Source organism: Nicotiana tomentosiformis, chromosome 1 (assembly GCF_000390325.3).
Source record: "Nicotiana tomentosiformis chromosome 1, ASM39032v3, whole genome shotgun sequence".
Lineage (NCBI taxonomy): Eukaryota > Viridiplantae > Streptophyta > Magnoliopsida > Solanales > Solanaceae > Nicotiana > Nicotiana tomentosiformis.
In genome coordinates, this window is record NC_090812.1 from 156237805 (window position 1) to 156761699 (window position 523895).

Sequence of the window (523895 nt, forward strand, 5' to 3'; positions counted from 1 at the left end):
AGATAATAAATACACAATCATAAACAAGTAATAAATCAAACACCCATTAAGTTTACACACTATGGTTGGGTCACATCCCTAGTGAAATCTAGCTACTCATGCTTAAATTGGAAGAAAGAGGAGAAGAAATGATAATTAAACCCATTGATAATTAAAATGATGAAATCAATATTCAAAAAGCTCAAAATAGCAAAAACTACTAAAAAGAGTAAAAGAAACCGTCTACTGTAGTAGCTGATATCAAAAGTTAACCTAAAAAAGGAAAACTCTTTTATTTATACAGGGATGGAAATTTCGGACAAAAATACCCTTTCGGGGGTTCTGCGGCCGTACAATTCCATGTGCGGCTAACATATTTCTTCAACTTTACAGAATTGGAAATCTGCGGCCCTATAATTCTAAACTGCGGCCGCACTGCACTCTTTCTACGATCCGCACAATTGTAAGTGCGGTTGCACCTTGCTTTTCTGCGGTCTGCATAATTGTAACTGCGACCGCATTGCTCTTCTTATGGGGCCGTACAATAATTGTGCGGTCCACACTTTTGGTAGACTTGAAATGTAGGTTCTCTGAACTTTTTCTCTGACCCAGCCTCTGCGGCTGCACATTTCATGTGCGGACCGCACTTTGCACCAATCTCTGATGGATTATTCTTCACAACCAGCGGCCGCATATGATACCCCACTTAAGAATTTTAGCAATCAATCCAAATATTTTTGAAAGGTTCGCTCATCTCTATCTAGAACACCCCGGAAAATGTCTAAGTATTTTAAGACCATTAAGACGATTGGCGGGTGCTAATTATATCAGTTCGGGTATGAACAAGACAGGCAATTTGAATGATATCAATTGACCATGATAATATATGTATTAGGTGCATTAAGAATGGTTTATGGTCTAAAAAGAGTCCTAAGGCTAAGTCAAGTTGAAAATTATATGATGGACAAAGTTTCAAGTGAGTTCGCACAATACCTAACTTCAAATGAGCATAACTCTCACGATATGAAGATTTATATAGTGTATCAAACCGATCGTCATTTGTATAAGTATAGAGAAAGTTATGGCCATTTTACTGGACCTGTGTCATATGCGCGCCCAGATGCGCGGCCGTGCATATTTGAGACTTTCTGCCTCAGGTGTGCAGCCGGATGCACCGTCACTTGCGCAGGTGCGCGACCGCGCTGATAGGTAAGTCATAGTGAGAGGTAAGTCATTTCTTTGAGCTAGAGCTTGCATATCAAGGAGAATCCGTCCAACACCTCCCTCCCATGATCCATGGTAATGTTTTTGGAGTAATTTTGAGTTGATTACTACTCCTAAACACTTGTACTAACACTAATTAATCTTGAAGATCCATATATTTCCATTTAAATCCCCAACTTGGTCAAGAACACTACAAGTTGGGATTCTCAAGAGTTTCACTATAAGAGGTATGTCTACCATCTCTAACTAATCTATGGTGATTATTTATGTACGAAATATGTGTTAGGACTTATGGGATGGTGATTGGAAGAAATAAGTGCCCAACCTAGGTGTGTTGGTATTGTAGAGATTGTAAAATGAATTAATTGATAAGATTTGTGAGTTGGGAGTGAATTGTTGGGCATGTATGTGCTAAGGGAAGTTGTGGATAGATGATTGTGAGATCAATCATTTGTGTGGAAGGTGATTGTTAGGTGAAGAAATTCCATTGAAGGAGGTTGTAAGGAAATATGCACATTAGGTGTTTGATAAAATGTCTAAATGACTTCAAGTATAGAAATCTTGCTAATATTGGCGCGATTGTGTTGCATTGTTGTAGATTGAAATTTGTTTAGTGTGGTGGACCATCGTAGTATTATGAATGGGCGAATTTCAGATTTGAGCAGCTCAGAGGTGGCTTCACTCGCGAAGATCATTTAAAGTATTGGTTTAGTTTCGTCGAGGTAAGTATCTTGCCTAACCTTGAGTGAAAAAATTATCCCTTAGGGATTGAGTTTTATGTGGAAATTACATAATTGAAAACCATGTACGCGAGGTGACGGGTACGTACTTGGTTTATATGTGCAAATTATATCAGTTGAAATTCGTAGAACCCCTTATGTATTAATTGGATAATTGTTGGAACTTAGTAAATCCTTGATTTGTCACGCCTTATTCTTGTTTATTGAATTTATTTTTATATGATAATTTGGTGTGATTGCCACCTCGATCTTTATGTGAATCTCGTGTTTTTTTTTTCTGTTGAGTTGATATTTTTCGTAGATAATTTCATTATGGATTATTCATTTCAAATAATTTATTAAAACTTTTTAACATGAGGCATTAAACTATTTGCCAAAATTTTGGATTAAAGAAGGTGTTGTTCTTTGATGAATTACTTTTCAGTTCATGTTGTTGAAATTGGTATTGAGTTATAAAGGCCGTAAATCATACTGAGACAAAGTGTTCAATTGTGAAATATTATTTAGTTGAGTTGTTCACTCCCGAATATTTTGTTAAGATTTTGTGTTCACATTATGGTCGAGTCACGGGCTCCTTATTGTGGAATATTATGTAGTGTTGATTTCTATGACAAGTTATAATATTTGAACACTTGATATGAAAATTTTGATATGTTGTAATATTTGAGCACTTGATGTGAAATTTATAATATGATGTGATATTTGAGAACTTGAGGTACAAGTTGTGTTATGTTATGATAATCGGGTACTTGAGGTGCGAATTATAATATATTGTGATATTGATACGCATGAGGTGGTATAAGATCTGGGTGTTGAAATGCATGCAGTGAGATAAGGGGGCTTGATACGTATGGCTAGTAGGGGGAACTATTAGAAGCCATACAGTATGACAAGGGTTGCTAAAACGCGGGATGCTATTTTGGGAAAAATAATTTTTAAAGAATAATATGTGAAGGCTCCTGCAGTGATATAAGGAATGATTGTTAATTTATTTATGATTTGGGACTACGAGGCGGTACCTCGGGAGTGCCCTTTTGTTGATATTTCTCTATGGCTGCACTTGCCTTTGGTTATTTTATTTTTTTCGTAATTTGTAAATTCTTTTGTTTTCCGTGATGTATTATTTGACTTTATATTAAGTGTTTTGTATTTCTTGATGTATTGTGTTGACCTTGACCTTTTCGTACGAGACTTTGAGGATTTGTATTTTTGGGTTGTACTTGTTTTTGATGATTGAGTTATTTTAAATAAAAGAAAATTTCTAGTATTTTTTAATTTAATAAATTTTGTATCCAAATTAGTATCTTATCCTATGCTTTATTTTAATGGAAATGTCATTTTTCTTCACTCAAACGATTTCTAAAATAAACTTATCTTTTTGTTGATTTCTTACTTGATTTAAAGATTTTAACCTTACTTTATTGAAAATAAATTGATCCTCCGGATCTTATATATATTGATATTTTGGTACGTGAGTTGTCCGTGCAGTTATAAAAATAATATGGGCATGAGGTGCCGGGAAAAATATGATGATTTTATTATTGACACGTGAGTTGTCCGTGTGATTGTGATAGAAATATGGGCACGAAGTGCCGTGGAAAATATGAAAGTGGGCTAAGACCCGTAATTTTTATGATTGGGAAATGAGGTGTCACATGGTGACTTTTACTTGAAAATATATTTATTTGAAAGAAGTATATTCGAAAGATATTTATTCAAAAGAAGTATATTCAAATGATATTTATCTTAACAAATAATATGTGAAAGATTTATATTTGAAGGACTTGATTAATTGATTGTACTTGTGTTCCTTATTCGTCTGAGCAATAATTATGATGTTCTTGTTGCCTTGTTGTTATATCACTAGTTGAGTTTGTTGTTATCATTGCTAGTTATTTTCCAGTACTATTGTATACTACTATATTGCACAGGTTATTTGACTAGTGAGTGTCTTAATTGTACCTCGTTACTACTCCACCGAGGTTAGTCTTGATACTTACTCGGTACCGACTGTGGTGTACTCATCGTACACATCGGCACATTTTTGTGCCGAGCCAGGTATTGGAGATATCAGACTCGGGCAGAGTTAGTGTGTTGATCGCAAGGATTCAAGGTAGAGTTGCTTGGTTATCGCAGTCCCTTGGAGTCCTTCCATTTTATTGTACTGTCAACTCTTATTCGAACAGTATTGTATATTTTATCTGTGAGATCATTGCATGTATTCAGCTAGAGTTCGTGACTCAGTATTTCCAGTCTTGGGAAGGTGTTATAATTATTTCCACTGTTGGTTTTGACACCTGTATTGAATTAAAAAAAATTGGCTTGAATTGTTATTATAATCGGCTTACTTAGTCTTATAGACTAAGTGCCATCACGACGCCTGTGGTGGGATTTTGGGTCGTGACACTATCAAAAGAATGTCGCAAGTATGACTTTAAGTACCATAGGATTGCCCCTCATGTAAATCACCACTAATGTAAGCTCACTCGGGTTTAAATCACGTAGGATTTTTTCTGAATGTAATGAAGGATTTTGGACTAAGGTTGGATATGTTGTGATGGAACAGGTTCATCTTTCCTTAAGCACTCCATTTTCTGTTCTCGGCTCATGCTTTGCCAATTCTTTGAGGCATTGCCTTTTTCTTAGGGGAACTAGAGAGACTTTAACATCACTCTTTCTTGGTTATGATATTCATTATCTCCTCCTTTGATTTCTCCATGCTTTGCATCATTACCTTTCTTTGAATCCCTTTCAAGTCTTCAACTTATTCACTTTCCTTTTGCATTTTTCTTTTTGTTCTTTCTTTTCTTGTCTTTCCTTCTCTTCATTTCTTTTCTCTTTTGTGCCTTGATACCTTATTTCAAACTCTTCTCTCTCCCCCAAACTTATGTTTTTAGCCAATTATTTTACAAGAGTATTAAGGAAAGCTTGGGTGCCAAGAAAGGGTCACGACACAACAGGTAAAGGCTTGTGACATGGTTATCAAATGAGAAAAGTTTTAGGCTCGAATGTGTTTACTAGGGATAACAACATTGGTGGGCAATGAAAAATTTCAAGCGGGTCAAGGTGAGCCTACAATCACTTCTCAAGCCAAGCAAAACTTAAAATTTTTCCTAAAAACACATTCGGGGCAAGTTCTAGAACATTATCACGAGTACATGGACTTGTAACAACAACATCTCACCTCTCACGCAGCTGGATTGTTAAAAAGGATAGAGTCGAGGACCTACATCGACCATATTTAAGATTAAAAATCACTATGGTTCGATTAAATCACTCGATGATAGCCTAAGTCAACACAAGAGTCACAAGGTCACGTACTAGAGCTATTTCTTTCCAAAAACCTTATTTTTAACCATAGGTATGCAGTTAAGTGTGTTGGTGCCAAGTGAAGCATATTTGACTCTTCGAGTATGACTCAATTAGGCCTTTTTATTCATTACTACTACTATTATCGTCTAAACAATAAAAACAGACTCAATCATTTAAGAAGGTTGTCACGACATCCATCATTGGGAAGAGCCACCCGGTTCACACAGAAACCACCTTTGGAAAGAACCGTGGCCTTAAGAAAACCAAAGGCTTATTATCCACTAAGACATAAAAAGAAGCTATTAAATCACAAAGAAGTTAAACATAAAGATGAAGAAGCTTTAAAACAAAATAACTATTGAAAGCTAAATGAATATACATAGTGAGAGATAAGAGGGAATATATACATAATGAGAAGGAGGAAGAAAATAGTAATAAGTTAATTACAGACCAAATGTCTCATAGTTATCAAAATACATAATTATCAAGATGTGTCAAAGAAACCCCCCCCTCCCCCCGAATAAAAATAAGCATTGTCCTCAATGCTTAACAACATAAGAGTAAGAGAAGGATGAGAGTGAAGAAAACACCATGTGGCTATGAGGCCATCTCTGTGTCCCCAGCAGTGGCACCAACCGCAGTCTCATCCAATTGGATCCCATCATCCTCAAGTACGGGAGTGGCTAGGTTGGTGAACATCTGACGTACTGCCTCGGCATTATCATCAGTAGTGTCTGGCTCCTCAGACTGGCCACCTAGTACTGTATGTGCTGCTAATTGACGCTACACACTGCTCAACAAGATATAACGAATAAAAGGAATTAACACGCAAGCAAAGGTAAGTAGTAAAAACTTGAAAAACGACTACTGATGGAGAGAACAACTTACATTTATCAAAGCACCATTTGATTTAATTGTTACATGCATTCCTCATCAATTCCTATGGTGGAAATTTGAGCAATTTCTAACCAATATCCCCCCTTTTCGACTTCTAGAGGTGATGTGAGAAGTGGACCGGAAGGGCTTGGATACTTGGAGAATTGTCGACAACATCTCATTAAAAGAGGAAAGTAATAGACTAAAAGAACCTTCCATGGTGAAATGACATTATATCTTTGCCAAATCATTCTCAAAATAGAGCAAAGTGACTGATCATACGCAGAGGCGGATCTAGGATTTTGGCAGGATGGGTGCACTATTAAGAAAAGGTGGATCCAGGCTATAAATTTTACGAGTTCAACCTTTAATTCTTACTATTGCGCACCTATTACACTTTTGGAATTATAAGTTCAAAAATAATTTTATTTTTTAAAATAGTAATTTTACATCTATATCTATTTTCAATGTTGAAAATATTAGGATCAGTTGAATCCATTGACTATATGCTACATCATACACTGCTACTAGTTATAATATACACATTTTGTTTAATCATATAAGATTTTATAGTGACAAAAGAAGAATAGAAAACTCAATATTTTAGAATTTTGAAAGAATAAAAAAAACAAAAAAAGATATAAAAAGAAAAGTACTTAATTAATATGCAAAAAATGACACTAGACACACTCATCTCATGTGGGCGTCTAGTTCTAGAAAAAGAGAGAAAAAAACAATAATATTGACATAAGATTTGAACTCACAACCTCACTTAGAGAGATACACTCAATAATCATCACATTATATAATACTTTGATCACGGGAGCGCACACATATATTTAAATATTTTTGAAAAAATATAACATTACCATACATGATTTAGGGAGGGGAGCATAGGTTCACGTACCCCAATTTTCATATTGTGTATCCAAAGTAGTCGAATAGAGCAAGGCAACTCCCAATTTTCACCAGCAGGAATCTCTTCGTCACTACCATCATGGATGATGGTTAACTCTGTGAGTCTCTGTAAACCCCACTCTTTTCGCCCATTCACCAGTTTCTTGCAATGTTGGATCTTAAGGACTTCTAAATTGAAGGGCAATCCTCCTTCAGGAAAGGACTCTATTTTTGGACAATTATTCAAAAATAGTTCCTTAAGAGATGGAAGAAGTTCCTGCATATGTTCTGGTAGCGACTTCAGCTTCTTGCAATCGCTAATCTGCAAAGCACACAACGACGTCATTTGAGCCACCGAAAGTATATCAAGATTCTCACTTTTACTATCACTATTATTAAAGAAGTCATCATTTATTTTGAGTTCTTCAGTCCCCTTGGGAATCAAAAGCCTGGTAAGGATGTTGAAACTTTTTACTGTCAAATAGCGTGCTTGTGGGACCAACTCAGGTGTTATCTCATTTATAGAATCACATTCTTCGAGTTGCAATTTCTCCACAATCATATCACCAACGGATGCCTCCAATTTCAATTTCCCACAATGCTTTATCTTTATTTCCTTCAAGGTATTTGGCATACTACTAAAAGGCAAGGAGGTTGAAAGTACCGAAGGGGTGAATTGTAGCTAATTTAAAATTTTAGTCGACTTAGAAGAGACTTAGTCGACTTTGCTTTATTAGCAGGTTTGATTGACGATAAAAAGTAAATTGCAAGGAATTTAAAGACTGAGAACATAGGAGTTTTATACTGGTTCAGTACCGGTGTGATACCTACATCCAGTTCCCTTGGGTCACAAAGCAGGTTTGATTGACGATAAAAAGTAAATTGCAAGGAATTTAAAGAATGAGAACACAAGAGTTTTATATTGGTTCAGTACTGGTATGGTACCTATATCCAGTTCCCTTAGGTCAGAAGGGTTCTCTTAGATCTTCAATAGTTGGCTACAGTAGCAGTGGTTTTATGGATCGTTCACCACCACTTATTTTCAGCGACGATGTTTTATAAGCTTGACACAACTCTTGTATTGATTCCTAACACTTCCTATCTTTTGAGACACTAGGAAGCATAGCAATACAGTTTTTTTACTAAGAACTAGGAAGGCATAGAAAACAGTGGTAAGTTGCATAATTGAATTCTTGAGTCTGCCAATCTTTTTATAGGAGAGTTTTGAGTAGCCGTTGTAGATTGATCCTTGATTGAGGCACAAATTGTTCTACGAGATTTGACCCAAGGGGTGCCTCCGAATCCTGCACAAGAGATGCGTTGGATTCATTTACGTCCTTCCTTTTCATATCCATAATCAAGGGAGTGATTTGTGGCTTGATTTGGTTGATCAATCTTCAATATCTCCAATTCCAAATCAATCCTTGAAGTAGGGCCTGACTTCCTTTAGCGGCTGCACTTGATTTGTTTCCTTTTTGATGGACTTGACGTCCTTTGATTTAGCATTGTTCTAACTTTCTTTAGCGACTGCACTTGATTTTGTTTCCTTTTTATGACCTTGACGTCCTTTGATTTAGCATTGTTCTTGATACATTTGATATTGTTTCCTTTGTGATGTCTTTAACAAAAGGACTTCCTTTGAAGTAGTACGGCCCTCCTAATTTCCTGTAATTGAATGGATTAAATTGATACAGTTAGATTTGCACTATTGTCATCATTGATACTTAGGTGTAACAATCTCCCATTTTTGATGATGACAATCAAAAAGAGTAAATGGAGTATACTTCATTTCATAACTTAAGATGCTTGCTCCCCCTGAGTGTTTTCTCTGGTTTACTCACTTAAGATGCCTTCTGCCCATGAGTTGTTGCTTTGGTTTACTCATCACGTTTCTCCCCCTTTGACATCAATCAAAAAGAAAGAAGCATGTGCAGATAGAACATACATAATAAAGTAGATAATAAACAAAGTAGTTAGGGCAGCAGAGGTTATGCCTTCAGTATAGGCACATGGTGATGGTTCTTACAGACCAAATCAAAAGTAGTTCACAAAATAAAAACAAGCAAAGAGAAAAAAAAGATTATTTTAAACACACACAGAACTGCCTTAGTTCGTCCCTAGAAAGTACTTTAGGGTATTGATTACTTTGGTGCAGAAGGAGTCATAGGGGGTTTCAACTTCTATGGTGATTTTGTCCATCTTTTCAGTCATGGAGTTGAATGCCTTGATTCCTTGCCTCCTTGTGGCTCCCATGTCCATCTTGAGCTTAGCCACATCTGTGCCTGTTTATTTTGTGACTTCCCTAATCTTGTCCACCTGTTCTTTCATTGCAATGAATATGATTTTTACCCCATCTAGACTTTGCTGAATCTGATGTAGGTTGTTGGTGGCAGTCGACTGAGGTTCTGTTGGTTCAGTGGGTGCTTCAACCTGTATTGGAGCACTTTCAACCTTGGCATGTCTGACCAATCCATCATCACTTAAGGTGTAACCCATCATAGCAAAGGTTGCCTTATCATAGGTGCTTGTAATGTGCTTAGGCGAGAAAAGTGCCAAATCAACCTTCATAACCTCGAGAATATGTGATATGAGCAAACCATAGGGTAAACAAGCAGCATAAGAAGATATATCCCTGATACTTTAAGCATATACTGACGAATCCACAGAAACTAGTCAAGCCTTTTATTGTTCACAAGACAGTAAAGAACAGAGATATCTCTAGTAGTCAAAGTGTTGAGAGACCCAGTCCTAGGAAGTAGGGTAGTAGCTATCATGTGGGCTAAAACGTGGTGGTCAAACTTGCGAGTTTTAGAACCATTGTCAGGATGTTTTTCAGACAGAAAAGCTTTTGCCTCTTCTAAAGAAATTTCAAAGTCTTTAGGCCAGGAATTTTGCACAAACATATCATAACCATGGAACTTATCAGAAAATATCTTTTCAAATTGATAGGAATCAAGAACAATCTGAGTGCCTAACACCATTGACTCCAAGTCATCTTTGTCATTAACAAACAGATTTGTATAAAACATCCTCACAGGCTCTTCATACACAGAATTTCCAATAGTATAAACAGAGGAGAAAGATGTTGAAAGTCAAAGATAATAATCACATCACAATGCAATTTTTTCATAAGAGAGAGACTTATGGAGTGTCCATAAGCCATAGACTTATACTTATAAGACTCAAACCTTGATTTCTCAGTTGGTCCATAGAAGTTCAGTTTATCCTATGGCCCAAAATATGTTCTTTTCACTTTCTCTTTCTTGCATGCAGGCCTTTTAGGGGTTTGCTCCATAGGTCTTTTTCCTGCCTTTTTCTGATTAATAGGAAGATCCTCCAATGAGTTACTGCTTTCATTATCAGTTTTGAGGAAGTCTGAATCAATGGTTGATTCAAGGTCGATGGTTTCTTCAGGATTTTCGGTTTCATGAAATCGCTTACTTCGTATTGTGGCAGTGGAAGATGAGAGGTTTCATTTCGCCATGGTAGAGGAATTTGGTGAGAAGTGATGGAGAATGAGAGAGGAAATGGGTACTTATCTAGGCTTTTGGAAGGTTGACGAGTTGCATCGGTTAGAGGAAAGGGCAGATTCAGATAGAAGTGACACTTCTGAGGAGTTGCTTCGGCAGCACCAATGAAAGTGTAATAATAGCACTCACATCAAATTAATACACTCATCAATTAAGCAAACTAAAAATATAAGTAAAATATTTTACACAAATACGGAAGAGTTTTTTTACATAATAGACATAATACCAATCTTTTTACGCAGTAGACAAAATATTTCTTCCAAAAAAGGTTTTGTAAAAATATCAGCAAGTTCAAGCTCATTATTAATGAACTCTAACAAGATATCACCTTTTGCAACATGATCACGAATAAAATGATGCTTATTTCTATATGCTTTGCCCTAGAATGATGCACAGAATTTTTTGACAGACATATAGCACTTGTATTATCACAACATATAGGAGTAGAGGTAAGAGATAAATCATAAACGAGAAGTCGATGGATGATCCGAAGAACTTGTGTACAGCAACTTCCAACAACTAAATATTTTGCTTCAGTAGTTGACAAGGCAACATAATTTCGTTTCTTGCTATGCTAGTGTCACGACCCAAAAACTTAATCTATCGTGATGGCGCATATCGTGGAACTAGGCAAGCCGACCCATTTCCAAACAAACCAATATTTTCATTTAAAGAGTTCAAATCAAAGAAACCAGAAGTGCAGAAAAGAAAAACCCGACATCAGGGTGTCACTAGTCATGAGCATCTACTACAATCTGTCTAACAATATCAAGGCTAACTCAGCTTGGAAAATAGCTAAACACTACTAGAGGAAGATAAGAGGGAGAAGAGCAGGGGCTGCGATAGCCAAACAGCTACATTGCTATCTCCAAGAAAATCTGCAACCAGAACACTCAATAACTGCTACTGTGTCCAGCTACACCTGAATCTGCACACAAGGTGCAGGGAGTAACGTGAGTACGCCAACTCAGTAAGTAACAACAATAAATAAAGACTGAGCAGGAGTGACGAGCAATAAAGCATATAACGTTCATATCATGAAATCTCAGTAAAGTACAACATGCTTTAAAAATCAATGTTTGAATCAAATCATCTCGTTTAAACCCGGTTCCAGTAAAAATCATTTAAAGATATTTTTTCAACAGTTTTTAAAACAAAGGCTCAATGCAAAGGTGAGAAAAAATGATGAAATCATAAACAACACCTCATGTAAAACATCACTCATATAAATCCCCTCGGGCATACCTCACAGTCACTCTTGCCACTCGGGCATACCTCACAATCACTCTTGCCACTCGGGCATACCTCACGATCACTCTTGCCACTCGGGCATACCTCACAATCACTCATGCCTCCCATTCACTCAGCACTCAGTACTCGGCACTCGCACTCAGTAGGTACCTGTGCTCATTGGGGGTGTGTACAGACTCCGGAGGGGCTCCTTCTACCCAAGCGCTATAATCTGCACGGACAACTCACGTTCTATAATAATAAAGTATGCTGCAGGAGGGCAGCCCCAATCCACACTCATCCTCACAAATCAGGTCCTCGGCCTCACTCAGTCATAAACCTCTCAAGTCACTCGGGTATTTCAGTAAAATAGGGCATTCGGCCCAAAACATTTATATGCATCAAATAGAGTCATAAAACTTAGTTATGCGGTAAACAAGTATAAACATGACTGAGTATAGATTTTGAATCAAAAACAATGAGAGGATGGTAAGAAAAAGCCCCTAAGGGTCCAAACAACATTGGCGCAAGGCCCAAACATGGCATTCAGCCCAATTTACAGAAATCCTTTCTAAAACATATAAGTATCATATGGTTTCAACAAAGTATGCAACTTTACAGTTGCTACGGGACGGACCAAGTCTCAAATCCCCAATAGTGCACGCTCACACACCCGTCACCTAGCATGTGCGTCACTAAAAATAGTAGAATGATATAAAATTCAGGGGTTCATACCCTCAAGACTAGATTTACAATCGTTACTTACCTCAAACCGGTCAAATCTCTACCCCACAATGCTCTTGCCTCTGGACTCAGCCTCCAAATGCTCCAAATCTATTTATAATCAGTACAATACCATCAATATACGCTAATGGAATGAATTCCTCAAGAAAAACTATCAAATTAGACCAAAACCTGAAATTGGCTCAAACCCGGCCCCCGGGACCACGTCTCAAAATCCAATAAAATTTACAAAACTAGAAAGCTCATTTACTCACGAATCTAACCATACCAAATTCATCAAAATCTGACATTGTTTGGTCCCTCAAATCCTTAAATTACTTTCCAAATACTCCAAGCCCTAACCCCTCATTTTCACTAATTACCATGATTAAACAACGAAAAATCACCATATATACAAGTATTAGGTTCAAATAATGTACCTCAATGAAAACCCCTTGATTCCCTCTTCAAATATCTCCCAAAAGATCCAAAAAAATGAATAGAAATGGTGAAGAATGCACCAAAATCGCGAAGGGTTCTATTTATTGTTTCTGCCCAGGTTTTCGCACCTGCGGCCATTGTCTCACACACGCGCGACCGCACATGCGGTCCAAGGATCCATACCTGTGCAACTCAATTACGTGCCCATGCTCCGAATCTGCGGCACCATCATCGCACCTGCAAAGGCGCATTTGCGCATTTTCCTTCGCTTCTGCAAAGCTTAACCAGCATTGCCCTTTCCGCATCTGCGCCCTAGATTTCGCACCTGCGGGCTCGCAGATGCAACCTCTATCTCGCACCTGCGCAACCTGCATAGCCCCGCATTGCCCGCGCCTGCGCACTCCCCACGTGCACCAGCAGCATCACACATGCGACCCTTTCTTCCGCAGGTGCGGAAATAGCAGAAGTAGCAGCTCCAGTTGCAAATTCCAACTTCAACAAATTCGTTAACCACCCGGAATCACCGCGAGGACCTCGGGACCTCAACCAAAAATTCCAACAAGTCATATATCAACATACAACTTAGTCGAACCTTCGAATCACTCAAAACAACATCCAAACACCAAATTACCCTCGGATTCAAGCCTAAGAACTTCTAAATTTTCCAAATTCGGTAACCGATGCCGAAACCAACCAAACCACATCCGAATGACCTTAAATTTTGCACACACGTCACAAATGACACTACGAACCTACTTCAACTTCCAGAATTCCATTCCGACCCTGATATCAAATTGTTCACTGCCGACCGAAATCGCCAAATTTCCAATTTCGCCAATTCAAGCCTAATTCTACCACAGACCTCCAAATTACATTCAGGTAGCACTCCTAAGTCCAAAATCACCTAACGAAGCTAATGGAAACCATCCGAATTCCAATCCAAGGTAAAATGCTAAAAAGTCAAATTTTGGTCAACTCTCCCAATGTAAAGCTTCAATAATAAAGCTTCAATAACCTCATATCAGACAAAACCTCGTTTCAAAAACCTAATCTGTAGTGATGGTGCCTATCGTGGAACTAGGCAAGCCGACCCATTTCCAAACAAACCGATATTTTCATTTAAAGAGTTCAAATCAAAGAAAACAGAAGTGCGGAAAAGAAAAGCCTGACATCAGGGTGTCACTAGTCATGAGCATCTACTACAATCTGTCTAACAATATCAAGGCTAACTCAGCTTGAAAAATAGATAAACACTACTACAGGAAGATAAGAGGGAAAAAAACAGGGGCTGCGATCGCCAAACAACTACCTTGCTATATCCAAGAAAATCTGCAACCAGAACACTCAATAACCGCTACCGTGTCCAGCTACACCTGAATCTGCACACAAGGTGCATGGAGAAACATGAGTATGCCAACTGAGTAAGTAACAACAATAAATAATCAGTACAATACCATCAATATACACTAATGGAATGAATTCCACAAGAAAAACTATCAAATTAGACCAAAACCCGAAATTGGCTCAAACCTGACCCCCGAGCCCACGTCTCAAAATCCAACAAAATTTATATAACTAGAAAGCTCATTCACTCAGGAGTCTAACCATACCAAATTCATCAAAATCCGACATCGTTTGGTCCCTCAAATCCTTAAATTACTTTCCAACAATTCCAAGCCCTAACCCCTCATTTTCACTAATTACCATGTTTAAACAACGGAAAATCATCATATATACAAGTATTAGGGCTCAAGTAACTTACCTCAACAAAACCCCCTAGATTCCCTCTTCCTCCCCCAAAAGATCCAAAAACCGAATAGAAATGGTGAAGAATGCACCAAAATCACGAAGGGTTCTATTTATGGTTTATGCCCAGGTTTTCGCACCTGCGGCCATTTTCTCGCACCCGTGCGACCGCACTTGTGGTCCAAGGAGCCACACCTGCACAAATCACTTACTTGCCCATGCTCCGCATCTGCGGCAACATCGTCGCACCTGCGAAGGCGCATCTGCACGTTTTCCTCCGCTTCTGCGAAGCCTGACCAACATTGCCCTTTCCGCATCTGCGCCCCAGGTTTTGCATCTGCGGGCTCGCAGATGCGACCTCCATCTCGCACCTGCACAACCTACCTAGTCCCGCGTTGCCCGTGCCTACGCATGCCCCACGCGCACCTGCTTCCTCGCACCTGCAACCCTTTCTTCCGCAGGTGCGAAAATAGCAGAAGCAGCAACTCCAGCTGCAAATTCCAACTTCGACAAATCCGCTAACCACCCGGAATCACCCCGAGGCCCTCGAGGCCTCAACCAAAAATACCAACAAGTAATATATCAATATACAACTTAGTCAAACCTTCGAATCACTCAAAACAACATCTAAACACAAAATTACCCTCGGATTCTAGCCTAAGAGCTTAATTTTTCAAATTCGGCAACCGATGCCGAAACCAGCCAAACCACGTCCGAATGACCTCAAATTTTTTACACACGTCAAAAATGACACTACAAACCTACTGCAACTTCCGAAATTCCATTCCGACCCTGATATCAAATTTTTCACTGCCGACCGAAATCGCCAAATTTCTAATTTCACAAATTCAATCCTAATTCTACCACGGACCTCCAAATTACATTTCAGTTGCGCTCCTATGTCCAAAATCACCTAACGAAGCTAATGGAAGCCATCAGAATTCCAATCAGAGGCCAAATGCTAAAGAGTCAAAATTTGGTCAACTCTCCCAATAAGCTTCAATAATGAAATTCTTTCTTCCAATTCGATTCTGAAATACCTGCAACCCAAAACCAAAGATTCACACAAGTCAAAGTACATCATTTGGAGCTACGTATGCCCTCAAACAACCGAGAAAAGTGCAAATATTCAAAATGACCGGTCGGGTCGTTACAGCCAGAGAATTAGAGCATTACCCAACAATTGGCATGTGCCACTAGTACTTTTCCTGTCAATCCTATCACCTACAAAATCTGGATCTGAAAAACCTTTTAAATCAAAATTGTTAGAATGAACATACCATAATCCTACTTCAGTGGTCTCAATGAGATATCTAATAATGCATTTAACTGCAGTTAGATGGGATTCCTTTGGAGTAGACTAAAATATTGCACACTTACATACACTAAACATTATATATGGTCGACTAGCAGTGAGATATAATAAAGATACAATCATTCCTCTATACATTGCTTCATCCATACTTTTTCCATTATTGTCTTCTTCAACCGTAGTTGTTGGACTCATTGGAGTTCCAATAGGCTTTGCATTCTCCATACCAAACTTCTTTATGAGTTCCTTGGTGTACTTGGTTTGGCTAATAAAAATTCCTTTATTGTTTGATTTACAGTCCAAGAAAGAAAGTTAGTTCTTCCATCATGATCATTTCAAATTCTCCTTTCATAATATGAACGATTTTTTCACAAAATACAGAGTTAGGACGTCCAAAAATAATACCGTCTACATAAAGTTAATTAATAAGACTACCTTAGTTTGAGCTCTTGATAAATAAGGTTGTGTCGATATTACCTCGTTTGAAGCCTTGATTTAGGAGAAAAGAGCTTAGTCTTTCATACCAGGCTCGAGGGGCTTGCTTGAGTCCGTATAGAGCTTAAGACAGCTTGAATACATGGTTTGGGAAGCTGTTACTTACAAATCCAGGAGGTTGTTTCATGTATACTTCTTCAGAGATATATTCATTTAGGAAGGCGCTTTTAACATCCATTTAGCTTGAATCTTTTATGAGAGCAAAATCAAGTAGTATTCCAATGGATTCTAATCTTTCTACTTGTGCAAATGTTTAATCATAGCCGATTCCCTCTTGCTGAGAATAACCTTGAGCAACTAGCCTTGCTTTGTTACGAACTACTTGACCAGATTCATTCAACTTATTTTTGAAACCCCATTTAGTTCCTACAATGGAAGCATTTGATGGTTTTGGAACCAAATACCACACTTTATTTCTATCAAATTAATCAAGTTCATCTTTCACAACTTTGACCCATAAGTCATCTTTAAGGGTTCATCAACCTTTTTTGGCTCAAGTTGTGATATTAAGGCCATGTGAGAGTTGAGCTATTGAGATCTTATAGTAGTGATACATTCTTGTGGATTTCCAATGATTAACTTGTGGGGATATCCAATTTTACTTTTCCATTCATTTTGAACACCCGTGACTGTCTCCTTTTCCACAGTGGTTGACTGTTCAGTAGAAGATGGTTCCTGGATTTCAATGTGCTCCTCAGTTGACTGATTTTGCTGATTGGTCGACTGATTGTGGCTGTCTTTTTCTGTAACAACATACTTTGAGACAATAGAGATGTCCTCATCTTCAGGAAGTTTTTCATTCCTTAAGTGAGGGTTAGTATCCACAAAAATAACATGAATGGTACCTACATCCAGTTCCTTTGGGTCAATAGTAAGCAAGTTTGATTGACGATAAAAAGTAAGTTTCAAGGAATTTAAAGACTGAGAACAAATGAGTTTTATACTGGTTCAGTACCGGTGTGGTACCTACATCAAGTTCCCTTGGGTCACAAGGGTTCTCTTAGATCTTCAATAGTTGGATATAGTAGCAGTGGTTTTATAGATTGTTCACCACCAACGATTTTCAGTGACAATGCTTTATAAGCTTGGCACAACTCTTGTTTTTCTTCCTAACACTTCATATCTTTTGAGACACTAGTAAACTTAGGAATACAATGTTTGTACTAAGAATTAGGAAGTCATAGAAAATAATGGTAAGTTGCATAATTGAATTCTTGAGTCTGCCAAACTTCTTATAGGAGAGTTTTGAGTAGCCGTTTCAGATTGACCCTTGATTGAGGCACAAAATATTCTAAGAGATTTGACCCAAGGGGTGCCTCCGAATCCTGCACAAAAGATGGACTGGATTCATTCACGTCCTTACTTTTCATATCCATAATCAAGGAAGTGATTTGTGGCTTGACTTGGTCGATCAATCTTCACTATCTCCAGATTGCAAATCAATCCTTGAAGAAGGGCCTGACTTCCTTTAGCGGCTGCACTTGATTTGTTTCCTTTTTGACGGCCTTGATGGCCTTTGATTTAGCATTGTTCTGACTTCCTTTAGTGGTTGCACTTGATTTTGTTTCCTTTTTGATGGCCTTGACATCCTTTGATTTAGCATTTTTCTTGGTGCATGTGATCTTGTTTCCTTTTTGGTGTCTTTAACAGAAGGACTTCCTTTGATGTAGTATTGCCCTCCTAATTTTCTGCAATTCAATGGATTAAATGGTTATAGTTAGATTTGCACTATTGTCATCATTGAAACTTAGGTGTAACAGAGGTAAGAGACTGACAATTGTAAATATCTAATTCAACTATCTGTTTCATTCCTTAAAGTTGAGACAAAAACAGTTCAGCGTGATAAAAAAGAACTCCAACCTTACGAGAGCCTTCAATTTTACACTCTTTTAGACTTGAAAGTTGGATAGGTGTCACCAAATTGAGTTTCGGACAATTTGAAATTGTCAAACTTGTCAGAGAACAAATATTTTTGGGCAACTTTCCAATCAACTTGGGGCAAGTATTTAAAGTATCTACTTTTGTATTTAAAGTATATATCGTTGACAAGTGAGGCTTGCTCAGTTGGTAAAAGCACCTCCACCCACGACCGTTAGATCCTGAGTTTGAGTCACGTTGAAGGAGAAATGTGGAAACACTATAGATCCTCCTAATTTGGGAGGGGTTTAAAAAAAACTATATATTGTTGTAATTTTAATACGACTGTATTTTTGTTTCTCCTCATATTGTGAATGTTGTTAATGTGGAATTAGTAATATGAAAGGTTTTGGAGCATGAGGGAAAATATTTAAGTTTGTGATTAATCTACTGTTGCAATTAATTGCTTTATGTATATATACGCATGAAAGTTTTATTCTACTATCTCAAATATAATTATTAAGAAGATTAAGCATTTCATAACTTTATTTATTTGACCGCGCAAAGCGCGAAATGCGAATACTTGACTAGTTTAAAATATATTTTGTTATTAAGATAGAGTACTATCTTACAAGATAATAATCTTAATCCCAAAAGATAGAGCGTCTATAACTGCAATCGCATAGAAGCGAGAGTGTAACGACCCGACTTGTATTTTTGAGAATTAGCGTCCCATTCAGCGGATTAAGATCTCGAGCAATCTCGTAATACGTATTATGACTTGCTTGTGTGGTTGAGTTTGGTTTTCGGATGATTCGGGATCAAATTGGGAGAACAATTCTTATTTAAGAAGTTTAAAAGAAAAGAGTTGACCAGAGAGTTAACTTTTGAGCAAACGACTCCAAAATAGAATTTATATGATTCCAATAGCCCCATATGGTAATTTCGTACTTAGGCGTGTGTCCGAATATTTATTTGGAAGTCCGTAGTTGATTTTGACTTGAAATGGCAAAAGTTGAAAATGGAAGGTTTGGAAGTTTGACCGGGAATCGACTTTATTGATATTGTGGTCAGAATCGAGTTATGAAAATTTTGATAGGTCTGTTATGTCATTTATGACTTGTGGGCAAAATTTAAGGTCAATCGGACTTGATTTGATAGGTCTCGGCATTCAATGTAGAATTTGGAAAATTCTAAAATGTTTCGACGTCATTTCTTCAAGAATAAGTGGTATTACATTAATAAAATAAGATCCAAATTCAGTTACGATTGAATCATTATTTCCATATTAAAATTTCGGAGCCATAGCAAAAAGAATCGTCGAATTCGGACATCGTATGCGAGAATTATTCCCATTTATGTGTCGGGAAATATTTTCCGTCGTCGTCAGCGTCCAAGGTAACATGGGACGCTATCCCTGGCATTGGAACTTCTGAAGTTCTGAAAACGGCGCCACAGGCAGCGCCCCACGCCACATGTGGCGCCACAGACATAAAACCCCCATAAAACGGGGAGTTTTGCCTTTTTTGTTATAACAAAAAGTAGAATTGGGGAGCTCGGTTTGAGTGATATTCAGAGGAAAATTTCACCACAAAACTTGGGGTAAGTGTTCTTGACTCCCTTGTGATTATATTTCATGAATCCATGGTTATATTCATCGTGTAATTCGAGTTTTGATGGAATGAATTGAGATTTTTGCAAAATCTTTCAAAAACGAAAATTTTAGATTTGGAGGTCGAGTCGTTATCGGAATTTGATAAAATTGGTATGGTTGAACTCGTATCGGAATGGGTGTTCAGATTTTGTAAACATTCTATCGGGTTCCAATAGGTGGGCTCCACGTTGACTTTGGTTGACTTTTTATGTTAAATTTTAAGTTGATATTTTATTATCCTGAATTGCTTCCGATAAATTTTAATGAAATTATACAATTAATTTGGATAGATTTGAGCTATCCGGAGATCAATTCAAGTTAGAAGGTTATTTTGGAATATCGGCCTAACTTCGTTAAGGTAAGTTTCTTGTCCAACTTTGTTTGGAGGAAACCACCCCTTAGGAATTGGGATAATAGTATTTTCGTGTTATGTGAAGGTCGTGTATGCGAGGTGATGTGTGGGTACCCAACCTACATGTGGTATTTGACCGGTTTGGACTGTTAGGCTCCCTTCATGTAACTAATTGTAACTATTGTTTCATGACTACATCTTTTGTGTTATAGTTTTTTGTACTTGCTTTACTTGAAATTGTTACCACATGTTCCATCTTTGTTGTCGATATCACCTTATATGCCAATTGTTTATTGTAACTACTCGTTGAATTCATGCTTTACCTGATACATGCCTTAATTGTCAGTTGATGCTCATAAATTGTGACTTGGCTGTTTTTTGTCACTTCCTTGCTATTAGATTTCGCGAACTATCGTGTAGCCTTTTTCATTGGTTGTGACCTCTTTATGTAGCCTTGTTATTCTTTTTTACTTTGTGGTATATCGTAGTTGGTTGTAAACGAAATTTATTTGAAAGATTATATTATTGGATTGGGTTGCACGCCACAACGAAATTTATTTGCAAGATTATATTGTTGGATCGGGTTACATGCCACAACGAATGAACAAATATGAAACTATTGTGGTATTAAGGTTAATTCGATTGTGATTCTCATGATGCATTTCATGTTAGGACGGTTATTGTGGTTTCTTAAATCACCTCATTGTATTTGATTATAATTAATTAGTCAATATATTAAAAATGGAATAAAATGGACTTCTTGTGTGAGTCATGCATTTTATGTGATACGTTAAGTTGCTGAAACATTTAGTAGATATAAATGAAAGAGTTTTCAAGTTGTTCTACTTGTGTGTCTTTCAAAAATAAAACTCATACCTCATTCGAAGGTCTACTAATTTAATGGTGATTATATTTTTACTCTAATTGATGTCTCAACCCTCTCATTATCTTATTGTCATGTAAATTGCGTGAAAATTATAATTTTCTTTTACTTTAATAAATAACATATTGATTTCGTTAAAACTTGATTGAATATCTTAATTTGTATAAAAATAATATTTTATCGTATCTCATATACTCTTAAACTAAACTCAATTGATATTCTATTTGTAAAACATCTCCACTATTTTACCTTATTTAAATCCTAAATTGGTTTAATGACTCATTGGATGTTTCACTGCATTTAATTTGGAAATTGTATTTAATTGTGTTTAAATTATTCATTGGTAATCTTGGTTGATATTGATACGTAAATTATACACATGGTAACACGAGGATTTTGTCGTGCAAAAAAGTGATTTGGAAGATGTGGGCACAAGATGCCACCTGTGTAAGAATTTGAAAGTTGTGAATCATGAATTGAGATTTCGAGGAGTGATACCTCGGGTAATTTATGTTGAATTACATGAATCATAAATAATTTAATTGATTGATTTGTTATAAGATTGATTTGTCATAAGATTCCTTACTTGAACCTACTCATATGTCATTTGTACTCTGACTATATTGTTGCGTAGTTACTTGATTGTTTTCTCGTTGTTTTTCTGTGTTCTCATCGTTGATTTGAATTGGAAATTCTTCGGCTAATGGACTTACATTGATATTCCTTCCTTGTTGTCTTTATGTAGTATTTTATACAGGTTTATATGTCCACTAGGTGTCTTGACCTGACTTTGTCACTACTCTACCGAGGTTTGGCTTGATACTTACTAGGTACCGATGTGGTGTACCCGTACTACTCTTCTGCACATTTTTGTGCAAACCCAAGTACCTTAGTGTTGTTGATAATCTGGCTAATTGATTGGACATTGTTGTGGAGACTTAAGGTATACCTGCTTTCGCGTTCGTAGTCCCAGAGTTACCTTTTGATATTTTTCTTGCACTGTTGATTCTATTCTGGAACAGTTGTATTTAGAGATTTTTCTAGTAAACTCTGTAGGGCTTGTGATTTGTACTACCAGTTTTGGGATCGTAGAAAATTTCTATTTCATATTTATTTCAGATATTTGGTTCATTTATTATCATTTCGTCTGAACGATTAAAAATGGCTAAAATTTATTCTAATGTTGGCTTGTCTAGCAAATGAAATGTTAGGCACCATCACGATCCCGAAGCTGGGAATTTCGGATCATGACAGAGAGTATGGATCTTCAGAAAGAAAGAAACTAAAAGAAAGTAGACTTAATAGTTATATTTTGAGCAAAGCGAAATATTCTGTAAATTTCTATTATTTTTGGTAACTAACATATTTCTATTAATCACCAAGCAAAAAGAATTACATAACCGCAGTCAACATTGACACAACTTGCTTTTTAAAGGAGAAAAGCATACATACTATGGACTAACACAACACATCAGGGTGTGCATCAAAGTCCCAACTCCTGGGGGTGCTCGTGCATTAACAAGATATACATGAAGTCTAGCAGCATTCATGTATACTAAAAACTTCCAAGTAGGAGTGACAAACGAGCGGGCCGGATTGAATACGAGCGGGTCAAAATGGGTAATAGAAACATAGATAAATTATCCGACCCGTCCCATATTTAATACGGATCAAAGGGGTTAACCGGCAAATAATATGGATTTCCATATTATCCATGGCTTCTTGAATATGATCATCTTTGGAAAAATTCCTGGTCTCTCAAATTTGAAGAACCCCTAATTTGAGTCTTTGCAAATATAAAAGTTAAACTCATTGGTTATCTATTTTTAAATGGATAATATGAATCTTATCTATATTTAACCAATTTTTAAAACGTTCATTATCCAATCATTATTTGTAGTGGATAATATGGATGGATAAATATTTTTTAAAATTCATTTTACCACCATTACTTCCAAAATACCAATGCTTTCCTTGTAATTGTACTGGTCCCTTACCATATAAAGCTCCTGCAAAATGAACCTATAACTTTTAGGTCCTTGGCAGGTATTAAGAACAATTTTACCTTGTATTTTTGCTCTTGACATGTATTTCGGGCAAAAAAGACTCTACTTGTTTTTCTTTTCTTTCTTTTTATTCTTTATCTCGTTGTTATAGAAATAGAAGTTAAATAAAATTTCTGATCATAAACTAAAAGGGTTGATCAAAATATATAAATTCTGTTAGTTTTTAGGGACAATAAGTTATAAGGGTAATGTGCCCTTATCATTGGTGGACTAGCTCATACTTGCTCATCAAAGTACCAAACTAATGAATCCTTTATTCCCGATAAACCCTTTTATTTTCGGGTAAAAAATTTGAATTATATTTCTAAAACAACGGGAGGAAGAACAAAAAGAAGAAAAGAAAGAAAGAAAAAAAAGAGCATGTTGAATTTTTTCTTCAGAAATGGACATCAAAAGCATAGATTCACAAAAATTTGTTTTGCTGAAAGGATAACTGTCACATTCCCAAATTCCTTCCATATGATGCCGTGATGGAACCTAGTTTTTAAGACTAGGTAAGCATAATAATTTGCGGAATCAGTAAATATAAATCTGAAATTTAATCCTTAACAGTTGAATAAATAAGAACTAAAAATTAAACAAATATTACTCCCAAACCCCGGTAGAAATAAGTCACAAGCTTCTAAGAGAAATACTAAGTGTCTTGATACATGAGAGTCTAAAGAGAATAAGATGACAATATAATAAGGATAGAAGGGGACTCCGAGATCTGCGGACGCTGACAGATATACCTTAAAGTCTCCGCGTACGGACTAGCTCACTAATACCTGGTCTGGTAGGAAGTACCTGGATCTGCACAAAATAATATGCAGAAGTGTAGTATGAGTACACCACAACGGTACCCAATAAGTGACAAGCCTAACCTCGGTAGAGTAGTGACGAGGTCAGGTCAGGCCCTACTGGAATAATAAGAGACATGGAGAAAGGTTTAACAATATAATAACAATAATGACAATGGGGATTAATCAAGTAAGTAGTATGTCACAATTTAACCACACAAAATAAGGGCAATTAACACCTCGCGGAAGGGAAACATAAATTTACAACTTTAAGGAAAGTACCAAAAATAACCAAAGGCAATTACAGCCATAAAGAAATATCAACAAGGGCACTCCCGAGTTACCGTCTCGTAGTCCCAAATCATAAATAAATTCACAATATCTCATTTTCTTATATCACCTCGGGAGCCTTCATATTTAATTTTAAAGAAAATATTTTTTTCCGAGATATTATCCCGCGTTTTAGCCACCCTTATCACACCGAAGGACTTGTAGTAGTTCCCCTACTATCCACGCATATCAAACCACCCTTATCTCACCGCATGCGTTTCAACTCTCAGACCTTATACCACGCATGCGTATCAATATCATAATATATCACAATTTGCACCTCAAGTGCCCAAATATTTCAATTTGCCAAAATAAATCAACAACATTATTTCCATAATAAGGAGCTCACGGCTCAATCACAATGAGTATGAAAATTTCACAAAATATTCGGGAATGATTAACTCAGTAAATATAATATTTCACAATTTTTAGCACGTTGCCTCAATACCAAATTTAAAAATATCAAATACTTTATTTTAATAATAAATCAATTAAAAAATTCAACTTTCAAATATTGAGCACAGAATAAACGAAACAAAGTTTTAACTAAACAAATAAAACAATTAACAGGAAAAATGTCAGGAAAATTTATTAATGATGACGAATATAACAGAATAAAATAATTTAATTAATATGCAACAGTGATCCACACAATTTGAAGATAAAATCTTCCACATTTAGCCCATGTACACACTCGTCACCTCGTGTATACGACTTTCAACACATTAAAATTATCATATCAATACAAATCCTAAGGAGAATGTTCCCATACAAGGTTAGACAAGTAACTTATCTCGAACCGGGTAATTCTTTACTCTGCTATGCCTTTGCCTCGCGAATTAGCCTCCGAAAGCCTCTCATCAGATAAGCAGAATACTTTGACGATGAAGATAATAAGGTGAATGAGAAGAATGATGTCAGTAACAATCTCGAAACCTTTAGCAAAGAAATCTTTGTTGAATAATAAGAATATGGGGCAGGAAAATTGACAAATTCAGATCTGAAAATCCAACTTCAATATACAAGTCTGACTTCATTTCTTTTGAAAACCAACGATGAACAAAAAAATTGTGGACCGTGAGCCTCTCCAACGACAGCGTTTTGGGTCGATTTGGAGCTAAATTTTGGGGCGTTTTTGGTGGTGTTTTGGATTGTATTAGAGCTGGATTGGGGGGGGGGGGATTGTTTGCTGCGTTTTAGGAGGCTGTTCGGGGCTGTTTCAGAGTCGTTTTTGGAGTGAGAAGAGGGCTTATTTGGGGGTGAATTTCCATCTCGTTTTTGGGGCTTTTGTTTCAAGGTGTTTTCAGGTGGATTATGGGACTGATTTTGCTAGGTTTGGAGTGTTATTTTGCTGGTGTTTGGTGTTAGTTTCAGCTGGGTTTCATTGTAATTTATGGAGGAGGAAAGGGGGCTGTTTTTGAGGTTGGTTTTAGTGACGAAAATGGTGTTTTCAGCTTATTTCCATGTTGGATATTGAATTTTTGGAGTAATTTTGGGCTGGAGTTTTTGGTTGGTTTTTATGGAATTTCTTTTGTGGAGCACAATGCTGGAAAATGGAGTTGATTTGCTGATTTTGGTGTAAAGAAAAGGGGAGGAAACAGAGGAGTATTAGCCAAGAAGAAAACAATGCAAGATTTTCCTTTGTGTGCTCCCCACGCCTGTTCTCTCTCTTTTTCATGTGTTATCTCTATCTATCTCCCCGACAAGTCATATCATTATAATTAAACACAGGATAAGCAATAAATGAGGAAACGAGGTTGTAATACTCAAAACGATCGGTCGTATCGTTATATTCTCCCATGTTAAACAAACATTCATCCTCGAACGGGTTTAGAATTATACCTGGAGTCTCAAATAGGTGTAGATATTTGCTCCGCATCTCCCGTTCAGTCTCCTAGGTAGCTTCTCCGACTGGCTGGCCTCTCCATTGCATTTCACTGAAGTTATGTTCTTTGATCTCAACTTTTGAACCTACATGTCCAAAATAGCTATCGGCTCCACGTCATAAGTCAAATATCCATCCAATTGCACTGTACTGAAATCCAAAACATGAGACAGATCTCCGACATACTTCCGGAGCATGGATATATGAAACACTAGATGAACACCCATTAGACTAGGCGGTAATGCAAGTTCATATGCCACCTCTCCAATCTTCTTAAGTATTTCAAAAGGCCCAATATACCTAGGACTTAACTTGCCCTTCTTCCCAAACCTCATAATATATTTTATAGGCGAAACTCGGAGCAAGACCCACTCACCAACCATGAATGCAACATCACGAACCTTCCAATACGCGTAACTCTTCTTTCTAGATTGGGTTGTACAAAGTCGATCCTGAATCAATTTAACTTTTTCAAAAGCATCCTGTACCAAGTATGTACCCAATAGCCTAGCCTATCCCGGCTCAAACCAACCCACCGGAGACCGGCACCCGCCTACCATATAAGGCCTTATACAGCGCCATCTAAATGCTCGACAGATAACTATTGTTGTAAGCAAACTCCGCAAGTGGCAAGAACTGATCCTAAGAACGCCCAAAATCTATAACACAAGCACGAAGCATATCCTCTAGTATCTGAATAGTGCACTCGGACTGTCCGTCCATCTGAGGGTGAAATGTTGTACTCAACTCCACACGAGTACCCAACTCTCGTTGTACGACTCTCCAGAACCATGATGTAAACTGTGTACCCCGATCAGAGATGATAGATACCGGTACGCCATGAAACCTGACAATCTTACGGATGTAAACTTGAGCCAACTGCTCTGAAGAGTAAGCAGTAACCACAAGAACGAAATGGACTGACTTGGTCAATCTATCCACAAAGCGCATCGAACCTCCTATGTGTCCGTGGGATCCCAACAACTCCATAGTGATCCGCTCCCATTTCCATTTTGGAATCTCTAACTTCTGAAGCAATCCACCCGGTCGTTGATGCTCATACTTCACCTGCTGACAATTTAGGCACCAAGCTACATACTCCACTTTGTCTTTCTTCATCTATCTCCACCAATAGTGTTGTATCAAGTCTTGATACATCTTTGCAGCACCCGGATGAATGGAGTACCGCAAACTGTGAGCCTCCTGGAGAATCAACTTACGCAAACCATCTACATGGGTACACATAGCCAGCCCTGCATCTGTAATACACTGTCATCTCCAATAGTGACTTCATTAGAATCACCGTGCTGAACTCTATCCTTAAGGACAAGAAGATGGGGGTCATCATACTGACGCTCTCTGATACGATCATAAAGAGAAGACTGAAAAACCACACAAGCCAAAACTCGGCTCGGCTCAAAAATCTGCAATCTAACAAACTGGTTGGCCAAGGCCTGAACATCAATTGTTAAAGTCCTCTCTGCTACTGGTAGATATGCTAAGTTTCCCAAGCTCTCCGCCTTACGACTCAAGGCATCGGCCACTACATTGGCCTTCCCGGGATGATAGAGAATGGTGATATCATAATCCTTAAGAAACTCCAACCACCTCTGTTGCCGCAAGTTAAGATTCTTCTGCCAAACAGATGTTTTAGACTCTGGTGACCGGTGTAGACATCGCAATGGACACCGTACAAATAATGCCGCCAAATATTCAAGGCATGAACAATAGTTACTAACTCAAAGTCGTGGACCGGATAATTATTATCATGTACTTTAACTGTATGGAGACATAGGCAATCGCCCTACCGTCATCAACACTGCACCGAGACCAATACGTGACGCATCACAATACACAGTATAAGACCTTGAACCTATAGGTAATACCATTACTAGGGCTGTAGTCAAAGTTGTCTTGAGCTTTTGAAAGTTCTCCTCACATTCCTTGGTCCACCGGAATGGAGCACCCTTCTGGATCAATTTGGCCATAGGTGCGGCAATAGAAGAGAAACCCTCTACAAATCGGCGATAATACCCCGCCAAGCCAAGAAAACTCTAGATCTCAGTAGCTGATGACGATCTGGACCAACTCTGCACTGTCTCAATCTTCTTCGGATCTACCTTGATCCTCGCGCACGAAACTATATAACTCAAAAATCCCACCGAATCAAGCTAGAATTCACAATTTGAAAATTTTGCATATAACTTCTTTTCTCTCAAAGTCTGAAGCACAGTCCTTAGGTGCTGCTCATGATCCTCCCCACTCTGGGAATACACCAGAATGTCATCAATAAATACGATGATGAAGGAGTCAAGATAGGGCTGAAATACACTGTTCATCAAATGCATAAAGGAAGCTGGGGCAGTGGTCAGCCCAAATGACATTACAAGGAACTCATAATGGCCATACCGAGTCCTAAAAGCAGTCTTCGGGATATCTGGCTTCCGAATCTTCAACTAGTGATAGCCTGAATGCAAGTCAATATTACAGAACACCCTGGAACCCTAAAGCTGATCAAATAGGTCATCAATACGAGGCAATGGATACCTATTCTTCACTGTAACCTTGTTCAACTGGCGGTAATCAAACACATCCGCATAAAACCATCCTTCTTTTTCATAAATAAGACAGGAGCACCCAAGGTGATATAATGGGCCGAATGAACCCTTTAGCAAGCAGTTCCTGTAACTGCTCTTTTAATTCTTTCAACTCTACTGGGGTCATACGATATGGTGGAATAGAAATGGGCTGAGTGCCCGATAACAAATCAATGCCAAAGTCAATATCTCTGTCGGGTGGCATACCCGTAAGATCCGCTGGAAATACATCAGGAAAATCGCCTACTATAGGAACGCACTCCACGGTAGGAGTATCAACACTAACATCTCTCACATAGGCCATAGACGCATCACAGCCCTTCTCTCAACCATTTGTTGAGCCTTAAGAAATGAAATAACCTTCCTGGGAACATAATCTAAGGTACCTCTCCACTCTAATTGCGGTAGACCTGGCATAACCAACGTCATCGTCTTGGCGTAACAATCAAGGGTAGCGTGATAGGGCGACAACCAGTCCATGACTAAAATAATATCGAAATCCACCATACTAAGAAATAATAAATCAGCTGTGGTCTCAAAACCACTTATAACAATTAAACACGACCGATACACGTGGTCAACAATAATAGAATCACTCACGGGTGTAGATACATATATAGAAGAACTTAAAGAGTCAGGTGGTACGCCCAAATACGGGGCAAAATAAAATGACACATAAGAATAAGTAGAGCCTTGATCAAATAAGACTGATGCATCTATATGTCAGACCGTAATAATACACGTGATAGCAGAATTAGATGCAACTGCCTCCGTCCTAGCAGGAAGGGCATAATATATGGCCTGGCCTCCCCTTCTAAGGCGACCTTTACTTGTCCGACCCCCACATCTAGCTGGCTGTGCAGGTGGAGTAGTAACTGGTGCAGTAATCATGGCCTAAGAAGCCTGAGGGCCCTGTGGAATGGGTGTGGCATGAGAAATTTGTGGACGTGCACCCCTTCTAAATCTAGGGCAATCCCTTATTATATGACGAGAGTCACCACACTCAAAACAAGCCCTCGGAGGACGTGGCTGCTGGGACTGGCTTGGGCCTGATCGAGTGGACTGCCCACTGAAAGCACCCCGTACATTAGGTACAGTAGACACTGGTGGTGTATAATATGGAACCTGGGGTCTGGGAGTAGCTGGAATACCGCTGGAAGCTGGAAGTGTTGAATGAATAGCATGGCTCACAGAGCCTCTACCATGACGGACTGCAGCTAGGGAACGAGAATTGTTATATATGCCAGAATCTCGGGGTCTCTTAGTTTCCCTCTCTACTCTCTCTCGGATCCGCATACCCTCCAATCTCCTAGCAATTGACACCACATGTTGGTATACAATGTCTATCTCCAGATCTCGGGCCATACTGAATCTGATACTAGGGTGGAGCCCCTCAATAAATCGGCGAACCTGCTTTCGAATAATAGCACTAAGGCCGGTGCATGCCTATCCAAATCATTGAATCGGACCGCATACTCTGACATGGTCATAGAACGCTGGCGCAACTGCTCGAAATCTACGCTCTATGCGTCTCTAAGACTCTGAGGAACATACTCCCTCAAGAACATATCTAAATATTAAGTCCAAGTGAGTGAAGCTGACTCAGCTGGACTATCCAACTCATATGCTTGCCACCACTGGTAGGCCGCTCCTCTAAGCTGGAATGCCATGACAGAAACCCGGCTGGAATCCACAATACCCATAGTGTGTAGGATACGGTGACATTCATCAAGAAATCCCTGAGCATCCTCTGAAGCCAAATCGCTGAAAGTTGGAGGGTTATACTTTTTGTAACTTTCGAGCCTGAGTTAATTCCCCTACGAAACTACTTCCCTAACCTCGGGCCGAACTGGGACAATTGTTACACTGGTATAACATCTAGGGCATGGTCAACCTGGGCCCATGGCTCTAGGGTGCGGGCGGTGGGAGTTTGTGCTCCTCCCCGACCTGATATGTGGCAGGAGCAAGTAGAATCAACCCTATCTGAGCTAGAGTGCCAAACATGCTCAAACACTTGGCAAGAGTCTCCTGAAGTGTAGGGGTAGTAACAGGCGTCTCAGATGCCTGCTCGCCAACTGGAGCTATTGGTGGCTCTGCTACAACAGCTCGTGCAAGTACTCTGGCTGCACTGCGTTGTCTTCCTCGGCCTCTGGCTTGGCCTCTACCTCAGCCCCGGCCTCTTGCGGCTCCAACAGGGGGCATGGGTGTCTAATCATCGAATCCAGTTATGCGTGTCCTCACCATCTGTGAGAGAATAGAAAGACAAGAGTTTAGAATTTTGAAGTTAACAACTGTGCACGATAAGGAATCAAAGAAGTGAATATTTTCCTAACAGTTCAATAGCCTCTCAAAGATAAGTACAGACATCTCTGTACCGATCCACGAGACTCTACTAAACCTGCTTGTGACTGATAACACCTATGAACCTAGAGCTCTGATACCAACTTGTCACGACCCCAAATTCCCTCTATAGGATGTCGTGATGGCACCTAGTCTTTAAGATTAGTAAGCCTAATAATTTATGGAATTACTAAATATACTAAAATTTAATCCTTAACAGTTGAATAAATAAGAATTAAAAATTAAACAAATACAACTCTCAAAACCCGGTAGAAATAAGTCACAAGTTTCTAAGTGAAATACTAAGTGTCTCGATACATGAGAGTCTAAAGAGAATAAGGAAGATAACATAATAAGGATAGAAGGGGACTCCGAGAGATGCGGACGTTGGCAGATATACAATGAAGTCTCTGCGTATGGACTAGCTCACTAACACCTGGTTTGGTGGGAAGTGCCTGATATGAATAAAAAATGTGCAAAAGCGTAATATGAGCACACCACAACGGTACTCAGTAAGTGTGAAGCCTAATCTCGGTAGAGTAGTGACAAGGTCAGGTCAGGCTCTACTGGAATAATAAAATACAAGGAGAAAAGTTTAACAATATAATAACAATAATGACAATGGAGATAAATCAAGTAAGTAGTATGTCACAATTTAATCACACAAAATAAGGGCAATTAACACCTCGCGGAAGGGAAACAAAAATTTACAACTTGAAGGAAAAGACAAAAAATAACCAAAGGCAATTGCAGCCATAAAGAAATATCAACAAGGGCACTCCCGAGCGACCGCCTCATAGTACCAAATCATAAATAAATTCACAATATCTCATTTTCTTATATCACCGCCGGAGCCTTCACATTTAATTTTAAAGAAAATATTTTTCCCGATATAGCATTTCGTGTTTTATTCACCTTTATCACACCGCATGACTTCTAGTAATTCTCCTACTAGTCATGCGTATCAATATCACAATTTGCATCTCAAGTGTCCAAATATTTCAACTTGCCAAAATAAATCAACAACAACATTATTTTCACAATAAGTAGCTCACGGCTCAATCACAATGAGTGTAAAAATCTTACAAAATATTCGGGAATGAATTACTCAGCAAAAATAATATTTCACATTTTTTAGCACGTTGCCTCAATACCAAATTTAAAAATGTCAAATACTTTATTTTAATAATAAATCAATTAAGAAATTAAACTTTCAAATATTGAGCACAGAATAAACGAAACAAAGTTTCAACTAAACAGATAAAGCAATTAACAGGAAAAATGTAAGGCAAAGTTAAAATACGAAAATATATTAATGATGATGAATATAACAGAATAAAATAATTTAATTAATATGCAATAGTGATCCACACAATTTAAAGACAAAATCTTCCACATTTAGCCCGTGTACATACTCGTCACCTCGTGTACAAGACTTTCAACACATCAAAATTACCATATCAATACAAATCCTAAGGAAACTTTCCCCCACACAAATTTAGACAAGTCACTTACCTCAAACCAGATAATTCTTTACTCCGCTATATCTTTGCCTCGCGAATTGGCCTTCGAAAGCCTCGTATGTGATAAGCAGAATACATTGACGATCAAGATTATTAGGTGAAGGAGAAGAACTACGTCAGTAACAATCTCGAAACATTTAGCAAATAAATCTTTCTTGAATAATAAAAATATGGTGCCAGCAAATTGACAAATTCAGATCTGAAAATCCAACTTCAATATACAAGTCTGACTTCATTTCTTTTGAAAAGAAACGATGAACAAAACAATCGTGGACCGTGAGCCTCTCCAACGACAACGTTTTGGATCGATTTGGAGCTAAATTTTGGGGCCTTTTTGGGTGGTGTTTTGGATTATATTAGAGCTGGAATTGGGGGGTTGTTTTTCTGTGTCTTAGGAGGCTATTCGGGGGCTGTTTCGGAGTTGTTTTTGGACTGAGAAGAGGGCTTATTTGGGGGTGAATTTCCAGCTCGTTTTTGGGGCTTTTATTTCAAGGTGTTTTCAGTTGGATTATGGGACTGATTTTGCTGGGTTTGGAGTGTTATTTTGCTGGTGTTTTGGGTGTTAGTTTCAACTGGGTTTTATTGTAATTTATGGAGGAGGAAAGGGGGCTGTTTTTGAGGTTGGTTTTAGTGACGAAAATGGTGTTTTCAGCTTATTTCCATGTTGGATATGGAATTTTTGGAGTAATTTTGGGTGGAGTATTTGGTTGGTTTTTATGGAATTTCTTTTGTGGAGCTTGGTGGTGTCATAACAATGGTGGAAAATGGAGTTGATTTGCTGATTTTGGTGTAAAGAAAAGGGGAGGAAACAGAGGAGTATTAGCCAAGAAGAAAACAATGCCAGATTTTCCTTTGTGTGCTCCCCACGCCCGTACTCTCTCTTTTTCATGTGTTATCTCTATCTATTTCCCCGAAAAGTCACATCATATAATTGAACACGGGATAAGCAATAAATGGGTAAATGAGGCTATAATATTCAAAACGGCTGATCGGATCGTTACAATAACTAATAAGACTTCTCTCTTTCAGTTTCTGTCTTTATGGAGATCAATACTCTCTTGTCTATGCAATGCAATTATAAAGATATATTTAGTTTTAAAAAATGAAATTAATATCTTATGAATTTTATTTTTTCTAGCATCGCGGCAATCACAATTTTTTCAGCAAGGCCACAACTATTGTTAAGTATACATAAGAACTCCCTGTAATTTTTTCATTTACTTTTAATTATCTTTTATTGATTTAAGAATTTCAATTTGTATTTGTGTTCTTGAAGATTATTTATTTTCCCGTGAAAAATTACTAATTTTCTAGAATTGGTATTCTGTTTAATAGTAGTTAAGTTCATGATGGTGAGCAATTATATATTTTTGGCTCTTTTAACCACTTTGGATCTATGTTCTACTTAAAATGTATTACAATAAATTTTTGAGTTAAGATTATTGTCTTGCTGTCACGATCCAAAATCCCACCACAGGCGTCATGATGGCACTTAGTCTCTAAGACTAAGTACTTCGATCATAACAACGATTCAAGCCATTTTTAACATACACAATCGAAATCAAGTGTCGAAACCAACAACGACAATATTCAAACAAACTCCCAAGACTGGTAATAGTGAGTCACAAACTCTAACTGAATACATAAAATGATCTCAAGGAAATCGAATATACAATACTGTTCGAATAATAATTAACAGCATGATAAAATGGAAAGACTCCAAGGGACTGCGACGACCAAACAACTCTACCTTGAATCCTTCCGATCAACACACTAACTTTGTTCGAGTCCAATATCTCCAGTACCTGGCTCTGCACAAAAATATGTAGAAGTGTAGTATGAGTACACCACATGTAATGACCCAACCAGTTATTTTGACTTTTAGAACCCCTTTTCCCTAAATAAAATATCCCGAATGTGCTTTTAATAATTTATGACTTGCGGGTATGGCTGGTTCGAAATTTGGAAGTGTTCGGGTTGAAATCGGAACACTTAGTTCTTTGATCTAGCTTTAAAAGGCCAAGTTTGACTTCGGTCAACATTTTGAGAAAACAAACCCAAAATCGGGATTTGACGGTTCCAATAGGTGTGTATGATGATTTTGGACTTGGGCGTATGTTCGAATCGGGTTTTGGACAACCCGGGAGCATTTCAGCGCTTAATAGTGAAAAATCAACTATTTAAAGGTTTAAGGTTCTTTAAATTTTATTTGGAGTAGGTTTTGGAGTAATTGAAGTTCGTTTGGAATTCCGAGCCTGGGAATAGTCCCGTATGGTGATTTATGACTTGTACGCAAAATTTGGTGTCATTCCGGGTAGTATAAGTATGATTCGGCGCGTTCGGAGAAATTTAGAAACTTGAAGTTCATATTTTGATCCAATTCAGTTTTGGGTTTCAATTCTTAGTTTCATTGTTGATTTACGTGTTTTGAGAGTTCGAGCAAGTCCGTGTTATGTTTAAAGACTTGTTGGCACATTTGGACGGGGTCCTGGGGGGCTCGGGTGAGGTTTAAACCACCCGAAGCTAAGTTGGAAAACACAGAATTTTCAGTTCTGGTTTCCTTCTTCGCAAATGCAATATCCCTTCGCGTTCGCGTGGAGAGTGATGCGTTCGCGAAGCCTGAGATTTTTGTCCTATGCGTTCGCGAATGAGGACTGTGTGAAATCACCCTATGCATTCGCGAGGGAGCTCACGCGTTCGCGAAGGGCAGACCAGTAAGCCTTCGCGTTCGCGAGATCCCTGTCGCGTTTGCAAAGGGAAACTTTTAAGGCAGTGAATTTTGCCTTCGTGAACGCAAGGCACTGACCGGGTTTGCGAAGAAGGGGTCAACAATGCTGGGCAGAATGTATTAAAAACGGAATTTCACCATTTTTAACCATGTTTCTTCCATTCTTGGGAAAGTTTAGAGCTTTTTGAGAGGGGATTTTAACTAGCAACTTGAAGGTAAGTTAATTCTACATACTTTAAGTTAAATATATAGATTATTAGTAGATTATAACCTATAAATTATGGAAATCAAGGGTTAGAGGAAAAACCTAGATTTTTATAAAAATGAGATTTTAACCACGAAAAAGGTTATGGAATTGGATGAAAATTGTATATTTGAGTGCATTTTGTGAATTTTACCATTTTGGGTTGGGTAATTAATTTAATAGTCTAATTTCGAATTATTGAGCATGTATTAATTATTTTAAATAACTTTTGGATAGTTTCGGATTTTTCGACACTAAATTGAGATTTTACGCGACATTGTGATTGGGAAGTGGGCTTTGAGACAAGGTAAGTCTCTTTCCTAACCTTGTTAGGGGGAATTTACCCAATAGGTGATTAAATTAATAATTGTTGCTAACTGTGGGGGCTACGTACGCACGAGATGACGAGAGTCCGTATGTAGCTAGTATTTATGCTAAAGTTCGGTAGTTTAGGACTCTAACCATGAATTACGTGTGTAAATTATAATCTTTATTTAATTAAAATTATTTGAAATATATTATGAATTGTTAGGGAAAGATAGTAAAATATGGAAATCTCATATACTTAATTTTCTGCTTAAATTAATTAATTATTAAAAGAAATTGTTCATCCTCTCGAATTAATCTTATAATAAATACACCCTCATTTCGGAGGTACATAAAAAAATGTCCTCCTTTCGTGTGGAGCGGGCCGAATGCCTCGGCAGCATAGATGCATCTATGGATCACGCCGCACATCCCTTGGCAGTGTACACGACACTCTAGATCGGACCGTACGACCTCGGCAGAAATAGTGCCTAATAATAATAATAATTACGCAATACTTTGATATTTTAATTGCAGCTTGTGAATTTAATTAATAAATTGAGAATTGTTGCATTTGAATGAATTTAATTATCTTTGTTAGTTAAATAAAATTATTGTTAACTCTGTGAATCATGTTGATTTAAATATTTATATTTTTATTTTTAGTTATTATTATTGACCCTTAGTGAGTGTCAAAGTCGACCTCTCTCTCTACTTCTTCGAGATTAGGCTTGATATTTACTGGGTACACGTTGTTTACGTACTCATGCTACACTTGCTGTACTTTTTGTGTAGGACCCGAGACAGACGCTATAGTTAGACCTATCGGCGCACACCCACGATATCCAGAGGCTTAGTGATGAGCTGCCCCTTTGAGCCATTCTGCAGCAACCAGTGTCTCTTCCTGAAATTTTCATTCTGTCTATTTTATTTCAGACAATATTTGGAATATTTGTTTAATCTACTAGATGCTCATACACTTGTGACACCAGGTCTTGGCACACACACTAGTAGAATATTTGGATTTAATTATGTCCTTGATTATTTTAATTACTCGGTTAATATTAAAAGAATTGAATATGTGTTTAAATTACTAGTTGGCTTGCCTAGCTATAGTGTTGGGGGCCTTAACGACCTATAAGTGAAATTGCATCATGACACTTTATTAATTCTATTCTTGATTATTTTAATTACTTGGTTAATATTAAAATAATTAAATATGTGTTTAAATTACTAGTTGGCGTGCCTACCTGTAGTGTTGGGCGCCTTCATGACCTATAGGTGAAATTGGGTCGTGACAACATGGTATCAGAGCACTAGGTTCATGTAGGTATCATAAGTTATGAGCAGACCTAATAGAGTCTTGCGAATCGGTACGGAGACGTTTGTACTTATCTTCGAGAGGCTATAGGATGTTAGGAAACAACCTTACTTTATATTCCATCGTGCAATTGATGTAGTACTAAATATCTTTCTCTTATTCTCTCACATATGGTGAGAACGCACTCTAATAAGGTTCCAGACCAGGGAATAGCTACTCCCCCAGTTGTTAGAGGTCGAGGCAGAGGCCGAGGGAGGGCTACAACCCGTGGTAGGGGACAAGGATGTCCTAGGACTGTTCCAATTATGCCGCCAGTGGGTCCAACAGAGGATCCCATCATTGAGGAACAGGGCGAGGTGCCTGTGGCAGAGCCAGCACCAGTGGATTTCACATATGCAACGGGATTCAAGGATGTCATGGGTCGTATGCTGTGGTTCATGGACACTATGACTTAGGCCGATTTATTTCTAGCAGCCCCTGCCACATCTCAGGCAGGCGGGGGAGCATAGACTTCGACCGCACAGGCTCATGGGCAGGCAACTGCTGTATATCAGACCCAGGGTGCACTACCTATGGGTGGAGCCCAGCCAGTGATAGCATTTACACCTAAGCCCAGGCCAGCCGCAGCCGCCGATCCGCAGAAACTATTGGACAGATGGACTACACTACTTCCTCCTGTCTTTGGGGGTGAGCAACATGAGGATCCCCAGGATTTTATTGATCGGTGCAGGGATAGACGGTACAACATGAGGATATTTGAGTCTCATGGGGTAGACTTTGCTACTTTTCAGCTAGAGGGCAGAGCCCGTAGATGGTGGAAGTCTTATCTTCTTGGCAGACCAGCAGATTCACCTCCCATGACTTGGGACAGATTCACCTGTATTTTCCTGGACAGGTATATTCCACCCTCCTAGAGGGAAGAGTTGCGGTTTCAGTTTGAGCAGCTCCAACAGGGTCAGATGTTAGTGACCGATTATGAGGCGAGGTTCTCTAAGTTATCTCGCCATGCACTTATGATACTCCCTTCTGAGGCGGAGAGAGTGCGGAGATTTATTGAGGGTTTACATACTGGCATTCAGGCCACTAGGGCCCGAGAGGTTGAGATGAGTACTTCTTATAAGCTAGTCGTGGAGATAGCCCGGAGGATTGAGGGTGTGCGTCAGCGGAGCCGAGAGCAGGTTATGAGAGATAAGCGGTTTAGATATTCTGGAGAGTTCAGAGGTGCTCCGTCTGGGGGTAGAGGTCAGTTCGTGAGAAGGCAGTCCTGCAGGCCCTAATATCCAGTACCACCACCTCCTCGGGGTGCTCCAGTGCGACCTTATTTCAGTGCCATACTAGAGAGTTCTTATCGCCCACCATCTATTCAGGGTTCTTCCAGTGGGTATTTAGGTCACCAGGGACAGATTCTTAGTCAGCAACCCATTGTATCGAAGAGTTGTTATGAGTGCGGGGATCTTAGTCACATGCGGAGATTTTGTCCCAGGCTTCAGGGTAGACCAGTGCAACAAGGTCAGTAGCCTATGATTACCACACCAGTTGCTCCACTAGTCATCTTACCACCAAGAGGTGGAGGACAGGTGGGTAGGGGACGTCCTAGAGGTGGAGGTCAGCAAGGCAGAGGCCAGCCAGTTAGCGCTCCAGCTCGGTTCTATATTTTTCCAGCCAGATCAAATGCAGAGGCCTCAGATGCCGTGATTATAGGTATTATTTTTGTTTGCGGCAAAGATGCCTCCGTATTATTTGATCTACGGTCTACATATTCCTACGTGTCATCTCTATTTGCTCATTTCCTGGGTGTTTCCCGTGAGTCCTTGAGTACTTCCGTTTATGTGTGCACTCCAGTGGGCGATTCTGTTATTGTGAATCGGATCTACCAGTCCTGTATTATTACATTCTGTGGTTATGAAACTAGAACAGATCTCTTATTGCTTGGGATGACCGATTTTGAAATTATCCTGTGCATGGAGTGATTATCTTCATATCATGCCATCCTAGATTGCTATGCCAAGACTGTTACCTTGGCTATTACAGAATTTCCTAGGTTGGAGTGGAAGGGTTCATCTGTTAGTGCATCTAATCGCGTTATTCCTTTTATGAAGGCTCAACACATGGCTGAGAAGGGTTGTTTAGCTTATCTAGCCTATGTTCGGGATACTACTGCAGAGACTCCGACTATTTATTCAGTGCCTGTAGTTCAGGAGTTCTCCGATGTATTTCCTTCAGATCTTCCAGGCATGCCACTTGATCGTGATATTGATTTCTGTGTTGAGTTGGCTCCAGATACCCAGCCTAGATCTATCCCACTGTATCGCATTGTTCCGAAAGAAATGAAAGAACAACTTGAGGAGTTACTATCCAAAGGGTTCGTCAGACTGAGTGTATCGCCTTGGGGTGCACCAGTATTATTTGTGAAGAAGAATAATGGAACGATGCGAATAGGTATTGATTATTGACAATTAAACAAAGTCACTATTAAGAACAAGTACCCATTGCCATGTATTGATGATATATTTGACATGTTGCAGGGTGTTAGGGTGTTCTCTAAGATCGACTTAAGGTTGGGGTACCATCAGTTGAAGATTCGGGATTCAGATGTTCCGAAAACTACTTTCAAGACTAGATATGGTCATTATGAGTTTCTGGTGATGTCCTTCGATTTTACAAATGCCCCGACAGCGTTTATGGATTTGATGAACAAGTTATTCAAACCAAATATTGATTCGTTTGTCATTGTCTTCATTGATGATATTTTGATTTACTCGTGCAACAAGGAAGAGCACGAGCAGCATATGAGAGTGGTGCTTCAGACGTTGTGTGAACAAAAGCTATATGCTAAGTCCTCCAAATGTGAATTGTGGCTAGAGTGTGTAGCATTTTTGGGGCATATTGTATCGGGCGAGGTCATTAAAGTTGATCCCAAAAAGATTGAGGCAGTTCAGAATTGGAATAGTCCCACTTCGGCAACTGAGATCAGGCATTTTCTAGGTTTAGCAGGTTATTATCGTCGGTTCGTGGAAGGTTTTTCATCTATTGCAGCACCTTTGACCAAATTAACCCATAAGGGTGCTCCGTTCCAATGGTACGATGATTGTGAGGTGAGCTTTCAGAAGCTGAAGACAGCATTGACTACAACACCAATGTTAGTATTGCCTTCCGGTTCGGGGATGTATACAGTGTATTGTGACGCTTCATGCATTGGCTTGGGTTATGTATTGATGCAGGAAGGGAGAGTTATTGTATATTCTTCACGTCAGTTGAATCCCCACTAGAAGAATTATCCAGTACATGATTTGGAGTTAGCTGCGATTGTTCATGCTCTTACGATTTGGAGGCATTATCCTTATGGGATGTCTTGTGAAGTTTACACTGATCATCGCAGTTTGCAGTATTTGTTCAAGTAGAGGGACCTTAATTTGAGACAGCGCAGATGTCTTGAGTTACTAAAATATTATGATACTACTATCATGTATCATCCGGGCAAAGCAAATGTGGTTGCAGACGCCTTGAATATAAAGGCGGAGAGTATGGGTAGTTTGGCTTTCATTGCAGCAGAGGAGAGGACATTAGCTTTGGATATTTAATCCTTGGCTAACCCACTTGTGAGATTGGATATTTCAGAGCCCAGTCGAGTTCTTGCATGTGTTATAGCTCAGTATTCAATATTTGAGCAGATCAAGGCTCGCCAGTATGATGATCCACACTTAATGGTTTTTCGAGAAACGGTACTACGGTGTGGTGCCAAGGAAGTTACTATTGGCGGGGATGGTGTTCTGTGACTTCAGTATCGTCTATGTATTCCTAATGTGGATGGACTGAGGATAAATATCCTAGAGGAGGCACACAGTTCTCGGTATTCTATTCATCCAGAAGCTACGAATATGTATCGTGACCCGAGGTAGCATTATTGGTGGCGACGAATGAAAAAGGACATAGTTGAGTATGTAGCTAGGTGTCTAAATTTTTATGTAGCTAGGTGTCTAAATTTTCAGCAAGTTAAATATGAGCACCAGAGGCCAGGTGGCCTACTTCAGCAGATGACTATACCAGAGTGGAAATGGGAACGCATCACTATGGACTTTGTAGTTGGGGTACCGCGGACCTTGCGGAAGTTTGATGCAGTTTGGGTCATTGTCGAAAGGTAGACCAAGTTGGCACACTTTATTCCTATTGTCACTACGTATACTTCAGAGAGGTTGGCCTAGATATATATTCAGGTGATAGTTCGGTGGCACGGTGTGCCAATTTCTATCATATCAGATAGAGGCCCTCAGTTTACTTCACATTTCTGGAGAGCAGGACAGAGTGAATTGGGGACCCGTGTAGAGCTCAGCAAAGCCTTTCATATGCAGACCGGCGGGCAGTCATAGCGGACAATTCAGATTTTGGAGGATATGCTCAGGGCATGTGTGATTGACATTGGAGGTCAGTGGGACCGTTTCTTGCCCTTGGTCGAGTTTGCTTATAATAACAGTTACCAATCTAGAATCGAGATGGCTCTATTTGAGGCTTTATATGGTCGGTGATATCATTCTCCCATCGGATGGTTTGAGCCTGGTGAGTCTAAGTTATATGGTACTGATTTGGTGAAAGATGTCTTAAAAAAGCTAAAGTTAATTCAGGAGCGACTTCGTACAACATACTCTAGACAGAAGAGTTATACGGATCAGAAAGAGAGTGATTTATCATTTATGGTGGGTGAGAAAGTTCTCTTGAAGGTTTCGCCGATGAAGGGAATCATGAGATTCGGGAAGTACAAGTTGAGCCCAAGGTATATAGGCCCATTTGAGGTGTTGATGCGAGTTGAGGAGGTTGCTTTGCCTCCCAGTCTATCAGGAGTTCATCCAGTTTTCCATGTATCTATAATCTGGAAGTATCACGCTGACCCATCACATGTGTTAGACTTCAGCACAGTTCATCTAGATAATAGTTTGGGTTACGAAGAAGAACCCATTGCCATTGTTGATAAACAGGTTTTCCAGTTGAGGTCGAAGAAGATTTTTACAGTAAGAGTCCAGTAAATGGGCCAACCAGTCGAGGAAGCGACTTGGGAGGTCGAGGAAGACATGCAGAGCAAATATCCACACTTATTCAACACTTCAGGTACAATTCTAAACCCGTTTGAGGACGAACATTTTTTTAAGAGGTGGAGAATGTAATGACCCAACCGGTTATTATAACTTTTAGAATCTCGTTCCCCTAAATAAATCTTCCTGAATGTGATTTTAATAATTTATGACTTGCGGTTATGGTTGGTTCGAAATTTGGAAGTGTTCCGGTTGAAATCAGAACACTTAGTTCTTTGATCTGACTTTAAAAGGCCAAGTTTGACTTTGGTCAACGTTTTGAGAAAATGACCCCGGAATCGGGATTTGACGGTTCCAATAGGTTCGTATGATGATTTTGGTCTTGGGCGTATGTTCGAATCGGGTTTTGGATAACCCGGGAGCGTTTCAGTGCTTAATAGTAAAAAAACAACTACTTAAAGGTTTAAGGCTCTTTAAATTTGGTTTGGAGTAGGTTTTGGAGTAGTTGAAATCCATTTGGAATTCCGAACCTGGGAATAATCTTGTATGGTGATTTAAGACTTGCACGTAAAATTTGGTGTCATTCCGGGTAGTATAAGTATAATTCGGCGCGTTGAGAGGAATTTAGAAACTTGAAGTTCATATTTTGATCCAATTCAGTTTTGCAGTGCGATTCTTAGTTTTGTTGTTGATTTACGTATTTTGAGAGTTTGAGCAAGTCCGTGTTATGTTTTTAGACTTGTTGGCGCATTTGGACAGGGTCCCGGGGGGCTTGGGTGAGGTTTGAACCACCCGGAGCTAAATTGGAAAACCAGATTTTCTAGTTCTACTTTCCTTCTTCGCGAACGCGGAAGGACCCTCGCGTTCGCAAAGAAGGAAAAGTGGGAACTAGGCGATTTCCTTTTGTGTTCGCATGGATAGTGACGCGTTCGCGAAGCCCAGTAGTTTTGGCCTACGCGTTCGCGAAGATCTACTCGCGTTCGCGAAGAGGACTGAGGCCGGGGTGAAAATTACCCTACGTGTTCGCGAGGGAGCTCACGCGTTCGTGAAGGGCAGGCCAGTAAGCCTTCGCGTTCGCGAGATCCCTGTCGCGTTTGCAAAGGGTAAATTTTAAGGCAGTGACTTTTTGGGGGGCTACGTACGCACGAGGTGATGAGAGTCTATACGTAGCTACTATTTATGCTAAAGTCCAGGTAGTTTAGGACTCAAACCATGAATTACATGTGTAAATTGTATTTTTTATATTGTGAATTGTTAGGGAAAGATAGTAAAATATGAAAATATCATATACTTAATTTTCTTCTTAAATTAATTAATTGTTAAAAGAAATTGTTCATCCTCTCGAATTGATCTTATAATAAATACACCCTCATTTCAGAGGTACATAAGAATATGTCCTCCTTTCTTGTGGAGCGGGCTGAAAGCCTTGGCAGTATAGATGCATCTATGGATCGCGCCGCACGTCCCTCAGCAGTGTACTCGACACTATGGATCGGGTCGTACGACATCATCAGAAATCGTTCCTAATAATAATAATAATTACACAATACCTTGATTTTTGAATTGCAGCTTATTGAATTTAATTAATAGATTGGGAATTGTTGCATTTGAAGAATTTAATTATTTCTGTTGGTTAAATAAAATTATTGTTAACTCAGTGAATCTTTCACCTATAAGTTTTTCAAATAAATTTTTTTAGAATATAATCATTTCCAATAAATATATTTCAAATATACTTCTTTCAAATAAAAATATTTCCAATATAATTCTTTCGAATAAATATCTTTTGAATATAATTCTTTCAAATAAATATCTTTCGAATATAATTCTATCAAATAAAAGTCATCATGTGACACCTCATTTCATAATCATAAAATACAGATCTCAACCCACTTTCATATTTCCAAGGCACCTCGTGCCAATATCTTCATCACAACCGCATGGACAACTCACGTGCCAATATCATCATCATTTGCTCACGGCACCTCGTGCCCACATTTCATATCACAACTACACAGACATTTCACGTGCCAATATCATTTTTATTATATAACCACGGCAGCTTGTGCCCAAATTTCATATAATAACTGCATGGACAATTCACGTGCCAATAATAAATTTATCATATTTTCCATGCACCTCATGCCCATATCATAATTCGCCCGGCAATATCCACAGGCTCATAATTTCAACATATATCTGACTATTATCAAATTTACTGAATTTATAAAATAAATTGCACAATATATAAAAGAAGTCACAAGGAAATCACAAGATCACATAAAACTCACTAACACAATATCCCCACATCATCACATATCATCCCTGACAATAGCCACCCTTATCTCTCTTATAGCCACCCTTATCACTCCTATAATAGCCATCCTTATCGCTCCTATATTAGCCTCCCTTATCGCTCCGTTTAATGGCCACGCTTATCGCTCTACCCAGACAATATCCCAACACACATAACCATAGTGAAATGCCACCCTTATACCCATATAATATCAACAGTGGAATGCCACCCTTATCCGCCGCATAACAGTAACCTAAATCACACAACAATTTACACGGATATTACCACTATAACACAAAACAACAATTCATATTATAAATATTCCAAAGGCCATAACCAATTACAAAGATGCAACAAAATCAATTAATTTCATAGCAAATAGCCTAAGGCTCCACACAACGTATATAAACCTCGAAAATAACAACAAGGATGGAAAATTAACTCAACATGATACAACGCCTTCTTTAGTCCAAATATTTTAAAAATATATTAGTGCCTCAATTTAAACTTATTTAATAGATTATTTGCATACGAAAAAATCCATAATATAATTATTTCCAGGAAATATCAAATCAACAAACACACGAAATTCTCATTAAATTCCAAGTTGCAATCCCACCAAAGTACCATATAAATACAAACTCAACAGACAAAGAATGAGGCCTGACAAATCAAGGATTTACTAAATTTCCACAATTTTCCAATTTAATAAATAAGGGTGTCTACAAATCTTTAACCGATATAGTTTGTACATATAAACCAAGTACGTACTCGTCACCTCGCGTATATGGTTTTCCAATCACACAATTTCCACATAAGACTCAATGCCTAGGGGAAATTCTCCCACATAAGGTTAGGCAAGATACTTACCCTTTTGAAGTTAGGCCTATATTCCAAAATCGCCTTCTTACTTGAATTGACCTTCGGACATCTCAAATCTATTCAAATTAATTCAATTCGGTCAATACTAATTATAGGAATTAATTCTATATGAAAATACTAATTTCCAACAAAATCCGAAATTTAACTCAAAATTTGCCTGTGGGGCCCACGTCTCGAAATCCGATGAAACTCACAAAATACAACAACCCATTCAATTACGAGTCCACCCATACCAATTTTGTCAAATTCCAATAAAAACTTGACCTCTAAATCTAAAATTTTCGTTCTTGAAAAGTTTTGCAAAAAACTTGATTTCTTCTATTTAAACCCGAAATAAATGATGAATATAACCATGGATTTATGAAATATAATCACTTTTGGATATAGGACACTTACCCAAGTCGAAGTCGTGAAGAAATCCTCAAAATCGCCCAAGAACCGTGCTCCAAAAATCCAAAACGAAATGAAGGATATGACCATTTTTGGTCCTTAAGTTTCATCCCACCCGTCACTAAAAGTCCATTTTCCGTCACTAAAAGTCAATTTTTCGCCACTAAAAGTCCACACCAGAAATTGCTTGCAGCACCAGTAGTTATATTTTTCACTAAAAAGGCTCTAACTCCATCATACGAACTCGGAATTCGACGATTCTTGTTCCTATGAGTAAAAAATAATAATACGAACATAGTCGTTCAATCGAAACTCAATTCAGAGCTCATTTGCTCAATGCGATACCAATTTCGCTCGTTAAACAATTAACTCATGTTTCGCGCTAAACACTCAATCGCGACTTGTGCATACTAGATACAAATGGTACAACTTTCATGTTTTGCTCATCGATCAACTCCTTATAGATTACGATATATAAGCTCCCAAAGTCAGCCTTGTGCAACAGAAATTTCTGGCGATGCACAATGCTATAGCCAAAATCTGCAATACCAGCTTCAGTCAATCGACCTTAACTTTTTATACAAATGCCCTAATGATGAATGGTTTATTATTTTGGAAACTAGAATAAAAGGGCTACAACTTTTATGTTTTGATAATTTCTAGATTCCTTATAGAGTTCGAGATATAAGCTTCCAAAATCAGCTTTGCACATCAGAAATTTCGCTCATTACTATAAAAAACAGCAGCAGTTAATAATGATCCGAAACCACTCCGAAACTCATCTGAGGCCCTCAGGACCTCAACCCAATACATCAACAAGTCCTAAAATATCATACGAATTTAGTTGAAACCTCAAATAACATAAAACAATGCTAAAACAACGAATCATACCCCAATTAAAGTTTAAGGAACTTAAGAATTTTCAACTTCTACATTCGATACCGAAACCTATCAAATCAATTTCCGATTGACCTCAAATTTTTCACACAAGTCATAAATGACATAACAGATCTATGAAAATTTTTAGAACTGGATTCTGACTCTGATATCAAAAAGTCAACTCCCCGGTTAAACTTTCCAAAAATTTAACTTTCGCCATTTCGAGCAAACGTTCACTAGGGGCTTCCAAATAATTTTCTGGACACGATCCTAAGTCCAAAATCACCATACGGAGCTATTGAAATCATCAAAACTCTTTTTCGGGGTCGTTTACACATAATTCACCATCCGGTCAAATATTTCAACTTAAGCTTCCAAAACAAGAATTGTTCTTTTAATTAAATCCTAAATCATCCGAAAACCAAACTTCCCCACTCTCGCAAGTCATAATACACATTTCAAAGCTGCTTGAGACCTTAAGTCATCAAATGGAACGTATATTATTAAAACGACAAGTCGGGTCGTTACATCCTCCCCCTCTTAAAACATACGTTCGTCCTCAAACATGCCAAAAATTATTCTGAGGACATTAAATTTCTGCGTGTATTATTACACACATACTCGCGGGTGATTCTACGTCACCACAATTTATCATGGGTCCGACAACTCCATCTCAGTTGAGATTATTTCTTTTATCCTCGTTTATAAACTTTAAAGCCAACTTCTTACACTCTAATTAATTTCAAAAGGCCTTATTATCACATCAACACACGACATTAGTTTCAACCAGCTATAGCAACTCGTGCTTATGCACACATCAACGTATGCCCACATCCACATCTCTGGTCATAATAGTTGTTTATAAGTAATTCCAGCATCCTCAATTAATCTCATATTAACTAAAATCTCATTTCAAATTTTAGCAATACTGATAGCAACACGCGAGGCTTGAAGACCTCATAATTATTTATCCGAATCAACGAGTCACATTTAACAACACCTGGGCACTCACCTTATAGGCTAAAACGCAATGTTTATAGCACGAATATGGCTAAATATGCATAGAAACATATAAAAGAATTATCAAATAATCCTAATACGCATGACTCCCCATTAATACTATAGTTCAAATTTAATTTCATAAATGGAGAATTTATAACTTCCATCGCGTCTTGTAGCCCAGTTTAAATATTTCACATCATATAAAAATGTGAGGATCTCGTCCTCAACTCTGAATCACAAGTATTTTGCACATTGTGCTAACTGAAATTTTTGCATTTCCTTTGTTTCTTCTTTTCAATTAATTTCGTAAACAATTTTCACAACAAATAATGAACCCCCATACTAATAGGGCATGTAATTCATAAAATTGAACTCAATTATTCCGAAATCACATCAAAACCCACTGTAAAGAGTAATAGAAAGTCATTTTTGGACTTATAGTCCTCAATAGTGTACAAAATAAAAATGATAGACACGGGCTAACATCATCGAATCTACCAACATGGATAAACATATAAGTGAGTCACAAAATTACGAAGCTCACCCATAAGATAAGCATAATAGGAGGACTCGCCTCAATATTCGGAATCGAATCAAATTAAGGAAAAATATCCTTTTATAACAAATCGGAATTGTACCTGTAACGACACTATATGGTGTAGTGGCCTCAGCCACACCATAGAAAATATATCAACAGGTGGGCGTCCCCTAACTGGTTGTGCACGTGGGGTAGTAATTGCATTGGGGCTCATAGCGTGAGTGTTGTGATGAAATCCACCTCTCCCAAGTCTGGGACAATCTCTCATGATGTGCCTAGTATCACTACACTCATAACAACCCCTCTGAAGTCGTGGTTGCTCGTACTGAATCTGTGCCGGATAACTGGAATAACCACGGTAAGAATCTCGTGTCGGTGGTGCACTATAAGAACTTGCGGGGGCACCCCGAGTAATCTGATGTGCGGACTGAGCTGACCGACTGATCGAGCCTCCGCCATAATGGGTCATAGCTGAAGAGTAAAATCCACTAAACCCTCCAGAGCTTCGAGACCTTTTGGCCTCCTTAAACTCCCTTTCTTCACCTAGAACACCCTCAATCCCTCTCGCAATCTCCACTACTTGCTGAAATGGAGTATCAGTTTGCAACTCTCGAGCCATGCATATTTTAAGATCATAATTGATCCCCTTAATGAATCTGCGGACCCGCTCTCTGACTGTAGGTACCAAGATAGGTGCTTGTCAGACTAACTCACTAAACTTGATAGCATATTCTGACACCGCCATGGTGCCCTGATGCAACTGTTCGCGGAGAGTTTGGGGAACAAACTCTTTCAAAAATATTTACGAAAATTGAGCCCAAGTTGGTGGTGTTGCATCAGCTGGTCTACCTTCTTCATAGATTTGCCACTACTGATACGCTATGCGTGACAGCTGAAATGTAGTAAAGGCAACTCCGTTCACTTCCACAATACCCATGGTGCATAGAATACGGTGACACTTTTCTAGAAATCCATGGGCATCCTCTATAGTCGTGCCACTGAAATTAGGTGGACTATACCTCTTAAGCCTCTCAAGTCTCTTTTGTTCTTGTTCTTATGCCTTTGGCCTGACCTCGAGCTGAACCGAAATAAAAGGTCGTACCGGTACTACACCCGGAATCTGACCAATGTGAACCTGTTGCCCGAGAGTCGTGGTAGGAGCCTGAGCTACTCCCCAATCTGTGAGATATTTGGTGCAACGGAGATCAATCCCGACTGAGTTAATGTACCAAACATACTCAGGAACAGTGCTAAAGTCTCCTGCAGTCCGGGGGTAACAACATGTGCTTCTGGCACCTGTCCTTTAACTAGAGCTATTGGCGGCTCCTCAACTATTGCTCTGACATGTGCTCTAGTTGCGGCACGTGCCATTTCGCGGCCTCTACCTCGGCCCTGGCCTCTCGCGGCCTTAGTAGCATGTGTGGGTGTCTGCTTAACTGATCTGGTAGAATGTGTCCTCGCCATCTATGAGAGAATAGAGATACAAAAGCTGAAATCCCAAAATCAACAAATTCCGCATGACAGGAATGAAAGAAGTGGAAATTTCCTAATAGTTTTGTAGCCTCTCGAAGATAAGTACAGACGTCTCCGTACTGATCCGCAAGACTCTACTATACTAGTTCATGACTCGTAGAACCTATTAACCTAGAGCTCTGATACAAACTTTTCACGGCCAAAAATCCCACCACAGGCGTCGTGATGGCACTTAGTCTGTAAGATTAAGTAAGCCGATCATAACAACGATTCAAGCCATTTTTATTTAACATAGATAATCGAAACCAAGTGTCGAAACCAACAACGAACATATTCAAACAAACTCGCAAGAGTGGTAATAGTGAGTCACGAAATCTAACTAAATACATAAAATGACCTCAAGAAAATTGATTATACTATACTGTTCGAATAATAATTGATAGTACAATGAAATGGAAAGACTCCAAGGGACTGCGACGACCAAGCAACTCTACCTTGAATCCTTGCGATCAACACCCTAACTTTGTTTGAGTCCAATATCTCTAGTACCTGGCTCTATACAAAAATGTGCAGAAGTGTAGTATGAGTACACCACAGTCGGTACCCAGTCAGTATCAAGACTAACCTCGGTGGAGTACTGACGAGGTACAGTCAAGACACTCACTAGTCTAATAACCTGTGCAGTATAGCATATAAAAATAATAGGAAGCTAATAGATATGATAACAACAATAATCAACCGGTGATATAAACAGCAGGGCAACAAGAACAACATAAATATTGCTCAAGAAATAAATCAAGTCCTTCAAATATAAATCTTTCACCTATAAGTTTTTCAAATAAAAATCTTTAGAATATAATCCTTTCCAATAAATATATTTGGAATATAATTCCTTCAAATAAATATCTTTCCAATATAATTCTTTCGAATAAATATCTTTCAAATATAATTCTTCCAAATAAATATCTTTCGAATATAATTCTTTCAAATAAATATCTTTCGAATATAATTATTTCAAATAAATATCTTTCGAATATAATTCTATCAAATAAAAGTCACCATGTGACACCTCATTTCATAATCATAAAATACGAGTCTCAACCCACTATCATATTTCCAAGGCACCTCGTACCAATATCTTTATCACAACCGCATGGACAACTCACGTGCCAATATCATCATCATTTACTCATGGCACCTCGTGCCCACATTTCATGTCATAACTACACAGACATTTCGCATGCCAATATCATTATCATTATATAACCACGGCACCTTGTGCCCAAATTTCATATCATAACTGCACGGACAATTCACGTGCCAATAAAAAATTCATCATATTTCTTCGGCACCTCGTGACCATATCATAATCTGCCCGGCAATATCCACAGCCTAATAATTTCAACATATATTTGACTATTATCAAATTTACTGAATTTATAAAATAAATTGCACAATATATAAAAGAAGTCATAAGGAAATCACAACATCACATAAAACCCACCAACACAATATCTCCACATCATCACATATCATCCCTGACAATAGTCACCCTTATCTCTCCTATAGCCACCCTTATCACTCCTATAATAGCCACCCTTATCGCTCATATATTAGCCTCCCTTATCGCTCTGTTTAATAGCCACCCTTATCGCTCCACCCAGAAAATATCCCAACACACATAACCAAGTGAAATGCCACCCTTATACCCACATAATATCAACAGTGGAATGTCACCCTTAGCCGCCGCATAACAGTAACCTAAATCACACAAATATTTACATGGATATTACCACGATAACACAAAACAACAATTCATATTATAAATTTCCCGTAGGCCACAACCAATTTCAAAGATGCAACAAAATTAATTAATTTCACCGCAAATAGCCCAAGGCTCCACATAACGTATATAAACCTCGAAAACAACAAGGAAAGAAAATTAACTCACCATGACACAACACCTTCTTTAGTCCAATTTTTTGAAAAATATATTAGTACCTCAATTTAAACTTATTTAATAAATTATTTGCATACGGAAATCCATAATATAATTATTTTCAGGAAATATCAAATCAACAAACACACGAAATACTCATACAATTCCAAGTCACAATCACAACAAGCTATCATATAAATACAAACCTGGCAAACAAAGAATGAGGCATGACAAATCAAGGATTTACTAGATTTCCGCAATTTTCTAATTTAATACATAAGGGTGTCTACAAATTTTTAACCGATATAGTTTGCACATATAAACCAAGTACGTACTCGTCACCTCGCGTACATAGTTTTTGAATCACACAATTTCCACATAAGACTCAATGCCTAGGGAAAATTCCCCCACACAAGGTTAGGCAAGATACTTACTTTTTTGAAGTTAGGCCGATATTCCAAAATTGCCTTCTTGCTTGAATTGACCTTCAGACATCTCAAATATATCCAAATTAATTCAATTCAGTCAATACTAATTATAAGAATTAATTCCATATCAAAATACTAATTTTCCAATAAAATCCGAAATTTAACTCAAAATTCGTTTGTGGGGCCCACGTCATGCAATCCTACAAAACGCACAAAATTCGACAACCCATTCAATTACGATTCCACCCATACTAATTTTATCAAATTCCTATAACAACTCGACCTCCAAATCTAAAATTTTGGTTCTTGAAATATTTTGCAAAAATCTTGATTTCTTCCATTTAAATCTGAAATAAATGATGAATATAACCGTGGATTCATAAAATATAATTACTTTTGGATATAGGACACTTACCCAAGTCGAAGTCGTGAAGAAATCCTCAAAATCGCCCAAGAATCGTGCGCTACAAATCCAAAATGAAGTGAAGGAAATGACCATTTTTGGTCCTTAAGTTTCTGCCCATCCGTCCATTTTCCGTCACTAAAAGTGTCACGACCCAAATCGATGGGCCGCGACGGGTACCCGGTCCCTTACTCAACTAAGTACCAACGTAACGTATCTTTTCGTATCATACTATCATAGATAACTGAGCCGGAGAGGCTGCCATGAGATAAGTAGAATACAACATGAAATACCAACTTATACATAAGACATACGGGCCTATAAGACCAATATGATCCATTATATATTTAAAACGTAGGCCGATAAGGCCGTACAATCTTTCACGTACACGACATATGTCTACGGACCTCTAAGGATACATAAATGTCATAAAGGTTGAGACAGAGCCCCGCCATACCAATCAACACATGTCCTAATCCTACTGACCAATAGCAACTCTAGAGCAAATGGAGAGCACCAACATTTTTCGCTGAGCTGATAGCCTACTTGGAGGACTCTCGACCTGTCTATCGGGATTTGCAGACATGAAACACAGCGTCCCCAGGCAGAAGGGACATCAATACAAATAATGTACCGAGTATGTAAGGAATAAAAATCAGTAAACAACAGACATGAGAAAAACATAGAGTAAAAAACTCGACATGTATGTCTGAACAACTCTGTTAATCAATAATACTTATAATGTCATGCATATGCGTATAAATGTCATACCATGCATGGGTATATGCGCTCATAACATCATCAAGCCTTTGAGGGCATCCCATCATATCATCTCGGCCACTGTGGACAAATCATCAACGTATACCAGTTGATCAGGTGGTGGTGCGTATATAATATACATATATACACGTATATAATGCCATCTGGTCATGGGTCATTGTACATGAATGCAATGCATGAGATGTACCTCAATATTAATGTACCTCATAAGACCATTATACATCTGATTAATATAATGAAACAAACTTTATCAACTTACGTATTTTCTGAGACCCATGAACAGATGATAGAATAATATGACACATGGGGAATCAAGAACATAAGCATCTCTAGTATTTCTATGAATAGAGTCATTTATGAAAATTGTGCATTTGCTCGTTTTGTTTGTGTCGTATAGATCATGCCAAAAGAAAGAAGGGATAGCCTTAATATATCTGAGCCGATTCTCTTGACAATCCTTCCAACACACGTTAATTGCGGCATGTAACGGTGGATCGAAGTATGCGAAAATTCGTATGATATTCTTGATAAAGATTGCACCGTGCTCCCTTAGAATTTGTAATTCACATATCAATATCATTGTAAAGGTTCACATGAATTCTTTTTGGAGAATTCCATACGAATCTCTAGCAAGCATTTCCATTCCCTTTAATGATGTATGGAGGTTATTTTGTTTAATTCTCATTCACTTTTCTTTGTGAATTAGAAAAGTCTTATACCTTAGTGGGTGTGGGCCCCACTAAAGTGATGACTTATCTTACAAATAAGAAACCTTATCAAATGAATTAAGAGTCATTCATTTGAGAAAGGTTTGCTGCCACGTAAATAGTTATAAGGCTTATCCAAAAATTATCCATTTAATTCCTTAATCAACTCATTAATCCCTCACTAATCCTATAATTAACCAATTATCCACATAATTAAGAATTATCTCAAATTACTTATAATACTACTCACTTTTAATACACTTTATACATCTTGATCATGTGGTACCTTGTATGACACTAGTCCATAAATACGGGGTATTGTAGCTTGGACCGTATTTTATCCCAAAATATCAAACTTTGACGAAATTCATTTTCTTCGAATTGCTTTCCCTCTCACCTTCACGAATTTACTCATCACTTGTTTGAAATAGCATAATGCTTATAATCTCAAAATAATCTCATTTCCGAACTTACGTCGATTAACTTACGACGAAACTTTAACGTACGATAATGTGGGATGCAACATCTCATTTCCAAGATTTCATCAATTTACTTATCGCGTACTTTTACGTACAAAAATATGGGGTATAACATCATTCCCCCCTTTGGAACATTCATCCTCGAATGTTGACTGATGCACTTATCATTTTCATAACTTATGTCTTCTGAATACTTTAGTACTCTCCTTGCCATCTAGGCAACTGTTCTGTGAATAATTTCAAAGGCTAGGGCATTCCCCCCTTTAGGCCTCTTTCTCACACCACGACTCATAGTCGGAATCCTTCCGATCTCGTAACTGTTGCTACCTTCTATCATGCAGCCTGTACGACCTTTTTCTTGTATGTGTGCCTATGCGACTCTTCCCTTCAACTTTTAGCCAATCTCTAGGCCTCACTTTGGGAATATATACAGAACTTAACAAGATATCCCTCTGAGCATCTATGGGTATACTGAAGTTCTTCACTCGGTACTTTGTTGAACTTACGAATATTGTTATACCTTATTTGATAGATCCGTTTATCCATCCGTATGACTTTACTTCCATAACCCTTGCTTTGATTTATTGTTGCTTAGGTCTGCTACCAAACTCCAGGTTACTCTTGTTGCCTATCTTATATTCTTCCCTGTTACTGTTCATCTTGGGAATGACATCCTTATCTCCTCTCATACGTTGGAACCTTATTTATCTATCGTTGATTCACCTTAATTTTGGTCCATATTTTACCACTGATAACTTGACCTTTTATGTAACACTGCCGCTAGGGCTCACGTCTCATCGGGGACATCTGGAGTAATTAGACTGATCCACCTAAGGGCGATACTACATATTCATAACCATATTTCATAGCATCTCAATATTATTTTCTTCACGTGGGTATTTTAATCCCGTACAATTTATGAAATCATTACTCAATCGAAAGCCCAAACGTCATCCTTTATCTATCACAATTACACCTTCATTCTACTACTAGGGAAGCATTCCATCTCTTCTAAATGCTACTAGTCTTAGACTCCTTTGAGTTCATTCAGGCTATATTGAGCTTTCTATAAACTTTGAGAAACCATCAACTCTCTCATTTTCGTGGGCTTAATCCCAAGGACTTATCTATTCTCGTCACCTTCTCACTCTCCCTTTCTTATCCTTACTCCTGTCTTCCTAAAACCTTGTCGCTTACGGTACTTTAGTTTGCGACCAACACATATCTATTTATACTACTCGCAACTTTCCTTCAACTTGCTTGCACCATAGATTTCCTTGTGTTATTCTGAAACATCAATCGAGACATCACATCGTCTCTAACTATTCTCTACTCTCTTATCTAGACTTCTCAGTACTTAGAAACCATAGTTTGGAAGGTATGCCACTGAGGACGCCGCAATTATTCCTGGATACTGAATCCCTGCGCTTCTAGACTTTTATCCGAAGTATGGACTATTCACGATCTTCTGCACTTGGGTATCTCGTGCGTTATTTACCTTTACCTTACTTGCCTTAAAATATCGCATCACATCTTTTATTTCTTTCATAACCTCCCTTCCACATAGGTATAATTTACATCCACAACTTGAAGCTCTATTATAATACTTGCACTTCTGGTGCATACACAATCCGGTGGGAGCTTCATACTGACTTTTTATGAGGCTGGTACTCTTCTAACAAGCTTTATCGTAGAGCCATAATAAAATATGATTGTTGTACTATCTCTCTTGTACCTCAGATATTAAGAGTAATTCTGCAATGTTCTCAATCATGAAGTCTATAATTTTTTGAGTCCAATAATCAAACTCCTGATTTACTTGGTTGATGTAACTTTTTAGTTTCCTATTTCTTCTGATCAGCCTTTATATAAGCTTAAGCTATCTTCTGATCTACGGCTCATGGTATTAGTTATTACTCTATCCCTTCACGGGCACTATGGAATATCCATGATACAATCTTCTAACAATTCAATCCTTTGTTTATGCCCTGGGCTCAATTCCTTCTTTTAACTTATACCTTAGTCTTCTACGGGTGTATGAATGTCAATATACATGCTACATGGATAATACTCCGAAATCTTGAGTGCGTTCATAATGTAACTAACTCTGGATCATTGATCGAATATTTTTTTTCGTTCCATCTCTGGTTTCTTTAAACGTAAGCAATTACTTTTCCTGGTCTTTTTGCCCCTTTGTTGAGTGCATACTTAGCTTATCTTAGTTCCCACGCATGCCGGAATTTTCATGCAACTCATATGATCGCGAATATTACTTTCGATTTTACTCCCCATTCATAAGCCACGGTAGGTGCCACTATCTTTTGGAGTGCATACAATGTTGTTGTGAGACTGTTGTTACAAGGCCATTTCCTCTTTTGGTAATTGTGCTTAGGTTGAAGCCTTCTTCCTTATTTCCTCAGCTAGTCTCTCGTTGTAGTATTTAGGGAGACCTTCTGGCTTTTGTAAAGTTACCAGCTTATCACATCGTAAACATAACGGAATTTTTGATGTTCTTCCCCGCCTATAATTATCCGTAGTTACTTATTGCCATGCCCTTGTACTTGTAGGGTTGCTTCTAAACTAATATTTTGACCGTCTTCCCAATGGCATTCTCTTTTATTTGCCTTTAACTACCCCAACTCCTATCTGAATATATCTCAAGGATCACGATGTCATATCTGCGAGACTGAATTCCCCATGTTGGGGTTCACTATGTTCGTCTTGCACAATCTATTGATTTGTCTGTCTCCTCTTGTTTAACCATAACTAGGATCTTTCTGAATTAACTACTTACTACTCGTTGGCCCATTCTCATATCAATATTCCGCGTAAGCTTTCTTGGGTTATTTCCTTTGTCTTAACTTACGTCTCACACTGGTTCCTTATTTATCAATAACATCTCGAGTAGGAATCCTTACTTCCTCTCCTTGACATCGTTCTTGCATAATGTTCTGGAATCATAGCATATCTATAGGATTGAATGAGTGCAATCTCACCCCTTTCTCATTTTTATCGCATTCTTCCTTTACCATTCCATAGTTACTAGAACAACTTAATTCTGGCTTAATGCCACATCACACCATATTCCCCCTTTAGGGGAGTACTAACATTTAGTGCTATGATGATCTACGTATAAATAATTTACCTCTTCATCTTTGGCGCCTTTTCACATCATCGATGACCCTTACTCTCTTTGTGGCAATCCTTTTGTACCACGGATAACAAAATTCCTTACTCGCAAGGGTGACACTTAGTAAAGCTGGCACATATAGTCCCTTAATCTTTACTTTGCTCACATTGCTTGCTTTAGTGAAGCGTCTTCCTGAATGACCATTCTCTGAATTTCTCATGAATCTTCTTCTGTTGTCCACTTTATTATTGCCGTAACAAAATCTGAAATTCTCGTGATGCCGACTATTATCCAATCACTCAGTTCCTAATTCATGTTTAGTTTATCTTGTTCACCAGCCCATACTGATTTCAATTGTTTTGGGGTCTAACTTTTCCTTCCAGTAGTCGTGTTGGAGTCACGAAGTTATTTCTCGAAATGAGGATATGACTTTATGGCCTATACTCTTTTGTTGTCTCAAGGCCTGTCACCTCTAATATTTTCCTTCATTTGACTATAGACTCTATAATACTGTCATCTTTTTTATCTACCGTTGTCATCCATGTAACACATCTCACTCATAATGCTTCATTAACTCTCTTCTTATTTTCCGCTAACATTTACGTCTATCACTTTATTCTGAAAACTTGAACAAGACATTCTTTTGCTTTTATCTCCCCTTGCTCTATCTACTGGCTCTTCGGGTTTCCTAAAATTCTTTCTTCACCAGGGACATGAGCTATACTAAGGTAATATCTATCCCTTCAAGGCTTCCAGTGCCTATCTTTGTAGTATTCATATCTAGCTGTACTATTTTAGAGTGCACCCTCTAGGTGTCTCACAAGGAAATCTATTAGCACATTTGCAATATCCTTCTGAAATGTCATCTAACGCTAACAATCCATCCACCATTTTGGGTTACCCTAACCCCAGCTAGATCCTGATATCATGCGTTCTCTTATACTACTTATGTTAGCCCCCATAGGGCATAAATGAGATGGGTGTGGCCAATTATACATACCTCTGTTATTGTTGAAGGTAACTCAAAAGGCTTATATTCCTCTGCGATAATCTTCATTAGCTAGGTAGCTTGTACCCTTTTTCATCTTGCTTTTTTGACTTGCTGAAACGTGTGTCTACCTTCCAATTGTCTTATTCCTTTTTACCGTAAGAGTGGATAGACATTCTTGCCTTAGGTATACCAAGAATTTTACACATCTTAGTACACACACGATCAACTGAATACCTCATATTTATCCATCATAAGCATGATGCAAAAATCGAGTTCCTCTGACTCAACTCTTCCACAGCTATATCTCTCACCAACAGTCTTTCTAGATGTATGCATCATCGTATTATGAATAAGATAGAGTTGAAATTGAGTTCTTACAACTGAGCTCTACCACATGATCTAGAGTGAGAAGAAAGAGTGACAGTCCTAAATGCCCTGTAGCCTCCTGCTTATAAGTGTGGTGAACAACACACCCATAAACAAGACTCTACTAGACACGGCTTGTAGACTCCCTAGGACAGAACTGCTCTGATACCACTTTTGTCACGACCCAAACCGATGGGCTGCGATGGGTACCCGATACCATACTTAACTGAGTACCAATGTAACGTATCTTTTCGTATCAAACTATCGTAGATAACTAAGATGGAGAGGATGTTGTGAGATAAGTAGAATACAATATGAAATACCAACTTATACATAAGACATACGGGTCTATAAGACCAATGTTATCCATTATATACTTAAAACATAAGCCGACAAGGCCGTACAATCTTTCACGTACACAACATATGTCTACAAGACTCTAAGGATATATAAATGTCATAAAGGTCGGGACAGAGCCACGCCATACCAATCAACACATGTCCTAATCATACTGACCAATAGCAACTTCGGAGCAAATGGAGCGCACCAACATCTTCCGCTGAACTGATAGCCTACTTGGAGGACTCTCGACCTGTCTATCGGGACCTACGGACATGCAACGCAGCGTCCCCAGGCAAAAGGGACGTCAGTATAAATAATGTACCGAGTATGTAAGGAATGAAAGTTAGTAAACAACACACATGAGAAATACATAGAGTAAAAGATTCAACCTGTATGTCTGAACAACTCTGTGAATCAATAATACTTAAAATGTTATGCATATGCATATAAATGTCATACCATGCATGGGTATATTCGGTCATAAAATCATCAAGCCTCTGAGGACATCCCATCATATCATCTCGGCCACTGTGGGCAAATCATCAATGTATACCAGCTGATCAGGTGGTGGTGCGTATATAAAGACGTAACCTTTATCCATATCCCATATCACATATATATATATATATATATATATATATATATATATATATAATATACATATATACGTGTATATAATGCCATCTGATCATGGGTCATTGTACATGAATGCAATGCATGAGAAGTACGCCAATAAAATCTCTTGGAAAGTCATAAGACCATTATACCTCTGATTAATATCATGAAATAAACTTTATCAACTTACGTATTTTCTGAGACCCATGAACAAATGATAGAATAATATGATACATAGGGAATCAAGAACATAAGCAACTCTAGTATTTATATGAATAGAGTCATTTATGGAAATTGTGTATTTGCTCGTTTCGTTTGTGCCGTATAGATCATGCCAAAATAAAGAAGGGATAGCCTTAACTTACATGAGCCGATTCTCTAGACACTCTTTCCAACACACGTTAATTGCGGCAAAACATGTAACAGCGAATCGAAGTAGGACAAAATTCGTATGATAATCTTGAGAAATATTGCACCGTGCTCCCATAGAATTTGTAATTCACGTATCAATAGCATTGTAAAGGTTCACATGAATTCCTTTTGGAGAATTCCATCCGAATCTCTAGCAAGCATTTCCATTCCTTTTAATGATGTAAGGAGGTTATTTTATTTAATTCTCATTCACTTCCATGTGAATTAGAAAAGTCATATACCTTAGTTGGTATAGGCCCCACTAAGGTGATGACTTAGCCTCCAAATAAGACACCTTATCAAATGAATTAAGAGTCATTCATTTGAGAAAGGTTTTCTGCCACGTAAATGGTTATAAGGTGTCACGACCCAAAATCTCACCTGTCGTGATGACACCTATCTCAATATTAGGAAAGCCGACAACCTCAGTAAACCACATCTCTTTTAAAATTGAAAACATAATGATTCTATTTAGCGGAAGAAATGTCACAAGTACAATTATAAATACTCCCAAAACCTGGTGTCACTGATTACATAACCATCTAATATGAATACAAGTTTGGAAAATATGGTCAATAACAGTCTGAGACAAATACAGTAACTAAGGAGATTGGGAAGGAGAGGCAAGGTCTGCAAAACACGACAACTACCTCAGAATCTCCGGAAAATCAACTGTGCGAAAGAATCTACACCCTTTATATCCGGGAACACCTGGATCTGCACATGAAGAGCATGGTACAGTATGAGTACAATCAACTCATCAAGCAACAATAATAAATATAGAACTAAAGATAGTGACAAGCTACACAGTTATAGTTCATTTTCAGTAATTCCAGCAAAGAATAGACATTCTTTCAACTCCGGCAGTTTAAGTCAAATCAATTTTATACAGTTCAAGTTCATGTAATCGAGATATAAAATCTTTCAGGAATTTCACCACAATAATACATAGCAACTAAGTGCATCAACCAATGAAAAACAAGTACAGCCTCTGAGGACAACAATCACTCATTGGGCTCCGAGCCCTTAGCACTCACACTCAATGGGTACCCGCGCTCACTGGGGGTGTACAAACTTCGGAGGAGCTCCCATAGCCCAAGCGCTATAATCTGCATGGACAACTCATGTGTTGCACAGGCAATTCACGTGCCATAATATAAATATCTGGATTCGCACGGACAACTCATGTGTTGCACGGACAATTCACGTGCCATAATATAAATATCTGGATTCAAATGGACAACTCACATGCTATAGTATAATATAAGGATCCGCACGGACAACTCACGTGTTGTACAGACAACTTACGTGCTATAGTATAATATAAGGATTCGCACGGACAACTCACGTCCTATAGTATAATATCTCACAATCAGGCCCTCGACCTCGCTCAGTCATAAATCTCTACAGTCTCTCTGGCTCCCAATAATCATGAAATCAGCACAAACAACAATGATATAGTGTTTCAATAATAATAACAGAGACTGGGATAGAATAAACAAGTAAACAGTGATTGAGTACAAAGCAACAATTAAGCACATAGTTCAACATGTACACGACCTTTGTGGGTCCCAACAATACCAACATATAGTCTACACAAGATTTGTAACAAGATTTACAATCAAATCTCTACAACACATAGAGAACATATAGCTAACAACATGTTATTCAACTTTACATTCTTTTTTCGACGGGACGGACAAAGTCACAATCCCCTCAGTGCACGCCCACACGCCCGTCACCTAGCATGTGCGTCACCTCCAAAATAATCGCATAACATAAAATTCGAGGTTTCAGACCCTCAGTACTAGATTTAAAACTGTTACTTACATCAAACCGCAAAATTCTTATTTCGCTAAGCCTTTGCCTCGTGAATTGGCCTCCAAATGCCTCGAATCTAGCCACAAATAGTTCAATTCAGTCAACAAAATTTATTGGAATTAATTCCATAAGAAAAATGCAAATTTTCCATAAGAATACGAAATTTAACTCAAAAATAACCGTGGGGCGCACGTCCCATAACCCAAAAAAAATCCGACAACCCATTTAATTACGAGTTCAACCTTACTAATTTCACTCAAATCCGATTCTAAATCGGTGTTCAAATCTCAAGAAATCATTTTATGAAATTTCTACAATTTTTCCCAAATTTCCATCTCAAAATACTGATTACATGATGAAAACAACGATATATTCATGTATGTTAACCAAATCTGAGTTAGAATCACTTACCTCGATGAATTTCTTGAAAAACCCACAAAATATCGTCTCAAACCGAGCTCCCAAGGTCCAAAAATAAAATAATAACTTAAGCCTCGATTCTATAGTACATTCTCTGAACTCACCATGTGTGATCCGTAGAATTCCAAGTGCGGTCGCACATCCCAGCTCCTACGGTCGCACAAAAATGGTGTGGCCGCGCCTTTTGGTGACTGCAATTCCATGACTTAGTATTTTTTCCATATATTTCTCTACATATGTCCAAATGATGGCTTCTATACCATTCTAGAATCTAGACACGAAGGGCTACAACTTTCCCTTTTCAATCAGCTCCAAATTCTGTATAAATCAAAACATATGAGCTTCCGAAGTTGGACCGGCGAATCTGCAGAACTCCATGGAGTGCGGCCGCAAACAGAATTGTGCGGTCCGCACTCCTCCTCTGAGGTCCGCACTTTTCTGCTGCGGTCTGCACTCGTATGTGCGGCCCGCACCCCCAAAAGTGCGAGAACAATATCAGAGTGCCAAAAAGTCCGTACTCGCTCAAAATGCACCCTGAAACTTACCTGAGCCACTCGGGATCCCGTTCAAATATACCAACAAGTTCCATAACATAACACGGACCTACTCGAGGCCTCAAATCACATCAACCAACATCAACACATCAAATTGCACCGTAAATCAAAATCTATGAACTTTGAACTTTCAATTTCTATATCTTGTGCTGAAACACATCAAATCAAGTCCGATTGACTTCAAATTTTGCACACAAGTCATAAATGGCATAACTGAGGTATTCAAATTTTGATAACTGGATTCTGACTTCGATATCAAAAAGTCAACTCTCTGGTCAAACTTTCAAACTTAAATTCCTATTTTAGCCATTTCAAGTCTAATTTAGCTACGGGCTTCCAACTAATTTTCCGTACACGCTCCTAAGTCCAAACTCACCATACGGAGCTGTTGGAACTATCAAAACTCCATTCCGGAGTCGTTTGCATAAAAAGTCAAATCTGTCCACTCTTTTTATTTAAGCTTCTAAACAAGGATTGTTCTTTCAATTAAATTATGAACCATCCGAAAACCAAAGCCGACAATTCACACAAGTCATAGTACACATTACGAGGCTGCTCAAGACTTCAAATTTTCGAAAGGAGTGTACATGTTCAAAACGACAAGTCGGGTCATTACATTCTCCCCCACTTCAACATATGTTCATCCTCGAACGTGCCAAAAGTTATTCCTAAATATTCCACCTTACTACGCACATACCCGGGGGTGATCCCACGTCACCCTATACCATATAGGCCCGATAATACCACATAACCGAAAATTACTAATTTAGCCTTAGCCCATTAACCTTGGAGTCCAATTTCCAACATCCAAAAATTTCTTTTCAAGGCCCGAATCTCACATCTACACAATGTTTGAGTCTTAATAAGTTGTATTAGGCCTTATCCATAAGCCTATATATAATCACTTAACATACTACACAACTCCCATGCTCGCAACACCATTTCCGATCACATTAACTACTCCAAACTAACCCGGTAATAGTATTAAACCCCATTTTAAACAAAACCTCATTCAAGAACCTTCGTACAATGATGATAATGAAAGAAACACGCGGAAAACTCAGGACCCCTTATCATATCAACAAGTCATGGAGCTCTCTCGCCCCAACTATAACCATAATAACTTTCTAATGATAGTACCCATTTTAGGTCCAATGACCTTATATTATTAAACACAACTATCCCACTGACACGCCACATCAATATAACTCAAGCCACAACTGCGCAATCCGTGTACCCAAATATGGGAGATGTCTCAAGGATGAGAACTATATTGCAAGTTCAACAAGCACCACCACAACCACAATGTTACAACCAACTCCTCAAATTTCGTGAAGAGGATAACCATAGGCGCATGTGCACAATTGTAGAGGAAGGAAATTAATGAATCAAATAAATTATCATAGAAATAAAATTCCCACACACATCATGGACAACTCACGTGCCAATATTATGAATCGCCCGACATGGTCACAGGCCTCCAGTACCAATATATCATACAGGAGCAATTAAACAAGTACACTTGTATATGATAATGAAATAAGATTCGTATGCTCCTGGACTGGTATAAATAACATTCCATAGTGTAAGCCTATGCAAAGTTTGCTATTACACTTCAAATCGGCAATTTTTTTAACACAGAATTAGTAACTACCCCGTTTGTTTTTGGGAATCATCTTCTTTGTAACCTCAAGTATAGCCCAGATAGTTCTCGACAAAGGTACAAATACAGGAAACATTATAACTTTATGCTTAACAGTCATCTCTAGGCATATTATAGACTAAGCATTCTTCTGAGTATGAATACTTGCCCCGATGCCCGCACATTGGATCAAACCTCACATATATGCACACTTATAGCGCGTAGCTATCACAAATAATTAACGCAACTAGTGCCTCCACTGAGTTAAAATAAAATACTCATCTCAAACAGGCCACAACCCGAAATAATATACTTTTGAGAACTCCAAGTCTCCAAATTAATCAAACACATTAATCACCGTAATTGATCCCAACTCCAACACTAGAATCTTCCCATAAGGAATACTTTCTTAATTCTTCCGTGCCACATAACAATAATTTAAATATCGACAGTCTATCAACCAGGTGAGTACTGTAATACCAATGAACATCCGTAATTCAAAACACAATGCGCCTTTTGAAATACGCACCCTTCTCAGGGATTACCGAGCAATTATAACATTCATCTAATTATCTAAAATTGACCATTCTGTCCAAAATTCGTGATCTTCCTTTCAAGAATGAACTGCCATCTTGTACATGTAAATCTTAATCCCGCGTCACATACCACATATATCATGCCATCATGTAAAAAACACGAGAATCGCATTATCAACTTTGGGTAACCACCAAATTACATACCCGATCATTCACTAACATTCGTCTTGCTTGCTTCTAGGAGGCATTCATAATACACAACACGTTCCCTACACCGGTAGGATATATCCAGTTCAACCCATGGTAGAAACCATTAAGAACACTTTGAAATCCATTTGCACATAACCAAGCTATCAAAACTTAATCCCTCTAACTCGACCACGCCACGCAGGTCAAAAAACCCAAGACTATTGCCACCAAAATTTCTGTAAAGTCTCACCGCATCATAATTACCCCTATAAATACCACAACCGAAACACCCACTTTGAAAATACCTTATAGTCAAAGGCCGTTTCATTCACCTTCCTGATACCGAAATATAAAATCCATAATGCTATATAAAAATGCCAATAGTCTTGACACCATCCAACTTAAATCTAAAATTTTAGCCATAAACAAATCCGCCAAAAAATCTAAATTGCTATATATAATTTTCAAATCCATTAGAATTTTCTCTGGAGTCACCCACTTTACTCAAATCTAAATTGCACCACCCAAACAGGCCGAAAGGCACAAGCCCCATTAGCACAACAACCCACAAAGAAGTAACCATGCCTTAACACCATCAATCAAATTCATACTTAGTGCGCACTACGTTTTTCAAAATAACAATTTAATCATTCCATGATTTTTGTATTTCAATAAAGTGCCATATAACCCGTATTCAGGAATTTTCTTACTCGAATCATCCTCGATCTCCATCTCTGCAAGTCATAACTGATCCACAAGTATGTCTCCGACCAAAACTAAAATTTAACACATAACCATGAAATCAAATTGCCAATAGCAGGCTCCCCCACTTAGACTTAAGGTGCAATTATATAAAATTAGAACCTGCAAGGATTTATCCTTCTCATTTACCAAGATCTCGCATCGTTAACTCGCCAGACTTCTCGAATTATTTTGTTAAGTTTTTCATGAACATTCTGATTCGCCAGCCATAGTCACACACTCGACCTCTTACCAGGTAGCAAGTAATATTCCTCGCAGAAGCTTCATCAATATCAGGACACCGCTAACTGCTCACAAGAGATAACCCACATGTGGAATTCCTTACTGACATCTTCCAACGATGTTGCACTGGGTGTAACGACCACGTAATTAATAAATTCTCCTGAGATCATGCTCGCCCACCATTTGTATAAGTTTGCACTTTCTCTATTGATATCAACTGAAAGTTCAACAATACCTTTCGAACTCAAGTCACATTGCACCTGAAACGATGATCAGATCTTCATATCCCTCTTCATTTAAAAAAAAACTCCTTTCTTCTATATTTAATCTTTCTTCGTATAGTAACCATCACTCCAAATAAAGTATGTAGGCCAAATCACATTCTTTCACGATTCCAAACCGTTCTACACTTTATCAAGGCGCACGACTACCCTACCACAGAATCCATATGCTAATCTGTCATTGTTACTTTGGTTAAACCATCTCCTTTAAGCAACTTCTCAACCTCTACTTCTCCTACTTGACCTGCTAGTACTTCAACCACTCGAAACACTTTCCGTCATGTCATCCCTCGTAATATTCTACCTAACTGTTGCATCAAATCAAAATGTATCTCTGTAGCACCTGAACCAATAAATTGTTAACGACTCTAAGCCTCTTCGAAGATCATATTTCTCGAGCCATCAATATTAGAAATACCCATTCAATTCTGAACCGTTGCATACAGCAATCTCTGGCAACCGCCCCTTATGTACCATTTCATAATACCCTACCCCGAAGGCAAAATCCAAGAAGTCTGTAACACCGTTGGACCATAATACATTCATCAATTTATTATGGCGTACTTTTATATACGAAAACATGCGGTGTAACAAAAAGTCCATTTTTTGTCACTAAAAGTCCACACCAGAAATTGCTTGCACCAACAGTTATATTTTTGACTAAAAAGGCTCTAACTCCATCATACGAACTCGAAATTCGATGATTCTTGTTCCTATGAGTGACAAATAATAATTAAAAAATAATAATAATAATACGAACCTAGTCATTCAATCGCCATGCAATTCGGAGCTCATTTGCTCATTGGGATACCAATTGCGCTCGTTAAACAATTAACTTATATTTCGCGCTAAAAACCCAATCGCGACTTGATGAAATTAGACCAAACTTTCTAGATCACTCCTATAATTCATTATCAAAATCCTGAAAGTCTCGAAATTGAATTTCGATCTCTAGAACTAAAAATAGACCTTTGGATCATTGCATGTTTATGCTGAAAACATCAAACTCTTCCAAAACTCTTCCCCGATAGCTTGTAGTGTATCAACCATAACTTCTTGTACTAAACTCCAACTTCCAAACGGTTTAAATTTCTACATACTACATATAAAGAGCTACAACTTTCATGTTTTTCTCATCGTCCAACTTCTTATAGATTTCGAGATATAAGCTCTCAAAGTCAGCCCTGTGCAGCAGAAATTTCTAACGATGCACACTGCTATAGCCAAAATCTGCAGTACCAGCTTTAGTCAATTGATCATAACTTTTTGTACAAATATCCTAATGATGATTAGTTTATCATTCTGGAAACTAGAATCAAATAGATACAACTTTAATGTTTTGATAATTTCTAGATTCCTTATAGATTTCGAGATATAAGCTTCTAAAGTCAGCTCTGCGCATCAGAAATTTTGCACAATGTTGTCAAACAAACTAGCAGTTAAAAATGATCTGAAACCACTCCGAAACTCACCCGAGGTCCTCGGGACCTCAATCAAATACACCAACAAGTCCTGAAACATCATACGAACTTTGTTGAAACCTCAAATCACTTAAAATAATGCTAAAACCATGAATCATACCCCAATTCAAGCTTAAGGAACTTAAGAATTTCCAACTTCTACATTCGATGCCGAAACCTATCAAATCAATTCCGATTGACCACAAATTTTGCATACAATTTATAAATGAAATAACGAATCTATAAAATTTTTCAGAACTGGATTCCAACTCTGATATCAAAAGTCAACTCCCTGGTCAAACATCCCAAAAATTCAACTTTCGCCATTTCAAGCAAAATTTCATTACGGACTTTCAAAGAATTTTTCGGACACGCTCTTAAGTCCAAAATCACCATACGAGGCTACTGGAATCATCAAAACTCTATTTCGAGGTCGTTTATATATAATTCACCATCCGATCAATTATTTTAACTTAAACTTCCAAAACAAGAATTGTTCTTTTAATTAAATCATGAATCATCCGAAAACCAAAATGGACCACCCTTGCAAGCCATTATAAACCAAAGTGGACCAGTCGGGTCGTTACACTTGCATGGTGGCGCTCGATATTAATAATAAAATATATTTTAAATACTTAAAAATAAGAAGTTTGAAGTCTATTAGTTTTAAGGGGACAAATATGAGCTAGTCTATTCATAATAACACCATATTTAGAACCAAATTCAAATAGAGGATAAATTTATTCTATTTTTCATAGTTGAGGGCCAAATATGAACCAATCCACTAGTGGTAAGGGAATGTTCGGGACCAAATCTAAAATGAGGGTAATTTTGCTCTATTTTTCATAGTTGAGGGACATATTTTGCCCTTTTTTCTTTCTCTTCTTTAGATGCAATGGATATTTGCAATTGTATATTTTTTCTTTTCGGGTTAAATCTATAAAAAAAAAATCTTTTTATTTTGTGCATATATATTATATGTTGAATCCCCTTATATTTTTCATATTTAATCTTTTATATTTTAAAACCTCTTAGTGAAAATCCTAACTTTGCTACTATATTAATAGATGCTCTGCAACGGCTAAAACTAATGCATCATAGCTTGAATATGAGTTGATTACAGTACTATCGACATTGAAATCAATATATCGACCACTACTATTCCATCGACCATTGAGTAGAATCATGATTGTCATTGTTGCCATGGAAGTAGAAAAACCAAAGCTATTTCATTGTGCGATAGCAATTGATTTTCGATCTATATCAGAATCCGTGTGAATTGAAGCTAACTAATTGTAAATTCTCATTCAGAATACAATTTGTGTTGTAGTCTAAGAAATTGTGGAGAAATTGTGAATTTTGAATGCTAAACTAAGTACGTCTATGGCAACACTAGAAATAGGGGATATTTTGGGTGAAGATTTCGTCAAAATTTATATGTGGATTGTGTCATATTGTTTTGAAGCGGAAGATATTAATTGTAACGATCCGACCGACCGTTTTGAGCATTTACGCTCCTTTTAACTATTTAAAGTCTTGAATAACATCCTACAAGGTATTATGACTTGTGTGAATTGTCGGTTTTGGTTTTAAGGTATTTCAAAGTTTAACTTGGAAGAATGAATTTTCATATTGGAAGCTTAAGTTGAAATAGTTGACCAAATATTGACTTATGAGTAAATGACCTCGGAATTTAATTTTGATAATTCCAATAGCTCCGTATGGTGATTTTGAACTTAGGAGCGTGTCCGGAAAATTATTTGGAGGTCCGTAGTGGAATTAGGCTTGAAATTCCGAAAGTTGAATTTTGGAAAGTTTGACCGGGGATTGACTTTTTGATATTGAGGTCGAAATCCGATTCCAAAAATTGGAATAGTTTCGTTATGTCATTTATGACTTCTGTGAAAAATTTGAGGTCAATCGGGCATGATTTGATAGGTTCCGCAGTCGTTTGTGGAATTTGAAAATTTCAAAGTTCATTAGACTTGAATCCAATGCTTTTGATGTTGTTTGAGGTGATTTGAGAATTCGACTAAGTTCATATGATGTTTTTGAACTTATTGGTTTATTTGGTTGAGGTCCCGTGGGTCTCGGGTGAGTTTAGGATGGTTAACAGATAATTTTTGGCCTTTGGAAGATGGCTGATAGCTGCAGGTATTTTTCTTCTAGTTTCCTTATACGCGATCGCATAGGACCATCCGCGATCGCGTAAGCTTATTTGGGGCAAGGATATTTTTGTTCTATGCGGTCGCAGAGGAAGGAACATGATCACGTAAGTGTATTAAACTGTGCTTCTCGAACGCGTGGATGAGGTCGCGTTCGCGTAGAAGGATTTGAGCAGTAGATGAGGGGGAGGCAATTGCTCAACGCGATCATGTGGGGCTGGACGCGTTCACGTAGGTTTGAGAGGCAGTGTTCCGTGTTCGTTTGGAGCCAACCACGTTCGCAAAGGGCCAAATTTGGGGGCAACCTCTTTTGTGCTCCGCGATCGCATAGGGTCAATTTTTGGCAGTGGAAATGTGTGCTTCTCGATCGCGTTATGTGATCCGCGATCGCATAGAAGAGAGGTCTGGACAGAAAGTTTAAGTTCAGAAAATGGGACTTCATCCCATTTTCTATTTTTAACGATTTGGAGCTCGGATTGAGGCGATGTTTGGGAGATCTTCAGAGGAAACAACGGAATAAGTGTTCTTAACTCAATATTGGTTAAATTACCCGAATCTATGGTTTTTTTATCATTTAATTGGTGAATTAAGTTGGAAAAGTTTGAAAACCCTCTTGGATAAATTTGAGGATTTGAGGGTCGAATTATCATCGGAATTTGGTAAAATTGGTATGGGTAGACTCATGGTTGAATGGGCATTCGAATTTTGTAACTTTTGTCGGGTTCCGAGACGTGGGCCCCACGGGCGATGTTTGAGCTAAATTTCGGATTTTTATGAAAAAATTATCATTGTCTTATGGAATTAATTCCAATAAATTTTATTGACTGAATCGAATTATTTGTGGCTAGATTCGAGGCATTTGGAGGCCAATTCACGAGGAAAAGACATTGCAAAGTAAAGCATTTCACAGTTTGAGGTAAGTAACAGTTTTAAATCTGGTCCTGAGAGTATAAAACCCCGAATTTTGTGTCATGTGATTATTTGGAGGTGACGCACAGGCTAGGTGACATGCGTGTGGGCGTGCACCGAGGAGATTGTGACTTGGTCCGTCCCGCAAAAACTGCAAAGTTGATTAACTTGTTGTTAGCTATGTGCTCTCTATGTGTTGTTGAAATTTGATTGTAAGTCATGATAGAAACCATGTTTAGGCTATATGTTGGTACTGTTGGGCGCCACAGAAGTTGTGTACATGTTGAACTATCAACTTAACTAATGTTTTGTGCTCAGTCACAGTTTACTTACTTATTTTGTCTCAGTCTCTATTGTTCATTATTGATGTATCATATCATTGTTGTTTGGGCTAATTTCATGATTTTTGAGAGCCCGAGAGACTGGAGAGATTTATGACTGAGTGAGGCCGAGGGCCTGATTGTGAGATATTATATTATAGCACGTCAGTTGTCCGCGCAACACGACAGTTGTCCATGTAGATCCTTATATTATATTATAGCACGTGAGTTGTTTGTGCAGATTATAGCGCTTGGGCTGTAGGAGCCCCTCCGAAGTTTGTACACCCCCAATGAGCGCGGGTACCCATTGAGTTTGAGTGTTGAGGACTGGGAGCCTAGTGAGTGATTGTTGCCCTGAGAAGTTGTACTTGTTTTTCAGTGTTGTTGTACTCAGTTGCTATCTGTCATGGTTGTGTAATATTTTGAAAGATTTTATATCCGGAATACATGAACTTGAACTGTATAGAATTGATTTAACTTAAACTGCTGGATTTGAAAGCATGTATATTCTTTGCTGAAACTGAACTATAACTATGTAGCTCGTCATTATCTTCAGTTCCTTAGTTATTATTGTTACTTGCTGAGTTGGTTGTACTCATACTACACCCGCACTTCGTGTGCAGATCCAGGTATTTACGGACATAGCGGGTGCTAATTCTCTAGCACAATTGATTTTTCGGAGATTCATAGGTAGCTGCCGTGTTTAGAAGATCTTGTCTCTCCTTCCCTATCTCCTTGTTTACTGTATTTGACATTAGATTATTATAGACCGTATTTTTAAGACTTGTTTACATATTAGATGCTCATGTACTTAGTGACACCGGGTTTTGGGAGTGTTTATATATGTATTTATGAGTTTTTCTTCCGCTAAATTTAGATATTATGTTTTCAAACTTAAAGGAAATTGTGGTTTATTGAGATTATTCGCTTTTCTTGTATCGAGATAGGCGCCATCACGACAGGTCAGATTTCGGGTCGTGACAAGTTGGTATTAGAGCACTATGTAACATAGGTCTCACGAGTCATGAGAAGGTTTAGTAGAGTCTTGCGGATCGGTACAGAGACGTCTGTACTTATCTTCGAGAGGTTGTCAAACCTTTAGGAAAATTTCACTTTATTGTATTCTATCATGCATAATTGATTTAGATTGAAACATAACTTTTTGAATTCCTTCCATGCATTCGCATGCGCACATGAGCGCTCGGTATCAGCTGTGCATTATCGGCTTGTGATTTTATGAATGAGGTTCGAGTCTCTATTTTGTTGATGGGCTAGTCTTGACCACTTGAGGCTGGGGTTATACCGCAGCTTAGGATTGGTAGTTTCGGTTATAAGAACTTGTACATATGGACCCCTATATCCGGTAATATCCCCACGAGTAGGATTTGTGGCTTGATGAGCGATTGAATGGCTATATGGTAAGTATGATGTGACTGCGGGATGTGTTGAGGTGGGTTGAATGTGACGAATAAAGTTTGCTTATGACTCAAGAGTTTGCTATTGGGTACTTGATTTCTGTCTTGATTTGACATATAGTCTCGAGTTGTGAGTGTATTGAATGATCTTTTATTCCAGTTCATTATCTGAATGTTTTTTATGATTTTGAGACTGTGCACGGGTTTCTAAGATGGCTATGCATTGTTATCGCACAATATTAGTGTAATGGTGAGGTGCTCATTATATGTTGAGACGATGAATGGCTCGAAGAGAGAATTTCTCAGTGCATGATTACGGGTTTCAGCAATTAATTCCACCAGAGGAACAATCGGACTATAGATATCCAAGTTTGGTTGTTAAAGTAACAAGACTTGGTATTTGCGAGCATGGTTGAATTTTCATTGTGATGTTGTGTCGCCATCCTTGTTTGAACGCATTATGGTCTGCCGGTATTACGGTCTTCATGGATTTCACCTTCGGGGCAAGGTGTTATGAAATGGTGCATGAGGGGCGGTTGCCAGAGATAGTTGTATGTAGTGGTTCAGAATCGAATAGGTATTTCTAATGTTGATGGCTTGAGAAAGATGATCTTTGAAGAGGCATAAAGTCTGTAACAATTTATTGGTTCAGGTGCTACAGAGATGTATTTTGATTTGATGCAATAGCTGGACAACAAATTATGAGGGAAGACATGACGGGAAGTGTTTCGCGATTTTGAAGTACTAGCAGGTCAAGTAGGAGAAGTAGAGGTTAAGAAGTTACTTAAAGGAGATGGTTTAACCAAAGTAACAGTGGCAGATTAGCATATGAATTCTGTGGTAGGGTAGTCGCACGCCTTGAGAAAGTGTAGAACGATTTGGAATCGTGACAGAATGTGACTTGTCCTACGGACTTTATTCGGAGAAATGGTTATTGTACGAAGAAAGTTTGAAATGAAGAGGGATGTGAAGATCTGATCATCGTTTCAGGCGCAATATGACTTGAGTTTGGAAGGTATTGTTGAACTTTCAGTAATGTCAATAGGGAAAGTGCAAACTTATACAAATGGTGGGTGAGCATGAGCTCAGGAGAATTTACTGATTACGTGGTCATTGCACCCAGTGCAGCGTCTTTGGAATATGCCGGTAAGGAATTCCACATGTGGGTTATCTCCCGTGAGAAGTTAGCGGTGGTGTGATGTTGATGAAGCTTCTGTGAGGAATATTACTTGATACCAGGTAAGAGATCGAGTGTGTGACTGTGGCTGGTGATTCAGAATGTTCATGAAAAGCTTAACAAAAAACTTCGAGAAGTCTGGCGGGTTAACGATGCGAGATCATGGTAATTGAGAAGGATAAATCCTTGCGGGCTCTAAATTTATATAATTGCAGCTTAAAGCTAAGTAGGGGAGCCGGCTATTGACAATTTGATTTCAGGGTTATGTGTTAAATTTTAGTTTTGGTCGGAGACATACTTGTAGATCAGTTATGACTTGCAGAGATAGAAATCGAGGATGACTCGAGTAAGGAAATTTCTGAATACGGGTAATATGGCACTTTATAGAAATACGGAAATCATGGAATGATTAAATTGTTATTTTGAAGAATGTAGTGCGCACGAAGTATGACTTTGATTGGTGGTGTTAAGGCAGGGTTACTTTTTTGAGTGTTGATTGTGCTAAATGAGCACATGTCTTTCGGCTTGTTTGGGGTGGAGTAAAGTAGATTTGAGTAGAGTGGATGACTCTCGAGAGGGTTCTAATGGAATCAAAATGTATATGTGAAAATTGAAATTTTTTCGAATTTGTATATCAGTAGAATCACTTACTTACATTGGATGGTATCGGTACGTGAGGTAATTCTGTTTGACTATGGATTCTTCATTTCAGTATAAGAAAGGAAAGATGAACAATTTTAAATTCGTATAAGGTATTTTCAGTGTGAGTGTTACGGTTGGGGTATTTATGAAGGTGCTTAAGAAGAATAAAGTGGCTTATGGGCCTTAGGGTGATGTGGTTTTATGTTAGGATGTCTTGTAGTGAGCTTTGGATAAGGATAGTAATATTTTGACAAGGAGAAATGCCAACTTGAGGGTGATTCAGAAGAAACTCGGAGAAAATTGGACAAATAGGTAACATGCTGGATCAGTATGGAAATGGTATGCTCGATTCTTTTGGTTCTTATGATGATGTGGGGCTTTACGGGTGTTTTGTGGTAATACTCTCGGATTTCGCAACTTGTATGGCTTGGTGGAGTTACAGGAATTCAGTTCTGATAGCTTGGTTATATGCAAATAGATTTAAAGTGTTCATGATGGTTTCTACCATGGTTTGAACCGAATATTTTCTACTAGTATGGGAAACGTGTTGTGTATTATGATTCCCCCCTGGAAGGAAGCAAGAGAAAGGTGTCTAACTAACCGGGTTTGTAATTTGCTGGTGACTGAGAGCTGATAATGGGATTCTTGTGCTTGTCACTTGATGGCATAATAGATATGGTGTGTTGTGGGGGATTAGGATTTACATTTACAAGGTGACAGTTTAGTCTCGAAGAGAACGTAACGAATGTTGGAAAGCATGGTCAGTTTCAGATATTTTGATAAATGTTATAACTGCTCGGTAATTCCTAAGAAGGGTGCGCATTTCAGAAGGCGCATTGTGTTTTGACTTACGGATGTTCATCGGTATTGCTGATATTCAAATTATTGCTATGTGGCACGGAAGAATTTGGAGTAGTGATTCGTGTGCTCGATGAATTAGAGACTGGAAGTTCTCAGAAGTATATTGTTTCAAGGTTGCAACCTATTTGAGGTGACTATTTTATTTAAAACTCGGTGGAGGCACTAGTTACGTTAATTATTTGTGATAGCTATGCGCTATGAGTGCGTATATATGTGAGGTTTGAGCCCATGTGCGGGCATTAGAGCAAGTATTCATACTCATAGGAATGCTTAGGCTACGATATTCCTAGAGTTGACTGTTAAGTGTAAATTTATAACGTTTCCCGTATTCGTACCTTTGTTGAGAACTATCTGGGATATACTTGAGGTTACAAAGAATATGATTCCCTAATTAAACGGGGTAGTTACTAATTGTGCGTTAAAAATTGCCGATTTGAAGTGTGATAGCAGACTTTGCACATGCTTACACTATGGCGTGCTATTTATTCTAGTCCAGGAGCATGAGAATCTTATTTCATTATCATATACAAGTGTACTTGTTTAATTGCTCATGTATGATATGCTGGGACTGGAGGCCTGTGACCATGTCGGGCGATCCATATTATTGGCACGTGAGTTGTCCATGCCGCGTGTGGGAATTCTATTTCTATAATAATTTATTTGATCTATTAATTTCCTTCCTCTACAATTATGCACATGCACCTACGGTTATCCTCTTCACAAAATTTGAGGAGTTGGTACTGTTGGGCCCCACAGAAGTCGTGTACATGTTGAACTATCTGCTTAACTGTTGTTTTGTGCTCAGTCATAGTTTACTTGATTATTTTATCTCAGTCTCTATTGTTCATTATTGATGCATCATATCATTGTTGTTTGGGTTGATTTCTTGATTTCTGAGAGCCTGATAGACTGGAGAGATTTGTGACTGAGTGAGACCGAGGGCCTGATTGTGAGATATTATATTATAGCACGTGAGTTGTCCGTGCAATATGTGAGTTGTCCTTGCAGATCCTTATATTATATTATAGCACGTGAGTTGTCCGTGCAGCATGTGATTTGTCCGTACAGATCCAGATATTTATTCTATGACACGTGAGTTGTCCGTGCATCACGTGAGTTGTTCGTGCAGATTATAGCTATTGGGATATAGGAGCCCCTCCGTAGTCTGTACATCCCCAATGAGCGCGGGTACCCATTGAGTGTGAGTGTTGAGGGCTGGGAGCCCAGTGAGTGATTGTTGTCGTGAGAGGTTGTACTTGATTTCATTGTTGTTGCACTTAGTTGCTATTTTTCATTGTTGTGAAATTTTCTGAAAGATTTTACATCCGGAATATATGAACTTGAACTGTATAGAATTGATTTGACTTAAACTGCTGGATTTGAAAACATGTCTATTCTTTGCTGGAATTACTGAAAGTCAACTATAATTGTGTAGCTCGTCATTATCTTCAGTTCCATAGTTACTATTGTTACTTGCTGAAGAACCGTATTTTTCAGACTTGTATTCATATTAGATGCTCGTCATTATCTAAATTTAGCGGAAGAATAGTTACTATTGTTCCATAGATATTATGTTTTCAAACTTAAAGAATAGTTACTATATATATATATATATATATATATATATATATATATATATATATAGATAATCTCGTCCTAAGTTAGGTTTTGTGTCGAAACATACAAATCGACCCAGAATGACCTCAAATTTGCACACAAGTCGTAAATGACATTACGAAGCTATTCAAATTTCTGAAATCAAAGTCTAATCCTGATACAACAAGGTCAATTCCCGGTCAACACTTTTCTTTTAAGCTTCTTAAATAAGGATTGTTCTTCCAATTCAATGTCGAACCTTCCAAAACCAAACATGTAATAATACATATTACGAAGATGCTCGGGACCTTAAGTCGTTGAACGGAACATTTATTCTCAAAACGACAAGTCGGGTCGCTGCAGAAGCGTTGTTGCATGGTGTCACGATCCAAAATTCCACCTTCAAAACCGTGATGGTGCCTAACATTCCACTTGCTAGGAAAGCCAATGTTAGAAAAATCTTAATCATTTTTAAACAAATAAATTTAAGCGAAAGTCAATTACTGAAATAATGTGGTGAAGACAACACCAACCGAATCATCAAAATACATCCCCGAATATGGTGTCACAAGTGCACGAGCTACTAGGATAATACAAATAATGGTCTTAATAAAATTTAAGTTGTTTAAAAGATAATACACAGCTAAGATAAGATAGAAGGGTACTTCAGAACTACGGACGCTGAGCAATTATACCTCAAGTATCCTTTAGGTAGCTGAATCTGAGCACGTCTATGGTACGCCGTTGGGACCAACTCCAAAATCTGCACAAAAAGTGCAGAGTGAAGTATGAGTACAACCGACCCCATGTACTCCGTAAGTGTCGAGCCTAACCTCGAAGAAGTAGTGACGAGGCTATGACATGACACATACATAAACAACCTGTACAAGTATATACATATACAAAGCAACAATAATACAATAAATAACACTTTATAAATTTGGGAGGGAACATGCGAAGGGGGATTGATATAATAATTTAAGCAGGAGAATTATTACTTAGCAGCTAATTAATTCCTCAACGATAAAATAAGCAACTGATAATATGAAAATGGCACGGCACCACCCTTCGTGTTTTTACTCTCATTCCTCCCATAAATTGATAAATAAATAATAATAATTGGCATGGCATCACCCTTCATGATTTAACTCTCTTTTGGCACGGCATCACCCTTCATGCTTTTACACTCTCTAAAAATGACACGGCATCACCCTTCATGCTTTTACACTCAAAAATGGCACGGCAATACCCTTCGTGCTTTTACACTCTTTCTCACCATGACAATAATAGTATAAATAATAAAAATGGCATGACATCATCATTCGTGCTTTTACACTCTTCCTTACCTTTAATTGCTGCATTTATTATTCCGTAACAATAGTATAAGGAACACATAGAAGAATCTATGCATGCGAAAAATTGGACACCACACAAATCATCCCCCTCCCCCCTTGTGTGGTATTGAAGTTAAAACATCAATTGGTATTAGAGCGGGTTATCCTTGAAGAGGCTAACACCTTAGGAGAAGATCAATATGAGTGCACAACTGAAAACTGGGAAAGGCAATCCACTGCTAGGCCACTACTCTTCAACGGCCAGTATTACTCTTGGTGAAAAAACAGGATGAAAGATCACATCATAGGAGAAGACTATGAGCTATGGGACATTGTCACATATGGTCCACTGGCAAATGGAAGAGTCACCCTGTGACACATCATTTCAAAATCATAAAATATGGGTCTCAATCCACTTTCATATTTTCACCGTATCTCGTGTCAATTTCTCTATCACAACCGCAAGGATTACTCACGTGCTAAATATCATCATCATTTAACCACGGCACCTCGTGCCCACATTTCATATCCAACTGCATGGACAATTCACATGCCAATATTATTATTATTTACTCATAACATCTAGTGCCCACGTTTTATTTCATAATTCACCTGGCAATAACCTCAGGCTCCCAATTTCAACATAGATCAGACTATTATCAAGTTTACCGAAACAACAAGACAAGTTGCACAAGTTATAAAAATAAACACAAGGAGAATCACAACATCACATAAAAATTTCCAACGCAACAACTCCACATCATCACATATCATCCCTGACAATAGCCGCCCTTATCTCTCCTATAACCACCCTTATCACTCCTATTATAGCCTCCCTTATCCCTCCGCCCTGACAATATCAATAGCCACCCTTATCGCTCCTATAGCCACCCTTATCGCTCTGCCCAGACAATATCCCAACACACATACCAACAGTGAAATGTCTCCCTTATGCCCACATAATTTCAACAGTGAAATGCCACCCTTATATCCTAAAAATAATAATTCAATTAATAAAATAATTTACACGGAAATATTATTACGGTAACATAACAAAAATTAATTCAAATCACAATTTTTCCAATGGCCACCACCAAATTCCAAGGATATAACAAAATCAATTAATTTCACAACAAATAGCACAAGGCTCCACATAATGTATATAAAACGTCAAAAACAATCAACACAGATAGAAAATAATCAGCATAGGGCAACTCCATCATTAATCCAAAATTAGATAATTATATTAACACTTCTTCTTAAACTTGCTTAATTAATTATTTGCATAGGGAAAATTCATAATGATTTTTGGCTCAAAATATTCCAAAATGAAATGGCAAAGTGACTGATTTTTGGTCCTTATGTTTCTGACCAGTTTCGCTTCTGCGAGGACTATTCACGCTTCTGTGGATATTGTTCACGCTTCAAGTCCAAAATGCTCCGTTAACCTTCCGAAATACACCCGAGTCCCTCGAAACCTCAACCAAATATACTAACACGTAACAAAAAATAATACAAACTTAGTCGAGGCTTCAAACCATGTCAAGCAATGCCGAAATTACGAATCGCGCATCGAATCGAATTATGAGTTTTCAAATCTTCCAACTTCTATATTTTGCGCCGAAACGTATCAAATCAATTTGGAATGACTTCAAATTTTTCAGATAAGTCATAAATGATGAAATGGAGCTATTCAAATTTTCGGAATCGAAATCCGACCTCGTTAACAAAAATTCAACTTTCGGTCAGACTTTCCAAAAATCTTCCATTTTTCAACTTTCGCCAAAATGCGTCGAATTTTTCTACAGACTTCCAAATCCAAATCCGAACATATGCCTAAGTCCGAAATCACCATACGAAGCTATTGACATCATAAAAATTCTATTCCGGGCCGTTTGCTCAAAAGTCAACTCTCCGGTCAACTCTTTCCATTTAAGCTTCTAAATAGGAATTGTTCTTTTAATTTAATTCTAAATCTTCCAAAAATTAAACTCGGCAATACTCGCGGGTCATAATACATATTACGAAGCTGCTCGAGACCTTAAGTCACTAAACGGGGCGTTAATTATTAAAACGACAAGTCGGGTCGTTACATTCTCCACCTCTTACTCAAAGTATAGAGCTTGTTACTACTATCTAACAATCCAACTTCTAGACTGCCCTGCACTACTAATAATAGCTCGGATGCACGAGGGTGAGTGTGGGCGGGTTGACACCCACGCCAGGGAATTGAAGGACAGCAAGTGAAGTACTCTGGCCATCCGAAGCTGGAAATTCCGCCTTGCTAGCTTTTGTCGCCTTAAAGCTTGTAATAACACTGCCAAAAATTCTGTCCATGCTTGTGAAGGTGAAGAAATTCCCATCTAATGTGTCTTCACTCCGATTTCCAGGAACAATGAGGTCGGTCAAGATATCTGGATCGCCTGCAATACTTCACTAACTTGCAATCTACTTGCAATACTTCACTAACTTGTAACTATCTCAACGTATTTCAGAAGACAGACAGAAAAATCAAACATTAAAAGCACTTTGGAGTTTTCAATTGCCATTGTTGTTGATTTCTTGCTATATCCCTATAAATCTTAATCTTCTTACATGATTAAACACCTCAAACACATGTACTACCATATCATTGCGAAATTTCATTGGAGGACACCTTTCATTGACTCTACACTTGATTTTCAGTATTTTAATAGAGGTGTCTATTGATACAGTGGTGGAGCCATGTTAAACGAAGTGGTGTCAACTTGTTGATTTAATTTGCTTTATATTTTGATATCCCTTAGTGAAAAATATTGGCTTCGTTACTGTATTGATAAATGATCATCAATGGCTAAAACTAATGCATTGTAGCTTGAATAGAAGTTGATTATAATACCGTTGACATTGAAATCAACATATCGATTGCTACTATCCCGTCGACCATTGAGTTGAAGCACGATTGTCAGTATGCCATAGAAGTACAAAAAAACAAAGCTATTTCACAATGAGATTGCAATTGGTTTTCGAATTTGTATCAGAATCAATTTGATTTAAAGCTAACTAATTGTGAATTCTCATTTGGAATACAGTTTGTATTGTAGTCTATCAAATTGTGGAGAAATTGTGATTTTTGAATGCTAACAGGGTACGCAAATCTGTATGTCAGTTGTTTCATACTTTTTGTAGCGGAAGATATTAATGATTCGCACTAATTACATATTTAAATATGGTAACAGTTAGCCATAGGATCTATCTTCGTGCAATTGTGTATATAATTTCTATAGATGACCCGATAGGTCATCTTTAAATTTAACATTCAATTATGTGCTCCGCGACCTCGAATAGCACCATTCAGCATTCCTCGACTTGCGTGCACAATCCATATATTTTTTCGGAAAACTTTTATGTGAAAATTGATAAAAATATGAAATAGTATTTCAAAACCCATTTGAGTTGACTTCGGTCAACATTTTGAGCAAACCCGACTCAGCATTCTGAAGGTCTCAGTGGGTCCGTATCATGATTTGGGACTTGGGTGCATACCCATAAATTAATTCTGAAGTCCCGAGCTCGAATTATCGCCATTTGACGGAAACTAGAAATTTAAAGGTTTAAATAATTCTTAAAATTGGCCATAATTGGATTTTTGTTGATATCGGGTCCCGGTTTGGATTCCTAGAGTTAGATCAGCTTCGTAACGATATTTATGACTTGTATACAAAATTTGAAGTTATTCTGAGGTGCGTAGCCACATTTTCCGTTAGTTTTTGAAAAAAATAAAATGCTTGATTTTATAAATCTTTAATTTCTAAAGTTTGACCGGAGATTTGACTTTCATGTAAACAACTTCGGAATGGTGTTTTGAGAATTCCAATAGTTTCGTATGGTTATTTCGGACATAGGCGTATGTCCGGATTTGGATTTGGAAGTTCGTAGGAGCGAAAAATTGGAAAGTTGATGTTTTGAAATATTTATAAGTTTGACGAGAGTTGACTTTGATGATATCGGGTTCGGATTGTGGTTCCGAAATTTTTAGTAGCTTATTATGCCATTTGTGACTTGTACGCGAAATTTGAGTTCATTCCGAATTGATTTGACATCTTCCGGCGCGAGTTATAGAATTGAAATTTTCATAAACTCATAAGTCTGAATCGACGCGCGTTTTGTAGTTTCGCCATTGTTATGTGTGATTTGAGACCTCGAGTAGGTCCGTAATATATTTTGAGACTTGTTGGTATGTTCAGACGGGGTGCCGAGAGGCTCGAGTGAGTTTCAGACCATTTCTAGGCATTTTTATTTGCTGGTTTTTAGCTACAGCAGTGTGCATCGCGAGAAATTTCTGCTGCACAGGGCTAATTTTGAAATCATATATCTCGCAATGTGTAAAGAATTTGGAGATTATCTAAGACATAAAGTCGTAGCCATTTGTGTCTAGTTTCCATATAGGTAAACCATTTATCATTTGGACATTTGTACAGAAAATTATGATCGATTTACTGAATACTGGTACTGCAGTTATTTTCCCGGCAATGTGCATCACGAGAAATTTCTGTTGCACAGGGCTGACTTTGGAAACTTCTATCTCGCAATATATAAGGAATTTGGAGATGATCAAAACATAAAAGTTGTAGCCCTTTATGTCTAGTTACCATAAAGGTAAAATTTATCATTTGGACCTTTGTACAGAAAGTTATGATCGATTTACTGAGAGCTGGTACTGCAGTATTTTGCAGACAAGTCGCATTTCACACATGCGACTTGGCTTGACATAATGTATAAGTCTGGAGTCCGACATTTTTGTTCATTTTTAGAGTTTTAGACCTCGGTTTTGGGTGATTTCAGAGGAATCTTTCACAAGTTTGAGTTGGGTTTGATTGGGTTGGAGACTAATTCGAAAGGAAAAGTTGTGGTCGATTGGTCACATGAATTGTAAAACAAGGTAAGTATCGTGATTAACCTTGACTTGAGGAGAATTGAACCCTTGAACTATGTGTTATGTGAATTTCATATGTAACGACATATAGGCAAGGTGACGAGTGTCTATACATCGTCAAATTGCTTGTTTCCTTGTTTATCCGTATTTCATAAATTATTTTATTTCATGAATTAATTGTTATATCAATTGTTTCTCTTATCTTCATTGATTAATATTATGTCTTGAATTCATGCTTTAATTGCTAAATGTTTATTTGACTTATGTGTCACAATTATTATTTGACATTTAGCATTATATATATATATATATATATATATATTCTCCCTAATTCCACATTTATTTGCTACTTGTCCCTACTTGTTGTTAAGTAAATCATAATTATTGTATGTTTTGTTGCCTTATAATTTCGTATTAATTGTTGCATTGATTGAAGTAATTTCATCCATAAGTATTGATAATTGATCTTGTTTGGGTGACGAGTTACATGCCGCAAAAAAATGAAAATAATTATATTGTGCGATCGCGTTGCACGCCGCAACAGAATTGATTGAAAAGATATATTGGGAATATGGTTGCACGCCGCAACAAAATTGAATGAAAGATTATATTGTGGGAAAGGGTTGCAAGCCGCAATAGAATTATAAAAGTAGTAATTGATTATGACTGCCGAGTCGGCTTCGATTGTTGATATGCGCTACCTGCTTCTTATTCTATTCATGTCTTCTTATTATTGCTATTATTATTACTATTGTGTACAGGTTAATGTCATGTCACGATCCAAAAATCCCACCACAGGCATTGTGATGGAACTTAGTTTCTAAGACTAGGTAAGCCGATTACAATTAGATTTCAAGCAATTTTCTTTTAAAATAGAAACTAATAGCGGAAATAGTTACAACAACCTCCCAAGACTGGTAATACTGAGTCATGAACTCTAACTGAATACATAAAATGATCTCAAGGATCGAATACTCAATACTGTTTGAATAATAATTAACAGTACAATAAAATAGAAAGACGCCAAGGAACTGCGACGACCAATCAGCTCTACCTTGAATCCTTGCAATCACACTCTAACTCTGTCCGAGTCTGATATCTCCAATACCTGGCTCTGCACAAAAATATGCAAAAGTGTAGTATGAGTACTCTACGGTCGGTACCCAGTAAGTACCAAGACTAACCTCAATGGAGTAGAGACGAGGGACAGTCAAGACACTCACTAGTCTAATAATATGTGAAATATAATATACAAAATAATAGGAAACAAATAATAGTAAAGGAAACACAAATCATCCATTAGTATTGCTCAACAATTGATAAATACTATTACACCCAATAAAAACATGTTCTTCAAATGAATATATTTCACATAATTTTTCTTCCAAATAAATGCCTTACAAATATAATTCCCTCAAATAGATATCTTTCAAATATAATTCTTTCAATAAATCTCTTTCAAATATAATTTCTTCAAATAAATTTCTTTCAAATAACATTCTTTCAAATACATCTATTTTGAATAAAAGTCACCCTGTGACACATCATTTCAAAATCATAAAATATGGGTCTTAGCCCACTTTCATATTTCCACGGCACCTCGTGCCAATTTCTCTATCACAACCGCACGGACAACTCACGTGTTAAATATCATCATCATTTAACCACGACACCTCGTGCCCACATTTCACATCACACTGCACGGACAATTCACGTGCTAATATCATCATTATTTACTCACGGCATCTTGTGCTCACATTTCATTTCATAATCCGCCTGGAAATAACCTCAGGCTTCCAATTTCAACATAGATCAGACTATTATCAAGTTTACCGAAACAACAGGACAAGTTGCATAAGATATAAAAATAAACACAAGGAGAATCATAACATCACATAAAAATTTCCAACGCAACAACTCTACATCATCACATATTATCCATGACAATAGCCGCCCTTATCTCTCCTATAACCACCCTTATCACTCCTATTATAGCCTTTCTTATCCCTCCACTCTGACAACATCAATAGCCACCCTTATCGCTCCTATAGCCAGCCTTATCGCTCCGTCCAGACAATATCCCAACACACATAACAAAAGTGAAATGACACCCTTATATCCTCAAAATAATAGTTCAATTAACAAAATAATTTACACGGAAATATTATCACGGCAACATAACAAAAATCAATTCATATCACAGTTTTCCCAATGGCCACAACCAAATTTGAAGGATATAACAAAATTAATTAATTTCACAACAAATAGCCCAAGGCTCCACACAATATATATAAAACCTCAAAAACAATCAACAGAGATAGAAAATAATTAGTATAGGGCATGAAATAATCAACAGAGATAGAAAATCCGAATTAAACGATGAATATAACCATGGATTCATGAAATATAATCACTTTAGGATATAGAACACTTACTTGAGTTGAAATCGTGAAGAAATACTCAAAATCGCCCAAGAACCAAGCTCCAAAAATTCCAAAACGAAATGGCAAAGTGACTGATTTTTGGTCCTTATGTTTCTGCCTAGTTCCACTTCTGCGAGCAGTGTTCAAGCTTCGGCGGATATTGTTCGCACTTCTGCGGGCACTGTTCACGCTTCTGCGATCACTGTTCATGCTGCTGCCCAGAAATTCCAGCAGCTTTTCTTCAAGTCCAAATTGCTCCGTTAACCTTCTGAAATCCACCCTCGGCCCTCGGAACCTCAACCAAATATACCAATACGTCCCAAAATACAATACAAACTTAGTAGAGGCTTCAAACCATGTCAAACAACGCCGAAATTACGAATCACGCATCAAATCGAATTATGAGTTTTCAATCTTCCAACTTCTATATTTTGCGCCAAAACGTATCAAATCAATCCGAAATGACTTATAATTTTTCACATAAGTCATAAATGATGAAATGGAGCTATTCAAATTTTCGGAATTGAAATCTGACCTCGTTATCAAAAAATCAACCTTCGGTCGGACTTTCCAAAAAAAATTCATTTTCCAACTTTTGCCAAAATGCGTCGAATTGTGCTACTGACTTCCAAACCCAAATCCGAACATATGCCTAAGTCCGAAATAATCATACAAAGCTATTGACATCATAAAAATTCTATTCCAGGGTCGTTTGCTCAAAAGTCAACTCTCTGGTCAACTCTTTCCTTTTAAGCTTCTAAATAGGAATTGTTCTTTCAATTTAATTCTAAATCTTCCAAACATCAAACTCGACCATACTCGCGGGTCATAATACATATTACGAAACTGCTCGAGAGCTTAAGTCACTGAACGGGGCATTAATTCTTAAAATGACAAGTCGGGTCGTTACTTTCTCCACCTTTAAAACAAACGTTCGTCCTCGAACGTGCTAAGAATTATTCTGAGGTTACCAAATTGATGGTTTTACTTTTACACATGTACTCATGGTTGATCCCATGTTACCGCGTTTGAGATAAACCCGACAACACCATCTCAATTGAGATTTTTTTTATCAATATTTGTAAACTTTAAGAACAAATTCTTACACTCCAAACATTTTCAAAAAGTCCGATTTTCATATTAACGAATAGTATTAGTCTCAACTGGCTACAGCAACTCGTTCCTACGCACACATTAACTTATCAAAAATTTCGGCAGAGTCTTCCCTGTAATTGGGCCCATACACCTGCCAGAGAAACACCAAAACAACTCTTAACAACACTTCCTCAACCCCACAAAGCACCACAATGTATATCAGGACATGAAGCACATCATATGTATGCCCATCACCACATCTCTGGTCTTAATAGTTGTTCATAATCGATTACAACATTGCCAACTAACCTCATATTAACCAAAATCCCGTTTCGAATTTTTACAACACTGACAGCAAAATGTGAGGTATGAAGACCTCATAACCATTTACCCGACTCAACGAGTCACATTTAACGCCACCTGGACACCCATCTTATAAACTAAAATTCAATGTTTACAGCACAATTATGGCTAAATATGCACAGAACAATATACAAGAATTATCAAATAAGCCTAACAAGCATGACTCTCTATTTATACTATAATACAAATTTAATTTCACAAAAGGAGAATTTTAAACTCATAAAAATTTTCACCACAAGGACCTCGTCCTTATATAACTTCCACTGCGGCTTGTATCCTGGTTTAAATATTTCACGTCATATATAAAAATGCGAGGATCTCGTCTTCAACTTCGAATCACAAGTATTTTGCACATTGTGCCAACTACTTTTCAATAAATGTGGTAAACAATTTTCTCAACACATAATGAACCATCATCCCGGTAGGGCATAAAATTCATAAAATTTGAAATCAATTATTCCGAAATCACATCAAAACCCATTGTAGTGAGAAATAAAAATCACTTTTGGACTTATAACCCTCAATGGTGTACAAAAATAAAAATGATAGACACGGGCTAACATCATCGAACCTCCCACCAAGGATAAATATGTAAGTGGGTCACAAAATTACGAAGCTTATCCATAAGTGGGGTATAATAGGAGAAATCTCCTCAATATTCAGAACCGAATCAAATTAAGGGAAAATATCCTTTTATAACAAATCAGGATCATATTTGTAACGACACCATCTGGTGTAGTAGACCCCGCCACACCATAACAAATATATCAACGGGCTGGGCCTCCCTCTCTAGGGAGCCTTCTACCCGCATGTCCTCCACCCCTAACTAGTTGTGCACGTTGGGTTGTAATTGCATTGGGGCCCATAGCCTGGGTGTTTTGATGAAATCCACCTCTCCCAAGTCTGGGACAATCTCTCATAATTTGCCTAGTATCACCACACTCATAACAACCCTTCTATGGTTGCAGCTGCTCGTACTGAGTCTGTGCCGGATAACTAGAATAACCACTGTAAGAATCTTTTATCGATGGTGCACTATAAGAACTTACTAGAGCACCCTGAGTAATCTGATGTGCGGAATGAGCTGGTCGACTGCTCGAGCCTCCTCCATAATGGGTCATAGCCGAAGAGTAAAATCCACTGAACCCTATAGAGCTTCGAGACCTTTTGGCCTCCTTATACTCCTTTTCCTCACCTAGAACACCCTAAATCCTCCTCGCAATCTCCACTACTTGCTGAAATGGAGTATCAGTTTGCAACTCTTGAGGCATGCATATTTTAAGATCATAATCGAGCCCCTCAATGAATCTGCGAACTCGTTCTCTGACTGTAGGTACCAAGATAGGTTCATGACGAGCTAACTCACTGAACCTGATAGCATATTCTGACACTATCATAGTGCCCTGACACAACCGTTCAAACTTTGTGCGCCATGCATCTCAGAGAGTCTGCGGAACAAACTCTTTCAAAAACATTTCCAAAAATTTAGCCCAAGTTGGTGGTATTGCATCGACTGGTCTACCTTCTTCATAGATTTTCCACCATTGATATGCTGTGCCCGATAGTTGAAATGTAGTAAAGACAACTCCGCTCACTTCCACAATACCCATGGTGCGGAGAATACGGTGACAACTTTATTGAAATCCTTAGGCATCCTCTATAGCTGTGCCACTGAAAGTAGGTGGACTATACCTCTTAAAACTTTCAAGTCTCTTTTGTTCTTCTTCTGATGCCTCTGACCTGACCTCAGGCCGAACCGGAATAACAGGTTGTACCGGTATTACTACCGGAACCTGACCAACGTGAACCTACTGCTCAAGAGTTATGGCTACTCCCCCAATCTGCAAAATATTTGGTGCAACAGAGATCAATCTCGCCTGAGTTATTGTACCAAACATACTTCGGAACTGTGCTAAAGTCTCCTGAAGTCCGGGAATAACAACAGGTGCTTCTGGTACTTGTTCCCCAACTGGAGCTACTGGCGACTCCTCAACTGTTGCTCTGACAGCGCTCCAGTCGCGGCACATGCCCTTCCTCGACCTCTAACTCAGCCCCGGTCTCTTGTAGCCCTAGCAGTATATGCAGATGCCTGCTCAGCTAACCCGGTAGCACGTGTCCTCACCATATGTGAGAGAATAGAGATACAAAGGATCAAATTCCACAATCAACAAATCCGCATGACAGGAATGAAAGAAGTGGAAATTTCCTAACAGTTTTGTAGCCTCTCGAAGATAAGTACAGACGTCTCCATACTGATCCGCAAGACTCTAGTAGACTCATTCGTGACACGTAGAACCTATGAACCTAGAGCTCTGATACCAACTTGTCACGACCCAAAAATTCTACCACAGGCGTCGTGATGACACTTAGTCTCTAAGACTAGGTAAGTCGACTATAATTACATTTCAAGCCATTTATTTTAAAATAGAAACAACCTCCCAAGACTGGTAATACTGAGTCACGAACTCTAACTTAATACATGAAATGATCTCAAGGATCGAATACTCAATATTGCTTGAATAATAATTAATAGTACGATAAAATAGAAAGACACCAAGGAACTGCGACGACCAAGCAACTCTACCTTGAATCCTTGCGATCACACTCTAACTTTGTCGGAGTCCGATATCTCCAATACCTGGCTCTGCACAAAAATGTGCAGAAGTGTAGTATGAGTACACCACGGTCGGTACCCAGTAAGTATCAAGACTAACCTCAATGGAGTAGAGACGAGGTACAGTCAAGACACTTACTAGTCTAATAACCTATGCAATATAGTATACAAAATAATAGGAAACAAATAACAGTAAAGGCAACACAAATCAACCATTAGTATTGCTCAACAATTGATAAATACAAGTACACCCAATAAAATCAAGTTCTTCAAATGAATATCTTTCACATAATTTGTTTTCCAAATAAATGCCTTTCAAATATAATTCCCTCAAATAGATATCTCTCAAATATAGTTCTTTCAATAAATCTCTTTCAAATATAATTCTCTCAATAAATCTCTTTCAAATATAATTTCTTCAAATAATATTCTTTCAAATACATCTCTTTTGAATAAAAGTCACCTTGTGATACATCATTTCAAAATCATAAAATAAGGGTCTCAGACCACTTTCATATTTTCACGGCACCTCGTGCCAATTTCTCTATCACGACCACACGGACAATCACGTGCTAAATATCATCATCATTTAACCACGACACCTCGTGCCCACATTTTATATCACAACTGCACGGACAATTCACGTACCAATATCATCATTATTTACTCACGGCATCTCGTGCCCACATTTTATTTCATAATGCGCCTAACAATAACCTTAGGCTCCCAATTTCAACATAGATCAAACTATTATCAAGTTTACCGAAACAGCAAGACAAGTTGCACAAGATATAAAAATAAACATAAGGAGAATCACAACATCACATAAACATTTCCAACGCAACAACTCCACATCATCACTGACAATAGCCGCCCTTATCTCTCCTATAGCCACCCTTATCACTCCTATTATAGCATCCCTTATCCCTCCGCTCTGACAATATCAATAGCCACCCTTATCACTCCTATAACCACCCTTATCTCTCCTATAGCCACCCTTATCGCTTCGCCCAGACAATATCCCAACACACATAACAACAATGAAATGCCTCCCTTATGCCCACATAATTTCAACAGTGAAATGCCAACCTTATATCCTCAAAATAATAATTCAATTAACAAAACAATTTACACAGAAATATTATCACGACAACATAATAAAAATCAATTCATATCACAATTTGCCCAATGGCCACAACCAAATTTTAAGGATATAACAAAATCAATTAATTTCACAACAAATAACCCAAGACTCCACCCAATGTATATAAAACCTCAAAAACAATCAACAGAGATAGAAAATAATCAGCACAGGGCAATTCTAACATTAATCCAAATTTAGATAATTATATTAACACTTCTTCTTAAACTTGCTTAATTAATTATTTGAACATAGAAAATTCTTAATGAAATTAATTCCAAGAATTAGCAAACCGTCAAACTCATGGAATTCACAAAAATATATACAAGTAATAATTACATCAAATTGTCATATAAAAACAAATTCAATAAATGTGATTTGAGGCATGGCAAATAGATTATTAAATAAATGACAACAATTATCTAATTTACTACACAATATGCCTAAGACTTTAACCCAATAAATTTTGCACATATAAGCCCGAGTACGTACTCGTCACCTCGCATACATGGCTTTTCACATTTCACAAATGGCACATAAGACTCGATGCCTAAGTGGTAATTCCCCCACTCGAGGATAGGCAAGACACTTACCTTTTGAAATTATGCCGATATTCCAAAATCGCCTTCTTACTTGAATTGACCTCCGGACCACTCAAATCTATCCAAATTAATTGTATAACTTCATTAAAATTCATCGGAAACAATTCCGGATAATAAAACGTCAACTTGAAAATTTATTCTTAAATGTCAACAAAAGTCAACACGGGGCCCGCCCCTCGGAACCAGACATAATTTTCATGAATTCCAAAAACTCATTCCAATACGAGTTCAACCATACCAATTTTATCAAATTCCGATAACAACTCCACCTCCAAATCTTAAACTTTCATTTTTGGAAGATTTTGGAAAATCTTTATTTTCTCCATTTAAATATGAATTAAACGATGAATATAACCATGAATTCATGAAATATAATCAATTTAGGCAATAGAACACATACTTTAGTTGAAATAATAAAGAAATACTCAAAATCGCCCAAGAACTGAGCTCCAAATATTCCAAAACAAAATGGCAAAGTGACTGATTTTTGGTCCTTATGTTTCTGCCCGATTCCGCTTCTGCGAGCACTCTTCACGCTTCTGCAGATACTGTTCACGCTTTTGCGCTGCCTCCGCTTCTGTAGGCACTCTTCACGCTTCTGCGGGCACTGTTCATCCAAATTGCTCTGTTAACCTTCCGAAGTCCACCCGAGGTCCTCAGAACCTCAACCAAGAATACCAACACGTCCCAAAATACATTACGAACTTATTCGAGGATTCAAACAATGTTAAACAACGTCGAAATTACGAATCGCACATCGAATCGAATTATGAGTTTTCAAATCTTCCAACTTCTATATTTTGCGCCGAAACGTATCAAATCAATCCGGAATGACTTCAAAATTTGCACACAAGTCATAAATGATGAAATGGAGCTATTCAAATTTCTGGAATCGAAATCCGACCTCGTTATCAAAAATTCAACCTTCGGTCGGACTTTTTAAAAATCTTCCATTTTCCAACTTTCGCCAAAATGCGTCAAATTATTCTACGGACTTCCAAATCCAAATCAGAACATATGCCTATTTCCGAAATCCCCATACAAAGCTATTGACATCATAAAAATTCTATTCCGGGGTTGTTTGCTCAAAAGTCAACTCTCCGGTCAACTCTTTCCATTTAAGCTTCTAAATAGGAATTGTTCTTTCAATTTAATTCTAAATCTTCCAAACATTGATCGGGGCATTAATTCTTAAAATGACAAGTCGGGTCGTTACATGTCACGACCCAAAATCCATTAAAGTCGTGATTGCGCCGGACACCACTGTCACGCAAGCCAACAGTAAATACTAAATTTGGTTGTCATTTTTAATTTTTTTGAAATCATATTTCCTTCCATTTAATAGTAAAAGATGGAATTTACAAAATAAACTATAATATTTTAACAATTTCAATACAGGACAACCCAAAATCATCCCAAAACCCGGTGTCACAAGTGCATGAGCATTACTAGGAAGGTGAAATAAAATACAACACCTGTCTAGAGTACAAATTAGACAGGAAAATACATAAGTAACTCTGAAGGAGATTCTGCTCGCTGCGGATCGTAGATGGAAATGCAGCTCACCTTAGTCCCCACAATTAGCCCCGCCTCTACGCCCTCGAGGCCACTAGGCATATATGTACCTACACCAAATGTGCAGCAAGTGTAGTATGAGTACGTAAATCAATATGTACCCAGTAAGTATTCAGTCTAACCTCGAAGAAGTAGTGACGGGGGGTCGACTCCGACACTTACTAGGGCTAATAACATGATAATATGAAATTTTAATTAAGCATGATAAACGACAATAAGACTCAGAACAAGAAATAGCAGAACAAGTCTTCACCATATTTAAGAGCTTAAATCACTTCCTTTCTTTAAAACATATGATCACACATACAATAAATTTATGCCAATAAAAGGAACTTCCAGTTCTATTGTCACACACGAATACCACCGAGGACGTTCGGCCACATCCAACATAAATGTAAACTGTGCACTGCCGAGGATCGAACAACGCGAACTATAGATACATCTATTACCTCGCTCGCGAATCATACTTGCGACGCGATCAATTATAATTTATCAATAAATCAAAGACCTTTCTTAATTACCCCACTCGCGGATCATACATGCGACGCGGTCAAATATTAATTTATCAATAATACATAACTCTTTCTAAATTATTTTCAAAATAAATACAATTTGACTTGAAGCTTTTAAATCCTTAAAAATTCTCAACGCACTTCCATTTGATACAATTAACAAATACAATCAAATAACGGTGTCCACAAGCATGGTGTAAGCCTAAAACTACCTGGACATAAACAGGAATAGTAACTACGTACGGACTGTCATCACTTCGTGCGTACGTTGCCCCCACAAATAACACCACATATTAATTTAGTTCACATATGAGGTTAATTCCCTCTTACAAGGTTAGAAAAGAGACTTACCTCGCTCCGAAGTTCCTTAGCCGGCTCCCAAGCCTTTCAAACAGCTCAAATCGATGCCCAACGCTCCAAAACTAGTCAATAAATCTGTAAATCCATAAATATATACACTAATACTCGTTATAATCCAATTTACCACAATTTCCAACTCCTATCGAAAATCAGTAAAATCACCCTCGGGTCCACGTGCCGGATTCCGAAAATATTCTAAGATAAACCTTACTCATAAACCCACAAACTCAAATATATAATTTATTTCCAATTCCATGCACAAATTCGTGGTCAAAATCCAAAAATACCATTCTAAGTTTTTCTTCAAAATCCCAATTTCTACAAATTTCCATGTCTAAATCTATATATAAACATTTTATTTAACTCACAACTAATAGAAATCACTTATCTCTTGATGATGATGGAAACGCCTCTCAAAATGCTCTCAAGGATCGCCTAAGTCCAAGTGGGAAATGAGCTAAGTTTCAGAATAAAAAGCCCTTGGCTCCAATCGCAGATGTCGCATTTGCGACAGGGGGTTCGCAAATGCGACCCCTGACAGACCTGGCCTTCATCGCAATTGCGATCCTTTCCCTCAGCTGCCCAAGTTCATAAATGCGAACACGACCTCGCAAATGCGATTGTCGCATTTGCGACCAATACATTGCAAATGTGATCACACAAGAATCAGCAATCCAACTTCTTAACAAAACACTCCGAAGCTACTTCGTTACTCACCCGAGCCCCTGGGGCACCAAACCAAACACCCAAACAAGTTTAAAAACATAACACGATCATGCTCGAGGCCTCAAATCACGTCAAACAATGTCAAATTCATGAATCGCACCCTATTACAAGCTTAATAAATTTTAGAACTTCAAACATCTACATTCGATGTTGAAACCTATCAAATCACGTCTGATTGACCTAAAATTTTGACCACAAGTCACATTTGACATTACAAACCTACTCCAACTGACCCCGATATCAAAACGTCCATTTTCGATCATACTTCTCAAAAACCTTCAAATTTCTAACTTTTGCCTAAATGACCCGAAACCTCCAAATTTACTTCTAGTCATGCTCCCATTAACAGAATCACTATACGGAGCTATTCACAAGCACGAAATCCCAAACGGACATTGACAACATTGAAATGCACTTCAACTCAAATTTATTAAATCCTTCCAAAATTCCAACTTCCATAATAGGCGTCGAAACACTCATGGGTCACCCAAAACCCGATCCGGACGTACGCTTAAGTCCAAAATCATCATACGAACCTATTGGAACCTTCAAATCCCGATTCCGAGGTCGTTTACTCAAAAGTCAAAGTCTGGTCAACTCTTCCAACTTAAAGCTTTCAAAATTTAAAATTATCTTTCCAAATCAACTCTAAACTTCCCAAAATTTAATTCTGACCACACATACAAGTCATAACACCAGAAGTGAAGCCACTCAAGTCCTCGAACCACCGAATGATGAGCCAGGGCTCAAAATAACCAGCCGGGTCGTTACATTCTCTCCCACTTAAACATGCGTTCATCCTTGAACGTGGTAAGAACTGCTCTGGAGTTGTCGGAAAATCATTGTTTAACACCTCGTGTACCTACCCGTGGTACCACAACCCGGCTTAGCACATTAGCTCAAGCGATTATGAAGATCCTCCCCTTTATTTAGGGAAATAAGCCTTAGATCCAAATTCCAACATCCGAATTTCTCTACTATGCCTGTTCCAACATACGAACACCGTTTCAATAACTACACGATGCACCGATACATGATTGCATACCTTTAATGAATCCATACCATGCACCGTGTTACTCGCATGACCATAATAACATCCTCTGACAATGATAGTCGAAATCCCACGAATCTGATGCCCACAACGCACCTCACGACCAATTTAGCCTTGCTTTAACTCTCGCACTACTTCCACGACAGAGAAGAACCATTACCTCATTCTGGACAGAATAACAATATTTACCCTTTAATATGCTTCATATAAATCTTATTGCACTGATCCCAGGTCCAATAATCTAGTCTCACCCGGTACAAGTTGCTCAGGCAATAAGCCACCTCATACACTGCCAAAAGTCTCATATGATGCCACAATGTGCCAACAAGCTACAAACATGAATGTGATACATACGGAAACAAACCCTGGAAAGAATTAGTCAAACCACGTAACTATTCAAACAACAGAAAGGATGTTATGAGTCTTCTCTGAAAATGAGAAGCAAAGCACACGATAATAGATATAGGAAACTGTACTAAACATCACACTTTTGCGGCATGCAACCCGATCCACACATAATACCATTGCGGCGTGCAACCCGATCCAACCATGATACCAGTGGCGGCGTGCCATCCGATACAAACAACCTATCTGTGGCGGCGTGCTACCCGATCCACACATAAAAATCTAAAGAAAACACACATTGATCAGTAACGCTTATACTTACGAAATGCCCGATTATCAACCATAAGCACGCCAAGTGCATAATACAAATCCTGGGGAGACAAATAGCGCCATACGCTGCGAAACTCAAGCACAACTAAGGTGCAATAAATGACCTATATCTTGAGAGCCTTCCTGCTCTCGCAACACACAATTTACATGGGATCTCAATACGAGTGCAAATAATCAAACCACCTCATAACTCACATGGCATAATAGAGACTACATAGAAAGGTCGACAACAGAAATATCATCTTAGGCCTGAACACCCCTCTGAAAACAATGCTATACTGAAATGAACAAATAAAACTCGATCTAGAGCCCACTTTCACATTTAGATCCATCCACGGACCTCAAGCTGATTCTGATCATACCGCACTAGGCTAATAAACCTTCAAGGAACCACAATGACCTATTCACGACACATAAGAACAAACGTCTAATCCGAAACAAACTTCCATAATTAGCAACCCAATGAACCGAGCGCCCTTCAGGCATGAATTCCCACATTAGCAATAGTACCACAATCTCCATACTTGGTTATAAATCTTTAATCAATCCAGTGACTACATGTCACACTTATAAAATCTTCAAGTGGGATACGCCCCCATGACCTTTCGCACCAGGTAACAAGTCTGCACATCCATACCACCGGTCATACTAAGGCTGTAAAGCAAATAGAAAATCCGCAAATCATAACATAGAGCCCCTTACATAGGACACCGATCTCAGGTGACGCTAAAGGGAATACCATTTCACTCTAAACATCTAAATTCCTTTTCTGCTCATCCGAGCTTGTGACATTCTTGTTAATCACCGAACCACAACCTCGATCCTCAACTCCCAATTGCCATGCTACTCACTACACTTAACATGCCAATACGCGACAATACAAGAATTTCATCATAACTCATGAACCACTATTAGATTAAACACTTCATCATATAGGAACCCCTATCACTTAACTCATTCCAGTTGAACCATTGCAACACGTGACTGGATTCCCATAATCACGGAAAATACAGACCTCGAGTAGTGGTCTAAACAACCATAAATTTTTTCGGGATCCATCTACACATAACATGCCATAATACTCGAATGCCCCCAAATAAAATCAATTACGGCGGCCGTCAAGCCTCACACGTACCGCCACGACCACCTGCATAACTTAACACGCTGAAGGAACTGATCATCGCCACCATCATGCCAATTCAATCATTACTAACTGATCCGACATCTTCTAATTTACATCTAGGTTTCCCTTAGACATAACATTAGCTCCATATTAATTATATCGAACTCAATCCACACTCATCCCGAGTGACCCCATTCCACGAGCCCGCATTGTCTCAAAACCCATGAACCATCTCATACCCTCCTTGTGCACACATTTACATCTTCAAATGGTATACCAATTGTGATAATTCCTCTATGAATCTAAAGTCATTTGCTTCCATTCCTTCAATGCTACACCGCAGACCGAAGATAACGTAGAGCACTTTGAGACCCTTTTATAATTCGTTGCACGAACTCGATACTTAACCATACTACAAACTCGAAATACTTAGGCACCGCGCTTAAATTTTTGAATCCACTACGACCGTTATTAGGAGTCACTAACTCTGAGTTGTTCCCAAACAAGATCAACTCCAGGGCCCTGCCTTGTTCAATATAGGACTGTAATGACCTGACTTTTTCCCAAACATGACTCCTCTCAAAATCGGTAAAATCACCCTCGGGCCCACGTGCCCGGATTCCGAAAATATTCAAAGATAAACCTTACTCATAACCCCACAAACTCAAATATATAATTTATTTCCAATTCCATGCACAATTTCGTGGGAAATGAGTAATAAACCTTTTCTACAAATGAGTATTTCCAATTTCTAAGTTTTTCTTCAAAATCCCAATTTCTACAAATTTTCATGTCTAAATCTATATATAAACCTTTTATTTAACTCACAACTAATAGAAATCACTTACCTATTGATGATGATGGAAACTCCTCTCAAAATGCTCTCAAAGATCGCCTAAGTCCAAGTGGGAAACGAGCTAAGTTTCAGAATAAAAAGCCCTTGGCTCCAGTCGCAGATGTCGCATTTGCGACAGGGGGTTTGCAAATGCGAAGAAAGCATCACAAATGCGACTCCTGATAGACCTGGCCTTCATCGCAATTGCGATCCTTTCCCTCAGCCGCCCAAGTTCGTAAATGCGAACACGACCTCGCAAATACGATGGTCGCATTTGCGACCAATACATTGCAAATGTGATCACACCAGAATCAGCAATCCAACTTCTTAACAAAACACTCTGAAGCTACTTCGATACTCACCTGAGCCCCCGGGGCACCAAACCAAACACCCAAACAAGTTTAAAAACATAACATGAACTTTCTCGAGGCCTCAAATCGCATCAGACAATGTCGAATTCATGAATCACACCCTATTCCAAGCTTAATAAACTTTAGAACTTCAAACATCTACATTCGATGTTGAAACCTATCAAATCACGTCCGATTGACCTCAACATTTGACAAGTCACATTTGACATTACAAACCTACTCCAACTGACCCCGATATCAAAAAGTCCATTTCCGATCATACTTCTCAAAAACCTTCAAATTTCTAACTTTTGCCAAATGATCCCAAAATGACCCACAGACCTCCAAATTTACTTCTAGTCGCAGTCCCATTAACAGAATCATCATACAGAGCTATTCCCATGCTCGAAATCCCAAACGGACAATGATAGCATTGAAATGAACTTCAATTCAAATTTATGAAATCCTTCCAAAATGCCAACTTCCATAATAGGCGCCGAAACACTCATGGGCCATCCAAAACCTGACCCGGACATATGCTCAAGTCCAAAATCATCATACGAACCTGTTGGAACCTTCAAATCCCGATTCCGAGGACGTTTACTCAAAAGTCAAAGTCTGGTCAACTCTTCCAACTTAAAGCTTTCAAAATTTAAATTAATCTTTCCAAACCAACTCTGAACTTCCCAAAATTTAATTCCAACCACAGATACAAGTCATAACACCTGAAGTGAAGCTACTCAAGTCCTCGAACCACCAAATGACGAGCCAAGGCTTAAAATGACCAGTCGGGTCATTACATTCTCTCCCACTTAAATATGCGTTCGTCCTTGAACGTGCTAAGAACTGCTCTGGAGTTGTCTGAAAATCATTGTTTAACACCTCGTGCACCTACCCGTGGTACCACAACCCAACTTAGCACATTAGCTCAAGAAATTATGAAGATCCTCCCCTTTATTTAGGGAAATAAGCCTTACATCCAAATTCCAACATCCGAATTTCTCTAATAGGCCTGCTTCCAACATACGAACACTGTTTCAATCACTACACGATGCACCGATACATGATAGCATACCATGCATCGTGTAACTCATATGACCATAATAACATCCTCTGGCAACGATAGTCGAAATCCCATGAATCTGATGCCCACAACGCACCTCACGACCAAGTTAGCCTTGCTTTAACTCTCGCAATACTGCCACGACAGAGAAGATGTGTAGAACTCATAACCACCTACCGAATCACAATTTATGGAGTCTCTCCTCCCGACAAAAACCATTACTTCATTCTGGACTGAATAACAATATTTACCCTTTAATATGCTTCATATAAATCTTATTGCACTGATCCCAGGTCCAATAATCTAGTCTCACCCGGTACAAGTTGCTCAGGCAATAAGCCACCTCATACACTAAAGTCTCATATGATGCCACAATGTGCCAACAAGCTACAAACGTGAATGTGATACATAAGGAAATGAAACCTGGAAAGAATTAGTCAACCCACGTAACTAATTCAAACAATAGAAAGGATGTTATGAGTCTTCTCTGAAAATGAGAAGCAAAGCACACGATAATAGATATGGGAAACTGTACTAAACATCACACTGTTGCGGCATGCAACCCGATCCACATATAATACCATTGCGGCGTGCAACCCGATCCAACCATGATACCCATGGCGGCATGCCATTCGATACAAACAACCTATCCGTGGCGGCGTGCTACCCTATCCACACATAAAAATCTAAATAAAACACACATTGATCTGTAACGCTTATACTTACGAAATGCCCGAGTATCAACCATAAGCACGCCAAATGCATAATACAAATCCTGGGGAGATGAATAGCGACATACGCTACGAAACCCAAGCACAACTAAGGTGCAATAAATGACCTGTATCTTGAGAGCCTTCCTTCTCTCGCCACACACAATCTAAGGCCTGAAGACCCGTCTGAAAACAATGCTATACTGAAATGAACACATACAACCCGATAAAGAGCCCACTTTCACATTTAGATCCATCCACGGACCTCAAGCTGATTCTGATCGTACCGCACTAAGCTAATAACCCTTTAAGGAACCACGATGACCTATTTACGACACATAAGAACAACCGTCAAATCCAACTTAGCCTTGCCCACACCTGCGGGTTCGCACATGCGATAGCTTTTTCTCACCTGCGCTTCCATCCCACCTTAGCCTTGCCCACACCTGCGACTTCTCCAAGCGCTTCTGCGCCCTCGCACCTGCGGCTCCCCCTCCGCAGGAGCGTAAATACCAGTAACAGCAGCTTCAGCTGCATTTTTCCAACTTCAAACAATCCGTTAACCACCCGCAATCACCCCAAGCCCCTCGGGACCTCAATCAACCATACCAACAAGTCATATATCAACATACAAACTTAGTCAAGCCTAAGAATCACTCAAAACACCATCAAAACACCAAATTACCCAGATTATAGCCTAAGAACTTCTAAACTTCCGAATTCCACAAACGATGCCGAAACCTACCAAACCACGTCCGAATGACCTCAAATTTTACACACACGTCAAAAATGACACCAAAAACCTACTCAAATTTTCGGAAATCCATTCCGACCCCGATATCAAAATTTCCACTGTCGACCGAAATTGCCAAATTTCCAACTTTCGCCAATTCAAGTCTAATTCCACTACGGACCTCCAAATCATATTCTAGATGCGCTCCTAAGTCCAAAATCACCTAACGAAGCTAATGGAACCATCAGAATTAAATTTCGAGATCGTTTACACATAAGTTAACATCCAATTGACATTTCTAACCAAAGCTTCTAAATAAGAGACAATGTATCTCAATCCACTCTTAAACCACTTCGGACCCAAACCAACTAACCCGGTATACCATAACATAGCTGAAAAGCATAAAAGGAAGTAGAAATGGGGAAAATGGGGCTATAACCCTCGAAACGACTGACCGGGTCGTTACATCCTCACCCTATTAAACAGACGTTCGTCCCCGAACGGGTCTAGAAACATACCCGGAGTCTCGAATAGGTGTGGATATCTGCTCTACATCTCCCGCTCGGTCTCCCAGGTGGCCTCTTCCACAGGCTCACCTCTCCACTGCACCTTCACCGAAGTTATGTCCTTTGACCTCAACTTCCACTCCTGCCGATCCAAAATGGTCACCGGCTCCACATCATAAGTCATATTGCTCTCCAACTGAATCGTGTTGAAGTCTAAAACATGGGACGGATCGCCAATATACTTCCGGATCATGGAAACATGAAATACTGGATGCACACTCGGCAAGCTGGGTGGCAACACAAGTTTATAAGGCATCTCCCCTATCCTCTGAAGCACCTCAAAAGGCCCAATAAATCGGGTGCTCAACTTGCCCCTCTTCCCAAACTTCATAACACCCTTAATGGGTGATACCTTCAGCAAAACCTTCTCCCCAAGCATAAAGGACACATCACGGACCTTCCTGTCCGCGTAGCTCTTCTGCCTATACTGCACTGTGCGAAGCCGCTCCTGAATCAATTTTGCATTATCTAATGCATCCTGGACCAAGTTTGTACCCCAAAACCTAGCCTTACCCAGATCAAATTATCCTACCGGAGATCTACACCTCCTCCCATATAAAGCCTTGTACGGAGCCATTTGAATACTCGACTGGTAACTGTTGTTATATGCAAACTCCGTGAGCGGCAAGAACTGGTCCCATAAACCCCCAAAGTCAATCACACAAGAGCATAACATGTCCTCCAATATATTGATAGTGCGCTCGGGCTGCTTGTTTGTCTGAGGGTGAAAATCTTTGTTCAAATCAACATGACTACCCAACTCTCGTTGCACGACCCTCCAAAAATGCGATGTAAACAGAGTGCCCCTATCTGAAATGATGGAAACTGGGACACCATGCAGGCGAACATTCTCTAGGATATAAATATCAGCCAACTGCTCTGAAGAGTAAGCAGTGCCAACTAGAATGAAGTGCGCGGACTTGGTCAGCCGATCCACAATAACCCAAATAGCATTGAACTTCCTCGAAGTCCGTGGGAGCCCAACTACGAAGTCCATGGTGATTTGCTCCCACTTCCACTCTGGGATCTCTAACCTCGAAAGCAAGCCACTCGGTCTCTGTTGTTCATATTTAACCTGCTGACAGTTGAGACACCGAGCTACAAACCCAACTATATCCTTCTTCATCCGCCTCCACCAATAGTGTTTTCTCAAATACTAGTCTATCGTGAATGTAGGCCAGCCTCAACTCAACAACTCAACACCTACAACAATAAGTTTGAAAACGTTAACGAAAGCATTTAACATTAAAGAAAAACTGTTTAAAACATATAAAAATCTCAAAGTGATACAATCCAGCCCAAAACTAGGGTGTCACTGAGAACATGAGTGTCTAGATCAAAAATACAGTCTACTACAGTATCTAGAGATATAAACTGAAAGTACACCAAAGATAAAGAAGGAGAGTCAAGTCCCGCGAACGCAGTGCAACTACCTTGATAGCCTCCAAAAATCTAGGATCCTCAATCAGCAACCGCCGCTATGACCGGTATCGCCTGGATCTGCACACGCGGTGTAGAGAGAAACGTGAGTACACCAACTGAGTAAGTAACAAGTCCAAACTTTAGACTGAAAGGTAGTGTCGAACTCAACCTCAACAGGTATAATAGAAATAAATATGTAGAAACGTAGGCATGCTTTTAAGTCAAATATACAGCTCAACAGTAAAGGAAATACATATCTGAACAGTGTAGGGTATACAACTTAACTATTTGTACATGCCGATGCACAGACTGTATGAAATGCACCATGTGCTCCACTCTCAAGTATCCAACCACTCGGTACTGCATATGGCCATCCGACCTAGGGAAATCCACTTCGGAACATTTGCAACACTGACTATAATTCACAAGTACTGAGAAAAAAGGGAAATCGAACCCTGTAGAGAAATCCATCTCCAGATATCAAGTACTTCGGACAAATCCATATCCAGGGAAATCCATCCCTCAATAATATCATCTGTGCTCAATGAGGGTGGGTTACAGACTCCGGAGGGGCTCCTACAGCCCAAGCGCTATCATAATCATCAATATAACCGTTATGGCATGCAATCCGATCCCATAAATGTCACGCATAACCAGGCACTCGGCCTCACTCAGTCATCAACCTCTCCAGTCTCACCAGGGGCTCACAATGTCATGAAAATAACCCGGAACAATGATATGATGAATCAATAAATAACTGAGACCGAGGTATGATATAAAAATGCATGATCATGACTGATTATGAAATAGTAAATGGAAACTAGTGAGATGACAGCAAGAAACAACCGCTAGGGGTCCAAACAATACCGGCACAAAGCCTAAACATGATATCTAGCATGATTTACAATTCAACTACTTTATCACATGATGAAAACATGGATATCAACAGGATAGAGTCACTAAACGGTGCCATAGAATCACCCAGGTCCCAATTCTCACGGTGCACGCCCGCACGCCCATCACTTGACATGTGCGTCACCTTAACACCAATCACATAACACATAATTTGAAAGCTCAGAACCAAGTTTGAAAGCGTTACTTACCTCCAACCAAGCAAAATCCTACTCCGCAACGTTTTTGCCTCTCAATCTAGCCACAAGCAATACGGGTAAGCAATAAGGGTAAATTAATACGGTCCTGAATCTAGAAACAAGCAATATAATACGATTAATTTAGGCTAAACAGGTCAATTCCACAAGTAAACTATCAAATAAAAGTCAAAATCCGAAATCGACTCAAACCGGCCCCCCGGGCCCACGTCTCGAAATCCGTCAAAAGTCACAAAATCCAAAATTCCATTCACTCACGAGTCTAACCATTTAAAATTCATCAAAATCCGACATCATTTGGTCCTTCAAATCCTCAAATTACACTCTTCAAAATCTCAAGCCCTAACCCATTATTTCACTTCAAAAATCCTACTATTTAAATGATAAACAAACCATAGATTCACGAAATTTATACCATTATAGGTTAGAATCACTTACCCCAACGTTGCTCCTTGAAAACCTTCGAAAACTCGCCTCTCTCCCGAGTTTCTCAAGTCCAAAATTGAAAAATGAAAGACAAAACCTCGAGCTGGAGCTTTTCTGCCCAGCAATATCGCACATACGGCCCCTTTTTTTGCTTCTGCGACGCCGCACCTGCGGAATTTCCATTGCAGGTATGGAACTCACTCAAGATCCCAGGTTCCGCATATGCAGCCAACCTTTTGTACCTACGCATAATTCTCCGCATCTGCGAAGCCAGTCATTTTCCTCCCATCCGCATCTACGCCCCAGGTCTCGCGCATGCGGGCTCGCAGATGAGATAGCTTTCTCGCACCTGCGCTTCAAGCCCACCTTAGCCTTGCTCGCACTTGCGACTTCTTTAAGCGCTTCTACGCTCTCGCACCTACGACTCCCCCTCCGTAGGTGCGGAAATACCAGTAGCAGCAACTTCAGTAGAATGTTTCCAACTTCAAACAATCCGTTAACAACCCGGAATCACCTCGAGCCCCTCGGGACCTCAACCAACCATACCAACAAGTCATATATCAACATACAAACTTAGTAGAGTATTCGAATTACTCAAAACAACATCAAAATACCAAATTACCCCCGGATTCAAGCCTAAGAACTTCTAAACTTTCGAATTCCACAAATGATGCCGAAACCTACTAAAACACCCCCCGAATGATCTCAAATTTTACACACACGTCACAAATGACACCACGAACCTACTTCAATTTCCGGATATCCATTCCGACCCTGATTTCAAATTTTCCACTGCCGACTGAAATTTCCAAATTTTGAACTTTCGCCAATTCAAGCCTAATTCCACTACGGACCTCCAAATCACATTGTGGATGCGCTCCTAAGTCCAAAATCACCTAACGAAGCTAATGGAACCATCAGAATTAAATTTCGAGATCGTTTACACATATGTCAATATCCTGTTGACTTTTCTAACTTAAGCTTCTAAATAAGAGACTAAGTGTCTCAATCCACTCTGAAACCACTTCGGACCCAAACCAACTAATCCGGTATATCATAACGTAGCTGAAAAGCACAAAAGGAAGCAGAAATGGGAAAAACGGGGCTATAACTCTCGAAACGACCGTCCGGGTCGTTATAGGAAGTTCGTTTCATATTTGGTATAAATTCATTATTTGTGTGATCATATGTTTTAAAAGGAATGAAGTGATTTAAGCTCTTAAATATGGTGAAGACTTGTTCAATTATTTCTTGTTGTGAGTCTTATTGTTGTATATTATGCTTAATTAAAATTTCATATTATCATGTTATTGGTTCTAGTAAGTGTCGGAGTCGACCCCTCATCACTACTTCTTCGAGGTTAGACTAGATATTTACTTGATAAATATTATTTATGAACTCACGCTACACTTGTGTACTTAATTGTATAGTATCTGAGGCAGGTGCATTTGGTTACCAGTCTAGTGCGCAGATTTGATCCCCATCTCGAGACTTCACGGTGAGCTGCCTTCCGAGCCGTTATGCAGCAGTTGGAGTCTCTCTTATGATTTATTTCCTTTTCTGTCTATTTTCTTTCAGACAATAGGCTAGTACTCTTTTGTATATTCTACTAGATTGCCCACATACTTGTGATATCAGGTCTTGGCACACACACTAATAGACTTATAATTTTGGTATTATTTACACGATTACGGTTTGTACTCGTTGCTTCCGTTTAATTTGTCACATTGGTAAATTTTTAAATATTTTTAACAAATGTTGAATTATTATCCACTTCGCAATTTACCCAGACAGGAGATCACTAGTTTGATCAGTGTTGGCTTGCCTAATGATGGTGTTTGGCGCCATCACAGCCTATAATAGAAATCGGGTCGTGACAAAAAAAATTACGTTTGGGCAAACAAATAGTATATATTTCAGATTTTGATAGAGAAAATCAATTACTCTTATGAGCATGATCTTCAAAAATTGTACTAGAAAATACCAGATAGCAAATTTTGACATTCTCATTACATCTTTACAACTACTATTTTTGGTTGATTGACATGTTTGCAAATTATTAAGAAAAAGAATAAAAATGAATAAATCATTCGAAAACAAAGACCTTTTTCTTCTTTTTGTCCTACCTACTGAAACTTTTTAGAATTATTGACTTGCAAGGTCTATGGAGTATGGACCAACCAGTACTCTTATCCTAAATCAAACTGAAGTTATTTGAAAATGTATTAAGTAAAAGACCTGGGGGGTCGTTTAATGGGATGTATTAGGGAAAATAATATATATATTAGCTTTGGTATTATTAATCCCTTATTTGGTATTATTTTTCAAACTATGTTGTATTTGTTATACACCATATTCAGTACTATTTTTATACATATCAAACGGATGATATTAGCAATACCATGACTTTTTATACATGGATAAGCATATATAAATACAAAATTGCACTTTCAAAACTTTTGTTACATCAAACCAAACAGTCAATAAAAAATAATCCCAACATAACTAATCTATACATTACGAATTCTAACATTACTAATACATCCTATTCAACATCGTTCTTTTAGTAATTCTTATATGCTTGCTACCATCCGCAGTTGACACAGGAAAAAAGAAGCAAAACTGTCCATGTCTCTTTTTTCAATTAAAAGTAGGACATTTTACCCAACAAAAAGACAAAGACTTCGTAATGGAGTCTTGGTTCTTGACTATTACTCTAGGCTGAATAATTGAGGAAAGAGAGAAAAGCTACTTGAGAGTGTAGAAAGGGACTGAAAAATGAAAGAGCTTAAAATGATAAATTTTTGTAGGATATGTGTAAGGCGTGCCTTTTGTTTCATTTACTTTTCCACTAACTCATTGTAGTGATTTTTTTGTTTTCCATCTGGTATTCGGTATCCGTATTGGAGCCCGGCTATATCTGAATTAGCGCCGTATAGGTCTTCATTCGGGGGAAGCACTCCCTACCATAGATTTTTCTATACCTAGGGCTCGAACACGAGACCTTTAGTTAAGGGAAGAACAGTCACATCTACTACACAACATCCTTTGGTGGTTCATTGAAGTGATAAATATCATGAAAATGTTTTAAAAATTGTGGAAATTTGAATGAACCGAGTATATATACACTGCTATATAAAGACTACTACATGTTCTTCTTAGAAGACCTTATATCTCCCTTTCTTTCTTTCTTTTAAAAAAGTAAGACTTTTTAATCAACAAAAAGCCAAAGACTTCATAATGGAATTAACTATTCATTGAATAATTGAAGCAACTAAAAAGGGATGGGGTGGGGGGATTGAAAAATAAAAGATCCTAAAATGATCAATTTCTGTAGGGTATGTGTTAGGTTTGAGTCTTGGAATGAAGTCTTCTTTTCTAAGTAGAGCAAAAACATTAATATGACACTTTTGATAGCGTGAATCCAAATTAGTCGAGCATGTAAATTTTGAACATGGCATAAATCCGGATTAGTCATGCTCGTTCAATTTCGAATCTATAACTTTCGATGCGAAGTAAATATTTATGTGTAAAAATTCATCAAAATTGCAAAAATAATAAATATGAACTCATAACTTAAAAAATATAATGGGTTCAATATGAATTTTTTTTAAAGTGGAACTCGTAAAATTAAATTCTGGATTCACCTCTGCTTGCAACAATTCATTAACTTGTAACTATATCAACGCATTTCAGAAGACGTATAGAAAAATCAAACAACAAAGGTACTTTAGAGTTTTCAATTGCCATTTTGTTGTTGATTTCTTGCTATATCCCTATAAATCTTAGTCTTCTTAAATGATTAAACACCTCCAACACTCAGTACTCCCATATCACTGCGAATATCCATTGGAGGACACCTTTCATGGACTCTATACTTGATTTTCAGTATCTAAACGGAGGTGTCTATTGATACGGTGGCGGAGCCACATTTAATGAAAGGGTGTTAACTGACACCTTTTTGTCGGAAATTACATTGTATTGTTAGGTAAAAATTTTATTTTATGCTTATATATTATATGTTGAATCCCCTTGTTTTTTGGTATTTAATTTTTTATATTTTTCTAGTGTATTAATAGATGCTATGAGTTGATTACAGTACCATCGACATTGAAATCAATATCGACCGCTACTACTCCATCGATCATTGAGTAGAAGCATGATTGCCATATATTATCGTCATGGAAGTACAAAAAACAAAGCTATTTCATTGTGCGATGGCAATTGATTTTCGATTTGTATCAGAATCCGTGAGATTTAAAGCTAACTAATTGTGAATTCTCATTTGAAATACAATTTGTGTTGTAGTCTAACAAATTGTGGAGAAATTTTAAATTTTGAATGCTACATTAAGTAGGTCTATGGCAGCACTAGAAACAGGGTATATTTTGGGTGATGATTTCGTCCAAATCTGTGTGTGAATTGTGTCATATTCTTTTGAAGCGAAAGATAGTAATGATTCTCTAATGACCCGGCCGGTCGTTTCGAGAGTTATAGCCCTGTTTTCTCCGTTTTTACTTCCTTTAATGATTTTTAGCTATGTTATGATATATCAGGTTAGTTGGTTCGGGTCCGGAGTGGTTTCGGAGTGGATTGAGACACTTAGTCTCTTATTTAGAAGCTTAAGTTAGAAAATTCAACTGGATGTTGACTTATGTGTAAACGATCTCGGAATTTAATTCTGATTATTCCATAAGCTTCGTTAGGTGATTTTGGACTTATGAGCGCGTCTGGAATGTGATTTGGAGGTCCATAGTGGAATTAGACTTGAATTGGCGAAAGTTGGAAATTTGGCGATTTTCGATCGGCAGTGAAAAATTTGATATCGGGGTCGGAATGGATTTACGGAAATTGGAGTAGATTTGTGGTGTCATTTTTGATGTGTGTGTAACTTTTGAGGTCATTTGGACGTGGTTTGGTAGGTTTCGGCGTCGTTTGTGGAATTCGGAAGTTTAGAAGTTCTTAGGCTTGAAACCGAGGGTAATTTGGTGTTTTGATGTTGTTTTGAGTGATTCGAAGGCTCGACTAAGTTTGCATGTTGTTATATGACTTGTTGGTATTGTTGGTTGAGGTCCCGAGGGGCTCGGGATGATTCCGGGTGGTTAAAGGATTGTTTGAAGTTGGAAAAATACAGCTGAAGCTGCTGCTTATTTCCGCACCTGCGGAGGGAGAGTTGCAGGCGCGAGGTCGCTGGTGCGCTTGGTAAGCTGTAGATGCGGACATGGAGGACTTGGTCTGGAACTGCAGGTGCGTAGAAGGTTGTCGCATCTGCAAGCCCGCAGGTGCGAGACTTGGGACGCAGATGCGGAAAGGAGGATTTTGGCGGGCGTCGCAGAAACGGAGGGTGATGCGCAGGTGTACTTCCGCAGGCCCGAGATTTGGCCGCAGATGCGGAATCTGGGATCCTAAGTGTGTTCCGCACCTGCAATAGAAATTCTGCAGGTGCGGCATCGCAAAAGCGGAAAAAGAGACCGCATGTGCGGTTTTGCTGGGCAGAAAGTATAAAATAGGGACATCAAGATTTTTCCTCATTTTCACCATTTGGAACACGGACGTTGGAGCTTTTGGAGTAAGTTTTGGAAGGAAATTCGAGGGTTATCATTGAGGTAAGTTCCTTGAGCCTAATTATGCTTAGCTATGGTATTTCTCTGTTGATTTCTCACCTAATTAGCGGGGTTTTGAAGTGAAAATTTGGGGTTAGGGCTTGGGATTTTGGAGAGAGTAATTTGGGGATTTGAGGGACCAAATGAGGTCGGATTTTGATGAATTTAGTATGGCTAGACTTGAGAGTGAATGGGCTTCCAGGTTTTGTGATATTTGTCGTATTTTGAGACATGAGCCCGAGGGCCGGGTTTGAGTGAATTTCAGGATTTGGCCCATAATTTGGTATTTTCCTTGTGGGATTCATTCTTTAGCTCATATTGATCATATTTTATTTCTTGTGGCTAGATTCGAGTCATTTGGAGGCTGGTTTGAGAGGAAAGGGCATTTCGGAGTAGGAGTTCTACATATTTGAGGTAAGTAAAAGTTTTAAATCTGGTCTTGAGGGTATGAAACCCGGAGTTTGATATAATGTGACTGTTTAGAGGTGGCACCTATGCTAGGTGACGGGCGTATGGGTGTACGTCGTGAAGGATTAAGACTTGGTCCGTCACGGGAGACTGTGAAGTCTAATAGACTTTATTTGTATTTATATACATTCCTGTCTACTAGAACTTGACTGCCTTTCATGTTAGAATTCATGCTTAGGGTATATTCCTGCTCATGGTAGTTATATTCAGTCATAGTGATTCTTGTATATGTTTACCTCAGTCTCTGTTATTTTTCCATATGATATGCTGTAACACTTTGATTTGGGTTGTTTTCCCTTCCTTTATTGAGAGCTATGAGACTAGAGAGGTTCATGACTGAGTAAGGCCGAGGGCCTGTTTGTGAGATATTATACTATAGCACGTGAGTTGTCCGTGCGGATCCTTATATTATACTATAGCACGTGAGTTGTCCGTGCAGCACGTGAGTTTTCTGTGCGGATCCAGATATTTATACTATGGCACGTGAGTTGTCCGCGCACCATATCAGTTGTCCGCGCAAATTATAGCGCTTGGACTGTAGGACCCTCTCATGAGGGTTGAGAGCCGAGAGTGTGAGCTGTTAAGATGGATTGAGTGACTGCTGCCTTGAGATGTTGTACTTGATTTTATTTATTGTTGTACTTAGTTGTTATCGGTTGTTGTTGTGAAATTTTTGGAAGATTCATATTTGTTTTACATGAGCGCGAACTGATTTGACTTATACTACAAGGTTTGAAAGCATGTTCACTCTTTACTGAAAACTTTTGAAATGAACTGTACTGTATAGCTCGTTACTGCTTCTCAGTTCCTTATTTATTTATGTTACTTGCTGAGTTAGTTGTACTCATGCTACATCCTGCACTTCATGTGCAAATCCAGGTGTCTTTGATCACGGAGGTCGTTGAGTTTGGGCGTTATCGAGTACCAGAGACTACGAGGTAGTTGCCGGCGTCCGCATGACCTTGTCTCTCCTTCTATATTTCTTTCTGTCTTGTATTGATACTTAGACATTGGTTGTATTAGTTTGGTTCTCTAAATTCTCATGACTTAGTGACACCCCGGTGTCGGACTATTTTTTCGCACTTATGTTTTATTTGGGTTTTACCCCGTATTTATGAGAAACTCCGGTTATTTTAAATGTCTTAATTCACTTTTGTTAAGTTTTGAAAGTGTTTTGGAAAGGTCGGCTTGCCTAGTACCACGATAGGGGTCATCACGACGGGTTAGGTTTTGGATCGTGATAGATTCACACTAATTACATATTTAAATAAGTTAATAGCTAACCGATAGGTTCTATCTTCGCGCAATTGTATATAATTTGTATACTTTAATTGCTTAACTAGGTAATATATTTACTATTATAGTATCTATAGGAAAAGATCTCTTTGGGTAAATCTTGGCCCATCAATCCCTCTGATAAATTTCATTAAGAGTCTCACCGTCATCCTCCAATTCAATTTGATAAAAAAACTCGGGTGTCGTTTTCTTCACGTATCAATGACTCTTTTTTTATTCGCATAATTATAGGGCGGATGTAATTTTTTTATACCAAGTTCATGTGAATCTAGTAATTTCGATGCGTAGTATAAAATTTGTGTGAATTCACTATACTTGCAATAAATAGTAGATACATATGAATTCATACCTTTAAAAATACAATGAGTTTAATTATAAGAACCTTAAAAGTTAAACTCATAGAACTTAAAATTTGGATTCACCTCTACACTTACACTACTAAACACAAGGCCTAAACCGAGGGAAAAACTTTACAACAGTGGTATCAGGGTCAACTTATACACCTCGACTAATTCTACGGGATACTTGTTACGTCTTATTAGCGCAGATACCGAATAACTTTGTCCATCAAGAGTTGAACAAAATAACCAAATTACCTAGTGTGTTTCCCTATAGATTTTAGACTTACTTGGTCTCCTCTTCTACTTTTTGCTTAATTTTTAAGTGAATAATACCATCTAATTAAATAATAAAATGGTATCACCAAAATCTAAAAGGTATAAAGTTTGTTTTCACTTCATCAAGTGGAGAGTTGTTACATAGTCCCAAACAGGAATCTTGATATTCTCAAAGTAGCATACCAATGAATAGTACAAGGTGCAGTTTACCCTCTCATAACTTCATCTAGAGTGCCATCACAGTCATCCTTCATTTTCATCAAAGAAAATTGGACTTTCTCTCTTGTCGAAATATTTGTTGATCTGATAGCTTAGAAAATTAAACATGTGGTCAACTTTTCTTACTTATGTAAATGCCAGGAATGTCATGATCCAATTTCACCTAAAGGTCATGATGGCGCCCAACGTTACGGCTAGGCCAGTCAAACTAGTAAATTAAACATACATCAATAATTTTTAATAATTTTCTAAGTAATTTTATTCTTTTTACTAGCAATAATAAAGAAAAATATAAAAGATACTGATTAATTTAAATCCAAGAAAATAATCCAATCCCAATTCTACCAATGTGTGTCAAGACCTGGTGTCACGAGTGTATGAGCATCTAGTAGATTATACAAAACTCCAAATATTATCTGAAAGAAAATTGACAGAATGCAAATACAAGAAGAGGCACTAGTAGCTACAGAATGGCTCGGAAAGACAGCTCACCACTAAGCCTCTGGATAACGTGGATGCGCGACGATAGGTCCTGCAATAGTGCTTGTCTCAGATCCTGCACAAAAAGTGCAGCAAGGGTAGCATGAGTACGTAAACAACGTGTACCTAGTAAGTATCAAATCTAATCTCGAATTAGTAGTGACGAGAGATTGATTTTGACACTCACTATGGGTCAATAATATTACAGTAAAAATATTTAATTAAGCATGATTTTTAGAATAACAACAATAATTTTATTTATCAAGCAGAAATAATAAATTCCTTAAATCACAATAAATTTCCAATTTATAATTTAGCTTTACAAGATGCAACTAAAATATTAAGTATCGTGTAATTAATATTATTAGACACGATTTTTGTCGAGGTCGTACGGCCCGATCCAGAGTGTCGTGTACACTGCCGAGGGATGTGCGACGCAATCCATAGATATTTCTATACTGTCGAGGCGTTCGGACTGCTCCACAAGAAAGGAGGATATTTTCTTATGTACCTCCGGAGTGAGAATATATTTATATTTATTAAGATTTACACACCAGGATATACAGTTTATAGCAATAGTTAAATAATTTGAGAAACAATTCAAGTATGTGAAATTTCAGTCTCTTATTATTTCCTCTAACAATTTACAACAAAAATTCCAATATTTCAATTAACTGAAAAATACAATTATCACAAATACTTCATGATTTGAGTCCTAAACTACTCGGACTTAGCAATATTAGTAGCTGTGCACGGACTCTCGTCACCTCGTGTGTACGTAGCCCCCACAATTAGTAACAATTATTAATTTAAATCACATATGGGGTATATTCCTTCGTACAAAGTTAGACAAGAGATTTACCTTGTCTCAAAGTCCAATTTTTGATCAAAATGTTGCGTAAAACATCAATTCGATGCTGAAAAATAGGAAACTATCCAAAAATTATTTAAAATAATTAATACATGTTCGATAATTCAAAATTCATCTATTAAATAAATTACCCTATCCAAAATGGTAAAATTCCTAAAATTCACCCCCAGCCCACGTGCCCGGATTTCGGAAATATTTGGAGGAAAATATTACCCATAATCTCAAGGACTCAAATATACAATTTTCATCCAATTCCATAACCATTTTCGTGGTTAAAATCTCATTTTTATAAGAATATAGGTTTTTCATCTAAACCCTTGATTTCTAAGATTTATCGGTCATAATCTACCCATAATCTATGTATTTAACTCAAAGCGTGTAGAATTAACTTACCTTCAAGTTGCTAATTGAAATCTCCTCTCAAAAAGCTCTGAAATCGCCTAAACATGGAAGAAAAATGTAATGACCCAACCGTTCATTTTGACTTTTAAAACCCTATTCCCTAAAATAAAACACCCCAAATGTGCTTTTACTAATTTATAACTTGCAAGGATGGTTGGTTCGGGATTTGGAAGTGTTCAAGTTTGACTTCGGTCAATATTTCTTTAAAACGACCCCGAGATCGGGATTTGACGGTTCCTATAGGTTCGTATGATAATTTTGGACTTGGGCGTATGTTCGGATCGGGTTTTGGACAAACCGGGAGCGTTTCGGCGCTTAATAGTAAAAATTAACTATTTGAAGGTTTAATGATCTTTACATTTGATTTTGAGTAGGTTTTGGAGTAATTGAGGTCCGCTGGGAATTCCGAGCCTGGGAATAGATCCGTATAGTGATTTAAGACTTACACGCAAAATTTGGTGCCATTCCGAGTAGTATAAGTAGGATTCGGCACGTTTGGAGGAAATTTGAAACTTGAAGTTCATATTTTGATCCAATTTGGTTTTGGGGTGTGATTCTTGATTTTGTTATTGTTTTACGCGTTTCGAGAGTTCAAACAAGTCCGTATTATGTTTATAGACTTGGTGAATTTAGACGGGGTCCTAGGGGGCTCGGGTGAGTTTTGAACCATCCGGAGCTAAGTCGGAAAATTCAGAAACTCCAGTTCTGGTTTCCTTCTTCGCGAACGCGTGAGTTCCCTCGCATTCGCGATGAAGGAAAATGGGATTGGGCAATTGCCCTTCGCATTCGCGTGAAAGGCGATGCGGTCACGAAGCCTTGGGATTTTACCCTTCGCGTTTGCGTGAAAGGCGACGCGTTCGCGAAAGAGGACTGGGACCGGGTGAAGTTCCCTTATGCGTTGGCGAAGGACCTCACGCGTTCTCGAAAGGGCAAGCTAGAAGCCTTCGCGTTCACGAGGCCCCTTACGCATTCGCGAAGGGTATATTTGAGGCTAAGGAAATTTTCTTTCACGAATGCGAAGCCCTGACCGCGTTCGCGAAGAAGGAGCCTACTTTTCCGGACATAATATCTTTAAAACGGGATTCCATCATTTTTAACGTCATTTCTTCCATCCTTGGGTGATTCTGGAGCTTTTTGAGAGGGGATTTCAACTAGAAACTTGAAGGTAATTTATTCTACAAACTTTGAGTTAAATACATAGATTATGGGTAGATTATAACTTGTAAATCTTGGAAATCAAGGGTTAGAGGAAAAATCTTGATTTTTATAAAAATGAGATTTTAACCACGAAAATGGTTATGGAGTTGGATGGAAATTGTATATTTGAGTTCTTGAGATTATGGGTAACGATTTCCTCAGACAATTTCCGAAATCCGGGTATGTGGGCCTGTGGTGAATTTTAGGATTTTTACCATTTTGGGTTGGGTAATTAATTTAATAGCTTAATTTCAAATTATTGAACATGCATTAATTATTTTGTATAACATTTGGATAGTTTCGGATTTTTCAGCATCGAATTGAAAATTTAATGCGACGTGGTGATCGGAAAGCAGACTTTGAGACAAGTTAAGTATCTTGTCTAACCTTGTAAGAGGGAATTTTAATAGCAGCTTGTAAAGCTAACTTAAAAATTGGAAATTTATTGTGATTTAAAAAAAAATATTTCTGCTTGATAAATAAAATTATTGTTGTTATTCTAAAAATCATGTTTAATTAAATATTTCTATTCTAATATTATTGACCCATAGTGAGGGTCAAAGTCGACCTCTCGTCACTACTTCTTCGAGATTAGACTTGATACTTACTGGGTACACGTTGTTTGCGTACTCATGCTACACTCGTTGCACTTTTTGTGCAGGATGTGAGACAGACACTATTGGAAGACCTATTGTTGCGCACCCGCGTTATCCGGAGGCTTAGTGGTGAGCTGTCTTTCTGAGCCGTTCTGCAGCTACCAGTGCCTCATCTTGTATTTGCATTCTGTCTATTTAATTTCAGACAGTGATTTGGAGTTTTGTGTAATCAACTAGATTCTCATACACTTGTGACACCTGGTCTTGGCACACACAATGGTAGAATTTGGATTTGTACTATTTTCTTGGATTTAAATTTATCAGTATCTTTTCTACTTTATTTATTATTGTTAGGGAAAAAGTATAAAATTACTTAGAAAAGTTTTAAAGAATGATTTATGTATGTTTAATTCACTAGTTTGGCTGGCCTAGCTGTAACGTTGGGCGCCATCACGACCGTTAAGTGAAATTAGGTTGTGAAAACATGGTATCAGAGCTCTAGATTCACATAGGTCTTACAAGTTATTAGCAGGCCTAATAGAGTCTTGCGGATCGGTACAGAGACGTCTGTACTTATCTTCGAGAGGCTATAGGTTGTTAGGTAACTACCATTTTCATCTTCCTTCGTGCAATTGATATAGTACTAAATATCTTTCTGTTAGTCTCTCACAGATGGTGAGAACGCACTCTAATGAGGTTCCAGACCAGGGAAGAGCTACTCCCCCTGTTGTTAGAGGCTGAGGCAAAGGTCGAGGGAGGGATCCAGCCCGTGGTAAGGCACAAGGACGTCCCAGGATTGTTCTGGTTATGCCACTAGTGGGTCCAGCAGAGAATCTCATTATTGAAAAACATGGGGAGGTGCCCGTGGCAGAGCTAGCTCCAGTGGATTTCACATCTGCACCGGGATTCCAGGAGGTCATGGGCTGTATGTTGCGGTTCATGGACACTATGACTCAGGCCGGTGTATTTCTGGTAGACCCAGCCACATCTCAGGCGGAAGGGGGAGCACAGACACCTACCATGCAGGCTCATGGGCAGGCAGCTGCCGTATATCAGACCTAGGGTGTACTACCCATGGGCGAAGCCCAGCCAGTGGCAGCAACTACACCTGAGACCAGACCAGCTGCTGCCACCGAGCCGCAAAAGTTATTGGACAAATAGACTAGGCTACATCCTCCAGTCTTTGGGGGTGAGCGACATGAGGATCCCCAGTATTTCATTAATCAGTGCAGGGAAAGACTGCATAACATGAGTATATTGGAGTCTCATGGGGTAGACTTTGCTACTTTTCAGCTGGAGGGCAGAGCCCGTAGGTGGTGAAGTCTTACCTTCTTGGCAGACCAGCAGGTTCTCCTCCCATGACTTGGGACAGGTTCACGCGTATTTTCCCGGACAGGTATATTCCATCCTCTCAGAGGGAAGAGTTACGGTTTCAGTTTGAGCAGCTCCAACAGAGTCAGATGTCAGTGACCGATTATGAGGCGAGGTTCTCTGAGTTTTCTCGCCATGTACTTATGATACTCTCTACCGAGGCGGAAAGAGTGCAGAGGTTTGTTGCGGGTCTACATACTGGCATTCAGGATACTATGGCCCGAGAGGTTAAGATGGGGACTTTTTATGAGCTGGTTGTGGAGATAGCCCGAATGATTGAGGGTGTGCGTCAGCGTAGCCGAGAGCAAGTTATGAGGGATAAATGGTATAGATATTCTGGAGAGTTCAGAGATGCTCCGTCTGGGGGAAAAGGTCAGTTCATGAGGGGGCAGTCCAGCAGGCCCCCATATCCAGCACCACCGCCTCCTCGGGGTGCCCTAGAGAGACCTTATTCCAGTGCTAAGCCACAGAGTTCTTATCGCGCACCAACTATTCAGGGTTCTTCTACTAGGTATTCAGGCCACCAAGGCTAGACTTCTAGTCAGCAGCTTATCGCACCGAAAAGTTGTTACGAGTGCGGGGATCCTAGTCATATATGGAGATTCTACCCCAAGCTGTGGGGTAGACCAGGGCAGTAGGTTCAACAGCCTATGATTACTGTACCAGTTGTTCCACCAGTCGTCCGACCACCAAGAGGTGGAGGACATGTGGGTAGGGGTCATCCTAGAGGTGGAGGTCAGCCAGGTGGAGGCCAACAAATTGGCGCTCCAGCTTGGTTCTATGCTTTTCCTGCCAGACCAGATACATGGGCCTCTGATGTTGTGATTACATGTATTATTTCTATTTGCGGCAAATATTCCTCCGTATTATTTGATCCAGGATCTACGTATTCATATGTGTCCTCTCTATTTTCTCATTTCCTGGGTGTTTCTCGTGAGTCCTTGAGTACTCCTATTTATGTATCCACTCATGTGGGCGATTCAGTTGTTGTGGATCAGATCTATCGGTCTTGTGTTGTTACATTCTGTGGTTATGAAACTAGAGCAGATCTTTTGTTGCTTGATATGACCGATTTCGAGATTCTTTTGGGCATGGATTGGCTATCCCTATATCATGTCGTCCTTAATTGTCATGCTAAGACTGTTACTTTGGCAATACCAGAATTACCTAGGTTGGAGTGGAAGGGCTCGTCTGTCAGTTCATCTAATCGGGTTATTTCTTTCCCAAAAGCTAGACACATGGTCGAGAAGGGTTGTCTGTCTTATCTAGCCTATGTTCGGGATACTACTGCAAGGACTCCGGCGATTGATTCAGTGCCTGTAGTCCGAGAATTCTCTGATGTATTTCCTTCAAATCTTCCGAGAACGCCACCAGATCGTGATATTGATTTTTGTATTGACTTGGCTCCATATACCCAACCTATATCTATCCTAGCATATCGCATGGCTCCGAAAGAATTGAACAAGTTGAAAGAACAGCTTGAAGAGTTACTAGCCAAAGGATTTGTCAGACCGAGTGTATCGCCTTGGGGTGCACCGGTATTATTCGTGAAGAAGAAGGATGGAACTATGCGAATGTGTATTGATTATCGCTAATTGAACAAAGTTACAATTAAGAACAAGTACCCATTGCCGCGTATTGATGATTTATTTAACCAGTTGCAGCGTGCTAAGGTGTTCTCTAAGATCGACTTGACGTCGGGGTACCATTAGTTAAGGATTCAGGATTCGGATATTCCGAAGACTACTTTCTATACTAGATATGGTCATTATGAGTTTCTGGTGATGTCTTTCGGTTGACTAACGCTTCGGCATCGTTTATGGATTTGATGAACAGGGTATTCAGGACGTATATTGAATTGTTTGTCATTTTCTTTATTGATGACATCTTGATTTACTCACGTAGTATGGAGGATCACGAACATCATTTGAGAGTGGTGCTTCAGACCTTGCGGGAACAAAAGTTATATGCTATGTTCTCTAAATGTGAGTTTTGGCTAAGTTATGTAGCATTTTTGGGTCATATTTTATCGAGTGAGGGTATTAAAGTTGATCCCAAAAAGATCGAGGCAGTTCAGAATTGGCATCGTCCTATTTCGGTGACTGAGAGTAAGAGTTTCCTAGGGTTGGAAAGTTATTATCATCGATTTGTAGATGGCTTTTCTTCTATTGCAATACCTTTGACCAAACTAACCTAGAAGGGTGCTCCGTTCCGATGATCCGATGATTGTGAGGTGAGCTTTCAGAAGCTCAAGACAACATTGACTACAACACCAGTGTTAGTGTTGTCTTCCGGTTTGGGGATATATACAGTGTATTATGTCGCTTCACGCATTGGCTTGTGTTGTGTATTGATGTAGGAAGGGAGAGTTATTTCTTATGCATTACGTCAGCTGAATCCCCACGAGAAGAATTATCCGGGGCATGATTTGGAGTTAGCTGCAATTGTTTACGCTCTTAAGATTTTGAGGTATTATCTTTATGGGGTGTCTTGAAAGGTTTACACTGATTATCGCAGTTTGCAACATTTGTTCAAGCAAAGGGATCTAAATTTGAGACAACGCAGATGGCGCTAATCAATACACATTCGCATTTGTGAAGAAGAATGATGGAACTATGCGAATGTGTATTGATGGAACTATGCGAATGTGTATTGATGGAACATTCGCATAGTTCCATCCTTCTTCTACACGAATAATACCGGTGCACCCCAAGGCGATACACTCGGTCTGACAAATTCTTTGGCTAGTAACTCTTCAAGCTGTTCTTTCAACTCGTTCAATTCTTTCGGAGCCATGCGATACGCTGGGATAGATATAGGTTGGGTATCTGGAGCCAAGTCAATACAAAAATCAATATCACGATTTGGTGGCGTTCCTGGAAGATCTGAAGGAAATACATCAGAGAATTCTCAGACTACAGGCACTGAATCAATCGCCGGAGTCCTTGCAGTAGTATCCCGAACATAGGCTAGATAAGACAGACAACCCTTCTCGACCATGTGTCTAGCTTTTGGGAAAGAAATAACCCGATTAGATGCACTGACAGACGAGCCCTTCCACTCCAACCTAAGTAATTCTGGTATTGCCAAAGTAACAGTCTTAGCATGACAATTAAGGACGACATGATATAGGGATAGCCAATCCATGCCCAAAAGAATCTTGAAATCGGTCATATCAAGTAACAAAAGATCTGCTCTAGTTTCATAACCACAGAATGTAACAACACAAGACCGATAGATCTGATCCACAACAATAGAATCACCCACAGGAGTGGACTCATAAACAGGAGTACTTAAGGACTCACGAGAAACACCCAGGAAATGTGCAAATAGATAGGACAAAGATGAATACGTAGATCCTGGATCAAATAATACGGAGGCATCTTTGCCGCAAACAGAAATAATATTTTTAATCACAACATCTGAGGCCTCTGCATCTGGTCTGGCCAGAACAGCAGACCTTCACCTCTAGGACGACCCCTGCACACCTATCCTCCACCTCTGGGTAGACGGATGGCTGGTGGATCAACTAGTGCAGTAATCATAGGCTGCTGACCTTTCCGCATTGGTCTACCCCAAATCCTAGGGCAGAATCTCTGCATGTGACTTGTATTCCCGCACTCGTAACAACTTCTCGGTGTGATAGGATGCTGACTAGAAGTGTGTCCCTGTTGACCTGAATACTCACTGGAAGAACCCTGAATAGCTGGTGGGCAATAAGCACTCTCTGGCATAGCACTGAAATAAGGTCCACTAGGGCACCCCGAGGAGGCGGTGGTGTTGGATATGGGGGCCAGCTGGACTGCCTTCTCATGAGCTGACCTCTACTCCCAGACGGAGAACCTATGAACTCTCCAGAATATCTAAACTTCGTATCCCTCATAACCTGCTCTCGGTTACGCTGACGCACACCCTCAATCCTTCAGGCTATCTCCACAACCAGCTCATAAGAAGTCCCCATCTCAACCTCTTGGGCCATAGTAGCCAGAATGCCAGTATGTAGACCCTCAACAAACCTCTGCACTCTCTCCGCCTCAGTAGGGAGTATCATAAGTGCATGGCGAGATAACTCAGAGAACCTCGCCTGATAATCGGTCACTAACATCTGCCCCTGCTAGAGCTGCTCAAACTAAAACCGTAACTCTTCCCTCTAGGAGGGTGGAATATACTTGTCGAGGAAAATATGTGTTAACCTATCCCAAGTCATGGGAGGAGAATCTGCTGGTCTGCAAAGAAGATAAGACTTCCACCACCTACGGGCTCTGCCGTCCAGCTAAAAGTAGCAAAGCTTCACCGATCAATGAAATCCTGGGGATCCTCATGTCGCTCATCCCCAAAATACTGGAGCATGTAGCCTAGTCCATCTGTCTAATAACTTATGTGGCTCGGCGGTTGCAGCTGGTCTGGGATCCGTTGTAGCTGCTGCCATTGGTTGGGCTCCGCCCACGGGTAGTGCACCCTCGGTTTGACATATAGCAGTTGCCTGCCCATGAGCCTGTGCGGTAGGAATCTGTGCTACTCCTCCCGCCTGAGATGTGGCTGGGTCTTCCGGAAATAAACCGGCCTGAGTCATAGTGTCCATGAACCGCAGCATACGACTCATGACCTCCTACAATCCCGGTGCAGACGTGAAATCCACCGGAGCTGGCTCTGCCACGGGCACCTCCCTCTGTTCCTCAATAGTGGGATCCTCTGATAGACCCACTGATGGTATAACTGGTATAAATCTGGGACGTCTTCGCCCCTACCACGGCCTGGATCCCTCCCTCGGCCTCTAAAAACAGGGAAAGTAGCTCTTCCCTGATCTGGAACCTCAATAGAGCACGTTCTCACCATCTGTGAGAGAATAAGAAAAAGATATTTAGTACTACATCAATTGCACGATGGAAGATAAAGAAAGGTAATTTTCTAACACCCTATATCCTCTTGAAGATATGTACAGATGTCTCTATACCGATCCAAAAGACTCTATTAGGCCTGCTCATAACTTGTGAGACCTACATGAATCTAGTGCTCTAATACCGTGTTGTCACGACCCAGTTTCACCTAAAGGTCGTGATGGCGCCCAACGTCACGACTAGGCTAGCCAAACTAGTAAATTAAACTTACATCAATCATTTTTAATAATTTTCTAAGTAATTTTATTCTTTTTACTAGCAATAATAAAGAAAATAGAAAAGATACTGATTAATTCAAATCCAAGAAAATAATCCAAATCCCAATTCTACCAATGTGTGTGCCAAGACCTAGTGTCACAAGTGTATGAATATCTAGTAGATTAAACAAAAAGGCAGCTCACCACTAAACCTCTGGATAACGTGGGTGCGCGATGATAGGTCCTCCAATAGTTCCTGTCTCATATCCTGCACAAAAAGTGCAGCAAGTGTAGCATGAGTACGTAAACAACGTGTACCCGGTAAGTATCAAGTAATCTCGAAAAAGTAGTGACGAGAGGTCGACTTTGACAATCACTATGGGTCAATAATATTGCAGTAGAAATATTTAATTAAGCATGATTTTTAGGTTAACAATAATTTTATTTATAAAGCAAAAATAATAAATTCGTTAAATCACAATAAATTTTCAATTTATAATTTAGCTTTACAAGGTGCAACTAAAATATTAAGTATCGTGTAATTAATAATATTAGGCACAATTTCTGCTGAGGTCATACGACCCAATCCAGAGTGTCGTTTACACTGCCGAGGGACGTCTGGCGTGATTCATAAATGCATCTATACTGCCGAGGCGTTCGGCACGCTCCACAAAAAAGGAGGACATTTTCTTATGTACCTCCGGAATGAGAATATATTTATATTCATTAAGATTTATACACAGGATGTACAGGTTATAGCAACAGTTAAATAATTTGAGCAAAAATTCAAGTATGTGAAATTTCACTCTCTTACAAAAATTCCAAAATTTCAATTAACTGAAAGATGCAATTATCATAAGTAATTCATGATTTGAATCCTAAACTACCCGGATTTAGCAATATTAGTAGCTACGCACGGACTCTCGTCACCTCGTGCATACGTAGCCCCCACAATTAGCAAAAATTATTAATTTAAATCACCTATGGGGTAAATTCCCTCTTAGAAGGTTAGACAAGAGACTTATCTTATCTCAAAGTCCGCTCTCCAATTAAAATATCACGTAAAACATCAATTTGATGCCGAAAACTCCAAAACTATCCAAAAGTTATATAAAATAATTAATACATGCTCAATAATTTGAAATTCATCTATTAAATAAATTACCCTATCCAAAATGGTAAAATTCCTAAAATTCACCCCGGGCCCACGTGCTCGGATTCCAGAAATTATTGGAGGAAAACATTACCCATAATCTCAAGGACTCAAATATACAATTTCCATCCAATTCCATAACCATTTTCGTGGTTAAAATCTCATTTTTATAAAAATCTGGGTTTTTCATCTAAACCCTTGATTTCTAAGATTTACTGATTATAATCTACCCATAATCTATTTATTTAACTCAAAGTGTGTATAATTAACTTACCTTCAAGTTGCTAGTTGAAATCCCCTCTCAAAAATCTCTGAAATCGCCCAAACATGGAAGAAAAATAGACTAAAATGAACTGAGCCTCATCCATTTTTAAGGTTCTGCCCAAACAGTTTTTTCGCACCTGCGAAGGAGTGACCACACCTGCGGCTTCGCACCTACGGAAATTCCTTGCAGGTGCATGTTTCACTCGCCTGGACCAACTTCGCATATGTGCACCCTACCTCGCACCTGCGCGTTCATAGGTGCGCCAAAATTCTGCATCTGCGGTCGATGGCCTCCCCTTCCCTTTTTGCTTCTGCGAACAAAACTCGCATCTGCTAGGGTCGCACCTACCACTGTCGAAGTGCAGGTGTGATCGTACCAGAAGCAAATAGCTTCAGTTCTCCCTCCAAATTCCAAAATTAGTCAGAGCCTCGTCCAGTTAACACTCGGGGCCCCCGGGGCCCCGCCCGAACATACCAACAAATTTGAAATCATAAAACGGACTCGCTCAAACTCTCGGATCGTGTAAAACAACATCAGAACTAAGAATCATACCCCAAACCAAATTGATTCAACTTAAAATTTTCAAATTATTTAAACTTACTCTGAACGCGCCGAAATATACTTATACTTCTCAGAATGATATACAATTTTGCGTGCAAGTCTTAAATCACCATAAGGAACTATTTCCAAATTCAGAATTTCAAACGGACCTCGATTACTCCAAAATCTACTCCAAACTAAATTTAAAGAACATTAAACCTTCAAATAGTTAATTTTCACTATTAAACACCGAAACGCTCCCGGGTTATCAAAAACCCGATTCGAACATACACCCAAGTCCAAAATCATCATACAAACCTATTGGAACCGTCAAATCCCGATTCCAGGGTCGTTTTCTCAAAATGTTGACCGAAATCAAACTCTGGCCAAACTAATGAACCAATTATTCTGATTTCAACTCGAACACTTCTAAATCTCGAACCAACCATCCCCGCAAGTCATAAATTAATAAAAGCACATACGAGGAGTTTTATTTTCGGGAATGGGGTTCTAAAAGTCAAAATGATCGGTTGGGTCATTACAAGGAAACTGAGAAGTGGGTCCTAACATTTTGAAATGTATCTTTAATTACTGATTATTTGCAATATATAAATGCTTCTCATTAATGGTAGAGTTTTAAGTTTAAGTTTAAAAAAAATTCAAACTTAGAAAGGGATCATTCTTTTTGAAACAAACTAAAAAAAAACAAAGGGAGTAATATTTTTCAAAGTCAAGAAGAATCCAGCAAATCGTATCCACAACTTTATCTTGGTCCTTTTTGGGTCTACATGTATACCTCCCCTATAGATGAAATGAAATCCACCCGGCTAGATCCACAAGAGCGTGTTTGGTACGACTGCAGTTATTACTTAAAAAAATATTTTCAATGAGAAAAATATTTTGCAGGGAAATATTTTCATCAAGTGAGGGGTAATGACTTCCCTAGCTTATGGACAAAAGTTATTTTCCTTACAACTCTTTTATATTCACCAACCAATTTTCAATCAAAAATTTCTTTCATCAAATCAAACACAAGCTTTCAAACGAAGAAAAGAAAAGAGATAAAACAGAGCATCATTAACTTCATAAAAACATTGAAGGACTTATTAGTGGAACAGAAAGCTAAGCAAACTAAGGTTTAGCGCATCAAAAGCGTGAAACAATGAAGGAAAGTTCGTTTTCCCCAAAGTAGGGGTTTGAGCAAATAGAAATGTCACGACCAAATTCCCCTCCGTTTGGGTGTCGTGATGGCACCTAGTCTTAGGGACTAGATAAGCCTAACAATAATTGAAACAACAACATTATTTAAATAAAATTTCTTACAATTCCCAAAACCGGTAGTACAAGTCATAAGCCCTAAAAAGTTTGATACAAATTTCTAAATACAACTGTTTGGAAGTAGGTAAAACAGTGTAAATACAAAATAGGAAGGTGACTCCGAAGCGTGCGAACGCAGCAGCAGGTTTACCTTGAGTCTCCACAACCACAGTCCACACAGCTAGCTAGCGAACAAATACCTGGATCTGCACAAAACAAATGTGCAGAAGAGTAGCATGAGCACACCACAGCGGTGCCCAGTAAGTATCAAGACTAACCTCGGTGGAGTAGTGACGAGGAACAATCAAGACACCCACTGGTCTAATAAACTAAACAGGTACGGTATATGAACAACGGTAGTATGATGTCTACATAAGGACTATGCAATATGGCTCACGGTACAGTAATGGCAATAAGGAAGGAAACAACAAGTATCAGCGGAATATCCTAAAAATGACACAGAAAGGTGAATGGAACACAACCTAAATCCGGAATCACAAATACAGCAAGGACAAGTAATAACTCAGCAACTACAACCCCTTTTACATCAGGTTTTAGCCAACAATTCCACGAGGTACCGAACCTAGGACAAATTCACAACTCACGGGTCTCAATACCTGAACCCTAACACTTGGCATCCTGTGCCCTCATAACACCTTATAACCGCACTGACGACTCACGTGCCAATAGAGCCATTCTCACATAGAAGGCAAGTAAACAAGGGTGAGCATCTATGCTCAACAATATCAAGAACACCTCTTATCCGATAAGAGTGCTTAACTATGTGTATGCTTGTGCAAGTGTCCTAACATAGTCCATACTAGCAAATAAGCATAAGGAAGAAGAAGAACGGACAACACGTAGAATTTTTTCTCACAGCTTTCACAAGATAAAGTTCACACAGGTACGTATACCACTACATAAATATCAACAACAAGAATGACATCAGGCCATAAATCATCACAAATCAATCCCTAACATAGCGCACCTTGTCTCGCCACGTGTGCAATAGTAACATAATTGCCTGTCGTGTCTCGCCACACGTGCATAATAATGTTCCCACCTAGTCTCGCCACATGCGCAACCCACATATATATATATATACATATCTCGCCTTGTCACGCCGCATGTACAAATATCAATGGTAACAATAGCATGGCAGAAACCTCGTGCAACCCCATAATAACAACCGCACGGCAAAAACCTCGTGCATCACAATAATAACAACCGCACGACAGAAACCTCGTGCATCACCACAACAAGTACCACAGCAACAATGACAATAATACAAGGTACGACAAGTAAATCAACTCAAGAACTTTAATTCACAAAGAAACGGTAGAACCAATTCACAAGGAATAACCACAGTAAAGAATGTTAGGCGTAAAGAGAATAGCTCAACAAAGGGAAAACTAATGTGTAGCAACGATCCCACAATATACATTTCATCAACAGGGAAACTAATATGAGTTAAATAGTTCCAAATAAAACAAGTCGACTAAGATATAGGATATCTAAAACTTCTTTTAAGATTGAGGAAATTACTAAGGATATTCAACAATTTAATTAAGGATAAGCAGCGGAAAGATAATCATAACTTCAATTAAGACTGAACAAATTACAAGATGAGATAATAATAATTTCAAATAAAGATAAGCAGTTATAAAAAGATAGCATGACAATAGGGGAGGTAAAATCTTCAGTTAAGTCAAATTAAGAGTCAAATAGGCAACAAGAGTGAATCTTGAAAGCAATTAATTCTAATTAAAGCATGTAGAGGTGAAACTAGTAAATAGGAACTTAATCATATCAACAACAACTTCATACTCAGTGAATATAAGGACCCAAGAATCCTAAAAGGCCAACGTTTCACAAATAAGTCTAAGCACGCACTTGTCACCTCGCGTGCATGGACTACAGTCAATATAGAAGACTCAAATACTAAGGGAAAAATTTCGCACACAAAGTTAGGCAAGATACTTACCTCGAACCAAGCTCAAACAGCCCGTAAGAATGCCCTTTTCTCAATTATTCGACTCTGAATGGTCCAAATCTAACCAAACACAATTGCATATAATGAATACAACGATAATAGACTCATCAAATTAATGAAATTAATCTTTTAACAAAAAATCCGAAACTTGCCCTAAAAAGTCAACCCGGACCCGCGTCTCGGAATCGGGTAAAAATCACAAAATATGAACACCCATTCACTCACGAGTCCAACCATATAAGAATTACTCAAATCCAACCACAAATCCCCTTTCAAAACTCGAAATCTTTATTGAAGAAGTTCTTCCAATTTTTTCCCAATTTCAACCCCAAATATCTGAAACTAAATAGAGAAAACAACTATAGATTAATGGAATACAACCAAAAACGAGTTAGGAATCATTACCCCAAAGTTTACTCTGAAAATCCATCGAACAATCGTCAAATTCCGAGCTCTCAAGTCCAAAAACGAAGAATGACATAAAACCCTCGAATTTCTCTTTTCTGCCCAGGCGTGACCGCACCTGCGACATAATTAGCCGCATCTGCGCGACTGCAGGTGCGCACGTCCAAACCAACCTGAGCTTCCTCTCGCTTCTGCACGCCACAATCCGCTTCTGTGGAGTCGCTGATGCGCACGAATTCTCCGCATCTGCGGAGGCTGCCAAGTCCAGCTCTTCTCGCACCTGCGCCTCCCTCTTCGCATTTGCGAGCATCGCAGATGCGGAATTTACCTCGCATCTGCGACCCCTAGCACTCCTCCATTTTTTCGCTTTTGCGCTTGCCTCTCCGCACGTGCGATCCTGCACCTGCGGTCTCTTCACCGCAGGTGCAAAAATACCAGATCCCTGGCGACTTCAGTAGCAACACAAATCCAACCTTTAGTCTGTTAAGCACCCGAAACTCACCCGAGGCCCCAAGACCTCATCCAAACATATCAACCAATCCTAAAACACCATACGAACTTAGTTGAGCCCTTAAATCACATCAAATGATATTGAAACTACGAATCGCACCAAGAATCGAACTTATAAATTTTCAAATCTTTCAACTTCTAAAAACCCGTGTCGAAACCTATCAAATCAACCAGAATGACGTCACATTTTGCAGGCAAGTCCCAAATAACATAACAGAGTTGTTCCAACTCTCGAAATCGCATTCCGACCCCTATATCCAAAAGTCTACTTCCGGTCCAAATCTCCAAAAATTCGACTTTCGCCATTTCAAGCCTAAATCAGCTATAAACCTCAAATTCATAGTACAGACATGCTCCTAAGCCAAAAATTACTCAACGGAGCTAACGAAACCGACGGAACTCTATTCCGGGGCCTTCTTCACACAGTTTTGACTACGGTCAAAAATCCTAAGACTTAAGCTTCCATTTTAGAGACTAAGTGCCCCAAATCACACTGGATCATCCGGTAACTGAATTCAACCACGTACGCAAGTCAATACACATAATATGAAGTTGTTCAGGGGCTTATGCCACCGAACGAGACTTAAATTCTTAAAACGACCGGCCGGGTCGTTACATCCTTCCCCTCTTAAACAAATGTTCGTCCTCGAACGTGCTAAGCATCGCCTCGAAGTCTTGAAATCACTTAAAGTACATACCCAACACACACCCGTGGGTGACTCCATGTCCCCCCAATCCACATAAGCCTGACGACACCATCTCAACTGTAATTTATCCTTTCTGCCAACACCGATGAGCTTTAGAGTCAAAAATTCTCACCTTCTATTTATCTTCAAAAGACCCGATTCTAAATCCATTACCGATATCAGTCTCAACCAACGGTAACAACTCATGCCTACACCCACAAGGCATGACCACACAACAAGACACATCATATATAGGCCCATAATAACATTTCTGATCACAATAGTTGTCTGAAGTCAAAACCAGCACCGGCAATTAGACCCATATCCGTTAGCAACCCGTTTCAAACCTCTAAAATGCTTACAATGATGCAAGAAACATGAAGACCTCATAACTATACTCCCGAATCAACAAGTCACAACTAATACCATCGGGCACACACCCCGGAAGCTAAAACTCGAGAAGCACATAATGAAAATGACGAAATATGTAAAGAGAAACACATAGGGGAAATATCAAACAAGCCCGACAGGCTCAACTCTCTAACAGTATCATATTACGAATCAATTCAAAAGGAAAAATCAAAGTACTTGAACAAATCATAAGGATCTCATTCTGGTATCACCCTAAACCGCGGCACGCGGCCCGGCTCAAACATATCAAATCACATGGAGTCGCGAGGGTCTCGCCCTCAACTCTGAATCACAAGTCGAATACACATCATACCAATGGAAATCCTCCACTAACTCAATTCCGCCAATAAAATCTCAAATTACGCTTCCTCCACTTACAAGATAAGATAATAATAATTTCAATAAAGATAAGCAGTTATGAAAAGATAGCATGACAATAAAGGAGGTAAAATCTTCAGTTAAGTCAAATTAAGAGTCAAATAGGCAATAAGAGTGAATCCTGAAAACAATTAATTCTAATTAAAGCATGTAGAGGTGAAACTAGTAAATAGGAACTTAATCATATCAAGAACAGCTTCACACTCAGTGAATATAAGGACCCAAGAATCCTAAAATGCCAACGTTTCACAAATAAGTCTGAGCACGCACTCGTCACCTCGCGTGCATGGACTACAGTCAACATAGAAGACTCAAATCCTAAGGGAAAAATCTCCCACACAAGGTTAGGCAAGATACTTACCTCGAACCAAGCTCAAACAATCCGTAAGAATGCCCTTTCCTCAAATGGAATACACCCAAAAACGAGTTAGGAATCATTACCCCAAAGTTTCCTCTAAAACTCCCTTAAAAAGTCGCCAAAATTTGAGCTCTCAAGTCCAAAAACGAAGAATGACATCAAACCCTCGAATTTCTCTTTTTTGCTCAGGCGTGACCGCACCTGCGACATAATTAGCCGCATCTGCGCGACCGCAGGTGCGCACGTCCAAACTGCACCTGCACTTCCTCTCGCTTTTGCGTGCCACAATCCGCTTCTGCGGAGCCGATGATGTGCACAAATTCTCTGCATCTGCGGAGGCTGCCAAGTCCAGCTCTTCTCGCACCTGCGCCTCCATATTCGCATCAGCGAGCATCGCAGATGCGGAATTTACCTCGCACCTGTGACCCCTAGCACTCCTCCACTTTTCCACTTCTGCGCTTGCCTCTCCGTATGTACGATCCCGCACGTGCGGTTTCTTCACCGCAGGTGCGAAAATACGAGATGCCTGAAGACTTCAGCAGCAACACAAATCCAACTTTTAGTCCGTTAAGCACCCGAAACTCACCCGAGGCCCCCGGGACCTCAACCAAACATACCAACAAATCCCAAAACACCATACGAATTTAGTCGATCCCTCAAATCACATCAAACGACATCAAAACTATGAATCGCAACAAGAATCGAACTTATAAATTTTGAAATCTTTCAACTTCTAAAAACCCGTGCCGAAACCTATCAAATCAACCCGGAATGATGTCAGATTTTGCAGGGAAGTCCCAAATAACAAAACAGAGTTGTTCCAACTCTCGGAATCATATTTCGACCCCGATATCAAAAAGTCCACTTCCGGTCCAAATCTTCAAAAATTCGACTTTCGCCATTTCAAGTCTAAATCATCTATAGACCTCAGATTCACAGTCCGGACATGCTCCTAAATCCAAAATTACTCAACAGAGCTAACAGAACCGACGAAACTCCATTCTGGAGTCGTCTTCACACAGTTCCGACTACGGTCAAACATTCTAAGACTTAAACTTCCGTTTGAGGGACTAAGTGTCCCAAATCATTCTGGATCATCCGGTATTTGAATTCAACCACGTACGCAAGTCAATACATATAATATGAAGTTGTTCAGGGCCTTATGCCGCCGAACGAGACTTAAATTCTCAAAACGACCGGTCGGGTCGTTATAAGAAACAAGTCAGCGGTACATGAAGAAAATAGCGCTATAGTTCTTTGATTAAACAACAAAGAAGACTTCCAAGAAAAACTTCATAATGTCCTGTCAATTATTAAGAAAAAAAAAACATAGAGAAAGACTTCATAGAAGAGTGTGTGTGGGTTCATGTACACCTCCCCAACTGATGAAATGACAACTATCTACTAAATTCACCAATTATTTTCTTTTCATAACAAAGAAAACAAAAGAGATAAAAATCAAATGGATAATAAATTGATAAATATATTTATCTTTAACTCCATATAAAATTGATGTTAGAAGACCTTTTCTCCATGTTGAATCTACTGGCCAAATAGAAAGGGGAAATATTCACAAAAAGGAATACTTTCATGCTGCTATTTAAATATTATTTACATTTTATATATTTGTACGTAACTGATCATGTTAAGTTTAATAACATCTAATTAAACAATACAATGGTAGGACCAGACTCTAAACAAGTGGAGCGTTATTACATGACCCCAAATAGAGACCTTAATATTGAGTTATGAAGAAGACTTGTTGTTGTTGGAATCCTCTCGACTTAGCAAGAAGTTAAATTAAGTTCCACCAATTATAATCTTTTGTATATTAAAAGGAAAAATATATTTTCATTTAACTTTCTCTGATAAATTCTTAGACATTATTATTAATATTTAATATGCAAAACAATTATTAAGACACTTTTCAATATGCTAATATTATTACTAACGTTTAAAATATATTTTTTTATGAAAAATATGGTTTCCTCAATAACCAAATTTCAATCGAAAATGACTTTTGTCGCAAACACTTACTGTAACGACTCGACTGGTCATTTTGAGCAATTATGTCTGGTTCGACAGTTTGAGGTTACGAGTAGATTCACACAGTATATTATGACTTGCATGCATCATTGGTTCGGATTTTTTAGGAGTTCGGAAAGGAGTTTTAGGAGTGACTCTCATTGAGAAGCTCGAAGTTGAAAGAATTAACCAAGGTTTAACTTTTGAGTATATGACCTCGGATCGGAGTTTCGATGATTCCGGTAGATCCGGATGGTGATTTTCGACTTGGGTGTATGCCGAGAATTTCATTTGAATGTTTCAAAAAGGTTTCGACATCATTTGGCGAAAGTTGGCAATTTAAAGGTTTAGAATTTTTCTAAGTTTGACTATGGTTACATTAAGGCTCTCAGGTTCGAATTTTGGTTTCGGAACTTGGAATATGTCCATTTTGTCTCATGGAACTTGCGTGAAAACTTTGGTGTCATTTGGAGTTTATTTGATATGGTTCGGACGCTTGGTTGCGATTCTAGAAGTTCTTGAAGTTCATTGTGATTTTCATGTGTTTTGGCATCCGATTCGTGATTCTAAAGGTTATTCCAGTGTTTTGATCACGTGAGTGAGTTCGTGTTATTTTATTAGACTTCTGTGGGTATTTGGTTTGGTGCCTTGGGGGCTCGGGTGAGTTTCAAATTGGTTTCGGGTTGATTTTGTTAAATTCTTGAGTGTTGGTTCTGTTTTCATCGCAATTGTGATGTTATGGTCGCAGATGCGACTACCGCATTTGCGAAGCAGCCTCGCATTTACGAGCCTAGGCTGCTGGAGAAGAGTTTGCTTTTACGAAGAACTCCCTCGCAATTGTGAAGTGTCTCTGTTCACTTTTGCAAAGGTTGTTGGCGCTTTTGCGAGGGCAGTTGTCTTCGCATTTGCGAAGAAATTGATCGCGACTTTAACAGAAAATCTCATGTTTCGCTTTTGCGATAAAGTGCTCGCATTTTCAGGTTCGCAAAATGCGACATCTGCGGCTTGCAAATAGTTGGGCATTCCGAGATTTAGCTTCGTTTTTTAATATTTTGAACCCTAGCCTCGATGGGGGGCCATTTTGTGCAAGGATTTTCATACCAAATCATTGGGTAAGTACCTCTAATTAATTTTTAATTATATTTTATGATTATACATTAGATTTAACATCCAATTCATGAGAATCTAAGGAAAAATTTGGGGAAAATTGTAAAATCTTTCAAAATGTAAAACAATGATTTGAAGGACAAATTGATGTCGGTAATTGATAATTTTGGTATGGTTGAACTCGTAGTGGGTGTTTGGGTTTTGTAAATTTTATCGGGTTCCAAGGTGCGGGCCCGAGGGGGTTGACTTTTGTTGACATTTTACAAATTGTATAAGGATCATAACGTTGCTAATTGAAATTGTTTTCTCTTGTTTTGTTTGATGTATTTAAGTCATCTTTGTCTAGATTGAGCCGAGCGGTGGTGAATTGGTTAAGGAAAAGCTAAATTGAGAATTGAGTTGGCCGAATTGAGGTAAGTGTCTTGTCTAAATATTTTGGGGGGGGGGGGGAATTACCCCTTAGAAATTGAGTTAATAGTGTTATCTTGTTATGTGAAAGTCGTGTACACAAGGTGACGAGTGGGTACACGGTCTATATGTGGTATTGACCGGTTCATATTGTCTAGTCTCTTCCCATGCCTTTGATTAAATTGTCATAACATGTGGTATCTCATTGTTAGGCTACTCTAACATTCTCTATTTGACGTTGTTAGCATTTATTGTACCTCTTACTCGTTATTTGGCCCTTATATGCCTTAGTTGAAGTTATTGCCTTCCTTAATGTCTTGTTACCTCTTAATTGGTGAGTTCTTCTATGACTTTGTGCATATCTGCTACATGTCCAAATTGTTGTGATTGCATGCTCATTTATCATGGGCCTTACATGTCTTGTCATTTTTGTAAAAGTTGTTGTATTCTTTTGATTTTTACGTGGTTCCTTCGTTATCGTGTACTCATACCCTTGATTTTAGAAATTCTTGTAAATTGAGTTATTGAATTATTGTTGTTGATTTAAATTATTGTACGGGGGATCGGGTTGCACACCGCAACATGTGGAATAAGGGAGGTGGTGAAATAAGGGAGGATATTTATATTGTTGTTTACCCTAAAATTTGAGTAACAATTAAACTTATATTGTGGTTTTAAGGATATGTGATTTAGTAATATACCAATTGATAAACAACGAATTAAATAGATAAATTGGACAATAAAATGAATCAAACCGGTCTGCAAGCAATACCTTGACCTCGATAGTAGATCGTCTCGAGGTTGGTTAATAAGAACAATAGAAGATGAACAAACAATGATGAACAATAAATAAAGAGAACAACGTATGTATGTATTCTTATCGGTCAATAATATGTGCCTACAAATGAATGGGATCCCTATTTATATAACAGAGGAATCCTAAAACAGGTAACAATTCTAATTGCAGAAGTAAATCCCACGATTGGCATCAATAACCACTTTGATTTGATTTGTCTCAGGATTTCCACCGTGATCTTCGACCGGTTACTGATATCTCGTCATTCCGTTATTACGCATTACTCGAAGTCAGTCATGTTTGGTCTCGATTACTGTTGGCCTCGATATCAACGGACACTCCGATCTCTAGGCTCGATGTCCTATCTTCGAGCTCGAGTCCGACCCATTATGGAGCTACCCTCGAGGAAACTCCCCTGTCAATGAAACCGAGTATGCCCGATTTTGACCGTATACAAATAGTCCCCTCATTTTTTGGAGTGTAACAAGAAGAAACGAACTGGAGATTACGATTCAATACCTCGATCAATTATGACGTTAAACTTATGACGTTTGCGGCAGAAGTGATTGAAGCATTGCGTCTGTACAATTCCCAAGGTCATTAATTAATGCTAGCTGATGGTCGGCCACCAATGCTTTCAAATCGTCAAAGTGGCTATTATAAATAGAACATCTCCATAAACTTCTCAAACTTTACTTTCAATCTTCTTCTAATCTTCAGAAGCTCTTCTATTCCCTTAAACTTCATCAACTTTGCCAGTTTCCATTTGCCAATCTCTTATTAAAACACAAAGTCCGCCTTCTTCTTTCTTAAACCTCATATAGCAATGGAAAAAATATCAAAGACCGTTCCTAAAAAAGAAAATGCCTCCTCATCGCTGCCGGTCGGTGATAAAACACCATATCGAAGAGTGCATCCCTGGGCCATGTGAACTTACTTCCTACTTTAAAGTCGAAAAACCCTGTTCGGTTCCTGGCCAATGTGAGCCCATGTATAGATTTGAGATGGTTATCCAATCATACCATACTTGATGCTGATATTTACCTTCTGTAGGGAACTGTCAAATTTACACAAAATTGCTTTAGTTATATCTTTGAGTCTAATCAACACTGAAATTTGATATGAGAAATCTTTAATCATAGAAGCGTCAAACAAAATGTTATTCCATGTAAGATCTTCCGTGTGATATTTACTGATCTCCAACAATAAGTGTCAAATTATATATCTAGATTTTCTTTGCAAATCTCTTTTTAATCAAGAGAAATGAAGTATAAGAAGTATAGGAGATGCTAGTTGAGATGAAACTTCAGGCAGGCGTATTCGCAGAGGTAATTCTATTGAGTCTAGCTGTAGACTTTTTCAAGTAAGCTACACTCATATTTCAAAAGACTATACACATCCGTGTGACATATCTATGAATGCTTATGGTAAAAAGGTTTCTAGTTTGTCGAAACTACATTTTGCTATGAACTTCCTAGATAAAATTATTAATTTCAGCCTATACTATGTCTTTTCTTTTCTTACAATGAATAAACATTTCTGTAGATTTTTTTGTCATCTTTCAACCTGATATGAAGATGCTTCCTCGGCTTCATAGTGGCAATAGACGCTACACACTGCTCAATAATATTTCACGAAGGGAAAGAATCAACAACAATGGAAAGATAAAAACAGAATTAACTTAGATCAGTTAGAGCACCTTTGTTTTATTAATCATTACAGGTATTTCCCATCGACTCTAATGATGGAAATATGAGCAACTTTTGGCCAGTAATTCCCCTAGTCAAATACTAGACGTGGTTTGATCTGAAACTTCAGGCATCACATAATTCTAAACAACCTCCTTCTGCAAAAGAAAAGAAGTTCGCTTCAAGGAATCAAATATCAGCATTTTGTACCAGCATGGAGATTTGCAATAACTGGACCATACACTGCTTGAATGATTGTACACAAAAGCTGTAATATGGCCAAATTTTCATGACATTTGCCATGACATAATATCCATTATAACAAATTTTTGGTTCATGACATTTGCCATGACATAATATCCATTATAACAAATTTGTGGATCATGACATTTGCCATGACATAATATCCATTATTAGGCCAAGGATTTCTTGCTATAAATAGAGTAGTTTCTCCTCATTTGAAAACACACCAATTCAAGTGCTTTTCACTCTTGTCTTTCTTTCTCCTCCTTTATTTCATTATAGAGTATTTTGTAAGAGAGTGAGTGTTGGGAAACACTTGTGTGAACCCTTTCTTTTGAGTGATCTTGTGAGGTTATTTTCTTGGGGTATTTGGTAATTAGAGTATTTATTCTAATTTTGTACTCTTGTTGGTATAGTGAAATTGCTTCTCTCCGCTTGTGGACGTAGGTCACCTTGAATGAACCACATTAAATTTGTGTCTTCTTTATCTTCTTTAATTGCCGTTATTATCAATTTGCATTGTCTTTGTTATTATCATTATAACGTTATTTGGCTAAATTCCGCACACCCGGTTTTCCGATCCTAACAAATTGGTATCAGAGCCACATCTAACCAAGTTAGTTTAAAAAGTCAAAACGACTCTAACAAAGTCTTATGTTGAGAAATTTGACTGAAGTACAAACTTCGGAATGTGGCAATTAAAGATGGAAGTTATCCTAATTCATGATGGCTTAGATTTGGCACTGCAAGGAAAGGAGAATATGCCGGATAAAATGACGGACGGGGAGTTTGTCGTCATAGACAAAAAGGAAAAAATAGATATTATTTTAAATCTTTCAAATGGGGTTTTGCGTGAAGTTGCAGCAGAAAGCTCAGCCAAAGGCATATGGGAAAAGCTTAAAACCCTATATATGAAAAGAACAGTAGAAACCAGGCTTTACCTAAAGCAAAAACTCTACACTTTTCGTATGGCTGAAGGTACCTCTATACTTACACATCTTGATACTTTTGATTCTCTTCTTATGGATTTAAGTAACACAGATGGTGAAATCAAAGATGAGGATCAATCTGTGTTATTGCTTGTTTCCTTACCCCAGACGTTTAAACATATAAGAGATACTATGCTTTAAGGAAAGGATAATATCTCTTATAAAGATATCAAATCTATTTTGAAATCAAAAGAACAAATAGATAGAGATATTACTGGGGAAACTAGTGGGAACCAAAGGGAAGGCTTATTCATAAGAGGTAGATCCAATAAGAAAGATTCAAGTAGTGAGAAACCTAAATCAAGGTCAAAATCCAGATACAGAAATGTCATGTGCAAATATTGTCATAAGAAAGGTCACATTATTTCTGAATGCTTTAAATTGAAAAATAAAGAAAAGCATACAAAAAACAAAAATGAGCACAAAAATACTAACACTGCCGAAACAAGTGTAGCTGCTGATGAGACTGAGGGAACTATTTTTTTAGCAACTAATAATAGTTTCAAATCTAACAATGAGTGAATTTTAGATTCGGGTTGTTCTTATCATATGTGTCCCAGACATGATTTATTTAACACATATGAATCTATTGGAGGTGGAGTTGTCTTGATGGGCAACAATGTTGCCTGCAAAGTTATTGGAAAAGGTACAGTCCGAATCAAAATGCACGATGGTGTGGTGAGAACTCTCACCGATGTTAGACATGTTCCTGACTTAAAGAAAAATCTCATCTCTTTGGGCACTCTAGAATCTTTTGGGTGTAAGTACATAGGTGAAGGTGGAGTTCTGAAAATTTCTCATGGTGCTCTTGTGATCATGAAAGCACGCAGATCTGGTACGTTGTATACTCTTTTGGGATCTACTGTTACAGGTGTTGCTGCAATTTCAATATCAGATAAATCAGATTCTGACATCACCAAATTGTGGCATATGCGATTGGGGCATATGAGTGAAAAAAGTCTTTCCATCCCGAGTAAAAGAGGTCTCTTATGTGGCCAAAGTACCGGAAATATGGAGTTCTGTGAACATTGTGTGTTAGGGAAGCAGAAAAGAGTCAGCTTCAAATCTCCAGCGATTCATAGAACAAAAGGTACTTTGGATTACATTCATTCAAATCTTTGGGGTCCTTCACGTACCCCATTAAAAGGTGGTGCAAGGTATATGTTAACTTTAATTGATGTTTGCTTCAAGGAAAGTTTGGGTTTATTTCCTAAAAAATAAAAGTGATGTTTTCTTAAATTTCAAACAATGGAGAGTTTTGATTGAGAAGCAAATAGGAAAACAGGTTAAGCGGGTTAGAACAGATAATGGCTTGGAATTTTGTAATGATGAATTCAACGAATTTTGCAAGAATGAAGGAATTGCTCGACATCGTACTGTGAGAATGACACCTCGGCAAAATGGTATGGCAGAAAGGATGAATAGAATTCTTTTGGAAAGGGCTCGTTGCATGATTTCAAATGCTGGGTTGACAAACGCCTTTTGGGTAGAAGCTATCTCTACAGCTTGTTATATTGTCAACTGAGCTCCTTCTGCACTTTTGAACTGTAAGACTCTAGAGAAAATGTGGTCAGGTACTCCTGCTAATTATTTCGATTTAAAGATATTTGGTTTCCCTGTATACATGCATGTAAATGATTAAAAATTAGAGCCAAGGGCTAAAAAGTGCATTTTCCTTGGGTATGCATCTGGGGTGAAAGGATACCGACTATGGTATCCTGATCCCACGACACCAAAATTTATAATTAGCAGAGATGTAACCTTTAATGAATTCTCTATGTTACATTCTAGAAAAGAGTCTTCTAGTTTTTGTAATACAGATAAAGGAAAGAGTATACAGAACCAGGAGGAGATTGAGATTGGTATTCCTTCTGAGTCAAGCTCATCAACTTTGGAGCAAAATACAATTAAAACTCCTGAAGTTGAGACAGAAGCTGAAATTCCTGAAGTTGAGACTCCTGAAGTTGAACCAGAAGAAGAGGAGTATTCTATAGCCAAACATAGACCAAGAAGAGAAGGTAAACAAAAGGTTTGGAGATTATGTTGCATTTGTTTTTTCAGTTGTACAGGAAACTGAAGAAATTGGAGAACCATCAAAATATTTAGAAGCAGTTTCTGGTGCTGACTCAGCCAAGTGGCTGATTTCAATGAATGAAGAAATTGAGTCTCTTCACAGGAATGGTACTTGGTCTCTTGTGAAGCCGCCGTCAGGAAAAAGAATTGTTGGTTGCAAATGGGTCTTCAAGAAAAAGGATGGCATTCTAGGGGTTGAAGATGCGAGGTATAAGGCACGATTAGATGCAAAGGGTTATAGTCAAGTACAAGGAGTTGATTTTAATGATATTTTCTCGCATGTTGTGTAGCTCTATTCGTGTCTTGCTTGCCTTCGTTACCATGTATGATTTGGAATTAGAACAACTTGATGTTAAGACAACTTTATTACATGGCGAACTTGAGGAACAAATATACATGCATCAACTCGAAGGATTTGAAATTGAAGGAAAAAAATATCATGTTTGCTTGTTGAAGAAATCCTTGTACGGATTAAAGCAGTCTCCAAGACAATGGTATAAAAGGTTTGATTCCTTTATGTTGGGTCATGGTTATTCGAGGAGCATGTATGATAGTTGTGTTTACTTCCGGAAGCTAAATGATGGTTCATTTGTGTACCTATTATTATATGTTTATGACATGCTCATTGTTGCTAAGTATTTAACATGAATTCACAACTTGAAAAGTCAGTTGAAAAGTGAATTTGAGATGAAAGATTTGGGAGCAGCTAAGAAAATCCTTGGCATGGAGATCAAAAGAGATCGAAAAACCAACATGCTGTTTCTGACCCAGAAGAAGTACTTGGAGAAAGTCTTGGAGAGGTTTGGCATGAAAGATGCTAAACCAGTTAGTACCCCTCTTGCTGCTCATTTTAAGTTATCAGCTACTCATTTTAAGTTATCAGCAGCTCAGTCCCCACTGTCAGAGGAAGAAGAGAGGTGCATGGCACAGGTTCCTGATTCTAGTGCAGTCGGCAGTATTATGTATGCAATGGTTTGTACACGTCCAGACATTTCACAAGCAGTGAGCGTGGTAGCCGGTATATGGCTTGCCTTGGTAAAGCACATTGGCATAATGTGAAATGGATTCTAAGATACTTGCGAGGTATTTCAAACACATGTTTGGAGTTTGGGAGAAATACTAACACTTTGGTTGGTTTTGTAGACTCAGATTATGCAGGTGATCTTGACAAAAGAAGATCACTGACAGGCTATGTATTTTGCATCGGTGGTTGCGCTAGTAGTTGGAAAGCTACATTACAACATGTAGTAGCTTTATCTACTACCGAAGCAGAATATATGAAAGTGACCGACGCGATCAAAAAATCTTTATAGTTGAAGGGTCTATTTGCGAAACTCAGTTTACACCAAAGTGGTATTACCTTTTTGTGTGATAGTCAAAGTGCCATTCACTTGACTAAAGATCAAATGTATCATGAGAGGACGAAGCACATTGATATAAAGTATCATTTCATCCGAGAAACCATTGCTGAAAGAAAAGTCTCTGTTCAGAAGATCAACACTAGAGACAATCCTGCTGACATGTTCACAAAACCTCTTCTAGTGTCCAAGTTCAAGCTTTGCCTGAACTTGATTGGCATTTATGAAGAATGATTTTGCCCATTGGGGTTTTTGCGGAGAAGGTGGAGAAAATTTACTATATATAAGCCGAAATTAGGCCAAGGTGGAGATTTATAATATGGCCAAATTTTCATGACATTTGCCATGACATAATATCCATTACAACAAATTTGTGGATCATGACATTTGCCATGACATAATATCCATTATTAGGCCAAGGATTTCTTGCTATAAATAGAGGAGTTTCTCCTCATTTGAAAACACACCAAATCAAGAGTTTTTCACTCTTGTCTTTCTTTCTCCTCTTTATTTCATTATAGAGTATTTTGTAAGAGAGTGAGTGTTGGGAAACACTTGTGTGAACCCTTTCTTTTGAGTGATCTTGTGAGGTTATTCTCTTAGAGTATTTGGTAGGAATTTGATAATTAGAGTATTTACTCTAATTTTGTACTATCTTTTGTACTCTTGTTGGTATAGTGAAATTATTTCTCTCCGCTTGTAGACGTAGGTCATCTTGACCGAACCACGTTAAATTTGTGTCTTCTTTATCTTCTTTAATTGTCGTTATTATCAATTTGCATTGTCTTTGTTATTATCATTATAACGTTGTTTGGCTAAATTCCGCACTACCCGATTTTCCGATCCTAACAAAAGCATATAATGAGAATTGTAAGCCTTATATCGTTTCAATTTTTTCACCGATCAAAGGGCTGATAAATCGTGTGTTACTGTTGCATGTCAAAACAACCATTCATGTTACACAGGAAGTGACGGGAGACTATAAATAGGGGAATGAAGGGACTAATAATTTCTGCAACAGAAATAAATGATGCATAGCAGTCTAGAATATTAGAAAAGACAAGCAATTAATAAACAAGCCAAGAGAAGCTTTGAAAATTAATAGGCACCATTTTTTGGAGAATCACTTATTTATCTTGCTCGCTATATGAGTTCATGATCAACCGAGTGGGGGAATTGAGCAATCACTGGCCACTCCTCCATTTACTCAATTTCAAGACGCAGTTTGAGCAGCATATGACAATCAATTGTAAACTTCAGCTAAAAACTGAAAGAGCCTTCCAAGAGAAAATAACATTGTATCGTTGCCAAATCATTCTCAAAACGAGAAAATAGCATTGTATCGTTGCCAAATCATTCTCAAAATAGAGCAAAGTGACTGATCATACTGTTGTCAAAATCCTGATAAAATAGAAGAAAAAAGAAAAGTTGTTCTTAATTTGCCATTAAACCATTCTACAGATGATTTTTTCTCAACATACATACAAAACTGAAAAAACTGGTAGTTAAGAGCACTAGGTGATATAATTGATACTAGCAAATGACTAGTCATTTTAATTGTTGTTCAAACATTGCATAGTATTTGCTTCTCAGACTGATGAAGAGCAGTATTACTGTCAAATTCCAAACAAAAGAGAAGTAACATTGCATAGTATTTTTCTCATCTAACGCGACCTGAAGATGATTCCTCGGCTTCATAGTGGCAATATAAGCTCCACACTGCTCCACAAGATTTAACAAAGAAAAAGAATTAACAAAACAAGCGTAGAGAAGTAACAAAAAATAAGAGCTACTGAAAAAGAAAAGAATAACTTACACTGTCGGATACACACCATGTGTCCATGAAATTGAGAGGGACATTTCACATAAGAATGATCCTTCACAACTCTCTGCCCAGCTTTCCCTTCCAATACATAGCAACAAGATCTGCTCTAAAAAAACTTGGCACGATTGAAAATCAGCAGAGAATAAATACTAAAAGAGGACATTGTCTTTTCCCATCATTTAGGCAAAACTATAAATGCTCAACATAAGAATTAATACTTACACAGCTTTTTTCCTTTCTCAAACTGAGAAACGGGCCTTTAATGTGAAACTTCAACTGCAGTCTGAAATCGATAATGGAATCAATAGCAGGAGGCTATTTCTGGACATCGAAGCGAAGTAACCTAAGATCTACTGTTGGTAGCCGATGGAGCTCATCATGGTAAATATAACCTTAGCTCAGAAAGAGACGAGGGAAGCCCTTCTTCCAGCAGTGATAAAACTTCATTCTCTGAAACTGGGACATAAACAGTTGTCAAAAAGAACTCCAAGCTTAGGAGAACCAACTTCCATTCTCTATTTTTAATAGATAGGAGACAAACTTTGTGTCGCATATACCTTTGAATTCTATTAGAGCTTCGCATTCAATAGTGGACTTGTGCATTACTCTAAACCACCTTCTCCTTGCTCAACTCACTGAAAAAGGGAAAGAAAAAGAATATATGAATTGCTATAGAGATGAAAGTTCAAGCAATACATGAACTAAAAACTATCAAGTAAGATGAAGAGCAAGATATATGACAAAGAATACATCAATTGCAATTGAGATGAATTTCCAAAGACAATAAACATATGGTTGACATATATGTGCAGGGTAAAAGATGACTAGTTTATCAATATTACATTTTGCTAACTACTTTCTAGAGCAAATTATTAAATCCTATTATACACACACACACATTGAAATATAATTTCTATATGGAGCTTTAGCATAGAACTTTGTGTTTAATGAAGAGCAAAACATAATTCATGTCCCAGGAAGCAAATTGAACATCTATAATAGCGGAGAGCTACATCATTCTGACATACCATCAAATTTCTTTCTTTCTAGTTTCTACTGGAAATGAAACTTCACACAGTAGGATGAATCATTCTTCTTAATCAAGACAAGAAGATCACGTTTTTCATGGTCGGGTTTAACTGGAAAAGAATACAAATATTTATTGATTCATTAGAGAGACTCTTAGCAAAATGGTTTTCATTTGTCAAACATTGCATTTGTGATCTGTTATGATATGTTGGAAAGTAAACCTGGAAGTGGTGCAATCAAGTGAAAATCTTTAAGCAGAAGATTTTGTTAGAACAAATAAATCTTAATCGAGTGAAGCCTTAAAACTACTTCTATCAAATCTATGCAGACTAATCCACAGTAGAGAAAGAATTACTCGGGGCAAATCAAGTTTCATAAAATGTGTAATACGTATAACTTAGTGTCAATCTGAGCTATACACAAAACGATGACCTAGTTTAAGAGAAATGACTAGCCCTTTTCACTGACTGATTAAAGAGAACAAATGCTGGCAAATTACATGCAAAGAAGTATGTTACTTGACTTACATTCTGATGACAGATCACAGTTGAGGTCATTGCCTATTCAATAGAGAATGTCAGCACAACTTTCCTTTCACCAACTGAGTAAGGAGTTGTAATAGCTTACAAGAAGTTACCAAAATCCTGACAAAGAAAAACAAATTGCTAATTTGAGATCAGATGATCATACATAATAAACTTAATATGGTCTTTTGTCTTTTATAGAGAGGAAACAAATATTGTCTCCTGTACTTTGAGTAGGAAAAAAATGCATTTTACACGTCCAGTAGACAGATCAAAGCTCAAGAGTGAAAATGTGCATTACTATAAACAACAAGATTACATGAATTTTTATTTAGTTGAAACATCAAGAAATACATGAACTAAAATTTTCAAGAAAAAAAAAATGAATCATTTTTGTAGCTGCAACATAGTTGCAATAGACTCTTCACACTACTCAAAAAGACTTTTAACAAAGGAAAATAATTAATTAACAAACAAGCCAATAGAAGTAACCAAAAAAATAAAAAGCTGCTGAGATAAAAAAGAGAAAAAATAACTTACATTGATCAGAGCACCACTCGTTATAATCATTACAGATATTCCCCGTCGATCACTATGGAGGGAATATGAGCAATATTTGGCCAGTATTCCCCCTTCTCAAATTCTAGGAGTGGTTTGAGCAATGGGCAGCTAGATATATATAGTTCAGAGATGGAAGAGGGCATCCTTTTAACGGTAAGGGATTGGAGATTAGGGCAATTCCAGATACTCAGGTTAGAGAGGGCAGCGCTGATTCTGCAAGTGATCGGAGATTAGGGCAATCAAGGATATGCAGCTTAGAGAGGGAGGAAGGCAGCCCTGATTCTGGAAGAGATTGGAGTTGATCGCAGCCAAAGATATGCAGCGAAGTGAGGCACCAAAAACCTTCAGTCGGTAGTGAATGGAGCTCATCATAGCAACATAATGTTAGTAAAGAAAGGGACAAGGGAAGCCCTTCTTCCAGCAGTGACTGAATTTGAGGTGAAATACAAATAGATAGATATTGGAGAAAGGTGAGGCTTTTGAGAACTTGGCTGCTTAATGTTTTCAAATTTTGTGTGCTAAGACGTCGAATAGAGAAAGGCAGCTCCCAATTTTCACCAGCAGGAATTTCTTCGTCAGTACCATCATGGGAGATGGTTAATTCTCTGAGACAAGGGAGTCTCTGTAAACCCCACTCCTTTTGGCCATTCACCAGTTAAGGACTTCTAAATTGAAGGGCAATCCTCCTTCAGGAAACTCGATTTCAGGACAATTTTCCAGTACCTGCATTCCTTCTAGTTTCTTAAGAGATGGAAGATCTACACATAGTCTTAGTTTCTAGTTTCCATCAGACGAAGTTTCCATCTTGCACAATGTTTAAAATTTGAAGATCTACATATATATTTTTCAAAGTTCTTCCATCAATCTTGAAAGAATTTAATTTTCTAATAGCTTTAAAGTGTGTGCCTTATAGTTATAAATCTTTGTAAATTACGAATTTATTAATAATGCATTAGCTTTCTTTAATATTTAATTAGTAAATTCGCATATCTTTTTAAGATTTTTAATTTGAATAATTTTTGTATCTTTTTTATATGTAATATTAAAAAGGAAAACAAAATTCAGATAATTTTTGTTTATAATAGCCAAAAACTATTAAAAGGTCAAATGTTGTTATAGGTTTATAACAACCATTCACTATAAAAGCCAAAAATTATCAGAACAAATGATGTTATTATAGAGAGAGTTGATTGTAACTTACAAACAAACCCTTATTGTCCTTATGGCACACATGTGCTTACCATTTTAGAATACTGGAGCTTAATTTGATGCATTATTGCTCAGCCAATCTAAGGAGGGTAGCTGATGAAAGAAACTTACAAAGAAGTATTGCTTCCATCTATTTTGTATTAATACTAATTTTGGATTATTGCTCAACTGAACTTACAAGGACTAAGAAACACCATATAAGCAACATGCTATAATCTCTAACACCATATTCAGCTATCAAAGTTAAGCGGCAAAGATATGTAATTTGAGCCAAAAACAATAAATTTAGTTGAACCCACCCTAAATCTGGAGCTGAATTGACAAGCAGATAAATAAAGAATGCCTGTACAGCTTTCACTAGCTAACTTGAGGAAAGAAAATAAGAGACCATTGGAACTTCACTTTCTCTTTTCACTGATATTTAACGTTCTCTCCTCAGAATCTCCCCCTTTCTTGTACATTTTACAGTGCATTTAGTTTGCTCTAACCATTCACATTCAGAAGTTCAGATTACTCAATACAGAAAGTCCAATAATAATGTCGTCTTTTGCTTTCCGTTGGCCATACGTAACCAGAGCAGACAGGCCTAATAGAAAGTTCCTTCTCAGAGTAACTCAAATATCTCAACCGCTTTCCCTTCTCAACAACTCAGAAAAACCAAGCTTAAAACAAAAGAAAATGATATGTTAGAACTCTTAGCCAATCATTGTGCTACTATTTCAGCAGCCCACATTTGTATAGCTATACATAAATGATTCCGCTAGACAAGTAATCAACAATCATGGTTTTATCCTAAACTTACTGCCAACTGAAGTAGTTTTAATATGTCATAGCTCACAGTCAATTTTTTACGAAGAAGAAACCAGAAGAACAAAGCAACATCAAGGGAACCAAGCTGCCATTTCAAAAACTGAAGGCTTCTCAATTAAAAAATAAGTGCAACAATGACAATGTATCAACGGCCAAATCGAGCAAATAGAAAAGCAAAGGAGAAATCCTCAAAACAAACTGCCAAGTTATCTAGACAGGAATGTGCAATAAACGCATTAGGACTGCAGCATATTTCGAACAGATAATATGTACTTCTGTTTCAAATTAGATAAGGTACTTTACTTTTTAGTCTGTTCTAAAATAAATGACACATTTCTAAATTTGAAAATAATTCAACTTTAAACTCTTCATTTTACCCATTTTACCAAGCTTTTATAACCACACAATTGTTATGGTCCCACAAAGTTTTTACCCCTTAAGCTTTTAATACCACAAGTTTCAAAAGTCTTATTCTTTTTCTTAAACTCCGTGCCGAGTCAAACTACCTCATTTAAATTAAAGCGTAAGGAGTATCAACTAAAACAAAAGAACTAATAAGAGATGGCTCTTTCTAGGCATGAATAAGAGATCTCTATTTTTCATGTCCAAGTCTAAACGGAGGAAAAATTGAAGATAGAAAAGGAAACACAAAAAAGAAAAAAAAATGCAAAATTAGCAGAGAATAAATGCTCAAAGAGGACATAGTCTTTTCCGTCATTTAGGCAAAACTGTCAACGCTCAACTGCAGGCAGAAACTTTTCCTTGTATCTGAGATGGTTGTCCAATTGATAATGGAATCGATAACAATTAACACTTACACAGCCTTTGATGCGAAACTTCAACTGCAGGCAGAAACTTTTCCTTATATCTGAGATGGTTGTCCAATTGATAATGGAATCGATAACAATTAACACTTACACAGCCTTTGATGTGAAACTTCAACTGCAGGCAGAAACTTTTCCTTATATCTGAGATGGTTGTCCAATTGATAATGGAATCGATAACACAATTAATACTTACACAGCCTTTGATGTGAAACTTCGATGGCTATTTCTAGACATCGAATAGAAGTGAGGCACCTAAGACCGACAGTTGGTAGTCGATGGAGCTCATCATGGTAATATGATCTTAGCTCAGAAGGAGACGACACTATCCCTTCTTCCAGCAGTGAGAAAACTGCTAATAGGTAAGGAGGTAAAGGAATGACGATCATCAATCTCTAATTTAACTGTCTGCTTCATTCCCTGAAATTGGGACATAAATAGTTATCAAAAAGAACTCCAAGCTTAGGAAAACCAACAACTTTCAAGTTGGATAGGTGCTCCAAATTGAGTTCAGGAATCAGGACATTTTGAAATTTTCAGGTAACACTTGGGGCAACATTCAATTGAAAGAGAAAAACAAAACTTGTCACGATCCGCGAGGCTCTACTAAACTTGCTTGTGACTCACGACACCTATGAACCTAGAGCTCTGATACCAACTTGTCATGACCCAATTCTCCTTCCGTAAGACGTCTTGACGACACCTAGTCTCTACAACTAGGTAAGTCTAACACAATGCGAAAATAAAAAAAAATGGAAGTAAAACCTAACAACTAACTGCAACAGATAACTAAATAATTGGTAACAATGTCGCTCGACATGTACAAATATCCAACACTCTAGTAATACACAGTATTCCCAAAATCCGGAACCAGGAACATCATAAGTCACAAGCTACAGAAGGAAACTAGAATCTCTATACACCAAAGTCTAATAAAAGAAATACGGAAGGTAAATGACATAGGAGGGAATAGAGGGGGACTTTGAGGTCTGCGGATGTGGCAGATGTACCTTGAAGTCTCCGTACAGCAGCAAGCACTCTCAGCTAGTAGCGGGGCTGATAAGAAGTACCTAGGTCTGCACACAAAACATGTGCAGAAGAGTAGCATGAGTACACCACAACGGTACCCAATAAGTGTCAAGCCTAACCTCGGTAGAGTAGTGACGAGGTCAGGTCCGGGCCCTACTGGGATATAATAATAAGAGTATAAGACAGATGATATAATAAAATGAAGTAAAACTGAAAAAATAACAAAAAGTATTCACAAAGCAATAACAACACCGCACAATGATATATCAACAGGGGCGCTCCCGAGATACTGTCTCGTAGTCCCAAAAGTAAATACCTAACGGGGGATCTCCCGAAATACCGTCTCGTAGTCCCAAAAGTAAATATGCGAGAAGATTTCCCGAGGTACCGCCTCGTAGTATCAAAAGTAAATGTGCACGGAGAACTCCCGAGGTACCGCCTCGTAGTCTCAAAAGTACATATGCAGGGAGAACTCCCAAGGTACCGCCTCGTAGTATCAAAAGTAAACGCACAGCTCAAACCGATAAATACAACAGTTAACAGCAAGAATTCTACAGTTACGACTGATAAAGATCAAGGAAAAGCAGGAAATCAATTAGGCATGTTGCACAGAGTTCAAATAAGCAGTTAAAGTACGTAAATATGGGGATATTATACTAAACAGGATAACTACACATGCTGGTATAACTCAATTAAAATGAAAACAGATCACTACTCAGTGAAAATCAGGTTTTACAACAAATAAACCATGTACATACTCGTCACCTCACGTACACGGCGCTCACATATCACAACAGTACCAGATCCTAAGAGGGTTTACCCTACACAAGGTTAGGCAAGACACTTACCTAAAACCAAGCTCAGTCAATCAGTAAGAATGTCCTTTCCTCGATTATCTGACTCCGAATAACCCAAATATAGCCAAAAACAATTATATATCATAAATACAACTATAATAGACTAATCTAATTAATGAAATCAGGATTTTAACAAAAATTCCGAAATTCGTTCTAAAAGGTCGACGTTGGCCAACATCTCAAAATCGGGTAAAAGTCACAAAAATATGAACGTCCATTCGTTCACGAGTCTAATCATATTAAATTTACTAAAATGCGACACCAAATGCCCCTTCAAATCCCTGAAATTTACTCTCAAAATCCCTAGCCTCAAACCCCCAAATTTCACTTAATAATCACACCAACTAGGTGAAAAATCAGTGGAGAAACATCATTATTGAAGAAAACTGAATACAAGAAGCTTACCTCATTAATATCTTCGAAAACCCTCTCAAAAACCTACAAAGTCCGAGCTCAAAATGATGAAAATGGCCAAAAATCTCGTAGTCTCGCTTAAGTAGGTTCTGCCCAGGAATTTCCGCACCTGCGCGTCCGCTTGTGCGGCGAAAAGAGAGCTTCTGCGCAAGCCACTTACTCCCTTCTGCCTTCGCACCTGCAATGAAGGGGGAGCACCTGCGAGTGTGCACCTGCAATGAAGGGGGCGCACCTGCGAGTGTGCACCTGCGGAATCGTGTCCGCTTCTGCGGTCTCACTTCGCACATGCGGTCAGCCTTGCGAATCTGCGGGCATCGCAGATACAGCCTTTTTGCCACGCACTTGCGATCCCTGACGAATCCACCCAAATCCGCTTATGCGCCGTATTGCTCGCACCTGTGGGCAACCTTGCACATGTGCGATTACACTAGAATTAGCCCAGCACCAAAAAAGCTTCCAAGTCCAAAAATGATCTGATAACCATCTGAAACTCACTCGAGGCCCCCGGGACCTCAACCAAACATACAAACAAGTCCTAAAAGACCATACTAACTTAGTCAAGCCTTTAAATCATATCAAACAACACTAAAAATACGAATTACACATTGATTCAAGCCTAATGAACTTCAAAGTTTCAAACTTCTACAACTGATACCGAAACCTATCAAACCACGTCCGATTGACCTCAAATTTTGCACACAAGTCATATTCGGCATTTCAGACCTACTCCAACTTCCTGAATCGGAATCCTACCCCAATATCAAAAAGTTCACTACTGGTCAAATTTCCCAAAAAATCGACTTTCACCTTTTCAAGCCTAAATCAGCTACAGAACTCCAATTCACATTCCGGACACGCTCCTAAGTCTAAAATCACTCAACGGAGCTAACGGAACAGACGAAACTCTATTCCGGAGTCATATTCATATAGTTCCAACTACTGTCAAAATCATATAACTTAAGCTTCCGTTTTAGGGACTAAGTGTCCCAAAACACTCCGAAAACACAAACAAAACCTCTCAAAAAGTCATAAAAATAGAAAAAGATATGGGGAAAACAGTAAATATGGGATCGGGGCTGTAACACCCCGGAAAAAGTCTAAGTTTTTTAAGACCATTAAGAAGATTGACGGGTGCTAATTATATCAATTCAGGTATGAACAAGACTAATAATTTGAATGATATGAGTTGATCATGATAAAATATATATGAGGTGTATTAATAATGGTTTATGGTCTAAGTAGAGCCCTAAGACTAAGTCAAGTTGAAAATTTTATGATGGAATAAAGTTTCAAGTGAGTTAGCACAAGATCTAACTTCCAACGAGTATAACTCTCAAGATATAAAATTTTATATGGTGTATAACCTATTAAATTAAATCTCTTTAAGTCTATTTTCCAACGCATCAATCCGTTCATCATTTGGATAAGTATACAAAAAGTTATGGCTATTTCACTAGACTTGTATCATATGCACGCCCAGATGCGCGACCGTGCATATTTGAGACTTACTGCCTCAGGTGCGCAGCGACTTTCCCAGGTGCGTGGCCGCGCATGTAAGAGCCCATTAAACAACCCCAAGGATGGGTAGAGAGAGGGGCTAAGACATTTCTTCAATACTAGGGCTTTCTCTCCATCACTCATCCGGCCAAGGCTTCCAATATGCACCTAAGGTGAGTTTTTAAGTGTGTTTTTATGATGATTTCACTTCTCAATCACTAGTTACAACAAGGTTTTGGTTGTATTCCATAGGATTTCTTCAAAATCTCAAGAACACCCCAAAAGTTGTCTTTCAAGATTTGGTCTACAATAGGTATGACTACTACCTCTAACTAATTCATGGTGATTATTTATGAAATATGTGTTAGCACTTATGGGATGGTGATTGGAAGAAATAAGTGCCCAACCTAGGTGTGTTGGTATTTTAGAGATTGTAAAATGAATTAGTTGATAAGATTTGTGGTTGGGAGTGAATTGTTGGACATGCATGTGCTAAGGGAAGTTGTGGATGACCTAGAGACGATTGTGAGATCAATCATTTGTGTAGAAGGTTATTGTTAGGTGAAGAAATTCCATTGAAGGAGGTTGTAGAAAATTATGCACATTAGATGTTTGCTAAAATGTCTAAATAACTTCAAGTATAGAAATCTTGCTAATATTGGCGCAATTGTGCTGCATTGTTGTAGACTGAAACTTGTTTAGTGTGGTGGACAATCGTAGTATTATGAAGAGGCAAACTTTAGATTTGAGCCATCCGGAGGTGGCTTCACTCGCGAAGATCATTTAAAGTATCGGTTTAGTTTCATCGAGGTAAGTATGTTACCTAACCTTGAGTGGAGGAATTACCCCTTAAGCATTGAGTTGTATGTGCCATTTGTGTAATGTGAAAGCCGTGTACGTGAGGTGACGAGTACGTACATGGTTTATATGTGCAATTATTATTGGTTGAAATTTGTAGACGCCCTTATGTATTAAATTGGAAAAATTATTGGAACTTAGTAAATCCTTGAATTGTCATGCCCCATTCCTTGTTTGTCAAATTTGTATTATATATGATAATTTGGTGTTTTTGTCACTTGCATTTTTATGTGAATTTCGTGTGTGGTTGATTTGATAATTTTCTTGGAATTAAATTCATTATGGAATTCTTATCCGCAAATAATTATTAAATAATCTTAAAAAGAGGCGTTAATATATTTATCAAAATTTTGGATTAAAGAAGGCGTCGTCCTATGTTGAGTTACTTTTCCATATCTGTTGTTGTTTTGAGGTTTTATATACGTTATGCGCATCCTTGGGCTATTTGTTGAGAAATATATTGATTTTGCTATATCTTTGGAATTGGTTGTGGTCATTGGGCAAATTGTGATATGAATTATTGTATTACGTTGTCGCTTAAACACTCTCCTTGATATTATTTATGCTTCCTACCTTGCTTGCTAATGATATACATGTGCTTGGTAAGGAAGAGTGTAAATCACGAAGGTGATGCCGTGCCATTTGATTTATAATATTATGTGACGGAGAGTGTAAAGCACGAAGGGTGATGCCGTGCCATTGAGAGTGTAAAAGTATGAAGGGTGATGCCGTGCCATTTGATTTATATTATCATGTGAGGGAGAGTGTAAAGCACGAAGGGTGATGTCGTGCCATTGAGAGTGTAAAGAACTAAGGGTGATGGCGTGCCATTGAGAGTGTAAAGCACGAAGGGTGATGCCATGCTATTGAGAGTGTAAAAGCACGAAGGGTGATGTCGTGCCATTTCATTTATATTATCAGGTGAGAATGAGAGTAAAAGCATGAAGAGTGATGTCGTGCCATCATTTTTATGTTATTATATGTTCATGGCACGAAGAGTGTTCCTGTGCAGGCGAGGATAAGAGACATACATTATATTGTGATATCTTTTCGTTGTGTATTTATTCAGGCCTTTATCTTGAGATGTTATTGTGCACCTAGGTTTTCTATGTGAGTTGTAGTCGTTGTTGCTTACAGTGTGCCTCCCACTTTATTTTTTTTTTATTGTTATTGACTTTTCTCCCACCTAGTTGGTATTGTTATATGTATGCATGGTGAGAAAGAGATAAATGCACGAAGGATGTTGCCGTGCCAATTGATTTGATCTACATATATACATTGGGTGAGAATGAGACAAGTGCACGAAGGTATTACCATGCCATTTGATGTGATATATTGAATATATTTCTCACACAATGAAGGTTAAATGAGGTGTCACATGGTGATATTTATTTGAAAGAATTATATTTGAAAGAGATTTATTTGAAAGAATTATATTTGAAAGATATTTATTGGAAAGTACTATATCTTGAAGATTATTATTTGAAAAGCATATATGGGAAATATTTATATTTGAAGGACTTGATTAATTGGTTGTACTTGTATTCGTTATTTGTTGAGCAATATTAATGGTGTTCTTGTTGCCCTGCTGTATATATCACTGGTTGATTAGTGTTGTCATCATTGTTATTTGTTTCCTATTATTTTTGTATACTATATTGCATAGGTTATTAGACTAGTGAGTGTCTTGATTGTACCTCGTCACTACTCCACTGAGGTTAGTCTTGATACTTACTAGGTACTGATTGTGGTATACTCATACTACACTTCTGCACATTTTTGTGCAGAGCCAGTTATTGGAGATATCCGACTCAGGCAAAGTTAGAGTGTGATCGCAAGGATTCAAGGTAGAGATGCTTGGTCGTCACAGTCCCTTGGAGTCTTTTTATTTTTTGGTACTATTAATTATTAATCAAACAGTATTGAGTATTCGATCCTTGAGATCATTCATGTATTCAGTTAGAGTTCGTGACTCAGTATTACCAGTCTTGGGAGGTCATTTGTGAATATTTTCATTGTTTGTTTTGACACTTATATTGAATTAAATTTTTTTTAGCTTGAATTGTAATTATAATCGACTTACATAGTCTTAGAGACTGTCATCACGACGCCTTTGGTGGGATTTTGGGTCGTGATAAGTTGGTATCAGAGCTCTAGGTTCATAGGTTCTACGAGTTACGAACGAGTTTAGTAGAGTCTTGCGAATTGGTACGGAGACGTATGTACTTATCTTCGAGAGGCTACAGAACTGTTAGGAAATTTTCACTTCTTTCATTCCCGTCGTGCGAAATTTGTTGATTTTTGAATTTGAGCCCTTGTATCTCTATTCTCTCACAAATGGTGATGGCACGTGCTACCGGGTTAGCTGAACAAACACCTGCGCATACTTCTAGAGCCGCAAGAGGCTGGGGTCTAGGTAGAAGTCGAGGAAGGGCACGTGTCGCAGCTAGAGCACCTGTTAGAGTAATAATTGAGGAGCCGCCAGTAGCTCCAGTTGGGAGACAGGTATCGGAAGCACCTATTGTTACCCCCAAACTTCAGGAGACTTTATCACAGTTCCTGAACATGTTTTGTACATTAACTCAGGCAGGATTGATCTCCGTTGCACAAAATATTTCACAGATTAAAGGAGGAACTCATACTCCTACCGCTCGTACTCTAGAGCAGCATGTCTACATTGGTCAGGTTCTGGGTGGTGTCGGTACAACCTGTTATTCCGGTTCAGCCTGAGTTCAAGCCAGGGACATCAAAAGAGACTACAAAGATTTAAGAGGTATAGTCCACCCACTTTTAGTGGCACATCTACTGAGGATGCTCAAGGATTTCTAGAAAAGTGTCATCACATTCTCCGCACCATGGGTATTGTGGAAGTGAGCGGAGTTGCCTATTACTCCATTTCAGTTGAAAGGAGCAGCATATTGATGGTGGCAGACTTATGAAGAGGGCAGACCAGCCGATGCAATACCACCAACTTGAGCTCAATTTTCGAAGATGTTTTTGAAAGAGTTTATTCCCCAGACTCTCCGGGATTCCTGGCGCACAGAGTTTGAACGGTTGAGCCAGGGCACTATGACGGCATCAGAATATGCTATCAGGTTCAGTGAGTTAGCCCACCATGTACCTATCTTGGATCCTATGGTTAGAGAGCGAGTACGCGGATTCATTGAAGGGATCGATTATGATTTAAAAATATGTATGGATCGAGAGTTGCAGACTGACATTCCATTTCAGCAAGTAGTAGAGATTGCCAAGATGTTAGAACGTGTTTGAAGTGAGGAGAAAGAGTTTAAGGAGGCCAAAAGTTCTCGGAATTCTGAAGGATTTAGTGGATTCTACTCTGCAGTTATGACTCATCATGGCGGAGGCTCGGGCAGTCGATCAGCCCAGTCCGCAATTCAGAATACCCGTAGTGCTTCAGTTAATACTTTTAGTGCACCACATGCACGGGGTTCTTACAGTGGTTATTCCAGTTATCCGACAGAGACTCAGTATGAGCATCTGCGCCTGCAGAGGGGTTGTTATGAGTGTGGTGATACTAGACACATCAAGAGAAATTGTCCCAAACTTGGGAGGGGTGGATTTCATCAGAACACTCAGGCTACAAGCTTTATTCCAGTTAATACTCCAGGTGCATAGCCAGTTAGGGGTGGAGGACATGCGGGTAGATGGTGCCTAAGAGGTGGAGGCCCGACCCGTTGATATAATTACTATGATTTGGTTGAGGCTGATACACCAGATGGTGTAGTTACAGGTATGATTTAATTTACAATAAAAAGAGCATCATTATTATTTTGATTCGATTTCGATTATCGAGGTGAGAACTCCTTCCATGATCCTTATATGGTGGATTAGTGATGTACTCCACTCCCGTGTTTATCCCTGTTGAGAGATTTTATGGTGTTAGCCTGTGTGTATCATTTTTTGTTTTATATATTATTGTGGACTATGAGTCTAAAGGTGACTTTCTATTACTCTCTACAGTGGGTTTCGATGTGATTTCGGAATAATTGAATTAAATTTTATGAATTATATTCCCCATTTGTATGGGGGTTCATTTTGTGTCGTGAAAATTGTATACGAAATTTATTAGAAAGAAGAAAGAAAGGGAATGGAAAATCTCAGTTGGCACAATGTGCAAAATACTTGTGATTCGGAGTTGAGGATGAGATTCTTGCATTTTTGTATGATGTGAAATATTTAAACTGGGTTACAAGTCGCGGTGGAAGTTATATAAGGATGAGGTCCTTGTGGTGAAAAACATTATGAGTTTAAATTCCCTTTGTGAAATTAAATTTGTACTATAGTATTAATAGGGAGTCATGCCGGTTAGGCTTATTTGATAATTTTGTATGTATTCTCTGTGCATATTTAGCCATATTCGTGCTGTAAATATTGAGTTTTAGCCTATGAGATGAGTGCCAAGGTGGCGTTAAATGTGACTCGTTAATTCGGGTAAATAATTATGAGGTATTCATGCCTCACGTGTTGCTGTCAGTGTTGTGAAAAATTTGAAATGAGATTTTGGTTAATATAAGATTAATTGAGGATGCTGGAATTAATTATGAACAGTTATTATGACCAGAGATGTGATTATGGGCATACGTATAATGTGTGTGTAGACACGAAATTGCTATCGCTGGTTGAGACTAACACAATGTGTTAATATGGGAAATTAGGCCTTCTGAAATCTGAAGGAAATGGGCCAAACTATGAGCATGATGTTTCCCCCATCATGGTCCTCCATGTACCCGGTGTTTCGTGTATCTATGTCAAATAAGGTGGTTGGAAAATCCTTTGTCTATCGTTCCGGTGAAAGCTAGTGAAGGTGAATTTATTGGATAATTGGCCTATGAGAGGTACTTAATTTTCATCCTTGTTAGATAAGTTCGGAAGTTGAGATTGCCTCATCATGTGTTATGGTAAAGTCTGTGAGTTGTGGATAAGTGTCGTGCCATTGAGAGTGTAAAGCACGAAGGGTGATGTCGTGCCATTGAGAGTGTAAAAGCACGAAGGGTGATGCCGTGTCATTTCATTTATATTATCAGGTGAGAATGAGAGTAAAAGCACGAAGGGTGATGTCGTGTCATTATTTTAATATTATTATATGTTCATGGCACGAAGGGTGTTCCTGTGAAGGCGAGGATAAGAGACATACATTATATTGTGATATCTTTTCGTTCTGTATATATTCAGGCCTTTATCTTGAGATTTTATTGTGCACCTAGGTTTTCTATGTGAGTTGTAGTCGTTGTTGCTTACTGTGTGCCTCCCACTTTATTTCTTTTATTGTTATTGACTTTTCTCCCACCTAATTGGTATTGTTATATGTATGCATGGTGAGAAAGAGATAAATGCACGAAGGATGTTGTCGTGCCAATTGATTTGATCTACATATATACATTGGGTGAGAATGAAACAAGTGCACGAAGGTATTACCGTGCCATTTGATGTGATATATTGAATATATTTCTCACACAATGAAGGTTAAATGAGGTGTCACATGGTGCTATTTATTTGAAAGACATTAGTGGGGGTAAGGTCTGCGTACACACTACTCTCATTTAACCTTCATTGTGTTGTTGTTGTGGGATTTTAGACATTAGTGGGATTTTACTGGGTTGTTGTTGTTGTTATTGTATATTTGAAAGACATTTATTTGAAAGAACTATATTTGAAAGAGATTTATTTGAAAGAATTATATTAGAAAGAGATTTATTTGAAAGAATTATATTTGAAAGAGATTTATTTGAAAGAATTATATTTTGAAAGATATTTATTCGAAAGTATTATATCTTGAAGATTATTATTTGAAAAGCATATATGGGAAAGATTTTTATTTGAAGGAGTTGATTAATTTGTTGTACTTGTATTAGTTGTTTGTTGAGTAATATTAATGGTGTTCTTGTTGCCCTGTTGTGTATATCACTGGTTGATTAGTGTTTCCATCATTGTTATTTGTTTCCTATTATTTTTGTATACTATATTGCACAGGCTATTAGACTAGTGAGTGTCTTGAATGTACCTCGTCACTACTCCACTGAGGTTAGTCTTGATACTTACTGGGTACCGACTATGGTGTACTCATACTACACTTCTTCATATTTTTGTGCAGAGCCAGATATTGGAGATATCGGACTCAGGCAAAATTAGAGTGTGATCGCAAGGATTAAAGGTAGAGTTGCTTGTTCGTCGCAGTCCCTTGGAGTCTTTTCATGTTATGGTACTGTTAATTATTAATCAAACAGTATTGAGTATTCGATCCTTGAGATCATTTCATTTATTTAGTTAGAGTTCGTGACTCAGTATTTCCAGTCTTGGGAGGTCGTTTGTGAATATTTTCGTTGTTGGTTTTGACACTTGTATTGAATTACAAAAATTGGCTTGAATTGTAATTATAACCGACTTACTTAGTCTTAGAGACTAAGTGCCATCACGATGCCTGTGGTAGGATTTTGGGTCGTGACAGGGGCTATTACTCTCAAAACGACCGGGCGGGTCGTTACATATTCGCACTAGTTACGTATTTAAATAAGTTAACAGTTAGTTGATAAATTGTATATAATTTGTATACTTTTACGATGAACCGATGGGTTATCTTTAAATTTAACATTCAATTATGTGCTTCGAGGTCTTGAATAACACCATTCAACATTCCTCGACTTGCGTGCAAAAAATAATAAAAATGTGAAATAGTACTTCAAAACTCATTTGAGTTGACTTCGATCAACATTTTGAGCAAACAGACTCGGATCAGTATTCTAACGGTCTCGATGCGTCCGCATCATGATTTGGGACTTGGGCATATGCCCAGAATCTAATTCGAAAGTCCCTAGCTCGAATTATCACCATTTGACGAAAACTAGAAATCTAAAGGTTTAAAGAATTCCTAAATTTGGCCTTAATTAGATTTTTGTTGATACCGAGTCCCGATTTGGATTCCTAGAGATCGATCAGCTTCGTAACAATATTTATGACTTGTGTACAAAATTTGAAGTTATTCCAAGGTGCGTAGGCAAATTTTCTGTTAGTTTTTGGAAACAATTAAAGGTTTGGTATTTTAAGAATTTCAATCATTTCATATGGGGATTTCAGACTTATGCGTATGTCCAGATTTGGATTTGGAGGTCTGTAGGATAATACGTCACATTTTGGCAAAAAATTAGAAAGTTGAAGTTTTGAAATATTTATAAGTTTGACTGAGAGTTGACTTGATAATATCGGATTTGGATTGTGGTTTCGAAAATTTCAGTCACTTCTTTATGTCATTTGAGACTTGTACGCAAAATTCGAGTTCGTTTCGTATTGATTTGACATGTTTCAGCACGAGTTATAGAATTAAAAATTTCATAAACTCATATGCCTGAATCGACACGCGATTTGTAGTTTCACCATTGTTATGTGTAATTTGAGACCTCGAGTAGGTCCGTAATATATTTTGAGACTTGTTGGTATGTTCGGATGGGATCCCGAGGGGATCGAGAGAGTTTCAAACCATTTCTAGGCCATTTTTAATTGCTGATATTTTGCTACAGCAGCGTGCATCGCGAGAAATTTCTGCTGCACAGGGCTGACTTTGGAACCTTATATCTCACAATATGTAAGGAACTTGGAGATGATCTAATAATAACAGTTGTAGATTTTTGAGTTTAATTTTCAGAAAGATAAACCATTCATCATTTGGACATTTGTACAGAAAGTTATGATCGATTTACTAAAGACAGGTACTGTAGTTATTTTTGCCTAGCAGTGTGCATCACGAGAAATTGCTGTTGCACAAGGTTGATTTTGGAGGCTTATATCTCGCAATATATAAGTAATTTGGATATTATCAAAACATGAAAGTTGTAGCCTTTTGTGTCTAGTTTCCTGAAACGTAAACCATTTATCATTTGGACATTTGTACAGAAAGTTACGATCGATTTACTAAAGGCTGGTTCTACAGTTCTTTGCAGACAAGTCGCATTTCACACATGCGACTTACCTAGACAGAATGTATAAGTCCGGAGTCCGATATTTTTGTTCATTTTTAGTGTTTTAGACCTCAGTTTTGGGCGATTTCAGAGAGAATTTTCACGAGTTTGAGTTGAGTTTGATTGGATTGGAGACTAATTCGAAAGGAAAGGTTGTGGTCGAGTGATCACTTGAATTATGAAGCAAGGTAAGTATTGTGGTTAACCTTGACTAGAGGGAATAGAACCCTTGAACTATGTGATATGTGAATTTCATGTGTAATGATGTATAGGCGAGGTAACACGTATCTATACGTTATCAAATTGCTTGTTTCCTTGTTTATCCGTATTTCATAAATTCCTTTTTTCATGACTTAATTGTTATATTAATTGTTTCTCTTATCTTCATTGCTTAATATATGCCTTGATTTCATGCTTTAATTGTTACATTGTTACATGCTTATTTGACTTATGTGTCATAATTGTTATTTGAAATTTAGCATTATATATATATATATATATATATATATATATATATATATATATATATATATACATACATACATAAATGCATATTTCCTCCCTGATTCCACATTTATTTTCTACTTGTTGCTACTTGTTCCTAAATAAATCATAATTATTGTGTAACGACCCGGCCGGTCGTTTCGAGAGTTATAACCCTGTTTTCCCCATTCCTACTTCTTTTTGTGTTATTCAGCTATATTATGTTATATCGGGTTAGTTGGTTCGAGCCCGGAAGGAACTCGGAGTGAAATGAGACACTTAGTGTCATAATTGAAAATTTTAAATTAGAAAAGTGGACCGGATATGAACTTATGTGTAAACGATCTCGGATTTGAATTTTGATGATTTCAATAGCTCTGTATGGTGATTTTGGACTTAGGAGCGTGTCCGAAATATTATTTGGAAGTCCGTAGAGGAATTAGGCTTATCATGCCGAAAGTTGTATTTTTGAGAAGTTTGACGGGGGGGGGGGTTGACTTTTTGATATCGGGGTCGGAATCCGATTCTGAAAATTGGAATACTTCTGTTATGTCATTTAGGACTTGTTTGCAAAATTTGAGGTCAATTGGACGTGATTTGATAAGTTCCGGAGTTATTTGTAGAAATTAGAAATTTCAACGTTCATTAGGCTTGAATTGGGGTGTAATTCATGGTTTTAGCATTGTTTGAGGTGATTTGAGGATTCTACTAAGTTCGTATGCTGTTTTAGGACTTGTTGGTATATTTGGTTGAGGTCCTGAGGGCCTCGGGTGAGTTTCAGATGGTTAACGGATCAAAATATGAACTAGAACAACTGCTACAATTTCATTCTGTTGGAAATTGCTTCTGACCAGAAATCGAGCCCAGATGTGAGCCCAGATCGAGCTCAGGGTCAAGGTCCACGATCGAAGCCCAGATCGAGCTCAAAGTCGAGGGCCACGATCGAAGCCATGATCGAGTCCAGAGTCGAGGCCCACGATCGAGAACCAGGATCGAGGGGCAGGACCGAGGACCAGGATCGAGGACCTCCATCGAAGGCCAAGATCGAGGCAGAACCGAGGATGTGTGGGCAGAATTATAAAAATAGGGACTTCGTCCCATTTGCCATTTTTGACAAATTGGAGCTTGAGGAGAGGCGATTTTTGATATATTTTCAAGAAAAACTTGAGGTAAGTCCCTTGTGATCATTTCTACTCCATAATATTGAATTATCATCGAATAATTCGACTAGATTACATGATTTTGAGGTGTAAACCAGATATTGGAACTTAGAAATTTGGAAATAAGATTTATAGATTTCAGGGTCGAGTTGAGGTCGGATTTTGGTAAATTTGGTATGGGTAGAATCGTGGTTGAATGGGATTTTGGATTTTGTAACTTTTGTCGGGTTCCGAGACGTGGGTCCCACAGGCGATGTTTGAACCAATTTTGGATTTTGGTCTAATTTTGAAGCTTTTCTTGTGTAATTCATTCCATTAGCGTATATTGATTGTATTATACTGATTGTGAATAGATTTGGAGCATTTAAAGGCAGAGTCCAGAGGCAAGAGAATTGCGGGGTAGAGATTTGACCGGTTTGAGGTAAGTAACAATTGTAAATCTAGTCCTGAGGGTATGAAACCACGGATTTCGTATCATTCTATTATTTTGAAGTGGCACACATGCTAGGTGACGGGTGTGTGGGCGTGCACTGTTAGGGATTTATGAATTGGTCCGTCCCGTAGCAACTGTAAAGTTGCATACTTTGTTGAAACCATTTGATACTTATATATTTTAGAAAGAATTTCTGTAAATTGGGCTGAATGCCATGTTTGGGCCTTGCGCCAATGCTGTTTGGACCCTTAGGGGATGTTTCTTACCATCCTTTCACTGTTTTCGATTGAAAATCTATACTTAGTCATGTTTATATTTTTTTCCGCATAACTCTATTTTATGACTCTATTTTGATGCATATAAATGTTTTGGGCCGAATGCCCTGTTTTACTGAAATGCCCGAGGGCCTGATTTGTGAGGATGAGTGTGGATCGGGGCTGCCCGCCTGCAGCATACTTTATGACTGAGTGAGGCCGAGGGCATGATTTGTGAGGATGAGTGTGGATCTGGGCTGCCCGCCTGCAATATACTTTATTATTATCGCACGTGAGTTTTCCGTGCAGATTATAGCGCTTGGGTTGAAGGAGCCCCTCCGGAGTCTGTACACACCCCCAGTGAGTGCAGGTACCTACTGAGTGCGAGTGCCGAGTGCTGAGTGACTGGTAGGCAACAGTGATTGTTAGGTATGCCCGAGTGGCAAGAGTGATTGTGAGGTATGCCCGAGTGACAAGAGTGACTGTGAGGTATGCCCGAGTGGCACGAGTGACTGTGAGGTTTGCCCGAGGGGCTGTTTATGATTTCATCATTTTTTCTCTCCTTTGCATTAAGCCTTCGTTAGAAAAACTGTCGAAAAAATATCTTTAAATGATTTTTACTGGAACTGGGTTTAAACGAGATGTTTAATTCAAATCTTGATTTTAAAAGCATGTGGTATTTTACTGAGATTTCCTGATATGAACGTTATATGTTTTTTTTTGCTCGTCACTACTGCTCAGTCTTTATTTATTATTGTTACTTACTGAGTTGGCGTACTCACGTTACTCCCTGTACTTTGTGTGCAGATTCAAGTATAGCTGGACACGGTAGCGGTTACTGAGTGTTCTGGTTGCAGATTTTTCTTGGAGATAACAAGGAAGTTGTTTGGCGATCGCAGCCCCTGATCTTCTCCCTCTTATCTTCCTCTAGTTATATTTAGCTATTTTTCGGGATGAGTTAGCCATGATATTGTTAGATAGATTGTAGTATATGCTCATGACTAGTGACACCCCGATGTCGGGCTTTTCTTTTCCGCACTTCTGTTTTTCTTTGATTTGAACTCTTTAAATGGAGGTTTTATGTTAAATAACCTTTAAATTATCTTTGAAATAAAAATATCATTTTGTTTTGGAAATGAGTCGGCTTGCCTAGTTCCACAATACGCGCTATCACGACAGGGGTTAGTTTTGGGTCGTGACATATTGTATGCTTTGTTACCTTATAGTTTCGTATTACATGTTGCATTGATTGAAGTAATTTCATCCTATATATATATCTCCCTGATTCCACATTTATTTTATATTTGTCCCTATGTGTTACTAAATAAATCATAATTATTATATGCTTTGTTGCTTTATAGGTTCGTATTAATTGTTGCATTGATTGAAGTAATTTCATCCATATGTATTGATAATTGATATTGTTTGGGTTGCGGTTTGCACACCGCAACAGAAATAAAAATAATTATATTGTGGGATCAGGTAGCACGTCGCAACTGAGTTGATTGAAATGATATACTGAGGATCGGGTTGCATGCCGCAACAGAATTGAATGAAAGATTATATTGTGGGAACATGTTGCACGCCGTAACTGAATGATAAAAGTAGTAATTGATTATGACTGTCGAGTTGGCATCGATTGTTGATACGAGTTACCTGCTTTATTTCTATTCATGTCTTCCTATTATTGCTATTATTATTACTATTACGTACAGGTTAATGTAAGCGACCTTCCTTAGCCTCGTCACTACTTCGACAAGGTTAGGCTCGACACTTATCGAGTACATGGGGTTGGTTGTACTCATATTACACTCTGAAATTCTTGTGCAGATACCGGAGTTGGTCCTAGCGGCGTATAGTAGATTTGTCCGGATTCAGCTATTCAGAGGAAACTTGAGGTATAGCTGCACAACGTTCGCAGCTCTGAGGTCCCCTTCTGCTTTTATCTTAGCTGTGTATTTTCTTTCAGAGAACTTTATTTTCATTCAGACCTTTATTTGTATTATTTTAGTAGCTCGTGCACTTATGATATCAGTTCTTGGATGGTATTTAGACATCACTATTAATTTGTCTTATTCACTTATTTTCAGATTGTATTCCAGTTATTGGTTTCTTTATTACTATTTAAATTAAATTATTAAAAATAGTTAAATTTACTCTAACGTTGGCTTGCGCAATAAGTGAAATGTTATGCGCCATCACAGCTCCGAAGGTGGAAATTTCGGGTCATGATAACTTTTGGTAAATTGAAAAATATTGCTTAACTAGGTAATATAGTTACTATCATAGTATCTACACATAAATCTCGGCCCATCAATCCCTCTGATAAATTCAGTTAGTGTCGCCCTCTTCCTTCAATTCAGTTTGATCAAATAACTTTGGTGTCGTTTTCTTCGTGTTCCGATGACTTGATTTTATTCGCTTAGTGATAGGGTGCATGTAGTTTTTTGGTACCAAGTTCATATGAATCTAGTCATTTTGACGCGTATCAAAAAATTTATGTGAAAATGTTTACTATAATTACAATAAAATAGTAGATACATATGAATTCATACCTTTAAAAATACAACGAGTTTAATTATAAAAACCTTGAAGATTGAATCCATAAAACTTAAAACCTGGATTCACCAATACACTTACACAACTAAACACATGCCTTAAACCACGGGAAAAATATTATAATTGTGGTATCAAGGTGAACTTGTTCAACTCGACTAACTCTACGAGATACTTGATACCTCTTACTAGCACATATACGGAATAACTCTATCCGTCATCAAGAGTTGGACCAATTAAAACAAATTACCTAGCGTTTTTGCCTATAAATTTTAGATTTACTTGGTTTTCTCTTATACTTTTTGCTTAAGTTTTAAGTAAATAATACCATCTAATTAAACAATAAAATGTTATCACCAAACACTAAAAGGTGACGACGGTTGTTTTTACTTCATCAAGTGGATTGTTGTTACATGGCTCTAAACAGGGACCTTGTTATAAGGTTGTGGAGAAGACTCGTTGGAGTCCTTTTAAGGGAAAAACTAAACAGAATATATTCAAATTAGCAAAGCCGATAAATAGTTCAAGGTGCAGTTTTACCTCTCATAACTTCATCTAGAGTGCCATCACACTATCCTTCACTTTCATCAAATAAAATTAGACTTTCCCTCTTGTAGAAATATTTGTTGATCTGATAGCTTAGAATATTAAATATGGTGGTCAACTTTTTTAATTATGCAATTGCTTGGAAACTGAGAAGTAGATCCTAACATTTTGAAATGCGTCTTTAATTACTAGTTATTTGCAATGTGTACAAGGCATTGGACAACCTAAAGAAACAAGCATATAAAAACTTCTCATTAAGGATAGAGTTAAAAGTTTAAATTAATTTTTTTTCAAACATAGAAAGAGATCATTCTTTTTGAAACACACTAAAAAGGAACGGAGGGAGTAATATTTTTCAAAGTCAAGAAAACTCTAGCAAATCGTATCCACAGCGTTATCATGGTACTGTTTGGGTCCTCATGTACAACTCCCTATTGACGAAGTGAAAGCAACCTGTTAGATCCATAAGAGCGTGTTTGGTATGAATACAGTTATTACTTAAAAAATTATTTTCAATGAGAAAAATATTTTGCAGGGAAATAATTTTCACCAATTGGAGGAAAATGACTTCGCTCTCTTATGGACATTGGACAAAAGTTATTTTTTCTTACAACTCTCTTAACTCTTTTATATTCACCAACCAATTTCCAATAAAAAATGCTTTCATCAAACCAAACACAAGCTTTTAAACGAAGAAAAGAAAAGAGATAAAAAAAAAAAAAAAAACATCAGTTACTTCATAAAATAACATTGAAGGACTTATTGGTGGAACAAAAAGCCAAGCAAACTAAGGTTTAGCGCATAATAAACGTGAGGCAAGGAAGGAAAGTTCTTCTCCCCCAAAGTAGGGATTTGAGTGAGTGTGTGTATATATACACCATAGTTCTTTGATTAAACGACAAAGAAGACTTCTTAGAAAGACTTCATAATGTCCTGTCAATTATTAATAAGGAAAAAAACAAAGACAAAGACTTTATAATGGATTGTGCATGGGTTCATGTACACCTCACCAACTGATGAAATGAAAATTATCTATTAGATTCACTAATTATTGTCCTTTCCTAACAAAGATGATGGGATGATTGCACGTTTTGAAGTTAGAGACATCAACGTTAGTCGGGTTGAGGAATTATAATTATAACAAAGATGATGGGATGTTTATTTTCTATTTATTAAATTATAATTATTTTTGTGGAATTATAATCTTCATTTGTCCTCTGTGATTTTGTGAAACTTATTTTCATAAATGTTAGAATAGATGACTTACTTTATGAGAATCTTTGAAGTGCATGCTATAAGTTTGGAAGAATAACTTTATGTGCTAAATAATTTGTTATTCTTGCCAAACGGAAGTACCCAAAGCAAGTATTATCATGTGATAAAGTGAAATAAAATATTTATGGAAGACAGCCAACTCCAATACAATGAATAAAGAATGAAGACCTTATATCTCTCTCTTTCTTTCTTTTAAAAAAGTATGACTTTTTAACCAACAAAGAGACAAAGACTTCATAATGGAATTAACTATTCATTGAATAATTGAGGCTAGTAAAACGGGTCAGGACGGGGGATTGAAAACTAAAGAGCCTAAAATGATCGACATCTGTACGGCATGTGTTAGGTTCGAGTCTTGGAATAAGTCCTCTCTGCCATGAGCGCTAAACCTTTAATACGAAACTTTTTATAGTGTGAATCCAAACTAGTCGAGCATGTGAATTTCGAATACGGCATAAATCCAGATTAGTCAGGTTCGTTCAATTTCTAACTCATAACTTTTGTGATGACCCAAAATGTCATCTTTAATTTAAACATTCATTATTTTGCTCTAAGACCTCGAAAAGCACTATTCATCATTCCTCGACTTGCGCGTGCAGTCCGTATAATTTTTCGAAAAGTTTTTATGTGAAAAATAAATTAAAATATGAAATAGAGCTTCAAAATTTAACTGAGTTGACTTCGGTCAACATTTTGAGCAAAAGGATCCGGATCAGTGTTTTGACAGTTTCACTAGTTCCATATTGTGATTTGGGACTTGGGCGTATGCCCGGAATTGAATTCGGAGTTCCCTAACTCAAATTATCGCCATTTAACGAAAACTAGAAATCTAAAGGCTAAAGGTTTCCAAAGTTTGACAATGGATTTGACTTTATTGATATCGGATTTGAATTGAGATTCCGAAAATTAGAATAGCTCTATTATGTCATTTATGACTTGCGTGCTAAATTTGAAGTCATTCCGGATTCGTTCAATATGTTTTGGCATGAGTTTTGCAAAGTGAAAAGTTTAAAAAATCAAAAGTCCGAATCGAGGCGTGAATTTTAATTTCGATGTTGTTCGACGTGATTTGAAATCCTGAGTAAGTCCGCATTATGTCTCTCTTTCTTTCTTTTAAAAAAGTATGACTTTTTAACCAAAAAGACAAAGACTCCATAATGGAATTAACTATATATATATATATATATATATATATATATATATATATATATATATATATATATATATAAGAGGGGATGAAAGAGATGATTTGGCGCCTCTCCTAGGCTAGGATTGCCATTTATATTTTTCTAATGTATTTGACATTTCCCCTCATTTCTCCCTTATTTTCCCTTATTCTTTCTATATACTATATAAGTAGACCCCTATCCTTTTGCACCGTTTCTAAACAAGTAACTGCACATATTCTTTCAGTTACAAATTCTCCCAGCCGTTCTGTTTTTGACAGAACAAATTTGTCCAAAAGCATTTAATAGTTTAGTTTTTTTTCCTTTCCATGTCTTCTAATATTTCATATTAAATAATGATCAGTGGCAACTCTTTACCTCCTTCACACTAGATCACTCATTCGAATTACTAGGTAATGTCAATCATCTCAAAAATTTCAAGTTTATAACTTTTCACTTTGGTTGTTTATTATATATAATTTTCTACTAGTATTTTTGTTTTCCCTATTTTTGCATGTGATGATAAACGACTGAGTAGTGTGCATAAATCCATGGGAAATACCCAGAGAGGCATATAGTATAATGGAATTAACAACTTTATAGAAGGTATTGTCACTCTTTCTATGCCTCTGGTCTTTCTCTTAGGAAATTGAAACCTTTATATTTGTTTTGTACTGTGATGATGAAAGATGTCTGCCTTTGGAGATTTACAAAATCTACGACAACAATTGAGTCTGTCTTCCTATCATTTGAATACTATGATAATCTCCAGCTTTTTGCAACTATAGTTACATAATGTATTTGATGTAATTTAAAACAAACAGGTTCTTTTTGCAATTATGTAGTTTGGAGCAAATATGGAAGAATAAATTTGTTTTGAATAGCTAGCACAAAGAAACTGCTTTATTAACTTTGATACGAACAATGAGAGCAAAAAGGAAGGAAAACAACCTTTTATCCTTGCAGAAGGAAGGAAAATAACCTTTTAATACCAAATCATCTCGCACTTATTGATATTATATTTGTGTTATTTCTAGTTTCAACCCAAATGTTACCTGGACCACACACTTCCTCATAAGCACTGGGGAACTCCGACGACTCCTGAAGGTAAGAAAGATTATGCATACATGCTAGAATATTCACCATGTTTGATCTGAAAAATTCTGGGATATGCCTAACATGTAATTAAGGTTTCATAGTGTGATCAAATCTTCCAAAGCCTTCATTAATTTGTGAAAAGAAATAAGAAAAAGATGCATATCCCCGTAACAGGGAACTCTAGAACAAAAGAGAAGCGACCTAGAGTTGTTGTTCTAGCTTTCTAAGAAAAACTTACGTTGCAACTCCAAGTTTCAGGTTCCTTTACCATGATTGGGATTTGGGAAGCAGGGAAAGAAATTAAAGCTCCGTGATGCGCAGCAAACACCATACCATACCATTTAACTTGGTCAAACTGGATCAGTTTTAAGGCTGTCTAATGCTATGAGCTCGGTAAAAAAATACAGCAATCAACAAGTAATGAAACCTTTTTATTTTGTACTATATTAGAAGGAATTACATGCTCCAATAATTATGTCATTTATTACTTACCCCACCCCGCACCCCAACCCAAGATGCATTGTCATAAGATAGTCTTGTTATTCAGTAGCTAGGATGATGCATAAATAAAATAGTAGCTCATGTTAAAATGCCAGACTCCCACTCAAATAATGCTTTGGGAGAAGAGAATTGTGTTGGCTAACAATTCTAGCAATTCGCCATTTATAAGACTGAATGAAAAGTATTATTCATGAACCCTAAAAAATCCACACTTCACCAGTTATAAAGCTGAAAATTATTTTCCTGAGCCTTGAAAAAATCAAAGCACAATAAACTTTCATTCAAAAATCAGAAACAAGATCAAATCCAGAAAAAAAGAACAAAATCAAACTTTCCTTTGTGAAACTTTGATTGAATTAAGAACACATATCCCTTGTAATAATTTTGCATCATTTTCTTCCTGAAAGAGGAAAAGGACTAAAAAATAAAACTATCAGTGTATCCTAACAAACAGGGCTTCCACTATACTCTTCCGTCTTTAGAATAAAGGCAAACAAAAAAGAACGAGTGAAGGAAGTAAAAATATATAAGGATATCAAAACAAAATTTCATTAATTTGTTATTAAGCCATATTTACATCTACAACTACCAATGAAATCAGAGAACTAAACTTCAGCTACTACTCATGAAAATTTGATGAAAAAGTAGTTTTGCAGAGAGCAGGGGAAAAAAAAGTTTTCTAATTCTTCCTTCATCTTTTACAGATAAAAAGTGATAAAACCAGGGAAGAGTCTTAAGCAGCTTTGACATGTTTATTTAAAGCATAATCTAGAAAAAGAAAACCACAAGTATGGAACCAATGATCTAACTAAATTAATTCAAATAACATGATAAGAAGAGCTAGATATCAATATATACAAACAATTATGGTAGTAAAAATATTTGAAATTAATCTTAACTTTTACGTTTTCCTTTTTATTTTGTCATTATTTTTATCTTCTATAAATCACCTATGATGCTACTATTGGTGAGCACTCATTTGAGCTCTGTGCAACCATTTCTAGGTTGCTCCAGGTCAAAAAAATTAAAAGAACCCATGAAAGAAACTAACTCTATGTTCTAAATGTCCTCAATGAATTTATATGATTAAGTTTACCGCACATGAGTGAACATTTTAATATCATCAAACATAGTTACAGTTTTAATGTTTATATTTAAGCTCCTTTCCTTTCAATTTTTGCCTAAATATTCCTCCAGTTCTCTTCAGATTTTTCAATTTCATGGCGGATGAAGTAGCTCGATTCTTCTTTGACAAAAAGGAATTTTGAAAGCGTGATGGCATCATCGGACAGGAGGATGATGGATAGTAGTCTTCGAAACAGAGAGCACATAGATGATTCTCGATAGCTCCGTCAGCATAGGTGGCCAAAAAGAAAGAAAAGTGCTAATACATGTGGCAAAAGGTGAAGAAACTGAATAATGCCAAGTACATAGTACAACTAACATAGTTTTTTGTACAACTCTTCAGAGCAGTGGTCGACCATCCCTCGGCTCTTCTATATAATAGAATGAAAGTGGAATATATTTAGTTGGAAAATGTTTAGAATTTAATTTACGCCGAAAGAAATGACTGAACAATTTTTTGGGTTACAACTATCCCACGCATTTGAGAAATAAAAAACTTTATCACTTAATTACATATCATTTTAAAAGAGTGATTTACTGTCACGACCCGAAATTTCTACCGACGGGACCGCGATGGCGCCTAACATTTCACTTGCTAGGCAAGCCAACGTTAGAGAATCATTAACCCAAATTCCTTATTTCCATTCAGTAAATAACAATAATTAACTCAGGTGAAATATAATAAGTACGGAATATTATAAAACTATATTAATTACCACTACCTGGATCTGGAGTCACAATTCACGAGCATTCTAGAATTTACTACAAGTAATAGTCTGAAAAAAATACAATTGCCTGAATGAAAGAAAACAGTAGGACATAAAAGATAGACGGGGACTTCAAGGTCTGTGAACGCCAACAGATCTACCTTGAGTCTCCGGACAGCGGACCAATAGCAAAATCTCGATCAACCTGAGCCGGTACCAAAATCTGCACAGAAAGTGCAGCATCAGTACAACTGACCCCATGTACGGGTAAGTGTCGAGTCAAAACTCGGCGAAGTAGTGATGAGGCTAGGACAAGACACACATATATAACGTGAGCAGTATAATCATGCTAGTGGCAATAACAGTAAATAAAGAAATAACGCAAAAATAATGGGAAGGAGACATACATTGGGGGAATACAATATAAATAGTGAGAATAATGAAAAGACATAATTAAACCAAAAATCCTTAAACTGAGTAAATAAAACAGCAAAGGAAAATGCACGGCATCACCCTTCGTGCTTTTACTCTCAATCTCACCGAATAAATAAATAGAACGGCACGCCATCACCCTTCGTGCTTTTACTCTCAGCCTCACCAAATAAATAAATAGAACGGCACGGCATCACCTTTCGTGTTTTTACTCTCAACCTCACCAAATAAATAAATAGAACGACACGACATCACCCTTCGTGCTTCAAACCTCTCATAATATACACGGCATCACCCTTCGTGCTTTTACACTCTTTCTCACAATATAAATAATGCATGCACGGTATCACCCTTCGTGCTTTACACTCCTTCTCACAAATCACAGAATCAATAACAACGGATAGATAGGAGTATCAAAAAGAAACTAGTATTTTACCTATAATCAATAGCACAATGTAACCTCAATCTTGAATCAATATTCGAAAGTTACCAAACTTAGTGAAACCAGATATAAGTCACCCAACATTTCAAATAACCCGCTAAGTATGGATAGTAGAATTTAAGGCTACAAAATAGACAAGAATAGAATTTCACTCGCATGCTATGACTTGACAACGACGCATAGATGCTCGTCACCCCACCTATACATCGTATTTAACAACCAAACACGTAGCAAATGAACACATAATACCTATTCCCTCAAGCTAAAGTTAGACACGACAATTACCTCACTTCGAAGGCCACTTAAATTCTCAATCACAACTTTTCCTTTGGAACTCACCTACAAACCACTCGTATCTATTCAAAAATGACTCAATAATATCAAATATTTCTAAAGGAATCAATTATATTTCATAAATTAAATTTTCCAAATTTTCCTCCAAAAGTCGAAAAATCGACCCTAGGCCCGCTTGGTCAAACCCTAGGTTCGGACAAAAACCCTTTTACCCATTCATCCCCGAGCCCAAATATATAATTGGTTTTGGAATTCGACCTCAAATTGAGGTCTAAATCCCCAAATTTCTGAAATCTCTAGTTTCTACCCTAACCTCTAATTCTACCATAAAAACTCTAGATTTTAGGTTGAAAATTCAAGAAATATAATGGGTAATTAAAAAAAATGGTTTACAATCACTTACTAACAATTTGGGGAAGAAATGGCTCTTAAAAAATCGCCTCTCACCATTTGGTGTTTGAGAAAATAAATTTTTCGCTAAAATCCCATTTTTGGATTCTGTTAAGTGCTCGGCGACAGTGTTAATCGTGTTCGCGAGAGCACTGTCGTATTCGCGAAGGGTACTGGTTACCAAGCCTACGCGTTCGCGAGACCCAGCTCGCATTCGCGATGGTTACTCCCCCCTGGCCTTCGCGTTCGCGATGAAGGAACGACTGACTCCCCCTCCCCAATGCCTAACACTACGTGTTCGCGATGGGCTTGTTACGTTTGCGAAGGGTAACGCCCCTATCGCTTCGCGTTCGCGAAGAAGAAATCTTCAGCTGCCCTATTTACACTTCGCGTTCGCGAGAGTACCTTCGCGAACGCGAAGAAAGACATGCCAGAACACCTGCTGCAGTAAAATACCAGATTTCCAAAGTCCAAAACATCCTGTGGCCTATCCGAAACTCACCCGAGCCCTCGAGCCTCAAAACTAAATATGCACACAAGTCTAAAAAATCATACGAACTTGCTTGCATGATCAAATCACCAAAATAACACCTCGAACCACGAATTTAGCATCAAATCAAATGGAATTCTCAAGAACACTTTAAAATTTCTATTTTCTCAACTGGACGTCTGAATCATGTCAAATTAACTCCGTTTCTCACCAAATTTTACTGACAAGTCTTAAATATCATAATGAACCTGTATCAGGCTCCAAAACTAAAATACGGACCCGATACTAACAATGCCAAATATCAATTAATTCTTAAAAACAAATAATTTCTAAACATTTAATTTTCATCAAAAATTCATAACTCAAGCTAGGGACCTCCGAGTTCGATTCCGGGCATACGCCCAGGTCCCATAATTCGGTACGGACCTACCGGGACCGTCAAAGTATGGATCCGGGCTCGTTTACCAAATATGTTGACCGAAGTCAACTAACATCAACTTTTAAGGCAAAATTCTTATTTTCATTAGTTTTTGACATAAAAGTTTTCCGAAAACCTGCCCGGACTGCGCACGCAAATCGAGGAGGGTAAAAATGAGAGTTTTAAGGCTTAAAAGCGCAAATTCGAGTTCTAAAGTATAAGATGACCGTTTGGGTCATCACATTTACTTAACAAAACCTTCTACCTTTTGATCCACTTCAACCTTTTGCTGATTTTTTATGTTTCCCGTTTTCTTATTTGCGTGTTTTCCCTGCCTTAATGTAACGTTGATAAATCATACGTACATGTGATCATTCATTCAAGTTTTTGTGAATCTACTTATTCCATGGGCCCAAAGTTCGTCTTTCTTTAATAATTTATTACAACACAAAGGCAAAGAAACACAATGAATGGTATTTTATTTTTTTATTTTTTTTTGGGTTGGTTCACTACTCATTTAATGATGGTTTCCAATTTTGCTGCTTATTTTTTTTCTAAGAAAATAAAAAAAAGAAACTCTATTTTCTAGATTTGACATATATTTAGTGTTGAATAGTAATGTTAATTTTAACAAACTCTACGCAAAGAGTTAATTTTTCGTTGATAAGTAAACATGAATTTCTATGTGGGTTTATTCGCAAGCTTGAACTATATTACATACTATTGATTCATCGAAATTTAAGTTTTAAAAAAAACTTATTCTACTTTGGGGATAATTACAAGATATAGTTTTCTTGGTTTGACATTTAGCGTAGAGATTAGTACTGTGATATACTAATTTTATAATAATTTTTGATTTGGATGGTAAAAAGAACCAAATAGAAAAGGTTACTAAGAACTTCTCTGCAAGGCTATTTACATGTATGATTGTTTATGATTCTTTTAGTATATCCAAATTCATAACTCAAGTTAGGGACCTACGAATTCGATTCCGGGCATACGCCCAGGTCCCATAATTCGATACGGACCTACCAAAATCGTTAAAGCACGGATTCAGGCCCGTTTACCAAAAATGTTGACCGAAGTCAACTAAAATTAACTTTTAAGGCAAAATTCTTATTTTCATTAGTTTTCAACATAAAAGTTTTTTGGAAACCTGCCCGGACTGCGCACGCAAATAAAGGAAGGTAAAAATGAGATTTTAAGGCTTAAGAGCGCAGATTCGAGTTCTAAAGCATAAGATGACATTTTGGGTCTTCACATTCTCCACCTCTAAAATAACCGTTCGTCCTCAAACGGACATAGAAAAGTACCTGGGCTGGTGAAAAGGTGGGGATATCTACTCTTCATATCGGACTCGGACTCCCAAGTAGCTGCCTCAATAAGCTGACCTCTCCACTACACTCGAACTAAAGGGTAACTCTTTGATCTCAACTGGCGAACTTTCCGGGCTAGAATTGCCACCGGCTCCTCCTCGTAAGTCAAATCCTTGTCCAACTGGACAGAGCTGAAATCTAACACATGGGACGAATCGCCGTGATACTTTCGAAGCATGGACACATGGAATACCGGATGACAGCTGCCAAACTAGGTGGCAACGCAAGCCTGTAAGCCACCTTTCTCACTCTCTCCAGAATCTCAAAATGTCTGATATACCTAGGGCTCAACTTGCCCTTCTTTCTGAATCTCATTACACCCTTCATGGGTGATACCCAAAGTAACACTCTCTCTCCGACCATGAATGCAACATCACGAACTCTTCGGTCGGCATAACTCTTCTGCCTGGACTGAGCTGTGCGAAGTCGATCCTGAATAATCTTGACCTTATCCAAGGCATCATGTACTAAGTCTGTTCCCAACAACCGAGCCTCTCCCGGCTCGAACCACCCAACTGGTGACCGATACCGCCTACCATATAATGCCTCATAGGGAGCCATCTGAATGCTCGACTTGTAGCTGTTGTTGTAGGCGAACTCTGCAAGGGACAATAATTGATCCCACGATCCTCCAAAGTCTATAACACAAGCGCAGAGCATATCCTCCAAGATCTAAATAGTACGCTCGGACTGCCCGTCCGTCTGAGTATGAAATGTTGTGCTCAACTTAACCCGCGTACCCAACTCATGATGAACTGTCCTCCAAAAGTGCGAGGTAAACTGCGTACCTCGATCAAAAATGATAGACACGGGCACACCGTGAAGAGGAACGATCTCACAAATATAAATCTCTGCTAACCGTTTCGAGGAATAGGTAACTGCCACATGAATGAAGTGTGCTGACTTAGTCACCCTATCCACAATAACCCACACGGCATCAAACTTCCTCTAGGTCCGTGGGAGTCCAACAACAAAGTCCATAGGGATATGCTCCCACTTCCACTCAGAAATCTCCATCTGCTGAAGCAAACCATCGGGTTTGTGATGCTCGTATTTCACCTGCTAACAATCTAGGCACCGAACTACATAGGTAACCATGTCCTTCTTCATCCGCCTCAACCAATAATGTTTCCTCAAGTCCTGATACATCTTGACGGCGCCCAGATGAATAGAATATCGGGAACTGTGGGATTCCTCAAGGATCAACTCACGAACTCCATCCACATTAGGCACACAAATATGACCCTGCATCCTCAGAACTCCATCATCTCTAACAGTAACATGCTTGGCACCTCCATGCCGCACTCTGTCTCTAAGGACAAGTAAATGAGGATCGTTATCCTGCCAATTTCTGATGCGCTCAAACAAAGAAGACCGAGCAACTGTACAAGCTAGAACACGGCTGGGCTCAGAAACATCTAACCTCACGAACTGGTTAGCCAGGGCCTGATCATCCAATGCAAGCGGTCTCTCACCAACTGGAATATATGCAAGGCTACCCATACTAACTGACTTTCTACTCAAAGCGTCGGCCACCACGTTGCCTTCCCGGGATGATACAATATGGTGATATCATAGTCTTTCAATAGCTCCAGCCACCTCCTCTGCCTCAAATTGGGTTCCTTCTGCTTGAACAAATACTGCAAGCTCCGATGATCAGTAAATACCTCACATGGCACGCCGTAAAGATAGTGCCTCCAAATCATCAACGCGTGAACAATGGCTGCCAGCTCTAGACCATGAACAGGGTAATTCTTCTCGTGAACCTTCAGCTGCAGCGAAGCATATGCAATAACCTTTCCACCCTACATCAATACCACACCCAGACCAATACGATATGCATTACAGTATACTTTATAAGATCCTGAACCTGTGGGTAACACCAATACTGATGTCGTAGTCAAAGTTGTCTTGAGCTTTCGAAAGCTCGTTTCACACTCGTCTGACCACCTGAATGGGGCACCCTTCTGGGTCAATCTGGTCAATGGATCTGTTGTGGATGAAAACCCCTCCACAAATCGACGGTAATATCCTGCCAAACCCAGGAAACAACAGATCTCTATAGCTGATGTGGGTTTAGGCTAGTTCTGGACTGCCTCAATCTTCTTAGGATCCACTTAAATACCCTATGTTGATACCACGTGACCCAAGAAAGCAATTGAACTCAACCAAAACTCGCATTTTGAGAATTTAGCATATAGCTGGTTGTCTTTCAGAGTCTGAAGAATGATCTGAAGGTGCTGCTCATGCTCCTCTCGACTGTGGGAGTAGATCAAGATATCATCAATAAACATAACCAAAAAGGAATCCAAGTAGGGTTTGAACACCTGGTTCATCAAATCCATGAATGTTGCTGGGGCATTTGTCAGCCCAAATGACATCACTAGAAACTCATAATGCCCATACCGAGTCCGAAAAGTTGTCTTAGGAACATCGGATGCCCTAATCCTTAACTGATGGTAGCCAGATCTCAAATCAATCTTTGAAAACACCTTGGCACCCTAAAGCTGATCAAATAAATCATCAATCCTTGGTAAAGGATATTTGTCATTGATGGTGACTTTGTTCAGCTGCCGATAATCTATACACATCCTCATCGATACATCTTTCTTCTTCACAAACAACACAGGTGCACCCAGGGCGAGATAGTAGGTCGAATAAAAACCTTATCAAGCAAATCTTGCAACTGCTCCTTTAATTCTTTCAACTCTGGCGGGGCCATATAATATGGCGGAATGGAAATAGGCTGAGTTCCGGGAGCCAAATCAATGCAGAAATCAATATCCCTGTCGGGTGGCATCCCCGGCAGGTCTGCAGGAAACACCTCTGGAAACTCACGAACAACCGGCACCAAATCTATGGAAGGAACCTCTGCACTAGAATCGCGGACATAAGCCAAATAAGCTAGACACCCCTTCTCGACCCTATGCCGAGCATTCACATAAGAGATAACCCTGGTGGCAGAATGGCCAATATTCCCCCTGCATTCTAACCGAGGCAACCCCTGCAAGTCTAAGGTCACTATCTTGGCGCGATAATCTAATATAGCATGATAAGGTGACAGCCAATCCATACCCAATATGACATCAAAATCAACCATGTCGAGAAGTAGAAAATCTACACTAGTCTCAAGACTCCCAATGGTGACCACACACGAACGATAAACACGATCTACAACAATAGCATCTCCCACTGGGTGGACACATACACAGGAGCACTCAAAGAATCATGGGGCACAACCAAATATGAAGCAAAATAGGATGACACATAGGAGTAAGTAGATCACGGATCAAATAGAACTGAAGCATCTCTATTGCAAACTGAAACAGTACATGTGATAACAGGGTCAGATGACTCAGCCTCAGGCTTTGTTGGGAAAGCATAACACCGAGACTAGGGCCTACCACCCTGAACTACGTCCCTAGGATGGTCTCTAACTGGTTGGTCTCCACCTCTAACGGCCTGACCTCCACCTCTAACAGTTTGGCCTCTACCTCTGGCTGTTTGACCCCTGCCTCTGGCTGGCTGAGAAGGGGGTTCAACAACTGGTGTCGGGACCATGGCACGCGAACTCTGATGCTATGAGCTGCCTGTTTCTCGTGGGCAAAATCTAGCAATGTGCCTCAGATCACCACAAGTATAATATAACTTCGGCTGCTATGACTGCTGACCCCGAAACTGGCCCTGTCGACCTGAATAACCACCATGATAACTCTGTAGTAGAGGTGCACTAATAGAAGATAATGGTGCACTATAGGCTAGCTTGTTAGAATAATGCATCTGAGGGCCACGACCACCTGAGGCACCATGGGATGCCTGGAGCACTGAATGAAACGGCTTGGGAGGATGGCCTCTAACAAAAGTACTCCTGCCTCTAGACGAGGCACCACTGAACTCACCGGAATGACGAGGTCTCTTGTCAGACCCCTGACCTCCCTAAGTAAGAACCATTTCGACTCATCTGGCGATATTAGCAGCCGCCTGAAAAGAAATCTCACTCCAGTCTCCTTAGCCATCTGCAATCTGATAGGCTGAGAAAGTCCGTCAATAAACCTCATCACCCTCTCTCTCTCTCTCTCGGTGGGAAGCAGAAGAATAGCATGACGAGCCAAATCCACAAAACAGGTCTCATATTGAGTAACAGTCATACTGCCCTACTAGAGACGCTCAAACTGACAGCAACGCTCCTCTCTCAATGTGATAGGTAGAAACTTCTCTATGAAGAGCTAAGAGAACTGGTCCAAAGTAAGAGTAGGCGACCCAGCTGGTCAAGTCAACAAGTAATCTCTCCACCATTTCTTGGCGGAACAAGTCATCTGAAATGCAGCAAAATTGACCCCATTGGTATCCACTATACCCATGTTCCATAAAACCTCGTGACAGCTGTCAAGATACTCCTGGGATCCTCTGAAGGAGCACCACTGAAGTGAACAGGAAAAAACTTGATAAACCTGTCCAATCTCCATAAATCCTCAGAAAACATAGCTGGCCCATCTCCGACTTGTGCTGCTATAACCGGCTGAACTAATCCAACTGGCTGAGTTGCTGGAACCTGATACTGGGGAGCTATCTGCTCCGGAGCAGGAATGGTGGGAGTCTGGGCTCCTCCTGCAGCCTGAGAGACTGTTGGTGCCATGGGAAATGCGCCAGTCTAGGCCACACTCTCCATAAGGCCCCCCAAACGGACCAAAGCGTCCTAAAGTACAGGGGTAGCAATGAACCCCTCCGGAACCTGAGCTGGTCCGGTAGGAACAGTCTGGGCTCGAACCTCCTCGTCAAGCTCTATCTGAGGCTCCATTGTTGGGGCTGCTGCTCGGGCCCTAGGCTGAGCCATGCCCCTCCCTCGGCCTCGACCTCTGCCCCGCATAGGAGCTGACACTGGAGGCTCTGGCTGCTTCTCAGCAGAGGAAGCGGTACGAGTTCTCGCCATCTGCGAGAGAATAAGAGTAGAAGAGTTCAATCAGTATTGAGAAAGCAAACTCGCACGACAGAGAAGAATATAAGTGAAACTTGTTCCTAAACTTCATAACATCTGGAAGATAAGCACATACGTCTCTGTGCCGATCCTCCAGACTCTACTAAGCTTGCTCGTGAATCGTGATACCTAAGCAACCTAGGGCTCTTATACCAACTGTCACGACCTGAAATTTCCCACCGACGGAATCGTGATGGTGCCTAAGATTTCACTTGCTAGGCAAGCCAACGTTAGAGAATCATTAAACCAAATTCCTTATTTCCATTCAGTAAATAACAATAATTAACTAAGGTGAAATATAATAAGTGCGGAATATTATAAAATTGTATTAATTACCACAACCTAGATCTGGAGTCACAATTCACGAGCATTCTAGAATTTACTACAAGTAATAGTCTGAAAGAAATACAACTGCCTGAATGAAAGAAAACAGTAGGACATAAAAGATAGACGGGGACTTCAAGGTCTGTGAATGCCGACAGATCTACCTTGAGTCTCCGGACAGCGGACCAATAGTAAAATCTCGATCAACCTGAGCCGATACCAAAATCTACATAGAAAGTGCAGAGTGCAGCATCTGTACAACCGATCCCATGTACTTGTAAGTGTCGAGTCTAACCTCGGCGAAGTAGTGACGAAGCTAGGACAAGACACCTGCATATAACCTGAACAGTATAATCATGCTAGTGGCAACAACAGTAAATAAAGAAATAACGCAGAAATATTGGGAAGGGGACATATAGTGGGGGAATACAATATAAAGAGTGAGAATAATGAAAAGACATAATTAAATCGAAAATCCTTAAACGACTTGAGCAAAAAAAATAGCATAGAAAAACTGCACGGCATCACCCTTCGTGCTTTTACTCTCAACCTCACCGAATAAATAAATAGAACGGCACGGCATCACCCTTCGTGCTTTTACTCTCAGCCTCACCAAATAAATAGATAAATAAATAGAACGACACGGCATCACCCTTCGTGCTTTTACTCTCAACCTCACCAAATAAATAACTAGAATGGCACGACATCACCCTTCATGCTTTTACTCTCAACCTCACCAAATAAATAAAAAGAACGGCACGATGTCACCCTTCGTGCATTAAACCTCTCATAATATACACGGCATCACCCTTCGTGCTTTTACACTCTTCCTCACAATATAAATAATGCATACACGGCATCATCCTTTGTGCTTTACACTCTTCCTCACAAATTACAGAATCAATAACAACGGATAGATAGGAGTATCACAAAGAAACCAGTATTTTACCCATAATCAATAGCACAATGCAACCTCAATCTTGAATCAATATTCGAAAGTTACCAAATCTTAGTGAAACCAGATATATAAGTCACCCAACATTTCAAATAACCCGCTAAGCATGGATAGTAGAATTTAAGGCTACAAAATAGACAATAATAGAATTTCACTCGCATGATATGACTTGACAACGACGTATAGATGCTCGTCACCTCACCTATACATCGTATTTAACAACCAAACACATAGTAAATGAACACATAATACCTATTCCCTCAAGCCAAAATTAGACACAACACTTACCTCGCTCCGAAGGCCACTTAAATTCTCGATCACAACTTTTCCTATGGAATTCACCTCCAAACCACTCGTATCTATTCAAAAATGACTCAATAATAGCAAATATTGCTAAAGGAATCAATTATATTTCATAAATTAAATTTTCCAAAATTTCCTCCAAAAGTCGAAAAATCGACCCCGGGCCCGCTTGGTCAAAACCCGAGGTTCGGACCAAAACCCTTTTACCCATTCATACCCGAGCCCAAATATATAATTGGTTTTGGAATACGACCTCAAATTGAGGTCTAAATCCCCAAATTTTCGAAATCCCTAGTTTCTACCCTAATCCCTAATTCTACCATGAAAACTCTAGATTTTAGGTTGAAAATTCAAGAAATGTAATGGGTAATTGAAAGAAAATATTTAGAATCACTTACCAACAATTTGGGAAAGAAATAGCTCTTGAAAAATCGCCTCTCATCGTTTGGTTTTTGAGAAAATGAATTTTTGGCTAAAATCCCGTTTTTGGATTCTATTAAGTGCTCAACGACAGTGTTAATCGCGTTCGCGAAGGATACTGGCTGCCAATCGTACGCGTTCGCGAGACCCAACTCGTGTTCGCGATGGTTACTCCTCCCTGGCCTTCGCGTTCGCGAGGCATTGCTCGCGTCCGCGATGAAGGAACGGCTGACTCCCCCTCCCCAATGCCTAACACTATGCATTCACGATGGGCTTGTCGCGTTCGCGAAGGGTAACGCCCCCATCGCTTCGCGTTCGCGACCAAGACTTCGCATTCGCGAAGAAGAAATCTTCAGCTGCCCAGTTTACTCTTTGCGTTCGCGAGAGTACCTTCGCGAACGCGAAGAAGGACATGCCAGAACACCTGCTGCAGTAAAATATCAGATTTCCATAGTCCAAAACATCCAGTGCCCTATCCGAAATTCACCCGAGCCCTCGGGGCTCCAAACTAAACATGCACACAAGTCTTAAAACATCATACGAACTTGCTCGCGTAATCAAATGGTCATCGGCTACCCATCATAAGTCATATCACCCTCCAACTGAACTGTGCTGAAGTCCAAAACATGGGATGGATCGCCAACATACTTCCGAAGCATGGAAACATGAAACACTGGATGCACACTCGACAAGCTGGGTGGCAAGCCAAGTTTATAAGCCACCTCCCCTATCCTCTGAAGCACCAAGGCCCAATGAACCGGGGGCTCAACTTGCCCCTCTTCCCAAACCTCATAACACCCTTCATGGGTGATACCTTCAGCAAAACTTTCTCCCCAACAATAAAAGACACATCACGGACCTTCATATCCGTGTAGCTCTTCTGCCTAGACTGTGCCATGTGAAGCCGCTCCTGAATCAACTTCACCTTAGCTAATGCATCCTGGACCAAGTTTGTACCCAAGATCCTAGCCTCACCCGACTCAAACCATCCAATCGGAGATCTACACCTCCTCCCATATAAAACCTCGTACGGAGCCATCTAAATACTCGACTGATAACTGTTGTTATATGCAAACTCCGCGAGTGGAAGAAAATGGTCCCATGAACCCCAAAAGTTAATGACACGAGCGCGCAACATGTCCTCCAATATCTGAATAGTGCGCTCGGACTGCCCGTTCATTTGAGGGTGAAAAGTTGTGCCCAACTCAACCTGAGTACCCAACTCTCGCTGCACGGCTCTCCAAAATTACGATGTAAACTGAGTGCCCCTATCTGAAATGATGGAAACGAGGACACCATGCATGCGAACAATATCTCGGATGTAAATCTCAGCCAACCACTCTGAAGAGTAAGTAGTGCCAATTGGAATGAAGTGCGTGGATTTGGTCAGCCAATTCACAATAACCCAAATAACATCAAACTTCCTCGAAGTCCATGGGAGCCCAACTACGAAGTCTATGGTGATTCGCTCCCACTTCTACTCTGGGAACTCTAATCTATGAAGCAAGTCACCCGGTCTCTGATGCTCATACTTAACCTGCTGGCAGTTGAGACACCGAGCTACAAACCCAACTATATCCTTCTTCATCCGCCTCCACCAATAGTGTTGTCTCAAATCCTGATACATCTTCACGGCACCCGGAAGGATGGAATACCGCGAGCTGTGGGCCTCCTCAAGAATCAACTCCCGAAGCCCATCTACATTAGGCACACATATCAGACCCTCCATCCTCAACACACCGTCATCACCAATAGTCACATCCCTAGCACCCTCTTTCCGAACCCTGTCCTAAAGAACGAGTAAGTGGGGGTAATCATGCTGACGCTCCTTGATACGGTCATAAAGAGAAGACTTGGAGACCACACAAGCCAATACTCAACTAGGCTCCGAAATATCCAATCTCACAAGCTGGACCGCTAAGGCCTGAACATTCAATGCCAAAGGTCTCTCTGCTACTGGAAGATATGCTAAACTCCCCAAACCCTCTGCTCGGCGACTCAAAGAGTCGGCCACCACATTGGCCTTCCCCGGATGGTATAAAATAGTGATATCATAGTCCTTAAGAAGCTCCAACCATCTCCGCTGACGCAAATTAAGATCCTTATGCTTAAACAGATGTTGTAGACTCCGGTGATCAGTATAAATCTCACAATGAACCCCATACAAATAATGACGCCAAATCTTCAAGGCGTGAACAAAGGCTGCTAACTCAAGATCATAGACAGGATAGTTCTTCTCATGGGTCTTCAACTGGTGCGAGGCATAGGCAATCACCCTACCTTCCTGCATCAAAACACATCCAATGCCTATTCTCGAGGTATCATAATACACAGTGTAAGAACCTGAAGCTGATGGCAGAACTAATACTGGAGCTGTGGTCAAGGCAGTCTTGAGCATCTGAAAGCTCTCCTCATATTCATCTGGCCACCTGAGTGGAGTACCCTTATGGGTCAATTTGGTCAAGGGAGATGCAATAGATGAAAATCCCTCCACAAAGCGACGGTAATAACCCGCCAAACCAAGAAAGCTCCTAATCTCCGTGGCTGAGGACAGTCTAGGACAACTCTGCACCGCCTTTATCTTCTTCGGATCCACCTGGATACCCTCACTAGACACCACGTGTCCGAAGAATGCTACAGAACTGAGCCAAAACTCACACTTGGAGAACTTTGCATAAAGATTCTCCTCCCTCAATCTCTGTAATGCAGTCCTCAAGTGCCGAGCGTGCTCCTCATGGCTATGAGAGTACACCAGGATGTCATCAATAAATACAACAACGATTGAGTCCAAATAGGTCCGGAATACACTGTTCATCAAATGCATGAACGCTGCTGGGGCATTGCTCAGCCCAAAAGACTTCACTAAGAACTCATAATGGCCATACCGGGTCCTGAAAGCTGTCTTAAGAATATCCGAATCCCGAATCTTCAGCTGGTGATAATCGGACGTTAAATCAATCTTGGAGAACACCCTCGCTCCTTGAAGCTGGTCAAATAAATCATCAATACGAGGCAGGGGACTTGGTTTTGACTATGACCTTGTTCAACTGCTAGTAGTCAATACACATTCTCATGGAACCATCCTTCTACTCCACAAATAGAACCGTTGCACCCCAAGGTGACACACTAGGTCGAATAAACCCCTTATTAAGGAGTTCCTGAAGTTGTTCTTTCAATTCCTTCAACTCCACCGGTGCCATACGATATGGTGTAATAGAAATGGGTTGAGTGCCCGGCACCAAATCAATACCAAAGTCAATATCCCTGTCAGGCGGCATGCCCGACAGGTCTGCAGGAAACACATCCAGAAAATTAAGTACCACCGGAACAGAATCAATGGTAGGAGTCTCAATACTAACATCCCTCACAAAAGCCAAATAAGACAGATAACCCTTCTCAACCATACGCTGAGCCTTCAAATATGAAATCACCCTACTTGGTACATAATCTACAGAACCACTCCACTCAACCCTTGGAAATCCCGGCATCGCCAACATCACGGTCTTTTTGTGACAATATAGAACAGCATGACATGTAAATAACCAATCCATATCTAATATCACATCAAAGTCAACCATACTGAGCAGGAAAAGGTCCACTTGGGAATCCAGACCCCCAATAGTCACCACATGACCAATATACGCGATCCACAACAATAGTATCACCCACATGAGTAGATACATGAACATATGAAACTAAAGACTCACGAGGCATATCCAGAAAATGGGCGAAATACGAGGAAACATATGAATACATGGAACCAGGTTCAAATAATGCGGAGCCATCTCTGTGACAAACTGAGACAATACTTGTAATCACAACATCTGAAGCAATAGCATCTTGTCTGGTAGGGAGGGCATAGAAATGGGCCTGGCCACCCCCTGATTTGCCTCCCCCTCTAGGGCAACCCCTATCTAACTGACCTCCACCCCGAGTTGACTGGGTGGGTGGTGAAATAACTGGTGTTGAAGTCAAAGGCTGAATCCTCTGCTAAGAAAGACCTCCATGATGATGAGGACAATGCCTCCACAAATGCCCAAACTCCCCACACTTAAAACAATCCCTGGTGCTGGTGAAGGGAACTGAAGGGAGCCCCGAGCCCCGAGATGACTAGCAGAAGGACCCAACATAGACGAACTCTGACCCGATGGAGCATGTGAAGAACTCTGTGCTAGAAGGGCACCAAGAGATGAACGGCCATGCTGATAACTGTGAGAACCATGGCCAGATGATGCACCACGGTGAAATGGCCAAGCTGACTGAGCCTGTCTGAAATGACGACCTCTACCGTGCTGGAACTGACCCCCAAAAGGAGCACCGCTGAATCCACCCTGACCACGAGGCCTCTTGGCCTCCCTCTAAACCTTCTCCTGACCGCGACCTATCTCAATCTTCCGAGCAATGTCAAAAACCTCATCAAAGGTAGCACCAGACACCCTCTCTCTGTTCATAAGAAATTGTAGCTGAAAAGTGAGACCATCAATAAACCTCATGATCCTCTCTTTGTCTGTGGAAACCAACCAAATAGCATGTCGGGCCAGCTGCGAGAATCGCATCTCATACTGCATCATAGACATATCACCCTGGCAAAGCCGCTCAAACTGTCTGCGCACCTCCTCTCTGCGGGACCGAGGCACGGACTTTTCCAAAAAGACCACGGAGAACTGCTGCCAAGTAAGGGGTGCTACGCCAATAGGCCTATGCCTCTCATAAGTCTCCCACCATCTGAGTGCAGCCCCGAAAAACTGAAAAGTAGTGAATGAGACCACACAAGTCTCTAGAATACCAGTTGTACGGAGTATCCTCTAACACCTGTCCAAGAAGTCCTGAGCATCCGCTCTCTCTCTGTGCCACTGAAAGGTGGTCGCTAGAGTCTCCCAAACCTCTCCAACCTACGCTGATCATCCTCAGGCATAGCAGGAACCACATAATCCTGTGCAGTTGAAACTAGCTTGGCTGGTGGTGCCCCCGGTGTCTGGTGTCCCTGAACAACCTGCTCGGGTGTGCGAGCGACGGGAGTCTGAGTGTCTGTGCTTCCCCCGACCAGAGAAGTGGTTGCGGCCGTCGAGATAGAGACCGCCTGTGCAAGGCCGGTATACACGGTCAGAATCTGAGCTAGGGCCTCCTGAAGGCCTGGAATCACATTAGGCATAGGTGGTGCCTAAGCTGGTGCATCAACAACCGGAACCTGGTCCTGATCTGGGACAACTGGTTGATCTGCAGGTATTGCCCCAGCTGTTGTACGGGTTGCACCTCTGCCCCTACCACAGCCTCTACCGCGGCCCTGGCTGGTGGTTCTAGTGGCTGGCCCTCCTGACCAGTAGTACGAGTCCTCACCATCTATGAGACAATGAAACAACAGATATTTAGTTACTAGAATCAACAGCTTCGCACGACAAGAATTCAAGAATGTGGAGTTTCCTAAGGGTTTTGCAGCCTCTCGAAGATAAGTACAGACGTTTCCGTACCAATCCACAAGACTCTACTAAACCCGCTCATGACTAGTGAGACCTATGCAACCTAGGCTCTGATACGAATCTGTCACGACCCAAACTAACCCTGTTGTGATGGCGCCTATCGTGGAACTAGGCAAGCCGACTCATTTCCAAAATAAACCGATATTTTCATTTCAAAGATAATTTCAAGGCCATTTAACATAAAAGCCTTCGTAAAGGATTTCAAATTAAAACAAAAGTGCGGAAAAGAACAGTCCGACATCGAGGTGTCACTAGTCATGAGTATCTACTACAATTTGTCTAACAATATCAAGACTAACATAGTCTGGAAAATAGCTAAATACAATTAAAGGAAGATAGGAGGGAGAAGAGCAGGGTGGCGATCGCCAGGCAGCTACTTTGCTATCCCCGAGAAAATCTGCAACCGAAATAGGTAATAGTCGCTACCGTGTCCAGCTACATCTGGATCTGCACACAAGGTGCAGGGTGTAACGTGAGTACGCCAACTCAGTAAATAACAACAGTAAATAAAGACTGAGCAGTAGTGACGAGCAGTAAAGCATATAAAGTTCATATCATGAAATCTCAGTAAAATACCACATGCTTTTAAAATCAATATTTGAATCGAATCATCTCGTTTAAACCCAATTCCAATAAAATCATTTAAAGATATTTTTCAAACAGAGGCTCAATGCAATGGTAAAGAAAAATGATGAAATCATAAACAGCCTCTCGGGCATACCTCACAATCACTCGTATACAGCCCCTCACAATCACTCGTAAACATCCCATCGGGCATACCTCACCATCACTCATGCCTCCCAGTCACTCAGTACTCGGCACTCGCACTCAGTAGGTACCTGCGCTCACTAGGGATGTGTACAGACTCCGGAGGGGCTCCTTCACCACAAGTGCTATATCAAGCCAAATCATGACATAAATCAATCTGGACCTCAACCTATACCAAACATGTTGCGGCGTGCAACTCAATCCCATAAATATCCTCACAATCAGGCCCTTGGCCTCACTCAGTCATAAACCTCTCAAGCCACTTGGGCTCTCAATAAAATAGGGTATTCAGCCCAAAACAACATTTATATGCATCAAAATAGAGTAATGAAAATAGAGTTATACAATAAACATGTATAATCATGACTAAGTATAAATTTTCAATAGAAAACAGTGAGGGAATAGTAAGAAAAGGCCACTAAGGGTGCAAATAGTATTGGCACAAGGGCCAAACATGGCATTCAGCCCAATTTACAGAAACTCTTTCTAAAACACAGAAGTATCATATAGTTTCAATAAAATATGCAACTTTACAGTTGCTACGGGACGGACCAAGTCACAATCCCTAACAGTGCACGCCCACACGCCCGTCACCTAGCATGTGCGTTACCTCAAAATAGTAAAATGATACGAAATGCGGGGTTTCATACCCTCAGGACTAGATTTACAATCGTTACTTACCTCAAGCAGGTTAAATATCTACCCCGTGATGCTCTTTCCTCTCGACTCGGCCTCCAAATGCTCCGAATCTATTCACAATCAGTACAACACCATCAATATACGCTCATGGAATGAATTCCACAAGCAAAACTACCAATTTAGACCAAAAACCTGAAATTGGCTCAAACCCGGCCCCCGGACCTATTACTTTGAATCGGGTGAGAGTCACAAATTACGAACACCCATTCACTCACGAGTCCAACCATACTAGTTTCACTCAAATCCGACTTCGAATCGACATTCAAATCCCAAAATTTCATTTTATGAAGTATCTACAATGTTTCCTAAATTTTCACCTTAAAGTACTAATCAGATGATGAAATCATTGATATATTCATGTATATTAACCTAATTCGAGTTAGAATCACTTACCCTAATGAATTTCTTGAAAAACGCACAAAAAACCGCCACAAACCGAGCTCCCTAGGTCCAAAATGTGAAATAATTCCCTAAGCCCCATTTATATAGTGCACCCTCTGAACTCCCACTATGCGGTCCGCTAAATGCCAAGCGCGGCCGCACCTCCCAGGTCCTGCGGTCGTGAAAAAATGGTGCGACCACACTTTTTGGTTGCTGCACTGCCAGACTTTAGTATTTTGTCCATACCTTTCTCTACATATTTCCAAATGCTGACTTCCTTACCTTTCTGGAAACTAGACACGAAGGGTTACAACTTATGTTTTTGAATCATCTCACAATTCCATGTAGATCAAAAGATATGGGCTTCCGAAGTCGGACCATCGGATCTGCAGAACCTTTTCCCCGAAGTGCGGCCGCGGCAGAATTATGTGGTCCGCGAAATTTTGCTAAGGTCCACGAAATTCAAAGCACCGGAACCATACCTGAGTTTCGGAAATGCCAGACTCGCTCAAAACTCACCCCGAAACACGCCCGAGACCCTCGGGACCTCAACCAAAAATACCAACAAGTCATATATCAACATACAAACTTAGTCGAACCTTCGAATCACTCAAAACAACATCAAAACACCAATTTACCCTCGGATTCAAGTATAAGAACTTCTAAATTTCCAAATTCGACAACCGATACCGAAACCAACCAAACCACGCCCGAATGACCTCAAATTTTGCACACACATCACAAATGACACTACGAACCTACTCCTACTTCTGGAATTCCATTCCGACCCCGATATCAAATTTTTTAATGCCGACCAAAATAGTCAAATTTCCAACTTTCGCCAATTCAAGCCTAATTCTACTACGGACCTCTAAATCACATTCTGGACGCACTCCTAAGTCCAAATTCACCTAACGAAGCTAATGGAACCGTCAGAATTAAATTTCGAGGTCGTTTACACATAGGTCAACATCTGGTTGGCCTTTCCAACTTAAGCTTCTACTTTAGAGACTAAGTATCTCAATCTACTACGAAACCACTCTGGACCCGAACCAACTAACCCGGTATAATATTACATAGCTGAAAAACACAAAAGGAAGCAGAAATAGGGAAAACGGGGCTATAACTCTCGAAACGACCGGTTGGATCGTTACACTTTATTTTTTCGTATTTAATATTTTATACTTTTCTAATGTATTAATAGATGCTCTGCAATGGCTAAAACTAATGCATCATAGCTCGAATATGAGTTGATTACAGTACCATCGACATTGAAATCAATATATCGACCGCTACTATTCCATCGATCATTGAGTAGAAGCATGATTGCCATATATTGTCGTCATGGAAGTACAAGAAACAAAGCTATTTCAGTGTGCGATAGCAATTGATTTTCGATTTGTATCAGAATCCGTGTGATTTAATGCTAACTAATTGTGAATTTTCATTTGAAATACAATTTGTGTTGTAGTCTAACAAATTACGGAGAAATTGTGAATTTTGAATGCTAAATTAAGTATGTCTATGGCAACAATAGAAAACAAGGGATATTTTGGGTGAGGATTTCGTCCAAATCTGTATGTGAATTTTGTCAAATTTTTTTGAAGCGAAAGATATTAATGATTCTCACTAATTACATAGTTAAATAAGTTAACCGTTAGCCGATAGGATCTATCTTCGCTCAATTGTATATAATTTGTATACTTTTTGAAAATTGAAAATTATTGCTTAACTAGGTAATATATTTACTACTATATATAGTATCCATAGGAAAAAATCTATTTGTGTAAATCTTGGCCCATCAAACCCTCTGATAAATTTCATTAAGCGTGTCACCCTCATCTGCCAATTCAATTTGATAAAAAAACACCGGTGTCATTTTCTTTACGTATCAATGACTCTTTTTTTATTCGCTTAATTATAGAGCGGATGTAGTTTTTGGTACCAAATTCATGTGAATCTCGTAATTTCCACGCGTAGTATAAAATTTGTGTGAATTCACTATAATTACAATAAAGAGTAGATACATATGAATTCAAACCATTACAAATACAATGAGTTTAATTATAAAAATCTTAAAGGCTGAATCCATAGAACTTAAAATATGGATTCACCTCTACGCTTACACGACTAAACACAGGCCCTAAACCGAGGGAAAAATATTATAACAGTGGTATCAGGGTCAGCTTTTACACCTCAACTAATTTTACCGGATACTTGTTACCTCTTGCCAGCACAAATATTAAATAACTCTGTCCATCAAGAGTTGGACAAATTAAAATAAATTACCTAGTGTTTTTGAGATTTTAGACTTACTTGGTCTCCTCTTCTACTTTTTGCTTAATTTTTAAGTGAATAATATCATCTAATTAAATAATAAAATTATATCACCAAACTCTAAAAGGTGATAAAAGTTGTCTTCACTTCATCAAGTGGAGTGATGTTACGTGACCCCAAACAATAATCTTGATATTCTCAAAGAGGAAAAACTAAATAGAATATTCTCAAAATAGCAAAACCGTTGAATAGTCCAAGGTGCAGTTTTCCTCTCATAATTTCATCTAGAGTGCCATCACAGTCATCCTTCACTTTCATAAAAGAAAATTAGACTTTTGATCTGATAGCTTAAAAAATTAAACATTCAAATATGGTGGTCAACTTTTCTTACTTATGCAAATGCAAGGAAACTGGGAAGTGGATCCTAATATTTTTAGTAGAAGCATGATTGCCATATATTGTCGTCATGGAAGTACAAAAAAGAAAGCTAATTCATTGTGCGATAACAATTGATTTTCGATTTGTATTAGAATCCATGTGATTTAAAGCTAACTAATTGTGAATTCTCATTTGAAATACAATTTGTGTTATATCCTGACAAATTGTGGAGAAATTATGAATTTTGAATGCTAAATTAAGTACGTCTATGGAAACACTCGAAACAGGGGATATTTTGGGTGAGGATTTCGTCCAAATTTGTATGTGAATTGTGCCATATTTTTTTTAAGCGAAAGATATTAATCATTCGAACTAATTACATATTTAAACAAGTTAACAGATAGCCGATAGGATCTATCTTCGCGCATTTGTATATAATTTGAACTATACTTTTCGTAAATTGAAAATTATTGGTTAACTAGGTAATATATTTACTATTATAGTATCTATAGGAAAAAATCTCTTTGGATAAATCTTGGCCCATCAATCCCTCTGATAAATTTCATTAAGAGTGTCACTGTCATCCTTCAATTCAATTTGATCAAAAAAACTTAGGTGTCGTTTTCTTCAGGTATCAATGACTCTTTTTTTATTTGCTTAATGTCAAGACCCAAAATTCCCACCGTCGGGACTGTAATGACGCCTAACATTTTACTTGCTAGGCAAACCAACGTTAGAAAATCATTAAACCAACCCTTATTCCATTCAGTAAATAACAACAATTAGCTAAGATGAATTATAGTGAGTACCGAATAATATAAAAACTACATTAATTACTACCACCCAAATCTGGAGTCACAATTCACGAGCATTCTAGAATTCACTACAAGTAATAGTTTGAGAGAAATACAACTGTTTGAATGAAAGAAACAGTAAAACAGAAAAGATTGACGGAGACTTCAAGGTCTGTGAACGCCGACAGATCTACCTTGAGTCTCCGGATAGCGGGTCCAACAGTTAAAATCTCGATCAACCCGAGCCAGTACCAAAATCTGCACAGAAAGTGCAGAGTGCAGTATCAGTACAACCGACCCCATGAACTGGTAAGTATCAAGCCTAACCTCGACGAAGTAGTGACGATGCTATGACAAGATACCCACATAATAAACCTATGTAGATAACAGTATATGTACAAGAAAACAACAATAACAGTTAAACATGTACTATTGGGAGGGGGACATGCTAAAGGGGCACCAGATATAAGAGATACAACAGAAATGATAACCGAAACAGTCAACATGCTTTTAACCGGTGAAAACAACTAAACACAATGAAGAAAATTGCACGGCATCACTCTTCGTACTTTTACTCTCAGCCTCACAATATAAATCAATAGATACGGCACGACATCACCCTTCGTGCATTAACTCTCATAACATGACACAACATCACCCTTCGTGCATTAACACTCACAATATGGCACGACATCACCCTTCGTGCATTAACACTCTCTCTTACCATAATGAAATGAACAAATAACAAGAGAGAGAGAGATAAAATAACAAGTATAAGCATTACTTCAACATTTGATTCCACAATATCAACCTTAACTTCGAAATAAATACTCAATTATCACCGGAAGATCCGCAAACATGATAAGGACGATAAATTTAACAACACTAGTCTAAACACATAGCAATTAGGCATGAGAAATAGACAATATGAGAAAAATGGGAGAAACGGGGAAAATATGTAAATTGGCGGCGCATAAGCACTCGTCACCTCATATATACACCACTCACATAACTTTCACATAGCAAATAGTCTGAGGTTCCTAATTCCCTCAAGTCAGAGTTAACCACGACACTTACCTCACTCCGAAGGACACTAAATACTCAATTACAGCTTTTCCTCTAGAATCCACCTCCAAACCACTCGTATCTATTAAAAACGACTCAATAATATCAAATATTGCTAAATGAATCAATTACATTGCATAAATCTAGATTTCACAAACTTTCCCACAAAAAGTCAAAAATTGATCACGGGCCCGCTTGGTCAAAACTCGAGGTTCATACCAAATCCTTTTACCCATTCACCCCCGAACCCGAATATATAATTGGTTTTGGAATCCGACCTCAATTTGAGGTCTAAATCCCCAAATTTCGAAATCCCTAGTTTCTACCCAAAACCCCTAATTCTATCATGAAAACTCTAGATTTTAGGTTGAAAATTCATAAAATGTAATGGGTAATTGAAAGAATGTGGTTTAGAATCACTTACCAACACTTTGAACAAGAAAATGTCTCCTTAAAATCGCCTTTAGCCCGTTTGGTTTTTGAAAAGTGGAAATAATGGCTTAAGTCTAGTTTTTGAAATTGTTTATGCACTGGGCGACAGTGTTCATCGCGTTCGCGAGGACATTGACGCATTCCCGAAGAGCAGAGCTTTCCAAGCTTACGCATTTGCAAGACTCCTATCGCGTTCGTGAAGGTTACGCCCCCCCTGGCCTTCGCGTTCGTGAGTCCTTGCTTGCGTTCGCGATGAAGAGTTACTGACCCCTCCCCCAGGTCCCTAACACTACGCGTTCGCGATGAGCCGGTCGTGTTCGCGACCAAGCCTTTGCGTTCGCAAAGAAGAAAAACTCAGCATGGCCAACTTACCCTTCGCGAACACGAAGAAGGACACACTAGAACAGCTGCTGCAGCAAAAATATCAGATTTAAAAAGTCCAAAACATCCCGTAGCCTATCCGAAACTCACCGAGCCCTCGGAGTTCCAAACCAAACATGCACACAAGTCTAAAAACATCATACGAACTCGCTCGTGTAATCAAATCGCCAAAATAACACCTAGAACTACGAATTTAGCACCAAATCGAATGAAATTCTCACGAACACTTTAAAATTCCTATCTTCACAACCGGACGTCTGAATCACGTCAAACCAACTCCGTTTCTCACCAAATTTTACAGATAAGTCATAAATATTATATTGGACCTACACCGGGTTCTAGAACCAAAATACGGATCCGGTATCAACAAGGTCAAACATCAACCAATTCTTAAAATCATTAAATTTCCCGACTTTTAATTTTCATCAAAAATTCATAACTCGAGCTAGAGACCTCCGAATTCGATTCTGGGCATACACCCAGGTCCCATATTTCGATACAGACCCACCGGGACCGTTGAAACATGGATTCGGACCCGTTTACCAAAAATGTTGACCGAAGTCAACTCAACTAAAGTTTTTAGGCTAAAATTCTTATTTGTATAAGTTTCTAACATATAAGCCTTCTGGGCCAAAATCCGGAATGCGCATGCAAATCGAGGAGGGTAAAAATGAGATTTTTAAGTCTTAAGAGCGTAGAATCAAGTTCTAAAATATAAGATGACCTTTAGGGTCATCACATTCTCCACCTCTAAAATAATCGTTCGTCCTCGAACGAACGTAGAAAAGTACCTGACCTGGTGAAAAGGTGAGGATATCTACTTCGCATATCGGACTCGGACTCCCAAGTAGATGCCTCAACAGGCTGACCTCTCCACTGCACTCGAACGGAAGGGTAACTCTTTGATCTCAACTGGCAAACTTGCCGGGCTAGAATAACCACCAGCTCCTCCTCGTAAGTCAAATCGTTGTCCAACTGGACAGAGCTGAAATCTAACACATAGGACGGATCACCATGATACTTTTGAAGCATGGACACATGGAATACCATATGAACTGATGATAACCCTGATGGCAACGCAAGCCTATAAGCCACCTCTCCCACTCTCTCCAGAGTCTCAAAAGGTACTATATACCTAGGGCTCAACTTGCCCTTCTTTCCGAAACTCATTACACCCTTCATGGGTGATACCCGAAGCAACACTCTCTCCCCGACCATGAATGCAACATCACGAAATCTATGCTCGGTATAACTCTTCTGCCTGGACTGAGTTGTGCAAAGTCGATCCTGAATAATTTTGACCTTATCCAAGGCATCCTGTACTAAGTCTGTGCCCAACAATCGAGCCTCCCTCGCCTCGAACCACCTAACTGGCGATCAACACCACCTACCATATAATGCCTCATAGGGAGCCATCTGAATGCTCGACTGGTAGCTGTTTTTGTAGGCGAACTCTGCAAGGGGCAAGAACTGATCCCACAGTCCTCCGAAGTCCATGACACATGCGCGGAGCATAACCTCCAAGATCTGATAGTGCGCTCGGACTTTTCGTCCGTCTGAGGATGAAACATCGTGCTCAACTAAACCCGCGTTCCCAACTCATGCTGTACTACCCTCCAAAACTGCAAGGTGAACTGCGTACTTCGATCAGAAATGATAGACACGGGTACACCGTGAAGACGGGCGATCTCGCAGATGTAAATCTCTGCCCACCGCTCCGAAGAATAGGTAACTGCCACAGGAATGAAATGCGCTGACTTTGCCAGCATGTCCACAATGATCCAAACGGCATCAAACTTCCTCTGAGTCCGTGGGAGTCCAATAACGAAATCTATCGTGATACGCTCCCATTTTCACTCAGGGATCTCTAACTTCTGAAGTAAACCACCAAGTCTCTGATGCTCACACTTTACTTGCTGGCAATTTAGACACCGAGCTACATAAGCAACTATGTCTTCCTTCATTCTCCTCCACCAATAATGTTGCCGCAAGTCCTGATATATCTTGGCGGCTCCTGGATGAACAGAATACCGGGAACTGTGGGCCTCCTCAAGAATCAACTCACGAAGTCCACCCACATTAGGCACACAAATACGACCCTGCATCCTCAAAACTCCATCATCTCCAACAGTAACCTGCTTGGCACCACCGTGTCGCACTGTGTCTCTAAGGACAATAAAATGAGGATCGTCATACTGTCGATCTCTTATGCGCTCATACAAAGAAGACTGAGAAACTGTACAAGCTATAACACGGCCGGGCTCAGAAACATCCAACCTCACGAACTGATTGTCCAAGGCCTGAACATCCAATGTAAGCGGTCTCTCCCTAATTGGAATATATGCAAGGCTACCCATACTAGCTGACTTTCTACTCAAAGCGTCGGCCACCACATTGGCCTTCTCGGGATGATACAAGATGGTGATATCATAATCTTTCAATAGCTCCAACCACCTCCTCTGCCTCAAATTGAGCTCCTTCTGCTTGAACAAATACTGCAAGCTCTGATAATCCATGAATACCACACATGGCATGCCGTAAAGATAGTGCCTCCAAATCTTCAGCGCGTGAACAATGGCTGCCAGTTCTAAATCATGAACAGGGTAATGAAAACTCTAGATTTTAGGTTGCAAATTCATAAAATGTAATGGGTAATTGAAAGGATGTGGTTTAGAATCCCTTACCAACACTTTGGGGAAAAAATGTCTCTTGAAAATCGTCTCTAGCCCGTTTGGTTTTTCAAAAGTGGAAAAAATGGCTTAAGTCTGATTTTTGGGATTGTTTATGCACTGGGCGACGATGTTCATCGCGTTCGCTAGGACACTGTCGCGTTCGCGAAGAGCAGAGCTTGCCAACTTACGCGTTAGTGAGACTCCAATCATGTTCGCGAAGGTTATGCCCCCTGGCCTTCGCGTTCGCGATGAAGAGTTACTGACCCCTCCCCCAGGTCCCTTACACTACGCGTTCGCGATGAGCCGGTCGCGTTCGCGAAAGGTAAAGCTCACATCGCTTCGCGTTCGCGACCAAGCCTTCACGTTCGCAAAGAAGAAAAACTCAGCATGGCCAGCTTACCCTTCGCGTTCGCGAGAGTACCTTCGCGAACGCGAAGGACACACCATAACAACTGTTGTAGCAAAAATACCAGATTTTATAAGTCCAAAACATCCCGTAGCCTATCTGAAATTCACCCGAGCCCTTGGGGCTCCAAACCAAACATGCACACAAATCTAAACACATCATACAAACTCGCTCGCTCGATCAAATCGCCAAAATAACACCTAGAACTACGAATTTAGCACTAAATCGAATGAAATTCTCCAGAACACTTTAAATTTTCTATCTTCACAACCGGACGTCTGAATCACGTCAAACCAACTCTGTTTCTCATCAAATTTCACGGATAAGTCATAAATATTATATTGGACCTACACCGAGCTCCGATATTAAAATACGGACCCGGTATCAACAAGGTCAAACATCAACCAATTCTTAAAACCATTAAATTTCTAGACTTTTAATTTTCATCAAAAATTCATAACTTGAGCTAGGGACCTCCGAATTCAATTCCAGGCATACGCCGAGGTCCCATATTTCGATACGGATCCACCAGGAACGTCAAAACACAGATCCGAACCTTTTTACCAAAAATGTTGACCAAAGTCAACTCAACTGAAGTGTTTATGCAAAAATTCTTATTTGTATCAGTTTTTAACATATAAGCCTTCAGGGCCAATACCTGGACTACGTACGGAAATCGAGGAGGGTAAAAATGAGATTTTTAAGGCTTAAGAGTGCAGAATCGAATTCTAAAACATAAGATGACCTTTTGGGTCATCACACTTAATTATATGGCAGATATAGTTCTTTTGGTACCAAGTTCATGTGAATCTAGTAATTTCAACACGTAGTATAAAATTTGTGTGAATTTACTATAATTACAATAAATAGTAGATACATATGAATTCATACCTTTAAAAATACAATGAGTTTAAGTATAAAAACCTTAAAGGTTAAATCCATAGAACTTAAAATCTGGATTCACCTCTACTAAACATTATAACAGTGGTATCAGGGTCTACTAAACACAAGCCCTAAACCGAGGGAAAACATTATAACAGTGGTATCAGGGTCAGCTTGTACACCTCAGATAATTCTACAGGATACTTGTTACCTCTTACTAGCATAAATACTGAATAACTCTGTCCATCAAGGGTTGGACAAATTACACTACAAGAAAATGCTTATTTTGATAATTTGTGGCGGTTTACGACCCCCACAAAATGAATTGTGGCAGTTTTTAAAAATGCCACAGTTACGAATGCCACGAGCAATACTGCGGCAGTTTTTTGAAACCTCTACAACAACCCCCACAAATTGAATTTTAAATTTGTGACGGTTTTCAAAGATAATTAGAGTTGGTGTAAAACCGCCACAATATGATCCCACTGATTTTTAAAAAAGAATTATTTGTGAGGCTTTATAACCCCCGTAATATGATCTCATTGTATAAAAAAATAATTAATAGGCTGTAACATTATTCCATTACAAATAACCATAAAAACAAACATAAAAAATTCAAATCCTTATCAAACTTTATTGATACTAACCAAGGTAACTCAAAATGTACATGCAAAACATCAACTCAGCTGATATACAAAGGGTACAATACAATTAGTCGAACACAATGGAACGTTGCTACAACATTGTAGAACAAAACAAAAGCTACAAACTGTTTCACATGAATGTAGAAATGGAAAGAGGAAGTTTGTCATTCAACACCGATGGAAATCTCATGTCTCCTTTGATAGGTTCAGAATCTAGAAAGCATTATTACCAGCGTAAGAGGTGAATGTTGCTGCTACTTTTTGCAAATGTTGTAACAGTTGCAAGGTAAATACCTTTTAGGATAGAAGACGAATGTCAACTCATAGAATGAAGTGTAGTTTCCAATTTCAACCTGCACCAAAACCTTTTTTTTTTATGATGAATAACACATTTTCCTAGTGGTGACAACCACGTAGTTGAATCTTTTAAACCATATCATCAATCTAAAGCAAGGAATAGAACATAGAAGCAGACATTTCTACCTCAATGTTCTGCACAATAGACATTATTCTATAGACAAGCAAAAAAGAAAACATTACTCTCACAAACAAATGGCAGTGAGGCATCAGCTCAATAGACATTACTCTGAAAGGTAAATTTATATAAGAAGCAATTAGGCCAATAAACATTACTCTGAGAATTAGATCATTTTTAAAGTTTACATGTAAATTTTTATAACGAGCATTGATTGGTAATATACCATTCTCTTCCCCATTTTCAGCAGCATTTCTCTGGATAGCATATAGTATTCTCTTCCCTCAACTACCCAAGTACATGTATTAATCCTATAAGATATGCATTCTATCATTCAAACTGTTTATGTGAAAGCTTACCCATCAAATAGAAGCATTAGCAACACACTAACTAGTTCATTTAAGCAAATTCAACAAGCATGAGCAAAAATCACATGAATGAATATATAGCTTATTATAACTTCTAAAAGCTTATCTTATGTAGAGTAAATTAAATACCATTTGGCGCGAGCAGATACTTTCAATGCCATTGGTTGAGGTTCAAGTCAAGTCTCCCTGCCATCACAACTAAATAACTGCATCAACAATTCACGCCCCCAATTCTCCAATCCACCAGCCTTCCCTTTTCCTTCATCCACAAAATTGATAGCTTCGGCAAAATCCCTTTCCAATTCACTTCAGAAAGAGAAAATGACGAGTGAGTGAAAAGAGAAAAATACACAAATCCTGAAGAATCCCATAAATTCAAACATGAGAGGTTTCTGAATATAGAAGACGTTAAAAAATTAGATGAACCCGGGTATTCTCAATACAAACTAAAATGAAATTAAAAATAATAATAATAAACATAATCGCAGATTACAACTATAGAGAGAATAGCAAGCAACAATAGAAGAAATCATCGGATTAAACATTGGATATTTGTTAAATTCAGTAGCTTCATGGATAGAAAGAAACTTAGTTAAATTCATGAAAGTTGATAATGTAGTCATTTGTAGATATGGATAGACTATTTCATGACATTCGAACATAGAAAAATAGTTATGTATAACCAGACTAACAACAACATATAGTATAACAAACTGACAAGCATAAAAACTCAATATATGAAATCTATATACTTAAGGTCAAGAGTTCTAATTCACAAACAATGTGAAATTTGGACAGTACAAACATGGCATGGCAGAGCAAAATCAAAAGTAAATACGAAAGTACTCTAAAAAAAGTTGTAGAAAATAGCAGTAGTAGTGCTAATACTAAATATCAAAACCATAAGACAAACCCCAAATAAGAAAATATAAGCGGGATCCAAATTCTTACTAATTGTTTTACAAATTTTGAAACAAACACCATAGGAATTTACCAAAGCAGAGGAAAATTGTAGAAGAACCAACAATTGGTGTACTTTCATAGCCTGCAGAAATGTTGTTTTCATGTCACCTCGGCAGAGAAAAAGAATAATATCAATCCAATTTCACAAAACAATTTCACACAGAAGAAGTAGCAAAAAGCAAGCTAAGCACAAATCCGAAAACTACACAGACATAGCAAATGAAACCCTAGATCTACATGAATAAATAAGCTAAGCATAGATTCAACAATTACATAGACAGAGCAAATGAAACCCTAGATCTACAATCTGCATTAATAAATAAGCAGTAATTAAATAGCGAAAATGAGAGAAAAATTGAAAGGACCTCGCTGAATTTTGTTTGGAGATGGAGGTTGCTGAACTCCTCGGAAGCTTTATTGGAGACCAGCGGCTTCCAATCGAGATACTTGGTGAGATGAGGGAGTCGCAAGCTACGGCGACTGGAAATCTGCGCCATATCGATAAGAGGGAGAGGGAGAGGGAAAATTGCAAGACTAAGGTTTATTTGGGAGGAGTGAGGGAGTTCTAATTTTGGTTTGAGCGGCGGAGGGAGTCTCAAAATTTTTTAGTCTGAAGTCTGAACAAGTTGAAAATAATAATTAAACATAGCGGCGGTTTGAAACCCCCATAATAAACCTCAACCGTCGTAAATTAAAAGCTTAATGTGGCGTGTCTAAAAATCTCCTATTTAGAAACCGCCGTAAAATCTCCTATTTTTTGTAGTGTTAAAACAAATTACCTAGTGTTTTTGCCTATAGATTTTAGACTTATTTGGTCTCCTCTTCTACTTTTTGCTTAATTTTTAAGTGAATAATACCAACTAATTAAATAATAAAATGGCATCACCAAACTCTGAAAGTTGATACAGATTGTTTTCACTTCATCAAGTGAAGCGTTGTTATATGGCCCAAATCAAGAATCTTGATATTCTAAAGGGAAAAACTAAATAGAATATTCTCAATGTAGCAAAACCGATGATGTGCATTTTTCACTTTGTTCAAAGAAAACTGGACATTCTCTCTTGTGGAAATATTTGTTGATGTGATAGCTTAGAAAATTAAACATTCAGATATGGTGGTCAACTTTTTTTACTTATGCAAATGCTAGGAAACTGGGAAGTGGATCCTAACATTTTGAAATGTGTCTTTAATTACTAGTTATTTGCAATGTATAAAAAGCATTGGACAGCCTAAAGAAACAAGCATATAAAAACTTCTTATTAACGATAGAGTTGAAAGTTTAAGTTACGTGTTTTTTTCAAACTTAGAAAGAGATCATTCTTTTTGAAATAGACCAAGAAGGAACAAAAGGAATAACTTTATCATGGTCATTTTGGGGTCCACATGTACACCTCCCCTGTGGATGAAGTAAAAACCACCCAGCTAGATCCACGAGAGCGTGTTTGGTACGACTGCAGTTATTACATAAAAAAGCATGGAAATATTTTCATCAAGTGAGGGAAAATGACTTGCTTTTGCTTATGGACAAAAGTTATTTTTCTAACAACTCTCTTAACTCTTTTATATTCATTAACCAATTTCCAATCAAAAAATTCTTTCATCAAATCAAACACAAGCATTCAAACGAAGAAAAGAAAAGAGATAAAAAAAACATCATTAACCTCATAAAAACATCGAAGGACTTATTGGTGGAACAGAAAGCTAAGCAAACTAAGGTTTAGTGCATCAAAAGCGTGAAATATTGAAGGAAAGTTCTCCTGCCCCAAAGTAGGGGTTTGAGCGAATAGAAACAAGTCAGTGTTACGTGAAGAAAATGGCACCATAGTTCTTTGATTAAACAACAAAGAAGACTTCGTAGAAAAACGTCATAATGTCCGGTCAATTATTAAGAAGAAAAAAACTAAGACAAAGACTTCATAATGGAGTGTGCGTGGGTTCATGTACACCTCCCATGAAATGAAATGAAAACTGTATACTAGATTCACCAATTATTTTCCTTTCATAACAAAGAAAAGATAAAATTAATGTTAGGAGACCTTTTCTCCATGTTGGATCTACTAGCCAAATAGAAAGGGAAAATTTGCACAAAAAGGAATACTTTCATGCTGCTATTTAAATATTGTTTTCAGTTTAGATATTTGTACATGACTGATCATGTTAAGTAATAACATCTATTTATTGGAGCGATGTTACATGACCCCAAACAAAGACTTTGATATTGAGTTATGAACAAGGCTTGTTGTTGTTGGAATCCTCTTGACTTAGCAAGAAGTTAAATTAAGTTCCACCAATTATAATCTTTTATATATTAAAAGAAAAAAAAATATTTCTATTTAACTTTCTCCAATATAAATTCTTAGACATTATTATTAATATTTAATATGCAAAAAATATTTTAAGACACTTTTCAATATGCTAATATTATTACTAATGTTTAAAATATATATTTTTATGAAACTTATGGTTTACTCGACAACCAAATTTCAATCGAAAATGACTTCCGTCGCAAACACTTACAACTTTCAAACCAAGAAAAGAAAAGAAATAAAAAGTAACTAAGGGAAATGGAAAAGGGACAAATGATGAATCGTATAAATTAGACAATTGAAGTATCTAAAAAGAAGCTATATACAACTTAGAAAGACTGTGATGGTGCAAATACATTCCGCGGTTTTAATCCACTTCACCCCGATGAAATTTATTCAATGATTATCGTTAGCTGTTTTTGGTCCCAAATCTTTGGGGTTTAGTGCATCAAAAGTGTGAGACAATGAAGAAAAATTCTTCTGCCCCAAAATAGGGGTTTAAGTGAGTAGAAACAAGTCATTGGTACGTGAAAAAAGGGCACCATGGGCAAAGAAGACTTTGTAGAAAGACTTGTTCTACTAAGACTATTTCATGAACAAGAAAAATTACTATATTATCTTGGTTTTAATTTATGTGATAACTTTTTTCATTATAAGATGTATGACAATAGTTCATTATATGTCATACAGTTCTCTTTTTTACTCGATTAAACCTTTTTTAGGTCGGAGGAATTTATTTTCGTCGTTGATGTGACAGTCGTTTCACACACATTTGATACTTCAAAATTTTCCAACGCTGTCATCTTCTTGCTGGAAACTTCAAAAGCATTGTTTTTGGACACTGATGGAGTACCTTTTATAATACATTTAGCCAAAAGTTGAGGCATTTGTTTTTGGCTAATCTGATGATTTGCAAATATTTTACGTTTTAATTTCTTTAGAGTTGAGAGAGATCATTATTTTTCATGGAATTAACTAAAGAATTACCTCCAAGTAAGGCAATTTTATTTAATAAAAAAGAGTAATTTTCCGCCAAATAAAGAATATATAAAATGATCACTACAAACTAAATGGAGCTAAAGGTTGTTTTCATTTCATCAATTGGGACGGTGTTAAATGGCGCCAAACAAGGACACTTAATAAAGTTGTACTCTAGAGAAGACTTGATTTACCGAGAAATTGAGGTCCGTCAATTATAATCTTTTGTATAGTTTTTAAAAGGACAAAATACTTTAAACTCAACAAGTCTTCGAATTTTACGATCAATATCTTTCTAGAAATGTATTCTTCAACTACAGTTCTAAATGCTATATATAAGTACGCCTAGCCTAGCTAATAACAATCTACAAGCAAACAGCTACTTAATACATACTTTTCAGTTCCTAGTCTAAAGCTTTGCACATCATGAAAGTGTTACCGATAACATTCTGTTTTTTCTTGTTTTTCATTTTGACAAACACCACGTTTAGTGTTTGTATTGGCATTTGCAGAGAAAATGAGCAACAAGCGTTGGAGAGTCTAAAGAAAGAAGTATATGATCCCTCAAATTTTCTCTCCTCTTGGATTGTTGGAAAAGACTGTTGTGAATGGGAAGGAGTTGTGTGCCACAATCTGAATCGTCATGTGATTGAGCTACAGATAATCAATGATTTGTACGGACCAAATCTTGTAAGGATCAATAACCTTGAGTGGCTGCCAAGTCTTTTAAATCTTGAGAATCTGGGGATTTATAGTGTGGATCTCAGCAATGCAACTAACTGGCTACAGGTCATTAACATGCTTCCTTCTCTTGTTGATCTTCATTTATATAGATGTAGACTTCATCATATACCACCTCTACTTCATCATAATTTTTCTTCACTTGAAACACTCGACCTTTCTTGGAACAACTTTAGTTCTTCTATTCCCAAATGGATTTTCAATCTCCCTAGTCTTGTTTCTCTTGATTTGAGTGTTAGTAATTTAATTGGCCCATTTCCTGATGGTCCTGTTAACTTTACTTCTCTCACGAGCTTCAATGCAGGTGCCAACTCTTTCAATTGTCTTTTACCCAAATGGTTGTTTGATCTTAATAATCTTGAAAGTCTCCATCTTGGTTCTAGTGGTATTGAAGGTGCGATACCGAGTGAGGCAGGAAACATAACAAAACTTAAATATCTTGATCTTCATCACAACAATCTCAACTCCACTATCCCGAATTGGATATATCGATGCAAAGATTTGGAATCACTTATGCTTAGTGAAAACAAGATTGAGGGAGTAGTTTCAAATGCGATTTCAAATTTGAGCTCAATAACTTTTATTAGCCTTTCTATAAATATGCTTTCTGGAAAATTACCAAATGTAATTGGAAAATTACCGAAACTAGATTGGCTTTATCTCTCAGAAAATCTATTCGGGGGTGAAGTATTTGAATTGTTCAACAGTAGGAGCAATTTCCTTCCAGCAGGATTGAGAAATAGTTCTTTGACGCAATTGGGACTAGGAAACAATAAACTGACTGGAACTCTCCCAGAAAGTCTCGGCCAACTCCCAATGCTAAAAGAGTTTGACATCTCTAACAATAGGTTGGAAGGTGTTGTAACAGAAAGTCATTTCACCAACTGGACACAATTAATGTATTTCTTTGCATCTAACAATAATATGACTTTAAAAGTGAGTCAAAACTGGATTCCACCTTTTCAAGCCATAAAAATTGAAATAGGCAGCTGGAATATAGGTCCTCAGTTTCCCATGTGGCTCCAAACTCAAAAGAATATAAATAGTGTGGACATATCAAATGGTGGAATACAAGGTGAGGTTCCAAATTGGTTATGGAACTTACCTTCTCAAAATTTTGTTCTCGATCTTTCTCACAACCAATTTGTTGGTGAGGTTCCAACCTTCTCAACACTTTATTGGTTAATGTTATTGGGTTCCAACAATTTCAGTGGTCCGCTACCTCAGGTTTCACCCAATGTAATGAAGCTAGACCTCTCAAACAATTTCTTTTCGGAAGGTTTATCTCACTTCTTGTGTGAAACAAGTAAGAACATATCCTACAAATTGGAGATCTTAAACCTTGAGGGAAATAATTTGTATGGAGAAATTCCTGATTGTTTGATGAACTGGCCAGAGTTGGAAGTTTTAATCTTGAAGGACAATAACTTGATTGGAGGCATACCAAGATCCATGGAGGTTTTAAGTAATTTGAAATCTTTGGACATCCGAAGAAATAGACTTACTGGTCCATTACCTTCATCATTGGCAAACTGTACAAAGTTGCTGAAAATTGATTTAGCTGAGAACGAATTCGTTGGACAACTACCACCATGGTTAGGAATGAAGTTTTCAGATTTGATAATCCTTAGCCTTAGCTCAAACAAATTCTATGGTGAATTGCCTCCAGAAATTTGCCACCTCAAAGATCTTCAAATCTTAGACCTTGCAAACAATAGTTTCTTTGGAACCATACCAAGGTGTATTAGCAATTTAACAGCAATGGTCGCCGGAAGTAAGTTGGGGAAAGCTGATATTGAGTATTTTGGTAAGGTAGCTGGAGAACATGTGAGAGAAAGCGCAATGGTGACAACTAAAGGCAATATTTACCGGTATGATAAAACATTGGCATTGGTTACAAGCATGGATATGTCTAACAATAATTTCTCTAGAGATATTCCCATAAGTTTTACCAGTCTTGTAGGATTGATATTCTGTAATTTCTCAAAAAACCATCTGACAGGTAGGATCCCGAATGGCATTGGCGACATGAAAGTTCTCGAATCCCTTGATCTTTCAGAAAATCAACTTTCCGGTCAAATCCCGCAAAGCTTATCGAGTTTGTCAACTTTGAGCTTCCTGAATCTGTCTTATAACAATTTGTCAGGAAAAATACCAGTGGGCACTCAACTTCAAAGCTTTAATTCCTCGAGTTTCCAGGGAAATGAGCTTTGCGGGCTTCCACTCTTGGTGAACTGCAGTTCAGGTGGTCAAAATCCTGATGTTGATACTGAAAAAGATGAGAGTGATGAAGATGAACTGGATTGGTTCTACATTGCAATGTCAATAGGATTTGGTCTTAGCTTTTGGGGAGTATGTTCTTGTTTCCTTTTCAAGAGATCATGGAGACATGCTTATTATCGTTTTTTAGATAGTTGTTGGGAATCCTTGTGTGTAAAGATACAAATATGAGGATGGATATGATTGGGGAGATTGTTATTCTCAAAAATCTTATTCTGTGCTTACTTTTCTTTTAATAAATAATAAAAGACTATTTGCAGTTGATAATTTTTTTAGGCATTTTGTTTGAATCTCCCTAGTTAGAGTAGATAACTGTTCGGAAATTATGAGTGTTCGCAAATGACTATTTAAGGAAACAAAACAAATGTAAACTTGTTAAAAATTGCAAAGTTCTTAACTTGTGTTTTCTGATTTATGTTCGTCTACCTCTGAAAATTGCAAAGTTAATATCCTTTCAACTATGCGCGCTGCCAACAGATCAAAGGGCTGAAAAATTGTATAATTGTTGCCTATAAAAATGATAACAGAAGATTCAAAAATAAATAATCCCTCTGTTTCAATCTCTCTTTTTCTACTAGTAGCAAAGGACTCATTTCCAGCCATTGAGTACTTAATTAATAGAGAGCGCAAACCTCACCTTAAAGCTGAAACAACATTCCATGAGGAAATAATTTTGTATTGTTGAGCAGAGAAAGCAATCAAGTGAACCTTGAACTATTATCAAATTCACAAAATAGAAAAAAATAGAAAAGTTGTTCTTACTTGGCGGTAAATCCATTCTAGAGATGATATTTCTCATAACATAGATACAAATTCTAAGCTCTGGGTGATATCTGCACATCAGTAAGGAATTAAACATATCTTTTCATATGAATGCTGAAAACAAATTCCTGAATTGCTGCCAAAATCCCGGCAATGGAAGTATACTTATTTCCTAAAACTTTGGATAGTTATCTGCTCTATCCTTTTTTTATTTTCCCGTTGGAATTTAACTTCTGTATGTAGCCTTAACATAAAGATATGCTTTTGACGATGAGAAAAACATAATTCATCGTTTATGTCAAACATCGTTTTCTGATTTAACTAGAACAGAAAACAATACTTAGGAGATATTTCTGCATATACCAGATTTGTTTTTTACAATGTTTCAATGCAAATATAAGCGTTTTAGCACCCTTTCTTGTTGTCATCGAACATTAAATTCATCTCGGTCTCAAGATGATTCCTCGGCTTTATTGTGGCAATGGACACACTACACACTTCTCAACAAGACTTTTGACAGAGGAAAAGAATTAACAAACAAGCCAATAGAAATAACTAAAAATAAAGAGACGTCGCTGATCCATAGACATCGAAGCGATGTGAGGCATTGAAGACCTCTCGTCGGTAGTAAATGGAGCTCATGAAGCCCTTCTTCTAGCAGTGATTGAATATGAGGTAAATTAAGAGTATATAGAGATTCAAGAGAGGTGAGGCTTTAGACAACTTGGTCAAGGCAAATGTTTTTTTTTTGGGCTAAGCTAATATCCTATAATAATACATAATTACCTATATAGTGCTGATATCCTATAATAATACATACATAGTTACCTATATAACTATGTTAACACATTTTCCTTGCCAAACAGAAAAATGAAATAATTAAGCTACTTGTGATTTTCAATTGCCAATAATAGTCCTTCATTTTGTCTAGTTCTATGGTGACTTTAATACTTGCTATTTTTCAAGGTATCTTGTTTTTTTTCCTATAAACACCAGTCCACATGCTACAATGGATTAATTACAACTATGTCAGTGTATTTAAAGAATATGCTAAAATAACTGGATTGCCTCAACATTAATCAATCTCAAGCCTTCTCATTTGGTGTATCAAAGATCATATGATGGATGGTTATATTAAATAGTTAATCAATCTCAGGCCTTCTTACCACATCATCGTGCATTCTGAACTGAATTGTACCCTTGCCAATAACGTTGCAAGTAACATTGTTACCCAGTTGGACAACTCCACCTGCAACTGAATCATATGTAGAAAACAAGTCCCTGCTAGGACACATATGATATGAACAACCAGAATCTAAAATTCACTCATTGTCTAATCTGAAACTAGTTTCAGTTGCTAAAAATATAGTTCCCTCAATCTCATTAGTTACTATACTAGCTTCGGCGGTGTCAGTATTTTTGTGCTCATTTTTTCTTTCTTTATGCTTTTCTTTATTTTTCAGTTTATAGCATTCAGAGATATTGTGACCTTTCTTATGACAATAGTGACACTGTAAATTATTGTCTCTGGATATGGAGTCGTATTTGCCCCTAACAAACAAGCCAAATTCCGCTTAAATTCCACTAGCTTCCCTAGTAATATCACTATCTATATGTTCTTTTGATTTTAAGATAGATTTAATATCCTTATAAGAGATATTATCCTTTGCATAAAGCATAGTATCTCTTATATGCTTAAAAGATGGGGGTAGAGAACAAAGAAGTAACACGGCTTGATCCTCATCTTTAATTTCAGCATCTATATTACTCAAATCCATAAGAATGGAATCAAAGGTGTCAAGATGAGAGAGAATAGAGGTACGTTCACCCATATGAATTGTATAAAGCTTCTGCTTCAGGTAAAGTCTATTTTCCACCGTCCTCTTCATATATAAGGTTTTCAATTTTTCCCACATGCCTTTGGCTGTGGTTTTTACAGAAACTTCACGTAAAACCTCATTTGAGAGATTTAAAATGATACCTGTTTTTGCCCTTTTGTCTATGACTGCAAACTCTTCATCCGTCATTTTATCCGGCTTCTTCTCCTTTCCTTGTAACGCTAAGTCTAAGTCATCCTAAATTAGGATAGCTTCCATCTTTAATTGCCATATTCGGAAGTTTGCACTTCGATCAAATTTCTCAACATAGGTCTTTGTTAGAGTCATTTTGGCTATTGAAACTAACCCGGTTAGATCCGGCTCTAATATCAATTTGTTAGGATCGGGAACCCGGGTAGTGCGGAATATAGCCAAACAACGGTATAATGGAAATAATAAAGACAATGGAAGTTGATAACAACAACAATTAAAGTAGATAAAGAAGACACAAATTTAACGTGGTTCGGTCAAAGTGACCTACGCCCACAAGCGGAGAACGACAATTTACTATAACAATAAGAGTACAAAAAAGAGTACAAAAATAGAGTAAATACTCTAATTAATCCCAAATACCCTAAGGGAATAACCTCACAAGATTACTCCAAATAAAGGGTTCACACAAGTGCTTTCCAATACTAACTCTCATACAAAACACTCTTAATAAAGGAAGAAACAAGAAATGAAGACTCAAGTCTTGTTGGTGTGTTTTCAAATGAGTAGAGAATCCTCATTATATAGGAAGAGAAGAAAGAAATGTTTGGCCAACATTTGGCCACATCCTCTCAAAATACAAGGCCATTTATTTGGCCAACAAGTCCTTAAATAAAAGACTCCAAATGTGCCAACAAGGCTCACAAATAAAAAAGCCTAAAAATAAGGCCACCTATTACATGCTAAACTAATACCATAAAATATTCTTAAATATATAACTCTGCTAGCTTGTTACAGAAAATCAAACAGTCAGAATAATTACAACGATACTGCTGGCAGGAAAGAGTCGATAGAATCTACAACTTAGAAATCAATAGAACCATTTATCTCTGTGGAACTAAGCTTAACAGCTCTCATGATGTCGCTTTATTTTCCAGTTTTAGAATGGAGTCCTCTTTACTAGGAAGTGCTAAAAGTTTCATATGAGGCTTTTTATAGCGTGAATACAAACTAGTCGAGCATGTGAATTTCGAACACGGCATAAATCCAGACTAATCGGGCCCGTTATTAATGCTTCTATCTTAAAATAGTGTTAATTTTACCAGTTCAATGCTAAAACCAATATGTATTGAACGGTACTACTCTTATATATAACAATCATGACATAAACAATATCATAAATTTTAGTACATAGATAAGTATGTATAAAGACATGACTATCCTTTCAAAATCTTTAATACACCAAACCAAACAGCGGATAAAGAATAATTTCAGCATAACTAATTCCAATATAACTAATCTCGGTATTACTAATACACCATATTCGGTACTGTTCTTATACACCTTACCAAACAACCCCTAATTACAAGCTTCTAATTCTTACAGCTATGTTTGCTACTTAGCTACCGTCTGCAGCTGACACAGAGAAAAAAAAAATTATCCTTGTTTTCTCTTTGCAATTAAAAGTAAGACTTTTTACCCAACAAAAAAGACAGACTTCCTAATGGAGTCTTGTTTTTCATTACTCAGCTGAATAATTGAGGCAATAGAGGAAAGATACTTGAGAGTGTAGAAAGGGACTTTAAAATTAAAGAGCCTAAAATTATTGTAGAAATGAAAGAGCCTAAAATAAATTTCTGTAGGGTATGTGTTAGGTGTGCATTTTGCTTCATTTACTTTTACAGCTCATTGTAGTGATAATTGGGCCTACCATATCATGAAAATATTTTAGAAAATGTGGAAATTTGAATGAACAGAGTATATAGATACTACCATATCATGAAATTATTGTAGAAATTTGAAATTGTTCCTTTTCTTATCATTTTTCTAAGTTCAAGGCTGTGAAGTTGTGACAGACGGTTCTAAGTTCATGCACGTAAGGGATCCTACAATTTATTGCAAATTACAAGTGGTGGTTTAAGACAACTAAATTAACTGTTTTATTGGCAAAGAAAATTTACACTGTCATTGTAGTTTTGTTTTACAATTGTAACATGTTATTTACCATGTTTGGCTGGTTACCTATCCGGGCTTGCTATAAAAGTTACTTATAGTTGGCTTTTAGATGATCTAATTGTATGAAAAATTTACATCATTGCCGAACATTAGATAAACGAGATGAGAATTGGTTGTCATAGTAATCACGCAGATTTCAATTTTTTTTGCATCTATCAACGCACAATCACTTTAGGCAAAACCGTCAATGCTCAACATAAGATTTAATATTTGCACAGCTTTTTTTTCTTTCTCAAACTGAGAAACAGACCTTTAATGTGAAACTTCAACTGCAGCCAGAATGTTTTCTTTATATTTGAGATGGTTATCCAATCATACCATACTTGATGCTGATATTTACCTTCTGTAGGGAACTGTCAAATTCACACAAAACTGCTTTAGTTATATTTTTGAGTCCAATCAGCATTAAAATTTGATATCTTGAAAACATGATATGAGAAATCTTTAACTTAGATCAGTTATAGCACCTTCGTTTTAATCATTACAGGTATTTCCCATCGACTCTTATGATGGAAATATGAGCAATTTTTGGCCAGTAATCCCTCTTGTCAAATTCTAGACGTGGTTTGAGCTGAAACTTCAGGCATCACATCTTCTCCTTCTGCAAAAGAAAAGAAGTTAGATTCAAATATCAGCATTTTGTACCAGCATGGATATTTGCAATAATTGAACCATACACTGCTTGAATGATTGTACACAAAAGCATAGAATGGGAAATAAATTTTGAAGAAAAAGCAATAATACCTCAGAAATTGTAAGCCTTGTATCGTTTCAGTTTTTTCACCTATCAAAGGGCTGATATATCGTGTTACTGATGCCTGTCAAAACAACCATTCATGTTATACAGGAAGTGATGGGAGACTAAAAATAGGGGAATGAAGGTACGAATAATTTTTGCAACAGAAATAAATGATGCATAGTAGTCTAGAATATTAGAAAAGACAAGCAATTAATAAACAAGCCTAGAGAAGCCTTGAAAATTGATAGGCACCATACCACCAATGATCTTGCTCGCTATTAAAGCTCATTATCAATCCATACAGTGGGGGGATTGAGCAATCACTGGCCACTCCTCCATTTACTCAATTTCAGGATGCAGTTTGAGCAGTATATGGCCATCAATTGTAAACTTCAGCTAAAAAATGAAAGAGCCTTCCAAGAGAAAATGATATTGTATCGTTGCCAAATCACTCTCAAAATAGAGAAAAGTGACTGATCATGCTGTTGTCAAAATCCTGATAACATAGAAGAAAAAAGAAAAGTTGTTCTTAATTTGCCATTAAACCATTCTACAGATGATTTTTTCTCAACATACATACAAAACTGGAAAATTGGTATAAACATTGCACAGTATATCCTTCTCAGACTGATGGAAGAGAAGTAGAACTGTCAAATTCCAAACAAAAGAGAAGTACCTATATTTCTCATCTAACATCACCATTAATCCCGACCTGAAGATGATTCCTCGGCTTCATAGTGGAAATATAAGCTCCACACTGCTCAACAAGATTTAAATAAGAAAAAGAATAAACAAAACAAGCGTAGAGAAATAACAAAAAATAAAAAGCTACTGAAAAAGAAAAGAATAACTTACATATGTCAGAACACCACTGTCGGATCCTCACCATGTGTCCATGAAATTGAGACGGGCACTTCACATAAAAATGAACCTTGAACAACTCTCTTCCCAGCTTTTCCTTCCCATACAGAGCAACAAGATCTGCTCTAAAAAAACTTGGAACGATTGAAAATCAGCAGAGAATAAATACTCGAAGAGGACATAGTCTTTTCCCGTCATTTAGGCAAAACTGTAAATGCTCAACATAAGAATTAATACTTAACTTATTTTCTTTCTCAAACTGAGAAACAGGCCTTTAATATGAAACTTCAACTGCAGTCTGAAATCGATAGCAGGTAAGGCACCTAAGACATACTGTTTGTAGCCGATGGAGCTCATCATGGTAAATATAATCTAAGCTCAGAAAGAGATGACAAAACTTCATTCCCTGAAAATGGGACATAAACAGTTATCAAAAAGAACTCCAAGCTTAGGAGGACCAACTTTCATTTTTAATTTTTTTTAATTTTTTGCAATTGATTTCAGGAATCAGGACATTTTGAATGTCGTAGGTGATATCTCGATCAACTTGGAGAAACTTTCAATTTAAAGAGAACAAAAACTTACTGATCAATTTGACAGACTTCTAGCAAAATATTTCCCGTTCTGGTAGACAATGCTTTGTGATTTGTCATGATAGGTTGGAAGAAAACCTGAAAGAATTGCAATCAAGTGAAATTTTTTAAGCTGAAGAACTTGGTACGTAGAGAAAATGAATGTTAATGCAGCAAAGATTTACTCAGAGCAAATCAAGGGTGAACTGTATAATACACAGAGCTAGCGTCTCCTCGGCTATAACAAAATGGATCTATTTTAATTTTGATAGTTGATACACCGGATGATTTAATCAATAAAAGAAAATGACTAGTCCTTTTAACTGATGTTGGGAAATATGACATTGGAAAATATCAGTATTTTCTAAGAGTGATCAAAGAGTAGTAGTACTGTTAAATTCCACACAAACAGAAGTACATTTTTCTTCACTTACACTTTGCTGACAGACCACATTCAAGGTAATTGTCCATTCGATAGAGAATGTCAGCACAACTTTCCATTCACCAATGGAGCTAAGAGCGGTAATAGCTTGCATACTGTTACCCAAGCTGATATCCGATAATCGTATTGGGAAGCAAACTTTTCTATTTTTTATAGTTAGGAGACAAACTTTATGTCGCGTATACCTTTGAATTCTATTAGAGCTTCGCATTCAATAGTGGACATGTGCATTACTCTAAACCACCTTCTCCTTGCTCAACTCACTGAAAAAGGGAAAGAAAAAGAATATATGGCAATAATACATGAATTGCAATTGATGAGATGAATTTCCAAAGACAATAATACATGAATTGCAATTGATGAGATAAATTTCCAAAGACAATAAACATATATTTGTATGGTAACAGATTACTAGTTCACTAATATTACATTAAGCTATCAACGTACAAATATGTGAATTCCTACCAAATCATTTTTACAATGTTTCAGTGCAAATATAAGGATTTTATCACCTTTTCTTTTTGTCATCTAACATTCAATTCATCCCAATCTGAAGATACTTCCTCTGTTTCATAGTGGCAATAACCTTTTCACACTGCTCAACAAGATTTTCAACAAAGGAAAAGAATTCAGAAAAGCAAAGAGAAGTAACGAAAAATAAAAAGCTACTTGAAAAGAAAAACGAAAAAGAATGACTTACATCTGTTAGAACACCTTCGTTCTAATCATTACAGGCATTCCTCATCGATCTCTATGGTGGGAATATGAGCAATATTTGGCCAGTAATCCCCCTTCTCAAATTCTAGGAGTGGTTCCAGCATTGGGCAGTCGAAAATGGATAATTCAGAGATGGAAGAGGGCATCCCTTTTACTGGAAGAGATTGGAGTTTAGGGCAATCCCTGATGACCAGCTTAGAGAGGGAGGAGGGCAGCGCTGATTCTGGAAGAGGTTGGAGATTACCGCAACGACAGATAGGCAGCAGAGAGTGGAAGGAAGGCTTTCTTTTCACTTGAAGAGATTGGAGATTACGGCAACGCGAGATGATCAGCTCAGAGAGGGAGGAGGGCAACGCTGATTCTGGAATAGATTTGAGTTGATCGCACTTGTAAATCTCTAGACGTTGAAGCGAGGTGAGGCGCTGAAGACCTTCGGTCGGTAGTGAATGGAGCTCATCATGGTAATTTAATCTAAGCTCAGAAAGAGAGGAGGGGAGCCCTTCTTCCAACAGTGACTGAATTTGAGGTAATCTAGAAGTACGTAGAGATTCAAGAGAGGTGAGGCTTTTGAGAACTTGGCTGCTTAATGTTTTCAGATTTTTTATCCGAAGAGTTCGAATAGAGGAAGGCAACTCCCAATTTTCACCAGCAGGAATCTCTTCGTCACTACCATGATGGAAGATGGTTAACACTGTGAGACAGGGAAGTCTCTGTAATCCCCACTCCTCTCGCCCATTCACCAATTTCTTGCAATTCCAGATCCAAAGGACTTATAAATTGAAGGGCAATCCTCCTTCAGGAAAGGACTCTATTTCTGGACACCCATACAGTTTCAGTTTCTTAAGAGATGGAAGGAGTTCCTTCATATGTTCTGGCAGGGACTTCAGCTTCTTGCAGTGGCTAATATCCAAAGTACGCAACGACGTCGTTTGAGCCGCCGAAAGTATTTCAAGATTCTCACATTTACTAAACAAGTCATCATTTATTCTGAGTTCTTCAGTCCCGTTGGGAATCAAAAGCTTGGTAAGGCCGTGACAACTGATGAAATTGTCAAAAGTCCCATATCGGTGGATGACAATTTTGAATGAGAATTTCACCCTATAAAAGGAGGCCTAATGTTTAGGATTTAAATACACCTCTCATTTGCCTTTTATCTTCTTAAGGCATTTGTATCTTCTCTCTTTAGTATTATTTCACTTGTAATTTTGGAGTGGAATAAAATATTGATTGTGTCCGAGGAAGTAGGCAAAATTGGCCGAACCTCGTAAATTCTGGTGTTCTTTTATTGTTGTCTTATTGTCTTGTTTATTATTTAGTGGTTGTCATAATTTTTGGTATAGTAGTTGTGACTCATTCACACTATATACATTTGGCTTCCGCAACAATTGGTATCAGAGCCAAGGTACTGTCTAAGTATGCTCTGTGGTTGCAGCATAGTCTGATCTTCCACATCAGAAAAGATCTATCTTGGTAACTGAGTCAAGGTTCTGTCTGAGTATGCTCTGTGGTTGCAGCTTAGTCTGATCTTCCACATCAGAAAGGAAATAATCTTGATTTGTGTCGTCAACTACTAAATAATATTTGTGTCAAAATGGGAGACAGTAAACAAGAAGAATCTACATCAAGTGTCAATAATACGTCATTGTTGGCATCTTCGCTTATGACAAGAATTGTGTCAAATGCGAAATTTGCGGTAGAAATTTTTGACGGGTCAGGACATTTTGGGATGTGGCAGGGCGAGGTTCTAGATGTTCTTTTTCAACAAGGGCTAGATCTTGCCATTGAAGAAAAGAAGCCAGATGTTATTGGAGAAGAAGATTGGAAAATTATCAATCGTGTTGCTTGCGGTACCATTCGATCCTACCTTGCTAGAGAGCAGAAATATCCATACACAAAGGAAACTTCTGCAAGTAAATTATGAAAAGCACTGGAGGATAAATTTTTGAAGAAAAACAGTCAAAATAAATTGTACATGAAGAAGAGACTGTTTCGCTTCACTTATGTTCCCGGTACCACAATGAATGAACATATCACCAGTTTCAATAAGTTGGTCACAGATTTGCAAAATATGGATGCAACTTTTGATGATGGTGACTTGGCCTTGATGTTGTTGGGGTCACTTCCTAATGAGTACGAGCACCTTGAAACTACTCTACTCCATGGAAATGACGAAATTTCTCTCAGAGAAGTTTGTTCGGCTTTGTACAGCTATGAACAAAGAAAGGGAGAAAAACAGAAGGGCGGAGAAGGAGAAGCACTAATTGTGAGGGGTCGTCCTCAAAATCAAACGAGGGCTAAGAAGGTAAGATCCAAGTCGAGATCAAGACCCAGCAAAGATGAATGTGCCTTTTGTCGAGAAAATGGGCACTGGAAGAAAGACTGTCCGAAGTTGAAGAATAAGGCCAGACATAACAATGGAAAGGCCATTATGGATTCAAATGTAGCTGATTGTGATGATTCAGACTTCTCATTAGTTACAACAGAGTTATCAACATCATCAGACATATGGTTGATGGACTCGGCTTGTAGCTATCATATGTGTCCCAACAAGGACTGGTTCGTGAATTTTCAAGAAGGAGAATATGGAGTCATCCACACAGCGGATAACAGCCCTCTTACCTCATATGGCATTGGTTCAATAAGATTAAAGAGCCATGATGGAATGATCAGAACATTAACAGATGTTCGATATGTACCGGGTTTGAAGAAGAATCTCATCTCTGTGGGAGCCCTAGAATCAAAAGGGTTCAAAATCATTGCAGAAAATGGAGTGATGAGAATATGCTCCGGTGCACTAGTGGTAATGAAGGCCAATCGGAAGAACAATAACATGTACTGCTATCGTGGTAGCACAGTTATTGGGACAGCAACAGTGACATCCAGTGATGACAAAGAGGCAGAAGCAACCAGGCTATGGCACATGCGCTTGGGACATGCTGGAGGAAAATCCTTGAAAGCTCTATCTAATCAAGGATTGTTAAAAGGCGTAAAGAATTGCAACTTGGAGTTTTGCGAGCATTGTGTCAAAGGGAAACAGACAAGGGTTAAATTTGGTACAGCGATCCATAATACTAAAGGCATTTTGGATTATGTACACTCTGATGTTTGGGGTGCTTCCAAAACACCTTCATTGGGTGGGAAGCACTATTTTGTAACCTTTGTTGATGATTTTTCCCGAAGAGTGTGGGTGTATACAATGAAGAGGAAAGATGAAGTGTTGGGAATTTTTCTCAAATGGAAAACGATGGTGGAGAATCAAACAGGCAGGAGGATCAAGTGTATTCGCACAGACAATGGAGGTGAATACAAAAATGATCATTTCAATAAGGTCTGTGAAAATGATGGCATCGTCCGACACTTCACTGTCAGAAATACACCACAACAGAATGGAGTGGCAGAACGTATGAACCGGACTTTACTGGAGAAGGTACGGTGTATGTTGTCCAATGCTGGCTTGGGCAAAGAATTTTGGGCTGAGGCAATTACATATGCATGCCACCTCATTAATCGTCTACCATCTGCTGCTATTGATGGCAAGACACCATTTGAAAAATGGTATGGAAAACCTGCTGTAGATTATGACTCTTTGCACGTGTTTGGCTCAATTGCATACTATCATGTGAAAGAGTCAAAATTGGATCCGAGAGCAAAGAAGGCTATATTTATGGGGATTACTTCTGGAGTCAAAGGATACCGCTTATGGTGTCCAGAGACAAGGAATATTATATTCAGCAGAGATGTTACCTTTGATGAATCTGCCATAACAGATAAGGTGACAGTTGAAGATGTCAAACAAACTGGTGGTGCATCAAAGCAGGTGGAGTTTGAGGGAAAATTTATTTTTCCTACACAAGAAGCAGAGGAGGAAACTCATAAAGATTACCCTCTGGAAGAAGAGCCAGTAGAAAGGGAGATTCCAACTCAGGAACCTCGACAACAACTTGAATCAATAGCAACCAGCAGGCCAAAACGGACAATAACGAAACCTGTTCGTCTTATAGAGACGGTTGCTTGTGCAACCTCAATTGTAGCTGATGGTGTTCCTACCACTTATAAAGACGCAATCCAAAGTTCAGAAGAAGATAAGTGGAGGATTGCCATGAATGAAGAAATGCAGTCCCTTCATCAGAATCATACATGGAAATTGGCCAATCTCCCGAAGGGAAAGAAAGCAATTGGGTGCAAATGGGTATTTGCAAAGAAAGAAGGATTTCCTAACCAAGAAGATGTTCGCTACAAAGCAAGATTGGTGGCCAAAGGATATGCTCAAAAGGAGGGAATTGATTACAATGAAATATTTTCTCCAGTTGTAAAACATTCCTCCATTAGAATTATGTTGGCTTTGGTAGCACAGTTGGATTTGGAACTAGTTCAGATGGATGTAAAAACTGCGTTTTTACATGGAAACTTGGAGGAGGAAATCTACATGACTCAACCAGAAGGATTCAAAGTTGCTGGAAAAGAAAATATGGTATGCAAACTTGAAAAATCGTTGTACGGATTGAAACAATCTTCTAGACAATGGTACAAGCGATTTGACAAGTTTATGTTGCGGCAAGGGTACAAGAGAAGCAAATACGATCATTGTGTGTATTTGCACAAACTTAATGATGGTTCCTTTGTATATCTTCTCCTATATGTTGATGATATGTTGATAACTTCCAAGAATTCGGAAGAAATTGATAAGTTGAAGATTCAACTGAAAGAGGAGTTCGAGATGAAGGATATGTGTGAGGCAAAGAAAATTCTTGGCATGGAGATAATAAGAGATAGACGTTCAAAGAAACTCTGTTTATCTCAGAAAGAATATTTGAAGAGAGTACTACAGCGTTTTGGCATCGATAAGAAGACTAAGCCAATTAGTACGCCACTTGCTCCCCATTTTAAGCTAAGTACTACTATGTCGCCAAAGGATGAAACTGAACAGGAGTATATGTCAAGGGTACCATACGCAAATGTTGTTGGTAGCTTGATGTATGCAATGGTTTGTACGAGACCTGACATTTCACAAGCCGTTGGAGTTATTAGCAGATATATGCATAATCCAGGAAAGGAGCATTGGCAAGCTGTGAAATGGATTCTACGGTATATTCATAGTACTGTAGATGTTGGGTTAGTTTTTGAGCAGGAAGGCAATCGGTCTGTAGTTGGATATTGTGACTCAGATTTTGCGGGTGATCTGGACAAACGAAGGTCAACTACTGGTTATGTGTTTACTTTTGCAAAGGCACCAGTTAGTTGGAAGTCTACTTTGCAGTCAACAGTTGCTTTGTCTACAACAGAGGCAGAGTACATGGCTATTACAGAGGCTGTGAAGGAGGCAATTTGGCTTCAAGGGTTGCTAAAGGAGCTTGGTATTGAACACAAAAATATTACACTTTTTTGTGATAGTCAAAGTGCTATTCAATTAGCGAAGAACCAAGTTTATCATGCAAGGACGAAGCACATTGATGTTCGTTATCATTTCGTACGAGAAATCATAGAAGAAGGTGGAGTCACGGTGAAGAAAATTCATACTACGGAGAACCCTGCTGATATGCTGACAAAGGTGGTGACTGCGGTCAAGTTTCAATATTGTTTGGATTTGATCAACATTGTTGAACACTAAAGATTGAAGATGAAGACACAACCAAAATTTGTTATTGAGAGAAAATTGAAGATGTGGAATTTTGCCAAGGTGGAGATTTGTTGAAATTGTCAAAAGTCCCACATCGGTGGATGACAATTTTGAATGGGAATTTCACTCTATAAAAGGAGGCCTAATGTTTAGGATTTAGGCACACCTCTCATTTGCCTTTTATCTTAAGGCATTTGTATCTTCTCTCTTTAGTATTATTTCACTTGTAATTTTGGAGTGGAATAAAATATTGATTGTGTCCGAGGAAGTAGGCAAAATTGGCCGAACCTCGTAAATTCTGGTGTTCTTTTATTGTTGTCTTATTGTCTTGTTTATTATTTAGTGGTTGTCATAATTTTTGGTATAGTAGTTGTGACTCATTCACACTATATACATTTGGCTTCCGCAACAGCAACTGCTTACACTCAAATAGCGTGCTTGTGGTACCAACTCAGGTGATATCTCATTTATAGAATCACATCCTACCAGTTCCAATTTCTCCAGAAACATGTTACTTCCTCCAGAAATCACATCACCAACTGATGACTCCAATTTCAATTTCCCACAACGCTTTATCTTTATTTCCTTCAAGGTATTTGGCAGACTGCTAAAAGGCAAGGAGGTAAGAGACTGACAATCACTGATGCATAATTCAACTATCTGTTTCATTCCCTGAAGTTGTGACAAAAACAGTTCAGCATGATCAAAAAGAACTCCAACCTTAGGAGAACCTTCAACTTTAAACTCTTTTAGACTTGAAAGTTGGATAGGTGTCTCCTGATTGAGTTCCGGGCAATTTGAAATTGTCAATTTTGTCAGAGAACAAAGATTTTCAGGCAACTTTCCAATCAACTTGGGGCAATTTTTAATTGAAAGATTCTGAAGTATAGGAAACTCTTCTCCATTCCCTAGTACGTGCCACTGCTTCCACTCCAGCATCTCGTCAAACTCAAGTTGCTCAAGAGAGTTAAAAGGCTTTTTGGAGGACGAACTACCATAGAATTCGTCAGTCACCTCTGTTATTCGACGCATCCCTCGAATTGCAAGGAATTTCAAAGAAGGAAGTTGTCCTAATGCTGGCAAGGAATAACAGTCCTTACAGTTACTAAGAGACAATTTCACCAGCTCAGAAAATGAATGATCAGCTAGCCAATTTGGAAAGTTTGTCCCTCTATATCCGGTGATCTTGAGTACTTTAACGTTTGGATTTGCACGTAGCTCACCAAGTATGTCTCTTTCGTTTTGTGAATTGTCCGCAGTCCACTTCAATGATAACTTTTCAATATGTTCCACATCTGCCACACAGATGCTTTTCAACTTGCTCAGATGTAGCGGCATCTTCAAGCGAGAAGTACCACTAATATCAAGGTGGCGCAAGTTTATCAACTTTTCCATCTGCTGCGGTAACTCCTCAAGGTATTTACAAGATGATAAGAGAAGTGTCTCTAAGTTATAGAGTACACAAATGGAATCTGGTAAGTGCTTTATCTTTGTCCAAGAAAGGTCCAAAAATCTTAGGAGGTTTAATTCAATAAACAAGACATTCGGCAACTCCACAATCGCATAACCAGACAATGATAGTGCCCTTAAGGATGTTAGTCTTGGCAATATATTATGCAACACCCTCTTGCTTAGAGTTCGACCATAGATATTGTTGATTGGAAGCAATGTCCTCAGCTGCTCCAATTTGTAGAGAGGTTTCAACTTTTCAAAGTCACCACCATATCCCGTTGAATATGATAGGTGTCGACATTTTCCCAACATATCAGATCCTTTGTTATCTTCCAAATTGATGCAAAGACTTGAAGATGTAACTTGGGCCAAATCATTGACAAGGTCATGCATTAAGAATTTCTCGGTGTTCCCTTGAGAATACCTTGGGACCCTTTCAAACAATGATCTTGATCGCAACTCGAGAAAGTATTGGTTGCCCGAATCTTCAATTATTTTATCTTTTTGCAACCGTTGCACGAGACCATTAGCAATCCAGAGTTGAATAACTTGTTCTTTGTCGAATGGATAATCTTTGGGAAATATTGCACAATAGGAAAAGCATTGCTTCAAATGCACGGGAAGATCATTGTAGCTCAACATCAACGCTGGTAATATGTTATTTTTTGGCAGCTCCCATACTTCACTTCTCAAAATGCGTCTCCACTCTTCAACCTCTGATTTGGACCGTAACAAACCAGCAAGTGTCTTTAGTGCTAACTGCTAAGGGTAAACCTTTGCACTTTTTTGCAATTTGTTTTCCTACCTCTTCAAGTTCTGGATGTTCCTTGGGATCTCTATTTTCAAATGCATGTCTTTTGAATAAAGGCCAAGAGAATTCGTTAGAAAGAGTCCCCATGATAATTAACCGACTACCCATCATCTTGGCAACATTCTCGTTACGTGTCGTCACAATGATCTTACTTCCAATTTCTCCTTGTGCAAAAGGAATTCTCAAGTCATCCCACTCGGTGTACTTGTCATTCCAAAAATCATCTAAAACAATAAGAAACTTTTTTCCTTTTAAGCTTTCCTTCAATTTGATTTGAAGCTGATTAAGATTGTTATCAACCATTAAGTTGGATGAACCAATTTCTTCAAGTAATCCTTTTGTTATTCTAGAAGCATCATATGGTTCAGACACACAGAACCAAGCTTTTAAATCAAAATGGACTGTCACCTTCTCATTATTGTAAACAGCTTTAGCAAGTGTAGTCTTGCCAACCCCCGCCTTCCCAACAATAGGAATTACACTATACATTTTTCCATCGGCATCAAAAGACAATAAATGGTCAACCAAAGTCTCGATTTCATTCTGCCTACCAAAGATATCAGATTCATCAACCAAAGATGTTGAAGGTACTCTAGTTTCTTGTTTAACAGAAACAAGATAGTCCTTTAAGCCAAGCCTACCAATTTGCTTTTCCAACTCCTCCAATGTTTTAGTGGTGCCTTCCAACTTCTCCTTTATGTTAAGAAAAAATCCATCACTCAAGCACAAGTTGAGGTCACTTACCTGCTGGTTGCTTGCTTCTACATGATTTTGATGCTGACCTTCCACCTTAACTCTCAGAACTTCATAATTGATTTCTTCGATTAAGTTTTCAGCATTGTCCACAGCATCCCGAAGTTCATCAAGCCACTGACTCACGTTTGGATTTGATGCCTGCTTATTCTCTGCATCACTTAGCACATCCCGGAAACCACACAAAGTCCTCCTCAGCTTCTCTAAGAGTTGAAAATCATGCTTTTGCCTCCGAAACATTTTGAGCAGCTCACCCTGAGGAGCAAGTCTTTCAAAGAGAACACTCAAAGCTGAAGATAGAAATGCACCTCCAACTGCTAAGCCAATCTCCATTTCTGAAAGCTGCAAAGCAAAACAAGAAAATCACAAAATGATCAAGAACTTGCAGAAGATTAACTAGTCTTAGTTTTACCTGTTCAATGCTAAGAGCAATATGCAAACAAGAATGCTCAGAGTATATGCTAGCTGAGTCCTTTCTTTAGCAAAAGTAACTTGTGCTTCTTAGAAGACCTTACATCTCTCTCTTTCTCTCTTTCTTTTCAAAAAGCAAGACTTTTAACCAACAAAAACACAAAGACTTCATAATGGAATTAACTTTTCTTTGTATAATTGAGGCAAGAGAGGACAGGCTACTTGGGAGTGTAGAAAGAGACTGGAGGGAGAAAAATAAAAGAGCATAAAATGATAAGTCTTTGTAGTGTATGTGTTAGGTGTGCCCTTTGCTGCATTTACTTATCCACAGCTTATTATAGTGATAATTGGGCCTATCATATCATGAATATGTTTTAGAAATTGTGCAGAGCTGGATTCTATTGAATTATTGCTGAAGATTGAATGATACCCTATCATTCTTGAAAAAATTTCCTTTACTGCCGAATTTATTTTCTTATTAGTAGTAGTATAGTATTTTTCTATGTTCAAGGTTTTTGTGATTTTCTTGCAATAGACCTCTTTAAAGTTGAAAACAGCAGTCCAAAAAATGCATTTTCCGGCAAGCAATACAGAAGATAAGCTTTTCACGTGCCTGTAAGATGTGTCAAACAAATATTTTTACATGTGAGCAAAAGGTGTTTGATGGTAATTTCTTTTGTTACACGTGTGTTTTGGTAAGCTGCTAAGGTGGTTAAGGGGAGAGATTAAATTTATAGTATATTTGATTGATGGTTATTCCAAAATAAATTTATATCGTCAATCAAATATAGTATAAATTTAATTTTACACTTTATACTGAATATTTTACTTTATCTTACCTTATTGTATTAAATTTAAAATTATTTTATCCTATCTTTTATATGAGATAAATTAATCCAAAGATTATAATTTTAAAATTATAATATCAGAATAATTTAGTCCGCATGTCAACATATCTTATAGTAATAAGTGCCTAGATAAAATTTAATGTCTGAGTGGATGTCTCTGTATTTGGCCTTATTGAAAGATTTTGCTTTTCTAACTCAATTTATTTTCTTATTAGTTTTGTGATTTTCTAGCAATATACCTCTTGGGAGTTGAAAACCTAAACAATGATAGGAAATTTTATTGGTGGCTTTAATAATGTCAATATATATATATATATATATATATATATATATATATATATATATATATATATTGGTACTGTTTATTTCTTATTTAGTAGTATTTTCAAATGGGTGTATAATTGTATTAGTTATACACCCTATTCAATATTATTCTTATGCATAGTAAATTATGATATAAGAAATATCATAGTTTTAATACATAGATAAGCATATATAAGACAGAATTACTCTTTAAAAATCTTTTCCAACGTTTTTGGAGGGTACTTTTGTAAACGAATAATTTTTAAAAAAAATTATGTAATGCATGTTATTTTTAACACATCAAACTAAACAGTCGATAAAAACTAATTATAATATAACTAATCTCAAGATAACCAATCATATCATTATTAATTCCAACATAACTAGTCTCGTCATTATAAATATCAGCAATACTTATACACCCTACCAAACAACCTCTCTTTAATGTCTTAAATAGACATTAATCTATCTTGAAATAGTCTCTACAAAGAGCTTTGTTTTACCTATTAATTGAATTGAAAGATAATATTTCCGGATTCATATTAAGTGACATTTTGGCCTTTTTACTTTAGTCCAAAATAAGTGCCCTTTTACATAATCAAAAAGAAATTAATTTTATTTTATCAAAATCTGTCCTTATTTACAAATCATAATATATCAAGATAACAATATATAAATTTTATTCAAGGATAATTTAGTAAATATATTTTTTTCCTTTTGAAGTTAGTATTTTTTTTAAGGAGTATATCAAAACAAAAAAGTCACTTGTTATGGATCGAAATGAATATAAATTAGTATTCCTAAAACACAAATTACCAGCGACAATGGTAAAAAGGGGACAAACAAACAAAAAAGAATTTGCATAAAGATTTAATAAAGTGAGAATGCCATCATGAGAACACGTAGCAAGTATGAGTCAACTTAAAGACACTTGTGATCTACGTGTTACAACTGAATACCTTCTAATTATGGCTTTACATTCACACATATCTTCTAAACAAATAGTAAGACAAATTAAACTTTAATAAAAACAAAAGCTGTAAAACTTTCATAAAGCAAAGTTAATATGACAACTCTTGAAGAAATTGAACCACCATTAGCTGAGTCTAAAATTGTGGATGAGAATAATGATGAAAGAGAGGACAAAGATTTTGAAAGACATCCTTCTTTTACTACTACGTCTAGACAAGTGAAGGTTTTTCCAAAACAAAAGAAAGTCAAGGTACCCCTTTTTCTTTAATTTGGGATTCCCTTTTCTTTAATTTGGGATTTTTTTTCTTTTATAATCGTGGTGTGCGATCTTTGCTTGCATTTACCTTAATAAATTTCACGAGTTCTACCGTCCCTTTTTTTTTGTTTAGATAATTGTGATGTTCCTGCTATTTTACGATTTTTTACTATCTCTCACCAGTACAGTTATCGAATAGTATAAATGATTGTAGCGTTCGAACCAGCTTGCGTGTATCTCGATTAATTTTACGGGTTTTGTTATTTTCTATTTTTTGGATAATCGTGGTGTTCAAACAACTGCACCTCGAGTAATTTTACCAGTTTTGCTACCAAGATTATCTGTCCATCTAAACATATGTAAAAATGACCTCTTGTTTTATATTTGCCTGAATTTGAACCTAAGACCTCCCACTATAAACTCCAGCTTCTCTTATTGAAGAAAGTTGTGACAAATGAATCTAGTTTTCTCATAATTTTGTTTGATTTTGATATATTTATTACCTCTAACTTTTGTTTTATTTGTAGAAGGAACAAGACAATAGAGCAAAGAAGAAGGAAGAAAGGGCATATTTCAAACTTCTACTTCTGTAAAAAGGTAAACCCTCCTCATGCGAACCTTGAAAGGAAACAAAAGAGTTCATCTAAGTTTTTCTTTTTTGTTTAAAGAAAGATGGGTTTTCTTTTTTCTTGTCTGTAGTCAAGTTGTACTACTGTGAATATATCGAATTATATTTTTGATAGGTAAATTTTGGTATTATATTTGTAACTAACATGAATGGCATTCTTAAGGTCCAAATTTTTATCAAACTATAGTTGAGGCTATTCTTTTTTAGCCAAAGGTCTATCGGAGACAGTCTCTTTATTCCACAAGAATAGGGTAAGTTCGGTGTACATACTATCATTTTCATACTACACTTGTAGAATTATACTGGGTGGTTGTTTAGTTAAGGCAATTCTTACTTGTTCATCACTGCCTCACTCATCGCACCACACACCCTCCCTTGGCATTGTCCTAAATAAAAATGTGAAACCAAGGAAGTTAGTGCCTAGGAAATATCAAGCAGAAGAAACAATCTATTGGAGGCAAAACATCACTCTAATATGGAAAGAAGCAGATAAGAGCCGAAACCGCGTCCAGTAGACTTCCTGTTCTGCTCATCCCTTTATCAGCTCTTTCATATTACCTATGTTCCTAAACTTGGAACGGATGGCGGAGCATAGGTGGTTAGAGTGTGAAAATTAGCAACCATATGTTAGTTAGAGTGTGAAAATTAGCAACCATATGTTAGTGGCGGATACGGAACATCCAGAGCATAAATTTATTTTGAAAATTTCAGTAAAATTATAATAAATAATAGTTATGAATCTTTAACTTTATAAATATAATAGGTTTAATACTAAAAATTTTAAAGTTTGAACGCATAAAGTTTAAATTCTAGATTTGCCTCCGGTTATTGTCTACTAAACTGCTTTCTTCCTATGATATCAACAGGTCATGACAGGTAGAAAGGGGAAAAAACAAGCGCTGAAGTCGAGTTCTTTTTCCCTAATAGCCGCAAATCAAACTTAATTTTTAAATATGCTCTAATATAGACGCGATAGTGTACATGCCGCCGGTAGAAACCATATCAAAAGGACATGAGACGAGGAAAATGTTTTCATACATGAGCTTGGTTTATTTTACTTGAGTTGTTACTATGAACGACGAATACTTCAGTCCTGTACTTCTTCAGCCTTGTCTTTTGACAGAAGATACCAACCGAGAGCACCAACACCAGTTACTAGTCCAGCTACTACAGCATAGTTGCTTCTTAGAAGACCTTACATCTCTCTCTTTCTCTCTTTCTTTTCAAAAAGCAAGACTTTTAACCAACAAAAACACAAAGACTTCATAATGGAATTAACTATTCTTTGTATAATTGAGGCAAGAGAGGACAGGCTACTTGAGAGTGTAAAAAGGGACTGGAGGGAGAAAAATAAAAGAGCCTAAAATGATAAGTCTTTGTAGTGTATGTGTTAGGTGTGCCTTTTGCTGCATTTACTTATCCACAGCTTATTATAGTGATGATTGGGCCTATCATATCATGAATATGTTTTAGAAATTGTGCAGAGCTGGATTCTATTGAATTATTGCTGAAGATTGAATGATACCCTATTATTCTTGAAAAAATTTCCTTTACTGCCGAATTTATTTTCTTATTAGTAGTAGTATTTTTCGATGTTCAAGGTTTTTGTGATTTTCTTGCAATAGACCTCTTTGAAGTTGAAAACAGCAGTCGCCGGAAATTACTTTTCCGGCCAAAAAATATGCATTTTCTGGCAAGCAATATAGAAGATAAGCTTTTCACGTGACTGTAAGATGTGACAAACAAATATTTTTACATGTAAGCAAAAGGTGTTTGATGGAAAAAAAATTTGTTACACGTATGTTTTGGTACGCTGCTAAGGTGGGTTAAAGGGAGAGATTAAATTTATAGCGTATTTGATTGATGGTATAAAGTTATTTCAAAATAAATTTATATCGTCAATCAAATATAGTATAAATTTAATTCCAGACTTCATATTGAATATTTTATTTTATCTCACTTTATTTCATTAAACTTGAAATTATTTTATCCTATCTTTTATATAAAATAAATTAGTTCAAAGATTATAATTTTAAAATTATAATTTCAGAATAATTTAGTCCGCATATCAAACGATCTTATCGGAAAAAGTGTCTAGATAAAATTTAATGTCTGAGTGGATGTCTCTGTATTTGGCCTTCTTGAAAGATTTTGCTTTTCTAACTCAATTTATTTTCTTAATAGTTTTGTGATTTTCTAGCAATATACCTCTTGGGAGTTGAAAACCTAAACAATGATAGGAAATTTTATTGGTGGCTTTAATAATGTCAATAATTTTTAAAGAATTTATTGATGCACTGTATTGTAAGTGTTAGTGACAGTTCCTTTAGAATATTTTTACAAAACCAATTGAATTTTAAGACATCAAAATCTTTGAATTTGTTTCTAAACATTACAGAGTTTGAGAAGAGAAGAAGCGTCTAGCAGTTTCGGTATGTATTCATGGGTAGTTTGGTGTGTATATATATATATATATATATATATATATATATATATATATATACGATTTATATCTTATTTAGTAGTATTTTTAAATGGGTGTATAACTAATACACACCCTATTTAATATTATTCTTATGTATAGTAAATTATGATATAAGCAATATCATAGTTTTAATACACAGATAAGTATATATATAAGACAGAATTACCCTTTAAAAACCTTTTCCAACGTTTTTGGAGGGTACTTTTGTAAACAAATTAATTTTTAAAAAATTATGCAATGCATGTTATTTTTAATACACAAAACCAAACCGTCGATAAGAAATAATCATAACATAACTAATCTCAAGATAATCAATCCCAACATTATTAATTCTAACATAACTAGTCTCATCATTATAAATCTTAACATTACTTATACACCCTACCAAACAACCTCTCTTTAATGTCTTAAATAGACATTAATCTATCTTGAAATAGTCTCTACAAAGAGCTTTGTTTTACCTATTAATTGAATTGCAAGATAATACTCCCGGGTTCATATTAAGTGATCTTTTGGCCTTTTTATTTTAGTTCAAAATAAGTGTCATTTTATATAATAAAAAAGAAATTAATTTTATTTTATCAAAATCTGCTCTTATTTACAAATTCTAATGTGTCAAGGTAACAATATGTAAATTTTATTCAAGAATAATTAAGTAAATACATTTTTTTTTTTTTGGAGTTAGTATTTTTTTAAGAAGTGTACCAAAATAAAAAAAAAACACTTATTATGTACCGAAATGAATACAAACTAGTATTCCTAAAACACAAATTACCAGCGACAATGGTAAAAAGGGGACAAACAAACAAAAAAGAAATTGCATAAAGATTTAATAAAGTGAGAATGTCATCCAGAGAACACGTAGCAAGTATGAGTCAACTTAAAGACACTTGTGATCTACGTGTTACAACTGAATACCTTCTAATTATGGCTTTACATTCATACATATATCTTCTAAACAAATAGTAAGACAAATTAAACTTTAATAAAACAAAAGCTGTAAAACTTTCATAAAGCAAAGTTAATATGACAACTCTTGAAGAAATTGAACCACCATTAGCTGAGGCTAAAATTGTGGATGGAAATAACGATGAAACAGAGGACAAAGATTTTGAAAGACATCCTTCTTTTACTACTACGTCTAGACAAGTGAAGGTTTTTCCAAAACAAAAGAAAGTCAAGGTACCCCTTTTTCTTTAATTTGGGATTCCCTTTTCTTTAATTTGGGATTTTTTTTCTTTTGTAATCGTTGTGTGCGATCTTTGCTTGTATTTACCTTGATTAATTTTACGAGTTGTACCATTCCTTTTTTTTCTTTTGGATAATTGTGGTGTTCCAGATCGAGTAGTATAAATGACTGTAGCGTTCGAGCCAGCTTGCATGTATTTCGATTAATTTTACGGGTTTTATTATTTCCTATTTTTTGGATAATCGTGGTGTTCAAACAACTGCACCTCGAGTAATTTTACCAGTTTTGCTACCAAGATTATCTGTCCATCTAAACATATGTAAAAATGACCTCTTGTTTTATATTTGCCTGAATTTGAATCTAAGACCTCCCACTATAAACACCAGCTTCTCTTATTGAAGAAAAGTTCTGACAAATGAATCTAGTTTTCTCAGAATTTTGTTTTATTTTGATATATTTAATACCTCTAACTTTTGTTTTATTTGTAGAAGGAACAAGACAATAGAGCAAAGAAGAAGGAAGAAAGGGCAGTTGAAAGTATCAAGTCAAAACTTTTGATTTCAGGGGCTGTAATTGTGATCATTGGAGCTCTTTTTGCCATATCTAAGAAGTTACGAGAATCTTAAAGAATCAAACTTCTACTTCTGTAAAAAGCTAAAACCTTGAAAGGAAACAAAAGAGTTCATCTAAGTTTTTCTTTTTTGTTTAAAGAAAGATGGGTTTTCTTTTTTCTTGTCTGTAGTCAAGTTGTACTACTGTGAATATATCGAATTATATTTTTGATAGGTAAATTTTGGTATTATATTTGTAACTAACATGAATGCCATTCTTAAGGTTCAAATTTTTATCAACTTTAGTTGAGGCTATTCTTCTTGAGCCGAGGGTCTATCGGAGACAGTCTCTCTATTCCACAAGGATAGGACAAGGTATGTGTACATACTATCCTCTCCATACTTCACGTGTGAAATTATACTGAGCAATTGTTGTTTAGTTGAGGCAATTCTTAGTTGTTCATCACTGCTTCACTCATCGCACAACACACCCTCCCTTTGCGTTGTCCTAAATAAAAATGTGAAACCAAGGAAGTTGGTGCCTAGGAAATATCAAGCAGAAGAAACAATCTATTGGAGGCAAAACATCACTCTAATATGGAAAGAAGCAGATAAGAGTCAAAACCGCGTCCAGTAGACTTCCAGTTCCGCTCATCCCTTCATCAGCACTTTACTTCATAAACTTGGAACGGATGGCGGAGCATAGTACTATTACCTATGTTCCTAAACTTGGAACGGATGGCGGAGCATAGTACTATTACCTATGTGGTTAGAATGGCGGAGCATAGGTGGTTAGAGTGTGGAAATTAGCAACCATATGTTGGAGGACAATATAGATGGCTATTGTCAGTGGCGGATGTACAACTATACGTACGGGACATCCAGAGCATAAATTTATGTGAAACTTTCAGTAAAATTATAGTAATAAATAATAGTTATGAATCTTTAACTTTATAAATATAATAGGTTCAATACTAAAAATCTTAAAGTTTGAACGCATAAAGTTTAAATTCTGGATCGTTATTGTCTACTGAACTGCTTTCTTCCTATGATATCAACAGGTTATGACAGGTAGAAAGGGGAAAAAACAAGCGCTGAAGTCGAGTTCTTTTTCCCTAATAGCCGCAAATCAAACTTAATTTTTAAATATGCTCTAATATAGACGCGATAGTGTACATGCCGCCGGTAGAAACCATATCAAAAGGACATGAGACGAGGAAAATGTTTTCATACATGAGCTTGGTTTATTTTACTTGAGTTGTTACTATGAACGATGAATACTTCAGTCCTGTACTTCTTCAGTTACTACAGCATAGTTGCGATACTTGTTGTCGGATACCCCGGGCGTTGAGGAGGTCTCTGCACTTGTAGTACCATCAATTACTGATCCTGACCCGCCAGAGCTTGTTGCAGCTTGTTCTGGCTTAGGACCCTTCAAAAATTAAGACATCAGACAGGAATTTAATGTAAAATTCAAAGGAAAAAGTAACACATTCTGTAATTATGGCCAATATTTTGATTAATGGAGTTCATCTCACATAAGCATAAGCATCTTTGTAAAGTGTAGACTTTATTGGCAATATTCTTTAGGACAAAAAATATTGCATTATATGGTGGATATCATTTGCACAAGTTGTACCTCTTCTTTTACACCTAAGAGGCCAAGACTCTTTTGCCTATAAGAGAGAAGTCCATTAGTTCATTTTAGACCCACCAACAAGACTTGAATCTTCATTTCTTGTTTCTTCCTTTCTTCTTTTATTAAAAGTGTTTTGTTTGAGAGTTAAGTGTTGGGAAACACTTGTGTGAACCCTTTATTTGGAGTGATCTTGTGAGGTTATTCCCTTGGGGTATTTGAGATTAATTAGTGTATTTACTCTAATTTTGTACTCTTGTTGGTATAGTAAAATTACTCCTCTCCGCTTGTGGACGTAGGTCACTTTGACTGAACCACGTTAAATTATTGTCTTCTTTATATGCTTTAATTGTCGTTGTTATCAACTTTCATTTTCTTTGTTACTGTCATTATAACGTTGTTTGGATAAATTCCGTACTACCTGGGTTTTCGATCATAACAAATTGATATCAGAGTCTGATCTAACCGGGTTAGTTTCAATAGCCAAAATGACTCTAACAAAAACCTATGTTGAGAAATTTGACCGAAGTGCAAATTTCGGAATGTGACAATTAAAGATGAAAGCTATCCTAATTGAGGGTGGCTTAGACTTGGCGTTGCAAGGAAATGAGAAAAGGTCGAATAAAATGACGGATGAGGAGTTTGCCATCATAGATAAAATGACAAAATCAGGTATCATCTTAAATCTCTCAAATGAGGTTTTACGTGATGTTTCTATAAAAACCACAGCCAAAGGCATGTGGGAAAAATTGAAAACTTTATATATGAAGAGGACGGTGGAAAATAGACTTTACATGAAGCAGAAGCTTTATACAATTCGTATGGGTGAATGTACCTCTATTCTCTCTCATCTTGATACCTTTGATTCTATTCTTATGGATTTGAGTAATATCGATGCTGAAATTAAAGATGAGGATCAAGTTGTGTAACTGCTTTGTTCTCTACCCCATCTTTTAAGAATATAAGAGATACTGTGCTTTATGCAAAGGATAATATCTCTTATAAGAATATTAAATCTATCTTAAAATCAAATGTACAGATAGATAGTGCTATTACTGGGGAAGATAGTTGAACACAAGCGGAAGTTGGCTTGTTTGGTAGGGGCAAATCCGACACAAAATCCAGATACAATAATTTAGAGTGTCTCTATTGTAATAAGAAAGGTCACATTATCTCTCAATGCTATAAGCTGAAAAATAAAGAAAAGCATAAGGAAAGGAAAAATGAGCACAAAATTACTGACACTGCCAAAGCAAGTGTAGCTGCTGATGAGACTGAGGGAACTATTTTTTTAGCAACTAATAATAGTTTCAAATCTAACAATGAGTGAATTATAGATTTGGGTTGTTCTTATCATATGTGTCATAATCGGAATTTATTTACCATATGTGTAGTTGTCTTGATGGGCAACAATGTTGCCTACAAAGTTATTGGAAAAGGTACAGTCCGAATCAAAATGCACGATGGTGTGGTGAGAACTCTCACCGATGTTAGACATGTTCCTGACTTGAAAAAACATCTCATTTCTTTTGGTACTCTCGAATCTCTTGGGTGCAAGTACACAAGTGAAGGTGGAGTTCTAAAAGTTTCTCATGGTGCTCTTGTGATCATGAAAGCACACAGAACTAGTTCGTTATATACTTGTTTGATTTTGATGGCAGTAAATTTTGACAACTTTATAAGCCCTACTACAGTTTCGGTATCAGACACTGTAATAAGCCCTACTACAGTTTCGGTATCCACTGTTATAAGCCCTACTATAGTTTCGGTATCAGACAACTTGTTTGAGTTTGATGGCAGTAAATTTTGACATATTCCCATTGGGGCTTTTGCGGAGAGGATGGAGCAAATTTACTATATCAGCCAAAATTAGGCCAAGGTGGAGATTTGTAATTGTAGCACATATTTTGGCTAATGGAGTCTATCTCACATAAGCATAAGCATCTTTGCAAAGTGTACACTTTGTTGGCAATATTCTTTGGGACCCAAAAATATTGTATGGTGGATATCATTTGCACAAGTTGTATCTCTTCTTTTACATATAAGAGGCCAAGACTTTTTTTCTTATAAAAGGGAAGGTCATTAGTTCATTTTAGACACACCAACAAGACTCGAGTCTTCATTTCTTGTTTCTTCCTTTATTTAGAGTGTTTTGTATGAGAGTTTAGTGTTGGGAAGTACTTGTGTGAACCCTTTCTTTGGAGTGATATTGTGAGGTTATTCTCTTGGGGTATTTGGAATTAATTAGAGTATTTACTCTAATTTTGTACTCTTGTTGGTATAGTGAAATTACTCCTCTTCATTTGTGGACGTAGGTCACTTTGACACCGAGCCACGTTAAATTTTTATCTTATTTATATGCTTTAATTGTCATTGTTATCAACTTCTATTGTCTTTATTACTGTCATTATAATATTGTTTGGCAAAATTCTGCACTACCCGGGTTCCCGATCCTAACACATTCAAATAAAGGTAAAGAATAGGCCTAATACATAAACAGACCCTCAAACTTGACATCAACGAGCAAGTATGCCCTCCAATTTTGGCTGTGCAAAAGTAGGCATCTCAACATGAAGTTGAACACGTAAACATAAATACTGACGTGACACCGAAATTTTCGATGTGTCTAGATGTTCATTTTGTTAGTTGGAGTATTCAACTAACAAAGTGGAGACAAATCAAGGTGCCTACTTGTACACGTCTAAAAGTGAAAGGCATACTTGGTAGGCCAAGTTCGAGTGCCTATTTATGTATTATGCCTACTTAATAGGATTTTTTATTAAACAAGCTGCACTAAGCTAAGAGCTTCTGTAAAAGAAGAGGTTTTTCTTAACATTGACAACTAAGCAACAAGCATTGAAGTGGTTATCATGACCTTTCAGTCTAAAAAATAAAAGGCGAAAGGAAAAGGTTTGAGCATAGTGAGTGGAAATTGTGAGACAGTGAGATTGTGTACTTTGAGAGTGTGAGTACATAAGTTCATCTCTCAGATACATTGTATTGACATTCACACATGATATACATGCATAGAGATGTATTTTTTCTCATGTTGTACGGTATCACGTCATTTATGACTTCTCACACATATTGACATATAGGCATAAAGATGTACATTTCCTCGTGACATTTGAAAATGAAAAATTTACATGTGGAAATCTTTTTGGGAAAGTTACACGTGCTTCTTAGAAAACCGTATCTCTCTCTTTCTTTCTTTTCAAAAAGTAAGACTTTTTAACTAATGTGAATACCTAATTTTTGTACCGTTATAAATTCTCCTAAAGTTATTAGTGTTTTGTTACTTTAATTATTTTTCCTAATTTTTGTGTCTTTGATTGCATATTTCCTATCATAAAAATACCAAAAAATAGTTCTTTTTTTATTTGTGCATTTTAGGAATTAACTAATTATTCAATTGGTGAATTAATCTAGTTAATTGATCATTTGAATAAGTTACTTAATTAATTTATTTATTTGTGTAAATTTAGTTTAATAAGTAGGATTAAGGAAGAAATTGGGGCCAAATTTGAAAGAGAAAGTGGCCAAAAGTGCAAGATAAGGGGCTGCCCTTGAAAGGGTCTGAAACGACGAAGATTTGCCTAAAAACTCGTTTCATTAAGTGACCCAAGATCAAATCTCACCCATTGATCTAATGGTCCATATTTGATCTTGTTTAAAGCCTCAAAAATCTGAAAAATCCCCCTATTTCCCCATAACTCTTTCTCTCTTCTCTCTTCTCTCTCTCTCTCTCTCTCTCTCTCTCTCTCTCTCCGGAAATTACCCACCGACGGTGGACCACCTCCAAACCCCTTCAAATTAACACTATGTAATCTCCACAACCTCCTCTTCCCATATCTTCAAACCAATTCCTTCAAAACACCCTCGAACTCCTTGAATTTTAGATCTAGGAAACTTTAGCCGTCACTTTTTGGCCCAAATTCTTGAAGCTCTGGCCAACACTACCCTACAACACATACATGAATCGATAGAGCTCCGTGAGACCTATCTTTTCCTACCCATTTTACCCCCAAAATCCTTGTCGCCGCCGACCAGCCACCCTCACTACCGTTGCGGCTCCACTGCCTCACCATCGCCAAAATGCCCTGAACCCCCATCTTAGCTATTTTTCGACTCAAAGACACTCGTTTCCTTTGGAGAGATGCTGAAACTCATTTCGTTCTAGCATCTACCCGAAAGAAACGTGCGTTTCGGAGTCGAGCAGTCTCCTTTTAGCATCTCCGACGTCTTCTCATGGCTTGAACAACTTCAAACATGCTCGTTAGGTATAACCGCCAGCTCTTTACTTAATTTTTGATTTTTTTTAGTAGTAATAGGTTAGTTCCTGATTTTAATCTTGGTTTCTAATTTTTGATTTTTTCTGTTTTGGTTGTTTCTTGTTAATTAAATTTTCAAGTTAGGTTTATTTAATTAGTTATCTCTATTTAGTTTAGTTGTTTGTTAGATTGTTTTTGATTTAAACATGATCTTTAGTGTTTAGTTAAATCATTCACTTAGTTAACCGATTATTTAGTTGTTGTTAGTCATTGTCTAATTGTTAACGCTGCTCGTTCTGGTTTGAGCATTTAGTTTGTGAATTTAGTTGTTTGTTTAGTAATTAGTTTGCACAAATTGAATTTATTCCAATCAAGTTGGTTTGAATACTTAGTTTGATTATATTTTTAGTCTCGTTTATGCTTTGTCAGTCCATAGTTGTTTAAGTTTGATTTGTGTTGAGCAAGTAGTTTGGTGTTGATGGTTAAAATCTGAAGTTTAAGTTATTTTATCACAAAATAGGGTAATAGTAGCCTACCTTTTACTAGTAGGGTGGCTGGAATGATATGTTTTTTCCTTGCTTCTGACATAGCAGATTTTCAGGATGTCCTTTCACCTTTTGGACAGATTTTGAATAGTGTTTAGCACACAAAGCCAGTTTTAAGGGACACTCGATCTTACATTGATAGATCATCCTGGACACTCTAAAAAAGACACAACTCAAGAACTGAATATCCAAATGTTAGATGAAATTTGAGAGTTGTGAAGTGAGTATTCAGAAAGCAAAAACTGTCCAAAAGAAAGGTTCTTAAGTCAGTTTCTTTAGTTCTTTCCTTGTTAAAAGTTGCTGAATTTTCTGGTTTAGTTTGTCGGTATTTCTCGGTCATTTTCTCGGGTTGCAAGGTGCTGTTTGATTTTGTTTTTCTGCTGTCATTGCCGCTGGACTTCATTTCATATCACTTTATTTTGATTCCTCTACAACGTAGGTAAGCCTCAAACTTGTGTAATGCTGTTTGTTATTTTCAATATTAATGAACATGACATGTATTTTTAGCATGTTCTAGTGTTATTTAGTTAAAGAAAGTAGACGAATACTGATTGGTTGTTCTCGGGGATATGGCATATGTCTCAAACACATTTATGTGCTAAAATGTTGGTTATTTGGTTCATTTTTATTTTCTTAAGTTAAGTTTTGACGTTGGAAAAAAGAAAAGTTCAAAGATTCTACTTTACTGTTAGCAAGTTAAACTGATTTTTCTTTTCTTTACAAATATTAGATTTGTAGTTGGGTTCTTTTATCTATAATGATCTGGTGCTTATTTGTATTTTGAAGTTGAGCTTGATCATTGAGAGTGAAAAAGTATTGTTTTCCATGGCTCAAGTTGTTACTTGGTTTCCTGTACTTCATGTTTTTTCTTTAATGATTAAATAAGTATCCATAGTCATATTAAATGGCTAAAGTTTTTAGTATCAAGGCAGGTTGCCTTTTAAAAATAATACATTAATTGTTGTCATCATTGTTTTTAAAAAACAAATAAAAAATCTAAGGTCATGTGTGTTCAGATCATTAAGAACGTAATCCCTTAAGTTTGTGTTCAAGTTAAAAAAATATTCATGGTGCATATGTCATTAGTTCGTTGGTTTGTTTGCTATAAATAAATAAATTAACTAATTAAATACTTTTCTTTTGCCATGAATACTAGCATCAATTTAAGCTGCTGAAATTTTCTTCCTCGATTGTGAAAAAGTTGAATTAGTTGGGCCGTTTGCTTGGCCCAAGTGTTGTTCCAAGACCATGAGTAATTAACTCAAATACCAACAGATTCACAAATGGGCCAGCAACTCATGAGTCAAGAGAGTGACCTAATGCCATTACAATAGCCAAAACTCTAAAGTAGCCCGTTTTTTGAAATTAATAAAAGTTGGCCCAAATTTTTAAATACCTTGTTTGTTTACTTAATTAATTCTTAATAAAAATATAGATTCCTTTTTTTATTTAAAATAACTTAATCACTTTTAATAATTAATTTAAACGCTAGGTAACTTACAGGCGCGCTTTAACTTCTTTTTGTTTTTCATTCACGGACTCGCTAGCGTAGCGTGATTTTTAACATTCAATAAATTAATCGAATAATCTCAAACCTTATCCAATAGGTTTAGTTAATTTATAATTTAATTATTTCTCATAATCGCGTATTCGCTTGCGTAGCGCGATAGTAACTTTTAATAAATTTTAAAAACAATAAGTTTCTCAAATGTAGTAATTTTTCCAAAAGTCATAGCGTGCTAATAATCCTTGTCATGACTGCGGATTTGCTTGCGTAGCGTGGTTACGACAAAGTTAATAAATTTCGTCTCGATCACGCTTTCGCTTGCGTAGTGTGATTACGATATCTTATTATTTAATTCATTCTTTATCAATTCTAATAAAGTAAGTATTAAAAGCGCATAGGTAAAATATGGAAATCCAATAAAATATAGTTTAATATTAATTTAAGCCAAGTTTTAAGTCAGTAAAGCGACCGTGCAAGAATCACGGGACTCGAGGAATGTTTTACACCTTCTCTTCGGTCAACAGAATTTTTTATCGGGACTTTGTTTTCGCAAACCAATAATAAAAGAGTCAAACCTTCCTTTGACTAGGGATTCAAATAAAAGGTGACTTGGAACACTAAAAAATCAATTTCAAGTGGCGACTATGAATAACAAAGATAATCCCTATTTCAAAATTGTCACTTTAATTGGAAAAACTCTTTAACCCATAATTCACAACACATATATCATTTTGGGGTAGAAAAGGGGTGTGACAGCTCTGGCGACTCTGCCGGGGATATCAGAATTCGAGCTTGCACATGTTGACTTTTTTTTTGGCTTTATTAATTTTGTATATATTGCGATTTATTTGTGTCCGATGTGGTACATGTTCGTTTTTTACCGCTTTGATATTGTTGAACTATACATATAAACTGTCTTCTCACGCACCCCCTCTGAGTTTTCTTGAAAATAAAAATTGGGCATTTGCTTGACATAACCCGCTTTCTTTGATATAGCCGAGGTGCTTGTCACTTGGTGAAGAAGTTTAGTCACACATGTTTTAGGCGGGGAGCACTACCAGCTAAGCCAGAAAGCAATGCTACCGGTACGCTGATCCTCCTCGGCTCAAGTTGTCCGCTCGAGTAAGCCAATCTAGATACCTTCTCCAGTATGATTTAAACATAGAAGAACAAACTTCGTGCCGGATATTCCTAGTAGGTTCGCTTTATTTGCATCACATGCATTTGACTTAGCGAAACTCGGCACAAAGGTCGGGTCTGTATAAGACATGTATCCTCTTTGAGACCATCATGTTCACTTATGTGCTACTTCTTACATCATTTGGAAGGCTTGCTTGCATTGTTGACCAACTTTAGAAAATTAGTTGAGCAGAATTAAAAAAAGAATTATTCTCCTAGTTTAGTACAAATAATTCTTTTTTACTAAGATTTTGTAGTAGTCTGGCGTGAGGTGTAAAGATTAATGTTTATAAAAATCAAAGAAGAAAAATACTTGATTTCACCGAACTACGCGGGTTTGATTCTCACTGGATGTGAGATACGTAGGCAACCTCCAGCTAGTTCAGCCCACATTTTAAAAAAAAAAATTAAAAAAAAAAAGGTTCTTTTTGTCACCTTTTACTATTTTATCCTCGTATTTCGGCTGTTTTGCCAAGACTGCCTTTGAACCTCCCCCGGGACTACCGAAGGGCCGTTTTCATAACAATAGCCTTATAATTTATTTTGTCTAGTTTTTATCATTTGGCCGTTTTTTCCAAGACATTCTTTAAGCCTTCCATGGAAGTATCAGAGGGTTATTTTCGTAATAATAACCATTTTCCCTACTTTTATCATTTCACCTTTTGTGTTGGCTAATTACAAATTAATAATAATAAATAAAAGATCGAGTCTTATTACCTTTTTATCTTTTGCATATAGTTTAGGTAAGTCATGACCCCTTTTTGTCTTATTCTTAGGTTCACCATGAATTCTCCACAAAGAAGCAGTCAGTAAAGGGTAAGGGACGAGACACCTCCTATGTTCTTGATCAGAGATAAGACCCCAAGTAGTCTCTATAATTGGTGGCTTGGTTTTGCTACATGGGAACGGAATCAAGAATTTAAGCACCTCAGGTTCCTCCCAAACATCATGGGAATTAAGCCTAACAGAGATTTAATCGAGTCCCTAGTGGGTTTTTGGGACCCCGTAAGCAATGTCTTTAGTTTCAAAGATTGTGAAATGATGCCTACATTGGAAGAATTAGGTAGGTTTACTGGATTGGGAGAGACCTTCGTGAGAAAAAGCCTGCTGCTCCGAGAAAAGTTTGTGTGAACAACTTTTTGAAAACTTTATGCCTCCGTCGAATTCTAATGGGTTGCTTGGACGAAGGTTGGGTTCCGTTGGAATATTTCTATGAGAGATTTGGGGATGCGAAAGGGTTTGAGAACTTCTCGGGAACATAATTCGTCAACCAATTGAGTTACGACGCCCGGAGGGAATTGAGAATCTTCGCGTTCATGATATCATGTATGGGGACCATGGCTTTTCCAAAGCATGGTGGGCGCATCAGAATTTGATTGGCTGCGGTAGTCTCGTATTTTCAAAGTAGCGAGGATCATACCATTCTTCCCATGATTCTGGGAGATATTTTTCGAACTTTGACCCGCTGCCAAGATGGTAAAGATTACTTCGAGGGATGCAACATCCTGCTGTAGATGTGGTTCATAGAGCACCTTTATCATCATCCAATAGTAGTAAATTTTAATGATAATTGGCTAAATTACATTGGATGTCACCCGGACAGGGCCGCGAATTGTAATCTTCCAGAGGGGGTGAGGGCCTGGCGAACATTACTTTGTTCATTAAGTGCTGATAGAATCACTTGGAACTATTATTGGTTCCCTTCTGCTAGGGTCATGCATATGTCGGCGTATCGCCCGTTCTTTATACACATGGGTTTCAAAGGCTTCCAACCCTACGCACCCCTACGTGCCATGCGCCATCTAGGAAGAGAGAAAAAGAGGCCCCCGATTGAAGACATGCATCCCTCTGTGTGGGAATTCAAGGGAGAGGAACTTCCAAGGGAGACATATGCACAGAAGGTTTGGTTCGGTGGTCGATTTTCCGACTTGGAGGAGATGGTAGCTGATCATGAACGTGGGGAGGTAAGCTTCACATACCTTGAGTGGTTTCACAACCAGACTATCCTAGAGCAAAGGCCAGAAAGAGCCATACAGAACGCATTTGCTTGGGAGGAAGAGATCTAGGCCAGAGTTAGAGAAACCAGAAGAGAAGTGACACAGGAGTACCAATCCCGTATTGATATTTTACAAGAAGATAAGGGTATTCTGGAAAAATCCATGGACATACAACAGGCTAATTTCGAGCGGGAAAAGGCTCAGTAGGCACAAGAGAGGCGAGCACTCAAAGCTCAATTTAGACAGAAAAAAGTGATCATTACCGCTCAACAACATGGAGAAAGAGAAACCCAGTTTAAGGTGGTCCGGGATCATGAGCGCAGAGGTTTTGCTCTATTAATCCAAGGTCTGAGGGATCAGATAGTGGGAGTTGAGTCAAACAAGGAGCGCCAGATTGCGGAGTTTGAAATACAAAGACATCACTACCAAAGTATGATCAATCGGTTAGAGGGAGAGTCACTAGAAATTCAGCGACAGAGAGATATAGTCTTGGAGCGCGAGCATGATGCGCTGTATCTAGATGATCCCCATGGTCAACATAATCAAGAGTTGCATTTAGCTCAGGAACACATTAAGCGAAAGATCCTCGAGGTAGCCACATACACCTCCCGAACATGCAGGAGTTGCCAGGGAATAACGCCTGAGCGGTTTGCAGAAGTATCATTGAACGTCGCCCGTCACATATCTGCAGACCTAGAGAGGATGTATCGCGATGTTGGGGGTCAGCTGCAGGAATAAGTGCTTTGACTGTAGGGATGCCGCTGGATTCTCCTGCAGAGATCAGAGTCTCATTTTGCTTGGCCGTCCATTTTGATTGTTCATTTATTGTCATTGAGTCTGTAAGAGTCTTTTGGTGTGTTAAGTATTGTTGTTTTGTTTTTATCTTAAAAAGTCTGTTCTTGTTTAGATTTTTTTTTGGGTTTTGTATTAAAACAAAAGAAAAATAAATAATAGAAGTTGAAAATCAATGAAAAGATTGGGTTTCAGAAAAAATCGAAAATGGTTATGTCCCTGAACTACATAATGATCTAATTCATGCGGCGACATGATATGTAGGCAACCCACAAAAGGTTCGGTCAAAATATTTTTCAATGATTCTAAGATGAGTGATCAAAATGAGGCGTGAGTGAAAAGAAAAAAAGAAGAAGAAGATAAGAGCGTCAATAAGAAGCAACCTCATAAGCCGGAATGTAACATGAAGCCTCTAAAAGTATGTTAGAAATAGTGACAATGATAGGAGCATGGCACATTACGTGTGATTCTTATATATAAAATGCTTAACCCTAATACATTTGCTGTCTCTTATATAGTAGGCTTAAGGTGGTTGGTTTGTGGTAAAACTGGAAACACACCATTAATTCACCAGATCTAAGGGAACAGTAGAAATGGCCAACGATGGTGAGATCGAGCTGGTCAGTGACGACCCCCAGGGTCAGTTAGTTGAACAAGAGTATGAGGAAATAAGAAAATTGAGACAACAATTGTCTGACGTATATCAAGCTTGAGTGTCTGGTCAGCCTCCACCCCGGGGTCCCTCAGAGGGATCTTCCACCGTACCCATGGCTACTCAACCACCGCTCCATGCAACGAGCAACCATATTCTACCACCAGGGTATGTTCCAAACTACAGTCTCCACGTTGCTCCCGGTACCTCTAATGTGCGACCTCCAGTCGCACCGGTCAGGAACACTCCTCTAGTCGTGTCTGGCGCACCGGTATACACATTCCCGCCTCCACCTCTTATGATGAGGCCAATCAACGAGCCACCATCTCATTCTTATGATGGCCAATATTACTCTCCAAATATGGCTTTCAGGGTCTCAGCTCCATATAATCAGACTCCTCAGTACGAGTCACTAGTGGAAAATGAAAAGCCTGCCAAGACGGTTTTAGCCGGATGAGATGGCCAGGAAAATGAAAAGTCTTGAACATAACATAAAGAACATATAGGGACTAGGTGGTCACAAAAGTGTTTCGTTCAGTGATTTATGCATGTTCCCTCACATCCATTTTCCACCAGGGTTCAAGACCCCAAAATTTGAGAAGTATGATGGACACGGCGACCCTATCGCCCATTTGAAAAGGTACTGCAACCAGCTGAGGGGTGCAGGTGGAAAAGAAGAATTGTTGATGGCTTATTTTAGGGAAAGTCTTGTGGGGGTAGCCTCCGAATGGTTCATTGACCAAGATATCTCTCACTGGCATGTCTGGGACGACATGGCCCAGGCCTTCGTCAAACAATTTCAATACAACATTGATATTATACCGGATCACAATTCCCTGTCCAATATGAAGAAAAAGCCGACCGAAAGCTTTAGGGAGTATGCAAGTAGAGGGAGTAAGCGGCCAGAGTTAATCCACCCATGGATAACCACGAGTTAATCACTGTTTTTCTGGAGCCTCAAGAGCCTAATTACTTTCAGAACATGATGTACGTGATGGGTAGACCTTTTGCAGAAGCGATCAAAATAGGAGAGATGGTCGAAAATGGCCTCAAGACTGGCAGAATTGTAAGTTAAGATGCTCTCAACGCCACCACCCAAGCTATCCAAAATGGGTCGGGAAGTTTGGCAAATAGAAAGAAGAGAGATGAAGGGTCCATGATGACTTCGGGATCGAGGGAAGTTCAAAGAGGGGCATCGCACCCTTATGTGCAAGTTCAGCAGGGGCACTCCAGCTACCCTCAACATTATTATCCCCCACCAATTACTCAATATTCTGTGGGCCCATCATAATATACAGTGTTTAATGCTCAATCATATGCTTGGCCTCTCAATCAACAGGTACGGGCACCAGCTCCAAGGATCCTCCGACCTGAGCAGCAAAACTTTTGGGCATCTTTCAATGCTCGTCCCATGCAGGATTATGGTCGAGAGCATATGCCGGTGGAAAAATTCACTCCATTAGCTGAATCATACTCTAGTCTATTCCAAAGGCTAAAGAAGATGGGCGTGATTGGACCCATTGCTCCCCACCATATGCATCCTGATTCACATAGATTTCAAGCAAATTCTAGATGTGAATATCATTCAGGTGTCTCAGGGCATAACACTGATGACTGTTGGACTCTAAAAAGAGCCATAGAAAGACTCATCGCGGAAAAGTTGATTGTGGTGTCAAATGGCAAAGACCCTCATAACGTTACAAACAACCCGCTGCCAGCACATAACGATGCCTATTTTGTGGGAATGATCGACCGAGATGAAGAATACAAGCAAGTTAGCCAAGCAGAAATTACAGTGGGAACGATTCAAGAAGGAATAGGACTGGAAGTAAGTCCAAGCCGAGATGTACCATTGATTGTGAAAGGCGCCCAGAGCTCAGGGAAGGCAACTTTATTTGTTCCAAAAATCTCGAGGTTGGAAGTTTGATCCAATGTTCCAAGCCCAACATTGTATGTCCTTGGGGGTCACCCCATCACAAAGCAGAATCAGGGCGGTACGAAGGGTATAACAGAGCCGATCATAATCAAACCTGCCGTACAACCCCGTGTGACAAACACGAAAACCATTCCTTGGAACTGAAACAAAACTGTAGTAACCTACAAAGACAAGGTAATCATAGAAGACGTGGGGGAAACTGGAGGTTTGACTCAATCAGGGAGGTGTTACTCTCCAGAAGAGTTGAAGAAGGCCAAGCAAATCATAGAAGGCCAAATGCCAATAAAGAAACCGGTTACGGGAGAAGAGGCGGAGGAGTTTTTGAAAAAGATGAAAGTTTAGGATTACTCAATAATTGACCAGTTGAGAAAGACTCCTGCCCAAATCTCTCTGTTATCTTTGCTCATACACACAGAAGAACATGCCCGTGTACTAATTAAAATCCTGAATGAGGCACATGTCTCAGAGAAGACCACCGTGAATAAGTTAGAGAAGATGATGAACAGATTTTTTGAGGTGAACAAAATCTCCTTTACTGATGATAAACTTCCCGAGGAGGAAGCCGGGCACAATAGGGCTTTGCACCTGGTTGTCAAATGTGAGGGGCATTATTTAAAGCGAGTCATGATTGATGGAGGCTCGAGTGTATATGTATGCCCTCTTTATACTTTGCAAAGCATGAAGAACAACACGGACAGAATCCAACCCAGCAATGTTCGCATCTGGGCTTTTGATGGCTCAGCGAGAGATAACATTGGGGAGATCAACCTCACCATGACGATTGGGCATGTTGATTTTGAAATTGTTTTCCAAGTAGTGGACATGGAAACTTCTTATAATTTTCTTCTTGGAAGGCCATGGATCCATACGGCCCGAGATGTGCGATCCACCTTGCATCAGATGCTCAAATTCAAGCACGACAGGCAAGAAATTATTGTTCACGGAGAAGACGAGTCATACATTTATAAAGACCCGTTAATCCCATGTATTGAGGCCAAGGAAGGATGTGAGTCTATTGTCTATCAGGCTTTCGAAGTGGTTGTTGTGGACCATGTTGAGGAAGGAAAACCCATTCTGCATCCTCTTCTGTCTGCCACATCTGTAATGGTAGCTGCACTTATGATGAGACAAGGTTGTGAGCCAGGAAAAGGCTTGGGAGCATCAATTCAAGGAATTTCAGAACCCATTTCTCCGGTCAGTAACATGGGTACTTTTGGTTTAGGCTTCTGGCCAACACAAGAAGATGAAGACAAAGCCAAGCATTGCAAAAAGCATGGGTGGGTCTTGCAACAACCTATCCCTCACATTTTCTACACTTTTGTCAAGCCACGATTCAAAGAGGGTCAAAATTTCTCGGCGCATGCAAACATTGATGAAATTTGCCATGGTCTCAGCTAGATATTTTCTGAAGTGAATATGATCCAGGCTGGTGAAGGCACTAGTCGTGCCGATATGCAACTAATTGGCCCAGACACCATGCTCAATAACTGGGAGGAAACTCCTCTCCCCACAAGGAAGGAGTCTTGGTAGTTGACTTTTGCAACTTCTTTCTTTGTACTTTGGATTACTTTCAGGGTTGTAATCCAAACATCTTTGTATGATTGTTTTATTTTGACGTTAACCCTTCTATCCTTTCAAATTCAATGAAATGCAGTTCAGTTTCGTATTAAATTTTGTATCTTTTCCTTTTTCTAATTCCTTCCATTTGATTTCCATTTCAGTTTTGTTAATGTAGGCTTTAATAACATCACATGCATGCAGAATTCACGCCCATATCTCAAAAAGCTATCTAATTTCGAAATAATGCATTAAGAGGTCGAATATGATGAAGATAAGGTATTTGAGGAAATAAAAAGAGAGTTGGAACAATTTGAAAACAAGCCTAGGCCCAACCTCAATGAAACTGTGCCAATTAATATCAGAGGTCATAAAGAAGTCAGAGAAACAAAGATAAGCATTCACACTGAACAAAAAACTAGGGATGCCTTGATTCATCTTTTATTTGAGTACAAAGATGTGTTTGCTTGGTCATATGATGATATGTCGGGTTTAAGCGCCGATTTAGTGGTTCATAAGCTTCCTACGTATCCTGATTTTCCACCAGTCCAAAAGAAGCAACGAAAATTGAAAACGGATATGAGTGATAAAATCAAAGAGAAAATAGTGAAGCAATTGAGCGCCAATGTTGTCAGAGCCGTACGATAAACCACCAGGGTGGCAAATGTTGTGCCTGTGCCAAAGAAATATGGAAAAACTAGATTCTGTGTTGACTATAGAGACCTGAACAAAGCAAGTCCAAGGATAAGTTTCCTTTGCCAAACATCCACATTCTTGTAGATAATGGCACAAAGCATGCGATACAATCGTTCGTGGATTGCTATGTTGGGTACCACCAGATTCTAATGGATGAGGATGACATAGAAAAGATCTCTTTCACCACTCCATGGGGTACTTATTGTTAGAGGGTCATGCTATTCGGTTTGAAGAATGCAGGGGCAACTTACATGAGAACAATGAATACCATTTTCCATGACATGATGCACAAAGAGCTTGAAGTATATGTCGATGATGTCATCATAAAATCAAAAACACGGGTTGATCACGTGCGCGATTTGAAAAAGTTCTTTGAACGGCTTTGAAGATTTGATCTTAAGCTTAATCCAGCCAAGTGTGCATTTGGGGTTCATCTGGGAAACTCCTCGGTTTTATAGTTAGCCGTAGAGGCATCAAATTGGATCCATCTAAGATAAAGTCCATTCGAGATCTGCCACCCCCTAAGAACAAAAAGGAAGTCATGAGTTTTCTCGGGAGGTTGAACTACATCAGTAGGTTCATTTCTCAGCTCACAACCACGTGCGAGCCCATCATTAAGTTGCTGAAAAAGGACGCTGCTATCAAGTGGACAGACGATTGCCAAAATGCTTTTGACAGGATCAAAGATTATCTGTCAAAACCCCCTGTACTGGTCCCACCTGAACCTGGTAGGCCTTTGTTTTAATATCTATCGGTGATGGATAATTTCTTTGGATGCGTTCTGGGGAAACATGATGCAACAGGCAAAAAGGAACAAGCGATATATTATTTCAGCAAGAAGTTCACCAATTATGATGTTAAGTACACCCTTTTATAAAGGACATGTTGTGCCTTGCCTTGGGTAACTCAGAAGTTGAGACATTATCTTTTGGCCTATACTACTTGCCTCATATCCAGAATGGATTCTCTGAAGTACATCTTCCAAAAGCCAATGCCCACTGGCATGCTCGCAAAATGGCAAATCATGCTCATAGAGTTTGACATTGTCTATGTCACTCGCACCGTGATGAAAGCACAGGCTTTGGCCGATCAGTTGGCAGATAATCCAGTTGATGATGAGTATAGTCCACTTACCACATACTTCCCAGACCAAGAGGTAAACTCAATAGAGGAAGTAGTTCCAGACGACAACCCTGTATGGAAAATGTATTTTGATGGAGCTGTCAATATTAAAGGATTTGGGATCAGGGCAATCCTCATCTCACCTATTGGACAGTATTACCCTGAAACGGCCCGACTTCCGTTCTTCTGTACCAATAATACGGAAGAATATGAAGCTTGTATCATGGGTTTGAAAATAGCCCTCGATCTAGATGTGCAGGAACTATTGGTTATGTGATATTCTTACTACAATACAATTGAGACAGAACCAGATGGTGAACCATGGTATCATGACATAAAACGATTCCTGAAAATAAGAGAATACCTGGAGCATGCCAAGGGAGATCAAAAAAGAACTATAAGGCGTCTCGCATGCGGTTTATTCCTGAATGGGGAAAAGTTGTACAAAAGGACCCCATATTTGAACTTTTTGAGATGCGTAGATGCCACAGAAGCTGAGTAGATCATGAGTGAAGTGCATTCGGGGGTATGAAGACCTCACATGAATGGATATGTTTTGGCGAAGAAGATTCTGTTGGCAAGGTATTATTGTCTTACAATGGAGCGAGATTGCTTTAGTTTTTTTCGCAAGTGTCACCAATGCCAGATTCATGGTGACCTGATTCACTCGCCACCTTCAGAGTTGCATCCCATGTTCTCTCCTTGGCCTTTAGTTTCTTGGGGAATGGATGTTATTGGGCCAATCTAGCCAAAGGCTTCAAATGGGCATAGATTCATTTTGGTTGCAATTGAGTACTTCACCAAGTAGGTGGAGGCCGTCACTTTCAAAGCTGTCACCAAGAAAGCAGTGGTAGACTTTGTTCATTCCAACATCATCTGTCGCTTTGGTATTCCAAAGACCATTATCACTGACAATGCATCCAATCTAAATAGTCATTTGATGAAGGAGGTATGCGAGCAATTTAAAATTATGCATCGCTATTCTACCCCTTACCGACCAAAAGCCAATGGAACCAATGAAGCAGCGAACAAGAATATCAAGAAGATTCTTAGGAAAATGATCCAAGGTTCCAGACAATGGCATGAAAAGTTGCCTTTTTCTCTTTTGGGATACCGCACAACTGCTCGGACATCTGTTGGTGCAACTCCTTATCTGTTGGTATATGGAACGAAAGTTGTAATACCAGCTGAAGTCAAAATTCCCTCTCTTCGGATCATTGTGGAGTTGGAGATTGAAGATACAGAATGGGTAAAGACCTGATTAGAACAACTAATGTTGATTGATGTAAAACTGCTAGTAGGAGTGTTCTTTGGCCAATTATACCAGCAAAGAATAGCACGCGCTTACAACAAGAAACTGCATCCAAGGAACTTCGAGGTAGGCCAACTCATTCTGAAACGCGTTCTTCCACACCAAGTAGAAGCTAAAGGAAAGTTCGCCCCAAACTGGAAAGGACCCTGCATCATCAAGAAATTGTTACCAAAAGGGGCCTTGCACTTGGTAGATGAAGAAGAACGGGTACCAGACATGACTATTAATGCAGATGCAGTCAAAAGATATTATGTCTGATATATACCCACTGTGGAACTTTCACGCATGATGTTCTTAGATCGAGATGACGAAGGCTATTATTGCTCGCTATTCCAAATAAGTGTCACCTTTTTGTTACCCCTTTTAAGTTGTGTTTTTCTTCCTTGTTTTCCACTTTTTGGAACATGTGTACTTACAAAAGAAAAAAAGAAAAAAGGGAGTTAAAAAAACAAAGTCAAACAACAAATTTTCTGAGTCATTGAACTACAACCGACCTGATTCCGAAAGGATACGTAGGCGGTCTTACCCTGGGTTCGGTCCCATCACAACAAAAATCCATATTCCTAATACTCGAAAACTCGGGCAGAAGTTTGTTTTATTTTACGGTTTTTCCTATAAAAACGTCTACAAAAGTTGTAATTTAATTCAAGGTTCTTTTTGACTTTTACCTATTAGGAACTTCTGATTGATCTTTGAGAATGTTTGAATTCCCCATCCCAAGAGCATTGGGAAACTTTCCGCATGCAGTATCTTAGTAAAAAAAAATAAAAATAAAATGAGAGTCTTATCGGTGAAAACCCATATAGGCACTGTAAGGCGATGGTGAGAAGAGAAATGAGAGAGTCTTATTGGTGAAAACCCAGATGGGCACCTTACGACGACAATGAGTATATAAATGAGAGAGGTTAGTTAGCGAAAACCAGCAAAGGGCGCTACTAGCCGAATAAGGGTCTTCGATGCTCCGGCATGAGCACAACCAAGATAGTTTCAAGATGAACATTTGCGACGGATTTTGAGAATTAGGCATCTCAGACAGATCAGGTGTCCAGTCCAAAATGCATGTCATGATTTATTGAAGTCGGCACACGCCTCTAGATAAGTCTCCATATTCCTCTCCTCGAAAGGGACACCTTTTGTTTAGATGCAATTCCTTTTTTTTTTACTTTCAATTGCTCTTCTGTTTTTCCCATAATTTGTTTTGATTCCCTTTCGGCCTAATCTTGCATCAAAAGCAAAGCAAAGAAATGGCTGCAAAACTGTCTACAGTTTTCCCGTAATATCGAGCACAATTTAGAGCATATACGGCATTGACGAAGACATGAATCCATCTGTGATCTCTTTTGATAAGGCAGACAAATTGTCTCAAAGAAACTGAAAAGGTCGCCTAAGCAAGACTTGCTTCATGGGAAAAGTCGATAAGCACTACAAACACAAATTGGTTCTGGGTGCAAGACAACTAAGTTTGATTTTAAAGGAAAATTGCCTTTCCTTAGGGACAAGGATTTGTGGTACCATGGACATCTGGGTATGAAACAATCAGGGGCAACGTCAGAAAGACAATGTCTCTAGAAAGAGATACAGAGTATCCGAGCACCTCGGTACCACACTGACAAAATTAGTTCTTTGACAGCGGAGTGGCCGTGAATTCAAACTACTTAGGGCATCAAGGCCACGAACCGACCACCACTTTAAAAACTCACAAATTTTTCCTTGATTGAAGCAGGATCAAAGTAGTGCAAAATGGCAATTCTCAGAGGACGAACGTCACCAAATGTAAGCTCCTTAAAATCATTATTTGCAGCATGCATCACTACTGTTCATACCTCCCATTTTCGTAGCTTAACCCAGGTAGAACCTTTTTTCCTAGGGGGATCCAACTCATATTTTCGGGTAAAAGTACTTTTCGCTCAGATGTTTTACGAAGCTTAACTCAGGTAGAACCCTTTCGTCTAGGGGGATCTAGCTCACAGTTTCGGGAAGAAGTACTCGTCGCTCAGGCTGTTATACATAGCTTAATCCAGGTAGAACATTTTCTCCTAGGGGGTCCCAGCTCATGTTTTCGGGTAGAAGTACTTTTACTCAGGACTGGTTTGTGTTCGCTTAACTCATGTAGAACCCTTTCGCCTAGAGGGATTCAACACATTTAGTAATACAGGGTACCAACCCCTGGTTACACTCCTTTCAGTAATACAGGGTGCCAACCCCTGGTTACATTCCACCTTAGTAATACAGGGTACCAACCCCTGGTTATACTCCTTTCAGTAATACATGGTGCCAACCACTAGTTACACTCCTTTCAGTAATACAAGGTTCCAATACCTGGTTACACTCCTTTCTGTAATACAGGGTACTAACCCCTGGTTATACTCTCTTCTGTAATACAGGGTACCAACCCCTCGTTATGCTCCTTTCGGTAATAAAGGGTGCCACCCCTTGGTTACACTCATTTCAGTAATACAGAGTTCCAACCCCTGGTTACACTCATTTCTGTAATATAGGGTACCAACCCCTGGTTACACTCCTTTCAGTAATACAGGGTGCCAACCCTTGATTATATTCATTTCAGTAATACAGGGTGCCAACCCCTAGTTACACTCATTTCAGTAATGCAGGGTACCAACCCCTGGTTACACTCCCTTCTGTAATAAAGGGTACCAACCCCTGGTTACACTCTTTTCGGTAATACAGGTTGTCAGCTCCTGGTTACACTCTTTGCAGTAATACAGGGTACCAACCCCTGGTTACACACCTTTCAGTAATAGAGGGTGCCAACCCCTGGTTATATTCCTTTCGGTAATACACGGTATCAACCCCTGGTTACGTTCCTTTCCAGTAATACGGGGTGCCAATCCCTGGTTACGTTCCCTTTTAGTAATACAGGGTACCATTCTCTAATTCCATTTCCTTGGGTAACATAAGGTACTATCCCTCGTGGTTGCATATCCTCACATAGTTAGTGTATACTACTCTCGTTGTCTTCATTTCAACAAATTAGATACTTTATAGATTTCTCTAACTCACAGAAATTTCCTAGTGCCAAACTGGAGCAGAAATTGTTTGTTCATTTTGTTCGTCTTTGATGTCTTTGCAGGCCCCGCCGCATAGCACAAGTGACGATTAAAACTTGCAGTTTCAGTTTTCTCATCAGAAGAAAAAAGTTTGCCGGTCACAAGATAGTTGGAAGTAAGCTTAGATAATGTGTTAGCAGCCCAGCTTCTCAAGTGACAGTTTCTCGAATTTTTATCTGGAAAGCAAGCAATCGAGAATGAGCCATAATCTTTTCTTCAAAGAGCATCAAGATCCAATCTAAGGTCAACACAAGCGAGCAGGTCAAAAATCAAGATTTGACTCCACAAGACACATAGATTAGGAATTTTGTAACACTTAGTTTGTAGACATATGCAGTTCTCTTCTCTTTTCCTTTTGATGTAAGCAGCAAGTAACAGTAACAACAACAACAACAACATCTGTCTTAAATCTAGTGTCTAGTATTCCCAGCTACCAAATATTCCCAGAACTACACTGACTTGATTCCTCTAAACAAGGATATGTAGGCAACCTCGGAAGCAGGGTTCGGTCACTATTTTTCAAAAAAAGAAATATGCTTTCATTGGAGTGGTATGTGAGCAAAACTTAGCCATGGAATTCACTTTTATTTGCATGAAAACTCTTCATGTTCTCGAGCAAAGAGGGGCAGCTGTGAATACCTAATTTTTGTACTGTTTTAACACCTCCTAAAGTCATTAGTGTTTTGTTACTTTAATTAATTTTTCCAATTTTTGTGTCCTTGATTGCATATTTCCTATCATACAAATACCAAAAAATAGTTCTTTCTTTATTTGTGCATTTTAGGAATTAAGTAACTATTCAATTGGTGAATTAATCAAGTTAGTTGATCATTTGAATAAGTTACTTAATTAATTTATTTGTTTGTGTAAATTTAGTTTAATTAGTAGGATTAAGGAAGAAATTGGGGTCAAATATGAAAGAGAAAGTGGCCAAAAGTGCAAGATAAGGGGCTGCCCTTGAAAGGATCTGAAACGACGTAGTTTTGCCTCAAAACTACGTCGTTTCATTAAGAGATCCAAGATCAAATCTCACCCATTGATCACCCCTTGATATAATGGTTCATATTTGATCTCTCAAGAGGTATTTAAAGCATAAAAAATCTGAAAAATTCCCTCATTTCCCCCCATAACTCTTACTCTCATCTCTCTCTCTCTCTCTCTCTCTCTCTCTCTCTCTCTCTTCTCTCTCTTCTCTCTCTTCTCTCCTCTGCCGCCGCCACCGTCGGAAATCACCCACCGGTGGCGGACAACCTCCAAACACCTCCAAATTAACACCATGTAATCTCCACAACCTCCTATTCCCATATCTCCAAACCAATTCCTTCAAAACCCACCCTTAAACTCCTTGAATTTTAGATCTAAGAAAGTTTAGCCGTCACATTTTAGCCCAAATTCTTGAATCTCCGGCCAACACCACCCTACAACACATACATGAATGGATAGAGCTCTGCGAGACCTATCTTTTCCTACCCATTTCACCCCCAAAATCCCCGTCGCCACCGGCCAGCCACCCTTACTACCGCCACGGCTCCACTGCCTCGCCACCGCCAAAATTCCCTGAACCCCCATCTTAGCTATTTTTCGACTCAAAGACAATCGTTTATTTTGGTGAGATGCTGAAAATCATTTTGTTCTAGCATCTACCGGAAAGAAACGTGTGTTTAGGAGTCGGTCAGTCGCCTTTTAGCATCTCCGTCGTCTTCTCGTGGCTCATACAGCTTCAAGCACGCTCGTTAGGTATAACCGTCAGTTCTTTACTTAATTTCTAATTTTTTTAGTAGTAATAGGTTAGTTCCTGTAACGACCCAATTTCACCTATAGGTCGTGATGGCGCCCAACACTACAGTCAGGCAAGCCAACTAATAAGTCAATTGTACATTGGTTAAACTTTTATTCCAAGAAAATAATAAAATACCAACTTCTACCAATGTGTGTGCCAAGACCCGGTGTCACAAGTGCGTGAGCATCTAGTAGATTATACAAAACTCCAAATACTGTCTGAAATGAAATAGACAGAATATAAATATAAGAAGAGACACTGGTAGCTGCAGAACAGCTCAAAAGGGCAGCTCACCACTATGCCTCGGGATGACGTGAGTATGTGATGATAAGTCCTCCACTAGTACATGTCTCAGGTCCTGCACAAAAAGTACAGCAAGTGTAGTATGAGTGCGTAAATAACGTGTACCCAGTAAATATCAAGCCTAATCTCGAAGTGGTAGACACAAGATGGCCGACTTTGACACTCACTATGGGTCAATAATAATAACTGAAATAAAACTAGAATATTTAAATCAACATGATTTATAGAATTTATAATAATTTGTCTAATCAACAAAGATAATCAAATTCCTTCAAATGTAACAATTCTCAATATATTAATTAAATTCCTTCAATTCAGAAAAATTCTAATTTATCAATTAAACCTCATTTACAGGAGTAACAATTAATTCCTTAACAAGCAAGAATAATAATTCATTAAATTCCAAGGATTTTTTAACTTATTAATTAGCTTCACAAGCTGAAATAAATTATTAAAGTATCGTGTAATTATTATTATTAAGCACAATTTGTGCCGAGGACGTACGACACGATCCAGAGTGTCGTGTACACTGACGAGGGACGTGCGGCGCGATCCATAGATGCATCTATCCTGCCGAGGCGTTCGGCCCGCTCCACAAGAAAGAAGGACATTTTCTTATGTGCCTCAGGAAGGAGAGTACATTTATTATAAGATAAATTTGGGAGGAGAACAATTTCTTTTAACAATTAATTGATTAAAACAGACAATCAAGCCTATGAAATTTCTATCCTTTAATATCTTTATCTAACAATTCACAATATATTCATATAGATATCAACTAATATAAATAAATCAAAGAATACAATTTACACAAGTAAGGCATGCTTTGAGTCCTAAACTACCCGAACTTTAGCATTAATAGTAGCTACGCACGGACTCTCGTCACCACGTGCGTACGTAGCCCCCCACAATTAGCAACAATTATTTAATTTTAATCACCTATGAGGTAATTTCTACCTCACAAGGTTAGATAAGAGATTTACCTCGTCTTGCTCCAATTTAATCCACAATTTTGCCTTTACCACGATTATTCAACTCTGTATGGCTCGAATCTAGCCAAAATAATTCTATACAATCATTAAAAATTATAGGAAATAAATTCTATAAGGAAATACTATATTTTCAATAACAATCCCGAAATTAATTAAAACTTTGCCCGCGGGGCCCACATCTCGGAATCCGGCAAAAACTATGAAATCCGACAACCCATTCAATTACGAGTCCAACCATACTAGTTTCTTCCAATCCGGCTCCGAATCGATACCGAAATCTCAAAATTTCGTTTCTATGAGATTTCTAAACTTTTCCAAATTTCAATCTCAAAACACTAATTAAATTGTGAAAACAATGATATATTTATGTTCATAGACCAAATCCAAGTTAGAATCACTTACCCCAATGTCGTTTACTTGAAAATATGACAAACGTCGCCTCTACTCAAGCTCAAGTTCGTCAAAAATGGCAAATAGGACGAATGTCCTCTTTTTATAAAACTGCCCAGCAGCCTTCGGAACTGGTCCTCGAACTTGACCTCGATCGCAACTTCGATCACAAGCTCCATCCTGGACCTCGGTCACGGCCTCGATCAGGGCATCGAGGTTGGGCCTTCGATCATAGCCTCAATCATGGCATCGAGCTTGAGCCTTCGATCAGGGCATCGAGCATGGGTCTCGATCCTAGCCCTCAAGCCTTACCTTCGATCATGCCCTCGAACCTTGACTTCGATCGAGGCTTCGATACTGAGCCTCGTCCCTGGCTTCGAATCAGGCCTCGATCGTGGGCTCGATATCTGGGTTCGATCTGGGGCTCGATCATAGCCCAGAATATACAGCAGAAGAGAAAATTGCAGCAACTTTTTAAGTCCAACTTTTGATCCGTTAACAATCCGAAACTCACCCGAGGCCCTTGGGACCTCAACCAAATATACCAACAAGTCCTAAAACATCATATGAACTTAGTCGAACCTCTAAATCACATCAAACAATGCTAAAACCATGAATCATACCCCAATTCAAGCTTAATGAAACTAAGAGTTTTCAACTTCTACGTTCGATGTCGGAACCTATCAAATCAACTCCGATTGACCTCAAATTATACACACAAGTCATAAATTACATAACAGAGCTATGAAAATTTTTGGAACTGGATTCCGACTTCGGTATCAAAAAGTCAACTCATCGGTCAAACTTCCAAACTTAAGTTCTTATTTTTAGCTATTTCAAGCCTAATTTAACTACGGACTTTCAAATAAAATTCCGAACATGCTCCTAAGTCCAAAATTACCATACGGAGCTATTGGAATCATCAAAATTCTATTCCGGGGTTGTTTTCTCAAAATGTTGACCGAAGTCAAACTTAGCACTTTAAGGCCAACTTAAGGAACCAAGTGTTCCACCTCAAACACTTTCAAATCCCGAACCAACCATCCCCGCAAGTCATAAATCATTACAAGCACCTATGGGAAGTTTTAGTTTAGGGAACGGGGTTCTAAAAGTTAAAATAACCGGTTGGGTCATTACATTCTCCACCTCTTAAACAAACGTTCGTCCTCGAACGAGTTTAGAATTGTACATGGAGTGCTGAATAAGTGTGGATATCTGCTCCGCATATTTCTCTCGGCCTCCCAAGTCGCTTCCTCGACTGGTTGGCCCCTCCACTGGACTTTTACTGCAAAAATCCTCTTGGATCTCAACTGGAGAACCTGTTTATCAACAATGGCAATTAGCTCCTCTTCATAACCCAAGCTATTATCTAGCTGAATTGTGCTGAAGTCTAACACATGTGATAGGTCGGCATGATACTTCCGGAGCATAGATACGTGAAAAACCGGATGAACTCCCGATAGGCTGGGAGGCAATGCAAGCTCATAAGCAACCTCCCCAACTCGTTTCAACACCTCAAATGGGCCTATAAACCTTGGGCTCAACTTGCCCTTCTTCCCAAATCTCATAGTTCCCTTCATAGGCGAAACCTTCAAGAAAACTTTTTCACCTACCATAAATGATATATCACGCGCTTTCTGATCCGCGTAACTCTTTTGTCTGGACTGTGCTATACGAAGTCGCTCCTGAATCAACTTTACCTTTTCCAAGGCATCACTTACCAAATCAGTACCATATAACTTAGCCTCACCTGGCTCAAACCATCCGATAGGTGAACGACATCACCGACCATATAAAGCCTCAAATGGAGCCATCTCGATGCTGGATTGGTAACTGTTATTATAAGCAAACTTGGCCAAAGGCAGGAAACGATCTCACTGACCTCCAAAGTCAATCACACATGCCCTGAGCATATCCTATAAAATCTGAATTGTCCTCTCTGGCTGTCCATCAGTCTGCGGATGAAAAGCTGTGCTGAGCTCTACACGGGTCCCCAACTCACTCTGTACTACTCTCCAGAAATGTGAAGTAAACTGAGGGCCTCTATCTGATATGATGGAAATTGGCACACCGTGCAACCGAACTATCTCCTGAATATAAATCTGGGCCAACCTCTCTAAAGTATACGTAGTCACAACGGGAATAGAATGTGCCGACTTGGTCAACCTGTCAATAATCACCCAAACTGCATCAAACTTCCTCAAGGTCTGCGGCAACCCAACTATAAAATCCATAGTAATTCGTTCCCATTTCCACTCTGGTATGGTCATCTGCTGAAGTAGGCCACCTGGCCTCTGGTGCTCATATTTAACTTGCTTGAAATTTAGACGCTGAGCTACATAGTCAACTATGTCCTTTTTCATTCGTCGCCACCAATAATGCTGCCTCAAGTCACGATACATCTTCGTAGCACCTGGATGAATAGAATATCGAGAACTATGTGCCTCCTCCAGGATCTTTTTCCTCAGTTCATCCGCATTAGGAACACACAGACGATCCTGAAGTCGTAGAACACCATTTGCACCAATAGTGACTTCCTTGGCACCACCTCGTAGTACCATTTCACGAAGAACCACCAAGTGTGGGTCATCATACTGGCGAGCCTTGATCTTCTCAAATAGTGAAGATTGGGCCACCACACATGCAAGAACTCGGTTGGGCTCTTAAATATCCAGCCTCACAAGTCTGTTAGCCAAGGACTGAATATCTGAGGCTAATGGTCTTTCCTCTACTAAAATGAAAGCCAAACTACCCATACTCTCCGCCTTTCTGCTCAAGGCATCTGCAACCACATTTGCCTTGCCCGGATGATACAAGATAGTAATATCATAATATTTTAGTAACTCCGGCCATCTGCGTTGTCTCAAATATAGGTTCCTCTGCTTGAACAAATGCTGCAAACTGAGATGATCAGTGTAAGCTTCACAAGACACCCCATAAAGATAATGCTTCCAAATCTAAAGAGCGTGAACAATCGCAGCTAACTCCAAATCATATACCAGATAATTCTTTTCGTGGGGCTTCAGCTGACATGAATCATATGCAATAACTTGCCCTTCCTGCATCAATACACAACCCAAGACAACGCGCGAAGTGTCGCAATACACTATATACATCCCCGAACCGAAAGGCAACACTAACACTGGTGCTGTAGTCAATGATGTCTTGAGCTTCTGAAAGCTCACCTCACAATCATCGGACCATCGGAATGGAGCACCCTTCTGGGTTAATTTGGTCAAAGGTGCTACAATAGATGAAAAACTTTCCACGAACCGACGATAATAACCTGCCAAACCCAGAAAACTCCTGATCTCCGTCGCCGAAGTAGGACGATGCCAATTCTGAACTGCCTCAATCTTTTTGGGATCAACTTTAATACCTTCGCCCAATACGATATGTCCCAAAAATGCTACAAACTCTAGCCAAAACTCACATTTAGAGAACTTAGCATTTAGCTTTTGTTCCCGCAATGTCTGAAGCACTACTCTCATATGCTGCTCATGTTCCTCCTTACTACGTGAGTAGATTAATATGTCATCAATGAAGACAATGACAAATGAATCAATATATGGCATGAATACCCTGTTCATCAGATCCATAAACGCTGCCGGGGCATTAGTTAATCCAAAAGACATTACCAGAAACTCATAATGACCATATCTAGTACGGAAAACAGTCTTCGGAACATCCGAATCCCGAATCTTCAACTGATGGTACCCCGACCTTAAGTCGATCTTAGAGAATACCCTAGCACACTGGTCAAATAGATCATCAATACACAGCAACGGGTACTTGTTCTTAATAGTGACTTTGTTCAATTGGCAATAATCAATACACATCTGCATTGTTCCATCCTTGTTTTTCACAAATAATACTGGTGCACCCCAAGGCGATACACTCGGTCTGACAAACCCTTTGTCTAGTAACTCTTCAAGCTGTTCTTTCAATTGTTTCGGAACCATGCGATACGGTGGGATAGATATAGGCTGGGTATCTAAAGCCAAGTCAATACAGAAATCAATATTACGATCAGGTGGCATACCTTGAAGATCTGACGGAAATACATCGGGGAACTCCCGAACTACAGGCACTGAATCAATAGCCGGAGTCTCTGCAGTAGTATCCCGAACATAGGCTAGATAAGCTAAACAACCCTTCTCAACCATGTGTTGAGCCTTTATAAAAGAAGTAACTCGATTAAATGAACTAGCAGGCGAACCTTTCCACTCCAGCTTAGGCAATGTTGGAATAGCCAAGGTAACAGTCTTGGCATGACAATCTAGAATAGCATGATATGGAGATAACTAGTCCATGCCCAGAATAATTTCAAAATCGATCATCTCAAGCAATAGGAGATCTGCTCTAGTTTCATAACCACAGAACGTAATAATACAGGACCGGTAGATCCAATTCACAATAATATAATCGGCCACAGGAGTGGACACATAAATAGGAGTACTCAAGGACTCACGAGAAACACCCAGTAATGGAGCAAATAGAGATGACACATATGAATACGTAGATCCTGGATCAAATAATACTGAGGCATATTTGCCACAAATAGAAATAATACCTATAATCATGGAATCTGAGGCTTCTGCATCTGGTATAGCCGGAAAATCATAGAACTGAGTTGGAGCGCCAATTGTCTGGCCTCCGCCTGGCTGACCTCCACCTCTAGGACGGCCCTTACCCACCTGTCCTCCACCTCTGGGTGGTCGGACTACTGGTGGAGCAACTGGTCCGGTAAGCCTAGGCTGCCAACCCTGCTGTACTGGTCTACCCCAAAGCCTGGGGAAAAACCTCCGCATGTGACTGGGATCCCCGCACTCGTAACAACTCTTCGGAGCGATGGGCTACTGACTAAGTGTCTGGCCTTGGAGACCTGAATACCCACTGGGAGGACCCTGAATAGCTGGTGGGCGGTAAGAACTCTCTGGGATAACACTGAGATAAGGTCGCACTGGAGAACCTCGAGGAGGTGGTGGTGCTGGATATGGGGGTCTGCTGGACTGTCCCCTCACGAACTGACCTCTTGCCCCGGACGGAGCACCTTTGAACTCTCCAGAGTACCTGAACCGTTTATCTCTCATAATCTTCTCTCGGCTCCACTGACGTACACCCTCAATCCTCCGAGCTATCTCCATAACTCGCTCAGAAGAAGTACCCATTTCAACCTCTCGAGCCATAGTGGCCTGAATACTAGTATGTAAACCGGCTACAAACCTTCGCACTCTCTCTGCCTCAGTAGGGAGTATCATTAGTGCATGGCGAGATAATTCAGAAAACCTCACCTCATAATCAGTCACTGACATCTGACCCTGCTGGAGCTGCTCAAACTGAAACTGCAACTCTTCCCTCTGGGAGGGTGGAATATACATGTCCAAGAAGATACGGGTGAACCTGTCCCAAGTCATGGGAGGAGAATATGCTGGTCTGCCAAGAGCATAAGACTGCCACCATTTACGGGCTCTACCCTCTAGCTGAAAAGTAGTGAAATCAACTCCATGGGATTCCAATATCCTCATGTTGTACAGTCTATCCTTGCAACGATCAATGAAATCCTGTGGATCCTCATGTAGCTCACCCCCGAAGACATGAGGATGTAGTCTAGTCCATCTATCCAATAGTTTCTGAGGATCGGCGGCTACAGCTGGCCTGGGCTCAGGTGTAGCTGCTGCCACTGGCTGGACTCCACCCACGGGTAGTGCACCTTGGGTCTGATATACAGCAGTTGCCTATCCATGAGCCTGCGCGGTAGGGGTTTGTGCTCACCCGCCCGCCTGAGATGTGGCTGGGCCTGCCGGAAATAAACCGGCTTGAGTCATATTGTCCATAAATCACAGCATATGACCCATGACATCCTGAAATCCCGGTGCAGATGTGAAGTCCACCGGAGCTGGCTCTGCCACAGGCACCTCACCCTGCTCCTCAATAATGGGATTCTCTGCTGGATCCACTGGCGGCATAACCGGAATAGTCCTGGGACGTCCTCTCCCTTTCCCACGGGCTGGAGCCCTCCTTCGGCCTCTACCTCAGCCTTTAGCAACTGGGGGAGTAGCTCTTCCCTGGTCTGGAATCTCATTAGAGCATGTTCTCACCATCTGTGAGAGAATAAGAGAAGGATATTTAGTACTACATCAATTGCATGATGGAATATGAAGAAAGGTAGTTTCCTAAAACCATATAGCCTCTCAAAGATAAGTACAGACGTCTACGTACCGATCCGCAAGACTCTATTAGGTCTGCTCATACCTTGTGAGACCTACGTGAACCTAGTGCTCTGATACCATGTTGTCACGACCCAATTTCACCTATAGGTCGTGATGGTGCCTAACACTACAACTAGGCAAGCCAACTAATAAGTCAATCGTACATTGTTAAACTTTTATTCCAAGAAAATAATAAAATACCAACTTCTACCAATGTGTGTGCCAAGACCCGGTGTCACAAGTGCGTGAGCATCTAGTAGACTATACAAAACTCCAAATACTGTTTGAAATGAAATATACAGAATATAAATATAAGAAGAGACACTGGTAGCTGCAGAACGGCTCAGAAAGGCAGCTCACCACTATGCCTTGGGATGACGTGAGTATGTGATGATAGGTCCTCCACTAGTACCTCTCTCAGGTCCTGCACAAAAAGTGCAGCAAGTGTAGTATGAGTACGTAAACAACGTGTACCCAGTAAGTATCAAGTCTAATCTCGAAGTGGTAGAGACGAGATGGCCGACTTTGACACTCACTATGGGTCAATAATAATAACTCAAAATAAAACTAGGATATTTAAATCAGCAGAATTTACAGAATTTACAATAATTTGTTTAATAAGTAGAGATAATCAAATTCCTTCAAATGTAACAATTCTCAATATATTAATTAAATTCCTTCAATTCAGAAAAATTCTAATTTATCAATTAAACCTCATTTACAGGAGTAACAATTAATTCCTTAACAAGGAAGAATAATAATTCATTAAATTCCAAGGATTTTTCAACTTATTAATTAGCTTCACAAGCTGAAATAAATTATTAAAGTATCGTGTAATTATTATTATTAAGCACGATTTCTGCCAAGGACATACGGCCCGATCCAAAGTGTCGTGTACACTGCCGAGGGACGTGCGACGCGATCCATATATGCATCTATCCTACCGAGGCGTTCGGCCCGCTCCACAAAAAAGGAGGACATTTTTTTATGTGCCTCCAGAAGGAGAGTACATTTATTATAAGATAAATTTGGGAGGAGAACAATTGCTTTTAACAATTAATTGATTAAAACAGACAATCAATCGTATGAGATTTCCATCCTTTAATATCTTTATCTAACAATTCACAATATATTCATATAGATATCAATTAATATAAATAAATCAAAGAACATAATTTACACAAGTAAGGCATGCTTTGTGTCCTAAACTACCCGAACTTTAGCATTAATAGTAGCTACGCACGGACTCTCGTCACCACGTGCGTATGTAGCCCCCCACAATTAGCAACAATTATTTAATTTTAATCACTAATGAGGTAATTTCCCCCTCACAAGGTTAGACAAGAGACTTACCTCGTCTTGCTCCAATTTAATCCACAATTTTGCCTTTTCCACGATTATCCAACTCTGTCTCGCTTGAATCTAGCCTAAATAATTCGATACAATCACTAACAATTATAGAAAATAAATTCTTTAAGGAAATACTACATTTTAAATAAAAATCCTGAAATTAATTAAAGCTTTGCCCGCGAGGCCCATATCTCAGAATCCGGCGAAAGTTATGAAATCTGATAACCCATTCAATTACGAGTCCAACCATACCAGTTTCACTCAAATCCGACTCCGAATCGATACCAAAATCTCAAAATTTCGTTTCTATGAGATTTCTAAACTTTTCCAAATTTCAATCTCAAAACACTAATTACATTGTGAAAATAATGATATATTTATGTTCATAACCAAATCCAAGTTAGAATCACTTACCCCAATATCATTTCCTTGAAAATCTGACAAAAGTCGCCTCTGCTCAAGCTCAAGTTCGTCAAAAATGGCAAATAGGACGAATGCCCTCTTTTTATAAAACTGCCCAGCAGCCTTCGGAACTGGTCCTCGAACTGGACCTCGATCGCGACTTCGATCACAAGCTCGAGACTGGTCCTCGGTCATGGCCTCGATCAAGGCATCGAGGTTGGGCCTTCGATCATAGCCTCAATCATGGCATCGAGCTTGAGCCTTCGATCAGGGCATCGAGCATGGGTCTCGATCCTAGCCCTCGAGCCTTGCCTTCGATCGAGACTTCGATACTGAGCCTCGTCCCTGGATTCGACTCAGGCCTCGATCGTGGGCTCGATATCTGGGTTTGATCTGTGGCTCGATCTGGGGCTCGATCACAGCCCAGAATATATAGCAGAAGAGAAAATTGCAGCAGCTTTTTAAGTCCAACTTTTGATCAGTTAACCATCCGAAACTCACCCGAGACTCTCGGGACCTCAACCAAATATACCAACAAGTCCTAAAACTTCATACGAACTTAGTCGAACCTCTAAATCATATCAAACAACGCTAAAACCATGAATCATACCCCAATTCAAGCTTAATGAAACTAAGAGTTTTCAACTTCTACATTCGATGTCGGAACCTATCAAATCAACTCCGATTGACCTCAAATTTTACACACAAGTCATAAATTATATAACAGAGCTATGAAAATTTTCGAAACTGGATTCCGACTCCGGTTTCAAAAAGTCAACTCATCGGTCAAACTTCCAAACTTAAATTCTTGTTTTTAGCCATTTCAAGCCTAATTTAACTACGGACTTCCAAATAAAATTTTTCGAACACGTTCTTAAGTCCAAAATTACCATACGGAGCTGTTGGAATCATCAAAATTTTATTTCGGGGTCGTTTTCTCAAAATGTTGACCGAAGTCAAACTTAGCACTTTAAGGCCAACTTAAGGAACTAAGTATTCCGGTTTCACCTCAAACACTTCCAAATCCCCAACCAACCATCCCCGCAAGTCATAAATCATTACAAGCACCTACGGAAAGTTTTATTTTAGGGAACATGGTTCTAAAAGTTAAAATAACCGGTTAGAATTTATTGCTATCTCAGCGTATTCAGAAGACAGACAGAAAAATCAAACAACAAAAGTACTTTGGAGTTTTGAATTGCCATTGTTGTTGATTTATTGCTATATCCCTATAAATCTTAGTATTCTTACGTGATTAAACACCTCAAACACTCAGTACTGTTGAGGTTTTATTTTTAAGATGTAATATTCTTAAAATGAGGGTGAATGGGAAATGGAGGGAAAATGAAATTTTGAGTAAAATTTTAAGTTTCCCCCTCTTAACAATAAGACATTGTCCCATATTGGAAGTGGAAGACATTTTTGGTGGGTATATATATAATTGCTCTTCTTGTAGCTCTTAAAGAGTTAAGAAGAAAGCAAGCCTCGCGCCGTCGTCGTCGCTCGCTCGCTCGGCTTCGACTTCGGCTTCGGCTACGGCTTCGGCGATTCGGATTCGGATTTGGTCAAATGATCGATTGATTGATTAATTTTTTGGACCAAATTTATTTGTTAATAGTAAATATTAACGTAAGATTATCCGTATTTGTAACGGATATTTTCCAATCCGTGTATTGATAATTTGGCAGCCGGATAATGGTCTTCCCACCATGAAGTGCTTGCTCCACAAACATGTAATGCTTGCTCCACCATGAAGGGTGGACGTTTGGTCTTGCACTCCTTCTTGGCTGCTATATATATGAGCAGCAAATGTTGAAGAAAGATACTCAACTCAACATACAATTCGCTCAACAAATTGGCTATACATTGCACTCCTTCCTCTCAGAACTTCCATACATTTTTCTGAGTATATACTCCTTCGTTCTGCATTGTTTTTTAACTTCAAACAAAGCAACTGTAAGTGTGATTTGCTACCGAACTTTGTGTTCGCCGAAACACTGGGGTTTGAAGTACCGCTACACCAGTGTGTTATTCGTTCTATCCTGGGAGGAAATAATCCATTACCTTGGGTACTAGGAGGGGATTAAATTCCTTAAGGAAACACTGTGAATTCAGTGGGCTCGAATTTATTATTATTGTTTCATTACGTTAACTTATATTTTGCAGAATTAATATTTACAAATACAACAATATTGACCGGGAATAACACTCTTAAGGAATTTAATATTTATTTATGTACTTGTGTTATTCTTATTATTCTGCAAACTAAAACCTTTGTGGTTTGTGTACTCCCGTTTTGGAGAGTTAAGCCTTCGTGGCGTTTTGTTGGATATTAAAATCTACGTGATTTTTACTCCAGTTTGAAAACGTGTATTAAACGTTTGTTTGTGTCATTCTTTTACAGAAAAGATGATGACTGAAAACGAAAACCAAGTTGTTCCGATGGCGACTGCCAACGCAACGACAAGCCGAACACCGGCGTTGGCACCGGCAGAAAAACCCGGAAAATTTTCCGGGATTGATTTCAAATGCTGGCAGCAGAAGATGTTCTTCTACTTAACTACGTTATGTCTACAGAAGTTCATCAAGGAAGATGTTCCTGATCTGCCGGATAAAACTCCAGATAATGAACGCTTTCTCGTGATTGAAGCGTGGAAGCATTCTGATTTTTTATGCAAGAATTATATTCTTAGCGGACTGGATGATAATCTGTATAATGTATACAGTAGCATGGAGACATCCAAAGAATTGTGGAATGCGCTTGAAAAGAAATATAAGACTGAAGATGCCGGGATGAAGAAATTCGTTGCCGCAAAATTTCTGGACTACAAAATGATAGATAGCAAGTCTGTTATTACTCAAGTCCAGGAATTGCAAGTGATTATTCATGATCTACTTGCTGAAGGTCTTGTAATCAACGAAGCATTCCAAGTAGCGGCAATGATTGAGAAGTTGCCTCCGTTGTGGAAGGACTTCAAAAATTATTTAAAACACTGTGAATTCAGTGGGCTCGAATTTATTATTATTGTTTCATTACGTTAACTTATATTTTGCAGAATTAATATTTACAAATACAGCAATATTGACCGGGAATAACAAGTACTCCCATGTCACTGCGAATATCCATTGGAGAACACCTTTCATTGACTATATACTTGATTTTCAGTATCTTAACAGAGGTGTCTATTGATACAGTGGCTCTGTTTAATGAAAGGGTAATGAAAGGGTGTTAACTTACACCTTTTTACCGGAAATTACATTGTATTGCTAAGTAAAGTTTTTATTTTATTTTATGCATATATATATATATATATATATTATACGTTGAATCTCCTTCTTTTTTCGTATTTAAGTTTTTATACTTTTCTAATGTATTAATAGATGCTCTGCAATGGCTAAAACTAGTACATCATAGCTTGAGTATGAGTTGATTACAGTACCATCGACATTGAAATCAATATATCGACCACTGCTATTACATCGATCATTGAGTAGAAGCATGATTGCCATATATTGTCGTCATGGAAGTACAAAAAACAAAGCTATTTCAGTGTGCGATACCAATTGATTTTCGATTTATATCAGAATCCGTGTGATTTAAAGCTAACTAATTGTGAATTCTCATTTGAAATACAGTTTGTGTTGTAGTCTAACAAATTGTGGAGAAATTTTGAATGCTAAATTAAGTATGTCTATGGCAGCACTAGAAAAAGGGGATATTTTGGGTGAGGATTTCGTCCAAATCTGCATGTGAATTATGTCATATTTTTTTGAAGCGAAAGGTATTAATGATTCGCACTAATTACATATTTAAATAAGTTAACAGTTAGCCGATAGGATCTATCTTCGCGCAATTGTATATAATTTGTACTTTTGGTAAATTGAAAATCATTGCTTAACTAGGTAATATATTTACTATTATAGTATCTATAGGAAAAAATCTCTTTGTTTAAATCTTGGTCCATCAATTCGTCTGATAAATTTCATTAAGAGTGTCACCCTCATCCTCCAATTCAATTTGATCAAAAAACTCTGGTGTCCCTTCCTTCACGTATCAATTACTCTTTCTTTATTCACTTAATTATAGGGCGGATGTAGTTTTTTGGTACCAAGTTTATGTGAATCTAGTAATTTTGATGCGTAGTATAAACTTTTTGCTCAAATTCACTATAATTACAGTAAATAGTTGATGATAAGCTATAATTACGCATTTTAGTCGCGCTAGTATTTTGTACTAAAAGTGTGTTTTATGCCTTGTAGGAGTGATTTCGATATATGTAAATGTTATGGAATGAATTGAAGTTATTCTAAAGTTTTGAGGTCCAAGTAAAAGTTTGTTCCATCAATCCGTCTGATATTGTACTAGAAAATACCATATAGGAATATTTTGACATTCTCATTACATCTTTACAACTACTATTTTTTGTTGATTGACATGTTTGCAAATTATTAAGAAGAAGAATAAAAATGAATAAATCAGTGGAAAACAAAGTCCATTTTTCCTTTTTGTCCTACCTACTGAAATTCTTTAGAATTATTGACTTGTATGTCAAGGTCTATGGAGTATGGACCAACCGGTACTCTTATCCTAACTAATCAAACTGAAGTTATTTGAAAATGTACTAATAAAAGACCTCGGTTCGTTTAGTAGGATGTATTAGGGAAAATAATATATGTATTAGTTTTGGTATTATTAATCCCTTATTTGGTATTAGTTTTCAAACTATGTGTGTCACGCATCCTTTTTCCCAAGGGATATGGAGTTTTTCCAATTAAAGTGACATTAATCAAAATGAGATTATTTATTTAGTCAGAGTTGACACTTGGTATAATTATTTTGGTGTCCCAAGTCACCGATTTATTTTAAATCCCAAATCGAGAAAGTTTGACTCTGTTTTAAAGTACGCGAAAACCAGAAGACCGGATAAGGAATTCTGTTAACCCGGGAGAAGGTGTTAGGCATTTTCGAATTCCGTGGTTTTAGCACGGTCGCTCAACTATTAATAATTGGCCTAATTACCTGACTTATTACATGTTTAAAACATGTTGTGCATTTTTAACCTTTTGGCCACTTTTAATTATTTATTCAACCACTTTTAGTTTTTATGGAAAATTATTTTAACAAATCGCGATGTCGCACATTCGTTTATTTTTTAACACATTGCGAATCGCGTCACGTGAAACGCACCCGCGATTTACAACATATTTATTGTTATTAAACGATTTGAAGTTGTAAGGTCGAGTCATGTGAAACGCACACTCGAACTGGGGATTATGTATCATGACTATGCCACAAGAACTGTACCCATAATCACGATGATTTATTATTAATCGCGCCTAAAATAAGTTACGATGTTTGTAATTTATTTCCTAATCTAATTTGAGATTATTGTGAAGGCCATAAGTTATGAAAATTATTGTATAGCAGCATGAAGTAGATTAATTTTGGGAAAGGTAAGCTAGCTTACGATGTTAACGGGCTTGGTAGATTAAATTTAATTGGCCCAAAATTTCCAAGTCATTAGAATTCAACGGCCCACTTATACTATTCATCAAGATAACTTGTTATTTATTCAAACAACCTAGGCATTTAAACAAATACAAATATTTAAGGCATGGATCAACGTGACTTTCTTTTCTATAATATCTTTCTAGCAGATTCATGAAGAATACTCGAAACAACTCCAAATACTATAATAACTCAATGGATACTTATAGAAAGATGAGAATATTTATGGATCAAACGAAACATGGAACAAAATATTCATTAACTAGTTAGAATCTAAAAGAAAAGGACACAGAGAAATGGACCTTTTGTGAAGCCAAAATTGATTTTTCAATTGATTGAATAAAGAAAACTCCTTGAACAAAGTTGTACATCAGAGACAAAGACACCGGACAAAAGCTTCAAAGCTAATACTCCAATAGACTGAGATCTATGCCAGTGAAATTCGAGCAAAATCCGGAACCAAAACATCTCGAACAAGACCTCGACTTCTTCATTTTAGAACCAAAATTTGCGGACAGTTCAGTTCCACTCTGTTTTCGGACGAAAATCAAAGACATGAAGAGAAGAAAGCAGAATCGTTTCCTTCGTTTTTGTTTGTGAAAGAAGCTAAATTCCACAATTTGAGGAAGAAGAACAGAAAAACCTTCGTGTTCTTAGTTCCCTCAGCTCATTTTTTGCCGTTTTTATTTTCTATGTTTGTGTGCCTGTTTGCTGTTTGTTCCGGTTGAGAAAGGGAGATAAGAGCTTGGGTGAGAGAATGAGAGATTTGATGTTTTTTTTAAAGGGGTTGTGCGACTGAGTTTCCAAAATGAGAGTGAGCTTTTCTGGTTTAGGGTCTTAGGAATTAGGTTAGGTGTCTGGGTATTTTATATGGAGGTGGGAAGGGATGATGACCAGTGGATTAGAAGTAAATAGATGGCTAAGATTAAATCTTGCATTTTAAATGGAGAGTGTAGGCTAATGGGTTGGGAAGATTGGACTTTTGTCTTGCTGGGCCACTAAAATCCGAAAATAAGCTTCCAATTGGCCCAAATTTAATTCTTTCTCATTGAATAAAAATAGTACCAAAATATACTAATTAATCTTAGATAATAAGAATAAACTATTAAAGTGAATTATATATATTAAAATAAAAATATTTTTGATATTTTTAAAATGTTATAAATATTATAAAATACTAATAAGCTTATATATATATATATATATATATATATATATATATATATATATATATATATATATATATATATATATATATATATATATATATATATATAGAAAAGAAACATTACAAAACTATTTTTGTGTTTTAAACTTATGTTTTAAAATTAAAACTAAAAGTTGACTGAAATCCTATTAAAATAAAAAATAAGTAAATATTTTTAAAATACTACTTTTAAAAGTTGCGCGGGTCAAAAATTACGTTCTTACAACTTCCCCTCTTTGCTTGAAAACACCAAGAGTTTTCGGAGTAAAGAACAATAAGCAACGTAATTGATTTATGACCCGATGCTTATTCAAAACGAAACAAAGATGGATAAAAGATTGTGACTGAGCCCTGGTATCTGAGTTGCTTACATATCCTTGGCTATAAAGGAATCAGGCCATGTGTAGTTTAGAAGTGAATGAAGTGATGGAGTGTGTGGAGAGGATGAGAGAGTCGGGTGAGGTACCGTTCCATCGAGGTTCCGGTCTGCGGTCCTGTTATTACATCAAAATCTAAAAACACTAAACAAGCCTATCAGCTATGAATTCCAAGATTCCTATCTATAAGTCTTTTGAACCTTGATCTTGAGTCTTGAATGGTTCTTCATGCAGACTTTTGATTTGAACCTTGATGCTTGCTAGCTGCAGGTGTTGATTCATTCTTTCATGGCTTCTTCGGACCAAGTCCGTACGTGCAGTGCTCCAGACTTAGTCATGTCTGGAGCAGTTCACATCTTTCATCTGCTTCTGCATTTTGGATTCACTTTTTTTTCTTTTCTCTTATTCTGGATTGAGACATCTTCTTTTGGTCATATCGAACCGAAGGCGAGCTTCTGCTACTTCTAACTTGAATTGACCCTATTCTTCAGGCAGGCTCATGCTACTCACTTGAAACATGAAATAACTCTCGAATGAATTCCCTCGTTCTAAGTGGGCCTGCTACTGCTTGAAAATTGAAATAACTCTAAAATAAATTCTAAAATGACTTCCCTCGTTCTCCTGGTGGGCGCATGCACTGACTTAAAACTTGAAATCAATTCTCCCGTTCTCCAGGTGGTCACCTGCAACTGACTTAAAACTTGAAATGAATTTCCTCATTCTCTAGGTGGGCGCCTACAACTGACTTAAAACTTTAAATGAATTCCCTCGTTCTCCAGGTGGGCGTCTGCCAATGACTTGAACTTGAAATGAATTCTCTCGTTCTCCAGGTGGGCGCATGTTACTGAATTAAAACTTGAAATGCATTCCCTCGTTCACCAGGTGGGCGCCTGTTACTAACTTGAAACTTGAAATAAATTCCATCATTCTCCAGGTGGGCGCCTGCAACTGACTTTAAAACTTGAAATGAGCTCCCTCGTTCTCCAAGTGGGCGCCTGCAACTGACTTAAAAACTTGAAAGTTCTCCAGGTAGGCACCTGCAACTGACTTAAAACTTGAAATGAATTCCCTCGTTCTCCAGGTGGGCGCCTGCAACTGACATAAAACTTGAAATATATTCCCTTATTCTCCAGGTGGGCGCCTGCAACTGACTTGAAATTTGACAAGAATTCCCTCATTCTTTAGGTGGGCGCCTGCAACTGACTTAAAACTTGAAATGAATTAACTCGTTCTACAGGTGGGCGCCTGCAACTGACTTAAAACTTAAAATAAATTTCCTCATTCTCCAGGTGCGCGTCTGCCAATGACTTGAACTTGAAATAAATTCTCTCATTCTCCAGGTGGGATCCTTCCAATGACTTGAACTTGAAATAAATTCCCTCATTCTCCAGGTGAGCGCCTGCCAATGACTTGAACCTGAAATAAATTTTCTCGTTCCCCAGGTGGGCATCTACCAATGACTTGAACTTGAAATAAATTCCCTCATTCTCCACGTGGGCTCCTGCCAATGACTTGAACTCGAAATAAATTCCCTCATTCTCCAGGTGGGCACCGACGATCACAACAACATAGACAAAACAAAGAAAATTTTCTGCCCCAGTTTGTACGAGGAACATTCATGAGTGTTAGTTAAATCCCATTATCCAGGAGGGTCTTGAAAATTTAAAACTAGATCCCATTATCCAGGAGGGTCCTTAAAACTTGTAAGCTAAATTTCATTATCCGAGGAGGTGCTGTAAACTTAACTAAATCTCATTATCCAGGAGGGTCCTGAAAACTTGAAATTAAATCCTATTATCTAGGAGGATCCTGAAAACTTAAAACTGAACTTACCTGGAACATGCTTTGCTCATGGAGGATTCTCGCAGAGCAAACAAAATTTCTTGCCCATGTTTAAAACAAAGAAAATCTCGTCAGTTTGAAACTGTGGTGGTTAGTTTGTGGCATCCTTGCTGAAGGTGTCTGCTTCTGTCACTACCACGCTTCATTCTGATTGGCTGCTTTGGGCTAACAAAGAATTGTTTGACCTTGTGATCGAACCTCGACCACAAAAAACCTCTGAATCCGAATCCCTTACACTTAACTTGTTGTATGGCATTTTTATTCTGACAATTGTTGAACCTTTGCATTTCCTCAAAATTCACGAATCCCTTGACCACTTGAACTTTCAATTACCACCAAAATGCTCATTATGAATCATGTCACTTGTGATGTGCTTGGCCGAACTTCGCTTGGTGTAATTAAAAAGCTAGTAATGGGCTTTAAAGTCCTTTCTCGCTTGTTTAACAAAGACTGACTTGACATAGACTTAGAAAAATAGACCCAAAAGAAACAAAGCGAAGTGACATCGAGAATTAGGAATAAATAGGAAATTTTGAACAAAGATGACTATTTGAAGAAGAATAGAAAAGAGACTTATCTGAGTGAAGCAACTGGTTCCAATGATCATGACATGCATTTCGGATTGATCAGCCTAATCCATCCAAATAATCACATTTCAGTTCATGCCATGTCTTCATACTTCAAAAACGAGATTTCCATAATCCTATTTCTTTGTAAAGTCACGAACCTCATTCGGCTTATAGTGCCCCGAAGGGTTTTCACCAGCAAACCTCTCTCATGTGTTCATATCTCAGCTCACTGCCGCCTTACGGTACCTGCGAGGGTTTTCACCAATAAGACTCTCTCATTTTAAATTTTTTCTCAACTCTTCATCGCCGTACGGTGCCCGTGAGGGTTTTCACCAATAAGACTCTCTCATTTTAATCATCTTTCCTTGTGCCCATGAACAAAGTGTTACCCATGATGTGAATCGTACCTCTATATCACTTATCTTGGCATCATCAAAGATTAATTAGAAGGTATTTCTTTGGACCGCATTGTAGGCTTTTGGACAGGGTCAGAAAGAAAGGGCGGCATGCAAGCTCAAAACAGCTTAAGATGAAAAGGTTCAAAATTACAACTTTTGAAATCAGATCTTTTGCAAAGCCAAAACTTTTGCCCCAGTTTCTTTGAGTCTGGGGAATTTTGGATTTTTATTTTGATGGTAACCTCAGAGTAAGGCTACCTACATATCCTTAAAAGGAATCAGGTCGAACGTAGTTCAAAAGAATACTTTTTGTTATTGCTGTTTTTCTTTTTCTTCTTTTTCTCCTTTTTTTCCTTTTTCTCTTTTTTTTGACTTCTTTTTGTTTCCTTATCTCTTTTCCTTCTTCTCTTTTTTTCTCTATTTTCTTTCGGGATGAACTTCTAAAACAAACCTTATGGGTACATGGATTTTTTTCTTTTTTTTACTGACTCTAACTTGATTCCAAAAGGGGAGGGGATAAAATAAATTAGCATATGCTCAAAAGGGGAACCAAAGGATATAAAGTATTTGGGTAGCTCAAAGAGGTCCTTCCAATCTCTAAAAATGCCAAGTACAAAACATGCAACCTGATGATGGAAAATGAAGATCATGCATAGCATTTCTTTTGTAGCATCGGCATTGATATCACAGATATGCCTTCCACCTTTCTTTAGTGCCTTGTCAAGTACAGAACTCTGGTTGGGTGATTCCCACTTCACAATGGATGTCCTCCATCATTTTGGAGCAAACTTTCTTGGCTTTATCTTGTAAATTGAGATGCACTTGAACTTAAAGTTGCTTGTTTCAAATTCTCTGGATCACACTTTCTTGTAACAAATTCTTGTCATCCTATTAACTTCCCAAAATATATGCCCCAGTTTCACACCGTTCAGGCTTTAAATGATCTCAAAATGTCCAAATCTTTACTTATTTCCCTCAAATGTCCCTATCATCTTCATCATGATTAGACTAACGTTTAAGACAAGACTGAGAATTACGCGTGCATGTCATGTCAGTAGAGTCAGCATAAAAATAACTATAAAAGAAAAAGAGAACTAAACAAAAACTAACTGGAAATAACAAAAAACAGGAAATTGCATTAGACAAACGGTGAAAGGGTTTGAACAACAAAACAAGCAAAAAATAAACTTGGGTTACAACCCTGGAACAAACCTAGATAACACTAAATGAGTTACTATGACTAAACGAAATAGGCAAAATTAATGGATAGAAGGGTTTGAGTCACAAGACAATATCCAGATTACAACCATGAAATAACCCGGACAACAGAAGTGACAACAAAATAAACTACCAAGACTCCTCCACGGCTAGCCAAGAAAGGAGCGTCTTTCCAATTACCAAGCTCGACATCTTAGCCACTGAGTTCCACGTCAATATTACCAAGACCATTACCGATTTCAATCACATTGACCTCAACAAATAGCTTTTGGGTCCCTTTTGCTGACTCGTTCGTAAGACCAACTTCTGGAACAGAGACTGATAACGCTGAAAACTTTGCGGCAAGTGTCCCTCTAAGGAGCTCAGAAGAGTTCTCATATTCCTTTTCAACACAAATCATGCCCACAATATGCATCTCATTATGAACATGCAATGGACTTTGGCTAGTATTCGCTGCATCTAGATTTTGCACGGTAACATCACATGCATCAATAAGCTTCTCGACTGCTCTTTTCAGATGCCAACACTTTTCTATATTTTGCCCCTGGGCATTAGAACAATATGTGCACCTTTGAGAATAATCAAAATATTTTGTAAAAGGGTTCGGTATTTTTATCTGATTCGGCTTCAACATGTCCAACTACCTCAACCTTTGGAATAAACTGGCATATGATTCTCCAATAGGAGTGAAAGACTTTTCCTTTTGTTGCTGCCTTTTCATTTTGTACTTCGGCCTTGGTTGGAACCTCTTTCGGGTAGGTGGTTGATATGCTTGTAGAGGTGGGTAAGATATTTATGGAGATGGTGCGGGCCATTGCAGTTCTTGTGGATGTGGAGCATATGGCGGTGCATTATGGATAGAGTACTGAGAACGTGAGGTATAACTTTGGGGATTTTGTGGAGAGATATAGCATTGAGGAGGATTATATGAGTCCAGGACCTGGTGGGCTAGCTCTGGGGAGTAGTATTGGGTATCAAGAGGTTTGAACTGGTGTTCACTGTTGGATCTATGAAAGAAAGGTTGTTGAGAAGTTGTGATAGTAGGGATAGTGGATATGACATGAGGGCTATTTTTGGGAAAGGTAGTTGGAGAACGAACGATGGAGCTACTGAGGTTAGGAAAGCTATGATAAGCGGGGAAATCTGTAGAATATGGTGGATCATCTGACATTATGACCGGAGCTTGGGTAAGGGTAGCATCTAGGAAGCTAGGTGGTGGCGGGGGTGGTGCCTTCCCAGTTATCCAAGGCTGATACATGTCCGACATGTGTTGTCTTAACACCCTTAACTCTTCAACCAACCTAGTGTCTTATTTAAACAATTGCTTTTGGGCACCAGTATCAACCAACTCAATTCCGTTGTCGTCTGCCATTGCCTTTCGACTTTATGTTATAGGGATGAGTTACTAGTTTAAGAACCACAAACTAACCACCCTTCTGCTAAATGAAGATAACAAAGAGGAACAAAGTGAAGTCATCACGTTAGCGTTAGGGCATTTAACATAATATAATCTCATATTATGTGCAATGCACCTAGTCACAATTATCGGTTCTAAAATGACTTCGAGGGTGCGAAAGTCAACTTGGCATCATCCTAATTTTACCTCTCTTGCCCTTTTCTTATTCATTTACTCTCTTGCGCTCCTTGATTTTCTCATTTTCTTTCCTCTTTTTCTTTCTGATTATCACTCTTTTCTTTCCTCTCATTTCTCACATCCCATAACTTCATCTCTTTTATCTCTTTTTTCTTCTCTTTTCTTTTTTAATTTCAAAAATGATTCGATCGACCCCTATGTAGGTTGCCTACGCATCATGTGAAAATATGAATCAGATCTTGCGTAGATCGGGAAGATCGAGAATAAAGTAAATAAACTAAATTTATTTTTTGATTTGTTTTTAGAAATTTCTGAAAGAAAGACATATCAAGAAAAAAGAGATTATTTTTGGATTTCGTTTTTTTGTTTTTAGGAAATTCGAAAGAAAAACTTCTAAAGAAGAAAGAATATATTTTTGGATTTTTGGACTTTTATTTTGAATTTATGAAAGAAATACTTCTAATGAAAAAAGAAAATATTTTTGAATCTTGAATTTTCTTTTTAATTTTTCGAAAGAAGATTGAAAATATTTTTGGATTTAGAGAAGAGATTAAAGAAAATATTTTTGTATTTTAAACAATATTGGGGTCTAAAGGAAAGACTTTCTAAAGAAGGAAGTAAAGGAAAATATTTTTGGATTTGTTTAAAATTGTGGGCCGGAACCGATGAGCTTTGCCTACGTATCTCACATCCGGTGAGAATTAGACCCGGGGAATATTTCAAAATCTTTGTCTACTTTTCAACACCTTTGAGTAAAATCAGACACAACTCGATTTTTGAACACAGGAATTTTATGAGTACCAAATGAATTTCACTCTCTTATTCTCCCTCTCTTGTTTTTTTTTCTTTTCTTTTTTTTTCAATTTTCTTTTCCTATTCTAAAAGGCGGTCAACATACAAACCAGATGAAAACAATGTACAAGTAGCACGTAAGATGCATCAGGATGGCCTTTTTAGTTTCGGGTACACCTGTCCTAGAGGAACCCAACCCCTTGTTGATACCCAATATTTTCCTCATGTTTTTTAAAATACAGATATATACTTTCAAAATAGTATATTTTGCATTATTATTTAGTTTACAGGCCTATACAAGCATTTTCTATAATTTTTCATAATTCTTAAAGCTCTAAATTAATTTCTTTTTACATTTTTATTATACAAATATCTAGTATTTTGTGATGACTTAATCATCCAAATTTATTATTTACACCCACATATATATTTTATAATATTTTACTTTATTTTTCTATAATTACATTTGCATTATTTATGCTAATAGCATATTTTTGCAATAATAGCCTACACTTTGCAATTAATTGTATTTATTATTTTATTTAGAGATAAAACAACTCTTTACATGTTTACAACTTTCAGCTATTATTTAAAAGTACTTATTTGCTTAAATAATATTTGTAATACTTATTTAGCTATTTTATTAATCATTGTTTTCCTTAATTTCTTTATTTTAAAAAATAACTGACCCAAACCAAGCCTTTTCTTCGAATCAAATAGGCAGCCCAGACACCCCAAAACTCTTGGCCCAATAACCCTATCCCAAACCAAATGATCCCTATGGCAACCCGGTCGGAACCCACTAAAAACGACTCGCCCCGCCTTTTTAAAATCCTGATCGTTGATCTCTAAGATCAACATTCCACGTTTAACCCCCTCTTTTAATTATCCATCCCCTAACCCTAACCCTCACACTCACTCCACCCAGCCACCCTAAAACACTCTCCACTCCCTTCTCTTTCATGAACCCTAGCCGTCACACCCAGTTCCTCTCTGATTCCAACTTGGAGATGGAATCTACCTATGATATACTTACCTTATTAATTTTCTCTCACTATTGGTCGTTCATTTATGATGTTACTTAGGTTCTTGCCTAAGTTTGGCAAGCATCACTTCCGAGATCAGACTAGAACGACTTGAATCTTTGGATCTTAGGCGGTTTTCCATCTATATATAGTCAATAAAGAGCGATTTACACTCTTGGTTCGAGTTTCAGACAATTGAACCCAATTAGGGTTTGAGACTCTCTGTCTCCTTCACTGAATTCGATCTGCATGTGATATTCTCTTTCCTTATTTGTGCTTAATTGATTATTTTCCATATTTGTTCTTTCAATTTATACTACTATATAAACCCCTCCCCATTCCCTTTTAGGGAGACCTCGAATCGTTACATTTCACTAAAAATTGAAGTTATTGTTCTATTGTTCTCTCCTTCTCTTGTTCTATATTTTGATTCTTGGCCGGTTGAAAGTCAAGGCCACCTAGATTCAAGTTTTTACCCCTTTCTCGGTGCAAGCACTGCCCGGGGTTATTTGAAGCCCTTGGGAACTCTGATGCACTAAGATTCTGGATTTTTGCTCTTTAATATTCAGAAGTACTGTGGAATTTGTCCTTTCTTGTTGTCTGTTTAACTGGTAAGTCTATTCACTTTACGATTTTTATTCTTTTGTGTTTATGTCCTGCATATTTACCCCTCTGAAAGTTTCATGACTTAGTATGTTTTCGGGCTCTCTCTTTGTGTGCAACCTTGTTAGCATTGAACTTGTTTTGTAATATGAACCTCTCCTAGTACTTGATTTTACATAATGCTACCAGTTCTGGGACATGTCTTTGCCTAATTTGAATAATTTGGACTCTCTTAAGTTGGTTTAGTTAGTGTATTGGCGACTGAATGTTCATATTTGCTGTTGGGCATGAGTATGCTTTCCTACTTTGTTCTGAACCTCTATAATGAATGTCTCGTAGTTGTAATGTGTTATAAACTATGTTAAGACATTCACTATTAACTATGGCTCGTTTCCTTGCTATTATGCCACTCAACATGTCTTTGTTTGCTTAATTCCATATCCTTAGTAATTGTTCGAAACCTTTAGAGTAGGTATTTCAACTTGTGTTTTACTGCCATGTTTGACACTGTTAGCATGTCTGTCCTTTGACACTGTAATGGGTACTTCAGATAATTGGGATCCTTAGGCTCTAAACTCTTTAAGTTGGTACTCTGCTCAGACTTGTTTGGTATTACTCCCCTTTGTATGTTAATCTTGCAACCCCAGGAAACTTGACTCTTCTTTAATTCTCAATGTGTTTATACCAACATGTTAATTCTTGCTAAGTGTTGAACCTCCTTCTAAGTCTTGTTGACCCTCTTAATTAACATGTTTTATGTTTAGACAACCCTGCTATGCCTGTTTTTAAAATACAAGTATATCTCTTAATCGTAGTTCTCTCAGTCTCTTTGTTACCTATATTATTCTGAATCTATCACTCTTAGTCGGCTGAAAGCCAAGGCCACTAAAACCCTTTCTATTGACATCTCTAGTGTGAGCACTGCTCGGGGTCCATTTAAGACTCTTGTGAACTCTGACACACTAGGACTTGAGGTTCTTTGGCCATTCTCTTTACTATTAAAACCTAAGCTATCTTCGACACTCAGTTTTGTCCCCCTTCTGTCTACTGAATCTGTAAATTGGTTTGTTTAAGTTTGGGTCATATGGTAAATTTGTGGCTGTTTGGTTTGGTTTGAGTTTCTCTACGGCTTATGGGTTCTGCAGATGGATATAACTCCCTGTTGGGATCTGGGTATGCTAATTGGTGAATAAAGAGTTTAGTTGAAGGCCTGGCAATACTGAGTATCTGTCATGACCCAAACACCTAATATGTCGTAATGACGCCTATCATGGAACTAGGCAAGCCGACTCATTTCCAAACAACCGATATTTTTATTTCAAAGATAATTTCAATACTATTTAACATAAAACTTTCATTTAAGGAGTTCAAATAAAAAAAAACAAAAGTGCGGAAAAGAAAAGCCCGACATTGGGGTGTCACTAGTCATGCGTATCTACTAAAATCTGTCTAACAATATCAAGGCTAACTCAGCCTGGAAAATAGCTAAATACAACTAGAGGAAGATAAGAGGGAGAAGAGCAGGGGCTGCGATCGCCAAACAACTACCTTACTATCTCCAAGAAAATCTGCAACCAGAACACTCAATAACCGCTACTATATCCAGCTACACCTGAATCTGCACACAAGGTGTAGGGAGTAACGTGAGTACACCAACTCAGTAAGTAACAACAATAAATAAAGAGTGAGCAGTAGTGACGAGCAGTAAAACATATAACGTTCATATCATGAAATCTCAGTAAAGTACAACATGCTTTAAAAATCAGTGTTTGAATCAAATCATCTCGTTCAAACCCAGTTTCAGTAAAAAATCATTTAAAGATGTTTTTCCAACAGTTTTTCAAACAAAGGATCAATGCAAAGGTGAGCAAAACGATGAAATCATAAACAACCCCTCGGTAAAACATCACTCATATACATCCCATCGGGCAAACCTCATAGTCACTCGTGTCACTCGGGCATACCTCATAATCACTCTTGCCACTCGAGCATACCTCACAATCACTCTTGCCACTCGGGCATACCTCACAATTACTCATGCCTCCCAGTCACTCAGCACTCGGCACTCGCACTCAGTAGGTACTTGCGCTCAATGGGGGTGTGTACAGACTTCGGAAGGGCTCCTTCAGCCCAAGCGCTATGATCTGCACGGACAACTCATGTGCTATAATAATAAAGTATGCTGCAGGTGGGCAGCCCCGATCCACACTCATCCTCACAAATCAGGCCCTCGGCCTTACTCAGTCATAAACCTCTCAAGCCACTCGGACATCTCAGTAAAACAGGGCATTTGGCCCAAAACATTTATATGCATCAAAATATAGTCATAAAACTAAGTTATGCGGTAAACAAGTATAACATGAGTGAGTATGGATTTCCAATCAAAAACAATGAGAAGATGGTAAGAAACAACCCCTAAGGGTCCAAACAGCATTGGCGCAAGGCCCAAACATGGCAATCAACCCAATTTACATAACTTCTTTCTAAAACATATAAGTATCATATAGTTTCAACAAAGTATGCAACTTTACAGTTGCTACGGGACGGACCAAGTCACAAATCCCAAAAAGTGCACGCCCACACGCCCGTCACCTAGCATGTGCGTCACTAAAAATAGTAGAATGATACAAAATCCGGGGTTTCATACCCTCAAGACTAGATTTACAATCGTTACTTACCTCAAACCGGTCAAATCTCTACCCCGCAATGCTCTTGCCTCTGGACTCGGCCTCAAAATTCTCCAAATCTATTCACAATCAGTACAATACCATTAATATACGCTAATGGAATGAATTCCATAAGAAAAGCTTCCAAATTTGACCAAAACCTGAAATTGGCTCAAACCTGGCCCCTAGGCCCATGTCTCAAAATTTGACAAAATTCATAAAACTAGAAAGCTCATTCACTCACGAGTCTAACCGTACCAAATTCATCAAAATCCGACATCGTTTGATCCTTCAAATCCTTAAATTACTTTCCAAATATTCTAAGCCCTAACCCCTCATTCTCACTAATTACCATGATTAAACAAAGGAATAATCACCATATATACAAGTATTAGGGCTCATGTAACTTACCTCAACGAAACCCCCTTGATTCCTTCTTCAATCCCCTCCAAAAGCTCCAAAAACCGAGTTGAAATTGTGAAGAATGACCAAAATTCGTGAAGGGTTCTATTTATGGTTTCTGCCCAGGGTTTTCGCACCTGCGGCCATTTTCTCGCACCTGCGGCAATTTTCTCGCACCCGCGCGACCGCACCTGCGATCCAAGGAGCCGTACCTGCGCAACTCACTTAATCCCCCAGATTCCGCACCTGCGGACACCTTCCTCGCACCAGCGAACTCGCATCTGCGGTCCCAGGTGCGCATCTGCGAAACCAGCCCAAACTCCTCATCTCTGCATCTGAGCTCAAGGCCTCGCACCTGCGGCCAATTCTTCACACCTGCGTTCCCAGCCTTGGCGCAGCGTCACCCGCACCTGCGCACTCCCTACGCGCACCATCGACCTTGCACCCACGACCCTTTCTTCCGCAGGTGCGGAAATAACAGAAGCAGCAGCTCCAACTATAATTTCCAACTTCAACAAATCCGTTAACCACCCGAAATCACCCCGAGGCCCTCGGGACCTCAACCAAAAATTACAACAAGTCATATATCAACACACAAACTTGGTCGAACCTTCGAATCACTCAAAATAACATTCAAACACCAAATTACCCTCTTATTCAAGCCTAAGAACTTTTAAATTTCCAAATTCGGTAACCGATGCCGAAACCAACCAAACCACGTCCGAATGACCTCACATTTTGCACACACGTCACAAATGACACTACGAACCTACTCCAACTTCCGGAATTCCATTCCGACCCCGATATTAAATTTTCCACTGCCGACCGAAATCGCCAAATTTCTAATTTCGCCAATTCAAGCTTAATTCTATCACGAACCTCCAAATAATATTCCGGACACGCTCCTAAACCCAAAATAACCATACGGAGCTATTGGAATTATCAGAATTCGAATCCAAGGTCATTTAGACATAGGTCCATATCCAGACCACTTTTCTAACTTAATGTTTCTACTTAAGAGACTAAGTGTCTCAATTCACTCTGAAACCACTCCGGTCCCGAACCAACTAGCCCGATATAACATAATATATCTGAATAACACAAAAAGAAGTAGAAATGGGTAAAACGGGGCTATAACTCCTGAAATGACCGGCCAGGTCGTTACATCCTCCCCCTCTTAAACATCTGTTCGTCCTCGAAAGGGTCTTGAAACATACCTGGAGTCTCGCATAGGCGTGGATATATGCTCTGCATCTCCCACTCGGTCTCCCAGGTAGCCTCCTCCATAGGCTAACCTCGCCATTGCACCTTCACTGAAGCTATATCCTTTGACCTCAACCTACGAACCTGCCGATCCAAAATAGCCACTGGCACCACATCATAAGTCATATCACCCTCCAACTGAACCGTGCTGAAATCCAAAACATGGGACGGATCTCCAATATACTTTCGGAGCATGGAAACATGAAACACTGGATGCACTCTCGACAAGATGGGTGGCAAGACAAGCTTATAAGCCACCTCCCCTATTCTCTGAAGCACCTAAAAAGGCCCAATGAACATGGGGCTCAACTTGCCCCTCTTCCCAAACCTCATAACACCCTTCATGGGTGATACCTTCAGCAAAACCTTCTCCCCAACCATAAAAGACACATCACGGACCTTCCTATCCGCGTAGCTCTTCTGCCTAGACTGCGCCGTGCGAAGCCGCTCCTGAATCAATTTCACCTTGTACAATGCGTCCTGAACCAAGTCTGTAACTAAGAGCCTAGCCTCAGCTGGCTCAAACCATCCAACCGGATATCTATACCTCCTCTCATACAAAGCCTCGTACGGAGCCATCTAAATACTTGACTGATAACTGTTGTTATATGAAAACTCCACGAGTGGCAGAAACTGGTCCCATGAACCCCCAAAGTCACTGATACAAGCACGCAACATGTCCTCCAATATCGAAATAGTGCGCTCGGACTGTCCATCCGTCTAAGGGTGAAAAGCTGTGCTCAACTCAACCTGATTACCCAACTCTCGCTGCACGGCCCTCCAAAACTGTGACATGAACTGAGTGCCCCTATCGCTCGGAAACTAGGACACCATGCAGGCGAATGATATCTCGGATATAAATCTCATCCAACCGCTCTGAAGAGTAAGTAGTACCAACTGGAATGAAGTGCGCGTACTTGGTCAGCCGATCCACAATAACCCAAATAGCATCGAACTTCCTTGAAGTCCGTGGGAGCCCAACTACAAAGTCCATGGTGATCCTCTCCCACTTCCACTCTGGGATCTCTAATCTCTGAAGCAAGCCACCCGGTCTCTGATGCTCATACTTAACCTGCTGACAGTTAATACACTGAGCCACAAACCCAACGATATCCTTCTTCATCTGCCTCCACCAATAGTGCTGCCTCAAATCCTGGTACATCTTCGCGGCACCCGGATGGATGGATTACCGCGAGCTGTGGGCCTCCTCAAGAATCAACTCTCGAAGCCCATCTATATTAGGCACATATATCTGGCCCTGCATTCTCAGCACACCGTCATCACCAATAGTCACATCCCTAGCATCACCTCTCTCAACCCTGCCCTGAAGAATGAGCAAGTGGGGGTCATCATACTGAATCTCCCTGATACGGTCATAAAGAGAAGACCTGGAGACCACACAAGCCAATACCGGACTAGGCTCCGAAATATCCAATCTGACAAGGCCTGAACATCCAATGCCAAAGGTCTCTCTACTGCTGGAAGATATGCTAAACTCCCTAAACTCTTTGCCTGGCGAATCAAAGCATCGACCATCACATTGGCCTTCCCCGGATGGTACAAAATAGTGATATCATAGTCTTTAAGAAGCTCCAACCATCTCCGCTGACGCAAATTAAGATTCTTCTGCTTTAACAGATACTGTAGACTCCGGTGATCTGTATAGATCTCACAATGAACCCCATACAAATAATGATGCCAAATATTCAAGGCGTGAACAATGGCTGCTAACTCAAGATCATGGACATGATAGTTCTTTTCATGGGTCTTCAACTGGCGCGAGGCATAAGCAATCACCCTACCCTCCTGCATCAAAACACAACCAATGCCTATCCTCGAGGCATCACAATACACGGTGTAAGAACCTGAAGCTGATGGTAGAACTAACACTGGAGCTGTGGTCAAAGCAGTCTTGAGCTTCTGAAAGCTCTCCTCACACTCATCTGACCACCTGAATGGAGCACCCTTTTGGGTCAATTTGGTCAAGGGCGATGCAATAGATGAAAATCCCTCCACAAAGCGACGGTAATAACCTTCCAAACCCAAAAAGCTCCTAATCTCCGTGGCTGAGGATGGTCTGGGCCAACTTTGCACCGCCTCTATCTTCTTCGGATCCACAAGAATACCCTCACTGGACACCACGTGCGCCAAGAATGCTACTGAACTGAGCCAAAACTCACATTTGGAGAACATTGCATAAAGCTTCTCCTCCCTCAATCTCTGTAATACAGTCCTCAAATGCTGAGCGTGCTCCTCCTGGCTACGAGAGTACACCAGGATGTCATAATTGAATACAACAATGAATGAGTCCAAATAGGGCTGGAATACACTGTTCATCAAATGCATGAATGCTGCTGGGGCATTGGTCAGCCCAAAAGACATCACCAAGAACTCATAATGGCCATATCAGGTCCTGAAAGCTGTTTTAAGAATATCTGAATCCTGAATCTTTAGCTGGTGATAACCGGACCTCAAATCAATCTTGGAGAACACCCTCGCTCCCTGAAGCTGGTCGAATAAATCATCAATACGAGGCAAAGGATACTTGTTCTTGACTGTGACCTTGTTCAACTGCCTGTAATCAATACACATTCTCATGGAACCATCCTTCTTCTACACAAATAGAACCGGTGCACCCCAAGGTGTCATACTACGCCGAATAAAACCCTTATCAAGGAGTTCCTGAAGTTGTTCTTTCAATTCCTTCAACTCTGCCGGTGCCATAAGATACAGTGGAATAGAAAAGGGCTGAGTGCCCGGCACCAAATCAATACCAAAGTCAATATCCCTGTCAGGCGGCATGCCCGGTAGGTCTACAAGAAACACATCCGGAAAATCACGTACCACCGGAACAGAATCAATGATAGGAGTCTCTGCACTAACATCCCTCACAAAAGCCAAATACGATAGGCAACCCTTCGCAACCATGCGCTGAGCCTTCAAATATGAAATCACCCTACTTGGTACATAATCTACAGAACTGCTCCACTCAACCCTCGAAATTCTCAGCATAGTCAACGTCACCGTCTTAGAGTGACAATCTAGAACATCATGACATGGATATAACCAATCCATACCCAATATCACATCAAAGTCAACCATACTAAGCAATAATAGATCCACTCGGGTCTCCAGACCCCCAATAGTCACCACACATGACCGATATACGTGATCCGCAAAAATAGTATCGCCCACATGAGTAGATACATATACAGATGAAACTAAGTACTCATGGGGCATATCCACAAAATGGGCAAAATACGAGGAAACATATGAATACGTGGAACCAGGGTCAAATAATACTGAGGCATCTCGGTGACAAACTGAGACAATACCTGTAATCATAACATCTGAAGCAATAGCATCTCATACTGTGTCACAGATATATCACCCTGGCGTAGCCGCTCAAACTATCTGCACAGCTCCTCTCTACGAGATCGAGGCACGAACATCTCCAAAAAGACTACGGAGAACTGCTGCCAAGTAAGGTGTGCTGCGCCAATAGACCTACGCCTCTCGTAAGTCTCCCACCATCTGAGTGAGGCCCCAAAAAACTGATAGGTAGTGAATGAGACCCCACAAGTCTCCAAAATACCAGCAGTACGGAGTATCCTTTGACACTTGTCCAAAAAGAGTTGAGCATCCTCTCTCTCTATGCCATTGAAAGGTGGTGGCTGAAGTCTCCCAAACCTCTCCAACCTACGCTGATCATCCTTAGTCATAGAAGGATCCACATAATCCTGAGCAACAATAACCGATTGGGCTGGTGGTGCCTTCGGTGTCTGAAGTCCCTGAATAACCTGCACGGGTGTGCGAGCGACAGGAGTCTGAGTGCCTCCCCTGGCCTGAGAAGTGGCTGCGGCCGTCAAAATAAAGACCGCCTGAGCAAGGCCAGTACACACTATCAGAATCTGAGCTAGGGCCTCCTGAAGGCCTGGAATCACAATAGGCACAGGTGATGCCTGAGCTGGTGCATCAACAACTGGAACTTGGTCCTGATCTGGGACAACCGGTGGATTTGCAGGTACTTTCCCAGCTGATGTACTGGCTACACCTCTGCCCCTACCACGGCCTCGGCCTCTCGTGGCCCTGGCTGGTGGTACTGGTGGCTGGCCCTCCTGACCGGTAGTACGAGTCCTTATCATCTGTGAGAGAATGAAACAACAGATGTTTAGTTACTAGGATCAACAGATTCGCACGACAAGAATTCAAGAATGTGGAATTTCCTAAAGGTTCTGTAGCCTCTCGAAGATAAGTATAGACGTCTCCGTACCAATCCGCAAGACTCTACTAAACCCGCTCATGACCCGTGAGACGTATGTAACCTAGGCTCTGATACCAATCTGTCATGACCCAAAAACCTAATCTGTCGTGATGGCGCCTATCGTGGAACTAGGCAAGCCGACTCATTTCCAAACAACCAATATTTTCATTTCAAAGATAATTTCAATATTATTTAACATAAAAACTTCATTTAAGGAGTTCAAATCAAAGAAAACAAAAGTGCGGAAAAGAAAATCCTGACATCGGGGTGTCACTAATAATGAGCATCTACTACAATCTGTCTAATAATATCAAGGCTAACTCAGCCTAGAAAATAGCTAAATACAATTAGAGGAAGATAAGAGGGAGAAGAGCAGGGGTTGCGATCGCCAAATAGCTACCTTACTATCTCCAAGAACATCTGCAACCAGAACACTCAATAACCGCTACCGTGTCCAGCTACACCTGAATCTGCACACAAGGTGCAGGAAGTAACGTGAGTACACAAACTCAGTAAGTAACAACAATAAATAAAGTCTGAGAAGTAGTGACGAGCAGTAAAACATATAACGTTCATATCATGAAATCTCAGTAAAGTTCAACATGCTTTAAAAATCAGTGTTTGAATCAAATCATCTCGTTTAAACCCGGTTTCAGTAAAAAATCATTAAAAGATATTTTTCCAACAGTTTTTCGAACAAAGGCTCAATGCTAAGGTGAGCAAAACGATGAAATCATAAACAGCCCCTCGGGCAAAACATCACTCATATACAGCCCATCGGGCAAACCTCACAGTCACTTGTGCCACTCGGGCATACCTCATAATCACTCATGCCTCTCAGTCACTCAGCACTCGGCACTCGCACTCAGTAGGTACGTGCGCTCACTGGGGGTGAGTACAGACTCCGGAGGGGCTACTTCAGCCCAAGTGCTATAATTTGCACGGATAACTCACGTGCTATAATAATAAAGTATGTTGCACGCGGGCAGCTCCGATCCACACGCATCCTCACAAATCAGGCCCTTTCTAAAACATATAAGTATCATATAGTTTCAACAAAATATGCAACTTTACAGTTGCTACGGGAGGGACAAAGTCACAAATACCTAACAGTGCAAGCCCACACGCCCGTCACCTAGCATGTGCACCACTAAAATAGTAGAATGATACAAAATCCTGGGTTTCATACCCTCAGGACTAGATTTACAATCGTTACTTACCTCAAGCCGGTCAAATCTCTACCCTGCAATGCTCTTGCCTCTGGACTCGGCCTCCAAATGCTCCAAATCTATTCACAATCAATACAATACCATCCATATATGCAAATGAAATGAATTCCACAAGAAAAGCTTCACAATTAGACCAAAACCCGAAATTGGCTCAAACCCGGCCCCCGAGCCCCCATCTTGAAATCCGAAAATATTTATAAAATTAGAAAGCTCATTCACTTACGAGTCTAACCATACCAAATTCATCAAAATCCGACATCGTTTGGTCCTTCAAATCCTTAAATTACTTTCCAAATATTCCAAGCCCTAACCCCTCATTTTCACTAATTATCATGATTAAAAAATGGAAAAATCACCATATATACAAGTATTAGGGCTCAAGTAACTTACCTCAACGAAACCCCCATGATTCCCTCTTTAAACCCCTCCAAAAGCTCCAAAAACCGAGTTGAAATTGTGAAGTATTACCAAAATTCTAGAAGGGTTCTATTTATGGTTTCTGCCTAGGTTTTTCGTACCTGCGGCCATTTTCTCGGATCCGCGCGACCGCACCTGCGGTCCAAAGAGCCGTACCTATGCAAATCACTTAATCCCCCAGCTTCCGCACCTGCGAACACCTTCCTCGCACCTGCGGACTCGCATCTGCGGTACCAAGTGCGCATCTGCGAAACCAGCCAAACTCTTCATCTCCGCATCTGCGCTCAAGGCCTCGCACCTGCGGGCTCGCAGATGCAGCCAATTCTTCACACCTGCGTTCCTAGCCTTGGCCCAGCATTGCCAACACCTGCGCACTCCCCACGCGCACCAGCGGCCTCGCACCTGCAACCCTTTCTTCCGCAGGTGCGGAAATAGCAGAAGCAGCAGCTCCAACTGCAATTTCCAACTTCAACAAATCCGTTAACCAACCGGAATCACCCCGAGGCCCTCGGGACCTCAACCAAAAATACCAACAAGTCATATATCAACATAAAAACTTGGTCGAACCTTCGCATCACTCAAAACAACATTCAAACACCGAATTACCCTCGGATTCAAGCCTAAGAACTTCTAAATTTCCAAATTCGGCAACCGATGCCGAAACTAACCATACCACGTCCGAATGACCTCAACTTTTGCACACACGTCACAAATGACACTACGAACCTATTCCAACTCCCAGAATTCCATTCCGACCCCGATATTAAATTTTCCACTGCCGACCGAAATCACCAAATTTCTAATTTTGCCAATTCAAGCCTAATTCTACCACGGACCTCCAAATAATATTCTGGACAAGCTCCTAAGCCCAAAATCACCATACGGAGCTATTGGAATTATCAGAAATCAAATGTGAGGTCGTTTACACATAGGTCCATATCCGAACCACTTTTCTAACTTAATATTGCTACTTAAGAGACTAAGTGTCTCAATTCACTCTGAAACTATTCCGGTCCCGAACCAACTAACCCGATATAACATAATATAGCTGAATAACACAAAAAGAAGTAGAAATGGGGAAAACGGGGCTATAACTCCTGAAATAACCGGCTGGGTCGTTACAATATCTCTTTTGGCCGTGCTTTGGGCCTACTGTTATTGCTTGTACAACATTTGTAATAATATTCATTATTGGGTATGTAATAATTCTGTAATAAATAATTGGGGTGTTAGTGAAATTGAGAAATGGGTATATTCTAATGTTTGCATGAAAAAGGTAGAATGCATGCTTATAGGATTCATATGATCTATTTGCTATCCAACCTGCTATATATGTCATTTAAATTTCTACGTGCACTATTAGAAATCATGCCCTTGGGGAAATCACACACTCACACAACTTGTATGCCATCAAAGCATATATGCTTTATTTATTCCCATGTCTACTGTTATGTGTCGCTAGACACCATGCCTATAGGAAATAAATGCCAATAATTGCCCTTCAATTTGCATAACTGCACCATGTTCATTAGATATCATACCTATAGGATTTTAATTATTTAATTCGCTATTGCACCTAGAAAATATGCGTATAAGAGCTAAATATAAAAAATTGGTTCCAATCGCCAATCTTTAGAGATCCTACCTATATGGTATTACTACTCGCTCTAAAGTGCTGATACTGGACTCTTCAAACGCTGTTTATTGCTTAGGCAAGCCACTATTAGAAAGAATGAGCAATTTCGAGCATTTCCAATAATGTTTACTGTCCCTTACTGTGTAAACCACTTAGAGATCATACCTATAAGTTTTATTAACTTATAATCTGTAATCTCAATAAAAAACATAGCAGTATCAAATACTTTCAAACTGGTAATTTAGAAATCATAGGTTTAATGTGGTGCCCTGCATCTGAAACTGCTTGCATATTTGGATCAGATCATATAGAAACCATGTCTATAGAGCTTAATGACTTCAAGCTTCCTCAATTCTGAAACTGTCTAATGCCTAATATAGAAATCTGTTTGCGTGCATTTGTTGTCTAATTGCAGAGGCTAACTTGAGCCTTTAACTGTCCTTAAGTGCAGTCCTATTTGTTTTGAATTGTCACCTAGTTTTGACATTATCTAGGCAGCCTAAGTACGGGACGGGTAGTGCACGCATAAGGTACGACTTATAATTAAACTAGTGCGCTTTAGGTAAATACTTAAAGATAGTAATCGGGTAGCAGGAGATGATAGTCTGTACCCGCTGAATAATACGAGTAACACCCCATCTTGAGGGAGTTACGAAATATTATTTATGTTGCACGGGGTGATCCTTTATGCTAAAAGACTTAGGACCCCCCATCTTATTCCTTTTTTATATTTGAATCAAGTGTTTGTATTTCCTCAAAGCCTTTTAATAATAAAATTTCTCAAACTTCTTGCTTTCTCTGTCTTTATTTATCCGACTAATTCATATAATTCAAGTTCGGTCGGGACCCACAACTGTGGACCTCGAAGAGTGCCTAACACCTTCTCTTCGAGGTAATTTCGAGCCCTTACCCGATCTCAGGTGATGCAAACTAGTCAAACCTGAGTCATATACAAATAGGTGCCCTAACGCACCTTAAACTGTTAGGTGGCGACTCTCCTATTTTAATATCTCCTTAAAAGAGTTGTCACATGTCGAAACCCGATTTCGCGAGAAAAAAGAGCGCGACAGCATGGTGACTCTGCTGGAGATATACACTTAGGCTCTTACCATAATGAACTTGGCTTATGTGGATTAGTTTTTATAAACGCACATTCCTTTTCTATATTTATTTGCTAAATTTTGCTATTATATGCACATCCCTTTCCCATTCACCTTTACTTGTTTAAACCCGTTATAACATGCACGTCACTTCCCTTCTCCATCTTTATGCGCTTAAATTTGTTATAACATGCACATCCCTTTCCATATTCGCCTTAGTTGCTCTAACTTCTATTTATTAGCTATATCATGTCTCTCCCACCCCTTCTCCCTTGCTCACTTTATTATATTCCCAATATTTTACGAACTAACTTCTTCTTTTGTCTTTCTTTTTACATCCTTTATGTTTTATCCTAATACTACGTTCATTGCTTTCCCATATTTATCATGCAAATACTTGGCAATGTGTTATTATCTTTGCATAAAGCATGCTCCACATCATATTCCACTTGTGCCCAACTAATACCATAGAGGCACTTGATGAGTGCCTACGATCTTCAAAAAATTACCCTTTTAATTTGAAAAGGCTTATTTGCGGTAAAACTAGTCAATCAGTGGTGAAGTCGACGATTCCGTGCCTTTCCCTCTCAAGTTGTCCACTTGAGGGTACCGGTCTAGACCCTTCTAGAAACCTTACTCCAATATCAACCGTGCATGCATAATGCAAAACCTAGTACGGATTAGAACGTTGTCCATGTGATAATCCACTAAGATAAGCCTTTTACAAAGTCCGACGGGATTTCCATAATCTCAATGGACACCATCACATTATGTGCATTACTTGTTGAAAACATGTTGATATGTTGATCATTAATATGTGAATAGTTAGACCTGGAGGGGAAAATGGCTAACTCCATTTGTTTAACAAGTTCGACATGGTTCAAAACATCCCACTTTTGCTGCTTGATTGGTGGAAGAACCTCTCACTTAGTGACCAGAATCATGTGAAAAGGGTCCTCGGACATTTAGCTTCCTTATTGGACATTCGGCCAAATAATGCATTGATTGAGACCGCCACTATGTTTTGGGATGAGAAAAGAGCTTTCTTTTGCTTTGGTAATGTAGAGATGACCCTTCTCTTAGAGGAAAGAGGAGGCTTCGCTAGGCTGCCATGGGATACTCCGGGTTTATTAGTACCAGAAAATCGCACTCCCCGCGGTTTTTTGAATATGATGGGTTTCAAGAAGAATGATGAATTACTTTGTCTGAAGGAGCCATACATACCATTTGAATTCCTTTATGAACGTTTTGGGCATAGAAAGTCATATCGCCTTTACCGTGATGAATTTGCCATTACTTCTTCGGGCTGGACACACCGCTAAGTTTTTGTGTTTATTGTCTATTTCTTGGGGTTGCTGATATTTCCGATGAAAAGGGGGAGGATCCACACTCATTTAGCCATGGTCGCTAGGACTCTAATGGAAGGAATTGAAGGACCAACTTACACTATCATCCCCATGATCTTGGTCGAAACGTATCGAGCTCTAGATCGATGCATGCAGAGGTATGGGCATTTCAAGGGCTGTAATCTGTTGCTACAAGTTTGGTTATTAGAACATTTCCAGAGAGGTGAATATCGTCAAGAACTGCTGCGACGGCCATTGAATGACTACATAGCCTACCACCATCCAAAAATAATTACATTTATCCCAGATAGGTTCGTGCAACCCGGAAATGCTGTGAGCTGGGTGTGTTTCTTCAGCAATTTGACTGACGAAAGGGTACATTGGATGTTCGAATGGTTCCCTAGTAGCAAGTTCATCATCAGGTCAAGAGAAGCCACTCATTTAGTGCTGATCGGGTTGAGAGGAATCTATCATTGTGCTCTTATAAGAGCAATGAGGCAAGCGGGAAGAAAGCAGTTTATACCTCGGGTTTCCAACATGGCCTAGTATAAAACAGACTTTAAAGGGAACATCATTCTGTTTAGGTTCGAGGCGCAACATATATGGAATCAAAAGGTCGTTGTAAAGAAAGACACTATCGAGCCAGATAGGTACCATGCCGGCCATGTATACTTCTACGAATCGTGGTTGGTCGATGATATAGTGAGATATGTCAAGCCATGGATTAATCTGGAAAATAGGGTTATCGATAACGCTACTGAAGAACAAGTCAAGTATAGGATGCTGCGCAAGAGGGTTTTCGAGTCTGAAGCTAGACATTTGGAACAACACAAAGTGGATATGGAAGTTATCGGCGAATGGAAAGAAACTGCTACTAAATCAACAGAAAAATTGGAATGTTTGGAGCAAGGGTTAATGGAACTCGAGGGGAAGATGAGGAACAGGCTCTCAGATTATCAGAATACGGAAGGCAATGAGGGAGGGCACCTAGCAATGGCTTACCTACTATTGGACATGCGTGACCTGGGGGATTTGATTGATGGATCCAAGAAGGCCAAGCATGGAGAAGATCCCTCCGGGGCCAAATAGATTAGGAAATGATGTTCTTTACTGTTGTTAGCTTAGTTTTAGATTTCGAATGTAATAAGACAAATTCCATTAGTGACTATCTTATTATTGTCGTTTTAGTAAGGATTTGATCCATTTTCGCATTAATGAAATGACACAATTATTGGCATCAATTTTCTCCAAGTCTATATGTTGCTTAGGCCTACCTAGGGCACAACGAGGTCCCCCAAATTAGGACGTGAATTTATTTACTGATACTGCAACACATGTTCAATATTGCAAGCATTCTTTCAATATCCCTCACTGACTTGGTTACCTTTTTGTTTTTCTTTTCTTTTGTTTATTCCCATTCCCCAAAGCTTGGTTCGTGCATACTGGCATTATTCGCATATCATACTAGATCTAGAGGTCCTCCACCTCCTCTTCCACCAAGTGATACTAAAGGAAAAAGCAAAGAGAAAGAAAAAATGGACGATTTAAGCGGTATCAGAAAGGATAATGCAGAGAACGTTGAAACCTAGGACCGTCGAAATACTCCAGCACAGAACGAATTGGTCCTACGTTTGGAACAGAAAATATTGGATCTACAAAGGGAACTTGAGCAGGTCCGGAACTTGGAAAACCTTTCCCTCACCCTAAACCTCCCCGACCTTAACCAACAAAACACAAACGCCCAAAGCCCGGTACCTCCCCAAAACACACAAAATCAGCAAAATACTCCCGTACCACATCAATATGCCACACCTTCTCAAAACCACAACCCTCCATCGATACCTACTCCTCAACAAAACCATCACCACTCAACTCAATACCCACAAACAACTGCATACCACACCCCTCAGAATGCACCACAACCTACTCCTGAACCACAAAACTCAACCAATGACCACCATTATACCCAGATTCCCGGAGTCCACCAAAGCAATCCCATATATGTGGAAACCTTACCCCATACCCCACAACAGACCTTATACATACCCGCATCCGCTGAGAAGGAACTACTCATCAAGAACATGGCAGAGGAACTCAAGAAACTTACTGGGAGGGTTCAAAGTGTCGAAAGGAGCAAAGGCATTGAGGGTTTGAATTATGAATATTTGTGTATTCAGCTAGATGTAGAACTGCCAGAGGGTTACAAACCTCCTAAGTTCGAAATGTTCGATGGAACTGGTGATCCGAAGGTGTACTTGAGAACATATTGTGACAAGCTTGTAGGAGTTGGGAGGGATAAAAGAATCCGCCTGGAGTTGTTCATGAGAAGCCTCACCGGAGATACCCTATCTTAGTACATCAGTCAGAACCCAAAGAAATGGGTTAATTGGGTGAGCATGGCATCAGATTTCATGGATCAGTTCAGTTTTAACACAGAAAATGCACCAGACGTTTTCTACATTCAAAATCTCAAGAAGAAGCCAACAGAAACTTTCCGCGAGTATGCTACTCAGTGAAGGTCTGAAGCTGCAAAACTAAGGCCAGCGCTGGAAGAAGAACAGATGAATAAGTTCTTCGTCAGAGCTCAGGATCCGCCATACTACGAAATATTGATGGATATTTAAAACCATAAATTTTCTGATATCATCAAGTTGGGAGAGAGAATAGAAGAAGGGATCAAAAGCGGAATGGTGACAATTTTTGAAGCTTTCCAAGCCACAAATAAGGCCCTGCAGTCAGGAGGTATCTCCAAGAAGAAAGAAGTAGGTGCAGTAATGGTAGACCAAGGTCCTAACACTCCTCTCACATACCAAACACCTCCACCTACATATCAGCCTTCACCTCCCAGATACCAACAACCTGCCACCACTTACCATACCTATAACACCCAACCCGCATACTACCACTCACCACCAGCCCACCAAAACTACCAAAAACCTAGACCAAATTTTGATCGCAGACCACCCAGACAATACACCCCAATTTCTAAACCTATAGACCAGTTTTGCGAGAGATTGAAGGTTGCCGGTTATATCACTCCCATTCCCGCTGTTGCTATGGAAAACTCTTCCTCGTGGATTAATCCAAACAAGACTTATGCCTATCACTCATGCATGAAAGGTCATACTATTAACGAGTGTTGTACTTTAAAGGATAAGATTCAGACATTAATTGACACCAAAGTCATACAGGCAAATGAGGCTGCACCCAATGTCCGTAACAATCCTCTCCCAGATCACAGGGGTGGAGGAGTAATCGTGATAGAGACTGATGAAAAATAGGACTCATAGGGGTAAATTGGACTCATTAGGGAAGGGGATAATTCTGAAACATCTCCAGTCATTCTCACACCTATCATGGTACAGACTCAGGCACCAATTGAAGTTGAGGTAGCTGCACCAACTCCGTTTGATATTGAAGTAACAACGCCCTTCACTGTGATGGTAGAACCAACGCTATCTTATAAGTCTAATGCTATACCATGGGATTATGTTGCGGAAGCAAGAAGAAAAGGAAACACAAAAATGGAAGAAATAGGTGCAGCTCAAGGCATGACCATAACTAGTAGGGTTTATACACCCCGAGCATTTAGGAGGAACGAGCAATAAAACTGCATCTAAATCGCCTGTCATTGAGACTGGCCCGGACGAACTTTGGAAAAAGGTGCAAGCAAGGGAATATTCTGTGGTTGATCATCTGAACAAAACCCCTGCTAAAATATCCATTTTATCACTGCTGCAAAACTCTGAGGCACATAGGAATGTCATGATGAAGGTGTTGAACGAAGCCTGTGTACCCAACAACATCACAAGTGGAGAGATGACCAACATGGTAGGTCACGTGTTGGAAAGCCACAAGATCATTTTCCATAAAGACGAGCTGCCACCAGAAGGATTAAGTCACAACAGGGCACTGCATATCACAGTGCAGTTTGAAGACAAATTCATTTCCAAAGTCCCGATAGATGGGGGTTCGAGTCTCAACATATGTCCACTAACTACTTTAAAATGGTTGGGTAAAGATCTGCACGAGATACGAGCAGGAAGTATGAATGTGAAAGCATTTGATGGGTCTCAAAGGGCCACAATTGGGGAGACCAACCTCAACCTATAGATGGGCTCAACCTAGTTTGATGTTGAGTTTCAAGTGTTGGACATATTTGCTACTTACAACCTATTGTTGGGACGACCTTGGATACATGCCACTGGGGGCGTAGCTTCTACTCTACATCAAGTTGTGAAGTTTGAGTGGAATCATCAGGAAGTGATCATCTATGGAGACGGGAGTAATCACATTTACACCAATCAAACTGTTTCGGTCATCGAGAATAGCACGAAGTTGGGTGGAGAAACATACCATCGCATCGAGCGCGTCAACGCAATTGAAAAGGACAAATGGTGGACCAGTAAGATATAAGGCATATTGGCATAGAAAGGGTATGAAACTGGCAAGGGTCTCAGTAAGAATCTCTAGGGGATCACCAAACCGATACAGCTAAAGCATCACGACATAACTTTTGGGCTTGGGTATGAATACACCTGGCACGAGTATCAGAATTGGTCGTCACCATGGCGTGGTCCTTATTACCCTCTAGAGCAACCAGTACCACATTTAAGCCAGTCATTTCATTAAGCTGACATGATGTGGGAGTCCGAAGAAGATGAAGTTCAAGCTGGTATAAGAAATCCGTTTCTGGATGATGAAGACATAGATTGCAGTGCGATAGTTGAGGAGGAGGAGGAGGAGGAAGAAGGCCTCATTATTCAGACCGTAGATAAGGGAGTTGTTCTCAAGAACTGTACTGCTGCACCATCAAGGGCCCATCGAGTTCTTGGGTAGCCTGGCAATTAGCATCATTTATTTTGAAAGCAAGTTTATGAGCATCTAAGACATTTTCAATATTTTGTTCTCAACGTATTTTGTTTTGAAATAATTTCTCGAGTCATCGAGCCGTACTTGTTTGACATTTTCAAGATTTATTTAATGCATTGTTATTTTTAGTATTTATTATTATTCTTTACATGTTTTTCTCTACAACATTATTATTACCTATCCCGATGAACCTACGACTGTGACATGTAATGAGATAACGCAACATAAGGATAATGATTCAGAGGATCTGGAAGAGGATATAATACCCGAGGAAATTGTCATAGAAGTGGAAAACTTTGAAAACAATCCTAAGTCCAATTTGGATGAGACCAAAACAATTAATTTGAGAGACTCCGAAATATTCAAGGAAATGTGTGTAAGCATTAACTTATCATCGTCGGAGAAGGAAGAATACATCCGGTTCTTGGAGGAGTATGAGGATATTTTTGCATGGTCCTATGATGATATGACCGGTTTGAGAACGTCCGTAGTGGCTCATAAACTACCTACCAACCCTATGTGTCCGCCTGTAAAACAAAAGCTCAGAAAGTGCAAGCTAGATATGAGCCGGAACATAAAAGAGGAAGTCACCAAGTAGATCAAAGCTAAGGTTCTTAGAGTGGTTGAATATCCGACCTGGTTGGCTAACATTACGCCGGTTCCAAAGAAAGATGGGAAGGTCAGAGTGTGTGTCGACTATCGGGATTTGAACAGATCAACTCCCAAAGATGATTTCACTTTGCCCAATATACACATACCGATTGAAAAATGTGCCAAACATGAACTCCAATCCTTTGTGGATTACTTCGCGGGATATCATCAAATCTGGATGGATGAAGAGGATGCCGAAAAGACATCTTTTATTACACCATGGGGAGTATATTGTTACAAAATGATGTCGTTTGGCCTAAAGAATGTTGGATCCACCTATACGAGGGCCATGACAACCATTTTCCACTACATGATACACAAGGAGATAGAGGTGTACGACATCATCATCAAATCCAAGAGAAACACAGATCATATAGCAGATTTGAGAAAATTCTTCGATCGACTTCAAAGATACAACCTAAAACTAAATCCCGCAAAATATGCCTTCGGAGTCCCTGTTGGATAGTTATTAGGGTTCATCGTCAACCGCCGAGGAATTGAGCTAGACCCGTCAAAGGTCAAGGCTATCCAAGATTTGCCACCTCCGAAAAACAAGAAATATTGATGAGTTTCTTGGGGCGTCTCAATTACATCAGCCATTTCATAACACAATCAACTGTGATTTGTGAACCGATTTTCAAAATATTAAAGAAAGATGTTGCAACAAGTTGGACTGAAGAATGCCAGAAAGCCTTTGACAAGGTCAAGGAATATTTATCCAAACCACATGTTCTGATCCCACCAGAAACTGGGAGACCTTTGCTACTCTATTTATCTGTACTGGATGGGGATTTTGGCTATGTCTTGGGACAACACGTCGAGACGGGAAGAAAGGAATATGCTATATACTATTTAAGTAAGAAGTTCACACCCTACAAAGCACGGTATTATTTGCTGGAGCGCACCTACTATGCTTTAATGTGGATAGATCAGAAGTTGAGACACTACTTCTGTGCCTACACCACATATCTCATATCAAGAATGGATCCGTTAAAATATATCTTCCAAAAACCCATGTCTACGGGAAAATTGGCAAAATGGCAGATACTGCTGAGTGGGTTCGACATCATCTATGTAACTCATAAAGAGATAAAGGGACAGACATTGGCAGATCACTTGGCAGAAAATCCTGTGGGTGGAGAATACGAACCATTGAAAACGTACTTTCCCGATGAAAAGGTATCCTTCATAGGATAAGATATCACTGAAACCTATGACGGTTGGAGAATATTCTTCGATGGAGCTGCAAACTTCAAAGGAGTAGGTATTGGAGCAGTTTTGGTATTAGAGAAGGATCAACACTATCCAGTATCTGCAAAACTTAGATTTTCGTGTACCAATAATATGGCAGAATACGGGGCTTGCATCTTGGGGCTCAAGTTGGCCATTGACATGAACATTAAAGAATTGCTGGTAAGTGGTGACTCAGACCTATTGGTACACCAAGTTCTTGGAGAATGGGCTACAAAGAATACCAAAATATTTCCGTATTTATACTATGTGCAAGAATTGAGGAAGAGATTCATAAAGATAGAGTTCAAGCATGTTCCAAGAGTCCAGAATGAGTTCGCAGATGCGTTGGTCACTCTATCTTCCATTATACAACACCCAGACAAGAATTTCATCGATCCTATTCCAGTAGGGATCCATAATCAGCCAGCTTATTCTGCCCATGTTGAAGAAGAAACTGATGGGAATCCGTGGTTTCATGACATCAAAGAATACTTGGCAAAATGAGAGTACCCGGAGCACGCAAATCATACTGAGAAATGCACACTCCAAAGATTGTCCAACCATTTCTTCTAAAGAGGAGAAATTATGTACAGAAGAACTCCAGATCTGGGATTATTACGGTGTGTTGACACCAAGGAAGCTTCCAAACTGCTCGAAGAGATACATGCCGGAGCTTGCGGACCGCACATGAACGATTTTGTTTTAGCTAAGAAGATATTAAGAGTAGGATATTTTTGGATGACTATGGAAACGGACTGCATCTGATATGTCCAAAAGTGTCATCAATGCCAAGTACATGCGGATATGATACGAGTACCACCAAATGAACTCAATACAACAAGTGCACCTTGGCCTTTCTCCGCTTGGGGAATGGATGTCATCGGTCTGATCGAACCCGCCGCTTCGAATGGGCACATGTTCATTCTAGTGGCCGTAGACTATTTCACAAAATGGGTTGAAGCTGCATCTTACAAAGTTGTAACTAAGAAAGTCGTCGCAGATTTTGTTAGGGATCATATTGTTTGCCGATTCGGGGTGCCAGAATCCATCATCACCGCTAACGCCGCCAACCTTAAAAGTGACTTAATAAAATCTATGTGTAAAACCTTCAAGATCAAGCATAAGAATTCCACAACATACATGCCTAAAATGAATGGAGCTGTGGAAACCTCCAACAAGAACATCAAGAAAATATTGAGAAAGATGGTAGATAATCACAAACAATGGCATGAGAAGTTACCATTTTCCTTATTGGGATATCGTACCATGGTCCGCACATCAACTGGGGCAACCCCCTACTTGCTGGTCTACGGTACTGAAGCTGTTATTCCCACCGAAGTCAAAATTCCTTCTTTAAGAATCATACAAGAGGCTGAACTCAGTGATGCAGAATAGATACGAAGTCGTTATGAGCAACTGGCTCTCATTGACGGAAAAAGAATGAATGCAGTATGTCACAGTCAACTTTACCAAAACAGAATGTCCAGAGCTATTAACAAAAAGGTTAGGCCTAGATAATTCATACCAGGGCAGCTGGTGCTGAAGCGGATCTTCCTGCATGGTTCACAGAGTACTAATAGGAGGAACGCTCATACTCGCAGAGGTGGACGGAGAAGTTTGGCCAAAACCTATCAACTCAGACGCAGTCAAGAGATATTATGTTTAGATTGTTTACATTTCTTCATGTAACTGAACTACACTTGACGTTATTCCCGTTTAAGAGGGGATACATAGGAAGCCATGTGGGTTCGGTCACATCTCAATACAATCTTCATTTTTTGCCATGGTCAGAAACTGAGGCAGAATTTTGAGGAGGACAATATTAAAATCTTCATTTTAATATGCTACAATATTAAAATTTAGGATGTTAAATAAAATATAGGTCACAATTCTATAATAAAATTTACAAAGCATTGACTTAGATATTTTTTTTAACATCTTTTTGTCTCTAATATCTATTTAATTTTTTCTTTTTAAATATATGTTGGGCCCACTTAGCCCGCGGGCCGGGACCATTTAGGCTCCCGGTCCCGATCCCTACAAAAAGCCCATTTAGCTCGGGACCGTTTGGCCCATTTAATTTGGGACCGGCCCAGAACCGGGACCGTTTGGACCAGCCCACTTGGCCCGTTTAGGCTCGGGACCGGCCCACTTGCCAGCCCTATTCAAAGATATCAATGCCCATTATGGAAAATAGTTCTGGGCACGTCCAGCCAATTTCGTCATACACAGAACAATCAAAGAATTGCTTTTAAAGTGGGGCAGAATTTTGAGGAGGACCCTCAAAATGCTAGAGCAAGGAAGCTGCAATGTCTCTAAAATATGTCTCAGTCATTGGTTCATCTAACCTAGTCGATATCGCATACTACTATATTTTTAATAACCACATTCATCAAATGCACGCATTTCTTTCGAAAAACTTTATTTCTATAAATAGCTAGATGTTACCCAGGGTGACCCAAACAGGATCTCAAGACAGGAGCACAGGAAAAGCAGAAGACAAAAGCGTGAACCATCCTTCCCCTACAAAACTCACAATTGTTCTTTGGATGCAGGCACAGTAAGACAATAATATCTGCAGACACATGAGGTCACTACCTTCAAGATAGTAGATTACTTATCCCAAGCATCTCCAGCTAAGAAACACTCTACTATCACTCATCGTTTTCTTACATCGAGACTAAACATTATCTCCTATTCAACCATGAGTCTACCCATACCAGTTTTTCCAAAATCCAACCTCAACTCGACCATCAAAACTACAAATCTTATTTCCACATTTCTAAGTTCCAATCTTCGATTTACACCTCAAAATCATATAATCTAGTTGGATTATTCGATGATAATTCAATATTATGGAGTAAAAATGATAACAATGTACTTACCTCAAGTTTTCTTTGAAAATCTATCAAAAACCGTCTCTCCTCAAGCTCCAATTTGTCAAAAGTGGCGAATGAGACGAAGTCCCTGCTTTATTATTCTGCCCAGACATCCTTGGTTCTGCCTCGATCTTGGCCTTTGATCGTGGTCCTCGATCCTGGGCCTCGATCCTTGGCCTCAATTCTGACCCTCAATCCTGGCCCTCGATCTTGGGCCACGTCGTGTCCCTCGACCTTGGGCTCGATCGTGGCTTCGATCCTGATCCTCGACCCTGCCTTCGATCATGGCCTCGACTGTGGCTCGATCTTGGCTTGATTCTGGGCTCTATTTTTGGGCTTGATTCTGGGCTCAAATCTGGGCTCGATTTCTGGCAGAAGAAATTTCCAGCAGAAGGAAATTGCAGCAGCTATTGTAATTCAATTTCTTTGATCCGTTAACCATCCGAAACTCACCTGAGGCCCTCGGGACCTCAACCAAATATACCAACAAGTCCTAAAACATCATACGAACTTAGTCGAATCCTCAAATAACCTCAAACAACGCTAAAACCATGAATTATACCCTAATTCAAGCCTAATGAACTTTGAAAATTTTAATTTCTACAAATGACTCCGGAACCTATCAAATCACGTCCGATTGACCTCAAATTTTGCACACAAGTCATAAATGACATAATGAAGGTATTCCAATTTTCAGAATCGTATTCCAACCCCGATATCCAAAAATCAACCATCCGATCAAACTTTCCAAAAATTTAACCTTCGGCATTTCAAGCCTAATTCCACTACCGACCTCCAAATAATTTTCCGGTCACGCTCCTAAGTCCAAAATCACCATACAGAGCTATTGGAATCATCAAAATTCAAATCTGAGGTCGTTTCCAAATAGGTCCATATCTGGTCCACTTTTCTAACTTAAATTTTTAATTATGAGACTAAGTGTCTCATTTAATTCTGAATTCCTTCCGGACCCGTACCCACTAACCCGGTAAGTCATAAAATAACTATAAAGCATAAATTAAGCAGTAAATGGGGGAACGTGGTTATAATACTCAAAACGACCGGCCGAGTCGTTACAGGGGTATGGAGAGAGAAATGTGGGGGGGGGGGATATATAGACGTTAGCGTGATTTTAGGATTTAATTATTATCATTAAATGCCTAAAAATGTACATAATTGGTAATTTTATATATTTTATATAATTAAATTAAATCTTGAGTATGGAGGGTAATAAAGTTTGAAATATTGTATAGGAATGTAAAAATTCCTTTCGGATTTTAGTGGCCGAGCAAAGCAAAGGTCCATTCTTCCCAACCCATTAGCCCACTCTCCACTTAAAATGCAAGACTTAATCTTAGCCATCTATTTTATTCTAATCCAATGGCTATCGTGCCTTCCCACCTCCATATAAAATACCCAATTATAGAAACCTAACCTAAATCCTAAGACCCTAAACCAGCGAAATGGCCCATCAAGAAAAGCTCTCACTCTCATTTTGGAAACTCACCCGCACAACCCCTTAAACCCCCCCTCCCCCCAGCTCTCACTCTCCTTTTCTTTTAGATTCTAACTAGTTAGTGAATATTTTGTTCGATGTGTCGTTTTATCCATAAATGTTCTCATGTTTCTATTAGTATTCATTGTGTTATTGTAGTATTTGGAGTTATTTCGAATATTCTTCATGAATCTGCTAGAAAGATAATTATGGATAAGAAAGTCACGTTGATCTGTGCCTTAAATATCTGTATTTGTTTAAATGTCTAGGTTGTTTGAATAAATAACAAGTTATCTGGATGAATAGTATAAGTGGGCCGTTGAATTCTAATGACTTGGAAATTTTGGGCCAATTAAATTTAATCTACCAAGCCTATTAACATCGTAAGCTAGCTTACCTTTCCCAAAATTAATTTACTTCATGCTGCTGTACAATAATTTCCATAACCTATGACCTTCATAATAATCTCAGATTAGATTAGGAAATAAATCACAAACATCGTAACTTGTTTTAGGCACGATTGATAATAAATCATCGTGACTATGAGTACGGTTCCTATGGAATAGTCATGATACATAACCCCTAATTCGAGTGTGCACTTCACGTGATTCGACCTTACAATTTTAAATCATTTAATAATAATAAACATGTTGTAAATCGCGAGTGTGTTTCACGTGACGCGATTTGCAATGTGTTCAAAAACAAACGAGTGTGCGACATCGAGATTTATTCAAATAATTTTTCATAAAAAATAAAAGCGGCTAAAAGGTTAAAAATGCACAGCAAGTTTAAACATGTAATAAGTCAGGTAATTAGGCCAATTATTAATAGCTGAGTGACCGTACTAAAATCACAAAATTCGGGAATGCCTAACACCTTCTCCCGGTTAACAGAATTCCTTACCCGGTCTTTTGATTTTTGCGGACTTTAAAACAGAGTCAAACTTCCTCGATTTGGGATTTAAAATAAACGGTGACTTGGGACACCAAAATAATTATCCCAAATGGCGACTCTGACTAAATAAATAATCCCATTTCGATTAATGTCACTTTAATTGGAAAAACTCCCTATCCATCGGGAAAAAGGAGGTGTGACACTCCCCTTAGGATTTGGTACTGTTTCTGATATGTGAGCATCGTGTACGTGAGGTGACGAGTACGTACACGGGCTAATTATTATAAAAACTCGATTTCCACTGATTAATAACCTGTTCTTCTTCTTATTTGAGTTATATCAGCATGTGTAGTATCTTGTTAGCTTAGAATTTCATGTCTACTTGCCTTAATTGCTTATCTGAATTCTGTGCAGCATGTTTAGTGAATTTTTTATTTTTCCTTGACTTGTACTTAGTCTAAACTGTAAGTTTTCTTGCCGTAATTGTTATTTCCGTTGGTTGAGCTGCATATTTAATTTGGGACTACGGAACGGTATTCCGGGAGATCCCCCTGCATATTTACTTTGGAATTACGAAACGGTATTCCAGGAGATCCCCTGCATATTTACTTTGGAACTACGAAACGGTATTCCAGGAGATCCCCCTGTCTTGCATATTTACTTTGGGACTACGGAACGGTATTTCGGGAGATCCCCCTACACATTTACGTTTGGGACTACGAGACGGTATCTTGGGGGATCCCCTGTTGTTATCTCTATGTACTGAATTGTTACCTTTCTATGATTTCATTCTTGTTAGATTTCAGTCCTTATTACCATGATATTTCATTATGTCTTATTTTTATTTTATATATATATATATAGGGTCCTGACCTGATCTCATCACTACTCGACTGAGGTTAGGCTTGACACTTAATGGGTACCGTTGTGGTGTACTCATGCCCTTTCCTACACATGTTTTCGTGTGCAGATCCAGGTACTTCCTACCAGCCTCGAGTTTAGTTTGCTCAGCTGCTACCATTTAGAAGACTTCAATGTACATCTGCCCGCGCCCGCAGACCTCGGAGTCCGCTTTTATCCCTTCTGATATTGCTTCCCTTTTATTTATTCTAGTACTGATGTATAGAACAGTTAGGAAATTCTTAGAAGCTTGTGACTTACGGTGTTCCGGGTCTTGGGAGAGTTTGTGTATATTTCGAGAGTTGTTTAATGTATATGCCGAGCGACATCTCTAATGCTTATTTAACTTATCTGTTACTGTTAGTTGTTAACTTTTATGTTTTTCATTTCATTTCCGGAATGTTAGGCTTACCTAGTCGTGGAGACTAGATGCCGTCACGACAGTTCACAAAGGGAGAATTTGGATCGTGACATCTTCACTTCATCAAGTGGAGCGCTGTTACATGGCCCCAAACAGCAATGTTGATATTCTCAAAGAGGAAAAACTAAATAGAATATTCCCAAAATAGCAAAACCAATGAATAGTCCAAGGTGCAGTTTTCCTCTCATAACTTCATCTAGATTGCTATCACAGTCATCATTCACTTTCATAAAAGAAAATTAGACTTTTTCTCTTGTGGAAATATTTGTTGATCTGATAGCTTAGAAAATTATACATTCAAATATGGTGGTCAACTTTTCTTACTTATGCAAATGCCAGGAAACTGGGAAGTGGATCCTAACATTTTGAAATGTGTCTTTAATTATTGGTTATTTGAAAATTTAACAATGGTACGTGAAAAAGGGGCACCATGGGAAAGGAAGACTTTGTAGAAAGACTTGTTCTATGAACACTATTTCACGAACAAGGAAAATTACTATATTATCTTGGTTTTAATTTATGTGATAACTTTTTTCATTATAAAATGTATGACAATAGTCCATTATATGTCATATAGTTTTCTTTTTTACTCGATTAAAACTTTTTGGGTCGGAGGAATTTATTTTCGTCGTTGATGACAAGTCGTTTCACACACATTTGACACTTCAAATTTTTCCACCGCTGTCATCTTCTTGTTGGAAACTTCAAAGGCATATTTTTGGAGACTAATGGAGTACCTTTTATAATACATTTTATCCAAAAGTTGAGGCATTTGTTTTTGGCTAGTTTGATGGTTTGAAAATATTTTACGTTTTAACCTCTTTAGAGTTGAGAGATCATTATTTTTCATGGAATTAACTAAAGAATTACCTCCAAGTAAGGGTAATTTTATTTACTAAAAAAAAGGGTAATTTTTCCTCCAATTAAAGAATTTATAAAATGATCACTACAAACTAAAAGGAGCTAAAGGTTGTTTTCACTTCATCAATTGGGACGGTGTTAAATTGCCCCAAACGAGGACACTTGATAAAGTTGCAATTCGGAGAAGACTTGACTTAGCAAGAAATTGAGATCCGTCAATTATAATCTTTTGTATAGTTTTTAAAAGGACAAAATACTTTAAACTCAATAAGTTTTCGACTTTCACAGTCAATATCTTTCTAGACAATGTATTCTTCAACTATTTAATACATACTTGTCAGTTCCTAGTCTAAAGCTTTGCACATCATGAAGGTCTTAGCAATAACATTCTGTTTTTTCTTGTTTTTCATTTTGACAAACACCAAGTTTAGTGTTTGTATTGGCATTTGCAGAGAAAATGAGCAACAAGCATTGGAGAGTCTGAAGAAGGAAGTATATGATCCCAGAGATCATCTCTCCTCTTGGATTGTTGGAAAAGATTGTTGTGAATGGAGAGGGGTTGTGTGCCACAATCTGACCCATCATGTGATTGAGCTTCACATAGGCAGAAGTGGTTGGTACGAAACAAGATATGATCTAAGGATCAATAACCTTGAGTGGCTGCCAAGTCTTTTAAATCTTGAGAATCTGGGGATTTATAGTGTGAATCTCAGCAATGCAACTAACTGGCTACAGGTCATTAACATGCTTCCTTCTATTGTTGATCTTCGTTTAAATAATTGTAATCTTCATCATATACCACCTCTACTTCATCATAATTTTTCTTCACTTGAAACACTCGACCTTTCTGAGAATAACTTTAGTTCTTCTATTCCCAAATGGGTTTTCAATCTCCCTAGTCTTGTTTCTCTTTATTTGCGTCGTAGTAATTTTATTGGCCCGTTTCCTGAGGCTGGAAACGTAACAAAACTTAGAAATCTTTATATTGCATCCAACAAACTCAACTCAATCCCGAATTGGATATATCGATGCAAAGATTTGGAGTCACTTGATCTTGGTGAAAACAATATTGAGGGAGTAGTTTCAAATGCGATTTCAAATTTAAGCTCAATAACTAGCATTGACCTTTCTAGAAATATGCTTTCTGGAAAATTACCAAATGTTATTGGAAAGTTATCGAAATTACGTTCGCTTATTCTCTTAGAAAATCTATTCGAGGGAGAAGTATTTGAATTGTTCAACAGTAGGAGTAATTTCCTTCCAGCGGGATTGAGAAATAGTTCTTCTGTGACGGAATTGAGACTAGGAAACAATAAACTGACTGGAAATCTCCCAGAAAGTCTTAGCCAACTCCCAATGCTAGAATATTTTGACATCTCTAAAAATAGGTTGGAAGGTGTTGTAACAGAAAGTCATTTCACTAACTTGACACAATTATGGCAGTTCTTTGCATCTAACAATAATCTGACTTTAAAAGTGAGTCAGAACTGGATTCCACCTTTTCAAGCCATAGATATTAAAATAGGCAGCTGGAATATTGGTCCTCTCTTTCCCATGTGGCTCCAAACTCAAAAATATATAGAGAGTGTGGACATATCAAATGGTGGAATACAAGGTGAGGTTCCAACTTGGTTTTGGAACTTATCTTACCAATTTCAGATGCTCGATCTTTCTCATAACCAATTTGTTGGTGATGTTCCAACCATCTCAGCACCTTATAATTAGTTAATGTTATTGGGTTCCAACAATTTCAGTGGTCCGCTACCTCAGGTTTCACCCCATTTAATTGAGCTAGACCTCTCAAACAATTCCTTTTCAGGGGGTTTATCTCACCTCTTGTGCGAAACAAATAAGAACAGATCCTACGGATTGATGTTCTTAAAACTCGAGGGAAATGATTTGTCAGGAGAAATTCCTGATTGTTGGATGAACTGGCCAGAGTTGAAAATTTTATTCTTGAGGGACAATAACTTGATTGGGGGCATACCAAGATCCATGGAGGTTTTAAGTAATTTGAAATCTTTGGACTTCCGAAGAAATAGACTTACTGGTCCATTACCTTCATCATTGACAAACTGTACAAAGTTGCTGAAAATTGATTTAGCTGAGAATGAATTCGTTGGACAACTACCACCATGGTTAGGAATGAAGTTTTCAGATTTGATAATCCTTAGCCTTAGCTCAAACAAATTTTATGGTGAATTGCCTCCAGAAATTTGTCACCTCAAAGATCTTCAGATAATAGACCTTGCAAACAATAGTTTCTTTGGAATTATACCAAGGTGTATTAGCAATTTAACAGCAATGGTCACCGGAAATAAGTTGGGCGAAACTTATATTGAGTATGCTTATTATTATTATGGACAACCTGTGAGAGAAAACGCAATAGTAACAACTAAAGGCAATATTTACCAATATGATAAAACATTGGCATTGGTCACAAGCATGGATATGTCTAACAATAATCTCTCCGGAGATATTCCTATAAGTTTTACCAGTCTTGTAGGATTGAGAATCGGTAATTTCTCAAAAAACCATCTGACAGGTAGGATCCCAAATGGAATTAGCGACATGACAGTGCTCGAATCCCTCGATCTTTCAGAAAATCAACTTTCTGGTCAAATCCCGCAAAGCTTATCGAGTTTATCGACTTTGAGCTTCTTGAATCTATCTTATAACAATTTGTCAGGGAAGATACCCGTGGGCACTCAACTTCAAAGCTTTAACTCCTCTAGTTTCCAAGGAAATGAGCTTTGCGGGCTTCCACTCTTGGCGAACTGCAGTTCGGGTGGTCAAATTCCTTATGTTGATACCGAAAAGGATAAGAGTGACGAAGATGAACTGGATTGGTTCTACATTTCAATGGCATTAGGATTTGGTCTTAGCTTTTGGGGAGTATGTTCTTGTTTGCTTTTCAAGAGATCGTGGAGACATGCCTATTATCGTTGTTTAGATAGTAGCTGGAAATCCTTGTGTGAAAAGTTACAAATATGGGGAGGGTATGATTGAGGAGATTTGTTATTCTCAAAAGTCTTATTGTATGTATTACTTTTCCTTCAATAAAAAATAAAAAATTATTTGCAGTTAATATTTCTTTAGGCATTTTGTTTTAATCTCCCTAGTGTTTTCTGATTTAAGTTCGCCTACCTCAGAAAATTGCAAAGTTAATATCCTTTCAACTATGCGCGCTGCCAACAGATCTAAGGGCTGATAAATTGTATAATTGTTGCCTATAAAAAAGATAACAAAAGATTTGAAAATAAATAATCCCTCTGTTTTAATCTCTCTTTTGCTACTGCAAAGGACTCATTTCCAGACATTGAATACTACAATTAATAGAGAGCGCAAACTTCAGCTAAAAACTGAAAAAACATTCCATGTGGAAATGACTTGGTATCGTCGCAAATGCTTTCCATTCTGTCAAACATCGCTTTCTGATTTGGTAAGATATTTTGGAAGAAAACTTGAAATCAAATGAACTTGTTAAGCTGAGGAATTTGGGAGAGCAAAAGAATCACCGAGCAACCACATTCTGTTTCTTGCTCTTCCAAGACACCAAATTTCCTCCTACTAAGACACAATATCCAGACGTAGAACGTCTATCAGAAGGTATTTCTGCCCAATCAGCATCTGAGTATCCAACGATCTGCTCATGGCCTCAATCCTCAAACAATAAACCTTTGCCTGGAGCTAATTTTATATACCGAAAAATGCGGACAACTGCATCCCAATGACTATCACAGGGAGAATCCATAAACTGACTCACAACACTCACAGGAAAGGAAATGTCAGGTCTAGTCACTGTGAGGTAATTTAATTTACCAACCAACCGCCTATATCTTGCAGGGTCGCTAAGAGGCTCCCCTGTCCTAGCAGAAGTTTAGAATTCGGATCCATCGGTGTGTCAACAGGTCTACAACCTGTCATTCCTGTCTCCTCAAGAATATCTAAGGCATATTTTCGTTGTGAGATCACAATACCTGAGCTAGATTGAGCGACCTCAGTACCCAGAAAATACTCTAATCTGCCCAGATGCTTAGTCTGAAAGTGCTGAAAGAGATGTTGCTTCAACATGCAATAAATTTCATCCCAAACTGAAGATGTCTCCCTCGGCTTCATAGCGCAGTAAACTCTACGCACTACTCATTACTCAATACGATTTAACAAAGGAAAAGAATTAAAAACAAGCAAATAGAAGTAACAAAAAATAGGAAGCTACTAAAGTAGAGAATAACATCTAGACTTCGAGGTGAAGTGAGGGACGAGGGAATACCTTCTTCGAGTTGTGACCAAACTTGAGGTGAATTACGAAAAGATAGATATTTCAGAGAGGTGCGGCTTTAGATACTTGGCTGCTTAATGTTTTCAGATTGTCGAATAGAGCAAGGCAACTCCCAAATTTCATCAGCTAGAATCTCGTTGTTACTACCATCATGAATGATGGTTTAATATGTGAGACGGCGGAGTCTCTGGGATTGAGGCATAATAGTTATTGTATAGACAATTGTTTATAATTAACATTTAGGCAACTATTAATGTAAAAACTCCTTTATAGTGTTAGTGGATAGAAGTTAATGCACTATTGCTCAACCAAACTTCCATTTATTTTCTATTATTGCTCAACCAAACTTCCAACGAGTAAGAAACACCATATAAGCAAAATCCTACAATCTCTAACAAAATATTCAGCTATCAAAGTTGAGTGGCAAATGATACGTAAGCCAAAAGCAATGACTTCAGTTGAACCCGTCCTAAATCTGGAGCTGAATTAACAAGACAGAATGTAGGTCCAACTTCCAAAGAATGCTTGTACAGCTTTCACTAGCCAACTTGAGGAAAGAAAATAAGAGACCATTGAAACTCCACTTTCTCTTCTCACTGATATTTAACGTTCTCTCCTCAGAATCTCCCCCTTTTCTTGTACATTTTACAGTGCATTTAGTTTGCTCTAATCATTAACATCCAGAAGTTCAGATTACTCAATACAGAAAGTCCAATAATAATGTCGTCTTTTGCTTTTTGTTGACCAAACGTAACCAGAGCAGAAAGGCCTAATAGAAAGTCCCTTCTCAGAGTAACTTAAATATCTCAACAGCTTTCCCTTCTCAACTCATATAAACCAAACTGAAAACAAAAGAAACGGATATGTTAGAACACTTGGCCAATCAATGTGCTACTATTCCAGCAGCCCACATTTGTATAGCTATGCATGAATGATTCCTCTAAACAAGTAATCAACAATCATGGTTTTATCTGACTACGAAAATGATTCCTAAACTTACTGCCAACTGAAGAAGTTTCAATATGTTATAGCTCCCAATCAATTTTTTACAATGAAGAAGATAGAAGAACAAAGCAACATCAAGGGAGCCAAGCTGCCATTTCATCTCTGAGGTTACTTGGTTTAACAATTAATCAACAACTGAAGGCTTCTCAATTATTTCAAGATCTAGCATAGTTTCAACGACATCATGATACGTCCGTTCTGTTTCCTAACCTCTGATGCAAGTTCTAAGTTGTCACATGAGGCTGACTGAAAAAGGGAAAGGAAAAAAAAAACACAAACAGATAAAATGAAGTTGGAAGGTGACAATTTAATATCCATTCAACTATGCTCTAGAATTTCGGAAATGGGAAAATTCATCAGTATTACCTATCAAATGTAGGGTAGTTAGAAACTCAAAGATAAAATGAACAAAGCGCTACATGATGAAAAAGAACTGAGTTTGAAAAAGTACCTTATTGTGAAATAGAGATTGCATGTTTCTGATTGCGATTCCACGAATTTACTTGAGCTTAAGAACAACGAACAGAGGATTGAACAACTGCAACAATGACAATGTATCAACGGCCAAATCGAGCTAGTAGAGAAGCAAAGGAGGAAATCCTCAAAATAAAGTACCAAGTTATTCTGCATCATATTTTGAACAGCTAATATGCATCAACTGAAACAAAAGAACTAATAAGAGATGGCTCTTTCTTGGTTATGCTGTCAAGTTTAACGAGTAAATTGAAAACTACTACCTGTATATGTTTGTTATCTAACCTTGAAATCATTCCAAGTAGCATATGTTTCCTTGCCTTTCCAACTGCACTCGAACTTTTGCTTCTTCAAAGGACTGAAATAAACAAATAAACATTATGTGACAGTAAAAAACAACTAGTAAACAAACATGGAGAAGTACATAGAAAGGATATTACAGACGAGTTTACTGACAAAATAGCTTATGTTAATAAGAGGATAGAACTTTAGGTAGCATACTGGATGAGGTAACCATCAATCCAAATGCTGAGGCAGTCTCGCCTTTGCGCCAACATATGATGGTGCAGAGATGGCCGACACGATCTGAGTGTGAGTGAGGATATGCACCAGATTTGGCCAATTCACCAAGTGTGCATTGACTATAACAATTACAAAAAAATTACAGGTTGGCTAGGTTTTTGGTATCTACTCTTGGTTTTATATATGCATAAACAAACAAAGAATTGAACACTTTTCCATTGGATGAGCTATACTCAAGGAAATAACTGCTAGATATTTAAAAATTTATATTGTTTTTGTTCAATATATTTTCAATGTAATTACTGAAGTACACAAACACGCGTTCACCATGTGTCAATGACGTTGAGAGGGGCATTTCACATAATTAAGACTGAACCTTGACAACTCTCTGCCCAGCTTTTCCTTCCCATGTTAAGCAACAACATCTGATCAAGCAATCTTCAAATGACTATGCACATCTGGCTGACATATATGTGCATGATATAACTTAATGTTTATATCTTCAGTCCAAACCTCTGAATATTCAAAACAAAAACTGATGTTTTAACTATTGTGCTATACTGATAAAATCTTAGTCTGTGCTATCAAATACAGTCGCATCAACTTGAAATCAATTTGATCTAACACGTGCTTAAATAACCTGTGTTTAAATAAGAGGAATGAAGCATGACTTTCGTGTTCAACCAGACACATAAGACTCAAGATTCGAAACGCATCATTTGGACCAGATATCTCCAAACAATGAAGTAGAAGAAATATAGGAGATGTTAGTTGAGACAAAACTTCAGGCAGGCGTATTCGCAGAATTGAGTAAGTTTTTTCAAGTAAGATACACTCATATATCAGAAGACTATGCACATCCGACTGACATATCTATGCATGCTAATGGTAAAAAGGTTTCTAGTTTGTTAAAACTACATTTTGCTACGAACTTCCTAGATAAAATTATTAATTTCAGCCTATACTATGTCTTTTCTTTTCTTACAATGAATAAAAATTTCTGTAGTTGCAACATATTACCTTTTTTTTTGTCATCTTTCATCCTGATATGAAAATGCTTCCTTGGCTTCATAGTGACAATAGACGCTACACACTGCTTAACAATATTTCATAAAGGGGAAGAATCAACAAACAAACAAAAAAGAAAAAAACAGAATTAGCTTAGATCAGTTATAGCACCTTCGTTTTAATCATTACAGGTATTTCCTATCGACTCTTATGGTGGAAATATGAGCAATTTGGCCAGTAATCCCCCTTGACAAATTGTAGACGTGGTTTGAGCTGAAACTTCAGGCATCACATCAATTTAATCAACCTCCTTCTGCAAAAGAAAAGAAGTTCGCTTCAAATATCAGCATTTTGTACCAGCATTGAGATTTGAGACCATACACTGCTTGAATGATTGTACGCAAAAGCATAGAATGGGAAATAAATTTTGAAGAAAAAGCAATATTACCTCAGAAATTGTAAGCCTTATATCGTTTCAGTTTTTTCACCGATCAAAGGACTGATAAATCATGTTACTGTTGCCTGTCAAAACAACCATTCATGTTATACAGGAAGTGACGGGAGACTATAAATAGGGGAATCAAGGAACTAATAATTTTTGCAACAGAAATAAATGATGCATAGCATTCTAGAATATTAGAAAAGACAAGCAATTAATAAACTAGCCAATAGAAGCCTTGAAAATTAATAGGCACCATTTTTTGGAGAATCACTTATTTATCTTGCTCGCTATATGAGTTCATTATCAACCGAGTGGGGGGGGGATTGAGCAATCACCGGGTTGAGCAATCACTGGCCACTCCTCCATTTACTTAATTTCAAGATGCAGTTTGAGTAGTATATGAATATCAATTGTAAACTTCAGCTAAAAACTGAAAGAGCCTCCCAAGAGAAAATGACATTGTATCGTTGCCAAATCACTCTCAAACATTGATACTAGCAAATGACTAGTCATTTTAATTGTTGTTCAAACATTGCATAGTATTTGCTTCTCAGACTGATGAAGAGCAGTAGTACTGTGAAATTCCAAACAAAAGAGAAGTACCTATTTTCTCATCTAACATCATAATTAATCCCGACCTGAAGATGATTCCTCGGCTTCATAGTGGCAATATAAGCTTCACACTGCTCCACAAGATTTAACAAAGAAAAAGAATTAACAAAACAAGCGTAGAGAAGTAACAAAATATAAAAGCTACTGAAAAAGAAAAGAATAACTTACACTGTCGGTGTCCATGAAATTGAGAGGGACATTTCACATAAGAATGATCCTTGACAACTCTCTGCCCAACTTTTCCTTCCCATATAGAGCAACAAGATCTGGTCTAAAAAACTTGGCACGATTGAAAATCAGCAGAGAATAAATGCTCAAAGAATTAATACTTACATAGCTTCTTTTCTTTAATGTGAAACTTCAACTGCAGTCTGAAATCGATAATGGAATCGATAGCAGGAGGCTATTTCTGGACATCAAAGCGAAGTAAGGCACCTAAGATCTACTGTTGGTAGCCGATGGAGCTCATCGTGGTAAATATAATCTTAGCTCAGAAAGAGACGATAAAACTTCATTCCCTGAATAATTCTAGACGTGGTTTGAGCTGAAACTTCAGGCATCACATTGTTTTAATCAACCTCCTTCTGCAAAAGAAAAGAAGTAAGATTCAAATATCAGCATTTTGTACCAGCATGGAGACTTGAATGACTGTACACAAAAGCATATAATGGGAAATAAATTTTGAAGAAAAAGCAATATTACCTCAGAAATTGGTATGGAATCGATAGCAGGAGGCTATTTCTAGACGCTGAAGCGAAGTGAGGCACAAAAGACCTATTGTTGGTAGCCGATGGAGCTGAGAAAGAGACGAAGGAATCCCTTCTTCCAGCAGCGATAAAACATCATTCTCTAAATTTGGGACATAAACAGTTATAAAAAATAACTCCCTGAATGCAGCAAAACTTTACTCAGAGCAAATCAAGGCTGAACTGTATTATACACAGAGCTAGTGTCTCCTCAGCTATAACAAAATAACCTATTTTAATTTGGGCAAGTATCAGTTTTAATTTGATAGTTGATAGCACTGGATGATTTAATCGACAACAGAAAATGACTAGTTCTTTTAACTGATGTATTGGAAGAAACTGCTGTACAAAATTTTGCACAATATTTTCTAAGAGTGATCAAAGAGAAGTAGTATGTCAAATTCCACACAAAAGAGTAGTATTTTTCTTCACTTACACTTTGCTGACAGACCACATTCAAGGTAATTGTCCATTCGATAGAGAATGTCCAGTGGCGGACGTGGCTAGCGGGTTCAACTGAACCGCTTCAAAAACAATAATACTGTGTATATATATAAATTAGGATTAAAGTGGTGTAAATTTTGCATAAATATTTTATTGGTCTGGGGAGGGTAGGGTAGGGGTAAGGTCTGCGTACACACTACCCTCCCCAGACCCCACTAGTGGGATTATACTGGGTTGTTGTTGTTGTTGTATTTTATTTGAACCCACTTGACAACTACTATTTTACAACTAAATTTATATACTTTTAAGATTGAACCCGCTTGCACAAAATTCTGGGTCCGCCGTTGAGAATGTCAACACAACTTTCCATTCACCAATGGAGCTAAGAGCGGTAATAGCTTACATATTGTTACCCAAATCCTGATTAAAATAATTGCTAAGCTGATATCCGATAATCATATTGGGAAGCAGACTTTTCTATTTTTCATAGACAGGAGACAAACTTTGTGAAGCGTATACCTTTGAATTCTGTTAGAGCTTCGCATTCAATAGTGGACTTGTGCATTACTCTAAACCACCTCCTCCTTGCTCAACTCACTGAAAAGGGGAAAGAACAAGAATACATGAATTTCTATTGAGATGAAAGTTCAAGCAATACATGAACTAAAAATCTACAAGTAAGATGAAAAGTTCCTATTTATAATAAGTTTTTGTCATAATGCATAAAGATTTCTGTAGTTGCAACATATAAGTAACTCTTTTGACAGCTAACCTTAAATTTCATTTCGAGCAAAGATGCATCTTCGGGTTCACAGTGCAAATAGACGCTACACACTGCTCAACAAGACATAACGAATAAAAGGAATTAACACGCAAGCAAAGGTAAGTAGTAAAAAATTGAAAAACGACTACAGAAGGAGGGACAGAGAAATTAGCATCACATGAATGCTGAAAAGGGACACATGCTATAGCTATCAGTCAGGCAAAATTACTCTTACATCAATGAAAAAACAATCTGGCTGAGACAATATCTGAAGCCATATTGCTGTCAACTCCTGACAATGCAAGTTTAATTATTTCCTAAAACTTTCGGATGGTTGTCCCTGATTATACACACACACTGAAATATAATTTCTATATGGAGATTTAGCATAGAACTCTGTGTTTAATGAAGAGCAAAACATAATTCATGTCCTAGGAAGCAAATTGAACATCTATAATAGCGGAGAGCTACATCATTCTGACATACCATCAAATTTATTTCTTTCTAGTTTCTACTGGAAATGAAACTTCACACAGTATGTTAGGATCGGGTTACCGGATAGTGCGGAATTTAGTCAAACAACGTTATAATGACAATAACAAAGACAATGCAAGTTGATAATAACGGCAATTAAAGAAGATAAAGAAGACACAAATTTAACGTGGTTCGGTCAAGGTGACCTACGTCCACAAGGGGAGAAGATCAATTTTACTATACCAACAAGAGTACAAAAGAGAGTACAAAATTAGAGTAAATACTCTAATTAGTCCCAAATACCCCAAGAAAATAACCTCACAAGATCACTCCACAGAAAGGGTTCACACAAGTGTTTCCCAACACTCACTCTCTTATAAAATACTCTACAATCAAATAAAGGAGGAGAAAGAAAGACAAGAGTGAAAAGCTCTTGAATTGGTGTGTTTTCAAATGAGAAGAAGTTCCTCTATTTATAGCTAGAAATCCTTGGCCTAATAGTGGATATTATGTCATGGCAAATGTCATGATCCACAAATTTTGTTATAATGGATATTATGTCATGACAAATATAATGAAAATTTGGCCATATTACAAATCTCCACCTTGACCTAATTTCGGCTTATATATAGTAAATTTGCTCCACCTTCTACGCAAAAATCTCAATGGGAAAAATCATTCTTCATAAATGCCAATCAAGTTTAGGCAAATCTTCAACTTGGACACTGGAAGAAGTTTTGTAAACACGTCAGCACGATTGTCTCTAGTGTTGATCTTCTGAGCAGAGAATTTTCCTTCAGCAATGGTTTCTCGGATGAAATGATACTTTATATCAATGTGCTTCGTCCTCTCATGATACATTTGATCTTTAGTCAAGTGAATGGCACTTTGACTATCACAGAAAATGGTAATATCACCTTGGTGTAAACTGAGTTCCGCAAATAGACCCTTCAACCATAAAGCTTCTTTGATCGCCTCGGTCACTGCCATATATTCTTCTTCGGTAGTAGATAAAGCTACTACATATTGTAATGTAGCTTTCCAATTAATAGCGCAACCACCGATGCAAAATACATAGCTTGTCAGTGATCTTCCTGCATAATCTGAGTCTACAAAACCAACCAAAGTGTTAGTATTTCTCCCAAACTCCAAACATGTGTTTGAAGTACCTCGCAAGTATCTGAGAATCTATTTCACAGCATGTCAATGTGCTTTACCAGGGCAAGCCATATACCAGCTTACCACGCTCACTACTTGTAAAATGTCTGGACGTGTACAAACCATTACATATATAATACTGCCGACTGCACTGAAATAAGGAACCTGTGCCATGTACCTCTCTTCTTACTCTGACTGCCGGGACTGAGCAGCTGATAACTTAAAATGAGCAGCAAGAGGGGTACTAACTGGTGTCATGCCCCGTTTTACTCGCGAAAGCGGGCTTCGACGTCGTGACAACTCTTTTAAAGGAAGGGATGTTAAAAGAGAGAGTCGCCACCTAACTGATTAAGGTGCGTTAGGGCACCGATTTGCATATAACTCTGGATTAACCAGTTGCGTTACCAAAGATCTGGTAAGGGCTCAAATTACCTTGAGGAGAATGTGTTAGGCACTCTTCGAGATCCACAACTGTGGGTCCCGACCGAACTCGAATTATATGAATTAGTCTATGTGATAAAATAAATGAAGAGAGAGCACAAAATTTAAGAAGTTTATTATAAACAGATTTTTGAATAGAGGGTACAACTATTTTCGATTCTAGTAGGAAAAGAAAGAAAATAGGGCGGGTCCTAAGTTTTTTAGACTAAAGGATCACCCCATGCAAGATAAATAGTATTTCGCAACTCCATCCAGATGGGGTGTTACTCGTATTATTCAGCGGGCACAAACTATCATCTTCTGCTACCCAATTACTATTTTTAAATTGTTACCTAAATCGTACAAGTTCAATTATAACTCGTACCCTATACGTGCACTACCCGTCCCATGCCTACGTTCCAGGAGGCTTTGGACCTCTATTTGGGTAGTTCTAGACTTTACTTAGGCTGCTCAAAATGATAAAACTAGGAGACATACAAAAATATGTTGAACTTCATGTAAAGGCAATTAAGGGCTCAAGTTAGCCTCCACACACAAACAAACAAATGCACGCAGGCGGTTTAAGCAATACATAATTTCAGAATTTGAGGCTTAAAGTCCTATCTGCATTGATTCGAGGTGATACTGAATTCAATATCGTATATATGGTGTTGCTGTCCCAAGTTAACTGATTTGCAGATTATGAAGGGAGTTATGAAACCTATAGACACGATTTCTAAGTGACTATACAGTCTAGGAGTATTTGGTATTACACGCTGATCATTGAGACTACAGGTTATAAATTATTGCACCTATAGACATGATCTCTAGGTGATTTACGCAGTACGGACAATAAAACTTATTGAAAATGCTCAAAATTACTTATACTTCCTAATAATCGCGTGGACAACTGCGTTTGAAGAGCGAGTAGTGATGTCCTATAGGCATGATTTCTAGAGAGTTGCGATTGGGACTGATTCTCATATATTTAGATCCTATAGGCATGATGTCTAAAGGTTGATACTTTTAGCTGATTTTATACATATTTAGCTTCTATAGGCGTGCTTTGTAGATGGACAGTATGATGCAATGGTGAATTTAAGTAATTAAAATCCTACAGGCATGATATCTATTGAGCGTGGTGCAGATTCAAAGGGGTGTTATTAGCATTTATTCCCTATAAGCATGATATCTAATAATCGGACAGAAACAGACATAAGAGTAGGTAAAATATTTAGTCAAAATGATCATGCTTTTAAATAATGTGACGGTATTAGGCAAGTTAAGTGAAGTGTATAATTTCCTATAGGCATGGTTTCTAAGTCGACAAAGCAGATATTATACATCCTATAGGCATGCTTTCTAGTGAATAACTGAGTAGTCATGTAGAGTGCTCTACTTCATATGGATATGCTGTCTATAACAACGCAATAGTGGACATAGCGTCTGAATAGTAAACAAGTAAGGTGTGTGTATGTGTGCTTCTCCTAATATCATAATTTCTATAGGGCTCATGTAGTCGAACAACACATATAGCAAAAATATTGTCAAGTCCTATAGGCATGTTATCTACCCATGGTATGCAGATATAGAATCCTACTCATTCCCTTTTCATTAACACCCCAATTATTTATACAAAGTATTATTATAGGCCCAGATTAACAAGTAAAATAGTAATACTACATGGCAATAGACAGGCCTATAGCAGGCCCAAATAAATAACTAAATACCCAGCCTTGCTGGGCCTTCAACATTTTCGTCCTAGCATACCACACGATCACTGGTCCATAGGGGAGTTCAGACCGCTTTAGTGAGCCACAACACCAAATATTGCATCACTTGGAATCAACACAATACATGATACGGAGGTAGGGTATTAGGGATAGTTTTTTAGAAGTTGAAGAATGACTAGAGCCTAACCATAATGTGTCAGAATTTACAAGGGCCTCAATTGGACCCCGAGCAGTGCTCACACTAGGGAGGCCAACAACAAAGCCTAGGTAGCCTTCGCTTTTAGCCGGCTAAGAATAGGGAGTTCAGAATAACATGAGTGATAATGAGAGAGAGAGTGGACGATAGCTGAGGGACAGAACTGAGGGGTATAAAAAATAGTCAAGTTGGGCACATAAAGCAAATAATCAAACATGCTTTAGGTTTTAAGAAGACATTTAGCAAGATTTAAAAGAACAAGTGCAACACCTAGTGCAAACATGTTTGCAGGATTGGAGTACACAGACTCATAATAGGGAACAGGTCCAAATTATGTTAAGTACGGATACTAGTGTCACAAGATAGCCATGTTAACTTCACATCAAGTAGCAGAACAGCATTTAGACATAGTAGGGAAGCACAAATTATGACAACATACTAGTGGATCAAGTGAGCCAAAACATATTGAGGGGTATATTAACTGAGAACTAGTTATGATTGATAGAATAGGATCTTGACACAGAATTAAAACATACTACCTATGCAAGATTGTCATTATAGAGATTCAGAACAGAAAGGGAAGATAAACTCATGTCATACAGTAAGTGTAAGCATTCAAATCTGACCTAATAGACCAATTAATCGAAAGGGAGTTCAAATTATGCATATTGAGCATATTCGAATAACAGAATAGACAACTTTAAGCAGGATTAAACACCAAGAGATGTCAAGCAGTAACACATTGGCTAAACTTAATTAAGAGAATCTTGATTACTCGAATTAGGTTTAGGCATGTTTCAGATAACCAACATAATGAAGTGAAGATTAGAGACCAAAAATTAAAGTAAAGTAATCAGGATTGCATACAAGAATAGCCCAGAAAAACACATTAAACTACAATCTTCAGAAGCGAAATCAAATGCAAATGACAGGTAAATAGGAAGGAAGTGACAAAAGTTCAGCAACTCACCAGTTAAGCGAAAAACAAGAAAGAACAAATTCCACAGTAGCAAGAACCTAGAATTTCTGGCCTAGGCTTTCAGTCGGCCAGGAACCAGAATATAGAACAAGAGTATTTAGAGAACAAAGAACGATAACTTCAGTTATTTTTATTAAACATTCACGATTCCAGTCTGTCTCAAAGGAGAATGGGGAAGGATTTATATAGTAGTAGAAATTAATATCCAAACAAGGAATATCATCAATCAAACATAAGAAAGGAAAGAATCATCACATGCAATCAAATCAGTAAGGAAAAGAGAAAAAAATCTCAAACCCTAATTTTAGGGAAAGTGTAAAATCGACAGAAAATCTAAAATAAATAAAAGGTAAAAATCACTTGTTGTATATAATAAGATGAACATAGACAGAAATACCTTTCAAAATTAAAGAATCGAACCAGATTTGGTTCGATTTAAAAGAATCTAAAACCCTAATTTTAGGGTGAGTAGGAATCACGGAAATACACAGAGATCCATACCATAAAAGAACAAGAATGAACATAGATGGTAAAGGTCAAGGAACTGAACCAGCTTTGGTTCGAAATTGATGAGATTTGCTTGCCATATTTAGGCAAGCAATATAGAGAAAGGGTCCAGTCCAGTACCAAGGGGGAGTCGAATATGGCAAGAAGTAACCGTATAATCCCATATCCGGTGGGAATAGGAGAGAAATTTGGTGGGAGATGGCTAGGGTTTGGGAAGAGAGAAGGGGGAGTTTTGAGAGCATTCAAAGGCGGCGGGTGGTGAATAATGGTTAGGGTTAGGGGCGTACTAAGTTAATTAAAGGGTAGGAGTAATATGGGTCGTTGATCTCAAAGATCAATGGCCGCGATTAGTCGGGGGTTTGGGCCGGGTTAGTTAAACGGGTCGCGATCGGGTATGGGGGGTTGGGTTAATTGGTCTTGGGCCAGGGGTAATTGGACTGGGATTGGGTAGTTTAGGTCCGAAATTAAGGAATTTAGGGCTAGATTTTAAATACCCAATGTTTAATAAATAAATAATTTACAAAACATAATAAATAAATAAATATAAAAAATAACATTCGTGCATGAAAATGATTAAAAACAATTATTTAACATTATAAAAATATAAAAAGTTATTTTCTGCATAAATAATGTAATTATACATGCATATGGGCTATTATTGCAAAATATGCAATTTAGCCCTGAAAAATGTTAATGTAATTATAAGAAATTCCCTGAAAATATTTAAAACCTCATATTGATATAAATAATAATTTTAAATGATTATATCCTCATAAAAATAATTTGGATGGTCATTATTAGATATTTATATAATAAAATACAGAAATAAATTGATTTAAAGCCTTTAAAAAAATGAAAAATTAGGAAAATACTTGTGTATGCTTATAAATCAAGTGATGATGCATATGCACTATTTTAAAAGTATATATATGTATATATTTAAAATATGAGGAAAAATTGGGTATCAACAGCTGCCCCTCATTACATGGGAATGATGAAAGAGTTATCGGGTAAAACAATGATGACCGATTTTAACTGAATGGGATGATTTGAAAAATATAGGCCGAACCCTGGTTTCTGAGTTGCCTACATATCCCTGGTATTACATGAATCGGGCCATGTGTAGCTCTGGATCCAACGGTGGAATAAACTAATGGAGTTGTTGTACGAACGGACAAACCTTTCTTGACAGGATGATATCAGAATTGTAAATGGATGTATCTGGGGGTGGATATGGATATTTTAACTGTTATCAAATGGGAACGGGTAACAGATGGTGGATAGTTAAGTTTGAAATAATTGCAAGATACGAACGTTGAACGGAAACCGGAGCGAAGATTGCTCCCGTTAGGAGAACGGTTACTTCGCGGATTACCTGCAAAACTTAAAACACAGTGCATGCAAGTATATATGGATTATTGCGAGAATTTAAACATGATGCAAATTCCTTATGGACTATGAAGATCGTCTTTGGACGGTGAGGATGGTGTCCTTAGATCATGATGACCTGGGCCATGACTCGTGAGATAGGGGATTCGCAGGCCATGAAATGATATTCTCGGGCCATGAGGATGGTGCCTCTAAACTATGACACCTTTGAATAATGATGTGCAATATTGAGAGATCCTCAAGCCATGGCATGGTGTCTTCCGGCTATGAGGATGATGCCTTCGGACTATGACGCCTTCGTAAAATTTGGCTATGCTTCAGCCCATGAGATGCAAAGACACGATGCTTGATATGAAACAAGACAGAGCTTAGTCTTGTGTAGAATCGGGGGCATATCTTAGCCCCGAGAGAATAGAGTAATGCAAGGTTTTGAACAGCGCAACATTTGTGGTTATTCAAGGAGAGACAATGCTTAGTCTTATGCAAGATTGGAGATAATGCTTAGTCTTATGCAAGGTTGGAGACAATGCTTAGTCTCATGCAGAATTGGAGACAATGCTTAGTCTCGTGCATTGGAAAGGCAAAGCATAGCCTTATGTAATTAAGGAGGCAGGGCTTAGCCTCATGCAAGATGGGAGACAATGCTTAATCTCGTTCAGGATTGGAGACAATGCTTAGTCTCGTGCATTGGGAAGGCAGAGCTTAGCTTTATGCAATTGAGGAGGCAGGGCTTAGCCTCATGCAAAATGGAGACAATACTTAGTCTAGTGCAATAGGAAAGGCAGAGCTTAGCCTTATGCAATTAAGGAGGCAGGGATTAGCCTCATGCAAGATGGGAGACAATGCTTAGTCTCATACAATAGGAAAGGCAGAGCTTAGCCTTGTGCAATTAAGGAGGCAGGGCTTGGCGTCATGCAAGATGGGAGACAATGCTTAGTCTCATGCAATAGGAAAGGTAGAGCTTAGCCTTGTGCAATTAAGGAGGCAGAGCTTAGCCTCATACAAAAGGGAGACAATGCTTAGTCTCATGCAATGAATAGATAATAAGTGATAGCAGAGTATTTCTCAGCTGGAGATATGTTTGCGTTTGGTAGCTTTGTTGTTATGAAGATAGTGATTCTAAGGTGCGCACGTACTCGCGGCTATTCCTTGTTCCTGTATCCAAAGGAAAATTGTGAGTTTTATGGGGAGGTTGGTTTGTGCCTCTGCCTGCTTGCTTTGCTTTGCTCTGCATTGAAATCCTGCTCGAGTTACCATGGGTAGCATCTGGCTAAAAATAAAGCTTTCCGAAAAATATGTATGCATAGTTATTTAAAATACAGTAACATTAAATAGATTAGATGAACCAGTAACTGCGACATTATCAGAGACATTGCGACCTTCTTGCCATAGAATTTTGAGGGTCCTCCTCAAAATTCTGCTCCAGTTATTCAGACGATTATTTGGATATTCCGCACACAATGCCGTTGGCTGAGCTTGCCCCGGAATTTCGAGAATCCCTCACAATTCTGCCCCAGTTTCTGATTGTGGGGAAAATGAGGATTTTATTGAATTGTGACCGAACCCACAGGGCTACCTACGTATCCCCTCTTAAACGGGAATCGGGTCAAGCGTAGTTTAGTTATACCAATTGCATAAATGTAAACATCTTTAAACTTAGTATCTTTTGACCACATCTGAATTGATAGGCTTTGGCCAAATCTCTCCATCCATTTCTGCGAGTATGGGTGCTCCTTCTGTTAGTAATCTGTGAACCATATAGGGTCCTTGCCAGTTGGGTGAGAATTTTCCTTTGGCTTTATCCTGATGCGGCAAGATTCATTTCAGCACCAGCTGCCCCGGTGCGAACTATCAAGCTTTGACCCTTTTGTTGAAAGCTTTGGACATTCTGTTCTGATAAAGTTGACCATGACACACTGCATTCATTCTTTTCCCATCAATGAGAGCTAATTGTTCATAGCGACTTCTTACCCACTCTGTATCACTGAGTTTAGTTTTCTGTATAATTCTTAGGGGGGAATTTCTACCTCGGCGGGAATGAGGGATTCAGTATCGTAGACCAATAGGTAAGGAGTTGCCCCGGTTGACGTGCGGACTATGGTGCGGTACCCCAATAAAGCAAATGCTAACTTCTCATGCCATTGCTTGTGGTTTTCTACCATCTTCCTTAGTATTTTCTTGATATTCTTATTTGCGGCCTCCACGACTCCATTCATTTGAGTCTTGTATGCTGTGGAATTATTGTGCTTGATTTTGAAGGTCTCGCACATAGCTTTCATTAGGTCACTGTTGAGATTGGCGGCGTTGTCGGTGATGATGGACTGTGGACGAATTGGCAAACAATACGATCTATGAAAAACTCTGCGACGACTTTCTTGGTTACAGCTTTGTAGGATGCAACTTTGACCCATTTTGTGAAGTAGTCTATGGCTATTAAAATGAACTTGTGCCCGTTTTAAGTGGCAGGCTCGATTGGTCCAATGATGTGCATTCCCCAAGCGGAAAAAGTCCAAGGTTCACTCGTTGCATTGAGTTCATTTAGAGGCACCCGTATCATATCTGCGTGTATTTGGCACTGATGACATTTCTGGACATACCTGATGCAGTCTATTTCCATATTTATCCAAAAATAACCTGCCCTCGGTATCTTCTTGGCTAAAACGAAACCATTCATGTGTGGTCCGCAAGTTCCAGAGTGTATCTCTTCGAGCAGTTTGGATGCTTCCTTGGTGTCAATACACCGAAATAATCCTAAGTCTGGAGTCCCTCTGTACATAATTCCTCCATTTTGGAAGAAATGGTTGGATAATCTTCGGAACGTGCGTTTTTAGTATGACTTGCATGCTTCGGGTACTCTCCTTTTTCCAATTACTCCTTGATATCATGAAACCATGGATTCTTGTCCGCTTCTTGTTCAACATGAGCGCAGTAAGCTGGTTGATTATGAATCCATACCGGAATTGGGTCGATGAAATTCTTGTCCGGATATTGTATCATGGAGGACAAAGTGGCCAATGTGTCTGCGAACTCATTCTGGATTCTCGGGACATGTCTAAACTCTATCTTTGTGAACCTCTTCATCATCTCTTGCACATGATATAGATATGGTAATATCTTGGTATTGTTTGTAGCCCATTCTCCCTACACCTGATGTAAAAGAAGATCTGAATTACCAATTACTAGTAATTCCTGTATATTCATGTCAACGACCAAATTGAGCCCCAATATGCAAGCCTCATATTCTGCCATATTATTGGTGCACAGAAATCTGAGTTTTGCGGATACCGGATAATGTTGACCTATTTCAGACACCAAAACGGCTCCAATACCCACTCCTTTGAAGTTTGCGGCTCCATCGAAAAACATTTTCCACCCGTCGTAGGCTTTTGACGATATCTTCTCCTACGAATGATACTTCTTCATCAGGAAAATACGTTTTTAGTGGTTCGTATTCTCCTCCTACATAATTTTCCACAAGATGATCTGCTAATGCTTGTCCCTTAACCGCCTTCTGAGTCACATAGACGATGTCAAATTCACTCAACAATATCTACCATTTTGCCAGCGTCTCTGTAGGCATGGATTTCTGGAAAATGTACTTCAGAGGGTCCATCCTTGATATGCGATATGTGGTATAGGCACAGAAGTAATGCCTCAACTTCTGGGCTATCCAGGTCAAAGCACAGCAGGTGCGTTCCAGCAAAGAATACTGTGCTTCGTAGGGTGTGAACTTCATATAGTATATGGCATGCTCTTTCCTTCATGTCTCACCGCGTTGTCCCAAGACACAACTGAAAGCCCCATCTAATATGGAAAGATAGAGTAGCAGTGGTCTATCAGGTTCTAGCGAGACCAGGACTGGCAGTGTGGACAAATATTCTTTGATTCTGTCAAAAGCATTCTGGCAGTCTTTAGTCCAATTGGTTGCGGTATCCATCTTTAACATTTTGAAAATCGGCTCACAGATCACGGTTGATTGGGCTATGAAGCGGCTTATGTAATTAAGACGTCCCAAGAAGCTCATCACGTCTTTCTTATTCTTTGGAGGTGGAAAATCTTGGATAGCTATGACCTTTGATGGGTCTAGCTCAATTCCTCGGCGGCTGACGATGAATCCTAATAAGTTTCCTGCGGGGGACCCCGAAGGCACATTTTGCGGGATTCAATTTCAATTTGTACCTCCGGAGCCGATCAAAGAATTTCCTCAAGTCTGCTATGTGATATGTACTTTTTTTGGATTTGATGATGACGTTATCCATACATACCTCTAGCTCCTTGTGTATCATGTAGTGAATAATAGTTGTCATGGCCCTTATATAAGTGGCCCCAGCATTCTTCAGACCAAATGGTATCATTTTATAGCAGTACATCCCCCATGGTGTGATAAAAGATGTCTTTCCGGCATCATCTTCATCCATCCATATCTGATGATATCCCGCGAAGCAATCCACAAAGGATTGGAGTTCATGCTTGGCGCAGTTGTCGATCAGTATGTGTGTGTTGGGTAACGGGAAATAATCTTTGGGACTTGCTTTGTTTAGGTCCCGATAATTGACGCATATTCTGACTTTCCCATCCTTCTTCGGAACCGGCACGATGTTATCCAACCAAGTTGGATATTCAACCACTCTGAGAACCTTAGTTTTCATCTTCTTGGTGACTTCTTCTTTGATTTTCAAACTCATATCTGGCTTGAACTTTCTAAGCTTCTGCTTTACCGGCGGACACATTGGGTTGGTAGGTAGTTTATGAGCCACTATGGACATGCTCAAACAGGTCATATCATCATAGGACCATGAAAATATATCCTCATATTCCTTTAAGAAATGAGTGTATTCTTCTTTCTCTGATGGTGACAGGTGAATGCTTACACGTGTTTCCTTGACTGTTTCAGAGTCTCCTAGGTTAACTGTTTCAGTCTCATCCAAATTGGACTTAGGCTTGTTTTCAAAGTTTTCCACTTCTCTAACAATTTCCTCAGGTATTATATCCTCTTCCAGATCCTCTGAATTATTATCCTTATGTTGCATTGTCTCATTACATGTCACAGTCGTAAGTTCATCGGGATAGGTAATAATAATGTTGTAGAGAAAAAAACCGTAAAGAATAATAATAAAAACTAAAAACAACAATGCATTTAGATAAATCTTGAAAACTTCAAACAAGTGCGGCTCAATGACCCGAGCAATTATTTCAAAACAAAACATGCTTAAAACAAAATGCTGAAAACGTCTTAATTGCTCATAAAAATTGCTTTTAAAATAAATGATGCTAATTGCCAGGCTACCCAGGAACTCGATGGGCCCTTGATGGTGCAGCAGTCCAGTTCTTGAGAACAGCTCCCTTCTCTACGGTCTAAATAATGAGGCCTTCCTCCTTCTCCTCCTTAACTATCGCACTGCAATCCATGTCTTCATCATCCAGAAACAGATTCCTTATACCGGTTAGAACTTCATCTTCTTCGGACTCCCACATCATGTCAGCTTGGTGAAATGACTGGCTCAAATGTGGTACCGGTTGCTCTAGAGGGTAATAAGGACCATGCCATGGTGGCGACCAATTCTGATACTCGTGTCAGGTGTATTCATACCCAAGCCCAAAAGTTGTGTCGTGACATTTTAGCTGTATTGGTTTGGTGATCCCTTAGAGATTCTTACCAAGACCTTTGCTAGGCTCATACCCTGTCTATGCCAATATGCCTTATATCTTACTTCTCCACCATTTGTCCTTTTCAATTGCGTTGACGTTCTCGAAGCGATGGTATGTTTCTCCACCCAACTTCCTTCTATTCTCGATGACCGGAACAATTTGATTGCTGTAAATGGGATTACTTTTGTCCCCATGGATGATCACTTCCTGATGGTTCCACTCAAACTTCACGACCTGATGTAGAATAGAAGCTACGGCCCCAGCGGCATGTATCCAAGGTCGTCCCAAAAATAGGTTGTAGGTAGCAGATATGTCCAAAACTTGAAACTCAACATCAAACCAGGTTGGGCCTATTTGTAGGCTGAGGTTGGTTTCCCCAATTGTGGCCCTTTGAGACCCATCAAATGCTTTCACATTCATACTTCCTGCTCGTATCTCATGCAGGCCTTTACCCAATCTTTTCAGAATAGCTAGTGGACATATGTTAAGACTCGAACCCCCATCTATCAGGACTCTGGCAATTAACTTATCCTGAAATTGCACTGTGATATGCAGTGCCCTGTTGTGACCTAGTTTTTCTGGTGGTAGCTCGTCTTCATGAAAAGTGATACTTGTGGCTTTCCAACACTTTTCTTATCATATTGTCCATTTCTCCACTGGTAATGTTGTTGGGTACATAAGCCTCATTCAACACTTTCATCAACGCATTCCTGTGTGCCTCAGAATTCGGCAGTAGTGATAAAATGGAAATCTGAGCAGGGGTTTTGTTATCAACCACAGAATACTCCCTTGATTTCACCTTTCTCCAAAGATCATATGTGTCGGTTTCAATGATGGCTGCCTGGAAGCGACTTCTTTACTTGTTCCCCCTAAATGCTCGGGCGTGTAAACCCTACCGGTTCTCGTAATACCTTGTGCTGCACCAGTTTCTTCCATTTCCCCCTTTCCTTTCCTTCTTGCTTCTGCAACATAATCCAATGGTATAACATTAGATTTATAAGACGGTGTAGGTGCAACCATCATGGTGAAGGGTGTTGTTACTTCAACCTCAAATGGAGTTGGTACAGCTACCTCAACTTCAATTTGTGCTTGAGTTTGTACCATGATATGTGTGAGAGTGACTGGAGATGTTTCAAGATTATCCCCTTCTCGAATGAGTCCAATTGACCCCTCTGAGTCTCATTCTTCATCGGTCTCTATCATGTTTACCCCTCCGCCCCTGTGATCCGGGAGAGGATTATTACGAACATTGGGTGCAGCCTCCTTTGCCTGTATGATTTTGGTGTCAATTAATGTTTGAATCTTATCCTTCAAAGTACGACACTCATCAATAGTATGACCTTTAATGCATGAGTGATAGTCACATGTCTTATTTGGATTGACCCACTGGGAGGAATGTTCCATAGCGACAGCGGGAATGGGAGTGATATAACCGGCAACCTTTAGTCTCTCGTACAGTTGGTCTATAGGTTCAGCAATTAGGGTGTATTGTCTGGGTGATCTGCGGTCGAACTTTGGTCTAGGTTTTTGGTAGTTTTGGCGGGCTGGTGGTGAGTGTTAGTATGCGGGTTAGGTGTTGTAGGTATGGTAAGTGGTGGCAGGTTGTTGGAATCTGTGAGGTGAAGGCTGATATGTGGGTTGAGGTGTTTGGTATGTGAGAGGAGACTTTGGACCTTGGGCTACCATTACTGCACCTACTTCTTTCTTCCTGGAGATACCTCCTGACTGCAGGGCCTTATTTGTGTCTTGGAGTGCTTCAAAATTTGTCACCATTCCGCTTTTGATCCCTTCTTCTATTCTCTGTCATAACTTGATGATATCAGAAAATTTATGGTTCTCAATAACCATCAATCTTTCATAGTATTGTGGATCCTGAGCTCTGAGGAAGAACTTATTCATCTGTTCTTCTTCCAGCGCTGGTCTTACTTTTGCAGCTTCAGACCTTCACCGAGTAGCATACTCGTAAAAAGTTTCTGTTGGCTTCTTCTTGAGATTTTGAATGTAGAAAACATCTGGTGCGTTTTCTGTGTTAAACCTGAACCGATCCATGAAATCTGATGCCATGCTTACCCAATTAACCAATTTCTTTGGGTTCTGACTGATGTACCAAGACAGGGCATCTCCATTGAGGCTTTTCATGAACAGCTTCATACGGATTCTTTCATCCCTTCCTACTCCTTTAAGCTTGTCACAATATGTTCTCAAGTGCACCTTCAGATCACTTGTTCCGTCGAACGTTTCGAACTTGGGAGGTTTATAACCCTCTGGCAGTTTTACATCAGGCTGAATACATAAATTTTCATAATTCAAACCCTCAACGTCTTTGCCCCCTTTGACATTTTGAACCCTGCCAGTAAGTTTCTTGCATTTCTCTGCCATGTTCTTGATGAGCAGGTCCTTTTCGGCAGATTCGGGTATGTATAGGGTCTGTTATGGGGTGTGGGGTAAGGTTTCCACGTATATGGGATTGCTTTGGTGGACTCCGGGAATATGGACGTAATGGTGGTCATTGGTTGAGTTTTGCGGGTCAGGAGTTAGCTGTGGTGCATTCTGAGGAGTATGGTATATAGTAGTTTGTAGGTACTGGGTCGGAGGATGATGATGCTGTGGAGGAGTTGGTGCTGGTAGAGGATTAGGATTTTGGGGAGGCGTGAAGTACTGATAAGGTGCGAGAGGATTTTGCGGGTGTTTGTTTTGTGTGTTTTGAGGAGGTGTTGAGTTTTGCGCATTTTGTTGGTTAATGTCGGGAACGTTCAGGGTAAGGGAAAGGTTTGCCAAGTTATGGACCTGCTCAAGTTCCCTTGTAACTCCAGTATCTTTTGCTCTAATCGTAAAACCAAGTCGTTTTGTGTCGGAGTACTCCGACCATCCGAAGTCTCAACATTCTCTGTATGTGTAGCGTTGTCTTTCCTGATACCGCTCAGATCATCCATCTTAACCTTTCCTTTATTCTTAGGATCACTTGGAGGAGGAGGAGGAGGATCTCTAGATCTGGTATGATATGCCGATGATGCCAGTATGCACAAACCAACCTTAGGAGATGGGAATAAACAAAGAAAAGAAGAAAAACAAAAGGTAAAAAAGTTAGTAAAGAGTATTAAAAGGATATTTACGATATTTAAACACGTATTGCAGAATTTGTGTCCTAATTTAGGGACCTCATCGTGCCCGAGGTAGGCCTAGCGACATATAGCTTTGGAGAAAACTCAATGCTGATAACTGCATCATTTCATTAATATGATAAATAGACCAAATCTCTACTAAAACGACAATAATTATAAAGATTCACTAGTGGCATTTGCCTTATTACAATCAAATTCTAAAATGAATCTAGAAAACATCACCCCTAATCTACTTGGTCCCAGAGGGACCTTCCCCAAGCTTGGCCTTCTTTGCCCCGTCAATCTGATTCCCCAGGTCGCGCATGTCCAATAGCAGATACGCCCTTGCTAGATGTCCTCCTTCATTACCCTCTGCGTTCTGACAATCCGAGACTTTTTTCCTCATCTTTACCTCAAGTTCCATCAAACCCTGCTCATAATACTCCAACCTTTCTATTGATTTAGTAGCGATTCTCCTCCATTCATTGATTGCTCCCATGTCCTTTTTATGCTGTTGCAAATGCCTGGACTCAGATTTAAAGACTTGTTTGCGCAACCTCTTGTATTTGACTTGTGCTTCGGCATCGTCGTGTATGACCCTATTTATCAAATCAACCCCTGGCTTGACCTCTCCTGCTATGTCATCGACCAACCACGACGGGTAGAAGTATACATGGCCGGCACGATACATGTCTGGCTCGATGATATCTTTCTCCACAATAATATTTTGATGCCACATGTGTTGTGCCTCGAACTTGAATGGAATGGCATTCCCTTGGAAGTATGCTTTATAATGAACCATCTTGGAGACTCTGGTATGACCTGTTTCCTCCTAGCTTGCCTCATAACTCCGATAGGAGCATAAGGATAGATACCCCTTAATCCGATTAGCACTAGATGAGGAACATCTCTTGACCTGATGGTGAATTCGCTAGTAGGGAACTATTCGAACATCCAATAGACCTTGTTGTCAGTCAAATTGCTAAAGAAGTGTACCCAGCCCATAGCGTTTCCTGGTTGTGCAAACCTATCCGGGATAAAAGTCATTCTTTTCTGATGGTGAAAAGCTATGTGGTCATTCCATGGTCACCGCGGAAATTCTTGAGGGTATTGTCCCCTTTGAAGATGTTCCAACAACCATATTTTCAATAACAGATTGCAACCTTCAAAATGCCTATATCATTTCTTGCAACGGTCCAAGGCTCGGTATATCTCCGCTACGATCATTGGGACAATGGTGTAAGTTTGTCCCTCAATTCCTTCCATTAGGGTCTTAGTAACCATATCTAAGCGAGTGTGAATCATTTCTCCTTGTATTGGGAATACCAGCATCCCCAGAAAACAGACAATGAACATAAAAACCCGACGATGAGTACAACCCAGAGAGGTGATAGCAAATTCATCATGATAAAGACGGTAGGACTTGTTGTGCCCATAACGCTCGTAAAGGAAGTCGAATGGTATGTAAGATTTCTTCAGACATATTAACTCATCATTTTTCCTGAAAACCATCATTTTCAGAAAACCTCGAGAAGTGCGATTTTCCGGTACCAACAGACCAAGGCTGTCCCAGGGAAGCCCAGCAAAGCCTCTTATTTCCTATAGAAGGGGAGTCATTTCTATATCACCAAAATGGACGACGACCCTCTTCTCATCCCAGAACATAGTAGCGGCCTCGATCAGTACATTGTTTGGCTAAATGTCCAACAAAGAAGGTAAATTTCCAAGAACTCTTTTCACATGGTTTTTGTCGCTTGGCGAGAGATTTTCCTACCAATCTAGCAACAAAGGTGGGATACTTCGAACCATGCCGAACCTGGGGATTTCGTGCCTCATTTCTACAAAACAAATAAAGTTAGCCCTTTCCCCCTCCGGATTCGGCCATTTACACATTAATGATTAGCATATCGACATGTTTTCTTCAAATAATGCACATATCATGATTATGCCCGTTGGGATTATGGAAATTACGATAGGTTTTGGACAAGGTTTGCCTTAGAGGGTTATCATGCGGATACCATTCTAACTCATACTAGGTTTAGACATGATGCATGCATAGTTAATGTCAGAGTAGGGGTTTCTAGAAGAGTCTAGACCGGTACCCTCAAGTGGACAACTTGAGAAGGAAAGGCACAGAACCGTCGATTGCACCGCTGATCGACTAGTTTTACCATAAATAAGCCTTTCCAAATTTAAAAAGTGTAATATAGGAAGAGAGCTGACACTCATCAAGTGCCACTATGGTATTAACTGCGCACGAGTGGAATATGATGTAGAGCATGCTTTATGCAAAGATAAAACAACATGTTGTCAAGTATTTTGCATGATAAATGCAGTATTTAATAAATGTAAAGACAAAAAATAAAGAAAATCAGGGAAGAAGTTAGTTTGTATATATATAAAAAAATTGTAATAAAGCAATAAAGGGGTACGGAATGGGAAAGTCATGATATACCAAAATTTAAAAGGTTGGAGCCAGTGGAATGCATATTGTAACCAAATTAAGCGAAGAGTTGCATGTAAGTTCATATAAAAGGGGAAATAGGGAATGCGGTGTGCATGTAACAATAAAAGGGAGAATGGGAGCGGGATGTTCAAGTATCAGTAAAATAATAAAGACACGCTTATCGAGAGAGACTAATTCATATAGACCAAGTTCGCAATGGTAAGAGCCTAAAATATTTCCCCTGCAGAGTCGCCATGCTGTCGCGCCCTGTTTTTCTTGCGAAAGCGGGCTTCGACGTCGTGACAACTCTTTTAAAGAAAGGGATGTTAAACGAGAGCGTCGCCACCTAACAGATTAAGGTACGTTAGGGCACCTATTTGTAGATAACTTTGGATTAACCAGTGGCGTTACCAAAGATCGGGTAAGGGCACAAATTACCTCGAGGAGAAGGTGTTAGGCACTATTCGAGGTCTACAATTATGGGTCCCAGCCAAACTCGAATTACATGAATTAGTCTATGTGATAAAATAAACACAGAGAGAGCACAAAATTTAAAAAGTCTATTATAAACAGATTTTTGAACAGAGGGTACAACTATTTTCGATTCTAGTAGGAAAAGAAAGAAAATATGGGAGGGGGATCCTAAGTTTTTTAGCCTAAAGGATCACCCCATGCAACATAATTAATATTTCGTAACTCCCTCCAGATGGGGTGTTACTCGTATTATTCAGCGGGTACAGACTATCATCTCCTGCTACCCGATTACTATTTTTAAGTTGTTACCTAAAGCGTACTAGTTTAATTATAACTCGTACCCTATGCTTGCACTACCCGTCCCATGCCTACGGTCCAGGAGGCTTTGGACCTCTATTTGGGTAGTTCTAGACTTTATTTAGGCTGCTCAAAATGATAAAACTAGGCGACATACAAAGACAAGTTGAACTTCATGTAAAGGCAATTAAGGGCTCAAGCCACACACAAACAAACAAATGCACGTGGGCGGTTAAAGCAATACAAAGTTTCAGAATTTGAGGCTTAGAGTCCTATCTGCATGGATTCGACGTGATACTGAATTCAATATCGTATATGAGGTGTTGTTGTCCCAAGTTAACTGATTTGCAGATTATGAGGGGGGTTATGAAACCTATAGACATGATTTCTAAGTGACTATACAATTTAGGAGTATTTGGTGTTACACGCTAATTATTGAGACTACAGGTTATAAATTATTAAACCTGTAGACATGATCTCTAGGTGATTTAAGCAGTATGTAGAATAAAACTTATTGAAAATGCTCAAAATTACTTATACTTCCTAATAATCACGTGGACAACAACGCTTGAAGAGCGAGTAGTGATGTCCTATAGGCATGATTTCTAGAGACTGGCGATTGGGACTGATTCTCATATATTTAGTTCCTATAGGCATGCTTTCTAAAGGTTGACATTTTTAGCTAATTTTATACATATTTAGCTTCTATAGGCGTGCTTTCTAGATGGACAGTATGATGCAATAGCAAATTTAAGTAATTAAAATCCTACAGGCATGATATCTATTGAGCATGGTGCAGATTGAAAGGGGTGTTATTAGCATTCATTCCCTATATGCATGATATCTAATAATCAAACAGAAACAAACATAAGAGTAGGTAAAATATTTAGTCAAAACGATCATGCTTTTAAATAATGTGCATGTATTAGGCAAGTTAAGTGAAATGTGTGATTTTCTATATGCATGGTTTCTAAGTCGAGAAAGCAGATTTTATACATCCAATAGGCATGCTTTCTAGTGGATAACTGAGTAGTCATGCAGAGTGCTCTACTTCATATGGATATGTTGTCTATAACCACGCAACAGTAGACATAGCGTCTGAATAGTAAACAAGTAAGGTGTGTGTGTGCGCTTTTCCTAATATCATAATTTCTATAGGGCTCATGTAGTCGAACAACACATATAGCAAACAGAATGTCAAGTCCTATAGGCTTGTTATCTACCCATGGCATGTAGATATAGAATCTTACCCATTCCCTTTTCATTAATACCCCAATTGTTTATACAAAGTATTATTACAGGCCCAGATTAACAAATAAAATAGTAATACTACATGGCAATAGACAAGCCTATAGTAGGCCCAAATAAACAACTAAATACCCAGCCTTGCTGGGTCTTCAACATTTCCGGCCTAGCATACCACATGATCACCAGTCCATAAGGGAGTTCAAACCCATTTAGTGAGCCACAACACCAAATATTGCATCATTTGGAATCAACACAATACATGATAGGGAGGTAGGGTATTAGAGATAGTTTTTTAGAAGTTGAAGAATGACTAGAGCCTAACCCTAGTGTGTCAGAGTTCACAAGGGTCTCAATTGGACCCCGAGCAGTGCTCACACTAGGGAGGCCAACAATAAATCCTAGATAGCCTTGGCTTTCAGCCGGCTAAGAATAGGGAGTTCAGAATAACATAAGTGATAATGAGGGAGAGTGGACAATAACTGAGGGACAGAACTGAGGGGTACAAAAAATAGTCAAGTTGGGCACATAAAGCAAATAATCAAACAGGCTTTAGGTTTTAAGAACACATTTAGCAAGATTTAAAAGAACAAGTTCAATACCTAGTGCAAACAGGTTTGCAGGATTGGAGTGCACAGACTCATAACAGGGAACATGTCCAAATTATGTTAAGTACGAATGCTAGTGTCACAAGATAGCCATGTTAACTTCACATGAAGTAGCAGAACAACATTTAGACATAGTAGGGAAGCACAAATTATGACAACATACTGGTGGATCAAGTGAGCCAAAACATGTTGAGCGGTATATTAACTGAGAACTAGTCATGATTGATAGAACATGATCTTGACACATAATTAAAATATACTACATATGCAAGATTGCCATTATAGAGATTCAGAACAGAAAGGGAAGATAAACTCATGGCATAGAGTAAGTGTAAGCATTCAAATATGACCTAATATACCAATTAATCGAAAGGGAGTTCAAATTATGCATATGGAGCATATTCAAATAACAGAATGGACAACCTTAAGCAGGATTAAACACCAAGAGATGTCAAGCAGTAACACATTGGCTAAACAAAATTAAGAGAATCTTGATTACTCGAACTAGGCTTAGGCATGTTTCAGATAACCAACATAATGAAGTCAAGATTAGAGACCAAAACTTAAAGTAAAGCAATCAGGATTGCATACAAGAATAGCCCAGAAAAACACATTAAACTACAATCTTTAGAAGCGAAAACATACGCAAATCATAGGTAAATAGGGAGGAAGTGACAAAGTTTAGCAACTCACCAGTTAAGCAAAAAACAAGAAAGAACAAAGTCCACAGTAGCAAGAACCCAGAATTTCTGGCCTCGGCTTTCAGCCGGCCAGGAACCAGAATATAGAACAAGAGTATTTAGAGAACAAAGAACGACAACTTCAGTTATTTTTAGTAAACATTCACGATTCCAGTCCGTCTCAAATGGGAATGGGGAGGGTTTTATATAGTAGTAGAAATTAACATCCAAATAAGGAAAATCATCAATCAAACACGAGAAAGGAAAGAATCATCACATGCAATCAAATCAGTAAGGAAAAGACGAAAACAATCTCAAACCCTAATTTTAGGGAAAGTGTAAAATCGGCAGAAAATCTAAAATAAATGAAAGGTAAAACTCACATGTTGCATAGAATAAGATGAACATAGACAGAAATTCCTTTCAAAATCAAATAATCTAACCAGATTTGGTTCGATTTAAAAGAATCTGAAACCCTAATTTTAGGGTGTGTCGGAATCATGGAAATACACAGAGATTCATACCATAAAAGAACAAGAATGAACATAGACAAAAAAAAGTCAAGGAACTAAACCAGCTTTGGTTCGAAGTTGATAAGATCTGCTTGCCATGTTTAGGCAAGTGGTATAGAGAAAGGGTCCAGTGCCAAGGGGGAGTCGAATATGGCAAGAAGTAACCGTATATTTTCCATGTCCGATGGGATTAGGAGAGAAATTTAGGGGGAGATGGCTAGTGTTTGGGCAGAGAGAAGGGGGAGGTTTGAGAGCATTCAAAGGCGGCGGGTGGTGAAGAGTGGTTAGGGTTAGGGGCGTAGTAGGTTAATTAAAAGGGTAGGAGTAATATGGGTCATTGATCTTAGAGATCAACGGGCGCGATTAGTTGTGGGTTCTGGGTTGGGTTAGTTAAACGGGTCGCAACCGGGTATGGGGGTTGGATTAATTGGTCTTGGTCCAGGGGTAATTGGGCTCGGATTGGGTAGTTTAGGTCCGAAATTAAGGAATTTAGGGCTAGATTTTAAATTTCCAATATTTAATAAATAAATAAATAACATATAATTTGTGCATGAAAATGATTAAAAATAATTATTTAACATTATAAAAATATAAAAAGTTATTTTCTGCATAAATAATGTAATTATACATGCATATGGGCAATTATTGCAAAATGTGCAATTTAGCCCTGAAAATTGCAAATGTAATTATAAGAAATGCCCTAAAAATATTTAAAACCTAATATTGGTATAAATGATAAGTTTAAATGATTAGATCCTCATAAACATAATTTGGAGGGTAATTATTAGATATTTATATAATAAAATGCAGAAATAAATTGATTTAAAGCCTTTAAAAATCATGAAACATTATGAAAATACTTGTGTATGCTTATAAATCAAGTGACTATGCATATGCACTATTTTAAAAGTATATATATGTATATTTGTAAAATATGAGGGAAAAATTGGGTATCAACAATTGGTTTAGCATCTTTCATGCCAGACCTCTCCAAGACTTTCTCCAAGTACTTCTTCTGGGTTAGAAATAGCCTATTGGCTTTTCGATCTTTTTTGATCTCCATGCGAAGGATTTTCTTAGCTGCTCCCAAATATTTCATCTCAAATTCACTTTTCAGCTGACTTTTCAAATTGTGAATATCTGTTAAATCCTTAGCAGCAATGAGCATGTCATCAACACATAATAATAGGTACACAAATGAACCATCATTTTACTTCCGGAAGTAAACACAACTATCATACATGCTCCTCGAATAACCATGACCCAACATAAAGGAATCAAACCTTTTATACCATTGTCTTAGAGACTGCTTTAATCCGTACAAGGATTCCTTCAACAAGCAAACATGATCTTCTTTTCCTTCAATTTCAAATCCTTCGGGTTGATGCATGTATATTTGTTCCTCAAGTTTTCCATATAAGAAAGTTGTCTTAACATCAAGTTGTTCTAATTACAAATCATACATGGCAACGAAGGCAAGAAAAACACGAATAGAGCTATGTTTAACAACAGGTGAGAAAATATCATTAAACTCCACTCCTTGTACCTGACTATAGCCCTTTGCAACTAATTGTGCCTTATACCTCGCATCTTCAACCCCTGGAATGCCATCCTTTTTCTTGAAGACCCGTTTGCAACCAACAATTCTTTTTCCTGATGGCGGCTTCACAAGAGACCAAGTACCATTCTTGTGGAGAGACTCAATTTCTGCATTCATTGCAATCAACCACTTGGCTGAGTCATCACCAGAAATTGCTTCTGAATATTTTGATGGTTCTCCAATTTCTTCAGTTTCCTGTGCAACTAAAAAAGCAAATGCAACATAATCTCTAAACCTTTATGGTTGTTTACCTTCTCTTCTTGGTCTATGTTTGGCTATAGAATATTCCTCTTCTTCTGGTTCAACTTCAGGAGTCTCAACTTCAGGAATTTCAGCTTCTGTCTCAACTTCAGGAGTTTCAACTGTATTTTGCTCCAATTTGATGAGCTTGGCTCAGAAGGAATGTTAATCTCAATCTCCACCTGGTTTTGTGTACTCTTTCCTTTATCTGTATTACAAGAACTAGAAGACTCTTTTCTAGAATGTAACATAGAGGATTCATCAAAGGTTGCATCTATTCTAATTATAAATTTTGGTGTCATGGGATCAAGATACCATAGTCGGTATCCTTTCACCCCAGATACATACCCAAGGAAAATGTACTTTTTAGCCCTTGGCTCTAATTTTTCATCATTAAAATGCATGTATGCAGGGCAATCAAATATCTTTAAATCAGAATAATTAGCAGGAGTACCTAAACACATTTCCTCTGGAGTCTTAAAGTTCAAAGGTGCAGAAGGAGCTCGGTTGGCAATATAACAAGCTGTAGAGATAGCTTCTGCCCAAAAGGCGTTTGTCAACTCAACATTTAAAATCATGCAACGAGCCTTTTCCAAAAAAGTTCTATTCATCCTTTCTTCCACACCATTTTGCTGAGGTGTCATTCTCACAATACGATGTCGAGCAATTCCTTCATTCTTGAAAAATTCGTTGAATTCATCATTATAAAATTCCAAGCCATTATCTGTTCTAAGCCACTTAACATGTTTTCCTGTTTGCTTTTCAATCAAAACTTTCCATTGTTTGAAATTTAAGAAAACATCACTTTTATTTTTCAGGAAATAAACCCAAACTTTCCTTGAATAATCATCAATGAATGTTAACATATACCTGGCACCACCTTTTGATGGGGTACGTGAAGGACCCCAAAAATCTGAATGAATGTAATCCACAATACCTTTTTTGTTCTATGAATTGCTGGAGATTTGAAGCTGACTCTTTTCTGCTTCCCGAATACACAATGTTCACAGAACTCCATATTTCCGGTATTTAGGCCACATAAGAGACCTCTTTTGCTGAGGATGGAAAGACCTTTTTTACTTATATGCCCCAATCACATATGCCACATTTTGGTGATGTCAGAATCTGATTTATCTGATATTGAAACTGCAGCAGCACCTGTAACAGTAGATCCCAAAAGAGTATACAATGTACCAGGTCTGCGTGCTTTCATGATCACAAGAGCACCATGAAATATTTTCAGAACTCCACCTTCACCTGTGTACTTGCACCCAAGAGATTCTAGAGTGCCGAAAGAGATGAGATTTTTTTTCAAGTGAGGAACATGTCTAACATCGGTGAGAGTTCTCACCACACCATCGTGCATTTTGATTCAGACTGTACTTTTTCCAATAACTTTGCAGGAAGCATTGTTGCCCATCAAGACAACTCTACCTCCAATAGATTCATATGTGGTAAATAAATCCCGACTGGGACACATATGATAAGAACAACCCGAATCTAAAATCCACTAATTGTTTGATTTGAAACTATTATTAGCTGCTAAAAAAATAGTTCCCTCAGTCTTATCAGCAGCTACACTTGCTTCGGCAGTGTCAGTATTTTTGTGCTCATTTTTCTTTTCTATATACTTTTCTTTGTTTTTCAATTTAAAGCATTCGGAAATAATGTGACCTTTCTTATGACAATATTTGCACATGACATTTCTGTATCTGGATTTTGACCTTGATTTAGGTTTCTCACTACTTGAATCTTTCTTATTGGATCTACCTCTTATGAATAAGCCTTCCCCTTGGTTCCCACTAGTTTCCCCAGTAATATCTCTATCTATTTGTTCTTTTGATTTCAAAATAGATTTGATATCTTTATAAGAGATATTATCATTTCCATAAAGCATAGTATCTCTTATATGTTTAAACGAGTGGGGTAAGGAAACAAGCAATAACACGGCTTGATCCTCATCTTTGATTTCAGCATCTATGTTGCTTAAATCCATAAGAAAGAATCAAAAGTATCAAGATGTGTAAGTATATAGGTACCTTCATCCATACGAAAAGTGTAGAGTTTTTACTTTAGGTAAAGTCAGTTTTCTACTGTTCTTTTCATATATAGGGTTTTAAGCTTTTCCCATATGCCTTTGGATGAGCTTTCTGCTGCAACTTCACGCAAAACCTCATTTGAAAGATTTAAAACAATACCTGTTTTTGCCTTTTTGTCTATGACGGCAAACTCCTCGTCCGTCATTTTATCCGGCATCTTCTCCTTTTCTTGCAGTGCCAAATCTAAGCTATCCTGAATTAGGATTGCTTCCATATTTAATTGCCACATTTCGAAGTTTGCACTTTGGTCAAATTTCTCAACATAAAACTTTGTTAGAGTCATTTTGGCTATTTAAACTAACCCGGTTAGATCTGGCTCTGATACCAATTTGTTAGGATCGGGTTACCGGGTTGTGCGGAATTTAGCCAAATAATGTTATAATGACAATAATAAAGACAATGCAAGTTCATAATAACGGCAATTAAAGAAGATAAAGAAGACACAAATTTAATGTGGTTCGGTCAAGGTGACCTACGTCTACAAGCAGAGAGGAGCAATTTTACTATACCAACAAGAGTACAAAAGAGAGTACAAAATTAGAGTAAATACTCTAATTAGTCCCAAATACCCCAAGAGAATAACCTCATAAGATCACTCCAAAGAAATGGTTCACACAAGTGTTTCTCAACACTCACTCTCTTACAAAATACACTACAATGAAATAAATGAGGAGAAAGAAAGACAAGAGTGAAAAGCTCTTGAATTTGTGTGTTTTCAAATGAGAAGAAGCTACTCTATTTATAGCAAGAAATCCTTGGCCTAATAGTGGATATTATGTCAGGAAAATGTCATAACAATTTGGCCATATTACACAGTAGGATGAATCATTCTTCTTAATCAAGACAAGAAGATCACGTTTTTCATGGTCGGGTTTAACTGGAAAAGAGTACAAATATTTATTGATTCATTAGAGAGACTCTTAGCAAAGTGGTTTTCATTCGTCAAACATTACCTTTGTGATCTGTTATGATATGTTGGAAAGTAAACCTGGAAGTGGTGCAATCAAGTGAAAATCATTAAGCAGAAGATTTTGTTAGAACAAATAAATCTTAATCGAGTGAAGCCTAAAACTACTGCCATCAAATCTATGCAGACTAATCCACAGTAGAGAAAGAATTACTCGGGGAAAATCAAGTTTCATAAAATGTATAATACGTATAGCTTAGTGTCAATCTGAAACTTACATCCTACTATATGTTGAAATTGTCAAAAGTCCCACATCGATGGATGACGATTTTGAATGGGAATTTCACCCTATAAAAGGAGGCCTAATGTTTAGGATTTAAGAACACCTCTCATTTGCCTTTTATCTTCTTAAGGCATTTGTATCTTCTCTCTTTAGTATTATTTCACTTGTAATTTTGGAGTGGAATAAAATATTGATTGTGTCCGAGGAAGTAGGCAAAATTGGCCGAACCTCGTAAATTCTGGTGTTCTTTTATTGTTGTCTTATTGTCTTGTTTATTATTTAGTGGTTGTCATAATTTTTGGTATAGTAGTTGTGACTCATTCACACTATATACATTTGGCTTCCGCAACAATTGGTATCAGAGTCAAGGTACTGTCTAAGTATGCTCTGTGGTTCCAGCATAGTCTGATCTTCCACATCAGAAAAGATCTATCTTGATAACTGAGTCAAGGTTCTGTCTGAGTATGCTCTGTGGTTGCAGCTTAGTGTGATCTTCCACACCAGAAAGGAAATAATCTTGATTTGTGTCGTCAACTACTAAATAATATTTGTGTCAAAATGGGAGACAATAAACAAGAAGAATCTACATCAAGTGTCAATAATACGTCATCGTTGGCATCTTCGCTTATGACAAGAATTGTGTCAAATGCAAAATTTGCGGTAGAAATTTTTGACGGGTCAGGACATTTTGGGATGTGGCAAGGCGAGGTTCTAGATGTTCATTTTTAACAAGGGCTAGATCTTGCCATTGAAGAAAAAAAGCCAGATGTTATTGGAGAAGAAGATTGGAAAATACACAGAGATTCATACCATAAAAGAACAAGAATGAACATAGACAAAAAAAAGTCAAGGAACTAAACCAGCTTTGGTTCGAAGTTGATGAGATCTGCTTGCCATGTTTAGGCAAGTGGTATAGAGAAAGGGTCCAGTACCAAGGGGGAGTCGAATATGGCAAGAAGTAACCGTATATTTTCCATGTCCGATGGGATTAGGAGAGAAATTTAGGGGGAGATGGCTAGTGTTTGGGCAGAGAGAAGGGGGAGGTTTGAGAGCATTCAAAGGCGGCGGGTGGTGAAGAGTGGTTAGGGTTAGGGGCGTAGTAGGTTAATTAAAAGGGTAGGAGTAATATGGGTCATTGATCTTAGAGATCAACGGGCGCGATTAGTTGTGGGTTCTGGGTTGGGTTAGTTAAACGGGTCGCAACCGGGTATGGGGGTTGGATTAATTGGTCTTGGTCCAGGGGTAATTGGGCTCGGATTGGGTAGTTTAGGTCCGAAATTAAGGAATTTAGGGCTAGATTTTAAATATCCAATATTTAATAAATAAATAAATAACATATAATTTGTGCATGAAAATGATTAAAAATAATTATTTAACATTATAAAAATATAAAAAGTTATTTTCTGCATAAATAATGTAATTATACATGCATATGGGCAATTATTGCAAAATGTGCAATTTAGCCCTGAAAATTGCAAATGTAATTATAAGAAATGCCCTAAAAATATTTAAAACCTAATATTGGTATAAATGATAAGTTTAAATGATTAGATCCTCATAAACATAATTTGGAGGGTAATTATTAGATATTTATATAATAAAATGCAGAAATAAATTGATTTAAAGCCTTTAAAATTGGCCGAACCTCGTAAATTCTGGTGTTCTTTTATTGTTGTCTTATTGTCTTGTTTATTATTTAGTGGTTGTCATAATTTTTGGTATAGTAGTTGTGACTCATTCACACTATATACATTTGGCTTCCGCAACAATTGGTATCAGAGTCAAGGTACTGTCTAAGTATGCTCTGTGGTTCCAGCATAGTCTGATCTTCCACATCAGAAAAGATCTATCTTGATAACTGAGTCAAGGTTCTGTCTGAGTATGCTCTGTGGTTGCAGCTTAGTGTGATCTTCCACACCAGAAAGGAAATAATCTTGATTTGTGTCGTCAACTACTAAATAATATTTGTGTCAAAATGGGAGACAATAAACAAGAAGAATCTACATCAAGTGTCAATAATACGTCATCGTTGGCATCTTCGCTTATGACAAGAATTGTGTCAAATGCAAAATTTGCGGTAGAAATTTTTGACGGGTCAGGACATTTTGGGATGTGGCAAGGCGAGGTTCTAGATGTTCATTTTTAACAAGGGCTAGATCTTGCCATTGAAGAAAAAAAGCCAGATGTTATTGGAGAAGAAGATTGGAAAATACACAGAGATTCATACCATAAAAGAACAAGAATGAACATAGACAAAAAAAAGTCAAGGAACTAAACCAGCTTTGGTTCGAAGTTGATGAGATCTGCTTGCCATGTTTAGGCAAGTGGTATAGAGAAAGGGTCCAGTACCAAGGGGGAGTCGAATATGGCAAGAAGTAACCGTATATTTTCCATGTCCGATGGGATTAGGAGAGAAATTTAGGGGGAGATGGCTAGTGTTTGGGCAGAGAGAAGGGGGAGGTTTGAGAGCATTCAAAGGCGGCGGGTGGTGAAGAGTGGTTAGGGTTAGGGGCGTAGTAGGTTAATTAAAAGGGTAGGAGTAATATGGGTCATTGATCTTAGAGATCAACGGGCGCGATTAGTTGTGGGTTCTGGGTTGGGTTAGTTAAACGGGTCGCAACCGGGTATGGGGGTTGGATTAATTGGTCTTGGTCCAGGGGTAATTGGGCTCGGATTGGGTAGTTTAGGTCCGAAATTAAGGAATTTAGGGCTAGATTTTAAATATCCAATATTTAATAAATAAATAAATAACATATAATTTGTGCATGAAAATGATTAAAAATAATTATTTAACATTATAAAAATATAAAAAGTTATTTTCTGCATAAATAATGTAATTATACATGCATATGGGCAATTATTGCAAAATGTGCAATTTAGCCCTGAAAATTGCAAATGTAATTATAAGAAATGCCCTAAAAATATTTAAAACCTAATATTGGTATAAATGATAAGTTTAAATGATTAGATCCTCATAAACATAATTTGGAGGGTAATTATTAGATATTTATATAATAAAATGCAGAAATAAATTGATTTAAAGCCTTTAAAATTGGCCGAACCTCGTAAATTCTGGTGTTCTTTTATTGTTGTCTTATTGTCTTGTTTATTATTTAGTGGTTGTCATAATTTTTGGTATAGTAGTTGTGACTCATTCACACTATATACATTTGGCTTCCGCAACAATTGGTATCAGAGTCAAGGTACTGTCTAAGTATGCTCTGTGGTTCCAGCATAGTCTGATCTTCCACATCAGAAAAGATCTATCTTGATAACTGAGTCAAGGTTCTGTCTGAGTATGCTCTGTGGTTGCAGCTTAGTGTGATCTTCCACACCAGAAAGGAAATAATCTTGATTTGTGTCGTCAACTACTAAATAATATTTGTGTCAAAATGGGAGACAATAAACAAGAAGAATCTACATCAAGTGTCAATAATACGTCATCGTTGGCATCTTCGCTTATGACAAGAATTGTGTCAAATGCAAAATTTGCGGTAGAAATTTTTGACGGGTCAGGACATTTTGGGATGTGGCAAGGCGAGGTTCTAGATGTTCATTTTTAACAAGGGCTAGATCTTGCCATTGAAGAAAAAAAGCCAGATGTTATTGGAGAAGAAGATTGGAAAATACACAGAGATTCATACCATAAAAGAACAAGAATGAACATAGACAAAAAAAAGTCAAGGAACTAAACCAGCTTTGGTTCGAAGTTGATGAGATCTGCTTGCCATGTTTAGGCAAGTGGTATAGAGAAAGGGTCCAGTACCAAGGGGGAGTCGAATATGGCAAGAAGTAACCGTATATTTTCCATGTCCGATGGGATTAGGAGAGAAATTTAGGGGGAGATGGCTAGTGTTTGGGCAGAGAGAAGGGGGAGGTTTGAGAGCATTCAAAGGCGGCGGGTGGTGAAGAGTGGTTAGGGTTAGGGGCGTAGTAGGTTAATTAAAAGGGTAGGAGTAATATGGGTCATTGATCTTAGAGATCAACGGGCGCGATTAGTTGTGGGTTCTGGGTTGGGTTAGTTAAACGGGTCGCAACCGGGTATGGGGGTTGGATTAATTGGTCTTGGTCCAGGGGTAATTGGGCTCGGATTGGGTAGTTTAGGTCCGAAATTAAGGAATTTAGGGCTAGATTTTAAATATCCAATATTTAATAAATAAATAAATAACATATAATTTGTGCATGAAAATGATTAAAAATAATTATTTAACATTATAAAAATATAAAAAGTTATTTTCTGCATAAATAATGTAATTATACATGCATATGGGCAATTATTGCAAAATGTGCAATTTAGCCCTGAAAATTGCAAATGTAATTATAAGAAATGCCCTAAAAATATTTAAAACCTAATATTGGTATAAATGATAAGTTTAAATGATTAGATCCTCATAAACATAATTTGGAGGGTAATTATTAGATATTTATATAATAAAATGCAGAAATAAATTGATTTAAAGCCTTTAAAATTGGCCGAACCTCGTAAATTCTGGTGTTCTTTTATTGTTGTCTTATTGTCTTGTTTATTATTTAGTGGTTGTCATAATTTTTGGTATAGTAGTTGTGACTCATTCACACTATATACATTTGGCTTCCGCAACAATTGGTATCAGAGTCAAGGTACTGTCTAAGTATGCTCTGTGGTTCCAGCATAGTCTGATCTTCCACATCAGAAAAGATCTATCTTGATAACTGAGTCAAGGTTCTGTCTGAGTATGCTCTGTGGTTGCAGCTTAGTGTGATCTTCCACACCAGAAAGGAAATAATCTTGATTTGTGTCGTCAACTACTAAATAATATTTGTGTCAAAATGGGAGACAATAAACAAGAAGAATCTACATCAAGTGTCAATAATACGTCATCGTTGGCATCTTCGCTTATGACAAGAATTGTGTCAAATGCAAAATTTGCGGTAGAAATTTTTGACGGGTCAGGACATTTTGGGATGTGGCAAGGCGAGGTTCTAGATGTTCATTTTTAACAAGGGCTAGATCTTGCCATTGAAGAAAAAAAGCCAGATGTTATTGGAGAAGAAGATTGGAAAATACACAGAGATTCATACCATAAAAGAACAAGAATGAACATAGACAAAAAAAAGTCAAGGAACTAAACCAGCTTTGGTTCGAAGTTGATGAGATCTGCTTGCCATGTTTAGGCAAGTGGTATAGAGAAAGGGTCCAGTACCAAGGGGGAGTCGAATATGGCAAGAAGTAACCGTATATTTTCCATGTCCGATGGGATTAGGAGAGAAATTTAGGGGGAGATGGCTAGTGTTTGGGCAGAGAGAAGGGGGAGGTTTGAGAGCATTCAAAGGCGGCGGGTGGTGAAGAGTGGTTAGGGTTAGGGGCGTAGTAGGTTAATTAAAAGGGTAGGAGTAATATGGGTCATTGATCTTAGAGATCAACGGGCGCGATTAGTTGTGGGTTCTGGGTTGGGTTAGTTAAACGGGTCGCAACCGGGTATGGGGGTTGGATTAATTGGTCTTGGTCCAGGGGTAATTGGGCTCGGATTGGGTAGTTTAGGTCCGAAATTAAGGAATTTAGGGCTAGATTTTAAATATCCAATATTTAATAAATAAATAAATAACATATAATTTGTGCATGAAAATGATTAAAAATAATTATTTAACATTATAAAAATATAAAAAGTTATTTTCTGCATAAATAATGTAATTATACATGCATATGGGCAATTATTGCAAAATGTGCAATTTAGCCCTGAAAATTGCAAATGTAATTATAAGAAATGCCCTAAAAATATTTAAAACCTAATATTGGTATAAATGATAAGTTTAAATGATTAGATCCTCATAAACATAATTTGGAGGGTAATTATTAGATATTTATATAATAAAATGCAGAAATAAATTGATTTAAAGCCTTTAAAATTGGCCGAACCTCGTAAATTCTGGTGTTCTTTTATTGTTGTCTTATTGTCTTGTTTATTATTTAGTGGTTGTCATAATTTTTGGTATAGTAGTTGTGACTCATTCACACTATATACATTTGGCTTCCGCAACAATTGGTATCAGAGTCAAGGTACTGTCTAAGTATGCTCTGTGGTTCCAGCATAGTCTGATCTTCCACATCAGAAAAGATCTATCTTGATAACTGAGTCAAGGTTCTGTCTGAGTATGCTCTGTGGTTGCAGCTTAGTGTGATCTTCCACACCAGAAAGGAAATAATCTTGATTTGTGTCGTCAACTACTAAATAATATTTGTGTCAAAATGGGAGACAATAAACAAGAAGAATCTACATCAAGTGTCAATAATACGTCATCGTTGGCATCTTCGCTTATGACAAGAATTGTGTCAAATGCAAAATTTGCGGTAGAAATTTTTGACGGGTCAGGACATTTTGGGATGTGGCAAGGCGAGGTTCTAGATGTTCATTTTTAACAAGGGCTAGATCTTGCCATTGAAGAAAAAAAGCCAGATGTTATTGGAGAAGAAGATTGGAAAATACACAGAGATTCATACCATAAAAGAACAAGAATGAACATAGACAAAAAAAAGTCAAGGAACTAAACCAGCTTTGGTTCGAAGTTGATGAGATCTGCTTGCCATGTTTAGGCAAGTGGTATAGAGAAAGGGTCCAGTACCAAGGGGGAGTCGAATATGGCAAGAAGTAACCGTATATTTTCCATGTCCGATGGGATTAGGAGAGAAATTTAGGGGGAGATGGCTAGTGTTTGGGCAGAGAGAAGGGGGAGGTTTGAGAGCATTCAAAGGCGGCGGGTGGTGAAGAGTGGTTAGGGTTAGGGGCGTAGTAGGTTAATTAAAAGGGTAGGAGTAATATGGGTCATTGATCTTAGAGATCAACGGGCGCGATTAGTTGTGGGTTCTGGGTTGGGTTAGTTAAACGGGTCGCAACCGGGTATGGGGGTTGGATTAATTGGTCTTGGTCCAGGGGTAATTGGGCTCGGATTGGGTAGTTTAGGTCCGAAATTAAGGAATTTAGGGCTAGATTTTAAATATCCAATATTTAATAAATAAATAAATAACATATAATTTGTGCATGAAAATGATTAAAAATAATTATTTAACATTATAAAAATATAAAAAGTTATTTTCTGCATAAATAATGTAATTATACATGCATATGGGCAATTATTGCAAAATGTGCAATTTAGCCCTGAAAATTGCAAATGTAATTATAAGAAATGCCCTAAAAATATTTAAAACCTAATATTGGTATAAATGATAAGTTTAAATGATTAGATCCTCATAAACATAATTTGGAGGGTAATTATTAGATATTTATATAATAAAATGCAGAAATAAATTGATTTAAAGCCTTTAAAATTGGCCGAACCTCGTAAATTCTGGTGTTCTTTTATTGTTGTCTTATTGTCTTGTTTATTATTTAGTGGTTGTCATAATTTTTGGTATAGTAGTTGTGACTCATTCACACTATATACATTTGGCTTCCGCAACAATTGGTATCAGAGTCAAGGTACTGTCTAAGTATGCTCTGTGGTTCCAGCATAGTCTGATCTTCCACATCAGAAAAGATCTATCTTGATAACTGAGTCAAGGTTCTGTCTGAGTATGCTCTGTGGTTGCAGCTTAGTGTGATCTTCCACACCAGAAAGGAAATAATCTTGATTTGTGTCGTCAACTACTAAATAATATTTGTGTCAAAATGGGAGACAATAAACAAGAAGAATCTACATCAAGTGTCAATAATACGTCATCGTTGGCATCTTCGCTTATGACAAGAATTGTGTCAAATGCAAAATTTGCGGTAGAAATTTTTGACGGGTCAGGACATTTTGGGATGTGGCAAGGCGAGGTTCTAGATGTTCATTTTTAACAAGGGCTAGATCTTGCCATTGAAGAAAAAAAGCCAGATGTTATTGGAGAAGAAGATTGGAAAATACACAGAGATTCATACCATAAAAGAACAAGAATGAACATAGACAAAAAAAAGTCAAGGAACTAAACCAGCTTTGGTTCGAAGTTGATGAGATCTGCTTGCCATGTTTAGGCAAGTGGTATAGAGAAAGGGTCCAGTACCAAGGGGGAGTCGAATATGGCAAGAAGTAACCGTATATTTTCCATGTCCGATGGGATTAGGAGAGAAATTTAGGGGGAGATGGCTAGTGTTTGGGCAGAGAGAAGGGGGAGGTTTGAGAGCATTCAAAGGCGGCGGGTGGTGAAGAGTGGTTAGGGTTAGGGGCGTAGTAGGTTAATTAAAAGGGTAGGAGTAATATGGGTCATTGATCTTAGAGATCAACGGGCGCGATTAGTTGTGGGTTCTGGGTTGGGTTAGTTAAACGGGTCGCAACCGGGTATGGGGGTTGGATTAATTGGTCTTGGTCCAGGGGTAATTGGGCTCGGATTGGGTAGTTTAGGTCCGAAATTAAGGAATTTAGGGCTAGATTTTAAATATCCAATATTTAATAAATAAATAAATAACATATAATTTGTGCATGAAAATGATTAAAAATAATTATTTAACATTATAAAAATATAAAAAGTTATTTTCTGCATAAATAATGTAATTATACATGCATATGGGCAATTATTGCAAAATGTGCAATTTAGCCCTGAAAATTGCAAATGTAATTATAAGAAATGCCCTAAAAATATTTAAAACCTAATATTGGTATAAATGATAAGTTTAAATGATTAGATCCTCATAAACATAATTTGGAGGGTAATTATTAGATATTTATATAATAAAATGCAGAAATAAATTGATTTAAAGCCTTTAAAATTGGCCGAACCTCGTAAATTCTGGTGTTCTTTTATTGTTGTCTTATTGTCTTGTTTATTATTTAGTGGTTGTCATAATTTTTGGTATAGTAGTTGTGACTCATTCACACTATATACATTTGGCTTCCGCAACAATTGGTATCAGAGTCAAGGTACTGTCTAAGTATGCTCTGTGGTTCCAGCATAGTCTGATCTTCCACATCAGAAAAGATCTATCTTGATAACTGAGTCAAGGTTCTGTCTGAGTATGCTCTGTGGTTGCAGCTTAGTGTGATCTTCCACACCAGAAAGGAAATAATCTTGATTTGTGTCGTCAACTACTAAATAATATTTGTGTCAAAATGGGAGACAATAAACAAGAAGAATCTACATCAAGTGTCAATAATACGTCATCGTTGGCATCTTCGCTTATGACAAGAATTGTGTCAAATGCAAAATTTGCGGTAGAAATTTTTGACGGGTCAGGACATTTTGGGATGTGGCAAGGCGAGGTTCTAGATGTTCATTTTTAACAAGGGCTAGATCTTGCCATTGAAGAAAAAAAGCCAGATGTTATTGGAGAAGAAGATTGGAAAATACACAGAGATTCATACCATAAAAGAACAAGAATGAACATAGACAAAAAAAAGTCAAGGAACTAAACCAGCTTTGGTTCGAAGTTGATGAGATCTGCTTGCCATGTTTAGGCAAGTGGTATAGAGAAAGGGTCCAGTACCAAGGGGGAGTCGAATATGGCAAGAAGTAACCGTATATTTTCCATGTCCGATGGGATTAGGAGAGAAATTTAGGGGGAGATGGCTAGTGTTTGGGCAGAGAGAAGGGGGAGGTTTGAGAGCATTCAAAGGCGGCGGGTGGTGAAGAGTGGTTAGGGTTAGGGGCGTAGTAGGTTAATTAAAAGGGTAGGAGTAATATGGGTCATTGATCTTAGAGATCAACGGGCGCGATTAGTTGTGGGTTCTGGGTTGGGTTAGTTAAACGGGTCGCAACCGGGTATGGGGGTTGGATTAATTGGTCTTGGTCCAGGGGTAATTGGGCTCGGATTGGGTAGTTTAGGTCCGAAATTAAGGAATTTAGGGCTAGATTTTAAATATCCAATATTTAATAAATAAATAAATAACATATAATTTGTGCATGAAAATGATTAAAAATAATTATTTAACATTATAAAAATATAAAAAGTTATTTTCTGCATAAATAATGTAATTATACATGCATATGGGCAATTATTGCAAAATGTGCAATTTAGCCCTGAAAATTGCAAATGTAATTATAAGAAATGCCCTAAAAATATTTAAAACCTAATATTGGTATAAATGATAAGTTTAAATGATTAGATCCTCATAAACATAATTTGGAGGGTAATTATTAGATATTTATATAATAAAATGCAGAAATAAATTGATTTAAAGCCTTTAAAATTGGCCGAACCTCGTAAATTCTGGTGTTCTTTTATTGTTGTCTTATTGTCTTGTTTATTATTTAGTGGTTGTCATAATTTTTGGTATAGTAGTTGTGACTCATTCACACTATATACATTTGGCTTCCGCAACAATTGGTATCAGAGTCAAGGTACTGTCTAAGTATGCTCTGTGGTTCCAGCATAGTCTGATCTTCCACATCAGAAAAGATCTATCTTGATAACTGAGTCAAGGTTCTGTCTGAGTATGCTCTGTGGTTGCAGCTTAGTGTGATCTTCCACACCAGAAAGGAAATAATCTTGATTTGTGTCGTCAACTACTAAATAATATTTGTGTCAAAATGGGAGACAATAAACAAGAAGAATCTACATCAAGTGTCAATAATACGTCATCGTTGGCATCTTCGCTTATGACAAGAATTGTGTCAAATGCAAAATTTGCGGTAGAAATTTTTGACGGGTCAGGACATTTTGGGATGTGGCAAGGCGAGGTTCTAGATGTTCATTTTTAACAAGGGCTAGATCTTGCCATTGAAGAAAAAAAGCCAGATGTTATTGGAGAAGAAGATTGGAAAATACACAGAGATTCATACCATAAAAGAACAAGAATGAACATAGACAAAAAAAAGTCAAGGAACTAAACCAGCTTTGGTTCGAAGTTGATGAGATCTGCTTGCCATGTTTAGGCAAGTGGTATAGAGAAAGGGTCCAGTACCAAGGGGGAGTCGAATATGGCAAGAAGTAACCGTATATTTTCCATGTCCGATGGGATTAGGAGAGAAATTTAGGGGGAGATGGCTAGTGTTTGGGCAGAGAGAAGGGGGAGGTTTGAGAGCATTCAAAGGCGGCGGGTGGTGAAGAGTGGTTAGGGTTAGGGGCGTAGTAGGTTAATTAAAAGGGTAGGAGTAATATGGGTCATTGATCTTAGAGATCAACGGGCGCGATTAGTTGTGGGTTCTGGGTTGGGTTAGTTAAACGGGTCGCAACCGGGTATGGGGGTTGGATTAATTGGTCTTGGTCCAGGGGTAATTGGGCTCGGATTGGGTAGTTTAGGTCCGAAATTAAGGAATTTAGGGCTAGATTTTAAATATCCAATATTTAATAAATAAATAAATAACATATAATTTGTGCATGAAAATGATTAAAAATAATTATTTAACATTATAAAAATATAAAAAGTTATTTTCTGCATAAATAATGTAATTATACATGCATATGGGCAATTATTGCAAAATGTGCAATTTAGCCCTGAAAATTGCAAATGTAATTATAAGAAATGCCCTAAAAATATTTAAAACCTAATATTGGTATAAATGATAAGTTTAAATGATTAGATCCTCATAAACATAATTTGGAGGGTAATTATTAGATATTTATATAATAAAATGCAGAAATAAATTGATTTAAAGCCTTTAAAATTGGCCGAACCTCGTAAATTCTGGTGTTCTTTTATTGTTGTCTTATTGTCTTGTTTATTATTTAGTGGTTGTCATAATTTTTGGTATAGTAGTTGTGACTCATTCACACTATATACATTTGGCTTCCGCAACAATTGGTATCAGAGTCAAGGTACTGTCTAAGTATGCTCTGTGGTTCCAGCATAGTCTGATCTTCCACATCAGAAAAGATCTATCTTGATAACTGAGTCAAGGTTCTGTCTGAGTATGCTCTGTGGTTGCAGCTTAGTGTGATCTTCCACACCAGAAAGGAAATAATCTTGATTTGTGTCGTCAACTACTAAATAATATTTGTGTCAAAATGGGAGACAATAAACAAGAAGAATCTACATCAAGTGTCAATAATACGTCATCGTTGGCATCTTTCGCTTATGACAAGAATTGTGTCAAATGCAAAATTTGCGGTAGAAATTTTTGACGGGTCAGGACATTTTGGGATGTGGCAAGGCGAGGTTCTAGATGTTCATTTTTAACAAGGGCTAGATCTTGCCATTGAAGAAAAAAAGCCAGATGTTATTGGAGAAGAAGATTGGAAAATTATCAATCGTGTTGCTTGCGGTACCATTCGATCCTACCTTGCTAGAGAGCAGAAATATCCATACACAAAGGAAACTTTTGCAAGTAAATTATGGAAAGCACTCGAGGATAAATTTTTGAAGAAAAACAGTCAAAATAAATTGTACATGAAGAAGAGACTGTTTCGCTTCACCTATGTTCCTGGTACCACAATGAATGAACATATCACCAGTTTCAATAAGTTGGTCACAGATTTGCAAAATATGGATGCAACTTTTGATGATGGTGACTTGGCCTTGATGTTGTTGGGGTCACTTCCTAATGAGTACGAGCACCTTGAAACTACTCTACTCCATGGAAATGACGAAATTTCTCTCAGAGAAGTTTGTTCGGCTTTGTACAGCTATGAACAAAGAAAGGGAGAAAAACAGAAGGGCGGAGAAGGAGAAGCACTAATTGTGAGGGGTCGTCCTCAAAATCAAACGAGGACTAAGAAGGGAAGATCCAAGTCGAGATCTAGACCCAGCAAAGATGAATGTGCCTTTTGTCGAGAAAAGGGGCACTGGAAGAAAGACTGTCCGAAGTTGAAGAATAAGGCCAGACATAACAATGGAAAGGCCATTATGGATTCAAATGTAGCTGATTGTGATGATTCAGACTTCTCATTAGTTACAACAGAGTTATCAACATCATCAGACATATGGTTGATGGACTCGGCTTGTAGCTACCATATGTGTCCCAACAAGGACTGGTTCGTGAATTTTCAAGAAGGAGAATATGGAGTCATCCACACAGCGGATAACAGCCCTCTTACCTCATATGGCATTGGTTCAATAAGATTAAGGAGCCATGATGGAATGATCAGAACATTAACAGATGTTCGATATGTACCGGGTTTGAAGAAGAATCTCATCTCTGTGGGAGCCCTAGAATCAAAAGGGTTCAAAATCATTGCAGAAAATGGAGTGATGAGAATATGCTCCGGTGCACTAGTGGTAATGAAGGCCAATCGGAAGAACAATAACATGTACTGCTATCGTGGTAGCACAGTTATTGGGACAGCAACAGTGACATCCAGTGATGACAAAGAGGCAGAAGCAACCAGGCTATGGCACATGCGCTTGGGACATGCTGGAGGAAAATCCTTGAAAGCTTTATCTAATCAAGGATTGTTAAAAGGCGTAAAGACTTGCAACTTGGAGTTTTGCGAGCATTGTGTCAAAGGGAAACAGACAAGGGTTAAATTTGGTATAGCGATCCATAATACTAAAGGCATTTTGGATTATGTACACTCTGATGTTTGGGGTGCTTCCAAAACACCTTCATTGGGTGGGAAGCACTATTTTGTAACCTTTGTTGATGATTTTTCCCGAAGAGTGTGGGTGTATACAATGAAGAGGAAAGATGAAGTGTTGGGAATTTTTCTCAAATGGAAAACGATGGTGGAGAATCAAACAGGCAGGAGGATCAAGTGTATTCGCACAGACAATGGAGGTGAATACAAAAATGATCATTTCAATAAGGTCTGTGAAAATGATGGCATCGTCCGACACTTCACTGTCAGAAATACACCACAACAGAATGGAGTGGCAGAACGTATGAACCGGACTTTACTGGAGAAGGTACGGTGTATGTTGTCCAATGCTGGCTTGGGCAAAGAATTTTGGGCTGAGGCAATTACATATGCATGCCACCTCATTAATCGTCTACCATCTGCTGCTATTGATGGCAAGACACCATTTGAAAAATGGTATGGAAAACCTGCTGTAGATTATGACTCTTTGCACGTGTTTGGCTCAATTGCATACTATCATGTGAAAGAGTCAAAATTGGATCCGAGAGCAAAGAAGGCTATATTTATGGGGATTACTTCTGGAGTCAAAGGATACCGCTTATGGTGTCCAGAGACAAGGAATATTATATTCAGCAGAGATGTTACCTTTGATGAATCTGCCATAACAGATAAGGTGACAGTTGAAGATGTCAAATAAGGTGGTGCATCAAAGCAGGTGGAGTTTGAGGGAAAATTTATTTTTCCAACACAAGAAGCAGAAGAGGAAACTCATGAAGATTACCCTCTGGAAGAAGAGCCAGCAGAGAGGGAGATTCCAACTCAGGAACCTCGACAACAACTTGAATCAATAGCAACCAGCAGGCCAAAAAGGACAATAACGAAACTTGTTCGTCTCATAGAGACGGTTGCTTGAGCAACCTCAATTGTAGCTGATGGTGTTCCTACCACTTATAAAGACGCAATCCAAAGTTCAGACGAAGATAAGTGGAGGATTGCCATGAATGAAAAAATACACTCCCTTCATCAGAATCATACACGGAAATTGGCCAATGTCCCGAAGGGAAAGAAAACAGTTGGGTACAAATGGGTATTTGCAAAGAAAGAAGGATTTCCTAACCAAGAAGATGTTCGCTACAAAGCAAGATTGGTGGCCAAAGAATATGCTCAGAAGGAGGGAATTGATTACAATGAAGTATTTTCTCCAGTTGTAAAACATTCCTCCATTAGAATTATGTTGGCTTTGGTAGCACAGTTGGATTTGGAACTAGTTCAGATGGATGTAAAAACTGCGTTTTTATATGGAAACTTGGAGGAGAAAATCTACATGAATCAGCCAGAAGGATTCAAAGTTGCTGGAAAAGAAAATATGGTATGCAAACTTGAAAAATCGTTGTACGGATTGAAACAATCTTCTAGACAATGGAACAAGCGATTTGACAAGTTTATGTTGCGGCAAGGGTACAAGAGAAGCAAATACGATCATTGTGTGTATTTGCGCAAACTTAATGATGGTTCCTTTGTATATCTTCTCCTATATGTTGATGATATGTTGGTAACTTCCAAGAATTCGGAAGAAATTGATAAGTTGAAGATTCAACTGAAGGAGGAGTTCGAGATGAAGGATCTGGGTGAGGCAAAGAAAATTCTTGACATGGAGATAATAAGAGATAGACGTTCAAAGAAACTCTGTTTATCTCAGAAAGAATATTTGAAGAGAGTACTACAGCGTTTTGGCATAGATAAGAAGACTAAGCCAATTAGCACGCCACTTGCTCCCATTTTAAGCTAAGTACTACTATGTCGCCAAAGGATGAAACTGAACAGGAGTATATGTCAAGGGTACCTTACGCAAATGATGTTGGTAGCTTGATGTATGCAATGGTTTGTACGAGACCTGACATTTCACAAGCCGTTGGAGTTATTAGCAGATATATGCATAATCCAGGAAAGGAGCATTGGCAAGCTGTGAAATGGATTCTACGGTATATTCATAGTACTGTAGATATTGGGTTAGTTTTTGAGCAGGAAGGCAATCGGTCTGTAGTTGGATATTGTGACTCAGATTTTGCGGGTAATCTGGACAAACGAAGGTCAACTACTGGTTATGTGTTTACTATTGCAATGGCATCAGTTAGTTGGAAGTCTACTTTACAGTCAACAGTTGATTTGTCTACAACAGAGGCAGAGTACATGGCTATTACAGAGGTTGTGAAGGAGGCAATTTAGCTTCAGGGCTTGCTAAAGGAGCTTGGTATTGAACAAAAAAATATTACAATTTTTTGTGATAGTCAAAGTGCTATTCAATTAACGAAGAACCAAGTTTATCATGCAAGGACGAAGCACATTGATGTTCGGTATCATTTCGTACGAGAAATCATAGAAGAGGGTGGAGTCACGGTGAAGAGAATTCATACTACGGAGAACCCTGCTGATATGCTGACAAAAGTGGTGACTGCGGTCAAGTTTCAACATTGTTTGGATTTGATCAACATTGTTGAACACTAAAGATTGAAGATGAAGACATAACCAAAATTTGTTATTGAGAGAAAATTGAAGATGTGGAATTTTGCCAAGTTGGAGATTTGTTGAAATTGTCAAAAGTCCCACATCGGTGGATGACAATTTTGAATGGGAATTTCACTCTATAAAAGGAGGCTTAATGTTTAGGATTTAAGAACACCTCTCATTTGCCTTTTTTATCTTCTTAAGGCATTTGTATCTTCTCTCTTTAGTATTATTTCACTTGTAATTTTGGAGTGGAATAAAATATTGATTGTGTTCGAGGAAGTAGGCAAAATTGGCCGAACCTCGTAAATTCTGGTGTTCTTTTATTGTTGTCTTATTGTCTTGTTTATTATTTAGTGGTTGTCATCATTTTTGGTATAGTAGTTGTGACTCATTCACACTATATATATTTGGCTTCCGCAACACTACATTTCAAGAAGAATAAAATGCGCGTCTTTGAGATGAAACTTACATCATTCTAACCAACCTCCTTCTGCAAAAAGAAAAAGAAAATTAGCTTCAAGGAATCAAATGTCACTTCCATTTTGAACCAGCATGTAAATTTGCAATAACTGGACCATTAAAGATTTTCTTCGAAAGCATAGAATGGGAAATAAATTTGAAAGGAAGCAGTATTACGTACATCAACAATCGCAATAATATCCTTACAACTATGATCCTAATAGATCAAAGGGCTGATAAATTATATTACTGTTGCCTATTAAAAAAGGTAAAAGAAGATTTGAAAATTAATAAATATATTGTGCTAGTTTAATAAAATATGAACTAAAATTATAGAATTATACCCAAACATCAAAAGTTTGCTCAAAATTTCCTTTTCAGACTGATGAAAGAGAAGTAGTACCTTTCTTCACTTACACTTTACTGATAGACCTCGGTTGAGGTGTTGTCTATTCAATAGAGTATCATAACTTTCCCTTCACCAACTGAGCTAAGAGCTGTAATAGCTTACATATTGTTACCACAATCCTGACAAAGAAAGAAAAAGATTGTTATATTGAGATCAGAGCAATCTATCAAGTACTTGTAATTTTAGTTATTATATTATTGGGAAGCAAATTTTTATATGTTAGTTAGATAGGAAAAAAACTTTGAGTCTTGTTAACCTTTGAATTCTATTAAAAGATTTGTAGTACATCAGCATTATGTTATGCTATCAACTTCTAGAGCAAATTATCAATTCCTACCAATACTATGTTTCTTTTACAACGTCTCGCAGAAAGTATAAGGATTACTATAGTTGCAAAGTATCGCCTTTCTATCATCTAACAATCACTCTGATCTGAAGATGCATCGCCTCACAGTGGAAATAGGTGCTCCACAGTGCTCAACGCTATTTCAAAAAACAAAACAAGAAGAATTAACAAACAAGCAAAGAGAAGTAACGAAAATAATAAGTGAAAAAATGCCTATATAAGATGGTCTTGAAACATACTACAAAAGTAAAAAAGACTAAGTTCTTGCCGATGTACCTTTGTGCTGTACTACTAATCAGCATATCAGTAGGAGTAAAACGTATTTTCGTGCTCATATCAAATACCAGATGACAAGTTTAATACCGATCCTAGGCTTAGGTCAATAGGAATTTTACTTATTTCTTAAAACTTTGGAAGCTGTACTGCTGCCAATTTCTAACAAAGGAAGTTTAATGTAATGTAACTTGAAAAGAGTACAAACACTTACTGACTAGTTTGAGAGAGTTCTAGCAAAATGTTAGGAAGAAAACCTGGAAATGATATAACATTTCAATGTTAACACAACCGAGCTTCAAACTAGTACCATCAAATCGATATGCTGATTAATCAACGGTAAAAAAGAATGACTTGGAGCAAATCAAGTTGCATCAATTTTACAATACACAGAGCTTAATTAGTGTCAGCTATAATAAAACCACAACACCTATTGTAACGAGGACAAAGTATCAGTACTGATAGTTAACAGCACAAGGTCATTTAATTGATATTGTAGTATGGACAAAATATCAAAAGAGAAGTAGTACTGATTCATTAGAGAGACTCCTCGCAAAATGGTTATTACTCGTCAGACATTGCATTTGTTATCTGCTACAATATGTTGGAACGTAAATCCGGAAGTGGTGCAATCAAGTGAAAATCTTTAAGCAGAAGAGTTTGTTAGAACAAATAAATGTTGACTAATCCATAGTAGAGAAAGAATTACTCGGAGCAAATCAAATTTTATAAAATGTATAATATGTATAGCTTAGTGTCAATCTGAGCTATAACAAAATAATGACCTAGTCTAACTTTGACAACGCGTCAGGTTTGATAGTATAGAACTGTATCATTATTGCATCATTCTCAAAATAGAGCAAAGCGATTGATCATACTGACACTTTGTGCTGCTAGGCAATATTAACAAAGAAAAAGAATTTACAAACAAGTAAAGAGAGGTAATGAAATATAAAGCTACTCAAGTAGAGAATCACTTACATATAACAGAGCACTTTGTTTTATTTGCATTTCCCATCATAAGTTATGGTGGAAATATGAGCAATATTTTGCCACCTCTCTTTTGCTACTGCAAAGGACTCATTTCCAGCCATTGAATACTACAATTAATTAACAGCGCAAACTTCATCTAAAAACTGAAAGAACCTTCTATGAGGAAATGACTTTGTATCGTTGCAAATCATTCTCAAAATAGAGCATAGAAAGCAATCCATTGAACCTTGTACTGTTATCAAATTCCTACAAAATAGAAGAAAATACAAAAGTTGTTCTTACTTAGCTGTAAAACCATTCGAGAGGCGATAATTCTCATAATATACATAAAAAATTAATAATTTCTGTTGGCTTTTACAAGATGGTCTAGTAACATGCATATGGAACTAATTGTAAAGTTCAGGGTCATAGTGATGATAGATGCAGGGTCTAACATCCTGAATTGAGGAAGAGAGCAGCAACCTCAGATAAGCCTAAAAAAGGAGACGCGAACCTATATAGGGATTCAGGGTCTGGCCAGCAAATCCAACAAAAAAAGAACATACACCAATGCAGGTGGATACGCCAAAAAGCCAACTAGTGCCTCCAACTATACCTGGGAACCCAATCGATCAGGAGATTCAAGTTGCCAGTGTAGGAGAAGGCAGAGGAAAGTTTACTGGGGATGAAGGTTGGCAGGAAGTTGCAAGAAGAAAGGGAAAAGACTTAAACAACAGAAGGAATGAAGCCTCCAATAATAGTGCAAAAGAATCTAACTTGATCCAAAATTCTAAATCGAATGGAGGATCTCAATATTTCAGAAGGAAAAATGGTCAAAATGTCATTACTGTCAATCACAATGATAGTGGGAGCAAATTAGCATGGATGTTACAATCAATGGGAGCATGGTAACTGGACAAAAGCCTTCACAACCCCGAAAGACGACCAGACTAGACAAAGAAAGGACCTCTAGGAAAGAAGCAGTGAAGCCTTTATTCAAGGGGATTCAGAGAACTGTTGGGAAGGTGAAGCAAAGGAAGGAGATTGTTCTTGATGTTTTATACATCAATATCACACAAGAGGGTGTGATTTGTGTGGTATCCAATTTTTCGCGTGCACAGATTATAAAAGGACCTGGTTCTTCTATGTGTTCCAACTACTACTGTTGCGGAATAATAAGTACAGAAAATAAAGAACACAGAGATTTTTACGTGGAAACCACCTGGCTCAAAAGGTGAAAAAACCACGACCTACTTCCCAGTAGGATTTTTCCAAACTCTCCACTAAATCACTGAGCCAAAAACTGCATTTACAAAATACTTTTGTAAACCTAGAATTAACTCTAATCTCGTTGTGGCAACCAGCCTCTAACTGCTGCGAAAACTTCAAGTTAACTCTAACTTGAATATTCTGAGTTCCTATTACAATTGACTCTAGATAAAGCTGAAAGGTACAACATGAAAACACCTACTACAATTGAATTAGAATAAAAGATAGACACTTGGGGCTGATTCTTCTATCTAGTTCATGTAGCTTCAGGTTCGCACACTTGAATCACACACGAACTGCTTGCAAAATGCCTTGCTATTTTGCTCTCAATTCACGTTTAAGTTCTGCTTTTGTGCGTCACCTGTTGAATGAGAACTTCCTGCGATTTATAGAGTTAGTAGAGTAGAAAGCAACTAGAGTTCTAATGCTACTCTTCCTTGGTGGAAGAGTTTTAGTTAATCTCAACTTCTAACTCCTTCCTTATCTTGGATAATGTTGTCGTTGATTAAGGAGTCCTTCTCTTTATCAATTATGCAATCTTTTCGATCAGTAGATATCTATTATTATGTCAGATTTCGTTTATCTCCTACATGTGCATCTCACGTGCTTTGAATATGCCCGTGTCTATGCCTACCGGTGATGGGCCTGGTTCATCCCTGGGTTCTTTTGTCAATTTTCAAAACTATCATTTACTTGGGCCAACAAATTCCCCCTTTTTTAATGATGACAAACTTTGTGCTTTCATAAGCTTAGGCCCTATTTCAACTTAGCTCAACATCAACAAAATGTTAGAAATATTTTTCCTTTTTATCACTTATCATCAAGGACCAGGTTCATTAGGTTATAAATATTATTGTTCAAAGTGTAAAGCACAATATTTTTTTCCCTTTTGCCATCATCGAAAAGTTGCATAAAAAATGTGAGATAACGAGATTTTAAAACATACTCATGGCCACTGGGGCTACTTCAAATGCAATCATGGATTAATCATTATAGATCAAGCTAAGAATTTTAACCATCAAAGAAATATAAACAAACAATTAGAGAAAAAATAGTGAATTTCATTGATGATTGATACGATTCTTCCACAAAGCATAAAAAGAAATAAAAATACTGAAAATATGAGCAAACAAAAAACATCACAAACTGGGTCACTGAAAGGTCTACACTGGGCTAGAAGTTTAAGGCTTGGAAGAACTGGGGGCTTGGTTTATAGCTTAGAGACGTTTCGGCATGTCTTGAACAATTCCATCATTCTTCTCTTTTTCCCTTGCTAGTTCAGTTCTGAGAGCATCTCTCTCAGACTCTACCTCAGCCAACATTTTCTTCAGCCTCTCAATCTCAGCATCCTTAGCCCTACTTTCTTGTACCAAAGCTCGCACCTTGCTATTCACTGGTACCTTCTTAGATGAACCAGATTCTTTAGAAGTGACATGAACTTCATAGTCACAAGCAGGCAGCATATTTGCCCCAAAATGATCCTTGCTTGTACCAACCTCTCTTTCTTCTTTGGATTATAACTTTCAGTCACTCTTTTCAGTAGGTCTGTGAGGGTTTCCTGTTCAGATGAAAGAGGCTCATCTATATTTTTCGCATGCTGAACCAGCCCTTCAGCGGCTTCGCCAGACCCACTTCCTCCTATTTTCTTTACACTCTCCTTTACTCCAGCATAGTTTTCTCCCCAAACAACCATTGTACCTGTGTCTTTGGTTAAACTCACAGGAGTGGGTGAAGAATCAACCACTTTTTTATCCTTTCCCCTCACAGCACTTCGAACACACTTGCTCTCTTTTTCTTTTTCTTTTTCATTTTTACCACCAATTCCTCCAGACTCTGTAGTTTCAACACCTGTTTTAGACCCTACTAGTACAAACATATTCTCCAAATTTATTCTCTGCCCGCAACAATCTTGCGAGAAAGCATCTTTACTCTTTTCTTAGAGGTTGGGGTGGTGGAAGGGATGATAGTGGGTGTGGAAGTCTAATCAAACTGAATTTCAGTTTTGAAAAGACTTTAGAGTGTATCCCTAGAATCTAGGTACTTCAATTCGGTTGGGACTCTTTTGAACAGAACTGATTCACTTGTAACGGATAAGTCCAAAAGGAGTTTCGAATTAAGTAGGACTCTACTCATGATCCAAATATTATTATTTCAAATTATGCAGAGTATAGAAAACATACCGTGTTATCTTGATGAACCAGGTTCTTCACTGAGAATACTCTTGTGTAAGTCTAAATTTGCCAAAATAGAAAAAATATCATTAGAGATTAATGATTTATTTTAACACATGGCACAAGAGTATACTATTGAAAGTATGAGACTGAGCAAAAATTAATCTAATTATGTAAACAATTTTCAGATTTTCTAACCTATTTTTTTTAATTTATTTTTTCGTTGTGTACTCTGAACTGGTCCTTTTAGGTGATCTTAATCATTCTTAATTCTAACATGTTCCTTTCAAAGTGATCTATACTTAGGGCTTTTGTGAAGATGACAATTATTTGCTTGTCAATAGCACAAAATTCCACAGTGATCAACCCATTTTCATAGTTATCCCTCAAAAGTGATGCCTAACATCTATGTGCTTAGTTATCTTGTGATGAACCGGGTTCTTGGTCATACTAATTGCACTAGTGTTATCACAAAAAATGGGAATAAAACCAACATCAATTCCAAAGTCCATTAATTATTGTTTGATCCATAACAATTGAGCACAACATGAGGCAGTAGCAACATACTCAGCTTCAGCAGCAGATAAGGCCGCTGAAGTTTGCTTTTTGGTGGCCCAAGACACAAGACATGAGCCAAGAAAGTGTGCCATACCTGAGGTGCTCTTTCTATCCACAAGAAAGCCTGCATAATCAGCATTGTCATATCCCACAAGATTGAAAGTACTACCTTTTGGATACCAAAGACAAAGATCAATGGTGCCTTTTAGATATCTCAAAATTCTTTTAACAGTAATCAAGTGAGACTCCTTCGGATTTGCCTAAAATCTTGCACAAAGGCCTACACTGAAAACAATGTTAGGTCTACTAGCAGTGAGATACAACAATGAGCCAATCATTCCCCTATACAACTTCTGATCGACAGATGAACCAGGTCCATCCGTATCCAACTTTGTAGTTATTGCAATAGGAGTGCCGATTTCTTTGGAATCTTCCATTTTAAACCTTTTAAGCAACTCTTTTACATACTTCTGTTGATGGATCATAGTTCCATTTGAATTTTATTTAATTTGTAAGATTAAAAATAAATTAAGCTTACCCATCATGCTCATTTCAAATTCACTCCCCATTAGTTTAGTTTAGCAAACTCTTTACTTAACTTATCAGTAGTTTCTCCAAAGATTATATCATCAACATATATCTGAACTACCGAGAGATCTTTACCTTTTTCTTTCAATAACAAAGTATTGTCAGTTTTACCTCTCTTGTAGTCATGCTCAAGCAAAAACTTTGATAATCTTTCATACCATGCTCTTGGCGCCTGCTTGAGCCCATAAAGTACTTTGTCAAGTTTGTACACATAATCAAGACTCTCCTTGCTTTCAAACCCCGGAGGTTGCTTGACAAACACTTCTTCCTTTAGATATCCATTGAGGAAGACACTCTTGACATCCATCTGGTGAAGGGTGAATTCCACGTAAGCAGCAAAGGCTATGAGGAGTCTTATTGCTTCCAAAATTGCAACTGGAGTAAAGGTTTCATCATAGTCTATGCCCTTCTCTTGGCTATATCCTTTAACCACCAATCTTGCCTTCTTCCTTGTAACTGTTCCATCTTCATCAAGTTTGTTTCTGAAGACCCATTTTGTGCCAATTACTGATCTGTCCAAGGGTCTTGGTACCATATGCCAAACTTGACTCATTTCAAATTAGTTGAGTTCATCTTGCATTGCATTTACCCAGTCTGTATCCTGCAAAGCCTCAACAACATTTTTAGGTTCGATAAGAGATAAGAAAGCATCAAAAGCACAAAGATTCTTTAATGAAGATCTACTTTTGATTCTAGAGGTTGGATGAGTAATTATGTTCTCAATAGGATGAGAACTTTGATACTTGTAAGGTTTCACAACCAACTGGTTTCCCCTTGATATTCCTTTAGTGTTTTGTTGTTGTGGAACAAGTTCATGGATAGGTCCCATTGAGGTTTGGGGATCATTTCCTCTTAGTTTTGTCCCCCCTGTCATATTGCTCTGGGTGGAAGAACATGTTCGATCACCTATTCCTTCTTCCAGTGCAGCTTCAGTATGGGATGTGGTTTCATTTAAGTTTCTTACCAGCCTAATTGCTTCATCATCATGTTCCTGTCTCTCAGAAAGAATGTTAGTTTCATCAAAAACCACATGAACACTTTCTTCAACACACATAGTTCTTCTGTTATAGACTTTATAAACTTTTCTATGTGAAGAATATCCCAAGAATACTCCCTCATCACTTCTGGGATCAAACTTTCCTAGGGAGTCTTTACCATTGTTGTGCACAAAGCACTTGCATCCAAATGCCCTAAGATGGGATATATTTGGTTTTCTCCCTTTAAGTAACTCATAGGGAGTTTTCTCAACAAGAGGTCTAGTCATGCACCTATTTATGATGTAGCATGTAGTATTTACAGCTTCTGCCAAGAAGCTATGGGGCAGTTTACTAGAAAGAAGCATAGTCCTCGCCATATCTTCAAGTGTCCTATTCTTTCTTTCAACTACTCCATTTTACTGTGGAGTCTTAGGAGCAGAAAAATTATGATCTATGCCATGCTCATCACAAAATACAGCAAATTTAGCATTTTCAAATTTAGTTCCATGATCGGACCTAATTGATTCAAGTTGATTACCTAGTTGTTTCTGAGGTTTTCTAACAAAAGAAGTGAACATGTCAAATGACTCATCTTTAGATGTTAAAAACAATGTCCAAGTAAACCTAGAGTAATCATCAACAAGCACCATCACGTATCTTTTACCACCTCTACTTAATGTTCTCATTGGACCACAGAGATCCATATGAACCAGTTTCATCATCCTGGTGGTACTTACCATTTTCTTGTATTTAAAAGATGATCTTACCTGCTTCCCCCTTGCACAAGCCTCACAAACTTTGTCTTCCTTGAAGTTGATGTTAGGCAGCCCTATCACCAGGTCCTTGGAGATGAATTTGTTGAGTTAACTCAAACTTGCATGTCCAAGTCTCTTGTGCCAAATGAGGGGATCATTGTCCAACACACTTAAGCAAGTGAGTTCATTTTCTGACAATGTGGATAGATCTACAATATATATATTGTTCATTCATTTTCCCTGCAAAACAATCTTGTTAGCGGTAAGATTAATCACAAAGCATTTTGTAGAGGTGAATGCTACCAAGTTACCTCTATCACACAGTTGTGATACACTAATTAGACTATATTTTAGGTCATATATCAAATAGACATTTTCAATCGAGTGAGAGTCAGTCTTACCTACCTTACCAACCCCAATGATCTCACCTTTCTTCCCATTTTCAAAGGAGACATTACCTCCTTTGAGGTCCTCAAGTGAAAGGAATTGGTTCTTGTTTTCTGTCATGTGCTTTGAGCAGCCACTATCCATGTACCATATTTGGCTGCTCCCCTTCACTTGGACGTGCAAAAGGAAATCAGGGGTTAGTCTTAGGAACCCAAACTACTTTGGATCCCTTTTTATAGGCAAAAGGATGAATCAAATTCTTTTTAGCCCAACCTGGCAGCCTATTTTTCCCTTGAACAAACTTTCAATTCTTTTGACTAGCCTTTTCTTTTGTAGTGCATTCACTTTTATAGTGACCAGTCTTACCACAGTGAGTGAAAATTTTGTTCTCAGGAAGTGTGAGATATTTGCTTTTGGGATCCCATTTAAGTGGAAGATTCCCAAAGTCAATTCCTCTTCTATTGCTACTGTGATATTCCTGTAGCCATGACAGTACATCGGAGAACATGTTCCATTTACAAGTTCTATCTAGTTCATGCTTGACCTTGCCTAGATCCTTTGTCAAAATTCTTACCTTCTCATCCTTCTTATACAACTCATCTTTTAGTTTACCTATATTTTCTTCTAGAGTGAGTTGTGTGCAATTAGTTGTCTTTTTACTTGTTCCTAATTTCAGTTTTAGGTTTTCATATCTAAGTTCTAGGACATTTGATTCAAATGCATGAACCTCGTTCTTTAATGCAGTATTTTCACTTATAGTCTCACTAACTCTAAGTCCTAGGTTCTTACACTTTGCTTTCAAAATCACACATTCCTTAGACAGCTGTTTCTTTTCATTTTTTATATCCTCAGATTCATCAATGAAATCTAGAAGTAACTCAGATAACCTTTCTTTAGACAAAAACTTAATCTTGTCTTTTAGATGGATTATACTTACTTCAGATTCCTCGTCGGATTCTCCAATTGCCATAAGTGCTTGTTCATCTTCATCTTCATCATCTGAGTCCTCATATGAGCTTTCTCCCCAAGCAGCAACTGTAGCCTTTGTTGATCATTTGTTCTTCTTGGGATGAACTTGTTCCTTCTTTCTGTTTCTTCGTTCAGTTCTTTCCTTCTTCCATTCAATTTTCTATTGAGGGCAATTTTTGATGTTGTGATCAGTCTTCCCACACTTGTAGTAGCCCTCATTGGTCGGGTTTTCAGGAACCCTTGGTTTGTTGTAGCCTTCATTTTTTGAAGAACTCTTTCCTCTCATTAGGTACTTCTTGAAGTCCTTTGTGATCATAACCATTTCATTATCTTCTAGATCAGAACCTTCAGTGATTCTGAGTGCCATGCTCCTTTCCTTCTTGGATACATCCATCTTCATGGTTTACCTTCTAAGTTCATAAGCAGTGAGATTTCCAATTATCTCATCCAACCTAAGAGTGACAATGTTCTTTGATTCCTGAATGGCAGTGATTTTGCTCTCCCAAGTAACTGGCAGAACTCTTGTCAAAATATTCTCAGCTCTGTCTTCTTCAGAAATAATCCTTCCAAGAGACTAAATTCATTTGTTAGTATGGTGAACCTTGTATACATCTCTTGGATGGTTTCTCCTTCCTTCATACTAAAATACTCATAGTGAGAATATAGTAATGTTCCTCTGGACCTCTTCACCTGAGGTGTTCCTTCATGAGCCACTTGCAAAATGTCCCAAATTTCCTTAGCAGTAGTACAGCTTTGAATTTTGCTGTACTCGTCTTGACCGAGTCCACAAATAAGCCATTTCTTGGCTTTAGCATTCTTCTCCCATTTTCTCAAGTCGTCAGCAGTGCAATCAGCTCTTGTTTTTGGCACCTCTTCTCCTTCGGCATTTATCTTCATGGTAGCCAATGGACCATCTGTGACAATGTCCTATAGCTCATAGTCTTCTCCTATTATGTGGTCTCTCATTCTATTTTTTCACCAGGAGTAGTACTGGCCGTTGAAGAGTGGTGGCCTAGCAGTGGGTTGCCCTTCCCAGTTTTCAGGTAGTGCACTCATCTTGATCTTCTCCTAAGGTGTTAGCCTCTTCAAGTATAACCTGCTCTGATACCAATTGATGTTTTATACGTAAATACCACACAGGGGGGGTGATTTGTGTGGTGTCCATTTTTTTTGTGCACGGATTATAGAAGGACATGGTTGTTCTATATGTTCCAACTACTACTGTTGCAGAATAATAAGTACAGAAAATAAAGAACACAGAGATTTTTACGTGGAAAACATCTTGCTCAAAAGGTGAAAAAACTACGACCTACTTCCCAGAAGGATTTTTCCAAACTCTCCACTAAATCACTAAGCCAAAAAATACATTTACAAAACACTTTTGTAAACCTAGGATTAACTCTAATCCCGTTGTGGCAACAAGCCTCTAACTGCTGCGACAACTTCAAGTTAACTCTAACTTGAATACTCTTAGTACCTATTACAATTGCCTCTAGATAAAGCTGAAAGGTACAATATGAAAACACCTACTACAATTGAACTAGAATAAAAGACAGACACTTGGAGCTGATTCTTCTATCTGGTTCATGTAGCTTCAGGTTCGCACACTTGAATCACACATGAACTGCTTACAAAATACCTTGCTATTTTGCTCTCAATTCACGTTTAAATTCTTCTTTTGTACGTCACCTGTAGAATGAGAACTTCCTGCAATTTATAGAGTTAGTAGAGTAGAAAGAAACTAGAGTTCTAATGCTACTCTTCCTTGGTGGAAGAGTTCTAGTTAATCTCAACTTCTAACTCCTTCCTTATCTTGGATAATGTTGTCGTTGAGTAAGGAGTCCTTCTCCTTATCAATTATGCAATCTTTTCGATCAGGAGATATCTATTATTATGCCAAATTTTGTTTATCTCCTGCTTGTGCATCTCACGTGCTTTGAATCTGCCCGTGTCTATGCCTACCAGTAATGGACCTGGTTCATCCCTGAGTTCCTTTGTCAATCTTCAAAACTATCCTTTATTTGGGCCAACAGTTCTCCCTGCCACAGAAGACCATTGTCAAATTATGCACGAATCTATGCTTTAAGTCAACCAGGAGGAGATGAGTGCGATTCGATAGAAGAAGAAACATTTTGCCACCACTATAAGCATCCCACATGAGGTTAGATTGATGGATGAGGAGAAAACTAACTACGAGATGGTAAGCCTAGGTAAAATATTTGGCTTAGATCCTGAGCTTTCAACTAGGATTGCTGAAAGGAAGGCTAAGGAGAAGGAGAAGGAAGCCTTAGATGGTGAACCAACATTTCAGGATGCTCCTAGTGTTCAATGTTTGGTTAACTCTCAGAATGATGACTATGAGCAACTCACTCAAAATGGTGAACATGCAGATCCTAGAGAGGGCAACACCAATATCACTAATCCTTGTTCCAACAATGGTGAGGAAGATATCTGAGCTAACTATCTAAACATGAACTTTAATGATGTTGATATGGAGGCTCTCTCAGAAGAATTGGAGAACTCCAAATCAAATGATGAACAAAAAAGGCGGGGCAAGAAAATACTTGAAGATAGTAGTAATTGCGCCAACCAAGTGCGCAAGTGTTACCTATTTCAACAATCTCAAACGTTGGGAGAGTTGTAATGTTCTTGAAGGGAGGCAAAAGAAACAACAAATTGGAGACAAATGGCATAATCTGTGATGTTTCTCATGATTAGTACAATCTCATGGAATATTAGAGGTATAGGCTCCCAAGGAGCTTGTGAAAGACTCAAAATTTTCATACAACAATACAAATTACCATTTGTAATTCTACAAGAGCCAATGGTGAATGTCAGGAAGATTGACAAATATAAAAGGATACTGGGATATCAATCTTGTTTTTCAAATTATGCCAACAAGATTTGGATATTTTGGTCCTCTGACTATGTGATAGATGTTCTGTAGGATAGAGAACAACACGTTCTCTTGCAGATTTCTAACTTTGTAGGTATTCAACCCTTTTACATTTATGTTGTCTATGCAATGTGTGATGAGACTTTGAGATGTGGCTTATGGGAGTATCTTAGAGATTTAGCCATTTGGGTTAATGGTCCATGGGGGTGGTGGGTGACTTTAATGTTGTTTCATGTGAGGAGGAGGAGAAAGGAGGAAGACCTGTCAGAGTTAAAGATAGTTTGGATTTTCTGGCTTGTTTGTCTCATTATGGACTTCAGAATGCTGGATATTATGGCTCTCAGTTCACCTGGAGTGACAACAGGGATCCCCCCTAATACTATCTGGGAGATTTTGGACAGGATGGTCTACAATGCAGAATGGTTTGATTCATTTGGGAGCACAGTCGTCACCCATCTATCTAGGTCTTGCTCTGACCATGCTCCATTACTGATATCTGCGGCCATCACTGATTCTGATTTTGTAAAGTATTTTAAATTTCTCAATATATGGGTAGAACATGAGGAGTACTTGGGGAAAATTCAACAAGCCTAGTCAGAAGAAGTTTTTGCAATCCTTTGTACATTTTTCATCAGAAGCTTAAGAAAGTGTGCTCTACTCTCAGTGCTTGGTCCAGAAAAGAACCAAAGAGGCTTGAAGCTCTCACAAGAAGTTTGGAGGAGGCAATGATCTTTGATCCATCTCCTAAATGCAGAATGAGCTTATCTAAAGCAAGAGCGGAATTTACCAGATTATTGAAGCTACAGGACTCAATTCTGAAGTAGAAGGCAAGAGTTAAATGGTTGACAGAGGGTGATGATAACACATCTTTCTTTCATGTTGTAATCAAGGATAGAAGGAAGAAATTAAACATCCAACGGATCAGAGATGGTAATGACAATCTTATGGAAGGTACGAAAGAGGTGGCAGGAGCAGCAGTCAGATTCTTTCAACAACTATTTGGTGCTGAAATAACCATTGAAGATCTTACTGTGCTGGATGTGGTGAAGAGAACTGTTACTGAAGAGGATAATGTTTTCCTCACAGAAATACCAACCATGGAGGAGGTTAAAAAATGTGTCTTCATGTTGGATGCTGATAGTGCACCTGGACCTGAAGGTCTTACTGACAGGTTCTACCAAAGTGCCTAGTCTATTATTGCTGAAACTGTGTTTAATGCTGTAGTAGCCTTTTTTGATGGAGCTCAGTTACCAAGATTTTTCACTCACACGTGTCTAGTAATGCTTCCAAAGGTGTAATCCCCTCAAACCTTCTCAGACATTAGGCCTATTAGTTTGTGCAATGTGTCTAGCAAGATTATTGCTAAGCTCTTAAATGCTAGATTGAGTACCCTGTTGCCTAGAATCATTTCACATAATCATAGTGGATTTGTTAAAGTTAGAGCCATAACTGAGAATATTTTGTTGGCTCAAGAGATTGTGAATCATATTGGGAAACCTATTGAGGGGAGCAATGTGGTTATGAAATTAGATATGGCAAAAGCATATGATAGAGTATCATGGTCCTTTCTCTGCCTCATGTTGAGAAAATTGGGTTTTGCTGAGAGTTGGATTGACATTATTCATACATATACTTCAAATAATTGGTACACAATAATTGTGAATGGGAGTAGGCACGGATGTTTTAAATCTGGGAGAGGGCTCAGACAAGGCGATCCTCTCTCACCATCTCTTTTTGTTTTGAGTGTTGAATTGTTATACCAATTATTGAATGGACTCCAGAAGCACAGAGGTTACAGAGTTTTCTACATGAGTAGTCGTGGTCCAGAAATCAACCATCTCGCCTTTGCCGATGATACTATTTTATTTTGCAATGGTGGGAAAGATACTCTTCAGCTGATCCAAGCTGCATTAGCAACATATGAACAAGTTTCTGGGCAGAAGATCAATAAATCTAATTGCAGTTTCTCATTGGCTTCTTCTGCAACACAAAGTTCCATTCGCGGGAATGAGAAAATGACAGAGATGAGACACGAACCCCTTTTTATCAATTATCTCAGTTGTCCTATATATTATGGTTGAAAAAAGTTGTCTACTTTTGCAAGGATGGTTAGAAAGGTGATTAACAAGATCAAAGGATGACGTTTAAAGCTACTTTCTTCTAGAGGCAGGACAGTTCTTATCAGGCATGTTCTATTGGCCCTGAATGTCCATATATTAGCTGCAGTCCATCCAACCAAGGGTACTATCGCTACAATTGAGAGGTACTTAGCTAGATTCTTTTGGTCTGGGCAAGAGACTAGCGACATATGCCGTTGGTCCGCATGGTCCAAACTTTGTTTTCCATATGAAGAGGGAGAGGATAATTTTAGAAAGTTGGAGGATGTCTGCAAAGCCTTCACAGCAAAGCAATGATGGAGATTGAGAACTAAAAACTCCTTATGGTCCCAATTTGTCAAAACCAAATATTGTAGAATCTATCATCCATTGATTAGTCAATGGACAACTGGAAAATCCCATAATTGGCAAGCTATGTGCAAATTGAAATATGAAGTAGAGAAGAACATCTTATGGAGAGTTGGGTGAGGTAATAGCAGCTTTTGGTATGATAATTGGACCAATTTTGGTCTTTTGTCTTCCAGCTTAGGCGAAGATGTCGGGTATGACAATACCAAGGTTAATGACGTATATAGGGATGGAGTATGGAATTGGTCTAGCTTACATATTCCGCCTCCTAAAGTTGTTAAGACTTTGGTAGCCTCTGTTCACATCACATTTGTCCAAGAAGAGGATGATACTCCAATCTGGACAATTACTTCTTCAGGAAAATTCAGTGTGGCCTCTGCTTGGAATGCATTAAGACAAAGAAAGGATCTTGCTCCATTTGACTCTAAGTTATGGCATAAAGATGTCCCATTTAAGATGTCTTTCTTGGCTTGGAGAGTTATCCATGAAAATATCGCAACAGATGAAAGGATCACGAGGTTTGGGATTTCCTTAGCCTCTAAATGTTATTGTTGCCCTTCTCCCGGAAAGATCTCAGGGGAGGAAACATGTGAACACTTATTTTGTCAGGGGCAGTTTGCACAACAAGTGTGGGCAATTTTTGCTGGAATGGTTGGAATATATCATATGAACATCCCCTTAAGAACTCTATTTGCTAACTATTGGAATCATAAATACATAAACTTTGTTGCTGCATTTGTTTTCCAGATTATGCCTCTTATTGTTGTATGGGAGTTGTGGAGATCAAGGTGTTGTAGCAAATACGAAATGGAGAGGCCATCAGTGGCAAGATCCAAATGCCTTATCACTTTTAACATTGCCCAATTAGTTAACTCTCATTTTGGAAAGCTAACTGTTAACAATAATTGGGAAGATATATGTATACTCTTTGACTACTCTCTGGTTGAAAGGTGCATAACTGAGGTTAAGTGGCTTAAACCACATTTGCTCTTTGTTAAGTTAAACAGTGATGGTAGTTGTGTTAATGAGAATTGTGGAGGTGGTGGGGTGGTTAGATACAGTTGTGGTAAAATGCTTATGGCTTATGCTATACCAATGTGTCAAGGAACAAGTAACTTAGCAGAAGTAGAGGCCCTTCTTTTTGGCCTAAAATGGTACGTTCAACAAGGATATGGACTTATTGTTGGTGAAACTGATTCCTTGCTACTTCAAAACTACATTCAAGGCATATGTTTCACACCATGTAGGATCAACAGTGTTGTTATGGAGGTAAAAACGCTGGTTAAACAAAAGGGTCTAATCATTAGACATTGTTTTAGAGAAGCAAATCAAGTTGCAGACAAGATGGCTTCTCTAAGTTACCAATTAGAGGAAGTGTATATTTTCACTTATTTTGATACATTGTCACGACAGGTCAAAGGGCTTCTAAATGTAGATAGATGGAAAATTTCAGCATTCCGAGTCAAGAAGAGAAGACCAAGTACCATAGTGTATGAACCACCATGAGTTCTCAACTTCATTACCAATTGGCATGTTGGTGTGGAGATAATCCCATCAATTTTGTACTTATTGTATGAATTTGATGTGTCAAATTCTCAATCCATATAGAAGGCCAGGCTACACCCTCCTTCGAATTGTATCTTTTGCATTGGAATGGTAATAAAATCGTGACTTGGAGTTTTTTTTTTTTAAAAAACAAAGACCAAGCTCTAGGTGATATACCATTGTATTGTACTAACTACATATTTGCAGATCACTGGGAATACAACATAAAGATATGTGTTTGACGATGAGAAAAACATAATTCATATCCTGGGAAGATAATTGAAGCAAAGAGATATATACATCATGCTGACATACCACTAGAAATGAAGCTTCAAGCACTAGGATTAATGTTTCCTTTCTGTCAAACATTTCTTCCTGGTTTGTTATGATATTTTGGGCAAAAACCAGAAAGTGGTGCAATCAAGTAAAATTTATTAAGTTGAGGAATTTGGTAGAGAAAATAAAAATTAATAGAGCCATGCCTCAGACTAGTTACCATCCAATCTATATGCTGGCAAATCCGCAGTTCAAAGTATAAGCATAATGTCACACTCAGCTATAACAAAGCTGCGAACCTATCTTAATATGACAAAAGTATCAGTTCTGGGAAAGAAAGAAAGAAAGAAACCAAGAAAAAATATCTGAAAATCATACATAATAACCTATAAAGTGCTGATGCTTTTAGTTGTTAAATTATTGGGAAGCTATTTTTTATTTTTGTTATTTTGATAGATATGAAACAAACTTTTTGTCGCGTATAGTTTTGATTCTATTAGAGCTTGGCATTAAAAAGTGGACATGTACATTACTCTAAACCACCTCTTCCTTTCTAAACTCGCTGAAAAAGGGAAAGAACAAGTATACATGAATTGTTACTACGATGAATAATGAGATGAGTTTCGGAAGACAATAAACATCTGGCTGACATATATGTGCATGGTAAAAGATTCATTTCGAAGTTAAGTGAGGGACGAGGGAATACCTTCTTTGAGCAGTGACCAAACTTGAGGTGAATTACGAATAGATAGATATTTCAGAGAAGTGAAGCTTTTGAGAAATTGGTTGCTTTCTTCAATAATGGGAGACAATTTGAGTCTTGCCCATTTATTTAATAAAGCATGGAGCACGATAATTTGAGTGGGAAACACAACATAATAGGAGACAATTTGAGTATTGTCCCTTTCTTCAATAAAGCATGGAGCACTCCCTGGATTTCGGGCATGGAGCACTTAAATGAATCCAGCCCATCTCTCATGAAGGAATCAGAGGCACCTCTTTTGAGCCAAATATCAGTAAAATATTATGGGCATCAATCAAAGACCAATCTACAACAACTCTCAAAACTCGCCTATAAGAAGATTGGCAAACTCAAGGATTAGATACGCAACTACAACATCTGTTTCTAAACCTTTCTATTCCTTGATTCCTGAGTCAACAAGTGTCTCAAAAGATAGGAAGAAGTAAAATATAAAAAGAAAGTTGTGTCAACTCTACAAAGAATTATAGTTGTTGTACAACGTCGGTAGTGAACGTTCACAAAATCATCACTACTGTAAACATTTATCAAGCTCAAAGAGAACCCTTGTGACCTAAGGGAACTGGATGTAGGTACCACACCGGTATTGAGCCAGTATAAAAATTGTTGTGTCTCTTTTTACCTTTACCTTATGCTCTTTTTATTTATCTCTACTAAAGTCAAATATTGTATATAGCCTAGTCGACTAAATCCACACTTAGTCAACTAAGTCTTTAAAATCAGCCACAATTCACCCCCTCTTGTATTTTCAATTGGTATCAGAGCTTAACTCACGAACTCTGCTTAACAGCAAGTGAGGAAAAGAACACGGGATCAAGCACAGTAGTCGGAGCACTATTCCAAAAGGAATATATCAAGTACAACCCCCATACTTCAATGGTCAACACTTTTCTCATTGGAAAGTATGCATGAGACTTACACTATGTCATATGACATTAAAGTTTGGCGCGTGATCAAAAAGGGAAATTTTCCAATTCCACCAAAGAAAGATGAAAATGGTCAAGTTATAGTTTCATCTAATCGTCTTGATTTAGATGATTACACTGAAGAACAATCAGTTGTCATAACAGTTAATGCCAAAGAAAAAAATCTTCTGTATAATGCTATCAGTAGAAAAGAATATGAAAATATATCAAGCTGTGAAACTGCAAAGGAAATGTGGGATAAATTAGAAGTCACATATGAAGGAACCAACAAAGTGAAAGAAACAAGAATCAATCTTCTAGTTCGAGATTATGAACTATTTCATATGAAGGATGAAGAATCAGTAGAAGAAATGTTTTCCAGGTTCAGCAAAATCATTGGAGACCTAAAATCATTTGGCAGACCAATCAAAAGCGGGGAACAAGTCAGAAAAATTCTGAGAAGGCTTCCCACGATTTGGCAACCCAAAGTCATTGCTTTGGAATGTTAGGATCTTGATAAAATGTCATATCAATCTGACAAAATGCCTTGGAATTAAGTGGATTACAAAATCCACCAGTGATGGCTCTGTTAAATCAAATCAATTTGTTCTTCATAAATTTTGCAACTAAAAATCCTTCTTCGTGTATTCACTATGGTAAAAATGGGCACAAAGCAAATCATTGCAGGTTTAGAATCAAAGCAGAGAAAGGCTATGAAAATTCTAATAACCCCTCATGCTTTTACTATGGAAAATTTTATCATTTCTCTAACCATTGCAGGTTTAAGGACAACAAGAAATGGGTCTGGCGACCCAAGACCTCAAACCAAGCTAACACTCAGAATACTAACCATTCAGGACCCAAGCAAGCTTGGGTACCTAAAAACAAGTAACTTCTTATTGAAGGAATAACTCAAGCGGAATTGAAAAGGAAAATGGTATCTTGATAGCGCATGTTCCAGATATATGACTGGTGACAAACAACTGTTCAAAACAGTCACTAAATTAGATGGAGGAACTGTCACATTTGGAGACAAATCAAAAGGAAATGTAATTGGAGTTGGAAGAGTCCCTCTTAGATCAACATGTGATGTAGACGTAGTATACCTAGTTGATGAACTTGGTTACAATCTTCTCAATATCAGCCAACTATGCGACTGTGACTATGAGGTTTGTTTTAAAAAATCTTGTTGGCTTATTGAAGACAAATCGGGTAAAGTTATTCTTTCTAGAAATAGAGACAAAAATGTCTATACTATATGCAACATAGACAGTCTTGGTAATCAAATTTGTCTAGCCTCTATGATTGATGATCCTTGGGTTTGGCACAGAAAGCTTGACCATGCTAGTATGCACACTATTCAAACAATCTCTAACCTCGATCTTGTCATTGGTCTTCCAAACTAGATTTTTTAAAAGATCATATTTGTGATACATGTCAATTAGGAAAACAAACTCGTTCTTCCTTTAAAACCAAAAATATTGTATCTACTACTAAACTCCCTTTCAACTCCTGCATATGAATCTGTTTGGTCCAACTAGAACGACCAGCATTAGTGGTAGAAAATATGCCTTTGTTATCGTAGATGATTTCTCTCGTTTCAGTTGGTTTATGTTTCTGAGTGATAAAGATGACACTCTAAAGAATTTTGAAGTTTTTTATAAGAAGTTACAGCGTGAAAAAGGATATTACATTTATACTATCAGAAGTGACCATGGAGGAGAGTTCGAAAGCAGAGCATTTGAAAACTTTTGTAATGATCAAGTAATATCTCATAACTTATCTTCGCCAAGATCACCTCAACAGAATGGAGTGGTAGAACGTAAAAACAGAACTTTACAGGATATGGCAAGAACCATAATTGTGGAAACTTCTCTGCCTCACCACTTCTGGGCAGAAGCTGTAACTACTGCATGTCACATTATCAATAGATGTCTGAATCGACCCTTTCTCAAAAAAAACTCCATATGAAATGTGGAATGGTAAGAAACCCAACATCAGTTACTTCCACCCATTTGGATGTAAATGTTTCATTCACAACAATGGTAAAGATAACTTGGGTAAATTTGATCCAAAAAGTGACAAAGGTATCTTTCTTGGTTATTCTCCTTCAAGTAGAGCATATAGAGTCTTTAATAAAAGAACCTTATGCATTGAAGAATCCATTCATGTTATTTTTGTAGATACTAACACCCACTTAAGGAATGTAAAAAAAACTTCCTGAAGATGAGGAAATATCTTTTGTTCCAAAGTCTGTTGTTGCAGTAAAAGACAGTCAATATCAGTCGACTGAGCAGCAAAATTAGTCAACTAAAAAAACCATTGATTTCTAGGAACCATCTTCTGTTGAACAGTCGATCACAAATATTCCAAATGAATGGAAAAGTGAACCTGGATATCCTCACAAGTTCATCATTGGAAATCCACAAGAAGGTATTACTACCAGAAGATCTCAGAAAATCAACTCTCGCATGGCCTTAATATCGCAACTTGGGCCAAAAAAGGTTGACAAGGCCCTTAAAGACGTCAACTAGGTCAAAGCTATAAAGGATGAACTCGATCAATTTGAAAGAAATAAAGTGTGGGATTTGGTTCCAAAACCATCAAACGCCTCCATTATAAGAACTAAATGGTCTTCAGAAATAAACTAAATGAGTCTGGTCAGGTGGTTCGTAATAAGGCAAGGCTAGTTTCTCAAGGTTACTCTTAGCAAGAAGGAATCGACTACGATGAAACTTTTGCACATGTAGAAAGATTAGAATCCATTCAAATACTACTTGTTTTTGTTGCTCATAAAGGATTTAAGCTATTTCAAATGGATGTAAAAAGTGTTCTTAAATGCATATATCTCTGAAGAAGTATATGTGAAACAACCTCCTGGTTTTGTAAGTTCCAACTTGGCCAAACCATACATTCAAGTTGTCTAAAGATCTATACGGACTCAAGCAAGCTCCTAGAGCCTGGTATGAAAGACTAAGATCCTTTCTTCTAATTCAAGGCTTCCAAAGAGGTAATATCGACACAACCTTGTTTATTAAGCACTCAAATTTAGGTAATCTTATTACTCAAATTTATGTCGACAATATCATCTTCGGAAGTCCTGACCCTGTATTATGTGAAGAATTCTCTCATATTATGAAAGGAGAATTCTAAATGAGCATGATGGGAGAACTAACATTCTTTCTTGGATTACAAATCAAACAATTTTCAAAAAGGGATTTTTATAAAAAGTTGGCATGGAAAATGCAAAGTCTATTGGAAATCCAATGAGCCCAACAACTTTGCTTGAAGAAGATAAAAATGGAAAAAAGTGTGGATGAAATTATGTATAGAGGAATGATTGGATCACTATTATATCTCACTACTAGTCGACCAAACATAATGTTCAGTGTATGTAAATGTGCAAGATTTCAATCGGCTCCAAAGGAATATCATCTTACTACGGTTAAATGTATTATTAGATATCTCATTGGGACCACTGAATTAGGACTATGGTATGCTCATTCTAACAATTTCTCCTTAAAAGGTTTTTCAGATGCAGATTTTGCAGGTGATAGGATTGGCAAGAAAAGCACTAGATGCAGATTTTGCAGGTGATAGGATTGGCAAGAAAAGTACTAGTGGCACATGCCAATTGCTGGGAAATGCTCTAATTTCCTGGCATAGCAAGAAACAAAACTATGCTGCTCTGTCAACTACTGAAGCAGAATATTTAGTTGTAGGGAGTTGTTGTACACAAATCCTTTGGATTATGCATCAGCTTCTCGACTATGATCTATCTCTTACCTCTACTCCTATATTTTGTGATAATACAAGTGATATATGTCTTTCAAAAAAATTTGTGCATCATTCTAGGGTAAAACACATTGAAGTTAAACATCATTTTATTCGTGATCGGGTTACAAAAGGTGACATGTTTTTTTAGAATTCATTGGTACTGAATCGCAACTTGCTGATATTTTTACAAAACCTCTTTTGGAAGAAAGATTTTGTCTACTGCATAAAAAGATTGGTATTATATCTATTTTGAAAAGAAATCTTTATAAAAGAATTTTATAAATTGATGTAAGTGCTATTATTACACTGTGTCGCCGAAGCAACTCCCTAGAAGAGTCATTTCCATCTGAATCCACATTTTCCTCTAATCGATGTACCTCTTCAATCTCCCAAGAGTTTAGATAAACACTGCTTTTTCTCTCTCATTTTTCATCACTTCGCACAAAATTTCTCTACCATGGCGAAAAGAAATCTCTCATCCACTGCCACAAGACGAAGTAGACGATTTCAGAAATCCCAAAATCCTGAAGAAACTGTTGACCATGAATCATCTCTTGATTCAGACTTTCTCAAAACTGATAATGAAAGTAGTGAATCATCGGAGAAACTTCCTATTTGTCAAAAAAGGTAAGGAAAAATACCAATGGAGAAAATCCCCAAAGGGCCTATATGCAAGAAAGTGAAAATGGAAAGCTCGGATTTTGGGCCAGCAGATAAACTAATCTTCTATGGACCAAGTGAAAAATCAAGGTTTGAGTCTTATAAGTCTAAATCTATGGCTTATAGATGCTCTGTAAGTATTTCTCTTATGAAAAGTTTACACTGTGATGTAATTGCTATCTTTGATTTTCAACGTCTCTCCTCTATGTTTGATTCTGTTGGAACCTCTGTATATGAAGAGCCTGTGAGGATGTTTTACGCAAATATGTTTGTTAATGAAAAAGATGATTTAGAATCAATGGTGTTAGGCACTTGGATTGTTCTTGATCCCTATCAATTTGAAAAGATTTTCTCTGCTAAGTTTCATGGTTATGATGTCTTTGTACAAAATTCCTGGCCTAAAGACTTTGAAGTTTCTTGAGAAGGAGCGAAAACCTTTCTCTCTGAAAACCCTCCTGATATTGGTCCTAAAAATCTCAAGTTTGAACACCGTATTCTAGCCCATATGATAGCCACTACTCTTCTTCCTAGGACAGGGTCTCTAAGCACACTAACTACTAGAAATATTTTTGCTCTTTACTGTCTTATGAATAATAAAAGACTTGGCTGGTTTGTATGGATTCATCAGTATATGCTCGAAAGTATCAGGGATATATCCTCCCCTGCCGCTTGCTTACCTTATGGCTTGCTCATTTCACATATCCTTGAAGTCATGAAGGTTGATTTGGCACCTTTCTTACCTAAGCACATTACAAGTATTTATGATAAAAACAACCTTTACTATAATGGGTTACACCTTAGGTGAAAACGGATGGATCAGACGTGCCAAGGTTGAAAGTGTTTCAGTACAGGTTGAAGAACCCATTGAACCAACAGAGCCTTAGTCGTCTGCCACCATTAACCCATATCAGATTCAGTAAAGTCTAGATGAGGTAAAAATCATGCTCACCACCATGAAAGAACAAGTGGACAAGATCAGGGAAATCACCAAAGAAACAGGCACAGATGCGGCTAAGCTCAGGATTGACATAGTAGCTACAAGGAGGCAAGGAATCAGGGCTTTCAATTCCATGACAGAAAAGATGAACAAAATCACCAAAGAAATCGATACCTCTTATAACTCTTTCTACACCAAAGTGATCAATACCCTGAAGTACTTCCTAGGGAGAAACTAAGGCAGTGTGTGTGTTTTAAAAAATAATATTTTGCTCGCTACTTGTATTTAGGGTGTATATTTGGTACTTCTTTTTGCGCTGGTATGTACGAACCATCACAGTATGCCTCTGCTGAAAGCATAAACGTTACTATCCTAACCAATTTGCTTGTGACCTATATTATTATGATTGTTCTATTTGCACTCAATTTTTTTCTCTTCTTTTTGGTTGATTCCAAAGGGGGAGAAAGGAGGGAAAGTAAAACAAAGCAATCGGAGCAACAACTCGGGGGGGGGGGGTAACAGAACCAGAGCAACAACTCGGGGGAGCATGTATCTTAAGCTATGAAAGGGAAGTACAATCTGTTTTTTCTCTATTTTATTAAAGCAACCAGAGAGAATGCATCTTAAGTTATGAATGGGAAGTACAGTCTATTTTTACTCTGTTTTATTCGTTTGTCTTGTCATCATCAAAAAGGGGGAGATTGTTACACTTAAGTTTCAATGATGACAATAAAGCAAATTTAATTCACTCACTTTGTCTTGTTAATCGCAGTAACTCAAAGAAGATCCAGAAACAAAGTGAAGTAACATAATGGAAGATATACTTGGAGTAAATCGGGAGATTCAAAATGGATAAAAATATAACATAATAGGAGACAATTTGAGTGTTTCCACTTTCTTTAATAAAGCATGGAGCATGACAATTTGAGTGGGAAACACAACATAATGGGAGAATTTGAGTGTTGCTCCTTTCTTCAATAAAGCATGGAGCATAGAGCACTCATTGGATTTCGGACATGGAGCACTTAAATGAATCCAGCTCATCTCTCATGAAGGAATCATAGGCACCTCTCTTCAGTCAAATAATCAAAGACCAATCTACAACAACTCTCAAAACTCGCCTATAAGAAGATTGAAAAACTCAAGGATTAGATACGCAACTACAACATCTATTTCTAAGCCTTTCTATTCCTTAGCACAAACACTGTATTCTTGAATCTACAAGTGTCTCAAAAGATAGGAAGAAGTAGAATACAAAGGTAGTGAACGTTCACAAAATCATCACTACTGTAAACATTTATCAAGCTCAAAGAGAACCCTTGTGACCCAAGGGAACTGGATGTAGGTACCACACCGGTACTGAACCGGTATAAAAAATGTTGTGTCTCTTTTTACCTTATGCTCTTTTTATTTATCTCTACTAAAGTCAAATACTGTATACAACCTAGTCGACAAAATCCACACTTAGTCAACTAAGTTTTAAACACCCCCCCCCCCTGTATTTTCAGTTACTACCATCATGAATGATGGTTTAATCTGTGAGGCGGCGGAGTCTCTGAGATTGAAGCATAATTGTTATTGTTATTGTATGGACAATTGTTTATAATTAATATTTAGGCAACCTATTAATGTAAAAACTTCTTTACATTGTTAGTAGATAGAAGTGAATGCACTATTGCTCAATCAATCTGACGTGAAAACTCCTCATACATGTGCTCCATTTTAGAACATTGGAGCTTAGTTTGATGCACTATCGCTCAACCAAACTTACAATGAGTAAGAAACAGCATAGAAGACACATGTTATAATCTCTAACACCATACTCAGCTATTAAAGTTAAGTGCCAATGATATCTAATTTGAGTCAAAAGCAATGAATTCAGTTTAATCCGTCCTGAATCTAGAGCTGAATTGACAAGCAGAATATAGGTCCAACTTCCAAAGAATGCTTGCACATCTTTCACTAGCCAACTTGAGGAAAGAAAATAAGAGACCACTTACTTCACTTTCTCTTCTCTTAACATTTAACGTTCTCTCCTTAGAGTCTCCTTTGTTTCTTGTACATTTTATAGTGCATTTACAGTTTTCTCTAACCATTCACATCCATAATTTCAATACTACTCAATACAGAAAGTCCAATAATTATGTTGTCTTTTGCTTTCCGTTGGCCAAATGTAACCAGAGTAGAAAGGCCTAATAGAAAGTCCCTTCTCAAAGTAACTTAAATATTTCAGCAGCTTTCCCTTTTCAACAACTCAAAAAAAACAAACTAAAAACAAAAGAAAAGGATATGTTAGAACACTTATCCAATCAGTATTGAACATAATTGATTAATTAGCTATAGATGATTGATTCCTCTAGACAAGTAATCAACAATCACGGTGTTATGACCCGATAGGCCCATCTAGAGTTTTAAACCTTAATTTTGTGTTTCAAAGCCTCCAATCGCTTCCTTAAGCCTTTCTCGATTTGTGTGTACAGTCCCGGGTGTTTTTTCGGAAGGCTTTTGTGTTAAAAACGAAATTTTGCCTTAAAAATCCATTTGAGTTGACTTCGGTCAATATTTTGAGCAAACGAATCTGGATCAGTATTTTGACGGTCCCTATGGGTCTGTATCATGATTTGGGACCTAGGCATATGTCCGAAATCGAATTTCGAGGTCCCTAGCTCGAGTTATCGCTTTTTGTAGAAATTTTGAAGTTTAAAGGCTTAATGACTTTAAAGAATTGACCAGTGTTTGACTTTGTTGATATTGGGTCCGTATTTTTGGTTCCGGAACCCATTATAGGTCCATTACTATATTTATGACTTGTATGCCAAATTTGGTGAGAAGCGGAGTTGGTTTGACGTGATTCGGTCGTCCGGTTGTTAAAATAGAAATTCTAAAATTTCATTGAAAACTTCATTTGATTTGGTGTCTGATTCGTAATTCTAAGTGTTATTTTGGTGTTTTGATCGCGCAAGCAAGTTCGTATCAGGTTTTTGGACTTGTGTGCATATTTGGTTTGGATTCCCGGGGGCTTGGGTGAGTTTCGGATAGCCTACGGACCTTTTGAACTTAGAAAGTTTGCTGGTTTTTCACTTCTGCCGGTTTCTAGTGTTTCCTTCTTCGCGATCGCGAATATACTCCCGCGATCGCGAAGGTTAAAATGGGCTGTGGGAGATTTTGTTCTACGCGAACGTGAAACCTTGGTCGCGGCCGCAAAGCATTGGGGGCTTGCTCTTCGCGAACGCGGTCAATAATTGTTATTGTTATAGTATGCACAATTGTTTATACTTAATATTTAGGAAACCTATTAATGTAAAAACTTCTTTACAGTGTTAGTGGATAGAAGTGAATGCACTATTGCTTAACCAAACTTACAATGAGTAAGAAACATCATAGAAGACACATGTTATAATCTCTAACACCATATTCAGCTATCAAAGTTAAGTGGCAATGATATGTAATTTGAGTCAAAAGCAATGAATTCAGTTGAATCCGTCCTGAATCTGGAGCTGAATTGACAAGCAGAGTACAAATCCAACTCCCAAAGAATGCCTGCACAGCTTTCACTAGCCAACTTGAGGAAAGAAAAATAAGAGACTACTGAAACTTTAATTCCTCTTCTCATTGACATTTAACATTCCCTCCTCAAAATCTCCTCCGTTTCTTGTACATTTTACAGTGCATTTACAGTTTGCTCAAACCATTCACATCCAAAAGTTCAGATTACTGAATACAGAAAGTTCAATAATTATGTCGTCTTTTGCTTTCCGTTGGCCAAACATAACCAGAGCAGAAAGGCCTAAAAGAAAGTCCCTTCTCAGAGTAACTTAAATATCTCAGCAGCTTTCCCTTCTCAACAACTCGGAAAAACCAAACTGAAAACAAAAGAAAAGGATATGTTAGAACTCTTAGCCAATCAATGTGCTACTATTTCAGCAGCCCAAATTTGTATAGCTATACATAAATGATTCCCCTAGACAAGTAATCAACAATCATGGTTTTATCTGACTACGAAAATGATTCCTAAACTTACTGCCAAGTAAAGTAGTTTCAACATGTCATAAGAGATCTGTATTTTTCAAAGAATTAATAAGAATCAGCAGAGAATAATTGAAGGAATAATTGAAGATAGAAAAGGAAACACAAAAGAAAATCGAAAATCAGCAGAGAATAAATGCTCAAAGAGGACATAGTCTTTTTCTGTCATTTAGGCAAAACTGTAAATGCTCAACATAAGAATTAACACTTACACAGCTTTTTTTTTCTTTCTCAAACTGAGAAACAGGCCTTCGATGTGAAACTTGAACTGCAGGTAGAAACTTTTCCTTATATCTGAGATGCTTAGGGCGATTGTGTGTTTCAAATGTAGATGGTCTCCGAGAGAGAATCATGACCGAAGCCCACAGTTCCAAGTATTCTGTGCACCCAGGCTCTACGAAGAAGTTCAATCATACCACACTTGATGCATAGCAGTCTGAAATTGATAATGGAATCGATAGCAGGAGGCTATTTCTAGACGTCGAAGCAAAGTGAGGAACCAAAGGCCTATTGTTGGTAGCCGATGGAGCTCATCATGGTAATATAATCTTAGCTCAGAAAGAGGCGAGGGAAGCCCTTCTTCCAGCAGCGATAAAACTTCATTCTCTGAAATTGGGACATAAACAGTTGTCAAAAAGAACTCCAAGCTTAGGAGAATCAACAACTTTCAAGTTGGATAGATGCTCCAAATTGAGTTCAGGAGAGAACAACTTACATTTATCACAGCACCATTTGATTTGACTGTTACATGCATTCCTCATCAATTCATATGGTGGAAATTTGAGCAATTTCTAGCCTGTATCCCCCCTTTTCGACTTCTAGACGTGGTTTGATCAATGGACGGGAAGGGACTGGATATTCGGAGAGAACAGCTCAGAAAGGGAGGAAGGTACTATAGACTAAAAGAACCTTCCCTGGTGAAATGACACGGTTGGCTTGGCTCAAAATAGAGCAAAGAGACTGATCAATGATCAATCGGACCATGTACTGTTGTCAAATTCCTGACAAAATAGAAGAAAATAGGAAATTTCCCTTACTTTTCTATAAATCCATTCTAGAGATGACAATTCTCATAACAATCGTACAAAACTAAAAAAATCCCGCTTCCTTTGTATCTTTTCATGCTCATCAAGTTCCTGATGACAAGTTTAATGCCTATCCCAGGCTTAGGTCTACCGGAAATGAAACTCCACACAGTAGGATGAATCACACTTCTTAACCAAGAGAAGAAGATCATGTTGTTCATGGTCGGGTTTAACTGGAAAAGAGTACAAATACTTATTGATTCATTAGAGAGACTCTTAGCAAAATGGTTAATTACACTCGTCAAACATTGCATTTGTGATCTGTTATGATATGTTAGAAGGTAAACCTGGAAGTGGTGCAATCAAGTGAAAATCTTTAAGCAGAAGATTTTGTTAGAACAAATAAATCTTAATCAAGTGAAGCCTTAAAACTACTACCATCAAATCTATGCAGACTAATCCACAGTAGAGAAAGAATTACTCGGGGCAAATCAAGTTTCATAAAATGTGTAATACATATAGCTTGGTGTCAATCTGAGCTATATACACAAAACAATGACCTAGTACAGTTAAGAGCGGTGGATGACTTAAGAGAAATAACCTAGTTCACTGACTGATTAAGGAGAACTAATGCTGGCAAATTACACGCAAAAGAGAAGTATGATTCTTCACTTACATTCTGATGGCAGATCACAGTTGAGGTCATTGCCTATTCAATAGAGAATATCAGCACAACTTTCCTTTCACCAACTGAGTAAGGAGTTGTAATAGCTTACAAGAAGTTACCAAAACCCTGACAAAGAAAAAGAAAATTTGCCAAGTTGATATCAGATGATCATGCCTAATAACCTTAATATGGTCTTATATTTTTATAGATGGGAAACAAATTTTCTGTCTTGTGTACCTTTGAGTAGGAAAATAAATGGATTTTACACGTCTAGTAGATAGATCAAAGCTCAAGACTGGACATGTGCATTACTATAAACCACCTCCTCCTTCCTCAACTCACTGGCAAAAGGAAAACAACAAGATTACATGAATTTCTATTTAGTTGAAACATCAAGAAATACATGAACTATAATTTTCAAGAAAAAACTGATTCATATTTGAAAAGGCAATGCACAGCCAGTTGACATGGTAAAAGATTTCTAGTTTACTAATATCATAAAACATCTGGAGTTAATTTATTTCAATTTGGAGCTATACTTGGTTTCTCTTACAATGTTTTAGGGCAGATATAAAGATTTATGCAGCTGCAACATATCACCGTCCATCGCAAAGTGAAGATGCTTCCTCTGTTTCATAGTGGCAATAGACTCTTCACACTGCTCAACAAGATTTTTAACAAAGGAAAAGAATTAACAGAAAAGCAAAAGAGAAGTTAGCGAAAAATAAAAAGCTACTTGAAAAGAAAAAAAAGAAAAAGAATAACTTACATCTGTTAGAACACCTTCATTTTAATCATCACAGGTATTCACAATCGATATATATGGTGGGAATATGAGCAATATTTGTCCAGTAATTCCCCTTGTCAAATTCTAGGAGTGGTTTGAGCAATGGGCAGCCAGAAATATATAGTTCAGAGATGGAAGAGGGCATCCTTTTAACGGGAAGAAATTGGAGTTTAGGGCAATCCCAGATGACCAGCTTAGATAGGGAGGAGGGCAGCGCTGGTTCTGAAAGAGATTGGAGATTAGGACAATTCTCGATCTCCAGCACAGAGAGGGAGGAGGGCAGCGCTGATTCTGGAAGTGATTGGAGATTATGGCAGTTCCAGATATGCAGCTTAGAGAGGGAGCAGGGCAGCGCTGATTCGCAGGAGCTGATCTGTAGGCTTCGAAGCGAGGTGAGGCGACGAAATGTAAGCTCAGAAAGAGACGAGGGAAGCCCTTCTTCTAGTAGTGCCTGAATTTGAGGTAAATTTTGAATACATAGAGATTCAAGAGAGGTGAGGCTTTTGAGATCTTGGCTGCTAAATGTTTTCAGATTGTATATGGTAAGCCGTCGAATAAAGCAAGGCAACTCCCAATTCTCACCAGCAGGAATTTCTTCGTCACTACCATCATGGTAGATGATTAAATCTCTGAGACAGGAGAGTCTCTGTAAACGCCACTCCTTTCGCCCATTCACCAGTTTGTTGCAATTCCAGATCTTAAGGACTTCTAAATTGAAGGGCAATCCTCCTTCAGGAAAAGACTCTATTTCTGGACAATTTTCCAGTTCCAGTTTCTTAAGAGATGGAAGGAGTTCCTGCATATGTTCTGGCAGCGACTTCAGCTTCTTGCAGTGGCTAATATCCAAAGTACGCAACGATGTCACCGAAAGTATTTCAATATTCTCACAGTTATAAATTATGAGATCTTCAGTCCCGTTGGGAATCAAAAGCTTTGTAAGGCTGTGGCAAGTTTTTACACTCAAATAGCGTGCTTGTGGGACCAACTCAGGTGATATCTCATCTATAGAACCACATTCTTCCAGTTTCAATTTCTCCACAAACATGTTACATCCTATAGAAATCATATCACCAACTGACGGCGCCAATTTCAGTTTCTCACAATGATATATGTTTATTTCTTTAAAGGTACTTGGCAGACTGCTAATAGGCAAAGAGGTAAGAGAGTGACAGTTAGTAATATATAATTCAAGAATCTGCTTCATTCCCTGAAATTGAGACAAAAACAGTTCAGCATGATCAAAAAGAACTCCAGCCTTAGGAGAACCTTCAACTTCAAACTTTTTTAGACTTGAAAGTTGGATAGGTGTCTCCAGATTGAGTTCCGGACAATTTGAAATTGTCAATATTGTCAGAGAACAAAGATTTTCAGGAAACCTCCCAATCAACTTGGGGCAATTTTTAATTGAAAGATTCTGAAGTATAGGAAACTCTCCATTCCCTAGTACGTGCCACTGCTTCCACTCCAGCATCTCTGCAAATTCAAGTCGCTCAAGAGAGTTAAAAGGCTTTTTGGAGGATGAACTACCATAGAATTCTTCAGTCACCTCTGTTATTCGACGCATCCCTCTAATGATAAGGAATTTCAGAGAAGGAAGCTGGCCTAATGCTGGCAAGGAATAACAGTTCTTGCAGTTGCTTAGAGACAATTCCACCAGCTCAGAAAATGAATAATCAGCTAGCCAATTAGGAAAATTTGTCCCTCTATATCCGTTGATCTCAAGTTCTTTTATGCTTGGATTTGGATGTAGCTCACCAAGTATGTCTCTTTCATTTTGTGAATTGTCTGCAATACTTACACTCCACTCGAATGATAACTTTTCAATATGTTCCTTTCCTCTCATCTTTGCTTCCAAAGCTTCACTTCTGTCAGCCACATTTTGCAACTCTAGAATAGATAGAGATCCATACAAGTTATTTAGTTCACCCAAATCTTCCATTCTCGAACCACTGCTACCACCAAGAAAAAATTTAACTCCCAATATCGCACGGATGCTTTTCAACTTGCTCAGATGTTGCGGCTTCTTCAAGCAAGGAGTGTCGCTAATGTCAAGGTGACGCAAGTTGATCAATTTTTGCATTTGCATCGGTAACTCCACAAGACTTCGGCAAGATGACAAGAGAAGTGTTTCTAAGTTATAGAGTACACAAATTGAATCTGGTAACTGCTTTATATCTGTCAAAGAAAGATCCAAAAATCTTAGGAATTTTAATTTGATGAACAAGTTATTCGGCAACTCTTTGATAGCATAACAAGACAATGATAATGCCCTTAAGGATGTTAGTCTTGGCAATATGTTATGCAACACCCTCTTACTTATATAAATTTGAAAATAATAGGGTATTGGAAGAAATGTCCTCAGCTGGTCCAATTTGTCTAGGGGTTTCAATTTCTCAAAGTCATCACTTAACATTGAATATGATAGGTGTCGACATCTTCCCAACATATCAGATCCTTTGTTATCTTCCAAATTGATACAAAGTTTTGAAGATGCAACTTGGGCCAAATCATTGACAAGGTCGTGCATTAAGAATTTCTCGGTGTTCCCTTGAGAAGACCTTGGGACCCTTTCAAACAATGATCTTGATCGCAACTCGAGAAAGTATTGGTTGCCCGAATCTTCAATTATTTTATCTTTTTGCAACCGTTGCACGAGACCATTAGCAATCCAGAGTTGAATAACTTGTTCTTTGTCGAATGGATAATCTTTGGGAAATATTGCACAATAGGAAAAGCATTGCTTCAAATGCACGGGAAGATCATTGTAGCTCAACATCAACGCTGGTAATATGCCATTGTCTGGCAGCTCCCATATTTCACTTCTCAAAATGCGTCTCCACTCTTCAACCTCTGATTTGGACCGTAACAAACCAGCAAGTGTCTTTAGTGCTAAGGGCAAACCTTTGCACTTCTTTGCAATTTGTTTTCCTACCTCTTCAAGTTCTAGATGTTCCTTAGGATCCCTATTTTCAAATGCATGTCTTTTGAATAAAGGCCAAGAGAATTCGCTAGAAAGAATCTCCATGATAATTGGCCGACTACCCATCATCTCTGCAACACTCTCCTTACGTGTCGTCACAATGATCTTACTTCCAATTTCTCTTTGTGCAAAAGGATTTCTCAAGTTATCCCACTCGATGTACTTGTCATTCCAAACATCATCTAAAACAATAAGAAACTTTTTACCTTTTAAGCTTTCCTTCAATTTGATTTGAAGCTGATTAAGATTGTTATCAACCATCAAGTTGGATGAATCAATTTCTTGAAGTAATCCTTTTGTTATTCTAGAAGCATCATATGGTTCAGACACACAAAACCAAGCTTTCAAATCAAAATGGTCTTTCACCTTCTCGTTATTGTAAACAGCTTTAGCAAGTGTTGTCTTGCCAACCCCCGCCATTCCAACAATAGGAATTACACTATACGTTTTTCTATCAGCATCAACAGACAATAAACGGTCAACCAAAATCTCTATTTCATTCTGCCTACCAAAGATATCAGATTCATCAACCAAAGAAGTTGAAGGTCCTCTAGTTTCTTGTTTACCAGAAACAAGATAGTCCTTTAGGCCAAGCCTACCACTCAAGCACAAGTTGAGGTCACTTACTTGCTGGTTGCTTGTTTCTGCAAGATTTTGATTCTGACCTTCCACCTTAACTCTCACAACTTCATAATTGATTTCTTCAATTAAGTTTTCAGCACTGTCCACAGCATCCCGAAGTTCATTAAGCCACTCTCTCACGTATGGATTAGATGTCTGCTTATTCTCTGCATCACTTAGCACAGCTTGAAGACCAAGCAAAATCATCTTCAACCTCTTTAGCAGTCCAACATCATGCTTGCCCCTTTGGAACATCTTGAGCAACTCACCCTGAGGAGCAAGCCTATCAAAGAGAACCTTCAAAGCTGAAGAGAGAAATGCACCTCCAACTGCTAAGCCAATATCCATTTCTGAAAGCTGCAAAGCAAATCACAAAATGATATAGTAACAATTTGGAGAGGATTAATATTTCAATCTTAAAAATAGCCTTAGGTTTACCTCTTCAATGCTAAGAGTAATATGCAAACAAGAATGCTCGGAGTAAAAGTCTAGCTGCGCTTCCGTGCTATTCTGTCTCTTGCTTTTGCTGAAAATAAAAGCAAAACTATCGTTTTTTTCTCTTTTCAAAAAGTAAGACTTTTAACCAACAAAAAGACAAAAAGTTCATAATAGAGACTTGTTTCTTAAATATTCATTGAATAATTGAGGCACGAGATGAAGAGTACTTGGGAGGAGTATAGAAAGGGACAGGGTGGGGGACTGAAAATAAAAGAGCCTAAAATGATAAGTTTTTGTAGGTGTGGCTTTTGCTTCATTTACTTTTTCACAGCTTATTATAGTGATAATTGGGCCTACCATATCATTAAAATGTTTTAGAAATTGTGGAGAGTTGGATTCTGTTGAATTATTGCTGAAGTTTGAATAATATCCTACACTCTACATTCTTGAAAGGCCAAATACACCCTTAAACTTTCTGCCGAATTTATTTTCTTATTATAGTATTTTTTATTATTATTATTTTTTATGTTCAAGGTTTTGTGATCTTCTTGCAATATACCTCTTTGAAGTTGAAAACTTAAACAGTAATAGGAAATTTTATTTGTGGCTTTAGCAGTTTTGGTATGTATGTCATTTGGCTAGGAAATAAGTTATCCCGGGATTAATTATTTCCGGATTAGTTATTTCCAGATTATTATTCACCCTCTCATATGGATAAAAATAATACTATAATCTTGAAATAACTAATTATGAGATTAGTTATATGATAATTTTAACCCAATCAAACATAAAATAAACTCATATTAAATTTAATCACAAGATTAGTTATTGATTATCCCTTGTACGAAACAGGCCTCTAGTATCTTAAATTTGAAATAGTCTCCACAAAGAGCTTTGTTTTACCTATTAATTGAATTGCAAGATAATATAAACTAGTATTCCTAAAACACAAAATTACGAGCGACAATGAACAAAAAGGGACAGACGGACAAACAACAAATTGCAAAAAGATCAAAATGAGCATGCCATCCAGAGAACAGGTAGCAAGTAAGAGTCAAATTAAAGACACTTGTGATCTACGTGTTACAACTAAATATCTTCTAATTATGGCTTTACATTCATTCATATCTTCTAAACAAACAGTACGACAAATTAAACTTTAATAAAAACAAAAGCTGTAAAACTTTCATAAAGCAAAGTTAATATGACAACTCTTGAAGAAATTGAACCACCATTAGCTGGGGCTAAAATTGTGGATGAGAATAATGATGAAACAGAGGACAAAGATTTTGAAAGACATCCTTCTTTTACTACTACGTCTAGACAAGTGAAGGTTTTTCCAAAACAAAAGAAAGTCAAGGTACCCCTTTTTCTTTAATTTGGGATTCCCTTTTCTTTAATTTGGGATTTTTTTCTTTTATAATCGTGGTGTGCGATCTTTGCTTGCATTTACCTTGATTAATTTCACGAGTCCTACCATCCCTTTTTTTGGATAATTGTGGTGTTCCGGATCGAGTAGTATAAATGACTGTAGCGTTCGAGCCAGCTTGCGTGTACCTCGATTAATTTTACGGGTTTTATTATTTCCTATTTTTTGGATAATCGTGGCGTTCAAACAACTGCACCTCGAGTAATTTTATCAGTTTTGCTACCAAGATTATCTGTCCATCTGAACATATGTAAAAATGACCTCTTGTTTTATATTTTCCTTTGCCTGAATTTGAACCTAAGACCTCCCACTATAAACTCCAGCTTCTCTTATTGAAGAAAAGTTATGACAAATGAATCTAGTTTTCTCATAATTTTGTTTTATTTTGATATATTTATTACCTCTAACTTTTTTTTTATTTGTAGAAGGAACAAGACAATAGAGCAAAGAAGAAGGAAGAAAGGGCAGTTGAAAGTATCAAGTCAAACCTTTTGATTTCAGGGGCTGTAATTGTGATCATTGGAGCTCTTTTTGCCATATCTAACAAGTTACGAGAATCTTAAAGAATCAAACTTCTACTTCTGTAAAAAGCTAAACCCTCCGCATGCGAACCGATGGTCAAGTTGTACTACTGTGAATATATCGAATTATATTTTTGATAGGTAAATTTTGGTATTATATTTGTAACTAACATGAATGCCATTCTTAAGGTTCAAATTTTTATCAACTTTAGTTGAGGCTATTCTTCTTGAGCCGAGGGTCTATATCGGAGACAGTCTCTCTATTCCACAAGAATAGGGCAAGGTATGTGTACATACTATCCTCTCCATACTTCACCTGTGAAATTATACTGGGTAGTTGTTGTTTAGTTGAGTCAATTCTTACTTGTTCATCACTGCCTCACTCATCGCACAACACACCCTCCCTTTGCATTGTCCTAAATAAAAATGTGAAACCAAGGAAGTTGGTGCCTAGGAAATATCAAGCAGAAGAAACAATCTATTGGAGGCAAAACATCACTCTAATATGGAAAGAAGCAGATAAGAGCCGAAACCGCGTCCAGTAGACTTCCTGTTCCGCTCATCCCTTCATCAGCACTTTCATCAATACTGTACTACTACTTATGTTCCTAAACTTGGAACAGATGTCAGAGCATAGTACTATTACCTATGTTCCTAAATTCGCAACCATATGTTGAGGACAATATAGATGGCTATTGTCGGTGGCGGATGTACAACTATACGTACGAGACATCCAGAGCATAAATTTATGTGAAAATTTCAGTAAAATTATAATAAATAATAGTTATGAATATTTAACTTTATAAATATAATGGGTTCAATGCTAAAAATCTTAAAGTTTGAACAAAGTTTAAATTCTGGATCGTTATTGTCTACTGAACTGCTTTCTTCCTATGATATCAACAGGTTATGACAGGTAGAAAGGGGAAAAAACAAGCGCTGAAGTCGAGTTCTTTTTCCCTAATAGCCGCAAATCAAACTTAATTTTTAAATATGCTCTAATATAGACGCGATATTGTACATGCCGCCGGTAGAAACCATATCAAAAGGACATGAGACGAGGAAAATGTTTTCATACATGAGCTTGGTTTATTTTACTTGAGTTGTTACTATGAACGACGAATACTTCAGTCCTGTACTTCTTCAGCCTTGTCTTTTGACAGAAGATACCAACCGAGAGCACCAACACCAGTTACTAGTCCAGCTACTACAGCATAGTTGCGATACTTGTCGTCCGATACCCCGGGCGTTGAGGAGGTCTGTGCACTTGCAGTAGCATCAGTTACTGATCCTGACCCGCCAGAGCTTGTTGCAGCTTGTTCTGAATTAGGACCCTTCAAAAATTAAGACATCAGGCAGGAATTTTATGTAAAATTCAAAGGAAAAAAGTAACACATTCAAAGAAAGGTAAGGAATAGGACTGATACATAAACAGACCCTCAAGCTTGGCATCGGCGGGCAAGTATGCCCTCCAACTTTGGGTGTGCACAAGTAGGCACCTCAACTTGTATGAAGTTGAACATGTAAACACAAATGCTGATGTGGCACCGAAATTTTCGAGGTGTCTAGATGATTATTTTGTTAGTTGGAGTATTCAACTGACAAAGTGGAGACAAATTGAGGTGCCTACTTGTGCACGCTCAAAATTGAAAGGCATACTTGCCCGCCAAGGCCAAGTTCGAGTGCCGATTTATATGCTATGCCTACATAATAGGATAATTTTATTAAACGAGCTGCACTAAGCTAAGAGTTTCTGTAAGAGAAGAGGTTTTTCTTAACATTGAAAATTAGGCAACAAACATTGAAGTGGCTATCATGACCTCTAATTCTAAAAATGAAAAGGTGAAAGGAAAAGGTCATTCTAAAATTTTAATTTTCCATTCTCTTTGTTTTTTTTTTCCGATTCCGTTCTGCGTAAAGAAGAGGATAATTGTCCCGGCGATTCTCAGATCAACACTTGAAATGGCAAAAAATTATGAAAAGCAAGAAACATACGCAAACCCAACTAGGCAAGTAGTATGATGGATTTTAATTTATGTATTTCATGCCATGCTAGTGGCTTTCTTTAGCCTTTCTATTTATTTACTGTCTTTTACGATGCTGATACTGTTTTTCAAGTTTCTGTTGTTGTTACGGAAACAGCCTCTCTATTCCTCCGGGGTAGGGGTAAGGTCTGCCTACACTCTACACTCTACACTCTACCCTCCCCAGAGCCCACTAGTGGAATGATCCTACTAGGTGGTTGTTGTTGTTGTTGTTGCTAGTGGCTTTCTTTAGTTATCAATCACACACCAACAGAGAGAGAAATAATCGATCAGTATATCAGGGAAAAAAAAAAACATACCTTACGTGCAAGCTTCTCCAACTTCTCCTTCTCAACTTTCTAAGAAGTCAAACAAGACATTAACTAGTTAGACAACTGAAAGACAGAGATAACGCAGACACATCTAGTATGATAAAAAACTTCAGAATAAAACATCAAAAAAAACTTTTGAGTTATGACCCCCTTATCCGACAGAAGTATCGAAATGACATAAAAAATACACAACCAGCATATAATAAACTATATGCTTGTTTGCTAAAACTACAAAATATAGACTAAGAAATAGCTTCTTTCCTTTTACTGAAGCAAGAAGAGGGGTGGTGAAAGTTACACATATCTTTTCATTTCTATATTCTAGTGAAAAAATGAACTATTATATCCAAACAAGTCATGTCATTAAGGGTAAAATTGGGATGCTCATTTAATAGTTTCGAAATAGAGAAAGATATAATTCATCCTGTGACAGACTAAAAAGAAAAGTAAAATGGGACAGAAAGTAATTGATAAATACTCTCGTTGATGTTTGATGATCATGCAAAAGAAACAATGGGTGGATAACTAAAACTGATAGGCAAGCTAATAGCCTAGTACGGTGATACTCAAAATCAAGATGAAATAAGCAAGATGAGAATGAGAAAGATCAAACATCTAAAATAGTACACAACTACACATCACTGAACCATTGCGCCGATTATGTGATAGACCAAAAAAGTACACCATATACACTTGATTTTAGGCACGTTATTAAGCAAAACTGAATATCACCTTGATGTAGACATTTTCAGCTGCTCTTTCCTCCTCGCCTAGCACCTTGCCACTGCTGGAGAGCCTACGAGAAACATACCTGAAAGCATTCCTGGCTGCCATCTCAGTTTTGTCTCCAAAGTCTTCCTGCAGCTGAAACAGTCATCAAATGAGGATTTTAATGGATGTTCAGAGTCAGTAATCAAAGAATTGAGTAAATGTGTCCTTTTTCCTTTCCTTTGTTTAGATTCATTCCAGCATCATATATGCCTTCTTAATCAATAATTTCTATAATTGCTAATTGATAACTTGCAACAGACATATGTATATGGGTTTTCACTGGATAGCGGAGCAAGAGAGCAAAGGTGCTTCCATCATGACAGAGACGATGTTACTCCCACAAAATGTTCATATAGGCATATTATATCAACTAGGAACAGTATCATGCGGTTTTGCTGCATGTCAGTGTCAAAGACAAAGAGCAGAAGAGCGCAAGTGTCAGCACAAATTGAACTGCACGTTTTAAGTTTCTCGTTCAAATTAGTGACTAGTTTCTTATTCCAATTTTGTATCTCCCATAACTCTACTTTAGAAACTTTTCTTGAACGATCTATTCATATTCACACAAATGGATGCTCTTTTTAAGACATCTTCGAGACATACTAATTCCATATAGTCAAACGTTTGACGGAGACGAAGTAGAACAGTGTATTCATCCTATAGGTTTATGCATTACCATTTTAGATAACTATATGCAGCCATAGTTGCACTCTACAGACCACAATAAGTTTTGTAAGCAGCAACGGCACTCTACAGACCACAATAAGTTTTATACACAGCAACGTAATTGATAGCCGCCGGAGAAAACAACTGAAGCTTATTAACACAAATGGTATTTTATCACCATACTTATGCTGATGAGTTATATCTTTGAACTTCAAACAGCCACTTGCTATTCATGCTCTATCGAACATATCAATCAATTAATCAACCAACTATGGACTATTTATGACTCTTATCACAAACTAGCTAGGGTCTAAATCATCTGTATCAGTTCCTCTCTATTCAGACTCACATTCCAAGGTAAACACGTCCCAACAAATTCAGCAATTAGAGGTTTCATAGTAGTGTATAGACTATAGTTTTCCCTAGCAATCAACCTACCATGACCAGAAGCAGATTGCAAATTTGAACTTTATGGATTCGAGTTCGGAATTCTACCACAACTCATTCGATATATTGGGTTCAAAATCAATTAGTTGTACTAACTTAGTGAATATTTGAATACATATATAGTGTTCGAGACAAAGCTACTGGTCTCGGATGAACCCATAAGTTGCAACCTACATCCGGTCCTGACTGCGACTATCCTATGATGACATATATGTATCTAGTTGGGCCTTTATGTACACATACTATATGTCAAATCCCTTTCACTTCTTTATGTATTTACTTCTTTATTTCGAACCCGTTAGTGAAAATCCTGTTATGTCGATACATACTGTATACACACACACACACACACACACACACACTTGACAACAATCTGGAAATGAAACGAACATATATGCACATATAAACGCATGAAATTAGAAAGCTCTACAAATCAAATGAGAAAAAAATCGTAAAATCAAAACAGTTAAAGAAAAATTTCAACAATGAAACATCTGCTTACGAAACAGAAGCAGTTTAATAAAAGCAGAAAAACTAATTCTCACTGCATAAAGCCACGCATTAAGCAATCGAAGTAGGATAAAAAATTGTTGAAATAAAAACCTAAAAATAAAGCCCTAATATAAAAGCTGACCTTGTTGTTTCAGGTGGAAAGAGAAAATGTAGAGAGAGAAAGTGACTTGACTTGGCGAAGAAGAAGAAGAAGAAAAAGAAAACTGATGTGTCAGTTTCCCAAAATGGGCTTTCGTTGGATCTAAAGAACATTTAATGGGCCGGCCCAGAGTCTTTTCATGGTGTTTGGGTTTTGGACTAAAACTCGGATAAATTCAAAAGGGATTTTTAAAGGGCGGCTCGGTGCACTAAATTTTCGCTACGCGCAGGATCCGGGAAAAGGCCATACCACAAGGATCTATTGTATGCAGTCTTATCTTGCATTTCTACAAGAGGTTGTTTCCACGGCTTGAACTCGTGACCTTCAGGTCACATGACAGCAACTTTACCAGTTACACCAAGGTTCCCCTTCACAAAAAGAGTTTTTATTTATATGTAATATATTAGAAACTTATTTACCCTCACTGTTTAGATTTTAACTTAATTATAAGTTGATATACAACTTACCTTTTATATAGAAATAAGTTTTAAATGAATATCCTTGATTGTAGCATTTTAATGTGGAAATCAAATTCCACAAATCTCTCTCCTCCCTCTCTCTATTTTCACGCTCATGTCTCTTCTACTAATCTGCATTCGGAAGTTTCCGCACAAACGAGTATATACTTGAGAAACAGAGAAAGTTGTTAAGAGAGAATCAAAATTACCATCTATTATTGGATTCTCTTGGGGGAAAAAGGATATTAGAAAGAAAAGAGAATTTGATTTTTTTAATTTAAATTATTATTTATTTTGATTGGTGTTATTGCAAACGATCAGGAATATTTTTGAAATTTATATCTCGATTTTAAAGATGTTTGCTGAAGATTAGAGTTGATTTTGAATGAATTTTAAGATTGAAACTCGAAGATGTATTAAAGTTATATTATAATCGTATGTAAATTGTGTTTTGTTGTAGTTATATATTTTTTTATTTGAACGTTGTATAAGAGTTGAAAAATAGTTGTAAAATATATGAATCGTTGTATGAACTTTGTATTTAAATTATAAATACTTTATTTTTACATAAAGTTGTTATATGTATAAAAATTGTATTAAGATAGCTTCAGCTTATCTAATTTCGTTATGTCCGCATAGCGCCAGAATTTCATATATGTGCATTTTGTGTTCTTACATCACCACATTAAAGGTGAGCAGCTAATCCAATAAAAAAAGAAAATAAATAATTCAGGAATCTTGGAGACTTTAAAGAAATAAGGAAAGAGGAGAGAAAAAAAAGGAAAAGAATGTAATTCAATCCCTAATTTAAGGCATTAATAATGGATTGTGTATAAACTGTAAGCAATCCTTATTTAGGGCGAGTGATATACAAAATTAGAATAATTTTGATAATTAAGTTTCAAATATTGTACAGGAACGGAAAAATCTCATTTCAAAAATAGTCATTTTACGAATTTGTAATTGAAAAAAACCACATATTCAAATTTCAAAAATTATTGAAAAGTAGCCAATTGGAATCCATGACACTATCATGGATTTTAACAAATATGGAAATATTCTAAATGTTTTACTTGTTTAAGTTCGAAATCCATGACATTATCATTTGATATTTTCGCATCGAAAGTGGCTAAACACTTGCTAATTTTTCAAAAAGAGATTTGTTATGTACTTCATATTAGTATGAAATTATCTCTCCTATCCTAGTCCTTTTTATATGAGGTTTGACACCTTATAATTTTAGATTTTAAGATTCTTAAAATAATCCAGTTATATAAAGATTGAGAGAAAAGACCCAAAATAGTTCAGTATCTTTGGATTTTAACTCAAAATAATCCTATTTTTTCGCATGGAACACTAATAGTCCACATATTTTTAATAAAATGGTGCACTTTTAGGCTCCATCAAAACTTCTATTAGTTTTTTAACGAAAAGAACCTCACATGCCAACATATGAGATTTATTTCCTTAGAAAACAAATATTACTACACTATTAATCTTGTCGAGTTACTCTTTAGTTTGAAAAAGTGTACAGTAGTAGCAGATCGAAGACGTTTCAAGTGATCCTTCAGTGGGTGTTGCATTCTTGAGTTTCGTGCTCTTCCTCTTATTTTGCTCGTTAATAATTATGAGATGCCATGTTATTGAACTAGCATTTAACTGTAAAAATCCTAATCGTTTTATCAAGAATTTCATTGATGTATATAGCCTTTAGATTTTATGTTTATTATAGGTACTGTGTGCAAAATCCTCATTATTTTTTTTTTTTATTGGGAAATTTTCTTCTTAATTATCAACTTCAAAAGATAACAAGAATCAGATAAGATGCAATTCCATACACACCACCGGACGTTTCCTAACTTTATTTAATTTAATATCATGAGCAAAAGAAAAAGTGCACAACTTCTAACTACACACATTACCAAATTGCATTAGACAAATTGATTGAGCCTGTCTCATGCAGCAGGGTTTTGACTATTTGGAAACGAATGTGTTTTATCAGATTCTTACTCAACAAAAAGAATAAATTCTCTCTTTTAAAAAATTAAATCTCATATGATGGCATGTGAGGTTCTTTCCTTTAAAAAACTAACAGAAGTTTGGATGGAGACTAAAAGTGTATCACTTTATTAAATAATATGGACTATTAATGCTCCATGTGAAAGAAAGAGGATTATTTTGAGTTAAAGTCCAAAGATTCTGGAGTATTTTGGGCCTTTTCTCTAAAGATTGACATGTTGTAAAACTTTTACTTTAACATTCTATTTAGGAAATTTTACCTCTTATAGCAAAGGTATACACCATATTTATTATAAATCAAAATTATTTTAAAATATTATTTTCTATAGCTACCTTTTATATTTTATAGCAAAATAAGTATTTATGATATATACTACCATTGAGGCATGAAATAAGGCATGACATATGCTATTTATGTTTTTTCTCTCTTGAACAGCTGGACATACTTATATTTAAGGTGATTGCCGTTACTGTATTCATGAATACATGCGCATACGCGAATACATGTGAATATATGCCCGTACAACTGGATTGTGCTGATTTTAGGCATTTTTTACTGATGTTTTCATGAATACAGCAGCGCGAATACACTACCGTAACAACTGAATAGTAACTATAGGAAGTAATTATATATATGATAGCTATAGGAAGTTAATAGCCGCTAAACAATAGTGGTTTCCGAAAATTCCTCTTCTATTTATAACCTTAAATGACACATTGTTATACGAATTAATATGACATTGAAAACTACTAGATATTAAGGATATTTTTTAATATATTACCTCTATTTAGTCATATGTATCAGAAGTATTTCATTCTTAAATTCTATGTTTAGTCAAATACCCATCATAAGGGCATAAAATAGATCCACTCATGATTGTTGATTAATTGAGGGTTATCTCAAAGGTCTGTATTAAAATACACAAAGAAAATGCACTTCACTTCTTGTAATGGCTAGTTCCAAACTCAGATAAAAGAACAGAGTTGTGATACCTTGATAGCTAAAGAATGAAAAAAAATGAACTTATTGAAGTGAATAATTGCTGCCTGTAAACCTGTGTAGGTTTTGTTATATTTTTCCTTTGTCAATCTAGAAAAGAATTATTACTATTTTCATTTTGCTCTATCATAAGTCATAACTCAACTATCATCCAACACCTACCGGACACAGTATTACAGATTTCAGTGTTGACAACAGATGAGTAGGAAATACAATGGAAATAGGCTGACTTCCTACTTCTGCTCCTACCTAGGAAGGCTGTGCAACAATCTCCTTATTTACATTAGCACTATCGTCGCCTTCACAGTTTTCTTCTCGAGTTTGTACACCGTCGTTTCCATTTTCTATTTGTTGCTCTTTCTGCCTACCCTTCCCATTTTCAGCAGGTTGATCTTTCTGCTTAGCCCTTTCGCTAGATTCTGTAGAAAACGATGATTCTGAGTTCCTTTTAGACTTGCTGCCACTGTCCTCTGTGAAAAAGGGAAAAGGGGGAGAAAAGAAAAGATAGCAATGAACTCACCAACACTGAAATATGCCTGGAGAAGGGTTATTTACGGGTATCATAGTGCCTAAATTTGAACTAGCTAACTCAGACAACATAACAGACACTAGGATGGCAAACGGGCACGTCAGGATGGATATAGGCAGGTTGAAAACGGGTAATGCAAAAACAAATAAATTAGCCAACCTGACCCATATTTAATACGGAAAGAAAATGGGTTAACCGCCACCGGCGGATAATATGGATATCCATATTATCCATTGCTTCTTGAATATGATTACTTTTGGGAGAATTCCTAGTCTCCCAAGCTTGAGGAACCCCCAATTTGAGACTTTACAAATGTAAAAGTTAAACCAATTAGTTATCCATTGGCTATCCATTTTCTAAGTGCATAATATAATTTTTATCCATATTTGACCCGTTTTTAAAAAGTTCATTATCTAACCCATTTTTAGTGGATAATATGTATGGATAACTATTTTTTTATCCATTTTGCCACCACTAACTGACACTGAGAAAGTTTGTATTACACAACTATAACCATGCAAAGCTATATGATGATCTTCTTACCCTTCCCGTTTTCAGCAGGTCGTTCTTTCTGCTTAGCCTTTTTGCTAGAATCTGCAGCCGTTGATGATCCTGACTTTCTTTTAGACTTGCTTTGTCTGAACTCTGTGGAGAGGAAAGAGGTAGAAAAGAAAAAGAACAAGGGAAATGATAGCAGTGAGTTCACCAACATTGAAATATCGCTAGAGATGGACTAGTTAAGGGTATCATAGCGCCTCAATCTGAACTAGATAACTCAAACATAATTGACACTGACAAAGTTTGGATTATTTCACTACAACCATGTAAAGCAATATTCTGCTTGTTATCATATTCATTATCAGATAAATCAAATATCTACACATTAGACTTCATATTGGCCTTGGATTTTTACTTTACATCAAAGATTAAACAAAAATTTGATGATAAATGATATATATTTATGTAACGAATCTGAAGCTTGTCACGAGGAAATTTCAGTTCAGAGAAAACTTGAACTCCAAAATGATCCAAATAAGGTGGGACTACTAATCATTCTGTTTACCTTGAAGTATACCATTATATAGACGTAATATTATACCCCCGGCCCTCTCAACCACCGGAAAGATAGCTTGGACATTCCAAGTACATCATTAAAAATGATGCATTAATTTGGAGACATTCTGAATTATATTCTAGACAAGAGAGACAAAGATACTAGCAAAGTTAATTGTTTAAATTTTTTAAAATTACGATGGAAAGACTATCACTTTCAGAGTGCTTGGTAGCAATAAGCATGGCGTAGAGAGAGATAATGTACTTTGTAATTCTCCAATTTTTCAACCCCAGTATATTCTTATGCAGAAACCTACTTGGATAAATTCTTTTCCAACTTTCTGATCTTATATTAACACATACAGATATAAAATACCAACGGTTGTTTAGAATCGACTAGCAAGAAGTGCATTTCTAAAAAAATCTTTTCCTGCTCCCTTCTTTGTTTGGGATGCGAGAGGTAAAGGTTTCCAGAGAAACATAAAAGGGCATAACTCTCCAAGGTATCGCAAGGAGATTCTAATCAATTTGAACTAACACATGTGAACAAAGTTTCTTTCTGTCATTTTCTTAACATTCAAGAGTTACAACCACACAACATCTCATCTTATTAGCAAAACAGAGGACGAGCAAATTTCTGCCCAGCTGCATACACATTTATATTTTCTACAAGCTCACAAAACATATCGGCATACGATAGAATACCTGATCATGTAAATAACATGTCATTTCTTGTTAGTTTTAAACTTAGGGACAATATCTACAGGTCAAAGGAAACCAAACCATCTTTACATATGTAACCACTAAGCCCACCTCTCATAAAATTGAATTAGTAAAAACAGATTGTAGTTTAACCAGAGAGATACTACTAACGTTTCGAAAAATAGAAGCGAGCAGATATGATGGAAGCAATACTATTAAATGAGATGCAATTATCCATGTCAATTGAGATGCCCATTCCGTCCCAAATTAGCACCACCTCATTTTCTTTCTAAGCTACACACTAGGACCTTATTGCAGTTCACTATACTGAATCAGCTGCTTTATTTTTTGACACAAGCATTATATAGAAGATTAATCGCCACAAAAAAATTCTCCAGTGCATCCTATGTAATGAGCTTTATAAACCGTCATTTATCGGTGAATCTGTTAGGTGATTTTGGCTTCTAGGACTTTCTCAAATAACTACTCCTGCTCTCTTTCATATGAGTTCTTCACTTTGGAAACTACTTTAACTCAATGTATCTAATTTTCTTCTTTCTTTTTGCATGCATAACTATTATGCTTCTACCTATACCCTTCTATGCTGAAATACCCTTCCCTAGAGGCAGACAAAAGAAACAAAATATGATGAATTTCTATTTTAAGCATACCACGGGAAGTGCTCAACGTTGCTACAGAGAGTAGTGAATCCTCGTCATCATCCTTGTCAACCAGACGATGACCCACAGGTGAAGCTCTACCACCCTGTCGACCACCTCGAGCGCGACCAGCACCGCCACGTCTATAAAGAGTCAGAGGGGGGCCATCTTCATACTCGGCAGGTGCATAATCTGGATCGAAAGATAATCTGCGACCCTGGGATGCAGCAAGTAAAGCCTCGACCGATACAGCGCTCACGGTCCGAGCCCACCCTCTAACTCGTTCATCAACAGCTTCCTGCTGCATCTCCAAGCCCATGCGATAAAGATAATGCAATGCTCTTCCCTGAAAACATAAAAGAGATAATAATAGAGGAAAGTTAATGACTCTTAAATAAAAACTAAAAAAAACAATGTTGTGATTAATTAAAGAAAGTCGCTTTTTACAATAAAACTAAAAACCAATGTAGTGATTGATTAAAGCAAGTCACTTTGCATTTACCAATGCCTCGTGCTGGCCTGCATATAACTGATAACCTCTGTCAGCACGTCGCACGGGATTCCCAATAAGCGTGCGCGTGATTCTCCTATACCAAATCATGTAAGGATCATCATAGGGGATGGTAACATGTGCAGGAACGTCATGAACAACACGATCAGCTCTCGGCCCCCACAAAGCAGTCTGTTCAGCAATGAACTGCTGAAAAACAGGATCAGCCTTGTAACGTTTATCCCTCAAAAAGTGTGCGTCCTCCCACTGACTATTATCTGGAACACCCTGTGCAAGCCCAAACTGCCGTAACACGCGTTTTGGCACGTGATCCTCCACTATATTTTGACAAATAAGTGGCACAGATGCCATCCACACGTGTCGTCCACGGGAGCACCGCTCTGGTAAATCGGCTATGATACCCTCATCGTAAGGTTGCCAGATGAACTATTAAATCAAAATGACAGTTTGTTTAAGTTATTGATGGAAAATCATAATGATGTGCAATGAAACATAGTATAAATGCAACTACTAATCCTACCTGATCAGGTGTCATAGTATCATACCTACAAAAGAAAGAAAAAAATAACGATCGCCTCACAATTAAGTAATAGAAAGATTTTCTAATTAAACTAACAAAATAATTGAAACTTTTCCTAATTATTCATGCATTTGGAAAACAATAATACAAACGGAACTAAATGTTAACATACTAATTATTAAATGAAACTATAAAACAACTAACTTAAATGAAACCAAATGATAACAATCATGTGTCAATCTATTTTGCTAATTTGTTAATAAGTAAGCAAGTCCAAAAAGAAGATAATAAGAGTTACCTGCAAAAGAGACAAGAAGCCACCAATGTCTGATTTTTGCTCCATGGACGATCGGCACAAACACCTATACAGATAAGATAGTGCAGCAGATCCCCAGCTATAGTGTACAGTCTTGCCAAGATCCTCGAGCAAGGGCAAAAACTCCAAATTAACTCTGTTCCCTGAAGTGTCAGGGAAGATGAGGCCACCAATCATCCATAAAATGTAAAGCCGGCATCGCTTATGGACCTCCTCATCAGGATCATCATCGGTAAGATCTGCTAACTGGGTAACATGTGCATCAATGGCAGATATCTTCAATCTGCAACCCTTCAACGCTGCTATAGGGGGGCGAAAACCAGTCAGACGCTCCATCTCATCCTGCCACATAGAACATGACTGCTCCTCTACAGCGTGCACAGGTTGTCCATCTACGGGGAGCCCGTACATAATCTCAATGTCTTGTAGTGTGATGGTTGCCTCACCACTTCGAAAGTGGAACGTGTGTGTCTCCGGGCGCTAACGCTCCAAAAGCGCTGTGATCAATGACCAATCAAGTTGTATCCTACCGACGGCGTACACTCCCCAGAATGCTGATCCGTATAAGCATTGGATGATACGATCGCACTGGGGATGATCTCGCATATGACGCCAGAAGTTACCGTCCACACGGCGTGGATGGACTAGATCAGTATCCCCAATGTCTCCTTCCCAAACAAAATGCAACCTATGCATAGACTGCAGCTTGAGCACACTATACTCTAAGGGACCGGGGTGAACACGTGAAGGCTCCATCCTAAAATGTACCTACACAATCAAGAAATTCTAACCTATAAACCAATGCATAAAACAAATAAATCAAATGAGACTAAATGTTAACATACTAATTATTATATTGCATTTGCTATCTGTTACTAACATAAATACGAACTATCATAACAAATGAAAAAGAAATGCTTTAATTACTTTAAATAATAAACTTGTGACATTAACAAAAAATCACAAATTACATATTATCTAATTAAAGTAACATAGATTAAATTCTATGGACCTAATTAAATATTATATATTACAATAATCAGATTGATTGTTTCAATAAATCTTCGGAATTTCAATTGATTGATAATATTGAAAATCCAAATTTGTAAAAAATGAAAATAAATGTTTGTTTTCATAAATTCGAACTATCATTCTTTCACTAAGCTAAATACTAAAATTTTAACAAATTCAGTTAGTGATGCTATTTTCTGACTCATATTCCAAACTAACATCATATTTAAAACTGATAAATCGACCTTGGGCCTAACTCAACCCCAAAAGCTAGCTTATGAGGTGAGGATTGCCCAAGACCATATAAGGAGACCACGGATCTCAAATACCCAGAAAGGCAGAAAATACTTTAGTCTTTAGTCTGAAAGTGTTGAAAGAGATGTTGCTTCAACTTAGTAATACCATCCTGATCATTGCCGGTAATAGAAATATCGTCAACATAGACCACCAGATAAATACAGAGACTTGAAAGAGAATGCCGATAAAACACAGAGTGATCAACTTCACTACGAGTTATGCCAAACTCCTGGATAATTGTGCTGAACTTACCAAACCATGCTCGAGACTGCTTTAGATCATAAAGTGACCGGCGCAAGCGACATGCAAGGCCACGAGACTCCCCCTAAGCAACAAAGCCAGGTGGTTGCTCCATATAAACTTCATACTCAAGGTCATCGTGTAAAAAAGTATTCTTAATGTCCAGCTGATAGAGAGACCAATGGCGAACAACAACCATGGATAGAAAAAGGCGGACTGATGCTATCTTAGTCATGGGAGAGAAGGTATCACTGTAATCGAGCCCAAGTATCTGAGTATATCCCTTGGCAACAAGACGGGCCTTAAGTTGATCAACCTTGCCATTCGGACCAACCTTGACTGCATAAACCCAACGACAACCAACAGTAGATTTACCTGAAGGAAAAAGAACAAGCTCCCAAGTACCACTCATATGTAAAGGAGACATCTCGTCAATCATAGCATGTCGCCATCCTGGATGAGACAATGCTTCACCTGTAGACTTAGGGATGGAAACAGAGGACAAAGAAAATATAAAAGCATAATGAGATGATGACAGGCGATGATAACTTAAACCGACATAATGGGGATTAGGATTAAGCGTGGTCTGTATACCTTTCCGAAGGGCAATCGGTGTACTAGGAGACAAGTCCGCAGTAAGAGCAGGTTCAGGTGCAGGACGTGAATCGGTTGGGCCTGATGCTGGGCGCGGACGGCGATGATAAGTCAAGAGTGGTGTTCCTGTGGCTGAGGATCTAGGAGGAGCAACGCTAGACTCTTCAACGGTTGGTATAGGTAAGACTTTTGTGGTTGAAGGTGGAGGAGGAGCTATAGTAAACTCCTCAAAGATCGGTATAGGTAAGACCTCAGATATATCAGGGTAGTCAGAAGAGGTAAAGAAAGGTGTAGACCCAAAAAATGTGACGTACATAAGGTACCTACGAAGAACAGGTGAGTAACAACGATATATATCCCAAGGAGGACACATTTGAGAGCACGAGGAGCTAACTTATCTTTCCCAGGGGCTAAGTTATGAACGAAACATGTGCTCTCAAAAATACGAGGGGAAGAGAGTATTAGGGTGACTGGGGAAACAATACTGAATATGGAATCTGATCCTGGATGGGAGATGAAGGCATCCGATTAATCAAATAACAAGTTGTGAGAACTGCATCACACAAAAACGCAGCAAAACACAAGATTCAATGAGAAGTGTGCGAGCAGTCTCAATGAGGTGCTTATTCTTTCTCTCTGCAACCCCATTTTGCTAAGGGGTATAAGGACAAGATGTCTGATGAATAATTCCTTGAGAAGTCATAAACTGCTGAAGCTGAGAGGATAAATATTCTAAGGCATTATCACTGCGAAAAATGTGAATAGAAACACCAAATTGATTTTTGATTTCAGCACAAAAATTCTGGAATATAGAAAACTACTCAGAACGATCTTTCATTAAGAAAAGTCAAGTACATCTTGAATAATCATCAATGAAACTAACAAAATAGCGAAATCCCAAGGTTGAACCAACTCTTCTAGGACCCATATATCATAATGAACTAATGAGAAAACAGACTCTGCATGACTCTCAACACTACGCGGAAAGGAAGCTAGGGTATGTTTCCCAAGCTGACACGACTCACAATCTAATGGAGACAAACTAGACAAACTAGGCATCATCTTGTGAAGCTTGGATAAACTCGGATGTCCTAAACGTCTGTGAATTAGGTCTAGAGAATCTGTAACTAGACATGTTGTGGAGGGATTGAGTGAGTTAAGGTAGTAAAGGCCTTCTAATTCACGCCATGTGCCAAATCATTTGTCCCGTACTGCGGTCCTGCATAATAAAAGAATCATCAATAAAATATATACCACAATGGAGGGCACGAGTCAAACGACTAACAGATGCAAGACTAAAAAGACAACCAGGGACATAAAGAACGGAATCTAGAGTGACAGAAGATAGGGGATTAGCTTATCCAACTCCTTTTGCTTTAGTTTGAAACCCATTGGCTAAAGTAACAGTGGGAAGAGAACGTGAATACACAATATTCGACAAATGTGATTTATTACCAAAGATATGATCAGAAGCGCCTGACTCCATGACCCATGGTCCAAGAGTACTAAAATGGGAAACACAAGCAAAAGAATTACAAGCAACACAAGTATTAGTTTGAGCAACCGAGGCTACTTGTGGAGATGTTTGCTTACTTGCTTGATATTGAAGGAACTCATTATATTGCCCAAGATCATATAAGGAGACCAAAGACCTCAAATCCCTCCGATTTGGAACAACTCAATAAAAACTAACATCACGCTTCCAATTAATTTCTAAGTGGTAAAATTAGCATATTAACATTGCGGATTATGCTTCTATTTAAGTAAAACATTTTAACATTGTTGAATATGCTTCTTTTAACATTCGAAATTTAAATATTATTCTTACTTACTCTTTATTTACCCCATTACTATTTTTTGTCTAACAAAGCTGGATAGATCCTTCTCAAAAGAACAAAAAATAAAATTGGATAGTTATTAGGATTTTGCTTACTGATTATTGGACAAGTATATTTGGAGAGATAAAAAGCTTCTCTGCTTTAGAAAAAACTAGTATGAATAAATGGTGATAGTTTTACATCCAAGGATCTGACCTAGTGGTCACTAAAGTGGGAGAACTATGAGATTCTTAGGTTCAAATCTCAGTAGAGGCAAAAATTACTAGGCAATTTCTTTTTATCTGTCTAAGTGTTGGTATGTAGAATTATCCGGTACATGTATTGATGAGAGGTAACGGGTATCCGATAGAATAGTCGAGCGGGTAATTGGTTTAGGAGAAAACTAAATTTGATTAAGTTTTCCTATAGCTACTACTAAAATATGAACTCAATCGACTCCCAAAAGATGACCTAGTGGTCAATAAAGTGGATTGAGAATCATGAGGTCTTAGGTTCAAATCTAACGTAGGCAAAAATACTATGGTAATTTCTTCTCATATGTCCAAGCCTTGGTGGACAGAATTATAACCAATAAATTTTCTTCTCGGAGCACCCGTGGAATTTAAATGTCGAGTTGCCTGACAAGCTAGCTCGAACACCATAGTTATAAAAAAATGAATCTAATCTAAAACTAACATAACAACTAACTATAAACACACTAAAACCAAACACTAAAATTTCAAATTAATAGCATTAAATAGTTCGAAAATAACGACAAAAAATATAAATCATGTTTCCATGATACAATACTATCAAATATATATAAATAACATTTTTTCTTAACGAAAAAAACCTCTTTTGAAAAGAATTTCCAAATTTGACAGTTTCCAAAACTTCAATTTCACGAACTTTCAACCAAAAAATCTTGATTTACACCTCCACTACGCTGCGGTAGTTAGTTGATTTGTTAAGAAATTGAAAATTTGGGGTTTTGGGATGGTCGTTTCGCCGGTAAATAGCGGTTTAGAGGGAGGTGGACGTCGAGCTCTGAGTTCTGTACAGGAATTTTAAGACTAGGTCGCTGGAACAAAATGCGACCTACAGTTGACTAATTTTCTAGGAAATTCTTTGGGATTTTAGGTTTCTTTCCCACCATGGGAGAGGATGGTGAAACGATAGATAATAAGATCAGAATTACCTGCACTAATATCTAATACTACATTATTACTAGTTTTTAGGTCTATTTTCTGATATCTGATTTATAAACAAAAATATAAAGAAAAAATATACATAACTAGAAACTAAATGAATAGTACTACTAAAAATTACTTCTTATAGTTTATGCGATAAAGTTTGAATAAGCAAAGACTTTTGAAATTTATGATCATCAACATATCATAATATTTGTGTGGCGATAAAAATTTTCATTAAGAAGTTAATTTAAATTAAATTATTTCTAAATTTAGAAAATTAAGTTCTTTTGAGATCAAACAAAAAGAAAACGTTACTGCTAAATCTGAAACGGAGGGAGTACAACTCTTTATAATTAAAATATTTTTAAAATTTTAAAAAATCGTGGTCAAAGAAAAATATATTTTTAATAGTACTATATAAAGTGAGTAAAACAAACAAGGTAATTAATTGTTATTAAGTAATAAAAGTATATATAAAAACAATTTTTATGTATCTATTAGTTTTTTTCAAATATCGGCTGCAAATAAAAAGCATGTCAAATATCCAAAATGACTAAATACAAATGGTTTTTTTTTATTTGTATAATTTTTTATCGTTTAATTGTAGTTAAGTAGGATTATATATTTTGCGCTTGATGTTGATTATTTATCTAGTTTCTTAATTTTGGCGGATCTAGTGAAGGAGTTAGAGCTTCATCCTTTTGACTTAGATTATGTGTTAAAAGTAAATTTACTAAATAAGTACAAATAATAAATTTCAAATACAGTAAATTAAATAAGATATGGTAGAATTTCGAATTCGAGCCAAGAAAGTTCTGCAACCGCCTCTGAATGCATGATAATAAACATAGCAAAGAGAGCCAGGTAAGAAGCACAATGTTGTTGATTGACCCCTAATCCTGAACATTTTTCAAAGACAACAGAACAAATATTTGTTGTTTTACCTTTAACTAAGATCATAGACATGACTTGAAACTAGTACCTAGTACAGGTCACTCTCCTTGTATGTGTGAATAACACAATCTGAGGTTGGGGTAAGAAGCACAAGGGGGCACATATCACTTGTTCATTTGCTTATCATCCAGATGGGCGATCCATCAGATTGATCAACAGATCCCGACATAATCTCCCCAGCATACAGAGAGACAAACTCAAAATTTGAACTTAATAGGACCACAATATTTTTTCTTTCTTGCCATGATCAGTGTGATCGTGTTAATAGAGCTATCACAAAAGATGCCTCAAATATTGAGCAAGCAGAAGCAATATCAAGACATAGTACATATAATTGTCTAATTGTATAAAATATAGTTGGTTATGGGTCTTTGTCCTTTTTTTTTCTTATTTTTGTACATAATTGGTTATAGGCTTATGGGTCTTTGTCTCTTTGTCTTTCCCCTTTGTTTGTATAAGTAGAAGTGCATATACCATGTATACACACGTTCAAAAAGTAAGGTGAAAAGATTCCTTTTGCTTTCATGGTATCAGAGCAGGTGCTCTAATTTAGAGATCTTATTTCTCTATCATTTGTTGTTGTTTTTTCTCCTTCATCTTTCTGTTCTATCATTTTCTTGTTATGGTTGTTGCTTCAGAATCTGGTATTTCATATGAAGAAGTCACACCCGGGACTATCCTTAATGATGCTATTGGGAATACCACAATAGTAGCTTCAAATTTGGTGGATGGAACTCATCCATATTTTCTCAACTCTTCTGATTCTCCTGGAAAGAGCCTTATTAATGTCAGTTTCGATGGAACCAGTTATGAAAATTGGAGAAGGGGGGTATTAATATCTCTTTCTGCTAAAAACAAACTAGGATTCATCAATGGTTCATGTCAAAAACCAGTTGAGAACTCACCTCTTTTTGCACAATGGAGAAGATGCAATGACATGGTCATTACGTGGATGTTAAACTCCTTAAGCAATGATATAGCAGAAAGTGTCATTTACTCTCAAACAGCTGAAGAACTTTGGGTTGAGCTAGAACAAAGAAATGGCTAAGCTGATGGTGCAAAGTTATTCCAGCTGCAAAGAGAACTTAACAACATTTTGCAAGGAACAAATGATGTTGCGGCATACTTTACCAAGCTCAAAAGAATCTAGGATCAAATGAAAATTCTTAATACCTTCATGGCTTGTGGGTGTGAGTGCAACTGTGGAGCAAAAACTCACAATCACAAAATGAATAAAGATCAAAAGCTAATCCAGTTCTTGATAGGGCTCAATGAGGGATATTCTGGAGTAAGGGGAAACATCCTCATGATGAAGCCCCTTCCTTCCACGGCACAAGCTTATTCAATCATTTTACATGAAGAGTCTCAAAGGGAGGTACACTCTGGTCACCATGTGTCAGTTGAGCCTAGTGCTTTCAATGTTAATGCACAAAAAACTAATAGCGAGTACAAGGGTGGAAATTATAACAGTAACACTGAAGCAAGGAAAAATAACTTCTGCTCTTACTGTAAGAAGCAGGGACACCAGAAAGAGAAATGTTATAAACTGGTTGGGTACCTACCGTCTTTCAAGTTCACTAAGCCGAAGAGAAACTTTGAAAATGTTCAGGCTAATGCAGCAGTGATTGAGGAAGGTGAAACATCAAGAAGAGGAGCAGTTATCACTCGAGGTGTTGCACCTAGCCTAATGAATCCACAGGGGTTCACAAATGAATAGTGTGAGCAGCTGATTCAGATGATACAATTTGTGCAGGCTGGAAACATAAGTACTTCAGGTTCTGATGCTAATGCAAGTGCCAACTTTGTGGGTAAATGTACTGCTTTTCACACCTTTATTTCCTGTTTTACAACTATCACATCCAAGTTTTGGATAATTAATTCAGGAGCCTCACAACATATGACTCATGATAAAACACTTCTAAACAATTTCAAACAACTCCCTTTCCCTATTCAAGTTACACTACCAAATTCTTATAAAGTCAAAGTCTATAGTTTAGGAAGTGTATTAATTTCACCTGAACTTGAGTTGCATAATGTTCTTTATATTCCTTCTTTCAACCATAATCTTTTGTATGTTAACCAATTGTGCAAGCAGCTAAATTCTAATGTTTTGTTTACTAAATCTGAATGTCTTGTACAGGCCCCTTCTCTGAAGAGGCAAATGGTGCTTGGTGAAGCTTTTGCTGGTCTCTATGTGCTCGAAGTTGATTCAACTAAGTCTAGAGTGTCCAATAAGCCTTTCTTTCCTTTCCCTAAAAATCATGTAAAAACTTGTAGTGCAGCCAACTCAAAGTCTTTTGTTCAATCGTGTAGTTCTGTCCCAGAGTCTATTCAAACATCTGTAAGAGGAATTTTTCCATCTAATGAAAGTTTGAAAATGAATAAAACTGCAGTTTCTGATTCTATGAATTCCAACAAACTTTGGCATTTAAGATTGGGGCACTTACCTTATCATGCAATGAAGAATATAAAGAATATATCTCTTTCATCAACAGATAAACATCTTTTTCCTTGTGACATATGCCCAATGGCAAGACAGTCCAAATTGCCTTTTCCAACAAGCTCTATTAGCTCTAAATAGTGCTTTGAATTACTACACATAGATACATCAGATTGATCCAGATGGGTGATCCATCAGATTGATCAACAGATCCCGACATAATCTCCCCAGCATATAGAGAGACAAACTCAGGATTTGAATTTAATAGGACCAGAATATTTTTCTTTCTTGCCATGATCAGTGTGATCGTGTTAACAGAGCTCTCACAAAAGATGTCTCAAATATTGAGCAAACAGAAGCAATATCAAGACATAGTACATATAATTGTCTAGTTGTATAAAATATAGTTGGTTATGGGTCTTTGTCCTTTTTTTCTTATTTTTGTACAGAATTAGTTATGGGCTTATGAGTCTTTGTCCTTTGTCTTTCCCCTTTGTTTGTATAAGTAGAAGTACATATACCATGTAGACACACGTTCAGAAAGTAAGGTGAAAAGATTCCTTTTGGTTTCAGATCGTATGTATGTCACTGGTACAGACTATGAAGATTATTGTGCAAGTGACTTACCTACGATCACATTTGATGGCAAGATATTCTTGAAAATTTTGTTATCCATTATATAGATGAGAGTGATCTCTCAATAAAAGGCACTGATACGAAGGTCTTTTGTCATTGTTAGTCAAGAAGTAGGACTAACCCAATTATTAAACCCCACGTGTAAAAGAAGAACACTAACACATGAATCAAGCAAGACAAATTCTTATAACCAAAACCCAAGAATCTCAAATTTAATCAGAAGTAAAAAAATATACATAAACAGTGGCGGAGCCAGGAATTTCATTAAGGGGGTCAAAATTTAAAGAAATAAACTTACCAAAAAGTCAAGAGGTGTCATTATATAGTATACATACTTATTTTTTAAAAAATTATCGAGTTAAACAATGTAATTTTCTGACAAAGAGGTGTCGATTAACACCCCTTGGGTGCATGTGGCTCTGCCTCTGTACATGAACCCAGTAAAAAGAAAAGTCTTACCCTCTTTCTTCAAAAGTCTTTCTTTTCTTTCTTATATTACACTCAAACAACATATAAGTTTGAATGCGATAAATCAAAATGTCAAATACGTGTGGAATTTAAGTATGTTAAACATCTTTATAAGTTAGTTGACAGGAGTTCAAATCCTTTAGACTTAATTAACACAGATATTTGCGACATGAAGTCAATATCATCTTACAGTGAAAAGAAGTATTTCATAACTTTTATTGACGTCAATACTCGATATTGCTATGTTTACTTACTTAGTAGTAAATATGAAATAATAGATACATTCAAGCAATACAAAAATGAAATTGAAACGCAACTTAATAAGAAAATCAAAATGTTAAGAAGTGATAGGGGTGATGAATACGAATCTACTTTTGAAGAAATATGTTTAGAATATGGAATTATTCATCAAATAACGGCCCTTACACGCCCCAATCCAATGGGATTGCAGAAAGAAAGAATCGATCATTAAAGGAGATGATGAATGCTTTGTTGATAACTTCTGGTTTTCCACAGAACTTGTGGGGGGAAGTCATTCTTATGGCTAACCGGATACTAAACCGAGTACCCCATAGAAAAACACAATCCATTCCATATGAAAGATGGAAAGGAAAGAAGCCCAACTTGAATTATTTTAAAGTGTGGGGGTGTTTAGCAAAAGTGCAAGTTCCTAAATCCAAAAAGATAAAGATAGGACCGAAAACTGTTGATTGTGTTTTCATAGGATATGCAACCAATAATAAAGCATATTGATTTCTCGTTCATAAATCAGAAGATTCCAACATTCATAATAATACGGTTATAGAATTAGATAATACTGAATTTTTCGAAAATATATATCCATTCATATAAAAAGGAATGTGAGTCAATTGGTGAAGAATCTAAATGACCACGGGAAGAAACAAAAGAAAGTACGTCTAATCAGGAGGATCCAAGACGTAGTAAACGTCAAAGAGCGTCTACTTCATTTGGACCAGATTTTGTGACTTTCTTATTGGAATAAGCCTCGAACATTTAAAGAAGCAATGTCTTCTTCGGAGTCATTATTTTGGAAAGAAGTAGTCAAAGTGAAATAGAATCTATACTAAACAACCATACATGAAAATTGGTTGATCTTCCTCCCGACAATAAACCATTGGGGGCTAAATAGATTTTTAAGATGAAAATAAAAGATGATGGAACTATTGACAAATATAAGGCAAGACTTTTTGTCAAAAGGTATAGACAACGAGAAGACCTTGACTATTTTGATACATACTCTCCTGTTACAAGAATTACGTCTATACGAACATTAGTACCATTAGGTGCGGTGTATGGTTTTGAAATTCATCAAATAGACATTAAGACAACCTTCTTAAATGGAGAATTGGAGGAAGAAATTACATGGAATAACCTGAAGGTTTTGTGGTTCTAGGCAAAGAAATGAAGGTATGTAGACTTGTTAAGTCCCTTTACGGACACCCAAATAATGGCATGCAAAATTTGACCAAACAGTATTGTCAAATGGTTTTAAGATAAATGAATGTGATAAATGTGTGTACATAAAAAATATTTCAAATCACATAGTCATTGTTTGCATATATGTGGATGAAATGCTAATAATGAGTAATGACATTGCTTGCATAAATGCGACTAAGCGTATGCTAACTAGCAAGTTTGATATGAAAGACTTGGGAGTAGCCGATTTAACCTTTGGTATTAAGATCCATAAGATGCCTTGTCATGACCCGGAATTCCCATCTTCGGGATCGTGATGACGCCTAACATTTTACTTGCTAAGCAAGCCAACGTTAGAACCATTCATCCATTTTCAACAATTCAGATTAAATAATAAGAAAGAAACTGAACTAGCTGTAATAATCCAAAGTAAAAATGTGGAAGCCATAACAATTGAAATATTTAATACAATCCTGGACCCGGTGTCACAAGTGCACGAGCTACTACAATAGTATAAATAAGGGTTTGAATAAAACATAAGTTGTCTGAGGGAAAATACCCAGCTAATAAAAAGGGAAAGGGGCTCTAGGAGCTGCGAACGCTGAGCAGCTATACCTCAAGTCTCCCGCAACTAGTCAACCCGAGCAAGCTAATATCCGTCGATGGGACCGACTCCAAAATCTACACAAGAAGTGTAGAGTGTAGTATGAGTACAACCGACCCCATGTACTTTGTAAATGCCGAGCCTAACCTCGGCGAAGTAGTGACGAGGCTAAGGCAGGTCACTTACACTATAACCTGTACGCAATATCAAATAAAAATTGGAAAGGAAAATACATAACGAAATAAAGCAGTTAACTGAAGATAATTGCTAAATCCTCGAAGAATAACCAATATCGATCAGAATTACCAATCCTTACAGTGTCATATGGAAAATATCGAAACCAACACAACTCAAGGAAATAGAAACACATAGATTGTTGCGGTGTGCAATCCGATCCCACCGTACAACACAATCCTCCCTTACTCCACCGTAACAATATCACAATCATAAATAAATATATGTTGCGGCGCGCAACCCGATCCCACCATATAATAGAATCAATATCACAATTCACTCTTATTTCATTGTATGAATCCACCCTTACTTCACTTGTTGCAGCGTGCAACTCGATCCTACCATGTCAGTACAAATTCACCCTTAATACACCATATCAATCCACCCTTGTTTCATATATTGCGGCGTGCAACACGATCCCACCATATCAGTACCGAATATTCAATGTGCACAAACAATCAATAACTCAAATCACAGGAATCTCTACAATTGATGAATATAAAGCAAAATCAGAAAGAAAATCTCGTACAAACGTGGGAATTCACATATGTAATATTGTACGACAAGACAAGTCTAGTAAATGACAATTAAAGGTTCTAGTAAGTCAATTAAGGCAATTAGCATCGAGTCATGAAAGTATGGGAAGGTCTAACATTTTAACACGAGGGACAATGATTAACAAGTAGCAAATAAATCAAGGAAGGCATTTAAAGCACACAGCAATTAATACATGGAAGAAAACAATTAAGGAAAAGCGGAAGATCAGGGAAACAAGTAATTCGGCAGCGTATAAGCACTCATCACCTCGCATATACGGCGCAACACATGAATTTCACATAGCACATAATCCGAGGGTTCCTAATTCCCTCAAATCAAGGTTAAACTCAGGTTAAACTCAACACTTACCTCGCTCCAAAAATCAACTCAAAGCTCAACCACGGCTTTGCCTGCGAACAAGCCTCCAAGACAACCAAATCAAGCAAATTATCAGCCAAACGATTCAAAATAAGCTTTAGGAACTACCCACGAATGCAAAATATTCAATTTAGGTCATTATTGAAAAAGTCAACAAAAGTCAACTCCCAGGCTCGCTTGGTCCACACCCGAAATTCAGACCAAAATCCGATTATCCATTCACCCATAGCCCAGTTATGTAATTTGTTTCGAAATCCGACCTCAATTTGAGGTATAAATTTCAATTTTACAAAAATCCCAATTCCACTCAAATTCCCAATTTCTACCATGAAAATCCTAGATTATAGGTTGAAATCTTATGAAATGTATTGGGTAATTGAAAGAAAATAGGTTAGAATCACTTACCAATGAATTAGGGAAGAAAAGTTCTTGGAAAAATCGCCTCTAGGGTTTATAGGTTTGAAAGTTTGAAAGAATGAGAAAAATCTTGTCGAACTGAGCTTAAGTCCAGGCGTAGATGTCGCAATTGCGAACCCCGCAAATGCGAAAAACCCTATGCAAATGCGAAAGTCTCACACCTCTACTGTCATCGCAATTGCGATGGTTTGCTCGCATTTGCGAACTTGAACTCCTCGCAATTGTGATCATTTTGATTGCAAAAGCGAACATTGCTTCCCCCGACCCACTTCACAATTGCGAACCTTTGGTGTCCAGCTATTTTTCGCAAATGCGAGGAAATAGCTCGTAAATGCGACCCTAACAGGAAGTTTGAGGCCTGTACCATAAATAGTAGAACACCAGCTATGATCCTAAGTCCAAAACCCTTCTGTAGCCTCTCTGAAACTCACCCGAGCCCTCGGGGTTCCAAACCAAACGTGTACACAAGTCCAAAAATATCATACGAACTCCTTCGCGCGATCAAAACTCCAAAATAATGCCTAGAACTACGAATCAGACACCAAATCAAATGAAACTTTCAATGAAACTTTAGAACTTCCATTTTAACAACTTGAAGTCTGAATCACGTCAAACCAACTCCGATTTTTACCAAATTTTGCAGACAAGTCATAAATATAGTAATGGTCATATACTGTCACGATCCAAAATTTCACCACAGGCGTATTGATGGCACCTAGTCTCTAAGACTAGGTAAGCCGATTTTCATTACATTTTGAAGCCATTTTTTGAGTTAAATAAGTAATCAAAACTAGCTGCGAAATAAATATGAATAGACAACCTCCCAAGACTGGTAGTACTGAGTAACGAACTCTAACTGAATACATGGAATGATCACGAGGACCGAATATACAATATTGTTTGATTTAAAATTAACAGTACAATAAAATAAAAAGACTCAAAGGGACTGCGACGACCAAGCAGCTCTACCTTGAATCCTTACGATCCCGCTTTAACTCTGCTCAAGTCTGATATCTTCAATACATGGCTCTGCACAAAAATGTGCAGAAGTGTAGTATGAGTACACCACGGTCGGTACCCAGTAAGTATCAAGACTAACCTCGGTGGAGTAGAGACGAGGTACAGTCAAGATACTCACTAGTCTAATAGCATGTGCAATATAATATACAAAATAATAGAAAGCAAATAACAATAAAGGCAACATAAAACAACTGATGATATGCACAGTAAGACAATAAAATCACCATTAATATCGCTCAACAACTGATAAATACAATTACACCCAGATAAATCAAGTTCTTCAATTAAATATCTTTCACCTATAATTCTTACGAATAAAGTTCTTTTTCAAATATAATTTCCTCAAATAAACATCTTTCGAACAAAAACTTCTTTCACTAAATCTCTTCAAATATAATTTTCTCAAATAAATATCTTTCAAATACAATTCTTTCAAATAATATTTTCTAAATTAAAGTCCTTCCAAATAAATATTTTTGAATATAATACTTTCAATTAAAAAGTCACCATGTGACACTTCATTTCATAATCATTCAACCACGGGTCTCAGCCCATTTTCATATTTTTCATAAACACGGGTCTCAACCCTCTTTCATATTTCCACGACACCTCGTGCCCATAATTAAATCATCATATTTTTCCCGGCACATCGTGCCCTCATTTCTATCATAATTGCACGGACAATTCACGTGCCAAATATCATTATCATATAATCACAACACCTCGTGCCCACATTTCATATCACAATTGCACGGATAATTCACGTGCCAATTTCCTCATTATTTACTTACGACACCTCGTGCCCATATTTCATTTTATAATCCGCCTGGCAATAGCCACATGCTCTCAATTTTAACATAAATCAGATTGTTATCAATTTACCAACAACAAGACAAATTGCACAAGGTATAAAAATAAACACAAGAAAATCACAACACCACATGAAAATTGTCAACACCACAACTCCACATCATCATATATCATCCCTGACAATAGTCACCCTTATCTCTCCTATAGACACCCTTATCCCTCCGCCCTGACAATATTAATAGCCACCCTTATCGCTCCTATTGCCACCCTTATCGCTCCTATAACCGCCCTTATCGCTCAGCCCAGACAATATTCCAACAAACACAACAACAGTGAAATACCACCCTTATACCCACATAATATCAACGGTGAAATGCCACCCTTATCTCCTCAAAATAATAACTCACACAACAAAATAATTTACACGAAAAATTATTACGGCAACATAACAAAATCAATTCATATCACAATTTGCCCAATGGCTACAACTAAAATTCCAAAGATGCAACCAAATCAATTAATTTCACAATAAATAGTCGAAGGCTCCACACAATGTGTATAACACCCCAAAACTATCAACATAGATAGAAATTACTCAGCATAAAGCAAAGCCTTCATTAATCCAAATTTAGATAATTATATTAACACTTCTTTTTAAACTTTCTTAATTAATTATTTGCATACGAAAAATTCATATTGAAATCAATTTCCAAGAAATATTAAGCCAACAATACTCACGAAATTTCATAAATATTTCAAGTAACAATCACATCAAATTGTTATATAAAAACAAATTCAACAACAAGGATTTAGGCATGGCAAATAGATGATTTAATAAATGTCTACAATTACCCAATTTACTCCACAATAATGTCTAATACTTTAATCCAATAAAATTTGCACATATAAGCCTGAGTACGTACTCGTTACCTTACGTAAATAGCTTTTCACATTTCACAAATGTCACATAAGACTCGATGTCTAAGGGGTAATTCCCCCACTCGAGGTTAAGCAAGACTCTTACTTTTTTTTGAAGTTATGCCGCTATTTCAAAATCGCCTTCTTGTTTGAATTGACCTCCAAACCATTCAAATCTATCCAAATTAATTATATAACTTCATTAAAATTCATCGGAAATAATTTCGGATAATAATACGCCGACTTAAAAAATTATTCCAAAAAGTCAACAAAAGTCAACGTCGCGCCCGCCCCTCGGAACCCGACATAATTTACATGAAATCCGAACACCCATTCAGATACGAGTTCAACCATACCAATATTATCGAATTCCAATAAAAACTCGACCTCAAAATCTAAAATTTTCGTTTTTGGAAGATTTTACAAAAATCTTGATTTCCTCCATTTAAATCCGAGTTAAATGATGAATATAACCATAGATTCATGAAATATAATCAATTTAGGATATAGAACACTTACCCCAAACAAGCTTGTGAAGAATCCCTCCAGAATCGCCCAAATCCGAGCTCCAGAAATTCCAAAATGAAATGCCAAAAATGACCAAGTTCAATCCTTATGTTTCTGCCTAGTTTCGCACCTGCGGACATTTTAGTCGCACCTGCGAAGCCACTTTTGCGAGTAAAAACTCTCTTCAGCGGAAGTGCACTGGCCAGTCGACCATCGCATTTGCGGAAGTTTTTCTGCTTCTGCGATGCCTCATGCGCACCTGTGATGCCCTTCCGGTTCTGCGCCTTCTTTGCCCGCTTCTACGATCACGCATGTGCGGGATATTTTTCGCATCTGTGACCACTGCACAAGCCTTTTCCTTTCGATTCTGCGACCTCAATCTTGCATCTGCAATGGCGCATTTGCGATCAATTTCATCGCAGATGCGATGACACCGGTGGCAGATTTCCAACAGTTCCAGTCCAATTTGATCCGTTTAACCATTCGAAACTCTCCCGAGGCCCCCGGGACCTCAACCAAATATACCAACATGTCCTAAAATATAATATAAACTTAAACGAGGTTTAAAACCACGTCAAACAACGTTGAAATTACGAATCGCGCATCGAATCGAATTATAAGTTTTCAAATCTTCCAACTTCTATATTTTGCGCTGAAACGTATCAAATCAATTTGGAATGACTTCAAATTTTGCACACAAGTCATAATTGACGTAATGGAACTATTCCCATCTCTGGAATCGAAATCCTACCTCGTTATTAAAAATTCACCCTTCGGTAGTATTTTCCAAAAAATTTCTATTTTTCAACTTTCGCCAAAATGCGTCGAATTGTCCTACGGACTTCCAAATCCAAGCCCGAACATACGCCTAAGTCCGAAATCATCATACAAAATTATTCACATCATCAAAATTTCATTCCGTGGCCGTTTGCTAAAAAGTCAACTCTCTGACTAACTCTTTCCATTAAAGCTTCTAAATAAGAATTTTTCTTTTAATTAAATTTTGAATATTCAGTAAATCCAATTCGACCACTCCTGTGGGTCATAATATATATTACGAAACTTATCGAGACCTTAAGACACAGAACAAGGTGCTAATTCTTAAAACGACAAGTCGGGTCATTACATATACCAAGTTCCGGAACAAAAATACAGCCCTGGTATCGACAAAGTCAAACATTCGTCAAATCTTTAAATTCATTAAACCTTTAAACTTCAATTTTTCGAGAAAAAATGATAACTCGAGCTAGGGACTTCTGAATTTTGTTTCGGGCATACGCCCAAATTCCAAATCACGATACGGACCCACCGGGACCGTCAAAATATGGATTTGGATCCGTTTGCTCAATACATTGACCGAAATCAATTTAAATGGATTTTAAGGCAAAATTTCATATTTTCTCAATTTTTAACATAAAAGCCTTTCGAAAAAATTATCCGGATTGTGCACGCAAATCGAGGAATATTTAAAGAAAATTGGAGGCTTCAAAACATAGAATTAAGGTTTAAAACTCTAGGTGACCTATCTGGTCATCACACGCCAAAAGGTTTGGCATTGTCACACTCCTAGTACATATAAACAGTACTTGATAAATTCAAGCACTAAGTTATAAAAACTCCAATTGACGTGAATCTTGCACTTATAAAGAACAAAAGCCAAAGCATATCACAATTGGATTATGCTCGTGTGTTGGGATTTTTAATGTATATCATGAATTGCACTTGACCAGATATAGCTTGTGCTATACGTAAATTGAATCGATACACGAGTAATCCATGTCAATTTCATTGGATGGCGATGAAACGAGTTTTTGGATATTTAAAACATACCCAACACTTTGTTTTGCACTACAGTAAATATCATATGGTGATTGAAGGATACTGTGATGCAAATCGGATCACCAGTTCAACTGATTCTAGTTCCACAAGTGGATATGCATTTACTATTGATAGAGGAGCGATATCTTGGAATTCGTCCAAATAAACTTGTATTGCCTGCTCTACAATGGAGGCTGAGTTCGTAGCCTTAGATAAAGCGAGTGAAGAAGCTGAATGGCTTCAAAATTACTCGGAAGATATTCTATTTTGGCCCAAACCATTGACACCCATATGTATATGTTGCGCTAGTCAAGCGGCAATTGGAAGAGTTGTGAGCATTATGTATAACGGTAAATCCTGTCTTATACGATGAAGACATAAAATCGTTAGGCAATTACTCTCTAAGGGAATTATCACGATTGACTACGTAAAGTCAAGCGATAATGTGTCGGATCTACTTACGAAAGGCCTAACTAGAGAGGTAATTGAAAAATCATCGAGGGGAATGGGATTATGGAAGATGACAAGTCATTGCGGCGGTAACTCTACCTAGAAGACTGGAGATCCCAAGATCTAGGTTCAAGGAGATCAAACAAAGTCATTAATAACGGTTCAACATTATCAACTAAAATTTTGGTCCATTCTCGTGATGAGGCAATGTTGAATACCAAGGATAAAACATTAAGACTTTTTAATGGTTTCTAAATTTGATACGGGGTATGTCAAAAAGTGTATCTACGAGATGACACGTTTAGGAATCACCTATGTAAGTGTGAAGTGTTAGCCGCTTTAAGAAAAATTTTGCATGGCCAGTTATCAATGCACTTATGAAATTAGACAGTGTTCATGGATGAAACGAACACAACAATGAGAACCAAAGACGGTTAAGGGTTGATTGTATGACTTATGGTTGTCTAGGTATGCACCAAAGTTCGACGGTTCAAAGATATCAAATTTAACAATTGACCGAGTATATACGGCATAAGTTCACTAAGGAAAGTTCAAAGGCAAACCTACTTATCCAGATACAATTAATCCTTGCTTGTAAATCACACAGTTTTTCATGCATATTTCCGTAATTTAGTCATTCTCCATTCATATGGGGAATTGTTGGGTTTATGCTTATTATAGCTTAAAATAGAGTGAATGGGAAATAGAAGGAAAAATAAAATTTTTGAATTTCCCTCTTTGACAAAGGAACATTGTCCCATATTGGAGGAGGAAAAGAGTGTTGATGAGTATATATACTATTGCATTTCTTCTAACTCTTAAAGAGTTAGAGAAGAAGGCAAGCCTCGCGTCGTCGTTGTCGTCACTCGCTCGCTAGATTCAGATTCGTATTCGGATGATTTGGATTTAGTCAAATGATCTGATTGATTGATTAATTTTTTGGACCAAATTTATTTGGTAATATTAATATTAACATAATATTATTGTAATTCAAATTAGCCGTTTTTGTAACGGTAAATTGTTTTTCCTTTGTTTTGAATTTCTCGTTAGAATTTTAAATGTTTGTGTAAATGATTATTTTATAAAACAGTCATTTTGAGTTGCAACCTTTAAATGAAGAGTTGCAACTCTTCGGTACTATCCAACTTTTTGGCTATAAATACATGATCTTTCCTACAGATTTTGCTTACAAAAATTCTGATTTCTCCTTCTTCCTTCTGCATTGTTTTTAACATAAAGAAAGCAGTAAGTATGATTTGTTACCGATCTTTGAGTTCGTTGGTCACTCGGGTTTGAAGTACCGCTACATCAGTGAGCGTAATCCGTTCTATCCTGGGAGGAAATAACCTAAACTTCGGGTACTAGGAGGGGATTAAGTTCCTTAAGCAAACACTGTGAATTCAGTGGGCTCGAATTAATTTCTATTCTTCTACATTTCTGAATTTATTTTGTTTTTATTTTTGAATACAGATAGCTAAACCAATAAGGTGTTAGTTGTTTAAGTTTTTGCGAAAATTGAGCTTAAAAATTTTAGTATTTGTAAAAAAAATGTTTCATTGATGGAATTTTTTCCAAAAAATGAACTAATTATATTTTTCTTTTTGGAAATTCCATTCTTAAAATTTATACAAAAACTGAATATTTCAAACGTAATTTTAGCAAAATATCTAAATACCATATATAGCGAGCTACAAACTATGTCGGAAAGAATTTTTAATGATGTAAATTACTAACTCTTCGTATGTGCATGATCTTTACAATCTTCCGACTTAATCGCTTAGATTTCTCATTCATCTGTTAGAGAATAGATGAAGAGAATAGGAAGGAAATGCCCAAAATAACTATTTAAATAATTACTCCAATATCACAAACTATATAACACCATCTCCTAGTTTGTTTGTTTACCAGCACTATTTATCATACCTCATTTTGTCCAAGAACAACTTTCAATATTTCATCAATAATTTATTACTTTTATAGAAGTGGGAAGATAACAAGTAAAATATTAATAGACCAAAATGCCTACATAAAGTAGGTGGGTTTTTTTCTTCTTAAAAATGCATTTTTTTGAAATTAATGTACGAGATATTTTATCAAATCTTATAAGTTAGCGAAAAATATTTAGTATTTGTAAGTGTAATAAGAAAATATTTTGATAACTATCAATTAGCATGACACTGAAACTAATCTAAACTTCTAATCCATAGAACTTATAATATAAGTAAAACGTTTAATCTAGCCCCACGGGTGTGGCAATATAATTCATCAAGCTATATATCAAAAGGAAAAGAATTTTAATCCAGTTAGAGAAATTTCTCTTGAGCAATTTAGGTATTACTTGAATACTAATATAAAACCTTAACAAATCTAGAATGTGAAACACCTAACTATCAATCACTTCTTGGTATTCTATCATAATTTATAACTGTTACATAAATATTTAGCATTTGATTGTAGTAGAGATCTAAAGGCTACACACAAATTTTTTATATTTAGCTCAACTAGGGTAGAATCATTGTAAGCTAATGTCTATCATATGCCTTTTATATACGTTCTAAAATCAGTCACAACTTCAAAATCACAAATGACAGATTATCACTTGGCTCGGGAAAGAAAAAGAAGTGTAAGAAAATTAATTATTCCTGTTACTTGCTGCATCATTCAGATCCCTGCATCTCGAAGCAACAAAGGCAGAGAGGAGCGCAGGCATATGCCAAAAAGGGTGAAATATCAATAAGAGCTTCGATGCAATCTATATATGTATATTTTTATACAAAGTTTTTAATAAATGGTACATGTTAATCAATTGCACTTTCAATCTAGTTCTTTACTATTATAATAATCTAGTTTTTTGCCTTTACATTCTAATTTGATTGATAGTTTTCTTTTGCTAAGTACAATAATCTATTTCGTGTTAAAAATTATCTATTTTTAATTGAGTCCTTAAATTATTCATTACTATTTGATTAAATTATCATCAATATATCTTGGTAAATGATAGATTTCTCAAAGAACAATTGATTTGATAGTGTTACATTGAAAATGTAATCGCCGGAATATGTGTTTGATAGTGTATGTCTCATATTTAAGAAGAACCCGATAAATAAAAGAAAAAACCAAAAAACTGACAAAAACCGAATTAATAAAAACTCAACTTAATTGGTTTGGTTCGATTCCAATATTTGAAAAATTGACTTACTTGGTTTGATTTCTTTTTAGGAAAAAACTGATCCAACCAACCATGAATACCCCTACTGGTGACTACATTATTAACTTTAGGTGTTAATTCTGATATTTGATTTATCAATCTTTTTAAAAGAATTTTGTGTACATAATTAGAAATTAGATTAAAAGTGCTATTAAAAATTTCGTACAACTTTTTCTAATTAAAAAAATCTTTAAAAAATGAAAAAAAAAATTATGGTTAAAGAAAAAGATGATTGACACTCAAGGGTATGCCCTAGTTGTCAATCAAGTAAGTGAGAACTCAGAACCATGAGATCTCATGTTCAATTCTTAGCGGAGGCAAAAGCACCAGATTAGGTGATTTCTTCCCGTCTATTCAAGTCTTGGTGAGTAGAGTTACATGATACGTTGCTGGTGGGAAGTGACAGGTCTCCCGTAAAATTAGTTGAGGTGCACGCAAGTTTACCCGGACACCAAAGAAAAAGATGATTGATTCACCAAATTATAATAGTGTCATATAAAGTGAGTAAAATTGAGGGGGCCAACTAATTTTGATTAAGCAGACATTTTATGTATGCATTGGTTTTGTTTAAACTTTAACATGAATAAAACTATGTAATATATCCAATATGAGTATAAACCATATCAATAAATACACGAGTAATGATTATCTTTTTTTCTTATAAATTTTTACCATTTAATTGTAGTTAAGTAGGAGTATATATTTTTCTCATGATGTTAACGATTTGTCCCTTTGTAATTACAACTAGCTAATTATCATTCCTAAAACAACTCTAAAAGCCAATAACAGGACTCGAGACAAACATATAACTTGCATTAGCCCTAGTTATTGAAGAGTCATAGCACTTGAATCAAAACTAATTTTTCTAAAACAAAAAATAAACGCATTCTTAATCATTCATAATCTCTTGGGATGCAATCAGAGATTTATTTATTTAAGCAAAAAAAAAAGGGAAAAGATGAAATTCCAGTCTTGTGCTTTCTTCCTATCTTTATTTTATATCATTTCTATATTTAAAGGAGCTACCACTTCATCCGAACCTTTTGACTTAGACCCTATGTATGTTTTAAAAGGAAACCTTACTAAACAAGTACACTTTACAGATTTCGAACCCAATAAATTAAAAGGGATATGATAAAATTTCAAATCGTAAAAGTTACTAGGTTCTAAATTTAAGTATTTGTACATATTTAGTCGATTTGTTAACACATATACATAGTCCAAGCCAAAGCTTTACTGAGATCGGCTAAACCCCTAGCTCATATTGTACATCCGCCACTAAGCATACATTGACCAAGTACCAGTCTGGTACGAAAGGCAATCTTTATTCTGAGTCTCAACAATAACACTGTATACGGTCAAAATCAGTTTTGACCTTCGTATGATTAGTCAAGATTAGAACATAATGGATCGAAGGTCGTCTTCATAATATCGAGATGAGATCTGAGGCCAGGTTACCGAGCTCAAGTTTTAAGGACCGATCAAATACCGAGTTCGAAGTCATTATTGAGCTCGGATCCAAATCAAACTATGCTATGAAGTCGTGTTATCAAGCTCAAGAGTCAGAGGCCGACCAATACCGATCCCGAGTCAATACCGGTCCCCAAGTCAATATCGAGCTCTAATTCTGGAGATTGACCAATACAAAGTCCGATCAAGATCGAGTTAGGGACAAGAGCCGTTATAGCCGCACTAAGGGAGAGAATCTCGGCGAGCTTTATTTTTTATATCTAAAGTAGGGTTTTTTCACTATAAGAAGAATGACTATCATTTCTGTAAGGGGCATATTATTGAACATGGAAGCATTCCTTATACTCTAACATTCAGATATTATTGAGATTGACAGATATATTAGAAAAGATTATCCTTTTGTGAGCTTAGTACATTGGTTCATCTTGTTCATAGATGTCACGATCCAATTTTACCTATAGGCCGTGATGGCGCCCAACACTACAGCTAGGCAAGCCAACCAGTAATTTAAACCCATATTCTATTCTTTAAAATTAACCGAGTAATTAAACTCTTCTTACTTGCAAGAATTAAAATAATATGAAAAGATCTGGTAAATTAAAATAACCAAGAAAAATAATCAAATCAAACGTTCTACTAGTGTGTGTGCCAAAACTTGGTGTCACAAGTGTATGAGCATCTAGGAGATTATATAAAAATTCAAATACTGTCTGAAATAAAATAGACAAAATAAAATTCAGGAAGAGGCACTGATTGCTGCAGAATGGCTCTGAAGGGCAGCTCACCACTAAGCCTCTGGATATCATGGGTGCGCGCCGATAGGTCCAACAATAGCACCTGTCTCAGGCCCTGCACAAAAAGTGCAACAAGTATAGCATGAGTACGTAAACAACGTGTACCCAGTAAGAATCAAGCCTAATCTCGAAGAGGTAGAGACGAGAGGTCGACTTTGACACTCACTAAGGGTCAAAAATAATAATTGAAATAAAATATAGAATTATTTAAATCAACATGATTCATAGGGCTAACAATAATCTTATTTAACCAACAGAAATAATTAAATTCCTTCAAATGCAATAATTTCTAATCTATTAATTAAATTCACAAACTGCAATTAAAATATCAAGGTATCGTGTAATTATTATTATTATTATTATTAGGCACGATTTCTGCTGAGGTCATACGACCCAATCCAGAGTGTCGCGTACACTGCCGAGGGACGTGCGACGCGATCCATAGATGCATCTATACTGCCGAGGCGTTCGGACCGCTCTACAAGAAAGGAGAACATTTTCTTATGTACCTCCCGAATGAGAGTATATTTATCATAAGATTAATTCGAGAGGATGAGTAATTTCTTTTAACAATTAATTAATTTATACAGAAAAATTAAGTATATTAGATTTCCATCTTTTACTATATTTTCTTAACAATTCACAATATATTACAAATAATTTAATTAAATAAAAAATACAATTTACGCATATAATTCATGCTTTGAGTCCTAAACTACACAGACATTAGCATAGATAGTAGCTACGTACAGACTCTCGTCACCCTGTGCGTACGTAGCCCCCACAATTAGCAATAATTATTAATTTAATTACATATGGGATAATTTCCCCCTCACAAGATTAGACAAGAGACTTACCTTGTCTCAAAGTTCGCTTTTTCGATCAAATGTCGCGTAAAACCTTACTTCAATGCCGAAAAATCCGAAACTATCCAAAAGTTATATAAAATAATTAATACATGATCACTAATTCGAAATTTATCTATTAAATAAATTACCCTATCCAAAATGGTAAAATTCCTAAAATTTACCCCGGGCTCATGTGTCCGGATTCCGGAAATTTTCGGAGGAAAATGTTACCCATAATCTCAAGAACTCAAATATATAATTTCTATCCAATTCCATAACCATTTTCGTGGTTAAAATCTCATTTTTATAAAAATCTAGATTTTTTATCTAAACCCTTGATTTCTAAGATTTACAGGTTTTAATCAACCCATAATCTATGTATTTAACTCAAAGTGTGTAGAATTAACTTACCTTCAAGTTGCTAGTTGAAATCTCCTCTCAAAAGCTCTGAAATCGCCCGAAAATGGAGAAAAATAGGCTAAAATTTGTCTAAGCCCCGATTTTTAACTATTATGCCAAGCAGTGGTTTCGCACCTGTGGAGGTGTACCGCACATGCGGAAAAGCCTCGCAGGTGCGAGTTTCACTTGACTGTCCCCCTCTCGCATCTGCACGCAATGCCTCGCACCTGCGCGTTCGTAGGTGCGCAAAAATATCCGCATCTGTGGTCGATTGCCCCCTTCCCTTTCCGCTTCTGCGTACAAAAACTATCATCTGCGAGGGTCTCACCTGCGGCTGTCCAAGCGCAGGTGCGAACATACGAGAAGCAGAAAACTTCAATTCTTCCTCCAAATTTCAAAATTGGTCCGAGCCTCGTCCGATTAACAATCGGTGCACTCGGGGCCACACCCGAACATGCCAACAAGTTTGAAATCATAAAACGGACTCGCTCCAACTCTCAAAATATGTAAAACAACAGCAAAACTAAGAATCATACCCCAAACCAAATTGATTCAACTTAGGAATTTTAAATTCTTCAAACTTACTCTGAACGCGCCGAAATATACTTATACTACTCGGAATGACACCAATTTTTGCGTGCAAAGTATTAAATCACCATACAGAACTATTCCCAAACTCGGAATTTCAAACGGACCTCGATTACTCCAAAACCTGCTCCAAACCAAATTTAAAGAACTTTAAACTTTCAAATAGTTGATTTTTAATATTAATCGCCGAAACGCTCCCGGGTTATCCAAAACCCGATTCGAACATACGCCCAAGTCCAAAATCATCATACGAACCTATTGGAATCGTCAAATCTCGATTACGGGGTCATTTTCTCAAAATGTTGACCGAAGTCAAACTTGGCCTTTTAAAGCCAAACTAAGGAACCAAGTGTTCCGATTTCAACCCGAACACTTCCAAATCCCAAACCAACCATCCCTGCAAGTCATAAATCAAAAAAAGCACATATTGGGAATTTTATTTAGGGAAACAGGGTTCTAAAAGTCAAAATGACCGGTTGGGTCATTACATTCTTCACCTCTTAAACAAACGTTTGTCCTCGAACGGGTTTAGAATTCGTACCTGGAGTGCTGAATAAGTGTGCATATCTGCTCTGCATGTTTTCCTCGGCCTACCAAGTCGCTTCCTCAACTGGTTGGCCCCTCCACTGGACTTTTATTGCATAAATTCTCTTGGACCTCAACTGGCGAACATGTTTATCAACAATGGCAACTGGCTCCTCTTCATAACCCAAACTATTATCTAGTTGAACTGTGCTGAAGTCTAACACGTGTGATATGTCGGCATGATACTTCCGGAGCATAGATACATGGAAAACCGGATGAACTCCTGATAGACTGGGAGGCAAGGCAAGCTGTTAAGCAACCTCCCCAACTCGTCTCAACACCTCAAATGGGCCTATAAACCTTGGGCTTAATTTTCCCCTTTCCCCAAATCTCATGATTCCCTTCATCGGCGAAACTTTCAAGAGAACTTTTTCACCCACAATAAATAATAAATCACGCTATTTCTGATCTGCGTAACTCTTTTGTCTGGACTGTGCTATACGAAGTCGCTCCTGAATCAACTTTACCTTTTCCAAGGCATCTTTCACCAAATCAATACCATATAACTTAGCCTTACCAGACTCAAACCATTCGATGGGCGAACGACATCGCCGACCATATAGAGCCTAAAATAGAGCCATTTCGATGCTGGATTGGTAACTGTTGTTATAAGCAAACTCGGCCAAAGGCGAGAAACGATCCCACTGACCTCCAAAGTCAATCACACATGCCTTGAGCATATCCTCCAAAATCTGGATTATCCGTTCTGACTGCCCGTCGGTCTGCAGATGAAAGGTTGTGCTAAGCTCTACACGGGTCCCCAATTCACTCTGTACTGCTCTCCAGAAATGTGAAGTAAACTGAGGGCTTATATATGATATGATGGAAATTGGCACAACGTACTACCGAACTATCTCCTGAATATAAATCTGGGCCAACCTCTCTGAAGTATACGTAGTCACAATAAGAATAAAGTGTGCCGACTTGGTCAACCTGTCGACAATGACCCAAACTGCATCAAACTTCCGCAAGGTCCGCGGCAACCCAACTATAAAGTCCATAGTGGTGCATTCCCATTTTCACTCTGGTATAGTCATCTAATGAAGTAGGCCACCTGGCCTCTGGTGCTCATATTTAACTTGCTGGCAATTTAGACACCTAGCTACATACTCAACTATATCCTTTTTCATTCGTTGCCACCAATAATACTGCCTCGGGTCATGATACATCTTCGTAGTACCTGGGTGAATAGAATACCGAGAACTTTGTGCCTCTTCTAGGATCGTTTTGCTCAGTCCATCCACATTAGGAACACATAGACAATCCTGGAGTCGCAGAACACCATCTCCACCTATAGTAACCTTCTTGGCACCACCTCGTAGTACCGTTTCTCGAAGAACCAATAAGTGTGGATCATCATACTAGCGAGCCTTAATCTGTTCAAATAGTGAAGACTGGGCTACAACACATGCAAGAACTCGACTGGGCTCTAAAATATCCAATCTCACAAGTCGGTTAGCCAAGGATTGAATATCCAAAGCTAATGGCCTCTCCTCCGTTGCAATAAAAGCCAAACTACCCATACTCTCCGCCTTTCTACTTAAGACGTCTGCAACTATATTTGCTTTGCCTAGCAGATACAGGATAGTGATATCAAAATCTTTCAGTAACTCCAGCCATCTGCGCTGCCTCAAATTTAGGTCCCTCTGCTTGAACAAATGCTGTAAACTGCGATGATCAGTGTAAACCTCACAAGACACCCCATAAAGGTAATGCCTCCAAATCTTAAGAGCGTGAACAATCGCAGCTAACTCCAGATCATGCACTGGATAATTCTTCTCGTGGGGCTTCAACTGATGTGAAGCATACGTAATAACTCTCCCTTCCTGCATCAATACACCACCCAAGCCAATGCGTGAAGCATCACAATACACTGTATATATCCCCGAACCGGAAAGCAACACTAACATTGGTGTTGGGGTCAATGCTATCTTGAGCTTCTGAAAGCTCACCTTACAATCATCGGATCATCGGAATAGATCACTCTTCTGGGTTAATTTGGTCAAAGGTGCTGCAATAGATGAAAAGCCCTCCACGAGACGACGATAATAATCTGCTAAACCTAAGAAACTCTTGATCTCAGTCGCTGAAGTGGGACGATGTCAATTCTGAACTACCTCAATCCTTTTGGGATCAACTTTAATGCTATTGCCCGTACAATATGCCCCAAAATGCTACAGACGCTAGCCAAAACTCACATTTAGAGAACTTAGCATATAGCTTTTGTTCCCGCAACGTCTGAAGCACCACTCTCATATGTTGCTCGTGCTCTTCCTTGTTACGCGAGTAAATCAAAATATCTTCAATGAAGACAATGACAAACGAATCAATATATGGTCTGAATACCCTGTTCATCAAATCCATAAACGCTGCCGGGGAGTTAGTTAAACCGAAGGACATTACCAGAAACTCATAATGACCATATCTAGTCCGAAAAGCAGTCTTCGGAACATCTGAATCCCGAATCTTCAACTGATGATACCCCGACCTCAAGTCGATCTTAGAGAACACCCTAACACTCTGCAACTGGTCGAATATATCATCAATACGAGGCAAAATGTACTTGTTCTTAATATTGACTTTGTTCAATTATCGATAATCGATACACATCCGTATAGTACCATCTTTCTTCTTCACAAATAATACCAGTGCACCCCAAGGCGATACACTAGGTCTGGCGAACCCTTTGGCTAGTAACTCCTCAAGTTGTTCTTTCAATTCTTTCGGAGCCATGCGATATGGTGGGATAGATATAGGCCGGGTATCTGGAGCCAAGTCAACACAGAAATCAATATCATGATCTGGTGGCATGCCTAGAATATCTGAAGGAAATACATCAGAGAACTCCCGAACTACAAGCACTGAATCAATAGTTGGAGTCTCTGCAGTAGTATCCCGAACATAGGCTAGAAAAGCTAAACAACCCTTCTCAACCATGTGTCGAGCCTTCATAAAAGAAATAACCCAATTAAATTCACTAATAGACGAACCCTTCCACTCCAACCTAGGTAAAGCTGGAATAGCCAAGGTAACAATCTTGGCATGACAATCTAGAATAGCATGATATGAAGATAATCAGTCCATGCCCAGGATGATTTCAAAGTCGGTCATCTAAGGAAATAGGAGATCTGCTCTAGTTTCATAACCACAGAATGTAATAATACAGGACCGGTAGATCCGATTCACAACAATAGAATCGCTCACAAGAGTGGACACATAAACAAGAGTACTCAAGGACTCACAAGAAATACCTAGAAATTGATCAAATAGAGATGACACATAGGAATAAGTAGATCCTGGATCAAATAATACGGAGGCATCTTTGCCGAAAGCAGAAATAATATCTATAATCACGGCATCTACATCTGGTCTAGCTGGAAAAACATAGAACCGAGGTGAAGCGTCAACTGGCTGGCCTCCACCTTTAGGACGACCCCTACCCACCTGGCCTCCACCTCTTGGTGAGCGAACAACGGGTGGAGCAACTAGTGCGGTAATCATAGGCTGTTGACCCTGCTGCACTGGTCTACCCCGAAGCTTGGGGCAAAATCTCCGCATGTGACTAGGATTCCCGCACTCGTAATAACTCTTAGGTGCGATGGGTTGCTAACTAAAAATCTGGCCCTGGTGACCTGAATACCCACTGGAAGAACTCTGAATAGCCGGTGGGCGATAAGAACTCTCTGGTATAACACTGAAATAAGGTCGCACCGGAGCACCCCGAGGAGGCGGTGGTGTTGGATATGGGGGCCTGCTGGATTGCCCTCTCACGAACTGACCTCTACCCCCAGACGAAGCACCTCTGAACTCTCCAGAATACCTAAACCACTTATCTCTCATAACTTACTCTCAGCTACGCTGATGCATACCCCCAATCCTTTGGGCTATCTCCACGACTAGCTCATAAAAAGTACCCATCTCAACCTCTCAGACCATAGTGACCTGAATGCCAGTATGTAAACCCGCAATAAACCTCTCCACTCTCTCTACCTCAGTAGGGAGTATCATAAGTGCATTGCGAGATAACTCAGAGAATCTTTCCTTATAATCAGTCACTGACATCTGACCCTACTAGAGCTGCTCAAACTGAAACCGCAACTCTTCCCTCTAGGAGGGTGGAATATACCTGTCCAGGAAGATACGGGTGACCTGTCCCAAGTCATGGGAGGAGAATCTGCTGGTCTGCCAAGAAGATAAGATTTTCAACATGAGACTCCAATATCCTCATTTTATACAGTCTATCCCTGCACCGACCAATGGAATCCTGGGGATACTCATGTCGCTCACCCCCAAATACAGGAGGATGTAGTCTAGTCCATCTGTCCAATAGTTTTTGCGGATCGGCAGTTGCAGCTGGCCTATGCTCAGGTATAGCTGCTGCCACTGACTGGGATCCACCCACGGGTAGTGCACCGTGGGTCTGATATACAGTAGCTGCCTGCCCATGAGCCTGTGCGGTCGGAGTCTGTTCTCCCCCGCCCGCCTGAGATGTGGTTGGGTCTACCGTAAATAAACTAGCCTGAGTCATAGTGTCCATGAACCGCAACATATGACCCATGACATCCTGGAATCCCGGTGGAGATGTGAAATCCACCGGAGCTGGCTCTACCACAACCACCTCATCATGTTCCTCAACAATGAGATTCTTTGCTGGACCCACTGGCGGCATAACTGGAACAGTCCTGGGACGTCCTCATCCCCTACCATGGGTAGGAGCCCTCCCTCAGCCTCAGCCTCTAACAACTAGGGGAGTAGCTCTCCCTGGTCTAGAGCGTCGTTAGAGCGTGTTCTCACCATATGTGAGAGAATAAGAGAAAGATATTTAGTAATACATCAATAGCACAATGAAATATGAAGAAAGGTAGTTTCCTAACACCTTATAGCCTCTCGAAGATAAGTACAGACGTCTCCGTACCGATCCGCAAGGCTCTATTAGGCCTGCTCATAACTTGTGAAACCTACGTGAACCTAGTGTTCTGATACCATGTTGTCATGACCCAATTTCACATATATGTCGTGATGGCGTCCAATACTACAGCTAGACAAGCCAACCAGTAATTTAAACCCATATTCTATTCTTTAAAATTAACCGAGTAATTGAACTCTTCTTACTTGCAAGAATTAAAATAATATGAAAAGATCTGGTAAATTAAAATAACCAAGAAAAATAATCAAATCAAACATTCTACTAGTGTGTGTGCCAAAACCTAGTGTCATAAGTGTATGAGCATCTAGTAGATTATACAAAAAATCAAATATTGTCTGAAATAAAATAGACAGAATAAAATTCAGGAAGAGGCACTGATTGCTGCAGAATGGCTCTGAAGGGAAGCTCACCACTAAGCCTCTGGATATAGTGGGTGCGCGCCGATAGGTCCAACTATAACACTTGTCTCAGGCCCTGCACAAAAAGTGCAGCAAGTGTAGCATGAGTATGTAAACAACGTGTACCCAGTAAATATCAAGCCTAATCTGGAAGAGGTAGAGACGAGAGGTCGACTTTGACACTCACTAAGGGTCAATAATAATAATTGAAATAAAATGTAGAATTATTTAAATAAACATGATTCATAGGGCTAACAATAATCTTATTTAACAAACAGAAATAATTAAATTCCTTCAGATGCAATAATTTCTAATCTTTTAATTAAATTCACAAGCAGCAATTAAAGTATCAAAGTATCGTGTAATTATTATTATTATTAGGCACAATTTCTACTGAGGTCGTACGGCCCGATCCACAGTGTCGTGTACACTGCCGAGGGACGTGCGACCCGATCCATAGATACATCTATACTGTCGAGGCGTTCAACCCGCTCCACAAGAAAGGATGACATTTTCTTATGTACCTCCGGAATGAGAGTATATTTATCATAAAAGTAATTCGAGAGGATGAGCAACTTCTTTTAACAATTAATTAATTAATACAGAAAAATTAAGTATATTAGATTTTCATCTTTTACTATATTTCCCTAGCAATTCACAATATATTACAAATAATTTAATTAAATAAAGAATATAATTTACGCACATAATTCATGTTTTGAGTCCTAAACTACACGGACATTAGCATAGATAGTAGCTACGTACAGACTCTCGTCACCTCGTGCGTACGTAGCCCCCATAATTAGCAATAATTATTAATTTAATTACCTATGGGGTAATTTTCCCCTCATAAGATTAGACAAGAGACTTACCTAAAGTTCGCTTTTTTGATCAAATGTCTCGTAAAACCTCAATTCGATGCCGAAAAATTTGAAACTATCCAAAAGTTATATAAAATAATTAATACATGATCACTAATTCAAAATTTATCTATTAACTAAATTACCCTATCCAAAATGGTAAAATTCCTAAAATTCACCCCGGGCCCACGTGCCCGGATTTCGAAAATGTTTGGAGGAAAATGTTACCCATAATCTCAAGAACTCAAATATATAATTTCTATCCAATTCCATAACCATTTCCGTGGTTAAAATCTCATTTTTATAAAAATCTAGGTTTTTCATCTAAACCCTTGATTTCTAAGATTTACAGGTTTTAATCAACCCATAATCTATGTATTTAACTCAAAGTATGTAGAATTAACTTACCTTTAAGTTGCTAGTTGAAATCCCCTCTCAAAAGCTCTGAAATCGCCCGAAAATGGAGAAAAATAGGCTAAAATTTGTCTGAGCCCTGATTTTAACCATTCTGCCAAGCAGTGGTTTCGCACCTACGGAGGTGTACCGCATATGAGGAAAAGCCTCGCAGGTGCGAGTTTCACTTGATTGTCCCCCTCTCGCATCTGCGCGTTCGTAGGTGCGCAAAAACATCCGCATCTGCGGTCGATTGCCCCCTTCCCTTTCCGCTTCTGCGTACAAAAACTAGCATCTGCGAGGGTCGCACCTGCGGCTTTCCAAGCGCAGGTGCGAACATACCAGAAGCAGAAAACTTCAGTTCTTCCTCCAAATTTCAAAATTGGTCTGAGCCTCGTTCGGTTAACACTCGGGGCACTCCAGGCCACGCCCGAACATACCAACAAGTTTGAAATCATAAAACGGACTCTCTCGAACTCTCGAAACATGTAAAACAACATCAAAACTAAGAATCATACCCCAAACCAAATTGATTCAATTTAGGAATTTTAAATTCTTCAAACTTACTCTGAATCCGCCGAAATATACTTATACTACTCGGAATGACACCAAATTTAGCGTGCAAGTCTTAAATCACCATACACAACTATTCCCAAACTCAGAATTTCAAACAGACCTCGATTACTCTAAAACCTGCTCCAAACCAAATTTAAAGAACTTTAAACCTTCAAGTAGTTGATTTTCACTATTAATCACCGAAATGCTTCCGGGTTATCCAAAACCCGATTCGAACATATGCCCTAGTCCGAAATCATCATACGAACCTATTGGAACCGTCAAATCCCGATTCCGGGGTCGTTTTCTCAAAATATTGACCGGAGTCAAACTTGGCATTTGAAAACCAAACTAAGGAACCAAGTGTTATGATTTCAACCCTAACAATTCCAAATCCCAAACCAACCATCCCCGCAAGTCATAAATCAATAAATGTACATACGGGGAGTTTTATTTAGGGTAACAGGATTCTAAAAGTCAAAATGACTTATCGGGCCATTACAATAGAAATATCACTCCCTACTCAATTTTGGTTTGTTTTAATTCCCTTTTTACAGCCGATATTCGATAATCTCTACTTACTTATCCGATTTGTGCCAAGTTATACCACGTATCCTTAGAACTACGTATAAATTCAACTTTATCCATTTTTAGGTAAATAGTCTGGCAAATGTGGTGGTAGTCCCTAAAAAGGGGAACAAACTTAGAATGTGTATAGATTATAAAGACCTGAATAAAGCATGCCCTGAGGATTATTTTCCTTTGCCTAATATTGATCGTATGATCGATGCCACGGGTCTCTCAGTTTCTCGATGCCTATTTCAGGTACAACCAAATACAGATAAACCCGGAGGATCAGGAGAAGACTTCGTTTATCACTAAGTACGGGACTTACTGTTATAATGTAATGCCATTCAGTCTAAATATGTGTCACGCCCCAACCTCAGGGAGCACGACCGATGCTCAACCGAATGAACTCGGTCAAACAAGCCTATTAAACCTTTCCTACCCGACTCACTCATAATCCAAAAAGGAAACGCATCACCATTTGTAAAACAGAGGAGAGATCAGTTATATAAATATGTAAATGTTGCTAGTTCATTTTTCATTATATACATTATGTCATAGTTAAGTTTCCAAAATACAACTCAATCCAACGACCACCCCAACATATATACATGACCCACATAAACGTCTACGGAGCCTCTAATGGTACAAAAGAGCAACATGACAATGCCGGTAACAAGGCCCCGACTATACCTCAAAATATGAAAACTTATACAAAATAAAGGACTACATGACCCTGGGAAGAAACGGGGCTCACTAAGACTGCTGTGATGAACAGTGAAACAAAGAGAAGGCAGTCATAATAATCAATAAGTACTTCATAGAAATACAAAGAAACACCAAGTAAGGATCACATAATTTCCAGTTCAATTCTTCCATCTTTTAGGTTAATAATCTTTAGTGCCAAAGCCACAACTCATAATGCCACCGTGTTTTTACACGGAGTCCGGTCTCGGCCCGACCGGCTATGCCATCCCAAGTGAGACATATTCATATCCACAATGTAAATCAATAGTTCCAACATGAATGTCACCATATGTACGAATGGCGTTCGATCTCGGCCCGATCGGCTAAGCCATCTCACTTGAGACATAACCTCTTTCAATTGTTCACTCAATTCACATTTCTTTCCCATATTTCATTACATGGCACAAACATCCTCATTTATTAAATAGTTCTTGGCACTTGGGCACATTTTACAATTCAAGTCTTTCCCATTTTATTCGTTCAAATAACGTCATCATTCATGTCGATAAGTACCATCACATAAGGCATTGCGCACATAAGGGAATGAGCTTGAAAAATCATAGTTACGTTCTCAAACAACATGATGACATGGTAAACATCTAAACAATTAGGGATGAAGTCTTACCTTTTTGGATGAAGAATTTGGTACTATACTTGAATATTTCCAAGCTTTGAGTGATGGTTGAAGATTAATTGATGGGAATTAGGCCCTCCCTCTAGAACCCTCTCTCTCTCACACTAGAAATCTCAGAAATGAGCTTCAAAATAGACTAAATGGGTGTTTTAACGGAATGGGGATCGGGTTTTAAATTAAGAAAAATAGTACCCCGACACAGGTCTTTTGTCGGATATGCGACCGCATAATGGTTATGCGGTCCGCAAAGTGACCGCAGAAATGGCCCTGAACTTACGGCCTAGGTATGCGACCAGTATGCGGTCCACATACTCATTCTACGTTCGCATAATGCACCGCAGAACTCCCTCCGCAGAAACCCAAGAGAAATTATGTGATCGATATGCGGCCCGCATATCAATTATGCGGTCGCATAATCGAACGCAAAACTGACCTCAAGTTGGCCAAACTTACTGCTTCGCTCCGCGGCCATTATGCGGTCCGCAAAGTGATTATGCGGCCGCATAATGGGCCTCAGAAATGCGTTCTACTGCGAAACATTTTCCTTTCAGTCCATAGGGTAGTGTTCAACCCAAAAAGTTCGAACCGCGGCAAGCTTGCGAATAATTTCTACTACAGTAACGCAAAAACCTAACTTGGCACCATGAAACCCCGAGGTTTGGTTAAAATTTTTACGGGTCCTTACATCCTCCTCCACTTAAGATCATTCGTCCTCGAATGAGGATCAAGGTCCACTTAACACAGTTTCAGTCATGCCATATACCATCAGCCCCAAATTTGCCTAACTTCCTAATTTTCTGAAAATTTCGCCAGAGTTTCCTTTGTGTTTAGGCCTAACCACCTGTCAGAGAGCCCCCGAAACACACCTTAGCAACATATATAGAATTAAATGACACAATAGAATGCAAAATATTACCAACCAAAGCCTCATGGGGGGACATATAACTAGAAAGTAGTGTCTTTATATTAGCCGAGCAAGTGATACAAATTATTTTTGATACAAAACTTAAGGGGAACAACTTTATAGAGCTATTACATGGCTATTCAAATAAATGAGGGTACTTCTTTTTCATTTCATTCTCGGCTTCCCAAGTAGCTTCTTCGACTGGCTGGTTTTGCCATAATACCTTTACGGATGCAATTTATTTGTTCCTCAACTTTCGAACCTGTCTATCAAGAATAGCATCCGGAATCTCTCCGTACGACAATTCTTCACTAACCTCGATGGTCTCAACCTGCACGATAGCGGACGGATATCCAACTACCTTCTTCACCATGGACACATGGAATATCGGGTGCACTAATGACATCTTAGGTGGTAGATCAAGCTTGTACACCACTTGACCTATCCTATGAGTAATTCTATATGGCCCGACATACCTCGGACTTAATTTCCCTTTCTTTCCAAACCGCATGATCTCCTTCATGGGAGATACCTTCAAGAACACCCAATCATCTTCCTTGAACTCTAAGTCTCTGCGACGAACATTTGAATAGGATATTTGACGACTCTGAGCAGTTTTCAACCGCTCTTTTATGATCATAACCTTTTCCATAGCATGATGCACAAGGTCTTGTCCTATTAGTTCAGCTTCTCCAACCTCGAACCACCCAATCGGCGATCTACATCTTCTACCAGACAAGGCCTCAAACGAAGCCATCTGAATACTAGCGTGGAAGCTATTGTTATAAGCAAATTCTATGAGCGGCAAATGATCATCCCAGCTACCCTTGAAGTCAAGCACACATGCACGCAACATGTCCTCAAGCATCTGAATAGTCCGCTCTGCTTGCCCGTCAGTATGTGGATGGAAGGTCGTGCTAAGATTCACCTGCATACCCAAACCTTGCTGAAATTTCTTCCAGAAATTAGCTGTGAACTGGGCCCCTCGATCGGAAATGATGGAAACTGGAGTGCCATGAAGCCTGACTATTTCCTTGATATACAATTGAGCATATTATTCCGCAGTTTCTGTGGATTTAACCAGCAAGAAGTGTGCTGATTTCGTGAGTCGATCCACGATCACCCAAATTGAGTCACATTTACGCGGAGTGCGCAGTAACCCTACCACAAAATCCATATTGATCATTTCCCATTTCCACATTGGAATTTCTATACTTTGTGCTAACCCACCGGGCCTTTGATGCACAACCTTTACTTGTTGAAAGTTTGAACATTTTGCCACAAACTCCGCCACACCCCTCTTCATGTCATTCCACCAGTAAACTTCCTTGAGATCATGATATATTTTTGTATAACCTGGGTGCACAGAATATCTAGAAGTATGAGCTTCTACCATGACTTTTTCCCGAAGCTACGTTTGGAACACATAACCGCCCTTGGTACCGTAATGTACCGTCATTCATGCCAAGAGAAAAAGCCGTAGTCGTGTGTTTATGAATCCCCTCTTCCAGTTGCACTAACACTGTATCATTGTATTGCTTCTCCTTGACCTCCGTCACAAACGATGATTCCGCCCTATTCCGCATAATCACTCCCCATTCATTAGAGTCCGCAAGACGAACTCCCAAACTGGCCAACTGGTGAACCTCCCGGGCCAAGGGCCTTTGACATGCCTCCAAGTGAGCCAAACTACCCATAGAATTCCGACTAAGAGCATCTGCCACCACATTAGCTTTCCCCGGATGATACAAAATATCGATGTCATAATCTTTGAGCAATTTGAGCCACCTTCTTTGCCTTAAGTTCAATTCCTTTTGCTTAAAAATGTATTGAAGACTCGTGTGGTCTGTGAATACTTCTACTTGCACTCCATACAAATAATGACGCCAAAGTTTTAATGCAAAAACCATCACCGCAAGCTCTAAGTCATGAGTTGGATAGTTCTTTTCATGATTCTTAATTTGCCTTGAAGCATATGCTATAACCTTACCATGTTGCAATAATACACACCCAAATCCGATCCTTGAAACATCGCAATACACCACAAACCCCTCGGTACCCTCTGGCAGGGTCAATACCAGCGCCAAAGTCAATCATGATTTCAATTCCTAGAAGCTCCTTTCACAAGAATCGGACCACTGGAACTTAACCGTCTTCTGCGTCAATTTAGTCAATGGGTAGGCAAGAGTGGAGAACCCCTCCACGAACCTCCTATAATACCCGGCTAATCCCAAGAAACTGTGAATCTCTGTTGGAGTAGTAGGTCTAGGTCAATCTTTCACTGCTGCAATCTTTTGAGGATCAACCTTAATTCCTTCTCCGGAGACGACATGACCCAGGAATGTAACAGATTCAAGCCAAAATTCACATTTCAAGAACTTTGCATACAATTGGTGTTGATAAAGAGTTTGCAGAACTTCCCTGAGGTGATCGACGTGATCCTCTTGACTTCGTGAATACACAAGGATGTCGTCAATGAATACTATCACAAAGGAGTTGCGGAACAGCTTGAAGACTCGATTCATAAGATCCATGAAAGCTGCCGGGGCATTTGTTATCCCGAAAGACATTACCAAAAATTCAAAGTGCCCATACCGGGTTCTGAAAGCTGTTTTCGGAATATCCTGCTCCCTTACCTTCAATTGATGGTACCCAGATCGCAAATCAATTTTGGAGAAGAACTTAGTACTTTGTAATTGATCAAACAAATCATCTATTCTAGGCAATGGGTGTTTGTTTTTGATTGTGACTTTATTGAATTGTTGGTAATCAATACACATCCGCAGTGATCCATCTTTCTTTCTGACAAAAAGAATCGGTGCGCCCCAAGGTGACACACTCGGTCGGATGAAACCTTTCTCTAGCAAATCGCTTATTGGTTCCTTTAGCTCTTTTAATTCTATCGGCGCCATTCTATAAGGTGGAATGGATATAGGTTGCGTGTCCGGCATCACATCAATCCCAAAATCAATCTCCCTGTCTGGAGGAATTCCAAGGAGCTCATCTGAAAATACATCGGGGAATTCATTCATAATTGATACAGATTCAAGGGTAGGCACCTCAGTAGTGGTGTCCGTAACTCGGACCAAACGATAAATACACTCCTTCCTGATCATCTTCTTGGCCTTAAGGTGAGAAATAAACCTACCTTTTGGCATAACATTATTCCCCTCCCACTCAACAGCTGGCTCGTTAGGAAACTCAAGCCTCATGATTCTGGTTCGGCAATCGAGTTTGGCAAAACTTGAATAAAGCCAATCCATTCCCATTATTACGTCAAAATCAATCATCCCTAGTTCAATAAGATCGGCCATGGTATCCCGACCATACACCATGACAACACAGTCCCTATAAACCCATGCGACCATAATAGACTCGCCAACCAGAGTAGATACAGAGAACGGCTCATGAAGTTATTCTTGTTCTATCCCGAAGCTCGTAGCAACATAAGGATTAACATAGGAAAAAGAATATCCGGGATCAATAAGGGCATACACATCATGATATTGAAGAGTTAATATACATGTGATGATATCTGGGGAAGCCTCCGCACTCTGTCGACCACTCATAGCATAGAATCGGCTGGGTCCTCCCGAACTTTGTACACTACCCCTAGTTGTACCACACCATGTGGATGTTGGAGAGCCTCGAGCTGGAGGGGGTGCTAAAGATGTAGCGGTTGTAGGACTGGATGACTGAGCTGTGACCCTACCTGCACCCTGACGGGATGCACGACACTCCCTCTGAATATGGCCTCTTATTCCGTATCCATAACATACTGGCATGTCCAGGTACGAATAATTCCTTCCACACTTAGGGCATGGGACCCTCTGCTGCTGCTGGAATCTCCCTCCTGATCGTCCCTGATGGTGGAACCCCTTGCTGCTCTGACCAGGCCTAAAGCGACTCCACTGCTACTGACTGTGCCCTGATGGCAGGGCAGTAGCTGAAGACTGAGCATAAGACTGGGATGGCCCCGATGATCCTCCCCAAAAAGCTGATCTCCCACCTCCGAATGCATCCCCAAGGTTGCCCGATGATCGGGCCCTACTACTACTTTCCCCTTTCCATCCTGAACTTTAACTTTCGAGCCTCCGTAGCTTTGGAAAATACCACCATCTTTCCATAGTTCATGTCAGAATTTAGAGCAGCTGTGGCAGCCTCATTAATAACTAAAGGGCTAAGGCCCTGCACAATTCGACGCACCCTAGTCTCCATAGTTGGTATCATATGAGCAGTATACTTTGACAGGCACACAAACTCCATGTGATATTCCCACACACTCTTACTACCCTGTTTAAGGGTCTCAAACTCCACAGCATGGGCTGCCTTAGTCTCGACAGGCAAGAAATGGTCTATGAAGGAATCCGCAAACTCACTCCATCCCGCCGAAGGTTTCCCCTCCTCACGGGAATCCTCTCACATCTCAAACCATGAATATGCCACCCCTTTCAGACGATAGGAGGCCAACTCTACTCCATGTGTCTCTGTAGCACGCATAACTCGGAGAGTCTTATGCATCTCATCAATGAAATCCTGAGGGTCTGCCCCGGGATCAGTACCTGTGAACACTGGAGGGTCTAACTGAAGGAACTTGTTTACCCTAGAACTAGAAGAATCTCCTTGCAAGCTAAATGAGGTGGGTGCAACATTTAACCTCTGAGCTTGGGAAGCTACTAATCGAGTCAGCATCTGAATAGCTCCTCTAAGATCTCCATCAGAAATATCGCGGGAGGGAATGTGGCACCCTCCGCGGGTGTAGGAACTGGGGTAGTCTGTTCTGGAATAGACGAATCAGGAAATGTGATAGTAAAGGGATTATCCTCACCCTCATTATCAAGTAAGGGATCAACAACCACTCCTGGGGTGGTATTGGCTTCTTGGCCAATTCTCGCTCTCTTCTTAGGTGCCATTTACTGAAAGTTAGAACAATGCACGAGTTAGGGGAAAACAACCTCACGTTCCGCTCTATCGCACGATATAGAACAACAATGAAGGGTATCATTCTTAAATGTCCAAGTAGCCCCTTATTATATATGTGGTCGACAACACACTGATAAGAAGGGCTCTACTAGACACGGCTCCGAGACATCCTAGGACACTTTAAAACCTTAGACTCTGATACCAAGTTTGTCACGCCCAATCTCGGGGAGCGCGACCGTCGCTCAACCGAGTGAACTCGGTCGAGCAAGCCTATTAAACCTTTCCTACCCAACTCACTCACAATCCAAAAAGGAACCGCATCACCATTTATAAAACAGAGGAGAGATCAGTTATATAAATATGTAAATGTTGCTAGTTCATTTTTCATTATATACATTATGTCATAGTTAAGTTTCCAAAATACAACTCGATCCAATGACCACCCCAACATACATACATGACCCACATAAACGTCTACGGAGCCTCTAAGGGTACAAAAGAGCAACATGACAATGCCGGCAACAAGGCCCCGGCTATACCTCAAAATATGAAAACTTATACAAAACAAAGGACTACATGACCCCGGGAAGAAATGGGGCTCACCAAGACTGTTGTGATGAGTGTGAGGGAGAGCACCACTATCTGTGATCAGCACTATCTACGATGGAACCACCTACATCCATTCAAAGATGTAGCGCCCCTGGCAAAAGGGACGTTAGTAATGTCGAATAGTACTAGTATGTAAGTCAAACACTAATCTTAGTAGAATGAACAATGAAACAAAGAGAAGGCAGTCATAATAATCAATAAGTACTTCATAGAAATACAAAGAAACACCAAGTAAGGATCACATAGTTTCCAGTTCATTTCTTCCATCTTTTTAGGTTAATAATCTTTAGTGCCAAAGCCACAACTCATAATGACACCGTGTTTTTACATGGAGTCCGGTCTCGAACCGACCTGCTAAGACATCCCAAGTGATACATATCCATATCCACAATGTAAATAAATAGTTCCAACACGAATGACACCATGTGTACAACATGGCGTCTGATCTCGGCCCGATCGGCTAAGCCATCTCACTTGAGACATAACCTCTTTCAATTGTTCACTAAATTCACATTTCTTTCCCATCTTTCATTACATGGAACAAACAACCTCATTTATTAAATAGTTCTTAGCATTTGTGCACATTTCACAATTCAAGTCTTTTCCTTTTTATTCGTTCTAATAACGTCATCATCCATGTCGATAAGTACCATCACATAAGGCATTGCACACATAAGGGAAGGAGCTTGGAAAATCATAGTTACGTTCTCAAACAGCATGATAACATGGTAAACATCTAAACAATTAGGGAACATGAATCTTTCAACCCAACACACTAAGGCAAACAATTCTAGTAAGATCAAGTCGGCACTTACACCAATTATTCGGATACTAGGAGTTCGATTCTAGGAATAAAAGAGTTATCCATACATACCTCAATCGCGCTTCTTTGGACTCTACAATTATCCGGAACCCTTAGCAACGTCAATCTATTTTTGCAATATATGAATTGAACCTAAAATTAGGAAAATGTTCATAGTTCTAGTTCACTTTTTATTTTTCCCACACTCTTTATCACATGCATGCAAGATAAACAACCCTCACACCTATGGACCATCTTATTAATACCCCATTATAGCTATGTTTGAAATTAAGAGTTGGGGTGATGACGTCTTACCTTTTTGGATGAAGAATTTGATACTCTACTTGAATATTTCCAAGCTTTGAGTGATGGTTGAAGATTAATTGATGGGAATTAGGCCCTCCCTCTAGAACCTTCTCTCTCTCACACTAGAAATCTCATAAATGTGCTTCAAAATAGACTAAATGGGTGTTTTAACGGAATAGGGGTTGGGTTTTAAATTAAGAAAAATTGATGCCCCGACACAAGTCTGCGGTCGCATAATGGTTATGCGGTCCGCAAAGTGACAGTAGAAATGGCCCTCAGGGGCCTGAACTTACGGCCCAGGTATGCGACCAGTAAGCGGTCCGCATACTCATTCTGCGGTTGCATAATTCACCGCAGAACTCCCTCCGCAGAAACCCAAAAAGAATTATGCGACCGATATGCGGTCCGCATATCGATTATTCGGTCGCATAATCGACCGCAAAACTGACCTCAAATTGGCCAATCTTACTGCTTCACTCTGCGGCCATTATGTGGTCCGCAGAGTGATTATGCGGCCGCATAATGGGCCGCAGAAATGCGTTCTACTGCGAAACATTTTCCTCTCAGTCTAGTTAAAATTTGGCACCACGAAACCCCGAGTTTTAATTAAAAGTTTTATGGGTCCTTATAATATGCTGGTGCAACTTATCAACACCTAGTAAACCGAATGTTCGAAAAGCAAATAGGAAAATAAATGAAAGTTTATATTGATGACATGTTAGTTAAATCCCTGCGAGCAGATGACCATTTAAAGCATTTGCATGAAACTTTCGACACACTAAGGGAGTACAATATAAAGCTCAAACCCGAAAAATGTGCATTCGGGGTTAGCTCAGGCAAGTTTCTCGATTTCATGGTGTCCAATCGTGGAATCAAGATTAACCCCGATAAAATCAAAGCTATCGAGGACATCACAATGGTAGATAATGTAAAGGTCGTACAGAGGCTAACGGGGCAGATAGCCACCCTGGGACGATTCATTTCGAGATCCTCAGATAGGAGCCACTGATTTTTCTCTTTGCTTAAAGAGAAAAGCAATTTAGCATGGACTGCGGAATGCTAGTATGCTTTGGAATAGCTAAAACGGTATTTATCGAGCCATCCTTTGCTTCATACCCCGAAGGTAGACGAACAACTTTATATGTATCTAGCTATCTTGGATATAGCGGTAAGTGGAGTCCTAATTCGAGAAGAACGATGTAAGAAATTCCCTATTTATTATGTCGGTCGAACTTTAGGTGAGGCCGAAACTAGATATCCACACTTAGAAAAATTAGCGATTGCTTTAATAAGTGCCTCTAGGAAACTAAAACCATATTTCCAGTGCCATCCGATACATTTTGTAACAACTTATCCTCTACGAAATGTTTTACACAAACCTGAGCTTTCAGGTTGATTGGCCAAATGGACCATAGAGATCGGCGGGTACGACATCGAGTATCGACCTCGAACCGCTATCAAATCTCAAATCTTAGCGGACTTCGTCGCTGACTTTACGCCAGCCTTCGTACCCAAGATTGAAAAGGAATTACTAATAAAATCGGGTACCACTTCGGGAGTCTGGACCTTCTTTACAGACGGTGCCTCGAACGCAAAGGGGTCTGGACTGGGCATCGTACTAAAATCACCCATAGGTAATGTAGTTAGACAGTCTATTAAAACTACAAAATTGACTAACAATGAGGTCGAGTATGAGGCCATGATTGCAGGTCTCGAACTAGCTAGAAGTTTGGGAGCCGAGGTCATGGAGGCTAAACGTGATTCCCTCCTTGTGATAAATCAAGTCAACGGGACTTTTGAAGTCCGAGAAGATCGAATGCAGAGGTACTTGGATAAATTACAAGTGACTCTACATCGATCTAAGGAATGGACTTTGCAACATGTACTTCGAGAGCAGAACAATGAGGCCGGCGCTCTTGCAAACTTAGGTTTGTCGGTCGAGGATGACAAACTCAACTCGGGGACTGTCGTACAACTCATGAAATCGGTAATCGAAGAAGACCACGCCGAGATAAACTCCACGAGTTTAACCTGGGATTGGAGAAATAAATACATAGAGTACTTCAAGAACGGGAAGTTTCCGTTAGATCCAAAAGAATCGAGAGCTCTGCGCACAAAGGCAGCACGGTTCACCTTGATTTAGGAGGACGTTCGATGGTCCGCTAGCAATATGTTTGGGACCGGTATACACCGATTACATCTTACGTGAAATTCACAAAGGCACTTGTAGAAATCATTTTGGTGCCAATTCATTGGTCCACAAAACAATCAGAGCAGGGTATTATTGGACCGATATGAACAAGGATGCAAAGGAGTTCGTTCAAAAATGCGACAAATGCCAAAGACATCCGCCCATGATTCATCAACCCAGGGAACTTCTCCACTCAGTCCTATCTCCATGGCCTTTCATGAAATGCGGGATGGACATCGTCGGCCCCCTCCCCTCGGCCCCAGGTAAGCTCAGTTTATTTTGTTTATGACTGATTCTCTCTAAATGAATTGAAGCACAAGCTTTCGAGAAAGTCAGAGAAAAGGAAGTAATAGACTTCATCTGGGACCACATCATATGTCGGTTCGGGATGCCATCTGAGATTGTATGTGATAATGGAAAATAATTCATCAGCAGCAAAGTAACTAAATTTCTCGAGGACCACAAAATCAAAAAGGATCCTATCAACACCTTATCATCCTAGCGGGAACAGACATGCCGAATCGACCAACAAAACCATCATCCAAAATCTTAAGAAAAAATTAAACAACGCTAAAGGAAAATGGAGAGAAATACTACTTGAAGACCTATGGGCGTGCCACACAACATCAAAATCCAGTACCGGAGCAAGACCATTCTCGTTGGTTTATGGCGCCCCAGCTCTTATCCCGGTTGAGGTTGGAGAACCTAGCATCAGATTTCGATATGCGACAAATGAGTCGAATAACTAAACAATGAACATGAGCCTAGAATTATTGGACGAAAAATGAGAAGCAACTCGCGTTCGATTGGCCGCCCAAAAACAGCGGATCAAACGCTACTATAATCGAAGAACCAATCTTCGCCATTTTAAATCGGGGACTTAGTGCTAAGGAAAGTCACCCTCAACACCCAAAATCCAAATGAAGGAAAACTGGGTTCGAACTGGGAAGGACCGTATCAGGTTCTCGAAATCTTCAGAAAAGGATCCTATAAGCTTTGTGTGATAAACGACAAACAACTACCAAGCAATTGGAACGTGTCGCACCTAAAATGATACTACTGCTAAGGTACGACCCTCCCATGTTCATTTATATTTCAAAACTAACCTTTGCATGAGTTCGACCAGGAACAGGGATGGATTATTCAACCCGAAGCCTTTAGGCCTGAAAGCACGCGTTGCACTCTTTTTCCCTTAGAACGATTTTATCTCAAATGGGTTTTTCGGCAAGGTTTTTAATGAGGAAACCATTGATCGTGCTAACTTAGAACAATTCAACAGTATTTGAGGCCTCTTTACAATCAACCTCGAATACTGGGGGGGCATTGCCATCGAATAAATCAAATTCGATACAAGAAAGTTACTTCATGTCAAACAGGGTCTCGATAGGAAAAGGTGTAAGGGTCAAATGGTCAAACGAACCATGCCCGCATAGTTTTGCTCGAGCCCTGGCACAAAACACGAACATATGTATAATCACTTATAAAGAGAAAGTTCTTCTTTACCGGTATCTCATATTGTAGAAAGATCTTTCTACTTCATGTTCAAATAGGCTTAAGGGCCGACCATGACCGAAGTTTTAAAGGTTACCCCATAAATTGGGGACTACCAACTGAAAAATCAATGAGACCAAGCTCCATAAATCCTACGGTCTACATAACTTCGAGTTCAAGCAGACACTTACTCGACTATTAAGCCTAAGGGTTACTCTTACTTTGAGCTCGAGCAAACACTCGCTCGACCATAAAACATACGGGCTACATTACTTCAAGTTCGAGCAAACACTCACTCGACCATAAATCCTAAGGGCTACTATTATAGCTCGAGCAAACACTCGCTCGACCATAAAGCCTACGGGCTATATTACTTCGAGTTTAGGTAAATACTCACTCGACCATAAAGCCTACGGGCTACATAAATTCGAGTTCTAGCAAACACTCACTCGACTATTAAGCCTAAGGGCTCCATTACTTCGAGCTCAAGCAAACACTCGCTCGACCATAAAGCCTACTGGCTACATTACTTAGTGTTAAAGCAAATACTCACTCGACTATTAAGCCTAAGGGCTACTCTTACTTCTAGCTCGGGCAAACACTCGCTCGACCATAAAGCTTACGGACTACATTACTTCGAGTTCGAGCAAATACTCACTCGACCATAAAGCCTAATGGCAACCATTACCTCGAGTTCGAGCAAATACTCACTCCAGCCTACGGGCTACATTACGTCGAGTTCGAGCAAACACTCACTCGACTATTAAGACTAAGGGCTACTCTTACTTCGAGCTCGAGCAAACAGTCGCTCGACCATAAAGCCTACGGGCTACATTACTTCGAGTTCGAGAAAATACTCACTCGACCATAAAACCTACAAGCTACATAACTTCGAGTTCGAGCAAACACTCACTTGACTATTAAGCCTAAGGGCTCCATTACTTCGAGCTCGAGCAAACACTCGCTCGACCATAAAGCCTACGGGCTACATTACTTCGAGTTCGAGCAAACACTCACTCGACTATTAAGCCTAAGGGATACCCTTACTTCGAGCTCGAGCAAACACTCGCTCGATCATAAAGCCTACGGGCTACATTACTTCGAGTTCGAGCAAACACTCACTCGACCATAAAGCCCACGGGCTACTATTATTTTGAGTTCGAGAAAATAATCACTCAAGCCTAAGGGCTACTCTTACTTCGAGCTCGAGCAAATACTCACTCAACCATAAAGCCTACATGCTACATTACTTCGAGTTCGAGCAAACATTCACTTGACCATAAAGCCTACGGGCTACATTACTTCGAGTTCGAGCAAACATTCACTCGACTATTAAGCCTAAGGGCTACATTACTTCGAGCTTGAGAAAACACTTACTCGACTATTAAGCCCAAGGGATACATTACTTCGAGCTTGAGAAAACACTCGCTTGACCATAAATCCTACGGGCTACATTACTTCGAGTTCGATCAAATACTCACTCGACTATTAAGACTAAGGGATACTCTTACTTCGAGCTCGAGCAAACACTCGCTCGACCATAAAGCCTACGGGCTACATTACTTCACGTTCGATCAAACACTCACTCAACCATAAAGCCTAAGGGCTACTATTACTTCAAGTTCGAGCAAATACTCACTCAAGCCTACGGGCTACATTACTTCGAGTTCGAGCAAACACTCACTCAACTATTAAGCGTAAGGGCTACTCTTACTTCAAGCTCAAACAAACACTCTCTCGACCATAAAGCCTACGGGATACATTTCTTCGAGTTCGAGCAAATACTCACTCGACTATTAAGCCTAAGGGATCCATTACTTAGAGCTCGAGCAAACACTCGCTCGACCATAAAGCCTACCGGCTACATTACTTTGAGTTCGAGAAAATACTCACTCGACTATTAAGCCTAACGTCTACTCTTACTTCGAGCTCGAGCAAAGACTCGCTCGACCATAAAGCCTACGGGATACATTACTTCGAGTTTGAGCAAAAACTTACTCGACCATAAAGCCTAAAGGCTACTATTACCTCGAGTTCGAGCAAATACTCACTCAAGACTATGGGCTACATTACGTCGAGTTCGAGCAAACACTCACTCGACTATTAAGACTAAGGGCTACTCTTACTTCGAGATCGAGCAATCACTCGCTCGACCATAAAGTCTACGGGCTACATTACTTCGAGTTCGAGCAAATACTCACTCGACTATAAAGCCCACGGGCTACTATTACTTCGAGTTCGAGCAAATAATCACTTGACTATTAAGCCTAAGGGCTCCATTACTTCGAGCTCGAGCAAACACTCGCTCGACCATAAAGCCTACGGGCTACATTACTTCGAGTTCGAGCAAACACTCAGGAGCGGCTCGTCCATAAAACGGGTAAAGCAATTGCTTTAGGCCCCACATTTATGGGGGGGCCATTTTTTGGTTATACCTAAAAATTTTATATATATATATAATAAAATATTTTTTTTTTTTAAAAAACTATAAAGTGAAACGGGAATTTTGAACACAAATTTGAGATATTGGACCACAACTTTCTCAACTAAAAATTTGTCGAGCAAAGTGAAGACAACGTGTGCACTAATAGCACTATGCCACTATATTTTATTTTTATACTTTGTTCTTACTCCATTCTTCAATAGCCAACATTATTGTGGAGCTTCTGAAGTGAAGACAACGTGACTTTGTCCAGCAGAGTGAAGACAACGTGTACACTAATAGCACTATGACACTATATTATATTTTTATACTTTGTTCTTCAATTAATCAACTCCATTCTTCAATAGCCAAAGATCAAAGCATTATTGTGGAGCTTCAGAGTTCAGTGTATTGATTCAAAAAATAATGGAGTATTTTTTGTTATATTTTCATTATTCAAGTCTTACGAGAAGCATACTCGAGCAGAAAATTTAATTTGATATCAAGCTATCCGTTCTTGAACCAGGTTCTATCATTCTATCTTTTTGTTATTTTCTCATCTAAAATTTAATATTTTGCTATTTATTCTATCTTTTTATTATTTTCTCATCTAAAATTTAATATTTTGCTATTTAGTGCATTTTTAGATTATTTATTAGAAGATACGTATGTCAAATAGAAAGTGTGAATTGAGAGAGATTAAATGGGTTAGCTACATTGTCAATTAAGAAAGACTTATTAGGAGAAATTGATTATTAGAAAATTATTAGTAACTTTGCATCTAAAAAAGCTAGAAAAATTGACTTCAAATAATAAAATAAAAAAATTAAAACATTAAGGCCCCTCATTAAAGTTTGGCTTTAGGCCCCAAAATACGTCGGGCCGCCCCTGCAAACACTCACTCGAATATTAAGCCTGAGGGCTACCCTTAATTCGAGCTCGAGCAAACATTCGCTCGACCATAAAGCCTACAGGCTACATTACTTCGAGTTCGAGCAAACACTCACTCGACCATAAAGCCCATAGGCTACTATTACTTCGAGTTCGAGCAAATAATCACTCAAGCCTACGGGCTACATTACTTCGACTTCGAGCAAACACTCACTCGACTATTAAGCCTAAGGGCTACTCTTACTTCGAGCTCGAGCAAATACTCACTCAACCATAAAGCCTACATGCTACATTCCTTCGAGTTCGAGCAAACATTCACTTGACCATAAAGCCTACGGGCTACATTACTTCGAGTTCGAGCAAACATTCACTCGACTATTAAGCCTAAGGGCTACATTACTTCGAGCTTGAGAAAACACTTACTCGACTATTAAGCCCAAGGGATACATTATTTCGAGCTTGAGAAAACACTCACTCGACCATAAAGCCCAAGGTCTACTCTTAATGAGAGTTCGGGCAAACGCTCACTCGGTTATAAAGACTACAAGGTCCAACTTCGACCAAATTGCCTAAAGCCTCGAACGTATGAAATCTTTCATAAGGCATGAATGAAACAAAATTTTCACAAGACAGAGAATGAAATAAAGACAAATCGGGAAAGGAAAAAATATTTATATATATAAGAGTATTTACAAGGTCCGATCAAGACCCTACACAAAAGGTCAAAAATGAAAAACCCTAAGGTTCCTGATTATCTCCGGGAGCAGTCTCTTCTCCATCGAGCTCCTCCCCGCTCTCATCATCGTCGTCGGAAGCCAGGGCTCCGGCATCGGCTTCAAGCTCTTTAGTCTTTATTATCTCTACGGTAAGATCGAAACCTCGAGAATGGATCTCCTCGAGGGTTTCCCTCCGAGATTGGTATTTGGCGAGTTCAGCAACCCAATGTGCTCGAGTTTGAGCAGTATCGGTTGCCTCTCTTGCTTGTACTTGAGCGGCTTCTGCATCGGCCCGGTAGATGGCCACGATTGCATCTGCCTCAGATTTAGTCTTTTCAAGTTCGGAAGCTAACCGAGCTTCGAGCTGGGATTAGGTCGGAAGTCCTCACACGAACAAATTGGCTCATCCAACCTCGGTCCTTATCCTCATCTATGCTCGAGAACAGTACTTTGGTAGCTCGGCATTGGAGTTTTATTAACCCACCTCGATAGAGGCGGATACTGTATAACCTGATGAGGTGTTCGAGGGTAAAAGGCATCCCCTCGACTTTTCTCACGAAAAATCGAAGCAAATTAACGATTTGCCAAAAGGAAGGGTGGATTTGGCCTAGGGTTATCTGATACTGGCGACAAAAGGCAACAACAACGGGGTCGAAGGGGCCCAACGTCAAAGGGTAAGTGTAAACACTTAAAATTCCTTCCACATAGGTGGTGATATCTTCTTCGGGAGCCGGGATCACCACTTTTTTGTTCCCCTAGTTGCAATCTTTCCTTACCTGCTTAAGGTATCCCTCAGTTATCGAGCATATATACCTCGATACTGGCGCACATCGACTGGGAACCGACGAGGCTTTATCGGTCTTAAAATCAGAAGTGAGAACACCCCCCCCCCCAGGAACGCACTCATCGGATCGTGGCTCCACCGGTGTTTTGTCGCCGACAGACCGTGAAGAAGAAGCATTTTCTTTTTGAGGAACGATTTTAGACGTTTTCGCCATCTGGATTTAAAGATTGAAAATAGAGGGAAATGACAAGATTTGGTGTTCTAAAGAGAGATTTTGCAGTGAAAATCACATATTTGGAGTTGAAGAACTCAGAAGATACAAAAAAGAACTTAGAAGATTTGGTGATTGGAGATCTGGAAGTAAACAATGGTGAAGAGATGGGCTATTTATAGATTTAGCTATGACGGTTCAAAACCAGCAGTGGCCGACCATCGTCTGACACGCATTTAATACCTTGGTAACTGAACTGACGGGACAGCTATCACGTACGTCATGGTCGGGCTCAATACAAACGTCAATGTATATCTAGTCATGCCGTTGGAAAATCATGTCGTTTCTCGCCATATCCTTCTCGAGAAATGAGGGGACTATCTGTATACGGTCAAAACCGGTTTCGACCTTCGTATGATTAGTCAAGATTAGAACACAATGGACCGAAGGCCGTCTTCATAATATCGAGATGAGATCTAAAGCCAGGTTACTGACCTCAAGTTTGAGGGACCGATCAAATACCGAGCTCGAAGTCATTATCGAGCTCGGGTCAAAATCGAACTATGCTATGAAGTGGTGTTATCAAGATCAAGAGCCAGAGACCGACTAATACCGGGCCCCAAGTCAATATCGAGCTCGAGTCAATATCGAGCTCTAAATCTGGAGATCGACCAATACAAAGTCCGATCAAGATCGAGCTAAGGGACAAAAGCCGTTATAGCCGCACTAAGGGAGAAAATCTCGGCGGGAATTAAGGAAAAACCAATTAACTAATCTATCATGGGATCCCTGCTATATATTTTTTATATCTAAAGTAGGGTTTTTTTCACTATAAGAAAAATGTCTATCATTTCTGTAAGGGGCAGATTATTGAACATGGAAGCATCCTTATACTCTAAAATTCAGATATTATTGAGATTGACAAATATATTAGAAAAGATTATCCTTTTGTGAGCTTAGTACATTGGTTCATCTTGTTCATAGAAATATCACTCCCTACTCAATTTCGGTTTGTTTTAATTCCCTTTTCTACAGTCGATATTCGAAATTTCTCTACTTACTTATCCGATTTGTGCCAAGTTATACTGCGTATCTTTAGAACTATATATAAACTCAACTCTATCGTTTTTCGGGTAAACAAACACACTCAGTAAAATCTCACTAGTGGGGTCTGGGGAGGGTAGAGTATACGCAGACCTTACCCCTACCCCGAAAGGTTAGAGATGTTGTTTCCGGGAGACCCTCGGGTCTTTATTATGAGTCTGAGGAGCATATTTATAATTTAATACAGCACGAAGAAAGTCTCACGGTTGACATGTTTGCCTAACAAAAACCACATCATTTAAATTACTCAAACACAAATGATTAAAGTGTTCAAGAAAGAGTATAGTGCTAATTCTAAGATTTTTTTATCAAAGCTCTGTGACAATCAATAAATCCGAAGTATTGGAGACTGAAATCTAAAGAACAAAATAAGATATATGAAACTTGAATTTTACCCTTCACCTATTCCCAGCAACGTAGACTGTGACTCGGGTTCAGGATTCCAGACTCTAAATCAGAAACAAGGTTACTACCAGAGTTAAATTTATCAAATTCCATTTCATACAACATTAATTAGTGACAGATTATATTTAAAGACAAATTATATTCCTACCACAGGACACAGAATAACGTGACATTTGTCAATGTACGCACATTAGTATTGACTATCTTATTGTTGTTACACAGAATTTGATCCATTTTAATCACTTCTCTCCAAAACTGTGCCGAAAAGAAATTGCCAATTAACATGATCATATGCGTTTTCAATCCCCAATCCCTAGACTTCATTGGCTATGAGTGAAGCATCAGTTATTTGCTTTCCTTTCGAAAAGGCATATTTTGTCTACCCACTAGTTTTTCCATTACCCTTTTTAATAAGTTCACATCATTTCTCCTCCCACAAGCAATTTACTGATTTTGTTGCTCTTTTCGTGTGAGTTTGCCTTTTTTTTTTAAAGTATTTGGTATTTCTACCCCTTCCTTTAATCATAAATATCTTGATTTCTGCCTCCAGGATATTTCTTCTTTCTTGCCATCAATGGGATCGTAGGTAAGTCACTGGCATAGAATATGAAGATTATTGTGCCAGCGACATACCTACGATTACATTTGCAGAAACTCAATATACAAAAGAGAAGACCACAAAGAATATACATGAACCAAGTAAAAGTTTCTTGTTTCAAAAGTTTTTTTTCCTTTCTTAAATTTTATGGGCAAACAACAATAAATTGAGATAGAGAAAATAAATTTTTACCTTCTTTCTTAACTCTGCGTTCCGTCAAACAACACCTAGCCACCACATCAAATGGAACAAAACGAGAAATTATGAGTTCCCTTTTCGGGATGTACAAACTATGAAACTACCTAATTTTCCTTGCTTTCTTCATTTTGTATTCTTTCACCTAAATTGTCTTTCTTTTTGATATCTTAACCTATCAAATATAAAAAAATCAGACAATAACAATAAAAACAACCCAGTATAATCCCACTAGTAGGGTGTGGGGAGGGTAGTTTGTACGCAGACCTTACCCCTACCTTAGGGTAGAGAGGTTGTTTCCGATAGACCCTCGGCTCTCTCCCTCCAAGAACTCCCCACCTTACTCTTGGGGTGACTCGAACTCACAACCTCTTGATTTTCAACTATAGAATATTTTTTTTTTTTTTTTTTAATATAAAAATCAGACAACGAAAAAGAAAAAACAAATTAAAAAATATAAAATCGATGCCATCTTATTAAAATACTAGTACATTATTTTCTTTAGTAAATATGTACATATTTTGTTTTTCTTTTAATTTAATAACAACATGTAGTTAATATATACATATTTTCTTCCTTTTTCTCGCTAAACATCAATCTTTTAATTTACGGATAATTTCAGAGATCTTCCCTCATGTTTCACTTCATTACACTCACCTTCTTTGTGATTTACGATATACCTTCCTTATTTTAATTTTTTAAATAATTTTTGTAATCAAATATAAAATATTATGATATGTTTTCCCGTAAAATGGATAGAGTTGAATTTATACGCAGTTCCGAGGATAGCGTAACTTGATACAAAATGCAAGGATAAATAAAATGTAAATGTAGATTGAAAAGAATGCAATCTAGATAAGGTTATCAAGAACAATGAACCTTAGGATTCGACAAATAGAATCAATCTAAGAAACTGGAAGAGCGATTCTTTACTGTAGAGGAATATAATACTTTTATTACAATGTAAGTCTTAGCAGAACTCGTCCTACAGAAATGATAACCAAGCCCTTTTATAGTGGAGGGATTCGGCTCCAAGTATAATAAAATAAACATTCAGTGGGAGATCCATGATAAGTCAGCTTTTCCATAATTTCTGCCAAGATTCCCTCTAGTGGGATTGCAACGGCTTTTGTCTACGAGCTCGATCTCGCTTAGAATCCTCGATTTTAGTTCGAGCTTGATTTCAGCTCGAACTTGTGATCTTGGTTCGAGCCCGATCCTGGTTCGAGCCCTCGAATTGATTCCAGGTCAGTGTTGGTTGGTCTTTGGATTATTAGCACGATAGGTCTACCCTGCGTCATGGTTCGATTCTTATTCGAGTTTGATTATGATATCGATCTCGATACGGACCGGCCTCCCCGGGTTCAAGGTTAGTTCGTCTCTCCTTCGGGATCTTACTTCGATACATCACTCTTCGAACCATATCGGACATGCCAAGGCTGAAATCTATTTTGATCGTATACAGATAGTCCCCTCGTTTCTCATAAAGAATATAGCGAGAAACGATATGATTTTTAACAGCTCGATCGGATTATATCTTGTCGTTTCCATCGGGTTCGACCATGACGCATCTGGTGGCTGTCCTGTCGGTTTAGTCTTTCAAGGCATTTAATGCATGTCAGGTGGTGGTCGGCCACTGTTGATACTGAACCGCCATCGTTTGAACCTATAAATAACCCTTACTTTTATCTTTTACCATTTTTACATCTTCTATCTTCCAAAATTTCCCAAGTTCTTCTTCGTACTCTCCAACTTACCAGTAAAGCTGTGATTTCTTTTCGAAAAAAACCCCTCTTCAATTCTGCCAAATCTCTGTCACTTTCTTCTATTCCTTACTTTTGAATTCAAAAATGGCGAAAACATCGCAAACCATTCCTCAGAAAGAGAAGGCTTCATCTTCACAGTGTGTCGCCGATGAGGCACCGACAGAACCACGGCCTGAGGAGTGTGTTCCCGGGGCGTGCGCCTTACTTCAGATTTTAAGGTTGATAAAGGTTCATCGGTCCCTGGCCGGTGCAAGCAGGTATCGAGGTACATGTGTTCGATAACCGAGAAGCGCCTAGATCTGTTAAAGAAGGATTGCAATTGGGGTGAAAAAGAAGTAATAATACCTACCCCTGACGAAGATATCACTTTTTAGGTGAAAGGGTTTTTGAACGTATATACTTACCTTTCACTTTGGGTCCCTTTGATTCCGTTATTATTGACTTCTATCGAAAATATTAGGTAACCCTAGGCCAGGTCCATCCTTCTTTGTGGCGGATCGTTATCCTGATCCGATATTTTGTGAGCAAAATCTAGGGGACTGCTGTACCATCCCCGACTTTTTTGAGGAGCGTTAATAAAACTCCAGCGTCGGGCTACCAAGGCTCTGTTCTCGAGTACTGATGAGGACAGGGACCGGGGTTGGATGGGCAGGTTCGTTCGAGTAAGGACTTCGGACCTAATCCCGACTGAAAAGATGCCCTTTCCCGAGGAGTGGAATATGAAACGTAAGTGTGACCTTGTTGTTGCTTCTATTTTGTTCTTCCATTTATTCTCTTATCGACACTCCTCCCTTTGTGATGTAGCGGTTCCCTGGATGCTCGGAGCGGTTGCCGATCTCAAGAACTGGGAACGGGCTCTTGTTTCGACCTCCACATATGCCGAGCGCTCATGGTCTGATTTGTTAAAGGTTCGGTGGGAGGCCAAAAATCACGGTAAGCTCATTTCTCGGACTCTGATGATCCAAACGAGGCGTTTCTCAAAATATTTTTTATAAGGTTTCCAATATGCAGGTTTGGGTAAAGACGCGGTCTTGAGGCCTCTGTCCAATGAGGAGGACATTTTGACCTCTGTTCCAAAGCTGGTGAAGGAAAATAAAAGGAAGAGAGCCTCGGTTCCTGAATATCCAAAACCGAAGAAGAGGACGGCTCGTAAGCAGAACAAGAATGTCATTCCTTTGACCGTAGAATCCATTTTGCGTCTAAGGGATGAAGATGATGAAGAAGAAGAAAAACAATGAGTCTGCGCTGGCGGTCCGAACGAAGAGAGCCATTGATGCCTCATCGCCGGCTGGATCGATGATGTTCTATGAGGTTCCGCCTCGAACTGAAGATATACCGGAGAAAGATTCAGGTAGAGTCCCCGAACTATCAGATGTCGAAGATGCCTCTCATCGGAGTCAACCGGCAGAGGTTACAATCGAAGAGCCTCTCGAACCCCTCCGAGCTGAGGAGAACGCTCCAAGCGAGTCATTTGGGGCAGCAGCGATCGAGGATTCGCCTACCTTTCCCACATTTTCCGCAGGGGTGATTCGGGAAGCTCAAGCTCTGGGAGCCCTTGATCTAGACAGGCTTCACGATGAAGAAGATCCGTTTCGTGACATGTTTACTGGTATCGAGGACGTTGCCGTGGCTGGCGATGAATCAGATCTTTTTCACGGATTGCGGCAGGCTTTGAATCAAGTGAGCCTTTAAAATTATTTTGTCAGTACTGTCTTTATGTTCGTTTTTCGTTAACTTTGCTTCTTGTTTCTTTGTAGGTAGCGGCAGTTCATCGAGACAATGTTCTCATTCCCAGAATGAGCTGCATCAATACGCGGCCGACCTGCACCGCGCTACTGACGAGAGGAACTCCCTTAGACCTTCCTTAGGGCAGAGAGGAGAAAATAAAAGACCTTCGGGCTGAGCTATCCAAGGCTGATTGAGATCAGAATGATTTGTCTGAGCAGGTAATAGCTAACATTTCGGTCTCACAGCTGCAGCAAAAAATCGAGATGATCGGGAAGCTTCGTGAGGAGGTCGACGTGATAAGGATGGAGTCCTTACGGTGGAAAGAAAGTATGGACCGCTTTGCTGCAGAAAAAGAGACCGCTCGAGCCCAGTTATCGTCGTCTGAAATCCAACTTCAGAAAATAAAGGAAAAAGGCCTGGTTCAAGCAAGAAGAATTGAGGAGCTTGAAGCTCGGTTGGCCTCTGTACTTACCAAGGCCGAATCCGATGTTGAAAAGGCAAAGATCGATGCAGATGCGCTCGTGGCCGTCTATCGGGCCGATGCTGAAGCTGCCCAAGTCCAGGCAAGAGAGGCAACCGAATCCGCCGATAGTCGAGTGCATTGGCTCGCCGAACTTGCTAAGTGCCGATCCAGAAGGGAAACTCTCGAGGAGATTCATGCTCACGGCTTCGATCTAGCGGAAGAGATAAAAAGGGCAAAAGAACTCGAAGCTGATGCTGAAGCTCTGGTTTCTGATGGTGATGACGACGACGATGGGAGAAAGAGCGGATCTGAAAATGGAGGGGGGGAACCTGATAAAGAAGAGACCGCTCCCGGTCGAGAAATTTAGTTCTTAGTTTTTACGTTGTAATCACCCATGCAGATAAATTTGTGTATAGACATATCTCCCCTTTCGCCGATTTGCTTCTGTTTTTGTTTCCCGTCTTGCGAGGACTTTATTTGCCTTATGAATGTTTCCACAATGTTTTAAACAACTTAATAAAATTTGGACCTCGTAGCCTCTGTAACCGAGCGAGCGTTTACTCAAACTTGGGGCAATGTAGCCCTTTAGGCTTACTAGTTGTCAATGATTCGATCTTGAAGAAATATAGCCCATGAGCGTAATGGTCGAGCGAGTTTTTGCTCGGACTCGAAAATGTAGCCCATAGGCTTAGTCGAGTGAATGATTCGAACTCGAATTAATGTAGCCCGTAGGCTTAGTCGAGTGAATGATTCGAACTCGAAGAAATGTAGCTCATAGGCTTAATGGTCGAGTGAGTGTTTGCTCAAACTTGAAATAAAAATAGCCCGTAGGCTTGGTCGAGTAAATGATTCGAACTCGAAGTAATGTAGCCCGTAGGCTTAATGGTCGAGTGAGTGTTTGCTCGAACTCGAAATAAAAATATCATGTAGGCCTGGTTGAGTGAATGATTTGTACTCGAAGTAATGTAGCCCGTAGGCTTAATGGTCGACTGAGTGTTTGCTCGAACTCGAAAAAATAAAAATAGCCCGTAGGCTTGGTCGAGTGAATGATTCGAACTCGAAGTAATGTAGCCCGTAGGCTTAATGGTCGAGTGAGTATTTGCTCGAACTCAAAAAAATAAAAATAGCCCGTAAGCTTGGTCGAGTGAATGATTCGAACTCGAAATAATGTAGCCCGTAGGCTTAATGGTCGAATTGTATCTTAATTCTGATTGCACAATAAATCTCAAAATAGAGGAATTTTCATTGGATATAAGATGCCGATAAAAAAGAGAACTTTCTTCGCACGTTATTAAACGCCTAGGTTCGGGCCAATCTATATGAGCATGGTTTGCTTCGATCATTTGGCTCTTTACAGTTTTTCCTATTGGGACCCTGTTGCTGTGAAATAGCTTTCTTGCGGGACCTCGGATATTGTCATAAATGCTGCACGACCAATGGTTGCCTCATTAAAAACCTTGCCAAAAAACCCATTTGGGATAAAACCGGTCTAAGGGAAAAAGAGTGCAACACGTGCTTTTTAGCGAGAGATCCGTCCCTATTCGGACTTCTGCAGGGGTTGGTTTCGAGATATAAATGAATATGGAAAGGTTGTACCTTAGCATTAGTATCGTTTTAGATATGATACATTCGAGCTGCTTGATAGCTGTTTGCCATTTATAACGCCGATCCTGTAAGACCTCTTTCCGATGTCCTCGAGTACCTGATATGGTCCTTCCCAATTCGGTCCTAGCTTTCCTTCATTCAGATTTCGGGTATTGATGGTAATTTTTCTCAACACTAAGTCCCTAGGCTTGAAATGGCGGAGCTTGATTCTTCGATTATAATATCTTTCGATTCGCTGCTTTTGGGCGGCCATTCGGACGAGAGCAGCTTCTCGTCTTTTGTCTGATAGTTCGAGGCTTGTATTCATAGCCTCGTTATTTGATTCTTCCATCGCGAATCGAAATCTGGCACTGGGTTCACCAACCTCGACTGGTATCAATTCTTCAGATCCATATACTAAGGAGAACGGGGTCGCCCCCGTACTGGATTTTGACGTTGTCCGACATGCCCAAAGGACTTTGGGCAGGATTTCTCTCCATCTCCCTTTAGCGTCATTCAACCTCTTCTTTAAGTTTTGAATGACAGTTTTGTTTGTTGATTCGGCCTGCCCATTCCCACTTGGGTGGTATCGCATCGATAGTATCCTTCTTATCTTGTGGTCTTCGAGGAATCTTGTTACTTTGCCGCCAACGAATTATTTTCCATTATCACATACTATTTCGGCGGGTATCCCGAACCGGCATATGATATGATCTCAAATAAAGTCTATAACTTCTTTTTCTCTTATTTTCTCGAACGCCTGCGCTTCAACCTATTTAGAAAAATAGTTAATCATAAACAAAATGAATTTGGCTTTACCTGGGGTCGATGGCAGAGGGCCAACAATATCCATTACCCATTTCATGAATGGCCACGGGGATAGGACTGAGTGGAGTTGCTCTCCGGGCTGGTGGATCATCGGTGCGAACCTTTGACATTTGTCATATTTACGAACAAATTCCTTCGTATCTTTGCCCATATCGATCTAATAATACCCTGCTCTGATTATTTTTCGGACTAATATATCGGCTTCAGAGTGATTCCCGCAAGTACCCTCATGCACTTCCCGTAGGACGTAATCGACATTCCCCGGACCCAAGCATACCGCTAACGGTCCATCGAACGTTCTTCGGTACAGCATTCTGTCTGAAGCCAACGTGAATCGAGCAGCTTTGGTCCGTAGGGTTCTGGAATCTTTAGGGTCCGATGGGAGTTTTCCACTTTTCAAGTATTCAATATACTTGTTTCTCCAATCCCAGGTTAAGCTTGTAGAATTTATTTCTACGTGACCTTCTTCGATTACCGATCTCGAAAGTTGAACAATATTCCCCGAGCCCGTATCATCTTCCTCGACCGATGACCCCAAATTTGCAAGCGCATCGGCATCATTATTCTGTTTTCGTGGTACATGCCGTAAAGTCCATTGTTTGAAATGGCGCAAAGTGATAATCAGTTTATCTAAATACCTTTGCATTCTACCTTCTCGAACTTCGAAGGTTTTGTTTACTTGACTCACCACCAGTAAGGAGTCATTGTTGGCTTCAATGACTTCTGCTCCCAAGTTTCTAGCTAGCTCGAGACCTACAATCATGGCTTCATACTCGGCCTCGTTGTTAGTCAACCTGATAGTTTTAATAGACTGCCTAATAATGTTACCCGTGGGTGGTTTCAAAACTATGCCCAGCCCGGACCCTTTTACGTTCGAAGCCCCGTCCGTAAAAAGGATCCATACCCCTGATGATATACCTGATTTCAACAGTTCCTTTTTGACTTCGGGTACGAGGGCTGGTGTGAAATCGGCCACGAAGTTTGCTAAAATTTGAGACTTGATGGCCGTGTGGGGCTGATATTCGATATCGTACCCACTGAGTTCGACGGCCCATTTGGCCAGTCGGCCTGATAACTCGGGTTTGTGAAAAATATTATGAAGCGGGTAAGTGGACAATACACATATGGGATGACATTGAAAGTATGACCTTAACTTTCTTGAGGCGCTTATCAGTGCAAATGCCAATTTTTCTAGGAGCGGATATCTAGTTTCCGCCTCTCCTAAGGTTCGACTCGTATAATAAACAGGGAATTGCGTACCTTGCTCTTCTCGAACTAGGACACCGCTTACGGCGACTTCCGACACTGCCAAGTACAAACAAAGTTTCTCGTTTGTTTTTGGAGTGTGAAGCAGTAGTGCGCTTGATAGATATCGCTTTAGTTCTTCTAATGCTTGTTGGCACTCCGGGGTCCAAGAAAAATTGTTCTTCTTTTTGAGTAGAGAGAAAAATTTATGACTTCGATCAAATGATCTTGAGATGAACCGGTTTAAGGCGGCAATCCGACCCGTTAGCCTTTGTACGGCCTTCACGCTATCCTCAACGACGATGTCTTTGATGGCCTTGATTTTATCGGGGTTAATCTCTATTCCCCGATGTGACACCATGAAGCCGAGGAACTTGCCCGAACCGACCCCGAAAGCACATTTTTCGGGGTTGAGCTTCATGTTGTATTTCCTTAAAATCTCGAACGTTTCCTGCAAATGAATTAAATGGTCCTCTGCGCGTAGGGACTTAACTAACATGTCATCAATATAAACTTTTATTGATTTTCCTATTTGTTCTTCGAACATTTTATTTAATAGGAGTTGGTAAGTAGCCCCTGCGTTTTTTAGCCCGAAGGACATCACATTATAACAATATGTTTCATATTTGGTGACAAATGAAGTCTTTTCCTGGTCCTCCGAGTTCATCTGGATTTGATTATACCCGGAATAGGCATCGAGAAAAGTGAGGATCTCATGGTCGGTCGTGGCATCGATCATGCGATCGATATTGGGCAGCAGAAAGGAATCTTTGGGACATGCTTTGTTCAAATCCTTATAGTCCACGCACATTCTAAGTTTGTCTCCTTTTTTAGGGACTACAACTACGTTGGCTAACCATTCGGGATATTTCACCTCCCGAATGGACCCTACTTTGAGAAGCTTGGTTACCTCGTACTTTATGAATGCGTGCTTTCTAACAGACTGGGGTCTCCTCTTTTGCTTCATCGGTCTGAACCTGGGGTCCAAACATAGCTGATGCATCGTTATGTCCGGCGGGATCCCTGTTATATCTAAATGGGACCAGGCAAAACAATCAATGTTATCGATAAGAAATTGAACGAGTTATCCTGAGTTCAGGGCTCAACCCCGTTCCCAAGTATACCTTTCGCTCGGGCCGGTGCTCGATTAATATGACTTGCTCTAGCTCCTCGATCGTCGATTTTGTGGCGTCGGAGTCATCAGGAATCACGAAAGATCGAGGGACCCTTTGATCACCATCCTCTTCGATTTTTTGGTTGTCTGGTTGGGTTGAAGCCGATGTCTGTGATTGCTATTTGGTGTCCCGTTCTCCTTCCGGGCCCGATCCTTTTATCGGCGAAAGTGAGGACACTGGTTTAGCTTCGTCGACGGCGAACATTTCCTTTGCGGCTGGTTATTCTCCATACACCATTTTCACACCTCCCGACGTCGGGAATTTGAGGGCCTGGTGTAGGGTCAAAGGCACAGCTCTCATGTTGTGGATCCATGGCCTTCCGAAAAGGGCGTTATATCTCATATCGCCTTCGATCACGTGAAACTTTGTTTCCTGGATGGTTCCGGCCACGTTTATTGGTAGGACTATCTCACCTTTGGTGGTTTCGCATGCCATATTGAACCCGTTTAGGACCAGAGTTGCGGGTACGATCTGATCCTGTAGGCCGAGCTGCTCCACTACCTTCAATCGGATGATGTTGGCCGAGCTACCTGGATCGATTAACACACGCTTAATTTTAGTTTTATTCACGAGTACGGATATTGCCAGTGCGTCGTTGTGAGGTTGGATGACCCCCTCTGCATCTTCATCATCAAAGGACAAAGTCCCCATGGGTGCGTAATCTTGAGTCCGAGATCGTTTTTCCCTCACCATCGATGTTTTAGTACGTTTAAGCATTGGTCCCCGAGGGGTATCGATGCCGCCGATGATTATGTGGATGACGTGTTGCGGTTCTTCTTGCTCGTTTTGCTTGCTGAAATCCCTACTTCTAAAATGGCTCTTTGCCCTATCACTCAGAAACTCCCGAAGGTGCCCTTTGTTAAATAAGCGAGCTATTTCCTCTCTTAGTTGCTTGCAATCTTCCATTCTGTGGCCATGGGTACCATGATATTCACACGTTTGATTGGGATTTCTTCGGGCAGGATCGGTCTGCATTGGTCGAGGCCATTTAGTGCCTTTGATGCATTCGATGGCCGACACGAGAGCAGATGCACCAACGCTGAAGTTATATTCTGATAATCGAGGTGCTTCTATAGGATCGGTATATTTATCGAAGCCGCTCTTACTCATAAGCCCCTGAGAATTTTGTCCTCGATCAATCCTTCGATTGTTCCAAACTGCGTTGCGTGCTGAACCGTTGTTCACCCGATCTGCGACGTATGGTCGATATCGGTCTCTGTTCGACCTTTGTTCTCTGTCGATCTGCTTTTGATTAATAATTGTCCTGTTCTGATGAACGGGTCCGTACGGGGATCCCGACTGATCATCCTCGACCCTAATTTTCGATTGATATCGGTTGTGCACATCTGCCCAAGTTATCGCTGGATACTCAATCAAATTTTGTTTCAGCCGATGTGATGCTGTCGAACTTAGCTCGTTCAACCCTTGGGTGAAGGCTTGTACGGCCCAGTCGTCTGTAACCGAGGGTAATTCCATGCGTTCCATTTGAAATCGGGATACGAATTCCCTCAGCATTTCACCCTACCTTTGCTTTACTTTGAAGAGGTCTGATTTCCTCGTTGCAACCTTTATGGCACCAGCATGTGCCTTTACGAATGAATCTGCTAACATGGCAAAAGAATCGATGGAATTCGGCGGTAAATTGTGGTACCAGATCATAGCTACTTTCGAGAGGGTCTCCCCGAACTTTTTCAACAGCACGGATTCGATCTCATCGTCTTCCAAATTGTTGCCTTTTATGGCACATGTGTAAGAGGTGACATGTTCGTTAGGATCGGTCGCACCGTTATATTTGAGAATTTCGGACATACGGAATTTTTTGGGGATTGTCTTCGGTGCCGCACTCGACGGAAAAGGCTTTTGTATGAATTTTTTCGAATCAAGTCCCTTTATCATTGGTGGAGCCCCCGAGATTTGGTCGACCCTGGCATTGTATGTTTTCACCTTCTTGTCGTTGGCTTCGACTCGTTTTGTGAGTTCCTCGAGCAATTTAGTAATTCCGGGAGTAGTCCCCGATTCTTGCTCGTTAGATTTCACTATGGCAGGCTCTGTTCTGGGGGTGACTTCTCGAAATGGATTGGAGACCGGCCTGCTTTGTGCGCGAGTTTGGCTCTATAGCTGAGCTATCGCTACTTGTTGGGCTTGCAGCATCTCGAAGATCATACGTAAGCTGGCCCCGATTTCCCCTGGGTTTTGGGTGTCTCGGGCTACGGATCGAGTACCGCCCTGAATGCTTCTTTCCGGTTCGGAATGCTGGTTCGCCTCCAAAGCTATTTGTTAATTGACATCCAGTGGTATTAATTTCGGGTACTTCGATTCGAGCCTCGGGTGCCAAGTTGTTGGTTTCATCTTGAAGGCCAGCTTCGTAATCGATCGGTGAAGCCATTCGATCGGTGGTTATTCGTAGTTGACCCTAAATTCAAGATGTTTTCGGAAATAAGTGCAAAGTACAATGGCGTGTTTTTCAGATTTGTATCAAATGACTACTGTTATCCTCGGCTCCACGGTGGGCGCCAAATTGTTTTCCCGTAAAATTGATAGAGTTGAGTTTATACGCAGTTCCGATGATATGTGGCGTAATTTGATACAAAATGCAAGGATAAATAAAATGTAAATGTAGATTGGAGAGAATACAATCTAGATAAGGTTATCAAGAACAATGAACCTTAGGATTCGACAAATAGAATCAATCTAAGAAACTGGAAGAGCGATTCTTTACTGTAGAGGAATATAATACTTTTATTACAATGTAAGTCTTAGCAGAACTCGTCCTACAAAAATGATAACCAAGCCCTTTTATAGTGGAGGGATTCGGCTCCAAGCATAATAAAATAAATATTCAGTGGGAGACCCATGATAAGTCAACTTTTTCATAATTTCTTCCAAGATTTCCTCTAGTGGGATTGCAATGGCTTTTGTCTGCGAGCTCGATCTCGCTTAGAATCCTCGATTTTGGTTCGAGCTTAATTTCGACTCGAACTTGTGATCTTGGTTCGAGCCTGATCCTGGTTCGAGCCTTCGAATTGATTCCAGGTCAGTGTTGGTTGGTCTTTGGATTATCAGCACGATAGGTCTACCCTGCGTCATGGTTCGATTCTTATTCGAGTTTGATTATGATATCGATCTCGACACGGACCGGCCTCCCCGGGTTCGAGGTTAGTTCGTCCCTCCTTCGGGATCTTACTTCGATACATCACCCTTCGAACCATATCGGACATGCCAAGGCTGAAATCTATTTCGACCGTATACATGATATGACTAGTCTACCCATTCCAACATACTCATTGTTTAATTAATTTTGTAACGTCGTTGCTGTAAATAATTTCTTTAGTTTTCCTTTTCCAATAAAGAATTTCTTTCGTTTAGCAATAAAGAGCTTGTACAAGCTCCGTTAGCATCATCAAGGCTTTATGCTCTTCGTCGTTTTCACTACCGTTAATAAAAGAAAGAGTATATTATAAAGGGCAAATTAGCCAGATTATAATTTTTTATATTAATGATAAATAGATTAGAAGAATTGTTACACAAATTTTAAAATAAGGAAAGTAAACATAATATCATAAACCATGAGGTGATCAGTGTAATGAAGCGGAATGTGATGGAAGGTCTCTAAAATTATCCATTTAATTTAATAACAACGTGTTGAATATTTGATTTTACAACTTTATTTATAGATTTTACAACGTAAATAATTGAATTAGATTATTATATTTTGTGTGCGTAACTTAAATAAGTGAGCTAAACCAATGAGGTGTTGGTTGTTTAAGTTTTTGCGAAAATTGAGCTTAAAATTTTTAGTTTTTGTAAAAACACATTGTTTCATTGACGGAATTTTTTCCAAAAAGTGAACTAATTATATTTTTCTTTTTGGAAATTTCATACTTAAATTTGAATTTATACAAAAACTAAAGAACTGCCACGAATATTTCAAACGTAAGTTTTGGAAAATATCTAAATGCCATATATAGCGAGCTACAAACTATGTGGCAAAGAATTTTTCATGATGTAAATTACTAATTCTTGCATGATCCTTACAATCTTCCAACTTAATCGCTTAGATTTCTCATTCATCTGTTAGAGAATAGATGAAGAGAATAGGAAGGAAATGCCCAAAATAATTATTTAAATAATTACTCCAATATCACAAACTATATAACATCATTTCCTAGTTTGTTTGTTTACCAGCACTATTTATTATACCTCATTTTGTCCTAGAACAACTTTCAATATTTCAGCAATAATTTGTTACCATTATAAAAGTGGGAAGATACCAAGTAAAATATTGATAGACCAAAATGCCTGCATAAAGTAGATGGGTCTTTTTTCTTCTTAAAAATGCATTTTTTGACATTTATGTACAAGATATTATATTTTATCAAATCTTATAAGTTAGTGAAAAATATTTAGTACTATTAGTTAGTATAATAAGAATTGTTTTTAACAACTATCTATTAGCATGACACCGAAACTAATATAAACTTCTAATCCATACAACTCATAATTAATATAAGTAAAACTTTTAATCTAGCCTCACGAGTGTCGGCAATATAATTCATCAAGCCATACATCAAAAGAAAAAAGAATTTTAATCCAGTTAGAAAAATTTCTCTTGAGCATTACTTGATTATTAATATGAAACCTTAACAAAAAGCGATCAACTATAACAAAAATGTTATGTAATGCTGTTTAACTTTTTGCAAGTCCAATTAAACAAAAAGTTACATGTACAACATTACATCAAGACGATGCAATATGATTTTTTTGGACACCGTTGTGTTGCGTAAAGAATAATCAGAAATTTCCAAATATAAACTAAAGTATTTTAACCATTTAGAGTCGATAAACTTGAAGAATAAAAGCTCGAAATTTACCGCATCCTAGACGACCAAATTCCGACTACAAAATTCTCAAAGCAAATTACTCTAAAAATTCATTATAAAAGGGTGTTGGGAAAATTGGTACAAAGAATTATGTCAATTAGATGCATATTATTTTATCTTAAGTGCTTAAAAACTTAAAAGAAATTCTTTATCACCTATTTGTCTATGATGTAATTCAGATATTTCAACTAGAATACCATTCAGATTCAAAATAAGAAGCTTTTTACTTGGCTTGATCAATATTATCCATCTCTGAGTATTCGTTTCTTCTCCAGCTCATATAACACCTAACTATCAATCACTTCTTAGAATTTTATCATAATTCTTAATTGTTACGTAAATATTAAGCATTTGATTGTAGTAGAGATCTAAAGGATATATGCAAACTTCTGATATTTAGCTCAACTAGGGTAGAATCATTGTAAGCTAATGTCTATAATATACCTTTTATATACGTTCCTAAATGCAACTTCAAAATCACAAATGAGAGATGATCACTTGGCTCGGGAAAGAAAAAAAGTATAAGAAAATTAACTATTCCTATTACTTGCATAAAAGTAATCTTGAAAATATAGTACTTCATCTAATAGGATGTTTGCTGATTTTGTGTATTATATGAAGAGCATATGCAAGACTTTTCAGTGTCTTTTTAACTTAATCCCGAGTTAAATTTTTAGCGAGAAGAATATTTAAACAACAACAGTTGTAAAAGAGAACTTTTTATTCTGATTATATTAAACATTAGATATTTTTGCAAGTACCGTAACTTGTTTTCTCCCCAACACATGGGGATTTTGGACGAAAAAATAAGAACTGAAATGAGCCATGTAAAATGCACTTCTACCTATTGTACGCGAGATTTTCATTGGTTTATTAGACTATAAACTTTAATGTTAATATTTAAAGAACATAATTTGATCATAAGCCTTTTTCTTTTGATCTTTTTTACTCTTTGCTTTCTTTCTCTCCTCCACCATCCCCTTTTATAAAGTGTGGGGCAAGGGAAGAGTTAGATGGTTTTTTTACACACCATCAGTATACAACAACACAGTATAATCCCACTAGTGAAGTCTGGGGAGGGTAGTGTGTACGCAGACTTTACCCTTACCCTGGGGTAGAGAGACTAAGTGGAGGGTGCTTACCACTAGAGCAACTCACTCTTGTCAGACTATCAGTATGCATTTTTATGTATAAACTTATTCGTAATTTGAATTTGCATAGCATGAGGCCCCCTTAAAGGGGAAAGCGTTCCATACTTGGATCTTTTGCATTTTCAAATCTCGAATGTGAAACTTACGATTAAGGGTAGAGGGATCTTATTCATTCCACGTGGTTCAATCATACAAAGTGACTTTAGTATAACATAATTACTTGATAGGTTAATAAAAACCAATATCGACCTTCCACTGAGAATTTACTTGTATTTTGATAGGCCTTGACAACAATGGATAAGGATTAGTTTATCGTCTTGCACTTCTTCATACTAATCAACTTCCTTTGCATAGAACTCTCTTGGGTTTGAGTCTAACTAGTTGTTAAGACAAGATCACATATTTTCAATAGACAGAATCATTATGTTTTAATTTAAGATTTTTTTTCTTTATATTAGAAAAATATCATTCATAGAGAGAGCACTCTTGATCACAGACTATTGTGTTCATTCTTGAAGTTACAACTCTACTTGTTTCCTTTAAATTAAGTAAATTGATAATTGCATCCATAATCCTTAAGTAGATATCTTACTATATATTTCTCATGTCATTCTGCAAAGTTAAGAGTAAAAAGGTTTTCTGGCAGATATTTTCTCCTTCAAGATAATAATTTGACAATCTTTAAGAAATTTAAAACATGATATAACAGAGTGGTGGTACCATCTTAAAAGGAGAAAATAAAATTATCACAAAACTGATATCAAGTTGAAGACAATATCCAGGATCACAACTAGCCAAAAATACTATCCAGGATCAATAGTATCTATAGCGTACAAAGCAAAACGCCAAAACTGCCAAGATTGTAATACAATTTCCTTAGAAGACGCGTTGAGTCTTTCCCATGGTACTCTTCAAGTACAGGCATCTCACCTGTTAGTATTAACAAGAAAGAGATGTTAGAAATAAGTTTAAACAACAAATGAAGTTATCAGACTCGAAGATACTATAAGCTAAATGCTCGTGGACAAACGAAGTAATAGGATGTTAAATACACTCACATTTTGCCAGTTCTTCTTTAGCAAGGACACTAGAAAGTTGACACTCATCTGCACATTCTGAAAGATTTGTTTCTCCTCCATATCCATATTACCGACAGCAACTCCCATGCAAAGCACCTTCTTCAATTGGAATTTTATAGTGGCCTTGGTCTCGTTAACCTTAGACTCGAGCGATTCTTGGTGGGTAACAAGGGTAGGAAATTTACCTGCATTTTAAATATGAAGAGAAGTAGTTTATACATGGGCAAAAATGATTTGAATGAACCATTGCGAGTGAGATGGACACTTAGGAGAACCAATCACCAACTCTACAATAAGGGGAAAAAGTACGAAATTTTTTTACACAACTACGATTGATACGACACTGCTTGCTAGAAAATGATATTTGGGGACGGTGTATTAGAGAAGTGACATTTCATTAACGAAATATCTGGCTGCTAAGTGTGGAGTGTTTTTTTGGGATGTCATATGTACTTATAGGTAAAGCCAATGGTGCATGGGATAATACTACTCTATCAAAAATCAGGCACAACCACCAATATGTACAATTATAAAGCACAGAGATGAGGCGTAAACCAAACAGGCTCAAGAGCTAAGTTAATTATGTTTATTTGAAAAGACTGAACGGAGAGAGAAGTAAGGGTGAGAGTTAATTATATATAGGAGGGGAGAAAGTATTGAGTTGTAGACCAGGGAGCCACCTCAATTTTATCATTTGGTATAAGAATTATTTATATTAATACTAAACCGTAAATGGAAGTGCTTAACTTTTTATATACTGATAAATTATTTAAAGTCAACTCCATTATTCTCTATTGTTAAAGTAATTTATCCCGGAAAGAAGTTCAAATTTATTCATCTATAGTACGAAATAAGTATCTCAAAGTTTATTCTATATTGTCATTAATTAATTGTCTCGTATTTGCCTATGGTTTTAATGGAGCTCCAGTGTGTATTGAATTGAGATTCTACGAGCGATAAACGTCCAAATTTATCTTTATACTTTAAACTACGGTTTAAAACCATCCTTCATTATATTTGAGGTTAGAGTTATATTATAATCAAGGACAAATATGAAAATAGGCAAGGGTGTGAATATGCTTAAAGTGCAACCAATGATAACAAGGGTAGGAAATTTACCTGCATTTCAAAGATGAAGAGTAGTAGTTTATACATGGCCAAAAACATTTGAATGAACCATTGCGAGTGAGATGGGCACTTGGGAGACCAATCACCAAGTCTACAATAAGGAAAAAAGGTACGAAATTTTTGACACTAACTATGATTGATACGACATAGATTGCTAGAAAATGATATTTGGGGAAATCCGGTGAATTAGAGAGGTAACATTTCATTAACAAAATATCTGGTTGGTAAGTACGTGGAGTGTGTTTTTGGGAAGTCATATGTACATATAGGTAAAGCAATGGTGCAAGGGATAGTACTACTCTATCAAAGATCAGACACAACCACCAATATGTACAACTATAAAGCATAGAGATGAGGCGTAAACCAAACAGGCTCAAGAGCTAAGTTAAAACATCAAAAAAGTCTAATGAACTTACCGGCTTTGTTCAAGCCAGGCCCCAAGAGACGGGGAATTTGCTTTATAACAGCTTCTGATGCCAAAAAAGCATGGTATTTCTTTGCGAGCTTCTTAACCAACTTCTTGTTTTTGTTAAGCTTCTTCAAGCCTTCCACATCCATGTACTCCAACCCGATCTTTTCTGCCTGAAAACAAATGAAACAAGCTTTAATCGCCCCTTGCACAAAATCACCTTAAGAGTACCCCTAGAAGTAGCTTTAGCCGACAGGTAAACTAAGAACCACAAAATTTTCAAACAGTTATGAGGACTAAGCGATCAACTCCATACAAAAATGGACCTCTATGAAATTGCTTCTTCTTCAAAGCTAAGACATAAATGCAATAGCACTATCTGCATCCCAAACAAAACATTCATAGTCACTGCCAGGGCATTTAATCAAAGGACAGCTCGGTTCACAAAGCCTCCCGCATTCACGCAGGGTCCGAAGAAGGGCCGCACCTATGATGTAGACAACCTATCCTAATGCAAGCATTAGTGATTGCTTCCATGGCTCGAACTCGTGACCTATAGGTCACACTGAGACAACTTTACCATTGCTCCAAGGGTCCCCTTCATTGCCAGGTCATTTAATCAAAGCCGAGAAAATAGAGCAGAAAAAATTGAAGAGTTCTTTGATAATGAATGCTACAATCCCATAACCACACTAAAGCTTGGAAAAAGAATAGCTGAATCACATATTATTATACAAATCATTGAAGTATGAGCCTTTAAGGATCCATCGCCAAAAACTTAACAGAATATTATTGAAGTGATACTTATGCAAATGTGGGTAGCTTGTTCAGCTGCCAAAAAAAATCTAGACACAGGAAGAAATTCAGCTCAATTATTTTTGTGACTAGTTAATGTGGATTACCTCTTCAACATGCTGAGCATCTCCAAGCATGCAAATCTTCATCTTAGGGCGAGGAATGTGAGGCAACTTGACTGAACCACTGAAACGCTTGTCCTTTTGGGGATCATAGTTTTTCAGACCAATCTGAAGCTCAATGGTTTCAGTGAACTTCCTTTTCTTCTCATTTGAAGCACTCTTAATCACAGTGATGGCTTCTCTTAGGGCATCACTCTGAAGCTTACTATAGTATAATCAACGCCAAACAAGATTAATGAGGGTAATTAACAAGACAGTACAAGATACTCCAAATAGCAAATTTAATGAAGTTCTTATCAAGGATCTCATGGTAAAGGCACAGAAGTAAATATAGTCTGAACCAGTGTTTAGAAAAGCGATCGCTTCGTCGCTTTAAGCGCGAAGCGACGCGACTCAGTGTCGCTTCTAGCTGCCTGAGGCGACTTGACCGAGGGAAGCGCACGCTTCAACGGAGGAAGCGACGAAGCGAGCAAAGCGACGAAGCGATCGCTTCTGTTAAAAAAGCGACACTGAGTCTGTTTTTTTAAAAAGATGGCCCTTTTTTAAAAAGAGGGCCCTTTTTTAAAAGAAAAAAACTTTGGGTCTGTTTTTTTTATACAAAACAGACCCTAAATTGACAAAAATTGGTCATTTCTTCTTCTCTCTTCTACGATCAAGGTCGACCAAAGCCTAGGGTTCTTCATCAACATTTCTGACCAGTCCAGGTAATTTTCTTCTTCTCCTTTCTTCTTCTCTTTTTTTTCTTTCTTCTTTCTTTCTTCTTCTTGGTCCCGTCAGAATCTGTTTTTTTTTCTTTCTTTTTCCTTCTTTCTTCCTTCTTCTTCTTCGTTTATCTCTGAGACTCTGACAGTCCAGTACTCCAGTTTGCACTGTTCAGACTTCACTGACTTCTTCTTCCCTTTATCTCTAACCTATTTTGTTTTTTTCCCCCTTTTATTCTTCTTATTTATTACTTTTAATATGTATTTTAGTATATGTTATATTTTTCAGTTTATTTGATTTTTTAATGTATACTTCAGCATATAAAATTAATTATTATTTATATATGTTATATTTTTCAGTTTATTTGATTTTTTAATGTATATTTCAGCATATAAAGTTAATTATTATTTATATATGTTATATTTTTCAGTTTATTTGATTAATTTTATATGTATTTCACTTTAGAAAATTAATTATTATATATATATATATGTTATATTTTAGTTTATTTGATTTTTTTAATGTATATTTCAGTATATAAAATTAATTATTATTTATATATGTTATATTTTTCAGTTTATTTGATTTTCTTAATGTATATTTCAGTATATAAAATTAATTATTATTTATATATGTTATATTTTTCAGTTTATTTGATTAATTTTATATGTATTTCATTTTAGAAAATTATATATGTTATATTTTAGTTTATTTGATTTTTTTAATGTGTATTTCGGTTTATAAAATTAATTATTATATATATTTGATTATGTATTTGATTCTAGTAATTTAGTAGCTTTGATTTTGACAATTTGAACTTTTTGATTATTTATAATTTTATATTGTGTCTTTGCAAGGTTTACATTATGTTTTTTAATAATTGCGCTTCACTTTAATAAAGCATGCGCTTCGCTTTTGAAGCGAGGCGAGCCCTTGTCGCTTTTTTGCGCTTCCCGCTCTTAAAAACACTGGTCTGAACTCTACAACTCAATTAACTATAACTCAAGGTCCTCAACCCAAAACTAATTGGGGCCACTGATTGGCTTAGCCACATAGGCTTAAGGGTGGTCAGTTGAACAGCGTTTGCAGGAAATTATACAGCGTATATAGGTCAAATATTACTGTTTATAAAAATCTTTTAAATAATCTTGAACACCCTTACTGAAGGTCAACTATCTAAATCTAATATTCGTTCTTTATCCTTTCGTTTCTTTTTCCTTTTTGGGATATGATAAACCCCACCCTCAAACCCACCACCTAAGAGTTAATGGTGGCCCTTCTCGCTGTTTGTTACTCAAACTCCCAACCTCTTGGTTGGAAGTGAAGTCCTCGTGCCACTGGAGCAACCTCGCTTGCCATATCCATTACGCTTTATTTCGGCCCATTTCATTTCAACACTCAATAATCCGTCAACTAAAGCAAATTAAGGTTTCTCTAAACTACTGATTATCTGAATCTCACACTCCGGCCCCCCTACACTGAGATATAGTTCACTAACACTGATCATACTAACCGTATTAAAATTGCTCATAGCAAATACGATGTGGACGATCCAAATTCTACACCTAACTTGCAATATTTGACACCTGCCAAGTAGTGAATTTTACTTGACTTTACAAATTTTAACTTAAAAAATTATAGGCATTTTTCATGCATTAGATTCATTAGCACATTCCAAATAACCCCACATCAACAAGTGCCATTTTTTTCGTATCAATAAAGAACTAAAGAGAACTGCTACTTTTTTTTTATTTCGTATAATATTAGCCTGATATGAGTTTATATAAAGTAACATGGTCAGCGAGGATTCAAATAGCCGACCCCAACTTGTAGGGAACTGAGGGGCAGTTGTTTTTGCTGTAAATAAAAAGTTAAAAGATCAAAAATTCTATAAAATGAGAAAATTATCCATCTCTAGTTTCATTATTCAGCCAATCAAAATATTGTCATATATTAAATCAACAATTATCTAATAAACCAAAATCCTACATTCAAAAGATTCATAAGTGATAAACTACATAAACTGAATATGAAAAATAAAGGAACATTTACATCGAAAAGGGATAAAAAAAACAAAAATTTGGAGTTTTGTTTATACCTCATGGCTTAAAGGAGCACTTCAAGAATTGGCTGCAAACAGAAAGGCAGAATGAGTGTGGGAGTAAGCGGCGGAGAGGTGGTAAGAATTTGAGGGTTAAAGCTGGTTCTGATTGGGCCTATTTGTACATTTTTGTGGATTATGTTGCTTATTGGGCCTGTTAAAAGAAATTTGGGTCAAGTGCACAGATAGCCATTCTTGGGATGTTATTTAAAGATTTGACAGTACTTATTTTGTCCTGAAATCTTAAACTAAATATCTTAACTTCATGACAACTCAGTACATTTTTGTGTTGGAAATTTGAACTGAAAAACTAAAATTCGGGACTCATTGGCTAATTCCTAAATAGCAACCCTTTAGAATGGCTACCTGGTGTCATTTCTACAAGATATTTGGGCTTGTACTGAAGTCCATGTTTCAAGTGCCAGAATTTGCACCTGGTGTCCCTTTTGGGTAGAAATAACACCAGGTAACCACTCTAAAGGGCTGGTGTTTAGGAATTAGCCAGTGTGTCCTAAAATTTAATTTTTTAATTTTATTTTTTGGGACTAAAATATCTTTAATTGCCCTAAAGTTAAGATTTTAATATAAAATTTTAGAATAAAATAAATATTGACTAATATCTAAATAGTATCCTTCAGAATGGTTACATGTGCACTTGCCCCCTGACTGTGTTGAGAGCTGGTATTTAATATTTGTCGTCGTTTTTAAAAAGCTTGCAGATATAAAAAGGTAAATGGTAGCGGGGCATAACTTGTTTAGAGTTATGCCCCACTTGTTCAAAGTTGCCTGCCAATGTCCCCTTCAGTATAACTTTGAGCAAATTATACCCCACGAATCTACTCAAAGAAAAATTACTTAAACGAGGACAAAAGTTAAATAACAACTTGAAATGATCCTATTTATGCAAATCTTCCTTTCAAATGAGGCCCCGGGTATACTTATGACTTATAAAATATGTTGTATCAAGACATTTTATGCATGTCACGTCTTCAGCTTATCGAGGACATCACACTTGATATGGGGTGTGCAGATCGAGAATTAGGGTTGTTGGTTAGTAAGTAGTCGAGCATCTTTCCTTTCCATACTTGTACTTCCTTCCATAGCTATAGTACTAGTGTTATCCTCATGTTTCATTTTTTTAGATCGATATTATTACTTGATGTTTTCTTTGCTTTCATCTTTATTTTTTTTCGATTGTTGTTGTCATCTTGCTTTCCATAGTTCTTTCTTATAACTGTTTTGATTTTGCTATATTGAGCCGAGGGTTGGGGAAACAGTTTTTCTACCTTCACAAGGTAGGAGTAAAGTCTGGTGTGTATACTACCCTTCTCAGATTCCACTTATTGGAATATTTGTTGTTGTTATTGTTGCAAGACATTTTATGCATATAAATACAACAGTTTATTCAGGTTGCAAACACATTGAAGATAATTACTTCCCTTTCTACTTCTTCTCCTCTACTCTTTGTTGTTGTTGTTTTTCTACTACTAGTTTAAAATTAGAAGAGTTTGTTGAGAATTATGAGATAATGTGACGTAATTTGTATATTGTCGGGCTAAAGAGCAGTGTACTTAACATATCTCAAATTTTATCACTTTCTGCGAATGTTTTAACAAATACAATTGGTGACATAGGCGAATTTAGACTATGAAGTCAGCATGCATAGATAGTTTTACTAGACGATTATTGACTGAGAATAAATATTGTTTTTAAAAAAATCAAAGCATATTGTAGTTCAAAATCAACGTTGTATAGCTATTATGATATGAATAACTTATCCAAGATAAAGAACTATTATGATATAAATGAGGAAGGCTCTAAACATAGATTTGAAATTGACATAGAGGGAAGAAATCAAGGTACTCTTAATAATCCAAATTGGATAGTCCCCTAATTAAATTGGTAAAACTTTACGCACCTCTGATATTTATACTGAGCCAATGAAAGCAAGCTATTTGTCGAGTCTATTACTTAAATAGTTACTCACGTATCTGATATTATCACGTAAAATCATCTTTTTTCGTTTGTAACAGAAAAATCACTTAACTATGACTATAGCACTCAGAAGGTCAGTCAACCAGATTTCTCAAACTTTTAATTGCCAAATACCTAATTTACCCTCTAAATTATCAACGTTTATCTTCCTCTTTTTCTTTATTTTTTTTTACTTTTTTAATATTATGATTTTTTTCTTTATATATATATATATATATATATATATATATATATATATATATATATACACACACACCTATAGCACAAATAGATTTTATCTATAAAATAAAAAATAAAACATTAGTGTTTAGCATATATAATGTCAGAATAATAATATAATTGAGCATAATTTAAAACAATATATAATGTATATTACCTTTATTTTAAATAATTATTTTTGTATTACGTGCATGGAATATATATTATACAAATTTTATTTTCTCTAATTCTCAATTGTGTAAATAATTACTTGAGTTTTTGTTGTTAATATCAAAATAATTATTACGAAGAAATTTTTCAAATTATTTTTTCTTACACGCTCAATATTTTATTATTGTAACATTATATATGCTTAAACACTGTTTTTGTTGTTCTAATTTTATAAATAAAATTTATTTATTCAATAGGTAAGTCCAAAATATTGTATACGGTCAAAATCGGGCATGTCCGATTTCATAGGCACGAGGAGCTGCCTCGAGAGTGAGCTCGTAATAGACCAGGCCCAAGCTCAATGGCAGAGTATGGAGCATGAAGATTGAAGTGCTCGCTGAAGATCGAGACCGAGCATGACCGACTTCGAGTAAGGCATAATAACGGAATGACGAGATATTAGCAACTGACCGAAGATCTTGGCGAAAATCCAGGAACAAATCGAATCAAGCGGTTATTGACGCCAATCACGTGATTTGTTTCCGTTATTAGAATTGTACCTTATTTAGGATTCATCTACTATATAAAGAGGGACCCCATTCATTTGTAAGGGGGATTGATTCACTAGTAAACATATACACATACAATGCTTTCTCTATTTCACTTACTATATATTACTGCTCATCACTGTTTATTTTATGTTCTTTATTATTCTTGTTACCCAACTTCGAGACCATCTTGAATCGAAGTCGAAAGCACTGCCAGAAAACTGGTTTGATTTATTTTACTATTCAGATTATCTATTTAATTCCATGTTTATCAATTAGTATTGGATTTAATCACGTATCCTTGAAACCACTAAATAAGTTTGACTTTTACTCGAATTTTAGGGTAAACAGTTTGGCGCCCACCGTGGGGCCAAGGATAATAGTGATTTTTCAGTATTGAGTCTGGTGAAACACACTATTTTACGCTTATTCTTGTCAAGTATCTTTCCTTTCAGGTTAAAACATGCCAAACTCACAAAACACATCTACACACGGTGACAATGGCCTCAGATTCCATGGTGAAAATGAAAATGTGATTGGTCCAGGAATCGAAGTTCCACATGCTAATCACGGGGGAGCACCGGTTGCCAACCCCATCGATATCAGTTCGCACGTTGCTCTAAATGCAGACCTAGGCGCAGATCTCGATGGGAGAGTACGCAGAGAAGGTTGATCTAGTGGCCAAGGAACACGGGGCAGAGGAGAAGAGGGAGTCAGTCTCCAAGTAATATTCGAGATGCTTCAGGCTCAGCAAGCCGCTATTGCTCAATTACAAAATCAGCATAGAGCTCCGAATAGGGTCGAGCCGAAAATTATTCGTCGAATGATAACGAATCGGGGACTAATCCTGCGATAATTAGAATGCTCGAGGAACTCACCAAAAGAATTGAATCAGGGGAGAAGAGAATCGAAGCCAATGCTAAAAAATTGGAGACATACAACTCTCGAGTTGATCAGATATCGGGGGAACCACCAATCTTGAAAGGGATGGATTCAAAGAAGTTTGTACAAAAGCCCTTTCCTCCAAGTACGGATCCGAAGCCTATTCCAAAGAAGTTTTATATGCCAGATATACCCAAATATAATAGTACCACAGATCCCAACGAGCATGTTACTTCATATATATGTGCCATCAAGGGTAACGATTTAGAGGATGATGAAATCAAATTTGTGTTGTTGAAAAAATTCGGAGAGACCCTTTCGAAGGGATTAATGATTTGGTATCACAACCTGCCGCTAAATTCCATCAACTCATTTGCCATGTTAGCAGATTCTTTCGTAAAGGCACACGTCGGGGCCATAAAGGTCACAATGAGGAAATCAAACCTTTTCAAGGTAAGACAAAGGGATAACGAAATGCTGAGGGAGTTCGTGTCCCGATTTCAAATGGAACGCATGAAGTTGCCACCGGTCACAGATGATTGGGCCGTTCAAGCTTTCACCCAAGGGTTGAGCGAGTGGATTTCTATAGCATCACGTTAGTTTAAACAAAATTTAATCCAATATCCAGCTGTAACTTGGGCAGATATGCACAATCGATACCAATCGAAGATAAGGGTCGAGGACGATCAATTGGGAGCCCATTCCAGTTCAGCACATCCAAACAGGTCAGCAGTTAAAAACCAGAGGGACGTCGATAGGGAGCCAAGGTCGAACAGAGACCAATATCAACCATATACCGCAGATCGAAGGAACAATAATGATGATGGTTCAGGACGCAATTCCGCCCGGAACGATCGGAGAAGTGATCGAGGACAGAATTCTCGGGGACTTATGAGCAAGAGTGGTTTTGACAAGTACGCCGATCCCACAGAAGCACCTCGGTTATCGGAATATAACTTTAGCATTGATGCATCAGGTATTGTATCGGCAATCGGAAGGATCAAAGATACCAGGTGGCCCAGACCCATACAAATTGATCCTTCTCAAAGAAACCCAAATTTGATATGCCAGTATCATGGCACGCATGGTCACAAAATTGAGGATTGCAGGTAATTAAGGGAGGAGAAAGCGACGCCAACATGAAAAATGAATAGGAGGAACCCCAACATGTCATTCATATGATCGTCGGTGGGATCGACATTCCACATGGACACATATTCAAATGCACTAAGGTATCAATCAATAGGGAAAAATGAACCCGAGATTATGTGCCCGAAAGTACTTTATCAATCAATGACAAAGAAGCAGAAGGCATTTCTCAGCCCCACAACGGCGCTATAGTAATTTCTATCTTATTAAATAAAGTTCAAGTTAAGCGTGTGTTTAGTGGATCCAGGTAGCTCGACAAATATCATCCGATCGAGGGTCATAGAGCAGCTCGGCCTACAAAATCAAATCGTGCCCACAGCTCGGGTCCTAAACGGCTTCAATATGGCCAGTGAAACAACTAAATGGGATATTATTCTATTTGTGAACGTGGTTGGACCCATTCAAGATACTAAGTTCCATGTGATCGATGGCGACATAAGGTACAATGCCCTACTCGGAAGGCCTTGGATCCACAAAATAAGAGCAGTCCCTTCGACTCTCCACCAAATGATAAAGTTTCTGACATTAGACGGTGTAAAAACAGTATACGGGGAGCAGCATGCTGCAAAGGAAATATTTGTGGTCGATGAGGTAATACCGATACCGACACTATCAACCTCAGAAAGGTCTAGCATCAAAGATAAACAGGAAGTCAAATAGCAATCACAGCCACCAGCCTCGACCGAATCGGGGAATCGGGAGATAGAAAAAGAAGAAGAGGAGGATTTTCTGACCCCTTGAACTTTTGTTGTTCCCGAAGATACTGACGCCACCAAATCAATGATCGAAGAGCTGGAACAGGTTATATTGATCAGATACCTGCCCGAGCGAAAGGTATATCTAGGAACGAGATTAACCCCCGAACTCGGGAAAAAAACTTATTCAATTTCTTGTTGATAACATAGATTGTTTTGCTTGGTACTATTTAGACATGACAGGGATTCCACCGGAGGTAACGACACGTCGGCTAAGCTTAGACCCTATATTCAAACCAGTGAAGCAAAATAGAAGACCACAGTCCGAATTAAAGCACACATTCATAAAGGACGAGGTAACTAAACTTCTCAAAATAGGATCCATTCGGGAGGTGAAATATCCTGAATGGTTAGCCAATGCAGTTGTAGTCCCTAAAAAAGGGGATAAACTTAGGATGTGTATAGATTATAAGAATTTAAACAAGGCGTGCCCCAAAGATTCTTTTCCACTGCCTAACATCGATCGCATGATCGATGCCACGGCCGACCACGAGATCCTTACTTTTCTCGATGCCTATTCCGGGTACAATCAAACCCAAATGAACCCAGAAGTCCAAGAAAAAACTTCATTTATTCACCAACACTTAGTGAATAAAATGTTCTAAAAACAAATAGGTAAATCAATGGAGGTTTATATTAATGACATGCTAGTTAAGTCTATGCGCGCAGAGGACCACTTAGCTCATTTGCAGGAAACATTCGAGATTTTAAGGAAATACAACATGAAGCTCAACCCTGAGAAATGTGCTTTCGAGGTTGGTTCGGGCAAGTTCCCTGGCTTCATGGTATCGAATTGGGGGATCGAGATCAACCCCGATAAAATCAAGGCCATCGAATACATCGCCGTCGTGGATAGTGTAAAAGTCGTACAGAGGCCAACTGGACGGATAGTTGCCTTAGGCCGATTCATTTTGAGGTCATCGGATCGAAGCCACAAATTTTTGTCTTTACTCAAAAAGAAGAACGATTTCGCTTGGACCCCGAAATGCCAACATGCATTGGAAGAGTTGAAGCGATACCTATCAAGCCCACAACTGCTTCACACTCCAACGGCAGATGAGAAACTTTACTTGTACTTGACAGTATCTTAAATCGCGGTAAGTGGTGTCCTAGTTCGAGAAGACAAAGGTACGCAATTTCCCGTTTATTATGTAAGTCGAACCTTAGAAGAAGCGGAAACTAGATATCCACACTTAGAAAAATTGGTACTTGCACTGATAAGCGCCTCTAGAAAGTTAAGACCATACTTTCAATGTCACCCAGTATGCGTGTTAACCACTTACCCACTTTGTAATATTTTGCACAAGCCCGAACTGTTGGGCCGATTGGCCAAATGGGCCGTCGAACTCAGTGGGTACGACATTGAATATTAACCCCGGACGACCATCAAGTCTCAAATTTTAGCGGACTTCGTGGTCAATTTCACGCCAACCCTCGTACCCGAAGTTGAAAAGGAACTCTTGTTAAAATCGGGTACGTCATTGGGGGTATGGACTCTTTTTACAGACGATGCTTCAAATGTGAAGGGGTTCGGGCTAGGCATCATTTTGAAGCCGCCCACCGGTAGTACTATTAGGAAATTTATCAAAACTTCTAGGTTGACTAACAATGAGGCCGAGTACGAGGCCATGATTGCAGGCCTCGAGCTACCTAAAAGCTTGGGGGAAAAAGTCATTGAAAACAAGTGTGACTCTTTACTAGTGGTGAACCAAGTAAACAAAACCTTCGAAGTTCGAGAGGATAGAATGCAAAGGTATTTAGACAAGCTGCAAGTAACTTTGCACACCCAATTCTTTGCAGGTAACCAATTTGAGAAGAAAAATCAGAAGCTCCCATGAAAACATCCTAAATCACCTCCTCTCCTTCGTCCAAAAAATCAGTTCCTTCCGCTACCCAAAAACTCCGGCGAAAACCACCTTCAAAACCACCATAAAAATAGCCCCGCATCCCATCCATTTTCCTCCAGATCTCAGCTTCCAAACACCATGACACACAACTAAAATCAATCCAAAACAACACCAAAACTGCAACTGAAAAGCAGCCGCTAAAATCACCTTCATAATCTGAGAAAACAACCACTAATAACCAGTGTTGCAAGGAGAGAGGAGATGATTTGGGGTCTGGTGTTTTCTAAGAACGTAATTTTTTACCATATTTTAATTTCTTACCACTTTTCGTATGAAAAAATATTTCAAGTTTATCTACATATTTTAGCCTTTATTTCACCTTTTAGTAGTTTTATTTGATAAAATTTAAAAAATACAAAAAAAGAGTTATATTTTTAATATTATTAGTTTTATTTTCATTTACAAAGAAAGAAAAGCTTCAAAAAATATAGTTTTATCTAGTTTAGAATATTTTTTTAAGTTAGACGTTTGAGTGTAGTAATTTTACCTTATTTTTTATTTATTTAGTAGGAACAGTATTTTATTCTAGTATTTTTTAATTCATCTTTTGTTTAAACAAAAAAAAGAACAAAAAGAATTAAGAAGAGAACCAAACAAAAATTGCTACATGTCAAAGAATCTCTTATCTTTAGTAACAGATTTTGGCACAATTCCTCACCCGCACACTCCACACACGACACTCCACACAATTGAGAAAGATGCTTTCAACAATACACCCATATCTTAATTATTCATTCACTCCAAGCAATGACCTTACAACTATAAATATATAAAGACCTAGACATAGAAAAGGGGATCTGAAAAAAAAGGAGGAGAGGAATACAAATAGAGAGGAGAGACGAGAAACAGAGAGGGATTCGGGTAGAGAGAAAAGGGGATTCTAGGGTTCTTGTTTTTAATTTTTTCAGATTTCTTTAGGCTAGCAAAAATTCCAGAAAATCAAAAATACAAAAAATATTTTTTCAGTTTCTTCTATTTGAATTTTTGTTTCCAAAAATGGTTGAAGTTGAGTGATTAAGTTGAGGGTTGAAGCCGACTCGAGTTTTCGTTCAAGGTATTCGGTCGAGGTCGAGTTTTGCCGGTCCGAATTCTTGTGTCATCTCCATATCTGTTTGGTTTGAATTTCGTCGCCGTTTCGTGCATACAGTTGGTCCGAGCATATATTTGTACTCACTATTTTACTCGTTTAAAGAAAGCACATCTCAGGTCCATTTTTTGACATCCTTCTCTTCTATTTTCGTGACCTTAGATGCTTGTGAATGTTTTGTCGGATTAATCGTGTGAGCTGATGTTATTTCACCTTATCATGGTTTCGTCTCATCTATGCTTCATGTGTTGGATCTTTTGAGTTCAAATTAACTGCTCTTGGTTGAAAATTGCAGCAATCGGCATGTCCGCTTCGCTTAGTTAGTCTGTTTGCTATTGATTTCCCTGTGTCATAGTTTAATTAGTTTAGATCACAAATCGATAGTGCAGAACAGTGTTCGGATTCGAAAGAAGTAGAATTAAAATTTTACGTTCACTAATTTATCGCCTTAATTAAGTCCTTCGGCAAAAAATAGACCATTTCAAGCTTCGTTTTGGATCCAGTTTGTTATTTGAAGTTTCTTAGTTTGAAATTAATTTCTGGATCTATGTGTGGGGAAGTTTCTTTTGTTTCTTCTGAGATAGCGTTTTCAAAAGAAATTGAACAAGATTTTTTATTTGAGGCTAACATATCACCGTTGAAATCCACCAATGCAACTACTATGCTGCTTTTGAAAAACTATTTCCTTTTATGCTTAGATTGAGTCCACACTTTGATTTTGAAGTCAATACAACACTTCAGTTAACTAATTTCCTGGGATTTAAAATGATTTTTCATGGATTACATTTTATTTTATTTGGTTGATTTGGTTTGAAGCCTTTTTGACTCATTGATCAAGATATATGTTTATTCTACTTCCTACTAAGTCGAATGATGATTAACCACACTCGTGGGTCACAATTATTAAAATAGTACATTCGGTGATTAATATTAGTTAAGTATGTGTTACTCTTCTCTGTTAGGCCAAATTTAGGAAGAAACTATGTGAATTGTTTATGTTTTGTTCACTCGTTTTGCCTAGAGTTCATTAATCTCAAAGCCTTAGGAAAATATTTAAACTCATGAACATCGTAGTTTATTTTAGGTGCGATTAATAAATAAATCATCGTGACTATGGGTACTATTCCCGTGGCATAGTCATGATATGTAATCCCCAAGTCGAGTGTGCATTTCATGTGACCCGACCATAACATCGAATAATAATTAAAATAAACATGTTGTAAATCAGGGGTGCGTTTCCATGTAGCGCGATTCACAATGTGTACAAAAACAAACGAGTGCGCGACATCGCGACTTGTTAAAACATTTTTCCTAAATACTAAGAGCGGTTAAAAAGTAAAAATGCACAATAGGTTTCAAATATGTATTAAATTATATAATTAGGCCAATTATTAACAGTTGAGCGATCGTGCTAAAACCATGAAACTCGGGAGTGCCTCACACCTTCTTTCGGGTTAACAGAATTCCTTACCCGATCTTCTGTGTTCGCAGACCATAAATAAGAGTCAATTTCCTCGATTTGGTATTTAAAATAAACTGGTGACTTGGGACACCATATATTATTTCAAGTGGCGACTCTGAACTGAATAAATAATACAATTTCGATTAATGTCGCTTTAATTGGAAAAACTCCCCTATCCCCCTTGAGAAAAAAAGAGGCGTGACAAGTAACTTTGCACCGTTTCAATGAATGAACTTTACAGCATGTACCTCGAGAATAAAACAGTGAGGCCAATGCACTTGCAAACTTGGGGTCATCGGTCGAGGAAGATGAGATCAGCTCGGGGACTGTCGTTCAACTCTTGAGATCTGTGATCGAGGAAGGTCATGCCGAGATAAACTCTACAAGCTTAACCTGGGATTGGAGGAATAAATATATTGAATACTTGAAGAATGGAAAGCTTCCATCGGACCCTAAAGAGTGGAGGACCCTACGAACCAAATCTGCTCGATTCACATCAGCTGAAGATGGAACATTATACAGAAGAATATTCGATGGACCATTGGTAGTGTGCTTAGGACCAGGAGGCACCGATTATGTTTTACGAGAGGTCCATGAAGGCAATTGCGGGAACCACTCCGGCGCCGAATCAATTATTCACAAAATTATTAGAGCAGGATACTACTGAGATAACATGGAAAAATATGCTAAAGAGTTTGTTCAAAAATGTGATAAATGTCAAAGGTTTGCACCGATGATCCACCAGCTCGGAGAACAACTTCATTCATTCCTATCCTCGTGGTCATTCATGAAATGGGGTATGGATATCGTCGGCCCTCTTCCATCGGCCCTAGGTAAAGCTAAGTTCATTTTATTTATGACTGACTATTTCTCTAAATGGGTTGAAGCACAGGCGTTCGAGAACGTGAGAGAAAACGAAGTTATAGACTTCATCTAGGATCACATCGTGTGTCGATTTAGGATACCCGCATAAATAGTATGCGACAATGGTAAAACAATTATCGACAGTAAAGTGACAAAATTTCTCGAAGACCATAAAATAAAAAGGATATTTTCAACACCGTATCACCCTAGTGGGAACGGACTGGCCGAATCGACGAACAAGACTATCATCCAAAAACCTAAAGAAAAGGTTGAACAAAGCTAAAGGGAAATGGAGAGAAATTCTGCGTGAAGTCCTTTGGGCATATCGAACAACATCGAAGTCCAGTACAAGGGAACCTCTGTTTTCCTTAGTGTATGGCTCTGAAGCCTTAATTCCATTCGGAGAACCCAATGCAAGGTTTCGACATGCATCAGAGGAATCGAACTACGAGGCTATATATACTAGCCTCGAATTATTAGATGAAAAACGAGAAGCGACACTCGTCCGAATGGCTACACAAAAGTAACGAATCGAAAGGTACTACAATAGAAGAACCAACCTTCGCCACTTCAGGATCGGGGACTTAGTTCTAAAGAAGGTCACCATCAACACTCGAGATCCTAATGAAGGGAAGCTCGACCCGAATTGGAAAGGACCCTATCAAGTCCTCGATATAGTCGGAAAAGGATCTTATAAACTAGGAACGATGGACGGCGAACCACTGCCAAAAAACTGGCACATATCACTTCTCAAATGATATTATTGTTAAGGTATGCCTTTCTCCCTTCTTTCGTTTATATATATTCGACGCTAACTCATTGCAGGAGTTCGACCAAAGACATAGAGACCTCGGGTTTTAAAGTATACATTGCACTATTTTTCCCTTATATCAATTTTTATCCCAAATGGGTTTTTCCGGAGAGGTTTTTAACGAGGCAACAATTATGTGCTACATGAGGACAATTCAAAAGTACCCAAGGCTTCTTTGCAATCAACATCGAATACTAGAGGGCATCGCCCTTGGATGTTGTATTCTCGAGAATGGTACTTCATGTCAAAGGGACTTGATATGGAAGCTTTGTAATGGGCCAAACGGTCAAATGAACCGTGTCCATATAAATTAGTCGAGCCCCGATGGCAAAACATGTGCGCATGTATAAACTATTCAAAGAAGCATTCTCTCTTCATTTAAACATTTTATGTCTCGGAGAAAATTCTCTACTATACAAACCTCATGCTTATGATATTGTGAGAAACGTCTCAAGAGCCAGAGTGCAAATATACACTCGGGGACTACCATCGATGATAGGCATATTCGAGTTATCTAAACACAAATTCATAAGACCTCAAAGAGGCACCCCTCGATCTATAGGCCAAGGCCACCATTCTCGGAAATGTTATTAGGAAATAAGCCCAAGAGGCATACCCTAAAGGCTACGACTAAACTAAAGACTATGACCAAAATACATACCCGAAGGCTACGGCCTAAATAATGCGGCTCGGAGACGTATGAAATCTGCAACAACGATAGGCCTTCAAATTCTCTGAAAAAATAGTTAATAAAGGCTACCCTCGGCAAATAATCTAAAGGGCTTCCATAAAATCAGTCCTCGAAAAACCTTAAGTGGTATCAAATTATCTTTAACACAAACGTGCTAAGGCACAAAAAGCAAAAGGGTTTCAACCGGCATCGGACCCTAAAAATATCCAATGGGTAAGAAATACATGCTAAGGCATAAAGAAATTTTTACTAAGTCTTTTAAGCCGAAAGGGGGAAATAATAGCCGTCTTTTAGAGGCCATATGGGCCCAACCAAAAAGGGCCTAAGGGAAAATACATTTAGAGTTCGAGACTTTGTTCTCACTTAACTCGGACCTAAGGGTTCCACTATTCCGAGTTCAAATAAAGTTGGCTTGAATTTAGCTCAAGGATCCGCCATAAAACCTTAAGGGGTATGTTACTGCAAGTTCAAAAATTACCCATTATTTGATTAAAAAACTAAGGGTTAATTCTATTCTAAGTTCGAAACATACTCGAACTTAGTTATAAAAACAATACAGTCATGGCATCGATCAAGCCATCCGAAATCTCGAACATATCTCGGGGACTCGCCCTTGCGTGTCTAAAACACCTAAGGGTTTGTTCTAAGTTCGAACTAGTGTTCACTTGATTACAGAGAAGACATAAAAGAAAAACTAAGTCCTAACTATTATATATTGATAAAACTGAGAAGACATTCAAAAGAAGTTTTTCTATTATATATTGATAAAAACGGATATGTATAAGAGACCGATGAAGGTCTTACAAAAGAGAAACTAAGTCTTAACTACGGCCAGTTTCGACCTCTTCTCCGAGAGAAACTTCTCCTTTAGGCCCCTCATCGGATCCGCCTCGACTGCCTTCTTCATCATCGTCTTCGTCATCGAAGAAGGCAAGCTGCCTGACTTCAACCTCAAGCACCTTAGCTCTTGCTTTCTCCTCGGGGAGGTCAAAACCTCGAGTATGGATTTCCTGGAGGGTTTCCCTCTGGGTTTGACACTTTGCCGAGTCAATGATCCATTGCTCTCGGTCAGAAGCCTCCCTTAGCTGCATTTGAGTAGCCTCAGCATCGTCCTAATACATGGAAATGGACTTGTCCGCCATAACCTTTGTCTTCTTGATCTCCGCCTTGGCCTCAGCATGCCCGATTTCAAGATCCTCGATCCTCTTGGCTTGGGCCGAACTTTTCTCTTTGATGCCCCAAAGTTGAACCTCGACCGATGACAGTTTGGCCAAGGTAGTTTCGTTTTCTGCAGCGAGGCGGTGCATATTCTCCTTCCACCTATCACAATCGGCCTTGACCTGATCGACTTCTCCCCGAAGTAGCTCGATCCTTTCAATCTTTAACTGCAGCTGAGATAATGAAGTATTAGCCTCCACAGTTAGGTCGAGTCCATACTTTATCAAAAGGATGCTCACCTGCTTATCTGGCTCGGCCTCTTCCTCACGACCCTTGGCCAAATTCGCTTGATGGTCCTTTATAGTTTCGTCCTTTTGGCCGCAAAGAAGCTTCAGAGCGTTCCTCTCCCCCGAGACCTTTTGGAGCTCGGTTTCACACTGGTTAAGGTCAGCTCGAAACTTGCTGAAGACCTATACAAAAAAGGAAAACATAAGTCAGATTTAGAGAAAAAAGAGTAAAGAAAAGAAGTGCAGTAAACTGATCCTTACCCGAGATAAGAGACGTTGGGCCTTTTCTAAAAGAATAGAAGCATCACTGATATCAGAGGCATCATCAACTCCATTAAAGAAATCCCGAAAGGGATCACCTACACTAGAGCCTCCGCCTATATAAGGGGTCTTCAACTCTCGAGCCTCCCTTAGTGACTCCTCATAAAAAGTCGGAAGAGAAGGCAAGTGACATGTTGTCATGGTCCCGAGCAAGTCGCTCGGGACGCTCTGATCGATCTTCGAGATCTCAGAACCGGTCTCGTCCGATATAGTTGTATATGGCCGAGAAACGATCTCGACCTCTAGTAATTCAAGATCCTCACCCGATTTCTTTTTGGAAGCCTCCTCGACACGAGGCTTCATTTTAGCAGCCGCCGTCGGCTTAGAAGGTTTGGTGACCTCGACGGCTTTCCTAGGTCGGATCGTCAGTGTCGAGGTATTTTCCTCTTCTTTCTCTTCTTCGTCTCTCAGTTTTTGGACCGAGTCCATCGTGAGAGCGATTACTTTCCTCCTCACCCTTCGAGGTTTGGGATTGGGGTCCTCAGACTGCGAGGTAGTTTTCCACTTCTTGTCTTTCCTCGACATCGGAACCGGGGACTTGGTTTCTTCCTCGCCACTTGAAGGCCTCAAAATGGCATCCTTGGTCAGGCCTGCATGAAAGAAAATTAGTGGCGAATGGTCACGACCCAAAATAACCCTGTAGTGATGGCGCCTATCGTGGAACCAGGCAAGCCGACTCATTTTCCAAACAACCGATATTTTTTTATTTCAAAGGTAATTTCAAGGCTATTTAACATAAAAACCTTCGTAAAGGAGTTCAAATCAAAACAAAAGTGCGGAAAAGAAAAGCCCGACATCGGGGTGTCACTATTCATGAGCATCTACCACAAGTTGTCTGACAATATTAAGACTAACATAGTCTGAAAAATAGCTAAATACAACTAAAGGAAGATAAGAGGGAAAAGAGCAGGGTTGCGATCGCCATGCAGCTACATTGCTATCCCCGAAAACATTTGCAACTAGAATAATCAACATTGGCTACCGTGTCCAGCTACACCTGGATCTGCACACAAGGTGCAGAGAGTAACGTGAGTATGCCAACTCAGTAAGTAACAACAGTAAATAAAGGTTGAACAATAGTGACAAGCAACAAAACATATAAAGTTCATGTTATGAAAACTCGGTAAAATACAACATGCTTTAAAAATCAGTGTTTGAATCAAATCATCTCGTTTAAAATCCAGTTATAGTAAAAGTCATTTAAAGATATTTTCCAACAGTTTCAAACCGAGGCTCAAATGCAAAGGTGAGCAAAAATGATAAAATCATAAATAGCCTATCGGGCATAACATCACTCATATACAGCCCTTCGGGCAAATCTCACAATCACTCATGCCTCTCGGGCATACCTCACAATCACCCATGCCTCCCAGTCACTCAGCACTCGGCACTCGCACTCAGTAGGTACCTGCACTTACTGGGGATGTGTACAGACTCCGGAGGGGCTCCTTCAGCCCAAGCGCTATATCAAGCCAAATCATGGCATAAATCACTTAGGCCCCCGACCTATATCAAACATGCTGCGTCGTGTAGCATGATCCCATAAATATACTCACAAATCATACCCTTGGCCTCACTCAGTCATAAACCTCTCAAGCCACTCGGGTATATAAGTAAAAACAGGGTACTCAACCCAAACCAACATTTATATGCATCAAAATATAGTAAGAAAAACTGAGTTATGCAGTAAACATATATAACCATGACTGAGTATAGATTTTAAATCGAAACCAGCGATAGGATAGTAAGAAAAGCCCCCTAAGGGTCCAAACAGCACTGGCACAAGGCCCAAACATGACATTCAACCCAATTTACAGAAACTCTTTCTAAAACATATAAGTATCATATAGTTTCAACAAAATATGAAACTTTACAGTTGCTACAGGACGGACCAAGTCACGATCCCCAACAGTGCACGCCCACACGCTCGTCACCTAGCATGTGCGTCACCTCAAAATAGTAGAATGATACAAAATCCGGGGTTTCATACCCTCAGGACTAGATTTACAATCGTTACTTACCTCAAACCGGTAAAATCTCTACCCTGCGATGCTTTTGCCTCTCGATTCGGCCTCCAAATGCTCTGAATCTATTCACAATCAGTACAATACCATCAATATACGCTAATAGAATGAATTTCACAAGGAAAACTACCAATTTAGACCAAAAATTCGAAATTGGCTCAAACCCGACCCCCGGGCCCACGACTTGGAATCAGGTAAAAGTCACAAATTACGAACACGCATTCACTCACGAGTCCAACCATACTAGTTTTACTCAAATCCGACTTCGAATCAACATTCAAATCCCAAAAATTATTTTTTATTAAGTTTCTACAAATTTCCACCCCAAAGTACTAATCAGATGATGAAGTCATTGATATATTCATGTATATTAACCAAATTTGAGTTAAAATCACTTACCCCGATGAATTTCTTGAAAATCTCATAAAATATCGCCACAAACCGAGCTCTTTAGGTCCAAAATGTAAAATAATGCCCTAAACCCCGTTTATAAAGTGCACCTCTGGTCTCCCACTTCGCGGTCCGCGAAATTCCGAGGGCGGCCGCGCCCCAGGTCCCACAGTCACATAAAAAATGATGCGGCGTAGTTTTGGTGGATGCACTGCCAAGCTTTAGTATTTTGTCCATAACATTCTCTACAGATGTCCAAATGGTGACTTCTTTACCTTTCTAGACACTAGACACGAAGGGCTACAACTTTTATTTTTGAATCATCTCAAAATTCATTATCGATCAAACGATATAGGCTTCCAAAATCGTACCAGCGGATCTACAAAACTTTTCCCCGGAGTGCGGCCACGATAGAATTATGCGGTCCACGAAAGTCCAAGCGCGGCCGCGAAATGCTGTTGAGGTCCGCGAAATTCAAAGCACCATAACTATACCTAAGTTCCGGAAATGCCCGGACTCGCTCAAAACTCACCCCGAAACACACCCGAGGCCCTCGGGACCTCAACCAAACATACCAACCAATCTTAAAATACCATACGAACTTAGTCAAACCTTAGAATCACTCAAAACAACATAAACACACCAAATTACTCTCATATTCAAACCTAAGAACTTTTAAACTTACAAATTCGACAACCGATGCCAAAACCAACCAAACCACGTCCGAATAACCTCAAATTTTGCACACACATCACAAATAACACTATGAACCCACTCCAACTTCCAGAATTCCATTCCGACCCCGATATCAAAATTTTCACTACCGACCGAAATCGCCGAATTTCCAACTTTCGCCAATTCAAGCCTAATTCTACCACGAGCCTCCAAATTACATTCTGGATGTGCTCCTAAGTTCAAAATCACCTAACGAAGCTAATGGAAGCATAAAAATCCACATCCAAGGTTGTTTACTCATAAGTCAACATGCGGTTGACTTTTCCAACTTAAACTCCTAAATAAAAGACTAACTGTATCATTCCACTCAGAAACCACTCCAGACTCGAACCAACTAATCCAGTATATCATAACATAGCTAAAAAATCATAAAAGGAAGCAGAAATGGGGGTAAATGGGCTATAACTCTAGAAACGATCGGTCGGATCGTTACACGAATTAATTACAAAAAATGTTTCAGAACATGAAAACAGAGATCATTACCATGGTTTTTGGCCTCTCATCTGCCCCTTGCCAAATCACGCCATGCGCGTTCAACATAAGTGGAAGTTGAGGCTAATTTCCGAACCCAATCTTAGAGGTCAGGTACCGCTTGAGGCATGGAAGAAATAGATGCATGTCGAAAGGGGATATCAGGCAAAGTCGAAGAAGGTTCGAAGAACAAAGTTTAAAAGATCACTTAAGGTCGAAGTTCCACTCCTCAGGGAACTACATCTTCTCTTCTGGATAATGTCGCGGGTCCTCACCCATATAACACGGCTCATCTAACCCCGATCTGTATCCTCGTCGATGCTTGAGATCAAGGCCTTCGTTGCCCGGTGTTGGAGCCTGATTAGTCCTCGATAGATTCGAGGCCGGTACAATCGTATGAGGTGATTTAGAGTAAACTCTAGCCCCTCGGCCTTGCTAGAAAAGAAGAGCAACATGATTTCTATGCACCATAGAGAGGGGTGGATTTGGCCGAGGGTGACCTGATATCTTTTACAGAGATCAATAATCACTCGGTCGAGGGGACCTAATGTAAAGGGGTAAGTGTAAACACTTAGGAACCTCTCCACATACGCGGTGATTTTCTCTTTGGGAGCAGGAATTTGCACCACCACCTCAGGACACGAGTTGCATTCCCTATTCATGGCCTCGAGGTGGCTCTACATTATCGAGCATATGTATATCAACACATGCTCACATCGACCCGGGATCGATAAAGGGTTTTCGACCTTGAAGACTAATTTTAGAGTACACTGGCCGGGAACATACTCATGGGGAAGCGGATCCACCGGCACCTTGCCTCTGGACGGCCGGGAAGAGGATCAAGAAGCTTTCTCCTTATGCGGTACGGTCTTTGAGGTTTTCTCCATTTGTATAAAGTGAAGAAGAGCGTAGGAAGATGAAAAACTGGTGGTTTCGGTGCTAACGAAGGTGGCTCTACAAATGACGAAAAGAAGGAGACGAAAAGAGTGAGAAGACTTAGAGGTTTGATTAGAGCAAAAGTAAAGTTTGATTCAATGAAGGAGGGGGTATTTATAAGATCACGGCGACGGTTCGGTGGCGCTAGTGGCCGACCGCTAACTAACAAGCATTAATGATTTGGGATACTGAACCGACGGGATATTTTAGCCACATCCGTCACTTACGTCATGAGGACGATGTCATGATCGAGGTTTCGAAAAATCAAGGCTCAAACTGTTTCTTATCATTTTTTCCAAGAAACTCGGGGACTATCTGTATACGGCCGAAATCGGGCATGTCCGATTTCATAGGCACGAGGAGCTGTCTTTTGATGATCCAAAATGTCATCTTTAAATTTAATAAGTAATTATGTGTTCTAAGACCTCGAATAGCACCATTTATCATTCCTCGACTTGCGTGCGCAGTCCGTATAATTTTCTGAAAAGCTTTTATGTGAAAATGGATTAAAATGTGAAATAAAGCTTTTAAATATTCAACTGAGTTGAGTTTAGTCAACATTTTGAGCAAACGGACCCGAATCAGTATTTTGACAATAATGGTAGATCCGTATTGTGATTTGGGACTTGGGCGTATTCCCGAAATCGAATTTCGAGGTCCCTAGCTCGAGATATGAAATTTTGATGAAACATTAAAACCTTGAAAGCTGAATGATTTCTAAGAAATTACTGGTGTTGGATTTATTGACCTCGGGTATGTATTTTAGTTTTGGATCCCGGTATAGGTCCACTATAATATTTATGACTTGTCTGCCGAATTTGGTGAGAATCAGAGTTGATTTGACGTGATTCGGATGTCCGGTTGTAAAAATATAAGTTTTAATTTTTTTTTTTAAAATGTCCTTTGATGTGGCGTCAGATTCATAGTTATAGGTGTTACTATGGCGATTTGATCACGCGAGCAAGTTCGTATGATGTTTTAGGACTTGTGTGCATGTTTGGTTTGGAGCCTAGAGGGCTCAGGAGAGTTTCGGATAGGCCACAGGATGTTTTGAACTTAGAAACTTTTGCTAGTATAACTGAACCTATTGCAGGCCTCTAATCTCGCAATTGCGAGATTAGGCATAGCAAATGCGAACCAAGAAGATATGGAAATTGCGAGGTTTTTATCGCAATTGCGAAGAAAGCCTAGGCCAGCAGTTCTCGCAATTGTGAGTTTATCTTCGCAATTGCGAAGGGCCAATTGTCGCAAATGCGACATAATCTTCGCATTTGCGAAGGCAGCTGAAATGTGAAGGTTCTTGCATTTGCGATGAATCCTTCACATTTTTGAGCTTCGTAATTGCGAAGCTCAGGTCGAAAATGCGACATCCGCAGTTGATAACTTTGGACTTAGATGAGATTTTTCATTCATTCTTTAATTTTTCGAACCCTAAACCTCAAGAGGCGATTTTTGTGCGATTTTCACGGAAAGATATTGGGGTAAGTATTCCTTATCCTATATTGATTATATTTTATGATTTCATACTCATTTATATCATAAATCCGTGAATTTATGGAAGAAAAATCAGTTTTTTATAAATTCTTCCAAAAACAAAAATTTAAGATTTGAAGGTCCATTTGATATCGGAATTGAATAATTTTTGTATGGTTGGAATCGTCTCGGAATGGGTGTTCGTATTTCATAAGTTTTCCCGATATTTGAGACATGGGTCCCACTGCTGAATATTTTAATGAATTTCGGATTTTATCCGAAAAATTTGTAAATTCATATGAAATTAATTCCTATGATTAGTATTGAATATATCAAATTGTTTGTGAATAGATTTGAAGCTTTTGGAGATAAATTTAAAAGGAAAAGTTGTGGTTGAGTAATTGATTGGAATTTGCAAAGCGAGGTAAGTGTCGTGGTTAACCTTGACTTGAGGAAATAAAACCCTTAAATTATTTGTTATGTGAAATGCATGTGAACGACATATATGCGAGGTGACGATTGTCTATACGTCGTCAATTTAATTATTTGCATAATTACTTAAAAAATCATAAATTATTTTAAATCATGAATTAATTATTATAATAATTGTTTCTCTCCTATTCTTTGCCAAATATTAATTCTTGAATTCCCGCATTAATTGTTATACACTACTTGAATTATGTGTCTTAATTGTTATTTGACATTTAGCATATTAAATATTAAACTTCCTATTTTCGCCCTGATTTCTATAATAATTTGCTATTTGACATTATCTGTTTCATGATTAAATTATAATTAATGTATGCTTTTTGTCTTATAATTTCATTTTAGTTGTTGCATTTATTTGGAAAATACCTTCTATAAGAATTGGTAAATGAATATACTGGAGGAGCGGGTTGCACGCCGCAACAGAATTGATTGAAATGAATAAATTAGAGGATCGGGTTGCACGCCGTAACAGACTTATTAAAAGTCCATAAATTGGAGGATCGGGTTGCATGCCGCAACAAACTTATTAAAAGTCCATATTGGAGGATCGGGTTGCACGCCGTAACAGACTTATTAAAAGTCCATAAATTAGAGGATCGGGTTGCACGCCGCAACAAACTTATTAGAAGTCCATATTGGAGGATCAGGCTGCACGCCGTAACAGACTTATTAAAAGTCCATATTGGAGGATCAGGTTACACGCCGCAACAAACTTATTTAAAAGTCGCCATACATATATATATTGGTGGATCGGGTTGCACGCCGAAACAAACTTAATTAAAATAAATATATTGGAGGAGCGGGTTGCACACCGCAACAGAATTGAATGTGAATATATTGTGAGAGCGGATTGCACGCTGCAACAGAATTGATGGAAATGACAATTGGTTATGACTGCTGAGTTGGTTTCAATTATTATAAATGAATTACCTGATTTATTTCTATTATTGTTGTTACTAATATTATGTACAGGTAATGTAAGTGACCCGCCTTAGCCCCGTCACTACTTCGTCGAGGTTAGGCTCAACACTTACCAGTACATGGGGTCGGTTGTACTGATACTATACTCTGTACTTCTTGTGTAGATTTTGGAGTTGGTCCGAGCGACGTACCATAGACTTGCTCGGATTTTAGCTACTAGAGGAGACTTGAGGTATAACTGCATGGCGTCTGCAGTTCTGAAGTCCCCGTCTGTTTTACTTTAGATGTGTGTTTATTTCCAGAAAAATTTATTTTATTCATACCTTTATTTGTATTTATTCTAGAAGCTCGTGCACTTGTGACACCAATTCTGGGATGATATTTAGACACCGTTATTTTTATGGATTAATCGCTATATTTCAGACCTTATTTCCGCGTTAATTTCTTTGTTATTAATAAATTTAAAAATTATTTAAAAAATTGGTTAATATTATTCTAACGTTGGCTTGCCTAACAAGTGAAATGTTAGGCGCCATCACGGTCCGAAGGTGGGAATTTTGGGTCGTGACATGTCACGAGAGTAAGCTCGTAATAGACCAGGCTCAAGCTCAATGGCAGAGTATGGAGCATGAAGATCGAGACCGACCATGACCGACTTTGAGTAAGGCATAATAACGGAATGGCGAGATATTAGCAACCGACCGAAGATCTCGGCGGAAATTCCGGAACAGATCGAATCAAGCGGTTATTGACGCTAATCATAGAATTTATTTCCGTTATTAGAATTATACCTTATTTAGGATTCATCTACTATATAAAGAGGGACCACATTCATTTGTAAGGGGGATTGATTCACTGGTAAACATAAACACATACACTGCTTTTTCTATTTCACTTACTATCTATTACAACTCATCACTGTTTATTTTCTGTTCTTTATTGTTTTTGTTACCCAACCTCGAGACCATCTCGAATCGAAGTCGAAAGCACTGCCAGAACACTGGTTTGATTTATTTTACTATTCAGATTATCTATTTAATTCCTTGTTTATCAATTAGTATTGGATTAAATCACGTATCCTTGAAACCACTAAATAAATTTAACTTTTACTCGAATTTTAGGGTAAACAAATATAAACTTAAAAAGAGAAAACAATCATAATATTTAAAAGTTAAGAAAAATAAAAGAAGACAAAAGTTGATAATTTAGAAGGTAAATAGGTATTTGACAATCAAAAGTTTGAGAAATCTAGTTGAGTGACCTTCTGAGTGCTATAAGCATAGTTGAGTGACTTTGCTGTTACAAACGAAAGAAAGATGACTTTAGTTGGTAATTTCGGATAATTGAGTGACTATTTGAGTAATGGACTCGCAATTTGTTTTTCATCTCCCATAAGCTATCTAAATAAATTGTTGCTTTATTTTGTAAATCCAAATGTAAGCAATAACTTACATGCACAACAAAAGACTAATAATTGTATCAAAAAGACATTGTTAATAACATAACAAATCCTTTTACAATCCTTTGTAAGCAATTATGTTCACCATGAGACACTTGACATCCTTCTAAGTCTTCTCAGTTTGTTAGCAATCCATTGAGCTTTTGTTGGTTGTTTCATTTTCTCCTCCTAATACATCACACAGAGATATGAACAAATTACAAGATAGCTGTAAATAAATAAATAACTGAATTTAAATTACAATTAATCTTAAAACATATTTCTGTATAAAGATATTTATAAAGGAGAGATACTCATACTCATACCTCATCTTTTCTTCTGGTTGCAATTTGAGCCTTGGCCATGTAAAAAAAGAAAAAGAAAAAGAAAAAGAAAAAGAGTAAGTGATAATAATTAAAGGTGCCAACTGTGTATTTAATAATTCATCCCATACCAAGATCCATGTGATTTTATTTTATATTTTGAGTAAAAATTTAAATTATATACATCATCAATGTAAGAATTTTTTATTCGATCATCGGGTCACATTTACATGTTTTAACAATTAATTTATCTTATTTTCAAAATTATAAGTCTTAAATTTTAAGGTGGCTTACATATAAAAATATTCTTTAGTGAGCGTATAAAGTTCCTTACACCAACAATATATATAATTTAATAATATTTTCATTTTACCACAAGTAACTTGAGTTTTTCATTCTCTTCTCTCAATCCATTGAGTTCTATTTCCAATTCTGCTGTATATGCCTGCATCATAGCAAAGTTCACTTCATCAACCAATCAAAAGTCAAAACTATAATATTATTGAATTAGGAAGGACTTATTAGCAAAAAAAAGAATTAGGAAGGACTTATTAGCAAAAAAAAGAATTAGGAAGGACTTAATAAAGTCCAAGTTTAAATATAATAAGAGACCAATAAATTGAAAAAAAGGCAGCATTATGCTATGATTTTTACTTTATTGTAATACTAATACCATGAATCAAACCTCAAAGTTTCAAACTACTGGTGGTTGGGTTTCATCACCAATTTATCGAAAAGTTTAAACTCTTATTATTATAAAAATATTTTATTATCCAAAAGTAGACTCTTCTTTTGGATATTTGTGTTAGAGAATGCTACATTTATTTTTACTGATTATTTAAGGGCTTCAAAAAGATTTAAAAATTTTCCGAGTTTCTCTACTCATCGCACGATCACATAATGCAACATGATATCATAGTAAAATAAAAGTCATGAATTTAAATCTCATTATCACCCGATAATTTTTAGCTCACGGCAGAAACTATTTATATTTGGTAGCTGTAAAGTGTATAAAATTTGTATATTTTTTATATATAATATCCAAATAATATATATAAAAAATATATAATTTTTCGGCTATTATTTTGAGAGCGACTATACAGTGTCATCAGAATAAGACTTATACATGAAGTGGTGTGGTGAAGATACAACTAAACACTGTAGCATTCTCTAAAACTTTGACGGTAAAAAATATCATTTCAATCGACTATCAATCAACTATGCTTTAATTAGGGTGTGTTTGGTCGAAAAATATTTTCCTTCATACCAATTTTTGGTTAACTTAAATACTTTGGAAAACATGTTTCTCATGAACTCATTTTCCTCCAAAAATATTTTTCGGGTCAAGAGAAAAAAATATTTTCCAATTTGTTTTTTCAACCTTCCCCATCAACCCACGCTAGTTAAATTCTATTGGAGGAAGGGGATGAGGACACTAACATAAAAAAATAAAAATAAAAAATCTAAAAAAATATTTTACTCTGTGACCAAACATTAGAAAATATTTTCCGCAATACATTTTCCACTCACCAACCAAACAAAAAAAAAAAGTCATAAAACTACAAATTTTCTACGAAAACATTTTCTAAAAAAATATTTTCCTTCGTGCTAAGCACACCCTTAATCACAAACAGTTATGATCGATCATTTTTTACAACAAATTATCTCTCGACTTTTGACGGATTAACCCTCATTTATGCGCCGTTTTACTCTGAAAGGAAAATGAGTTTTCCCATGGTTTCCGAGTGCAAACTAGAAATTAATTTGAGACAAAATTAAGATAAAAAATTTGTTACCTGCTTTCTAGCTCTAGATCTTGCAGCAGATTCTCTATTCTTAATCATTCGACGTTGTCTCTTTTCCATTACTGTTGCTTCTATTGAAACACTTGATGATCTTCTTCTGCTATTGTTAATTGGTTCACTAACATCTGATGCACTGTTGGATTTTTCAATATTTTCTTTATTTGTTGTAGTGATTTGATCAGAAATCTGGTGGCCATTAATGAAACCACCATTAACTTGTTCAAAGATTTGATGATGTGTTGAAGAAGAATCAGCATCTCCTTTGCCATTTTCAGCACACTTTGAGTGGCTAAGGAAAGCATACCTTGAATGTTGTCCTGCAGGTAAAATGTTTCCATGAAAAAGATGCATTATTACTTTGAAAATTTGATTTTTTATTTTTATTTTTTGATTTTTTATCCGGTTTTCGATATCCACATTGGGTCTCTCTAATTAGTAAAGATGTCATTCTTACGAACATATAAATGCTTGTGTAAAGTGGGTATTAAAATAGGGATGAAAAGTTAAAAAGAATAAAGTGAAAAGTTATGGCCTAGTGGTCAATAAAATGAATCTCAAATCATGATGTCTTACTAGAGGCGAATCTATGTGTAGTCAAGGGTGGTCAACTAACACACTTCGCTGAAAAATTATACAGTAAAATATTAGTACTTGTTCTCGATAACAAAATAAAATAGATTTTGAATGTCCTTGTATAGCCCACTCACAAATGGTGTTCAAAATTTGAACACTCTTACTGAATTTCCTGCTTCGACACTAGGTCTTGCGTTTAAATATCAACAAAAAATATTAGGTAATTTCTTTTCATTTGTTCAATCCTTGATGGATAGAACTATCTAGTACCTATGTTGATAAAATGTGGCAAGTACTCTGTAAAATTAATTAAGGTACACGCAAACACGTTTGAACACCATGGTTATGAAAAAATGAGAAAGTGAAAAAGCGGCTACAAATATATGTTACCTTCTTTTGTAGGAATATCTTGATTTGAATTGGGAGTAACTTGATTTCCTTCATTGTCCCAAAAATTATTGAGTAGGTCATCTAAATTCATAGACCCATAATTTCTTCCCTTCTTGCTTTGAAATTCATTCAAGGTTAGTGAAAATGCTGAGTTATTTTGTCTACTTGATGAAGAAATTGAATGGTATTCTGAAGGTTCTGCTTCTAAATTGACTTTACAATAGTCAACACTATCATTCTCAGATACTTCCATTCCTTACTAACAACTTCGTCAAATCTCTGCAAATGATAAAAGGATTAGTTTTAGTAGAAACATAACATTATAATTTTTGGGGAAAAAAGTAGTATGTGAAGTTAAGTTAAAAAATGATATTTGAATTTTGAAATTATGTTTGGACATGTATTTTATTTGAAAAATTATTGCAGTTTTATGAGTGGAGAAAAATATTTTTCGAAGAATTTTGAAAAAGTGATCAAAATCACTTTTTGATTTTTGAAAAAACTCATTTTTGAAAATTTTCAAACACTTACAAAATTTCATGGACAAACACAATTTTAAAAAGAATTTTCGAAAAAAAAAGAAAAAAATCTATAGACAAACAGATCCTTAAGTTTCCTATCAATATAAACCAAAAAGGTAGAAAGAAAAACTTAGTCTATGCCATGAATCTATTTTTCAATTTGTTATCTGAGACGCACTGAAATATAGGAAAAAGGAAAAAAAATATTAAACATCAAAAATAAATTAAGAAGAGAGATGAATTTAGGATTCAATTCAATAAACATGTAATACCTGCATTGCACCGCTGCATTTTTTGACAAGAGGTGATTTAACATGTGTTTATATACACGAAAATCAAATATGAATTTTTAGTCACACAATCCAAATATAAATTTATTAAAATTGGTGATGGTGGTACATGTTGTTAGAGAAGATTCAAAATTTTGAGCTATGAGTTCTGAATCGTAGAAAAAGAAAAGAAATATTACTAAACTTTGGATAAACTATTCCACTAGAAACAAGAAAGGGAAGAGGAAAATGGCCATGAAGGCATAGGGGTAACTGGTAAGGAGTAAGTTTGCCTTTGTCTTTTCGGGTTTTTATTTCCTTTTCCTTATTTTTTCCTTTTCTCTATTTTTTTGGTTTTATTTTTATCTTTCGTTTTCTCCTTTTAAGTGTTTTAAATAGGTAAAGATCATTTTTAGTCCATCGTCGAAACTGTCTACTTGCAGTAGCCGCAAAAGTGTATAAATTTTATATTTTATATATATATATATATAACAAAATCAAATTAGTTAATAAAGTGAGATTTTGCAGCTTTCTTATTTTTTATGTGAAAATAAAATAGTAAAATCACGATAGTTAAGTCGTCTTGCAGTCTTTTCATGATATAAGAGTGAGTTCAATTCCCATTCAAAAAGTCCGACACATTTCATTTTCTTGATTATTTGTTTTAATTTAATTACAAGAGAAGCAGATGGAGAGCATGAAACAACACTAACATATTCAGTGAAATCTCACAAGTGACGTCCGGGAAGAGTATTATGTACGCAGATCAGTGACGAAGCCACATGGTCATAATGGCGGTCAATTGACTACCCTCCGTCGAAAAATTACACTGTATATATAGGTAAAATATTACGTTTTAGAGGTTTATAACATATATTGAATATCCTTTGAGCCCGTTTGGATGTGCTTATTTTAAGTGACTTTTAAGCCAAAATAGCTTTCAAGTCATAAGTTAGGAATTCTAGCTTTTGGCTTTTGACTTATTTTTGTCATTTTAGCTAAAAAAACAAATGCTTAAAAACACCTTTTACTCTATCCAAACACTACAAAATAACTTAAAAATTATTTTGACTTAAAAGCACTTAAAATAAGCCAATCCAAACGGGCTTTTGTCTAAAACTTTTTCACTTGTTTTAAATTTGAACACCCTAAAGGAAATTCCTAACTTCACTACTGACGCACGCCTTACCCTTATTTTTGTAAAGTTAAAAAGGCTGTTTTTGATAAACTATCAACTCAAGAAAAATATACCCAGCAATAATTAAGAGGAAAAACGATAGTGAAAAAATATAAAAACAGTAACAACAACGAGAAAAATAAGATAAATGAAGCAAAGAACTTAGACATTTCAAATTTCATTTTAAATACGATAACCTTTAAAAACTTTTAAATTGGAACAAAGTCATCATCAAGGGGAAAAAATAGAAAAGAAGAAGGGAGGGAATCAACATACTTTAAGATGAAAGTTGAGATCCAATATCTTCCTTAGCAGAAATAGTTTCAACAAAATCTTCTCTGAATTGGATGTTTTTAGATATCAAAAAATTTCAAGCATTTTCACAAACAGGAAAAGGTATGAGAAGAGTAAAGTAAAAGAAGAAAGCAATAATGGAGAAAAGAGAGTTAAAATTTAAGAGAAATTGAAGACACGTCCATAAGATCATATTGACACTTGCCAACAATTTTCACTGAAATTAAGTGCGTTTCAATCCATAGTTTGTACTCTTTTGCAGTTTGTTAGTTTTGGGAACTCCGCCCTTTAGCTCTTAAATTTTTGAGTCAAAGTTATATGTTTCATATTTGTCAAGCTGATTATATGTACTATTTATTTTTTAAGATTTGATAACCTGATGTTAAGTTTCATAAATGTTAAATCCTTTTGGTAATTATAGTTTTATTCTGAAACATTAGAAATAAAAATTATTGAGACATAAAACTCCCATGAACCATTGTTAAGAGAGGTCAATTCGTCAACGACTTAGAGAGCATATTGATTCTTAAAATTAGTAAGAACCATTTTCTTCTGTTTAGACACCTTTGCTTTTTTTTATTTGGGATCTTTACCCAAATAGCCAGCCATATTGATTGTTTATTTTTATAGTATATATATAGATTATACATTAATTATACACATATAATATATAAATTATGCATATATTATACCTTCATATTTTATTTTATTTTGGTAAATAGTGTTTTGTATTCATTCCAAAAGTATCTTTACAAAGCAAGTAGATGCTGACCATCCACAATTCTAATTACATCAATTCTTGTAGTCTAAGTATGTAGATACTCTAACTAAGTGCCTAACAAGATCATCACAGATTACATTGTAGCCTAAGGATAACAATTCAGATGATTAAGTGCTCCTTGCCATTTCTGTATTGATCTTTCTCTAGTGTGTATATGTATTGTGATTTCTCTGCATATGCTATCAACTATTATTGTCCTTCCATGGAATCTGAGCTTGTTCCTGTCCCTCCATATAGTGTAGATCAGCATGCCAAATACACAGGTCACTATTGCCCAATGTCCATTTTTTTTTGTAGCACCTTGATTTATCCAATTAACCTCATCTTGCCAATCTCGAATAGGTCTACTGTGGCCAAGCCATTTCAGCAGTCTCGACCATATTTCTTTGGTTATAAGGCACTCAAAGAATAGGTGGTCGAACAATTCATCAGCTTGCTTACAGAAAACACATTGCTGAGGAACTTGAATACAATCTTCAAAAGCATGTCAACTTTAGTCAATCTTCTCTGTAGTGCTAACTACAATATGAATTTGAATTTGGAATGTAGATTTGGTTGCAAAATAATACCTTTCTAAGGTACCCGCGGTTACTGAGGGAATTGCAGACGATAGAGCTTTTTGACGCTAAAGACCCGCGGTAACCCACCGACTATTTTTAGCTTAAGTTATATTCTTCTTTTTATTTTCTATCAAGAATTTGCTTGGATCTATGTTGGATCCAATTTAAGGTAAGTGATACGTGGTCCACTTTATTCCAAAAGAAAGGTCCACTAAGCATCATGGTCCAAATTTTGAGTTGTTGTTGTTGTGTGATTGACAAAAATGGCCCCGTAAGAGGCTGGTCTTAGACGAATGTCTTAAAAATTGGCGGTATTTTAAAATGGCTCCCGTCCCGCATACAGTTATTGTTCTTTAACGTTTCTCTACTAGATTGACAGAGTTTATGATATATTTACTATACCTATCTATTAAGTTGTTAATCATGTCTACCGAGTTGGCATGATTTTGCTTTTCGGGGACTACTTCTCTTCCGGATAGGTAGAATTTATGTTTTATTTATTCTTCCTATCTGTAAATTGCTCATCGAAGCCTACTTTATTGACATAATTTTTCTGTGTTGTTTTAACAAAATGTTCTTCGAATTTGTAACTTCATTTTCGATCAAACTATCTCAAATCTGCTCTAAACAACCTCAAATTTGAAACAAAGCTTCCAAATACCAACACAAATAATCCACACTCATCAATTTAGTCGAAAAGCACCAAATCAAAAAGACACACTTTGTCTTCTTCAACACGTTCTAAGGTCAAACAATGAAATTTTGAGCTTTTTACTGTAAATTATTAAATTTGTATTTGACTTTAAAATTTAAGAATAAATTATCATCATTCAAATGATTTTAAAAATAATGGATTATTAACCTTGTACTTTCCATCACCAAATAAGAATTTTAAGTTTTAAATATTGAAGAATTATGATATTTAAGTAAAAATTAAGGACATTTCACTAAGATAGTAAAAAAGGGAGATATTCAGCCCGTCCCATTGGATCCTTATATTACGTTTTATGCACTGAAGTCTAAACTAGTCACGTGAAAGAGATTTTTTTCTTCATTAGTCATATCAAGTACTCACTGTCCCTTTTGGTACGCCACAATTATTGTTTGAGAAGTCAAAGTCTTTGTCTATAATCTTCTTAAATATGTCTTAAATGCTTCTAATTAAATTATTAAACACATGTAGAAGGTAAAAATAATTTCTATGTAGCTACCAAATATGCAAACTTTATTTTGAAACATTTGAATTATGAATTTTAACAGTTACCTTCATGTGTATATCTAACTTTCAAATTGTCACTAAAAACTTATTTGATCTGAGCCACTTGTATATTCTAGTAACCACATATATATTAGTAATATTGTCTTTATCAATTTGACAGGTTTATTCTACCTTTTGTTTTGGTGAATGGCATGGGAGTAATAATTTTAAAAAGTAATAAATACTTATAAGATAGGCTACAGAAACAAGATATTTTGAGACATTTTATTCCTTGCAATAGCACCGAACATACGTTAATTCGTCGTAAAGTTACACGAAAAAGAAACGTTAAAAGTAATATTGAGGTAATATAGGGAACGACAAGGCTCAACTTTTTTCTTCTCTCTATAAGATATTGTGGAAAATTAAAGGTCGAAACACCAGGCTATTTGCTCTCTTGTTACAAACTTACACGAACCTTGACTAGTACATCAAGTACCTGCACTTCAACCATAAGCACTTCCATTTAAGTTATGTATAAAGAATACACCGTATACAGTCAAACATTTCTATAACAGTCTCATTTGTTCCAAATATTTATGAATGTTATAGTGAATTGCTATTATAAAAACATATATTATAACAGAAAATGATATTTGGTTCCGAAAAAACTTGAATTTTATACTGAAGTGTTGTTATAGAGATGTCTGACCGTATATAGTGCCACTAGAAATTCACAAGGATAATATAACCCCAAACGGATTCATCGGATCCTGGCCCCCGTAGTGTTTACCTAGATAAAAGTAAATACTCTTGGTGTAGTATTTTCTGCTTAGACATATAAAAAATAAGAAAAATCACTTATTTCGCAGGAAAATATTTCCGATCATATAAAATACAGCCATAATGTAACTTAACAATGTGGAATAACACCACATTTAAAGAGATCAGCAACGAAAATCTGTCCAAACAATGAAGACCAACAATAGCGCTCGCTATACACAGCAACATTCGGTGTTTTACAGCAGTTTGGATTTTCAACATCAGTATTACAGTGCGCTAGAGCTTCATGCAACGGCCCAATATTACTCACGGGGCCGCCAAAAACGCCGCCGTAATCTTGCTCAAAGGCTCCTCCGCCGCCGTATCCCCGACTAGAAGCTACAACAACACTAGCCATTAGAATGGCTAAACTCAAACCCATTTCTTAATTCTTACTCCCTCAGTTCTAATTTATGTGAACCTGTTTGATGAGCACGGAATTTAAGAAAAAATAATTTTTTTTGAAATTTGTGATCCTAAACAAGTCAAAAAGGGGTCCAGAGTATTTGTGTGATTATAAAAGCTTCTCATTGAGGGTATAATTGTAAGTTTAAGCAAAATTATTTCCAAATTTAAAAAGGGATTATTTTTTTTGGAACAGACCAAAAAGGAAATAAGTTCACATAAACTGGAATGGAGGGAGTATTATTTTTCTCATTCTAAGGTTTAAGACTTGAGTTCATACTAATATGTACTAGTGGTATATATATAATCAGAGAAAGAAAGAATGAGTTGAAGATGAAATGAGGAAGCAATTAACTCATGCATAGATCTCGAGAGGGTGGGCAAAGTTTAAACTTTTGCTTATTGGTTAATTAAAGAATGATGCAGTTTAAGAATGGTGCAGGAACGTAACTGAGCAAGTTTTGAGTTTTAAATTGGAAAATATGAGTAGGTTTTCATGTAGATTCATCCTATATTATTCAGGATTTAATTTATGTGCACTGACATTAATGTACGAATTTTTATATTATCAATATAACTTAATATAAAATAGTAATTAAATTAATTATATTTTTATCAAGTTACCAAGTACTGTGTTCCTAAAAGAGATCTATATATATATATATATATATATATATATATATATATATATATATATGTAATTGGCTAATTGCTTTATAGGGAATCTCATTCTGTTTATTTGTTTTACTCTAACAGTTGTAAGGATCGATATTTTATACTGCCAATGAATGTTATAACAAATTATTGTTACGGTAGAAATTTGCTTATTATCTTTTAAGTGTTTTGATTATATAAATATATTTTATACTGTACTTATAATAAATGTGTAATAAATTTATAGCAACTCACTACTAGAAAATTGTGAAAAACCGTCCAGGAATACCGACCGACTTTAATCCGTCAAAATAAGACTGGTCGGTAACAAATAGTGATCGAAGTCGGTTGTAATTTTCGATCGATTCGGGCCGATCAATTAAATTTCACAAACGACCAAAAAAGAAAAAAATTGCCGAAAAAACCGACCGAAGTCGGTCAGTATTTCCGACCGAAGACAGTTGGTATTTTTAATTATGTAATTAAAAAAATATATGTCTGAGAATTGAACCGTCGTCTGTACTGTAGTATGATACTATTCTACCGCTAGACCATTGGTACATTTTGGTTTAAGATTTTATTTTATTTTATTTGTACTCTTTAATTGCATTTTCGCGCAAAAATAACCTATCGATTTCGGTCGATTTTATTAAATATAAAATTACCGATCGAAATTGGTTAATTTTTTAAAATGATCAACCGAAATAACCGGCCGATTTCAGTCGATTTTTTAAATATTAATTTAAATTTATTTTACATGAAAAATCGACCTAAGTTGGTTAGTTTCTTAAAAAATAAATTTCGTCGGACGCCAAAATAGTTTCCCGCATTTTTGCGTCAAAAAACCAATCGAAGTTAGTCAGTTTCGTAAAAAAAAAAATTTAAGCAAAATATTTTGAAAAACGACCACAAAGTCGGTTTTGACCGAATTTTTAGTAATGAGTTATTAGGGCCATGTTACCAATTAGAACTCGGAAGCTAATAATATCACAGCGCACTTATATAGATAAGTGCTTTCCGATGAATTCATTTAAATCCGTCGAACATAGCTAATTACCCCCACGAACATAATGCTTTCTTCTTTATGTTTTCTGGACTTCCATTTTCTCCTTTCTCAAGTGATTTCCGATAGAATGTATATAAGTTGGTAATCACTAATATATTGGTAATTGTCTTTATCAGTTTGACAATAAGTTTCTTCCACATTTATTTCTTAATGGGACGGGAGTTATGATATTTTAAAAAGTAATAACCTTTAGGCTAAAGGAAAAAAACAAGAAAATTTAGACATATTATTCCTTGCAATTAGCATCGAAAAAATATTTATTCATTATAAAGTTACACGAAAAAGAAACGTTACAAGTAATATTGAGGTAATATAGGGAACACAAAGACTCAACTTTGTTTTTTCTTTTCTTTCTATAAGACATTGTGGAAAATCAAAGGTCGAAACACCAGGCTAGTTTCTCTCTTGTTAGACAAACCTTGACTAGTCCATCAAATACCTGCAATCCAAAAATAAACACGTGCATGTAAATTACGTATATACGATATACAGTCTGATCTCTCTATAACAATATCCTTATATAACAACACTTCACTATAGAAATTAAGTTTTTTCGGAACCAAATGTCATGTTTTGTTATAATATATGTTTTCTATAACAATAATTTTCTATAAAATAAAAAAATATTCGAAACAAACTAAAATGTTATAAAGAAGTTTGACGATTTATGGTATATGGTGCAATTAGTATTTTTGAGGGATACAAACCCGAATGCACCCATTTCGCCCCCCCATAATGTTTGTTTAGAGAAAAAGTAAACGTTCTCGGTATGATATTTTATGCTTACTAACTAAATAGAGTCACATTCAGGATTTTAGGAAGAGGTGTGTACTATTACAAAGAGATGGATTTAAATATAAATTTTAGGGTTCAACCTTAAGTTCTTACTATTGCACCCATTACATTTTAGAATTATAAGTTCAATTTTTTTTTTAAATTAGTAATTTTCTTACACCTATATTTATACTCCGTGTCTAAAATATTAGAATCA

General features: G+C 38.1%; 11 protein-coding genes, 13 long non-coding RNA genes and 2 pseudogenes across 41 annotated transcripts in view; 13 read left to right on the top strand and 13 right to left on the bottom strand.

Moving 5' to 3' along the window:
* Positions 1–23815: 23815 nt before the first annotated feature.
* On the bottom strand, positions 23816–33707 carry LOC138904141 (uncharacterized). Its single transcript, XR_011413371.1, has 2 exons — positions 32764–33707; positions 23816–24109 (listed from the first exon to the last, which is right to left on the bottom strand). It is a non-coding gene; the product is annotated as an uncharacterized lncRNA (long non-coding RNA).
* An 84540-nt stretch (positions 33708–118247) lies between these two features.
* Positions 118248–118793, top strand: LOC138891669 (uncharacterized). Its single transcript, XM_070175383.1, has one exon. It carries the CDS (start codon positions 118248–118250, stop codon positions 118791–118793), a length of 546 nt encoding a protein of 181 aa, XP_070031484.1.
* A 2377-nt stretch (positions 118794–121170) lies between these two features.
* LOC138891671 (uncharacterized) lies at positions 121171–121994 on the bottom strand. Its single transcript, XM_070175384.1, has 2 exons — positions 121760–121994; positions 121171–121619 (listed from the first exon to the last, which is right to left on the bottom strand). The coding sequence occupies exons 1-2, from the start codon at positions 121992–121994 to the stop codon at positions 121171–121173; spliced, it is 684 nt and encodes a 227-aa protein (XP_070031485.1).
* Positions 121995–143478: 21484 nt separating this feature from the next.
* On the bottom strand, positions 143479–146649 carry LOC104113561 (disease resistance protein RGA2-like; annotated as a pseudogene).
* Positions 146650–147350: 701 nt separating this feature from the next.
* Positions 147351–398971, bottom strand: LOC104091629 (putative disease resistance RPP13-like protein 1). Of its 7 annotated transcripts, XR_011413374.1 has the most exons (8): positions 398834–398971; positions 394777–398752; positions 394561–394665; positions 394245–394348; positions 394017–394133; positions 393031–393316; positions 392528–392921; positions 391876–392152 (listed from the first exon to the last, which is right to left on the bottom strand). XR_011413374.1 is itself a non-coding variant. In XM_070192632.1 (3 exons), the coding sequence occupies exon 2, from the start codon at positions 398741–398743 to the stop codon at positions 394805–394807; it is 3939 nt and encodes a 1312-aa protein (XP_070048733.1). In that variant the 5' UTR covers positions 398744–398752; positions 398834–398971; the 3' UTR covers positions 319069–319145; positions 394777–394804. The 7 variants fall into 7 exon arrangements, 1 of the variants encoding a protein (XP_070048733.1); XR_011413379.1 differs by lacking the exons at positions 391876–392152; positions 392528–392921; positions 393031–393316; ... (1 more) ...; positions 394245–394348; positions 394561–394665 and adding exons at positions 147351–147868; positions 316776–316848; positions 316992–317131; XR_011413375.1 differs by lacking the exons at positions 391876–392152; positions 392528–392921; positions 393031–393316; ... (1 more) ...; positions 394245–394348; positions 394561–394665 and adding exons at positions 316482–316554; positions 316776–316848; positions 316992–317131.
* On the top strand, positions 169436–171031 carry LOC104106239 (uncharacterized). 3 transcript variants are annotated; one of them, XR_011413373.1, is made up of 3 exons: positions 169436–169944; positions 170376–170445; positions 170695–171031. It is a non-coding gene; the product is annotated as an uncharacterized lncRNA (long non-coding RNA). The 3 variants fall into 3 exon arrangements; XR_690297.3 differs by having other exon boundaries at positions 169436–169751; positions 169877–169944; positions 170376–171031; XR_011413372.1 differs by having other exon boundaries at positions 170376–171031.
* LOC138891675 (uncharacterized) lies at positions 177615–178114 on the bottom strand. The gene is made up of 2 exons (XM_070175391.1): positions 177823–178114; positions 177615–177751 (listed from the first exon to the last, which is right to left on the bottom strand). Exons 1-2 carry the CDS (start codon positions 178112–178114, stop codon positions 177615–177617), a joined length of 429 nt encoding a protein of 142 aa, XP_070031492.1.
* Positions 200808–203251, bottom strand: LOC104096550 (uncharacterized). 2 transcript variants are annotated; one of them, XR_001969333.3, is made up of 4 exons: positions 203016–203251; positions 201817–201993; positions 201139–201197; positions 200808–201057 (listed from the first exon to the last, which is right to left on the bottom strand). It is a non-coding gene; the product is annotated as an uncharacterized lncRNA (long non-coding RNA). The 2 variants fall into 2 exon arrangements; XR_686361.4 differs by having other exon boundaries at positions 200808–201197.
* On the top strand, positions 206361–209269 carry LOC104096548 (receptor-like protein EIX2). The gene has a single exon (XM_009602935.3). The coding sequence runs from the start codon at positions 206361–206363 to the stop codon at positions 209124–209126; it is 2766 nt and encodes a 921-aa protein (XP_009601230.2). The 3' UTR covers positions 209127–209269.
* On the bottom strand, positions 213661–226337 carry LOC104096547 (putative disease resistance RPP13-like protein 1; annotated as a pseudogene).
* LOC104091630 (uncharacterized protein At2g27730, mitochondrial-like) lies at positions 234378–405812 on the bottom strand. Of its 4 annotated transcripts, none has more exons than XM_070192634.1 (4): positions 405658–405812; positions 403872–404003; positions 403128–403166; positions 234378–234799 (listed from the first exon to the last, which is right to left on the bottom strand). In XM_070192634.1, the coding sequence occupies exons 2-4, from the start codon at positions 403971–403973 to the stop codon at positions 234650–234652; spliced, it is 291 nt and encodes a 96-aa protein (XP_070048735.1). In that variant the 5' UTR covers positions 403974–404003; positions 405658–405812; the 3' UTR covers positions 234378–234649. The 4 variants fall into 4 exon arrangements, with proteins under 4 accessions (XP_070048735.1, XP_009595302.1, XP_033510814.1 ...); XM_009597007.4 differs by lacking the exon at positions 234378–234799 and adding an exon at positions 401758–402117 and having other exon boundaries at positions 405658–405811; XM_033654923.2 differs by lacking the exon at positions 234378–234799 and adding an exon at positions 401758–402117 and having other exon boundaries at positions 403872–403997; positions 405658–405759.
* On the bottom strand, positions 317851–318778 carry LOC108949183 (uncharacterized). Its single transcript, XR_001973978.3, has 3 exons — positions 318469–318778; positions 318192–318333; positions 317851–318105 (listed from the first exon to the last, which is right to left on the bottom strand). It is a non-coding gene; the product is annotated as an uncharacterized lncRNA (long non-coding RNA).
* LOC138894759 (uncharacterized) lies at positions 348080–348691 on the top strand. The gene is made up of 2 exons (XR_011409107.1): positions 348080–348393; positions 348476–348691. It is a non-coding gene; the product is annotated as an uncharacterized lncRNA (long non-coding RNA).
* LOC138894789 (uncharacterized) lies at positions 349678–350108 on the top strand. The gene is made up of 2 exons (XR_011409108.1): positions 349678–349810; positions 349893–350108. It is a non-coding gene; the product is annotated as an uncharacterized lncRNA (long non-coding RNA).
* On the top strand, positions 351095–351525 carry LOC138894827 (uncharacterized). The gene is made up of 2 exons (XR_011409113.1): positions 351095–351227; positions 351310–351525. It is a non-coding gene; the product is annotated as an uncharacterized lncRNA (long non-coding RNA).
* LOC138894851 (uncharacterized) lies at positions 352512–352942 on the top strand. The gene is made up of 2 exons (XR_011409117.1): positions 352512–352644; positions 352727–352942. It is a non-coding gene; the product is annotated as an uncharacterized lncRNA (long non-coding RNA).
* Positions 353929–354359, top strand: LOC138894877 (uncharacterized). Its single transcript, XR_011409120.1, has 2 exons — positions 353929–354061; positions 354144–354359. It is a non-coding gene; the product is annotated as an uncharacterized lncRNA (long non-coding RNA).
* On the top strand, positions 355346–355776 carry LOC138894909 (uncharacterized). Its single transcript, XR_011409122.1, has 2 exons — positions 355346–355478; positions 355561–355776. It is a non-coding gene; the product is annotated as an uncharacterized lncRNA (long non-coding RNA).
* LOC138894938 (uncharacterized) lies at positions 356763–357193 on the top strand. Its single transcript, XR_011409143.1, has 2 exons — positions 356763–356895; positions 356978–357193. It is a non-coding gene; the product is annotated as an uncharacterized lncRNA (long non-coding RNA).
* Positions 358180–358610, top strand: LOC138894963 (uncharacterized). The gene is made up of 2 exons (XR_011409162.1): positions 358180–358312; positions 358395–358610. It is a non-coding gene; the product is annotated as an uncharacterized lncRNA (long non-coding RNA).
* A 3338-nt stretch (positions 405813–409150) lies between the features above and the next one.
* On the bottom strand, positions 409151–418601 carry LOC104091631 (serine/threonine-protein phosphatase 7 long form homolog). Of its 5 annotated transcripts, none has more exons than XM_009597010.4 (8): positions 418255–418601; positions 415585–416803; positions 415003–415471; positions 413425–414210; positions 412598–413032; positions 412108–412441; positions 410225–410326; positions 409151–409571 (listed from the first exon to the last, which is right to left on the bottom strand). In XM_009597010.4, the coding sequence occupies exons 4-8, from the start codon at positions 413851–413853 to the stop codon at positions 409402–409404; spliced, it is 1470 nt and encodes a 489-aa protein (XP_009595305.1). In that variant the 5' UTR covers positions 413854–414210; positions 415003–415471; positions 415585–416803; positions 418255–418601; the 3' UTR covers positions 409151–409401. The 5 variants fall into 5 exon arrangements, with proteins under 5 accessions (XP_009595305.1, XP_009595304.1, XP_070048734.1 ...); XM_009597009.4 differs by having other exon boundaries at positions 409151–409622; positions 415003–415464; positions 418255–418599; XM_070192633.1 differs by having other exon boundaries at positions 409151–409622; positions 415366–415471; positions 418255–418599.
* A 1569-nt stretch (positions 418602–420170) lies between these two features.
* On the top strand, positions 420171–420596 carry LOC117275622 (uncharacterized). Its single transcript, XM_033654920.1, has one exon. It carries the CDS (start codon positions 420171–420173, stop codon positions 420594–420596), a length of 426 nt encoding a protein of 141 aa, XP_033510811.1.
* A 180-nt stretch (positions 420597–420776) lies between these two features.
* On the top strand, positions 420777–422129 carry LOC138891679 (uncharacterized). Its single transcript, XM_070175406.1, has 3 exons — positions 420777–421205; positions 421302–421352; positions 421689–422129. The coding sequence occupies exons 1-3, from the start codon at positions 420777–420779 to the stop codon at positions 422127–422129; spliced, it is 921 nt and encodes a 306-aa protein (XP_070031507.1).
* A 61155-nt stretch (positions 422130–483284) lies between these two features.
* On the bottom strand, positions 483285–489034 carry LOC104114961 (large ribosomal subunit protein uL1z-like). Of its 2 annotated transcripts, XM_009625521.4 has the most exons (5): positions 488901–489034; positions 486086–486305; positions 485191–485356; positions 483626–483831; positions 483285–483497 (listed from the first exon to the last, which is right to left on the bottom strand). In XM_009625521.4, the coding sequence occupies exons 1-5, from the start codon at positions 488903–488905 to the stop codon at positions 483444–483446; spliced, it is 651 nt and encodes a 216-aa protein (XP_009623816.1). In that variant the 5' UTR covers positions 488906–489034; the 3' UTR covers positions 483285–483443. The 2 variants fall into 2 exon arrangements, with proteins under 2 accessions (XP_009623816.1, XP_009623817.1); XM_009625522.4 differs by lacking the exons at positions 483285–483497; positions 483626–483831 and adding an exon at positions 484620–484765 and having other exon boundaries at positions 488901–489029.
* Positions 489035–511949: 22915 nt separating this feature from the next.
* LOC104115010 (ABSCISIC ACID-INSENSITIVE 5-like protein 5) lies at positions 511950–514597 on the bottom strand. The gene is made up of 4 exons (XM_009625577.4): positions 514186–514597; positions 512763–512834; positions 512393–512422; positions 511950–512255 (listed from the first exon to the last, which is right to left on the bottom strand). The coding sequence occupies exons 1-4, from the start codon at positions 514543–514545 to the stop codon at positions 512169–512171; spliced, it is 549 nt and encodes a 182-aa protein (XP_009623872.1). The 5' UTR covers positions 514546–514597; the 3' UTR covers positions 511950–512168.
* Positions 514598–523105: 8508 nt separating this feature from the next.
* The window catches only part of LOC104115009 (uncharacterized), a 1674-nt gene continuing 884 nt past the window's right edge, over positions 523106–523895 (bottom strand). The window contains exon 2 of the long non-coding RNA XR_690518.4: positions 523106–523343. This is a non-coding gene — a long non-coding RNA (uncharacterized lncRNA). The remainder of the gene's footprint in view (positions 523344–523895) is intronic.

Excerpts from the sequence above, each read along its gene's own strand:
- LOC104091629 (XM_070192632.1), bottom strand. The coding sequence starts at position 398,743 with ATGGATATTGGCTTAGCAGTTGGAGGTGCATTTCTCTCTTCAGCTTTG.
- LOC138891675 (XM_070175391.1), bottom strand. The coding sequence starts at position 178,114 with ATGGGTAGCCTTGCATATATTCCAGTTGGTGAGAGACCGCTTGCATTG. Across the intron at positions 177,752-177,822 it reads GCCTAATGTGGATGGAGTTC|GACTTGAGGAAACATTATTG; the intron begins GTGAGTTGATCC and ends AAGATGTATCAG.
- LOC104114961 (XM_009625521.4), bottom strand. Across the intron at positions 485,357-486,085 it reads ATGCTCAGCATGTTGAAGAG|GCAGAAAAGATCGGGTTGGA; the intron begins GTAATCCACATT and ends ATTTGTTTTCAG. Across the intron at positions 483,832-485,190 it reads GCCTGGCTTGAACAAAGCCG|GTAAATTTCCTACCCTTGTT; the intron begins GTAAGTTCATTA and ends TTTAAAATGCAG.
- LOC117275622 (XM_033654920.1), top strand. The coding sequence starts at position 420,171 with ATGGTTGTTGCTTCAGAATCTGGTATTTCATATGAAGAAGTCACACCC.
- LOC104115010 (XM_009625577.4), bottom strand. The coding sequence starts at position 514,545 with ATGCATCTTTTTCATGGAAACATTTTACCTGCAGGACAACATTCAAGG. Across the intron at positions 512,835-514,185 it reads GATCTAGAGCTAGAAAGCAG|GCATATACAGCAGAATTGGA; the intron begins GTAACAAATTTT and ends GCTATGATGCAG. Across the intron at positions 512,256-512,392 it reads CAACCAGAAGAAAAGATGAG|GAGGAGAAAATGAAACAACC; the intron begins GTATGAGTATGA and ends GTGATGTATTAG.
- LOC138891679 (XM_070175406.1), top strand. The coding sequence starts at position 420,777 with ATGAATAAAGATCAAAAGCTAATCCAGTTCTTGATAGGGCTCAATGAG. Across the intron at positions 421,206-421,301 it reads AAACATCAAGAAGAGGAGCA|GCTGGAAACATAAGTACTTC; the intron begins GTTATCACTCGA and ends CAATTTGTGCAG. Across the intron at positions 421,353-421,688 it reads CTAATGCAAGTGCCAACTTT|GCCCCTTCTCTGAAGAGGCA; the intron begins GTGGGTAAATGT and ends TGTCTTGTACAG.
- LOC104096548 (XM_009602935.3), top strand. The coding sequence starts at position 206,361 with ATGAAAGTGTTACCGATAACATTCTGTTTTTTCTTGTTTTTCATTTTG.
- LOC138891669 (XM_070175383.1), top strand. The coding sequence starts at position 118,248 with ATGACTTGGGACAGGTTCACGCGTATTTTCCCGGACAGGTATATTCCA.
- LOC138891671 (XM_070175384.1), bottom strand. The coding sequence starts at position 121,994 with ATGCCAGAGAGTGCTTATTGCCCACCAGCTATTCAGGGTTCTTCCAGT. Across the intron at positions 121,620-121,759 it reads AGCCATCCGTCTACCCAGAG|GATCTACGTATTCATCTTTG; the intron begins GTGGAGGATAGG and ends TATTTGATCCAG.
- LOC104091630 (XM_009597007.4), bottom strand. The coding sequence starts at position 403,973 with ATGGCAGCCAGGAATGCTTTCAGGTATGTTTCTCGTAGGCTCTCCAGC. Across the intron at positions 403,167-403,871 it reads CTGAAAATGTCTACATCAAG|AAAGTTGAGAAGGAGAAGTT; the intron begins GTGATATTCAGT and ends TTGACTTCTTAG. Across the intron at positions 402,118-403,127 it reads TGGAGAAGCTTGCACGTAAG|GGTCCTAATTCAGAACAAGC; the intron begins GTATGTTTTTTT and ends TAATTTTTGAAG.
- LOC104091631 (XM_018769280.3), bottom strand. The coding sequence starts at position 413,853 with ATGTACGGGCTCCCCGTAGATGGACAACCTGTGCACGCTGTAGAGGAG. Across the intron at positions 412,442-412,597 it reads CAGGCCAGCACGAGGCATTG|GGAAGAGCATTGCATTATCT; the intron begins GTAAATGCAAAG and ends TTATGTTTTCAG. Across the intron at positions 410,327-412,107 it reads AACGTTGAGCACTTCCCGTG|AGTTCAGACAAAGCAAGTCT; the intron begins GTATGCTTAAAA and ends TCCTCTCCACAG.